The sequence below is a fragment of the Erpetoichthys calabaricus genome, chromosome 4 (genome assembly GCF_900747795.2).
Source record: "Erpetoichthys calabaricus chromosome 4, fErpCal1.3, whole genome shotgun sequence".
Taxonomy (NCBI): Eukaryota; Metazoa; Chordata; class Cladistia; order Polypteriformes; family Polypteridae; genus Erpetoichthys; species Erpetoichthys calabaricus.
The window spans coordinates 272,822,413-273,289,616 of record NC_041397.2 but is presented as its reverse complement, the minus strand read 5'-3'; the positions used below and the strand labels follow the sequence as shown (position 1 = coordinate 273,289,616).

Genomic DNA, 467,204 nt, shown 5'->3' with positions numbered 1-467,204 from the left:
ACCATTTTGTCTTGGAATTTTTTATGGACGAGGAGACAGTACATTCAGCTTTTACACATACATTTCACTCTTAAATATTAGTCTCAAGACACCCTCTGATAAAGTGTGGAACAACACTTCATAAATGTAAACACTTTATAAATAAATAAACCATGTAGTTCTATATTATTTATATCAAAACAAATGTGCAAAAAGCACTGAACCACAGAAAGTAGTTGTCAGTGGAATCCACAGTACATAGCTTATGTTTGAAATTTCAACTGTGAGTCTGGTATCTCCACAGCCGAGCCGCTGTCAGTGTCTGGATGGTAATGCTGAATACTCTTCCACAAAGTTTGAAGTGTCGGTCAAAAAAGACCATTTTGAATTTCTTCAGTAGACAAAAGACTCAAAAAATGTCTCAGTGCTGCAGAATTCTATCAAGCATTTTTTAAAGAATTCACTTAGTAAACAAAGAACTATGAAACATTTTGTGTAGCCTATTCAGTCACTCTCTCATCATATCGCTAAGGTTTAACTGTCAGAGTGCGAGAGACACATTTTAAAAATATTAAAATAAAGTAAAAACAAGACACGTTCATTAACAAACTTATCATGAAATAAAGAACAACAAGTTCATTTAAAAACACAAATCAATCCACTCACATACGTGTTTCATTAATTATAAAAATAAAACATTTCGTTTAGCCTAGTCAGTCACTCTGAGGGAAAAAGGGAAAAAAAAATGTAACCATATGCTACACTTCATTAAAATTTGAAACAAAAATAAAACAAAATAAATACACAGTAACAAATACCAAAACCCAAATATAATTCAAAGTACAGAATATTATAAACTTTTAAACAATCTTCATATATAACTTTAATCACAAAAGCCCCAGACATACCCACCTCTCATCACTGCGCTCCAGTTTAACTGTCAGAGCGCGACACGCACGCAAAGTCAAAATGACTTGAACAAAAACAAGAAACAATCCAACCAGAAACCAGAAAAGAAACCCTCCAACGTTAAACCAAAAGGATTTGTGCCCACTACTGAGCAATAATCGCCTGCTTGTTTTCCAGTATAATAAGATTATATAATTTCAACATTAGTTAATTTCACTGGTTGCTCTGAATGCCAGGCCAGGCCAGAACGCAGGCTACCTGCTGATGTAAATGTCTGTCCGGCTCTGCTGAAAAGGCCCGCTTACGATCGCTTACATTGTTTCACTATATGCCACTCAACCCTCAGATGTCATTCCTGCCTCTCAGTGACAGGGTCTGAAGGGATTTTCTTCCCATGTATTTACAGACTGATTGTTGTTTATACAAAGTACAATAAAACTCTTATATGCTCTTAACACTACGCTGCCACTCAGTGTGAATCTCACTCTGTAGGCTTTGTAAAATAACAACACAGGATATATGGGCAAAAAGTAAACACTGTTTAGGAAAAAATATTCATGACGTGAGCATTAATTTGTCTGTTATTACAGGCCATGGCATAACATACTGTAATTGTTGAATAAATTGAATTGCAGAGGTAAAAGTAGCATTATAAGCAGAATGTAGCTTGGCACTAGAGGTTTGTTGGATTGTCATAACTCCTCTCACGACAAAGGCTGTGAGCAGTCCTAACTCAGGAAAAATAGAATCTGTGCTAAAATTATTTCTACTTTCCTTTCATTATCACAAGAATGTGTCATAAACACAACAGGTGTATTTTATTAAATCAAAATGTTTGTTGATTCAAAGTGCATGTTTTAAGGCTTTTGTGTTGTGGCTGTATCTGTGCTCCATGAATTTCAGTGTAATGTGATATATATTTTTTTAAATTTATAGAAAACAATGTACTTTTTGGGACAATTTTGTGTGGCAAATGCTTATATACCCTCCTTATAAAGAAATAACTTATAAAGAATTTTAATTTACTGAACTTATCGTTTAAGTCAAACATATGCAATGCTGAGTCCACCTTTAAAAATATTTTTGTTATTCTCTATCAAATGTTTTGCATTTTATAGTCCCATATGAATACTGCATTGCAGTGACTCCCTGTAGTATGTAGAGAGAAAGAAAAAGACCAAGCCTATCTTTTTTAATTTGTTAAATTTCATACATTTAGCTAAGTACAGTTCAGTAAACTTTAAATGAAATGAAGTATGAAGTAGCAGGTCAAACGTTGCCACATCATGGCTACATAAAATAATGATGTATTTGTGTGAGTTTGAGACAAATGTACAAAGCATTAATCAGTCACGTTTGGTTATTTTTTTAGTCTGTTTTGCTGTAATCATTTAAGGAATGAGGAAAAAATAGTTTTTAGTTTCAGGAGATTTTATAGGGCATAATGAAGTTTAAAAAGTCTTAAGGGAGGAAAAGCTATTACTTTATCTAAAGGTTATCTATTTCCTTATTGTTTGTGCTTTATTCTTCAAGTAACGAGACAGAAGGGGAAAACATGCTTAATGAGCACTTCCTTCTTGTTATCAAAAGCTGCCCACTTACTTGACCTCAATTCCTGCATTAAACAGCAGTTAACTTGATAAATCAAGTAAAACTATCCGTGTAAATATAATCTCTATATCCTGTATTCTGTATTTGTGAATTTTGTTTAACAGCATAGCTACATAATTTGGGCCTCAATTTGATTTTTAACATTGATAACACAAAGACTGACCTCAAACACTGTGCTTCTTCCATGGGCTCCAGCATCAATTCGATTCTATTCAGTTTATTTGTGTATAGAATTCTTCACTGAGTGCAGGCGCAGAGCACTGTGTCAAGGTAAGATGCAAGTATAAATTTTACAAATTACTAAATATGGAATTATTACACAAAATGATTTGTTAAAACATACAAAAAGAAAGTGGAAACTGATTAACATGAATGGAAACCAACAACATTTGTTCATTAATTAATTGTTGCGCTATGGCAAAATTGACAATGGAGGTGAGGAAAACAAAAATTCAAGTAAGTGGCCTCCCAGGAGAAAATAAATCAGTGAATGGTCCATGGTGTATAACCCTACCCCTAACCCTAACCTTATGTGCCTGGGGAATCACCTTCCTTGAGGTAAACAGGTCACAAGATGGTGCTGTCGGTAACTGTATTGTTTCTTTCATATGTAATTACAAAATGACACCCAAGAAAGCTGCCTAGCACCTCCCACAGGACCCAGAAAAGGCCCCGCCTCTTCCATTCGGATGACAGAAAAGTGGGCAGTCCCGGGAAGGTTGTATCTCATTTTGGACATGGCTCCTGCTGATGGAACGTATGAAACGAAGATTTAACTGGCTTATTAGAGATGACTTTATGCCTTGTGCACTTATTTCTGTTGTTTTTGGATATGGCAATTTAATAAGGTAACCCGGCTGGTGCCCCAATATTTGTCCTGGGTTTGTGCAATCTGTTCACCCAATCACTATACATATATATATTTGAAATAGTTTACTGTCAAATAAATGCAAAGAGTACACGACACGTGTTTCGCCCTCATTCTGGGCTCATCAGGTGTACACACTCCACTGCACTCCCTCTCGGGAATCGAATCTCGGACGTCAGCGCCAGAGATGATGCCCCTAACGTTGCGCCACGGCGTGTGGTTCGTTTATTTGACAGCATGTAGATCGGGGTAATTACATTCACGGCATTCGTAGTCTGTGTCACAATCTGATTGTATGGGTGGTTACCTACCAGGTAACGCTTGTGGTTGGCCACACAATCTGCTAACATCCGCCACGGTGCCCTCAGTTTGTGAGGAGCAGATCATAGAATGGTTGAAATAGTTTACTGTCAAATAAATGCAAAGAGTACACGACACGTGTTTCGCCCTCATTCTGGGCTCATCAGGTGTACACACTCCACTGCACTCCCTCTCGGGAATCGAACCTCGGACGTCAGCGCCAGAGACGATGCCCCTAACGTTGCGCTACAGCGTGTGGTTCGTTTATTTGACAGCATGTAGATCGGGGTAATTACATTCACGGCATTCGTAGTCTGTGTCACAATCTGATTGTATGGGTGGTTACCTACCAGGTAACGCTTGTGGTTGGCCAGCAATCTGCTAACATTCGCCACGGTGCCCTCAGTTTGTGAGGAGCAGATCATAGAATGGTTGAAATAGTTTACTGTCAAATAAATGCAAAGAGTACACGACACGTGTTTCGCCCTCATTCTGGGCTCATCAGGTGTACACACTCCACTGCACTCCCTCTCGGGAATCGAACCTCGGACGATTTTAGCAGATTGCTGGCCAATCACAAGTGTTACCTGGTAGGTAACCACCCATACAATCAGATTGTGACACAGACTACGAATGCCGTGAATATATATATATTTGTGTGTGTGTGTGTGTGTACTAGCTGTCCCCCCTGGCTCCGCCTATGTAGTAGTGAAATAGGACAAACTTTAAAAAAATTGTAATTCTGGCCAAGCAGAAGGTAGGTACTCTCCAATGTCAAATGTTGGCACTGTATCAGATTGTGTTCAGCTTTGATGGGAGAGTGTCCCCCACGTGGTGATATCTCTGGCAATCAGCAGCTACCCTCTAAAACACACGTAGCTCTGATCTCTCTCTCAAAAACATCAAACGTTACTCCTTAACAATCTGTAGATGATAATGTCTGTTGAACAAGCAGGTATTGCTAGCTAAGCAGAGGCAAGGTACGCTCCATCACATGGCAAGAGGTAGACCGACTCGAGCGGAGGCTGGCGCGTCAGTCAGTTTTTCCGTGTCGGATTTGCGCAAGTAAATGGGTACCATAAGCGAACTATGATACTTGCACACACACATTTATCATAAATATATATATATATATATATATATATACATATATATATATATACATATACACAAATACACGTTAGAAGTAAATGCAAACTACATACAGAAAGATAATAAACAAGGATTTGAACAAAGTCACCTTGAGCTAGGAAGAAGCAAATATCAAAGCAGCACTATGCCACATTATTTTAATTAATATTATTATCATTAATATTTATAACATAAGTGTACTCATAGTTTTAGTGTGTAATGATGACAAGAACAATATTTTTTTCAAAGTGAGAATGATTGATATTAAATGTTCATGATGTTAAGTGTAAGATTCATCCAAAACTAGCATCTACTAAATCTCCCCCCAAGGTTGAAAGAAGGCAGCTGCATTCAAGAAAAGTCATCAAATGTTACTAAACAGTAGATGGAAATGGAGAGCTCTTCTGGTTTCTCCACACCTAGTATAAGGCTAAGGAGTCCATGTTCTCAAAAAAAACCTTAACTCCATCAAATAACTTTCTTTTCAGCTCCTCTATTTCTCAAACCTGGTGTATTCTTCCCTCCAGTGAACCTTTTCTCCTAAACATCTCCCATTTTAAACACAGCTAGCCCTTTGGAATGTGATATATGGATGAAAATTGTATTTTGGAACTGTCCTGTTTAAATTTCTTCTGTGCCATTCTGATGACGGATGCACACCTATGGGAGGGATTGCATGGACTTTGATGTAAAAACTGAAGTGCTAAACTGCCATTAATGGAATTGCTTTACTTGACTAAGGCTTAACAAATATATATTAGCATTTATTTATTTGACTTGGTTAGATTTAACAATTTTTCTGTTTGACAAAAGTTTTGATTATTTGGAAAGTGTATGTGTATATTAATTATTTCCTGGGTGTTTTTCTGTACTGTAAGGACAACGTGGAGGCATGATTCAGCCCTCACAGGATGGACATGCCTAACAGACATCTGAGAATGATAAAAGGTGCCGTGAGTCTGCCTCAGGAGAGGCTCTGCCCTGTAACTAAGGAATGTGCCACCTGGACAGAGAATGAAGACCATCTTAAACCTGCTGCCACTGCAAGAGTCCAGCTTGTATACTTTATGTAGTGCTTCTGCCTGGGCTTCAGCTTATAGAATTACATTTTGATTATGCTGAGTAGAAGTACAATTTTCCTTCACTTCTGTTCTGCCACTGTTCTGTTTCTTGACTGTGAATTAAGAGCTCGTTATTAATTCTGGATCAGTAGAGGTGAGAGAAGATGTCTTCAATAAATTCTATGCATAGTGACGTCTTGAGTGAAACATCAACATCATTAGTGGTTGAAGCCCCTGTTGCCTAGTGGGCACACTATGGCTGACAACCCTTGAGTTAGATGAGCAAAAACACAAACATACAGGTTTTGTAATAGGTCTTCTGTGCATAGTGTAGTCTTAAGTGAAGCCTCATTATTGATGATGATGTATCTACTTGGCTGAACCCCCCTCTGCCTAGTGGGCACAGTGTGGCTGACAGTCCTGTCCAAGTACAGTTTGGAGTAAATGCTCACACATAGCAAAGAACCTAAGATTTAGGTAAATGTGAAAAGCAACACATTTTCCTTGATTTTACAGTTAAACCCACTCTTGTAATCACTCCCTATAATTTTTACAAGGTTTTTATTTTATCCATCCATCCATCCATCTTCCATGCGTGCTTATCCTGAGCAGAGTTTTGGGAAGCTGGATCCTATCTCAGCAAATATTAAGCTGAAGGCAGGAACAGTCCTTGGACAGGGTGGGTGCCAGTCCATCACAGAGTGAACACACAGACACACATATATTAGTCTTTGGTGCTTTGGTGTGGGAGGAAACCAGAGCACCTGGAGGAGGCCACCATGAACACAGGGAGAACATGTTAACTCCATGCAGTAAGGACCCTCAGCTTCCTTATTGTAAGGAAGCAGTGCTACCACTGCAGCATGCATGTTTTTTATGTTATTTAATATTTAATTTTGCATCTCTCTGCTCCTATGCTAGGTTTGTGGGGTTTGGGAACATGCTAAATTTAATTATGTATTTTTTTTACTTTTAATTGCATTTTGCAGGTGTTATGACCTTGTTGTTCCTGCTCCTCCATTTTGTCATTAATGAGTGTCTCTGCTAGAACAGTCTTTTTGTTGTTAGCCACAACTTCCATTGATAGCATTTGATAAAAGGAAAATGTAATGCTTGACATCATCAGGTCAGTATAAAGGTCAGCATCATGTACTTCAGGTTAGTCCAAGATTATGTCTTCAAAACAAAATTCTTTGAATTAAAAGATGATGGTGAAGAGTTATTACTACAAATTTCAGATGGTGAGGTTTGGGTAGCTTTAGAGGGTTGGTATACAGTTTAACATCTTTCTGATTATAATCTTTTGGGCTGGTTTATGTTTACGTATTTATCTCTAAAAGACCATAAATGTGTTTTAAGTTTCAAGATTCTTTTTTTAGTTTTCTTATTTGGCATTTTGAACTTTACTTCTTTTTTGACTTTAAAATTTATGTCTCCATCTTCAGATCCATTTTCTTAACCACTTTCCATTTGTGGCATAACTCAAACCAAGCCATGAAATTTCTTGTGTTGCTTGTGGTTTCCCTTCTTCAGGTAAAGGAGATACAGAATTGATCTCCTTCTAGTGGCTTGTCTTTTCCATGCACCATGAAGCACTGGGTCATCCTTAAAGGGTTTGCTCACCATAACAGCTCTCCAGCTACTTTTCCCACCCAGCTTCGTGAAGTGGTCCTGCCATTCTCTAACTTTGGGTTACCCTTTAAAAGGTCTGAGTGTCACTTAGGGATACCTTCTTGTGTAGATGTTGTATAGAATGATATGATCATTACATACTGCCTGATTCTTCTTATTATATTCATGTATGCGACTTATTCATTGACTTTTTTCTTTCAGTAACTGAAAAATAAATACAGATTACATTCAATGTTAACAGAATTAAAAGTCAGACCTTCACGCTGTCTCTTAGATTCTGCGCTGCCCCCGACACATCAGATTATCTAGGTTGGCCTGCCTCATCTTCAAAGCAGCATCATGAGCTAAGCCACATGAATGTTTGGCAAATGTGGAAGTTTTAAAAACACTGACTCATAAATTTTCTTTTAGAACGAACATATGGAGGAGCTCATTTCTTCACTGTTGTGGACTAGCTACATTTACAGAAATAGCTACTTGATTTTAAATTGATTTCTGTTTTTACTTGGTACAGTTGTAGCTGGCACTTCATCTGTGTAATTTTCCTTGTTCTCCACCCACATACGAAAGAAAGATAAGGTTAGGTTAGTTGATGACTTCAGATTATCCAAATAAAATTTTATGTGTCCTATACAATTATACACAGTACAATAAGTAGTAAAATGCACTTTGGAGGAGTTAATTGTGTTAAATGCTGAACTATAACATCTAAACAGAATTCACTCTCCTGGGGCCTCTTGCATAATGCCGTGCATAGAATTAACACTAAAACATGGTGTACGGACAAAAGCAGAAATGTGCGTATGCACAAAAAAATCCAAATGCATAAACCTGTGCATATGCCAACTTCCATGTTCTTCTGCTAAATAAATCCTGATCAGCATGAAAAGTAACGCATGTGTATGCGCCTGTCGCTCTACTTCGACTCTCAGAATTATGCCTCTTTGAATATGCAAATCAATATAAATAGCCGCCTATGTTTTGCATTCTATGAAAAGACAATGGCAAAAGCAAAGGGAAAAATAAGAATTTCAGAGAACACTAAGTAGAGGCAACGAAAAATGTACTATTTGTTGGTTTAAGCAGTGATATAAACAACAAAAGGAAGTTGATTGAGTGACAGAGTGGTGGAGAAACTCAAAAGTTCAAGTTCAGAAAGTCACATAGTGCCCAAAATAAATAAGAAATGGTCAAATATCAAAGTCACCGTGAAAAGGCAAGTCGTAGCCCACCGTCTGAGTGTAATATGGAAGCGTATTATGGTACAGAGAAAAGAAAAAAACCGGGACACAGTGTGAAAAAAAGGTTGAAATTTCCACTTTAATCATGTAGTTTATTTTGTCATTAAAGTAGAACGTCATAAACTTAATCTTAAAATCATTTAATTAAATAGTTTCTCAAATGCCATCGTAACTAAAGTAACACATTAAATGCTTTGTATTCTATGTACTCTTACATGTGTGAATCAGCACGTGCTTCTTAAATTGGCTTTCTCTTATGCCGAAAGGAAACAGAAAACATTACATTCATGATGTTACAGCTCTCTGAACAATTTAAATACTGAGATGTATACTTGATATCATTTTCATAATGATAGAAATTAAAGAATGTATAAAACATTGAGGCATGTTGGCACAGTGGTAGTGACGAGCTGGTGCCCCTTCCAGAGATTGTTCCTGCCTCCTGCAAGATGCTTGCTGCCATGATTCTCAATAAAATAATTTATTGCAGCAGTACTGTCTCTTTCAAATGTACTAAACTCTGATTCCTGTCCTTCCTTTTCTTTCTTCAAATAACCAATCGCCAAACAATCAGCTCTTTAATATAAACGTCAAGCCATCTGTAAGCTTACAATGCCAATTATTCAAAACTTTTAAGGAATATTGAAATATCTTTGTAGTACATGTTTAATTGGGCGGCACGGTGGCGCAGTGGGTAGCACTGCTGCCTCGCAGTTGGGAGATCTGGGGACCTGGGTTCGCTTCCCGGGTTCTCCCTGCGTGGAGTTTGCATGTTCTCCCCGTGTCTGTGTGGGTTTCCTCCGGGCGCTCCGGTTTCCTCCCACAGTCCAAAGACATGCAGGTTAGGTGGATTGGCGATTCTAAATTTGCCCTAGTGTGTGCTTGGTGTGTGGGTGTGTTTGTGTGTGTCCTGCGGTGGGTTGGCACCCTGCCCGGGATTGGTTCCTGCCTTGTGCCCTGTGTTGGCTAGGATTGGCTCCAGCAGACCCCCGTGACGCTGTGTTCGGATTCAGCGGGTTGGAAAATGGATGGATGGATGGATACATGTTTAATTATTCTATCCATCTATCCATCCAGGGTCGCACCAGTCCCAGCAAGAATACAGCACGAGGCAGGAACAATTCCTGAACAGGGCGCCAGCTCATCGCTGATGATGTGCCACTGCGTCCTCACATATTTAATCATTAACAATATACATTATTTAAATGAAGTTTCAAATGTATCTGTATAATATATATATATATATATATATATATATATATATATATATATATATATATATATATATATGTATATACTTTACTGTAATTCATCTTAAAATGATATCTAGAGCTCTACAAAGATAACGCCTGGAAATCTAAATTGACTTAGAAGCCAGTGCTCTCCACTGAATTGAATTCCTTTATTGTTATTGTATGGCACAATGAGATTCAATATGCAAATCCTCCATAAACTTATTTTCCTATAAAATAGTAAAATAACAACAACAACAATAATAATATGATACAGAAAGCAATGAAAACTATACAATATGAAAGCATAAGTGGTTGTGCAATATTACAACTGTAATGCAAGTTTACAGTGAGGTAATTGTATTTATAAGTACAAGCAGTTCTACAAGGAGCACTTGATGGACTGATTGAGTGCGTTTAGAGCTCTTGGGATGAAACTGTTTCTGAACAGCGAGGTTCCTACAGGAAAGGCTCTGCTGTGTTTGCGAAATGGGAGAAGTTCAAATAGACTGTGCACATGCCTGAGGCAGCGTGTGCTAGAAACTGTACCCCGATATTTCTCCCCACTCTTGACACAATCTGCAGTAGAGCTTTCCGATCAGCTGCTGTAGAGCTGTGATTTCACACTCAGATACAGTAGGTTAAATACTCTGAGTGGTGCACTGACAGTGACAATGCTAAAACAGTTGTAGTATTTTGAATAGTTTGGCCATTCTGTGGACCATTATATTGTTACAGGTTAATTACAATCAGATGCCTTGAACTAATAAACGATATGCTGTTAATTTCAGTGTATTTAAAAGCCACGTCAGGGATGTGAATCTAAAAAATAAAGGGAAACCACACAGGAACAGTAGCACTGCTTTGACTCTGGGTGCCGCCAGTTTACAAAACCGAGCACCCCATCTTGCGTACGCTAAGCATTTAGCTGGCGTCAAAATGTGCGTGGCTTTACACCAAGTTTAGTTTTTATACCTCACGATGTGAGCATGGAAACAGGCTTACACAACATTTTTGTGTGTACGCACCGTTTATACATGAGGCCCCAGTTGTCCATGTGGGCCAGTATATGTAGGGTCAAGGTGATGGCATCATCTGTGGATCCACTGGAACGATTTGCAGACTGTGATGGGTCTAGTTCTTCTGGCATAGAAGAGCATATGCAATCCTTGTCTAGCTTCTCAAAAAACTAGAGACATATGACAGTAGTCATTCTGGCAGGTTGGATGTGATTTCTTAGGTAGAGGTCCAACAGTGGTTCATTTGAAGCATGTTGGTGTGACAGATTGGGTTAAGAAGATATTAAATATTACGTGAACACTGGTGCAAGCTGATCAGCACAGGTCTTAAAAGCACATTATGGAATGTCATCAGGATCTTCGACCTTCCTGGTGTTCACTCAGTGATGCCTGGACATGCATTGGCTCCCAGTTACCACGAGTGAGATATAAACAGAATAAATGAATAGATAGATAGGTCACTGTAGCAATATCCACTACATTCAGAGGAAGCATTTTGACAATGTCTTTTGTTAAAGCCAACAATAAAGCTTCATATTCTCATTATAAACACCGTTATTCAACTGCAGTACGGTAGACATTACAAACAGTTGCAGTTCCCATCTGCTTAGTCACAATATTAAATGAAATAACTTCTTTTGGTTTATATTTTTATGGTCCTTTTGAAAGAGCACCAGAATTTCCTTTCCGTGCTTGAATTACTTCTGATTTTTAAGTAATAGGTGCAGCCCCACACTAAAATTTAAAACCCTGCCATTATAGGCCAGGTGGAAATGTAATAACCTCCTCCCGACTCTCCATGGTCTACAGTCGCTCTCTTTTTCTCTGTCACATTAGAAGGTCACAGACCACTGATTTGCCCTCTTGATTATTTTTTAAATTATTAAATGTTTCTTCTAAGGTCGATGCCTCATAACAGTTTGCCTTTGGTACACCTGTAGTTTCACTTTCAGCACGCCTTGGATGACTGGCTCTACCACACCTTTTCATCCCTGCTTTCCAACACTCCATCAAAGATTTATCGCTTGTCCACATTTTAACAGCTTTGCTGGATTTTTCACAAAAGGTCTATGACAGCTCTGCATACTGGAATTGGGTACTATGGCTAAGTATACTTGAAATTAATGGCACTGCACCTGCCCTCCTTGTTTGCATGTAAAAAAGAAATAACCCTTCGAAACATATTTAATTATACCTGTAACAACTTCAAGCTGTGACATGCCATTTTCCAGATAGCTTCCTCCTGAATGTGCCTTACCTTCCACACAATTACTCAAAGGCCTGGTAATGTTGTGAGCACACACATGGTAGTTAAAGAAAGTTAAATATGTGGATATTTGAGTTTATTTTGTATGAAGTAGGAGATATGACCACATATAACAGGGCTGGAAATCAGAAAATGAGAAAAAGAAGTGAATGTTCCATTTTTGTAGATACTCCAAATACAAAATTGGATGGATTTTCTGCTGCATTTCTACTACTATTGACACAAGACTCAGATTGTATTAGCATTGCAGGAATGATGCACCAAATACTGTGCGATTTTTAAATTAGATTTCTGATTTTTAAATCTTGAACAAAATGTATGCTTCTTTATGTTTTAGTGCAGTTTAGAACATCAGAACAAGCAAGACGAGAACAGGCTATTCAGTTTAACAAAGCTTATCATTCCTATCCATTTAATTCTTCTAAAATAACAACATCAAGTCAAGTTTTAAAAGTCCCTGAAATCCTACAGTCTACCACACTACTTGCTCACTTATTCCTGCGTCTGTGGTTCCCTGTGTAAAGAAAAACTTCTTAATGTTTATGCTAAATTTACCCTTAATAAAACTCTCTCCCCATGTTCTTGATTAACCCATTTTAAAGTAACAGTCTTGATCTACTGTACTAATTATATTCACAACTTTAAACCTTCAATCATGTCTCCTCTTAATCTTCTTTGCTTAAACTGAATTTTACATGATAGAACAATAGCATGAAAAACAAGCACATAAACATCTAACATTCTATAGCTAAGCTTTTTGTACTATTTTAATTACAGTATGTTTTCCCTGAATGTTGGCATGAAAACGCTAACTATATCATTAAAATTATTCAGGCTGCACTAATGTGGTGGCACTGAGTTACTTGAAGGTTAGCAGGAATTTGCCTATAGTCTTAGAAACAAATTAATTTGACCCCATGGTTGATACCGCGAGGGTTTTCGTTACTCGCCTGACCCTAAATGTGTGTGTATGCTTACATAGACTATATCCTAAGGAGCAAAAGAAAACAGCAGTGGGCTGAAAACAACACAAACTCAGAAACTCTTACAAGAATTTTTCTTGTAAAAGGATATGAAAAGGATTTAGAGAAAAACACAAAATTCTAAAAAGTGTAATGGTTATTTAAAATAATACTGTATATCATCAAATCATGGATTTTAAAGTAAACTACAAAAGATTTAGACATAAAGTGTTACACCGGCTATCTTTTTTATTGGGAAAAACAGCCCATGTAATATCAGTCACTGTTGCACATGGCTGCAACAATCATGTTTCATAACAAGGTCAAGATTATCTTTAATCCTCAGTCAGAAATAAAAATTAAGAGCCAAGAAGAAAAACAGAGCAATAAATTAAATTGCTGTCAGCAAGTCGATCAGGTTTTGAGAGCAGACCATGAGAAGGGTGTATGGACAGAAACAATTAATACCAGGATATCAAAAAGTACAATTGATAAGCCAAAGTGAGAGGCAAAATTCATAGTCATAATTCACTAATACAAAGCCAGAACCAGAATAGCTAAACAAAATAAGATTCCAGCAAAAGGACATTTAGAATAAAGGGTTTTCTATCCGCAACTTGAATGAAAAAATCATGAATTGTCGATTATACACGGGTCATGATCCCTAATGACCGGTGTCCAAAATAGTGGTGACTACAAAGAAAACAAAATGGTGTCCATAATAGTGCAAAAATTAAAGATCTATTAAGTACACAGAGAAATGGAAAAAAAAAACCATCATAATTGAGTTCAGGACCTCAAAAATCCCCCGCCCCTAATGTGAATTCAAAATGTTTGAGAAAAACACATAAAAATATTTAATGATTACAAAACTTGCATGACATGTTCAAATGGTTGTAGAATCTAATACTTTGACAGGCTTGGAATTGATGATATTATAACAACTTCATATATTTTTTTAACAAGTTTTCCATTCTTAAAGTTTCACTTAGTTTTTTACTGAGTATAAACAGACATATTAGGAATGACAAATGTTTCTAATCTGTTTTGGCTTTAGTGTTCTACATCCACTTTAGTCAAACAAGCGCAGATCAGATTAGAAGATGAATGGCCCATGATGGCATATTTTCCATATAAGCACACCATCTTTGGCTTGAACAGTAAAGCTGTGTATTTTCGCACGTACAAAGAGCTCAGAATTAGCAGTCTAAATACACCTGCATCTGGCCTGATTTATTTAGTAGTCCTCTGCTCTGTAGTTGACAGACATATGGCAAAAGAAAAATACTCTTACTACACAGACAATGTGGCCCCCAAACATACAAGGTGGCCCAACGCAGCTCCACAGATTAGTGTGGGACGCTGGGTAAGTGACTTAATTTATCGTTCTCCCATTTTTGTAAGGTGGGAAAAAACTGTACATGATTCTCAAGTTAACCTGGGTAAATAAATATAGTAACTACAGTAAGAAAGCAACTTTATGTTATTAGCTGTAATGATCAATTACTTATATTTTGTAAATAAAAATTAAGTAGGTTAAGTTATATGTGTTTAAATGTGAGGGAGGTTAGCGGAGTGGTGAAGGATGCAAGGAGCAGAATTGACGAAGGTGGATGAGTTTAAATACTTGGAATCAACAGTACAGAGTAATGGGGATTGTGGAAGAGAGGTGAAAAAGAGAGTGCAGGCAGGGGGGAATGGGTGGAGAAGAGTGTCAGGAGTAATTTGTGACAGACGGGTATCAGCAAGAGTGAAAGGGAAGGTCTACAGGATGGTAGTGAGACCAGCTATGTTATATGGGTTGGAGACGGTGGCACTGACTAGAAAGCAGGAGACAGAGCTGGAGGTGTCAGAGTTAAAGATGCTAAGATTTGCTTTGGGTGTGACGAGGATGGACAGGATTAGAAATGAGTACATCAGAGGGTCAGCTCAAGTTGAATGGTTGGTTGGCAAAGTCAGAGAGGTGAGATTGTGTTGGTTTGGACATGTGCAGAGGAGAGATGCTGGGTATATTGGGAGAAGGATGCTAAGGATAGAGCTGCCAGGGAAGAGAAAAAGATGAAGGCCTAAGAGAAGATTTATGGATGTGGTGAGAGAGGACATGCAGGTGATGGGTGTAACAGAACAAAATGATGAGGACAGGAAGATGTGGCAAGATGTTCTGCTGTGGCAACACCTAACAGGAGCAGCCGGAAGAAGAAGAAGTAAGTTATTTTCCAGATTTTTTTTATTCCAATTCAAATTCACACTTGGCAGATCCCTGTGCAAAGTGGGATTCCACTTTAATCAGACCACCAGTTCATTGCTGAGCAAAGACTTGATCATACTGGGCCAGTTTAACGTTGCCAGTTTTGGAAATATTGAAAGGTATAATCTTAAAATTGTTACATATTGTTAAACATTTTGGCATTATTTCTTTATTTTTCTCTTTGACAGTAATGAGTGAAACAATTTGCAGCAGGATTTCGTTGAAAGAAGCTGTGTTTCACCACAAGTGATATCCATGTTATTAGCACATACGTATATTTTCATCTCATCTGTAGCCAGTTTCTCCGCACGCAAAAGCATGGTGGAAGTTATTCTGATGCAGAGCATGGAAAGGGGTTGGACATGGCTAGAGAGCAAATACCTGCAAACATTTTTTCTTTGGCCCAGGTATGTGGCTGCAGGCAATCGATCAGCTTACAGAGCTGAGAAAACTGAGTGAAGAGGTGTTACCCGTGTGAAGTGGAACTGGTGTCATGAATGTGCAGGTAATTGGTGCAATGATATTGCTCTGAGCTGACTAGAAGGAGCTGTGAAACTTCATGGTGGTGCTGGAGGATGGTCAAGGAAAATGAGAGTTGTTTTGACTGCTGAATAACCCTTAGGGATTAGTGTTTCTTACTTTGCAACCGAAAAACCCATAAAATCTCATTTTAGTGAGTTTTATCCAAGGTGAATATCAAGGGCAACTGAATGCAAAAGAAAACTCTATCATTGTAACAGGACACTGGAGAAGATAACTGTGCACACCATGAGCAGCAAGATGGACAAGTCAGCCAGTATAAGAGCATATTAAACCTGGTTGCACATGGAGGTATTCACAATGAAACTGAAGCAAGAGCATTTAGGCCACATCATGAGAAAAGAAGGCGCACTAGAGATGGCAATGGAAGTTATTAAAAGTGAAGCACAAAGCTTGTTGTTTAGATACTGTATAAAAGTAAAAAAATACACACAAGCAATGCAGTTATTGCACCAGCTCTTTAGAGAGGAACAATAATAGTAGCAACCTAGAAAAATCCCTTGCTTTTCCAGGCAGGCTGAGAGTGTAAAGTTGTGGATTCATAAATCAGCTTATATGTGATACTCAAATACTGTAATGTGCTGTTGAGACTGCACTTGGATTATTTGGATTACAGTATCATCCTGGGCTTAGTCACTTATTTTTTCCTTCTCACACGATGACTAGGGAGTTTGTGGATAGTAGGTCCTCAACCTAGAGGGACAGGATTTATTGTGTGGCCAGTACCAGCACCTTAAAGCATATATTACCATTTTATTCAAGTTACTATAATGATACATAAATTGATTGTTTCCAAGGGAAAATTTAACTTTTACAGGAGCTTAATAAATCTAGAAAAATTATAAAAAAACCAAATCCACCTTCAAACATACACACAAACACACGTGTTACCAAAAGGTAAATTAGAGAGCAGAGAGAAGAAGATTAGAGAGCAGTCACAATGAGGTACTGCGGATATGCGACCAGTGTCACAGAAACAAAGTAAAACCACATGTAAATGAAAATTAATTTTGTAAAACTAAATCAAAATGAATAACACAGCCTAGAAATGGAATCTTCACATTAAAAAAAACAAACATACATGCAGAAAATGTGTTCATATGACAGAAAGCTGCATGGACACCTAATCCATGAATGCACTTCAGAATTCTCTAAAGCATTGATAATGCTGATCCTGCACAATTGTGTTAAAGGAACAATAAATTGTGTAGTTGAGGGCACTTTGTTATAGAGCTAAAGCCGGTCTGTATGAATGCAGGGATTAATTCAAATACTATTATATTTATATATTTATTGTTATATTTATATACCACTGTATATCTTTTTAATATCTTCATCAATATATTCAGTTTGTCCTGCTGTGAATAAATATAAATGGCAGAGTATTTGATAACAAGTATCTCCAAGCTTTGAACGGATATGGAAACTACACCTGAAACCTGTTGGCAAGACGTTTTATGCATAAAATACAAAAACAGTGGTATTTTCAGACTTAGGAAGGTCTAAAACGTCAAGATTCATTAAAATCCCAGGGTAGATTTTTTTCACGATTCCTATACTTTCTCTATACTATGTATGCGAGAAAGTAAAAAAAAAACAGAAAATCATCAAGTCACTATGCTCCACTGAAAATGAGATTGTCTTGATGACTATTGAGCTATTTGGTAACAGATTGGTCAGAGAAGCCACCTTTCTTTTGAATACTTTCTTTTCTTCTTATGTACAGTAACTTCAGGCATGATGTGGCCGGATTCAGGAATGACATACAAGTTGGGGCACCAACTAGGTCATCTCATTTAATTCAACAAAAATGTTCAACCAAAAATAAATGCTTTGTAACATTTAGGCGTCTTGCCCTTGGGCTTCCAAATAAACAAAAAGGCTTGGCTTTAGTCGTACGTTCAGGATCTGTTTGCTGAAGAGCTTCAACCAGCAGGTCACTCTTTCCAAAAAGCTGCCTCCTTCTGTGCATCCGGGGTTCTTAAAGCTGAGGAAATAGAAGGGTCGGGGCGTAGTGCTCACACTGGGCGGTTTCTTGGTGCTACGAGGAGAGAAGAAGATGAAGAAGACAACGTTAGTGACAGTACCCCCTCTCTTCCCAGATGGTTATTACATACCTCGATTGAGCCTGTAAGGAGATTCTCTGATGTGCATGGATGACAATGATCATGAGATGTGTTTTCAGCATGAGACATCATCACTGAGAGCAAAGCCTTAAAATGCTGATGTGGATACCTAGAGTTAGTACCTGCAGTCAATGTACCGTTCAGCAGTGATCTTCTAATGATGCATCACCACTATCGAGGTTTTAGAAACATTTGAATGATGAAGTGATGCAGCCTAATGGAGGTGAGGTCTGTGCTTTCACTACTGTGTTGTATATTAAGTAGGCATCTTGGCATTTATTCCAATTTCAATAACTGCATTTTGATTTTTCTTTTCCAAATCTTGCTGTTACATAACTTTAGAAACTCATGTTTTGTTTCGAATGTTTAAATTTTCATGCTCATGTTAGTGAATGAACTTTCACCGCTCTGATAGAGAGGTGCATGTGCTGTTTCACTGCACAGCCAGATCACACACTAAGTAGACACTGTCTCAAACTGTTTACTTTCCCAGCATCTTTCTTCCTTCCACATGAAGATATCTGTTTACTTGAATAGACGGAAGTCTTGCCAACAAGTCTGCCATTTACAAAAAGGAACTAATTAAGTTCAATTGTGTTTTGCCAGCTCTTTCAAAGCCACATCCTTGAGCTTTTTGAAGTTCTGTTTATTGTTTCCCACAACACCTATGGAATTGTTTCCTAAATTTAGAGTCTGAGACTTTTGGAGCATAAAAGATATTTCCCTCAGCTGACAAGCTCATTTCCTTGCCGAACAGCACTTGTTTGCTTCCTCCGGGTTAGGTGCATGGAATATCGAGCGGCTTATAGGTGCAATTCTTTATCTGATTTCAAAAAGAATCAAGTGTATGTGAAGAAGAAGTAGTTTAAAGCATTTTATAGATAAATAGGATATTTCAGTCTTTGAAATAACCACATCTAACATTTTACATTCAGTTTCTGAAACCAGTTGACTAATGTCTAACAGGCTAATTACCTACTCTGGTGTACGTGAATGTGGATTGGAGTCCACGTTTGGTTCCTGCCTTGTGCCCGGTGCTCCTAATTAAGAGCTTGAACTGGATTATGTGGGTTTGAAAAAGGATGGAAGGATTGCTGGATAGATAAATAACTTCTGTCATTTCCCCTGAGTCTGCCTTTTGTGTTCTGCACATAAAAAGTACCAGAAACTCTCTCTCCAACCTTGGATGCAAGACAAAGTTGAGGATTGTTATAAACATTTTAATATTAAGTTAAATTACTGAGAGATGCTCTTATTTTACCAAATACTTGGAGGTTGGTCCCATATTTGCCAATAAAATAGAAAAGCTACTAGCCAAGAGGCTGGCAAGCTGTCAAATATTTGAAAAAATAAAATAAAATGCAAGGTAAATTATATAGTCAGAACAATGGAGATCAATGCCCAGACGGCACTAACTTTGATTTGAATACTCTTAACTCGCATAATAGCAAAGAAAAGACCCAACACTAGGATAACAGAAGGTGTGTGTCCCCATCTTGTATTGGCAGAACAAGATGGCCTACACATTCATGTGACTTAAACAAAACGGCCACGAGCATGCAAAATGGTGGCCACCATCCAAAACAGACCACACTGCCACAACAAAAAAATCCATAAATAATGAGAAGTACGTAATCTCTCTGTTATAAAAAAAATCTTTGGTGGAAATGTGATTTCTCGGAGACACTTTTACGTCCTGTGAGACAAGGCAGTGAGACAAAAGGACAGCTGCTCTACAGGCTTTCTAATGTTCAAAGTGCTGCGCGACATGCAGATCATGCAGCACGGCACAAGCAGCAGCAGCAAGCTGATCGAGCATAGAGGAGGTAAAAAAACATGTATTTGTTTCCCATTGTATCACCACTGAACAGGGGGTTTCGGAGGAGCGACCGCATCTTCTTAGCGTGCATTCAGCCCCCCCTCTTCACAACGCGAGAGGCAGAGACGCGAAGTGGATGGAACATAGTGCACCCCGGGGGGGAGGGAAGGGGTGGGCTAGCAAAGCAACCACGGGGCAAAGCCCCCTAGTATAATATAATTTCAAAGAAATGGAAAGAGTTTATGGAAGCAACAACACAAATTCATGGCAGGATTAAACACTGGTAGGTATGCCCAAAGGAGCTGACGGTTTTTATAATCTACTTTGTTTTCTCCCTCTGTTTATCATGCCCTAGAATATACTTATTTCATAAATTTTCTCTTTTTGTATGCTTTGCCCTCCTATCTGAGGGCTGCTTCCATAATGCACCATTGTTGCAACGATTCTCTTTGGTCCCTGCCTGCCTAAAAGGAACAAAGCGAGCTCACCAGTGTAACGGATGTTGGCCTCGCTGGGTGCTCTTAATGAGTGTCCGTTTCTGGGTGGATCCCTGCTTTGCACCTGATGCTGCCTGGACTGCAGATCTCTGCAACATTTTAATGGAAGAATGCCAGTTCAGAAAATAAATGAATTTTTATAAATCATGTATTATGAAATTCTGTTTTCTACCTTAAAGTCAGAAGAACGCTTTATTGTTTGAAAAAGCAATTTAAGGGCATTCTTCTCTTGGTATTTAGACGCTTAATAAAGCAACTTAATCAGAAAGTTATTAGCTTTTTTCTGCTTTTGCTAACCTTTTGGAATGCACATATGGTATTAAAATTCAGGTTTGCTGACTGACTCAAGCAGGATGGTTTTCTATGTGATACTATTAATATCTTTGCCTTTCTTCTAGGTTATATTTTTTATAATCAATTTTCTCTACTGCTCCATAATTCCTGTAAATAAAATCAAATTTGTGGTCAAAAGCAATTAAGATAAAACATATTCTATCTTGATAAAGGAGCTAAACAGGCATAAATCTGTCACAGAGAATCACTGAGATAATATAAATGAAGCAATTAGACCGGCAGCTGCTTTGAAATGTGAGGAAATCTCATGAGGTTTATTTACATTTTGTAATATTCCACTCTAATATTATGTAAAAGAAAAATAAATAAAATGACATTGAAGAATGGATGTGTTACAATGGATTTGTTAGAGTTTCTGATTCATATGCTACCCCCTAGTGGAGCAGCAAAGTAAAACATCTTGGGCACTATGGGACACAGTTCATCATTTTTATATTTATTTTTATATTTATTACACTCATTGCAGAGGTTTTATTTGCATGCATCAGGGTGCATTAGGGTGCCTCAGAGTTCCAGGGACTTGAAATTTACTTCAGTATCTACATAGGAATTTCCCCTTGGGATTAATAAAGTATCTATCTATCTATCTATCTATCTATCTATCTATCTATCTATCTATCTATCTATCTATCTATCTATCTGTTTCTCCAGCATCCCATAGACATTATGTTTTGTAAGAGATGGGAATTTACCCAGCCTGTAGGCCAGTATAATGGAAGGGCAAGGGAAGATGGATAATTTGGGTTATATTTTTCCCCCAGAACGCTAGGTGGCAGTGACACTGGGTTGTGGGTACCTTTACGGATACCTGCAGGGCACACTGGGAACTGTAGTCCCATAGAACAGTCCCTCTGGGTTCTGTGGGTGCCACCAGTGGGTGCCGAAAAGATTCATGAGCCCTACTTTTTGGGACTTCTGCCGGACCCAGAAGTGCTACCTTTGGACTGTGCCCTGGCACCAGAAGTACTTTGTTTGTGCATTTGTGTTTAGTGTTTGGGGCTCTCTGACACCCCTGGGTTTGATAGATGATAAGTGTGGGTGTGGGTCAGTGTGCTCTGTGATATTTCTCTTCTGCTACTGATGCCGCCAGGTTAAACCATATGAGTAGTTTTCAACTGGTAACACATATAATGGAGCTACATTGTCAAATTTCTATTGCACTAATGTCCAAACAGGTGGGCTCACTGTGACCAGTGACAGACCGAATAAATAAGGCTTAAAGAGACACCACATGCCTTCAGGTTACAGGTAGTGTAGGGTCTCTCCAGTGTTCACTATCGTATGTACTGAGAATATTTCTGTTTTACTTAAGTATAAAAGTTTCTGTCTACATTCACTTTTACTTCACCACATTTTCAAATATAAATGCCTACTTTTATTCTAATGTATTCTAGTCGACATATTTATTACTGCAATATTAGACCCGAAACCAAAAGGGTGACATGGAAGGCACACAATGCTTTGCTCAGTCAATTATCTTAAACAAAGGCTTTCCCTACTTTTTAAATGTACATCACTGACACTAATCCTGGTAACCTATACATATAAGTACACCCCACTGCAGCCCATAGAACAGGGTGTGGCTAGACATATGGGGCGGAGCTGGATGTTGGTGATGCGCACTGCCAGCCTCGCTTATTACCACTGTTCTCAGACACTGTCCTCCTAGCAACCAGTGGAAGGGGCGGGGCTTGTTTTTCAGGGTGCTGGGAGGTGTCCTTGTGTGTTCACGTGTTATGGTTCACTCACCTTGTCACGTATGTTGTTCACGTCTTCTCACATCACCTGGGCATCATGGCTCCAAAGCGAACCGTGATCTAGTATGAAAAGGCCAAGAAAAACCAAAAGGCCATTCCTTTGAAAGTAAAATTAGAAGTGATAAAAGTCTAGGTAAAATACCTTATTACGGATTATTTAATTAAATGTAATGCTTTATTTTGTCTTATTGAGTAATATTAATTTTAAACTAATTCTGCCAGTGTTCACATACTTTGGAGTAATTTGAACAAAAATATGAGTCATTTTGGATGTCAGGGAACATTTAAATTAAGTGTAGTTAGGTACTGGCATTATGAAATTTACAAAAGGGATTTCAGTACTAGGGTGTTGTACCGTGTTAGCCATTATGAATGTAGTTAGAAGTCAAGCAAAATGACTCCTTTTATTGGCTAACTAAAAAGATTACAATATTCAAGCTTACGAGGCAACTCAGGCCCCTTCTTCAGTCAAGATGTAATCAGGAACAGATCGGTTGTTTCTACGGCCTGTAAGCCTCTTGTATTAACACCCTCCCCACCGAATTAGGGTGCAATCATTAAGATGTCTGCTCACGTGGAATGTCAAAGCTTCAAGTTATATATGGAAGGACTGTCATGCAAATAGAAGGTAGCCTGAATTACTTTAAGTACCAACAGCTTTTTTTTAAATAATATATAAGATAATAATCATTTTTAATAATATATAAGCCTACACTGGTTCTCCCCATAATCTGAGATTTCTTCTTAGGGCCTTTTATCTTGAAACCTTCTTAACTTTATTTTATTAAAGTGCTTGTATTTTACTTATAGCTGTTTAGTCACAGGGTTTAAAAGCTAGAAAGGCTTCTACATCGAGGTTGCATGAGTCCAGAATTTATTACATCAGCACTGGGCTCTGGTAGAAATCAACCATGGATGCCCATTACAAGACATACTCACACACCCACACATCCACGGTCATTCATAATGAGCATTCTGAGGAAAGGACAGACAGACATTGGGAGAACATTTAAGTCAATTTTGGATTCTAGCCCAGTCTGTGGAGCTGTGAGGCAAAATTTCTGAACACGGTGCCACTTTGTTGCTCTTAAAACAATCATGCTCAAACTCTCTGGTTTCTAAGTGTGCCTGTGTATAAGAAGGTGACCTGTGACTCTCTTCCAAGGTGGCTTTATGCTGGTTTATTCCTCTGCTCTCTCCAACCATAGAATTAGTTGAAGCAGATGAGAATATTTGTGGTTGGGATAAGTAAATGACTACATGACTTTAAGGTGTTTATAAGACCCATCTAGATTGGTGGCCCAGAAGTCTTGGTGAAATTCCCTTATCTTGGCCCAGTAGTTTACTTGAATTAGGACTATAAGGACTGTTGCCTTCCAGGACAGACACAGTACCTGCTGGGAAGTGAATATTTCTCAGCTGTTATGGGAGCTTCTAGGAATTCCTCAGAACCAGCTGTAAATTATGGCCAGAAGAAGGGAAGTCTGACCTTCTTAATGAGTTGTTCCCATCATGCCACTCCTACCATTTGGTTTTTTGGAACCCACGTTTTAGAAGGATATGGAACCGATTCTGGTAGTATCAAAAACAAAGAATGATTGCCATCAGACAATCAGTGGGCATCCTTTCTTATTATTGGTCTGGAGACTCCACCCACTCATCCATTAATTTTTGGGGGACTACAGCCTAACCAAAAGGACACACATAGAAACACATGACAATAATTCACTCCAGTTGATGTAGAGATGTCAGTTAAGTTAACATGTGTAGCCTTAGGATACTGAAGGAGACTGGAGTGCACAAACAAAAATTCTGTGGAACAGAGAGAACATGCAATTTCTAAACAGCCAATGAATGGCCTGAATATTAAACTGAGGCCCCTGAAACGGCAGCTGCACAAATTAATGTGCCACCCCTGCTCTTAACTTATTTACATTCTGTGCTTTGTGCAGATTAGGTTGAGGTTGTGGTCGCAGTTGGCCACTGTCACCCAGCACATCCTCCAAAGGATATTTGCTCAGTATGTGGAGCACTCACGCTTACTATGATGAAAGACTGGACTATTTTTGTAGCCCTTTTTCTCTCTCATCAACTCAATAAATGTTCTTAATAGTACTTTAGTCAGGCAGATTATTTTGCCTGCTGGTATGTAATACTTGAGTTACTCCCAGCAGCAGTTGTATTCTGGATAATCTCCAGCCATAAATTTTTACATTTTAATATGAATCTGACTTACTAGACAGCAAGGACTTCGACTTTTCTACTTGCGCTTCCATTGTAGTGAGAGCACATCTCAAATCATTGGCCTGTTTTTGCTGCCATTTCACTTTTCACACACTGCAAGTCAATATGCATACATGTGGTGGATCTTGGAACGCAATGCTGCAGGTTCAGCCATGTGGCTCAGAGTCAGTCACCTAATGAGCCTAGGCTTCAGTTTTTAAAGCTGGATGATGTGGAGCAGTGCTTACTCACCACTGTAAAGTCCTGGGATCAAATCCAGGACTAACACCATTTGTGTGGCCTTTGCACATTCTCGCTGTGTCTGTTTGGGTTTTATTTTTGATAATCCATTTTTCCTACGGCATCCCCCATGTTATCCTAAGGTTTATTCCCTGTCTTGTATTTATTTTCTGTTTTAGAAACCTTGATTTATTGTTTTTTTACAATTCTGTGCTATTTTTAGGTTTTTTTTTGTTTGTTTGTTTGTTTTTGTTTATTATTCATTAATTATGCACTGACCCTTTAACGTGACACCCATACCTTGTGTTTTATGAGTGGAACCCCAGGAGGCGGGGCCACTCTGATGTGACTGATGGAGGACCGCCCTCACCCTTTATATTCTGAAGTCAGTAGCAAATCCTGCAGCGGTTCATTGATGTTTGTTGAGTGCATATCTCCAAAAGTATTTTTTTTTTTTTTGGTTTATTGGATTTATTTTTTTATGATCTTTGGTTTGCACATTGAGACCATTTCATCTTGGATTACCTTTTTATGTTAATTCTTTTTACCTCTTTCCTCTTTTGCCACTTTTGTTCTTTTTTGTCATATTTAAAAAAATCATTGCATTTATCAGCATTTCTTTGTGGTCTTCCTAGCCAAAGGTTTTGATGGTTCCTTTCTATTGAAGGGCATTTATGTGTAGTTTTGACATATTATGGGACAATTAAAGAGATATTCTAAAATCTGAAAGCCAGGTCCCCATTTAGGCCTGTGTAGGCCGAAGCCAAGCTGTGGAGATGGGTGTAAGGCTGACTGGGTAGAAACTTAGTTGTGGAGTTTTTTTGGATGCCTAAAGCAATATTTGATTTTATAACACTAAGGTTAATTGAGAGGGACTAGTGCCCTACCCTGGGTTGTTTCCCACCTTGCACCAAGTGCTTCAGGGTGTATTCAGATGAATAAGTAGGGTATAATATCAATGGGTGGCTGTAATATGCTTCTCAAATGTACAACAAATAAATATACCATCATTAACAATGTGTTATGGCGGTTAATGTTATTTTGTTATATACTGCACTAACATTTCTTTGATTTGTGGTGGTTTACGCATCATGAAACTTACTCAATTATTTTTCTGATCATATTGACGTATAGTGCCTTTCAATTATGAATACATTTAGGCCTTGAATTCTGTTTCTGTTATTTTAATTTTTATTCATCACTATTTTTTCTCAGTAATTATTATTTGAATATTACTTTATTTATTCTTCTAAAACTGTGGTAGCCTGTTCAGGGTTGGGTCTTGTGCAGTGCCTGTTTGAAAGAATATATGGATGGATGCTAATCCCTTTTGGCACATTACTCTACGTCAGGTTCCCAGCATTTCACCCATTTTCAATTTGAAATGCTTTATCCGTCTTAGGCTCATGTGGGCTGGGTATCACTGGACCCAAGGCAGGAACCAACCCAAGACTGGACACCAGTACATCACAATGAAACTTCAGGCATCCTACTGGGCCCATTTAGAGTCCCCAGTTAACCTAAACCACAATAAATCAAGAAACCCCATTTCAGACCCCAGCTCCAGGTTGAACTATTCCCTTAAAGGAAAGCTTATTTTGAGTAACTCCAGTGTGACTTTCTCACTTCATTGCTGCTCTTTGAGAAGTGCTTGTTTATCTCTTACACCTTGCCTTATAGAAAAGTTGCTCTGTATAATCTTATATGGTCAGCTTAATTATACTGTAAGATTATTCCAAAGTGGATGCCTTATAATTTTTCCTTTACTGCCCCATAACTGATGTTTAACAGTTCCACTCTGAGTTTTTGGCTCCTTAATTAGATTTAGCTGCATGACATCTGTTAGCTTTAAAAGCCGCTCCTTATACTCCTGTAATTATTTAATAAATCTTGCAGAGTCGTGTCATTTCCATTAAAGCAAATCTGAGTGTTCTCTTTCAGAAGGAATAGCAGAAACTTGGCACAAATGCTAAGAACTTACATTTCTATGTAAAATTCAAAGTTAACTTTAAAATAACTTGACTGATGGCACAGAAAGCAGGGAGAGAGAGTGAAAGAAGCAGAGAGGAATCTTCATCTACAAAATATCAAATGAAAAAACAGTACCTTAAAATGTTATAGGAAAGATAAGTGGCGTATGTCAAATTAATAGTCTAGGGAGAATCACTTATTCTTCTAGAAAAATGTTAAGTGGGAAAAATTGCGTGCAGGGGACTTGGCAGTGGACCCTTAGATGCTTATTTTCACCCGCACTGTCTGGTGATTTTCCTCCATTACTTTCTCATTTAAAAGCTCATTCTGTGTCATATTCACACGCTCAGTTATATTTTTCTTTTTGAATGTCTTTATATTAAGCTGCCTTGGATTATAATATTAATATTAATAATACTAATAATACACATTGGGTGTTCTTTTGATGTTGATGAATTCAGTTTGAGTACTGTTTTTCTTCTAATTAAATTACTGAACTATGACTGGGAACAGATTAACTGCATCGTGATTGATGCTGTCTGATGCACACCCACAATAAAGTGCATCTTCATCTGCAATTAGAGCCTTTTGAACAGAATGCAATGCATTTGCAGTGTTGCTTCTACAGCATCTTAGTAGGAGCGCACAACGACTTTCATCATAATCTTACATCCTTTAACACTTGTTTGCTTGTTATTCCAAGAGGTAAGCATAAAAGGTTAGGCAAGGTGGCCTTTTGCTGTTATACACCAAAAATCTAGAATAATTCTTTTATAGATAATCTAATATATATATATATATATATATATATATTGTTATATATATAAGTTTCTAAACTCTTTTGGGACTCCCCCAAACGGGACGACACGACGAACAGTGTTCCGAAGTGCGATCGCCACATCTGTGGAAGAAAGTTTACCAGTTGCTGGGGCAACTGCAGGCTCCCAACACTGTAGCAACTTGCAGCTAAAGTAGGAACGAGTCGATCGCGGCCGTGCTATAAGCGCTTGCCATCGATGGGTGATGCAAGGAACATTATAAATGCAGGGGACAGGATTACTTGGCCACTAACCTGGCCACGACCCTGCCTGATTGCTGTGTCTGTGTATAGGACAGTGGCAGATTAATACAATAAATAATCCTGCTGTTTCAGTTTCAAGTGGAATAAAGTTGGTTTTGCTAAAGTACTGAGACTCAGCCTCGTGTTTTGGGGTGCAAGACAGGGACTCACACGTCACAATATATATTTATATATATATTGTCACAGATGGCTGGGGTTCTTACCCAGCCGGGATGCCTGGAAGGACCGGAAGGTGGCATTTATATCTTCCGGATCACGAGGGGGCAACTGCCCTGGGTTAGGAGAGGAGCAAGGAGGTTCCAACCCGGTAGGACCCGTGGCCACCGCCAGGGGGCGCCTCAAGCTTCATGGAACCTGGGAAATGTTTACTTCCGCCACACCCGGTAAGATGGAGGAAGAGCCTTCCAGGGACACCCGGAGTGCTTCCGGTGCAAAAGGCAGCACTTCTGCCACACCAGGAAGTGCTGACCGGAAGAATGTCGTAAGACACCTGGAGCACATCCGGGGAGAAATAAAAGGGGCTGCCTCACTACAGTCTGGGAGCTGGAGTCGGGAGTGGGAGCAGGACAAAGCTCCTGTGAGGAGAGGAAAGGCAGCCACGGACATTGAAAGAAGCCCGGAATAGGGGAGCACTGTGTGCTGTGTGGGACTGTGTATTTGTGCTTAATAAACGTGTGCATTTTATAAAGATGTGGTTTCTGACTGGTGGTATCTGGGCAAGTCTCACAATATGTGGCACCACGGGTGCGGAGCTATGAAGCTCAACCCTGTAGGGGCCCGTGGTCACCGCCAGGGGGCGCCCGGATGCCTTGGCAGCCCTGGACCTCAGCACTTCCGCCACACCAGGAAGTGTTGGGAGGAATAGGAGCAGGGACACCTTAAATGCTTCCGGGGATACAGCCGGCACTTCCGTCACATTGGGGCGTGTCGGTGGAAGATTGCCGGGACACACCTGGAGCACATCCAGGGACCTATAAAAGGGGCCGCCTCCCTTCATTCGGGGCTGGAGTCGAGTGGAAGAGGATAAGGTCCGAAGAAGAGAAGGCAAACTGTGGTTTTGGCCTGGACTAGGGTGATTGGTGCAGTGGCACTGGGGATTGTGCTTTACTTATTGACTTGTAAATATTGTAAATAAACGTGTGCTGGGTGACAAAATGATGTCCGTCTGTCTGTGTCCGTCTGTCTGTGTCCGGGCTATATCCCACTCTCTCTCTCTCTCTCTCTTTCTCTGTATATATATATATATATATATATATATATATATATATATATATATATATATATATATATATATATATATATATATATGAATGAATGATACAGTATCTTCAGTATCTTTGCCCTTATTGGGGCTAGTCTGGTATATGCACGTTTGCATCCCCTTAAAGAGATCAAACCTCTGAAGTCAGCGCCTAAGGCAAAGCCTCTGACATTGCTCCATGGTGGTGGCAGATACTGTATAACATGTCTATGATCTGTTTTTCGCAAATTGAGAGGACGTGGCAGATGTTTGCCAACTGACCAACCAACCACAAGTGTTACCTAGTAGGGAACCAACCATATAATCAGATTGTGATTCAGACCTAAGAATGTAATACTCCAGTCTTCACCCTGTCAAGTAAGAAAACCAGCCGCAATGGCACACTATCAGAAGCATCACTTCAGATGCTGACGTCTGAGGTTGGCTGACCAACCACAAGTGTTTCCTGGTAGGTAACCAACTAATAATCAGATTACGATTCAAACTTAAAAAAAAGAATATATATTATAATTATTATAAGCCAAAACCATCTGATCAAAGCACAGTGCAGCTGCCTGTGTTGTTGGAATGACAACGGACACTACAACTGTCAATATGACACACTGCATTGAATTGAGAATGCTTAAAAACAATCAGGAACTACTAAAGCACACGTTTGTGTCAGGAAGAACACCCAGCTAGTTCTGGGTGGACTTTTTGGCCTTGGAATCCCTGCAGGTTTATTTCCTCCAGCATCTTGCCAGCTGGAGTTTTTTATTTTTTCTGTCCTCCCTGGCTATTTGCTCATAAACCCTTAAAAAAAAAAAACACCAGGGTGGTTCTTCAGACCCACTTCACCCAAAAGACTAACTCACATGAAGGTTCCAGAAAGAACTTTTATTTCTTTAAATCCATAACAGGCATTATATAGTAACTAACCATGGACAGACTGGTGAAATACCAGTAAGTTATGGGGTTTAAAAGAATTCTTGCTGCATATGTCCAGTCACACAGACTAAGTCCAGGTTTTCTTAATCTGTTTATGTACTGCTAGGCGGCCTACCATACATTAAATATTTCATTTTTTTTCTACATATTTTTCATGATTTTAAAGCACAAAGAACCAACTTCAATGCATTCCAGAATGAAATAGTGCTTTGTCAAGCCATAATTCTACAAAGACCCATACAAAACAGTAAAGAACCATAGCATGCCTTTAAATAACCATTATTTTAAAGATGAATTTATAATTTTAAAAGACTTAAAAAGTAATTAAGGACTCTACTGTATCCATTACTGGTATACCCATATTATTTAAGAACTAGTGAATATGTGGACCCCAGTCCTAAAATACACTGTAAAGAAAAACCTAGTCAAAGATAAGGAGCTGTTGCTAGTGTGTTGTTTCTATAAGGAAGTTGTTTTTAGAAGGTAAACTAAGGAGCCTTTCGAGTTGTGGAGGGTGTGTGTGACACAACAAAAGGCTAAACATAAAGCACACTAAACTCTTTATACTGTTGTTTACACATGTAAGAACTTACACTTGTTTATGAATTCTAAACAAATATTCACATTTCTCTGTCTTTCTTGTTGTTGAATTCTGTATGCACTTGATTAGATTAGATTAGATAAACTTTATTCATCCCATGGAGAAATTTAGAAAACAAAGATGCAGACTCCTGGGACAAATAAAATAATATAATGAATAGATACAGAAATAAATAAATTTATATTTTGCATAAACAGAAAAGTGGACTTAAACAATATAATTATTTAGTCTTGGACATCAAGCCAAAGCACTGAATTGCCTGATAGTAGTGAGCAGAAAAGACCCCGAGAAGCACCATAATGGAATGAGCCTGTGGCTAAAAGTGCTCCAAGAGCACATCTCCTGGAGGGTTGGAAGGGATTTTTCATGATAGCATTTTTGCCACCATCCTCTTTTCCACAACGGCTTCAAGTGTGCCCAGGGTTCACCTTGTGATGGAGCAGGCTTTCCTGATAAGTTTATTTAGACATTGTATGTTTTTTGAGCGCAACTTGCTTCCCCAGGAGACCAAAGTGCAGAACAATACACTGGCTACTACAGACCAGTGAAACATCTCCAGCAGCTTGCTGCACATACTGTATCAGAAGACGTCATTCTCCTCAGGAAACACAGTCTGCTCTGACCTTTCTTGTACAGCCCCACAGTCCAATTTGTTGTTTAAATGGACCCCCAGGTACTTGTAGCTCTGCACAACTTTCATGTTCTTGCCCTGAATGGTGACTGGTCTCAGAGGCTCTTTGTCACACTGGAAGTCCACCACCAACTCATTTGTCTTGTTGATGTTGAAATGCAGGTGGTTCACCCTTCACAATATGTCAAAGTCCTCCACAAGCCTCCTGTACTCTGACTAATCTCTATTATTAATGCAGCCTATGATGGAGGAGTCATATGAGCATGTCTCTAGATGGCAAATGGTGATATTGTACTGGAAGTTTGTTGTGTAGTGGTTAAACAGGAAGGGACACAAGACAGTTTCCTGAGGTGCTCCAGAATTATTACACACCACCATTTCTGAAACACAGTCCATGAACCTCAGAAACTGATACATATTGGGCAGGTAGTCCATGATCCAGGAGATTGTGGAGGCAGCAAAATGCATAGTCTTGAACTTTTTACCCAGTTCATGAGGCAGAATGGTGTTAAATGCACTGGAAAAATCAAAGAACATTATCCTGACTGTTGTGCCAGCTTTGTCCAAGTGGGAGTAGGTTCTGAGGAGCATGTAGATAAGTTCGTCCTCTACACCTATATGTGCCTTACAGAGGAGGATCAAGATGTTTTGAAACCAGGGCTTGAAGCTGTTTCAAAACCAGCCTCCCAAGGGTCTTCAAGCTGTATGAAATAAGAACAACTAATCTAAAATCCTTGGAGTCACTGGAATGAACTTTTTTGGCACTGACCACACAGGATGTTTTCCACAGCTGGGGAACCTTCCGCAAACTCAGGAAAAAGGAGAACAGCTGCTGAAGGACCCTACAGAGTTTCTTAGCACATGTTTTCAGTACCCAGGGGTTGATTCCATCTGGCCCTGTAGCCTTGTTCATGTAGAGTTCTCAGATTATCTCCTCATTTGATCAGCACAGGATGACAGTCCAGAAAAAGGGAGGGAACTAAAGATCACAGGTGTGATATAATTGTGATATTTGTAAGAGAAAGTTGTGAAGGGTAACGATGGCAGTTCCGGATTCCAGGACTTCTCACATTGCATACAGAGGCTAGAAGTGTTGTGGGACAGCTAGACTGACAAGAATGATTCAACCATTTTGAAGAACTGCCTCAGTTAATTAGATCTGTTCCTGTTTCCTTCCTGTGTAGATTTTACAGCTTGTATGTAGCCAGTAATATTTCTCATCCTGTTCCACAATTCCTTCACATCGTTTTGATGTAACGTATACTCAAGTTTGTCTTTATAGTGAACTTTCCCCTCACAGCAGTTTTTTCATCTCTCACTGCACTCACGTTATTTACTTCTTATCTCAAGACCTGAAGACCCTCTTATTCTTATTCAGCAGGATTTCAGGTCTTTCGTGATCTATGGTTTGTTGTTGGAAAAACAGTGCACTGTCTTTGTGGGAATGTGTTATCCACACAAAACTTAATATAATCTGTGATACAGTGGCTGAGTCCTTCAATGTCCTCTCCATGTGATACACAAAGCATGTCCCAGTCAGTGTTCTCAAAGGCATCTTACAGAGCATCCTTAGCCTCTGTTGTCTACCATTCACAGTCCTGGTGTCAACTGGCAGCTGCTGGACAATGGGTTTATATGCATGAATGAGCTGTACCAAATTATGGATTGTTCGGCCTAAAGGTGGCAAAGCAACACAGCTGAATGCCTCTTTTGCATTGGCATATATCAAGCACTGGGATGGTCGGTACTGAATTTGCTTTGTGTATGCTGTGACTGTCCCATGACTACCGAGGGTGGAACGTGAACTACCCGCCCAATGGAGTCTAAAAACTCCCCTTAGAATATAATTAGGGTTAAATTGTAATTTGTCTGTGGTTGTATCATTTTTTCATTCAAAAAACAGCAAGTCCACCTCCTTTTTTCTTACCACTATCACTCCTGTTTCTATCTGCTTGTACAATTTTAAATCCATCCAATGCAACAGCCGAGTCTGGTGTTTCATCTCTAAGCCATGTCTCTGTGAAGAACATGAAACCGCTGAGTTTGTATTCCCTTTAGATCCTGACCAGCATTGGAGGCTTGTCCATTTTATTTACCAGTATTTACCAGGCGGGTATGGTGTGTACCTACTTCTCTTGTTGCGGAGTAGGGGTGCTGCTCTCTTTTCCTAGCATCTATGCAATAGCTCTACTGGCAGCCCAGCGATTAGCTCCTGCACTCTGGGAGAAAAAGGGTACAGGTCCAGCATTTATTGTTGTGTGTAATTGAATGGGTGTCCTTCCTCACAACTTCTGTTATCCATGTTATCCAAAAAAGTAGCAATCAATAACAAACAACATTGAAAGACAAACAAACACAGGAACTGCTGTAGCAATCAGCCGCTTGTAGCAGCACTGGAAGTGAATTTCCAGCAGATATTAGATCGTAAGCTTTTAATTAAGTCCAAGATCAAGCTTCTATTCCCATTAGTTTGTGAGTAATTGCGTGACAGATGGACAGACCTTAGCATTTTATATGTAAATACTGTATAGATTTATTGATTTATTTAAACTTACTCTTTTTGGTATTTCATTGACTCATTCATAGACATATTTCTATTTTTTTCTCCTGCCTTTTTTGGTTTTGTAAAATAGTCTGCCACTTTTGCTGAGGAGCTGCCTGTCTTGAGTCACTCTCACCTTTATTTCCTACTAACTCAACGTCACCTCAGCCGATAGTAAATTCAGTGTCCTACTTATTGCATCAAGGTTGAAAAAAATGGGTTTTATTTTTAAAGTTGTCTGTTACACATTTGCTTGGGTATTGTTTGTACCTATGATCTAGTGTTCAGTCATAATGTGCGTCGTTCTCCCAACCGTCAACAGGGTTGACCTGCCATTTGTGCTTCTCTTTAAACAAATCTCTCTACATTTCCTAGCAAAGTCTGCTTTTCAGTGCACACAATATGATTTTTACACAGCATGACAAGATTCAAAACATATACCTAAAACTCTTTAATGGACAAACATAGGTAGGTCACTGTTGGTTTACCTGGTCCAAAAAACAAGCAAAGACAAAAATTCTAGAAGGTTTTATGAATTTTAATAATCCTAAATTGACTGATATTTTAGGTATAAAAAAGAGAACATTTCCGGTGAATGACAGAACATTTACTTTCCCTATTCTACACATCTCTACTCATTCATTCATCTATCCATCTATTAATCTCATGTATGCTCTAAACCTCCTCTTTGAATGTTATGGTTATTTGGACCACAGGCTATTCCAACAGCATTTTAAAGAAGGTGGTAACCAACCCTGAATAAGACAACAATCCTTATCAGGGCACACTCACTAGTGTACAATTATTCATAAAAATGTGGAAGCATTTCAAAGTACTGCAAAGGACCCCAGGGAGAATATGTAAACTCCACACAGACAGGGCTGTCCCACTGACCACTCACTGCACATTGTCCTGAACTATGCAATTACAACTCAAAACTTTCCCTCACAAAAGTAAAACAAAAAATTTAGAAACCTTTTTTCAGCTTTACTTGAGAATTTAAATGGCTGTAAGCTTCTCTTCTCTTTTAATGCTATGTACTGGAGGCTAGCCACCTCCAGGCCTTATCGGTCTCTGAGTGTCTCTGCCAGTGAAGAAGGGTCAATAGTTTATGTGTCATCTTAATTTTCTTTCATCTTCTCCACCTTCCTTTGCCCCTAGTGAGTTCATTTGCCTTTCTGGTGTGTAAATGGGGTGTCCACAGTAATAATGTTATGACGTGCTGAAGGCAAGAATCCTGTGTAATGGAACTGGAATGCAGAAAGATAGCAGCAGAAATATATCCATATTTAAGGCTTGACCACCCGGACTGCATACACAGTTATATTGCTTGGATGTTCTCTGAGAAATGCAGGATCCTGAAAAATCTTGGGAAATACATCCAGCATATTACATGGAGAGAGTTAGACAACCAGAATATCTGTCAGGGAGGCTAAAGACTTAAGAGGTTTTATTTTCACTGAAGAAAGAAAGAAAGAAAGAAAGAAAGAAAGAAAGAAAGAAAGAAAGAAAGAATTTTGGAGGAATTAGGCCAGACCTGTCAGCTCATCCTCACATCATGAGAATCCCTGCTTCAGTGCTTGAATGTCTGCCTCCTGAATGGAATGAAGCTGTCCCATTATCTGGCCAGGCATAATAGTCGCATTGTGTGCGTTTGTTTTAGATCTGCAGACTGCAAATCCTATAGCTGTGTGAATATTTACAGCCATGAACGCCACCTTTATTTACATTATTTGGGACCACAAGCAGATTGTCACATTCTCGTGATGAAAAAAAAGAACTATTGAACAACTTTTCTAAAAGTCTGCCAGAATTTCTAATGGTATATTCAAACATGCAGGCATGAGGATGAGGGAATACTAGAGCAGGGTTTAAATGGCCAGCACTCCTTACTCACTTTAAGGTAAATCTGTCTGGTGACAAGGTAGATATGAGTAACAGTGGTGAGAAGGACATGATAGGGTGGTGTCAGGGAGAGTACAACTCTTTATACAATACGATACAATACAATGCACTTTTTGTTTAGCACTCTTCATTGAGTGCCGACTCAGGGCACTGTGAACAATTCTCAGTTATAACACAAGAATAGATTATACTTATTACTAAATACAGAACTGGTACACATGTAAATACAGATTTGTTAAAATATGTAGAGAAAAAGGTAGAAACTGATTAAACATAAATGGAAACCAACAATATCTGTCCATTAATTAAATGATAAACTATGGCCAGTTGACAAAGGTGGAGATTAAAATAGTAAAAATAAAGACTCTGACCTGAAGACCTTGGAAAACTGGACCCCTACCTGCTCCTGGGTTTTATATAGTGGAGTCAGTGCTGGCCATCCAGTCTGATAAGAGAATCTCTCCATCCAATGATTCTAATGCTCCTTTATCTGAAGATGACTAAGTAGAACAGTGGTATCAAGTACCACACCCAGATACCGAAATAAGAAACAGAATAGAAGAGGGTTAGTAATGGTCTAAAAATATTGTGATACTTATATTTCTGTATATATAACTACAAACAGAAATACAGTATACATAGCTAATTAGCAGCTCTAGTCAGGGTATACTAGTAAGTCTTCAGGCTAGATTTAAAAGCTGAGACTGGAGGGGTATCTCTTTTAGTAGGAGGCAGACAATTCTGCAGTTTCGGAGCCCTGTAATGAAAAGCTCGACCGCTCACTTTTTATTTTATTAATTGATGGAATTTTACGTACAACGGCACCTTGACATCTCAATGTGTATTCTGGTTAGTAGGTAATGATACGTTCAAATAAGGTAGCAGGGCCTTGGCCATTTTAAGGCTATATCATTTAAATGGAGGATTTTGAAATCAGCCCTAAACTTAACCGGGAGCCAGTGTCAGGACTTGAGAACTGGAGTTTTGTGTTAGTATTTTCTTGATCTTGTAATAATTTCTGCAGCATCAGTTTGAAATAACAGAAAGCTGCATAAATAATGATTTGAACAGCCTGTGAACACCACATTGCAGTAGTCAATCCTACAAGAAATAAATGCATGAATAAATTACTTAGTATCTTGCATATTTAGAAAACTACTTAATCTCTCGACATGATGGAAAAACATGTCTTGGATAGTTTTGTTTTTGTGTATTTTAAATGATATGCTAGTGTCAAAAATAACCCCAAAATTGTGGGTTGATTTAGTAAAACTAATGGGAACTCTAATTAAATTAAAAAGTAACAGAATGTTGTTGTAGTCAGCATTATTCCCTCCAATAATTAACATTTATGTTTTTTTTCTTTAATCAGTAGTTATCATACATTCACTCCTTTTAACACAGATACAATTAATAAAGGTCATTATTAGAGAAACATCATTTGTTTGAAAAGAAAGGTGTAACTGGGTATTGTCTGCATATAAGTGAAAATCAACATTATGTTTTCTAATGATAGTTCCCAATGGAAGCACGTAAAGTGAAAACTGTAAAGGTTCTAATACTGTGCCCTGCAGGACACCATATTTAACTACTGAGTATAACGATAATTTATGCCATTGAGGGTGGACAGGGATCTCTCACCCGATACTATTTCAGTACTGGATGATGCCCTGTAAGTCAAGCAGGAACAGAAGCTCACAATACAGACAGGCTGATTTAGCCTGTGATGAGTGGCTCCCCAAACCAAAAGAGAGAGAAAGGCCAGGGATGCCATGCAAATAACTGGGAAATCTGGGCTCATTTAAGAGAGGGAACAGGAAGGACTAACAGGTGTTCCTTACCCTCCTGCTTAGCTACTAAAATAGAGCAATTGTTCTCTGAATCTGAGAGGTCAAATTTTAAAGAGCAGCACAGGGTCCAGGGGTGCATGAACATCAATGGACCACTTCAGAGGCTGCTGTCTTAGTAGTCAAAAAGTGCCAGTCCCTTCCAGAGAACGGGTTATGTGCCTTGGCTAAAAGTAACAAAATGGTTTAAAGCAACCACTTGTTTAAAGGTCTGCCAAGTGTAAAACTGAGAGGATAGTTTGGGTGAAGACTCAATGGCAAAAGGACAAGAACTATGCATTGTGAGAGAAAGGGATCAGAGATGGATGGTGGAAGATAAGGAGCATCCCTGTATGCTAGACAGAAACTCAACCTTTGTGGCCTCGCAGGACAGCTTTATTTATGGGCATTTCGTAAATGCCTACACAAAATAGATGAGAGGCTGTCAAGCATCACCCGCATAAACTAATTTCTAATTATTCCACTAGGAGGAGCATCAGACATGCCACAGCAGAAGGCAGACTTCTTCTTCTTTCGGTTGTTCCCGTTAGGGGTTGCCACAGCGGATAATCTTCTTCCATATCTTTCTGTCCTCTGCATCTTGTTCTGTTACACCCATCACCTGCATGTCCTCTCTCACCACATCCATAAACCTTCTCTTGGTCCTTCCTCTTTTCCTCTTCCCTGGCAGCTTTATCCTTAGCATCCTTCTCCCAATATACCCAGCATCTCTCCTCTGCACATGTCCAAACCAACACAATCTCGCCTCTCTGACTTTGTCTCCCAACCGTCCAACTTGAGCTGACCCTCTAATGCACTCATTTCTAATCCTATCCATCCTCATCACACCCAGTGCAAATCTTAGCATCTTTAACTCTGCTACCTCCATCTCTGTCTCCTGCTTTCTGGTCAGTGCCACCGTCTCCAACCCATATAACAAAGCTGGTCTCACTACCATCCTGTAGACCTTCCCTTTCACTCTTGCTGATACCTGTCTGTCACAAATTACTCCTGACACTCTTCTCTACCCATTCCACCCTGCCTGCACTCTCTTCTTCACCTCTCTTCCACAATCCCCATTACTCTGTATGGCTGATCCCAAATATTTAAACTCATCCTCCTTCGCCAACTCTACTCCCTGCATCCTCACCATTCCACTGACCTCCCTCTCATTTACACACATGTATTCTTGTTCCTACTGACCTTCATTCCTCTCCACTATAGAGCATATCTCCACCTCTCCAGGGTCTCCTCAACCTGCTCCCTACTATCGCTACAGATCACATGTCATCAGCAAACATCATAGTCCATGGGAACTCCTATCTAATCTCGTCTGTCAACCTGTCCATCACCATTGCATATAAGAAAGGGCTCGGAGCCGATCCCTGATGTAATCCCACCTCCAACTTGAATGCATCCGTCACTCCTACCGCAGACCTCACCACTGTCACACTTCCCTCGTACATATCCTGTACAGCTCTTATGTACTTCTCTGCCACTCCCGACTTCCTCATGCAATACCACAGCTCCTCTCAAGGCACCCTATCATATGCTTTCTCCAGGTCCACAAAGATGCAATGCAACTCCTTCTGGCCTTCCCTAAACTTCTCCATCAACATCCTCAGAGCAAACATTGCATCTGTGGTGCTCTTTCTTGGCATGAAAACATACTGCTGCTCAATAATCATCACCTCACTTCTTAACCTAGCTTCCTCTACTCTTTCCCATAACTTCATGCTGTGGCTCAGCACTTTTATTCCCCTGTAGTTATTGCAGTCCTGCACATCTCCCTTATTCTTAAATATTGGCACCAATACACTTCTTCTCCACTCCTCAGGCATCCTCTCACTTTTCAAGATTCCATTAAACAATCTGGTTAAAAACTCTACTGCCATCTCTCTTAAACACCTCCATGCTTCCATAGGTATGTCATCTGGACCAACGGCCTTTCCATTTTTCATCCTCTTCATAGCTGTCTTTACTTCCTCCTTGCTAATCCATTGTACTTCCTGATTCACTATCTCCACCCCATCCAACCTCTTCTCTCTCTTGTTCTCTTCATTCATTAGCCTCTCAAAGTACTCTTTCCATCTGCTCAACACACTATCCTCGCTTGTGAGTACGTTTCCATCTTTATCCTTTATCACTCTAACCTGCTGCACATCTTTCCCAGCTCGGTCCCTCTGTCTAGCTAATCTGTTCAGGTCCTTTTCTCCCTCCTTAGTGTCCAACCTCTCATACAACTCATCATACGCCTTTTCTTTAGCCTTCGCCACCTCTCTCTTCACCTTGCACCTTATCTCCTTGTACTCTTGTCTACTTTCTGCATCTCTCTGACTATCCCACTTCTTCTTTGCCATCCTCTTCCTCTGTATACTCTCCTGTATTTCCTCATTCCACCACCAAGTTTCCTTTTCCTCCTTACTCTTTCCTGATGTCACATCAAACACCCTTCTTGCTGTCACCCTTACTACATCTGCTGTAGTTTCCCAGCTGTCTGGTAACTCTTCACTGCCTCCCAGTACCTGTCTCATCTCCTCCCTAAACTCAACCTTACAGTCTTCCTTTTTCAACTTCCACCATTTGATCCTTGGCTCTGCCCTCACTCTCTTCCTCTTCTTGATCTCCAACGTCATCCTACAGACCACCATCCTATGCTGCTTAACTACACTTTCCCCTGCCACCACTATGCAGTCTTCAGTCTCCTTCAGATCAACTCTTCTGCATAGTATGTAATCTGCCTGTGTGCATCTTCTTCCACTCTTGTACGTAACCCTATGTTTCTCCCTCTTCTTAAAACACGTATTCACCACAGCCATGTCCATCCTTTTGGCAAAATCCACTATCCTCTGACCTTCTTCATTCCTCTCTTTGACACCATACCTACCCATCACCTCCTCGTCTCCACTGTTCCCTTCACCAACATGCCCATTGAAATCATTTAGAATTGACTTTAAAGTCCTGCTTATGGTTTACAAAGCCTTAAATAATCTCGCTCCATCTTATATTTCAGAATGTCTTTCACCTTACACTCCAAATCGTAACCTTAGATCTTCAAATGAGTGTCTGCTTATTATTCAAAGAGCTAAACTTAAAAGAAGTGGTGAGGCAGCCTTCTGCTGTTATGCACCTAAAATCTGGAATAGCTTGCCAATAAGAATTTGCCAGGCTAATATGGTGGAGCACTTTAAAACACTGCTGAAAACACATCACTTTAACATGGCTTTCTCATAGCTTCATTTTAGTTGAATCCTGATGCTCTGTATATTCAGTTAATTATCATTATCATTCCTGGTGGCTCCATAATCCATATTTATCCCTACTTTCTCTTCTGTTCTTTTTCCAGTTTTCTGTGGTGGTGATCTGCACCATTACCACCTAATCAAAGCACCATGATGTCCTTACACTGATGGATTACATGGCCAGAAGTCCACATGACCGTCGTCATCAAGTTCTTCCATGTGAACTCTGAATACAATGAGGACTGATTGAGGTCATTTATGTTAGGTAGAATGCCTAGAGGGGGCTGGATGGTCTCGTGGCCTTGAAACCCCTGCAGATTTTATTTTTTTCTCCAGCCATCTGGAGTTTTTTTTTTTTGTTTGTTTTCTCTGTCCTCCCTGGCCATTGGACCTTACTTTTACTCTAAGTTAAATAGTAGTGCCTAATTTTATTTCTTATATATTTTGTCTTTTTTCTCTACGTCCTGTAAAGCACTTTGAGCTACGTTATTAGTATGAAAATGTGCTATAGAAATAAATGTTGTTGTTGTTGTACCACCCTGTGCTTTATGTTTATCTAAGAAGAATAAAGACATTAAGTGGTGTAAGCTCTGTCACCCCTAAACCTTTGTTACTTTCTATCTTTTGACTTTTGGAGGTTTACAACATGTAAATGCAATGAATGCCATTGTGTAAAAAGATCATATAACAAGAGCCTCATTATGTACTAAAATCAAGTTGTTTTTTTTTAAATGTGAAATAGTTTAGTGTGTGGCATGTTAAGATAGATGCTTTAATTTCGCAATGTTATAAACACCATTCCACTTTCAGTATAAATCACTATAAATTCTTTTCAGCCAATCAGAGGCATTCAAACATCCAACATGAGAGTATGAGATTCCACTGTTGGCAGCATTTATTTTTACTTAGTTACTTATTGTTAAACAGTGTATGAGATTCCATATACTGTAAGGCACCGTTTAGGACTTAATTAATTCATAATTGTATATATACACTCCTATATACAGAAACAGGCATGCTTTTCATTTTAGGGTGTCATCATTTTTCATTTCTCCTGTCATCAAGCATCAGACTTACTTCATGGCATTTGTCACTTTTCATTAGTCACCCATCACTCTTCTGGCATCACTACACATTTGCCACTTATTATGTCTCATGCACTGTATATGCACACTTTTAAAGGTGAACAGTTATTGAATTGACTTTGACAGACCTATAATAATTTGCTTAATAGTACATAATTTTTTAGGTATTTTAACTGCTAAAAAAACAAACTGAGGAATTATGAATTTGCATTGACTTTGCCATGTTTTTTGGAACACTGTCTTAGTACAAAGCATATGTAGTGTTATGAAGCAGCACCCCATAATCTTTTTCCTGATATTTTAAATAGTAATTATTAATTACATTTCTCTAATTACATGATAGGTCTATATTGTAATCTCTTCATAGCACAATACATGATGGTATTGTTGCTACACCATTTAAGATGGCAACCTCTTAGTTCTGGTGTCCAAGTTTCTAGTTTTAAGAATAAAAGCTTTCAGTGTGTGATTGCAGAGAGCTTACAGATTACAAGGTTGCTACAATAGATTCTTTGCATGTGTCTTTGTTTCATTTGGGGTTCAGGCATTTTTGGTTTATTGTGTTCCAGGTTTTACCTTCAGTTTGTCTCAGTCTTAGCTCCTCTCCCCATCTCCTAATGCTTTTTCAAATATTTCCCTTGGGGTGTGCTGTTTTTTTGTGTGTGGCCAATAAAGGTGTCACATAGTACTCCCCATAGATGTCACAAGGTACCTAAAGAAGTTGTTGGCCCACTTAAAGACTTGAGTATTTCAACTCCATAAAAATACCAGTTTGATGATAAAATGTGGACATCGGTGTCTGAATTGAGAAACTGATCCAAAATAAGAAACTGAAAAGCTACACCAGTGTGGGAGCCCAAGTCTAAACCTGATCCAACACATTCAATGAAATAAAAGATAGGACAGCAGCACGTCTCTTAACCCCACAATGGGATAGGTTCTCCTCAAGTCATTGATTAATGTAAGCTGCACATTTGGAGGATATGGGAAGAAATTGAAATACTTTAGAAATATAAAAAAACACATGGACACTTAGAGAATTTACAAAATCAAAAGACACTGCAGCCTAAAATTTTAAGACGGACCCTCTTGCATTCTCAGTGACACTCAAAGAGCCACTGGTTCTGAGGAGGAGCTTCCCCCTGGAATGCCCTCAGAAACAGGGTGATGGGCATTTTTCTGGAGAGCCAACTCTTCTGCAGGGGTTAGGTCTGGACCGCATGGACCTCCACCTGTTTTTTGCTTGTCTGCCTTCTTATTAGCTTTAAAATTAATGTTCATTACATTATATATGATTCTCTATGTCAACAATTCTTTAAATAGTTATATTCCAATATTTACCAGTTTGAAGTATATTCTTGTACTTCACTTTAACCTGTTCCCGTGTTCTCCTTCTGCTCACATTTGATCTGGAATTATGACATATTAAATAATAATTAATCTGACACAAAGGAAATGAAACGCTGCTTTCACTAAGTACAATGCACATGCGTTTAATTTGTCGGCCACTTTTTGCCAGCCGTCTTTTCTGGTTTGGGCTGCTTTTGCAGTGTTACCCCTTGTGCATATTAAATCTTGAAATTCTTCATGTCCTTTGAATAAAAAGTCTTGCTCCGCTTGTTTGAAGAAAAAATGCGCTCGTTCTTTTGTCATTTTGTTACAGTCTATCAAAGATTGCTGATCATGTTCTCTAGACTCAATATATATGGGCTTTTCAATCAGCGCGGGCGCGTGCATTCATCTCGGATGATTAGATCCAGCGAGACTAATCTAATACACAGCTGTGTTTGAAAAATCGACTTATCCCGGATGAGTTTCACCGGCATTAACTCATCCAAGATGAGGCATCTGATCTCAGATGATTTAAGCGATGTACGGAAAATACCCCCCAGTTTCTGCTATTAATGGGCTTCGTTTCCCTTCATTTTAATTGCTTTGTTTTTAACATTCAGTCCCCTGAATTGTTTCTTTTTGCTTAAATGGCTGACAAATAAAAATGAGATGTGAAAAGAGCCAACAGATGACCAGCTAATTCGCGGCTTTAAACTCCCACCGCTTTCACTCCAACCAGTTTCTTAGTTAGAAGCCAATTCCTGTTATTAAATTATTTAATTCAGTGGCTTGTTGGTGCTCTCGTTATGCCACAGCAGACATTTCTGAAACTGTTGATTTTCTTTTTTAAGAACACCACCAAAATGTTTTGAGGACCTGAGAAGCTCAACATCACTGAGACCATCGCTGTTCTTTATTTTCAGATATTGTACAATGAATACTCCTGGTCATGTGTTGGCTCGTTTTGTATCTCATTATTGTTTGGCTGCTGATCAAGGAAAAAAAGAAACAATTAAGGGGCCTGAGTCTTAAATAGCAAGTCAATAAAAATTAAGCCAAAAGAAGTCAATTAGCAGCAAAAACTTGCCACTGATTAAGAAAATGATTAGAACAAAAACCTGGAGCCACTGCAGCCATCCAGGATCAGAGTTAGACACCCGCGCCATATATAAATAAGTGTGTAAATAAAAGAATCCCTAGGGTTAATAGTGACGGTAGGGACCAGAAAAACTGGGAAAGGAAAACAATAATAAAAAGATCTTAGTTAGAAAGACAGAGAATAATCAAGCAACAAAGCCAAAGAAAACAATAGAGAATCAAATTTAGAGTTCAGAATGAAGTCGTAACCAAATCTAAATTCATAGAAATTAATTGTTTTTGCACTTAACTACTCCTAAATCACTTATAGCAAAAATGTTGATCCAACAGAAGGCCAACTATGCCATCTCCTACCAATGACATTGTACCTGTAGCAGTTTGTTTAAAATATCCTACATCTCCCAGGGGCCCCAGCAGTATAACACTATTAGGCAGATTCAGAGGGTGCAGGAACTGCTGGGAAGAAGATTGAGCCAAAAAGGAACCTAAAAGCTGCTGGGAAGATTGTAATTGTCGATCTGTTTGCTACTGCGCATCACATACACACAACTGAATTACAACTCAACCCCGTGGATTAGAGTTTCTGTCTGCATATATGTGCTGGCCTGTGCTTGCTTGCTTGTTTGTGTGAGTTTTGTTTTGATTGGATATGTCTTCACCTGAGGAGCACTCCCAATCACACCAAATCCTCACGTCACAACTGGAACCTGGTAGGACAAAACTGTACAGTGCTTTCAGATGGCTGTTCACAAGGATTTTATTTCACACATTCATCATCATCTGCTTCCACTTTATGGTACAACATTCGACATTGTTGTTAGTGTTTATTGTTTGCTGTTTAGTGTTCCAAGTTATTATCACCGTCAGAGTTCTGGGGAGGGCTTTGGAGTATGTTTCTGTAAATATTGTTTGTTCTTATTATGATTAATATATTCATTATTATTTATCAGTGTCTCTGTGTGTGAGTGGGTGTTTGGACGGTGTGAATCTTAGCATCCCCTCAACTGTTACACACATGTGGTATTAACTGGAGAGTGCAGTCTAACAGCCTTCATACAAAATGGTGACACCTATAACAGCAATGACAAAATAAAATGAAAATTAAACAACTAGGGCCACATGTATAGAACCTTGCTTAGATGTCATACTAAAATTTTCTTTATGCTCACCCAAAAATGGCATACACACACAAACACACAAAAAAAAATCAGATTTATAAAACCATGTGTACACCACATGTCTCACCAAGTTCCTTTATAAATATAAAATCAACTTAAAATTATGCACCTGTACATGTGATTTTAGCCACTCTCCATCAAATCCCAACAGTCACCATGTATAGCATTAAAAAATGCCATATTTAAATATTCATGATGTATTCACCATATTTATTTGTCCATATTCCTGAGCAATGTTTTTACTACAAACCATGGAAGCATAGAGGAAACTAAAATTCAGTGAATGTAAATTTGAAGTATTAATTCCCACACTATTATTTCATAAAGGAATTGTAGGTAAAGCTGGGCCACCTCACAACAAAGTTACGCAGACACATTTGAGACTCACATATTAGTTTGAATGAAAGTACTTTCTGTTTAAAAAAAGCAAATACATTATGTGATGGTGCCTTTAATGCAACATGTGTGCAGCAAATTGTTCTGATTACATTACGTAAATCAGTGCTCTCTTCAAATGGCCTTTTGATCTTGGCTTGCTCACCCAGTCTGTAGGGAAATTAGATGTATCTGGGTAGCATCTTAATTATTCCATCACATTCAGATGGCATGACACAGCTCAGGAATGACTGCAAAATTCCTGACTGGCCAACCAGTTCACACTGAAAAGCAGCCGCCCCAAATAACCTACAGTTGTTTAAACCTGTAATGGAACAGGGATCTCGTGATTTCTGCATGATGGACTTTGTTATGTAGACTGCTATTCAGCACACAATTCCAAGAGTGTCGGAAGTCTAAATTGACTTATGAGCCAGTCAGTATCATCATGAAACAAAAAATCATTGCAATCCCTGAAAACTCAGTCCTTATTTAGCCTGCCGTTGCCAACTACAGTACCTCATACAACTGACAGCATTTCCTTTTTATAGACAAAATAGATGGGCAATTAACATTAATTATATGCATTAGGCATTATAAGTACTGAAGATAGCAGTATTGAGAGAGCATATAATTTAACTGTGATATACTTAGTTCAAGAACATCAGAATGTGACTGATTTGTCATTGACATGCTCAATAAAATGAGATCTTCTGTTCTCTTTATTGTTAAGCTGCCTGGAGTCACTAAAATGCCAGCATGAAAAAAGTCTGCATATGATGGTCAAAACTTACTGTAACTTTAAGCCAATTTTCACACCAATTGCATTTTTTATAAATCCCAGCGTGCATATTAAATGGCTTATGTACATACTGGGAGCATAAGTGCATTTTATATGTGAGGCCCCTAGTTTTTAAACAAAGCAAAAGTAATTGGAAAATCCATGTTTCTAAACCTCAAAGTAAACATGACTAGAGCTCCAAAGACTTAGTCATAACAATGTTATTTTACCTTTGCCTCTCAATCTATGTGAAGTGGTGAGTCGAGTTCAGCTCCTGTGGTGCCACGTAGTCTAATGCAGGATTTTTTTAGATCACAGCCTCTCGCAGCATCAGGTGCAAGGCAGTTACCAATGTCAGACTGAGTTCCAGCATATCACAAGGCACATTCATACAAACTCCAACTCCAATTTAGAGTTACTATTCATCACCCCTTTGAAATGTGGGAGAAAGCAAGGACTCACAAAGAAACCACCTACAGGCAGAAGGAAACTACAAATTCATTGCACGCAGGCCAGGAAGTATCCCCAGAAATCTGGAGATGTTCTGCTGTAGCTCCATCTGGTGCCCCTCTTTTCAAGTCACCATATTGAAATATTTCACCCATTCCTTGTGCTGTAGTAAGTATTGCTTTGGAAACAAACGTTTCACAAGTGAAAGTGAGGCAAATAGCGTCATTGACTTAGATGTCTGCAGTTCCTTTTAGAAAGAGTTGTTTTATTTGGACAGACAGATATGGTTATCGTAGTAGGCGCTTTTTGCATCATTTATGAATGCACTTAAGAAATTCCAGTTAAAGCACCTAAAATATCATGGTACTCACACACAAGGAACTTTATTAATTTTCTGATGTTACCTATTTGTTTAGAAGTTGGACTGATGTTAAAATAATAGATTTCTAATCTATCCAAATCAAGAAAATTATTGACACATATAATTAGAAAATGCAACTGTACCCTGCCAATTTCACAGTCGCTGCTTTTATCAAGCAATAGGAATGGTGCACTCCTGCAACAGTGAAGTAGAGGTGAAGCCATGGGTTTGTGGTGGCAACTGTACTTTGCAGTAGAATATGCCCTTGTATCTTTGCTACTTCATATTTGGTTCCGCTGTTTTACGATTTCCACTTTGGTGTATTTACAACAGACAACATGTATAATGAGGAAGACAGTCGATAAACAGGTAAGCTGCATCGCAAGCTAAGATCCAGATTTACGGCTCAGTGGTAAAACTGCTTCCTCTAATTCCAGTGAGCCATATTTGATTTCCTCTGCCCACAATGTATCACTTAGAGCATGTAGCAGCTGAGACAGGGACATTGTCCTAATTGAGTTTTTCACTACTAACTGTGATGTTTACACCAATCAGCCACAGCATGAAAACCACCTGCCCAGTTTTTTTTCTTGATGTTTCCCAAGGGGAAATTGTCTTTACCCATAACCGTTTGGAGGTCAGAGGGCAAGGTCAGCCATTGTACAGCGCCCCTGGAGCAATTTTCAGGTTAATATTGTGTAAGTCACCTTCTTGCTGCCAAAATATCTCTGTCCTGTTCGAGGTATGGATTCCACAAGAGTTCTGAAGGTGTCCTCGCATCAAGACGTTAGCAGCAGATCCTTAAATTCCTGTGAGTTCTGAGGTGAGGCCTTATTTTTGAAGCAGAGCCTATAGATGTTCATTTAGATTGAGATCTGGGGAATTTGGAGGCCAAGCTAACACCTTGAAATCCTTGTTACGTTCCTTAAACTGTTTCTGAAGGGATTATCAGGGATTATCATTTCCACAAAGGGGTGGCCATGATCTGCAACAGTCTTTAGGTAGGTGGTACATGTCAAAGTAACATTTACATAAATGCCAGGACCAAACGTTTCCCAGCAGAACATTGCCCTGAGCATCACACTGCCTCCTCTGGTTTGTCTTCTTCCCATAGTGCATCATGCTGCCATCTCTACCCCAGGTAAATGATGCACAAGCACCTGGTCATCAATGTGATTTAAAAGAAAATGTGGTTCATCACACCAGGGCACGTTCTTCCATTACTCCATGGTCCAGTTTTGACACTCATATGACCATTGTAAATGCTTTTGGCATTGGACATGGGTCAGCATGGGCACTCTAACCAGTCTGTGATGATGCAGCCACATATGCAGTAAGCTGTGATGCATTGTGTCTTATGATACCTTTTTCTCTTGGCCAGCATTAAGTTTTTCAACAATATGTGCTACTTCTGTGGGATCGAACCAGACAGGCAAGTTATTGCTCCCCATGTGCATCAATGAGCCACAGGTGCTCACGAACCTGTAGCTGGTTTGCCAGCTGTCCATCCTTGGCCTACTTTTGGTAGGACTAACCACTGCACGCTGGGAACACCCCATACTACCTGCCGTTTTGGAGATGCCCTGACCCAGTCATCTAGACATCACAATTTGACCCTTGTCAAAGACAATCAGATCTCTATGGTTTCCGATTTTTAAAAACATAGATAGATTGAACTTTATTTGTCCCTAGGGAGAAATGTGCCATTTTAAAGAAACTCTTTAAATAAACAAATGCTTAAATAGGTAGATAAGTAAGTAAATAAATAAAATATAAATACACATTTTGGTCCGAACACACACTGGAATGACTATAAAGTAAGACAATTCAAAAGAAAGAAAAGTTCTGACTTGGCTGTCACAGTCACAGTGAGGCATTATGCAGGTGTATTGCACACTTCCGCTGAATAATTTGTTGGCTGGAAATCCTCAGTGTTAGTGCGTGAGAGAGTGGATGTGCAGCATTGTTCATAATGGCACTCAGTTTTGTTTTAAATCCCACCTTTGTTATGATCTCTAGTGGATCCAGTGTGCATCCCACTGAGCCTGCCCTTTTAATTAGCTTGTTGATTAAGTGGGCCTCTCTTGAATTGATGTTACCGGCCGAGCACACCACAACGTTGAAAATCACACTGGTCATCACAGAGTCATAGGAGATGTTAAGGATGTGACTATCCACAAGGAATGTTGTCTCCTATGGAAAAAGACCCTGCTCTGCTCTTTATTATATAGTTCCTCTGTGTTCCCAGACCAGTTTAAAACTACATCTACATCCACTCCTTGAACAGTGACCAGACATAGAGGCTGTTTGGTTTTACTGATGTTAAGTTGTAGACAATTCTCTTTGCACCAAGAAGCAAACGTTTCACCCGACTCCTACACTTTATCAATACACCCCATAAGTGTAGAATCATCTGAGAATTTCTGCAAGTGACATGACCTGGTGTTATTTTTATAGTCTAAGGTATTCAGAGTGAAGAGGACAGATGGTAATACTCTTCCTTGTGGTGCTCCAGTGTTCCTCACATCCTTTTCAGAAACAAAGTCCTTGAGTTTCCCCAAAAAGTGTTCTACCCGACAGACAGTCCATTATCCAGGACACCACATCCACCTGCATATCTCTGAGTTTACCTCTTAAAAGGGACACTTAGATGGTATCAAAAGCACTAGAGAAATCAAAAAACATAACCCTCGCAGTGCTGCCAGCTTTGTCCAGGTGAGAATAAGCCTTGTGGAGCAGATTAATAATTGCATCCTCCACTCTAATCTTTGTCCTGATGGGCAAACTGCAGTGGGTCCAGGTGGTCGACCTCAAGGGGACTCATATAGTCCAGGACCAGTCTCTCAAAGGTCTTCATGATGTGAGATGTAAGTTCCACTGTTCCGTAGTCAGTAGGTGAAGAGGCGACTGCCTTCTTTGGAACAGGAACAAAGCAGGATGTTTTCCACAGCAGTGGCACTTTCAGAAGCCTGAGGGACAGACTGAACTTTCCTGCTTCAAATACGTCACCGTCAGTAACTGACTGTTCACTTGTTGCCTCATTGTATATCCCACCCCTTTAAAGGCGCCAGTGTAACAAGATAATGTATGTTATTCACTTAACCTGTCACTGGTGTTAACGTTATGGCTGATCGGCTTATGTTTAAGATGAATCTTTGTATTAGTGCATAAAGTAACAACTAATCAAATGACTAAAACAGGTGCAGCACATCCATGTTGCTTCTTTGTTCAAAAAAAGATTGTAGACGTTTCATGCATTTTTTTTTCTCCACTATCGTTCCTGAGACAATACTTTCATTTGAGGAGGCGGAAGAACAAACTTAATAAGTCCCTGGGGAAGCTGCACACATAAAGGGGATCTGAGGGTGATATTTATGTTTACTTGATGTTTTTAAAATAAATTGATTAGGTAAGTCGGTGGATGAACTTTTACATTTAAAAACATTGTGACAGTATTGTCCTAGACACGTGAGAATGAGATGGCGGTGTCATTTTAAACAGCTTGTTGCACTAGGTTTGGCCTGCAAGAAATTACATTTAGAAATGTATAAACCAATTCATTCAATGTAATGAATTTATTAAATGATGTGTTGCAGGTGGTTATTAGAGTGAGAGTTGTGAAATAATGAAGCTTTTTTTTTATTTTACTGCAAGTTCTAAACAGCCTTTGCTTGCACATCTGTTCCAGGTTTGTTCAAGCAGTTGGAATTCTCCAAGGTCAAGTTCAGATTAAGCCATGAATTACTGAGACTCTCGTAAGTTCCTTAAAGTGGAAACAATAAAGGCTGAAAAACTGACTTGGATGTTCAGTGCCCTGGCAGTTTCCTTTTGAACAACTAAGATTACAGTAATTATATTTTAACACGTTGAAGGTTGCATATACAGACAGGCTTCATAAAAGCCTTTTAAAAGAATTTTACTGCCTTTGCAAATTGCTTTCTTTTCTCAGCAATGAATTACAATTAAACTGAGAACCAGTTCTAAAGACAACTTAGACACGTGGAAAATGTAATAGGGTGCACTTATGTTAAACAGCATTCAAACTTTAGTAATTCACAATAATAATTTAAATTCGTAGCCCCAACGTGGGACCATTCCAACCAGTTTTCATTTTCAATTGTGCCTTTGATGATGCACGTGGGTGGTTTTTATGTTGTGTGTACCTTTGACACATAAAGAAGTGTTTCCTTTTCATGCTGTTTCCTGGTTCTTTTTCAAGAATTAATGTAGGGCTGCCCCTTCATGGGCTTGACCATATCACATATATGACTTGATTATACTTTCAAAACCACTCTGAGACTGCAAAGAAAATAACTGCTAATATGGCGGCTACAGGTTAGCATGATGAATCATTGGTTAGTACTGCTGCTTCACAGGTTCTGGGACCGAAGGATGATTTCAGGGCTTTAGCATCTAGGTGGGCTTTGCAGCTTCTCCCTTTCTTGCTTCCCACAGTCCAGAAACACACGATGAATTGTTCAGACTAGGCCAATAGCAAACCATATTATCTATGGTGGTCTCCTAAGTAGGTGATTGCCATCAGGAGTAGGAAACATGACTCCCTATTTGCCTTGAACGCTGTAAAACATAAAGCAACTGGTAAGACAACTACTTTGATTCCACTTAGTAAACAGATCAAGGACCCACTGTGATGCCCTGTGCCAGCATGTCACTGTCCCTTGGCAGGGCATCTACTAGTTAATTGACTGAGGACAAACCAATAGCAAGTGAGGAGACAAACAAGACCTAAAGTGCAAAAAAGTGTTTATTATGAACCAAAGAATTAAGTCCTTCTTAAAAGCAGTGTCATTAGATGAATAAACAGAAGTTAATATTATTCCATTAAAAGCATGAGAGCCACATAATATAGTCTGTCTCTTTCAGAGAGATTAAATGAAATCAGTGTGTTAAAATATTCAAAAGAAACCTCTAGTCCTCTCGGAAATATAGTGTAGAAACTGACCCAGAGCATCACACATAATTCAGTTCCTCCAAGAGTTTGCCTTTCGCTACCATTGTCCAAGCTCCACACACAGCAGCGGCTTCACCTTTGTATGTTTCCCTCCTGACCATTCCTTTCACCTCACCAGCCTCCTCCTGTCTTCACTGCACCTGCTAAATGATAGGCAGATATGGACCTCTGGTCTCTCACTCACCCCTAACGAAAACTCATATAGCATTGTGGCCCCCCTGCTACGTTCTCACCTCGTCGCTCTCACTTTGCTATTTCTGTGCTCACACACGAGCTTCTGTTCACTCTTACTTCTTTCCATTTCCCATTTCATTTCTTCATACACTACAAAAAATGCATATACAGATACAGTATTAGACAAAATATTGTAAATGGGAGTTACTTTGCTTTAATTTTGCAAAAATATCTGGCAATGGGGTAAGACTTCTTAAAATAAGCTAAAAAATTGTAAATACTATTTTTTTAATAAGTCAACTAGGGGGCTCTGCCCACTGCTTGCTTCGTTGGCCAACCCTCAGGTTTAGTTAACCGGATATACAATTTAAAGAGATTGCAAATTTTCATTTCATTCATTTTCATTCATATTTATTTCTTGATATTTGCCAGTAATAAAGCTGTAATGAATGAGTTCCAACTCAGGGCTGCTAGTGCCATGCTGCGTGATCTGCATGTCGTGCTGTGCATCGATCATTTAAAAGCCTGTACAGCAGCTGTCCTTTTGTCTCACTTCTTTGTCTCGCGGGATGTTAAAGTGTCTCCGAGAAATTGTTTGTAAGTAAGGTGTGATGTGCAAGTAGTCTCCCGGGACTTCAAAGTGTCTGCCGAGAAGATCCAAGAAGACATGCTGTGCATGTGTACCGTGGCCAACATTTTTGAACTCTTTACGACGTTCCACTTTTTCATCTACTCTTTGTCCTTTATTTCCGGCCTCCGGTGTGGTTAAATGTCATTCTCACGAGATGTATAAAGTTACTCGCGTTGTGGTTGGACTGAGTGCACGCTAAGGAGTTGCGGTCAGATCAGCTGCTGTCTTGCTGCTGCTGCTGGCAAGCTGCGTGCTCTGCTTGTCGCGCTGCATGTCGATCATTTAAAGGCCTGTACAGCAGCTGTCCTTTTGCCACTTCACGTCTCTGCCGCTCGCATTGTGAAGGCGGGGGGCTGAATGCACACTAAGGAGATGCAGCTGGATCATCTGCTAGCTTGCTGTTGCTGCTGCTGGAGAGCTGCGTGTTCTGCTTGTCGCGCTGCACATCGATCATTTAAAAGCCTGTACAGCAGCTGTCCTTTTGTCTCACTGCTTTGTCTTGCGTGATGTCAAAAGTGTCTTCCGAGAAGATCACGTCTCATCTCCCTCATCTCCCTCCCAAGATTTTTTTTTTATAATAGAGATAATTCTTACAATAAGGAAAGCAAGATTTAATGTCATGATAGACATACTTTTCACTTACTTAGATTTCATTTTATTCAGTGTACGTCTTGTCTTTCTTGTCTCTTTTCTTTATAACCATGTGCCACCAACCCCAGCTGCTGCCATGCTAAACTGTAATCACCTAGTTAAGGCAAGTGCACATGCATACTGGCACCGATTAGATAGATAGATAGATACTTTAACCAGGGGTCTCAGTAACAAAACCTAAAGAACTAATAAATGAACCCACTAAAACATTCACTTCAGACACACCCCACTTCAGTGATTCATTGCATTTGCTCCACCTCCAAATTCCTCCCCAGATTGCATCCTTCATGGCTTAGAACAGTTAACATGGAAAGTTTATCAGATTGCGGTGAATTCAAAGTCCAGACCTGCCAGTCATTACAATGCCTATCACTGGGAAGCACACTTTGTGGTGGGAGACCACAAGCATCTGAGAATTACTCCTAGGAATTGTACAAAAAGTCTGACTAGAACAGAAATTTGTCCTACCCCACAGTAGGACATGTGAAGTAGTTATGAAATGTCCTACATCTGCTTCACAAGGAGTAGGGGTTCACATTTGAGAATGAATGATATCACGATTTTACAGCAGCCTGGGTTGCAAAATGGCACTCGTGGAGTTGTTTTGTAGTTTTCTTTGAAAGCGAATTGATGCTTTGTATTGGTAGCGCTGCTGCCTCGCAGTTAGGAGACCCGGGTTCACTTCCTGGGTTCTCCCTGAGTGGAGTTTGCATGTTCTCCCTGTGTCTGCGTGGGTTTCCTCCGGGTGCTCCGGTTTCCTCCCACAGTCCAAAGACATGCATGTTAGGTGCATTGGCGATTCAAAATTGTCCTTGGTGTGTGTGTGTGTGCCCTGTGTTGGGCTGGCGCCCTGCCCAGGGTTTGTTTCCTGCCTTGCGCCCTGTGTTGGCTGGGATTGGCTCCAGCAGACCCCCATGACCCTGTAGTTAGGATATAGCGGGTTGGATAACGGATGGATAGTAGGAGGAAAAGAAGAAGAAGGAAAACACATTTAGGTAGGATATTGCACTAAGCTGCACGTAATTGTTGCCACTACACAACAAAATCAAGAATAATTCAGTTTTCATCCATGCCCACCTGGGTGTTGATGCTGTGATATTGCTAGTGATTCACACATGTGTGCTAAGCTATACTTATGACAATGATCTTTATGTCACAACAACAACTTCGGGAAAATCAGCATTTGCATGTGTCATACATGTGCATCAGTGGGTCGCGTTCCAGGCTCAGCTGAGTTATGTAATATCACCCCGAAGCAAGAGGGGGCAGAGTCGCTAACCTTGTAACCTGTTTCTGCCTCCACAGCTCCAAGAAGACACCCAGTAAGGTCAACTGCCTCCACCCCTTCTGGATCAGGTTCTATAAAGTCAGGCCTCCCTGGAAGGATGCGTCTCACTTTGAGTCGAGCCAATCCAGACTCAAGGTATGGAGCTCCACCGAGCCATACCTTTAAAAGAGAGAAGGCTACTGACTGTATGTTCTGTTCTGTAGCACCATTGTGCACTTGTTTTGTTTCTTTTATTGAATGAATTAAACGGGACAAGCTGGTTGGTGTGCCAGCATTTCATCTTTACTGCCGTTCAACCACATATGAATGTAGCTTGCTTTAAAATTACTTCATGTGGAGTGGTGGGAAAATGTATCAATCTGCGTTGTAAGGGTGTTCAAAAGGTTGATTGTGACAAATCCAAATCCTTGCTGTATTTTCTCTGTGGCCAAAACATGTAACATTATCAAATTTTTCATTTTAGCCGACCGTGCATGGCTTTTTCATGTAGATGGAGCGATTAAGCGGTATGCAAGATTTGTTCTGAATATTATTCCAAGTCTGTCAAACTGATATCTTTTTAAGAGTTCATTGTTGTCTAGTATTTCCAAAAAAATTCTGCCTTTCCTGGCATTTGTGTGCTGACCTCTGCCTGAACGTCAGCTTCTGGCAGCTCCTACCAAGTTAGGAGAGCTCATGTGCTCCCTTAAATCCTGGTGAAGTTAGGAGTAGTTTATTAAGTTAGGAAAACTGACAAAATGTTATTACACCCACTGGTAGGGGTAGCACCCCTAGATAGATAGATAGATAGATAGATAGATAGATAGATAGATAGATAGATAGATAGATAGATAGATAGATAGATAGATAGACCACTAATGACTGTGAGTGAAGCTGTGCTTGTTGTAAGTTGTGCTTCATCACCAGATCTTTAGAGAAAAGCTACCAGGCACAAAGAATTATTGAACATCCACTTGCGATTCTGGCAGACTCGGGCCATTAGCTAGATACTTTTCATGGCCATGGAGCATGTTAATAAGGAACTGAAGTAAGGATCACTTATTCCTTTTATTTTATTAAGATGTCATTCCTACAGTATCTCAAAGCCCTGGTGCATGGAAAATTTTTACCAATGAATAGCAATGTATAGATTGCTTCTTTTCTCTCTTGTGAGAGGATTATGCTGAGCTCAGCAGGTGTTTGTGTGGCTGCTTTTGTCTCTCTTGTTTTATTGTGCTCCGGCTACAGCTGATGACTGAAGCAGAGTAGAATTACAGCTTGGAAAAGGAAGAGGTGCACTTCATAAGCTCCAGTGTATTCTGTTTTAATAAGCGGCGTCTGAGACTTTAAGTCAACAGCTTGTTTTCCTCTGCTGAGGTCAAAGTCATGTTGTTGCACTCTTTAGGGTTCTTCTGTGTACAGTTATGGTATTATTGACATTATTGATGTGAAATATAGGCCAGGTCCTAAAATTCTTAGCAAAGCCTCAGCTGGATACCTGTGGGTACTGTGACTGTACAGCAGGCTTTTTCAAATGAAAAGATCTGTGTTAGGGGTGTACTGTACCTAAAAGAAAATGCCAATTGATTTACATTAAAAATGTATATATTTGTAGGACCGTGGCTTACAGTGGCTTTAAAAAGTAATCACCCCTCAGTTTTTCAACATTTTGTTGTTATACAACATTGAATTAGAGTGCATTTAAGTTGGATTTTTAACCTTGATCAAAAGCAAATGACTCTTTTATATCAAATTGAAAACAGATCAAAGTGGTCAAAATGAATTACAAATATAAAACACAAAATAACTGACCACACATGAATTCATCCCTTTAATACAGTGTTTCCCAAACTCGGTCCTGGGGACCCCCTATGGCTGCAGGTTTTTGTTCCAACCAGCTTCTGTTTTTAATTGGACTCCTGGGCTAATTAAGTGAACTGTTATTTTCCAAGTTCTGTGTTTTGGGAACAATATAGAAATTAGTAAAAGTAAGTTTGCTAAAAAAATGTACCAAGCAGTTACATGGGAATAATGTATTTTTTCTTTTTAACAGTATTTTCATCTTGATTTTCATTCTTTGTTCTAATTGTTTAATTGATCCATTATTTACTAATTAGTGGGCCTGACACTAAAGTAGTTGCAGCCTTTGATTATCCCGTGTTGTTTGCCAGCGTGTCTGCTTTGCTCGTTTTTACTTGTCTTTAATAAGATACAATGAAGGGGGAAACTGCACAGAGAAAGGGCAAAACATAATGAATTCAACAAAAAAGAGTTAAGCATTTAAATCTATAGCAAAAATAAAAATATTTCTAAATGTTTTATAAATGTAAAAATTATTCTGCTATGCTTTTCTGAATGTCGATTAAAAAAAAAAAAACTAGCTAATTAATGGAGGTCAGTGTTATGTGTTGTCACTGATGATGAATCTGGTTGGAACAGAAACTTGCAGCCACAGTGGGTCCTCAGGACCAAGTTTGGGGAACACTGCTTTAATATGACATGCGTGAATCATCACTCGGACACCCAGCTGGTTTTAGTAGTCACAGAATTAGTTCAATGAAGATCACCCGTCTGAGCGTTCACTTGATTGTAATATACTGTAAATGCTCCTTAACTGAAGGTCCAGTGATCAAGAAGGGTAATATGATGTTATGTTATATATGTGTGGAGTACAAATCAAGGTGGGGTATGCGTAGTTGTATAATGAGCTGGTAATTTTCATTTGGAGTACTGTATGCTTCTTTGGTCGCCATAATAAAAAACTATCATAGCAGTGCTGGAGAAAGTCCAGAGATGAGCAACTAGGCTGATTCCAAGACAAAGATGTATGAGCTATGAGAAAAGTTGGAAGGAGCTGAACCGTTTCAGTTTAAGAAAATGGAGACTAAGAGGTGACGTGATTGAAATGTTTAGTACAGTAGATCCAGGTCTTTTCTTTAAAATGAATTTAACAAGAACACAGGCTCATGTTTGGAAACTTGTTTAGGGCAGATTTGTCACAATTATTAGAATGTTTCTCTTTACGCAAAGAGCTATAGATACAGGGAAACATTTACCAAGTAGCATAGTAGTAGAAAGTAGGAATTTAGTGACCTTCAAATTTCTACTTGATGTTATTTTGGACAATCTCGGTGAATAGAGCTTGTTGGGTGAACAAGCTTGTGGGGTTGAATGGCCTTTTCTTGTTGTAATTATTCTAATGGTATAAAGCTGTAACTTGGGGGTAAAGCATCAAAGCAAAAGAATACTCCAAACAACTCAGTGAAAAAGGAATTAAAAAGCATAAGTCAGGGGATGGAGACAAGAAAATATTCAAGTCACTGAATACACCTTGAAAGGAAAAGAGTACAGTATTTCACAGCTGTAAATCTGCCTGGAACAGGGTATCCACATTCAAGAAGAAAATTAGTGAGGGAGGCCACCAAGAGACCTATGAAGAAGGGGTTAAAACCTGTGCCTACAAGAAACCTGTCCCTTGGGAGAAGATTTGTTTTTCAGCAATGCAAAGACCCCAATCATAAAAATAAAGATACACAGAAATGGCTTTAAAACCACAATGTTAATGTCTGGAGTGGCTGAGTCAGAATCCAATTGAGAATCTGTAGCTGGACTTGAAAAGTGTTCTTCACTCAAGATCCCCATGCAGCTGGACAGAACCAGGGCAAGTTTTGTAACATGGCTCAAGGCTGACAGGGTTGCCAAAGGAACATCGACTATATACTAATATAAAGACAGTGAATACTTATGGGACCAATTATTTTGTGTGAATCAACTGGGATTCATTGTTGCACAACAATAAAATGTGAAAACTTCCAATGGTGTGAAAACATTTCATAGGCACTATATAGGATATTATAATTTCTGAGACTGACCCAAAATTTGGATGTGGATCTGTGCTTCCTACAGTTGTAAGCTCTACTATTACTAATAGTTGACACTGCTGTCAAGAAAATGGCAGCACCCATAAAAAAGAAAATGAAATTTTATAACAGCAATCCATCGTAATTCAATAGTGAATCACAATAAATCAGATCAGGACATTTGAAATCAGAATTTGATACTGAAAACAATAAATATTGCAATATTAATGAATAAAATAAAATAAGCAACATATATCATTACATGCGCTAATAGGATCCTAACACTATAACATTTTTTATATTTATATAATTGCACATATCTTGATCAATTTAATTTGTGGGGATCTACAGGTGTTTAAAACTATATTTTTCCTTTCACTTGTTCATACTTTTATGAATGTATTTTTGTTTCAGCTTTGATGACATCATCTGCATTTGCATTACATTTGGTTTTTATCTCATGAGTATGTTTTTTGGAAGTGGTTTATTTAACAGTATTTTAGTGGAAATACATATGTCTGAGCCATTGTGAGCATACAACTGGATGATTTTAAATGATAATTACACAACACGAGTAACGTGAAGTTTTTTCATGGACATTTTCATATGATTTACCGTTGTTTAGTGTTAATTTTCATAGACTTCTACTCTGTCAGAAATTTTGCTATCTCTGTTTTGCATGAAAACAGGACATTGAAATTTTTTCTTAGCCATAACTACAAACTACATTGGCCAAGAAACTCATAAAAAATATAATTTTTGGGTTGAGTACTGGGGGTAATGTGTTAAAAGTGTTAAACACATTACGTACTCCGGTTACTGTTTAAAGTAAAGAGTAACTGAACACAAATTTTATTTTGTTGAAGTAAAAATATCTGTGTTATGTATAAAACACAGATATGCATTACTTCGTTACTACGAAAGCTTATTCAGGTTATTCAAAAAATTAAATAAATAAATTATTGTGTTATTTTTCAGATGTATTAATTTTTTGCATGATGTTGCCTGCTGATGTCAGTGTAACAATGTATATGTGTGCGCTATGGCCATCTGATGACAGCTAGTGAGGAAGAGGTTAAGCATGTATGTAGCATGTAATCAACTGAAGAGAAATGAGAAAAAATTATAAATATAGATTTAATCCTGCAGGCACTGAGAGGTAAATTTAACCTGTCCAGTTTAGGGTCACAGCCCAAGGAAACAGTGGTTATTGCAGCAGCATTGGGTGTAAGGCAAAGAGCCAACATACAGGTCCACCAGTCCTCTGCAGGGCTCAGTCCCATAGCCAGTCACTATCAGATGCCTAGTAATAAAGAGGCAGTTTCATTTTAATCTTGTTTTTTGCTATAGATTTGTTGAAACAGTGTGATAGGGAGGAGCAGAAGTTAGTGTTCTTTGGGACTTGTACTGGGGATGGAAAAAAGGGATGGATGAAGAACTCAATGAAGGACAAAATGTATTTATAAAAGACAAGAAAATGATCAAATATGACTGTGTTTCTGGTCATGAATTTTCACATATGGGATTAGAATTTAACTGCAAATGCTGCCAGTGAAATGTGCAATTTTTCATACAAAAGAAAAAACATAATGTACTGTTTGTAAAGCATTACATTTTATAATAAGTAACTATATAAAACATTTAGTTCCTTTTTTCAAGTAATGAATAATGTAACTAAGTTACTTTTAAAAGCAATATTCCCCAACACTGTTTCTGTACCTGATGCATCTTTAGGATTGTGATTTCCAAGACTACCACCATGTCTGTTGGCTAAACATGTAATACCTACATGTGACAGGAAATAATTTAAATAACATACAGACACCTGCTGGGCACACCCAGTCAGGAGAAAGTACAGTCCCCTGTGGCGCTCCTGTGTTGCTGACCACAATGTCAGACGTGCAGTTCCCGAGACGCACATACTGAGGTCTGTTTGTATGATAGTCCACGATCCATGCCACCAGGTATGAATCTACTCCATCTCTGTCAGCTTGTCCCTAAGGAGCAGAGGCTGGATGGTGTTGAAGGCGCTAGAGAAGTCTAGAAACATAATTCTTACAGCACCACTGCCTCTGTCCAAGTGGGAGAGGGATCGGTGTAGCATATAGATGATGGCATCCTCCGCTCCCACCTTCTCCTGATATGCAAACTGCAGAGGGTCGAGGGTGTGTTGGACCTGGGGCCTTAGGTGGTGAAGCAGCAGCCTCTCCATGGTCTTCATCACATGTGACGTCAGAGTGACAGGCCGGAAGTCGTTCAGCTCACTAGGACATGATACCTTTGGGACTGAGGTGATGCATGATGTTTTCCAGAGCCTCGGGACTCTCCCCTGTTCCAGGCTCAGGTTGAAGATACGCTGTAGAGGACTCCCCAGCTCCGACGCACAGACCTTCAGCAGTCGTGGCGATACTCCATCTGGACCCGCTGTTTTGTTGGCACGAAGTCTCCTCAGCTCTCTGCTCACTGAAAATTACTCTTACATTTTATGCTTCAAATCAATTGGATGATAAGTCATAAGAAAAGAAAAAAAAAATCTCTGATTTAACAATGAACTGAAATGGTAGAGTTAAAACACTAACAAGCCTTGAAATGAAATAAGATCTGTTATTGGCGTTTGAACAAAAACCTGCAGCCACTGTGGCTCACCATGATTGGAGCTGGCCACCCTGCTCTCAATTAATAAACCTGAACTCTCCTAAATTCCTTACTCAGAGTTGTTAGCTAACCTGAACATATGGATTTCTAATAAATTAATACTCCTCTGGTTAAAATGTAACTTATACTGGTGGTTGAGCTCTGTTTGAAAACTAATATCTTGTAAGCTTTTGTTTTTGCTATCAGACATCAAGAATTAGAAGAATTTTCTGAACTTCACTAGACTGCCATATAACATGGGTAGAACTTTTGAAAACACCTTGTCAATTCTGTTCCATATGCTACTTCTATAACTTTTAAAATCTGGACTGGTAGCCGGCTCTGTCATTTAGTGCAAAATGGATAACAGCAGGATCCATCCTGTCTTAACACAGGAGCATATCTACACACAGGTGGAGCTCCTGCTTACTCACGAGGAAAGAACAACATAAAACATGTCACAGGAACAAGCCTACATGTCTCATCTCAGAATACCTGCTTGAGGATGGGTTTAGATGTGAAGAATTGGAAAGTCTCTTTTCTTTTTTCCTACTACAGCAATATTGGAGTCAATGTATGGCTCTACAAGAAATAAGCAGAACTAGTAAAGAGATATTTTTGGGTCTGACATCCCGGAAAGTGTGGACCATCCGTTCATGTTTAATGGTGGCTCATCTGTCTGTAGCTTTCTAAACTCGGCTTTACGCAGCATTTACACTTATGGTAAGAATAACTGAATTTTGAAAAGACTGTGAAAGAGGCCAGAAGTCTTTTTATTTTTTGGACAGCAGGACTCTTTGTTGTCCTGGTATTCAGGATGCATATGGACTGTGAGTGTAGAAGAAATTGTTAGGATTGTCTCACTACCTTGCTTGTCCTCTGTTTTCATTTTGTATAACAGTTGTACTGTATCTTAAATCTCATACCCTTCATTGTGTTCCTTGATCCTTGAGGACGGGGCTTCTAATTAGAGTAATGTTCTCAAGTGCTGTGGTCATTTGGGCAGCAGTTACCAGAGGACTATTTAAAGACACCAATTGCCACAGTTTCTTTACTCTGTTTTTTTATAACTCTTTTTTGCATCTCCCCTTTTTTGAAAGGTTTTTGATTTTTGCCCATGTTTTGCTCTTTGGATTTTCTTCCATCTTAATTATTTCAAGGATTTTGAGTATCAGATTTTATATTTGGAGTTTTGTTACTGAGCTCTTTTCTTTGTTAATTAATTTTTCTCTTCATTTCTGATTTAGTTAAAAAAAATTAAAGCTTTTGATTCTTTATTAATTTCCTTTTTCCCATTTTGTTTCACAAGTTTATTAGTATAATTTAATTTCTTCTTATTATTTAACTTTAATCATTTTTGAAATTTGCATCTTTTATTTGATGAATACATTTCATTTTAATGAAATTTAATAATTGAAGCATGAAACATAATTTAATAATTGAAGATGAAAGCCTTACCGAAATGATCAATGTTAATGATGATGAGACAGTTCAAGTTTAGGCCGCTGCTAAAGACAACTCCATGGCAAGTCACAAAAATGGATGGAACTTCTCTGTAGGAAACAAGCTGAAAGAGCTCCACTAAGAACCACAGTTTATGTTGTACTATCATTTCAATGATGCTGTGCACCTCAGGTATAAAAGATTTACTTAAGCTCTGATTGACAGAGCGTTTCTTTGGACTGCCAGTACGAGAGCTTGAGTTCAGATCAAGATTGTCGACGAGAGGCGACTGGTTTTTAGGGTGAACCCAATGTTGGTTCGAAGATTTCTGATCAGGATTATTTCAAGGCAACACCAGTCCATCACAGGGCACACTTACGCACCCCATCACTGGGCATTGAAATGGGGTATTAAGTCAGAGAACCCAGAGGAAAAGCAACACGGATATGATGAGAGTGTGTTTCTCATTTATTTTTTATTTATTTTTATTTATTTATTGATTTCATGTTGGGTGTGGCAGGGAGTGTGCCAAGTCAACAGGTAGTAAATTCATGACATCATTACAAATTGTTGTTAATATTAGGCATGTGTTGCAGAGATGCATTGGCATTATCAACATTCGTTATGTACACACAACATTGTGAATGTATCTGATTCAGATTATAAAAAGAATCAGAGAAATACTCTGCTGAAGATCCAATTTATATAAAAATCAGAGGACAAAATCTTTCATTTTCTTTTTTTTTTCTCAAGAGCAGAATACCAACACAAACTAACTTATAGATATAGTACAGAATGTGCTGGCAGCAGTTTTTAGCAGAATTACAAAATAAGTTTTGACACTTCATGCAAGCAAAGTCTAGCACCCATTCTCTGCTACTATTATTAAAGACTACACTACCCAGTATTTTAAAAAAATAAAATAAAGCTGCTCTTTAACCTGTCATAACTTCTCATATTCCACATGTACTCATGTCCTGACCATTCCCCTAAATATTCTGATCTGTCTCTAGCGAGAAGATGACTTTGTTTGATTAATAATGCCAATGTATCACTTTTTAAAGTCATTTTTGATGTTGGAACATTGGAATAATCTAGACAAGAACAGGCCATTCAGCCCAATAAAGCTTGCCAGTCCTATCTGCTTAGTTCTTCAAGAAAAACATCAAGTCGAGTTTTTAAAGCCCCTAAACACCTATTGTCTACTACACTGCTTGGTAGCTTATTCCTTGTATCTATGGATCTTTGTGTAAGGAAAACTTCCTGATGTTTGTGTAAAATTTACCCTTAAGAAGTGTCTTGTTCTTGATGAACTCATTTTAAAATAACAGTCTCGATCCACTGGGACCAATTCCCTTCATAATTTGAAATGCTTCAGTTGTGTCACCTTTTAATCTCCTTTTGCTTAAACATTTTTTGTGTCCAGGATGGATTACTGACTTGCATTCATGGCTACTGGGAAGCACGTGAGCTGCCAATAACCTGAAATGGTTTAGGAGGTTTGACAATGGACGTACAAACTGTAAAACAATTCCAAGCATGATTCTGGCCAGAAACCACTTTTGCAAATCCAGTATGTGATGAAATCATTCTGCTCTCACACTCTAATACCAATAGCTCATGACTGGGTGTTATTCAAACAATTTTAAAGAGAAAGGGCCACTCAGCCCATCAAAACTCATCAATTGTATTCACTGAATGTCTAACAATAACATCAAATTGAGTTTTAAACGTCCCCGAAGTCCTAAAACTACCACTTATTCCACATGTCTGTGGTTCTCTGAGTGAAAAAAGATTTCTAACATTTGTATGAAATTTGTCAGTAAGACAAATCTGCTATCTGTCAGCATCCCCATGTTGTTGCTGAAGAACTCATTTTAAAGTTAACAGTTTCGATCCACTGGGCTAATTCCTTTCATAAATTTTAAACACTTCAATCATCTAACCTTTTAATCTCTGTTTGCTTAAAATTGAAAAGATTCAATTCCTTCAATATCTCCTCGTAGCTCAGACCTCGCAGTCCTTTTCTTCTCTGGACTTTCTCTACACCTACTATGTCTTTTTTAAAATATGAGGACCACAGGTGAGACCTCACTGGAGTGTTATCTAACTTAAGTATAACCTCCCTTGACTTTTATTCCACATATTGTAATGTAAAACCTAACATCCTATTAGCCACCTTGATGGCTTCTCTACACAATTTGGATGAGAATGCTGAGCACACTATGACTACTAAACTTGTCTCATAAAATGTATGCTTCTAAATTTCAAACTTCCCACTCTGTATATGTAATTTTGTATGCTTTCTACATTTAACCCTTTATAATTAATTACATTACATTTTATCTGCCATAAATTTGCCTACATCTGAGTTCAGTTCTCTCTGTGTTAATTTGGCTGCCATTTTGCTTAGTTTTCTAACATATGTACTTTTAGAATAAATCATCGAAAAATTACAACTTTCTTCTCTTCCCTAATATGCAATAAATTACCAGTAGTTTGAATTATTTTCAGTCATTTTAGCAGTAAAACGCTTGGGTTTCTGTGGCCTCCAGCATCACCGTCACACCTGTGTATTTGTATATATTTAAGATTTTGGACAAAATAGTTGTTTTGTATGGTAATGTTTTACACATATATAAAGAGTAAAAGTAAAGTTAATTTAATTTCTGTTGTGTTTAATCAATAATATCTATAGGAAAAGTGTTAATTAAGCACCCACTTACATAATTATTATTGAGATGAATTTCTGATGTAGTATGCAACTTTGATAAGTTATTTCACATTGAACTTACAAGTTTCATTTTTACATAATTATCATTTGATATTTTATTACATATATTATGCATATTATTAATAGTATGAGTTCACTATATAATTACAAATGCTGCTTTAAAGTTTGGCAGTTAAACTTGTATTAAGGACATTTTATATACCTCTATTTTTTTTTTTAAAAAAGCGTAACACCTGGAATTTATTAAGCATTCATTTATACAATTTCTAAATACGTATATTGTAGTGTAGATCATCTTGTGGTACAATATGACTTTAAAAAGATTTTAAAAATGAGTAAGGCTTGTTAAATACAATACCACTTTAAATGAAACTGCTGCCACCTAATGGCGAAAGTGAAATAGTGTCATCACTAATTTTTTTAAGAGATAATCTATCTACTGCGGTGGGATTGGTTCCTGCCTTGTGCCCTGTGTTGGCTGGGTTTGGCTCCAGCAGACCCCCGTGACCCTGTAGTTAGGATATAGCGGGTTGGAAAATGGATGGATGGATGGATAATCTATCTATCTATCTGTCTGTCTGTTTTTACCTTCAAACTTACAGATATAATGAAATTTCATTTATATTTGCTGTAACGTAAATGAATCCACAATTAATGCATTTATTCCTTCCATATCTATCTATCTATCTATCTTTCTTAACGAAGGCTTTATTTATACATATAATACAATTTGGTCATATTAGCAGTCTATAATACAGTATATGGAAACATGTACAACTTTCTGACTTTTGTAGTCACATTTTACTACTAGAAATGCATTTGCTGTAGTACATAAAACATTATTTAAACTCCACATTAGACAAATATTTCTAATTGATTAATTAATTTATAATATTAAAGTTCATTGTTTAATCTGTTATGAATGATTACCTTATACAGTAAAAATCTGTGGTTTGTCCATTTTTTTCCACATTTCTTCCTATTTTTAAAATTGATATTTTAGCTTGATCCAAAAAAAATGTTGACTAAGAAACATTTCTTTTCATTTTTCATGGAAAAAGAAATTCAAAAATAAAAAAATTAACTTGGTGAACAACAATTTCTCAAACCATAAAACAGGAAAATTAAAAATGAAATTAATTGCTACCAATTATTTTCTTTAAAAAACAATTGTCTCTCTTTTATTTCGATAGAGTCATAAATAGTGTGGAATATTTGGGGTTATACTAGAGTTGTCCTTAAAGTTAGAATATATGTCAAGGAAGACAAATATATATATACTAAAAAAAGTGTCTTTGCTGAATATAAAATGTCAACTTTTATATGGAGGGAAGAGTCATAAAACAGTCACAATAAATGGTCTGTGTTTTGATCTTGATTATTCATGGAGTGGCAATACTCAGAGAAAGCCAAAGATACAGAGAGAACATACAAATGCCACACCTACAGGACTTGAATTCAGAGGTTTACAGGTTGGAGGAAGAAGAACAAGAAGAACTAAACAGTGTGCCACTATAGCATCCAGGCAAAATCTGTTGTCCACAAGAGTCGAAAGGCAAGTACTAACCTTGGACCATCTGCCAGCCTATCACTGTGCATTCTCACACACACCTACGCTCAGTGACAGGTGTCACCTATCAGTCCAATCTACACCTGTCCAGTGTGGTGGATCCTGGGTTACGAGAGGAAAAGTAAGCCAGAAACTGGGAGAACATGCCGACTCCACAGGGACAGTAATTTTATGGAGCTTAGTGGCTATAGCAGAAGCCAATGCACCACTGTACCACCTCTTCAAGTAATATATATATATCTTAAAGGAATAGCCAGCTAGTAAGTGGTTAAGGGGGTGAAAGGCACCACCACAGTGTCACAAGGCAGGGTGCAACCACACAGAAAACCTCCAGTAGAAAGAAAGTGCCACATAGACAGTGACAGATTAGTTTTAAATACCATCCTGGCAAAACTGGGCCAGTAGGGGGCAGTACGCCCTTTCATGCATATTTTGTATTGATTTTAAGGAAAAACAGGAAAAGGCAAATGAGAAATGTCACAAACATCCAAAAGGAAGGAAAAATGTCCCCAGTCCTAACACCCCACCAGGAGGTGACTGAGAAAAAAATAATGCAAAATGTCACACCATCTTACAATTCCTGGTTAAAGAAAAATAAACAGTTCTTATTGAGCACAACTCCTTTTCCAAGAGATGATGTCGTGGATTGAGAGGAAATATTAATGCAAGTAGTTGAAAATTCTAAGAAAATTAAATCATAAAATAAATTCCTCCAGCCATGTATTGAACCCTGTTTCTAATTTTTACAGCAAATTGCTAAGACGATTTTAGAAGCTATAGAGTTTAATGAAATCAGCATCTCCCTAAGAAATGAGAAGGAATATGCATACAAATCTGGAAGTACAAAAAGATGCAGAGAATGGGAAATTACAAACATCCAGAGCCAATGAAAGAGATGTAAAAGGAGGACCACAAAGAAGCAGTGTGGGAGGACAGGAACATAATATATGAAAGAAAGGAGCAGGAACTTTAAGTAAGCATAAGTAGCAAATTGAGTCGGGGCTAAAGCCACTAAATACTAGATAAGCGAATGCTTGGGATTTTTGGAGGAATTCGTGAGCACATTTAAAAATGAATCCCACCTCAATGGGAAGGAAGGTGCTAGATGTACAGTAAATCCCACTTTAGTGATGCAGGAACAAGATTAATTACTGCATCACAAAGACATGTGCACAGCAAAAACCCTGGTTTGGATTGAAACCTGTTTGTAGAAACAAAATGTAAGGAATGATATAAGATAGAAGATGATACCAAATGCTTTGAAGACCAATCTTAGCAGTAGGTAAAGGAAGAAAGTATAAGGAGAAAGTGAGAATTTAGAGTAAAGGTCCAGGAGTGAAAGGTGCCCTTGCCTCTCCAGAAAGTGACAACCTAACAGGAAATGATTTTCCTGGGACAACTATGGTAAATGGAGCCCTCTCCTGGTATCCCCATGACCAAAGTAGGGTAACGTCAACCCTGAAAGTAATTTTAACCAACAGTGAACACTGAAGTGACTTAAAACCCATCTTAAAGTTTTAGATGAAGCATCACTTATGGAAGAAAGGAGCCAGTTTTGTGTTGGAAAGAGAGGGGGAGAGGTGGGGGAGAGAAGGTGTAACTTGGGAGGTGGGTGAGTGGGTACGTCACTCTTCACGACTGATAGTTAGTTGATTTGTTTCTGTCATCCGTCTTTGTGTTTCTGTGTTCTGCTAATATTGATCTGCCCCATGTATGCTTAAGAAAAAGAAGTTCACAACGTTTTAGAGATGAAGGACTTCAAAGCATTTATGTGGAGTGATGCCAAGAACATGTCCTCTATAATACTTCTTTAGTAGGAATTCCTAGGGTTTGACAGTGAAAGAAATATCAAATGTAAATAAATACAGAAAAGAGCAGCACACAGACAATAACACATTGATGAAATCATGCCTTTCAGTACCATATCATTCTTGAATTTGTATCTAATTTCTGGGGTCAAGGTATTTAATATTTCAGGGTCCCCAAGGGGTACATTAACTTGTGAAACTTCTGTGGTATAATCTTATAAAAGTGTACATATCGTGCAGTAATGACAATTTCAATGCAGACAACAGTGATGCTTCCTTTCAGGGATAAGTGCCTTATTCTCCTTTAGCTCATTTTGTAAACCTGTCAGGAGGAGACCTGGAATTTAATCCCATGTAGATCCCTCATTGTACACATTTTGCAGTTTATTTGATGCCAATGTTTCCTACAGAGGCCATCATCTTAACCTGTTGCGTAACTTTTAGATAAATCAGCATACTGATCAAATTAAAAATTGTTTTGATGCAGAGAGAGCATTCTTGAGTTATCCCCAGACTGAAAGTAAAGCCCAGGAAACCAGACTGAAACAAAAAAAGGTGTCTTCTTTTAAAAGAAAATAAATCATACAAGGAGGGATGGACAGCAGGAGTAATTCAAATTCAAAACAAACAGGGAAAACTAACAGCCCTAACTGACTGGACCACTACAGGCACTCCTTATCGCACATCCAGTCTGACATTTCTACTTCTATTGCCCTGACTCGCCTTCCACTCACCACTGGATGTCTGGATGGAAGAAACATTTAGGCCCAGCTAGGTATCATTTTCAGAGCTGATCACATACCTAGTTTTGGTACATCTGGAGTCATCCTTTCACAACATCTGTCCCTTTTTGGGCCCTGCCAAGCCCTGTTGTTTGCATTGGTGTTGATTATGTGGCTCCCCAATGCACAGGGATGTGTGGTTGAAAGTGAAGATCAACCACTCTATAGAGCAGACAACAACAACAACAATAATTTATTTCTTGTATGGCCCAAAATCACATAAGGAATACCTCAATGGGCTTTAACAGGCCCTGTATTTTGACAGCTCCTCCAGCCTTGACTCCCTATGAAGAAAACAAAAAACTCCTCACGAAAAAAACTTGTAGAGAAAATAAAAAGATAAAACATAATCACATGCACATTGTGCGTCATCCTGATTGGTTGTTATGCAGGCAACTAATACACTGGCTCTATGGGAATACTTTCAATTTCTAACAAATATTTTACTGCTTTGTTTTATTTTATAACATCTGCATATTGTGTATTTTTAATAAGAGTTTTCACCCTTCAACATTCCCTCAAATTGTCCTCCATTTGATGCAGATCCCACTGAATTTGTATTATGAATTTGAGTTATTTGATGTTTCGGATAATTTTGACTGTTTTTGGGCATATTTGATTAGTACTTATTGTTGTTATATTATGTATTGTACTTAGTGGCATTATTGTATTGTGTGAACATTGTTTGCTGAATGGTATTGAGCTGATCTATCAGACACTATGTGCAATATACTGTACTAATGGCTGACATCTGTACTGTGAAACTAACTTACAAGTATGGGCAGTTCTAATCAATTTACACTTAGTAAATACCTACACGTTGTTAATCTATGTAGAGATAATTCATGTTATATGTGTATTTGTGGGCGGCATGGTGGCGCAGTGGTAGCACTGCTGCCTCGCAGTAAGGAGACCTGGGTTTGCTTCCCAGGTCCTTCCTACGTGGAGTTTGCATGTTCTCCCCGTGTCTACGTGAGTTTCCTCCCACAGTCCAAAGACATGCAGGTTAGGTACATTTGCTGATCCTGAATTGTCCCTAGTGTGTGCTTGGTGTGCGGGTGTGTGTGTGTGTGCCCTGCGGTGGGCTGGCGCCCTGCCTAGGGTTTGTTTCCTGCCTTGCGCCCTGATTGGCTCCAGCAGGCCCCCGTGACCCTGTAGTTAGGATATGGCGGGTTGGATAATGGATGGATGGATGTGCATTTGTACCTTGTTAGAATATGTAAGATTATTATAATTCTTGTTATATGTACTGTATATTTGTGCCTTTTTTGTGAGCTCCTGTAACCCTGCAATTTCCTTGAAGATTAATAAAATTTCTTTCTATGTATCTAGCTATCTATCTATCTATGTGTCGATGTCTACATTTTGAGGTTTTATTTAATAGCCATAGCTATGTTAGTAATATGTTAGTAACAATGCCGTCCATTGATGGTCACATGTAATGGCAATTTTGCTATGTTTGGCATCATTGTATCGACAGCACTTAAGGAGGTGGCATGGTAAAATAGATGCCCAGGTTTTAGATTAAAAAGCAGCACTCTCATAGATATTAGTTATATAGGTAGAGGGTTTTAGATAGCTGTGAAATTTTCTCTCAGTTTTTGGCAAAACTTTGACTTTCACAAATAATTTTGACAATTGGTCTCCACTTTTTGACTTCCTAGTTTTGACCTTTGGTTATTTCCCTTACCATCTCTTGCTTTTGATCTTAAAATAAAAAGATAAAAAAATTGTAGCTTCATGTTCATGGATGACAAACCAAGAATGAGTAATTCAGTAATACTTAATTACTAATTACTGAGTTACTCATTAAGTATTAGCATGTTGTTATTATTCTGTTCACAGGTGAGAATAGAAATGATTTTAATGAAAGGGCCAGAATATGAGATGTGGTCAAAAAAATAAGTGAAGTTCCTAAACCAAAAATCAATCCCATCATTCTTCTAGCCCAGCACAGTAAGGTAAATCATAGACAAAGTTGAAATCACAAAGTTCTTTAGATGGATATTCAAAATGAGAGATTTACACACACTAACAGACTTTGTACTTATCCACATCTCTGAGATGTCCAATGTCAACATTTACAGTATCTCATCACGCTCATAACTACACATGCCATAGTCTTCTGGTCATTAATCCCAGTGATGCTGTAGCTGAAGGGATACCCAGGTTATCCATCTTTTTTCCTGGGCTAAAGGGTGAGAAACATGGAGGCAATGATGACCAAAGGACCCTTAATGTTCACCCTGCAGTTCCAAATCTCTGGTCCTAACAGGTGGTGTTGAGACTTTAACAAGTGTGGCTACCTGTTACAGGTCATTGTCTCACAGACCAGTTTTTACAATATCTAACCCTACTTAGCCCTTCAATCAGAGTTGACACTCCCCACCTGAACCTCTCAGACCAGAAAAAGGTAAGGATCTAGAGCAAATTAACTACTTTTAAAAGAGCTTAGCATATTTGTCAAAGCACATATATAAAGTACAAAGATAATGGATTAAATATAAAATATAAGTAACAGCAGAAATAACATTTTTACACAGCTTTGGCAACAATTACACAGATTTAGACCTTCCCCTCTATCTTCATGATGATCTCTCTATTTTACAAACCACATTCTGATTTATATAAGAAATTTCTGCTCCATTTACTCCTGATCCTCCTTCTTTTTAATTAACATTTTGTTCTTCCCTGAACTTCCTCTTCTGAGATGGTGTAATACTTGAAATGAACAGATTCTTTTTTATATCTAGAATTTCGTAAAACATTTAATTAAAATATACATTTATTCTAAGAGTCACACTTACTCTTATGTAAATAGCATTGTTATGATTAAAAATCTATGTAATAATTATTTCAGAGCTTAATATTTGAGATATTCAAGTCAGTTCAATACAGGAAGTTGAAAAACACTTAGTTCAAGTTTTTAAACTAATTACAATAAGAAATTATAAAATTGCTTAATGCAGATCTTAATAGGGAAACTACATTAATCTTCACAGTTCAAAAGTTGTTATTTGCAGGCAGATTGAGCTGTTCTCATTCTCGGCTTCAGTTTTCAACTTTTCCAAAATAACATTTTTACAAACAAGTTTCAGTATTTTATCTTCTGAGCCTCTGTAGTCCATTTCTGACCTAATTTTGCTTTTAGTCTTTGCTAGTTGGCTAGTTGGCCAGGGTGGTCTGGTTTCGACAAGACCACGGCCCTTTAACATCACACATAGCATGCATGGATCAAAAAATGACAAGAAAGTAGCACGGATCAGGAGATGCAAAGTTTTAAGGCCAGAGTCTAAACCAGTAAAGAAATTTAGCTGGTAAACAAAGCCAAAATCATGAAACAAAATGTGTAGGTCAAACGTGTAGAAAATGACCCCTAAAACTGGCCATTGCCTTCCCTAGCCTGCCTAGAATAGGCCTCGCCCCTGGCAGTCTGACCTCCCAACCCAAAGGCAGGTTTCAGGCCCAAAAAGGGAATTTTTGCTTGAAATTTTCAAAATATTTTTTCAATGTCCTAAAATACTGAAAAATATCAAAAAATGCCCTTCATGTGAAAGGAGCCATAAAGAAGCTCTGGTTTTGAAAGAGAACACTGCTTGCAATAAACAAAAGATCCACCAAAGCATCAGAAAAAGTGACAAAAGGGTTTTACCTAAAAAGGCAACACAGATCAAATAAATCCAAATTTGCAATCCAACAATCAAAAACCCAAAAAGCAATAATCCAAGAATCCAGAAAATTAATACTTATTCTGGTATGCATTCTATAAATGACAACGAACCACTAAAGGATCTGCTCCTCAGTCTCACAGTGTGGTCCTTCAGCCATGCTGTCAAGTTTGCCCCATCTCTTCAGCTTCCATCCACAATACCTAAGGAACATAATAATAATAATAATAATACATGGCAGAACATAAAAGTACAATGCTTATAAATCCATCCATTATCCAACCCGCTATATCCTAACTACAGGGTCACAGGGGTCTGCTGGAGCCAATCCCAGCCAACACAGGATGCAAGGCAGGAAACAAACCCCACACACACACCAAGCACATACTAGGGAAAATTTAGAATCACCAATCCACCTAACCTGTATATCTTTGGACTGTGGGAGGAAACTGGAGTACCCGGTGGAAACCCACGCAGGCACGGGGAGAACATGCAAACTCCACGCAGGAAGGACCTGGGAAGCGAACCCGGGTCTCCTAACTGCGAGGCAGCAGCGCTACCCACTGCACCACCGTGCCGCCCAATGCTTATAAATGAACTAACTAAACAAAATATAGTCAAAGAAAAACATGATTTTACATAAATCAAAAAAGATAGATCAAAACCATGAACATAATCTTCAGAAAAATAAGGCAAATATATTTGAAAAATACCAAAACCATTAAATAAACATAAGAGTAATTTTGAGTCATGGCTAAAACCCCTGGCTAAACCATTAATAATAACCTTCAGAAATATTCAAATTATAACATCATAGAAACCAAGCTAATGCAGGCAACACCTGAAAACATCTTAGGTGTGAAACTGATCCCAAAAAGAACAAAACAACAACAGAAACACCAAGATTAATTTTCACTTTTTAATTCCTTTGGAGTTTATTTTCAAACTTTGATATTAAATATGGACTGGTAATGTAAGTTCTAAGAGAATCATATGAACTCGGCCCAATCAGTGCCCTTCGGTTCTCACACTTTCCACCAGTAATTCATTCTACAAAACTTTTCTCTCCACTTTAAAATACCAGATTCTCATCATAAAAATTCATTTTGCAGCAGACGGGTTGTTTTATCACAGAGGTTATGTTCAGGTCACCCGCCTCTACTATTCAATAACCCCTGAGCACTTTGGACCCCAAGCTTTGTACTTTGATGGTAAGCTCAGTTGCTGCATGCTGTAATACAAAGTTAAACAGCTGTCATGTACAAAGTAATACATAGAAACTGATGTGTCTTTCATGTTAGAGGCTGTTCTACTTTCAGTGAGTTTAGTTATTTTGAGATAGTGGCTAAATCATTGGAATGCAAAGCTGGAGACTTCTAGGGTAAAGCCTAACCACTTACCCACAGTGTGAACCTGAATGAGTCTTTTCACCTGTTTCCACCGCAATATGGAAACAACAGAATTTTTCTGATTATGCATCTCAGAATGAGATTCTGTGTTCTAACCTCCAGAGCTGACAATGGATATTAAAGTTTTACTCCATAAAACTCCAACTGAGTCCATTTCCTACCAATTTCCTATCAAACTACTGTTTTTTGAAAGTTTTTTTTTTTGCCTCACAGAAGAATGTACATGACAGACAAAGCTAACAACAGAACAAAAGTGGTGATAAACTCTGGGATCAACTGAGTCATTCTTGCAGTGACCAACATGATTCATGTCCCCCATCAGCTTTAATTACAGCACAATCACCAGGGCACTGGTCCAATTTCCATTTATTTATTTATTTATTTAAAACATGTAGCAGCACTTCTTGAACAGGACCTCACTTCACAGTACGCTGCGGGATCAGTGCACCATCTGACTATTTAGTCCACTAGGTAGTGTGGTGGACAGTTGGGGCATTTACCCGATCAGGACACCTGTATAATGGATGGGCCAGGAGAGAGAGTGTCTTCAGGGCTTTATCTACCCCGGGAGGATAGAGGGCATCCTCCAACGGTTGCTATGGCACCACGGATTCCCACAGGATGTGCTGGGAATTGCAGTTTGCTACAGCCTTATTGGGTTCTGTGAGTGCCACCATGGGGTGCTGCAGTGCCTGCACAGCCTTACTACATTGGGCTTCCGCCAAACCCAAAAGTACTGCCAGAAGAAGCTCTCTGGACACCTAGAACACTTCCGGGTGCCAGCCACCAGTACTCCGAGAGCCAGAGTAAGGAGGAAGGGAGACAAAGCTTGTTGGAGGAGAAGTGGAGGTGAACAAGAGACAGAAAGTGCTGTGTGCTGTAGACTGTGTTTATTGTGCTTACGGTACTGTGCTGCATAGGTAGGAAACAAGGCAAAAGCGTTTCCCACAGCTGAATAAACTTGTGTTCTGCTGAACATGTGTCCTGATGTCAGATGTGTCGGCTGTTTGGGGAGCCAGCAGGCCCCCTGGAGTTCACAGGAGACACCTGCAAAGATGCAAGATTTTAAAAGACATTCACTTGAAGGAATAGAGATCTCATTTTATGTTTCTATTCAAGACTGCAGCAAACCATTTTTCTATTCACCTTTCTTGGATTAGAAAACCATCACACTGAGGATTGTAACTGCGTCCTGGAATTATGTTTTTTTTTCATTGTCTGGATTATTCCTTGGATTTGTTTGTTTGGAGTCATTGTCATATGGATCATGTTACAAATCATTAATGAACATTTTTCCAAATAGCTGATGTGGAGGGTAGAGGTGAAAGATAAGAACCAGGAGAACCAATAAAAATTTGGGGTGCCAACTGCGCTACCCTGATTACTGCAATTTTCCAAAAAACAGAACAAAAATAAGTGTGTGGTAGCACAACTGGAAACAGATGTAATAATTGCCTTTTCAGCCTCAATGGCTTTTCTAAATAATAAGCTCCCTCAAGCGGGTCTGCTTCAGAAAGCTCATGCATGAGAGTTGAAGTTCTATTAACTGAGATGCCATCCTCCATGAGCCCTCAGCTTACTTGAGTGATGGTGTGGCTGGGTTGCGCTCCATGAGTGGTTTCTCTGAGCTAGGGAAGAGAAAAGAGAAGATATGCTTAGTTTTGGTTCCCCCTCTTGTCCCAGCAGGTTACTGTATACCTTGTCTGAGCCTGGAAGGTGATCTTCAGGAGCCCATGCTTCACTGTTTTTCCATTCTTCATGTCTCGCCATAGACTTCATCTGGTAATCAGCACAGTGTGCTGAGATATTAATTCGTGCATTTATTTCTAGTAAAATGATACAGAAATGTCAGTTATGCCTGCTGAAGGATAGCAGAATGAAGGATATTATTTGTGCTAATATCTCCTCATCAGAAATTCAATGCGTTATAGGCAAAAAGTGTTCCAATATAAACAGAACAAAGTCCTGAATGGCAAGGACATGTGTGTTCGTTTTTGTTTAAAAAAATCACACTAAAAAAGAAGTCATAGCAATGTTCTTGCTTTTTACTTTTTTTAATCCACATTTTCAGTGCCACTGTTCCATTATTTTCCTGCTTGTTTTATAGATTTAGTAAAAATGTGTATTGTTATATGTCACACTAGTAGTAATTAAGGCTTGAATTCTGCCAGCCACTTAGTTTTTGTGTGCTATGGATGACCTAATTATCATGCTAGAACATACAGGTCAGGTCAGGTTAGGTTGGGGAGCATGCACTGCTATAGCGTGTTGGCACACCCACAACACAACGAAACAGCTTGGGATCCTGGTTGGCAACCCCCATGCAGATGTGTGGTCCAGTCCCACCTCCTGGAATCGACCATATGTCTGCCACAGCCAGGTGTTATGTGGGTGTCCCCTTGGCCTGGTCCAGCTGCTTGGGTCCTCAGCAATGAGGATTCTGTGAGCTGGATTACCCTCTGGGAATTGCGCCACATGGCCGTAGTGCCGTAACTGACGGTCCCTCACAATTCAGGTAATGTGTATCATTTGGGACTCTTTGGGCAGCCGCTCATTCGACACAAAGTCAAATCAGCGGCACCCAAGGATTCTCCAATGACACAGTACTGAAGGAGACCAGTCTTTGTGTCAGGTCACTGGATAGCGTCCATGTCTTGCAACCACATAACAATACAGGGAGCACCAGGACTCTAAAGTCTTGGACCTTTGTCCTTTTGCAAAGATTTCAGGACCACCACACACCCCATTCCATAGACCTCATGACCCCCCCCCCCCATGCTCTCCCAATTCGTCTACTGAGTTCAAGGGAGGAGTCACCAGACACATGAACAGTGAAATTTACATAACAATAAGTTGTCAACTAAGTAATGCTAAGAAATATACTACTAGTATAATACTAATACTTCTGGTATTACTATGTTTAGTTTAGCTAAGTTCACTATTGTATTTTGAAAATGATAACAGTTCTTTAAAAAAAAATATAATATCCTACATGAGTTGTACAGTTCAATGCCGTTTTTATCAAGGATATTGTTAGAAGTATCTGTAACTCCTAAAAATTGTATTAATTCTTTATAAACAATCTTAGCTATATAGGGTGGAGGAAATATACAGTATTTAATTTTGGGTGATTACAGAGTGTTGATAGTTATTTTTCTGTATATACAATTATCCCCCAATTCTTTGCAGTGTTTAGGTTCCAAGACCTCTCAAGAAAAAGTGAAATCCCCAAATATGAGACACCCCACAAAAATCACTTCTTAAAATCTAATCCACATATTACACTGGGGAGCAGTGGTTAGTATCACCATATTTAATATGTTTTTACTTACTAAAAAGTCATTAGCACTCAAATTAAAAAGTCTTCTTAAGAATCAAACCAACATCTTACCTGCAATCTGTACTGTTGCACAGTGGCTAGCACTGCTCTTTACCACTATAGGCATCTTGGTTTAAATCCCAGGCTGGGTCTCCATGTAAAATTTACACATTCTCCCAGGACTTCAGTTTCTTCCATAACCTACAGAAGTGCTTGTGGGGTTAGTTGTCAATTCCAAATTATCTTTGTGTGAGTGTGTGTGCCTTTTGATGAGTTGCTGTCCCATCTAGGGTTGTTTCTTGCATTTTATGGGTAAAATGAGTCAGAATAACAATGACACAGTACTAATAGTAATAACACTTTGTACTTGGTCACTAAATTGTATTACAAACTCAAGAATTATAATGAGTATCCTCATTAATTAAAATAAAAAATAAAAAGTGGTCACTACTCATGTTTTCTATAGACTGCTGCTTCTTGGGCCGGATGACACAGAGTATGACAATGTTCCAGAAACAAAACCCATGATTCCCTGGTTAATTTTCAGTTATGTCACCTTAAACAAGTTAACTGATCCTGTCTTTACTGTGCCTGTAAAAAGTATCTGTATTTAATGTGAAAAGCCAAATTTCCCCCTGGGGACAAATAAAGTTCAATCTATCTATTGTCACAGGAGGCTGGGGGGCAGACCCAGCTGGGACGCCTGGAAGGACCGGGAGGCGGTTTATTTGTTCCCCGGGCCACGAGGGGGAAACCACCCTGGATAAAGAAGGGACCACGGGGATGGAGCCAGGAGGCTCAAACCCATTGGGACCCGTGGCCGCCACCAGGGGGCGCCCCGAGCATCATAGAGCCCAGGAAACTTCCGCCACACCCGGGCAGGTGGAAGAAGGACCTTCCAGTGCTTCCGGGTGCAAGGGCAGCACTTCTGCCACACCAGGAAGTGCTGCCGGAAGAACATCAGCAAGCACCTGGAGCACATCCGGGTGGAGATAAAAGGGGCCACCTCCCTACAATCGGGGAGCTAGAGTCGGGAGTGGGAGCAGGACGAAGCTCACATGAAGAGAGGAACGGCAGCCCACGGACAGTGAAAGGCACAAGGAAGGGTGTTGTGATGCGGGAGCACTGTTTGTGCGCGGGACTGGTGTTTGGGGACATTAGTTTAATAAAAGCTTTAATTAGTTTTTTCTAAACTATCGGTGTCCATTTGGTTGTGTCCGGGCTGAACCTCTCACACTGTCTATCTATCTATCTATCTATCTATCTATCTATCTATCTATCTATCTATCTATCTATCTATCTATCTATCTATCTATCAGTGCTGGTGTGCCACAACTAATACAAGTTAAAACCCTCTAAATTTAATTTTTTTAATCAAAACATACGTTCAGTCACAGCAATAAAACAAAAGAAAACTCATGCACTCTCTTTTTTAAATTGGAAAGTTTTGATTTTCAGCTGACATACACTGTAAAAATGTGCAAGTACTGGCCAGAAGAGGGCAGCAAAGAATGAACAAGGCTCTGCACCTTTTAAATGTTCTTTCAGTGTCGTTTCATTTAACTGACTTACATTTTGAATAAATTAGACATATACAGTAGCTGGATTGAAATAGACACAAATAAATACTGCAAAGACTGAAGCTTCATGTTCAATGAGGAGACTTATTAAATATATTCATCCATTTTCCTAACCCTCTTTCTATACTCAGGGTCTTGGACACCCCCATCCTAGCTGCAATGGACACAATGCATGCCAGTCCATTGTGAGTTATGTAGGTAGTGCAGTATAAGGTTGGACTTATCATCAAAGGCTATAAGGACAATTGCCAGTAGGCCTCTCTCTTTGTGAGCTATTAGGCCACATACTGTAAGTCAGAACAAGCAACAGACTGACAGATAGACAGACAGACAGGCAGGGAGAGTAGCAGTCTATTCAAGACAGACAGTAAATGTGCATAGTGACAGCTTTTTTTTTAATTAAGCCACACAGGGAGAAGGATGACCATAACCCTTTGGCTTTTATTAATGGGCAGATAAAGAATCTTTAAAAATGAAGGATTTATTAGCAAAAATAGTAAACATGTAAACATACAGAAACAAGGCTCAGCAAAGTAAAAAAGAAGCAACCCCAAAGTGAACAAAGCAGAAGAAGAAACAAATAACAAAGCAAAAGATAATCAAAAAACCCAGTAAGTCCCAACAGAGCACAGTACTCACATGAAACTCCACTTTAACAAATAATTCCCAATCCTGGGGCTTCTCCATTAGTTTAAATAGCCTGAGGATTGGCTCAGGAATAGAGATGTCAGGGTGGCCCCGCCTCTTAAGGCTCCACCCACAAAGAACATGGAACATAATTAAATTTAAAGAGACAGTACACAATAATGTCACCCAACAGAAATAAAAGAAAGACAGAAGAAGTAATATTTCAAAATTAACAACAATAAACCATAAACAGACACATATACTCTCAGGTCATACCCCATCACTCAAACCAGAATGACAAGGCAAAACAGACATTTAGAAATTTTTCCAAATAAAAAACTTATGTCTAAGCATCTTTTGTTATGTGCCTTGTTTTTTTGTGAGTGGTCCTCCAAGAGGTGGGTCCACCTACCCCATCACTGTCAAGGGAATACCCTTAGCTGTGTAAAAGTGGGGGACAACCCACATTCGCTTGCGGTTCATTGAATGTACTTATGGTATGGTGAGCTTCTTTGATTTGAAATTTTTCTTGTGCTTTACTAGATTTTTCACCTAATGTTCTGTTTCTGATTTTATATTCTGGATATGTGGATTTGTTTGTCTTGGGTTGCCTTTGCCTTTTCCAGTACTCCTAGCCATGTCTTTTGTGCTCTTCAGTATTTTACTGCTTAATGGAACATTTTCTGAAAATAAATCTATTTTTATTTATAAATATTCTTCTTGGACCCTTGTTTGTGGCTGGGTTTTTAAAGGTATTTTCCCCTAATGGGCATTTGGGACTTTCAAGTTCATGACAGAAGCCCCAACTTGTCGTACTCAGTATTGTGGCATAATCTACTGTACACAGTGAAGACAAAAGAACACTCTAAACCGATCGAAAAGAGCAAGACATGAAAATTTCCAAGTCACAGAATATCCAGTTAAATAATGTTTAAGAGGTGAAAAGAGTATGGTACAGCTGCAAATCAGCCTAGGACAGGCCATCTACAAAAATTAAGTGATTGTGAAAGAAGAAGACTAGTGAGGAAGGCCACCAAGGATCCAATGAGAACTCCAAAGGAGTTACAAGCTAAAGTGGTCAGGACTGGAGGGACTGTGCAGATGAAAATTGTTGCCCAGGTGCTTTACCTGTCACAGTTTTACGGTAGAATGATAAAGAGAAAACCACTGTTAAAAACTACACACAGTATCTTGGCCAGAGCTTTCCAGAAGGGACATGTGAGACTCTGAAGTCAGCTGGAAAAATATTCAATTGCCATATAAATCCAAAATGGAACTTTTGGGCCATCAGATTGAATGTGATGTTTGGCATAAGACAGCCATCGCAAATGATCACAAACACAACATCCTCATCATGCTGTGGGGATGTTTCTCCAGCAGTATCTGGAAGGCCTGTGGGAGTAAAATGAATGCAGTAAAATACAGGGAAATTCTGAAGGAAAATCTGATACAGTCTGTAAAAAACCTGCACCTTGGGAGAAGATTTGTTTTCCAGCAAGACTATGAGCCCAAGCAAAAAGCTACACAGGAATGGCTTAAGAACAACCATATTAATGTCATGGAGTGGCCAAGTCAGAGTTCAGATGTCAATCCAAGTGGGAATTCGGAGCTGGACTTTTAAAAGACTGTGCACTCACAATCTCCATATGATGAAGCAGAGTTTGAGCAGTGGTACAAATTAAAATTGGGGAAAGATGTCCAGATTTGCAAAACTGATAGAGACTTGTCCAAGCACACTCATGGCTGTTGTGGCTGCCAAAGGAGCATCTGACACAAAGGGGGCGAATACTCACAATCAGTTATTTTGGGTTTTATATTTGTAATTCATTTAGACCACTTTGCAGATATCTGTTTTCACTTTGACATTAAAGTTTTTTTGTGTTGATCGGTGTCCAAAGAGTCAAATTAATCTCACTGTGATTCAATGTTTTCTAATAATGAAATGTGAAAACTTCCAAGGGGGTGCATACTTTGTACTGGCACTATATGAAGCTCCTTTGCATATGTGGAGGTATTTGCCCGTTCTGTTCTCCTTCCTTTGGTGTGCTGTGAGACACCGATTTCCAGGGATTCCGTTGGAAGTTGAAATTTTGAACGACATAGTGGTGTTGCTACTGCAAAGATTCAGCATCCCGGGTTTGAACCCCACACCCAATGACTGTCTGTGTGAAATGTACATGTGTAGCGATGCTATATGATTAATGTCTTCGTAAATGCATTTTGTGCTGAGTCCTGTCTTTCGTAGCATTGTCCTGTTTACATGGTGTGTGTGTGTCTATGTAAATATGCTCCCCTGGAAACAATTGGGGGAAGTATAACTCTGTGGAACTGTGACCCCTCACAATAATTGGTCCTGTCAGTTCCATCACCTGCATCTGATCAGTCATTATTTAAATGAAAGCACAGAAAGGAGAAAAAAAAAATCTCGTTTTACTAGACCGCCATTCCGCTACACAGACAGGAGAAAGCACCGCTTCAAATCATTCACACCTTTGCCTACCTGCAACTTTCAATGCCCCACAATAACAGCTTTGCACCGCAAAACCCTGGGGTTCTGGATCATGCCACGTTCCAAGGATAAACACTCTCACTGTGTTTTGGGGAGAGGAGCAAGTCATTATTTTCATCTGTGTACTTTCCGTAGGACTATTTTTCCAGCTGAATCAGGTTCACAAACATTATCCATTTTCTGTTAAATCTTCTGGACTTTTTCGTACTTTCAGTGTGTCTTATTGAGTTCGTGTTCAGTGTGGGGTCAAGAGAGGCTTTGTATTATATATTAACCCTTTAACCGCCAACTCCCTAAATATTCCCCACGCCAGGCGAAATCTGAACAATTTTCGTTTTTTTACTTTTTTACATTTTTTTTACATTTTTTACATTTATTCAAGCAGTATTGACCACTAAATGTTGTGCAAGTTGCCAGTGTATACACGAAATCTATAAATGTAACCTGAATTCTCAGCTAAGCAAAACATCTTGATACCAAACCGTGCCCTTTTCAATGGTAGATACTGTCGAAACTGTAAGCGGCCCTTCCACGACAATAAACTTTCATCAACTGCAACTGACGGTCCTGGCATGTAGGGCAACTGAAATGCTTCAAATAAATGATCAATCAAAGGACGTAGCTTGAACAAGTGGTCGCGGTTTGGATCTTTCTTATCTGGCTCGTTTCTGTTGTCATTCAAATGAAAGAATTTCAGCAGCAAAGAGAATCGGTTACGTGTCATGACAGCTGCAAAAATAGGTGTTGCATACATAGGATCTGTAGACCAGTACATCTCAATATCTGGTTTTCTGATTATTCCCATCAACATCAAAATCCCAATGAATTTTTTCATTTCGTTTTCATCAGTGTCAAACCAAGCACGAACACGGGAATGTGGAGGTAAATTGGGATTTTTCTCAATAAACTGTGCTGCATATTTGTCTGATGAACAAAATGTCTGATCAAATCAGGTGACACAAACAGCTCATAAAACTGCTCAGCAGTGTAATTGTTTACATCAACAATAAAGCCACACGTTCCCTCAAACGAATGCAGGAAAGGTAGTTCACCACGGGCAGCAGCCCAGCTGAGATGCTGGGGATACACCCACTCAGCGCCGTCATCCGATGCGTTTTCATTCACTGTATCATGCAGCGCACGTTGCTGCTCATCACTGTCGCTAAAATCTTCTTCAGAACTGCTACAATCATGATCAGAACTGTCCAAAATCGCCTGCAAAGCCTCACTTGAAGTCAGTTTACGTTTCGCCATATTCACAGCTGTTACATGCGAATCACGTCACATGACCGGCCAAAACAACCACAGACTTGTCGAAATACAACGTAGTAATAATACCCACGCCAAACCGTCAGTTATACTACTTGCCAGGCATTCATATAACCACAGGCAAATGTGCCGGATAATTCCAGCAGTATGGCGTTAGCAATAAAACAACGGTGCCGGATATATCCGGCAGAGGGCGGTTAAGGGGTTAACTTTGTGCTGCACTTTTTCTTTTTATTATTACTTTCTGCTGGACACATTTGGGGTTGTAGGTTATGTCGGGGGTTGGTTGGGGATATATATATATATATATATATATATATATTGTGATATTGCTGCTTGGTTGGCGCCGACCCAACACAGAATGACAACGGAGGCACATGTAAAATAAACAAAAGAACTTTTAATTTCTTCTTCACTTGTGGGGCATGTCTTCCCCGTGAACCCCAAAGGCACAACACAGTCCCAAAATACAAAGAAAAATCAGTGCAAATCACACTCTTCTTTCCACTCCTCCCGTGGTGGTGGCGGTGGCGGTGGCGGTGGCGGTGGCGGTGGCGGTGGCGGTGGCGGCGGCGGCGGCGGCGTCGTCGTCCCAACTCTGGCGCCCTGAGTAGTGGCTGCAGGCTCCTCTTATAGCCCACCCGGAAGTGCTGCAGGTGCTCGTTGACCTACTTCTGGCTACACTTCCGGGTGTGGCTGTGCTCCCGCCCAGACAGGCTCGTTAAGCTGTGCAGCTCTGTGCAGCTCCCTCTGGCGTGTGTGTTTGTTCGTGTATGTGTTCAGAGACGTTCGTGAACCGAGGTTCCACTGTATTAGGTTCGTAATGTGTAAAATTATAACATAGTTTGACGTTTAATAGGCTTTTTCTTAACACCTCCCATTATCCGACATTTTCGCTTATCCGACGTTCTGCCGGCCCGTTTATGTCGGATAAGTGAGACTCTACTGTACTACATTTTATTTTTTTCCCTTGCACTCAGTGAGCGAAGCCACTGGGTAATCAGCTAGTATATATATATATTGTTTGTTTGGAGTTTTTTTCATTTCTTTCTTTATCAGAATATACTCACTTTATTATTTTACATACTGTTTGTTTTCTGGCTTATTTTTGATCAACAATTGGGGGAAGTTTATTTAGAAGAAGTACGGCTCGTCGGGTCTAACGTCCTCATCTTGCCAGGCCACGTGTCTTGGTGGTGTAGCTGCTGGTTTGGGAGAGTGAGTTGGCCATTACACATGTTTTCCTTGAGTTTGCACATCCCATTAGGTTGTCTGGTGATTCCAAACTAGCACTGTGTGTGTGTGTGTGTGTATGTGAACCTTATGATGGACTGGCATCCTATCCAAGGTTGATTTCTGCCTTGCACCCAGTGCTGTTAGGATTGGGCACAATATTAAGCTGTTATGTTACTATGTAGCTGTTAAATTATGATGTCATTTTTTCCAAATCTGTCTCCTTATAGTATTGTGGGATGCTCTGGCAACAAGGAACCAACCGTGACTCAAATATTTGCAGTCAGACACTTCTGAAGGTCGGGTGCTGACATGTCAAACTGGCTTTTAAGCAGGATTTTTTTTTTTCAACAAATACAATGAAGCCACTGAAGTAAAATGGCACACAAAGAAAGCCGGGGCTTTTCACTTGCTTGTGGCACTTGATAGCTTTAACCACAGTTCCCATTGTATTCAAACTGAATTAGAATTCAGGGAGAATTCCTGCACATGAAGTAACTTCAACATTAATTAAAAATGAAAGGGAACGGCCCACTCTGTTCCACTGTACACTACTGAGCATATTAATATTTTTAAGTGTTTTGATCAGGCTGTGCAGAACCGTGGTTTTGTTTCTGCTTGGTTTCCCAAACAGCCGTATTTAAAGTGAAGCTCAATATGAAAACAATTGTGGTATAAGTTGTTTCTTATAATGTGCAGAGGTGCTTGAAAGAACAGAGGGTGCCTTGAGTAATACAGCATATACTTGCTATAAAATTTGGAGTGGTAGTGCAAATATCTCAAACTGAAATACGCTTTTTCAATTGGCACAGGTAAATTCAAGTAAGTCTCGTTCAGAAGAATAATCCTTTAATACTAAAGCTGTTTTGTCTTGAGTCTATTATTGTGCTATTTATAGTTCACAGATGAAGACAAATGAGCAAGCTGTGTGGATGGAATTACACATTTTGTTGACTTTAGATTTCATAGTGGGGACACTTGGGTAGCAATGCTGCCTGAAAAGTTCCTGGGTTCAAATCCTGGCCTGGTCATTGTATGTGTGGAGTTGCATATACTCCCTGTGTCAGTGTAGATTTTCCTTCCATATATACTGTATGTATGAGTACGTGTGTGCAATGAATAGGCACTTTAGTCCAGTCATGGGTCCATTGCAGTAGGAATATTCAGTTCAATATGTTTACTTTTGTATAGTGAGTGCTGGTGCAGTGTGCTGGGACAAGTACTCACGTGAAATGCAAATATAAATTTTACAAATTTCTAAATACAGAATTAGTACACCTAAAGGCACTGAATGGTTAAAATGCACAGAAAACAAAGTAGAAACTGATTAACATACATGGAAACAAACAACATCTATCCATCAATTAATTATTGAACTATGACCAGTTAACAATGGAGGAGAGGAAAGCAAAAACTCCAGTCAGCAGCATCTCTGTAGTAAATCGACCTCTGGAGCAGTGCTTCCCAAACTCAGTCCTGGGGACCCTCTATGGTTTTGTTCCATCCAGATTCATAATCAGTGATAATAACTGATAATAGTTTATCTCATTTCTTAGCTGGTCTTTTATTCTCTTCTCATTTTCTGCATTCAATAAAGTATGATTGTTACACTTAAAAGACATTTAGAAATATTTCTGTTTCTGATGTACAGTAGCTTTAAATGTTTAACTCTTTTTTGTTGTTTGCCATTTTTCTGTGTGGTTTGCTCCCATCATTGTATCCTAAAAATGACAATTTAACATTCAGCAGAACAGACACCCGGACAAACCACACACTGAACAATGAAAAGGTGCAACCACTTCAACGTCTGACCCACCAGTTTGATAACAAAGGATTAAATGATCAGAACACTTAGAAAAGCAGAATGTTAACATGTAAAACAAAACCTACATTATCTCCATATAACTGCTTAGTACATTTTAATAAAAAAATATCAAATTTTGTTTCTACATTGACCACAAAAATATAGAAACTGAGAAATGACAGCTCACTTAAAAACAGAAGTTGGTTGGAACAAAAATCTGCACTCACAGGGAGCCCCCAGCACCGAGTATGGGAACCATTGTGTTGGAGGGTCCACGGTCAAATGTAAGAGAGAAAATCAAAGACAAATAAGAAACTTCCAACCTCCATGACCCTGAAGTGGATTAACTGGGTTAAATAATGGTTGGATGGGTGTATTTCTCTGAGAAGGGCATGGCGTTACAGAAAATAAAGTGTCACTTCACAGGACTTGGATCCCGGTACAATTGTAAGTTAATGTGCCTTCTGTCTTCACTTTGCATGTTTGCACTAATTTTATCTAAGCAGTCTGGTATCATATCACATCTTAACATTACCTGGTGCTTCAAAATTGGACCTGTATAAGAATATGTGGGTGTTGACCAGGGCTGGTTCTTGTCCTCCAGGATATGAAGAAATAGGCAATATATAAAGAAAATGGGGGTTTACAAAAAGAATGGATGAACTTCATTTGCAGTACTGATGAGAATTAAAAAACAATGTTCTTAAATCCTCCTAATTCAATTCAGGATTGTATTGTGTCTATCATGGCACAATTATTTTCCTTGGTGGAGGACCATTTCACTACAGAACTGACATGTGCACACACCTAGAAGCCATCTTGGAATGGCCAGTTAACCTAACATAATGTGGAAACCCCACAGAGACTGGACTTGAACCCAGGACACAGGATCAGTGAGGTAGTTTTCACACTTTGATAATTCATTATATTTAAATTGAGCAATTTTAGGTAAGATGTAGCTTTTAAGTGAAAGAACTGTGCAAACAAAACTTTTTTGTAGAGCTCATAAAGGGACATTAGCATTATTTTTGATTGTGTGTATTTTAATGAATTTAGGAGGCAGATGCTTGGGTTGCACATGATGATCAAAATCATATTATGTGATATCATCTACTGTTAAATTCTGGTCTGTACTTGTAATATTTTTACTATTATATTGTATTGAGGATTACTTGTATTCTGTTCTGTGTATTGTGTTGTATTGACCCCCTTCTTTTTGACACCCACTGCACGCTCATCCTACCTGGAAAGGGGTCTCTCTTTGAACTGCCTTTCTCAAGGTTTCTTCCATTTTTTCCCTACTAGGGTTTTTTTTGGGAGTTTTTCTCTTGTCTTCTTAGAGAGTCAAGGCTGGGGGGCTGTCAAGAGGCAGGGCCTGTGAAAGCCCATTGCGGCACTTCTTGTGTGATTTTGGGCTATACAAAAATAAATTGTATTGTCAATGTCAATGTCAATTTATTTATATAGCACATTTAAAACAACATAGTAATGCTGTGGCCAAAGTGGTTTACAATAATAAAATAAAAGAAAAACAAAACAAATTAACATAAAACATAAATAGAAATAAAATATATGAACATAAAATAAAATACATAATAATTAGAAGTAATGTTATATACATAAAAAATAGAAGTAATGTTATATAATCACAAAGAGGAAACCATCAGTATTACTGAAGGTCATGGAATGCAAGTGAATAGAAATGAGTCATTAGTCTTGTTTTGAACAGTTCAATTGTAGACGACTCCTTTATTTGATGAGGTAAAGAGTTCCACAGGCGAGGTGCAGCAGCTGCAAAAGCCCTGTCCCCCTTAGTTTTACACTTGGTACAAGGGACAACCAGAGACAGCTGACCAGAAGATCTAAGCACTCTAGATGGCTGATGTAAAACACACAGTTCAGATAAATAGGCAGGAGCAAGCCCATGTAAAGATTTAAAAACTAGCAGCGAGAGTTTAAAATCAATTCGAAAATTGACAGGCAGCCAGTGTAAAGAAGCTAATATTGGAGAAACAGAGTCATACTTTCTTGCCCCAACCAGAAAGCGAGCGGCAGCATTTTGGACCAACTGTAACCTGTGTATCAGGGATTTATTAATCCCAGAATACAGCGAGTTGCAGTAATCGAGGCGAGAAAAAATAAATGCATGAGTAGCTATCTCAAGATCCTTAGAAGATAAAAAAGGCTTTATTTTACCTAATAGACGAAGTTGGAAAAAGCAACTCTTGACTACAGAATTTACTTGTTTCTCAAAAGAGAGGTTGCTATCAAAGGTAACACCAAGATTGCGGACTTGAGGTTTGGAAAAGACAGAGAAAGAGCCGAGAAGTCCAAGACCAATTTGTGCTTTAGCTGATGGACCCACTATATTTAAGAGGAGCAGTAGAAGAAGAAGAAGAATTAAAAGTCACTGAAAAGTGTCTACCAGTTAAATATGACCTGGACCAGTTAAGAGCAGCCCCTTTAAGCCCAACAAGATGTTCAAGCCGCAACAGCAATATCTCATGGTCAATGGTGTCAAAGGCAGCGGACAGGTCAAGGAGGAGAAGGACTGCCGTATCACCTGAATCAGTAATAAGAGAGATGTTGCTGAAACACTTTCAGGAGTGCCGTTTCAACACTATGATAACACCTAAAGCCAGATTGGTAGATTTCAAATAAATTATTGGGGTTATGGTGATCAACCAATTGATTATAAATAATTCTTTCTAAAATTTTAGCCAGAAATGGCAGTTGGGAAATTGGACGAAAATTGGCTAAAACTCCAGGATCTAATTCTGCCTTTTTTAGACGGGGATGGACTGCAGCATGTTTAAAAAATGAGGGCACAATTCCCGAACTAATAGAATCATTGATGATGGCTAATAAGGGTGGGCCCATCACATCAAATGTTTCCACTAAGAGACGTGGTGGTACAATATCCAGAGAACTGGGGGCTGGTTTAAGAGTGTCAATAGTTCTTTTTAGCTGTGAAAGTGAGACTAGATCAAAGGATTCTAAGACAATGTCATGATTAACAGTAGAATCCATTTGAACAATGCCACGGCGGATAGTATCGATTTTGCTGACAAAGAATGATAGAAACTGGTCACATGAATGAACAATGCTATTTGATCCCATCGCAGAGTGAGGGTGAATGGCCGCATTAATTGAATTAAATAAGACCCTAGGATTCTTTGAGTGATGGGATACTAAATCGGCAAAGAAGTTTTGTTTCGTTATGTTAACTTCGGCCTGGAAAATGAAAAGAGAAGTCCTGAAAATCTGTTTAGAGACAATCAGTCCATCTTTTTTCCAACGCCGTTCAGCAGTTCGACAGGCGCGGCGCAATGATCGTGTATTTTCATTTAGCCAGGGAGCAGGGTGGAGCAATTGAGTCTAAAATCGTTTTACAGGAAGAATTAAATTTTATGATACGGTATCGTATAATAATTCACAGGATGATAGCAGAAAGAAAGGATTCTGGGAAATATGCAAACAATATGGAAGAACCCTGGGAGATTTGCAAATGTAAAAGCAAATCCCATAAACCCCCCACCATTTGACTACCCTTCCCAGTGTAATCCAACCCATGTAAAGTAAGCATTAAGCAAATCAAAACAGCAGGCCGGTCCTGCAGTTCCAAACGGTCGTCTTCCACTTTGACTGCTGCCAATGTAGGGTGTGCTGTGCGCAGATCGTGCAGGCCCTCATATACTCGGAATAGCAGAATTCATTTTAAAGGAAATGATCTGTAAAACTGTTAGGAAAAGATGAGATGTTACAGGCTTTCCATAAGTCACAATTTATTAGACAAGAAACTTAGAAAAGTGCTACACAATCAGACACGATCATAAGACAAGTTTAACGAGGCCACAAGAAATACCATAAGCAGGACTCGCAATTCCTTGTAATATAATTGAAGAAATTATGATGTGATTGAGTGCAACATTTAAATTCATTTGAAAAGTGCTGCATTCCAGCAATGCGCTGACACCAACCATCTTGTCTTCACATACTTCAAATATTCAGTTTGGATAACCTGCATAAATTGTGATTTCCTAAACCTGACAGCTTGCAGTGATTAACAGGTACAATGTTGACTCATTTTTTCTGGTATTCACGTTTTGCTCAGGAAATGCATAGATGCTGTCTAACAAAACAGAAGATGTTGTCAGAAACTCCTCTTTGTAGTTTATTGATAAAGTGTGTTAACTTCCTTTCTCCCTGAACTTCTATTTTGGTGATCAAATTTTTATTTTGTTGAAAAGAAGAAAATACAGTAACACAAGTTTGCAATAGCCAGCACACCCTGCCAACCGGTGTCCAAACCAATAGTGATCTGCTGCTTTTATAGTAGGTACTACACTTCAAATCAAATAAAATCAAATCAGAACAAATCAGGCAAACAGCAGCATGATAAAAACAACTGCATTGCTACTTTCACATCAGTTGTTGTTTTCCATGAGACATGCACCATTTCCGTTTGATTTAGCAGACTATTATGTTCTGTCTAAACATTAAACCGACAGAGAGAGAATCAGCAGGCCAAATCTTATGATCTGGTATCAGCAAAGTCAGCTGTGTCCCTGTGAGACAAAAAATACTGCAATCCCAAATGTCTCACTGATATTTTCATGCCCAGATGTCATCAGGTTTGATTTCTGTTCCTCTAAAGACCAAAAAGAGTTGAAAACTGGGAATTCAGATGGACTGTTACCAAATTGCAAGATAAAAACAATGAAGGTTACTGATGAAGGTTACAACCTCCTAAGGACACATGCAAAAAAACAAGGATTGTTTCCTATAGACGCATAAATGATGGTCATGAAACAACAAAAATGGCGGTGAAAATGGTCCAGATAAATGGATGGAATCAAAACCAAGCCGCTAATCCATAAACTAATCAGTCCCTCCAGGATTTCACGGGAGGTTTTGTGATTGTTGAGGCCTAAAATGCCCGATTTTCAACAAAAGTTGCGATGAAAGTTGTGATGTTTTGAGGCTTTATTTTTTTTTCTGTAACATTGCAAGAACAAATGAAATTACAAAAGTAAAAGTAAAAAAACACATATTTAGTACAGATCAAATGCAATAAAACTTTCTAAGATAAGATAACACTCCACTGTTACCCTCACTAATAAAATACGTGTGAGCTTATTTTTGTATGCTCTTTCCTCTGCATCACTGCATCAGTGACATATGACATACACACTCACACATAAAACATTAAACAAAGTACATACATCATGTTTAATCATTTCATTTAATATTTTTAGCTATAAACATATTTATTTCTCTCATACTCACTCACACACACCCACACATGCTGTGCACACATACACACACACATTATTTGAGATGCAGACTAACAAGCACACCTCTGTAACTTTCTAATTATGCCTGTCTAACATTTTCCATAAACTTGCATTTTAATCTAACTCACCTTGTTTCTTTCAGCACTTTCAATTGATCTGGATGCCACAGCCTCTGTCATGTTCACTTGTCGTGTCTGTAATCTTCTCTTTTCAGTCATTCTCTGTGCATGTTTTGCAGTAGAAAAGTGCCAGTCAAGCAATGACTGTCGTCTGTGTTCTACCACATTGTTGCACATGGTGCAAAACAGTTTACAGCCACTTTCGTGTAATACTTCAGGAAATTGACTTGCACAGACTTTAGCAGTAATTTTTGATGGCAAATGTGATCTTTTTGCGTAGCACATCTTGCAGACTCAGCTTCAGGGGAGGGGGGCTAAGGTGAGTGGTCAAATTTGCGGAACAATTGCAGTGATTGGACAAAATTGCAAGGCTGCACAAAGTATGCAGGGATTGGTTGAATTTGCATTGATAGTTGCAATCGCGACATCGCATCTTCATGGAGGGACTGACTAATGGTTAAATCAAATTATAGGGTATAAAACAATGAAAATAAGTTCAAGAATTAGCAAAAAGGTGATGGATCATATACAAAAAAGTTAATGAGAAAGACACAAATATTAACACTCCCCCAGTGACTGGAAATTATGTAGTAGGACATTGGACAGCTGTGGTCAGTGTGTCTGGGCCTTCAGCTTGGACATACCAAGCTTTTTGTCATCACAGACTTTCTGGAGCATCTCTCTGGACCAAAATGAGTTAGGGAATATGGACTTGGAAAGCTTGTACTTCATGATTTATGTTTATTAGTGTCTGTTGATTATAGCTGATGATATCCAAAGTAGTACGTGTGAAAAAAGTAAATCAAATAGCACACAATACAAAGTAAAAACACAACCTACTCAGAGCTGGCAAGATGGAAACTGTGTATTGAGTGTCGCCTTAGCTCTAGTCAAAGAGTAGAAAAGAATCAATAAGACTGAAAAAAGAACGGCGTAATGGGGCTACAGAACAAACCAGCAGACCCAAGCCATGAGTCAGTTTAATTAGATTAGTCCTTGTAGTAATTTTGGCATTAGATGCCCTGCCAAGCTACTATGCAGACAGGTGCAGGAGAAGAGAAGGTCATAAAATCTGGCCTTCCAAAGACTAGTAGACACACACCCCAGGACTTGGAAGAGCTGTAGCAATTTAGCTGCCACAATTCAATGACCCACTGCAGAAGGGAAGAGAGAGTTAATGAAGTTAAGTCTAGGAGAAATAAGATATGAGGTTCACAAGATCTAAAAGTATATGTGATTTCAGACAAGCCACATGAGACAAAGAACCAGAGAAAGATAGAGAAAGAGAACAGGTGAACAGTGTCAGAACATATGAAGAAAATGTGCCAGCTGCACTACATTTACATTTATATTTATTTACATAGTGGACACATTTTATCCAAAGCGACTTACAAAAGAGGTCAATATAATCGTGTAAGCATCAGTCTGGGGACAGTTTAGGAATGAGAGTTAACGGGACAAGGTTACAAACTTGACCATTACAAGTGAAGAACTTTAAACCAAACAGAACAATGCAAGAGAAGTTAATCTTTCCTTAGCTACGAGAACCTTGATTAAGCCATATCTTCAAACACTTCTCAAATACAGTGAGAGAGACACCAGTTTGGATGGACTGGGCAGCTCGTTTCACTAGCTATGAGCTATGCATGAACACAGATGACATTAAGGGACCAGAGACCAGTCCAAAAAGGTGGTGTTGTCTAGGGGTTGGGTACAAATGATGAAAAACTTTATACTGATGATCAATATGGCGATGGTCAATATTGTAAGAACAGTGATAATAGTTTCTTCAAGAAGTGGTGGAGCTGAAGTAAGATTTGATTTCCAGATCATCATAATGAGGAGTGTTTATGATGCACCTCCTTAAGATGGACATATAGTGCAGAAACAGGTTCATGAAATGGGAATAGGGATGAAGAGAAAGTATCCATTGGGTTTACTGAGAGAGGAGACACTAAAAGAACATTAATGTGTCCTGAACACTGAGCACTGACTTGAGCTGAACACCCAGAAAGACAGATGAAGAAAGTAGAGTATCTTGCAAACAAATGCTGGAATATCACTATAGGAGGAGAATAAGTGGACTAATGACCTGACATCCATTTTTGAACTGAGATAGGATGGCCACTAATATGAATGACGCTATTGGAAAAATAGGCCGGTGAATGCTCAAAATGGTTTCTGCCTGCTCCCAGAGGATTATTGGAGAGGTTAAGGTAATGTCAGATAGGACTTAGAACAAATGTCCAGTGATTAAGTGATGACTGGGTCTCTCTCTCTCTCTCTGTCAGTTCAGTTCTGTCTTTGTTATGGAGGTTTGCCATGAGCCTTTACCATACCCTGTACCATTCTCTTGGGATCTTTGCCCTAGATACACCTCTATGTCATATATCTTGCCATCATAATAGATCACTACAAATGAGAATGACACTTTGTAAGGGTTATTTATGTAACCCTACATGACTAAGAAGCCAAATTCCTGAACCACAGATCTCAAGAGAGTGGATTTAGGAGGTTTACCTTAAGAATAACTTCCACAAATCTGGGTTTTCCACCCCTGCTTCTGCCACTCTAACAAATAACATGGTAAGAAATGGCTAATGTCTCCCAGCAAAGGATGTTGACCTGGCCTGTTTTTATTTTAAGATGCCTTTGGACCATTTTCTCTGCTCATCCTAGCTTCTCTGCTCTTAGTTCAGATGGATTTAGAATGCTTATCTTGGGGAATAAGAGATGACCACTTCAAAAATTGATTCTGCAGAATTACGGCTTTAGTACAGGTTGTGTTTGTCTTAGCGAGGATGCAGATATTATTGTGGTAACCCTCTCAATTGATATGTATAATCTTTGGAACAAGCACTGATGGGATAACTCACAGTTTTTCACTTTATAAAGGCAACTAGTTTAGGTGTCACTACCATATACTATATGGGATATACTGATGCAAATGTGAACATACCACAGACATAGGCAGCAATGAAGCTCAATCAATATTCAGTTTGTTATTAAATAAGCCTTGCACCCATACACAAACATTGCTTATAAAATATATTTTCAAAAACAATATAGACTATTTCTATTTTATTATCTGTCTATTATAATAAAAAAATCCTGGGACAAGACAAGACTTTTTAGCCTGGGACAAGACATGACTTTTTCAGGGTGATACTTTCACATCCTGCAAGCCAAGACTTTGTGCCAAGAGATTTAACCATGCCCAGGGCAGGAAATAAAAGACAAAGAGTAGATGGCAAAGTAAAACATCATAAAGAATTCAAAAATGTTGGCGCGATACACATGCAGAGTAGGTCAGAGGTAATGGAAGTACTAAAATTCAAAAGTCTCAAAAAAATTATAGTAAATATCGCATTAGCGCAAACAAAAGTAAATTATTACTCTGTGAAATAACGGAACAGCAGAAAGAGATTGAATATATTGTTCGGATTTAAACTTTAAGTCGGAGACTTGTACATCGTCCAATTTGTGTTGCCATCAGGGAAAAAGTAGTGTTTCTTCCCAATGAAGAGGCGTATCCGCGAGAATTAAAAGATTTGTCTGTATATATTATATATATATATATATATATATATATATACTGTATAATTTATGTGTGTGTATAATATATGACAGACATTATCACAGACTGAAAAAAGCATCTCTGTAAGTGGAATGGACGTGATCCAGTTTATTAAACCTTACAAATTGCAGTATTACTGACTAGGATATTAAAATCACCCGGTGAGGTCAAAATGTGGAATTTCATTTTAATGTGTCATTCTAAGGTATTATCAAGATTTTATGAAATTAGATTTTTCAGGCAAACACTGGTAGTTTTTTTAGTTCATTATCATATTAAAGAATTATTAAAATGGATATGAAGATTAAAGCATATTTCCATGACAATGACAAAACTAGAGGTGACCAAAGAGAAAAGACTTTTGATAAAAAAGAAAGTACAAGCAAAACATGATATTAAAAAGTAGAACTTTATAGTAAACTTAGGAATATTTGTTTTTTTTTTACTTAAGTTCTACACAGGAAGCAAAGCTGCAAATCACTTGTAAAGCTCCACAATATATTGGTCTGCGCTGAAGTTTAACTCTTTGTCTCTCTTTCTAGCTGACATTAATGACTGTTCCAGAGTAATAAGTGCTTTTCTTTTAATGGGAAGAAGTAAGATACCACAATACCCAGGATATTGTCCAGCAATCAACTGGTAAAGTGATTATCATATTTATGCTGGTAGCAGGACGTTTTCAGGTTATACTGTACAGAATATAAGTATTTTTACACATATAAATTCATAAAAACAATAAAATAACATTTTATTTTTTCACCTTCCTTTAATCAGTTTACATTTTCTTTGATTGTGTCCATCATTTTCACTGAAGCACTTCCTCCTTTTTTAAAATATCTAAACTTAATACTAACAATTTCATACACCACTACTAAATTAATTTTTATTTATTTTTTTCTTTTAGAATTTAATCCCATGTTTCCCTACACCTCACTAGCTATTTTAACATCTTTGAATATTTTCCTAATTTCACGGTTCCTTCTAATTGTCCCTTGTCTGATTTTGTTGTTGACCATTATTGCATAAGATAGATTTCTTTTTTCTTTTATCTTGCAGAGAAGATAATATAAGATAACATCTTTTAATTTCCACAGTCTCCAATATGTTCATATAATTTGCAACCACATACTTTTGCTTTTTCCTTTATCAATTCCATTTATCATCAGACTTGCTCAATCCATTTCATATTTATGAGAGCTGGAGTCTATCTGGCAGCATCAGCACCAGTTCACTCATTCTGGACCCAGAGTCATAAATGAACCTGCTCATCTTTGGACTGTGAGAGGAAACGAGAGTAAAACACATAGATATGAGGAAATGCAACGAGGTGGAGTTTGAACCTGGGAGCCTGGAGCTGCTCACCACTATGCTAGTCCACCAAATGAATTTATTCTACATTCCTTTTTTGGTCTTACATTCTTTCTGCAGATTATTTGAAAATGTTCAATTCTTTCCTTTGTAAAATATCTTTTTGCACTTCCTGGCTATGGTTCACATCAGCCTTTTACTTTCTATTTCCCACTTTTTCTGTAATTTCTTTCTTGCTGATTTCTTTTTAGCACTGCCTCACTTTCTTTCTGACCTTTTTTTTATCTCCCTCTACTGATGCATTTTCATCTTTTCTTTTCTTATTCTTAAATGTTGTTCTTTCTTTTTAGTTTTTTGCATTTTTTTTAATTTTTGCATTTTTCAATCTTATTACTTTTCAATCCTGTTTTTTATTTTCTTCTATTCTCTCTGTACATTTTTCTATTCTCTCTCCTTCCTTGTCCTTAAAAATACAGTAAAATTTATTTTTGGGTAGCACTGTGAACAAATTCTATGGTAAAATACAAGTGTAGATTATATTAATTACTAGATACAGAATTCGTACATTTAGAGATGCAGATTTGTTAAAACACACAGAAAACGAAGTAGAATCTGATTAACATGAATGGAAACCAGCAATATCTGTCCATTAATTAATCGATGAACTCGGGCCAGTTGACAATAAAGAAGATGCAATTTTTAAATGAGAATGTCAATGACAAAGTCACAGTCCTGGAGACCTCAGGCAGCTAGCCACCCACCTCCTCCTGGGCATTCTGTAGTGAAGTCTGCCAGCCAACCAATCTGACAACAGAGTCTTTCGAACTGATGATTGCAATGCTCCTTTATCTGAGAGGACTTTTCCATGGGCAGGAGAGCAGCCTGGCAGTAGAGCAGTGGCACCCAATGCCACATCAAGATACCAGTAACAGAAACAGAATAGAGGAGGGTTAGTAATTGCTCATAAATATTGTATTACTTATATTTCTGAAGACAGGTTACAAACAAACAAACATGTAAAAATGTATTCTGCTATGTGTCCTTCATTCTTTAAAGCCCTTCATACTTAGTCTAGTTGTTTATACATTTTTACAAAATTTTCATTTTATGTTCTTTTGTTTTATGCTCTTGTTTCTATTTTTTCATCTATACTCTCAATACATACACATTCTCACACTGTATATCAATAAAATTTTCAGCACCCTTTCAGTTGTAGGTCGATAGTCTGTTTTGGCTTAACTCAACAACTTTCAACATTTTTTCCAATAAACTGACTGAGGATCTGAAAATCAAATTAACTGATGCCTACAGAGCAGGGGAAGACAATTCCAGTTAGCAATTTCCAAGGTCAGAAATTGCATTTAGAAATGACAGTTAAAGGGAACTGTGGAGGTCAAGAAAAGATCTGGAAGATCAAGAAAAGTGACACATAGAACAGCTTGTATAATGTGCAGGAAGGCAAAGCAAGGCCCACATGACTTGTAAAGGACCTGCAGGCAGGCTTAGATAAAGAAAGACACGGTGGTGCACTGCTCTACTGTGCACTGCTACTTACATGGGCATCAGAAGAAAACCTTAGCTGCAATCACATCAGAAAAAACAATGTCTGCATAAGACAAGGTATTTTGGACAAATGAAGTTAAAATTGAACTGTTCAACCATAACCAGAAAATATTTGTTTGGAGAAAAAAAGGAGCAGAATTTGAAGGAAAGAACACCTTGCCAACTGGTAAATACCAGGTTTGATTTATTATGCTTTGGAATTGGAATAGCAGTTTGTGGCACAGATAACTCTGTTCAAGTACAGGAGAGAATGCCAGTCAGTCAGTCATTTTCCAACCCGCTATATCCTAACACAGGGTCACGGGATTCTACTAAATAATGTGTTGTACTGTGTTAGCCATTATGAATGTAGTGAAAAGTCAAGCAAAATGACACCTTTTATTGGCTAACTAAAAAGATTATAATATGCAAGCTTTCGAGGCAACTCAGGACCAGCCTCTCATGTAATCCTGATTACATCTTGCCTGAAGAAGGGGCCTGAGTTGCCTCAAAAGCTTGGATATTGTAATCTTTTTAGTTAGCCAATAAAAGGTGTCATTTTGCTTGACTTTCTACTACTAAATAATAATAAATTCTTGAGGAGAATGTCAGTCAGGAAAACCTGAAGCTGAAAAATGGCTGGCTTCTACAACAAGACAACAATCCAAAATATACTTCCAAATTATCTGTGAAGTACCTCAAGAAACATACAGTGGAGTTTCTACAGTGGCCCTTTTGTTGTTAGATCTTAATAGCCCAAGAATATTTCATCAACTTGAGGCGATCTGCAAGAAAGACTGGGGAAAAAAATCCAAAACAAGAATTCAAAGACATACCTGGCTACAAAAAATGTTTGTAAACTGTGATTTCCACATTGAGTGTTACTAAGTAAAGACTTAGTAGGGTGCACAAACATTTGGAAATGCCGCATTTGTTCTTTTTTTTACATTGTATTAGTTAATCAAATAAACTGTAACTGTACATTAATATTTTCATTAAAATGTCATTGTTTTAGTTTGTTTGCTGTCAATGTTGTATTTACTGCTTTTTACTTCAAATATCAATCTTCACAATCAATCAACGATCAATATTCATAATCTTGCTAGAGTGTATTTTACGTAACTTACCTTTTTGTTTACATGTAATTGGACAATAGACCTCTCTCACTCTTCAAAACATCTTACATTTGTGTTACCATTTTTATTTAATCCATGATTGTTTTTGTTTATACAGAACTTTCTGCATCAAACCCATCTTTCAGCCGAATGTCCAATCTCTCTTAACGACACCATTAACTTCACCTACGTTATGCAAGTGGCTGACTACTGACCATCAGTGTGGACTGTCCATAACTGAAGACCAAGTAAGGAGACAACTGAGGAAGCTACACACAGGAAAACCTGTGGCACCAGATGGAGTAAGTCCTTGAGTTCTCAAGGTGTGAGCTGACTAACTTCGTGATGTTCTCTCTCATTTGTTCAGTCTGTCCATAAGGCGTCAGAAAGTGCCACTGCTGTGGAAAAAATCCTGCATTGTTCCTGTTCCAAAGAAAGCAGGTGCCTCTTTACTTAATGACTACAGACCAGTGGCATTTATGTCTCATATCATGAAAAACTATGAGAGGCTGGTCCTGGACTATACAAGTCCTCTTGTGGTAGACCACCTGGACCCACTGCAGTTTGCCTATTTGACAAAGAGTGAAGGATGCAATTATCTATTTACTCCACAAGACTTATTCTCACCAGTACAAATCTGGCAGCACTGTGAGGATTATGTTTTTTGATTTCTACAGAGGTTTCAGTACCATCCAGCCAGTCTTGCTAAAGGGTAAACTTAGAGTTATGCAGGTGGATGAGCCTTAGGTGTCCTAGATAATGGACTCTCTGTCAGGCCGACTGCAGTTTGTGAGACTCAAGGACTGTTTCTCATAGAGATGTGAGCAACCCTGGAGCACCACAAGGATCAGTCATGTCTCCTTTTCTCTTTACTCTGTACACTTCCAACTACAATATAACACCAAGTCATGTCACTTAGAGAGATTCTCAGATGGTTCTGCACTTATTGATAAAGGGAATGAGACAGAGTATAAGAATCAGTTGGAAAAATTTGTTTCTTAGTGCAAAGAGAATTTTCTTAACATCAATAATACCAAGGAACTGGTTACTAACTTTCACTGCAGCAAAGAGCCTCTATGTCTGGTCACTATTCAAGGAGTGGATATAGAGGTGGTCCACTCCTACAAGTACTTGGAGGTCTACATCAATGACAGACTGGACTGGTCTCAGAACACATAGGAACTATATAAGAAAGGGCAGAGCTGGCTCTTTTTCCTTAGTAGACTGCATTCCTTTATTGTGGGAAATGACATCCTTCACATCTTCTATAACTCTGTGACGGTCAGTGAAATTTCTTCTTCGAGTTATGCTGAGCTGGTAATGTTATTTTAAGAGAGGCCCACTGAATCAACAAGCAAATTAAAAAGGCAAGTTGAGTTATATGATGCACTCTGGACATCCTGGAGGTAGCGAAGAAGAGAATTAAAACAAAACTGAGTGTTACTATGAACAACGCTGCACATCCTCTCTGACGCACTGACAGCGAGGACTTTCAGCCAACGAATTATTCAGCAGAACTGTGTCAAGAAAACACTATTGGGGCACCTTTATACCAACAGCAATATGTCTGCATAATGCCTCACTAGGACTATCACTGCCAAGTTAGAACTTATCTTTCTTTTGAATTTTATTGCTATATGGTCATTCCGGTGTGTATTCAAACCAAAATGTGTGTATTTATATTTTATTTATTTAATTACTTATCTCTCTATTTATGCTCCTGTAAAAAGACAAAATTCCCCCTGGGGACAAATAAATATCTATCTATCTATCTATCTATCTATCTATCTATCTATCTATCTATCTATCTATCTATCTATCTATCTATCTATCTATCTATCTATCTATCTATCAAGAACTGGTGGGCCCTTTTGATTTCAAAAATGGTTCCACTTAGGGCTGGAAGCCACCTCAGCCAGGCTTTGGGCAAAAAAGTAACAACATCATTCTGTCTGAAAGGCCCACAGTTTGTAGGTTCTGGTGGTTACATGATCTTTTTGGTGTGCTAGCTTCTTTATAAGAGCAGTGGCCCTTTTTGATCGAGGCATTGATTTTTGTCGCTACAGTATATTGAGAAACATTGGCATGGAAAGAGTGACACTGCTTTTTCAATTTTTGAATGTTCCGATTTAATATTTGATAATTCAACTCTCAGTTTAGGAGATTGAGCCTGCAACTTAGCATTTAAAGTGTTAGTATGCTCCATCCAGACATCTTTCATTATCACCTAGTACGATGAGTTTGATTCACAGATAATCAGTGGATGGTTTGGAGGATTTCTTCACAGAGTCGTAAGATTCCAAGCAGGTTCTTGGTGGGAGAAGATACATCCTGGTGAATGGTCAAATAAGTGCCATCATTTTAACATGAAACAGGTGAAATAGTGGATTTTGCAGTATAAGATTGGTGAAAAAACATTGGGTAGTTGGAGCAGGAGTAGTAGACTGCCAACACAAATGTGACTTCACTCTCTCTGTGATACTGGAATTTTAATCATATATCCACAAATTAAATTACAACACGATATGCAAACATTTCAGAACTACAGGTGCCCTTGCTGCTAAACCACTTTACAAGTTGTAATGAATGAATTACAGTGAAGGTACAAATTCGGAAGAAGTTGCTTTAAGAAACAAGTAGCCTCAGGAAGGTCAACTCCTCTTCTTTATACTGTCAGTTTCTTTTTTGTGCCTCTACACAAACAGCTTAGGCACGCATGAGCTATTGAATATTGAATGGTTAGTGCTTGTCTTGTCAGTTGTTAACATTTTCAGACAATACTTACATTCTCAGAAAAATGAATGCATACATTTTATATGGAATTCGCATTTTATGACCTTGCTAAGAATAATCAAAGCCAGGCTTGTTACTGAGTACATGTGGAATCAAGAGGAGCCAGTGACTGCAGAATGCACAGAAAATATCCATATGTGATGTAAAGGAAATATTAAACAGTAAAATACAAGAGCACTAGTGTTGTTTGCCTAATCTTTTAGCAGACTCTATGTTTAAGGGATTGAATGTAGAAAACTGGCCCAGTGCCATTAATGCTTGTCAAAAAAGAAGTAAAACAAAGCAAGCAAAAGTGACCTAGTGTAGCTCAACAATTGAAATAATGACAAGAAAAATGCAAACAAATGGTGCCAAAGTGTAATGGACAAGCCTTACAGAAGAGAATAAGAACCACACAGGTCATTGCTACACACATGCACTTCCATAGACTACACTTAGATATTTCTGGAATAAAAAATAGCAGGCTGGACTTGGGGTTCATATCCATCTGGGAGAAGAGATGATCAAGTCAAAGAGTCAAGGACTGCCTGAATGTGTATTTGTGTGGTCATTGCAGGATACATTTGAATTTCTCAGAAAGACAGAAAGATAGAACTTTATTTGTCTCTAGGGGGAAATTTGGCTTTTTACGGAAGTTCAACAAATAAATGGATGTTATAACAAACAACAATAGCCTGCCTCGAGTACACAGCAGAATTACTACAAAGAAAAAAAGAATAAAAAGAGCAGCCGCAGTTGGGCATAATTAAGCATTATAATGCATCCACTCCATTCCAGTGTGACACACAATTTTAATATTTTCAATAATGTGTATGCCAATGATGAAAGCCAGTGGTACAACAAATCAGGGACAGTAAATCTTGTGTTTTTAAGACCTGCACTGATCAGCTTGCACCAGTGTTCACAGTAATATTGAATTTCACCATAACCTAGTCTGTTGTACCAACATGCTTCAAAACATTCACCATTTCCCCTGTTCTTAAGAAACTGCATCCAACCTGCCTGAAAGACTACTGTCCCATTGGACTAATGCCTTTAGCAATGAAGTGTTTCAAGAGGCTAGTCAAGAATTACATATGTCCTTCACTGCTTAAAGAACTAGACCCATTAATGATGCCATCACTTTGATCCTAAATATAGTAGTGGCCCACCTGGACAACAGGAGAGGGAATTATGTGCGAATGCTGTTTATAGATAACAGTTCAGCATTTAACACAATTAACCCCTCTAAGCTCATCACCAAGCTCAGGTACATACATCTGAACACTTCACTGTACAGCTGGGTTTTTAACTTCCTGACAGGACAGACCCCAGGGGGTCCAAGTGGATGTCCACACTTCAACAACCCTTACTCTCAACACAGGAGCTCCACAGGGCTGTGTTCTGAGTCCTCTGCTGTACTCCCTCTACACATATGACTGCATGGCTGCACATGACTCTAACATCATTATCAAGGTTGTTGATGACTGAGCTGTGGTAAGGTAAGCCTAATCACTAACAGCAATGAGTAAGCTTACCTGGATGGAGTGGAGGGTCTGCCACATTGGTGTCAGGTCAACAGTCCTCCAGAATATCAGGACAAAGGAGTTGATTGTAGATTTTTGGAGAAACTAGCAGAGACACTGCCATTCCTTCAGAATTAACAGCACTCAGATGGAGAGGGTGGACGGTTTTAGATCCTTAGGTGTCCACATCACAGAGGACCTGACCTGGTCCAAGCACTTTGACACCTTGGTGAAGAAGGCACAGCAACATGTTTACCACTTCAGACGCTTTAGGGATTTCAGGCTGCACACAGATTCTAAAGAATTTCTACATATCCACCACTGAAAGTATATTTACAGGAAGCATTGTCACCATGATTGAGAACAGCATGGAACAAGACCACAAGGCTCTGCAGTGAGTGGTATGGTCAGTTGACCACATTATTGGGGGCGCACTCTCAAACTTCCAGAACACCAACACCAAGCAATGTCAGACCAGGGCAAAGAAAATGATCAGAGATACCAGCCATCACAACAATGGCCTCTTCTCTGTACTGCAGTCAGGGAAATGCAAATGTTTCATCAAGACCAATTAAGTGAGTCTGAGTAGTTTCTGTTGACAGTTCATTCGCATTCTAAATGAGGACAGTGCTACATGATGCCCTATTGTTAATTCTCATCTGTCATGTATATGTATTTTTATATTAATTTTACAATTTTCAGTATTAGTAATGCACACTACTGTGGCTGCTGTACATATTGATATTTATAAAGTTGTGTATTCTTTTTATTTTCTTCTAATGCACAGTCTTAGAGTTCAACAACTAAGCATTTCACTAAATATTGTACTGTTCATAATTGCATGTGACAAATAAATCTTGATTTGATTTAAAAGTGTTTCATACAAGCACTTCTTTGAGCTTAACCCTTAATAGGGATGACTGAATAATACTGAAGGCAACGGAAAAATCAGAAAAGTGCAGCCAACTTTATCCAGGTGAAAATAAATCTTGTGGAACAGACACATAATTGCATCTCCTGCTCCAATCTTTGTTCAATAGGCAAAATACTGTGGGTCCAAGTGGTCTTTCACAAGAGGACTCATATTTGAAGGTCTTCATGACATGAGATATAAGTGGCACTGGTCCGTAGTCACTGGGTGAAGAGAAACCTGCTTTCATTCGAACAGAAACAATGCAGGATGCTTTCCATAGCAATGGCACTTTCTGAGGCCTTAGGGACAAACTGAAGAGGTGGCAGAGAACATCGCAAACATGGTCAGCACAGGCCTTAAAAACCTCAAGGACTGACTCAATCTGGTCCCACAGCTTTTTTCTGTGTGTATATTCCTCAGTTGTCTCCTTACTGTTGATTTTCATTACGTCTTTTGAATACCTGGTTGTTAAAATCACTGGAAAGGCTTTGCTGCACATTATATTAATCTACAGACCTCCTAAGCTTCAGCTGGATTTTTTTCCTCTGAACTTTATGAAATACTCTTGTCTGTGGCATGTCTACTGCTGTTATTTTACTTGGTGACCTTAATATTCATGTGGATTCTAACTGCCCATCTGCTTGTAAGCTATGTTCAGTACTGGATTGTTTAGTTTTGTGCAGCATGTTGGTTTTTCAACCCATGCTAAGGGCCATATTCTGGCCCACTGGTCTGCAGAATGTCTGTACATCCCTGTTATTGGTATCTCCGATCACAAGCTGATTGAATTTAGCTTCACTTATCCCCTCCCTAAAATAAGTCTAAAATCTAAAATAACCTATCGTAATATCAAGAACATTGATCAGTTATCCTTCTCTATGTCTGTTGGTGCTTCCTGCCTCCATGATGTTTCTGGTTTGTCTTGCCCTATGCAGATTTTATCTCGATATAATCCCACATTGTCACAAATTTTGGATCATTATGCACCTATTAAATCCTTGTTAGTTCCGGCGTCGCCGAGAGTGGCAGCCTTTTCAGCAGCTCCGTGTATGACTGTATCTATCTATCCACTACCCGGTTATCTCCATGGTTTACAGCAGAATTGCGTACTATGAAACAAACTGGTTGCCGCTTGGAAAGGCTCTGGAAGAAGACTGGTCTGGCTGTTCACGCCCTGGCTTACATTGAACATCTAAAGGACTACAGATGTGCCTTATCAGCGGCATGTTCAAAGTACTATTCCAATCTTTTTGACTTTGGTACTTGTTGCCCTAGATCTCTTTTTAATACGGTTAACAGACTTTGTCAACCTGCTGTTAAAAATCCTTATTTTTTCTGTTGAGCACTGTAATCTATTTTTGGACTCTTTTCAGTCAAAAACTATAACCATATATCAAAGTTTCTCTATTAACCATTCCTCATCTCTGTCAACTGATTATACTTCTAAATGTAGTTTATTTATCTAAATTTAACCCCACTACACCAACTTATATTGTTGAGGTAATATCTAAATTAAATCAGTCTACCAGCCACCTGGATCCTGCCCCTACTTTACTGATTAAGGCTTGCACTGACAAACTTTCTGCCCCCATTTCTCACTTTACCAACTGAGAAAAGACAATGGGAAAAGCACAGGGGAAAATATAAGAATTTCAGCAAATACCAAGTGGAGGCAAAGGAAAAACGTACTATTTGTTGGTTTAAACAGTGGTATAATCAACAAAAGTTGATCGAGTGACAGAGTGTCGGAGAAACTCGAAAGATCGAGTTCACAAAGTCGCACAGTACCCAAAATAAAAAAGAAATCACATATCAAAGTCGCCGTGAAAAGGCGACTCGTAGCCCACCGTCTGAGTGTCATATGAAAGCTTATTAGGGTACAGACAAAAAAAATTGGCACACAGTGGAAAAAAAGCACGAAATGTCAATTTTAATCTCGAAATTTCCACTTTAATCATGTAGTTTATTTTGCCATTAAAGTAGAACATCATAAACTTCATCTTAAAATTGTTTATTTTACTAGTTTCTCAAGTAGCACGTTAAATGCTTTGTTCTGTATTTGATATTCTATGTGCTCTATGTGTGTGAATCACTACGTGCTTCAGTTCTTTCTCTTTCTCCGACAGGATACAGAATCCATTACTTTCGAGATATTACAGCTTTCTGAATAATTAAAATACTGAGATGTATACATGATATAATTTTCATGATGATAGCAATGAAAGCATGTTATTAAACATGGGAACACGGTGGCGCAGTGATTGTTCATATCTCACGCAAGAGGTTTGCTGCGCCATGTGCGACCTTCGATGAAATAATTTATTACAGAAGTACTGTCTCTTTCAAACGTACTTTTCTTTCTCCAAATGCCCAATCGCCACACAATCAGCTCTGTAATAGACGTTAAGCCATCTGTAAGCTTAGAACGCCGATTCTTCAAAACTTTTAAGGAACATTGAAATATCTTCGTAGTACATGTTTAATTATTCTATCCGTCTATCCTTCCAGTGTCGCGTCAGCACCAGCAATAATACAGCGCAAGGCAGGAGCTATCGGTGAACTAGCTATACGCTGCGGCACCGTGTCCTCACATGTTTAATTATTAACAATGCAGATTATTTAAATGAAGTTAAAGTTTTATCTGTATACTATAAGCAACATATTTTGCTGCATTTCATCTTAAAAATGATATTGTCATCATACGCGCTTTATAAAGTAGCGCAGGTTGTGCAATATTATAACTGTAGTGTAAGTTTACAGTGAGGTGATTGTACTTATAAGTACAAACAGTTCTACAAGGAGCACTTGATGGACTGATTGAGTGCGTTTATAGTTCTTGGGATGAAACTGTTTCTGAAACACGAGGTCCGTACAGGAAAGGCTTTGATGCTTTTTGCCGTGGTTGAGGTAGTGTGTACTTGAAACTGTATACCGATAATTCTCTTTCCGATCAGCTGCTGCTGTGATTCATACTCAGATACAGTGATATAAATACTCCGAGTGGTGCAGTGAGAGTAATATGGAAAAAGATGATCCGCAGTGGCAACCCTTAATGGGAGCAGCAAAAAGCAGAACAAGATGCAGTGAGCGTAACAACGTTAAAGCAGTTATGGCATTTGGAATACTATGGCTATTCCCTGGACCATTATATTGCTACAGGTTAATTACAATCACATGCATTACACTAATAAACAATATGCAGTTAATTTCAGTGTATTTATAAAGCCGCGTCAGGAATGTGGAGCTAAGAAAGAAAGGGTGATTACACAGGAACAGTAGCACTGCTTCGACGCTGGGTGCCGCCAGTCTGCAAAACCGAGCGGAGAAATTGCGTACGCCAAGGTATGAGTTACTGTGGAAATGTGTGTGGCTTTAGCCAAGTTTAGGTTTTATACATTGCGATTTGAGCGTGGAAACATTCGTACGCAACATTTCTGTGTGTACGCACCATTTATACATGAGGCCCCTGGTCTTTTGCAATGCATTGTTTTATGGCCTCCTTACTAAATACAGTATATCAATAGATTACAGTATGTTCAGAATTTTGCTGCTCGTTTACTTACACACACTAAAAAATCTGCTCACATCACTCCTGTCCTCTATGATTTACATTGGTTACCAGTTTCTTCAAGAATCAAATCTAAAATTATTCTTCTCACCTTTAAAACCCTTCATGGGTTAGCCCCTCATTATCTGTCGGAGCTGCCGCTTCCTTACACTCCTACCCGTGTATTACGATCTTCGGACACTAAGTTAATCATTGTACCTAAATACAGGTTAGTGACCATGGGTGGCAGAGCTTTCAGAGTGATAGCCCCTAAAATTTGGAATTCTCTCCCTCTCAGCCTTCGTGAGGAAAAATCTATTATTAATTTCAAACTTCTGTTAAAAACTCATCTTTTCAATGAGTATTATTCTGTATCGTGTATGTAATTTCTACTGTCTTGTTAATGTGTGTATTGAATTGTAAAGTGTCCTTGAGTGTATGAAAAACGCTACATAAATAAAACTTATTATTACTTGGTCTTCAGCTATGGAGGGTCCACACTGATGGTCAGAGATGGCCATTCCAGTTGACATGGTAGGAGTTGTTGATGTAATAGGGATGGTGTGGGGAGACTGGTCATTGGAAGAAGGTGGCAGTGGAAAGGAAAATCTATTAAAAAAATGGTTCAGGGTGTTAGCTTTGTCCACATTCCCTTCTAGCATCTGGGTTGTGGATTGCTTGAGTCATATAATTATTCCCAGTCCATTCCAGATATCCTCCATGTTATTCTGAGTGAGTTGGGTTTCTAATTTAGAGTTGTAAGCACCCTTTCCATCACTCAGCTATTTCTTTATAACATGCTGTACGTCCTTCAGAGCCTCTTTGTCACGGGAATTTTTCCCTACAGCAGTGTTCCTTTTTGCAGCCTTAATAAAAGACCAACTATGTAAGAGGATACCTGCTTCTGGCAGAAGTATCCACATGTGTTATCAAGCCACAGCAGAAGGTGTAGAATTCAGCGGCCCGTCTTGTATTTAACCAACAGAGACTGGCACATGTCACTCTTCTCTTCGGGTCGCTACATTGGCTCCCTGTAGCAGCTTATTGTACATTAAGTTCAAATCCCTGATGCTTGCCTGTGGAGTAGTCAGTGGGTCAGTACCTGTGTATATGGAGGGACTGGCAAGGTGCTATACTCCTTCTCATCCAGTCAGGTCTGCCAGTAAAATGCGTCTGGTGATGCTGCCTCTGCATTGTATCTACTCTCAATCCAGACTCATTTTCCAGCATGGTTCCTGTTTGGTGGAACAAGCTAGCCACCTCTTCCCATACTGCTGAATCCCTCATTGTATTTAATAAGCAGCTGAAGACCCACCTGTTCACTTAATATCATTCTAATTGATTGAAGGAAGAAAAAAAAAAAAAACCTTTACTCTGTGATCCTTCACATTGTTGGTTCATTTGTTGTTACATTAAGTTTAATAGCTTTATCGATTGTTAATCTATGATTGCAAAATTATTAGTTACATCTTTTCACTTGCAGCAATCAACTTTTGTTACCTGCACTTGCTGAATGAACAGGCCCTAGCCTAATGTTACTCAATTATGTTTGCCTCTTTTGTAAGTCGAATTGGATAAAAAAAATGTATACCAAGCAAACAGATATAAATGTATTCCAGTTGAAGTTGTGGGGGGACTGGCCATCTCAGTGTGGGGCATTAGCTTTGTCCACATTTATGTCTAGCACCGTAGCCTGTAATTACAATTAGTCAATTTCAAACATCTTTTGTGTTATGCAGAGTGAATTTGTTTTCTACTAGCTATATAAACTATTAAGAGTTTATCACTATCAAAAGAAAGAAATGAACACAATAGCATAAATGCTTAGGGTGCAGAATGGCCGACTCTCTCCTTCTTTTTCGAATGGCATCTACATTTGTTGGAAATGTCAAGAAGTTGACAAGAAAGAGCTTCATGAAAACACATTAAAAAAATCAATTTTCAGTGAAGCAAAAAATCTAATCACAATTACGTTTTACTTTAAGTAGTGCTTATTACAGTGATTGTCAAAAAAGGTAAGAAGCAAAAGAAGTACAGTACATATAACACAAGTGAATACAACATGAAGAACTGAATGAGCTAGAAGCACTTCCTAATGTTAATTAATTCTATCCAGCTCAAACCAACTCACACTAAATTATCCATCTTATACCTTCAACGAGGCTATAGCTGACCATCTTAAAAAAACAAAGGTCATGAACCTTTATTTCAGAATATAAAATGAAAACAAAATACTCACTTTTTTCAGTAAGTAAAATTAACAAAAAGTTGACATACTTTGACTGAGTGCATTTGATTTGTTTTAACCGTTTCTGATTTTAATTATAATATTTTATAATGTTTAGCAAATCAAAACAACAACTCTTTGAAGTACAAATACATATAAGTTTTATGGATTTTAATTTGGTCTCCTGTCATTCCAATTATTTTCAATGAACTAGGTATCATTCCAGTTCCATTGCCAACTCCAGGAATTAAACTATAATTTACCATGCATTTGTACAATTCAGTTCATACATGGCCCCAACCCTACTTTGCATATTCTCCCTGTATTTGTGTGGATTTTCACCCACATACTAAAGACATATGTTGGGCCAACTGGTAACCATAAAGTGACACTGAAAGTTTATGCTACCATTACATACTGCTGGGATAAACCCCATGTGATCCTGATTCTGAATCAGACTTGATGGTGGATAAAACCCTTGTTGTTTTTCCAATTTTATTTACTTTTGAAAAAATATCTTTATATAATAAGCAAGCTGTTTATGTATAATGTGAAATTACTGGCAAACACAGCAACAACAAGGCCTGCCAGTTCTGAGGCAACAAAGCAGGCTTTTGATGTGAAATATGCAGTTATGAGTGCAGAAGCCTGGTAAATATGCTGCTTCAAATCTAGAGTTTTGTATATTATTTCTTACAGTTGCCCAGCTTACATAAACTTTGAGGAAAAATAGGCACACACTGTCTAGATAACAATGGAACAGATCTTTAATGATGCTTTTACATAAAACATTTTTTATTTAAACATTTTAGTTTTTTAAGCATTAAATTGATAACACAATAGTAAATTGCTGCAAAATATATAATACATTTTTTTTTAAAAATCATTCAAACAAAAGATATAAATTAATTTAACCACTCTATGACATCCATTAAAATTAAATATTACAGTAGCCACAGCTTTCTCTCTGTGGAATAATGTTCATCTCTTGCAAGGAGATATGTCTACATATGATACACGTTTACACTCAGAAGTATTTTTTTTGTGTTTCTGTAAATAGTAGTAACAATAAAGTGACCATTCAAGACAATTAGCATGTCTTTCTAAAGTAATAAAAAAGTGTTTTCCCTAATAATTTATGTTTGTTGAAAAGATTTTAGTTCAGTTAAACTAACAACTACATACAACAGTCAAGTAACACTATTTCAATCAATTTTTGGTTATGGTGTTCTGAGACAAATTCACTGTAACAGTTTTGCAGTAAAGCACATAAAATTAAAATAAAGAGGGTATTCTAATATCAGAAAAGTAAATGTCAAATTTGTTTCCATATTGAAAGAAAAACTTAAAATCTTAACAGACAAACAATTGAGGTACAACAGAAATCACCTTTACAGGCAGCTTATTAATAAAAATATACAAGTAACAGATACTGAAGAACCACTGTAGTTACCCTGATCTTGAGATATACTAAAATGATTCATATCCTAAGAGATAATAAATCTGTTAAAAACTTCCAAAGGCTAGGTATATTGAGCAGTACCTAGTAAATCAAATTACTCTCTGTTCTGCATTACCAGGCTATAGCTTAAAAACATTCACACTTGTAACTATACTCATTGTGGAGATTTTTGAAATTCAACATTTTCGGATGCATGTTAAATTACAATGAAAAGTACTTGTTTTGTAATGCAGAAAAACGCTATTCCAATAAAAAAAAAACAAAGAAACAAAACAAACAATCTGGTGAATGTGGCATTTATCACAATAAATGTTCGTTTGACACAACTGTGTGCAATTATAGTGCATATATACAGTAAACAGTGCTGCCAAATCACTGAGGTACAAAATGCAGCAGTGATCCGTTTAAAAAATATACATATATTCAGTGCTACACAAACCAGTTTTCAATATTAAACAAAGGACAAACATTTTTTAGATTACTATCAACAGAGTAATTTCAGGAGTACGTATGTATCAAGTCTAGGTACTTTATTATGCTCGTGCAGCTTTTGCAGTTTAGTTCAGTTTTTCCCACCATTGTTAGAAAGAGAATGAGTTATACAGTAAGTATAACAAACCAGACTATCATTAACTGGCACTAACAAAAGTGTTAGTTAATATACTCTAAAATCTAAATAGCCCCTAAAGGAAAAAAAATATTTAGTTGGGCAGACACTGCCACATTTATCATCTGCATGAGCAGAGGAGTGTTTTATTATTTTATATGGGGTGCTAGGACAGTGCTTCCGAAACTTGGTCCTGAGGACCCACTGTGGCTGCAGGTTTTTGTTCCAACCAGATTCATAATCAGTGACAACACCTGATAACACTGATGTCAATTAATTAGCTGTTTTATTTTCTCTTATTCTACATTCAGAAGAGCACAGCAGCATGATTTTTACATTTATAAGACACTAGCTGTGTAAGCCCGTGCTGTAAAAAGCCCGGGCTCCTAGAAACTATTGAAATCGTCAGAAAAAAATTTGAAATGCAGAGTCGGCAGTTTCTTTTTGCAGACTTTTATATATAAGATTTACAAATGTTTCTGTTTTTTCTATAGATTTAAATGCTTAACTCTCTTTTGTTGATTTCATTATATTTTGCCCTTTCTCTGTGCAGTTTTTCACCTTCTTTGCATCTTATTAATGACAATTAAAATCAAGCAGAGCAGACACCCAGGCAAACAACACTGAATCACGGCTTCAGCTACTTTAGCGTCAGACCCACTAATTAGTAAATAATGGATTAACTAAATAACTTGAACACCTGGAGAGGCAGAATGAAAATCAAGACGAAAATATTGTTAAAAAGAAAAAAAAACATTATTCCCACATAACTGCTTGGTACATTTTAATATATATACTTTTCTAATTACTATATTGTTCCCAAAACACAGACCTTGGGAAATAACAATTCACTTTTTCATTTTTCAACAGAAGCTGGATGGAACAAAAACCTGCAGCCACAGTGGGTATCCAGGACCGAGTTTGGGAAGCACTGTGCTAGGGGAGTGTTTTCTTGTGTCAGCTTTCCTATATCCATCTGGAACTACACAGTACTAGGCAAAGTTTGGATTCCTATTTTGTAGCAATGCTATTTTTACCTGAAGGCTCCTGGAACAAACCTCAACTTTTCAGCAGCGTAGATTCCTGTTCTATAAGTGAAACCTGTGCAAGCTTTGTTTTATATATATATATATATATATATATATATATATATATATATATATATATATATATATATATATATACACACACAAAATATTAATATCAGTTAATCATTCAGTCATTCTTTTTACAAACCTTCCCAAGAAGGTTTGCAGGGAAGCTGAAGCCTATTCCAGCAAGCACAGAGTGCAAGAAAGGAACAATCCTATTGCATGGTGAACTCACACACATATACACGAAGGTCAATTTAATGGCATTCCACCTAACCTGCATGCCTGTGGACTGTGGGAGGAAAACTAAGCACCCATACGAAAACCTATGCAGACACTGGGAAAGCATGCAAACTCCACACAGGGATGCCCTTCTTGTTACAAGCAGAAGCGATACCAATTGTATCACCACACCACCCTCTCAGTTAATAAAAATGGCTTTCAAAATTGATTGCTGGAGTACAACATGGTATAATGCCTCATCAAGGACATGATGCCATCACTGTCACTGACTAGTTATAGTCTTTGCCATCAAGCAAATACATTTTCCTTATCCTAAGATTTACTTCTTTGTGCATTACTTTTAAACACTTACAATTGTGTGCATTTGTCACCAAATGTGTGTGTAAACATGCATTGGCTCACTGACGAAACACTGTAACAGTGTTACTAATAGTGTTCAATGCAACTTGTGGAGAACAGAAATAAAGCACTGTGTATTGATGAATATGTCACAAGCTGGAACAAACCAAAATCCTAATTAGTGCAAAACAGTGCCTGACATTGGATAAAAAAAATCTCAAAACTTTAATAAAGCAGCCAAAAATAACATGAGTAAGTATGAAAATATGTATTTGCTTACATTTGATGTAATCACTTTGCAGGTAACAACTCCTGTTTAATGGGAAAATATCTGGAAGCAGACATCAGTGTCATGTTGGTTCCTTATGCTTGCGAAAAGAAAAATTATTTGGTTCCTTTTTCAGATTTCTATACACACTAATGTATAAAAGAGTGTGACATTCTGGATAAAAAGCAGTACTAAAAAGAGTTTTAAGGTCCTATAAGCCACATTCAAATAGTTTGAATACTGCCACTTACAACCATTACTACCAAGTTTGTGAACACATTTGACAATAAAAAATACTCGTAACAAAATATTCACTAACACTTGGTGAAAGGATATTGAGCGTCAATGAGGATTTTTTTCACTTTGTAAATTATGCAAATTCAGTGCAAAACTTTTTCAAATAATTTTACATAATATTTACAGTTAAATTTAACATAATGAATTAATGTGCAATGATTTTTAATTGTAAAAAATGTCTAATATTTTAAAATAAACTTTCTTCAAGAATAAAATAAATAAACAATATTTAACACATATTAAGGATATGAACACTACTACTACAATATGAAGTGCTGCAAATGTTCTTGCTGAAATATAATCTCCCTTTGTTAGGTTTCATGAAATGCTGAATAGTGGTGCTTATGTTATGAATCTCCAAAGATTTTAGAGTATTTATGTGTATTTATATACAAAATTCATTCATTCATTTTTTGCCATGCCTGGCCAATTCATCTAGAAGTAAATACAGAAAAAGAGGAAAAAATGGGTACCAACCCTTAAGATGCCAACAGTCCACTAAATCTCCCACCAATTTATCATTTTAAATAATTGTTAACTAAATGTATGATAATTTTTCCAATAAGCTATTACATAATAGATTTTGAGATATGTATGGTTTCCCATATTTGCTTATGACATATTTATTTGTTTCTGAAAAACAATGTCACTGTTTAAAGTTTTGATATTGGAATGTACAGTATTTTTGTGGATTCTTAAATTTCAATACAAAGGGAATGGGAGACTTCAGATACATTTATGTTACAGAAAAGAAAAAAAAATTGCAGCTGTTAAAAGCTAAGGTAATTGCATAGTGCAATTCATGATTGGAAGTCTTTGCAGAAAAGACCACGTGTGGGGAGTATGTGTTGCTACTAAACTCTGCACAGTTTACATACAGCATAACTATCAGAAAACCACTTGAGTAAAAGCAAATGGAATTTTAACAGATCAATCAGTGATAATGGCACAAAGAGAATGAAGTTTTCTAAAATTGATTACTGGAATACATCAGAGTATTATGCCTCCTTTTGCTCTTATCCAAAAAAATAAACATACAAAACAAAAGACTTCAGATGCGGTTTGACATTTAGGATGGAAACAAATATCTGATAAGGAAGGATATGTTTTATAAGGAACATTTCATATTACAATTATAACATGAGGTTTAGAGGAACACAAGCCAAAAGCCTGAGCATTGCCAAAAGAGACGCAGCCATACTGGTTTGCAAGGATGATGAATGATGATTACTTCCTTCTTCATGGTTCTGATGGATGTACAGTATAGAAGTGAAGAAGGAAAAGGCTGATATTAATAAAAGTGCAATAGAAATACTAAGGTACCATAAGTATATTTTCTGTTGGTCTTTGCAATAGCATTTTAGGAACAATGAATGAAGAGCTTCCATCTTGATTAGAGTCTGGGCAAAACAGACTCCCCATCAAAAGCTAGAACTTGTACAGGTCAGAGGTTAGGAACGGATCTAATTTTCCAAGACAAGTCTAAAATAAAATTCAAACTTTCTTGGCAAATCATGCTTATAATGTACACAGCCTGGCATGGCATAAGACAATCACGAACACCTCCTTTCAAATGTTCCAAGTTTATGTCAGCTGTCCAGTCCTTGTCATAGCCAAACACTTTACTTTCACAGCTTAGCATGGCTACTCACATTAGCAAGGATCATATATCCTGCTAAGAAGTTAAGAACTCCCTGGTTGTACTATTAGTGTTAATTGAACATGATAGATTCAGGGTCTTGATTTGCCATCTGGGCCATATGTCTGAGAACATCCTTTTTAGTTATGATACCCAAAAGGCGCCTAAAAAGGAAAAGAAAAAAATTAATATATATATGTAATAAGAAGTTGTGACTGTTGTCTAGTCATTCCCAGATACACAAGCAGAAACCTAGTACCATCATTTTTAAAAGGCATAGTCACAACCTGTTTTGATGTCATTTTAAACCAACATTATAACAAAAAACAAAAGTCGCTTTATTGGGAAAAAGTGTTTGATGACTTAAGAACTTAAAAGCATAAGTCTATATTGCAGTTTAAAATCACTGTGCCCACAGCATGAGTTTCCACTTAATAACCATTAGTTATGATTGATTCATTAAAGGGGAAAAATAATTATTTTTTATGTTACCTACTACATGATCCAGAACAATCAACAAAAGGCATACACAAAAAATGTAATTTAAGCAGAAAAAACACAATTAATTGAAGACCGTAATCTTGGCCAATGAATAAGGAGTAGGTGGATCTACAATTCAATGAATGTCCTGTTTATACCCTTCACTGATTTTTCCAGAAGCATTTAGCAATATTTGAGCAAAAAATGCATGCATACTGCTAGCTTACAACTGGATACCTGACATGTGGATTATGCATTATGAGTAACACAAGTTTTTTTTTTTTGGGGCGCTTTGATATTGTTCTCTATTGTCAAGCATTAGTCAACATAGATCGCTTTTTCACAACTAAGTCATGAGATTCAAATTTTTTCTTGATCATTGCTACAAAACACATTGGGTAAGAAACATTTAAAAAATATAGAATTTTTACGTTGAGTATTCCTTTAACTCTCATATCCAGTTCAGGGTCATAAGGAAAGTTACCAAAATTGTCTGATTAAGTGATGCAGGTTAAGTTATTCAATAAACTACAATTGTCATACTTAGGGGTGGGCGGTATGACCAAAATTCTGTATCACGGTATTTTTCTAAATTATCCCGATTTCACGGTATTCAACGGTATTTTTTTTCCCCATGCATGAGTGGATGTTAACCACATTTTCCACTGCAATTACTGGCTAAGAATAACCTATTCCACTGTCAAGAGCATTGTACATTGTACAAAAAAACATTTTAATGTGCACACAAGTATTAATACAGGTTTGCATAGCCCCATAAAGTGATAGTTTTCAAGGGGGTGGCACTAATGAAGAGAAGGAATCACATTGCATGACAGTTGCAGTCAAAATATAGAACCTTTTTATTGAATAAATTTTGCAAAAACTTAAACTATAATTTTGACAACATATTTTCAACCATCCAAAGAGGCATTTAGACTTAGTAAAATATCCAGAAGTGCTTGTCAAATGTTGTATTGCACAGAACATGTCTTAGAAAAGGAATAAATAGTAAATATTTTTTGTAAACCAACTACACTTTCTGTTAATGTTAACAATCTCTGTCCACTGACATGTTAAAGTGACTTTTTAAACAACTTTACCATCATTAAACTGCATAATTTTTAAACTAATAAATAATAACAATAAAATAAATAATAGTATTATTGCTGATAGTTGCACTATTACTTCAAGCCCAGGTGCATTACACAGTATTCATCAAATTAAAATAAAAGAAAACAAGTGCAACTTGGTGATGACATCTTTACCAACTAAACCATCATTTAGGCAAACTGCATTAATATGGACCTTGCTTCAAGCTAAGCTATATGCATAAATAATAAAACTGCAACTTGCATTTATAATGCTATTTGTGGTATAGCCCTACGGAATCATATTAGGGCCATGATGAAGAAAAAAAAAATACGGATACAGGGAAGAAAAAAACAAATTATATGTCGAGAATAAAGTCGACATTTCCACTTTATTCTCGCCGTTTATGTCGAGATTAACGTCGACATTTCCACATTATTCTCATAGGTTACTTCATAATTAAAGTAGAATGTCGTAAACTAAACTTCTTCCTAAAATCAATGTTTAATTTACTAGATTATGTCAAACCCCGTCATAAATTAATGCAGCACATTAAATGCTTTGTGTTGTGTTCCCCGACCCAGTTGTTAATCACTACGCTTCTTAAACTGACTTCCTCCGCACTAAGATGAGACAGCGATCACCGCACAGAATCCATTCACTTCATTATATTCCTGCTTTCTGAAAATTTAGAATGCTAAGATAAATACTTGATATCATTTTCATGATGAAATGCATTAAAGCAGGTATTAAACATGCACGGTAGTGAAGCGGTAGTGCTGCTCCCTCGCAGTAAGGTGTCCCCAGATGTATGTTCAGTGTAGAGAACTTTATGGCAGGTGTGACGAGGCTCCAAAAAACTGGATGTATGAATGGGTATTGCACAGGTTTAACTTAAATATTGTGTAAATGTTGGGTTTGTGATCTGGTGGTCAGAGACACGAACACAGAATTCAATGCATGTTCTTCTGAGCGGGCTTTCTTTATTGCACACGTGCTGTCTCTATCTGACGCACCAAAATCCCAGTTCCTATCTCCACATAACCAATCATCACACGATAAACGTCTTTGTGAAATTAAAACTAGTTATAAACTTAGCCCACGGAGTGTTCAGAACTTTAAAAATATCTTCGTTATACATGTTTAATTATGCCATCCATTCAGGGTTGCGCCCATCCCTGAACGAGTCGCCAGTACATCGCAGGGTGAATACGAGCAAAACATACACTAGCAGGGTCAATATAGCATAACAAAACCCCACATCCTACATGACTTTGAAAGGAAACTGAAGCATGCCGAGTAAACCCACCAGAAAAACATGCAAATGCAAGGCAGGGTACATCCGAGACACCCTTGCTGTGAGGCAGCACTGCAACCTCCATGCCGCCGTGTCCCGACATGATTAATAAATCCTTTAATGCATTTCATCATGAAAATTATATCAAGTATTTATCTTAGCATTCTAAATGTTCAGAGAGCAGGAATATCATGAAGTGAATGTATTCTGTGTGGCGATCGCTGCCGGCGCCTCCTCTTAGTGCAAGAGGAAGTCAGTTTAAGAAGCTCAGGGAACACTTAACACAAAGCATTTAATGTGCTATATAACTTATGACGGGGTTTGAGAAAATCTTGTTAATTAAATATTCATTTTATGATGAAGTTTAGTTTACGATGTTCTACTTTAATGACAAATTACGAGAATAAAGTCAACATGTCGACTTTAATCTTGACATAAACGGCAAGAATAAAGTAGAAATGTCGAGAATAAAGTCAACATGTCGACTTTATTCTCGTCATAAGCGTCGAGATTAAAGTGGAAATGTCGAGAATAAAATCAACATGTCGTCACACTATTACACAGTACCCAGGTACATTACACTGTATTGAAAACAAATAAAACAAGTACAACTTGGCTTGCAATATTATCTAGTAGTATAGAACCAGTACTTATACATTTGAACATAATGGTCCACATCCGACCTTTTAAAACCAAAGTATCTCCAGGCAACGGACTCCTTTTTTTCGGCAAAAGTTCTTCCGTGTCATCATGTTCAACTTTATCGTCAGCTACAGCTTCAGTTTCAGAATGTTCTCTGTCCATTTTCACTGCGCAATACCTACACTACAGTACTACTACCTATTTAGTGGTGTAGCAGTGAAAAAGAGCCCCTGCACAACAAATCTGTGTTTAGCGGTGTAGCAGTGAAAAAGGTCCCCACTTGAACAGTTTCCTGCTGCGCCACATTCCAAATGTCGTTTAGGCAATTTAAACCGGTGTTGCGGTATAAGAAAAATCCATATCATAAAAAAAATAAAAAACGGTTTTCGGTATGAACCGGTATACTGCCCAGCACTAGTCATACTATTAATTTTTCATAAAATGTATTATTGACATAACACATAATTCAGAAGTCTGAAAATATACAGTATAATCTTTAAATATGGAAATACCTTAAGCTTTAAACAATTTGATATGGTCTTGTCCAAAGGTATCATAGAACTTACTGAGAATCAAAGCTGTTGGTCATTTTACAATGCTCTCCACACACACACACACACACACACACACAAAGGCATGCAAACCCACCTTTGAAGGAACATACAGTACATAGCGCTACTGCATTACTATCAAGGAATTGCTTTTGAGTGTATCAAATATAGGGTAGTCAATTATCTGACAATTTTTTGTATGTGGTGCCTTCATGCAATACTGTCAAGCAAATGGACTTTAGGGCATGGATGAAAATGTGAAAGTCTAGAAAATTTGAAATGTTTATAACAAATAATCACAGCACATGAAAACCTCTCTTTAATGGTATGTTGTGCATACTACCATTAAGTCTAAGAAAAATGACAATTTTCTACAGGACAAATCTGAGAAGCGCCATATAAATACATAGGCAATTATTTTATTGCCATTAACAATGTCAAATTTGATTTGGTGAATTTCATACAAACAAATCATTAATAAAAACAAACAGCCTAAGGAAAACAACAATCATCAAATCCCAACAGCCAAACCAATTTAACAAAAAGACAATTAAGACTTTTCATCAAATTATTACAGAAGACAAAGCCAATATGTTAAGTTTATGTATTTTATAACCTGTGGTAATTACTTTTATGAAAGCTGGTATCTCTGCCCTGCAGTGACAGAACCTCTTGTGCTGTGTGTTGGAAAGAAGGAGAGTGAAACTGAGGGTGGCGAGGTGTGAGATACAGGTCAGAAAAACTCTTAATGGCTTTATACTAAAAAAATAATGAATCTAAAAGTTTAACCAGTGATATTGCAAGTGGTACACAGTACTTTTTAGTTATTTCCTTGACTCACCAGAGAGACTGACATTTCAAACTGTTACGGAAAACATAATATAAGCATTTGGAATCTTTACATGTAGAGTTAAGACTCACAAAAAGTGAAAACCCCAACAGGGTGCTGGCGGAAATTGGGCTACTGTTGGCCGAAGAAGGAGGAGAAGAAGAGGGGGGGAGACGTGTCTGGAGGCAGGAGGAGAGGAGGAAAGTAAAGAGAGTGGAACTGAGGGTAGGAACTTTGAATGTTGGCAGTATGACTGGTAAGGGGAGAGAGTTAGCAGATATGATGGAGAGAAGAATTGTGCGTGCAAGAGACTAAATGGAAGGGGAAGTCCAGATGGATCTGAGGTGGATTCAAATTGTTCCATCATGGTGTGGATGGGAGAAGAAATGGGGTAGGAGTTATTCTGAAGGAACAGTATGTCAAAAGTGTTTTGGAGGTGAAAAGAGTGTCAGGCAGAGAAATGATTATGAAGCTGGAAATTGGAGGTGTGATGATGCATGTTGTTAGTGCATATGCATCGCAAGTTGGGTGTGCAATGGGTGAGAAAGAAGATTTCTGGAGTGAGTTGGATGAAGTGATGAACAGTGTACCCAAGGGACATAAAGTGGTGATTGGAGCGGATTTCAATGGGCATGTTGGTGAAGGGAACAGTGGAGATGAGGAGGTGATGGGTAGGTATGGTGTCAAGGAGAGGAATGAAGAAGGTCAGAGGATAGTGGATTTTGCCAAAAGGATGGACATGGCTGTGGTGAGTACATATTTTAAGAAGAGGGAGGAACATAGGGTTACATACAAGAGTGGAGGAAGATGCACACAGGTAGATTACATCCTATGCAGAAGAGTTGATCTGAAGGAGATTGAAGACTGCAAAGTGGTGGCAGGGGAAAGTGTAGTTAAGCAGCAAAGGATGGTGGTCTGTAGGATGACGTTGGAGATCAAGAAGAGGAAGAGAGTGAGGGCAAAGCCAAGGATCAAATGGTGGAAGTTGAAAAAGGAAGACTGCAAGGTTGAGTTTAGGGAAGAGGTGAAACAGGCACTGGGTGGCAGTGAAGAGTTACCAGACAGCTGAGAAACTACAGCAGATGTAGTAAGGGTGACAGCAAGAAGGGTGCTTGGTGTGACATATGGAAAGAGGAAGGAGGAAAAGGAAACCTGATGGTGGAATAAGGAAATACAGGAGAGTATACAGAGGAAGAGGATGGCAAAGAAGAAGTGGGATAGTCAGAGAGATGCAGAAAGTTGACAAGAGTACAAGGAGATAAGGCGCAAGGTGAAGAGAGAGGTGGCAAAGGCTAAAGAAAAGGAGTATGATGAGTTGTATGAGAGGTTGGACACTAAGGAGGGATAAAAGGACTTGTACCGATTAGCTAGACAGAGGGACCAAGCTGGGAAAGATGTGCAGCAGGTTAGAGTGATAAAGGATAAAGATGGAAATGTACTCACAAGCGAGGGGAGTGTGTTGAGCAGATGGACAGAGTACTTTGAGAGGCTGATGAATGAAGAGAACGAGAGAGAGAGAAGAGGTTGGATGATGTGGAGATAGTGAATCAGGAAGTGTAACGGATTAGCAAGGAAGAAGTAAGAACAGCTATGAAGAAGATGAAAAATGGAAAGGCTGTTGGTCCAGATGACATACCTATGGAAGCATGGAGGTGTTTAGGAGAGGTGGCAGTGGAGTTTTTAACCAGATTGTTTAATGGAATCTTGGAAAGTGAGAAGATGCCTGAGGAGTGGAGAAGAAGTGTACTGGTTCCGATATTTAAGAATAAGGGGGATGTGCAGGACTGCAGTAACTAAAGGGGAATAAAATTGATGAGCCACAGCATGAAGCTATGGGAGAGAGTAGTGGAAGCTAGGTTAAGAAGTGAGGTGATAATTAGTGAGCAGCAGCATGGTTTCATGCCAAGAAAGAGCACCACAGATGCAATGTTTGCTCTGAGGATGTTGATGGAGAAGTTTAGAGAAGGCCAGAAGGAGTTGCATTGCTTCTTTGTGGACCTGGAAAAAGCATATGATAGGGTGCCTCGAGAGGAGCTGTGGTATTGTATGAGGAAGTCGGGAGTGGCAGAGAAGTATGTAAGAGTTGTACAGGATATGTACGAGGGAAGTGTGACAGTGGTGAGGTCTGCGGTAGGAGTGACGGATGCATTCAAGGTGGAGGTGGGATTACATCAGGGATCGGCTCTGAGCCCTTTCTTATTTGCAATGGTGATGGACAGGTTGACAGACAAGATAAGACAGGAGTCCTCGTGGACGATGATGTTTGCTGATGACATTGTGATCTGTAGAGATAGTAGGGATCAGGTTGAGGGGACCCTGGAGAGGTGGAGATATGCTCTAGAGAGGAGAGGAATGAAGGTCAGTAGGAACAAGACAGAATACATGTGTGTAAATCAGAGGGAGGTTAGTGGAATTGTGAGGGATGCAGTGAGTAGAGCTGGAGAAGTTGGATGAGCTTAAATACTTGGGATCAACAGTACAGAGTAACGAGGATTGTGGAAGAGAGGTGAAAAAGAGAGTGCAGGCAGGATGGAATGGGTGGAGAAGAGTGTCAGGAGTAATTTGTGACAGACAGGTATCAGCAAGAGTGAAAGGGACGGTCTACAAAACGGTAGTGAGACCAGCTATGTTATATGGGTTGGAGATGGTGGCACTGACCAGAAAGCAGGAGAAAGAGCTGGAGGTGGCAGAGTTAAAGATGCTAAGATTTGCACTGGGTGTGACGAGGATGGACAGGATTAGAAATGAGTACATTAGAGGGTCAGCTCAAGTTGGACGGTTGGGCGACAAAGTCAGAGAGGCGAGATTGCGTTGGTTTGGACATGTGCAGCGGAGACATGCTGGGTATATTGGGAGAAGGATGCTAAGGATAGAGCTGCCAGGGAAGAGGAAAAGAGGAAGGCCTAAGCGAAGGTTTATGGATGTGGTAAGAGAGGACATGCAGGTGATGGGTGTAACAGAACAAGATGCAGAGGACAGAAAGATATGGAAGAAGATGATCCGCTGTGGCAAACCCTAATGGGAGCAGCCGAAAGAACAAGAAGATATTGAGAGTAAGTATTAAAGCACTAACCTTACTGAGAGTGAATAAACCTAGACAAAAGATATATACACAGCCCCAGAAATGGGGAAGTGTAAATTGTTTTTTTTTTTTATTTCTTAAAGTTATCAAGAGTACTGTAAAAATTTATATGCATTATTTCCAAATCGACAAATGCAAAAGCGAGCAGGGGTGAATTTTTTTTTTTTATAATTGTCCCCTCTGAACTGCTGGTCTTTGACTACTTAGGTCAACTAAATATGCTCAATATGTAACTGGACAATATCTTTTGTGCACTATATTGTTACTTCATGTGCATTTAATATATACTTTGGAATTTTCGGAAAATGATAAATCAATGCACATATAGCTTAACTGGGATACACAATATAATTACTTTCCATTATTTTATGTACCATATAATAGTAACTTATTATAAAATCTTGTCTGTGAATGTTTGCAAATAAAAAAAAACAAATGACGTAGTTAGAAAATCATTTGTACAAAGACAATTAATATATAAAAATGTATAGAATGAAAAGAAAAAAAAATACCCGCTGCGAGTGACAAGGCACTGTCGTAGTCCCAGCTTTCTAAAAATGTCCACCACCGTTTCCATTGGAGTATGATCTGTAACAGTGAAGGGACTGAGATTAAGAATTCGGCGAAGCTTGAGAGGTTGGGGACTACTGGCTGGTAACTGTGGCACATCTTCAATGAAATAAACCACAGAGTTGCTCACTACACCCTCCTGTTTCTGTCTGGCATTTTCTAAAGATAAAAAACAAAACTATAATTACTTGACTGTCAACTGTTCTTCCCGAAACTTAGTATTATTTAATATCAGGGATACAAAATGTGCTTAACAAAACATAAAAAAGTTTAAACTTTAAAAAGATAATAAACTGTTCAAACAGTGTTTAGTATATACAATACAATTTATTTTTGTATAGCACAAAATCACACAAGAAGTGCCGCAATGGGCTTTAACAGGCCCTGCCTCTTGACAGCCCCCCAGCCTTGACTCTCTATGAAGACAAGGAATAAGTCCCCAAAAAAAAACCTTGTAGGGAAAAAATGGAAGAAACCTTGGGAAAGGGAGTTCAAAGAGAGACTTATATATAAGTATAATGTAAAATTAACACAAATTTTGAAAACAATGATTGGTCAAATATATTTAAGTAACTAAATATAACCTTTACAGTGTATACTGTATTTTTGTATCTTTTAAACTTTCAGCCTAAAAGAACTACAAGGAAACAAAACTGATTAGGCAGTTCTGTGTGATGAAATTTAAATTCAAGCTACATGAGACATAATATTCTGAAAATACGAAAATCATCACAGTTCACAGAACTGGCAGCATTTTTGAATAAAGGGAAAATGTGCAAGTTTTCTAAAACTACTTCTGTCACATTTTACACCATGGTTCACAAATCCTGATCCTGCAAGTAAACAAGTCAACACAAATGGGAAAACACCCTTTTACAGAGGACACTTTTCCAAACCGAATCATCAATAGCTAAAATGTAAAGATATAATGTTGGACAGTAATAGGACATCACAACTCAGGAGGGAAACCCAATAAAACAAATGAACATGGAAATTTTTATCTTACTATAACAAGCTCCAAGAATCATGAAAACAATTACAAGTCCAGTTGGTTGATCGCCTGTAAGTCAATAGAATTGCAACTATTAATACATTTATAAGTATGTATAAACACATAGAGGAAAAATACCTACTGCCTGTTCCATGGCCCATCAACAACAGAGATGAATGGGGTTTGATGAGATAGACATTTACACTGCAGCATTATGTTTTCTATATTGCTAAGATAGGGCTAACTACAACATTCTAAATCAAGCTTATTCAATAAGCACTATAGGGCTGCACACATTTGTAACTCAACAAAAAAATTGGCCATATAGGATATCAAAGTTCAGAGGATAGAAGAAAATGAATCTAGAGGTCATTTAGAAAGTAAAGTTAAATTTATTCTATAGCGTAGTACATTGTAAACAGATTGAAAGTGCTTACTTATAGCTAATATTAGATCTCTCCTCTGAACAAAACCAATGAGTCTCTCTGACTCCCTAGAGACCACAACAGGAAAGCCATTATAGTCGGTGTCTTTGATGAGGGCTTCCACATCTTCCACTGTTGTACTGTCTTGTGTTAAAATGGCTAGTGGAGGTTCATTACGCCGTGGACGCATCACATCTGTGGCAAGAGTTCTGTGTGTAAACTCATCTTTCACATCAAGGAATGGGTAACCATTAAGCTTAATGTGTGATTCATAGATGCCTTCTTTTCCAAAGGCATCTGCAACCCACTTGCTTGTGACAGCAGCAGCCATAAGTGGCACAATGTACTCCAAGCCTCCAGTTAATTCAAACATTATCACCACAAGAGATACGGTCATTCGTGTTACTCCACCTATGAGAGGGGGAAAAAAAAAGTTTTAATCTTAAAAGAGAAATTTGTACATTTTATACAGTATATTTCATTTGTACATTTTATACAGTATATTTCAACAGTGAAAAGGAAGGGATTGACTGAAAAATCAGTCACAGAGGACAAAGTCACAGTCCAATTTCAAGTAATTTAATGTCCTCAGTTATCATGCCAGTCTGTCTGTGTACTGCAAAAGAAACTGAAAAGACATTAAGAAATCTACACAAACTAAAATCTAGACAGAAAGGGATTCCTGTTCAAAATATAATATGGCATGCAAACTGCAGCATTATTGGTGCCATGTATATCCTTAGTGAGTGAGGGACGGGGCTGGACGGCGGAATGGGGGGAGAGGGGAAGGATGCCCATTCCGCCCCCTCCATCCATTGTTCTTTGCGGTTCCGGCTGCTTTTACTATATATAATCCACCAAGTCACCCGACCATGGTAGTAGCGAGGGGGGTGTGTGTACAAAGGGCAGGGACGTAATCAGTGCGAGCGTATGACCCGCACTTACTGGGAATTCCTCGTTCGTGGGGAACAATTGCAAGCCCCGGTCTCCATCACGAATGGGGTTCAATGGCTTACCCACGCCTGTCGGCACCGGGTAGACACACACTGATTCATTCAGTGTAGCGCGCGTGCAGTACTGGACATCCAAGGGCATCACAGACCTGTAAATGCTCAATCTCACGTTGCTGAAAGCCACTTGTCCCTCCAAGAAGTTGGACGCCGACCGCTCCGGGGTTGCGTAACTATTTAGCAGTAGGGAGTCTTGTTCGTTTTCTGGAATTAACCAGACAAATCGCTCCACCAAATAAGGGTGGCGGTGTTTGGGGAGTTGTTGCAGTTTGTGAGTTAAAAGCTGCAATGGTTTTACACTCCAGTACATTGCGGTGAATGCTGGTAACAGTCAGGCAGGCATGCGGGCGGGCAGGCATTCTCGTCCCATGCTCTTAGAGTTGGCGGGCGTGGCTCTGTGAGTTGTCATCATATCCCATGGTCTTAGAGTTGGTGGGCGGGTCTCTGTGATTTTTGTGGGCGTGGCTATGTCTTGCGTACCCCATGGTTGTCTTGCTTGCCCTGTCAGCTTAGTGAATTATATATATAGATTGTTACTGGGACGAACAGAAGTAGATTAGATTGCTTGTAGTGGTAATTTAAAGGAAGAATGGCAGGTTTAGAAAAATTTATTTTGTAGCATGTGGTTCTACAAATAAAGTGTAATAAGGCTAAAGTACACTTTTACAGGACTCTTGAACCACTCCTCAATGCCGAACATTTCAAGATCCCTGGTAGTATTAGGCTTGTCAGACCACAGATTTTCAAAATGATTTGAAGACTGAGGTGGTCACTGCAAAATACTGATTGAGCTCCCAGAACCATTTTGTGTGGATTTTCAAGTACAGTGGAGCCTCGGTTCATGAACGTCTCGGTACACGTACAAATCGGTTTACGACCAAAAAGTTCGCCAAACTTTTGCATCTTTTCACGACCACACACTCGGTATACGAACAAGCCAGTTTCCTTTCGGTTTGTACGTGTTCAGTCTCTCCCTGTGCATTTCCTGTGCAGCGAGCAAGAGAGAGAGAGCGCGACACACACACACACGAGAGAGAGAGAGACACACACACACACACAAGCAGCACGAGAGAGAGAGACACACAAACACACAGGCAGCACGAGAGAGAGAGACACACAAACACACAGGCATCGTAAACTGATTTGGTCGTGAACCGAAGCAATTTTCCACATAGGATTGTATGGAAATACAATTAATCCGTTCCAGACCATACGAACTGTATGTAAATATTTTTTTTTTTTTTAAGTTTTTAAGCACAAATATAGTTAATTAAATCATTGAATGCGCAGCGTAATAGTAAACTAAATGTAAAACATTGAATAACACTGAGAAAACCTTGAACAACAGAGAAAACTAACACTGCAATAGTTCGCGCTATAGCGCTACCAACCGCTGGCTAAAAACACATTTTTTTAATGAGTTTTAAGCACAGGGAAAAAAATGAACATTTAAAAAAATCTGTAATTTAATAAACCACCAAGAAAAGTAACATTTCAAAAATGCACACTACGAACCGATCGCTGTAAACAGAAGTGAAAACAAAATCAAGCCCAGTGCATTCTTTAACTGCCTTCCTACCTTATGCGTCCAGCCCCCTTTCTCTCGCGCTGCCTGTGTGTGTGTCTGTCTCTCTCTCACGCTGCCTGTGTGTGTGCGCGTCTCTCTCTCGCGCTGCCTGTGTGTGCACGTCTCTCTCTCTCGCGCTGCCTGTGTGTGTGTGCGTGTGTGCTCTCTTGCTCGCTGCACAGGAAATGCACAGGGAGAGACTGAACATGTATAAACCGAAAGTGAAACTGGCTTGTTTGTATACCGAGTGTGTGGTCGTGAACCGAGGCAAAAGTTTGGCGAACTTTTTGGTCGTAAACCGATTTGTACGTGTACTGAGACGTTCGTGAACCAAGGTTCCACTGTATTTGGAAAATAATACTATTATTACTATTATTTAGAAAACATCTTTTATAGTAGTGATAACTATTGTCAGAGTGGAAATAAATACTTCCCTCAAATATTTGAACAGAATATGTGACTAATTATGTGCATTGTCTATTTAATAAAATAATCTTGGTCATTTTATAAAGAGTGTCAATAATTCTTGAGTGGACTGTTTCACACAAAGCAGGGATTCTCCTAGACCAGGGGTAGGCAACGTCAGTCCTGCAGAGCCGCAGTGGTTGCAGGTTTTTGTTCCAACCCAGTTTCTTAATGAGCAATCAATTATTGCTGATGAGTGTTTCATCAGCAATAATTGATTGCTCATTAAGAAACTGGGTTGGAACAAAAACCTGCAACCACTGCGGCTCCCAGGACTGACGTTGCCTACCTCTGTCCTAGACAATATTTAACAACAGGCAGAACTGGTTGCTGACTTGTTCCATCTTAGAAAGGTGACACATTTATTAATTTATCTATTTATTACTTTTACTAGTTTAGAGCTTAACTCTGCTGGCTTAGCTCTCTCTCCCTCTCTTATGGGTAGGAGTTGATTTGTTTTGAACCTAGTTTTGTAAAACGTGACTTATTTGTATGGAATGTTATGATTTTAATAAAATCCAAAAAAAAAAAGGTGACACTGCAGTGCATCATTATATTACTTACTTTGTACACCTGTAAAGCCAAGGTATCATCAATATACAAAAAACTCAATTGTCCTTCATTCACTCAGAATATGGAACCAATGTAGGAAGTATTTTACGTTATCTGTGGCACCTCTACATGATAACCACCTTTTTCCACCCTCTTGATCTTATACAGTTTTTAATGTTTGGAAAACGAATGGGATTAAATCATTTAGATATGTGTATATACATAATGTCTATGAACAATTACATTCCAAATTTAATCTCCCATCAACAGAATTTTTCCATTATCTCCAAATCAGAAACTTTGCTGAACGAAATCTGTCCAATTTTCTTCACCTCCCACCTATTTCTATCCAGAACAGATATTGGGGACTCAGACAGCATTTCTATAATTCAATCATTTAAAAGCCTGTACAGCAGCTGTACTTTAAGCCAGCAGCTACTTGTGCTGTGCTGCGTGATCTGCATGTCGCACTGCGCGCCTATCATTTAAAAGCCTGTACAGCAGCTGTCCTTTTGTCACTCTTCCTTGTTTCACAGGACGTTAAAGTGTCTCTGAGAAAATCACGTCTTGACCCAAGATTTTTTTATTATAATATTTTATATATATATATACAGTACTGTGCAAAAGTTTTAGGCAGGTGTGGAAAAAATGCTGTAAACAAACAATGTTTTCAGAAATATAAATAATGATTGTTTATTGTTATCAATTTACAAAATGCAAAGTGAGCGAACAAAAGAAAAATCTAAATCAAATCAATATTTGGTGTTACTACCTTTTGCCTTCAAACCAACATCAATTCTTATAGGTACACTTGCACAAAGACAGGGATTTTGTAGGATTATAGTCAGGTGTATGATCAACCAATTATACCAAACAGGTGCTAATGATCATCAATGTCACACGTAGGCTGAAACACAGTCATTAACTGAAACAGAAACAGCTGTGTAGGAGGCTTAAAACTGGGTGAGGAACAGCCAAACTCTGCTACCAAGGTGAGGTTGTGGAAGAGTTTCATGTCATGGCAAGATTGAGCACAGCAACAAGACACAAGGTAGTTATACTGCATTAGCAAGGTCTCTCCCAGACAAAGATTTCAAAGCAGACTGGGGTTTCAAGATGTGATGTTCAAGCTCTTTTGAAGAAGCACAAAGAAACGGGCAACATTGAGGATCGTAGACGCAGTGGTCGGCCAAGCAAACTTAGTGCAGCAGATGAAAGACACATCAAGCTTATTACCCTTCGAAATCGGAAGATGTCCAGCAGTGCCATCAGCTCAGAACTGGCAGAAACCAGTGGGACCCAGGTACACCCATCTACTGTCCGGAGAAGTCTGGCCAGAAGTGGTCTTCATGGAAGAGTTGCAGCCAAAAAGCCATACTTCCGATGTGGAAACAAGGCCAAGCGACTCAAGTATGCACGAAAACATAGAACTGGGGTGCAGAAAAAATGGCAGCAGATGCTCTGGACTGATGAGTCAAAATTTTAAATATTTGGCTGTAGCAGAAGGCAGTTTGTTCATCGAAGGGCTGGAGAGCGGTACAATAATGAGTGTCTGCAGGCAACAGTGAAGCATGGTGGAGGTTCCTTGAACGTTTGGGGCTGCATTTCTGCAAATGGAGTTGGAGATTTGGTCAGGATTAATGGTGTTCTCAATACTGAGAAATACAGGCAGATACTTATCTATCATGCAGTACCATCAGGGAGGCGTATGATTGGTCCCAAATTTATTCTGCAGCAGGACAACGACCCCAAACATACAGCCAAAGTCATTAAGAACTATCTTCAGCGTAAAGAAGAACAAGAAGTCCTGGAAGTGATGGTATGGCCCCCACAGAGTCCTGATCTCAACATCATCGAGTGTGTCTGGGATTACATGAAGAGACAGAAGGACGTGAGGAAGCCTACATCCACAGAAGATCTGTGGTTAGTTCTCCAAGATGTTTGGAACAACCTACCAGCCGAGTTCCTTCAAAAACTGTGCAAGTGTACCTAGAAGAATTGATGCTGTTTTGAAGGCAAAGGATGGTCACACCAAATATTGATTTGATTTAGATTTCTCTTTTGTTCATTCACTGCATTTTGTTGATTGATGAAAATAAATGATTAATACTTCCATTTTTGAAAGCATTCTTTGTTTACAGCATTTTTCACACCTGCCTAAAACTTTTGCACAGTACAGTAATCCCTCGCTATATCGTGCTTCGACTTTCGCGGCTTCATTCTATCGCAGATTTTATATGTAAGCATATTTAAATATATATCACAGATTTTTCGCTGGTTCATGGGTTTCAGTGGACAATGGGTCTTTTAATTTCTGGTACATGCTTCCTCAGTTGGTTTACTCAGTTGATTTCATACAAGGGACGCTATTGGCAGATTGCTGAGAAGCTACCCAATCAGAGCATGTATTATGTATTAAACAAAACTCCTCAAATATATTGTGAGCACGGGGGCTGTTCACACCCCAACCCCCGGTCCGCAGCCGTGTGACAGCCGGGCCGCGAGAGAACTGCCGGCAATGGCGACTCACTCAGACTTTTCAGAACGCTTGGCGGGCGGGGCTTTGCAGCGGCGCAGAGAGAGGAGAGAGACCGAGGTGAGAGAGTATTGCAACAAAGTATTTTTATGGTCCCGACAGTTTCCCCATATGACATGAGTCTATAGAAATCGTGTTACTACGAAGTACATTCAACAGATGCTTTTGTGGTCGCAGCTCAGTTGTGCACATTTGCACAACGATCCCCAAACAGAAACATTGTAAAAAAATCACTTTCTTCGAACTTTCCTTGTACTGTTTTTATTTTTTATTTACTTATTTTTTTGCTGTTTTTGTTGTCTGTGGTTTTCAGTGATACCTTTTGCTTATTGCTTGTCAACATTTGAAAAACATCCATTGGAATTTAACTCATTGTCACCCTCCTATAGAAACGGCAGACACGAAAAAAAGATAGCAGTGTTAATGTTTGTGATGTGCAATCTGTTGGAATGGCAAATGTAAAGCATATGTCTTTGTTATATGCAAAAAAAGAAGAAAAATCTCAGATTGCAAACATATGCGAACTGCTTAATAACTTTAATAATAATAGAAATGTTATGTAAATTGTGTATAAAACTGCTCTAACGGCACCTATTGGTTTTTGATTGTTTGCTTTTCTCTCTCTCTCTCTCTCTCTCTCTGACATTCTCTGCTCCTGATGCGCACTCCTTTGAAGAGGAAGATATGTTTGCATTCTTTTAATTGTGATACAGAACTGTCATCTCTGTCTTGTCATGGAGCACGTTTAAACTTTTGAAAAAGAGATAAATGTTTGTTTGCAGTGCTTGAATAAAGTTCCTGTCTCTCTACAACCTCCTGTGTTTCTGTGCAAATTTGTGACCCAACCATGACAATATAAAAATAACCATATAAACATATGGTTTCTACTTCGCGGATTTTCACCTTTCGCGGGGGGTTCTGGAACGCAACCCCCGCGATCGAGGAGGGATTACTGTACTGTATATATATTGGTTGGCAAAACAAATTCATATCAAAATGTACCTAAGCAAGCTGCAGCTCCCACCATTGCATACAATCCAGGAGTAACACAGTCAGCTCCAGGACGGCACCAGTTTCTAAATATAATCCAGTCATGGTGGTGGTAGGCCATTTGCTCTACTGCTATACCCACAATACGTCCAGCAATGGCTCCAACAGCCATGCTAGGAATAAATAAACCCGATGGAATCTGTTAAGAAGAAGAAGAAAAAAAAATCAGAATTACAATCATTATGCTACACTAAGAAAAAAGAAAAAAAGAAACAAAACAAAATAAACATTCTAAAACCACATTGAACAGAAAGAGTCCAATTTATTGAGAAGTGGGGTATATTAATTCATATGATACTAATTTGTAAGACTAATTGTTACAAATGTTATACTAACAGCTGGCCAAAATAAAAATAAAAAAACAAACAGTTCAAACCTATTGTTATATGTACATAGTAAAATGAAATTCTTGCTTGCAGGTCCTCCAAGACTAGCAACAAACAGACAAATATAAACATGGACAGGTATGCAGTGAACAAAAACTTTTTTTTTTAAACAAATGACCACATCCACATGACCACAGAGTAATGAATATATTTTGTAAATTTTGCATAGGCTCTAAACCTGTACCCAGTAAAAAGTTCAACATAAAAATAAACTACACTGATGTGAATCTGGCTAACAAACTCTTTTTGATAGATATCTGATAAACTAAAAAAGTATTACTAAAAAGCAATGTAACAGGCCAAAACGAAAGAGAAGAGAACTTCAGACAACCAATTCTTTTTAGTGAAGAAATTATATTTTTTTACTATTTTTTTTAACAGCGTCAGGGGAATGAGCAGCAGAGTAATGGTTGATTAACAGTTTTTATTGCTCTGCTAGTGGTTAGTTTTTCAGTTTACTGTTGCTATTGATTTTAAGTAGAATGGATTAATTCCTTCTGCATCAGCAGGCATTTCTGTGTTCACTTTCTTGGCCAAGTGTAAAGTTCCAGACTAATCCAAGTTAACCAGTCCTCCAATGTACAATTCAAATAAGAACATTCTGTGTTAAAAATTGTCCTAAAAAGTGTGCCCTTTCTTTGCATTTTTATGCAATTAAACCAATTTTCAACAGCACATGAATTTATAACTTCCTTTTCTGTTTTTAAGAGGGTAGTGACAAACTCTTTGTTCAAGTGTGAATTTTACAGTAAAAACATACATACAAACACACAGGCTTTGTGAAAAGCAAATTACACAACATACCTTCATGCCAAAGGTGAAAATAGTGATAAAAATTTTGAAAATCAATGCCAGTGCAAGCTGCCATAAAGCAGAGTAGACACCAGGGCCTGCAGGACGATCTGGAATGTCATCAACTGGCCGGGTCATGTTGGGATCATTGATATAATCACAAAGCTGGGAGGACTCCAAAGAACCACAATCATTGAAGAGTTCAGAAACAAGTTTGCTTGTGCTTCTTCGTGTATATGGGTTGGGGAAAGCAAGAATGGCAGTAATAGCTGTCACTGCTATTACCTCCAGCACAGGGTACTTGCCAAGTTGAGTAGTTTTGCGACGTCGGCACCATGCAATATTTGCTCGTATAAAAAGAGTTCCCCAAAGACCTCCAAAGACTCCAAGCAGGATGAAAGGAATAAGTTCAGCCATATACCATGGAGTGTGGTACTCAACATAAAAGAGTACCAAGCGGCTATTCCCAAATGGGTTAATTGAACGGAGAGTGAAGGCAGCCACTAAAGCAGCAAAGAAGGACCTCCATAATGTTTTAAGTGGGAAATAGTAACTGACCTAAAAGAGGAAGGAAATAATAAAACCATTATAGAACTGTATTCAAATTCTACACAGTGCTACAAAATAAAAACAGCCATGCATCACCATAAGTGATGCAGATTAATTATAAAGAATATCATATTTTGCAAGCATATGCTAGCATCTTGAGTCAATAACCTTAAAGGTCTTATTCCTTGGCACTTCAAATGTAAAAAGTTGCACAGCTGCAACAGTTAAAAATTCATGCTAACTCTGTCCCTGCCATGTTGAAATACCCAGACACAACTTTATTACATATCTACACTGATTACGCCATTATCTTTTAAATTTCACTTTTGTATCAAATATCAACTCTTCCAGGGCTTTTTTTTTTTTTCCTCGTTTGGCCCAAGGCTGAATATTGTTCCCAAAAAAAACAAAAAAACTAAGCTTTCTGAAAAGCACACAAAGCAATGGTTTCACACATAAATCAACATAAACATTTATTTATGACAAATGTCCCTGTGTTTTAGGTTCTATAAGCCTCTAAATGTGAATTCACATGCCTATTTCACAGCATAGTCCTGCAAGGAATGGTAATGTTAGAAATAGGCAATGGCGTGCATTGCCACATTACACTGCTTTAAGGCATGTGTTGCATATTGTGGCAGCTGGGTGAAGACAGCCGCTGGCGGCAGTCTTCATACAGCTGGCAGCAGGCGAGTAGCCAGTGCTGACAGTGGTCACAGTATGCAGCAACAGACACACTGGTGCAGAGGTTTCAGGCAACACATAATACAAGTATCATACTGTTCATAAATAGAGCCAAACTATACCTCAACAGGGGGTTTTGTTGATATTTACAGCTGATTTACCACCCTCTACCCTCAGGTGTCGATTAACGTCGACATCTGCCTCAACCCTATGTGTCAACACAACTCGACACTCACCCTGAAAGAGTTAACAGAATACATCAAGTTCAAAGTGAAGCCCTACTGTCCTCACCCTAGTTAACTTTACCAAAACACTATAATATATGTAGCATTATACAAATGTAGAAGGTAAGGTAACCTAGACAGCTAAATGAAAGTAAAACTATCAATTATCCACTAACCCATTTAGTGTGAACTAGGTTTATCTATTATTAAATGTAATGAAGAGGAAAATGAAACACTGCTTCCTAATACAAAATACATTTCAAAAGAGCCCCCTTATGCAAAGCATGTCTCATTAAATTAACTGTTAACAATGTAAATCATATTCTGATATACCATCATATGTGGAAGTGGAAGGCTGTTGGGGAATTTTATACCTGCCTGTTTTTAATTGAGAAGCGCACAGTTTAGACTGAAGGCATGTGGACTGTGTTGTCTCTCAAAGAAGGCAGGCAGCAATAATACTGCCAAAGAGATGTTCTTTAACAGCTACACAGCACTAAGAATAAATACAGTGACAAAAATAGTGGCTATAGGTAGGTCTAGCTTGGTGCACCAGTAGACAAAGTGTTCTGTCAATCAGCCTAGCCAGGACTTAGCTCAAAAGTACACTGGGCAAAGGAAATGATACAACCTGGGATGTGGTGCTAAGCTCACACACCCTTATATATCATACCAAGCTATATTTTTACTAAGTGTAAACATCCACATGGACCAGACCTTCATGAGGATTAGCTTGTTATGTTTCAAGGGAAATCTCCCCAGTCATATGGAAGTTCATAATCTCAGACAAGCATTTAGCTCGGCTACTGAAATGGCATACTTACTTAATGAAAACAAATCAGCATGAGTATATGAGCAATATGTTGGACCAAACCAGACACAAGCATCAGTATTGTTGCGTCCCTACGGAAATCCTTCAGAAGCCCAAAAAATTCCCCTCATTTGTTGTTAAACTGAGAGGAAATCACCTCTCTGTCACAAAAGAAACTCAATACCTGGATACCATTGATAAAAACCTATTTATATAAAATTAATGAAAGTCCTACAACATTACTATTTCTGTAGTCACTTTAAATTTGTCACCAAATAAAGTTTATCTGTTCGTTCACTTGTTTGTTCGATCGATCTATCTAAACTGAAACTGAAAGAACAGGACAGTGCTCGTTTTCATTAATATAGACAACTTACTTATATATATGTTAAATAATAAAGTACCATCCTGACCAAGGTTAGTGGTAGAAGGTAACAAACAGCACTGGAGTGCCACAATAAAATATATTATAGTTAGTACTAAGTAGACCTGCAATTGTTTGAAAACAACACCACTGAAACAAGACAAAAAACTGAAGTGAGAACCTCTTCAAGGCTGAAAAGCACTCCACCAATTGGTGCTCCAAAGGCAACGGACACACCCACGGCAGCTGCTGCTGACAAAACCTGCAACAAATAAAACACACATTAATACAAAGGAAAGCAGATATTAAATGACATCATATTCTGACGTTTTATTAGTATTACTAATAATTACTAGGGATGCTCCTATCAGGTTTTTACGGCCAATACTGATCACCGATTCATTTACTAGCGCTGTTCTGATATCAATACTGATTGCTTTTTTTTTTTTTACACATTTAAAACACTTCCTACACTAAGCCCCTTACATAGTCAGACATGTAGAATGCCTTATGATCAAAATTAAAGTGTTAAACTTGGTATTTTTATAATTAAACTGTAGAAAACACGAGTTACCTGTTTTATTAACAAAATGAAACTAGGTTACTTTTCAGTAACAATAAAAATACTAAAATGCACAAAATTCCCTTAAAACATGCACAGAAAATAATAAATATAAACTAAATAATATATATTAAGTATTATTACACTAAAACATAAAAGAAAAGAAAATGCTTCTCATAGTAATTAAGTTGTCCTGTAATGTACTTAAGAGATACTTGCAACGCTTAGTTAAACAAGCAAAAAAAAAAAAACACACACTCACACATGAATTGAATTAATTGATATTAGAAATTAAATATAGCTTAAGTGTAAATATACATGAATTTATAGCTTTTAAATATTATCTAATAATTAATTGGGTTAGTTTTTGATGTTTAATATATACATTTAGGATATTTAGCCAGTGTACGAGCTAGACAAATATGGATTAGCGTTTTAATTATGCAGTACTCGTTTCTTACCAAACAAATAATAAACACAAACAAATAATAAACACAGTACAAACTCTTTAGGTAAACAAAAAAAAGCCACAAATCTAATCAAATATTCATAAAATGTTTATCAAAAATATACAAGGCTAACATGCATAACAAATCTTGTTCTTTACTAAGCAGCAATTTCAAATTATTCTTTAAAAAACATACATTTGAATTAAGGAAGCTGATGGTGTATTATGCGTGCAGCATTTAATTTTCTCTTTTTTCTGAATTGCAAAAATAAACCATAGTTGCCTGATTTAAAATCTGCACATTTTAGTGATTTTCAGTTTTTTATACTTACATGTAGGGAACACCTTGGAGACTTTAAGGGTGAAGCCCCACTCTTAATTAGATATGTGAGGGTAACATGGGAGGTGTGTGTGTGTGTTTGCAGACTTGGAGGACAAAAAAAGTAAATATTTTTGCATATACTGCGTAACGCTTTGCCACTTGTGTTTTAACATTGTTTTTTCTGTTTATGTTGCACTACTTTCTTTGTTTAAGTGGGAATGTGCTTCATTTTCAAAGTGGCCACTAATAGGCCAGAATGTCTACTGCAACATACTTCACTTGTTGAATATAGCCACATTCAACATTCACATTGTATGAAGGATTAAAAGACAGGTTGAAAATAATAAGCAGAAGTCAAACTTAATTTTTAACTTGTTTCTCACATTGCTGGAACTGAATGATCGTTTTATAATCTGATAATACACCTATCCATATATTCCCACTACCCTATTAATATGGTCTAGTTTTGTCTTCATCTCTCTTACTAAGCACATTATCTTAGTTATATTACTGACTCAGGAATAAACTCGACGAAAACTGAACAAAACAACCAGCATGTCTGCCATATGATTTTGATACTGCATGTCCCCCAGAATTAATCTTACCTCCCTCCTCTTGGCTTCATTTTTGCTATATTTAGAGAAAAGGCTACAAAACAGATTGCCACAGCAACAAGCCACATGCACCATGGGTCCTTCCTTCCCCAAACTGAGGCCTGAAGACACTACCAGAACAAGAGTGACAGGTTTAATAAGAAGTGTCCATTTTCCAAGGTAGCCTCTAATAATGAATCCACTTAAAATGGTCTTAATCTAAAAGGAAAATAAAAAAGAAAATTATTTTTTAAACTATATTGCACACAGTCACAGTTTAAAATCAATCAAAAACAATCAAAATAGATATTTTTCTCTCCTTTCTTATTAGCGGACCATATCTTTCTTTTAATTAACATCTATTATCACAGTGAAAAAGCGCTATACAAATATTAATTGAAATGAGTTTGAATAACAGGTGGTTGACAGATGTTTACTAACATAGAAGGACAAAAACTTATAATTAAAGGTACACATGGTATCCTCACAAAATATTTGGAAAAAGGCAATGTCATGGTGTAGGCATTTCATTATTATGGGCAAAAATAAGAAAATAAATGATTAACAATATAAATGCTGTAGGATATAAAGCACAAACAGAGGGCTTTTAAATAGGAAGCAAAAGAGCTTAATATTTTAAACATTTCAGGAGTAACTCATCATCAGAACAGAAATAATTTGTCCTCCTCTGCTTGTCATCATGCCAATTTCTATGCTGAATATTTCAAATAACCAGATTTACACACTAAACATATGGAATGGAAGTAAAGACAACTACCCTTAATATTACCAGTGTTAACCACAAAATTTGATACACATCTTGATTCTGAACCCAAGATACATTTTGATATGTCTTTGTCTGTTATTGTCTATTACTGTGGCAGAGGAGCAGCTACAGCACCTCTGGGCCTGGCGTACTTCCGATAGAAAAATGGACAAAGTGCAGAATATAAAGAGGATGAGTAAATGCATTGTAGTTGCTTAGATGACTGTTTAGAAGTGTCTGATGAACAAAGCCTCAGCAACTGCCTACTACCTGGCAGAAGCAATGAAGAGAGATTTGAGACAGGTTAATGGAGGAGACATCTTGAGAGACTCGGAAGGTAACTATGATGGATAATACTGCAGTCTGTGTGGATTATTATGAGAGAGAGCACAGTGGCTTTAGCTTTGATACCAGGAATGATAAGAGTATTCTGGTGATGCAATGGAAATGGAAGTATAAAAATTTCATGTTCAAGAAGAAAAACAAGAAAAGAAAACACATTGATGACACATGAATCTGGTAGTGTAAGAAGCACAATATACTATTTGTTGTTGAGGAAACTTGACTAGGGCAAGATAAAAAAAAACGAAAAAGTCATTCCCCCAGAAAAGGTTGCAAGTTAAAATATATCACATATCACTTGTGTTCTAGGACATCATTCAGTCAAAAGCCTGAAGAAAAATATATACCAATGCTAAACCTCTAGAATTTGAAGGAGGTGTGTGTGAGAAATAAAGCTGCCAAAACACTGGAACCAATAGCAAATGAGGTTTTAGAAACAACACATCTGATTAGCAAATGGGGAGCAAGGAATGAGGTCTGGATGTAAACAACAGATGTTGGGTGTTGGACAAAGGTAATGCTGTGTGTATGGTAAAGGTTTTGGGAAAACTAAACACAATGTACACATTGTTAGAAATGGATGTATAAATGATGCAGTGATATGAACTTTAGCCTGCAGGATGAAAACAAAACCTTTGTAGAACGTGTGTGAAAGGGTGGAGAATGCTGATGCAGTAAGTATAAATTTAGATATTAGCAATGAAGATATTTGTTAAAAGTAGGGAAAATCTACTACTAAGGTGACATGTTGTGGTGCAACATGTGGAAAATATTCTGGGAACTGTCCCCCAGCCTGATTTCTAAAGCAGCCTCCTTGACATTGAATTTAAAAGTTTATGAAAGCTATTGATGCTCTAAATGAGTAAAATGTGGCTAATGAAGGTGATATGAAGTAAAACTAGAAAGAACAGATATGAGAATAATCAGGTGGAAGAGTTGTGTGTGTCATGAAATGAGAGGAAGCTAAATGTAAAGGTAGAAGAAAAATATTGAGGCAGGTGTGTGCTGAGGAGAACAGTTATTATGATAGAATTGGGCGAAAGTAGTTTGGGCATAAGCAGCTAAACCCAGGGGATGACAGAGTGAAGATGTGCATCAACAGAGAGGCTGAGGAGATGAGGCCCAGAGGGTGGCTAAATAAGACAAAACTGCAGTGCAAAAATTATATATTAAGTATAAATTTCATATTTTGAAAGAATGTATACCACCTCAAATTATACCAATTTGGGACAGTAGGGAAAATGCAAATAAAAACACAGTGATTCTTAAATTTGGACTTTTATATCATTGTAGACAGTATGAACCAAAGATATTTCATGTTTTGTTTGGTCAAATTCTTTTCCTTTGTTAATATGCATTCCTTCCTGCACTTCAGGCCTGAAACACATTCCAAAAAAAGTTGTGACAATAAAGTCTTCTTCACTTTGTAATGTCGCCATTCCTTCTCACAACACTTAAAAGATGTTTTGGCACCGAAGACAGCAAGAGATGAAGCATTTGAAGTGTTATTTTGTCCCATTGTTCCTGCAAACACATCTTAACGTGTGTAACAGTATGGGGTTGTTGTCATCACATTTTTTGTTTCTAAATTCTCCACAAATACTCCATTGGAGACAGGTCAGGATTGCAGGCAGGCCAGTCCAGTACCCGTACCCTCTTATTCCATGGCCATGCCTTTTGTAACGTGTGCAGAATGTGGTTTTGCATTGTCTTGTTGAAAAAATGCATGGACATACCTGAAAAGATTTTGTATTGAAGGAAGCATATGTTGCTCTAAAATCTTAATGTACTTTTCTGCCATTAATGCTGCCATCACAGAAGTATAAATTACCTTTGCCAAGGGCAATGACACAACCCCAAACTATGACAGACCCTGGCTTTAGGACTTGTTGCCTATTAACAGTCTGGATAGTTCTTTTCGTCTTTGGTAAAGAGGACATTGCGCCCATTTCTTCCAAAACATATGAGGAACACTGATTCGTCTGACCACAATACACGTTTCCCCTATGTGATGGTCCATCCTAGATGCCTCTGAGCACAGAGAAGTTGACATTGCTTGTTAACATAAGGCTTCTGTTTTTACACAGTAAAGTTTTAGGTGGTATTTGTGAATGTAAACCCATATTGTAGTGCTTGACAAAGGTTTGCAAAAGTAATCCCTTGCTCATGGAGTTATATCAGCTATTGATGAGTGACAGTTCTTGATACAGTGCCATCTGAGGTATCGGAGATCAGGGGTGTTCATCTTAGGCTTGCACCTTTGCACTAAAAATCCTCCAGATTCATTTAATGATATTATACACTGTAGAGAGAGAAATATTTAAATCCCTTCCAATCTTTCTTTGAGGAACATTGTTTTTAAACATTTCAATTTCTCATGTATTTGTTGACAAACTGGAGATCCTCTGCCCATCTTTGATCCTCAAAGACAACCTTTCAAGGATAGTGTTTTGTACCAAATCATGAGTACAATCACCTGGTGACATCACCTGTTTGAAATCACATTATTATTTAATTATTTTACCTCATTGCTGGCCCTAATTTGCCCCCTTCTCAACTTTTTTTTTGGAATGTGTTGCAGGCCTGAAATACAGGAATGGATGTATATTAACAAATGAAGTGAAGCTGACCAGACAAAACATGAAATATCTTGGGTTCATACTGGGTGCAATGAAATAAAAGTCAAAGTAAATTTAAGAATCACTGCATTTTTTTTGTTTCATTTGCATTTAACCTACTGTCCTAACTTTTTCTGATTTGAGGTTGTATTTGTTAATTATTCAGAAATTAAGAAATTTAGTATAATTTCAAAAAAATTTCACAAAATAAGCGCACACCACTAATAGAAAAAAACCTGGTTATCAACTGTAATAAAACATATCAGGATATATTTCTTATTTTAAGAATCAAACCTGTTTAGGCTGAATAATACTTATTAAAATTCACTCATTTCAAAATTTTCATTTCTTACATCATTTTAACACAATCAGAGGTTGTCTTACAAAGCAAATGATTCGTGTCCCACCGACAATTTTATTTATTTTAAGAAGTTATTTCTATTAAACCATGCCCCAACTGGAAAGTGGTCAGACTGGTGGTGATGATGATGATTAGGACAATGGATTTTGACTGCCAATTTTCTTTTTTAAAAAAGGCCTCAGTTGAGCACTGTTGCTTATGTAATACAACAGTTTATAACCTACATTTTGCATGCACCTTATTCTAAGGCTGCCAAGCATTTAATAGTCTAAATAAAATATAAATTTAAAATGCTCACCTCAGGAATTCCAGAGCCACATGCATATGGAGCAAAAACTCTTACAAGGGATACAGCCAGGAACGAAAATGCAAGTGCCCACATCACATACAAGAAGTAGTTTAACACATAGGCGCTTCCACCCTAAAAATATAAAATACATTTATTTTTAAATAAACTTAACTGACCTATAACTTCAAGAAAACTAAATTGCGCTTTCATTATTTGCTATACTATACGATGAATAGACAAAAAGAAAAGAAAGTTACTTTACAGGGAAAATCATAGTTTAAAGCTTCTCTCATTTACTAAACTAATTTTATCTTAAGCGCTGTTCTAAAGATCAAATACATATATATATATACACACACACACACACACATATATATATATATATATATATATTGTATACCAAAGTAAAAAATATGAGAACCCCTAGGAATTATCTATATTTATGTCTAATTCCCATATAAAACATGGTCGTATCTTCATGTCAGTCACAATAATGAACAAACACAGTCTCCTATAACTAAAGATACACAGATTTTCAGAGACTTTTTGACCATATCGAATAACTCATTCAAACTGTGAAACTGAAGGTTGGAAAAAGTAAGTGAACCCTAAGCTAATGACTTTTTAAAAAGCTCATTGCAGTCTGATTTTAGCATTTAATGAAACAAGTTCAGAGGTGTGGCCTAGAATTACTTTGATTGATAAAAAACACTATAAAGTTTGAGCTTTTGACAGGAAGCATATCCAGATGGGAATCATGCCTCGCACAAAAGAGCCGTCTGAAGAGCTACGATTGAGATTTGTTAATCTACATAAGGCTGGAAGGGGTTACAAAGTCATCTGAAAGATTTTAGATATTCATCAGTCTACTGTTAGGCAAGTTGTCTATAAATGGAGACAATTTGGTATTGTGGCTACTCCGCCTAGAAGTGGGCGCCCTGCCAAGATGACCTGAAGAGCACAATGCAAAGTCGGCAATGAAGTAAAAAAGAACCCTAGAGTGACAGCAAAGGACTTGAAGAAGTCATTAGAACTGGCTAACATCTCTGTTCATGAGTCAACTATACGCAAAACATTGAACAAGAAAGGAGTCCATGGCAGGACACCAAATAGGAAGCCACTGCTATCAAAAAAGAACATTGCTGAACGCCTGAAGTTTGCGAAAGAACACTTGGGCACTCCACAACGGTACTGGGAAAATTTTTTGTTGAGTGATGAAACCAAAATTGAACTATTTGGGAAGAACAAGCAGAACTTCATTTGGCATAAAAAAGGCAATGCCTATAAACATGAAAACATTATCCCTACAGTAAAGTATGGTGGAGGGAACATCATGATTTGGGCCTGCTTTGCTGCACCAGGGCCTGGACAGCTTGCCATCACTGAAGGGAAAATGAATTCACAAGTTTATCAACAAATTCTCCAGGATAATGAGGGTGTCTGTCAGTCAACATAAGCTCAGAAGAGGCTGGGTGATGCAACAGGACAATGACCCCAAACATCGCAGCAAATCCACAGCACAATGGCTTCAGAAGAACAAACTCCGCCTTTTGGAGTGGCAGTCAGAGCCCAGATCTCAATCCTATTGAGATGCTGTGGAATGACTTGAAAAGAGCCATACACAGATGACAACCAAAGAATATGGAAGAGTTAAGGCAGTTCTGAAGGGAAGAATGGGCTAGAATTCCTCCCGCGCGATGTGCAGGTCTGATCTGCAGTTACAGGAAGCGCCTGGTTGAGGTCATTGTTGCCAAAGGAGGGTCAACCAGTTATTAAATCCCAAGGTTCACTTACTTTTTCCACTGCCACTGTGAACGTTGAATGCATTTGTAAAATAAAGACATGAAAGAGTAGAATTTTTTGCATGTCATTGGCTTAAGCTCATTGTGTATATCAATACCTGTGACTTAGATGAAGATCAGATCACTTTTTATGACCAATTCATGTAGTAAACCAGATTATTCCAAAGGGTTCACATACTTTTTACTTTGACTGTATACATATACACATGTATTAGCACAGCTGGAGTTATGTTTGTAATGACGTTGGTGATATGTTCCCTCAGATGATTTATGTTTCATATCTTTTCCTGATACATCATGGCCTTCAAATGCCCCCAAAGATAAAAATCAAGATGGGGTGAGATCTGGGAGGCTACTCCACAGGACCACGGTGACCAATCCAAGCATCCGGAAATTGCTGATCTAACCACATATTAAAAACCATATGTATGGAAACTTATGGCCCACCCTATATATATGTGCCCGGCTGGGATGTCTTTATGGAAGGACCAGGAGAGAAACGATATCTCCCCCCGGGACACGAGAGGGCAGCCCCCTGGTTTGCAATGGGGCCACGGGATTGGAGCTTGGAAGCTCAACCCAGTTAGGGCCTGTGGCAACTGCCAGGGGGCACCTGGACGATTCCGGAGCCCTGGAAAGCAGCACCTCCACCACACCAGGAAGCGCTGCCGAAAGAGAATCTGGGTGCACCTGGAGTGCTTCCGGGTGGCCATGCAGTAATTTTACTACACCAGGAAGTAATGCCGGAAGATCGCCAGGAGGTGGAGGGCAGAACTTGCGGGAGAGGAGTGAAGGCAGCAGACAAGAAAGAGAGAAAAGAAAAGAGAAGAAGGGACTGAGCTATTTATGGTTATTTGTGTATTGTGTGCGGGAAAAGGAAGAGAAATAAAAAGCGTCTGTACTTTGGGACTTCTGTGGTCTGTGTCAGGGCTCATTTTGCCACTATACATATATATATATATATATATATATATATATATATATATATATATATATATATATTATATATAAATTACTGAATTAAAATTGTGTTTTTAGTATTGCTGGTTTAAGTATACTAAACATGAAACAAAGGAATCCAAATTACTGAAGTATATAACATAATCAATGGATAATATCTCTTCTACTCATATTTATACTATTTCACACACTACTGATTTAACAGATAAAATGGATATAAAAAATCATGCTAAAAAAAAAAAAAAGAAAAAGAAAGGCTAAACTGAAAAATAAGAATCCAATACAGAACAGTACAAAGGTGAATGATAGATAGATAGATAGATAGATAGATAGATAGATAGATAGATAGATAGATAGATAGATAGATAGATAGATAGATAGATAGATAGATAGATAGATAGATAGATAGATAGATAGATAGATAGATAGAATGAATGCTGGAAAGACAAAGTTTTGTGCCATATGTGAATGGGCAGAAGGCATGAAAGGGAGTGTGTTTGACCATTTAACAGAATGTTAATCCATGCATGGGCAGCTGGAAGTAGATTCATGAAAGCTGAAATAGTCTGTTGGTTGAATGCAGATGACAGGCACAACATTTGCTCAACATGTGTTGTATCTGAATGTAGTAACTGAAAAACAAGACACTTTATACATAAGAAAGGATTACAAATGTTTTGAGCCTGAACCATAAATGGGATTTTTACAGTGCTGCTTTTAGATGTACAGTATACATTTCTAATGTTAGAGAACAATAAGCATTCATGTTCTGCAGTCAAGAAATGGGCTGCAAAAATTCTGTTGTGAATGGATGTCTCTCAAAAATGACTCAAGAGTCTGCCTGGACTTTGACATTAATAAAAGGAAAAAATGTTTGCCACCACAGAGAAAACTTTAATAGAGGACCAAAGCCATAGAAGTATCACTCTAGAAGGTTAGTTTATTGTCTGATTATGTTCTTATTAAAAATTAACCAAGAGCAAGGTCCTTGCTTTCTGGGTGCATGCAGCATTACTGCATCCAGTGCTCCCAGAAGAATCTTCTAGTAATAAATTCAGATTAGGGACAAAATGAAGAAGGGTTCATTATTGGGAATGAAACTTGGGATATGACACTATGGCCCAATCACCTGAATAATGAACACATGGTGAAACTGAAGGTCCAATAATACTTATGATGTTATGGTTAGGGTTGGGTGATATAAACAAAATTATATATCATAATATTTAAAATAATGGTCAATAATAGTATATCTAATAGTATTAACCTAAAAATCTGAAAAAGTCTAAAATGAAGTCCTTCAAACTTAATTTATATCAAAATTATTACTATTAAACTTGACTGTTCAAATATAATAAATATGTCATTTGATTTCAAGAGAACTGCAATTAAAGAAATCAAACTGAGAACATATTTACTAAATATTTGATACTGTTTTAGGATGAAACCTGTATGGCAGAAGTGCAAAAATTACATAAATAAAATGTCCACAATGTGCCAAATCATGTGAAATGTACAGTGCATCCGGAAATTATTCACAGCGCATCACTTTTTCCACATTTTGTTATGTTACAGCCTTATTCCAAAATGGATTAAATTCATTTTTTTCCTCAGAATTCTACACACAACACCCCATAATGACAACGTGAAAAAAGTTTACATGAGGTTTTTGCGAATTTATTAAAAATAAAAAAATTGAGAAAGCACATTTCATGTTTTGTGAGAACAAAGTACACTGCAAGCAACACAGTTTGCCAAATGTCTGAGAGCAGCAAAGCTTTAGTATACAAAGTACAACAAATGAGATAGCACATTGTGGACTGAGTGAGCTGACTAGAATAACATCAATGCGTTGATTGAACCAGGCTGTCACAAGTATACAAGTATTGCTTTGGTTGTTGACTTGTGCAAACTTCACATGGAAAGTATAAACCAGGCTTTACTCCGATGACAGAAGGCAACATCTTTGTGGAAAAAAAATACAATTATTCTTTGAAATAACACAGTCATTTTTATAGTGGAGTGTGGTGGTAATAAACTTTTTAGTAATGAATATCTCTTGTTTTTGAGAGTAACTCAGGTATTTTTACTTCAATAACATAGGTATTGTGTTAAATTACTTTTAAAAGTAAGCAAGGTTCCTTTTGATTGCAAATTTATCAAGAAAATACTGTACATGTGCATTTGTGCAACAAGTACTTCCTCTGAGAAAATTTTCAGTACTGCAGGCAACATTGTGAGATGTTGCCTTAGGCCACATAACGTAAATATGCCTGGAATCTACGTAGCCAGTGAAGGCCATGGTTGACTCTGGCTATGGATGACAGGGATATGGACTTTTTTGCCCATAGTACATAGCTCATTTTTATTATCTTACCTTGGATATTGGTTATTGATTGTTATTTGTGCTATGTCATAACTGCCCTGTACAATTTTTGCTTACAAAGCCTAAAAGGCAAACAAAGATGAAATGTTTATTTAAATACTCCAACTTTAAGAACTAATCTTATAAAGTTAATGCTTTAAGTTAAACTCATATTAGTGTTTGCTTAATTTGAATAGAATGTAATTTTCTTTCATAGCCATAGACAATGGTATAGCCTTTTACCCCTTGTAAGGTAATAAAGCAAAAAAGTTCTATCACTTAAATAAGAAACAGTGTGTTAATTGAGTCAGTTGTTGTTTAGAATAGGTCCCAGTGCTAGCAGGGACTGAAAGACCCATTTATAGCATGAAAATGGGATAGGCATACAGTTTTCTGACCGTTTAGAAATGGTTCAGCTGTATGAGAGAACTTAACACTAGAATTCCTGAAGCCTATGAAAAAACGCGTAATCTCGGCCCACCTTAAATCCCTTCACACCTCTCCATCAGTGTCTTTTGTTTTGTAAATGCGTCGATCAGCACAAGCAGCCTGCTGTCCCATCGCCCGCCTTGACGAAGCTCAGCTCGGGCAAAAAGTTCCCCAAGCTCAAGCCAAGGTTCCTTATCTGCGTATGATGTGCCTGGAGTTGTATAGGGTAAATACAGTATATCGTTATTTGGAACGCCGTGAGCATGATGCTGTCAGATCTAAACACTAGTGTGGCGAATTGCTCATATACTGAAGTGACTTTAGCTGCAGGTGGAAGTCCTATTTTACTTTATGGTGCCAAGCAGAGTTGTGTTGCGATGTAGCAGTCTATTAGTCAGAGAAAGCACTGTGAAAAATCTGTCTGTTGTTACGGTCCTGCCTTTGTCCAGTCTGATAGCAGTCACGGGACATTGTATCTTTGATTGCCAGTACAACAAATACAGTAGTTCTGTGCAGGTATCAGCCACAGCACCCACTGTGGTCATCACAGCTGTTGTGAAATGAATGGAGATAAATGCCGTCAACTCAGAGAGGTAAAGGCAAATTCGTTGTACCACATGAACGTCACTGAGAGAATAAAACTGAATAATAAAAAAACAAGCGCCAACTTTTACAAGTAGCCAAAATTTACACCGGGTGTTACTGACTCAAATCAAATGTATGTTTTTATTATATTGTAGAAATAATAATGATAATAGCAGCTCACTACTCAAAACACGGAGTACCCGTCTCGAACCCGGGACCTTTGGGTTATAAGGCAGCAGTTCTTACCTTTGCACCATTCAAGAATACGTGTAAACTCCCTGTTGACTGACATTTGAGCTTGAATTTTTAACTCATTGACAGCTACATGTAAATCGAATGCTTTTTTTTTCCTTTGGTTATATTCTTGAATAAAAGCACACAAGTTTATTTGATACTTGGACTAAAGTCTTCACAAGTTATACACTTCACCTCATTATTAGTATAACATGGAAAATGTTTCTGCTTTAGGTATGTGTTCAGCATTTCTTGCATTTCTCACATTTCCTATCATCCTACACTTACCCAGATTTTTGTAGACATGGAACACACAAGAAATGCATGTAATTCCAATTAGTGATATACTGTATCATTTACCCTATACGACTCCAGGAACCTTGTTTTTCGTAGGCTTCAGGAATTCTGGTGTTAAAGAAAGAAACAAGATATAAGCCTTAAACAGAACTTTTTTTTTCTTGCCACACCAATTTTTTTTTCTATTTTTGTCTGAACTGTTTTGCTTTGAATTTTTAGTAAAGTTTGTAAAACAAAGACAGTTTGTCTATGGAATCATTTCAACGCATCAAGCTTTTGCCACAATCCCATGAAACAATCTAGAGCTGCTGAACATTGGTAATTTTGGTTAAACGTAGCTACACCATTGTTCAATGCCAATAAACGCCTCTTTTTATTCATATTTATGTATTTTTAAACTATTATTTGGCTTACTATATAATTATGGAAAAAGATGATCCTCTGTGGAAACCTCTAACGGGAGCAGCCGAAAGAAGAAGGCGGCGGTTTACTTTATAATACAGGGATCCCTCGCTATATCGCGCTTCGCCTTTCGCGGCTTCACTCTATCGCGGATTTTATATGTAAGCATATTTAAATATATATCGCGGATTTTTTGCTGGTTCGCGGATTTCTGCAGACAATGGGTCTTTTAATTTCTGGTACATGCTTCCTCAGTTGGTTTGCCAAGTTGATTTCATACAAGGGACGCTATTGGCAGATGGCTGAGAAACTACCCAACTTACTTTTCTTTCTCTCTCTCTTGCGCTGACTATCTGTGATCCTGACGTAGGGGGTGTGAGCAGGGGGGCTGTTCGCACACCTAGACGATACGGACGCTCGTCTAAAAATGCTGAAAGATTATCTTCACGTTGCTACCTTCTGTGTGCAGCTTTTAAGTACGCTGCACGGTGCTTCGCATACTTAAAAGCTCCAAGGGCACGTATTGATTTTTGACTTTGTTTCTCTCTCTCTGCTCCTGACAGAGGGGGTGTGAGCTGCCGCCTTCCAACAGCTTTGTACCGGCGGTGCTTCGCATACTTAACAGCCAAACAGCCCTATTGATTTGTTTGCTTTACTCTCTGTTTCCTTTGAAGAGGAAGATATGTTTGCATTCTTTTAATTGTGAGACAGAACTGTCATCTCTGTCTTGTCATGGAGCACAGTTTAAACTTTTGAAAAAGAGACAAATGTTTGTTTGCAGTGTTTGAATAACGTTCCTGTCTCTCTACAACCTCCTGTGTTTCTGCGCAAATCTGTGACCCAAGCATGACAATATAAAAATAACCATATAAACATATGGTTTCTACTTCGCGGATTTTCTTATTTCGCGGGTGGCTCTGGAACGCAACCCCCGCGATGGAGGAGGGATTACTGTAGTGGTATAAAATGAACAGTGAACAATATACCTAAATAATGAATTCAAAAGCAAGAATACACTGTCATCTTTCTTCACTTGTGTACGCATTTGCTGAAAAACCATATGTGTGTGCTTTAATATGTGCAAGAGTGTATATATGATTCAAAACGTGTGCCAGCATTTCAATATAAATGTACTCAAATCATATTTTTTTTTCTAAAGGCAATTCATTCGTGGCCAAGTACCGCATTCTGTCAGCCCTTCCATGTTCACAAAGAAAGACCACCATTTATTCTCTCATTTGTATACATTGTTGGGTTTGCTGTGACTGTGGAAGCATTGTAAGTGAGCCACCTCTGTGATCTTTACATGCAGCTTGCTTCATCCACAATGTGCCACCTCCTGTTCTCCTTTCCCCTTGTCAAATTAATGTAAGCGATGTACTCTGTATTGCTAAGTGTGTTTAAAAATTAAAATGTAAAATCAGGCGAGTTTATATTCTTTTTATAGCTAACTGAAATTGTGAGTGAAGCACTGATAGCATTCAGATTAGCACAGGACCATTTTTTATTACAAGTACTGAAAAAATATAAGTGATTAAAAGTGAAAATTTTCTCTGTAATTATGGTATAGTTCTCTGGAAGAACATTCAACAGCAATTAACATTTGGGTAGCCACATATAATACAAGGTATGTGTGAGTGTGTGCATGTGATTCGATATATGTCCCAGCATTTCAGTATAGCTGTACTCAAATTTTATATTTTTATTCTAAAAGGCACCACATTCATGGCCAAGTACCATGTTCCATTGGTCCTTTCATTTTCACAAAGAACTGTTCATTCTTCATCTTTTTTTTCTATCTCCTGACATATGCCAAATTTATGCCAGAACATACAGAACGTTAACACATACATCACTTTTGCAACAAGTAACAAAGGTGATTTCCGGATCTGGTGAAATGCGATAAAAGTATATGAAAACTTCTCCCAGTTGACAAATTTCTACCACGGTCTTTCTACTAGTGAACTGTGAACCACTAGTTGAAGGTGTAGCCAAAACTGATGTCACTCAAAAGACTCGCAACAGGTCAATATAACTGACTTACTTTGTTGCAACCAGTCAGAAAAATGATCAATTATTCTGTTTGTAAAAGACTCATCTGTGAAACTGCCAATGTGACTACCATCTGTTCCTTAATCTGAACAACATCTCTGTGGGACATGCTATACCAATGAATGCAGTCATAAGTTTATTAGTGTTCACAAGAATTGTGTTCCAAAACAAAACTTGATTAACTTTGGTGGCATTTTATGAATAGGTCAGGCTCAAAACATTTTGATTTTTCCTTGGAGATAACATGTTAAATGTGGATGTAGGTTAGAATTCTGCAATGTAGCTAGATTGAGATTTTATTAAAGTTACAGTACTACACAGAAGTGTTAGGAAAATTTTTAAACTTAGCCAGTAAATGTTTTTTTTTTGCTTGGAAAATGCTGTGTAACAACAGAATTAATACAAATAAACGTTTACACCAAAGAAGTCAAAAGATGTACTTGTGCATTCCAAAAACATACTAAAATCTTATCAGTTGGCTAGAAATACACTGTTTCGGACTTCAAATTTCTTTTCAAGGCAATTTAAGCCATTCACTGTATTTGCAAAATTCCATTAACAGCACATCTGATTCAGACTAATGAGATGGGAATTGGTGGTGCAGTTTAACAAATGAATATGTATAGTGAATGGTATCCACAAATACTGTGATGCCTTAAGGATAGATTTGTAAATAATGAAACTAACACATAGTACTGTATTTCAGGACTTGTCCCACATTTCAGATTTTAATAGAGGTCAAAGGGGTATATAATGTACGAAATTGAGATATTACTAATAAAGTCAGCATGTAAAGCCAAGTTAAAAATGACTGAGACAAAAATGATAATGATATATATGGAGTGGCCATGAGGAAAAAAAATATTAGTGCAGAATACAGACTGAAAAAAATATGGAATAAGAGGATGAAAACTAGGTAAACAGGTAAAATGAGATAAGGTGGTAGGAGGTCAAAGAGGGAATCTGATAATAACAAGCATTTTGGTCAAGGTGTACGAAAGGGGAACTGAATTCATCCTTGAAGCTGGTCTGTAGATGTCGAAGAAAGTCATTTGGAAGAACTAACAAACCTAGATAAATCCATGTAATAGTGAATAAATAAATGGCCAATAACTACATTTATATGTAACATGATAAGATGCATAATTGGAAGTGTTAAATATAAATTACTTTTTCAGATTTCTATTTTTGTTTTTTATGTTATTGGACATAAAACATTGAAAGCAAGTAGCTGCATGTCTACGATTTATACACAAAACAAACTTTCACTTTCAGTTGTAACCTGAATGTGTTTTCTGCAAAGGTGATATGTAATACTATTATTACCGTGCTACAAAAAAATGTTTGTGATTTTTGCTATCCTTAAGTGAATGAAAATCAGCACCAATGATATAGTATTTTGTTCATGGAAAAGGAAAATGGCTAGCAATGGTCTTCAGCTGTAAGCAAAAGTATTTTTTAAATACTAATTTTGAATAGCTTTAATTAATGTACTGTTATTCATGACATTCCCAAAAACATTTAATCTAACTTAAGTTTTCCGGAGCCTACAGCCTATTCTAGCAGCACTGGCTACAAGGTATTAGCAAGCCTTGGAGAGGGTGTCAATCTACCACAGGGCCCACTTACAAACAAACCATGTGCAATGATACAAACCAGGCCCAATTATCCACAAGAAAATGACCAAGATAATTTTTTAAAAATAGTCATGCTGTATAGTTACATACAGTACTTAATTAATAAATAAACGTAAAAATTACAGCAAAGGAAAATGTGCTGAGGTGTAAAAAATATTACTCACGTCTGTCAGACCAATAATTAATTAAACAAACATATAAAAATTAGAGCAAAGGAAAATGTACTGAGGTGTAAAAAATATTACTCACATCTGTCAGACCAATCATTAATTCTGACCAAGTGTGCCACTGTGGACACTTATCTCTGTTGTCAAATGTGGTTTCATTTGATGTCCAGCAACACTGTTCGTGACTATACCAAAATGCAGAGAGGCACACCCCTTCTTTCAGGTCAGTCATCCAGTCCACAGCTAAGTCATTTACCCCTGCAATCGTGCCTACAATCAATAGTTTAGAGAGAAGCATGCAAAATTTTTCATAAATGTAAAATTCTGACTCGTACACAAATTTAAATAAAAGAAAACCATAATAAGCCATCCACTTCTGGCCCATTGTTAAAGATTACCTGCTAGCAGTCCAATGAACAGCATGACTACCCATCCAGACCAGGCATCAAGTAAACTCTTTATGAAGTCCCAAATAGATTCTCTGCTTTTACTAGTGATCTAAAATTACAAGTAAACAATACTAGAAACATTAAACAAAAATTTGCTTAAAATTTTTATTAAGAATCTTTAACATTATCACTTGCATCTAAAATGTCTACCAGGAAACAGTGCATTTACTTGAAAGCTTTTAAGAGAATTAAACACAAACTTAAAAATAAGTAGCACTGCAGGAGAAAGATAAGAGTGGGTACACTGTTTTCTTCTTGTGAGTTGTGTAAGCCAAAGATGAATGACCCATTTGTACATTTTATAACTTATTTAACACTTTAAAATTACTATAAATTCTGAACTCATTACCTTCCTGTGTCTATCTGTATCCCTGGATTTCTCCCTCAACCAGTCAATGGTGTGGAAATCTTCATAAGTTCCAGAATCAGGAACAGGCTCATCCAGGAAATCCATTAGATTCCCAGAGCCATTCATTTCCCCTGTGGTAGACATTATCAAGCCTGGTAAGAAAAGGAATAAGTAATAAGTAATGGTAAAGTTACTATGACATATTGCATTTTATAAAATTATTAGTTACATTACAAATTTTTACAGAAACCTTGCATAATCTACAACTAGTCTATATGCATCAGCAAAAATCACATTACCTTTAAATAAAGGAAAGAAGTACACCAATATTCTGTATGCTGTAATGTGATCAACTTTTAAATATGCTTCTATATTAGGATAAACAAACAATAGAGTCTAAGTATTAGGACAGTGAAATTAAAAATGCTATTTTTGTTGTATACATTAATGAATAGAATATGAGATCCAAAAATAAACTTCCATCAAAACTGCAGAATATTTGTGCATATATTCTTTGAAGTTTCAGAAAAATATAATTACTGTATGATAGACTCTCAATCTATCTATACATTTAACAATTATCTACCTAGTTCAGGGTCATGTAACATGAGTGCCTATTCTGGCAGCACTGAAAGCAAGGCAGGAACCAATACAGAACACAGTGCCAGTTCATCGCTTTAAAGATGGAAGATCAGCGCCACATAGACTTTTCTACAGTACACACATTATATACAAAAGACAAACACCTGGTATATTTTCTCAAAACAATATGAAATATTAGCAAAAGAAACATTTTTTTTTCTTTTTAAAATAATAATTTCATGAATAGCTATGCCTCAAAGAAACAGCTCAAATAACATGTTTTTTCTAACCATTTTTGTTTTACATATCCTCTTCTTATACTTGAGCTTCCATTGCATTTATTGCATCTGCTGGTCAGTACACATTGCTCTCTTCCCTATCGTTGACTATTTTACATACAGTGGTGTGAAAAACTATTTGCCCCCTTCCTGATTTCTTATTCTTTTGCATGTTCGTCACACAAAATGTTTCTGATCATCAAACACATTTAACCATTAGTCAAATATAACACAAGTAAACACAAAATGCAGTTTTTAAATGATGGTTTTGATTATTTAGGGAGAAAAAAAATCCAAACCTACATGGCCCTGTGTGAAAAAGTAATTGCCCCCTTGTTAAAAAATAACCTAACTGTGGTGTATCACACCTGAGTTCAATTTCCGTAGCCACCCCCAGGCCTGATTACTGCCACACCTGTTTCAATCAAGAAATCACTTAAATAGGAGCTGCCTGACACAGAGAAGTAGACCAAAAGCACCTCAAAAGCTAGACATCATGCCAAGATCCAAAGAAATTCAGGAACAAATGAGAACAGAAGTAATTGAGATCTATCAGTCTGGTAAAGGTTATAAAGCCATTTCTAAAGCTTTGGGACTCCAGCGAACCACAGTGAGAGCCATTATCCACAAATGGCAAAAACATGGAACAGTGGTGAACCTTCCCAGGAGTGGCCGGCTGACCAAAATTACCCCAAGAGCGCAGAGACGACTCATCCGAAAGGTCACAAAAGACCCCAGGACAACGTCTAAAGAACTGCAGGCCTCACTTGCCTCAATTAAGGTCAGTGTTCACGACTCCACCATAAGAAAGAGACTGGGCAAAAACGGCCTGCATGGCAGATTTCCAAGACGCAAACCACTGTTAAGCAAAAAGAACATTAGGGCTCGTCTCAATTTTGCTAAGAAACATCTCAATGATTGCCAAGACTTTTGGGAAAATACCTTGTGGACTGATGAGTCAAAAGTTGAACTTTTTGGAAGGCAAATGTCCCGTTACATCTGGCGTAAAAGGAACACAGCATTTCAGAAAAAGAACATCATACCAACAGTAAAATATGGTGGTGGTAGTGTGATGGTCTGGGGTTGTTTTGCTGCTTCAGGACCTGGAAGGCTTGCTGTGATAGATGGAACCATGAATTCTACTGTCTACCAAAAAATCCTGAAGGAGAATGTCCGGCCATCTGTTCGTCAACTCAAGCTGAAGCGATCTTGGGTGCTGCAACAGGACAATGACCCAAAACACACCAGCAAATCCACCTCTGAATGGCTGAAGAAAAACAAAATGAAGACTTTGGAGTGGCCTAGTCAAAGTCCTGACCTGAATCCAATTGAGATGCTATGGCATGACCTTAAAAAGGCGGTTCATGCTAGAAAACCCTCAAATAAAGCTGAATTACAACAATTTTGCAAAGATGAGTGGGCCAAAATTCCTCCAGAGCGCTGTAAAAGACTCATTGCAAGTTATCGCAAACGCTTGATTGCAGTTATTGCTGCTAAGGGTGGCCCAACCAGTTATTAGGTTCAGGGGGCAATTACTTTTTCACACAGGGCCATGTAGGTTTGGATTTTTTTTTCTCCCTAAATAATAAAAACCACCATTTACAAACTGCATTTTGTGTTTACTTGTGTTATATTTGACTAATGGTTAAATGTGTTTGATGATCAGAAACATTTTGTGTGACAAACATGCAAAAGAATAAGAAATCAGGAAGGGGGCAAATAGTTTTTCACACCACTGTAAGTAAAGACAAAGCTCTTCATTCATTACTTTGTTAATCACTGATCATGTGCATATGTATATTACACATGTACTGTTTTATGATTAATATGTGCTTTCTTATGTTTGTAACAGTCTTACGACATGTGCATATATTTACTTCAGAACAATTACTAGCATATTCTATACTGCTTCTAGGCACAGGCAACTGGTATATTGTACCAGTGCTATTAACAGCTTTTTGGTTCCTAATTTCTCTATAGTATACTGTATAAAGATACTTTACATGGGTGGTGCAAGGTATGAATCTGTAAATCTTGGAAGTTCTGAGGAGTGTGGTGATATTGCAGAGGAAAAGCAATGAAACTTTAATTTTCATTTTCAATCTCAATAAACATTGAAGTAACATCTCCTTATTAAAATGTCTCATTATAAAATGACAATTTTATTTAATTAATTGATATTTTATTATCCTATAACCTCTGCTCACAAAGGAACAAGCTACTCAAGTGCCTGCAGGGTATCAGAGGGAATAAGGATACCTGGAGAAGACATAACTCTGGGCAATATTAGGGAAAAACTATTGATTTTTTCAGACTTGAGAGACAAATCACGATTTAGTCCCGACTGTTTCGGTAACCTGGCTTCTTTTAACGAACAATTGTTTCCCACAGGAACCCTGCAACATATTCAATACCTTAATAATAATAATAATAATAGCACTTAATAATTAACTATGACAGATTTTACTCCATCTAAAAGGGCCAATACATATTTGAGGGATTGGCATAGAAGACTTTAGTCACAGTCCTTCCTTAGCCATTTTAGTGATAAGAGCATATAAGATTTAAATTCAAATTCACGTCATTTTTTCCCTCAAATATATATTGTGACCTCCAGGGGGTGCACAGCTCCCCAAAAACTCAACACAACAGGCAGAGGCACAAGTCCCGGCACAATATGGGCTTTGTTCAATTGTGGAAAAACACTTGCTCTTTGTTCCCCAAAGCAACACAGTACAAGATAATTGTACCAAATAAAGTACAAATCATAGCACACAGCACTTTGTCTTCTCCTCTCTTGTCTTGTCCTCTCTCTTCTGCCTTCTCTCCTCCTGGCAAGCTTTATCCGCTTCCTCCTGACTCTGGCTTCCCGATTGGAGTGAGACGGCTTTTTTTTTTTTTTTTTTATAAAGCACCTGGAAATGCCCCAGGAGTCCGGAGATCTCCTTCCAGGCATAGCTGGCAGCCAGACAGAGGAGGGTTCAGCCGTTCCCCATGTGCCCCCGATGTTGGCCACAGGCCCCAACAGGGTTCAACTTCCAAGGTCCAAACCTGTGACACCATAACAAGCCAGGGGGACTGCATTCTGTCATCCTGAGGGAGATACTGCCCTGTGTAAGCTCTCTCCCCTGGTCCTTCCCTCTGCGTAAGAGCTGCAGCCGTTCATCGCTTTGTAATGAGGAAAGGTGCAAAATAAGAAACCCTCTTTCTGTTCAATCTGGATTTTATTTATATATTTATTTTTGCAGTTTGTTTTTAGATTTGCAACCCTTTTTCTTCCTTTCTGCAGCCTCCACATTCCATTCACATCACTTATGGGCAGCTTTCTTTAAACTCTGAAGTTTTACTTACAACTTGTTCTATATTATATAGCTTAGACGTGCCTTCTGTTACTGCCACAGGTCAGTTTTCTTTAATCCAGACAAATAGTTTACCTTGCAGAGCACATCAGCCAGCGCCTTGCCTCTGCTACAACAATAGCTCAATAGAGTGAATCGCCAGTAGAGCAGTGGTTTTCAAACTTTTTCACTTGTGGACCATTTTTAGTTTGCGAGTCTCTTCGTGGACCTTTACTGATTTTCAAGTAACTTAATTTACTAACATTAGATTAAAGACCATGGGGCGTGGAGTTGCATGCATCTACATTTACTAACATTAAATCATTTGAAGAGCCGAGGAGGGGGAGTGGGAGGTTTGCACTTCAGGATTTATTAACAGTGGAGAATAATACTGTAGAACGGTGACATACCTTGCTTGCTTTTCATGGAGAGCCAGTTGGGAATGATTGTGCTAAAATACAGTATATGCCTTGCCTGATTCTTGCGGACCAGCAAAAAATTTTCTATACATTGTGGCCGGTCAAACACTACTGTATTGAAGTAATTTCCTCTAACTGTGCTCTGATAGCCCTCCAACCACAGGCAGCCTTCTCGCTCTTCTCTCCCATCGTAACTTAGTCACTGTTGCAGGGCAAGTTAAGGCACAAAGCACATCTCTGGCATATTCTTCCTCCATCCCCAGACAAGGCATGCTTTCTTCCTAATATAATTGCACAGTCTAGCTGGATATATAGTAGGAAGCGTGCCTTGTGCAGTATATGCTGAAGCAGGGGCTTTATCTTGGAGATGTGCTTTCTCACATTGCTTTCATTCTGCTAGATGTTTCTGATTTAAGTACCATCACTTTTAACTGCTATCATATTTTTGCAAACTTCACATTTTACAATAACTTGTTTGACATCCAGTCTTTCATATCCAAACCAATTCCAGACAACAATCATTTTCTTTGGAGAGAGCCTATTTACAAGAGAAACTCCACTTATCATACTCTTTGCATTAATATGTTTTGACCATGCACACAAGACTAGCGGATCAGACTTGGGTATGAGCTTGACTGTTTTACTGTAACGTATTTTAATTAAAATTTAAAAAATGAATATCACTTTAAAAAAATTAATAAAATTTATTCGAAAAACAGTGGCTCAGGAATGACCAACTGACGTAATAGGCCCTATTTTTAAAAATGTACACAAGAGATTGTACTCCATTACCGGTGGATTACACTCATAGGAGGCCTATACCTAGGTACAGTTGACGGTGTCTCCATCTGAAAGCTGAACCTAAGGTTCAGGATGAGTAATGCTGGCTCTAGTCAGCTGTGGTCCAGTAGACCAACGTATACTTGAGGGATCAAGGTAATGTGCTAATCCTGTCCAGATCTGTGGATTTGGAAAAGGGGTATGGTTGAGTAGAAGATGTTAATAAAAATATGGGGTTCCAGGATCGCTGCTGCATATATCAAGATTTCTGTGCTTGCACAGGCAGAGTGGTGGCTCTGAGGCTAGGGATCTGCACTGGCAATCGGAAGGTTGCCGGTTCAAATCCCATAAATGCCAAAAAGGGACTCTGCTCTGTTGGGCCCTTAACCTGCAATTGTGGAACGCTTTGAGTAGTGAGAAAAGCGCTATATAAATGCAAAGAATTATTATTAACTGTAAATGCATACTTGGTATTAAACTGAAAGTGCTCATTGTTTGTGTTAAAACCCTAAAAGGGTGGGTCACCTCCTCTATTGTTCATGACTTGGACAGAATATCAAAACAAGGGCCCAAGTGTTAGCGGATGATGCTGTTTAGAGTATGATGCAGTTAGGATGGAAATTAGCACTACCAAATCTGATTCTGAAAAAGGGTGGCATGTTTGCTACAGGAAAGGGGAGAGAAGCTTCCTGAGGCTGATCAGTTCAAGTATCTAGGGGACTTATTCATGAGGGAAGATAGAGGTGGGTTGTGAGACTGAGAAGAAAATTGGTTTAGCGGCAGCAGGTTTACAAACATTGTATTAAACCATGGTGGTGAAGGGACAGCTAAATCTACAGACAAAGAAGTTAATTTACCATTCTCACCTATGGTCACAAGCTATGGATAATGAGTGAAAGAACAAGACAACAAAAATAAACATTGGAAATAGTTACTATGCAGTACGGCTGGGTTCACTCCTCATGATAGAATATGGAGCTCTGCTATATTGGAGGGCCTTAGAATAGAACCGCTACTTCTATGGAAAGAGATTAACTAGAGAAAGGGGTTTGGGAGTGTAGTCAGGACTGTCCCTGGACACCTTCCATGAGAGGTGTACAAAGAATTGCCCAATTGAGAGAAGACAGAGAATTTACTGGAGGGATTATACTTCTCAGTTTACCAGAAAACATCTGGATATTCCTCAAGAAAGTATAAAGAGAGCTGCATGGGATTAGGTGTTCATCATGTAACTTCCATGACTCTCAACAGGAAAGTGTAAAGAAAATTATAGTTTTTTTTCAAATCTGTCATCATCATTTTAGAGCATTAGAGATCTGCTATCATTCTTGACTATTCTGGGATACCTCTTGACTGAGTTTTAGATACTGCCTTGTTTCTGAATGTACTCTATTTCAGGCAATGAGATTTGCAAATTAAAATTTTATTTTCATATGTATATAGATGGCATTGATCTGCAATATACTTCACTCAAAAAACATGAATTGTTCTTTACTTTTTCTGTACTCTGATTATTTCAACAAAACACATTATATTCCAGGACTGGAATCATTTTTCTTCCCAATCTTAATATAAAAAAAGAAGATGTAGATTTTAGAAAACAACAGACATGTTGGGTTATATTAGAAACTCTCAAACTGCTTGCAAAAGTGTAATATTTATTTACAAATAGAAGCTACTAGCAAATCTGCTTCCTTTCACCTTAGAAGTAAATCCCAGATTTAATTGTATTTAAATTTTTCATTTGCTAGAAATTTTATTCACACCATTTTTTATCTGCCTAGACGACTAACTCCATACTACACATTTAAATTAAGAATTTTTTCTTTTAACTTTCAAAGCTCTACAAGACAATTCCCCAATTTTCCCATTTCGATTAATCCATATACAATACATTCTTATATAGTCCATCATTTGCTTCTTCCATTTTTGAAACATCACAAATATTAAGTGTGCGATTTTAGTTATTAGGGATATCAAAAATATGGAACCTGTACCTGTCTTTTACCTGTATTTTAAGATAATGATTACAGATTTTTTTATTATATGCAGCTTTTAATTTTATGATCTCATTAATTTTACTAAATTATTTTATTTACTCAGGGCTTTTTCTTGATACGTTTGTTCACTTCTGCAAAGTACTGCAATTTTAATAGAATTAAACGGCAATACATTTTTACTAGTAATACTGTAATTATGTTTCTTTTTATTTGGATAAAACAAACAAGGATGGATATAAGAGAACTGCTCATTAATATTTTAGAAAAAAGGCGTAAAACAGACGGTGGGTGTGCAGAGATAACATAAACAAGTGCCATTTGCAGTAAATGCCTCCGAGTCCACTGTTGGCAATTCATTTCAAGATTCTAGCAGAGAGTTTTACTGATTAATCTTTCACACTCAGAGCTGTTCTGTAGCATCTCAACTCCACACCTCCCTGTAAGAACCACTGGGGCCTAGAGAAGAACAACGGTACACAGATAAATAAGTGACATGTCCTCAACTCTTCAAACAATCAATCAACCTTTATTTATACAGCACCTTTCATACATGAAATGCAGCTTAAAGTGCTTAAAATATAGAAGGTAAACATAAAAAGAAAGAAAATAGCTGAATATGCAGTAGGCAGTAAGAGATACAGTTAAAAGATATTTAAATAAAATAAACTAAGAGGGACACAGATAAAAAAAAAACATAAATAAGATTAAAAAGCAAATTTTAACAAAAATGCCAGAGTAAAAAGATATGTTTTCAATGGCTTTTTTAAAACAAGGAAGTGATTCAGCTTCTCAAAATGCTACTGGAAGGGTATTCCATAGCTTTGGTACATAATGACTAAATACTGCATCCCTACTATACTTCTTGTTAACTCTGGGTACATGGAGAACTTTAGAATTGTTGGATCTTATAGAATGAGGGGTGGGGGTATAAATCATTAAAAGATCATGGATGAATGAAGGTGATAAGCCATTCAGTGCTTTGTAAATGACTAAAAGAATTTTAAAATCTACTGGAAAAAGATAATGGTAGCTGATAAAGTTCACACACAAATACTGCAACATGATCTTATTGTTTTGCTTTCGTAAGAGTTGTAGCTGCAGCATTCAGAACAATCTGTAATTTGTTAATGGTGCTATTAGGTAGGCCAGAATTGCAGTATTCAAGACAAACTGTAACAAAAGCATGCATCAACGTCTTAGCACCTTTTGTGATAAAAAAATATTCCTCAACTCTTGTGGAAGCAGCAACAGAGTGTTATTTTACTCCATGTAAAAGCATAGGCAGCAAAAACATTATTTAGTGCAGCTTTTCAATTACACAATGAAAAAAGAAAGAATGTTAGGAGATAAAACAAATACTTCTTTTTGTCATAAGGTTAGTATTATTATTAGTACAGCAGAACCCCTGTATCTGCAGGTGATACGCTCCAAGGCCTACCGCAGTAGCATGAAACCGCAAATAGTGGTGAACCCCATATATTTATTAGTTTTTCATTTACATCATACCAATGATAAAGTTAAATTAATATATTACATACAATAAGACACTACCAACATTAAGTAATAATAAAATGCATTGTACATTTTTATACTTGTGATCTCTCTCTCTGTGTTTTGAATGAACGGAATTCTGACGTTTTAGCTCAACTCTAAAGGGACGATGGAGCAGTAAAAAGTATCTTGTATACAAACAGTTTAAACACATTTTTACATTACATTTATTTCTCAAAAAAAATCTTAGCCTATTGTGGGTTTGATTTAAATACACAATGAGAGGTCTGAAACTTGAAAGTATTATGAGAAGAATCAAAGGTTCGAGTGGGATCATCAATACAAGTACTAATAGAATAACTAATAAACAAGCAACTTAGTTTGTCTGTCCCGATGTTCATCATAACACAATCACCAAGTAAAAGGAAGTGCAAATATCCAAAAGCTACTGTTTCGGTGATTAATAAAAACAATGTAAATGCATGAATGATTTAATCCGTAAAAAAATGATATATCAAGATTGTGAGAAATGTGGCAACACTGTCACGTTATTCAAATGTAATCAAGGCTACTATTCTAACCAGAATGGGAAAGGGAGAGGAAGTTTTCATTCTACATATACCTATGATTTCCAGTGAACTCCCTTTCATATTCAAACAACTTCAATTTCCCGCACATCTTGTATTTATTATATCCACAAATAAAGTGCAAGAACAATCACTTAAAGTTACTGGAGTTTGCCTCAAAGAACCATGCTTCTCACACTGCCAGCTATACACTGTCTATTCCAGAGTAGGATCAGGAAGGAATTTATATGTTCTTGTTCCTAATAAAGAAGCGAAAAACAATGTGTATCATAAGGCAATCTAAATGATTTGCAGTTTGACTTTTGAGCAATATTCCAATAAAAAATTAATTACCCCACAACAAATGAAAACTGTTCCACTTTATTCCAACCCAAGTGACAGCTGGGCTTCCCTGCTAGTTAGGTTATAAAGCAGTGTGTGACGCACAAGTGAATGGAGGTTACAGTTAAGTTATATAATATACTGGTGAGGCCTCACCTGAAGTGCCCTGCATAGCTTTGGTTTCCACATTGCAAGAAAGACAAAACAACACAAGAGACAGTACAAGGAAGAGCGAATAGGCCAATTCCAGGACTGAGATATACAAGCAATGAGGAGAGATTGAAAGAGCTAAACCTTTTCAGTTTAAGCAAATTAAGATTAAGCAGTGGCATGATCAAGGTATTTAAAATTATAAAGGAAATTAGTACAAAGGATACTAGTTGTTACTTAGAAAAAAAATATTTAACAGAAACACTGGAACACAGTTGGAAATTTAAAGGCAAATATTGCTTCAATGTTAGCAGGTTTTTCTGCATGAAAAGAACCATGGAATAAATTACCAGGTAGTGTGGTAGAGATTGCAAATACTTCTCTGCTTTTTTCCAGATCTGTTCCAAAGGTAAGGCTGTCTTTATTAAGTCAAACTTTGTGGGGCTCAGCTTATAATGATTTGAATTTCAAGGCAAACCTCTCTCTAAGGCTTTATTTATTTGAACACTACTTTGTTGTTTGGAATAAACTGCACAATGCACATATTGATGCATCAATCTTGTTGTTATGCATCTTCATTGCACTAGTCCATCCTCAGTTTAATGACTATCGATGACCCTGTTTTAAGAGATGCCAAAGCTGTTGTCAACCTGGGCATAACATATACCTGTTAATTATCAAAGTGTGAACAGCAGCTGATTCATCAGTTCATCATAGAAAATGCTCAGTATAAAGCAATTTATTGTGTAAGGAGTAAAACTTCTTTGCAAATAGTGACAGTGAGACAGATACAATTACTAATGTTTCTAATGTTACGTAGCTCATGTGAAGTGATCATAATGCTTCACTATAACTGTGACAGCAAAGTCAGAAATTTTATTTCTATTTTATTTTCTTGCTTTATAGTCATTCTTGTTTGTGTAAAGACCAAAGTGTGTGTATGTATATATATAATTTACTTACTTACTTATCTACCTATTTATGTATTTAAAGAGCTTCTGTAAAAATCCGAATTTCCCCCTAGGGACAAATAAAGTTCTACCTATCCATCTATGCTCCAAGTGCAGTACCGAAGCATTTGTAGCACAAGAAGGTGACCATAGTCTATAGCGCCGTTTCCATTGCAGTTATGCGCAAAACAGAAGCAACACTTCTAAAACGTGGACAAAACACAAATGCAAATTGTCTGGGTTTCCACCGAATGGGACATTTTCAAGGAGACTGCTATGGATGGTGACTCCATCAATCTGGAGGAGTACAAATACTCTGTGACTGGCTACATCTCCAAATGCATAGAGGATGTTACTGTTACCAAGATGTTACCACAAGAGCCAACCAAAAGCCCTGGATGATGAGAGAAGTGCACAAGCTACTCAAGATCAGAAATGCAGCCTTCAGATCTGGAGACAAGGCTGCCCTCAGGGTGACCAGAGCCAACCTGTCTCGCGCTATAAGGAGAGCTAAGTGGGCATACGCGCAGAGGATTAACAAACAATTCAGCAGCACCAGAGACACACTTTGTATGTGGCAGGGCGTTCAGACAATTACAAATTACAAGCCCAACCCACACAGCAGCGTTGGTGATGACTCCCTTCTGGATGAGCTGAACAACTTCTTTGCACGGTTTGAGGCGCAGAACAAAGAGCCTGCGAGAAAAGCAACACCTCCCTCCACTGACCAGGTACTCTGTCTCTCCATAACTGACGTGATGGGGACTCTATTCAGAGTCAGTCCATGCAAGGCTGCAGGACCTGACAACATACCTGGTTGTGTGCTCAAAGAATGTGCCAGTCAACTGGCTGGTGTCCTCACAAACATCTTCAACACATCTCTGAGCCAGTCATCAGTCCCAGCATGCTTCAAGTCGACCACCATCATACCAGTGCCGAAGAAGTCATCAGTGACATGCTTGAATGACTACCGACCAGTTGCACTCACGCCAATCATAATGAAGTGCTTCGAAAGGTTAGTCATGTCACACATAAAGACTAGTCTCCCTGCCTCCCTTGACCCTCTTCAGTTTGCATACCGCTCAAACAGGTCAATTGAGAATGCCATATGCTCTGCCCTTCACCTCTCCCTGACACATCTGGATAAAAAAGACACATATGTCAGGATGCTATTCATAGACTTTAGCTCCGCCTTCAACACAATCATCCCTTAAAAGCTGGTTGTAAAACTGAGCAGGTTGGGCCTGAACACCACCGTCTGCAACTGGATCCTGGACTTCTTGACAGAGAGGCCCAAGTCAGTTCAGATAGGCTGCAATACATTCAGCAACATCACACTGAGCACTGGAGCGCTGTGTGCTTAGTCCACTGCTCTACAACCTGCTGACTCATGACTGCACAGCCACGCACAACACCAACCACATCATAAAATTTGCGGATGATACGACGTTGCTGAGACTGATAAGCAGAGATGATGAACCAGCATACAGAGATGAGGTGGAACGGCTCTCTACATGGTGTGAAGACAACAATCTATCTCTCAATGTTGACAAGACAAAAGAGATAATTGTGGACTTCAGAAAATCACATCCTGCCCACATCCCACTCAGCATCAACGGTTTAGATGTGGAGACTGTTAGGAGTACCAAGTTCTTTGGTGTGCACATAACTGAGGAACTTACGTGGACGCATAACACTTTATCACCAATCAAGAAAGCCCAGCAGAGACTACACTTCCTGCGCTGGCTGAAGCGAACAAGTCTTCCCCCTTCCATCCTTACCATGTCCTACAGAGGCACCATTGAGAGTGTTCTGACCAGCTGCATCACTGTCTGGTATGGCCACTGCAACATATCCGACCGCAAGCGCCTGCAAAGGATAGTGAAGACAGCAGAGAACATTATTGGGGTGTCTCTCCCTTCACTACAGGACATATTTTACAAACGCAGTGTCCGCAAGGCCTGCAGCATTGTGCAGGACCCCTTACACCCCTCACATGGACTTTTCACACTTTTGCCATCCATGAGAAGATACTGCAGCATCAAAGCCAGATCTGCTAGGCTGCAGGAGAGTTTTTACACCCAAGCTGTTAGACTCCTTAACACCATGCTGCCACCTGAGATCCTCCACACTGCCTCAACCACCTCCAAAAACGGAACTTTTATACATGCAAGCCACTTTCCTGCAAAGACGAGTGTGCATGTAGAAAAGAACTGAAAATCTCATACTGACCTTTAAGTATTTTGACACTCTAGATATCCTTCTGCTGTGAAACATTCTGACCTGTCATTGTTTACACATGTCTTAAACAACTATTATCATACACGGATCATTTCTGTATTATCAATATCTATTATTTATTTGTTATATTACAAATCTGTTGACTATATTCATGTATCTAGATTGCACCATACATTGCATCAATGTTCATATTGCTAACTACATGTCAATATTGCTGCTACTTCTTTGTCTTGTCTTTGCACAATGTCTTGTCTTGTGTTTTAATTTTAAATTCTATTTTTAATTTATTATTTGCACATCATGTTGTTACACTGTGAACCCTGAGCTTTGCAATTTCGTCTGTCTGTATACTTGTATATGGTTGAGATGACAATAAAGTTCACTTTGACTTTGAAATCAGCCAAGCACCCTAATCAACCCTGGAACAGAACTGGTATGTGCATACCCACACCCATTTCGGAGCTCGCACACTCTGGCCGGGACCCAATTATTTATTTAAAATCATGCTTTGCCAAAGACCTCTTATTACAACTGGGTGCACTGCACTTGACCGCTGTGTGGGACTGCAAAAGCAAATTACACCTCATTGTTACAGACAGTGGAAGAGATGTATGTGGTATAGATAATGCAATTGTATACTGAAGGTATTTCTTTTGGCAAACCTATAAACACTCTTGTTGGATTAGCAAAACTTAAACATTACCATGCTCAGGGAACATTAAACACAATAAAATGTATATTTATTAATGCAGGCCAGATCAATTGGTGGCAAGATAAAATTTGTGCATTTGGAACAAATGGAAACAGCATTAACATGGGAGCATCACTTGGAATAGGTGTACTGCTAAGAGAAAGAAGAAAACTTACACTTAAGACAAATTCTTTGATTTCACCTCTGACTGTGGCTACAATTTGAATCTGTATTGTGACATTTAAAAGTATTAAGGAAAGACCACTGAGAAATGGAAAGATTTATGAATTCATACAATACACTGAATTACAAATGCATACCCAAAGTAAGGATGATGCACAGATACTGGACATTTCAGGACATCTAACTAAACAGCTTTCAGATTCAACAGACTTAAAAAAAAAAAAAAAATCGTCGAATTAACAGTTCCAGGGCTAGAAAAAATTATTTTGAATTATAATAGCCCATGAACAGCTAGGTAGTTCAAGTGGGGCAGGGATCATTTGATTTTTCTCTGTATTCCGTCGTGATTAATGGCCTGAAGACCTCATCACCTATGGAAAGGATGAAATTGATACTAAAGTAAAATGGTACAAAACCATCTTGCTAAAGAATAGGTTTGATGAAGAGGATGTCCAGACTGAGTGGAGAGTGGTCAAATTGTTCATCAAAGGCCAATTTGCTGATATGTCTTACAGTAGTTTATGGGGGTTACCTTGAAAAAAAGAACTTTAATGCATAGATTTCAAGAATGTTTAGTTGGGATCGTGCTTATGCCTACATCAGCTACACAGAGTGAATGAGCCTTTTCCGCACACAGCAATATAAAGCCAAAACTATGCAATTCACTCAGATTGAGACTCAAATACTGTCACATCATGCAATGCGGCCCCTGGCAATTCCCAGCAAAAGAGTGCAGTTTTAGTGAACTGCATGATTTCCCCAACTTCATATATCTGATGTTTTCCACTGTAACACTGTGAAGCACAAATGCAAAAATAAAACTGCAATAGATAATTTGCTTATTTAAACATAAAAGTGAATATCATCTCTAAATTTGTGACTTTTTGACATTGAATTTACTACAAAAACCAGACCAAGATGCAAACCACAAAAATATGACAACATAATAAAATAGCCAACAAATGTCAGTAAAACTGATTGCAAACTTGTAAAACATTTTTGAACATCATGACCTCATCTGGTTTTTAGTAGCACAGCACCCATGCAAAACAATCCTCTGGTTTAAACTGAACAATTCATGTTTCATGTTTCAGTTGCACGACTGTTTGGAACAATATCCTTTAAAAAAGGCACAATGTTTAATGGTTGAAGTAAATGCATTATATTCCTCACAATGTATAATGAAAAGTGTCCATTTAGACTTTTTTTTTTTTAATTTCAATGGCCAATGTTAACAGAAAATCCTCTTAATCATGAACTATTATTTTAACTGACATTCACTTCTAAAATATTAAGTCCATGTATTTATCATAAACCTCCACAAACTTGAAAATTAAAAGAAAAAAACAAACAAAAAAAACCACAACAATGTCGTGGCTGCAATTTGGATATGGATTCGATGTGCGCAGAATTACAGTCCACACAGCAAGCGATGGAATATATATAAATATCCAGGATATTTCCTTTTGGTTTAGCATTTAAATCAAAGCATATTGGATCATCTTGTTATTTTCCACAGACACACATACATTTTAGATATAAGCAGGAGTCTCCCAGGATCTCTGCAAGACTTATTTTAACAGGCATGCATGATTCGTTAGCCGATGAATACAAACTGACTCCCGTTCAATGGACTGGCACTCTGCCTTGTGTCCAGTTTTGCTGAGATAGGTTTAAGCCTGTTCATCATGGGTGTACACTGGACTACGCAGGTTGGAAAAACAAATGGACGGCTTTGTGGCGTATTTTTTTTATTAAACTTGCAACACAGAATATAGGCACATTTTAGATTATTGTATGCAATGTAACCCTCTTTTCTCTTATGTATCGTTTCATATACTCTTCAATCGTATTAGAATGTTTATAGCCTAGCAGCATTTTTGATAAAATGAAAACCACAAAATATCTGATAACAGATATGTACGAAGGACTCAAAATGACACAAGTTTAACCTTTCACACATAGTTCACATTCCGTGCCAGTTTATTAAGAAGTGCGCTACATATGAAAACAATAGAAATAAAATAACCTTCTGACTGCTAATAAAATCATACAGATTATTCAGTACAAAATGATAAAGAAACAGAACAATAGGAATTCAAATGAATTGCATTTCCAACTGCAGTTTAACATTTACTAATCAAAACTGACAACGTGTTTTATTTCTATGCAAGTGATCATGTATATTTAGTGCCTGCTTTCCTGTGTGATTTTTGACTCACATACCAACCGTAAATTGGGACGTTAAGAATACTGTATTTCTCATGACACGCACATAAACTGTTACTTCAATGCTCACATGTCTCTGCCCCACAAGTTGCTAGACATACAAGCCAGAGATACAGTACGGAGGCCTAGCTGAGCCGCAGCGGTTATTGCTGGACTTGTCAGGCTTGGCGCAAGGTGCAGAATACATCAAAATAAATGGAAATGACTTCACTGTGTGACGGTTTCCGACCCTCACATGAAGCCGTTCGATTAGAAACCTTTAATCAGTTCTTACCGCGTCTTCAAATAACCAACGTCCAAATTTCTTGTTTAGAGCATCTTCTTCATGACCTCTGTAGACAGCTTACTGGCGTGGAAGAGAAGGCAGGGCTTCAGAAAAACCGGAAACGCGTCACACACGTGAGAGATGCTCGCACGCGACGCGTATCACAAAGTAACCACGCGCACCTCGTCTCTTTACTGTGCAGGTGAGAAGAAGGGAAGCAAAGCTTACGAGTAGAATTTTTTTTATTACAGGAATGTGCAGTCTGAAAAAGAAATACAATTAATGAATTATTACTGGAAAGATCACTTCTAGTTTTATCTAAGTATAAATAAGGTATGGATTTACATTTTTTTAGTTTGTGTTAAATGACAGAAGGATTTGTAAGGACTGCGCTAGTGAAATGAATTTCAGGCATCATTTTTTTTAAATAACGCAGGTCAAATAATAAATCTAGGTGGATGAATGGTGAAGATAAACGTTTCCATCCCTGAATTCTGTTGTGCGCTGCAAATGAGTAACAGAAAATATCAGCATAAACAGTAACGTGTGTACATAAATTCTTGTTTGAACTCATTACCACGAGACAACCTATCTGGTAAAGTTAAAAACTATATATACTTTGTAGTATTTTATCACTTACTAAACTGCTAAAATGAAGTGTAATAGTAGGTTTTTAAAACATTTTTATTAAGCATAATTAGATCAGGGTCTGCGTATGGCTGGTAATTAACAGAAAACAGTGCTTCTTTATTCTTGCATTGCACCTTTTGATCCATTTATCCATTCTTCTGCAAATAGGCTTAAGGGTTACAGGGATGTCGGAGCCTATCTTTGTAGCACTGGATAAACGGTGAAAGGCAGTGGTAGACATGATGCTGGTAGGGTAGGGTCAAAGTATGGGTTCCAGTTAACTCATGCGTGGAATCTTTGTAAAAATTAAGAAGATAACATTCAAGTAATTTATGAAAGAAAACCTGCTTCTGTGAAAATTTCTTAACTGTAGCCAAGGCACAATTGTTGCATGTCAATTGGTCATTAACCTGAATTCACAAATGTTTGCAGAATGTGACTTACTCAAACAACTCTCCCAAGTATTTCAGCGTGTAAAACTAAAAATTTTTGATTTCTTTGAAATGAATCACCTTGTTTATTGTTTTTTTCACCTTTAACCCAGGAAAGTACAATTTAATAAACTTGTATGAATTAAGTCCGGTTTGAAGCTCAGCAATCATTTGGGCACATTGTGCACAGACCACTTGATCAAGGCACCATGCAGCCCCCTGAGACAATGGAATGAAGATGGATGTCTCATCTGTCCATGGCTGTCAGAGTGGTGCAGAGTCCATAACCTGCACCTCAACACCACAAAAATGAAGGAACTTGTTATTGACTTTAGAAAAAAACAAAACTGACATCCAGCCACTCATCATTGGTGGGACCTGTGTGGAGAGGGTCCCGGTGTTCAGGTTTCTGGGCATTGAGCTGGAGGATGACCTGACCTGGAATGCCAACACCAAGGAGCTGCTGAAGAAGGCACAGCAGAGACTGTATTTTCTGAGAATCCTCAGAAAGAACCATCTCCCCAAAATCTGCTCCTTGCCTTTTATCACTGTTCCATTGAGAGTGTGCTCACGTACGGACTGTGTGTGTGGTACAGCAGCTGCAATTCCTCAGAAAGGAAAGGTCTCCACAGGGTCGTCAGGACAGTGGAGAGAACAATTGGTTGTACTCTCCCCACTCTGGAACAAATCTACACCTCCCGATGCCGCAAAAAAGCAATAGACATTTTACAGCATTCATTAGATCCTGGTCATTGCCTCTTTCAGCTTTTGCCATCGGGCAAGAGATACAGAACAATGAAAACCAGGACAAACCACCTTAAAAACTGCTTTTATCCAAAAGCAATCACAGCCCTGAACTCCGAATAAAGCTGCTACATATTCTCCCAATGTGCAATATAGACCTTAAGTCAACCAGTGCAATTTGTACATTTTGTAAAGTAGTTTTATTACTATTCGGTTTGTTATTATTTTCTCTCTTCTTGTCTTTTTAACTTTTATGCCTCACACTGAGTCGACTGCACCTTCAATTTCGTTGTTTCTTTGTAAAAGTGACAGTGACAAAAAAGATCTATCGATCTATCTATCTTCATCTCAATCCTATCATGTGTAGCATGAAAACAAAGAGGACTGATTTAGGAACGTTTATGTTAAGTAGAATGCCCAGTAAGGGCTGGGTGGTCTTTTGGCCTTGAAACCCCTGCAGATTTTGTTTTTTTCCAGCCTAACTGGAGTTATTTTGTTTTGTTTTTTCTGTACTACCGGCCATTTGACCTTACCTTGTTTTGTTGTTACGTATTCTTTAATGTTATTGCCTTATCTTAATTATTTTCTTTTCTTGTAACTTTTTTCTTCTTCATCTTGTAAAGTATTTTGAGCTACATTTTTATTTGAAAATGTGCTGTATAAGTAAATTTTGTTGCTGAAGAGGGATCAAAACCTAACAGATCCCTATCTTAGTATTTTTAATAATGACAAATAGGGGTGGGTGGTGCAGCGCGAGTGATGCTGCCATGTGGTAAGTAGACCAGGGTTAGTGTTTTGGGTCCCCCTGTGTGGAATTTGCATGTTCCCTCTGTGTTTCCATGGGTTTCACTTGGTTGTTCTGGTTTTATCCCACAGTCCAAAGACATGCAGGTTAAGTGGATTTGCAACGCTAAATTGCCCATAGTGAGTGTGAGTGTGTTCCTCTGTGATGGACTGCCATCCTGTCCAGAGGATTGTTTCTGCCTTGTTTCCTAGGCTTGTTGGGACAGGCTTCAGCTGGTATGGCATGATGCAGATAAGAGTTAGGTCTCTCGTTATGATTCTCGGGCAAATTATAAAGTCACTCGATACATTTGGAATTTAACACATGTTCTATCAACTCTTTGTTCGCTGTATTGTGTGAATCCTATCATTCCTAAGTGTATAGCCCTTACTGGGCTTAAATTGATCATCCTATCATTTTTGTATTTTCTGGGCCAACTACATTGATATTATTTAGCAGTGTTCTATATAGGACAGAGTATGAGCCAGAGACACTAGACATGGTTGCTGTCAAAATTCCTAGACCAGCTAGCATCTTTCTGGTTTTTTTAATCTTAATAGTCAGAATACTCCTAAGCACAACATTTAAAGTTATTTGGTGTCATTTGCTTACTCAATGGAAACCTTATCTCTCTTATCTGCCACATAAGGAAGTGGTTCTCATAGAGTCTTGGACTGAAAACCACTTTACCAAGGTCAATATACAGTGCACTGCCTACCTACAATCAATTCTTTGTGTACATTCTACATAAAGTAACAGGTAAAGTTTTGAATATCCATAAGAAACCTACAATTGCTTTAGAGGCATTCTCAATTGGTGTAACAGCAAGTAAGGTAATTCAGGTATTATTTAAAATATCATGTCCAACTAACAGAGCAGCTATAGGGGAAGTTTAATATGATGTCACAATTTTTTTTATCTTGGTGTTCGTTAGAATATTAAGTATTATGAATCTGTGTAGTTGCCCAGTGCACCAGTGTTACCCAAAATAGTAATAACTGAAAATAACCTTAAATGGTTGATGTGTAATACATCAAAACAAGAGCCATTAGTAGATCACAGACGAGGTGCTGCTGTGACAGCATAAAATGTGGGTGAGATCAGACCCCACTAAGTTAACTTTTCCTGTGACAAAACAGATTACCACAAAACTGGTTATTGCAGGAAAAGCATATTTTGGTCAAAAATGATCAGAAATGAAAACAATATAAAGCAAAAAAAAAATATTCAAATATAGTATGCACATGCTATGGCATAAGTTGGTAAGAGTGAGTTATATATGATGAACAATATTCATGCAAGCAACTTTAACATCACTTTGCTCTGACATAATGACTGTCATTTTGTGTACTGGTTGTCTTTAGTTTGTGTAGACCATAAGTAGTCCATAGGCCACTGTGGACACTTTTTTTGACTGAAGACAGAGAAGAAAATTAAAATTAGTAAAAACCTTTTATTGATACATACCAGGCAAGGGTAAAATGACAGAGAAATACAGTCCTAGGACACCGCACTTCATCTGCCTCGAGCACAGATATCCTTGCTCTTTTATACCTTTCTAGTCTCCTGATCGTTGACCACGTAAGCAATAAAAATAGCGTCCTGACTCATTTTGTATTATTCCAATTGGTAAAGTCTTTACCCTAAAGGTATATTTTCTTGTCACACACATCATTGAAAGAAAACTTCCAGAAAGTATATATGCTTTTTGTCACGTACGCAAAACACAAACAAGTTTGATCATTCTGTCCTATTTTCTGTACTTACACACATACATTTTGTTCAATTACATCATTTTATGTTTTTACACTCCTCCCTTTTTGAACAAAATGATGTGGGCAATATAATTAAATTGAAATGGTTGATGAAGGGGAAGGGGGGGGGAAATCAGATGGGGAGGAGAAAATGGAAGAAGCTATACGAGACATGTGCTCCTCATGTAGCATATATGCCCTTTCCATAGAGGCAGTAAAGTACTTAGATAGAGATCACCACCCATCCTTGGGTAGCCTGAGAGGGTGCGGGTAACAGTCAACAGAAAGAGTATTTTTAAGATAGTCATTTCTTGCAATGCGATGCGTGGATCCAGGCAGGCAGTCCTTCAACTTTCACGGCATGTGGTGTGGATAGAAGAATTTGGAATGGTCCTCTCCACCTAGACTGATGCCAGTGTTTCCTCCGAGTATCTCGAACCAGGATCCAGGTGCCCAAGGGAATTGGTAAATCCTTAGAAGGTGGGCTGGTCCTCCAGGCTTGATTAACCTGCTGGTGGACTTCCTTCAACGAGGTTCGGAGACCTGCAAGACTAGAGAGAAGATCATTGTCCACAGTATGCAAATTCACATTTCCTACAACCATGCCAATGGGCATGGGACGTCCGGTCAGAATCTCAAACGGCGATAGTCCCAGTTGTCGGTGTGTCCGTCCCCTTAGTCCCATTAAAGCTAAGGGTAGTGCATCCAGCCATGATAAATTAGTTTGTTCACAAATTTTTGCGAGTTTAGCTTTTAAAGTGCCATTGCATCGTTCTACGATGCCTCCGCTTTGGGGATGGTATTTACAATAATGGTGCACATTAATTTGGAGCCAGGTGGTTAATTCATTTATAACGGAGTTCACAAAATGAGTGCCATTATCTGTTTGTAACTTTTGAGGGATACCCCATCTTGGAATAATCTCTAATTAGTGCTTTAGCTACTGTTTTGGCATCGTTGTGTTTTGAAGGGAAAGCCTCTACCCATCGGGAGAACACATCGACAATCACAAGGCAATATCGGTACCCTTTAGACGGGGTTAGTTCAATGAAATCCATTTGGAGGTGTTCAAACGGACCCATTGGATTAGGGGTAACGGCGGGACTTACCTGGGTACCTTTTCCTACATTAAACTTTTGACATATTGCACAGCGTCTGCAAAATTGCTCTGCATATGTAGAGAAACCTACAGCTTCCCAATGTTTTTCAACATCTCGAACCATGGCATCTCTACCTGCGTGATCGAGGCCATGGGCGATTTTTGCCATTCCTGGGAAAGAGGCTTTTGGGAGAAAAGGTTTGTTAGTGTGTTTATGAGTCCAGACTCCATCAGAGAGGGACCCTTCTTTGGACCATTTTCTCCTTTCGATATCCGTGGCTGCACTCTGTAAAGAAATAATTTGATTATCAGGGTCCTGGTCATTTCTCTGTTGGAATAAAGAAATTGGTGTGTTATTATATGCAGCCTCTTTAGCAAAGTGGTCAGCTAATTCATTTCCTTTGCTAACAGGATCCTGTTTTCCTGTGTGAGCTTGACATTTAACAATCGCTAGCTTCGATGGTTTGGTTATAGCTTCTAAAAGGGATTCGATCAATTTCTGATGTTGGATGGGTTTGCCAGTACTGGTCTTAAATCCCCTTAGTTTCCATAGTGCTCCATGATCATGGCAGACTCCAAAAGCATACCTGGAATCCGTATAAATTGTTACGATCTTCCCTTCGGACAGCTGACATGCTCGAGTGAGTGCTACGAGTTCAGCTGCTTGTGCACTCAAGCTTGATGAAATTCGATTTGCTTCCAGCAGGCGGTCCCCTTGGACCACTGCGTAACTGGTTGAGATGTGAAGTTTTGGCTTGTACTAGGATAGAATGTACAGCGTGAGGCACTTTAACTGTTAGGGGGCTCATGAGAACTACATCCGTGCTTGCTAATACAGCTTCTGTTGTTGCAGCCACAGCACGAAGACACGGAGGAAGTGCTGCGGCCACTGGATCCAGTTTTTTAGAAAAATAAGCCACCGGTCTTTGTTTATCTCCATGTTGTTGCGTCAGTACTGCATTCATAAATCCCTGCTTTTCGTCCACGAACAAAGTGAATGGACGAGAATGATCAGGCAGACCAAGCGCGGGCGCAGATAGAAGAGCAGTTTTTTGGTTACAGAGAGCCTTCTCAGCCTGTTCATTCCATTGGACCTGGCCAGAAAGGGGGATGCCAGGAGTATTAGCCAATTGTTGCAACGGCTGTGCTCTTTCAGTAAAATTTAGAACCCACTGTCTGCAGTAGCCCAGAATACCTAAAACAGACATAACCTGTTGTTTTGTGACCGGTCTAGGAAGATTTTGGATGGCTGTAATGCGATCGCTAGAGAGAGCTCTTGTTCCATACGTAATGTCATGACCTAGATATTTTACAGTTGTTTTGATTAGCTGCAGCTTAACTTTAGAAACTTTATGGCTATTGTCCCCCAAAAACAGCAACAATTTCTGGGTATCTTTTGTACAATCATCTTCCGTAGCGCTACATATCATTTCCATCTACATACTGTATCCTGTCCGGCCAAAAGCCTTCTAAAATTTTGGGCAAGAGCTTGTCCATATACACAAGGGGCTTCAGTGTATCCCTGAGGCATGACGGTCCATGTCCAATGGCGGTACCGCGTTTGACGAGATTGGAATGTACGGCGGAGATGCCAGCCTCTGCTTCGGGAGACAGAGGATATTGGGCACGGTGCGGGCGGAAGGAGGATTTCGGGTGGATCACCAGAGGCTCACAATGGGCTATCCTTCCATAATCATTCTTTCCCTGGGACCATAGTGAATCAGGGAGCATAGAGAGCCAAGAAGGGAAAGTGGTTTGCAATGAACAAGCAAAAGAGGAAGGACGGCACAAAGCGCGATGTACTAAAAAATCAGTTTGAAACACCACTTTAGTTATTAAATGGTCAAATACCTGGAGTAACTTGTAACCAGTCTGTTCTTTCAAGGCATTTTTCTACCCATGGTCCTATTTCCCCCCATTTAACAGTGTGTGATTAGCTAAGGAAATATGAGGCACTGAGCCGCCAAGATAAAATATATGTTGTGAGCATGTAAGATGAACAGAAGCAGCTGCCTTTGTGGATGAAATAAAAACACAGGAGATGTGAAGGGTTTCGGGGCGAGTACCAGAAGTAAGGAAAGATTCTAGCCAGGGGGTGTCTACTTCTATAGGGAAGTATTGGGCAGTACAGTCAGGGGCCTGTAAATTGGGAAAGAGACAGGGGGAAAAAGAGTGTAGGGCTTTGAGGAGAATGGTGTGTGGGGAAATATCTAAAGTCCAAGCTGCAAAAGAGGGTTTAGGGTAAGGGGCAATTTGACACAACAACTTGGGGGTAGAACAGAAAAAACCTTTGTCAGTCATAGAAATAGAAAGAGAAAGTTGAGATCTCTTCCTAAAAGGTTAACTGGACAGAGCTGATTTAAAAGAAAACGATGCAGTAAGGTATGTCCGCCAGGACGTGACTGGACTTGAAGAGGTTTTGATACTTGAAGAAGGTGAGGTTGTCCAGAAGCAGTAAGCACAGTAATAGTCTCGTTCGAGGTAGGGACCTTTGCCAGCGAGAGGGTAGATCGAGTGGCACCAGTGTCGATTAAGAAAATAGTCTCAGTGCCATCAACGAACAATGTCAGTCTCTGAATTATGGGTGAGCAAAGGTAGTTGAAAAGAGTGGCTGGAGGTCCCTGCGTTTTCCTATGGCCAGTATTGTTGGTCAGGGGTGTCAGAAAAAACAGGTGGAATAGGGGGAGGTGGGGGCTGTTGCTGTCTGTGAGGGCACTCCCGACGAAAATGTCCAGTTTCACCACAGGCGTAGCAAGAGTAGGAATTAACATTGGGATTAAAGGGAGAGGGAATAAAAGGATTCTTATTGTGGTCAGCAGGAGGAGCTCCAAAACCACCTCGTCCTCTTCCTCGTCCTCGTCCCCTTCCTCTAATGCCATATCCTCGGCCTCGGTCAGGAGTATTCCTGGTATAATAGTTCATCTGTGCTGCCAATAATTTGGCATGAGAGTCCGATTCCTTCTGCTTAGTTTGTTTTTCGGCATGTTCAGCATGTCGTTTGACTTCATCAAACGCGGCACTTTCCCACTCAATACAGGAAGTGCGGATCTCGTTTTGTATATCAAGGCGCAAACTGGAAACAAAAGGTGGAACTGCAGCTCGGGTGCGGTCATCATCTGTGCCTGGGGGATCATCGGGGGAAACTTCTGCCAGTTGTAGTGTAGGGGGGGCAGTCGGAATGGGGGATAGAGGAGGGGATAATGGAGGTGCCTGAGGTTGGTACTGAGGAGGGGAAAAAATAATAGGATAAAGGGGGTCTTTATTTGGATTATTCTTCCTTTTCCTCCCGTCTGCCTGTGGTTCAGTGCCTGTCTGAACTTTCTGTAATGTAATTAGTAATTCCTCTTTCTCCTTTTTAGCCTTTCCCTCATTTGCCCGCAACAATTCATTCTGTTTCTGTACTGCTTCTAAATTTCTGTCTTTTATTACTAATTCCCATCTATCGAACATATCCATTCGATACGGTCCACTATTATAACAACCCTGCTTATTCCTACACAGGATCTTCCTAGCTTCCTGTATTTCACTTACATCTCCTGTCCCCTCTATCGGCCAACGCCCACCACTCTGTATTCCATTTCCTACATGCCTTCTTGAAATCTAAACCTGTCTTGTTTTCTATAAATTTCCTAGGAGACCCATTTTTACGGGGCGTCTGTTGATCCTCCGAAAATAATTCTTCCAGCATTAATGATTTTGATCCCCCTGTGCGGCGATTAACAGGCTTACTGTTATAAGTTCCCATTATGTCCCCTTGCTCTTCCCGGGTCCTGTATTTAATTTTCCAACTATATACTGATTCGCCTAATCCCTTGTACGTATGAATCAGCGAGGTATTAAGTGTGCCACTCACTATTCCCTTACTGTTCCCTTCTTTAGTCCCAAGGGGAGACACCCAACTATCGGTCCTGTCCCAGTTCCCAGGAGAACACGGTATTCCTATTAGTATGTAGATTTATTTATTCCGTCCTAACAGCAATCCTGCAATCTGTGCTCTTTTTCTGTTTATGTTTCCATATATATATATACCACCCCGTTACTCGTCCCGTTAGCCTGTCCGCTCACATCCCCGGATTCCAGCTCAGGTGACTTCGTGTCCGATTCGGTTCAGCAGAATACTACATCAATACGTCCAGCCGAGTCTAGGATATGGGTGAGGCCAGTATCCTTTCGTCAGACCTTTCGTATGCGTCAAACTGCTTGGGTCAAGTCTCCATCACCTTAAGCAACCCGTTGAGATATGAATATGACTAGACGGTCAACAGGAAACTCGCCCTCCCGTAATTTAGAAAATAAAAAATGTTCGGAAATTCCCCGGTGCTTACCCCAGCCTGGAAGTGTGCAAGCTCTGTCTGGAAATCCGTTCAGTCACCGTGGATGTAGCAAAGAGGAGACCAGGGGCTCCTCACGCAAGAACTCTTTCAGGACAGGGCAGTCCTAACTTTTGCCGGAGCTGCATGCTCTGCTGCCGGAGCTCAAGTTGACGGCAGTCCGCTGGTAAGACGGATCACTGAAATGGTCTCGCTGGAGGAGTCGACCAGCCGTCTCTTGCCCCACGTCCGGGCGCCAAAAAACTGTGGACACTTTTTTTGACTGAAGACAGAGAAGAAAATTAAAATTAGTAAAAACCTTTTATTGATACATACCAGGCAAGGGTAAAATGACAGAGAAATACAGTCCTAGGACACCGCACTTCATCTGCCTCGAGCGCAGATATCCTTGCTCTTTTATACCTTTCTAGTCTCCTGATCGTTGACCACGTAAGCAATAAAAATAGCGTCCTGACTCATTTTGTATTATTCCAATTGGTAAAGTCTTTACCCTAAAGGTATATTTTCTTGTCACACACATCATTGAAAGAAAACTTCCAGAAAGTATATATGCTTTTTGTCACGTACGCAAAACACAAACAAGTTTGATCATTCTGTCCTATTTTCTGTACTTACACACATACATTTTGTTCAATTACATCATTTTATGTTTTTACACCACACTTTAAAACCCGTTATCTCCCACTGTCCTATTTGTAGGACAGCGACATATATGCCTATATCTGTCGCAACGAAGCAACCACGTGATCCGGGGTACATTCACAGCAGACTTGAGGTTGTGCGTCACAACATTTCCGCGAAAGCGGCCATGTGCCATATAGCGTGTGGGCGACAGGTTGTGCTTTGTGTCTTTGGAGGCAGCTTCTGATGTTCCCTACCTGTGACGGCGAGTCTGGACATTTTGTGCTAGTTTGCTGGGACGGAGAGATTGACGCAATGTAAGTAAACTATCTAACTCTCCGTATTGCTAACTTGTATTCTAATCGCACTTACATAGACGTTATTCTGCGACATTTTCCACTGTCCTGTGAATAGGACATTGGGATGATCGCATGCCTATATCTAAAGCGCACCTTATTTATCTTTTTTTGCGTAGCAAGACATGGCAAAAAGGTGCATCACCCTAGATGAAGTGTCACAGCTTCTGGAAGACTGCGAGGAAAAATACTCGAAAGCTACTGTCTGTGTGCTACCGCCAAATACCAGTCAATTGTCAGACGAAGATGAAGGGGATGAGGACGTTGCCAATGCAGGAAATGTAACTGTTGCTGATGTTCCGGGAGAGCTAGAAGTCGAAATGGTTGGAGAAGACATGGAAGACGACACATTGTTTGAAAATGAGGGCGATGACGCTGAAACGGAAGAGAATCAACCATCAACAAGTTCTGCACCTCCAGCGAAACGGCCAAGGAAGAAGAAATGTCCTGCGCCGTCCTGGACAAAGCAGAAGAAGCCAGTCTTCCCAAAGACATCTGCTCTGAATGGACAGGCCGCCGGTGTTGCAGAAAATAATCTGAGACAAACTTTAGCCCAACATAATCCTGTGCAACTCTTTGAGGAGTTCTTTTCGCCAGAGATATATGACCTAATCTGTAAAGAAACAGTTCGCTATTCAACGGATTTTAGGAATGATCATGAATTTCATACATCAACTGAAGAAGTGAAGGTCTTCCTTGGGATTTTGATTATAACTGGATATCATAAAGTCCCGTCAGAAGCAGACTATTGGAGTGATGCAGAAGATCTTGTCGTACCTATTGTCAAGAATGCTATGTCCCGAAACCGATTTCAGAAATTGAAAAGTTATATTCATTTTGTGGACAATTCTACTGCAGACAGCAACATAGGTGACCGATCATTCAAGGTGAAGCCGTTGTTTGAACTCTTGAATGAGAATTTCTGTAAATTTGGCTATTTTACACCCAATATCAGCATTGATGAGATGATCGTGAAATATTATGGGAGAAACAGCCTGAAACAATTTATAAAGGGAAAGCCGATCAGATTTGGGTATAAATATTGGGCCATTTGCTCCAGCGAAGGATACTGTTACACCTTCACATTGTATTGTGGAAAGGAAACAACTGCAACAGATGTGCCACTTGGTTCTCGCGTTGTCTTGAATGCTGTACAACATATTGTTGATCCAAGCAGCTATGCTCTGTATTTTGATAACTTTTTTACAAACATGGATCTGCTCTCTCAACTGGCAGATAGAGGATTTCGAGCAACCGCTACCATTAGAGAAAACAGGATCAATAGAACATGTCCAATGAAGTCATCAAAAGAGATGAAAAAATCAGATCGTGGTGCCAGTGAGTACGTCTATGACAGAACATCAGAGGTACTTCTCGTGCGTTGGCACGACAATAACATTGTAACAGTTGCCACTAATCATGACTCTATTGAGCCGCTTCATGATGTCAAGCCACGGTGGCGCAGTGGGTAGCGCTGCTGCCTCGCAGTTGGGAGACCTGGGGACCCGGGTTCGCTTCCCGGGCCCTCCCTGCGTGGAGTTTGCATGTTCTCCCCGTGTCTGCGTGGGTTTCCTCCGGGCGCTCCGGTTTCCTCCCACAGTCCAAAGACATGCAGGTTAGGTGGATTGGCGATTCTAAATTGACCCTAGTGTGTGCTTGGTGTGTGGGTGTGTTTGTGTGTGTCCTGCGGTGGGTTGGCACCCTGCCCAGGATTGGTTCCTGCCTTGTGCCCTGTGTTGGCTGGGATTGGCTCCAGCAGACCCCCGTGAGCCTGTGTTCGGATTCAGCGGGTTGGAAAATGGATGGATGGATGGATGGATGATGTCAAGCGACGTGTAAAAGGCCAGAAAGAAAAGAGCACGGTGAAAATGCCTAATTTGATATATAATTACAATGCGTACATGGGCGGTGTTGACCATCATAACTGGCTTGTTTCAAAATACTGTGTTTCTATACGTGGAAAGAAATGGTACTGGCCCCTGTTTACTCGCTGCATTGACATGGCAATAGTGAATGCGTGGATTCTGCACAAAAGTATCCATGGGGGAAATGCCATATCATTGAAGGATTTCAGACGAGCAATTGCCATAGTTTATTTGAAGACCACTGTCCAACGCAAGCATGCAGGAAGACCCAGGGTGCCCAGACTACCAACAGGAGCTGACATGATGCGATACGATGGCGTGGGACATTTTTTGATGCAGAGGGATAAACAGCGTCGCTGTCAGCGTGAAGGATGCAAAGGCAAGCCTAAAACATATTGCAACAAGTGCAATACAACACTTTGCCGTACTTGCTTTCAGCCATTTCATGATAAGTAGTGTTGGCATTTGGACTATGATTCCTCTTATGTTTGGTAACTTTCTTGTAAGGACATAATTGTGAGCAATAAATGTATATGTTCTCATATTGTACATAGAGCTTCTGTTATGTGAAGTCATCCCAGTGTACTATTTAGAGGACAGGCTGTATCTACATAAGTAAACAAAAAGAAACATGATTACATGGTTTTTCTGTTCCAGGGACTCCAAATGACAATAACTTTACAACGGAAACAAAAAAATTAAAAAAAAATTAATTTGGGAGATAACGGGTTTTAAGAACCATGTAAGGCAGTGACTGTATGCAATCCATATACACTTGACCATCAATATTCTATTTGTTTTGCCTGGCTTGAGAATTGATAGACTGTTTATTTTAAGTGATATTTTGCCAGTAGTGTTTTACAGGCTCGGGCCAGTGGTGTCTACATATTGCTTGGGCATCAAAAATTTAGTTTTCTTTTCAATGTATTTTATAATTTAATATGTACTCACATTTGGATAATCACTGGAATGTAGCACGCTGCTATATTGCACCCTAAGACACTTTGTTCACAACACTCAAAGTAACAACCTTTCTTTCATAGTGACCATTTTTAATATTCATTAGTACTCCCTACTTGAATAGTCAGGAGACTTAAAAAAAAAAAAAAAAAAAATTTGTAATTTCACATACAGAAAATTCAAGTACAGGCAGTCCTCGGGTTACATACAAGATAGGGACTGTAGGCAGGGCCGGCCTTAGGCCACTGTAACCTATGCGGCCGCAGTGGGCCCCGCACTTTCATAGGCCCCGCGCTAATTCTAGGTGTAAATTATTAAATTAAACCATTATAACTTATAATCATGTATAGGTCAGCGTGTTTATTCTGTTTTTATGTTTTTACAGTGTTTTTTATCTATTACGTCATTGTTTCAAGTGATTACGACAAGTAAATAAAATTGAAAAAAAATTGTAGCTGCTCGGGTGCTTTATCTCTAAACTCGTCATTTAGGGGAACTTGGGGTAAGATGAAACAGACACCGTTCTTAACCTTATGATGGCTCAGCTCAGTGAAACCAATCAAATAGGAGGAGCTATTTATGGAGATGATGTTATCGATTTTTTGGATGAATAGTTTGAAATTTACCGGCAGTGGTTTAAATTTTCTCTTTTCTGCCAGACGAAGATTTTTTCACCGGTGAGTAAAGCTTGTTCCTCAGAAACAAGCGTTGTATAGAATTCGAAGATCCTGTACATTGATAACCCACCCTATGTTAACAGTCAGCCATAGAATCATCGGCACGTCAACTTGTATCTTTATACAATTTGTTTTATGAATAGTCTCTCATTTCAAATGTTTAAGATAATTTTACAAAATAAAATAATGTGATTCGTCTACCCAAACGATTATTTCATCTTACCCGTAGTAGGGGTAAGATAAAAAAAATTTTTTTTCACAAACACTTGCTCAAAACGTACCGATTCATCCCTAAGCAACAAGCGCATGCATATGCAGATCATTAACAATAATTTGACTGAAAATTACTGGTAAAAAGCAAACAATGTGGATTTGACAAGGAATTTTAAAAAGTGGTTCATCTTACCTCAAGTTCCCCTAAATTGGTAGACTTAAGGTATTTTTTTAAATTTTATTTACTCGTAATCAAATGCAAACGTGACATAATCAAATGCAAATTGTCGTTCAAATGTTAAATCACGTAATCAAATGCAATAACGACGTAATAAATCAGTAAATACTTTATTTTGTTCATTTTTCATTTTTTTAACTGTGGCATCTGGTGAAAGAAGCTTCTCGCGCCTCAAACTAATCAAGAATTACTTGAGGTCAACAATTCACGAAGATAGATTGAACAATTTGGCAATTCTTGCTATTGAGCGTGATCTATGTAGGAAACAAAATTTTGATGATATACTGTATGACTTCGCTACACGCAAGGCTCGTAAAGTAAAGTTAATTTGATCGTGATTTTGTACTTAGTAATGAATGAATAAAATGCAAAGACAAATTTATTTTCTAATACAAAATCTTAATTTTCACTTATTATCCTTATCCCTACCCCGACTGGGCCCCGCGCAATCCGTTTTGCATAGGGCCTCACAATTGTTAGGGCCGGCCCTGACTGTAGGTTTGTATTTAAGTTGAATTTGTATGTAAGTCGGAACAGGTACATTATTTTAATAAATGCTATTGTTGACCGACTATAACCAAGTGCTCTGCCAATGAATGATGGAGTTTCACCTCTCTCTGACCTTTTTATTATTTCTACTTTATTTTCAATGGTGATGGTTTTTCTCTTCTTTACTGTATCACCAGCACTTGCATCAGATTTGTGTTTCAGAGACATTCTTGAAGGGTGAAGACAAAAGGTTAAGATGAGCTCTTCTGCACAGCACTGTACAGCTATCACAGCAGGCAGGCATCCCTTGTCAGCACATCTTCCTGCTATGTACGTAACAGTACAAGCAGGCTTGCTATTGAGAATGAATGGGAGTAGCGAGGGGCGGTTCACCACCCACCCACCACACCGTCACCTCCAGTACAGTATGCAGCCTGCAGTGTGTGTCCGCCCACCGAGAACGAACATGGTGCGGCCAAAGGCGTGTATTCAATCGCCCCAATTCAACAGGCAGCCACCCGAAGCACAATACAGTGCTACCCCCCACCGCCCCGTTCACCCTTTAATGACCTCCGTTCAGCCACAACCAGGTCACCGCTTGCAGCATTACCAGCCGCCCACTGAAAATGATTCCAAGGGGAGCCGTGTGTAGTGGGCGGGCAGTGAAACGTCCTACACTGCTCCATCCAGCCTGCGCCCAGTCAGGAGCAGTAGCTGCGGTGGCATAGTGGGCGGACAGTGAACCGCCCCATTATGCCTCTGTCCTGCACATGAGCGATAGCTGTGGCCCCAGTGTCTATAGACGACGGGTCACTGCTCGCTTGCCGCCGGGAGCCGCCCGAGGGACACTACACTGTGCGAGCAGCGAAATTGCACCCCTCAAGCCACTACTTGCAGTGTTCTCCGGCCAAAGATGATGGAGCGGCAGTTAATGAGGTGCATGCGTCACAGCTGCGGCCTCGTTCGTAAGTCGTAGGTCGGGTGTCCATAACCTGGGGACTACCTGTGTAATGAATCTTATTCTTTGTTTTAAAAGGTGATGAAAGTTTATAGTGTTCCTTGTTCTGCCACAAAATTCAGATACCACTTTCAAGCTCACTATTTGCCCATGGTTTACTGTTTACCAGACACAGCAGAGCAGCTATGGAGCCGTCCTTGCGGCACTGCTGTTAGACATGGCGAATCACCAGTGGCCCTGGTCACAACAGCACACATATTTTCCTCATATTCATTATAATTAAATTTCTATTAGAACAAAATATTTTTACGGTCTTGTGAGTTTGGGCATCCTTGCTTAAAATGTCTGTTACTGTGAATAATTAAATGAGCAGAAAATGAACTAATCACCAAAAAGCATAAAGTTAAATATGACGTTTCTTTTCAGCATTTTATACAAGATTAGTGTACAGTGAAAAAAAAAGGACCACTATGCAAAAGTTTGGGCACCCCAAGATATTTGAGATCTTAGATCATTTTCCCAAGATCTCAGACCTCAGACCATTAGCAAATTAGGACTGTGGCTTGTTCACAGTTATCATTAGGAAGCCCTAGGTGATGCAAAGTGCAAAGCTGTATAAATTCTTTAACTCCTCAAACCTTGTCTCAACAGTCAGCAGCCATGGACTCCTCTAAGCAGCTGCCTAGCACTCTGCTCTGAAAAATAAAATAATTAATGCTCACAAAACAGGAGAAAGCTATAAGAAGATAGAAAAGCGTTTTGAGGTAGCCGTTTCCTCAGTTCGTAATGTTATTAAGAAATGGCATGGTGGAGGAATGGTGGAGGTCAAGTTGAGGTCTGGAAGACCAAGATAACTTTCTGAAAGAACTGCTTGTTGAATTACTAGAAGGTAAATAAAAAACCCCTGTTTGACTATAAAACACCTTCAGGAAGATTTAGCAGACTCTGGAGTGGTAGTGCACTATTCTACTATGCTGCGACACCTGGACAAATATGACCTTCATGTTAGAGTCGGCAGAAAAAAAAACATTCCTGCATCCTAGCCACAAAATTTAGTGCCTGAAGTTTGGAAATTAATATCTAAATAATCCTGATGCATTTTGGAAACCGGTCCTGTGGACTGATGAAGTCCAAATAGAACTTTTTGGCCACATTGTCCAAACATGTTTGGAGAAAAAAGGGTGGTGAATTCCAGGATAAAAACAACTCTCTAACTATTATTAAGCATGATGGTGGATCAGTCATGCTTTGAGCTTGTGTTGCAACCAGTGGTACTGGGAACATATCATTGGTAGAGGGAAAATGGATTCAAATAAATAAATACCAGTAAATTCTGGAAGTTTAAAAAAAAAAAAAGGATGGGTCCTATATCAAGATAATGATCTGAAACACATCAAAATCTACAATGAAATATCTCAAGAGGTGGAAGCAGATGGTTTTGCCATGGCCCTCACAGTCCCCTGACCTAAACATGATTGAAAATCTGCGGATAGATTTCAAAAGAGCATTTACAAGCTGTGATACTAGTCAAAGGGGGTCTTTAAAGTACTGACCATATCGGGTGCCCAAACTTTTGCTTAAGGCCCTTTTCATTATTTTGGTATTTTGTACCTGTGAATGATGAAAATAAAATTGTAATCTTGCTTAAAATATTAAAGACATGAGTCATCTTTAACTTTATGCCTTTTGGTGATAAGTTCATCTTCTGCTCACTTTACTATTCACAGTAACAGACCTTTTTAAGCCATGCTTAAAGTAAGAAATGCTTACACTGTGAATTACAGTGCATCTGGAAAGTATTTACAACGCATCACTTTTCCCACATTTTGTTATGTTACAGCCTTATTCCAAAATGGATTAAATTAATTTTTTTCTTCAGAATTCTACACACAAATCACCCCATAATGACAACATGAAAAAGGTTTACTTGAGGTTTTTGCAAATTTATTAAAAATAAAAAAAACTGAGAAATCACATGTACAAAAGTATTCACAGCCTTTGCTCAATACTTTGTCGATGCACCTTTGGCAGCAATTACAGCCTCAAGTCTTTTTGAATATGATGCCACAAGCTTGGCACACCTATCCTTGGCCAGTTTCGCCCATTCCTCCTTGCAGCACCTCTCAAGCTCCATCAGGTTGGATGGGAAGCGTCGGTGCACAGCCATTTTAAGATCTCTCCAGAGATGTTCAATCGGATTCAAGTCTGGGCTCTGGCTGGGCCACTCAAGGACATTCACAGAGTTGTCCTGAAGCCACTCCTTTGATATCTTGGCTGTGTGCTTAGGGTCGTTGTCCTGCTGACAGATGAACCGTCACCCCAGTCTAAGGTCAAGAGCGCTCTGGAGCAGGTTTTCATCCAGGATGTTTCTGTACATTGCTGCAGTCATCTTTCCCTTTATCCTGACTAGTCTCCCAGTTCCTGCTGCTGAAAAACATCCCCACATGATGCTGCCACCACCATGCTTCACTGTAGGGATGGTTTTGGCCTGTTGATGAGAGGTGCCTGGTTTCTTCCAAACGTGACACCTGGTATTCACACCAAAGAGTTCAATCTTTGTCTCATCAGACCAGAGAATTTTCTTTCTCATGGTCTGAGAGTCCTTCAGGTGCCTTTTGGCAAACTCCAGGCAGGCTGTCATGTGCCTTTTACTAAGGAGTCGCTTCTGTCTGGCCACTCTACCATACAGGCCTGATTGGTGGATTGCTGCAGAGATTGTTGTCCTTCTGGAAGGTTCTCCTCTCTCCCCTGAGGACCTCTGGAGCTCGGACAGAGTGACCATCGGGTTCTTGGTCACCTCCCTGACTAAGGCCCTTCTGCCCCGATCGTTCAGTTTAGATGGCCGGCCAGCTCTAGGAAGAGTCCTGGTGGTTTCGAACTTCTTCCACTTACGGATGATGGAGATCACTGTGCTCATTGGGACCTTCAAAGCAGCAGAAATTTTTCTGTAACCTTCCCCAGATTTGTGCCTCGAGACAATCCTGTCTCGGAGGTCTACAGACAATTCCTTTGACTTCATGCTTGGTTTGTGCTCTGACATGAACTGTCAGCTGTGGGACCTTATATAGACAGGTGTGTGCCTTTCCAAATCATGTCCAGTCAACTGAATTTACCACAGATGGAGTCCAATTAAGCTGCAGAAACATCTCAAGGATGATCAGGGGATGCACCTGAGCTCGATTTTGAGCTTCATGGCAAAGGCTGTGAATACTTATGTACATGTGCTTTCTCAATTTTTTTATTTTTAATAAATTTGCAAAAATCTCAAGTAAACTTTTTTCACGTTGTCATTATGGGGTGTTGTGTGTTGAATTCTGAGGAAAAAATGAATTTAATCCATTTTGGAATAAGGCTGTAACATAACAAAAGGTGGAAAAAGTGATGCGCTGTGAATACTTTCCGGACGCACTGTAAATCAGTCTTTAGCAGTGCATTTAAAGTCTACAGTTACATTCCTTGTTTAATTTTACATTGCGATGTCTGTGTCTCCTATGCTGGATTGGGGATTATTGTTTTTATTATTTTTGCTGGATTACTATCTATATGTTATAGTCTATAAATTTGGACTTCCTCCCGCTAGTATTTATGATAGATCGGTGCATATGTTCTGAATTATTATACAATATTGTAAATGTTTGTTAATTTCTGGAATCTATTTAAGATGACAGCCACAACTGATGTCTGTTAAAAGTCTCATAAGTTTACACAGTGCTTTTAAACTTACAAAATGGAGTTTGAACAAATAAAAGGTGTTTATACATGCAGTAGGAGTTTCACATTAAATATTTAAATTGTTTTTAATGTCTGTTTTGTGTTGAATTGTTTTAAAGCTAATCTTCTTTTATTATTTTATATTTTTTTCCAAAGGTATCTTTTTTTTTTTTTTTTTAACTGTTATTCAGAGAAAGCACCTTATCGTGAGTCTGTATAGGAAAATGTAATATATTTGAATTAAGAATGCCATTTCATGTCTAGCATGGATAAGTCTTGACTTTGGAGGTTGGCAGTTAAAGGGCGGCAAAAATACAGTTTGCCTTAGGCAGCATTATTTCATGTGCCGGCCCTGATGGCCAAGCATGAGATATGAATCCACGCCAGTGTATATATATGGTAGTAGCACCAATCTTTACTGAGCCTCAATTATTACAAATAAGAAATGGTGATAATGTTTGCTTTTAGTAAACTGTTTTTCTGACCTTTCTTAGCTAGCAGTGCTAAATTTTCCAAAGTATAAAGAATGTATAAGCAAACTTTGAAGACATTCTTCTCTTTCTTGTGGAAAATTATATGGACTTAAACCCTGCAAACCTCCAATAGTTCAGTGGTGAAATGAAGTAATTGTAAATATTTTTTTTCTTAGGTTGGTGGAGTGTTCTGAGTACACATGCTTTTACTCTTCATTCAGCTAGCTGATTCTTAAACATCTAGGATATTTGCAGATAAAAGAATTGTAAATGAGCATAAATGAGACAAATTAGTCAAAGGAATCAAAGCCAAATTGCACATGTATTATTTTAATAATAAAACTTCACAAAAGAGAATAAAGAACCAAACACTGCAGATATTTTAACATATTTATATAATACAAAGTTTTGTATATACTGTTTCATATATATCTATATATAGTAAAATTACACAATGATAATTATAGAGGATTAAAGAGTGACATCAATTTATTTATTTATTTTTTTTACTTTTTCTTCAGAATTAGGTAACAGTGACAAAATCAGCCAAAAGTTCCACTGTATGTCAGAAATACAAAAAAATTATTCTTAAAGCCATACAAAGTATACCTAAAATAGGTTTTCATTTTGGCTCTTTGTAAAATTTCCTTCAAGGAAAAGTACAAATAATAAATTACAGTACAGTGAAGATATCTTAACTGACTTTGCTGCTGTCTTCCAGCCTTTGGTAACCTCACATGAAGAAAATAATTACAAAAGAGTAAGAGAAGAGCTTTTTTGTTTTTGTTTTTTTTCTATAAAATTTTCATTCAGAGTTGTTATTTTTACAACAAGGAAAACCTAGCCTTGTTGGTGTCAACAGTAATAAAATATATAAGCATATATATATATATGTTTTTATTTTATTAATATTTTTATACAAAACATGAATATTAATAGCTTTTGCACTTTTTAGAGAAATACTAGCTGTGTTTCATGTTACTTCATGAAGACGGAAATTGGACTTGAATACTTCACTCTTAATCTGAAGGCACACGCTCAGACATCATCTGCAGACAAAGGAGGTATGTTGAGCCTTGATCTAGTAAAAAATGAAATCTTCTCTCTGTATCCAAAAAAAGAAGCAATGAAAGTTTGCAAAGAAAGCCATTAACATTATTTTCATTAAGCACGGTAGACTGTCTAGGATAATGCAGAAAAACAAACCATAAAACAGTTGCTTACAGTTGACTTAAGGTCTACATTAATAGTGTACATTTTTCACTGTTAATAGAGGTATGACCTGTGGGTGTACTCCTAGACCATTCTGATGAAAAACTGAAAGAAGATTCTGATATATGTTTAATATGGCAGGTATAACAGAAGTAAATAAATTGCAAGAGAAATAACGTGTTTTTGTTGGAATAAATTAAATAATATGGCTAGTGACACCACCGGCATCTAGTGGGGTTAAGGAAGAGATGCATTTAGTGAATTTTGGACATAAAGAAGACAAATAGCAAAAGATCTCAAGTTAAAGTTTGTTGCCATTTATACACACTACAATTAAATCCTTAGTTGTACGACTTCTACAGACTATAATGTGTTTAATACTTATTAAAGAGTGGTGCTGAAATTTACACTTTGTAAATTACTAACAAAATTTTGAAGATGACTCTGTATTAGGCTGAAAATCAAGATAGCCAATAAGTGGAAGGGGTATATGGGCAATATGTTTCCTCCAAGTCTGTCCAATGAACCATACTTATGTACCAGGGGTGTCTGATACTTCATATACCTGGATATCATGTATTTGTGTTACAAACATGAACTTGTCACTTGAGATCAAGACACGTCCTTAGCATGCCACACATGCAGTTTGAGTTCATTTCATAGTAAACACACCTCCTTGCACCTCTACAAAGAAATTGACAGATTATGAGCATTATTCCGTCATTACGTCCCATACAAATGAAGGGAAGAAGTCAAAGGAAATGCATGAGAGGTTGAATGCTGTGTATGGTGATGATGCATCTATGTAACATAAGGTAACGTTTAGGGCCAAGTAGTTTAAATGAGGTCAGGAGTCGTTTGTACATGAACCCCACACGGAATGTCCTATGGAGGCATCTTTACAGCTTTGATTATGAAAGGTAATTGTATTAAGGTTAATGTTATAGTGTATGGAATAGGCAATTCAGCTTGAAGTTTTCACAGTCCTCCCCATCCATTTGATGATATTCAAGGTCAGTTCCTGATGAGTTGACTGAGGGCTGACACCTACATCTCTAAGTATTCAGTCACAAGAATTTAAACCTTTACCACAATGACCATCAAATCAAACAAGAGTCCATGCAATGGAAGCATAAGTTTTGGTCCTCGACTCCAAGAAATTTTGTGTGCAGCATTCGTCCAGAAAAGCCATGGCAACAGTTTTCTGAGATACAAAGGGTGTTCTGCTGTTGGAATTCATGCCACACAAGTCATCCACCACTGGAGAAAACTATGCTTCCACAATGAAATCATTTTATTAAACCATCAAACAGAAACTTTGTGGGAAACTGTTAGCAGATGTATTGGTGCTTTATGAAAATGCACCATCCCAAAAATCTCAAAATCTGAAGGCTGCTATCAGGGAATGAGGCTTAAACATCCAGCGTCTCCTTTTTCTTCACTCTATACTCTTAAGACTACACATTTACCAGCAGGTCATGACACTTGCATACATTCTGTACTTATGGGGTATATAAATAAAGGGGATATTTCTTGGTGCAGAGAGAATTGTCTGCATCTTAACATCAGCAAAACCAAGGAACTGGATATTTACTTTCACGACACCAAACAGCCTCTCTGTCCGGTCACTATTCAAGGAGTAAATGTAGAGGTGGTCCAGTCCTACAGGTACTTGGTGGTCCATATTAATGACAGATTGGACTGGTCTCTGAACACAGAGAAACTAAATAACAAAGGGCAGAACAGGCTCTTTTTCCTTAGGAGACTGAATTTCATTAATGTGGAAAGTGACATCTTTTGCATCTTCTATAACTCTGTGTTTGCCAGAGCGATTTTCAACAGTATGGTGTGTTGGGCTGGTGACCTTACTTTAAGAGAGGCCCACCGAATCAACAAGCTAATTAAAAGAGAAGGTTCAGTTATGTGACTCACTCTAGACCACCTAGAGGTAGTAGCGAAGGAGAGAATTAAAACAGAACTGAGTGCCAGTATGAAGAATGCTGCACATCTTCTCTCTCTGACACACTAACAATAAGGACTTTCAACCAACAAGTGTAGCAAGAAATGCTACTGGGGCTGTTTTATACCAACAGCAATACGTCTGCATAATGCCTCACTGTGTGCGATAGCCAAGTCAAAACTTTTCCTTCTTTTGAATTTTCTTGCTTTACGGTCATTCTGGTATGTGTTCAAAGCAAAGTGTGTGCGGATATTTATTTATCTACCTATTTATGTATTTATTTATTTAAAGTGCTTCTGCAAAAGGCCACATTTCCCCCTGGGGACAAATAAAGTTCTATCTATTCTGAAAGGGATTAAATCACTTGAGGCTATGTGGACTAAGTGTTTTGAAGTCAAGAGGGTTTACATTGAAAAGTACTGAGGTGAGTTTGACCGTTAGATTTTACTTTCAGGAAGATAAATGATTAAACACCCCTCTTATTAAATCAGATTAATTTTATCATGATCTCAATCACAAACACCATCTTGGTTTAATATAATCCTTTGATTACTTAACTATATTGCTGTGCAATGCTAGAGGAAAATTATGGACATATATTTTATTCATTTAAATATCTTATACTATTGCTTTGTAGCACTAACCTGAATGTATACACTGGTAACGATTCATTTTGGTTCTGTCCCCGCATCTGTAACACCTCCTTGGAAGCCTTCCTTAGCATTCTTTCTGCTGCTTCTTCCTGAAGCTGCTCCTGTTTACTTTGCCTTGCCTGTTGGAATTTGTAAAGGAAAAAAAACTGAATTCATACAAATAAACACTGTATTTATCAATACATAGAAAAATATATTTGCACTCAGTGCTTGCTTGGGATATGGTTCAACTTAAGTCACCACACTGCTTTGATTAAGCAGGTTTGGAAAATGGTTCAATTGATAGAAAAAAAATGATTTCCTGATAATCCAGAGAAAAGCCAAGAAAAATGACACCTTTTATTGGCTAACTAAAAAGATTACAATATGCAAGCTTTCGAGGCAACTCAGGCCCCTTCTTCAGGCAAGATGTAATCCTGATAATCCAGTTAATTAATCATATGAGTAACCCATCTTTAGTTAATTCATAAAGGTGCATTTCATTATTTTAATGTTTTAGTGTAGATTTCTTTTCCATTTTGAGGCAATTATTGGTTTCTGTTAAACTGGGTATTATTGGAAAAAATTAAAGTGATCAAACAGTAACAACCCAGGCATACCACAAAAGTTTAAACTTTGGTTCAAATGATTATATTACCTTTAGGAAATACAAATTACATACTTTTATATTACTATGAATTTAAAAATATAATGTGTTTAAGGATAGCATGGTAATGAAGTGGTTAGTGTTGCTGTTGCTATATGGATCCTATGTCCGGGGTTTGCATCTCTTGTGCAGCCATCGCCTGTATTGAGTTAGCATGTTTTCCTTGTGCTGTTTTTACTTTGGCACTTGAGTTTAGATAGATAGATAGATACTTTATTAATCCCAAGGAGAAATTCACATACTCCAGCATCACCATACTGATAAAAAACAATATGAAATTAAAGAGTGATAAAAGTGTAGGTATAACAGACAATAACTTTGTATAATGTTAACGTTCCCCCCCCCCCCCGGGTGGAATTGAAGAGTCGCATAGTGTGGGGGAGGAACGATCTCCTCAGTCTGTCAGTGGAGCAGGACAGTGACAGCAGTCTGTCACTGAAGCTGCTCCTCTGTCTGGAGATGATACTGTTTAGTGGATGCAGTGGATTCTCCATGATTGACAGGAGCCTGTTCAGTGCCCATCACTCTGCCACAGATGTCAAACTGTCCAGCTCCGTGCCAACAACAGAGCCTGCCTTCCTCACCAGTTTGTTCAGGCATGAGGCGTCCCTCTTCTTTATGCTGCCTCCCCAGCTCACCACCGCATAGAAGAAGGCATTCGCCACAACTGTCTGATAGAACATCTGCAGCATTTTATTGCAGATGTTGAAAGATGCCAGCCTTCTAGGGAAGTAATGTCGGCTGTGTCCTCTCTTGCACAGAGCATCAGTATTGGCAGTCCAGTCCAATCATCCAGCTGCACTCCCAGGTATTTCACAGTCACCTCTGATGATCACTGTGTCCAAGAGGGGCCTGGGCCTCCTAAAATCCACCAACAGCTTTTTGGTTTTGCTGGTGTTCAGTTGTAGGTGGTTTGAGTCGCACCATTTAACAAAGTCCTTGATTAGGTTCCTATACTCCTCCTGCCCACTCCTGATGCAGCCCACGATAGCAGTGTCTTCAGCGAACTTTTGCATGTGGCAGGACTCCGAGTTGTATTGGAAGTCCGATGTATATAGGCTGAACAGGACTGGAGAAAGTACAGTTCCCTGCGGCGTTTCTGTGTTGCGGACCACAATGTCAGACCTGCAGTTCCCGAGACGCACATACTGAGGTCTCTCTGTAAGATAGTCCACTATCCATGCACCAGGTATGAATCTACTCCCAGTCCCTAAAGACATGCAGGTTAGGTTGACTGGTGATTCTAAACTAAACTCTAAACTTGTATGGTTGTGAGTGTTTAAATGAGTAGACCCTGTGATTAATTGCTGTTCTGTTTCTTGCACCTAATTCTGGCCGTGGCTCCTTGTAAATAATGAAATGAAATAAACATGTTTGAAAATGTTGTTTTATTTGTTTGAAATATGTAAGCAATTATTCAGTACTGCATTAAAAAAAACTAGAAAAATATTTAATCTTATCCTCTGATGTTGTAAGACTTGTAACATGCATCTAGAACAATCTGATACCATAATGGAGTCTACCCTAGAAAACAGTTGTATGTAATAGCATCACCATACCTGTCTCTCTGCCTCTCTTAAAACACCGCGAAAACGCTCATCTCGCAAAACATAGTGGGGAAGTTCCATCCGTCCCTGGTCCTGGGCTTCCTCAAGTCTTTGCTTCAGTTCTCTCAGGCTACTTAACTCATCGTTCAGCTGTCTCTGTCGTGTCCTGGAGGCCTGGAGATCCAGCTCCAGGTCCAAGGATGTCCGAGTTGTTTGCTCAGCCAATGATGATCTGTAAGACTGCGGTTTTCAAAAACATTAATGACATTTTCAGTTTTAATTTTATATTTAAAATATACAATATATATTACATGAGTAAACTTCGTGTTTTTCATGGAAATACAGTAGTTTAAATTCTGACTTCTAGCATCAAAATGTGGACGTATTATCAATAGTTGAATAAACTTGGTACTTGTATGTGAGGAAAAATAACGGTGTGTGAAATAATACAGGCTGTGTCGCAAGTTTTTTTTTTTTTTTTTAATTCTGGTTAAGTATAAATAATTTAGGAAATGAGTAATAAATAATGCAATGTGTTAACATGCCTGGGAATAAACTATAATAAACTGGGAATTAAACATGCGCTTCTCATGTATTTTTGAGGCAAATAGACTTTAATGCATACCTGTTTATACCTCAGAGTTCTTCTCTCTGTGGTGTTTCTAATGAATGGGGACTTTTTTGGTAACGTTGAACTATCACTGTCACTGCGGTACAGCTGTAATGAAGTAAAAAAAAAAAACAAAATCAATAAGAATACATTTAAAATGTATACAGTAAATGTGTTTAAAGTCATCCCTGTGTGTCCAGCAACAAATGATACAGAGCTATTAGCAGGATTAAAATAAACATGGCTATTGAAAAATTATTCAATCTTTAGTCTTTCTCACATTTTATTGTGAGACTGTGTGAAATCCATACACACTGTTACCCATTTGTGAGCTTGCATATAATCGAATTTAGAGTTGCTGAGGGACTGGGGCCTATACCACCAGCACCTGGCATAAGGCAATGACAAATCCTGGACAGTGAGCTAGTCTGTTACATTGCATTACATATCTGTTTACTCATACTAGGCCAGCTGACCTAATAGATATGCTTTTGAGATATCCAATAAGCAATATTGGAATACCTGCAGAAAAATACAACAAACAAGACAAGAATGTGTAAATTCTATGTAGACAGTGACCATATGCTGCTGCTTATTTCTAGTACAGAATTAACCTTTTCACTTGGGATTTATTGATAAATACGAAAAACTAATATTAAAAATAAACTAATACTGATTTACATTTTAAATACTTTAAAATGTATTATAAATAAACACTTTTATCATGTCACCACTTATGTTTTTTAAATTGAAAATATATTCTGTAATTCCTTCAGTGACTCCATTGTGTTTTATATTTAAGAAAATTTTGCTCCCATGCGCTTTGCCTTGAATTCCTGGTTCTTATGGTTTGATTAAAAGAATCTTATGAGCCAGCATTTCAGATAGTTTAGACAACTAATTTCAGATGCACCACTATGGTCAAGTGATTTTATTGATTCTCTGCTTTTATTGCTTCCCTTATTGCTACAAAATATAAACAGAACAGTGAAACAAGGTATCCTTTGGTTAAACATACAGCATAGGCAGCTGTAGGCTCGTGGCAGCCCTGGGCAGAGAAAGAATCGGTGGCCCCTTCTCCCGCCAATGTCAATATGGTATCTTATGCATGGCGGATGTCCATATCCATTGCGGACACTCTATAGCCGCCTCGTGCTCATGATGAGCGAATGTCTTGTGTCCCCTATCCGACCAGATATTCACTATGACTATTGCGCTAACACTAATACTTTACTGAAACTAGGTGAAACATTAACTTGTAAGACAATTCACCCACTTGCACTAGCTTCGCTTCTATATGCGCGTGTACATAACTTGAAAACCAAGTGGCGGCCCATGATATTCTCATTATGGCAGAACGTTATAATACTACATATAGCTTACTGCTCTGACTCTAGCGACATTAGTAAATACCGCGTACTAATTAACAAGAAACACAATGTTTTTCGGCCACATTGCTGTCAGCTGTGTCGTTATTTTCTCTTTCTGTTTTATATTCAATATATATTGGCGTGGCGGCCCCTGGGATTTGGCTGCCCTGTGCAGGTGCACAGTTTGCACATGCCTAAGGCTGCCCTTGCATACAGTATGTGTGCAGTACACTAATTTAGTCATACTAGACACTTGAGACAGCTACCTTTTCTGTTACTACTAGGAGGTTTTGAACTTCTTTACAGGTGAAAACGTAAATGTTTTTTATGGTCTCTTACTGCTGTTATATACAACACTCCGTCTATATTCCGTTTACTGCTTAAAAACTGAAAAAAGGCTTTCGGGTTGATATTTTTGCTTTTAGTTATATTCTTCTTTAACTGACTTTTGACATTTCTAGTTTCCCTTCTAGCTGTTTCTCTCACGTGATTTTAAGTTTTATGGTTAGTGCTGAACTACTTTCTCTTGTATCTGTTGCACCTGCATTCACATAGGTGCTTTCTTCCTTCATTCCTTACTCATTCATCACTGAGTTCTTTTACAACTCCTGCTGTTTTAGCTAATTTTTAAATGAAATTGTGAAAATGAATTGTCTTGTACTGTATGAAATATACATTTAACATTATCCTATTGCTTCTTAACCTTATACACCAATAATTTCACCTATCTTTTTTCTTTTTTTCTCAAAATCTGTTTTACTAAAATTACAATAATTTTTGTGTATTAGTTTTTTTTCTAGAACAATGAAATTTATATTACTGTCACTAGTTAACACACAGCTCAAGGAGGTGAAGAGTGTGATTTAAAGCTGTAGGATGAATTTTTTACAGTTAAATGAAAGTAAAACTTAGGTGGTACCCGTGAGATTTTTGTTGCAGTGGGCTAAACATATACACAGTAATATTTTAATTTGTGCTCATTTTTACAGGCGCTTTTAACATTTGGCAGATAGCCAAACCAATGATGTCAAATGCAAACTTTAATGCCCCTGCCACTTGAGTTTCCCAGGAAAATGTTCAGATTTCCTTCTGACTCATGCATTACATTACATGGCAATATTAAATTGGCCCGTTTTAACTGAGAGGATGTGTAGATACTGTAGGATGCACTACTATTTTCAACAAATCCAAGAAGAGCTTTGCTCCTGAGATGGTCATTGTAACTATGGATCAGTCAATTTGTGCAAAACAGGCTTACTGTGTGAATACCTACATAAGGTTTTTTTTTTTTTTTTTTTTTTTTTGTTCTTTATTTCGCCTTATACAATTTCTTGTATTAGGAATTTGGTAGTTTTCACATACCCCTTGGGGTCAGAGCGCAGGGTCAGCCATTATACAGCGCCCCTAGAGCAATTACAGGTTAAGGGCCTTGCTCAAGGGCCCAGCAGAGCAGTGGCCTTTTGGCAGTGACAGGGGTTCGTACCGGCAACCTTTGGGATACCAGCGCAGCTCCTTAGCCTCAGAGCCACCACACCACTTAGATAAATACCTGCTTCTGCAAATGATAAAACTATAATGACTGAGTAAGGTTTACAAGTACTGTCAAAAAGAAGTTATTAATACTTTAAGCAACAGTGACTACAACATGGTAAAATTTGAGAATATCTTTAAAAACACACAAATATTTACCAAAACAAAGAATTTGTGTAAAGCTGACTTCATGGGGACCTGATGAAATTTTACCAATTGTATTGAAACTAATGAAAGATGTCATCTATAAACACTTATTTGGCATATTTGAGCAGTCACTTGAGAAAGGAGAAGAAACAGGAGTGTAAAGTTGAAAATGAGACAAAATGGATTCTGGTAATTACAGACCAATAATTTATACTTCTGTGTCCTATAAAACTATGGAAACATTATAATAAATAAATTAGAAAAGTACCTGTATTCAAATAACATACTACATAACATCCAACAGAGGTCTGTGAGAGATCTTGCCAGACCAATCTGTTAAATTTATTTTTTTTTTCAACAGGCAACTGCAATAATTGACAAAAGCAAAACATCTATATTATATTATATATATATATATATATATATATATATAATTCACTAAGCTGCCAACAAGTAGACACCCATGGAAAGCACGCAAGACAGCCACGCCCACCAACTCTTAAGACCATTGGATACGACGACAACTCGCAGAGCCATGCCCACCAACTGGGACGCAGCAACTCACAGAGCAGAGCGTCATTCGCGTTCGTCTCTGCTACACTCCACATGCACCTCTGAAGAAGTATGTTTGTCGCGGATGTGAATCGCTTTATGCGGCGTGTAGAACAGTTTGCGAGGGGTATCCCATGGTCTTACAGTTGGTGGGCGGGTCTCTGTTAGTTTCTCTTGCGAGGTTCAGTCTCTCCCTGTGCATTTCCTGTGCGACACACACACACACACACAGAGGCAGCGCAAGAGAGACAGACGCGCGCACACACACACAGGCAGCACCAGAGAGAGACAGACGCGCGCACACACACACACACACACACACAGAGGCAGTGAGAGAGAGGCAGAGGTTCACACACAGGCAGTGAGAGAGAGGGAGCTGCGCACACACACAGGCAGCGCCAGAGAGAGACAGAAGCACACACACAGGCAGTGCGAGCGAGAGAGAGGGCTGGACTCATAAGGTAGGAAGACAGTTAAAGAATGCACTGGGCTTGATTTTGTTTTCACTTCTGTTTACAGCGATCGGTTTGTAGTGTGCATTTTTGAAATGTTACTTTTCTTGGTGGTTTATTAAATTACAGATTTTTTTAAAATGTTCATTTGTTGTTGCTATAGTGCAAACTATTGCAGTGTTAGTTTTCTGTGTTGTTCAGGGTTTTCTCAGTGTTATTCAATGTTTTTACATTTAGTTTACTATTACGCTGTGCATTCTATGGTTTAATTAACTATATTTGTGCTTAAAAACTTACAAAAATATATATTTACATACAGTTCGTATGATCTGGAATGGATTAATTGTATTTACATACAATCCTATGGGAGAAATTGCTTCGGTTCATGACCTAATCGGTTTACGACCAGAGTTTGGGAACGAATTATGGTCGTGAACCGAGGTTCCACTGCATTCTTTTCAGTTATGATGCATGACCACGTCCACCATTGCAAACTGTTTTACACGCCATGGTCTTAGAGTTGGTGGGCGGGTCTCCGTGAGTTGCTCTTGCGAGCGGGCACATGACCAGGCGGTGTGTATGCTTCGAGAACGAGGGTGGACGCGGCAGGACCATCTAAGAAGAGGCATGTTTGTTGCGGATGTGAATCGCTGTATGCAGCATGTAAAACAGTTTGCGAGGGGTATCCCATGGTCTTAGCAGTGTCTATGCTTCGATGTGAATCGCTGTATGCAGCGTGTAAAACGCTGTATTGTATGTTGCCCTCTCCAGAGTAACATCTTTTCATTCACATACAGTCATATCCTCAAAACCAACCCCATTTGGACAACTGTGTTTTTCAGCAAGTGTTCACCCATCAATACATAATTATGCGGCGTATGCTACGCCGCGGGTTGGCTAGTACAACATAATTTACATAGATTTTCAAAAGACCTTTGATGCAGTCCCACAACAATGATCCATTTTAAATCTAGGGGATGTAGACATCAAAGGCAACCTGTAAAACTGGATCTCAAGTTGGTTGTCTGGTTTGGGAACAGTATGCAGTAGGACTGTAAGGCTCTGCAGAAAGTAGTGCGGTCAGCTAAGCGCATCACTAGGTGTGCACCCCCTAAATCCGAGGACATCTACTTCAAGCGATGTCGGACCAGGGAAAAGAAAATTTTCAATAATATCAGCCATCCCAACAACAGGTTTTTTTCTGTGTGGTCAGTTAAATGTTTCCTAAAGTCCAATTTAGAGAGAGTGAGGAAGAGCTTTTTTTCCATAGTCCAGACGCATCTCGAATAAATAAAGTGTTTAGAACTACAAGATTCCCTATTGGTGACTCTCTTAACATTAAGTTATTGAAACTGTTAAGATATTTAATATTCATCACATATTTAAAATTCTACTAATGATTGTTGATATTATAAAGTCACGTATTATTGTTATATTTATATTCTTATTAAAGGCTCAGTCATTGCAGTTGATCAACTAAGCATTTCACTACATATTGTACTGTACGTATAATTTATTACAAAATTTTATTTGATTAACCAGCAAGAGACATAGTATAGAGAAGAGAAGAATGCGCCCCATGGATTAAGGTCATCAGTGGAGTCCTCCAGTGTTTTGTCCTTGAACCATTACATTTTATGATTTATATTAATCACATTGATTCCAGGAAGACAGTATACACTGACACTGTGGAGGCAGAAAAAACAATTCAGAAAGACTTAGACAAGCTTCAGGACTAGGCAAACACTTGGAAAATGTAGTTTAATGTAGAAAAGTACTAAGTGCTACATGTGGGCAAAAGTAACGGCATAATAAATACAAGATGGGAGACAATGTCCTACAGGAACCAACCTCAGAAAAGAAATTAGAGATTTATGTTGACACATTTTCATCATCTAAGCAATGTGCAGAAGTGTTCTAAAAGGAAAATAAAATGTTAGGGTATATTGTTGATACTACTGAATATAAATCAAGGACTATATAATGCACTAGTGAGACAGAATCTGCAGTATTATGTGCAATTCTGGTCACCATACTACAAGAAAGACACAGCAAAACGTGCAGCTGTGCAGAGGAGAGTAACCAAGTTAATCTCAGAACTTCAGGAAATGTTGTACCATGTTAAACTCGCAGAATTAAACTTGTTTAGTTTCAAGCAGAGAAGAGTGCATGATAAAGTAAATCCAGAAGACATCTTTCAACGTGTAATGGTGAATCACATACTTGAATACACCAGTGGAAATTAAGGGGAAGTGCATTTAGGAATGAAGCCAGAATTAACTTCTTTACACAAAGAGTTGTGGGAATCTAGAACAAGCTACCAAGCTATCTAGTTAAAGCAGAAATCCTGACAATCGTTAGGAAGTATCTGGATGAGATATTGGGACAGCTCAGCTATTAACCAAACAGACGAGCTTGATGAACTGAATGATCTTTTCTCATTTGTCAAATTTCTAAAATAAGTTGATTTTGATGCTTTTCTCCTGCCTGAATGTAGTGAGAAGTCAAGCAAAATGACACCTTTTATTGGCTAACTAAAAAGATTACAATATGCAAGCTTTCGAGGCAACTCAAGCCCCTTCGTCAGGGAAGAATAAATGCCTGAATAAAAGTTCTGTGTGGAATTTCTCAGCCTGTTCGTGTAGATTTTCCCCATGAACTTCGGTTTTCCCTAATAGTGCCAAATCAAGTCTATAGACTGACCAGTCTGGTAGGATTAAAAATGTATGCATATATGAGTATGCAGTGAGATAGAATGACATCCCCTCTAGGACTGGTTTCCACCTAGTATTGCTGGGACAAACTGCCTGCCCATTGAAGATGCATATAGAACTTTTTTTAGGAGCACTCCATACTAAGGTACATTTCTAGTGCTATGTGTATGCTTCATGATGTTTAGAAACAACAGAATCTGCAAAAAATGTCAATGGAAAAAATACACACACATTACAACCATTTCTACAATACAGAAATTCACTTTTACTTACTCTGCATACATACTGGTTTCTTGCTCCTGGTGAAAATGTCTGAGAGCGAACAATGGTGCTACTCCGTACAAAAGGAGACCCATGGGACCTACGGCCAATCCTTTCTTTTGGTCGAACTGTCAGTCTTTCCAAAACTGGACCTTCTGTATTTGTCTCTTTATCAACCTATTAAAATAAAAAAACTGCATGCTGAAATAATGGTCTACAGTACAATTTGGGCATATAATTTTCCAGAACACCTATTTATATTCTGTGAAGATTTTTCTTTTGATAAATCAAACTGTAAAGCAGAGAGGGGAAAGAAATGATGTATTTGTTAAAGAAGGTAGATTTATATCGATCCGTGCAGAGATTGTTGTTGTTGAATTAGTTCCACTGCACAGTATTCCGCAAACGAGCGGCACAGTGGTAAGTACTGCCTCACATATCCAGAGCCATAGGTTGGAATCTCACACCCAGTCATTTACATGTTCTAGCTATGTATGTGTGTTTTTTATGCGAGTACTAACACTTTCCTCCCATGTTTCCAAAGGTATCTGGGTTAGAGTAATTGGTGAGTCCAAATTGGCTCCATTTAGGTGAGTGCATGAGTAGTTCTGCAATGGACTGGCACCCTGTTCAGGACTGATTCGTGCCTGATACTGATTGGATGGACTCCAGGTGCCCTACTACTCAATTAAGTGCATTTGTGAATGTGGTGTTATGTGAGCTTAATATAATGTAACTGAAACTACACTATAGGCATTATTCAAGAATAAGGAGAGTAACAAGAAAAAAAAACAGACCTAAATGAATGACCCTTTAAGGTAGGCATGGAAAACATTAGCAATGTCAATACAGAAGCATGTGCAATGATAAGCATGAAGAAGTCCTGAATGTGAAGTTTCAATGGAAGCCCATATCCAAAAGGACAGACAATGCATTCGGGCATGAGAGAGATTAAATTCACTGGTGAAGGTAGGCAGAACAACTGACAGCAGCGCGATTCAAGTATTGTCTCAAGAACTAAACATTTTTGGGTCTCTCTACTTTGATCATACAGAAAAATACAAATGAAATTGTGCAATTTTAAAACAAAAGCCTAGTATGTATGATCCATGTGTAATTGCTGTGCAATGTTTCTTTAATTAAGGAGATGAAAAACAAAACTCCAACACAAAAACTAGCTGGGAAAAATTAATTTTCTGGAAGTGAAAGACCTAAAAAAACACCTCTTCCACAGGCTGAACAAAACCAGCAATAAACAATATGCAGAACATATTCAAAATGATAAAATACTGAAATTGTACCGGCAACATGCATTTGATGGAGGGTCAAATAATTTATATATTGTTTGGAAAAGTATACATTTTGTAAGTAATATATTAAATGTATATTGTGAGAAATGCAAATGTAGCCATGGAGAAGCTTCATTGGAACTTTATATATGCAGTTTAAAATAAAGTTACCTAACAAAAACACGCATGTGGCTATTAGCAAACATGATCCAATTCATTGATAATTGGCAAGAGTCAAGGAAACAAATAATAAAAACAATCGTAATGAGCAAGATACATGTTATCGTAACATTTACAAATGATGAGGTTGCTTTATACAAATTATCTAAAAGTCTTGGTTTTGAGTCCATGCTGGTCATTGCTTATGTGAATTCTGCTTATTCTCTGCATGTCTGCATTGTTTTATCCTTCTGGTACTTCAGTTTTGTAACTCACATTCCCAAAGACGTGTATTCATTAGTAACAGCACAAAGTGTGATTAAGTGTGTGTATGCATGTGAATGGGCCTTGCAATTGATTGGCACCTTCTCCAAGACTGTTTCCTACCTTACAGTAGTCTCAGAATTGGGCCCAGCTGATTGCAATCCTGAATTGAATTACATGGGTTTGACAGTATACAGTGCCTAGGAAAAGTATTCACCCACTTGTAAGTTTTCATTTTTAATTATTCTTGAACATTAAATCACTGTGGACTTAATTTGGATTTTTCTACTGATCACAAGAAAAGATTCATTAATTTCAAAGTGAAAAAAGTTCTCTGCAAAGTGATCTAAATTAATAACAAATATAAAATACAAAATAGTTGTGCTAGTATTTACTCCCTTTTAATATGACACACCAAAATCATTACTGGTTCAATGAATTGTTTTAGAAGTCACATGATTAGTTCATTGGAGATCACCTCTCTGTAGTTAAGGGGTTTCAGTTGATTGCATTGTATCTGAAAGGTCCAAGTTGTGGTGAGTCATGAGTCATGTCCTAATCTACACAATAATGACAGAATAACACTCCAAGTAACTCCATGAAAAGGGATGGTAAAGCACATGTCTAGGGATGGAGAGAAGAAAATATCCAAGTCACTTAATATCCCTTGGAGTCCAGTAAAATCAGTCACTAAGAAATGGACAAAGTATGGCACAGTTGTAAAAAACTGAGTGATCGTGTAAGACTAGTGAGTGACGCCACAAGCTGCAGTAGCTTAGATTGGAGAGACTCTGCATATTGCAACAGCTTCATCTGTCACTACTTAATGGGACAGTGCCAAGAGAACGCCACTGTTAAAAAACATGTACATATCCATCCATCCATCCATTTTCCAACCCGTTGAATCCGAACACAGGGTCACGGGGGTCTGCTGGAGCCAATCCCAATCAACACAGGGCACAAGGCAGGAAACAATCCTGGGCAGGGTGCCAACCCACCGCAGGACACACACCCACACACCAAGCACACACTAGGGCCAATTTAGAATCGCCAATCCACCTGACCTGCATGTCTTTGGACTGTGGGAGGAAACCGGAGCGCCCGGAGGAAACCCACGCAGACATGGGGAAAACATGCAAACTCCACGCAGGGAGGACCCGGGAATCGAACCCAGGTCCCCAGATCTCCCAACTGCGAGGCAGCAGCGCTACCCACTACGCCACCGTGCCGCCCACATGTACATATCATCTGGGATAAAGTTTGCCAGAAATCACATGGTAGATTTTGAAGTCAGCTGGAAGAAGATTCTATGGTCTAATGATTCCAAAGTTGAGCTTTTTGGCAATCACATTAAATGCCGTTTTTGGCATAGGCCAACCACTGCACATTATGAAAAACGCACTGCACACAGAGTACTGGATCAAGCCTCTTTTAAAATGAGTTCATCAAGAACACAGGGACACAATTGGAAACTTATAAAGGGTAAATTTCACACAAACATTATGAAGTGTTTCTTTACATAGAGAACCATAGACACTTGGCATAAGCTACCAAGTAGTGTGGTAGACAGTAAGACTTTAGGGACTTTCAAAACTAGACAATGTTTTTTTAGAAGAATTAAGTGGGTAGGACTGGCGAGCTTTGTTGGGCTGAATGGCCTGTTCTTGTCTAGATTGTTCTAATGCTACTGAAACATTATCCACCCACTGGGAGACATGGTGGTGGCAGCGCTATGCTGTAGAGATGCTTCTTTGCAGCAGGCCCTGGAAGGCTTGTGAGGATACGGGATATAGTGCAGCAAAATGCAAGAAAACTCTGGAGGAAAACTTGACAAGAGTTTGTAAGATCACTGCACCTTAGGAGAAGATGGGTTTTCCAGCAAGACAATGAACTCAAGCATAAAACCAAAAATACATGGTAATGTATTGTCCTAGTGTGGCAAAGCCAGACTCAAGTTGTGGAATTGTGGCTGGACCTGAAAAAGTGTGTGATCTTCATGCAGCCTGACAGAGCTTGAGTAATTTTGCAAAGCTGAAAGAGACTTGTCCACACAAATGCAAGGCTGTCATGCCTTCAAAAGGCACATCTACCAAATACTGACTTGAAGGAGGTGAATACCTATTTGTTCAGTTATTTTTTGTTTTATGTTTGTAATTAATATAGACTACTTTGCAGAGACTTGTTTTCACTTTTACATTAAGAAGTCTTTTTCTGTTGATCGATGTCAGACGGCCAAATATAATCCATGGTGATTCAGTTTTGTATAACAACAAAATGTGAAATTGTGATGCCCAGGATAGCCACAACTGGAACACTTCCCTTCAGCTTAGGCTATTGATAGTAAAGGAATCGAAAATGGACTGGAAAATGAGGATACATAAACAAGTAAGGGTTGGTGCATCAAGTGCTTAGTGGTTTTTATTCAGTTAAAGTGCAAACAAAGTCAAATAAAATGCAGTGCAGCATCTTCATCAATAAATAAATAGACAATCCATAATAAACTCCAGTGCCATGGTTGAGGTTAAAAGTCACATAAATAATCAAATAAATATTCCAAAGATAAAGAGGGTTAAAAGCACTATTAGGATCTGTCCATTAAAACTGTCCTGAACTACAGGACTTCCATTTCAAACTTGATGTCTCTCCTGCTCACCCTTTCAGGTATACACAACAGCAACAGATGCTTTCTGACAAGCACAGTCATCCTGTAAATGTGGCTTGTGTTCCTGCCACCATTCATTAGCCTTTGGCCAGGAACATCACAAATACTTCTCCTTTCTCCCACAGTCACCCTTGGCCTTTAGCGGTAGCCCAATTGGAGTGGTTGGTTGCTCCTGTTCCTTGGGCACTCAGCAGTGGCAAACCCTGCTCTGTGACCACTCTCCATTCGCTCAACCCGAGGGCAATCTTTGACCGCTTGCCTCTAAGCTGCAGCACAAGCTCAATCACAATTTTGCTCTTTTCTTTCTTTCCTTTAACCATCAAATTCTTCTTATTCTTTTTCTCTCTATCATTTCTTTTCGATTTCAGGCTCCCTTTATACTCAACTCTGTGCGCAGGTGCCTAATTACACACCCCAGAGCATTAATAAGGAAACTGCCTGAACTGCGCACATTTGCATGTGAAAGTGGGTTCCACCAATTCCCTCATCACCACCCTGGGCCACTGCCGCAGACCCCAAATGTGTTTTACCACAGAAACCTTACACGGGGATAATTACCTTTTACAGGCACTGTATGTATGAATGTATTATTGAAGCCATCATAAGGAGACCTATTAACACTAGAATTACCAGAGCCTACGAAAAAACTCGTAAATCCGTCCCACCTTAAATCGCGTCTTAAAGCCGTTTGCACATCTCCGCCAGAGTCTTTTGTCATCTAAATGTGCTGATAAACAAAAGCTACTAGCAGCCAGCTATTCCATCCCCCCACCGACTTAGAATGAACTCCTAGCTCATGCCTTGCCTTGATTTGATTATTTGGGATTGAAGTGGAGTTTTACAGTGGAAATAATTCGAGCGTTATTTGGAATACACGCATTTCATGTGTGTTCCGTTTCTACAGTATAGTAGTCTGTGCAAACACATTTTTAAAACAGAAACGTTTTTAATATTCTAATAGTAAATGACAAAATGTAGGCATAAACTATATAACGTATGAAGCCTGAAGTCCATATATCAAAGAAACACTTTCACAAAAGGTACAAATAAGAGAACACTTGCACTTTTCTTCAAAAGTATAACTGCACAAAAAAAAAAGCCGCGTTAGCATGCCACATTGACACTCTTACTATAACTGCCACGGTGGCGTAATGGTATCAGTTCCTGACTGGGGATCAGAGGGTGATGAGTTCGATCCCGCACGGCTCCACTTCAAGAAATGAACTGCTCTTATTCTTACAATTTTAGAATAACAACATAAATTTAATTTCAGTCTGTAACAGCCGGTGTAACTTATGATACTGGTAAAGGTTAGCTTTTTTTTTTTTTTTTTTTTTTTAATTCACTTTTCATTCTCGCAGTCGATGCATACTAACGAAGCGCAAAAGGGTTCTGACACATAAACGCTGGCGAAGCTGCCTTCCTTCGTATCTCACCGTCACTTGATTTGACGAAGAAAGCAGCTTCGCCAGCGTTTATGTGTCAGAACCCTTTTGGGGGGGGGGGGGGGGGCGTTAGTATGCATCGACTGCGAGAATGAAAAGTGAATTAAACAAAAAAATAAAGCTAACCTTTACCAGTATCTCACATAAAATTTTCACACCTGATCTGATGCTGTTCGTTTTCAAATAATATTGCATTAGTGCGATGAAGTTTTCACATATATTGTCTCTTTCAGGTGTGTAATAGAAACCACAGCATAGAGAGAAGTGAGTACATTGCTTCTTACAGGAAAAGGTGATGGAAAAAGTGCATTGGTACGAGAATGCAGTCACGAGTATACTGCAGTCTTTATGTGAAAACAGCATAAATAATGTGAAATCATTCTCTCCTCTGCATGTCCTGGAGTACAAAAGAAACAGCATACAGCAACATGTGGGGACTGGCAGGAACACTCAATAACACTGAATAAAAAGAAAATCAAGTGACGGTGAGATACGAAGGAAGGCAGCTTCGCCAGCGTTTATGTGTCAGAACCCTTTTGGGGGGGGGGGGGGGAGGGCGTTAGTATGCATCGACTGCGAGAATGAAAAGTGAATTAAAAAAAAAAAAAAAAAAAAGCTAACCTTTACCAGTATCATAAGTTACACCGGCTGTTACAGTCTGAAATGAAATTTATGTTGTTATTCTAAAATTGTAAGAATAAGAGCAGTTCATTTCTCGAAGTGGAGCCGTGCGGGATCGAACTCGCCACCCTCTGATCCCCAGTCAGGAGCTGATACCATTACGCCACCGCGACGGTTGTAGTAAGAGTGTCAATGTGGCATGCTAACGCTGCTTTTTTTTTGTGCAGTTATACTTTTGAAGAAAAGCGCATGTGTTCTCTTATTTGTACCTTTTGTGAAAGTGTTTCTTTGATATATGGACTTCAGGCTTCATACGTTATATAGTTTATGCCTACATTTTGTCATTTACTATTAGAATATGAAAAACGTTTCTGTTTTAAAAATGTGTTTGCACAGACTACTATACTGTAGAAACGGTACACACATGAAATGCGTGTATTCCAAATAACGCTCGAATTATTTCCACTGTAAAACTCCACTTCAATCCCAAATAATCAAATCAAGGCAAGGCTTGAGCTAGGAGTTCATTCTAAGTCGGTGGGGGGATGGAATAGCTGGCTGCTAGTAGCTTTTGTTTATCAGCACATTTAGATGACAAAAGACTCTGGCGGAGATGTGCAAACAGCTTTAAGACGCGATTTAAGGTGGGACGGATTTACGAGTTTTTTCGTAGGCTCTGGTAATTCTAGTGTTAAATGTTAGCTACAGTACATTAAGTCAGACCCCAATGTCACTGGTAATGAAACTGGTCAGGCCACAAACGTAGGCAACAATGAAATAAATGGCCAGTGCTGGATATCAACATGAGTAGCTGTAGCCATAAATGGAGGTGGAGGACACGGTTAGGATGGATACAATAAAGTAAGAATATCACAAGGATTTAGACACTTTGATGAAGAAATAACTCACAAAGCAGATCTGAAACTAAAAGTCTTAAAAAGGGAATGACTGTGGTCATCTGTTTCTTGTGTTAATGAAGACTGAGGAACCAGTGCCATACAAGCAGAGGAAACATGTTATAAATATCAAGTAAGGGATACAGAGCTGAAGCAACTGAATGAGATATCAGCTTAAAAATAAAGAGCAAAATGCAAGTGGAGGAGAACTAGGAATATATTAGTCCACCATCATGAGAACGTAAAAAGAACAGAAAGATGCATGAGATGGCATAGTGGACTGTGCCATAAAGGGGAAGCTGCTGGGTATATCTGAGTAAAAGAAGGAAGGAAGTGCCTGGGCTGCGGAGATGTTTTGCACTTGGGCATTTGAAAAAGAATAGTGATTGTTTGAAAAAGGGGCTATTGTGAGGAAAAATGAACAATAAAAACTGCAGATCTGAGGAGGAGTGCTATGACTAAGCTGGAGGAGTGTACGGTCTAAAAAGAGAAGCAAAAGTGCATGATGACGAGAGATAATCATAAAAATGACATGGCCTACAGAGACTAATTTAAACCAACACCATGCTAATCATCAAGAGCTAGTTCTGGCCAAGGCAAGGCTACTCTCTGATTGTAACAGATTACCTTTGCTGGAAGAAGCTTTGCTGCCCTTGTTACACAAAACTCTTCAGGCTCTTCAAAAACAGCCTCTCCACACAAGCTTTCTGGACAATGAGGACCAAATGCAATGCTGTTGCTGCACCCACTGTCGACAGAGTCAGCCTGCCAGCTCCTATTAAAGCAATAATCACATTAGGTTATAAGTTAACCTAATTCAATAAATACATTCACAAATGTAATTAAAATATATTGTTGAAAAATATATAGCTTTAAGGCTATTCTTGCAGTGTGTTTTTCAAATAATGTTTATGAAAAACTAATTCTGGCCACTAGATGGCAGAACAGGAACATTTTCAAATAAGGACCGTCATTTGTTTTCTGTAGTCCATTAAAATAAAACAGATGTATTAGCACTGATAAATGCAACCTGGAGTTAAGCTCCTCTCAGATTAAATGTGTAGTCTAACTAAAAAACGTGCAATGGACAGTAGTACAATGTTTAATTCTCAGTATTTTCCTTCTGATCCATTGTATATGCTTTTGAAAATTCTCTAACTTTGACATTATCTAAAGCTGAGATGGCTGTAAAATTTGTTATGATCCGCTTGTTGGAGGAACAATAAATATAATAAGTAGCATTTTTGTCTATACTTCAAGGATAAGCATCAATGCTGTTACTGTCCAAAACTATATATTTATGCTGGGATTTATCATACCATGATTTACACCTTGGTTATTGGCAACTTTTCTATAATTATTTGCAAATGGAGATATGGAAAGTCATACCAGTAATGTTATAAACAAATCACTGATATGGGGAAGGTTTTTTTTTCAATTGAAAAAGTATGCTTAGATACTATGTGTTCACCTTATATGAGTAAGATGCTTTGTTTTTTGTAGAGAAAAAAAAGTTTATGAACATTGTATTATTCAGCTGATAATAAATATCAAGTCCACTACAGCTTTCAAAGTTTGTAATATTACTTCTGTAAACTTGACATGTCTCAGGTCTACACCTAAATTGTAAGTGTCTTAAAACTAGTAGCATTCTGAATTAATCTGCATACAGCAGGGTAAACTTAAGGGAGAAAGTCAGGTGTTATACGTCAAGGAAGTGTGGCCTAGTGACTAAGGATTACAATAGGTACTATAATGTTTTTAGTTCAGCCCTTCCACTGACTTACTGCGTGATCCTAAACTGATTGCAAGGGTAGAAATTTGCAATCAGTAAACTACTACTCCTGTAATTTTAGGCTACATTGGATAAAACCCATGCAACTATTTCCTGACACATTTTTTTTAACATTACAGGGTGACACAACATTTGGTACAAGTTAGGAGCCACTCTTAGATGCAGTGGCAGTTTTCTGCATAGCATATTCATGCACACATTCATTAACAATCAATTTAGAATCATTAGTTTAACTAACACACATATCTTTGGGTTGTGGGAAGAGATCAAAGAGAAAACAAGGAGAAACTTGATGTGAGAATTAGTGGACAAAGAAAGGACACATAATAACAAAAGAAACGATACAATATTAAACAAAACTATATCTGCACCCCTCTGATTTGGTTGAACTCTTCCCTATCTTTCTGTAGATCCTGGTGTCTACTTCCCTTCGATACTCAAGGTGGCTCTGGAGTTATTGGCCTTTAAACCCTACAACTAGGCTCTAAAATTACTACTGGAGTCCATAGCACCAGATTAGAGCAACCTCTAAAGGGCTGAACCTCATCAACACCTACCTAAATCGATAACTGTTTCACTCATCCATGTGTACTATGATGTAATGGATTTGGGCCAAGTCAGTCTCCTTTGTTTTCACCTTTAAAATAGGGAACTGTTCCCACTTTTGTACCATGTGCCTCCTTATTAATTTATTTGGTTACATTTCTTTTGTTTTTCCAATTGGAGCACAGGCAGATAAAGTGACTTAACTGTTTGAGATCCAAAGCGTTAAACCACTACACCACACTACATGCCTCCCTGAAACTGGATAATTAAAATATATATGACAACCTTTAAAGCTATGAATGTTTGTGCAAAGCCCGGCTTATGAAAATCAACACATTTTGAAATGTTTGTTGCCAAATATCTCCTCTTTAGAAAATAAAGCTCCTCTAATAAAATATCATTTTTGCAAGAGCAAACTCGATTTCTGTACACTCACTGAAACGTGGCTTAGTAATGCCAACACTGTTCTGCTAGTTGAGATCACACCAGATGGTTTACTGTTTTCCAGAAATCATAAAGGTGCTATGTAAATAAAATATTATTATTATTATTAAAATATTAGTTGAGAAAGACTAAAATAAAAAAATCAGACCTAAAATTCTGGAGAATTTTAATTGTTTAAGGTTGTCATAAATAAAATGAATAAAAACTCAATTGTCTGATTAATGAACATTCTGGACAAACTTTAATCTGATCTACTTTAAAACAAAGATCAGGTATTATCCCATTACAGTCTCTGACTAACATTAGGCCATTTAGCTTAACTTGTACAACAAGCCAATTAATGGGAGAAACTCTAATAGACAAGAAAGACAAATGTGTCAGTATATGACAGCATGTGTTTAGAAAAGCAGATTGAGTTTCATTAATATGATGGAGTTTTACAAGAAAGCATCAAATATATGTGAGTGTCTTGATGTTCTTAGGCATCTGAGTGTGAAAAAGATGACCGCCAGCCCCTTAGTTTAATTTAAAGGGATACTCAGCCCCTTAGTTTAATTTAAAGGGATACTCCACACAAAAGTTATATTTTTATATGTTACTTACCCTCTGTACTTTGTAGTGGTGGGCGAGAAAAAGTTTTAATGTCACATTTTTGTGCAGAACAGGGAGAAAAAAGTTTATGATATAATACAAGCCAATAGTGACCAATGCTCTGCAAACGATGTAAAAAAAATTAATGAAAAAAAATAAAACAAGATCTCATATTACTCATGTTGCATAATCCACATCTTTTGTCTAATTTTGAGCACAAAGCATGTACAGCACAGGCGTTTTTGCTAGAAAATTGTTAAATATATACTTCTGGAAAAATCACTGTATATCCTAAACAAAAAAACTAAAGACTCAAAATATCAGTGTAAATTTTTTTTCTTGAGAATCACTAAGAACTAAATGGGGTAAGTAACACATACAAATTATAATTTTTGGGTAGGTGGAGTATTCCTTTAAACTTTGGGATGTAGGAGTTGGTGAAGTTTCAGGGTTAAATTGTTTTTCTAACCATGCAGCAGTCTTCACTTATATTTTATTTGAGCCCATATAGCTTATAACTGATTTAAACCATGTTTATTATTTGCTTATTTCTAACTGTTACCTAAGCTCAGTGCTTCCCAAACTCTGTCCTGGGGACCCACCCACTGTGGCTGCAGGTTTTTGTTCCAGCCAGATTCATAATCAGTCACAATACCTGATAGCACTGATCTCATTTAATTAGCTGGTATTTCTTTTCTCTTATTCAACATTTAGAAAAGCACAGCAACGTGCTTTTACATTTATAAGACATTTAGAAATATTTCTGCTTTTGCTGTAGATCTAAATGCTTAACTCTCTTTTGTTGATTTCATTATATTTTGCCCATTCTCTATGTGCCCTTTCCCCCTTTGTTGTATCTTATTAATGACAACTAAAAACAAGCAGAGCAGACTCCCAGGCAAACGACACTGAATAATCAAAGGCTGCAACTACTTTAGTGTCAGACCCACTAATTAATAAATAAAAATTAATGAAAATCCAGATGAAAATATTGTTAAAAAGAAAAAAAAAATACATTATTCCCATATAACTGTTTGGTACATATATATATATATATATATATATATATATATAACTTGGGAAATAACAGTTCACTTAATTAGTCCAGGAGTCCAATTAAAAACAGAAGCTGGTTGGAACAAAAACCTGCAGCCACAGAGGGTCTTCAGGACCGAGTTTGGGAAGCACTGCCTTAGCTTATACATTGACTTATGTCAGCAGCAGCATTAAGACTCTAAGTTTCTTATGGTGGTTTGCACTAGCAAAGCTGCGTATGAAGCTTGTTTCAAAATTAGCCTTCCTATTAGTTTTTAAGATCATTTTGTTCTTTCAGAGAAAAGACACTTGTTAAGAGAAACATGATGACATATGTGTGAACTTATAAAAGCAGTCTGCTCAATGCAACAAGCACACACACATCTTAGGAGTTGCAGCAGGACTGTAGCAGGGTGTAGAACATTTGTGTGTCTAGCAATAAACTCTTTGTTCAGACTGAAAGTGTTTGATTAATTTTATTTAGGTAAATGCTTACTGAACCACTTCAAGGAAGAGCATAGTCCTCTGCTTTTGGATGTTTGTTTTTTCTACTTGAAAAGTTTAGTTATAGCAGACAAACTGAGGGCTAACCATTTAATTGCCATTTATTCTTCTTTAATATCCCATAAAATTAAAAGTGAATTTCTAGTCTACAGTCAGTCATATTTATTTGAATTATTAAGCCATAGGTCTGCAACTCTGTATTCTAAACTGCATTCACTGCTTGAAGCTGGGAATCTTAAAGGAACTTTATTACTGAGCTCAGTTTCAGTTTTCCTATCTACACCTGGTACTATTAACTAAAGATAGCTATACATTAGCTACTTTGGACCTATACATGCATTAAAGGCAATTCTAAAATTCTAAATTCAGAATAAATTAGCTATTGAGCACTGCTTTGAGCTAGAGTGGCAATGACAGTCCTTGTTTCTAGTATGCGGGACTACTCTGTTTAATTTTGTCAATGTTTATGAGTGTATGTTTCATATTAAGCTCTTGCTTTGCTGTAACACTGAAATGCGAGATGCTCTGCTTAAATGTGGGCAGGGTATCTCGTTTAAGAATCACTACAGCACTACATTTGAGGTACACCATCTGTGGAAATGTACAAAACTGTTAATGCAAGTACCAAAAAAATAAATTCACATAGATGCAGATATTCCTTTACATATGCATGGTGTAAAAATGTAAAAAAAATCCCAATATTCCTTTGTGCAAAAGGTAAAATAAAAATACAATACTCTGAAACCCCTCTTAAACGGTAATATAATGGGAAGTTTTTTTTACCACCTCTTTGCTCGATCAGCTATTGGCTTGCTGCTGCTGCCGTGCAGCGTGATCTGCATTTCGTGTGGATCTTCAAACGTTTAAAAGCATGTACAGCACTTGTTCTTTTGTCTCACTGCCTTGTCTCTCTTGTCCGCCAGACATCCTCAAACACTATGCGATCTCTTTTCACTGTTCCGTTATTGCACAGAGTAATATTTTCTGTTTGTTTGCACTAATGCGATCTTTACTCTCATTTTTTAAGACCTTCGAATTTTCCTACTTCCATTATCTCTAACCTGCTCTGCATGTGTATCATGGGACTTGCTTCCAAAGGTTGTAAGTATGACGTGACTTGACCGTCTCGCGAGAAGTGAAAGTGTCTCTCTGTCTCTCTTCAAAAGATCACGTCTCGTCGCAGGAAAAAGTCTCGTACCATCGCAAGATTTTTTTTATAATAGAAAGATTTGTATTATGACTATACTTTTGAGATTTAATAAAAATGTAATTTTTCATGCCAAAAAAGTGCAACGCTTTTTACATGTTTTTTTGGAATAAAATGCAACGCTAAGGAGGTAAGTCGCAAGATTCCTGAAATCTTTGCTGTTCAGACCTTTCTTTTTTCTGCTGTTTTTTTTTTTATGAATTTTCACCTGTCACTGCTAATTTTCTTCCTCAAGTATTTGAATCTCCAAACTCCACTGACTGCTTTCAAGAACCTTTATTTAAACCACTATTAAAATATAATTTTACAAAATAATTTAAAAGAAGCGTGATTAATATAAATCTATGCCTTGTTCCTGATACCATCAAATGTGTAATTATTATTTCAATCTGTAAAGGGCCAAGATGGATGTATTTGATAATGCACAATATCATCCAATTTTCTTGAGCAGTAAGTAAAATGGGCTTTTACTTCAAGTCAGATTAAATTTTAAGTAACATTTATAAGATACTACTCATTTCTAAGGAGTGTTTTCAACATGCTGTGATAAAAGTTACACAACAGTATAATAAAACTTTTTTGTTATTGAACACTTCTTCTGAAAAGATGCTGCCCCAGTGTAAACAGCCTACATTGGAATGGAGCAGAAGTGGGTTGGCAATTGAGTGGCTGGCATCCTAATACCCTTTATGCCGATATAATGATTATTATTATGGCATCTTTTTGCATGTAAATCTACTGTCAAATCCTTCATACAATTTTTTGCATTGACTTCCATATGTAATGCATTGTAATTGGTTTTACTTGCAATGTATTTTACAGCTAACATTTGTATTCACACACTTTTAATCTGCAAATCACAATGTGTAAAAATGCCTGCTCAATAAATAAACATAAATGCGCTTGGCAGCAGAAAAAACTAACTTCTCCTCCCCCTCTTCTTCTTATTAGCATATACCAATCAAAGTAATTTTTTAAGAAGTTGGGTACCATATCTAAATCCAGGTTATGAGATTCAGCAATTGATTACTGTAAGTTTTACTTTTCATTTCTTGTAAATTTTTGTAAAGTTTTGTTCATATATAAGCAACATCCACATTCCTAGTATTTTCACTGGCTACTCTAAATTAACTCTGTATAGGTGAGTGTGGGCGAATGACTTAAATGTACCCTAAAATGGAGTGGTGCACCAACATTGTTTCCTGCCTTGGCTGGGAACAGTTATAATGTGATAGGATCCAGCTCACAGTGACCTTGAAATTGTACAAGCAGGTTTAGTAAATAGATGGTCATGCAACGATAAGACAGCAGATTGCCTCATCTAGAAAATACTTCCTAAATTAATTGTTTCTGTTGAAGTACAATGTGTGTAAAACAAGTAAAAAATTATTCATTGGAGAGGCAGCATTAATCATCTTTTGGTCACCTTTCTGACACAGCCTCTGTCTGCTCTTCCTTCCTCTCCAAGTCTTGTATGTTTTCACTGGAATAGTTCATCTTCACTCTCTCCGAGACTAGTTCCTGCTCCACAGCCTCCAGCTGAACTGAAGTGCAAGCCAGCAATGCTGACACAGAATCCTGTAGGAAGGGAGGTTCAAGTTTTAAAGTCAACTTCTAACAAGCCATCAAGCATACATGACATTCCCACTCTGTAAGTCAGTTCCAATGATATTTTAACTTAGAGATCACATCTTCTTATGCATTTGGGGTGGAATCTTGTTGAAATGGAAGCAAGCTTACTGATTTGCTGAGATAAATACATTTAGACTTAGAATTTAACAAACTTTAAATTCTAAACATTTGTACTCAGGTATCTGTGATTAAACCTTTGAGACCTAACTTTTTAATAGGCTTCTGAAAATATTTTGCTTTATTCCGTAAACCTAGTGCACATGCTTGTCTTGAAGCTAAGTGGACTGCTGTCTGGCACTGTGTCCTGCCTGGAATCTAATGCTACCAGGACAGGCTTCAACCCCCTGCAACCCTGAACTGGATTAATTAGGTTGCAGAATATTATTTACTGTCATTTGTGTCGGCCAAGTGAAACTGTGAAATCATGTTACAGAAGTTAATTATTACTGTTATTATACTTATGACATACAAGATTATGCACAAACTGTATCTGAATGTTTCTGGACCGTGGGACAAGATAAAAAATGACTACAAATTATTTTAACTATATGAATAAAATAATTATGTTGTCATTTACAGTATGACTCCTTACTGTACAATGTTTAATGTAACTGATATTTTCCCAATAAATACACAAGCGCCGACATCTTAACTCTGGTCATAAAAAGTATTCATTTGAAACCGATCCGGAAAAAGATGCAAGTACACACTCAAGCACACAACCATACCTATAATGGGACAATTTTGCGTACCCCCAATGTGCATGGTCATTGTAATATGGGAAGAAGCTACGGTCTAAACAGAAAACCTACACAGAAACAGTAGAACATTTGCACAGTACACAGTGCCTAGACAAGGAATCAAACTGTTTAATCACTACCTCACTGTGTCATGTCTTCCTATTTTTAATAGAGTATTTGTAATGATAAGGATATATTTAATTAGATCATTTTGTATTTTCAGGAATTAATGTGCATCTCTACATAACACATGCATGTGTAGTGTAAAGATGGATCTCGGCAGGCTGAGAAAGCATTTTGGTGGTCATTGGGGTGGGGGTGGCACATTGTAATCAATAATGTAATAATTACTATGGAAGGTGTATGCCTGTGCCTTTAATAATAATAATAATAATAATAATACATTTTATTTATACAAGGCGCCTTTCAGGGAACTCAAGGACACCGAACAACAATAAATAAATAAATAATTAAATAAAAGACACAATTATAAAAAAAAACTTAAAACATCAGAAAATCTAGAAATTAAAACCAAACAAAACCATTATAATCAGGAGGAAAAGAAAAAGCCATTTTAAACAGATGCGTTTTAAGTTTACATTTGAAGGATGAATATGATTTGATATTTCGGAGATCCGCAGGCAATGAATTCCAGAGCTTGGGAGCAGAACGGCTGAAAGCTCTGCTCCCCATGGTGGTTAGACGGGCGGGAGGGACAGTCAGATGGGTGGAGGAAGAGGATCTAAGGTTACGGGATGGAATGGCAACATGAAGAAGGTCAGACAGATATGGAGGGGCGAGGTTATGGATGGCCTTAAATGTTAATAGTAGAATCTTAAAATCAATACGAAACTTAATCGGGAGCCAATGAAGCTGCTGCAAGACCGGAGTAATATGGTGAATAGATGGGATTTGAGTGATGATAAGTGCTGCAGAATTCTGGACTAACTGAAGCTTATGAAGAGATTTATTCGGGAGACCAAAGAGGAGTGAATTGCAGTAGTCCAGCCGAGAAGTGACAAGACTATGAACAAGAATGGCAGTGGTGTGAGGAGTGAGGGAGGGGCGAATACGATTAATATTACGTAGGTGGAAGTAAGCAGACCGGGTGATGTTATTAATGTGAGATTGGAAGGATAGAGTACTGTCGAGGATGACACCCAGACTCTTGACCTGAGATGATGGGGAAACAACAAAGTCATCAATAATAAGAGAAAGATTATTGGTTTTGGATAATGATGATTTTGAACCAATGAGGAGAACCTCAGTTTTATCACTGTTTAATTTAAGAAAATTCGAAGAAAACCAGGATTTAATTTCAGCAATGCAGTCAATAAGCGAGGGTGGTGGAAAAGAGGAGGTGGGATTACCAGCAAGGTAGAGCTGGGTGTCATCAGCATAACAGTGAAAATTAATGTTATATTTGCGAAAAATATTGCCAAGGGGAAGAAGGTAAATAATAAAAAGAAGAGGCCCCAGGACAGAGCCCTGGGGCACACCAGAGGTAACAGCGGTGGGTTGGGATGTGAAGGTTTCAAGTTGTATGAACTGAGTGCGGCCTAAGAGGTAGGATCTAAACCAGTCAAGTGGAGTGTGGGTAATGCCAATCAGAGATAATCTATTAAGGAGAGTGGTATGACAAATAGTATCAAAGGCCGCACTCAGATCAAGGAGGATGAGAATAGTGATTAGACCAGAATCAGCAGCCATAAGGAGGTCATTAGTAATTTTAACAAGTGCCGTTTCTGTACTATGAAGGGGGCAAAAACCAGACTGGAACTTTTCATATAGATTATTATGAGATAAATGGGTGTGAAGTTGGATAGCTACTATTTTTTCAAGAATTTTGGAGATAAAGGGCAAGTTAGAAATGGGGCGAAAATTATTGAAATTAGTAGGATCAGCACCAGGTTTTTTTAGTATTGGGGTTATAGCAGCAGTTTTAAAAGATGAGGGAATAATACCAGTAGTGAGAGAAGAGTGAATGATGGCAGAAATGAGAGGGACTAGAGAGGGGAGGCAGGCTTTAACCAGAACTGTAGGCAGGGGGTCCAGCTGACAAGTAGATGACTTGGATTTGCAGATGAGATCTGAAATTTCAGAGGAAGTGGGAAGCTGGAAAGAAGAGAAAAAATGAATAGGCGAGTGTAGTTCAGAAGGAATATAGTGAGGATCTGGACCAAGGTGCTGATGTATCTTTTGGATTTTCTCGTTGAAAAAAGACATAAGAGAATTACAGAAAGCAGTTGAGTAAAGGTGAGATGGTAAAGAGTCTGGAGGTTGTGTAACATTATTAAGTAAAGAAAACAAAGTCTTGGTGTTACCTGTATTACGAGTAATTAACTGAGTGTAATAATTAGACTTGGTTTGAGCTATACAATCCTTATAATAGAGAAGATGATTTTTATACATCTCTTTGTGGACAAACAGTCCGGATTTTTTAAACAACCTTTCAAGTTGCCTGCCCTTAGCTTTCAGAAGCCGAAGTTCAGGCGTAAACCAAGGGGCAGAAAAAGAAAAAGAAACAGAACGGGTTTTTAGCGGCGCCAGAGAATTAAGAATATCATTAAGACAGGTGTTATAATATGAGACCAGTTCTATGGGAGTGGATAAATTATAAAAGTCCATTTGGGAATCGATTCTAGAAAACAGCAAATTCAAGTTAATATTCTTAATGTTGCGAAAGGCTATGAGACGTGGAAGCTTAGGAACAGAAAAGGTAAGTTTGGCATTGAATGAAAGAAGAAAATGGTCGGTTATAGTGAGTTCATCTGCTGTGAGATCAAAAGGAACAACACCAGAGCAGCAGATCAGGTCCAAGATATGTCCTTTACAATGAGTAGGAACATCAGTGTGCTGCTGGTATCCAAAACTCTCCAGGCAAGATAAAAAGTCTCTAGTGAGAGGGATATTGATATTGTCCAGATGTACATTAAAATCCCCCAGCAGAATTATATTTGGGGTAATTACAGATAAATGAGTAAGGAAGGTAACAAGATCGTTCAAAAAATTGTTGTTTGACTTAGGAGGACGGTAGACAGTTGCAATAATGGTAGGAACTGGGCCAGACAGTTGACACACAGTCGATTCAAAAGAGCTAACAGCAGGAGCAGAGAACGGCAGGACTTTCCACTTCTCGCGATAAATAATCGCGACACCTCCTCCACGGCCAGAGGCACGGGATTGACAAGTGTAAACAAACCCCAGGGGGGTGCATTCATTAAGTTATGAAAAGTCTTGAGGTTGCTGCCAAGTCTCAGTTAAACAGAGAAAGTCAAACTTACGGTCAATGAGGAGATCCTGAATGAGATGTCCCTTGCTCGTGAGTGAGCGGATGTTTAGTAGACCAAAGCTGACAATGTTGCTGTCGCATTTGACAGTGGTGTTAGTCGACCTAGCTAAGCTGGCCAACACGCTATGATCAGCTTTCCTATCTGTGTTGTGTGGAGGGTGCCGAAAATCAGACCAAAAAGAGTTAATTCCTTTTGAGACGTCCGTTCGGAATCTCCGACGAGACCCACGGTGGATGTATCTCCGACGAGGGAGAAGTATGACGTCCGGGTCGAAATACAGCACCGACAGCAGAGGCACAGACTGGAGAAGACGCAATCGAAGAAGCTCAGCAGCTGGATACTGGAGGAGGCCAGTCGCAGGTTGGATAACGAGCGACAGAAGACTCCAAACAAGCATTAACCAGGCGATTATCCTACCAGTCCACATTGTAGGTGAGGAGGCCAGAGGCAGCTCAGACGTCCAGAGAATAAGCCGGTAGGTTTCAAACGAAACGGAGGTTAGGATGAAGCTAAATGCATACACAGCATATACAGCCACGCAGAGATGTCAACAAAATGGCAAAAAAAAAAAAACAAACAAACAAATACCCACAAAATCACATAGTCTAGTTACCGGCGAGCAGCGGCGACCAGTCCCGCCAGCGTTCACTCAAACCGGAAGTATTTTTGCTTTCATTAAATAAAGAAAATTTTAATTAATAACCTGAAAGTGAAACTAAACACTTCTAAACTCAAGGGTATAACCTCAGGGAGGAGGAATGCCTTGAAATACTAGACTAACAATTAGAAATGGAAACGTGTACATAGCAATAGTTGTATGTAAAAATCACAACCACATTTTGATCATGACATCTGCGGTGCCCCCATTAGTTTGAAAAACTGAAATAAGTACTTGGATTTTAATACCCTGTTAATAAAAATACTTCAAATTACTCACCATATTTTTGTCATTTGTTTGATTACTCAAAGTCTCTGGGCTTCTCTCTATGAATTGGTTGCTGTTTCTCCTGTTCTGAGTATCAGTCCCTGGTACAATGCAGACTTTGAACCACTGGACTGATATTTCTGTGGAGCTTTCATAATCTGCCAAGCTGACGTGAGCTGAACCCTGCACATACAATAGGAAGCAGATGATGGCAATAGTAGTGAAACATCACGTAAAGCTGCTGGTATAACCTTAAATCTGAGCTCATTGAAACTTTAAGAGGAATGGAGCATGTCTTGCTTCTCCAAGAAAAAAAAAAAAAACATTCATCCTAAAACAATAATGGGTGGTTTTGTGCTTCATCTTTTTTGGCAGAATGCTCTGTTGGTAGAAAGATATAGTCTGTCGTTATTCCAAGAAGAATCTATTAAGTTAGCAAATGGGTACAGAATGTAAATACCTAGAGTGCTACCAATAGGTATTAATAAAAAGGTTATGAGCAGAATTTACAGTGGGAAGGGCTGAGTTAACTGGAGAGTGCATTAGCTTCCTTACTAAACCTTTCCTTTCATAATGGAACATTCAAAATTATATTTATATCACATTGAGTATCTTTTCTTTGGTGGACTAGTGCCTCATGCAGGGTTGGTTGGTTCCTGTCCAGGGCACAACGCTGCCACGATATACTCCAGACTGAATAACCTTGAACTGGATTAAGCAGGTTAGCTAATGGATGGCCATTAATATCTTTTCAACACAATATATTATTACAGTTTTCCAAAAATATTATAAATGTTATGTTGTGTTGCTTTGTATTACATTCTTGTGAGCAACATAATGTGCCTCAAGACACAATCATTCAAGATAAGCAGTATATACAATTGACTGATTGATTAATTAGTCATTGAAGTGCACATACTTTCTACTGGCTAATTAAACGTGCAACTTGGTACATATAACAAGAAGAGACCAGTCAGTTTATCAAGTGTGTTTGGTTTGCCAATAGCTACGTTTTTAAACTAATTTCTTTTTACCTTAAAATAACTGATTGCTAATTGTGTTTCACAGTAAACATTTTACATTAGATCTGGACTATTGTCCTACCCAGTTAATTTTGGTAATTTTCCTAAATAAAGTTGAGAAGAAAGAATATGTTCCTAACTGATAAATCCAAGTGAATTATCACTGGTGACATAAGCGGCTTCCCATAATTAAAATCATTAACAAGCAGCACTGTTCATTTCAGTATTTAATACCTTAAATTCTGTTGGCTATCCCTGAATGTATGAGAATGAAAGTTAAAGACCTAATGCATTACAGTTTTGCAGTACTTACCAGCAGTACTTCCTCTGTGAGATGTCCTATCAATAACACATATAGTTGCAGAGAGCTGTGCCCAACAACCTTGGCAGAAACAGGAATGTGAAATCCTTCGTTAAACTTTACAGTTGTCTGCAGATCCAAAATTTTGGAGGAATAAGTGCTCATTGTGCTCGGGTCAGATGGAAGTAGATGTATTTGGATAAATCTGTTGATAAATAAGGAGGGGGTGGGGGGGCAGAAGTAAGTGACAAGTTACCAAAATAACTAAACGTTTCATTCCTTGTGAATTTCCCCTTGGGATTAATAAAGTATCTATCTATCTAAGACTTTATACAGCTTTACCCAGGTTTGTTTTGAAAAACTGACACTCAGACATTCTTAAGCATTAAGTTAATGAACATTTTATTATTTAGTATTATTGGTGTATAGGGTGGTCCAGATCTAACTATGCAATTATTGCATTGCATTGCATTAAAAGTTGCATAGTTAGATCTGGACCACCCTTTATTTTGTAACATTTTTCAATGAGTTTACACTGTAAATGGTACAGTAAATGTAGCTTCCCAGGGGTATCAATGTGAAATGGAAACAACATTAATTTGTAGTGAATTTATGGTCAAGCTAGAAAAGAGTCGACTGTTATTTTTAACTTAAATACAGCACTAAATCCCTGAGATTTAATATGATGCATTTTATTCACATCATTAAACAGTAAAAATATGAATTTCATTAATTTTGCTTCTTGGTCTAGCCTGGCTGATAAGGACCAGTATTTCGGATTTAGAAATTTCAGGATCAAGTGCAAAAGAGCAATTAAAAAGACCCTAATATAATTGAATATTTTCATATTAGTTTTACCAATATACATCATCGATTACATTAAAAAATAATTATTATTCCTATATTGAAATTCTTTATATTTTAATTTATATTTTTTTCATTTTTATATCTGCAAAACATATCTGCAAAAACTACATATCACTTTGCTATTGCACTCATTGTCAATCTCCTTTCATTCAGCCATCCATCCGTTTTCCAAACTCACTTATCCCAAGTAGCGTTTCTGGAAAGCTGTAGCCTTTCCTCACTGTCAGCATTTACCAATCAAATTATATGACATTAAAGTGGGTGATTTTGTTTCACTCTAGTTTATATTAGCTCCTAATATGATATATTCAAAAACGTCATACATATTTTTTTCTAAAGAGGTTGCAGATGATATTGTTGACCAAAACTTATAGTTTGAATATTTGGATTACTCTTGTAAATAATAGGAATGTGTGTATGAATGATACAATTCAGTTAATGCAGACTAACTGATTATTGTCTTGCTGATTTTATGAAATACAGTAATCCCTCCTCCATCGCGGGGGTTGCGTTCCAGAGCCACCCGCGAAATAAGAAAATCCGCGAAGTAGAAACCATATGTTTATATGGTTATTTTTATATTGTCATGCTTGGGTCACAGATTTGCGCAGAAACACAGGAGGTTGTAGAGAGACAGGAACGTTATTCAAACACTGCAAACAAACATTTGTCTCTTTTTCAAAAGTTTAAACTGTGCTCCATGACAAGACAGAGATGACAGTTCTGTCTCACAATTAAAAGAATGCAAACATATCTTCCTCTTCAAAGGAGTGCGCGTCAGGAGCACAGACTGTCAGAAACAGAGAGGAAAGCAAACAAATCAATAGGGCTGTTTGGCTTTTAAGTATGCAAAGCACCGCCGGTACAAAACTGTTGAAGGCGGCAGCTCACACCCCCTCCGTCAGGAGCAGGGAGAGAGAGAGAGACAGAGGAAAAACAGTCAAAAATCAATACGTGCCCTTTGAGCTTTTAAGTATGCGAAGCACCATGCAGCATGTCGCTTCACGAAGCAGCTGCACACAGAAGGTAGCAACGTGAAGATAATCTTTCAGCATTTTTAGACGAGCGTCCGTATCGTCTAGGTGTGCGAACAGCCCCCCTGCTCACATCCCCTACGTCAGGATCAGAGAAAGTCAGCGCAAGAGAGAGAAAAGTAAGTTGGGTAGTTTCTCAGCCATCTGCCAATAGCGTCCCTTGTATGAAATCAACTTGGCAAACCAACTGAGGAAGCATGTACCAGAAATTAAAAGACCCATTGTCCTCAGAAATCCGCGAACCAGCAAAAAATCCGCGATATATATTTAAATATGCTTACATGTGAAGCCGCGAAAGGTGAAGCGCGATATAGCGAGGGATCACTGTATATTTATGACTCACACATCTGTCAAATGACATGTTCATAGTAGTATTGTTTTAATAGTTAAAAGACTTGCCTATAATCATGTAGAGAGGCAGTTATGGGAATTGAACCTGCAACCTAGTGGTTTTAAGTACCTATGCCACAATATTAGTATTAGGGTCACATTAACAACAAATAAGTAATTTTGTAGGTGCATACACTTCAAATTTCAAAAATACAGAGTTAAATGATATGCCATGAAAAGCCCTGACATTTACTAAAGGAAAGTGAACCAACAAGCTCATGGTTTACTATTTGCTAGGTCATAATATGAGAAATGGGTTTAAATTATTGAAAAAGGTCCTTCAGTGGCACCCACTTTAAATATTAACTTGAAACGTACTTACTGTAAATGGCTTATTGAGCATTACAGTGATAGAAGTCAACCAGGCCGCAATATTAAAAATGTGTCAAATTCAAAAAATCATAAAAAATAAATTAAATAAGCCAATCCATTAATTTTTCAATAGTGTCTAATTCAAAGTAAATAAAATGGCCATATGCAGCTTTTTTTAATGGGTTGCCCTTTACTTTCCAGCATGCAGTTATCTTCTAAATGGCACTAGCTATGCAGTTCCTGCCTGACATGTCCTTTTCCTCATTTCATCTAATCACACACTGTTTTTAAAATGTTCAGTACTTTCCACTTCAAAATAAAGTTTAAAATAAAAAACTGGTCTTACATAACTCTTTTTTTTTTGTTTAAAGTGCTGCCTTTATACTTGCCAACATGTAGTTATCATCTTCTAAATGGTGTTGGCTACGCATAAAAAAAGCCTCGAAATACTGTATGTGTATGTAACTTACCACCAAGATTTATTAAAAATAAATAAATAAATAACCTTGACACAAAAGTTTGCATTTATTTACAGCAACTCTGACCCATTTGTACTCAACCTTTCAGAAAAAAAAACTGGGTAATGGTGACACCTCTCATCAAGCAAGGACATGCAGTCAAACCAGCTAAATGGTGACTCACAATAATAATAATACATATCATCCAACTGTTATTATGATGTGAGTTGATGTTAAGTGCATATTAAACCTCAAAGTTGTTGAATATGATGTACAGACTCTGTTTTAGTAGCTGTTTTAGAGGGCCGATTCTTACTGATCAGGGAACTGGCTGATTTGGTCAGGAAAATCTTAGCAAAGCTTTACTTAAACATGTCTGCTGTGCTGGAAGCCATTATCTTCTGAGGAGGTGCTATATTCATTTTTCATATGGTGTGGGTGTACAACATAATATATTTTTAACAATGTAAAAAGGCAATTTTCAGCAGTGTCCAGTTCTCCTAATGTCATCGGTTCACTTTACTGCACTGATATTGCAATAACGGCATTTAGCGAGAATGAAGCTGCTTTACATTCCGTTCATGTCATATGTGATGCCAAGATGATACTGACAAACATCATGTCTCTGTGGTAGCTTTGGCAGACATGACGGTACTGTACATGCTGGTTAGCTTGTTTGTAAGGTAACTGACCAAACACTCAGTTTTTAATATGTTCTATATTATTAATTATATTAGCAGTCATGTCATTTCATGTGCCAGATGATCTGTCTGCTGGCACCTTACCCCTTTCTCGGACCCCTACAACACTGAGGAGAGATGCAGTAATGTTGTATATGATCTTGGGAGATTAGTTGTGGAGTGCAGCCAGATGCTCTTGAATGCAGGTTGTAGGATCTTGGCGCATCAGGAGGGAGACTGCTCTACTAGCAAATGAACATCTGCAGCATCATGTTTGTATGTATATGAGGTTGATTAACATCGATTGTGATTAGAAATGTTTTTACAAGGTTTTACAAAGCTGATTTTTTTTTTTTTAAGTGTATGCATTTTCCTGTTTTTTGGTGTGTACATATTTTCATGATCAAATCCAAGCAGAGTTTTATTAATGAGGCTTCTGGTCTTTTTCTCATTTCATTTGCTCAAATACTACCCCCATGCAGTGTGCTTTGAAATGTTGTGCTTTACATTTACTACTTGAATGTCATCCAAGATTATCATTTAAATATGCTAGTGTAGCTCAGTGGTGCAAGTGGAATTGTACATTCAGAAATGTTATTCTTTGACATATAGGCAGTGGTGCTTTGGGATACAACTTACATTTTTAAACCTTTCTTTACAAGTGCCTCATTTAAATTCTTCATTTGAAGCAAATGAACAACAAGACGTTCTTTAAGCACATCGTACCTAGACAGGAAACAAACAAAAAAGAAAAATAATTGCATGTAAATTTAAAATCATAGAATAAAACTTTCTAACAGTCACTGCACCCAATTATCTTTGGGAGATAAAAATACATTGATGAGATGACGTTTTTAAATTAATGCAAGTTCTGAAAAGATTCACCTACTGAAAGCTATAATAATAATAATAATACATTTTATTTATATAGCGCCTTTCCCATGCTCAAGGCACTTACAGAATATAATAAAGAACGGCAGAATATACAGTATATAGCATTGTACAAACCAGATAAATAAATAAAGAAGATTAAGACAGTAAATTCTGAAAAAAACAGACAACATAATTGATGGTCTAGCACACACATACAGGTTACATTGGCATCTTGACAGAGAAGTAAACTGAGAGAAAGGTAATAAAGTCAAGTAGAGCTAAAAGCCTTCCTGAACAGATGAGTTTTGAGTTGTTTTTTAAAAGAATTCATGGAGTCAGCTGACCTGATTAATTTTGGTAGGTCATTCCAGAGTCTGGGCGCTATACAGCTGAAGGCCCTGTCACCCATAGAGTGTAGATTAGTGAGGGGCACAACAAGATTACCAGAATCAGAGGACCTTAGTGGGCGGGCAGGCACATAGTGATGGAGGAGGTCACTGATGTAGTTTGGTGCGAGGTTATTTAAAGCTTTGTAGGTTATTAGTAAGATTTTATATTCGATTCTGTAGGACACAGGGAGCCAGTGAAGACGGAGCAGGATGGGTGTGATGTGCTCGCTGCTCCATTTCCAGACAATTTTTAAAAATAAGACTTTTTTTTTTTTTTTTAAAGTGTGAAACTGACCACACTTTATCAACTCTGATTAAATAAAGTAAAATAAAGTAACAACCTTCCTTTATGGGTATGTAAACCTTTCATGTTACCTACATGAGTCCCAGCTGGATCTGAGGAGCCTCCCCACTAGCAGCATCATTGACGTAATGAACCTCCTCCGATTCCTCAGACCTGCTGAAAGACAAAGCAAAAGGAAATGAGGCATGTTTTTATTTTCTGCACTCAGCCTTTAAGGATATTTCAAAAGGCAGGGACAACATGATAAATCACACGTAAGCAAAAGCACTGTGATATTCAACATCTGCATGGGATGAATGAGTATATTAAGACTATGTCAAACAAAATAAAAGAAAAAAACTTTAGAGACTTTCAAAAACAACATTTTTTAAGTAAAATGCTTCTTGAAAGAAACCATACTTCAAAAAGTATTATAGAGGAACATGACACCATTTTTTTTATGTTGCTCATTTCATAATAAGAAAAATAAGTCTTGCCAGTAAAAATTTCCTATTGCACAGGAATTTAATTTTCCTGTCAAATGGTCTTGAGGGCCCTCATTGACATACTTTGTTGGATGAATTACTTCTAAATGGTGAAAATTATATTCTTCATATATGGACATATTAAAAATTATATCAACATTACCTAATAAAAGATATCTAACCATTAGAGTAACTGTCTGTACTGTTTGCTAATGGCACAATTATGCAATCAATCCTGGAGGAGTTAATTTCAGGGTACAGTTACAAACGAATACACATTCATGCCCACTAGACCAATTTGGGGTTGTCGATCCACCTAACATACATATCTTTTAGGTGTTGGTGAAAACTGAAATACTCAAAAGAAAATATATACACACCTGCAAATAAAACAGGCAGACACAGATTAAAAAATCAGTTCCCCAGAGCAGTGAGATCACAGCACAAACCACTGTGCCCATCAGTAATAATCTTTATATATAATATGCTACCGTGGCTGTCCGTTTGTCTGTCCAGAATTTTAAATCACCTGTAGCTTGCAAACCGTTTGACCTATTGACCTGAAATTTGGTACACATATACTACGTGACGTCTATTATCCGCTTTCGGGGTGATGATTGACCTCCAAGGTTATTCCTCTTTTTATTTTTATTTTATTTTATTGTAGAATCAACTCTCGGCAGCAGCCAGCAGGGCGGCTGTGTGGCCCATGTATACGGGCACCATTCACTTCCCCTACCGCTTCACATCCTAAATCATTCTTGAGGCAGACTGAAGACTTAAGTGCCAGCTTAAGTGGAAAATTAAAGAAAATGTACTAAGTAATTGCAACACAAACACTGACATAATCAATTTTAACGCAAAAATATGTCAACCAAAGAAGAGAAGAAGTGGGCCGCTAGGGTGGAGAAAATTAGAGCTGCTCAGAAAACAGCAAGCACATCAACCTCTGAGCAAACAAATGCTAAACATATAGAGAAAGAGGATGAAAACTATGAATGCTCAAGTCAAGTGTATTCATGCAGTGCACCAAACAGCAGAATATGTTCTTTAGATAAAACAGTAATGTAGATGTATGACTTAACATGACTTACCATGAGGGATGGGTGATAATTTAAGGAATAGTGGCTAAAGCCAGCGGCACATTACACAACATCTAGGTGCAAGGCATGTCAAACTTGATGACTGCCATTTTAGATCTCTTTGCCTGAGGATGACACATTACATGACCTGATAGGAATGACAAATTACATAACTCCATGATGACTTTCCAGCAAAGTTTCACATTTCCAAAGTTTTGCAAACTCGCCAATTTTTCTGACAGTCAATAACATGTAGTCTGCATATTTTGGTACATTATGAATACTTTCCACAATTGCATGTATTGCACTTATGGGTGAGCGCTTATTGGTTGCCAGCTTTTGAATTCACAAAGACATCCTCTGTGACTTAAGACAAGATACAGTATTACCAGTTTGATTCTGTTGAGGAAAATCAGAGACTAGTAGAAGGAGTCATTTGTGAAGTCAGATTATGTAACTGGCAGTCACAGGAGCATGCTTCGGCTACCCTCAACTTGCTAAGATTATGTAAATGAAGCTAATGAATGAAAATTGATAAAAAAAAATTGTGTAGTGTGAGATGGCCTTTTAATGATAAGGCTGTGTGACCCAAAGCAAGCCACATAATCTGTAAAACTATATAGAGTATCTTTACACAATGTAACATATCTGAATTTCGGAAGTTCAGAAATAAAGGTATCAATCAGAAAGTAAAAATAGTAAAATAAGGTCTAGAGTGTAATGTTTTAATATGGAGATAGCTATTTGAAACTTGCAATTAAAAAAATAAGTAGGATGAACCAAGTCATGAGTTTTTTTTAACAGTATAGATGACACATTTTTGCCTATAGGGATATCATTTCAACTTTAACTTCAATTACTTAAAACAGTTGAAATATATTTCAAAATAAAATGTCAATGCTTAATCCACTATAAAACGTTAACATATAAATCATAATATTATGACACATTGAATAAATGATTATAATATTGTGGTGTCCATAGGGTTTTCTTACACTTAATATTTGTGTATTGTTTTTTAAAAAACAAAAAGAGTAAATACAAAGAATCTGTGGCAGCGTGTATAAATACAGTGTACCAAATACCAAATGATGAAGCCTGATTTAGTAAAGTGTTTTCATGGCCACCTCAAACAGATTAAACTGATAAATTACTATATGAAACTGATCTGGATCTGGTCTACCACGTGAGAATTAATATTTTACATTGGTTCAACGGTGGTTAGGGAAAAATGCTATGAGGGTCAAGTGTTCCTGGTATATAATTTTATTCACATCTGATTTTTTTTTATTGTAAACGTATGTTTATGCCTTTGTATGTTATTTCACCTTCTTCTTTCATTATATACTTTATTTGTGCACACTGATTGTCTATGTTTGATTATTTTACCTGTTTAATACGTAATTGATCACAAAAGTATGTTTATTTTAACTTCCAATTAGTTAGCAAATCATATGCTTAAGGACAACGGTAGACATTAAGGGAAGGTGTATGCAAGATAGAATCCTGAATCCAATGAAGCTCTTCACGAAAGTGGCCATGGGTTTGTCCTGAGTGTTCCATGTTTAGGACTTGCCTAGGTGGCAGCCTAACTACAGGTCATAGCCAAACCACATGTACTGGCCCCTCTAAATCTGAAGAAGTCCTCTAATATTGTTAGCTGTTCATTCTGTCACAAACAGAATAGAAACCATATTCAGGAAGGTTCCATTTGGAAGCTCAAACATCAAAGGGCAATTATTGGGTGCTATGTACGTGATGTGATAGACAAGAGTGAGATAGATTCAGGAAAACTAAACAGATATTTTACAATTTGACAGACATAAATGTATACATAACATTAAACATTGTACAGTACATGCCAAAAAAACAAATAAGTTTGTTGGTGATATGAAATGTAAAAATGTCTATTTTACATAACACAAAAGTGGCACTGTGGGGCAGCGGTTAGTACTGAGTGAATACAGGTATCCCAGAGTGTAATCTTCATCTGCATGGAGCCTTGTTGTTTTAGCCATACAGTATCTATATCAAATCAGCAATGTTCAGTTTCAAAGTTAAAACAAAAAAACAAAATCATATGTGGGAATAACTGCCTATTATTATTTAATGGTTTTAGTAATGTAATATATGAAAGACAAATATCACACATGTATAATTTAAAAACACAAATCAACAAATGAGTTTAACACTGGTGTGTTCACTCTGAATGCGGAGTCACAGTGACTTAAGTGACCAACCTTTTACTCCATGCTTCAAACACACCACTGTCTGTGGCAAGGGCATCTTCAGACACCCCTGCCGAAACTCGTCTGGCCCTCCTGCTAGACCTTCCAGTACTGTTGGATCTTAAGGTAACTCCTAAAAAAGGAAGATAAACCAGTGCAACATTCATTAATTAAAAACTGGGATATTGTTTTTCTAACAGTGCTCAGCTGCAACCAGAGTACCTAGTTGCAACAATATATTTGTAGACACAGAACAAAAATATAATTTATTATAGAATGACAGGCTAGATGGTCAAGTTTAGTTGGAACCTGACAGACCAAGGTCAGCTGGGATTTTGAAGATTTCCCATATTCCGCAAGTATTGTCCATTTGTTAGTTACTGCCCTTCAAACTTTTGCTTGATTATTTTCTTGTCACCCTGCATACATTTTCACGGCTTCCACAGTTGAGCATTAAACTTTACTTCCTATCCAAATACCTAATCTCATAGCCCAGCATGTCCCTCTTCATATCCAAGTACACATTTTGACACTGTAGCCTTTCAGCAAGTTAGAGATAGCTGTGCTTGGGCCTGCCACTCAAATCCCTCAGTGAAAAATTTGAAATATGTCTTAGGAAGGAGATGAGCAAAGCACTGTGACTCCATTTAAATCCTTTCTTATTGTATGAAGGCTTCTCCGTACTTTTCACTGGACAGTGCTGTAAACTCCTTGGTATTTGTTAACAGCCCAGAGATCTGTTTAATACATTATTTTAGTGAGAACTTAAGCAAAATGACACCTTTTGGACACTGTGAGATGGACTTTAAAGTCACAGTGCTTATGGGCAACTTCAGAACACAACAAGAGAGAAAAGAATGAGAAATTAAACTCTTGCTAAAATTTAACACATTACAACATGATTTAAATAAGGACAAGAGTTTTATAGCCAGATATGAGGATTGTTTGCATCTCTGAGGCTGTCCCAGACAACCTGACTACAGACCTACATTGTTTTGAAAAACTCATCAGAAACTTCAAAAGACTTTGTTAGACCGTTATCTTATCAAAATCTTGACTATACATTGTTCTCCTCTCTTGCTAAATGAATCTTAGCCTGGAGAGGTCCATTAATTTTTCACATCTAAGATGTCACCTAAAGGATTTCTAATGCTGTGTCTGGCCTGGTCTGTTTAAGCACAGATAACTCCAGTTTTTGTATTTTTATGATATAACAGGAATAAGAATAACTGACTAAAGTATAGAGATGGCCATGAGTATACCTCACACTTATACACTTTATTAAGGAAAGATGGAAAAACTGAAAAGGTGGAGGACTAACAATATTTTATGTAAAATAAGATTTAAATGCAAGGTTTCTTAAATTGGGTGATGAGCCACAGCTTAGTAAGGATTTAACTAGAAAACTATTGGGATAGAAGCCTTATATTAGGGGTGTATTATAGACGCCCTAATGCAAACAAAAGTTTCAGTTTACATCTTAATAATGTTAAAAGGGAAAATTTAAATTAGGACAGTATTGTAATTGGGATATGAATGGCCCATAATAATAATAATAATAAAAATAATAATACATTTTATTTATATAGTGCCTTTCCCATGCTCCAGGCATTTCACAGAGTTTAAGAAAGAATGGCAGGGTATACAGTACATAGCATTGTACTAAACCAAAGAAAAGCCAAGCAAAATGACACCTTTTATTGGCTAACTAAAAAGATTACAATATGCAAGCTTTCGAGGCAACTCAGGCCCCTTCTTCAGGCAAGACGTAATCAAAGGCCTGAAGAAGGGGCCTGAGTTGCCTCGAAAGCTTGCATATTGTAATCTTTTTAGTTAGCCAATAAAAGGTGTCATTTTGCTTGGCTTTTCTCTACATTCATAATGGCTAACACGGTACAACACCCTAGTACTAAACCAGATAAATAAATAAAGAAGAGTAATTACATCTTGCCTGAAGAAGGGGCCTGAGTTGCCTTGAAAGCTTGCATATTGTAATCTTTTTAGTTAGCCAGTAAAAGGTGTAATTTTGCTTGGCTTTTCTCTAAAGAAGAGTAAGATAGTAAATTCAGAGAAAAGCCTAACAGACAACATAATTGATGGCCTAGCATACACACACACAGGTTACATGAGCATCTTGACATAGAGGTAAACTAAGAGAAGGGTAATAAAATCAGGTAGAGCTAAAAGCCTTCCTGAACAGATGTGTTTTGAGTTGTTTTTTAAAAGAATTCATGGAGTCAGCTGGTCTAATTAATTTTGGTAGGTCATTCCAGAGTCTGAGCGCTATACAGCTGAAGGCCCTGTCACCCATGGAGTGTAGATTAGTGTGGGGCACAACAAGGTTGCCAGAATCAGAGGACCTTAGTGGGCGGACAAGCACATAGTGATGGAGAAGGTCACTGGTCGCTTAAGGCTTTGTAGGTTATTAGTAGAATTTTATAATCAATTCTGTAGGACACAGGAAGCCAGTGAAGATGAAGCAGGATGGGTGTGATGTGCACGCTGCTGCTGGTCCATGTAAGGACTCTTGCAGCCGAGCTTTGAATAAGCTGGAGTTGTGATATAAGATTAGAAGGAGCACCTGCCAGTAGGGAATTACAATAATCGATGTGGGATTTGATAAAAGCATGGACAAGTTTCTCAGCGTTAGAAAAGGAGAGGAAGGAGCGAACATGGGATATGTTACGGAGGTGAAACTAAGAATGTTTCTTAATGTGATTTATGTGGACGGAATAAGAAAGGGAGGAATCAAAAATGACACCAAGATTTTTTGCAGTAGAGGCAGGTCTGATGAGATCACCGCCAAGATCGACTGGGAAGGAGCTCATTTTCTTAAGTTGCACTTTAGTCCCAATTTGCAGGAGTTCAGTTTTGTTGCAATTTAATTTTAAAGAATTCTGCTCCATCCAGGTTTTAATTTCACTGAGGCAAGTTGTGAGCTGAGAAAGCTCTGATGAAGTTGCACTTTTGACATTGAAATAGAGTTGAGTATCGTCTGCATAAAAATGATAACCCAGTCCAAAGCTATGAATAATATGGCCAAGGGGAAGCATGTAAATACAGAAAAGCAGAGGACTGAGGACAGAGCCCTGAGGAACTCCTTGTGTGACTGGCGCTGTGCTGGACCTTCTGTTGCCAAAACTAACAAACTCTTGCCTATCAGTCAAATAGGACTTGAACCACTGGAGGGCAGTGTCAGAGATACCCAGCATGTTCTCCATTCTGGACAGTAGAATGTCATGTCTGACGGTGTCAAATGCTGCACTGAGGTCTAACAGAATTAATATGCTGGTTTGTCCAAAGTCTGCTGCCATAAGCAAATCATTGGTTACCCATAGCAGAGCAGTTTCACAGCTGTGCTGTGCTCTGAAACCAGACTGAAAGGGTTCCATCAAATTAGTAGAAGTTAAGAAGTTGGTGAGTTGGGAAGCTCAAGAACTTTTGACAGAAAAGGTAAGTGGGAAAATTGTTAAGATTGTCAGCATCATGACCAGACTTTTTTTAACATTGGGGTTACAGAAATGGTTTTGAAAGTGAGTGGCACAGAGTCAGTGTCAAGGGATGTATTGATTATTGCTGTAATAGTTGTGATTATGGCATGAAGGCAGGATTTCAGTAGTGTGGTGGGGATGTACACAAGTAGTTGGCCTCATCTTACAAAGCAGGTCATTAACAAAAGCACATGTGACTGGTGAGAACTTAGAGAAGGAGCTGGATGGAGTGGGAAAACAGGGAGAGATATAAACAGATGATGTATTTATGTTAGTTGAATTATTTAGATCTTTAATTTTGTTACGGAATAAGTGGATGAATTTCTCACAGACATCAGTAGAAGAGGTATTTGGGCCAGATGAGGGTTGAAGTAGTTTATTATGTCCTGTGCAGAACAGGTTTTTACTTTAGACCTAGGCTCCTCCACTGGGAAAAAAATAATCAGGTACGAATGAAACTGTGCTTTGTTAAATTCTTTAAAACATTAAAGAAAAGTAAACCATTAAGGCCATGTTTTTCATTTTATTTTTCAAATAAATATACAGAGAACATTAGGCATAATGCCAAATCAAGGAAGATTGATTTGGAGGTTTTTTCCCCCCTCAACAGCTTGTTAAATGCCTTGTTTTTACTACTTTATTCTTCTGGTCGCTGTACAATTGGAAGCTCACGCCAGTAGTAGGGAAATATTGGATACACATGTCTGAGTGGAATGGTTTCTTCTAACTTTAATATTTTATTGTTGTGATCTAGTGACAAACTGACTCTGACTGGCCACTCATATGCCTTAGTGCATACAGTAAATAAGCAAACTACTTGATAATACCTATGTATCAGATGGGGAGTCTGATTTTATATGGTGTGCACCTTGAAAGATGCTACATAATATGTGATAGGCAGTATGCTATGCTGGCTAGGGCACTGAGCCATGTTCAGTTCTCACTCACTGACTTTGATTTGCTCAGATTCACAATGTCACATTACATGACTTCTAGCCATCGCGTATGTCAGAGTTGCTGACTGATTTTGCTGGCGTTTTTATTTATGTGACTGACAAATGCACAATGACTTTCCAGCAGAGTTGTGCTTGTCCAGTTTTTTGACAGCATGATGCCTGACGGAGCCAGTGCTGTATGAAGGGTTAACATGTAAATTTAAGCCCAATCTCTGCCCTATTTTTTTCTTTTTTCCAATTTGCTGTGGTACATAAATCATGAGATATCAGGTAGATTAACTTCTCTTCTATTTGCAAGGTCTAAAACATCCTTTTTCCTTATACTCTTCACTACATTACATGCATTGTACTTCTGGATAGGCATCGCAAACTAGTTGGAGTGAGCTGCTGGTATGACTGGCTAGATGACTGTCCTTGACAGAGTGCACCGTCAACTGCTTTCGACTCCGTAAGATTATGTAAATATAGGCTACATCTAAAAGTCACTGAAAAAGTCGTCTAATGTGACATTTTCTTAACTTGCTAGTAGTTCAACTGTAACAGTTATAATGTGTCTTGTAAGTGGCCTTAGGTACAGCATCTGCCACATTTATAATAATAATAATAATCCTTCCATCTATCCAGCCATCAACTGAATTTACGGAAACCTTGTAATCTGATGTTAAGGTGTGGGAGCCATTGCCTGCCACAGCAAACCCATGTGCTAGGTAGGAATCAGCCCTACACAAGACATCAGTGAAAAAATTACATTCACAAACTTAAGTATTTAAGTATGTAGGGTAAAACTTACTTTATTTATTTTATTACCACATTAACTTAATTATATAATAAATTGGAAAAGAAGCTTAATGAACAGTGCGGTGTGTTGGCACAGTGGTTAGTGTTGCTGCCTCATGCCTGGGTGTTGTCTTTGTGGACTCTGCATGTCCTGTCTGTGTCTGTATGGATTTTTCTCTGGATACTCTAATTTTAATTCTATTCTAGACATGGTTAATTGACAAATTCTGAATGGAGCTTGTATGACTGGACCCAGCGATGAACTGGCATCCTATCTTGGGTTGCTTTCTGCTGTATTCCCAGTGATGCCTTTATATGCACTAGCTTCAAGAGCCATTAAGTTGATTTAAAAATGTTATGTGTGTTACTTTTACTAACATTACTTGTTTACCACCACATACATTATGGTTCAGAAATGCAATTTCAAATTATACTGTATTCTGTACATGAGACAATAGTACTACTACTGTGCATATACTACATTATATAACCAAAACTCAGATTCTTTTTAAAAAATCTGCAGTTTGCCATAGTAGTTAACTTTGTTAAAAGAGCAGCCCATCTTAAAGAGCTAAGACTAAAGAGTTAAAAAAAACAAAGATCATCATGTGGGTGAGTCGAGAAGCATAACAGTCTGCACAAGCCTCCTTCCCATGACCCCAGCTCACTATGAGGAAGGTTGGGCCAGGAGCCCGACTGAAGACAGGATGTGCTTAACTTTGTTGCAAATTGCATATCTCTCCGCAGTAAAAGCTGACTTGTGGCATTTGATTCCTCAGGGTGTTGCCTCTCTCTCTTCAACATTACAAGAATGTAGAAAAATGAACAACAGGAAGCAGGAAGCCGAACCAGCCCAGCTAGAAAAGAAGCGGAAAAACAGCTCTGGATGTCAAAGTGTCAAGACATTCTAGAACGAATGGCAGGATTCTTTCTGATGCTGGCAAATGTACTCTATTCTGTATAACCCTTTGGTGTGGGTTGTGTGGCTGGGGTGGTTTATCTGACCAGGAGCTGGACTTGAAACTAAAATGCCACAAGTTTAAATCTGCCCCACCTCACCATACAGCTCTTAGCAGGCAACTAGTCTGTTTGCTATATGCAAGACTGTACAGTATATTAGAAATGATATATGACCGTATTCACATTTTAACAAAAATAAAATAATACTATATAAATGTGTTACCAAGCCTCACCTTTGATACTGACTTACACTCAGAAACATTGTCAAAAACCTACATGCAGGCTTAGACATTGTTTAAAAAAAAGATTCATGTGACTCTGCTTGGAGTACACTTATTTTACTACTGTTTGAATCTCTAATCAGTACTAGTGATGTATTTAAGTGTTCAATTTCACTCTTTAAAATTCTGAAATTCATAAACTGGCCTTCATATCTTCTGTAGGTCTAACTTCAAATATGAATGTGTGTCATCATCAGTGTTGCTGCTGAAATGTATCCGATTCTGTTGAGTATTGCTCAATTGACTTGCCTGCTGAGGATTGCTTAGATTACAGATCTCCCGGGACTTGCACTTATAACATCAATGGCTCAGGAACACCTTTACACACAAACTGACAAATATGCACTTTATACTCAATCTTTTGTTACTGTTTATTCTCATATATATTATTAAAGGCATGGTATTTTTAAATGCTTCTGTTATTCTCTTATCAATATTAAATCATTGAATGTGCAAGTGTGAATAAGAATGATTGCCCATCTGTTTCCTAAAGCTTTTCAATTAAATTTAGGTATATGAAAAGCCAGAACAACACTGTAGTCAAGGTAGGAATCAACAAAAGATGTGGTGTCATTTAACAACATGATGTAAAAGTCTTTGGGATGTGAGAGGAAAAAAATCAGAGAACTTAGACAAATTGTTCAAACTCCACACCATCAGTAACTGAACCAAAAATTCAAACTCGGTCCCCTAGAGCTATGAGGTAGCAGTGTTAACTACTGCACCACTGGGAAGAACATGCAGACACCGCACAAATAGAAACTGGGCTGATATATGAACACAGTCTAGTGGGTAGTCAAAGATACCCGCTAAGAATTATGACATGATAAACCATTAATCATTTTCTGACTCACACTTGTAATCAGTTAACACAAATCAAATTATTAATGAGAGGTTTTAAAATATTTCTTAAAAATGTAATGTTTTTTAAATGCATTCACATATAAAGCAAAAAGCACCTACTGTAATAGCCATGTCTGTTTGTCTGTTCACATGAAAACAACTCAGTTTCCTGTGAACCAATTTTGCTGAAATTTAGCACACTTATTTTATTAGTCAGAATAGTTCCATTTTCAATCTGATATCTGATATTTTTGAATTTTTAAAATCTCACTGAAAAGCACTGGTAAATTTACAAACTTGTCAATGTTATTTTTCATCAAGTGTGAGGAATTCTTCATCTTCCTCATCATGAATGTTAATCTAGGCATCCAGAAAGTAAGTAGCTGGATGGAAATCAATTAAATTATCACTCATATTTCACCAGTATATCAAGTATACCTAAACAGTGTTAGAAAAAACTGTATACTATGAGAGATTTTGTAAATTTTATATGCCACACCATTTCCAGGCGAAGTTTTGATAGAAAGACAGCAGACAAAAATTTTTGATTGTTTTCAACAAAAATCGATCAAAGACTTCCTGTCAATGTATTTTTTTCAAACTGTAAAGCAAAGGGAATGTTCTTGGTGAGTATTACAACCAGATGAGACCTCTCCACACAAAGTAATTTCTGGGTGAGATCAGTTGAGCTACATGATGAAATAAGAGTTCAGTGAGGCATCTTTGCAAAACCATGTAACAAAATTCTCTACATGCTTTGATATTTATCACTTGAAAGAGTGTACATGTAAATTCTACCAGTACAAGGTTCATGTAGCATGTGAACATAGTCTTGCTCATAAGATACATTGGAAGATGAACAGACATTAAAAATGTCCTCTTGAACTTAGAATAAACTTTTCATAAAATAACATTGGGATTCAGGTGACTTTTGACAAGACACAACAATTTATACTTCCTGTATTGGTAATACAAACTAGAGAAGTACAAAATTGAACATTTCAATGAACTGAATAGCCCAGGAAGTCACTGTCAAAAGCAGGATTACTTTCAAGAAAAACAAGATCCATCCATCCATCCATTTTCCAACCCGCTGAATCCGAACACAGGGTCACGGGGGTCTGCTGGAGCCAATCCCAGCCAACACAGGGCACAAGGCAGGAACCAATCCTGGGCAGGGTGCCAACCCACCGCAGGTCACACACAAACACACCCAGCACACACTAGGGCCAATTTAGAATCACCAATCCACCTAACCTGCATGTCTTTGGACTGTGGGAGGAGACCGGAGCTCCCGGAGGAAACCCACGCAGACACGGGGAGAACATGCAAACTCCACGCAGGGAGGACCCGGGAAGCGAACCCAGGTCCCCAGGTCTCCCAACTGCGAGGCAGCAGCGCTACCTACTGCGCCACCGTGCCGCCAAAAACATCCATTTCTTTTTTTTTTGGTAAATATTTGTATACTTACCAGCCGTTCCTTGGGAGCTTGGTCCTCCTTGTGCAATGCTCTCCTTTGGACCTTTGTTTTGCAGTGCAAGTCCACCATATTGATTACTTGGACCAGCACTTTGGGTGCCTTCACTAGCTAAGGGTGAAACATGTGTGTGCCCACGAATTCCTTCCAAAATCCCTCGTCCTGCAAGTTCCACATATTCTTCAGTCATTTGGGTCAGTGGGGATTCTCGAGAAACAGAGTGACAAGGTGTGTCCAGTGGAGAACTGGGTGGGGAAAGGGAAGAAAGCGAGGAGCGGGATGACAAGGAGGCCAGTGATTGAGGGGTGTCCAGGGATCGTCTTGATTTAATCATATTGATAGGGTCAGATCCATAGACAATTGTGTCCTTGGCAACCACATCAAATGGAAAGAGATCAAAGCGTAGATGCTGACTGTCACCATATACACTTGTCTCCACCCGATCATATTGGGGGAGACCATAGATATCTGTAAAGCTCACAGAGCTTAATGAGCCTCTGCTGGAAGTCAGGGAACCACGGCTGGAGGCAAGGGATCCTCTGCTACTTCCAGATGATGCTGTCAAACTGTTTGCTGAAATGCTGGAAAAAAAAAAAGAATTAACAAAAAAATGCTCTGAATACATTTCAACCCAGCAGGCAAAAAAATATATATAATACTTTAACACTAAGATTCAAAGCCGGTGGTATTATAAAACAAAGAGTTGTATATGGCACATAACCTCATGTTAAAATTGACTAAGTAAATAATAGTTGGCTGCACTGATAATGAAAATGAGGTGAAGTACAGAAAGATAGTGGCAGACTTTTGACTTGTGGGCAGGAATAACCACCAGCAACTGAACATTACCAAGATAAAGGAGATAGTGGTGGATTTGTAGAGTGCCAGGGTGCCCTGATATCAGTCATCATAGCCGGGGAGGAGGTGTAGACTTATGAAGACTGCTATGATAGACCTAAGTAAACAAAACTGACCTGCTGTATACACAGAGCAGGCCTTCTTTTTGAAAATGCAATGGTCTTCTAATGTACAGAACAGACTTTTGTGGATGTTCTATCAGTTCACCGTGATCTGTTCAAAGCTGTAGTCTGTGGGGTAACACTAACACAGGGGATGTCAGATGCCTGAATAAACTGATCAGGGAGCCCACCTGTGTTATAGGACTGACCATGAACTAACTGGAGGCAGTGGCATAATGAGAAATCTAGACCTTTCATGGCTGATACTGCATTGCAGTAAAGTGCCTTTAGTTGGTCTTTATTTGAAAACAGCAGTGTCAGATCAGGGGGAGAATAAAACTGAATAAAAAAAAAATGCTAACCTTTACAAGTACCATACATTTACACCGTCTGTTACAGACTCAAATCAAATGTATGTTTTTATTGTATAATAGTAACAATAAAAGTGTCTCACTACTCAAAACGTTTATTTTGGTACGTGGCAAGGCTGGAACCCGCGGCCTCTTGATTATGAGTCAGCAGTTCTTACCACTGTACTACCAAAGCAGTCTGAAGTACACCAACCCAATATCTTTTTCTTCGGTTATAGTCTTGAATAAAAGTGCACTTGTTTTGTTATACTTGTACCTTTCGTGAAAGTGCTTATTTGATATTTGGACTTCTGTCTTCACACATTATACACTTCATGTCAAAATTTTGTCATTAGCACTAAAACATGAAAAAAGTTTGTCTTTTAGGTATGTGTTCAACATTTCTGTCGTACTACACTTACATAGATCTTTGTAGACACGGGACATGTGTGTCAAATAACGATATCTTATTTACTCTGTTCAGCTCTAGGTACCTGACACCCAGATAAACAAGGCTTGAGCTGGGAGAGGTTTTCAATGTTTCTGTGGCAGTGGGAGGGAAGGGATAGTAGGCTGCTTGTGCTTATTGACACATTTACAACACAAAAGACGCTGACGGAGAGGTGCGAACGGATTTAAGGTGGGCCGGGATTACAAGTTTTTTTGTAGGGTTTGGTAATTCTTGTGTTAACAGGTGGAGGCCACTGAGCACATGTGAGAGACGTGAAAGGGTCTGGATAAGCCGTGGAGAATGTTATGCTGCCTGTAACATCATTCAGCATGAGCAGTTTGGTGGTGGGTCAGTGATGGTCTGGGGAGGCATATCCATGGAGGGATGCACAGATCTCTACAGGCTAGACAATGGAACCTGGATGCCATTAGGTATCGGGATGAAATCCTTGGCCTGTCAGACCCTGTGCTGGTGCAGTGGGTCCTGGGTTCATCATGGTGCACAACAATGAATACCTGGCCTCCTGGTTAACTCACTAAGTCTGTTTATAATTTTGCATATTTTTGGCAAGAGATCCAGTTTGACATAACTAAGTCCTGATGTTTCGACAAAAATGAATTCATTCAATAATTATTCATTATAACTATTTGGTTTCTTTAAATCATGATTACAATAGCTGGATTCTATGTTTGGCATTAGAAGAAACTGTGCAGCAACCGACCCTAGATGGGGGGGCTGGTCCGTTGTTTATACTCTTATATATGGGGATATTTTAGAGCTGCCAATAAACCTGACGAACATGTTTATTGGGAAGGAAACCCCATACCCCCTAATTCCACTGAGCAACTGTGCTAACACCCTACTCCCCCCCATACCATTATATAAAATAAAGAAAACTCCTTTTAAACCAAGTATACAGTGCCTATAAAAGAGTATTGTCTCCTTGGATGTTTTCACATTTTATTGTAATACAACATTGACTCATAGTGGATTTCATTTGGCTCTTTTGACACTGACCAACAGCAACAGAAACATTCTTCAAGTCAAAGTGGTCTAAATTAATTATAAATATCAAACTCAAAATAACTGATCACATAAGTGTTCACCCCTTTAATATAACACCCCTAAATCAACACTGGTGCAGCCATCAGGTTTTAGAAATCACATATTTAGTTCAAAGGAGATCACCTACATGTGGTTTCAATTGACTGTTGTATAAATTTCCTTTACTTGGAAGGTCCAACATGTGGTGAGTCAGTATTGTGGCCTAACCTACACAATAAAGATTCCGTGAAAAGGTGATTGGAAAGCAAAAGTTCTTGGGGTGGACACAAGAAAGCGTCCAAGCCACCAAATATGCCCTAGAGTCCAGTTAAGTCAGTCATTATGAAATGGAAAGAGTATGACAGAGCTATAAATCTGCCTATACCAGAACAAGCTGAGTGAGGGAGGTCACCAAGAGACCTATGAGAATACTGAAGGAGTTACAAGTTACAGTGGTTTAAAATGAAGAGCCTGCACATGCAACAACTGTAGCTCAGGTGCTTTACCAGTCATACCTGTATAGTAGAGTTGCAAACAGAAAAAAATGCACATGAAATCTGGATTAAAGTTTGCCAGAAGGGACATGGAGGACTCAGAATTTAAGTGAAAGAATGTGCTATTGTCTAATGAGATGAAAATGTATCTTTTTTCTTTTTCTTTTTTTTTTTATCAGTAACACACCATTCCCACTGTGAAGCCTAGTGGTGGTAGCATCATGCTGTGGAGATGCTTCTTTGCAGAAGGCACTGGAAAGTTTGTGAGGGTGGAGGTTTGAAATAAAAGCAGTAAAACACAGGGAAATTCTGGAAGAAAACTTGTTGCAGTCTGCAAGAAATTTGTGCCTTTGGAGAAGGTTCGTTTTTCAGCAAGATGACAACCCCAAGCATAAAGCCAATGCTATACAGGAATGCCTTAAAAATACAATGTTAATGTCATGGATTGGCCGAATCAAAGTCCACATGTCAATCCAACTGATAATTTGTTGTCATCTCCATGCAACCTAACAGAGCTTGAGCAGTTTTGCAAAGACAAATGGGGGAAAACTGCAGTGTCTAGAAATCTGATTGAGACCTGTGCAAACAAACTTAAGGCTGTCATGGCTGCCAAGGTTGTATCTACTAAATGCTGACTTGAAGGAGGTGAATACTTATGAGATCAAATATTTTGCATCTTTAAAATTCAAACCTGTAGACACACCTATTTTTAATATCTTTAAAATATTTTAAAAGCAACATCTGCAAATGCATCTTGTAGTGTTACATGCTCTAATCATTGAGTTTTTTTGTGTGTCTAATTTGATATACTCTATTTAACAATTGAATACAAACTAGGGAAGAACATAAGTATATGTAAGTAATAATTTAAAGACACTTAAGTCAACATATTTAGTTACAGTGAACAAAGAGGACAAATTTTACTTGTCGTTCCCTATAAACAATTTTCACCTTGGGAAAGCAAAACTGTACTATTATGCATAGTATACAACTTCCATCATTAAACAGAAAAGGATAATGATATAACATTGTCAAACCCTTTCTACTGTAGAAAGCTGATTCTGTTCATCTGGACATGTTTTTTTCCAAGGGAGATACATTACATCACTCATCCAAGTGACTTCCTCAGTCTTGGAGACTGGAGACTGAGGAAGTCACTTGGATGAGTGATGTAACGTATCTCCCTTAGAAAAAAACGATGTCCAGATGAACAAAATCAACTTTCTAGAATTTCCTTACCTGGATTATTGAGCATGCATCGAGACATTGTCAAACCCTCTTTGTTGAAATAAGTAAGAAAAGAAATCTTCATTCAAAATAAAATATACAAGATAAAATGTAAGAGTAGAATATCAACAGACCATATGATTGTGCCCCTGTACTGTGCACAAATGCTGCAGTGCTCACCTTTTTAGCTGTGAGTGAAGATACGTTGTTATCCGAGTAGCTTCTTCCAGCTGCCTCAGAAGCACATTTTTCTTTTCTTGTTGAAGGATTCTAGAGAAGATATGTTTTTACACAGATTTATTCTGAATCTTATTTATTATCTATACTATACATAATAGAAGCCATGTGGACAAAGATCACGTAAAGAAAGGAGGGCTTCCCATCCATACCTTGTATGGTAGGGCAAATACCTAAACAGAAACACATATAAGTGGTGATCAGGATGAAAACCATTGCTAAAAAATGAAAATCTACTAAAGCTAACTTAGATATTCTGAAGTACAAAAATTCCCTTGTGTGGATATGACAAGAAATGCCACACAGGAGACATGGCACTTAGGGGACTGTGTAGGCAGATTGGTCCTACAGTATACCATATACAAGGTCATAGAGACTACAGGATTAGACCTTAGCATTCGGAATCTGTGTAAATGTGGCCAGAGGGCCAGTACATATCACTTGTCTCTATGTTCTACAGACAAGAGCAGAGACATCCAATATATTTTACAGGGAAAGAACATGCAGATTTCTTGCTCCATCAATTTATTTACTACTCCATTTAGTCGAATTCAGATGCTTCCTTTAAATAAACAAAAAAATAAATTTTAGATGGGTCAGCTATGAACATGTATTTTTACATCAGCCAAATTAAGGCTATTGACAGAATACTTCAGGAGTGAATAGAACAAGTTAAAGTTACCTTTTATTTTATTTAGTGCCTTTCACGAAGGCTACCATTCCAGAAGCCCATAAAATTGCAGTGCAATGTAAATTTTTGAACTGCTGCTAGCTTGTTCTAAAGAAAGATGAATGTTTAACCCACATGTGCACAGATCATCTAATAGTTGCCTGCAGTCTCCCCAGATAGTATGAAAGATGCCCAGTATAATGCTCTGAGGTGTAATGCCTCCCCAGTTTTGAGGAGACTAGAACTGTAAAGGCGTCAGCAGACTGCATTTAGAAAATCATTTGTCTGGAGAAAGACTGATTAAAAAGACTGATCTAGATCATGGTTTACTCTTCTGCACTGCAGAAGAAGTCATCCATCTGAAGCGAAGTATGTTTAGGCCTGGCCAGTATTTACTCTAGATGGGAGAACATCCATCCATCCATCCATTTTCCAACCCGCTGAATCCGACCACAGGGTCACGGAGGTCTGCTGGAGCCAATCCCAGCCAACACAGGGCACAAGGCAGGAACCAATCCTGGGCAGGGTGCCAACCCACCGCAAGTTGGGAGAACATCTAGGAAAGATTTGGGTTACTGCTGGAAGATGTGTTGGTGAAGCCACCAGGGGGTGTTTAGCCTGTGGTCTGTGTGTGGACCCTAATTCCTCAGTGCAATTACAGGGACAATGTGCAGTAAAAACTGGGCCCTCCCTCAGATGAGATGTAAGACTGATGTCCTGACTCTCTGAGGTCATAAAAGATCAAAAAAGTGTACAGTGTATCACAATGGCCTGGCTATACTACTCACCAGAGCCCAGTCATTCTGGCTCCCTAATCATCTGCTATCTCAGTTTGAGTACTTATCCCTCTTATCCCTTCACCGCGTAATATCTAGTGTTTGGTGAGTGTACTGGTGCAAAAATGGCCGTTGTTGCAGCATACAGGTGGATGCCACAGGTGATTGTTAAAGCTGTTCCCCACTGCCCATGTATAATGCTTTGAGTAGGTTAGAAAAGGGTTATATAAATATGATTAATTAAGATAAATATTAAAAATTTTAATTCAAAATGGCTATGATATTAGGCATTAAATTTCTTGCCAAAATACATCCATCCATCCATCCATTTTCCAACCCGCTGAATCCGAACACAGGGTCACGGGGGTCTGCTGGAGCCAATCCCAGCCAACACAGGGCACAAGGCAGGGAACCAATCCTGGGCAGGGTGCCAACCCACCGCAGTGCCAAAATACAATAAGAGTTTAATATTCTGCATTTAAAAAGGAACATGAACAAAGGAAACAATGCACATTGAGGTGTGGACCAAAATATAACTTAAGAATTGCAGCTTATTTTAATGATTAAATGATTTTCTTTTACAGCATATTATATAAAAATATTATAAAGAATCAATAAGACAAAAGAATGTATAAAATGTTTTTTTTTCTATTTGTAAATTTTATGTTGATTATCATGTTTTTTATTTTGTTCATGTTTAGTTTTTCTAGTTGTGCTAGCCACCTTTTGATAAACTTTGTTTGCAGGCAGTGTGGTACAGTGACTATGGCATCAGACTCAGACCACAAGGCTGTGACTTAAACCCCACTGGTGAGTCAGTCTGTAGGTCTGGTAGTGCTTAGATAGATAGATAGATTTGATTATTGAAAGTCACGATATGAAGTAAGAGTAGTCTGTTTATTTCTTAAATGGAAAAAGGCTGATTTCCCAGCCTGCTTCTGAAAGGACCAAAGGGTTAAATAACCAAGAGACTTTATTCACGTAACAAGTTCAGAATACTCTCATGGGAATTTTCCCCATAAAGTGAGAGAAAAAAAAAAGTAAAAAAAGATACCAGCTGACAGTAATCAGCAAAGGTCTCAATACACAGTACTGTGGCGTGCTGCTCACAAGATCAGCAAACTGGAACATTCTAAATGTTCTTCTGAACAGCTAGCACGCACTCAAATAACGTCTTATACAAAATAATCAAAATGTTGGCTATATAAGGATGTTTCAGTAAAAAATAAATAAATACATAAATAAATAACCAACATAGCCATCCTTATATTTCCTAACCTGCATATGTAAGTCCTGAAAGGAGACTGCTGTTTTCAATATCTATTTGTGAAAGCTACAGTTAAGGTCATAGGCCAAAAAGGATAGTCTGATCTGTGTTTCTTTCAAAAAGCTCTAAAGATGGGAAAATGAACAATTTTGTTGTTATTAACTAAATGCAACAAAAAATGGGACTCCTATGAGAAGCTGAATGCCTTGGTTACTAAATGATGCCAATGCTGATACTAATATATAGTGTATGTGCAAGATAATGCATTAAAGCCCTGACAGAGTAAGTTGAGAGAACAATTAACACCAGGATTGTACATTTCTCCATTTCTTCAGCCAAGACACATGATAATTTTCCTGCAACTTACAACCTTTATCTTTTGAGATAATTATTGTATCATGTAAGCATAAGATAATAAGTTAAAGTTGTCAGATAGCAAGCCAGGGCACATGAGAACATAAGCCATGCTTATATTAGCTGTACATTTGCCCTACTGTTCATCAATATTTGGTGTGCTTGACTTACAATGTCATTCTCATGGCTTATTTAATTTCTAAATATATCAGACCTTTCATTGGTTCCTTGAGGGGTTGTACTGTATGCCTTCTGAATCTCCTCCTCCAACTTCTTCTTTTGGACTTCTAAGCGCAGCTTTTCTTCTGTGGATCGTTGCTGCTGACTCATCAATGTTAGCTCTTGCAACAAAGCTTCCTTCTCTCTCAGAAGCTGCAAGCGGTCTCGGTCCCGGTCTACTTCAGCTTTGCCAGGCCAGCCCTCATTGTCCAGTTGGGCCAGCTGAAGCTGGATACTGGAGACTCTGCAAAAGACGGACACTGAGATGTATAAACTCCTCACAAAGAAGATGTTGGCAGTTCTAAATTGGCCCCCATGTACTGTAAGTGTGAGTGTGTTAATGAGCAGGTCCTTTAATGGTCTCACACCATGTCAGTGACTGTTTCCTCCTTTAAACTCACTGCTGCTGGGATAGGCTCCAGTCCAATGTAACTCTAAACTGATTTAAGTAGGTCTGAGAATGTATCATTTATTTGTTTAACTGACTGATGTGTGACCATGTTAACAGCCTATTTAAGAAAAGGCTGTATAAAGAATTAAATCCTGAAACTCTGTGGCTTTCCCTCCTCATCTAAAATAACGTCAAGGACACTTAAGCTAAAAATAAAACAGTGAAAAATAATATATAATTCTTTTAAGAATAAACACAAAAGGAAGGAATAAACAATGAAAGAACAGTTAACTGCATAGATTTAAAAACACTGCTTACCAGGCTATGTGGCTCATCTACTTGCCCACCAATCAATTAATACAAATCACTTCCTCTCTCTCCTTTACCATTCTATTGCTCCTGTCAATAAACTCAAGTCTCAACTCACCTCCTGTCTCTAGAATCAGCCGTTGCTCTGGCTTAAAGCACTTAAGTTAATTCTTGGCAAGCCACAGAGTCAGTGGCTCTTCTTCAGCTACAGAGACACCAAAATAGGACTCCCACTATTTGAGTCCTGTGTCCCTGTGCTCGCAGAGTCACTTTTGGGATTCGGTGGCTTTTCTTTAGCTAAAGAGACACTAAGATAGGACTCCCAACTAGTAGCTTTCGGAGTCGCTGCATCCATAATCTTTCATCACCCCTTGATAGATAGGGTCTCCAAAGCAGCTCCTCAGTTGTCCACTCCATTATGGAGTAACACAGTTCTGTCTCCTCCCACTTCAGATTGTGTGTTTTCTCTGAGCCAGAAGGTCTCTTATCATCCTGTGGTTCCTTCCCTATAAGAAGGAACCCTTCTCTGCCATAACACAGGAAATCTTTCCATCATTGACATCTCCCCCTTTGCCCATCTCTCACCTTAAGCAGAGAATATGGAGTCCAAGGCACATGTTGGGCTGCCTGTCCTCTAGTGTTCTGAGGAAACAGGTTCTACGTAGGCTGACACTGTCTCCTACACAGTTGTCTCTGCCCATGTATAAGAGGAACAATTGTCCTCTTTGAGCATCCTGCCCGTTTCCCATACTAGCACCCCCAGTTGCTCTTTCCCTACCAGTGTGGGCCTACCCCGAGGTCTCTTGCAGAACTTACCTGTACCAACTTGTCTAAAAGTTGTGAATACCTAGTATTAATGGCAATACATGCATGTATTTTCAAAGGTGTTTAGCTTTTTTCTGATTGAGGGAGGATTTTGTATTGAAGCACTGAAAAATATAAGAGAGGTACATTCAGAAAGGATATCTCAGCTTAAAACAAGTGAGTAGGAAAGTCTATGTAATGCTGCTCTGCCATACTCCATTGAAATACACACAGCTCATCCTTTAGTGACCTGATATTTCCCTGATGACACTTGAGAGGGCAGGAAACAAGGTGTTAACTGAAATCACCATTTTATCCTGTCATCTCATTGACTTAAGAATTTAGCTAACATACAGGAAAGTGAAAGGTCTGAACAAAACTCAGGAAATTACAGGCAGATAATACCGGAGTCTCCACCAAACAGTGCAAGAAAGACACCATAAATCACAGTGTATGGCACAAGTGTGATCTTTTAAACCACTCTATCCTAAGTAAATTACAGACTTTCTATCCTGTTAGAGACTCAATGAACTAACACCAAGCGCAACCAATTAAGAACTCAATCTACTTAATACCTGTAGGTTCAGCGAGAACCCATTTTTGATTCAGTTTCAACCCTCTTAATTACACCAGCACCCTCAAAAGTGGGATCAAGGAGGCCTGTACTTTTTATACTCCATTATGAACAACTAAGGAAGGACACCTTATACTTTAAAGACAGAGACTGATTATTAGTCAGAGCAAGAGGAACTAACACGGAACATGTACAGCAACTGAAAAACAAAGACCAACAATATAAGTAGCAGCAACAGATACTAGGAATCCTTGGCACAAAGTGAAGTGCTTAGCCAGGAGACTCAAGGTTTTAGAATCTGATTCAGGGAGATTGTAAGGACATTAATAAAGTGCATAAGCATGTTGAGACAATTAAACCCAGATTGATTGTTTAGACAATTAAGCTATCTTTTTTGTTTTCTCCAAATTATGGCTGAATTTTCATCATTGCTGGGTGGCATGTTGCAGGATGTTTTAGCCTTCTAGCAAATATATAAATCTGAGAAAAAATTACATATATCCCTAGCATCAAGATTGGGTAGCTTCCATAAGCACCCTCAAAAGTGGGCTCAAGAAGGCCTGTACTTTTTACACTCTATTTCCAGTGATTTTTACTTGCAGACTTTAATTACATTATCTTAATGAGTCACGAGCAGTCTTGCCGCACTTCATGACCACCAGTTGTGTAGTCTGACACACCCAGTCACTCAGTCCAATCAGTCTGTGACTCGTCCCAATAAAAAAATCAAACAGGTTTGATTTTGTCCTAAGTCATGGTGTGGTCATAGTATGTGTGAGTTCCAGCACTCAGCTGGAAGTACAATGTACAGTGGTGTGAAAAACTATTTGCCCCCTTCCTGATTTCTTATTCTTTTGCATGTTTGTCACACAAAATGTTTCTGATCATCAAACACATTTAACCATTAGTCAAATATAACACAAGTAAACACAAAATGCAGTTTTTAAATGATGGTTTTTATTATTTAGGGAGAAAAAAAATCCAAACCTACATGACCCGGTGTGAAAAAGTAATTGCCCCCTTGTTAAAAAATAACCTAACTGTGGTGTATCACAACTGAGTTCAATTTCCGTAGCCACCCCCAGGCCTGATTACTGCCACACCTGTTTCAATCAAGAAATCACTTAAATAGGAGCTGCCTGACACAGAGAAGTAGACCAAAAGCACCTCAAAAGCTAGACATCATGCCAAGATCCAAAGAAATTCAGGAACAAATGAGAACAGAAGTAATTGAGATCTATCAGTCTGGTAAAGGTTATAAAGCCATTTCTAAAGCTTTGGGACTCCAGCGAACCACAGTGAGAGCCATTATCCACAAATGGCAAAAACATGGAACAGTGGTGAACCTTCCCAGGAGTGGCCGGCCGACCAAAATTACCCCAAGAGCGCAGAGGCGACTCATCCGAGAGGTCACAAAAGACCCCAGGACAACGTCTAAAGAACTGCAGGCCTCACTTGCCTCAATTAAGGTCAGTGTTCAAGACTCCACCATAAGAAAGAGACTGGGCAAAAATGCCTGCATGGCAGATTTCCAAGACGCAAACCACTGTTAAGCAAAAAGAACATTAGGGCTCGTCTCAATTTTGCTAAGAAACATCTCAATGATTGCCAAGACTTTTGGGAAAATACCTTGTGGACTGATGAGACAAAAGTTGAACTTTTTGGAAGGCAAATGTCCCGTTACATCTGGCGTAAAAGGAACACAGCATTTCAGAAAAAGAACATCATACCAACAGTAAAATATGGTGGTGGTAGTGTGATGGTCTGGGGTTGTTTTGCTGCTTCAGGACCTGGAAGGCTTGCTGTGATAGATGGAACCATGAATTCTACTGTCTACCAAAAAATCCTGAAGGAGAATGTCCGGCCATCTGTTCGTCAACTCAAGCTGAAGCGATCTTGGGTGCTGCAACAGGACAATGACCCAAAACACACCAGCAAATCCACCTCTGAATGGCTGAAGAAAAACAAAATGAAGACTTTGGAGTGGCCTAGTCAAAGTCCTGACCTGAATCCAATTGAGATGCTATGGCATGACCTTAAAAAGGCGGTTCATGCTAGAAAACCCTCAAATAAAGCTGAATTACAACAATTTTGCAAAGATGAGTGGGCCAAAATTCCTCCGGAGCGCTGTAAAAGACTCATTGCAAGTTATCGCAAACGCTTGATTGCAGTTATTGCTGCTAAGGGTGGCCCAACCAGTTATTAGGTTCAGGGGGCAATTACTTTTTCACACAGGGCCATGTAGGTTTGGATTTTTTTTTCTCCCTAAATAATAAAAACCACCATTTACGAACTGCATTTTGTGTTTACTTCTGTTATATTTGACTAATGGTTAAATGTGTTTGATGATCAGAAACATTTTGTGTGACAAACATGCAAAAGAATAAGAAATCAGGAAGGGGGCAAATAGTTTTTCACACCACTGTATATAATACAGCTAATGAAACTAAGGAAGGCAGGGGTTTCAGATCTCACAAATAGAAGAGGAGCTTATCTGTCTGATGTCTCATGTTTTACATACCAAGACAGAAGGGGAGATTATGGCTAAACTTTCCGTACTTGTAAAGCATTTCAACAGCACTTGTTCTGTTAGGTAAAACATGTTATTTGCTGTCATAAAAAGGGGTGAGCTTGTAATAATTTGGAAAGCTGAAACTGTGCTGGAAGTCATCATGGAGTTGTGTGATTTGTCATGTCTTGCAATTTCTACTCATGTAAACTGACATAATCATGTGATGAGACCAACAACAGAAGTTGTCAACTTTGGCATCCTCTTCAACTAGATGTCATGTAATGTACCACCTGCATTTGTGACTGGATGTTTTTCCTCTGTTGTCTTGTCAAATCCATCTACTGTACATGAACATGCTGACACTCCCTGTTACATTATATTGCTTAGATTACAGGTGATGATCAGAAATACATATTGACGAGTCAACATTTGGGACATTGATACATTTTCTTGAGTTCAAATATGAAGGTAGTTCAAAAAATTAAAGTAAATTTGTGTACCTTAAGCACATCTGAAAATGCATGGTTGTTAAAACTTCATGTTTGGTTATGCCATTATAGGGTATGGTTTAACATTTATTGCCGCTTATGTCACTTTCAAAATGGCAAGAAACATGATCACAGCATGCAATTTTAATCAGATTAGAGTTGTTGTAGAAAGCCATTTGTCAGAAATAATCTTGGCTACAACACAAAGACGTAATTTTGCTGCACAATTACCTTAGGCACACTATGAACACTACTCAGAAATTGTTATAGGACTTTGCAAGGAAGTTGGTGGACCATCGATCCCACAGCCTGGACCTTACACCAAGTGACTTCTGTCTCTTTGGTGCATTGAAAAATAACTTGGCTTGTAAGTGACTTTGAATTTATAGTGCTGTATTGAACTTGTAATAAACTGGCTGGCTTTCATCTCACAGTTGGCCTAATGCCTGGACAAATATGGAGGTTGCATAGAAAATCAGTACTTTTGTTTCTAAGAATAAAAATTGTCAAAACAATTTTAGTTTGTGTCACATCTGTATTAGACATTTATAAAGATAATTCATTCAGGGTCAGAGGGTAAGTACATTTCTGTCTCTTCAATGTTATAATCATGAAATAACTCTAAAATGACACTTATAAGTTGCACTATATAAAGGAATTTGTCTTTTGGACCACACAGACAAGACCAAGCAAAGAAATTACGAGGCCTCAAGTACTACATAGTCCATTCCATACTAGCTCTGACACTAGCCTTAGCTCAGAATTGTGCTGCACCTCCCTAAAATCTATCTCAAAATATACACATTTGAATTATGTATGATTTTACTCATATATATCCATTTTTGACCCACTTATTTCAAACAATATTGGGGAAAAGGCAGAAAACAACCCAGGACTGGGCATCAGTAAATCACAGAGCATATGCAGTCGCAAAAGTCCAAACTAGAGTTGTCAATTAAAATGAACACAGCAGTGCTTTATACATTTTCTCATTTTTGTCTTCCCTGACAGGCAACCTGCAAGTTTTTCATGCATGACTCTACCCTATAAAAAGCTTTGCTCAGGCAGACCGGGCAGTCACATTGGCCAGCACACACAGCAAGAACAAGGCTGAAACACTTTGCTCACACACAAAGACTTCATAGTCTCCACAACGAGCCCAGAGGCTGGGGGGGGGGGATGTCATAGAGAAAATGTGACCATTGTGCACATTTTTACAAGTAGAGCGTTCTGAGGTTACTTATGAACACACATTAAGTGCAACACTGAAAGCTTGAGTGGGAGAGAAAAATAGACAGACAAAGGCCTTGCGTACCCAGAAAACCTAAAGGTAAATCTTCAGCTCTTACAAACCCAATGTTGCTCTTTTCCTAAAGTGCAATAAATTCTTTGGGATAAACACTTTTATTTTACTGCTTGTCAGATGCATTGCAGCTACTTAGAAAGGTTTCCCAGGTTAGTTAAACTATATAAAATAAACACATTGAAGCAAGTGAGGTGGCAAATCAACATACGGTATTTATCCACTCTTTGGCAGAACACAACTGCTGCAGATTTTATTAACCAGCTTTACTTTTTCCAGCACTGGCAGGATATCTAAGCCATTCTGAGAAGAAGCAGTCACTGTTCCACCGCATCTTGTGTTCAATTCCAAGCTCTAACATTATTTGACTATAATTATACAATAATTTCATAATATACTGTATTAATTAATGCTAAGCTCCAATTTGGATTTGAATAGAGAGAGGGTTCATAAGGTATTGTGACAGGGTGCCAGCCTAGAGGATGTTGCCATGTGCAAAAGAATCAGGATAAAAGAAAATGATAATACATCGACTTAATGTGACTCTTAAATGTTCAAGAGAAAGATCTGTGCCATGGGCAACATGGGTCAATACCCAATAGAGGGCTATATTATTACCTATGGATAAACTATTATTAGAGGAGGCTTGTCTTTTAGATTCTAACATTGGAAAATGTAATAATGTAATTATTCCATGGAATAATAAGGGTGCAATGTATTTCAAATAAGCAATGAAGCTCAGGGATGCAAGGAGACCTGGGGCTACCTGAGGGATCACTGGTAAAAAGTAGTTAAATATTTTGGACAAGGTCCTGACCCCAGAAGTTTAGAAATAGCTCCAAATTAGAGTATAAAGCCATCCTTTGGCCAGATGACCTTAAAGTTTTAGAGTGAGTGTGGTGAATTTGAAAGCAACTTGGAGATAACCTTTTAGGACAACTTTACTTATGTAACAAGTTTTGGATGGTGGCCTTATGGACTTAGCAAACTGGCTTCAAACTCACATAACTAGGACAGCAAGGCAAACTGGGCTTTCCTTTTATTTATTAATTTTCTACTTTGAGTTGTTCTCCAAATCTTTAAACAGCCTTCATATTCATTTTGTGGTGTTGGCATTCTTTTACAGGTAAGAGTAGCACAGAACATAAAACTGAGGAACATCAAGTAACAGAAAGGAATTGGGTTAAACACACAGACAGCAGATAGGGAATTTCCTGGGTGAAAGGCAAATGCCTTTTTAAAAATATAGAGCAACTGGTATGGATTCAGGATTCTTGAATGAATTCAGGCTTACATCTAACAAATATGTCTATCTTCTTACCACTTGTGAACAATAATTTTAGGGCATAATTTTATACATGTCATAATTATTGTGTGATCGATCTACTGTACTTATTGAAGCCACCTAATCTAATTTCAGTATGCAAGAACATTGTTCCAGTTCTTCTCAAAGCACAATCATGTACACATCCACAGTCATACTGATAGAGACAAATTTATACTTGCCCATTAACCTAAAATGCATTTCTTTGTGATATGGGAAGTGCTTAAATAAATCTTACATTTACACACATTGGGCTCAGGATGGCATTTGAACCCAGTCTTCTGGAGCTGTCAGACAGCAAAGCGAACTAAAGTACTATTGTGTTGTCAAAATTAGCATACCTCACTTTTCAAATGGCAATTTCTGTGATGCCAGCAACATCTATTTAACTTATACCATTTTACAGAGCATCTGTTGAGATGACACAGCAAGTGACCAAGACCGTCTCATCACCACTAGGCTTCACCCATCATTCTTATAGGCCTGTATCACTAGTAACTGTCATGGATGGTTCATCCATCAAACCGCTAACCCGCTATATCCTAACTACAGGGTCATGGGGGTCTGCTGGAGCCAATCCCAGCCAACACAGGGCATAAGGCAGAGAACAAACCCCAGGCAGGGCACATGCACACCAAGCACACACTAGAGACAATCTAGAATCGCCAATCCACCTAACCTGCATGTCTTTGGACTGTGGGAGGAAACCAGAGGAAACCCACACAGACATGGGGAGAACATGCAAACTCCACGCAGGGAGGACCCGGGAAGCGAACCCAGGTCTCCTAACTGCGAGGCAGCAGCGCTACCCACTGCGCCACCGTGCTGCCCATGGATGGTTCATTTATGCAGAATTTGTTTTAATCTCATTTGTCATCTGCTTGTATTTTTTGTGGTATTGCTTTCATTGTGTTGCAGATGGAGCACATGCAGCGTCCCATTTTCTAGCAGGTTCACTGTATAAGCAAATTGGACCTGCCCCTGTAGGTAACTGGCTCTCTTATATACCAACAGGCTGGCAGTGTGCTGTAGTACCTAAGGCACTGGTATTTAAAAATCAAGGTTCTTAGTTGAATTCCTTCTTTTGACTCACTGTGACCAATGAGCAAGCCACTAAACCCACCTGAGCTCCCATTCTAAAATTTATATACCATGCTCTTGTAAGTCAACTTAGTTGAAGGTGTTAGAAAATAAAAGATATAACACTGCACATTTTTCTTCCATTGCACAAAAGAGCCTTGTTCTCATAACACTGCTAGTGCTAACTGTTCACATTTTGCAATGCAAATTTAAATCATAAAAAGCAGGCATCAATGAACACAGGGAATAACCCAATTAGTTGCTTGTTTTTCACAGTATCATGGGGTTATCTATTTGGTACTTAGACATACAAATCTTTTCTCATTCCTCAAAATACATTTGCCCTCTTGCCCTTATTTCAGCTTAATGGCAATTCCATGACATAGAATGTCACATACTCGGAGGCAGAAAGTGACAGAAACAGTGAAGGTGTTTTCTTTTTCAACAAAATGTGCTTTTGTGATACTTAAAGAACATTACTTTATTTATTATTATTAATTCTTTACACTGAAATGGAATCCCTACACTATCACTTGTCCCCAGTATGTGCTTCCCTTAATATTAATTGATTTAAATCGTGAGAAGAAAAGCACAGTTCTTGCTATCTCTCTGGTCCAAGTTTTAACATTAAACTCCTTAGTGTTATGCCTACCCCCAAAAAAACGAGTCAAAATATTTTACAACAAGAAAAAATGTTATTATGTGCATCAGAAACATGTCTATACCAAAACATCAACATAAATACAGTACAAAAGATATGTCTAGCATCCACAGCTGCAGCGATACAGATTTAGTACATTTACTTTGTGTGATATGGCATCAAATAGTCACTACTTAAAGTCCGATATTGCAATCAAGACAGTTGAAGCATGTTTTTTTTTTTTTTCTACACTTGAGGGTAAAATGTCAGTGCCTGACCCTGATGATTGACGTGCCCATGGTGTTGTTGTACTGTGAAGAGTGCTTCGGGGGCTAATAACATTCTTGTCCTTCTACTTGATTGTAATAATTATGCCTTTTTGCCACACACCTAGTTGCACCATAGTGAATCATCAGGCGACCACATTAACCAGGCATACCACGTTGGTTTGATTGTGCAGTGCCACCTGCATGCATCACTTTCACTATACAATTCATGTTGTCATCACTATCGCTTGAGTCAACTAATGGTTCAGTTTCAGTTTGTTCTGAAACTGGCTTTACAACTTTTCATTTATATGCATCTGTGTTTTGGTTGAAGACTCCATCCCACTCAAGGATACTGATCAGTTAGTTACATGAGAGTGGCAAAATACATAAAATACTCATGGATTTTTTGCAGCATAAAGTTATTTTATCCACTAGATGGCAGCAGAATACTGTCCCCCAGCATTATTCAGTCTTAATGCTCTACATTACATTATAACAAGTAAATTCAAGAGACGCTCAGAGTTAACCGTATTTACATAGAATTCCAAGCCCATGAGACTCTTGTGTTTAACACCAAAGAGGTTAAAAATTGCACATAGAAACTGCTTAATGGAAAAGAAAGCAAAGATCATTTGAGAAAAATTTATAAAGCAATGCATAAAAGTAAGAGGCTAAAGAGCAATGGACTTAGAGAAACTAAGAAAGTGCACATTTTTATTTGTGATACTGATAAGTTAATTTTGCTCTTACTGTAATATTCCAATTCCCTTTATCAAAATTTACTTACCCATACACAATGTTATGTACACACTCGATAATCTAGATGCACATGATTGGTCAGTTGTTAATGTAATATGAATTAATGCATGAAGATAGATAGATAGATAGATAGATAGATAGATAGATAGATAGATAGATAGATAGATAGATAGATAGATAGATAGATACTTTATTAATCCCAAGGGGAAATTCACATACTCCAGCAGCAGTAATTGTAATTGTAGTAACAACATTTGCAAACTGCTGCATGTAATTGCAAAACCAATTCAAACACTCAAAGATTTTTAAGTGAAGAGTAGTAGTGGCATAATTTATATTAAAAATACTAACCACCATTAGTTTTGTAATTTTTGTATCTCTGGACATAGGCATATGACTCAATTTATTCACCTATCTATCCACCCAGTTACAACAATTGTGGAATTCCACCAAAGTTATGCAGGAGTCCTCTCACCTTTTCTTGGCTTCCTCATACTGCCAACTCAGTCGTATTCTTCCTGCCAGCCGTGAAGCGTCACCAGCATCAAACTAAAGAGCAGAGAAAAAAAAATGTAAAAAAACAAACAAACAGAACACTCTTTTTTTTTTCTGGCATGCAGTATGCTGATGTTAAACCATATTTTAACTTTAAAAAAACCCATCAATTCATTTTAATTTTACCACCCATTCCCTACTCCAAAGGCATGATTTTAGAAAGACATTCACATATTGCAGTGCAACATATAGGATAGGTGCTCATTTTTCACATCCCACGCAAGACCCATGGTTAATTATGATGCTGAATGACACAAAAAAATGTATGAATGAATTTTAGTATATTTTATGCATTTTTGCAAGCTTTAAAAAGAAAAGGGTGACTAAATGAAAGACAAAAAAGCACCATCACTGTCATCATAGTAACAGTGTCTATTCATTGTTTGAAGTGTCTGTTCCATAGTTTGAGCTTGTTTAATTAAAAATGTCCTTTGTGAGTGTACTGTATTTGACATCCTCTATCCTCTGCTGTAGCTCAACACATATACAGTTAGAGTTAAGGTCATGCAAAAAATATCTGAACAGCTTTTCCATTCATCTACAACATCTTCAACATTCCTAGAGGTTCATTTGAAAGCAAAAGGAAATGTGATCATTTTCTCATTCTTTCAAGCATTCTATGACAGTTAATCTACTGAAACTTGACCATGTAGTACTTAGCGAATCCTCTGCTAGCTTTTATTCATTTATTTTTAAAACGCTGTAAACTCTAATTTTCCAGAATCCTGGTGTTTTTTACTTCATAGAAGCATATGAAATAATTTGAAGATGGCACTCTTTCTAATTAGAAGTCAATCCATCTATCTTCTGATCAACTTTATGTATTTCAGGATTGTGGGACCTAGAGCATCTCCCAGCAATATCTAGTGCAAGGCATGAGCTATTTCTGGATGGGACGTCTGTCTATCCTAGGGCATATTCATGTATGGACCCACACTCTCACATATACTGCAGGGCCAGTGTACAGTCTCCAATTAATCTGACGTGCAGGTTTTTTGGCAGTGAGATGAAGACTGAAGTAGTTTGAGAAAAAACTCTTACAGACACATAGAGAAACATGAACTGTACACAGGCAGTGCTTGTGCTGGATTCAAACCCAGGATTCTGAAGCTATAAGGCAGCAGTGCTACCCACTGTACCAACTTGCCAGCCTATACAAAAGGCTTCATACCATATTAATGCCAACTTAGCTTTATAGCTCCAACTACATGGAATTTTCAGGGCAGAGTTTTTAGTGACATCTAAATTGAGGCTATAGTTTAATTGAAAACTACTAATCCTGCCATCAAACAATGTCTCTTAACTTTGAGCATTTTAGATGACGATGAGCCCTAGTTGATTGAAAAAGCACTGTTCTTCATGACAACTACATTAAAAGTGATGAAAATATATATACAATTAAATCCTGAATTAATGAGTCAAACCCAGGGCATTTTTCTTTGAGTCTGGATTCCATTCCAAGATTTAAGACCTTTTTTATGTCATGCAACCAACTGCAAGTGCAAAGACCACCTATATTTTACTGTATATTTCTGATTTCTGTTTCTAGTAAGTAAGCTGTAAATGACCAGCCAGTCAACCAAACATAACTATTGTGCTATAAAATAGTGTTTTACACATTTGGAAGATGGTCCTCTAGTTAAAAAAGGTGTTCATTTTTTTAATTTGTGTACATTTTACATACAGTACTCAAAACAAATTCTTCTAATAGAATATTCAGTTTGTCAGAGAACACGAGAAAGGCAGATGTGAATGTACTGTAAAACAGGGGTAGGCAACGTCAGTCCTGGAGTGCCACAGTATGTGCAGGTTTTTGTTCCAACCCAGTTCCTTAACGAGAACTCAATTATTGCTGATGAAGCACATATTGCTTAAGTGACATTTTAATGCTTCATTTTAGTGGTCTCGCTTGTTAAGGTTCTCCAACCTTAATTGCTTATTTCAATCTTAAACTGCTGCATTCAGTGTTTTAATTGCTCCTTATTAGCAATAAGATGTAAAAGACAAAGCAGCCAGCAGTTCTCCAGCTAGCTTTTTTCCAATTACATCTGTGTGTGTTCATCATGCACGGTTTGATTTAATAAAACACTTAATAGAAAAATGTGACAGACTGAAAATGATCTGTTTTAGGCTTCAAATCATTTGGATGATATCCTTGGAAAGGAAAAAAATCTACGATATAAAAGCCTTACATTGCACAGACTAACAAGCCATAAAATTAAATAAGGTCTGTGATTGGCAAAGATTGGTTTCTAATTAAGCAATTGGGTTGGAATGAAAACCTGTAGCCACTGCGGCTCACCAGGACCGACATTGCCTACCCCTGTTTTACATCTTATTGCTAATAAGGAGCAATTAAAACACTGAATGCAGCAGTTTAAGATTGAAATAAGCAATTAAGGTTGGAGAACCTTAACAAGCGAGACCACTAAAATGAAGCATTAAAATGTCACTTAAGCAATATGTGCTTCATCAGCAATAATTGAGTTCTCGTTAAGGAACTGGGTTGGAACAAAAACCTGCACATACTGTGGCACTCCAGGACCGACGTTGCCTACCCCTGCTGTAAAGCACTATAAATTACCAAACTATCGAGGTAACAAGTTAGCAACATTTTTTTTTCCTGATTTGAGGGCCTTTATCCTTAAAAAAAAAAAAAAAAAAGAGCAATGACTCTGTGTTTATTGAGTCTGGGCTTATGCTTTAATATTGAGCGCTTTGAGTAGTGAGAAAAGCGCAATATAAATGTAATGAATTATCATTTTTATTATTATTAATATGTAGCATTTTTGAATTGTAATCCAGAAATAAAAAGAACATGCCAGACAAAATAGGAGCATTTACTTAATTGCTGCTCACTGTGTTCTAGACTGTTATTGTATAGGCTTTATCAGTCCCAACATTTCCATTCAAAAAGAACACTCAACTCAGCTCTACTTTATTACATACAAATAATTAAACAGTTTAAATGATGCATTAGTCACGCCTTGAGCTTGTAACCAACCCAAATCTTATTAATTTATCATGAGAGATGTTATAGTGTACATAACAATGCTCACTGGTCAATTTTCAGCTATGCTAATCCTAATCAAATGAAATAAAAAAAATGTAAATGTTGCAAAGAGCACTTGAGGTTTATGATAATGTTTGCCAAAAAAGTAGTGCAGAATTCCCATGCTTGGAATTTCAGGAATATCAAATGAAAGAAATGTGGGTCAAAAATAATAACAAAAACCCATCCAGTAATCTTTGAGTTACACTTTTACATGATCGTAGGAAGCAACAATTGGCACAAGGCAGACGTGAGTCTTAGATGGAACACTAGTCCATCACAGGGTAGAGCCATACACACACCCAGAGTCATTCATGTGCATTACTGACACACATCCAGTACACCAACTTAATATATTCACTCACTCGATCTACTGTATGTTTGTCCTTGTGAGAGTCACTAAAGCAAGGCACTTAGCTAGACAGACTAGGCCACTATATAAATAGTGACAATATTCAGACACTACTATAGAATTCAAGGCACATCAAGGCTATCTGGAAAATACAATACCTCCAGCATGTCAAAGGTCTGCATACGGTCTTTTCTCCATCAGTCATGCCTAGTATACTGTCTGTGGGAGTTGCTTGAAAAGAATCCTGACCAAACTGTTTTGTGTCAATCCAAAGAAGCAACAGTCCTATACTGAAGTGCTCTGTGGTACTCGACCTTATCATAACAAGCAAGCTCAGCTAACTGGTATAGGAACCTATTTTCAACCTTTGGTGAAGACGGATGTAAATCAGGAAGTAAAGCTTTGGCCAAGAAGTTATTTCCCATGTTTTTTTTTTTCCCAAGTCTTTTTAGACAGTCTTAAACCATTATTCAACAACAAGTCTCCATGGAACTGTATGCAAGCAGAAGAGACAAAAATGTATTATAGGTGGAATTTTACACCCACACTTTCAACATACTCAATTGAAGGACAAGTATTTGAAACACAACTCTCTGAAAGAAAGAGGGAAAGACACCAAATATTAAATAGCAGTAGCCTCAAACTACAATGATCATGATTCTTCTTAACCTATACAATACGCATTTAGGGTGCGGTGGGGAATTCTGGTGATTCCTTAAATATCAATGTAAGCACAACAATTTCATTAACTTTTGTACAACTTGGGCAGAATCTGCAATGGATGAGAATTTTGTCTTATGCACTACAGGTTAATTGCTACCTCTAGATGTTTAATATGAACAGATGTGTGTATTTGTGTGTGTGTGTGCTCATCCTGAACTTGTCTAGCATATATCAATCAAATCAAAATCTTTATTGTCATTGTAGCAATAAGACATTGTACAACAAAATTTTAGGTGCAATTTTCCAGTGAAAAAAAAAACACAATTACTCAAGTTAAAACTAAAATAAAAAGGGAATAAAATAAGTACCAAAATAGTCCATAACAGCAGAACCATGTTTTCCACTCATACATACATTATATTGCACTTGTCCCTTATCCAATGTTAACTTAGAGCTGTATTTTAAACATGAGAGTGTATTGTATTGTAAACATGAAGGTGCACTAGGTCAGACTGACCACTTAGCAGCATTCAGCATGGTGATGGCTGAAGGATAGAAACTGTTTCTCAGTCTGTTTGTCTTAGTCTTTATGGATCTGAAACATCTGCCTAAAGACAGGTGTTTAAACAATGCATGCCCTGGGTGTGATGGGTCCTGAAGAATTTTATTGACGTTCCTGAGGCAACAGGAACTATACAGTTCTTCTAGTGAGGGGAGAGGACAGCCGACTATCCGCTGGGCAAACTTAATGACCCTGTGGAGCTCTTTCTTCTGTGCTACTGTGCAGCTAGAGAACCACACACAGAGACAGTAGACCAGATATCTGAAGTTTCTGCTTAGATGGGCTCCATTGATCCACAAATCTGGAATGGAAAACAAGTGATGGATGGATGGATTATTTACTCCAGAGGTAACTGAAAGCCCTATAATGTGTGGATTTGTATTTATAAGAATTTTGAGAAATAGTTTCAGTACTTAAAGGAAGATCATTGAGGTTACTCTGAATATGTAAATTAACTGTATACTATGAGCTCATGGGTATAAGACTTTGCTGTCTTAGGTGGTAGCAGGGAGCTTATAATGAGACTGCTACATGAATACATTTGGATCGATACACCTATTAGAAATTGATATAATGCAAGTGAAAGTTTTGATAATTATGGATGGTAAGTGGGTTTGAATCACAAGATGTGTTAGGATAAAAGCTGGAACATTATATCATTTTGCAATGGTTTGCCAAAATGGAACATGCTTTAAAACCTGGACATCTGGTGCCAGTAATTTTATGGCCCTTTTTTAACTGGCTGCAATTACTACTTTTAACTTCTTTAATTCTCTTTATGCCATGTAAAACAAACATGGATAAAACCTAAGCTCTGTCCGTTTCTCTGTCCATAACATCATCATGGGCCATCATTACTACGTGGAGATCTTATTTTTCCTTTAGTCTTTTCTTCTCTTCAATATTGTTTTGCTTATATTTTCATTTTGCAGGAAGCATGCAATTTCCAGTCGTCCCTGCCTTTGCCTTTTTGTAGCACTGAATTCAAAGGAGAAACATAATAGTTTGAGGGAAAAGGTTAATATTTTTGTGAGTGTGTACAGAGTATGGTGAAACTCCTCCTTGACAATACTAATTTAATTTTAACTCAATTTATATAGCATGCAGACATGGTCAAGAGATTTTTGTTGTTATTCAACCAAACATTAGAATCAGCAAGATGCAGGATCTAAGTGACCTTTAACTGTTGGTTCCAAAATCTGAGAAACAGCTGTCCTCCTGGGACTTTCATGCAATACAGTCTCTAGAGTTTAGAGAGAATTTGGCAATAAATAACAAATGTTGTGAGCAGCAGTTAGCGGGAATGTATTTTCATACATTTTTATAATTATGTTCCAAGATTATGGTCAAGAAAAGCAGACACTAGTTTAAATTAATGAAACCACTTCACAAGAAGGAATACTTAAGTACTCTTAGAAATTTTACACATAATACTATATACATATATACATATACACACAACAAAATACAGTATATATAACTTAATAATGTGGCCTGTTTCATCCCTGTTTTATAACAGGCTATAAACCTTTAGAATATTTACAGAATATAGTTTGATTTTTACATTCACATGCTTTATTCAATATTCAGTGTTTAGCTTTCAGTTAGTGCTTTTTCTTGTTCTTGGTCGTTAAGATACTTAAAGTGCCAGACTCTGCGAATGAATGCATACCTCTCCGATGATGTCAGTCTGACATCCTGCATCACAGTACTGCTGAGGTAAGCAGGTGTCGCCAAGGGCTTCATGAGAACTCTGAAGGTCCTGAAGAGAGTCACTTACGTAGCAGCTATTCCGAAAGCCAACTGTGAGCTTTGCTAAGCTCTGGAAAGGAAGCATAAATGTCATAAGTACTAAAGGAGCTCTCAATAGCTGAAAAAAGAATAGATAACTGAATATAAGCATATAACTAAGTAGCATCACAAAAAAATATTACCATTAATGTAAACACAAACATAAATTATGTCTATACTCTGTCTCCTCTAAAATTCTTCTGTTTAGGCCTAACAATTTTATACGCAATTGAATGTCAATATTTTAGTTTAGAATGTCTCCTATACAATTATACATGTATTCGCCAAGCTATCTTTATAGATGCCACTTTTAAAATATATACTTTTATTCTGAGTCTGTAACATTTATTTGTAAGCAGGTGTAAGCACACTGTCGTCTGTTAATGGCGATTAATAGTAACATACTTAATGATTGTTGATGGAATTTTTTTTTCAGAAGAATAATTTCCCTGTGGTAATCATTGACATAAGATAAAAGGATGTTTTTAATGCCTGGTTGTAAATGCACAGCATGTCTAGTAGTAACATACTTTGGAAAAAACAATTTATAGGACACCTAAGATGCAGATACTTTGGATTGGAGGCCAGTACCACAGTCACAAGTCTAAAATGAAGGGTGAATTTTAAAATCTTCACGTTTTCCTAGCCTAATTTGGAAACCTCTAAACCCAAGGTCATTTCACTAAGACTTATTGTTTTTGCTAAACTGTAAATTCAAGGTGCTTCACTAGTACCAGCCTTGAAAAAGTCTTTTTTTGCTGTTTCATTCCTGAAATTCTAAGTTCAAAGAAAAGTATATGGTATCAACAAGTTACTTTGTTCTTTTCCTTCCCTGCAGGCTATGAAATGCAAGATGAATATGTAAAGTAATCCATCCAAGTGGATTTAGTGCCTTTTGATGGGTACTAGCTATTCATCGTCATCTGACATTTTTAATATTAGGTGCATGACAAAATTGACACCCACAGTCAATTATAGTAAAGTTAAAATGAAATAAACATTACATACAGTAAACAGGAAAACACAGAGCTACACAAAAATATCATGAAAATGATCCTATATACAGTATATTATATATCATACATGTGTTTTATATGTTTATACTGTATATGCCCAGTTGTTGTTCTTGTGGGGTATGCAAGGTGTCCCTGTGACTGAGTGGGATTTATTTATGGGGACTCTGGTAATTCTCCCTCATTCCCAAAGACGTACTGGTTAGGGTAATTCCAGATGCCAGTCTGGTCCAGAATGTGTGTGTGCATCAGTGGGTTTCATGATAAATGTGATAAATTTTCACCTTGTCCAGGAATATTTCATGCCAGTGTTGTCAGGTTAGGCTCTGTCCAAGGGGTTTAAAAAAATAATGTGATATGCTACATTATGTTTCGTATACACACACATGTAATGGGCTGCCAGAAACTAGTAATAAGTTAAACAGGCAAGTTTCGATTTGCAAACAATTTCACAAAACATTTTGCTAGTGATTTTGCAATTGTAAAATTCAAAGTTCACTAAAATTGGGTTTTCTTTTAAAGGCTTTAAAGTTTTTTTTGGCATAGAAAACAAAGAATTTTGTTCCTTAACACTAGAATTACCAGAGCCGACGAAAAAACTCGTAGATCCGTCCCACCTTAAACCACTTCGCACCTCTCCATCAGTGTCTTTTGTCCTGTAAATGTGTCGATAAGCAGCAAGCAGCCTGCTATCACATCCCCCACCGCCACACAGTTTTCTCAGCTCAAGTCTGTTTACCTGCGTGTCAGTTGCTTAGAGTTGTATAGAGTGAGAAGTCAAGCAAAATGACACCTTTTATAAATACTATATCGTTATTTGGAACACATGCATTTCATGTGTGTTCCGTGTCTACAACAATCTATGTACAGTAAACACATCGTTAAAACAGAAATGTTTTTCATGTTTTAGTAATAATTGACAAAATGTAGACATGAATTGTATAATGTGTTAAGCCAGAATTCCAAATATCAAATAAACACTTTCACAAAAGGTACAAATATAACAGAACAAGTGCTATTCCTATTCAAGAATACAACTGCAGAAAAAGAACCCGCGTTAGGGTGCGACATTGACATGCATTTGCTACGACCGCTTTGGTGGCGCAATGGTATCAACTGACTGGTAATCAAAACTTCACAGGTTTGACCCCGGACAAGTCCGTTTTGAGAAGTGAGCTGCTCTTATTCTTACTATTTTAGAATAAAAACATACATTTGATTTCAGTCTGTAACAGCCAGTGTAAATGTATAATACTTGTAAAGGTTAGCTTTGTTTTTTTTTTTTTTTATTCAGTTTTATTCTCTCAGTCGCGTTCACGATCCTACCCCCCCCCATCTTACACTGCTGTTTTCACATAAAGACGCGCTATAACAGAGGTGAACTTAGATCATGACGACGGTTCTACATCGGAGCAAGAATGCATGTCGCACTTTGTATATGTACACGGGAAGCTCTGCAGTCTACTTGTGACTTTACACTGTAGGAAGATAAAGTAAATAAATAAAGGTAAATAAGTAAATAACATTCAATCTGGCTCTTATATACAAAGTACAGCGACGGCAGCTTCCACCTTTTAACTTCCACCTTTTAACTAAAATAGCTTATTGTCTCGTTTACAGAATCCATTGCTTATTCGGGATATTAGAATAAAAGCAAAAATGGACTGTCTTTAAGGTAGTTTCCATTGGCCATCCTTTTGTAGTCTTAAAACTTTGAAGCTATGGCTCATTGTCTTTAGATGCGACCTGTGAGACATCAGTGCTAAGCAATGTGCAACTACAGCTAACAATGTTAATAAATAAAATGGCTGCAAAGTGGATATTTTCAGTAAATTTTCCAGTTTTGTTTTATATTTCTTCTGGCACCCCATAGACCTCAAATGAAAGATGCTGAGGAAGACGCCTTTATATATTTAATATATAAATACAGCTAAATATGACTACTTTTCAGAAACAAATGTACACCGGAATTAGGAAAAAGAACATCAAACTCTTCCGTGGAGGCCAGCTAGCAACAGAAAAGCAACGCAAAATCTACTCTTGTCCAAATGGTCCTACTATCATTTAGCCAATGAATTTCCCAGATCATCTAGTGGGACAAAAATAAATACTGTACCTGTGCAGTTTTAGACCGGGTGATAAAATATAGTGGCTGCAGACTAACGTGACAGACACATTCTGGAGGAGTCATCAAGGCTTGAGGGTGCAGACAGTGCAGCATATCACTGTCATGCAATACAAAGGCAAGGGAACCTGAATGAGAGTATTCACAGTAAAAATAATAAGAGACAGAAACTGAAGCAAGTTCTACAGCCAATACCTGGAGGGAGCGGCAGACAGCAAGACATAGAAGTAGTTCAAGAATACCACATGAAGGTGAATGATTAGAATATAGACTCCTGTTCTCCTTCCTGCTAGATGACTCACAGAACCAACAAATGTATTGTACTGTGAGGCCTAAGGTCTCTTTGCAACTGATTCTCCTCATTTGACAGCCTTAAGCACAGCTTGGTTTTAGGAATCTATGTCTTTCAACATCTAAAGGACATATGCTAGTGTTGTGGAAGATGAATTTACAGTACCTCTGAGTAATAAGTATGACAATGTGTAATCAAGGAAATTGATCTTGTCAAATCAAATTAAAATTAGGCATTGTGTTTTGCTAATGTATGATACACCCATACACATCTTAACAACACATTATGACTTTATCCACTAATCCTAATGCAAACCTTAATTTAAACTCCACAAAAAAGAGGCTGTAACAAAGGCATTTTTGTGTAATGAAAAAAATGACGTGATTTTTCTGTTTGATTTTTATTTTATTTATTAGGGGCTCTGCCCCCTGCTCGCTTCGCTCGCCCACCCCCGGGTTCGGTTTACCGGATATACAATTTAAAGAGATTGTTAGTTTCATGGGAACTGTTACATATGCATTATTTTCACTTTTACTTTAAAACTTTTGTAAAAACAATACTTGTCCTTTATCTCCGGCCCCAGGTGTGGGGACATTTCTTACTCACAGGACGTATAACTCTGCTCGCGTCGTGAAGGGGGGTGCGGCTAAACACATGCTAAGGAGGTGCCGTCGGATCATCTGCTGTCGCGCTGCCTGTCAATCATTTTAAAGCCTGTACAGCAGCTGTCCTTTTGCCACTTCGCGTCTCTGCCGCTCGCGTTGTGAAGGGGGGGGGGGGGGGGTAGAGATGGTGAGGGAGGAGGGGTTAGGGTGGCTGAACGCACGCAAGGAGAAGCGGTCAGATCATTTTCTGGGTTTCTGCTGCTGGCGAGCTGCATGTTTTGCTTGTCGCTTGTTGTTGTTTTAAGAGCTGGGAGCACATGAAGCATGTCTGCCAAAAGCAATCTAACAACTGCTAGGTTAGATGTCCGTGGACTAGTTTTAAATGATGTCTCACTGCCTTGTCTCACGTGACATTGTAAAAACAATACTTGTCCTTTATTTCCGGCCCCGGGCGTGGTTAAATCTCTTTTCTCAGGAGGTATTACACTGCTCACGTTGTGGGGGGGGGGGGGTTTGGGGAGTTAGGGTGACTGAACACATGCTAAGGAGATGCCATTGGATCATCTGCGGTCTTTCTGCTGCTGTCGCGCTGCCCGTCGATCATTTTAAAGCCTATACAGCAGCTGTCCTTTTGCCACTTCGTGTCTCTGCCGCTCGTGTTGTGAAGGTGGGGGGCGGGGGATTGGGGGTTAGGGTGGCTAAACGCATGCAAGGAGAAGTGGTCAGATCATCTGCTGGGTTTCTGCTGCTGGTGTGCTACGTGTTTTGCTTGTCGCTTGCCGTTGTTTTAAGAGCTGGGAGCAAGTTAAAGTGTCTCTTGCGGGACTTCAAATTGTCTTCCGAGAAAATCACGTCTCGTCTACCTAATCTCCCTCCCAAAGATTTTTTTTTTAATAATAGAGAGATACATACAATTTTAGCTAAAGAGTTTTACAAAACTAAAGTTTATACAATGCAGACTTTAAATTCTATAGGAATATAACTGAAAGGCAGGTAAAGTGACATGATTAGGGCTGCACAGAGTCTTTTGTGTCTCGGTGCCAGTGCTTAAGCATGAAATCACACTGCCTGCACAGTCCTTTTTATCATTTAACAAACTAAAAGTTAAGATGTCTGGATATTCAAATCAAGCTCAACCAGAAGTCCCCCTGTGAAACATCATTCTTGGTCAATTTGATGAAGTCACTCTTCCTACCTGGATAAGGTCCTGCCTCTCCTTCTCGCCTATGTTGATCGCTTTCTTGATTGACCTTAGTTCATTGATGATGGCCTGGGCTTCATCAAGTTTGTAGTTTGTTTGACTGGTAGACATCTTCCTGTCAATTCTATAAGAGTAAACAACCAATTAGAGACAGGCATTATTTATAGTTGGTTTTTTTTTTTGTTTTTTTTAAATTATGAAAGAGAAATATCTTCAGAAAAATCAACTGAATACAGTTGCCACTAGAAATGACCATTGACCAAATCTTCACCTAAAAAAAGCAAAATAAAATAAATGTTCACTAAATAAGGTTATTAGCTATAAATGAGTGAAAGGTGAAATATTTTGCCTATTCAAGTTTTCCAAAAAATACAAAGTGTCACATACTTTTTCCCCAGCATAATATAATGGTACATCTAGGCGATTATGGGATTTTTAGTGTAACAGCAGTTTAGTTTTCATAGTGACTTAAAACAATGGAATCAATGCCTAAAAGAGCAAAATGATAAATAAAACAAAAAAAAATTATATGCCACACTCTGGCTTTCTTATATTAACCACAGTACACGAACGTCTCGGTACACGTACAACTCGGTTTACGACCAAAAAGTTTGCCAAACTTTTGCCTCCGTTCACGACCACACACTTGGTATATGAATAAGCCAGTTTCCCTTTCGGTTTGTGCGCGCCGATGATTTCCGCACGTGTTGCATTGTTCTCCGTGCATGCATGCTTTCGCTGTGAAGTCTTTGTGCTCTATTTCATTTCCCTTCCGGTTTCTTACGCGCCGATTACTGTATTTAAGCACGTGCTCAGCCTCTCCCTGTTCATTGTTCTCAGTCAGACATGCGTGCTTTACCTGTGAACTCTTTGTGCTCTACAGTATTTCGTGTGCTTTTGCAGTTAACCATGACTTCTAAGCAAGTGAAGAGTGGTGAGAATTATTGAGACTTAATTATGAGAAGTGTTGCAATGTTACTTTTCTCTTTTTTCAAATGTTCATTTTTTCCCTGCTTAAAACTCATTTAAAAAGAGTGTTTACAGCGATCAGGTTGTAATGCTATTAGCTTGAACTCCTGTAATGTTACTTTCTTGATTGGCTTTTAAATAAAGTTTGGATTAGTTCAAATGTTCCTTTTTTTTCCCTGTCGCTTAATACTCATTTAAAAAGTGTGTTTACAGCGATCGGGTTGGAATGCTATAGCGTGAACTGCTGCAATACTATGGGGGGGGGGGGGGTAGGTGTCTCTCGTGCAGCTGAGAGGAGAGGGGGGCTCGCGTGCTGCTGAGAGAGAGAGCCTGCTGCAGCTGAGCAGGGAGCCTGGGTGTTTGTGTCAGTGTTATTCAATGTTTTTACATTAGTTTACTATTACACTGTGCACTCTATGGTGTAATTAACTATATATTTGTGCTTAAAAATCTTTAAAAAAATATATTTACATACAGTTCGTACGGTCTGGAACGGATTAATTGTATTTACATACAGTCCTATGGGGGATATTGCTTCGGTTCATGACCAAATCGGTTTACGACCAGAGGTTTGGAATGAATTATGGTCATGAACCCAGGTTCCACTGTATGTGTCTCCTGTGCTCTCACTTTGTGTCACACACAGATATATGAGAAGAATTGAGATACTCACCTCCTTTACTGTTGCTAAATGTCCTACCACCTCAGACCTATGGCCTAATAACCAACCAGATCCACTCTTGCCATAGTGTCACACTCATTGTGGCATGTGGTAGAGCAAGAAAGAGAAACTCTGCCAACTTGTGCTGTCCCTCTGTCACACTCACCACTCACCATGTGTATATCTTGTCTGGCTAACTATGATTTATATGAAATAGTAGTCTCTTCTAATTCTGGCCATATTGGACTAACACAAGATGCCCTAGCCTGAGTCTCCCACAAGACACCATCACTGCACATAGGCACATTGTTTGAAATGTTATTGATACTCTTGTGTATTTGAGGCTAGGGATATACTTTAAGGAGAAATGTAAGGGGTTGTATATGGACATTTCACTATACATGATTTTTCATTATATACAGTGTCTGTAATGAATAAATTGCATATATGAGGATCTTTACTATATAAAAAAATGAGGTTAGCTTTGTAAAGTGTGTTGTACTATCAGATGGAATGATTTCCCGTCATGGTTTATGTTTTTCTGTTCCTGTTAAAGGTAGCTGATGTGGAGGAAACTTTTATTTATACTCTTTCAGAAACCACTTTTTTCATTACAAGGTCACACAGTATCCAGTAAGGAAAGGAAAGGACTACAGGCCACCTAAAAATGCACAAGTCCACAAACACACACACACACACACACACACACACGCACACACACTCTCTTTCACCCATAATTGTTTCAATATTGATGACAAAGTTGAATTTGATACCCAGGCAGCAATATTGCTGGGAATTTCTATTGGTGTTACATCCATATACTAACATGGTACACAGAATTAAAAAACACAATATACAATATATAACACAATCACAACATACTGTATACAGTAAACACAGATATATAAAACAATATAGTAATGCTGAATTTTAATTTCTTTCTGAAATATAGTGCAGTAAGTCCTATATAAACTAAAGACACAATAAACATACGTTATATTGAATGGATGAGAACAGAAATCAGGAAAAGACAAAGATGAATCAGAGACTATTTAACCTGAGTGACTGCAGTAGGAAAGGAACTGCTTATATGTCTAGTAGTTCTTGCCTTTAGTGACTGGTAACATTTCCTCAGTGATAATAACTGCCCTCTGTTGTCCCGGGGGAGGTATTGCCCCGTGCAAGCTCCTTCCCTCAGTCCTTCCATTATAGAGGCACCCTGGTCAGATAAGAATCCTGGCTGTCTGTCACACTATATTATATATTCATTGCATTCGTAGTCTGTGTCCCGACCTGAATTGTGTGGGTGGTTACCTACCAGGTAACGCTTGTGGTTGGTCTGCCATTCGGCAAACATCCGCCACGGTGCCCTCTTCAGTTGCGAGAAGCAGATCATGGAATGTTGCATAGTTGCAAAGAGTACGCGACACACTTGTGGTTCGATCCCTGAGAGGGGGGCAGTAGAGTGTGTATGCCTGATGAACCCAAATGAGGGCGAAACACGTGTCGCGTACTCTTTGCTTTATTTGACAGTAAACTATGCAACATTCCATGATCTGCTTCTTGCAACTGAAGAGGGCACCGTGGATGATGTCACAAGCGTTACCTGGTAGGTAACCACCCACACAATTCAGGTTGGGACTCAGACTACGAATGCAATGAATGTAATTACTACAGGCTGTCAAATAAACGAACCACACGCCATGGCGCAGCGTAAAGGGGCTTTGTCTCTTACGCTGACGTCCGAGGTTCAATCCCTGAGAGGGGAGCAGTAGAGTGTGTACGCCTGATGAGCCCAAATGAGGGCGAAACACGTGTCGCGTACTCTTTGCATTATTTATATACAGTATATTATATAAATATATATATATACAGTATATTATATAAATGAAGTTTATGTTGTAAAGATGTAAAAATGAATGAAATATTTTTCATTTTCAGCTACTCATTCATTACTTTACAACACCAAGCTAACATTTAACAAATTAAGTAACAGAGTTAAAATAAACCACATTATAATTTAAAAGTCACTTAAAACTACTACATTCGGAGACAGCATACATAACAGGATATGACTGAGAGGCAATATTATAAGTACAGTTTCTCACTTTATCCCTAATTGTTCCAAATTAGGGTCACGGGAAAACCATTGGGCACAAGGCAAAAACCAAGCAAGGACAGTTAAGCGCAAGGCAGAATTAGCATAACAAGTTCCAAGTGAAATTTTCCAATTAACCTAACATAAATTTTGGTAGCACTTTAGTTTAGGTACTGCAAAATCTATAACTTATTTACTGTTATGTCACAAGACCTTAACAAAGGCTTCTCCAGATGTTAATAACACTTATAAAGCATCAGTAAAGTATTATGCATCTATGCATTGTGGCCTACTAAAATAACTTCACTTTGGTACGGCCAGAGGTACAGTAGCTTAAGTGAGATGTGTTTCTCATGATTTTGCGTACTTATATTAAAACCTGTGCATCCTTTATGTTAACAAGTAATTTTACCAGCATATCAAACTGTCTTATTATGCTGCACTGCACAGAGATGAATGACCTATCTATTGATGTTTTATAAGCATAATGAAGACCAAAGCAGGCCTTTGGTAATGTCTTATTACCTAAGAGTAAATGGGTAATAGATGCATTTTTCAGCATCTAATCTGAAGTTTTACCCAAATGTCTTTAGGAAGTAAGGAGAAAAACAAAGCAGCATGAGTTAAACCTAGACAGAGATTGTGAAGGCATGCAAATGCTACACAGGCAGTGACCAAGTTGGGATGTAAATGCAGGACTCCAGAGCTATGAGATGGCAGTGCTTACCACTGACAAACACAAATATGCCAAATAACTTTATATTTGACTTCTTAAATTTTATAAACTTTTCCTTATTATAACTTTGTAATTACCTGGACAGTGCTTTCAAATTCCAGGTGGAGTAAAACTGACAGATGGCAGTAGGTTTAGCCATCTGCACTGAATGCAGGATTAGAGTAAGATTACCATTGTCAATATTTACAGCAAAGTACATTTCCGTTTTACTTTTGCAGGCTATTGTTTATCACTCAAACCTGTTGTCAGGATTTACTGCATTTATTGCTTTATATAAAGGGACTTCAAAAGCATTTTTGGAAGGTTAATGACATTGGTATTTTAAAAAACCTGTAAGCTGATGAGTGTTGCATGCAGTTTAAAAGAAGATGAACATATTTGTTGTTGTTATTTCTGCCAAAATTCACCCGCATTGCTTAACCTAAATAAGACTTCATCCTGCTGCCTTTTTTTACTTTACATGACATCAACAGGTTGGCTGTCAATGTCTTTAAGTCTCTCTTGAGTAGCCAGTACATCAGGTTCAAAAAATGGTAAAATAATTTTGGTTAGACCTGCAATTGCAAAGCGTATTTTTTTCTATTTAGATCAGATTGATTCCATTCAAATTAAATCAGTCCTAACATTATTATGTGCAAGTTAAGAATCAACCCTGGATGGGATGCCGGTCTACTACAGAGCACAGATACAATTTAGAGCCACCAGGTAGCCTCATCCCTAAATCTTGGGAATACATGTTAGGTTAACTGGTGACCAATGCTGTATAAGTTAGTGTGATATGTGACTAATGGTTCTTTGTAATGAATTAGCACCGATGTAGTGTGTTCCTCTTCCTTGTGCCCGAAGCTGCCAGGTTGGCTTCAGGGCTCGGTAACCCCAAGGTAAATAAAATGTGTTTGAAAATGGATTGATGTATGTATGAGAATAATACATTCTGGCTGTCATAAGAAATAATATAATGGTGTTTCTTAATGACTTGTAGTGCCCGCATATGTGTAATAATCTAACATGTAATCTCTCTAGAGAGCATTTATAGCAGGTCTAATCAGAGCTTAGTTTCTGACCCATACTAGGGTAATGACTGAAATGTTGGTAGCCAGAAACAGTTATTGTTTCCCTGAAAAAGTTGATAACACAAGGTGTAATGGGAAAATAAAACAGAACCATGCATAATTTTGTAATTGTAACAATTCCTGGGAAATCAATAAAACTGCCACATACAATGATGAAACTAGAGCCCAATGACTGAAAATGCAACTTTTACATCAGAAAAACATCACTCATTGGTTCAGTGTACACAAAGGCCAGCAAGACAGGGAGTAGAACATCAAGGGGACACCTACCAATGAAAGTGAGCTATACTAAAATTTTCAGGATTGGGTACAAAGCAGGATCAAGTCCTGCACAGGTCACCACAGGGCTCCCTCACCAAACTGTACATCTTTGGGTTTATAGTCAGTGATACACAGAAGAATGAGGGAGTTTGTTTTCAGAAACAATTATTGTGTGTAATAATACAAGGCAACCTAATTTACAGTATGTCCAGTACAATTACTGGACCTGCTTAATCTAATTTTCAGGGACAGAGAGAGCTAGAGGATGTCCATGCACCTTCTGGGACAAGGTGAGAACCACACCTATATGGGACACGTTAACACTAACCACATTCACCCACCAGAGAACATTTAATATCACCAATAAATGTAATCTGCATGTCTTTGGGAAATGGGAGGAGTCATGCAAACTCTACCAAGACAAACAGACAGACATCAGGCTGGTATTCAAACTCAGTCTCTTGGAAACAACATGCCAGCTGCACCATTTTTTTATTTGATGACACCCATGAAAGGCAAATTAGTATTTGTTGTTCTGCACTGCTATAGAAGTTTACATTTTAATATATTAATTTTAAATACCATATATCATTAATATACTTATTTTATTCACTTATTTTTTTTTATCTGTTTAGACTTAAGTTTTTCTCTAACTGCTTATAATATACTAGCTGTGTAAGCTAATGCTGTAAAAAACCTGGGCTCCTAGAAACTATTGAAGTCATCAAAAAAAAATTGAAATGCAGAGTCAGTGGTTTCATTTTGCGGACGTGCTTGTCCCGCTTGTCTATCAGTGGCTAAGTGAGTTTCTCTCTCATTTGTTTTTCCTCAGCGGTTTCACTTTGGCGATAGAGTCGCTATCTTTCAGCTTCATGCTGTAGCCTCATACTTCTTTCTTCTTCCGAATCGTTAACTTGGGGCCACCTTGCCAGCCCTTTGAGCTTCATGCTGTAGCGTCACACTTCCGGGCCAGACAGATAGACACACACACTTCCACACGTAGACATTTATACATAAGATAGCATTTCAGCTGGTGTAGCACCACACTTCCCCTCTGGGATAAATAAATTCTCTCTCTATCCATCCTTCTTTTATATTGTGCCTTTGTATTCCTTCATACATCCTTCTTTATTTTATAAAGTGCTTCCATTTCTGTCTATCAATCATTTGACACTTTCTCTGTATCTAACTTAGATATTTAAAATGTAAATGGAAAATACTGCTTGCCTCATATATTTGTACAAAATACAAGTAGACATCCTGTAATACTACATATTATCCAAAAGAACATACACTAAACAGAAAATCATTAATGTTTATTGTCTACATTAAATATACTGAAGAACTAGATATGTAGAAGCTATAGAGGGCAACTAAATCACTTTCTTTTGCTAGTGCCTTTCTCAGCAACTGAGACAGAGCAAAGGAATACAAACAATGGATGTAATATCCATCAAAATAAGTTGAATCAGTCATACACCCAGTGTATGGTAACATAAGTTAAAGGGCAGCAGAGGTCATTGGTTACAAATTAAATGAAAACACAGAAATGATTTCACAAATGTTTTAAAAATGAAAAATATGGAAAATGTTGACAAATATTAGCAAAAAATCTGCTGCATATATAAGCAGTGCACTTTCATGAAGAGCTGTTGTCTTCAATTTAGTAATGCATTAAATGTAAACTGCTGTTAAGCAAAGAAAAGAATCATGCAAAAGACAATGGGGAATTCAGCAGAAAGTGGAAACTTTGTTCACCAGAAGGTATGATGCGCATTCTTGTGGCATACAGTCAGCAGGGCACCTGGCAGTAGGCCCCAGGAGCACATGTGTACCGTATATGAAAACCTCTCTCCAGTGGCAAGACTTGAGAAAAATATTTGGCTTGCAAATTTTCACTTTTTCAGTTTTCATCATTTCCAGATATTTATTTATTTAAATGTATTTTATTTCTATAAAATACTATACAAAACATACTTTAAAATGTAGACAAGAATGTTAAGTTAAAGTCTATTCAGAGAGAGAGAAGGAAATTTCATATTCCGCTATGCTAATGTAAGTACCAATACTACTACTAAATAAAGTCCAGGGGCCTCATGTATAAACGGTGCATACACACAGAAATGTTGCGTACGAACGTTTCCACGCTCAAATCGCGATGTATAAAACCTAAACTTGGTGTAAAGCCATGCACATTTCCACGGTAACTCATACCTTGGCGTACACAATTTCTCCGCTCGGTTTTGCAGACTGGCGGCACCCAGCGTCAAAGCAGTGCTACTGTTCCTGTGTGGTCACCCTTTCTTTCTTAGCTCCACATTCCTGACGCGGCTTTATAAATACACTGAAACTAACTGCATATTGTTTATTAGTGTAATGCATCTGATTGTAATTAACCTGCAGCAATATAATGGTCCAGGGAATAGCCATAGTATTCCAAATACCATAACTGCTTTAGCGTTGTAACTCTCACTGCATCTTCTTCTTCTTTCAGCTGCTCCCATTAAGGGTTGCCACAGCAGATCATCTTTTCCATATTACTCTCACTGCACCACTTGGAGTATTTATATCACTGTATCTGAGTAGGGAATCACAGCAGCAGCTGATCGGAAAGAGAATAATCGGTACACAGCATGAAGCAGACGCTGCCTGAGCCAAGGCAAAACACTTCAGAGACTTCCCTGTACGGACTTCGCGGTTTAGAAAAAGTTTCATCCCAAGAACTATAAACGCACTCAATCAGTCCATCAAGTGCTCCTTGTAGAACTGTTTACTTATAAGTACAATCACCTCACTGTAAACTTGCACTACAGTTATAATATTGCACAACTTACATATGATGACGATATCATTTTTAAGATGAAATGCAGCAAAATATGTTGATTATATTATACAGATAAAACTTTAACTTCATTTAAATAATCTTGTTAATAATTAAACATGTGAGGACACGGTGCCGCAGCGCTAGCTAGTTAAGGGATTGTTCCTGCATTGCGTTGTATTCTTGCTGGTGCTGACGCGACACTGGAAGGATAGACGGATATAATAATTAAACATGTACTACGAAGATATTTCAATGTTCCTTAAAAATTTTGAAGAATCAGCGTTTTAAGCTTACAAATGGCTTCACGTCTATATAGCTGATTGTGTGGCGATTGGGTTTTTGGAGAAAGAAAAGTAAGGACAGGAATTGGAGGTTAGTACATTTGAAAGAGACAGTACTTCTGTAATAAATTATTTCATTGAAGGTCGCGCATGGCACAGCAAGCCTCTTGCATGAGACATGAACAAGCACTGCGCCACCGTGTTCCCATGTTTCATAACATGCTTTCATTCCTATCATCATGAAAAAGATATCACGTATGCATCTCAGTATTTTAATTATTCAGAGAGCTGTAATATCACGAATGTAATGGATTATGTGTCCTGTCGGAGAAAGAGAAAGCCCGTTTAAGAAGCAGGTAGTGATTCACACGTGTAGAGCACATAGAAGATCAAATACAGAACAAAGCATTTAATGTGCCACTTTAGTTACAATGGGATTTGAGAAACTAGTAAATTAAACGATTTTAAGATGAAGTTTATGATGTTCTACTTTAATGGCAAAATAAACTATGTGATTAAAGTGGAAATTTCGAGATTAAAGTTGACATTTCGTGCTTTTTTCCCCACTGTGTGCCTATTTTTTTTGTCTGTACCCTAATTAGCTTTCATATGACACTCAGACGGTGGGCTACGACTCGACTTTTCACGGCGACTTTGATATGTGATTTCTTTTTTATTTCGGGCACTGTGCGACTTTGTGAAGTTGAGCCTTCGAGTTTCTCCGACACTCTGTCACTCAATCAACTTCCTTTTGTTGATTATACCACTGTTTAAACCAACAAATAGTACGTTTTTCCTTTGCCTCCACTTGGTATTCGCTGAAATTCTTATATTTCCCCCCGTGCTTTTCCTTGTCTTTTCACAGAAGGCTATTTATATTGATTTGCATATTCAAAGAGGCGTAATTCTGGGAGGAGTTGGGGCGGGACAGAAGGTGCGTGCACGTACGTTACTTTTCACGCTGATCGGGATTTATGCAGTGGAAGAACGTGAAAGTTTGCGTACGTATAGATTCCTGCATCTGGATTTTTCTGTGCGTACGCACATTCCCACTTTTGTGCTTACGCCATGTTATAGTGTGAGTTCCACGCACTGCGTTATACATGAGGCCCCTGCTGATTACCATTTATAATGATGCCATAATCTACAGTGAAAATTGTAAAAAGCAGCTGTTCAACTGAGACTGCTTCAGACTTTAATAGGTGTGAGTGAATAAGGAACTGGACAGTGTTTCCTCAATTACAACAATGAGAAGTGTTGTCTCTGCATAAACTTAGCAGAGTGCACAAATAATTTGTCAATAAATCCATTCAAGTGCTTAATTCAACTCAAGGTCACAGTCAGAAGCCTATCATGGAAGCAGTACGCACATGGCAGGAGCCAACACTGGATGTGGTCCACTACAACACAGGACACACTCACCCACACATCCACACTTAATTAAGAACCACCATTTAGAATTCACCTGGACTGAAGAGGTTCAGGGTATTCTAAAGTCCAAATAATAGGCGGTGCCCAAATAAACAAAATACATACCATAACCCCACTTTTTGTCCCATCATGAAATGAGCTGTTCTGCTTCTTCAGCCTCTTTTGCAGTCAAAAAGCAAGCACACATCCTGTTGAGCTAAATTAATTCTCATTAAGCCTGAGAGTAATCATCAACTTCTAAAACTCTAATTTTAACAGATAACTGCATTTATTTCTTTAATTTTTAAACCCACTTATCCAAATAGAGGATTTTGAAACCAAAATGTTGCGTGAGAGCCACTAGTCCCAGGTGCTGGACTGAATGTGTATATGTGATTGTTGATGACTTTGCTTGTGATTAATAAATTACACTGCTAATGATGCTCCTTTCTCTATATTGTATTGTTTATGCTTTTTGATTACTTTAAGACAAAGAGAAATTCTTCTGGCTTGCACTCTGAGATTATTTACTCACTTGTATGTCCATTCACTGTCTGGAGATGAACCCCCAAACTACTGTACATAAAGTTGATTGACCTACAGTCAAATTCTACTGAATAATAAGAGACTAGTAAGCACGGTTAGATTTCAAGTGCTTTTAAACATTTCTGAATTCAAAAACATTTGGATCATGGCAGCTCATTCACTCTTTACTTTCATTCCACACTTTACGCATGTTACAGCTTTATGCATAGTAAGATTGAAAACTGGTCAGCAAACTCTGCTTTTTTTTTGATTCAGTGACACTTGACAAACTATCTTTGTTTAGTTTTCTATTTTTAACTTCTAATGTCAATAGACAGCATCCAGAGTGCAGGAGGCCCCTCATTTAAGGTAAAGGCCCTACATCCGGAAAGAATGGAAAGTACTGTAGTGCTAGCAGGCTTTGACATCATTCTCTCTGGCATTGAATCATGGCCTCCCTGACCACAGTCTGCTTCCTACAGGCCTTCCATTAAGGACAGGTACTGTTAGAAGAGCCAGCTATAACAACTACACTGCCCTGGGCCTTTGCAACAATTCCAACTTTGTTTAATCTTTGGTTATAGAATTTCCTATTTTTCCTAAATTTGTCATTCACACATTCATTCATTTGTTCTTGAAACAGGTTAATCCATTTCAGGGCCACAGGGAGATGGAGTCTGTCCTGGAAAGCAATGGAGTGTAAGGCCGGAGTTATACTTCACGCGACGCGACGCATGCTGCAGCGGACGCTCCTGCTACGCAAGCGTTGTACTGTTTATACTTGCACGCGTACTTTACAAGGAATCCGCCAGGTGGCAGTGCGAGATATTATCACAGTGAGAACATGTTCGGCTTCTCTGTGTTGTGAATTGCTTAGAACACCCATTAAATTCCGATGACACCTTACCGCAATATCTCTGAAAGGATGTTTATTGGATGTGTCCATTCCAGCAAGCATTGGGCACGAGTGGGAAACAATCCCTGGACGATGCCTCGGCTCACCGCAAGGTGAATACAAGCACACACATACACTAGCGTCATTTTAGCGGCATCAAATCCCCAAATCTGCATATCTTTGGAAGGAAACTGGAGCACACTGAGGAAACCCAGCAGGAAAACATGTAAACTCCAGGCAGGGAATATCAGCGACATGACTCCCTGCAAGACAGCAACGCTAACGCTCCGCCACTGTGTCACCCCATATGTGTAATTACTATCTATCTAATTATTAACAGTATTCATTATTTAAATGAAATTACCGATTTATCTATAAAATGTAAAATACATACATACTTTCACTTTTCATCATGAAAGTGATATCAAGTATAAATCTAAGGATTCTAAATGTGCAGAGAGTTGGAATATCATACATTTAATGTGCTCAGTGTGGTGATCTATTGCTGGTGATTCGCTGCTGTCAGGAGCAGAGGAAGCCATAGAAAAAAAGATGGCACACAAGACAGTATGTGAGAATTTTAAAACGTATTGTGTCATTACGATCGGGAATATGCGACGCTTGAATATAAAAGCACCATGAATACATCTGTATGTCGGCATTTTGCTTCACCACATCGAACCATTTATGAAATACTGAAGCACGCACACCGATCTCTTAGGATCCTCAAAGCGGCTTTCTGTCACATGTAGATAGTAAACAGAGACTCTGACGTCACATTCCAACTTTTAGCACACTGCACCCCCCGACTTTTTGCTGGTACTGCAACTCGTGCACGCGTTGCGTTAATTTCTGAGGACCTGCTCAGAGGACGCATCAAATGAACGCTCAGAACGCGTGGCGGCCATGATGCAGGCGCGTACGCGTTCTGAGCGTGAAGTATAAATGAGCCCTAAGGCAGTAATGGCCCTGGACAGGATGCTAGTCTGTTGCAGGGCCCACTCGTACTACAGACACACACACAAACGAGCTATTTTAGATTCACCAATTAATCTAAATGGTACAAATATGAGTATGCAGGAGGAGTATGGAATAACATCATGAAAATCCATGCAGAAATGGTCATGCAAACTCCTCCAGACCAACAACTAGGCAGACCACTCAAATCCAGACGCTGGATCTGTATAGCATCAATACCACTGTTCCAAAGTGTTGCCCCCACAATTGTCATAACAAATTCATTTTCAGAACTGTGAACAGTCATATGCTGTGCTCAGACTGAAGGGAAAAGCAGTGACTTCGACCAATCACAACAATAATGGGCAGCACAAAACTACTTCACTAAAATAAATGTAGCTGCTAGACACGGTGAGGTAATATCCAAAATAGATACTGACCGAGTCATTATATATTCTATGTACAGTGCCTAAAGATAGTATTCACCCCCTTTGAAATGTTTACATTTTATTATTACGATATATTGATTCACAGTGGATTTGACATTTTTGATACTCATCAGAAAAAGACGTTTTAATGTCAAAATTAAAATATGTCCCTACTAAGTAGGCTAAATCAAATACACATATAAAAAAAAAACAAAGTAATTAATTGAATAAGTATTTTACTTCAAGTCATTATTTAGTAGATACACCTTTGGCAGCCATGATAGCCTTGAGTCTGTGTGCACAGGTCTCTGTCTATCAGCTATTCACATCTAAACACTTTTAATTTCCCCATTCTTCTTTGCAAAGCTGCTCTAGCTCTGTCAGTTTGCATGGGGATCATGAGTGAACAACCTTTTTCAAGTCAGGTTACACATTCTCAATTGGACTGAGATCAGGACTCTGACTCAGCCACTCCATGACATTAACATTGCTGCTTTAAAGCCATTCCTTTGTAGCTTTGGCTTTACACTTGGGATTGTTGTCTTGCTGGAAAGCACATCTCTGAAGGTGCAGGATTCTGCATCAGCTTTTCCTCCAGGACTTCCCAGTATTTTGCTGTAGTCTATTTAGCCTTTACCCTCACAGCCCTTCATGTATGTCCTGTAAAGAAACATCCCCCCATGCTTCACGGTGGAAATGGTGTTGTTTTTGATAGCATGCAGTGTCTGACTTACACCAAACATGGTGTTTAGTCTAATGGCCAAAAAATCTCAATTTTGGTTTTGTAAAATATTCTTCCAGCTAACTTCAGAGTCTCTCACCCAGTAAATTGTAGCTGAGGTGCTTTTTAAAACAGTGGCTTTCTCTTTGCCACTCTCCCATAAGGCTACAACTCATGAAGCACCTGGGTAACAATTCTTGTATGCACAGTCTCTCCAATTTTGGCCACTGTAGACAAACTCTGAGAGTTATTATAGGTCTCTTGGTGGCTTCTCTCACAAGTCAGCTTCATGTCCAGTCAGCCACTTTTTGTTGACGGCCTGCTCTAGCCCAATTCACAGCTCTTCCATACTGGACTTCACTGACTGGACTGTATTCAGTGTTCTTGGATGTATTCTTGTCTCCATTCCCTGACTTGTGTTTTTCAATCACCTTCTCATGGAGTTGCTTTGGAGTGTTCTTTTGTCTTCATTGTGTATGTTAGGTTGCAATACTGACTCACCACAAGCTGCACCATTTTTATTACAATCAACTGAAACTCCAGACAGTTATCTCCATTTAACTACTTATGTGAATTTCAAATCCAGTTGGAAATACCACTAATGATTTAGTTTTGTCATTGTAAAGGGAGTTACTAATTGTGCAATCAATTAGTTTGTGTTTTATATTTGTAATTAATTTAGACCACTTTGCAGAGATATATTTTCACTTTGACATTAAAAAGTCTTTTTCTGATGATCAGTATCAAAAAAGCCAAGCCAAATCAACTGCTATTCAATGTTGTAGAACAATAAAATGTGAAATGTTCCAAGGAGATGAATACTTTTTATAGGCACTGTACACTATAAAAAAGTAAGATTATTTTTTATGAAGAATTGTTGACTGTTTTTTCAGATGTATTATTTTTTTGTGAATTTTTCCCCTGTTGACCGTACAATGGGATTTATAACCAGAAGATGGCAAGTTCAGATCTGACTTTTTGCTCAGTTTGCATGTTCATAAGCAATTCTCTTTTCTGCACCTCCTAGTATTTCAGGCTGCTAATCTAATCTCTTAGATTTTTCCTGTGATCATGTAAATAGCTTAGAGGTTGTGGTTAGCACAAGAGCTGCCATATAAGGTGATAAAATAGATGAAAACAATTAGTAGCCTAAAGCTGTATAAACTTGCCACCAGTGACAACTGAATAAGAAACAAGGTTTTTTGTTAATCAGTCTACAAGATGGATAGAAGTGATGAGTAATTTCGCTCACAGTCATATTTATATTGTTATTTTACACATTCAAGGCTTATAAATCACAACAGAACTCTAAAATATACAGTACTACTGCTATTCAGCTGAAATAATGGTTATTATCAGTGGTACTTTCAGCTCTAATATGCAGACTCAATTACTGATTTATTTTCTTGAGACAGTTATACAAAGTGACTTACAAATCACATGTCTACAGTACATTAACATCCTTTGGCACTATATTTAAGTACTAGCATCAAAATGCAACATTTGCAAGAAATTTAATTTACCTCAATCCAATTTCCCCTACATTATCTTTGCATATGAATATACAAACTCATGTGTGTGTTTTTCAGAATGTTTGAGAAAAAACAGAGTACCAATTGGAAAAACCACACAGACATGGGTGGAAAACTTCTCCATAGGTGTGGCTTCTTCCTGTACTGTTTGGGAGGTTTTGCCTAATTGACTCTAATTTCAGTGAAGCCTGAACTCTAACTATTCCATTCACTGGCATTACTGTACAGTGCAGAGATACCATTTTCCTGGTCTGTGTTTGGATAGCTTGACGGGAGGTCCACATTTTCAATTTTCAAATGAGATGTGTACATGAAGGCAAAGATTCAAACCCAGAATGCCGGATTCATGATGCAGGAGTGGTTTATGAGTGCATGAGTAGGCCTTATTTTGGACTGGTGCCCTATTCAGGGTCTTGCATCCAGTGCTGCCAGGATAGGATTTTAGTTCCCCGTGATTCTGAAACTGAGTAACAGGGTTTTGAGAATGCATGTACATGCTGTTCTAGTGTTATATAAGTACATTGTTTCAGTTTACACCTCCACCTACTATGAATTAATACAACTACAAACAGCTATCAGCGCTCAGTTTACAAGTGTCATCAATCAACAATTAGGGGCATTCTCCGGGCAGTACTGGTTGATTTTAACCTAAATGGAATTAAGACAATCATAGGAAGGAGAAATTCAAGAATTGTTTAAAAGTAGAACAGGTATGTATTTTTAAAACTCAAAAATTAAACTCTTTACCTAAAAGACATTCGAGAAAGAAAACCTAAACAAGCAAATGGAAATGAATGCTACAGAGAAGTAGTTGCTTCATTGTTACTTCTACTTATATAATCAAGATGGCAAACACTGCTGCTTGCATCTTCCTTTAGAATTGTTTAACTTTTATAGTTTAAAAGCCTGCAGTATGAATGCACAATTTTTAATTAAAAAACATTTCCAGGGTTATTTCTTTTTAGCATGTGTTTTCTGAGTGCAGATTTACATGATTTTGTCTTTATACAATGGCCTAGCATCAGACTTTTGTCCCAGATGTGTGTGGGTATGTGCTATATGTATACTGTTTCACTTGGAGAGCAGTTTATTCACTCCAGACTGTAGATTTCCAAGTGATTTGATTTGCCCTAAGTTGAAATACTATGGATTAGGGAAGTCAGTATGTTACTGAATCATAGGAGCAACGTTAAGTGTCTGATCCACTACATTTCTATGTCTGAGGCTAGAAAAATAGAATGCTATCTCAGAATCAAACTACACAACAGGCTATATAAAAAAAACAAAACACCACAACATAGTACCATACACTTCATGTACAATATCTTGAGTTATCAGCTATATACAGCAAATTATAATTATCATAATGGATTTGTACAGTAAATTTGTGCACTGTAGTAATGTAGTGGTTAGCATTGGTCCTTCACAGTTCTGAAACAGCAACTCGTTAATTTGCACAGACAAAGTAGGCGAGGTCAAGCAACACCAATGTTGAACTTTACATTCTAAGGTAGGAAGCCCACTTGTAGCAGCACTACTTAAATTGCCTACATCTCCCAGCAGCCACAGCAATATTATACCAATGGGCAGATTCAGAAGGTACAGATGTTGCTGGGAAAGAGCCAAAAACACACTCTGGAGACTGCAGGTGATTGCAGTAATTTGTCTGTATTAGTTACACATACAACCACTGTGGATTACAGTTTCTATCTGGATCTATATGCTGTCCTGTGCCTGCTTGTCCATGTGATTTTGTTTGTGCTCCCAATCACAGCAAATATTCATACTACAACAGAACTTGGTAGGACAAAACTTTACATTTCTTTCAGAGGGCGGTTTTCTTATTGCACACTAATGGCTAAATGCAAATTCCATTCACTATTAATGAGTCCCAACATAAGCTCTTGAAACTCTGTTCTGGATCATTCTACAAATGTAACTTCTACATTCTTCTTTTATAGCATACGGTATATACAGGAATATAGCTAAATGAATAATTACTGCAACATTTTGCTCAGCTATCAAATTTTATACTGTGCATTTATTTTTAAAATAAATGACACGACCAATGTCTCCATTTCTAGCAGAATTCAAAAAGTTATGGAAACCTGGACGAAACTACCAAAGTCATGTAGCTAAAGCAGAAATCTTCACAGCATCTGGATGAGATTTTGAGACAATTTAGGTATCCAACCAAAAATTATATTCATATGTTACTTACACCACATCATTTGTAGTGATAACCAAGAAAAAAAAATGAATGTCATGTTTTCATGGAGAAAGACGATAACACATTTTTGATATAACGGGTATCTATAGAGACCAATGTTGAACAACAGAAAACAATATCAAAAACGTCCATGAATAAATATTATATTACTCAAGTCATTCAGTCAATTGCTCACAACATGCAAAACATATGCATTTTTGCTAAAATATTGCTAAATAAATATCATAGTTGTGCACGCACAGGAAATGCATTTAAATGGGTTGAGCTTTTGAATTGCCTCTCTTCCTCTTTCTCTGGTCAAGAGTCCTGTCTTCCATTCCAGAGCTCATTCCCATTTGTACATACTTCTGTGTGATCTTCCAGGACCATTTATTTGGTAATATTTTAGCAAAGAATTCATGCATTTTCCATGTTGCAAGCATACAAATGGATAGATGACTTGACATATGGAAAACATGACAGAAAGAACATGACATTTTTTTCATGGATGTTTTTGATATTGTTTGCAGTTGTCCAGCATTGGTCTCCTTAGATGTCCATTCTATAAGAAAGCTGGTTATATCTGTTTTCCATGAAAACATGAGACTAAAATTTTTTCTCAGTCACCACTGCAAACCACATTGGGTAAGTAACATATTAAAATGTGTATACCCAATGTACCAAATACTTTCCTCCTGTTTGTCAACCATTCATGGCTTTATGCTGATTACTTTATTACACAAGTACTTGTCTTTAAGCTTTCATCTGCTTTAGCACTTAATACAATGGTACCTCTTTTGCCATAATGCCAGTGAGTTCCTGAGATGGACCAAGACTATCACCTCACAACTGGTGTAGGATGACAATGAAAGCAGTCTAAAAACATACAGAACCAGAAACAGACAAGGGACCAACAACAAATCACATGGAATTCTGAGTTCACAAACACAAATTCCAAACTCCTACAGTATAATTCTCGCTCAGACTGCTCCCTGTGGTCTGCTGTAAATGACTCTTTGTAACAATATGCTTCCTAAGTGCCAGTTTTCTCAGAATTAAAGAGGAACATCCAGGGTTATTTTTATCTTGCCAAATAAGGCATGTAGGAAACAATCTGTGTAGAATCAGTAGTCTGTTTAGCTGTAAATGCCTTTTGATTAATCTGACTAAAAATGAATCTTTCACAAAGATATTCTGTAGCTTAATTTGATAAACAATAAACCCTGATGTGTGTGTGTGTGGTTACCTTGCATTGAGCTAGCACCTTGTCCAGTGATTGTCCCTCCTTGTGCCTGCTAATTGATGGAATCGGCTCCAGCTTCCCCATGACCCTGTTCTGAATAAGTTGGTACAGAAAATGGATGGATATACATGTGCAAAGTAAACAACTAAATATTTATACTTAAAATATTCCTAATACCTCAAAAAAGAAGCCTAAGAATTTCTATTACACTGCAAGCACAATATGGCCCACTGTTTCACACAATCAGTCTCACCCATTTCTGTGCCACACTTCTTGGGTACTTTTGTCTTTTTAATCTTCACATTTTTCTGCCTAGCAGCCAGGGTAACTAATTAAATTAAAAAAAAAAAATAAAAATTTTATAGAACAAAATAATATGTAAATTAGTATTCAAGTTGTTGGGTGTTATTTTTTTTTTCTTAGGTGATACGGAAATGTGCATTTGTTGAATAAGGAAATGAGCTGGCAAATAGCCAGCATTTGTATGCATGTCATAGTCATTCAGATCAAGAATGGTAGTGCTGGACTTTAGATGTACTACTCTGCATCCTACCTTCCCACAGAAGATGCTAGTTAACAACAAGCACTAACGCTACTGCTTTAACTGGAAGATAGATTTATGCTTCTATAAGACCATGAATTATATTTTATTTTATTAACTAGTAGGCATCAAACATTGTCAACATTTCCTGTAAGCAATACAGCATGTTAATGTCAGTAAATGGACACATAAAAGAAACATACTGTCATATTTTATGAAGAAAATAGCTGATATTATCAGAAAACAGCACATACCACCCCTTTAGCATCATTAAAGTGTAAATCATAGGAATATAACTTGAGAGCAGAATTAATTATAATGCTACTACTACTTAATAATAATAATAATAATAATACTTAAATGAAAAAGATAACTTGGTTGGGGAATTATAGTTGCTAATGTCCCAAATATCTGTGAACCTGTGGCTTCTTATCTATGTTATTCAGGACATGACAGGAATGAAAGAGTACGGAGAATAAGAGAGGAAGGTAGTATCATATTTTTAACATTTTGTAACATTATCTTTAATTTAATTTTGAAGTGAAGATAAGCTTTTGGGTCATATTTCATGTTATTGTTTTAAATATAGTGTGCTGAGGAATGCCATTATTCTGTTCCTGGAGTTTTTGTTGTGAAAGCAGAATTCTAATAAATAAAGGATAGGGGGAGATTCCTAAGCTGAATGCCTCGGTTTATTACTCAGAGCTGGAGCACTTCCAGGAGCCATTTTTATAAGGATTCAATTTCCTGACAGTACAACTATCAAGTATACATTTTCTTAAACTGAAGAAAGTCACTGTGTTACTGCAACCCACTCTAAAACATTCTGTGGTATTGGCTGCCTCTTTCAATTCAGTTCCTCCGGTGGCTCTCATGGAACTAGATGCCATCCTAAAAACACTCTCAATTATTATGCACTTAAAGATCCTCCCTGGATTATTTAAACCAAAACATTTTAGGTTTCTCCAGAGACTAGTTCTACATGAGGAAGCTAAATCTTGTTTCTGGAAAGAAACTACTTGGAGTTTATTGACCCTTGAGGTTTAAAGCATATCTCATAAAAGCTGGAGGGAAGTAAAGGTGGAAGGGCACATTTAAAACACTACTGCAGGAGAACAGAAAGTAAGACTTGCACTATATGACAATGCTACATATCTTCTAGACACATGTATCCTTGAAACCTAGGAATTCAGCATTTTCTTTGTGCTTTGTTGAAGTAAAAACTTGGACTGCAACAACGTATCATATATTAATGCAAACAAACTGTTAATTACAAGGCCAAAAAATAAAATAAACCTCTGCAATATATTACCTCTGCAAGCTGTGCTCTGCAAGAGAGGCTCTGTCTGCTTAGAAATAAAGCTCAAGGGTCTGTGCACCTTTCCAGGAGTTATTATGATATTTCCTTCCCTGTACATTGCATGTTTCCAAGACAGTAGAGTCCATCTGGTTTACGGAAAGCCCTCACAATCCCCACAAAGTTGGGGTCCTGGAGACCCAAAGGATCTGCAAAGGCTTCTAAATCTAGCCACAAAACAATATAGAGTGGTGCATCACATAGTGTGACATTATAAATTACTCAGTGCCCATTACAGAGTTTGCAAGAAATATGGTAAGAGTGCAGGGAGCACTATGTACATACAGGACTGACAGACGGTTATCTGCGAGTACCTACGTGAAGCATCATCTCAATAACAATGAAGGCTATAATGGTGATTGCTGATACCATGATAGTGTTCAGGATTGGGAATAGTGTGAACCAGCTGAGTCTTGTTCCCTGTTCGTATCTGTTTTAGGGGCATTTCCTAGCACCAATAAAAATGAAAAAGTGAAATTGTCACTCTCCTTATGCTCTTTGAATGCAGTTTTGCCATAGGTCTTCAATAAACAAGTCCATTATTGGGATGATGCTGTGGGTGAACTAGTGAGGAGACTTCAATTCCCAGCTCTCTGCTGAAATACACAAGGGCTGAGGGTAGATCAGTACATGCTTTAAAAGAAGGTAGCATTCAGGCTTTAGTCGGAAATGAAACAGACAAAAGTGTAATTGCTGCAGTCTTCGATAAATAGCATTTTAATGCGTATATGTCACAGTGTTTTTTCCCATATTATTTTGCCTAATGCACAATATGCATATCATAACTGTTAACATTATTCATATCCAATTTACTGTATATTCCGTAGTACCAGAGTAAGATTTCACTGTTCAGCAAACGGGACTCCCCCAGTTACCACAGGATATTTCACGCACTGACCATGAGCCTATCAATAAAGAGCCGAACAACCCTCCAGCTCCAAACCAATGTAGAAACAATAATATGCAGCATTTGACTATTAAATAAAAACACTTAAGTCTCAAAATGTTTCATTATTATTATTTCAGTGCCACAGCAATTTTACCCTGAGATGCAACAAATTGGCCAGGCACAATGTGGTCTTTGAGAAATTATTTATTTAATTAGTTTCTGAGTTTAACTGAAAGGCAGGCAGGTTTAAAACAGATGTTTTCTCTCGGTATGGAGACCCAGCCTCCACACTTGTGTAATGGTCAACAAATGCGGAAGGTTCCTGAATGACTGAACCTTTAAATTATGTAAGCATACTACAGGACCATGGAGTTCCCAGGATTGGAAAAGTGGGTGCACTGCTAAGTTTCCATAATCAGTTAATCCTTAGTTTTTATAACAATCATAACCAGCATCCATGATCATAAAGTCCTTCATTAACCAATTTCATATGCAAGTCTTTGTATTGCCGCATACTGTATTGCTGTTCTCGGTTCCTCACAATTACTTCTTCTGGTTTGTATGTCATTTTCTAACAACTAGATTCACACTTGCAGAATGGTTAAGAAGCAAAGTGTAAGTGATACGGTGTGTGCTAATATGGAAAAGACACACCATTACTTTAGGCGAATGTGCACTGATACTTCGACTGATGAAAGTGGATAAGCTTCTTTTAAAATGCACACCTCATGTTACTTTCTAAATGATCCAACTGCTGCATATACATAGTCTAGGGTTTTGACTTTTGGCCAAGAAGAAGGTAGTAAAACTAACAAAACAAATGTTTCTTCAGTATTTGCCAAAACACTTGCTTTCACCACAAATGTATTAAAAGTCACATACTTGTTCATTTGAATATGTTTGGCTTCAGACATGAATGACTTTGACACCACAGAGTTCTCATTGCCAGCAAGAAAAGATTTGGCTGCACTTATACCACACATCAATACTTTCACAGCCTTAGCCATTTTTGGCAATACAGTACCTCCATGAGGCTAGCTGTTTCTAAAATGTATATGGCAAATAAACAATATTTAATGCAATAAATGTTTCACTAATATATATTTACATATAATTCATTATGATGATAATAATAACTGTAGCATTTTCGACAGTATTATTGGAACTTAATGTACGTTAATGAGAATTATTATTTTCAATCACTGAAAAGAATGTTGCTTCACTTGCCTCACATACAGTAATACAAAGTTGATTGACTGACTGATTCACTCACTCACTCAATCACTCCTTCATTTACTCATCAGCAAAAACACTGTTTCCCATTTAGTTACAAAGCTGAAATTTGCTCGGGTGGTACAACTAGGGCTGTAGGTTTTCACGAAGAAGGGACACTTTGATATAAATAAATATATTTATTTTTGGTTATTATGCTGTCTAACATGCTCTGTGACAGCAGGCTTTATGCGAACAAAAGACAGAGAATTGATGGGCAGAAGAGCAACACTAAACAGAAGGGTGGATGAACAACTGAAGAGGCGGTGTCCTGGATAAGAAAAAAAAATATGATCACATTTGGTGTATACAATAAGGTATGAAACAGATGGAGAAAGTTTGGCAAAGCTCAAGGAAGACGCAAGAAGTTAAGAAGGAGTCTATAAATCTCGAGTTGCAGTGCCAGGGTTGTGATTGTGAGTAGGTGTTGCTTTGCTAGAAGCAAAAAGGGAGTGAGAGAGAACTAGAGGCAACAGTGTCCTCCAATCTAACACCAGCCAAGAGCGACACGGTGGCATGGGAATGCCATTCAGTTTCAGGGTATACTCGCACATCCTTACTCATTCATACTAATTTATACTTAATAATCAACTAGGAGGCTCTGCCCCCTGCTCGCTTCATTCACCAACCCCCGGGCGGGTGCTATGCGCTAACCACTTCGCAGATCTGCCACTTGCATTTGGGGAAGCAAATATACAATTTAAACAGATTGTTATTTGTATGGGAATTGTTATATATGCATAATAGAACTAACTATTTTACATTACAGTGAGTAATTAACCATAGTAAAAAATAGTAGAATGTAATAAATTGAAAGAAAATTATGTTTCATGTTGCGTTAGAGGTATTCATTGCATTATGCGTTTTCATTCTGTTTGATTTTGAAATTAACATGCAAACACTTTTTAAACTTACACATTTACTTTTCATCAATATCGCATTGAATTTTGAATCCGTTTGGACTTACATTGTGACAATGCAATGTATAACTGCCCTTGACTGAATATCATTTCTTTCTCTCTAATAAATAAACAGACTTTTTTGAATGTTTGTCCCTATGATTTGTTAATTGTCATAGCAAAAGCTATTCTAATGGGAAACTGTAAATATTTTAATACGAATGGCATATCAAGATCTCCTTTGGTGTCTAATGTTATCCGCGGAAGATGTACTACATTACCTTTATTATTGCCTGTTAAAATTTTACATGTAAGAATTGTTAGACCAAATTTGAAATATAACTAATCTTGTCCTATTGCATAGCCCATAACTCAGACATAAATTACGCAATAACATTACAATACATCCTTCTTTCAGTAGTAATTCGGCAGGTGGAAGACCAGACGGTGTTAACTGTTGTAGATATTCTATACGATATTGTAAGCTGATGTTCTCATCTTCTGCACCATCACCACCAACTGGCATAGTTTTTTGATACGCATTTAACCAGTTTGCAGTGTAACCGATTGACAATTTTCACGTTAATTCGTTTGACTTAATCGTTTCATGGTACTAGGATTGCCCGTGTACTCAATTCTTCTGTTGATAACCCTTCGGGATGAAATTCTTCAATAAGATTTGGACATAAGTAGTGTTCTTTTATTGGGAACTTAAAGTGAGGAAAATGTAAAAATGTGTAAGAGAGCACAGGAACTGTGTCTGACAAAAGCATTCACACGAATGAGAGGAGAGAGGACCGTGGGCGTGGTTGAAAATGGTTGAGAGGAGGGCAGGACTTGAAAAAATCTCTTGGCAATAGTCTTGTCCCGCAGGACTTGAAAAATCACTTGGCAATAGTCTTGTCTCAGGTTTTCTTTTATAATAGAGAGATATACAGGATACCTGTGCACTGTGGGTAGAAACTGGAGTTCTCAAATCAAACCTACTTGAATATAGGAATAACATGAAAATCTCGCAGAGAAGAAGGCACCCAGGCTCAGAATGTCAATTGAATTGGTGCTAAAGTGCTATATGACTGCAACTGTAACCATTACACTACTATCCTGTAACAATCTCAAAGTATATACAACCTAATTTGGGAACATCATCTTTCATCTCACTGTCAATTGTTAAGTGGTGTTCTTAAAGTTTCAGCACTAAGTCAAAGCACACTAATGTGGAATATAAAAATCAGTTTTTTTTGTGTTTAGTCTACTGTTATTCCTAGTTCAACTTTTATGAGAGAATTACTTACATTACTTACATTAAATTCAGATAAATGGAAGCTAACATTAATAAAAAGAATAATAAATGCATTCCTAAAGTGGATGTGATTTTAAATTGTGTGTATGATGCAATAAAACCTAATCCTAATCCTAAAACCTTCAGTAGGCACCACAATAGTTTATGAGCTTATCAATTATAACTTATATGATGTGACTAAAAATAACACATTTTGACTAATGGTCAAGTCAAGTCAAGTTGGGGAGCTTGCACTGGTGCAGTGCATTGCCACACCCACTACACGACGAAACAACTCGGGATCCCGGTTTGCAACCTCCCAGGCAGACACGCGGTCCAGTCCCACCCTCCAGAAATGACCCTCTATCTGCCGCAGCCAGGTGCTATGTGGGCAACCCCTTGGCCTGGTCCAGCCACTTGGGTCCCCAACAATGAGGATCTTATGAGCCGGATCACCCTCGGGGAAACTCACCACATGGCCGTAGTGCCGTAACTGACGCTCCCTCACAATGCAGGTAATGTGCCTCATTCGGGACTCCATGAGCAACCACTCATTAGACACAAAGTCAAACCAACGGTATCCAAGGATTTTCCGGAGAGACACAGTACCAAAGGAGTCCAGTCTTCGTCTCAGGTCACGGGATAGCGTCCATGTCTCGCAACCATATAGCAAGACAGGAAGCACCAGGACTCTAAAGACTTGGACCTTTGTCCTTTTGCATAGATATCGGGAGCACCACACACCCCTTTCCAGCAACCTCATGACCACCCATGCTCTCCCATTCCATCTACTGACTTCATAGGAAGAGTCACCGGAGACATGAATGTCATTGCCAAGGTAAGTAAACCTCTCGACAAGGTCAACACTCTCTCCACAAACAGACACACTGCTGATGGCTGTGCCAAAGAGGTCATTAAAGGCCTGGATCTTGGTTTTTATCCAGGACACTCGCAAGCCCAGACACAGACTCCTCACTCAGTCTCTTGAGCACCCCGATCAGAGCCTCCATTGACTCCGCGAAGATCACAGCATCGTCAGCAAAGTCAAAATCTATGAATCTTTCTTCACCAACAGATGCCCCACAGCCGCTGGACCCCACGACCTTGCCCAACACCCAGTCCATACAAGCATTGAACAGAGTAGGAGCAAGAACACACCCCTGACGAACCCCAGAATCAACTGGGAAAAATGCAGAGGTCCTGCCTCCACTTTGTACAGCAATCACTGTACCAGTGTACAGGCCAGCCATGATATCCAACAACCTCAAAGGGATCCCAAGAATCCTCAGGATATCCCACAGGGCAATGAGGATTATCTCTCATTTTCTCTCTCTCTCTCTCTCTCTCTCTCTCTCTCTCTCTCTCTCTCACTCACTCAGGCGGAAGCACGAGCGTAGCAGCGAGCGGAAGCACCGAGCAGAAGCACAGAGCAGCGGCGTCTCCCACAGGCACGTAGCCCTTCGCAAACACCCAAGCAAGTTCATCTGAAGTAAAGCCGGCAGCTGACCAGAAGAAATAACCGGCAGTGAGAAACTTGAAGCTGACGGTCTCTGAAGCAGAAAGCACTTAAGTAAACTACAGAAAACGGAGAAGATGACATCAATACTAAACGTAAGTTCAATCTGCTCTCTGCCCGTTGAGGTCACGTTTATATATTGTGTGTCCTGCAGCATGTACAGTTCAGGTTTTCCGGCCGACATTGTAGACAGCTTCACCTGCCAAAAGTGTCTAGTTAATTTAGAGTTGGTCGGGAAAATACGCGAATTGGAGGACCGCGTTAGGAATCTGATAGCGATTAGGCAAACTGAAAATTGGATCGACTCGGTTTGTTTAGACAATTCGGCTACTTGATTCGGCTTCAGTCTCTCCTGGTCCCACTGTAGTCAGTGCACGGCCGAAGTCAGCAGCACCAATTCAGCCACAGGGCGAGTGGGTAACAGTAAGATGGGGGTCTAAGAATCCAAAATGTAGTCCCCCGGCACCCAGGTCACCAATTCGGACCCAGAACAGATTCTCAGCACTCCGCAGCGCGCCTGTGGAAACTGAGAATAAGAAAGTGCTCATAATTGGCGATTCCATAGTGCGGAATATTAGAATTCCAAACTGTGTTAAACCAGCAGTTAATGTTAAGTGCCTTGCAGGGGCCAAGATTTCTGGCATAGAGGCCGCATTGGACCGTGTCGCCGACGATGAAGTATCTACCTTATTGCTGCATGTCGGCACTAATGATATTTATTCACAGCAATCTGAGGTATTAAAGAGGAACTTCATCTCTCTTTGCATCAAAGCTAAAAGAAAATGTCGGAATTTAGTTGTATCTGGCACCTTACCAAGATTATATAGAGGGGATGTGATTTATAGCAGATTGCATTCCCTTCACTGCTGGCTAGAGACCTGGTGTGCAAACAAAAGCATAGCGTTTGTGAACAATTGGGATGATTTTTGGGAAAGGCCTGGATTTTTCAGAAGAGATGGTCTTCATCCTAACTAGAGGGGATCTTATGTATTATCCCAAAATATGGCAGCAAAACTGCCTGGTTGACTGATTAGAGCACCATCCAGGCCACAGTCATGTGATCTTAAATCACAGGCTGTTGTTTATCGCACCTGTTACTTTCCTGAAGCTGTTACCCATAATCCTTGTCTTGGGGCATCCAGTAAATTTAGTCTTGATACAAACCTTAAATTAATTGATAACCAAAAAATAAGGTGTATAATTAGACCAAGGGATAAAACCAGACCCTCCACCAGGGGCATCTGTAATAGAAAATTACTACAAATTAAAACAAAAAGTATATCACCAATTCAGAAAGAAGCATACAGTTTTAAATGCTGTTTATTGAACATTCGCTCTCTTGGCACTAAAGCTGTTTTGGTAAATGATATTATATTAAGTACAAAATCTGATCTGTGTCTTCTCACTGAAACCTGGCTTAGTAAATGTGACACTGTACCCCTAGCTGAGGCGTCACCAGATGGCTACTCGTTCCTTCATAAGTCTAGAGATTCAGGTCGAGGAGGGGGCCTTGGAATAATTCATTGTAACAAAATGCAAATCACTTCTAAAAAATTTAGGCAACTTTACATTCTTTGAAGCATTCATTTTAAATATTAAAACAGATTCCAACACAATTATAGTGCTAGTCTATAGACCACCAGGGCCGTATTCATTGTTCATGTCTGAATTTAGCAACCTTTTATCTGACTTGGCTATAAATTATGATCACGTAGTACTGATGGGAGATTTTAATGTACACATTGATGTGGAAACTGACACTTTTAGCAAATGTTTTACTTATTTGTTAAATTCAGTAGGATTTTGTCAGAATGTCAAAGGTCCAACTCATAATCATAACCACACATTAGATTTAATTATAACTTACAAAGTTGAAATTCAAAATTTAATTATTACTCCATTAAATGAAGTTATTTCCGATCACTACTTAATTACATTTGATTTAGTCCTGCCCTTGCCAACACACTCCCTGATTAAAACAAAGACAGTGCAACATCTAGATTGTAATTCTGCTTCAGAATTTATAGATACTTTGAGTAAGTCGAATGTAATTGTGGAAAACCATTTAGATCAGTTAACATCAAATGTAAACACGGAAAACAATTTAGATCAGCTAACATCACATTATAATGTGACCTTGAGAGATGCTCTGGACACAGTGGCTCCCCTTAAAACAAAAGTGATCAAAGCACATAGAAACTCTCCCTGGTTTAATGAAAACACTCAAGCTCTTAAATTAGAGTGTCGAAAACTGGAGCGCAGATGGAGAACAACAAAGCTACATGTCTTTCAAATTGCATGGACAGAGAGTGTTAATAAATATAAAAAAGCCCTCTTTAAAGCTTGGTCAGAATATTATTCTACATTAATAGATAGCAATAATAAAAATCCTCGGGTACTGTTTAGAACAGTGGCTAAATTAACAAATGGAAATTCAGATCAACAGTGCAAAATACCAACAGACATTAGCAGTACAGACTTTATGAACTTCTTCAATGAGAAAATTAAAAATATAAGATCCCAGATCTCTGCATCACAGTACAAACCAAATACTAGCTTAGCAGACCCTGTCTCACATTGCACTCAGCACTTTAGTAATTTTAATCCTGTAACTGAGCAGGAAGTCTTAAGTTTAATTTCTAAAATGAAGCCCTCTACTTGTTCCCTAGATCCAGTGCCAATAAAACTAGTAAAAAGTGCAATGGATGTTCTTGCAGCGCCTACCCTAAACATTATCAATAGTTCATTATTGCATGGCACAGTACCTGATACACTAAAAGTGTCAGTCATTAAACCATTACTTAAAAAGTCAGACCTTGACCCACATATACTAAATAATTATAGGCCTATTTCAAATTTACCGTTTCTCTCTAAAATACTAGAAAAAGTAGTCGCCAGTCAGCTTCAGACACACCTTATGCATTACAATTTATTTGAGAAATTCCAGTCTGGTTTTCGCACTGGTCATAGTACAGAAACGGCACTATGAAACGGTAAATGACATTCTGATATCCTCTGATGAAGGAAACTCCACTGTAATTATGTTGTTGGACTTAAGTGCAGCATTTGACACCATCGACCATTCTATTTTACTGCACAGGCTACAAAATGATGTTGGGCTTACAGGTACCGTTCTCGCTTGGTTTAGTTCCAATATGTACAGAAATGTGCTGACAGTACTCCATCATTATACACAGAAATTCAATATGGTGTCCCGCAGGGCTCAGTACAGGGACCTTTACTGTTTTCACTGTACATGCTTCCACTGGGATCTCTCATTAGGAAACATAATGTTAATTTTCACTCGTATGCAGATGACACCCAGTTATACCTTTCATTTAAATCAAATGAAGTTTCTCTAATGTTGTCTTTAATTAGTTGTGTTAGCGAATTAAAGGAGTGGCTGAATGAGAACTACTTGTCTTTAAATACAGATAAAACAGAGATGTTAATTGTTGGAGGGAATGATGCTGATCACAACAATATTTTGTCATCATTTAACTCAGTTGGAATCCCAGTCAATTTTACTGAATCAGCCCGCAATCTAGGAGTTATCTTTGACTCTAGCATGTCATTTAAAGCGCATATTACAAAGTTGTCCAAAACATGTTTCTTCCATCTTAAAAATGTTAGGAAATTAAGGCGCTTTTTAAATAAACAGGATTCTGAGAAACTAATTCATGCATTTATCTCTAGTAGGATTGACTACTGCAATGCGGTGTTCACTGGATGTTCAAACTGTTCTTTATACAGCCTCCAGTTAATCCAAAATGCGGCTGCAAGAATTATTACAAGAACAAGAAAATACGAACACATAACTCCAGTTCTTAAATCCTTACACTGGCTCCCGGTTAAGTTTAGGGCAGATTTCAAAATCCTTCTTTTAACATATAAAGCATTAAATGGTCGAGGTCCGGCTTACTTGTCTGAACTTATCATGACTTACAAACCTGAGCGCGCATTAAGATCTCAAGATGCCGGTCTGCTTATGATTCCAAGGATTAATAAAATAACAGTGGGAGGTCGAGCTTTTAGTTACAGGGAACTGTGGAATGGTCTGCCTGCTACTATAAGAGATGCCCCTTCGGTCTCAGCTTTTAAATCCTGGCTGAAGACTCACTACTTCAGTTTAGCATATCCTGACTAGAGCTGCTGATTAACTGTACAGACTGCATCTCTGTTGTTCGTCATTAGCACTTAAACATAAGTAACATGACAGTTATAATCGTATAATAACCCTCACTTATTCTGTTTTTCTTCTCGGTACTCAAATGTGGCACTTGGTGCCATGGCCCACCTGCCAAGTTGTTTTGCCGGCCTAAGGAAACGTCATCCCAGATGGAGGATCGCAGGAATCGTGGGAAATGGGGGTCCTTTCATCGGATTGGCTGGTCCAGCACTGTTTCAGCCGTGGAATGGCCAAATGGGGGAGGCAGCTTGAAGGATGAGGTCTCCAGGACTCTACACAAATCCAAATCTTATTATGGGATATATCATCTACTGTTAAATTCTGCTCTGTACTTCTAAAATTTATATTTTTTATTTCTTACTATATTGTTCTGTTCTGTGTACTGCATTGTATTGTATTGACCCCCTTCTTTTGACACCCACTGCACGCCCAACCTACCTGGAAAGGGGTCTCTCTTTGAACTGTCTTTCCCAAGGTTTCTTCCATTTTTTCCCTACAAGGTTTTTTTGGGAGTTTTTCCTTGTCTTCTTAGAGAGTCAAGGCTGGGGGGCTGTCAAGAGGCAGGGCCTGTTAAAGCCCATTGCGGCACTTCCTGTGTGATTTTGGGCTATACAAAAATAAACTGTATTGTATTGTATAATTCGATCAACTGATTCGAACGCTTTGCGAAAATCGACAAAGGCTGCAAAGAAACTCTGCCGATATTCGCGTTTGCACTCCATGAGAAACCTCAGTGCTAGGATGCGATCGATGGTAGACTTCTTAGGCATAAAACCAGACTGTTCTGGTCGCTGGTAGGTGAGCAAGTGATTGCGGATCCTATTGAGGACGACTCTAGCAAGGACCTTATCCGGCACCGAGAGCAGTGTTATCCCCCTGTAGTTGCTGCAATCCAGGCGATCACCCTTCCCTTTCCAGATAGGGACGACAAGTCCCATTTTCCAGTCAGTTGGGATGATGCCAGTCTCTCAAATGGAAGCAAAGATTGCTTGCAATGACAGGAGGACAGACTTACCATCAGCATGGAGAACTTCACCCTGGATACCACAGATCCCTGCAGCCTTCCCCCCCACCTGGTTCACCACCTGTGCAATTTCAGTGAGATTGGGTGGTTCACAGCTAATTGGAGCCTCAAGAACCATGGACCCAAAGATATCTAACGTCCTGGCTGGAGGATCAGCTTTGAACAACTGCTCAAAGTAGCCAGCCCAGTGGGTCACAACTGCAGTGTCATCCGTAACGACCGTTCCATCAGCTGCCCTGGCTGCAACTCTCAGAGAAACAGATGTGCGTAATGCTTCGATTCCTCTGTAAGCAGGACGTGGGTCGCTAGACCACAGATGGTGTGTCACTTGCTCACAGATTCCTCCAACAAACGCCTCTTTATCTGCCCTCAGAACCCTCGCAGCCGTCCTTCTCAGTTCCCGGTACAGACCAGAGTTGCCATTGAGCCGTGCGCTGCGACTCCTCTCGATGATATTCAGGGTGCCCTGTGAGATGAAACACCTCCTTCTGGGAACACCGGTAACACCAACACAACCCTCAGCAACCTTCAGGGTGTTGTCACGGAAGGTCTCCCACATCACATTAGGATCAGCAGTCGTACCCAAATCTGAAAGTTCCTCACGCAAACTGCGTGCAAACTCATTAGAAATACCCTGGTCTTGGAGTGGCCAAGTCTAGGCTCATTTTCCTAGTAGGTGGTAACCTACTGGACCTAAGCTGGATCCTAAGAGTAGCAACAACAAGTCTGTGGTCAGAATTCACAAATGGGGCACTTCTGTAGACCCTGCAGTTTTGCAAGAGCCTCCAGCGTCTGCCCACGAGGATGTGATCGATCTCCTTCACTACACCACCAGTATTGGAGTACCAAGTCCAATGATGCGGTTCAGGATTCACAGCCCCTCACCTTTTGCAAAGTCAAGGAACATGGAGCCACTTTCACCATGGTCACCAGACCCATGGGGACCGAGACAATCCTCATGGCCAGCCCTGTCAGTGCCAGCGGCTGCATTGAAGTCACCCATGACCAGAGGAGTGTCTCCTCGTGGGCACCCATCAACCACCGAGCGAAGCTGTGAATAAAATGTCTCCCTCGCCGAAACATCACTCACCGTGGTCGGAGCATACACTGAGACAACAGACAAGGCACCCACAGAGTGCCGTAATCTGTGTCCCATAATACGCTTATTGAAAGGAGTGACATCGGACACCATCAGAAGAAGCCAATCCGCTACAGCAACAGCTACTCCCCGAGTATGACAGCCATCAGCCCAACCAGACCAATAAAAGGTGCATCCACCTACAGATATCTGGCCAGTCCCCGGTCTGCACATCTCAGAGAGTGCCGCCACTGAAATGCGGAGTTTATGCAGATCCTGCGACAGCAGAGGAAGATTATCATCTTGCTGGAGAGACAAGACGTTCCATGTGCCCACCCATATGGGTCGCCTCAAATTGGCCTCAGCACCACACCAGTTCCGATCCCAAACAGACCTGACTCTATTGGCTCTCCAACGGTTTCGACTCTTCCAGGGATGGGGCTCCCGAGGGCTTTCCCCCATCCCCTTCATAATCCGAGCAGCCTTCCTATGGGCGACCATAGCAGCCGCCCATAGGAAGGCTAATGGTCACTAGTTTTAAATTTTCCACTTTTTAATTAGTCTCTTTATATTGCTGTATTAAAATGTATTTTAAATTTTTTTTCATAATCAGATATTAAAAACTGGCATTTCTGTAGGACTAAAGTGCTCAGGACTCGTAGACTGAACACAAACCTGTGTAATTAGATCTAGGACCTGACTGTTAAATTACGAATATTCAGAGTCCAGAATGCAAAATACTAATTAGTAATCGAGGTCCCATGCTCCAGTGTTGGCTGAACATTGAAATCTTGCACTGGTATTTTGAGTTATAAAATACATTAGCTACAGGGAATGCAACCATAAGAAAAATCATAACACAATCTGCCAGGAAAAGCCACAGCACCTTGTACTTCTGACCAGAACTGCACTAAACAGACACTTATGAAAAAAATTTTGGACTACACTCAAACCTACAAAATTAATAAGTATTGGTGAACTCAAAATAAAAATTAAAAAACAGACAAACTTTAACAATACAAACATTGTTGAGGAAGGAGCACTGCATATCCTGGCATCCCTGTACACAAGAAGGAAGAGCCCTATGAGAAGTATACTGCTAGACCTTCACTTTAGCTGATGTCCCATGATGCAACTTCTAATCGTAGGGTATGTCAGACTTGTCAGCTATGGTTGCTGATCTGCTTGCCGAACCAGGTCAATTTAAATGACTAAAAATCACTGGGTATCTTAAATTATGTGGCAGTATGTTGAAATTGAAATCTATAATACCTTCTTTTTCATGAAGCACACAATTCACAATGATACTTTTCTTCAGCCACGCCATCCTGCACTTTCTCTCAAAATCATGAAGTGTTCTGGAAATTGAGAGAGTCATCTCATTGTTACCTCAATTGTTTTCTTCTAAAGGGATTTTTCCTATCAATAATTTGCCTTGGCATACAAGTTATGGATGTATCCATTTCCTGGAGACAAACTAAACCAAGGCAGATAAATTATTCAATCTACTGATGGAAAGTTTCTCCTGTTGCATATGACTCACTGTAATACTTCATTTGTTGCCTCATAGCTTTATGGTTTTAATTTACGTCAGCTTAATAACTGTACTTGAAAGTATCATCCCACTCCATAATTTTTCAATATTGTAAATACCAACTGTCATCAATGGGCAAACAAATCCGAAAATGACAATAATGTGCTGTAGGAAAGATAGTGGTTCATCGTTTGGCACACTTAAACACACCCAAGATGTGCATTATGGAAATTTATACATTACCATTAAACCCATATCTTGAAAATCTCAGGACTAAATGGTACAGTACATAGCAAAGAGTAAATAGCTAGACACTAAAGGCATCCCCATCTACACCATACTATTATACTGAACCTGTATTCTACAGATTCTAGAAAAATCAAAAAAAGATGTGCTCATGAACAGGGGCGTTAACGGGGGGAAAAGGGAAATATTTTTCCTGAACCCTGGGGCTGGTGAGGGCCAGGACGGTCTGTGCACAGATTCATTGTTTTCATAATGGCACCATTACTAACAATATCCAGTGATCTGACATCCACTTTTGATGTTAAATGAACCCCTGAAGAAGATATACTGAGTCAATTTTAAAAATGAACTGATACCTCTTGCATTGATTAATGCCACACACCAAATGAAGCTTCAGAGAATTTTCCAGACATGTGCACTGCACCAAGTATTTTTTTACACTTTACACTGTGACTGGGCAGAGAATTGTTTTAGTAAACTAATATTTATTAAAAATGACTTGTATTCAACAGTGTAGTAGGAAAGAATGAACAGACTTACAACCCTGTACACTTTTAATGGGAGTTTGAGTGTCAAGTGAAGTTTGTAGACATTATAAATTACCTCAAAATCATAAAACCTCGGAGACTGGTTCTGTATAAATTTGTGCAGCAAGATTGGACCAGTTATTTTCTATATTTATTTCACGTGACGTTAAAAAGATATTTTGTTGCACTTGGTTTGCAGGATTACAAAATGCATACTGTATTGAGAGTCTTTTGCATTTTGTTTGAAATTTAAAAAAAAGAAAAGAGGTAGTGCATTGTGTTTGGGTTGAAGTGTTATTATAGTATTTGTTTGTAATGTCCTGTTAGTAGTGGTCATGACAAAGGGCCAGTACAATGTGAGACTGTGGAGGTGTTTATTAGGATAGTTCTGCCTCGGGTCCTGACATGTATAATGGTGCCCCTGCTGATGAACTACATATTTATATATCATGTACTAAGGAATTCACCCCATATTTGCATTTCTAACCTATATTTATCTTATGAAATCCAACCCAGTAAAGTTTTGACAGTCCAGAACCATTAGAGCTAAAGTCATTTCAAGCAGTTGAAAATGTTGAACCATCAAGTGGTACTATAAGTTGGTGTTATTTACGCCAAATAGTATAGTGGGTCACTTAAAAAAAAAACAAAAAAAAAAAAAACAGCTTGTAATTAGATGCTTAATATAAAAGTACAATGTAAATACATTACACAACAAAAATGTTTAGGAACAACACATTTTACCCTTATCTTTCCCAAGTAATAGTACTGTAAGTATCTATTCATCATCCTTCCCCTTCAAAGTTACAGATATAAGTAATATAAAACCATGCAATTTTGGAATATCATACAGAATGTTGGAAAGACTGGAAAGTGTTTTATTCAAAAATAAGCTACCTCAGGAGACATTTAAAGTCACAAGTCAACAATATTAATCTTTTACTGTTGTATGATCTGATGTTTTATTCAATAAAATATTTCTATTTAATGATAAACAAAGATAAACATGCCAGACTATCACAAGTGTTATACATGGAATGCCAAACTTGGATTAATACTGCAACCTGATTCCAAGCAAAATTAAAATATAATAAGAAAGAAAGTAATACAGGACACATATAAAGTTCAAAAACAAGAAAAGTGCATAAGATACTTGCCAAGTTATTTATTTTTCTACAATACATTCAATATGTTCTTGGTGTAGTATGGTGCACTCTAATTTAAGAACAACTGATTTTCATTTTTCACGTTGATGTTATTAAAATTATGGTACTCAAACATTTTTAATGTTCAGATCTTTTTTGACTGCATTACAGGCATGAAGAACAAAGAGAAAACAATTTTAATGATCTGCTAGTTATACGTAGGTGTCTTCAGATGTACAAAATTGGGAGACAACAGCAAAACTTAATTTGTGGACTTCTTCCTGGAAACTCTTTTGTTTAATTAGGCAAGTGCACTGTTGTCACTTTTATTACTACTATCATTGATATACTATTTGTTATTCAATTAATGTCTAAAATGCATAAAGAATAAAAAAACAAAGCAAATACAGTTTAAAGTGAATTCACTCTTTTAATTATAAAACAATTAGGGAAATTGCTAGTCAAATCACAACCAGTCAACTGCAAATGAGGCAGACATGGATGCATGATAGGACTAACTATTAAGGATACTATTTAGAGCTTTGAAATAAAAAGTGTGATGCTAGGTGAAGTAAAACAAACTTTGATTTGTCTATGTGGAGAGTCTTCTTTTTTTTTCCCTGCCCAGAGTTTTAAAATTCAGTGTGAAAGGAAAGCACCCTCTTGGTATCTCTTAACACTTGTAATAATACCAAGGAATCCAGCTAAATGAAGAGTGTGTTTATTTTTAAATAGTAAAGAACAGTAGGGAGGGAGGATGGCTACATGGTGTAGTGGTTAGCGCTCCCTCACAGCTCTGGAAACCTTGGCTCAAGTTCCAGTCTGGTCATTGGTTTATAAGTTCTTAATGTGTCTACATGGTTTTCATCTAAGTACTATGGGGCTCCCACTACATCCCAAAGGCATAAGTGTGGACTGATTGCCAACTCTCAACTGGCCCACTACAGGCCAGTTATAAGCCAGCATAGACTCTACATCAGACTCGGCTTTAAAAATTAACTTCCTTCTCTACCATGTTTTATCTTCCCCCATGGTTGGGTTGTGTGGGACATTTTCTGCGAAGTTATTTTTTTGTAAACAAAATATGCCTTCAAGAGAGTGTACAACCTCTGCTGATGTACCAGCTTGTCTGCTTAAGAGTATTGGCTTGTTAATGTATGACTTGGAATGCTATAAACAGTTTTATGTATTGTCTCATGATAAAACAATACATCTACTGCTTAGCCTTATAACTGGTTTCACTATGCAGGTTTACAATGCACTAAAAAGCAAGTTAATAAATTTGGTGGGCAGCCCTGACTTTAATCATGGGAATGCTTGGTTATTACCCAAAAAAGCTCCAAAGACTTGGCAAAAAGAGCATTGGACACACGTGGACCACTGAGTTTACTTGTTTTGCTTTGCTACCAGACAGAAAAAGGCAGTCACAGATCTTAAGGTTCTGTTTCCCAGGGTAGACATTAGGACATCCACACAGAGAAAATGACGGCATATTTTTCTGTTTGTGGAGATATACATTTATTGGAATTTTGTTTATTAACATTACACTGTATGCTACATTTTTTAATTCGTGGAGATACACATTTATTGGAATTACTTTATTAACATTGCACTGCATTATGTGATTTTTTTTTTTTTTTACTGATCTCAGTATGTTTTCATAAGCCTTTCACTTATTATGCTTGCTGTCTTTATTTGCTTTGTGGAAGAAGGCCAAGAGTGCCAAGGGTACTGCATCACATCAGTTACAATCTTAAATAATTTAAGAGAGGTGGTACCCATTTCTCTTCCAAGAAAAACGAATATGGCTCAAAGGTCAAACTGCCACACAAAAATACAATATACTACTCAGTATACACATAGACACACATACAACAGAAGTAACAACCACAGGGCAGTGTTTCCGATTAAGGCTTAAGAAGAAAAACTACTCCCATTCCTGGACTGGGTGGCACATACTGTACAAATAACCATTTGGGAAAAAGAGGGAAGGCTAGAGAATGTGGGGATTTTCCTTCCCATAGGTGGGTGGTGCTGGGATACAGTTTGGCATACTTACTCCTGCAGGGTCTCCACTCCCATTTCCTTGTACTGTAGCTCCTGCTTCATCTGTGCCAACTCTTGTTTCAGCCTGGAGAGCTGGAAACAAATTCAGTATTCATTTAGACTTTTTAAACAAGCCTAACAATTTAATTAAGCTGGTGGACCACATAGATGCCCTACGTCAAAACCTGCATTGTTCAGCAGTTCTTAATAACCATACTGAGGAAAACATTCCCCAAATTAAAGATCCCTGCAAAGTTTTAATAATGAATTATCTCCATAAATGTGTCACTTATTTGTACTTATGCATTTAACACATTTCTGATCTCAGACATTACTTTTTTCACTACAACAATAATACAGTAATTTTGACATATATTTTTACAAATGTAAATGATCATAGCTACATAATATGAAGTATTTAAGAATAAACAATATTCACTCATGGTTTTAGGTCTTTGTAACTTTATCTTTTCATAATATGATCTATCTATATTTATACATACACCCACACAACACATATTACATATGAAAGTGTGGTAAGCCTCTTATAGGAACCCGTTTTCTGGATATATTGGGTGTGACACAAATTCACTCAGTTATCATTTCCCACTTCTCTAGAATGGAAGAACACCACCCAGAAGAAAAATGGCATCACTTCCACCTCTCCCATTGCAGGCAGGGTGGATAAAAACCCACCTGCTCCATAAATCCAACATTATTTGATGAGCAGACATCAGAAAATTGGACTGAGCTGCTATGATTGTTTTATAGAATCGGTGTAACATTTGTTAACACTACAATTTTTTTGATGGCCTTTTCTTGAATTAGCTCTAATTCTTCATTTGATTCACTGTCCTTCCTTTTTATTACACATACACACACATATAAAATACACACATACAAATATATTGCATACACACATGTATATCACTTTTAGTATTCATGATTTTTTAATATATCACTTTTGATTATGTTCTGATAGATTTGTTTTTTAAAAAGAATTCATATGAACCAATAATTCATATGTCATTGTTTTCTATTTGAAGTAGGCTGCTGAAAGTTCAGAAAAAAAATATAGCCAACTGCAAAAAGTGCCATATGTAAAATGAAATGAATGTATTGGCTCAAGCATTGTTTTTGTTAGGTGCAAAATAACACAAGACTTAAACAGTCAGGAAAAATGCAGTAAAAATGCTTGGATTTTGGCATAGTTGACAACACATTTTTATTAAACAGCCAAGACAAATTTGCTGGACTATCAGTCACTGTTCTTGTGTTGTTTGGATGATAATCATCAAATTAGTTCTGTATGTACAGAAACTTGATGACTATACTCTGTTCTTATGTTTTGATGTAAAAGTTGGTGTCCCTTATAGTTCAGTTCTTAGACCACTACAATTTTCATTATACACGCAGTTGTTGGGAGATATAGTTAGAATACTTAGGCTATGTTCACATTACCAGTTTTTTGCCTTGATATGACACAAATCCAATGTTTTCAGGGCTGTGTGGACACCAAAATCCGATTTTTTTCAAGTAAGATTTGAGTCCCTTTCATATGTGGTCCTAGATCTGATATGCATCCAATTCATGGTCATGCAACATGAAGGAGAATGGTCAAATCAGAATTCATGTGTCTTTTTGCCTGTACACATGGGTTGAGCATTGTCCTCATCAGCCAGAACCGGCAGTATGGCAAAATAGCAAAATTGCTAGCTCCTTTTCTCATACCCCCACATCTCTTGGTGAAGCAGTGCCAACAATGACTGGAAAAACAGCAAAAGCTAGCCATCAGGATTTTATTCACCTTCTTGATATAATCATGTACAGCTGATGAACGGTTTGCTGTCCTCCAGCGCCAAATGTGATGCATACACTAGCTGTGTTCATTTTGTCGGTTTTACTACCAGAAGTCGTCTCACAAATAGAAAGTTTTTGTTGCTGCTGATGCAGATGACTCATGCACAAACTTATCAATGTGCACATGTGTGTTGTTTTGGAAGACAGATGTGTTCACATTACAGTTAAATACAGGTCACTTGTATTTCTGAATGTAAACCATCAAGATGGAAAAATCCAATCTGAGCAAAAAATCGGATTTGAGCAATGAAGCATGTCATGTGAACAGAGTCCGTCATTGTCCAACCAGCTATATCCTAACACAGGGTCACGGGGGTCTGCTGGAGTCAATCCCAGCCAAAACAGGGTGCAAGGCAGAAACAAATCCCGGGCAGGGTACCAGCCCACCGCAGTACTCAAATAGTGCCCTGACCAAATTCGTAATATACTTTTTAATTGTTTATTTAATTTCAAATTATTCTACAAGGATACTTAGACTACTGTTTTCACTTTAACATTTTAGAATTTTTTTCATTTTTCACAGCAACAAGTTCAATTACCTTAAGTATATGCATACAAAGAATCTGTAGTCTAACAAACGTATTTTATAACATTTGGCTTTTGTTCTGTATAGTCTGTGTAAATGACATACACTAGTGTTTTTTGTCTTCTCTCCAAAAGGAAATTATCAAAAAAGACATGAGATAAAATTAATGCAATATTATCAATATTACTCTCTTTTTTTATTATTTTAGTTTAGCGCTTGCCCTGCAGCTCCGCCCCTACCCAGTTCCCCACTCCTAAAGTCATGCTTCCACCTCCCCTCGGCCTGCAGCCTCTGTCTAGGATTATTGGGAATATATTGCTCCTGCAAGCAAACTATGATTCTTAGCGCGATGAGAAAAGTCACAAAATCAGCTGGAATGTTCAAGCAAATTATAGAAAAAAACCCTACTTAAATCCATTAAGTAGTTCTTTTGTTCTCGAGCTAAGTGGATGTAAGATACACCCCGAGACTGGCGTGTGAGGGAGGAGGGCTCTGCCCCCTTCCCCACTGCATGTCTCTCAGATTCATGCAAATAAATCGGTACTGCGAGCGAACTATGATACATAGCGCAATGAGAGTTGCCGCAAAATCAATCGGAATGTTCAAGCAAATTATAGAAAAAAAACCCAATCTAAATCTGTTAAGTGGTTCACTCGTGAAAAGCGGACAGACATACAGATAGATGTTGGATTGTCATGCTTGGGTCACAGATTTGCACAGAAACACAGGAGGTTGTAGAGAGACAGGAACTTTATTCAAACACTGCAAACAAACATTTGTCTCTTTTTCAAAAGTTTAAACTGTGCTCCATGACAAGACAGAGATGACAGTTCCGTCTCACAATTAAAAGAATGCAAGCATATCTTCCTCTTCAAAGGAGTGCGCGTCAGGAGCAGAGAATGTCAGAGAGAGAGAGAAAAGCAAACAAATCAATAGGGCTGTTTGGCTTTTAAGTATGCGAAACACCGCCGCACAAAGCAGTTGCAAGAAAGGCAGCAGCTCACACCCCCTCAGTCAGGAGCAGAGAATGTCAGAGAGAGAGAGAGAGACAGCATATTGCTTCACGAAGCAGCTGCACAGAAGGGAGCAACATGAAGATAATCTTTCAGTATTTTTAGACGAGCGTCCGTATCGTCTAGGTGTGCGAACAGACCCCCTGCTCACACCCCCTCCGTCAGGAGCAGAGAATGTCCGAGCAAGAGAGAGAGAGAGAGAAAAGTAAAAATCAAAAATCAATACGTGCTGTTTGATCTTTTAAGTATGCGAAGCACCGTGCAGGAAGCATATCGCTTGATAAAGCAGCCATATGTAAGCCCAGCAAAGAAGAGAGCAATGTGAAGGTAATCTTTCAGCGTTTTTTGAGGAGCGGTCGTATCCTCTAGGGGTGCGAAGAGCCCCTGTGCTCACAATATATTTGAGGAGTTTTATTTAATACGTAATATGCGCTCTGGTTGGGTAGCTTCTCAGCCATCTGCCAATAGCGTCCCTTGTATGAAATCAACTGGGCAAACCAACTGAGGAAGCATGTACCAGAAATTAAAAGACCCATTGTCCGCAGAAATCCGCGAACCAGCAAAAAATCTACGATATATATTTAAATATGCTTACATATAAAATCCGCGATAGAGTGAAGCCGCGAAAGTCGATGGCGTGATACAGCAAGGGATTACTGTATATAATATTATTATATATATATATATATATATATATATATATATATATATATATATATATATATATATATATATATATAGAGAGAGAGAGAGAGAGAGAGAGAGAGAGAGAGAGAGAGAGAGAGAGAGAGAATCACACAATATTACATTATTTTAGCAGAACAAGATATATGACTGAGATGATACGTCATAGTACTGTTCACAATATTGGTCACTTACCCTTTCACGTCTGAGTATTATTTCCTCTTTAATTTGGTCAGGGTCATACTTTGTGTTAGAAGACGAGCCAGACAATGCTACAAAAGAAGTTTAGGGCATGGGAGAGAGAGAAAGAGAAAATAGTTAGTTTTATACAAACCAAAACATTTTAATCAAATAAAAGATTAAGTAGGAATAATCTGATAATGTGACAGATAACACTGTCTGATAAAATGTCCAGCGTTCAAACTATTTTGGAGATTGCAGTGAGAGAACTATACGCAAAACCATAATATCTTAGAAGATTACATGGTCTTGAGAGAGAAAGAAAAAGTCCAGCCTTATTCTTCAGACTATTTTTTCACCCAATTGAAAGTTTTCCTAACAATTTTTTTTTTATTCTAAATTTATTAAACAAATATGGAAGAAGGGAAATTGAACCATATGAATAAAGAGCCAGTAGAGATGCTGTATATTTTTGTACAGCACTCTACATGGAGTGCATGCGCAAAGCACTGTGAAAGCACTGTGAAAAGTTCACAGATACAGTAGATTCACATGCAAAGTTATAAATTACTAATTACATAATGAGTACAGAAAGACACAAATTTGTTACAAACACACAGAAAAACAAACTAGTTGGAACATAAATGAAGCCCAGCATTAATTAATAGCTGAACTATGACCAGAAGTTTAGAGACTAAATTGGCCCACACACAGTCTGTGTGGAATTTCCTCTTATACCTGCAGCTTTGTTTTTTTCTATATCTGGCTTGCCTCTTACATCCCAGTGGTGGGCAGGTTAGATTAACTAGCAACTCTAAACTGGCCCGGTGTGAGTAAGTATTGATTATGTGTGCGAGTGTTCCCTGCAGTGCACTCAAAGGAGACTCTGGCCGCCACTTAATCAGAAATGAAAAAATGGATATTGAAAAATGAGTACATAAATGGAGTTCCTCCAGTTCTACAAATCACCAGTGACAGATTTAGGAGGATGATGAAACTATTAGACAGTCTGATTAAGTCTCAATCTTGACATGTTTGTCCTAGGAATTGGTTTAAACTCCCTCTGTTTTCAAGACAAGGGTGAGCAATCTAGAAAAGTGGTGAATACAGCCATAAAGCCTAAAGACTAATGGGAATCCTGATACTCATAGGTCTAGTATTACAGCCTGAAAATCACAGGTCACAGAATATTATGACAAATGGTATGTTGACATTAAGAATCATATACTAAAGGCCAAAGACAGGCCCATGTGCCAGCTAATCACTGGCATTTGTTTTATTTAGTTTAACCATTTCTCTGCTATCCTAGAGTTCCATAAATTTAAAATATGAAAGCAGAACATGGCTCTATTCTTAAATTTCACACTGCACATTATTGAAGACATATTCTAATGTAGACTTAACCTTTACAATTTCTAAAAAATGTACCCAAAAACAAAAAGTATGTACTTACAACTTGCATGAGAGTAGCTATCTTCCTCAGAGAGTTCGTGGAGATGCAGGTACTCCTGCTGGGCCAGCTCTAAGCGCTGCTGCTTTACAAAGTAGATTGCTTTCTTGGCATCAAGAGCCTCCTGGGCCACCACCAAATACTCTTTCAGCATGCGCTCCTGTTCTTGACGCCATTGAGTCCGAGGATCCTCAATTTGGGTGGTCTCTACAGAACAGGGGAAGAAAGAAAGAAGAGCGAGAAACGATTCAGTAAAAAATTGTACCCGGGCATGTATGGTCCTTGATGGACATCTCATAGCTGACTCAAGGCAACTGAGTTGGACTCACGATGTTACTCAGCCACAGCAAGATAGAAGCCAAAGTGCTGACAACGTGGGAGTATTTATAACATAGAACAGGCATGCAAGTAATTTTTTTTTGACCCCACACAAGGATGACTTGCTGTTCTGCAAAAAAAAAAAAAAAAAACTAGGAATGGTAATTTCACAGTTTTAATTTATTTTACACAGTTGTAAGTTTTTGCTAATGTAGTTGAAATTGACTTATTTCCCTCCTCGTGCTTTTGAATAAATACTTCCAACACAGAAACATAAAAAATACAACTGTCAGTGATTTTTTTTTTTTTACCGATCCCTGTTTAACTTGGATTGGCAATGTTCCACCTAATTGAGCTGCTGCTGTATGTGTTAATGTGCCTTTAAGCATTTATGCAGCCAGCAAGCAATGTTTAGGTATGAGGTGGTAAAGATGACATTGACTGCAAAGCAATTACTGTCAAATAAAACTCTGCAAGGATTTTAACATCTTGCTTTCTCATTGCAGCCTGGGGGGGGGGTTGATGAACAACATCTTTAATACTTTGTAAAGCAAGGCACTGAAGTCAAGGATAACAGCAATTAATATGTCCAACACATGGCTATTAATAATTTCTGAAACAGTTAAATATTGATCTTGCAATTGGAATAAGTGCCCTTAAGTACAGCATATTAACATTACTCTAATCTATGATACAACATTTGGTATTTAACAAGGAAAAAGATCAATTTACACAACATATTCAAGTAATGACTTATTATAATACCTGCATAAGGTGCTGTAACTAGAATAAAGATAAGAGAGACAGAGATACCACACAACATTGATGATTCAGCTCTATCATACAGGTGTATTTATTGTTTAACTCAAAATTAACAGATATGCCACACCCTATGTTTGGCCCATGGAGAACACCCTCAATGAACACAGTTCAACTCACAGCACTTCTCAACTTGTTAGGTTCTCTTTTAGTGGGACGATCATACTTGGAGTACCTCAGATTAGCAGATTCATGACCAACTCTTGGTAACCCCCTCTCCTTTTGGCAAGACAATCTCTCTTGCCTTCTCTCCACATCCTTCTAAAGTAGCCACTGTCACTCTAGGTATGTGACTCCACCTGCCTCAGTCTTGATGCTCAGACTTCAATTCGTGACATTCAAAAAAGTGAAATTATTGCTAATTAATCTTATCCCAGACAGTGTTACTTCAAACAACTACATTAAAGGATAAAGAATAATCGTGAGCCCAACACATTCTGTAAAATGAGCAAATATGTTCCTTTAAAGTGGTTGAAATTTTGGGCAGTCACAAAACACACACTATTTAGCCACAACATTGAAACCACCTACCTAATATTGCATAGGTCCCCATCACTGTGCCAAAATAGCTCTTACCATCGAGACATGGACTCCACGAGACCTCTGAAGGTGTCCAGTGTTATCTAGCACCATAATGTTAGCAGTAGATTGTTTACGTTCTGTAAATAGTGAGCTGGGGCATCCATAGAGTGAACTTGTTTTACCAGCACATCCTACAGATGCTCCACTGGACTGAGATCCAGGGAATTTAAAGGACAAATCAACACCTTGAACTTTTTGTCATGATCCTCAAACCATTTTTTCCATCAGGGAACACTATTGCTGTGAAGGGGTGTATGCAGTCTGTAACAATCTTTAGGTAAGTGGTACTTGTCAAAGTAACAACCACATGAATGGCATGGCCCAAGTTCTTCTAGCAGAATATTGGCCAGAGCATAACACTGCCTCTGCTGGCTTGCCTTCTTCCCATAGTGCACCCTGCTGCCATCTCACCCCAGGTAAACAATGTGCACACACAGGCCATCAACATGATCTAAAAAATAACTTGACTCATCCGACCAGACCACTTTCTTCTATTGCTCCATGGTCCAGTTCTGATGCTCACATGCCCATTGAAGGCACTTTCAGCTGTGGACAGAGGTTACCACAGGCCCTCTGACTGATCTACAGCTATGCAGCTCAACACACAGTAATCTGTGATACACTGCGTTTATGAAGCACACCTTTTACCCATGACCAGCATTAAGTTTTTCAGCAATTTGTTCTACAGTAGCACTTTTATGGGATTGGACCAGACAGTAAGCCTTTGCTCCCCGCACACATCATCAAGCCTTCGGCACCCATAACTCAGTCACCGGTTCATTGGTAGTCCTTCCTAGGACCAGATTTAGTAGGTGGTAAAAACTAACACGTATCAGAAATGGCCCAAAAGACCTGCCAATCTGGAGATGCCATGACTCCAGTCATCTAGCCAACACAATTTGGCCCTTGTCAAAGTTGCTCAGATCCTTATGCTCACTTATTTCTCCTGCTTTCAACACATCACCTTCAAGAAGATTGGCTGTCAGAAAAATGGGTGAGCATGACTGTGCTGGAAAATCATTCCACGGTCACGGACACTCCCAGTACTCCCAGTCTCTTCAGGCGTGTATGGTCTGGCAACAAGATCACCAACTGCGTAATGTTACACTGACTTTAAAGGCCCAGAGGATTTCAGCTGCTTGCATTCTTTGAGAGGCGGCATGGTCTAGTGTAGAGGTACTCAACACTGGTTCTTCAGGTCCACAGAGGGTGCAGGTTTTCATTCCAACCTTTTGTAATTAGAAGCCAGGCCCATGAGATAATGAAACTTGAAATTTATTTATCTGTCTTGTTAGTACTTTCATTCTTCAAAGACAAATCTTTATCACATAGATTTTTTATTTTCTGATAACATCATCCATATGTTTGCAACAGATTTGTACTAGTCCTGGTCATTCCCTTCTCTCTAATTTATTTCAAAACATTTATTAACACAGATACTTCATGATTCATATAAACAAGTTTAAATGGAAGCACATTAGCTGGAGAGCTGGTGGTTCCTTTATCATTAACACTTCATTATTACCTGATGGCTGGTTAAGAAAATAGGTAACAAGTAAAACGTAAATGCAGCAGTTTGAAACTAAAATAGGCAATTAAGTCTTCAGAATTAAAGCAAACAAGTTAAATAAATCTAATCCCAAAAAACAAATATTGCTTTTTGTTGTTATTGTTAGGTGCCATCAAGTCGGTTCTGATTCATAACGACCATGTATACAACAGAGCGAAACCTTGTCCGATCCTGAGCTATTCTCGCCATTTCTTCCACATTTGAACCCATTGTTCTTCTGCTTTCCTTCTACTTTACCAAACACATGTCCTTTTCCAAAGACTGCTCCCTCCTGCCAACGCATCCAATGAATGTGAGCTGTAGTTTTGCCATCCTCACCTTTAACAAGTATTCAGGTTGAACTTCCTCCAAAACAGATCGGTTTGTTCAACATTCCTCACCAACACCAGAACTCGAAAGCATCAATTCTTCGTCGATCTTCCTTATTCATTGTCCAGCTTTCACACCCATATGAGGCAACTGAAAATACCATTGCTTGAATCAGACACACTTAAGTCCTTAAAGACACATCTTTGCTTTTTAACACTTTGGAAAGATCATTCACAGCAGATTTTCCCAGTGCAATACAGGTATGTTAACTGATTTCCTGAGATGCTGCTTCCATGGACATTGATTGTGGATCCAAGTAGAATGAAATCATTTACAATCTGTTCTCTGTCTATTGTGATGTTGCATGCTGATCCAGTTGTGAGGACTTTTATCTCCTTTATCCTCAGATGTAATTCATATTGCAGACTGTGGTCTGTGACTTTCATAAGTAGATGATTCAAATCCTCTTTGTTTTCAGCAAGCAAGGCTATATCATCTGCATATCTCAGGTGGTTGATTAGTCTTCCTGCAATCCCAACACCATGCTCTTCTACGTATAGTCTGCCTTCTCAGATAATTTGCTCAGTATACAAATTGAATAGGTACTGTATGACAAAAGAACACAACCTTGACACACTCTCTTTCCAACTTTAAAACATCCACTTTGGTCTTCTCTTCCTTTCTTATCCTCGTAGTGACCTTTTTCTTTCTTCGTGTATGATATCTTTGAGGTCGTTCCACAGTTCATCTGGCATTCAATTGTTTGTGCTCAATGCATCAAATCTGTTTTGGAGACTGTCTCTAATTGAAGGTGATATATTTTCGATATCACACTTTGGCTCTTATGAAATTGCTTTAATTTTCATCAACTTCAGCTTGAACTTGCATATGAACAGTTCTCCCAGTCTTGTTCTCACTTTCCAAATTGAACTTCTCCATCTTCTCCTTACACTGTGCATCCCATCCGGTGAGATCCATGTGTACAGTTTCAGCTTTCGTTGGTGGAAAAAGGTGTTTACAATGAATAAGTTGTTGGTTTTACAAAATTAAATCACGCATTCCCAGGCGTCATTCATATCTCCAAGGACATATTTCCCAACTACCCATCCTTCTTCCTTGTCTCCCACTTTTGCGTTCCAATCACCAATGATAATTAGTAAGTCCTAACTGCAAGTTTGATCAATTTCAGCCTGCAGAAGTTGGTAAAAATCTTCAATTTCCTCATCTGTAGCCTTAGTGATTGGTGCATACATTTGTATAATAGTTGTGTTGACTGGTCTTTCTTGTCAGCGCATGGATATTATCCTGTCACTGACCACGTTGTACTTCAAGACATATCTTGAGATGTTCTTCCTGATGATTAATGCAACGCCATTCGTCTTTGATTCCTCACTCATTGTAGTAGATCGTATGATCGTCCAATTGAAAATGACCAAAGCCAGTCCATCTCTGCTTACTGACAGTGAGGATGTTGATGTTGATGCATTCCATTTCATTTTTGACAACTTCCAATTTGCCCACATTCATGCTTCTCAGATTCCAAGTCCTGCTTATTAATGGGCGCTTGCAGCGGTTTCTCTTCATTCTCTTCATATCAGCAAATTAAGTTCCTGAATTATCGGCTTTTATAACATTCACGTCATTTTGGCCAACTCTACTTTGAGGAGGCAGCTCTTCCTCATTCGCATACTGAGTGCCTTCCAACCTGGGGGGCTCCTCTTCCAGCATTATATCAGACAGTATTTCATTGTTATGTATGGATTTTCAATGGCTTGTTTTCGGAAGTGGACTGCCACATCCTTCTTCCTAGCTTGTTCTTAATCTGGAACCTCCATTGGGACTTTTCCACCAGGGGTAACCCTACTATTATTAGAAATACCAACAGCATAGCTTCCACCATCACAACAATGCCCAAGCCACCACAGTACAACAAACTAATAGATGAGTAGTGGACTGACAGATGAGTGGTGGCATATTGCTTTAGTAGTAATTAAATGGGTTCAAATTAAAAAAAAAAAATTATTAAAGAAAACGCCCTGTAGCCACTGCAGACCTTAAGGACCAGAATTGACTCCCCTCTGTCAAGTGATTTCTTTACTTAGATCAGCTTTACCTACTTGGGGTCACTCACTCACAAATCACCTGTTTTTTCACACTGATATAGCAATGTGATACTATTGCCAATGCATATTTCTATCTCAATTCTAGAGCTTCATAAAGTCCTTTATATTTGTCATATCAGCCTTCTCCTGCCTGTGATCCCTGCCCCGACTCGGTCCCCTATCACAGCACTGAATGGTTAGCTCAGAAGAGCAAAGTTAACAAATGACATATAAAAAAGGATATATTGAATCACAAGAATTATTAAAATTAGACCCTAGATTAGAAGAAATTTAGCAGGTCAACTGGTTAACAATTTATAAGGTCAAAACTAGGAACGTTAACAGTCAACTCTTTGATTAACTCACATTCAGAATTTATAAAGAACAACTATATTGATTATATGATTCATGTAAATATGCAGTTGGTAATGTAATTCTCTTGCTGCACTGCAATGCCTAAATCAGACTTACTTTGAAACATGTTGGTCATTTAAACAGGCCCAGAAACACTGGATTTAAGCTACACATCAGATTCCATCATCAGTGAAAGTGAATTCTGAATCTCTGATCTGAAGCATTTTCAACAAAAATGATACAAAGTTCACAGCAAATAGTGTAGTATTGTGCGGAAATACAAAAGTGGCAATTACATGATGCATTAGCACATGCAAAACAAGCTATCTTCCTTATATAATTTATTTGTTGGACTGTAGCTATCTACCACATCAACAACATTACCAAAAATTTGCTGATGGGTAATCAAAGTCAATTGCACAGCATTTTTATATATCAAAATGCTTCCAGTCAGTGGAGCTGATGGCAAACACTTTTGTCAGCACGTCAATTATGTTGGGCCAGGGTACATTCCATCTGGAGACACTGTCACTGCCTGTGCTGAGGAACATTTTACTGAGAAGACACAAAAGTTAAAAATACAGACAGTCACAATTTATAAACCCCCACCCACAAGAGAATTCAGGACTTGGTCAGAGCTGAGAATTACATCACAATGTTGTGCCAATACAAAGGTGAATACTGACAGATGAAATCCATGGTACTACAGATGCAAAATATTCAAGAAAGACATGCACCAGAATGAAGCTAGGTGAATTGGTTGCATGTATTCATAGTTATGTAGAAAACTTTGTAGCCACTAACTTAGCCACTCCTATGAACCTGGCCTTGTTAGCAAATAGTATTTTATTAAGACAATGAAAGTCATACTCATTGATAGATTTAGCATGCATCTTAACTTTGGTGAGAGGTTACCTGAGTATATCTAAAACAATGGTGCAAGGTTATTATAGTTAACAAAAACTAAAATCAAAAGTGAAACTATTATTAAAAAAACATTTTCGTAAACTGATTTACGTATAGTGATTTAATGTCACTCAACATGGAAATTCAGACATATACTCGTCTAAACCTTCTGTCATTGGGTACGGAACAGGATAAAGGACTAGTAAATCCAAATACCATGGTTCTACTGAAAGAATTTGGACTGCTGCGGACGAGCGGTGAGGCCAGTCAAGCACCCATATTATCTACCTGTGCTATCCGCGCCTCGAGAACAAGACGGCGGCGGTGTATGCATAAACAAAAGCGAGGTGTCCGTGGTGGGCTCAGCGTTAAGGCTAAAGCTAATCCATGCAGAACGCCACTACCATCGATCTTGGTGGCAAATATCCGCTCACTGGAGAATAAATTGGACTACATTCAGTTGGATTTAACATCGAAGCGGGAGATTAAGGATTGCTGTGCTTTTGTCTTTACGGAGTCCTGGCTCACCGACTCCACAACCGACACTGCTATTAGCCTGGAGGGGCTAACGATTCATCGGGCAGACAGGAGCAGCAGTCTCAGCAGCAAAACACGGGGCGGAGGTATCATCGTCTACATAAACAACAGATGGTGTGTTGACTCAAAAATAATCCACACATGTTGCTCTCCGGACACTGAGTTTTTGGTAGTTAAATGCCGGCCTTTTTATTTGCCACGGGAATTTTCCGTTGTACTTATAGTAGCTGTTTATATTCCCCCTGACGCTGACACCAAGGCAGCCATTGACACACTCTGCCACTGTATCAACAATTTGCAAACCACACATCCAGAGGGAGTAGTCATCATTGCTGGGGATTTTAACCAGGCAAACATGAAGAGAGGTTTACCCCATTTTTACCAACATGTGGATTTTGCAACTCGAGGAACCAATATATTGGATCATGTCTACACCAACATTAAAGGAGCATTCAAAGCATCCCCACGTCCCCATCTTGGCTCATCAGACCACATCTCTATTATGCTAATCCCAGCATATAGACCTGTGCTCATCAGATCAAAACCATCACTCAAACAGGTGAGAGTTTGGCCAGGAGAAGCCATGAATGCACTACAGGATTGTTTTGAGTGCACTGACTGGTCTGTGTTCAGTGAGGCAGCTACCACAGATCAAAGGATAGACATAAATGAATATGCAGAGGCTGTGTTTGGCTACATAAATAAGTGCATGGAGGATGTCTGCGTCACCAAAAACATCATTGTCAGGGCAAACGATAAACCGTGGGTGACTGCTGAAGTGCGAGTTTTGCTGCAAGTGAGAAACTGTGCTTTTAAATCTGGAGATATAGCTGCCCTTAGAACAGCAAGAGCCAACCTAAATAAAGCTATTAGAAGAGCTAAAAGGGCTCATGGAAAGAAAATAGAGAGTCATTTTCAAGATCACAGGAACAGCAGAAGATTGTGGCAGGGGATTAAATCTGTGACAGATTACAAAACAGTTTCTTACCCCTGTGATGATAGCTTCAACTTCCTGAATGACCTAAATAAGTACTTTGGACGGTTTGAAGCATTGAATGATACATCACTAGTGAAGGCCAACCCTCATCCTGATGAGAAGGCACTGTGTCTGGAACCGGATGATGTTCTACAGACTTTGAGGAAAATTAATCCAAGGAAAGCTGCGGGACCAGACCAGATACCAGGTTGTGTACTCAAAGGATGTGCGGAGCAGCTGACACATGTCCTTACGGATATATTTAACTTCTCTCTGTGTCAAGCTGTTGTGCCATCTTGTTTTAAAACCTCAGAAATCATCCCAGTTCCGAAAAAACCCATAGTCACAACCATGAATGACTATCGCCCTGTAGCCTTAACATCAATAGTGATGAAATGTTTCGAGAGGCTGATCAAGGACCACATTACTTCTGTCCTACCCTCCTCTTTTGACCCACTCCAATTCGCCTACCGCTCCAACCGTGCCACAGAGGATGCCATATCTATTGCACTCCATTTTTCATTGGAACATCTGGAGAATAGAGACGCTATGGTCCGCATGCTGTTTGTTGATTTTAGTTCGGCTTTTAATACCATCATCCCTCAGAATTTGATCAGCAAACTGGGCCCATTGGGACTGGGCATACCTCTGCAAAACTGGATATTGGACTTTCTAAAGGATAGGCCACAGTACGTACGGGTAGGAAAGAATAAATCAGATATCATCTCCTTGAGCACAGGTTCTCCACAGGGGTGTGTTCTAAGTCCCCTCCTCTTCATGCTCATGACCCACGATTGTTGTGCCAAGTTCAGCACAAACCAAATTATTAAGTATGCGGACGACACAACAGTGGTGGGTCTCATTCGAGGTGACGGGGAGGGGGATTACAGAGAGGAGGTGAAGTCATTTGTGGAATGGTGTGATAAAAACAATCTGATACTGAATGTCGAAAAAACAAAAGAACTGGTGATCGACTTCAGGAAGAAACAGCTGATACATATCCCGGTCTACATTAAGAACACTGCTGTGGAAATTGTGCAGTCTATTAAGTTCCTGGGAGTTAATGTGACGAACAACCTCACCTGGTCCCTGCACACCTCCTCCGTCATCAAGAAAGCTCACCAGCGCTTGATCTTTCTGCGGAGGCTAAAGAGGGCCCATCTCAGTAAGTCAGTCCTCACCACTTTTTACAGAGGGACCATAGAGAGCGTGCTAACCAGCAGCAGCTCTCTGTGGCAGGAGAGCTGCAGCGCTTCGGACTGGAAAGCACTGAGGAAAGTGGTGAGGGCTGCGGAGAGGATCATTGGAGCCCCGTTGCCTAATGTACAAGATTTGGCAAAACAACGCTGTCTGGCCAGAGCTGTGCGGATTTCTAGAGACCCTACTTATCCTGCCTCTGAACTCTTTTCCCTCATGCCCTCAAGCAGAAGGTACCGCAGCCTGAAATGTAGAACTACCAGGTTTAAAAACAGTTTTTTTCCTACTGCCGTTCGTCTTTTAAATGAAGCATTTTAGTATTTCATTGTATGCCGATTTTAACTATGTGTTTTTATTAATGTCTTGTGCATCGTATTTTCGTTCTGCAGCACATCTTGGATGTTCTGCTGAATGACAAATAAAATTGAATTGAATTGAATTGAAATAAAAATTAACAAAACTGAAATCAAAAACTAAAACTAAATGAAATTATTAAAGTAGCTGGAAAGACTAACTGAAATAAAATAATAATTTAGTTTTGATTTTTAAATGAATATTATTGCCGTTAGTCTTTAACCCTTGAAAGTTTTAACTCTAAAACAAAAAGTCATCCACCACGAAGCGCCCGCACATATTCATCCAGTGAACGGCGGTTGGTGATGGAGGGCGGCTGTTCACACAGCATCTGAGGTGACAGAACAAGCTGAATGCGGGTGCGTAAAGCATGTGAAATAGGAAGTGATTTACGTGCTGCCTTTCTTTGTGCTTGTTGTATATCAAGATGTAATTCAAACGGCTTAAATCAGAATGTGCTGGTCAACATAACATTTACCATATGGAGAGAAAAATCACGAGTGAGTAACGTTTCAGTTTATTTCTCAGGTGTCTGCTTTTTGTTTACAGCAATTCACCTGCCACTTCACACAGGAGAAATCATTTTTACTTTTTCATATACAAAGTATAGAGAAAGTATAGTAATCATGAAAAAATTCAGCCTTGATATTTTGATGAATCTTGACATTATACACCTTCCAGAATCCAAAAGTACAATTTTTTGGAATTGTGTGTGTGTATGTGTGTGTGTGTGTGTGTGTGTAAGTAAACATGATAACTCAAAAACGCAACTAGATAGTTGGATGGAATTCGGCATGTAGTTGTTACACCACAATTGTAGATCTGTATTAACTTTTGGGCCAAATCCATCACCCGGAAGTGGTACTTTACCTGAACACATACTAGATTTTTTTTTTTTTATTCATGCAGCTGCAGAGTCTGATTTATTCAACTTTACCTTTATAATAATTGTTTAATATATTATTAATTTGATTTGATTTGTTGTTGATGGTTCTTTAATGTACATAATATAAAAATATAATCATTGTCTTGAGGTTTACTCCTCAAATATCCATCCCCATATCTGAGTACACAAGAAAGTCTGGGGGAGACCACTCCCGTTTTTTGAAAATTAAACGGCACTGATTGAGAGACTGACTAGGTCATCATACACGATCAGCATATTGTTGCTGACCAATCACTTTTGCTTTAAAAACATCGTTTAACAATGAAGTGATACAAACAAAGGTAGGTAGGCGAAGAGAGTCTGCCAAGTGATGAAAAACTAAATATACTAATGAGTTCTTGTATTTATTCTATATTTATTAATTTATCTTTTTTAGTTTATATTCACAACTCAAAATACCTGATATTGTGAAAGTAATCCATTAGCAGATTTTAAAATATTTGTTTCCTTTTTTCAATGTTTTTCTCTCTCTCTCAAAATAGATAGTTGAAATATCATATTCTTTTTGTTCTTAACATCAGCCTTATCATACATATTGCATACCAGGGATTTTTCCTACCTTACATCCAAACCTGCTTGGGTAGGCTCTAGGTTTCCTGTGATCCTGCTCTGGATAAACAGGTTTAGATACTGTATATACAGTATTGTTCTTAATCTCAGATGCTGTCTCTGTTGTTTTATGCCTGTCTGTACTCCTATTACCTGCTCTTGCTCAGCTCATTATGGTTTAACTGTCCTTTATGTTAAGCTATTCAAATCTCACTGCCCAAAACCTTGACACAACAGGTTTGTTTTTCTTTGTTTCCCAGCTAGGTGGGGTCTGCACCCTGATTCAGGTCTAAGAGCCCTGTTCTTCCTAAGCCCCCATGATTTTCATGAGAAAATATTTTAAAAATTATAAAATTGTGTAAAATTGTTCATATTCAGTATCTAGTTTTGATTGTGCTTGTTTTTATCTGACAAAAACAAAACCAGATAGTAAACCATGTAGTCTAGTAAGCTTCCACTAACATTAAAATCATATGCAAATCTATTAAGTGTACAGTTCTGTCTGATTGTAACACAAAACTAATCTCCATAGGAGCTCCATGCCATAATTACTAAAACTAAAACTGAAACTAATAGTTATAAAAAATAAAATAGAAATGTCTTTGTGAAATAAAAACTAAACTAAAACTAAAAATACACAATGAAGGAAAACTAAAACTAAACTGAATTTCCAAGTAAGGTCAGAAAAAATATAGAAATAAAAACTAATATAAAAAGGCAAAACTATAATAACCTTGCACTGGTGCCACCTCAGTGAATATTTAGCTGCATACTAACATTTAACAGGCTGGCAACATATCAAAATACAGAGCACATCAATATGCTCCTGTTGCTAAACAAAAATGCATAACATTTTTTTTGATAATGTTATAATAAGACAATTTATGACACGTTTTCACTTGACATTAAAACAATTTCTTATCACTCATTATTTATTAAAAAATCTGCAAACATTATCCTTGCACTATCCTTATTATTTTTATGTTCTTAAGCAGTAATGACTCATTTTAGTGATTGGTGGTTATTAATCAATCAAAGGGATAGACTGTCAATTATGAAATTTGATCAAAATTTGCACCTCATTTCCAACACTGCTTCACAATTAGGAGGAAAGTAAAGGAAAAGAAAGCCCAGCAAGTCAAAAATAGTCTGATCCAAGTCGCTCTGGAGAACTTTGAGAACAGAGCTCAGAATATGAGTCAACAATGCAGCTTCAAAGCAGACACACAAGTAAAAAATATTTCCACACTGTAATTTATTCTTCAATGTTTCATTTCCTATTATCGGTAAAACTACAATTCTAGAAACTGTTAATCTGGTACACAAAGAATAAGAAGTTGCATAGGAAGGTGGTTTTTGGAAGTGAAACAAAGAAAACATTGTTAAATAATTATTTTAACAATTTAACCAAGGACTTTTTTTAATTAACGCTCAAGACATGGCATCTTAAACAATAGTGGATTTCATGCATGTGTTCTTCTACTCCAGCTTTAGCTGCATAAAGCTGCCGGTTATTTCACTTTTTAACAGCTGTACAGGGGGGCTTTAAAACAAGCACTCACAGGCACTTCCAGGGCATGGATCCAGCATTTTGGCAGTCAGGCAAGAATCAACACTCTGACAGCCAATTCAATACTTTCTATGTTAAAGCAAATTTAATGACTTTCAAGTTCTTGGTACACCTGCAGATATTTTCAGTGTTACCATTGAAAATGTCATGTATAGTGCAAGGCAAGTAGTTACTACAGTAATACAAGAGAGATGATCATGATTGATGGCTATTCTATAGGTACCTGGTGCCCTGATCTGAAGATTAATATACTGTAGATCAGGTGTCTCCAGCTCCAGTCCTGGGGCCTCATGTATAAACGGTGCATACGCACAGAAATGTTGCGTACGAACGTTTCCACGCTCAAATCACGATGTATAAAACCTAAACTTGGCGTAAAGCCACACACATTTCCACGGTACCTCATACCTTGGTGTACGCAATTTCTCCGCTCGGTTTTGCAGACTGGCAGCACCCAGTGTCAAAGCAGTGCTACTGTTCCATTGTGGTCACCCTTTCTTTCTTAGCTCCACATTCCTGACGCGGCTTTATAAATACACTGAAACTAACTGCATATTGTTTATTAGTGTAATGCATTTGATTGTAATTAACCTGTAACAATATAATAGTCCAGGGAATAGCCATAGTATTCCAAATACCATAACTGCTTTAGCGTTGTTACTCTCAATGCATCATCTTCTTCTTTCAGCTGCTCCCGTTAAGGGTTGCCACAGCAGATCATCTTTTTCCATATTACTCTCACTGCACCACTTGGAGTATTTATATCACTGTATCTGAGTGGGGAATCACAGCAGCAGCTGATCGGAAAGAGAATTATCGGTACACGGCATGAAGCAGACGCTGACTCAGCCACGGCAAAACGTTTCAGAGACTTCCCAGTATGGACTTCGCGGTTTAGAAAAAGTTTCATCCCAAGAACTCTAAACGCACTCAATCAGTCCATCAAGTGCTCCTTGTAGAATTGTTTACTTATAAGTACAATTACCACACTGTAAAATTGCACTACAGTTATAATATTGCACAACCTGCGCCACTTTATAAAGCACGTATTTACATATGATGACGGTATTCATTTTTAAGATGAAATGCAGCAAAATATGTTAATTATATTATACAGATAAAACTAACTTCATTTAAATAATCTGTATTGTTAATAATTAAACATGTGAGGACACGGTGCCGCAGCGCTAGCTAGTTCAGGGATTGTTCCTGCATTGCGTTGTATTCTTGCGCTGACGCGACACTGGAAAGATAGACAGATAGAATAATTAAACATGTACTATGAAGATATTTCAATGTTCCTTAAAAGTTTTGAAGAATCGGCGTTCTAAGCTTACAAATGGCTTCACGTCTATTACATAGCTGATTGTGTGGCGATTGGGTATTTGGAGAAAGAAAAGTAAGGACAGGAATTGGAGGTTAGTACGTTTGAAAGAGAGAGCACTGCTGTGATAAATTACGTCATTGAAGGTCGCGCATGGCGCAGCAAGCCTCTTGCGTGAGATATGAACAAGCACTGCGCCACCGTGTTCCCATATTTAATAACATGCTTTCATTCCTATCATCATGAAAAAGATATCACGTATACATCTCAGTATTTTAATTATTCAGAGAGCTGTAATATCACGAATGTAATGGATTATGTGTCCTGTTGGAGAAAGAGAAAGGCCATTTAAGAAGCAGGTAGTGATTCACACACAGAGCACAAAGAAGATCAAATACAGAACAAAGCATTTAACGTCCTACTTTAGTTACAATGGGATTTGAGAAACTAGTAAATTAAACGATTTTAAGATGAAGTTTGTGATGTTCTACTTTAATGGCAAAATAAACTACCTGATTAAAGTGGAAATTTCGAGATAAAAGTTGACATTTCGTGCTTTTTTCCCCCACTGTGTGCCTATTTTTTTGTCTGTGCCCTAATAAGCTTTCATATGACACTCAGATGGTGGGCTACGACTTGCCTTTTCACGGCGACTTTGATATGTGATTTCTTTTTTATTTCAGACACTGTGCGACTTTGTGAACTTGAGCTTTCTAGTTTCTCCAACACTCTGTCACTCGATCAACTTCCTTTTGTTGATTATACCACTGTTTAAACCAACAAATAGTACGTTTTTCCTTTGCCTCCACTTGGTATTCGCTGAAATTCTTATATTTTCCCCTGTGCTTTTCCCATTGTCTTTTCTCAGAAGGCTGTTTATATCAATTTGCATATTCAAATAGGCATAATTCTGGGAGGAGTTGGGGCGGGAAAGAAGGCGCGTGCATGTGCTTTACTTTTCACGCTGATCAGGATTTATGTAGTGGAAGAACGTGAAAGTTTGCGTACGTACAGATTCCTGAATCTGGATTTTTCTGTGCGTATGCACATTCCCGCTTTTGTGCTTACGCCATGTTATAGTGTGAGTTTTACGCACGGCGTTATACATGAGGCCCCTGGAGAACTACTGTGGCTGCAGGTTTTCATTCTAACCCTTTTCTTAATTAGTGACCAGCTGGAGTTTTTTTTTGTTTTTTCTGTCCACCCTGGCCATCGGACCTTACTCCTTTCTATGTTAATTAATGTTGTCTTATTTTAATTTCTTATTTTGTCTTTTATTTTTCTTCTCTCCATTATGTAAAGCACTTTGAGCTACTTTTTGTATGAAAATGTGCTATATAAATAAATGTTATTGTTGTTGTTGTTGTTTTGCTGCTAATTAACTCTTTGCCTTAATTTCAATTGTTGCACAATTTAAGATTCAGACCCCTTAATTATTTTTTTTTCCTTAATAAGCAACCAAACAATATTAAGACACAAAATAAACCAACACATAAACAACAATCTGCGTCCATCACACAATAACTGAAAATAAAGAAGGGTGAAGGCCTCAGTAATGTTGATCTGCTCAGGTCCACAAAACATTTTCCCAGCGCTCTTAAAAAGAAGATCAACAGTTTTGGAAATGTCTGCCATGGCAGAATGAGCGCCATGGAATTAAATAACGGGTTAATTAGCAACAAGAATTGTCTTCAAGTTAAACTGAATGAAGGTTGGAGTTTGAGACCCCAACTTAGTTGGTCATCTGTTGGCTCATTTCACATCAAATTTATGTTTAGGTGCTGTTTAAGGAAAAAATAATCAATTCAGTGGTCAGAGTCTCAAAAAAAGTCAATTAAAATAAAGTAAAATAGTTAAATAGTAGTTGAATTGGAGACCCCTGCTGTAGATGGACACTATTTAGTTATTTAACGATAGTAAGCTAGACAAATATAACATTAAAATATAAGTTGTGTTATTTAATGGACATGAGACTTTTTTTTGTATTCAATCCTGCAAACAGAAAATACAAGAAATATGAAATTAAGCTTTGTATCATGTATTATGTGACAACACATGACTGAAATGAAACACAAAGGAAAACTAAAATGACTTTCTTCAAAAGAAGGGAATTTAAAAATCTGATTGGAAAAACTAGAACAAAGGTATAACATGACAAGCTGTCTGCAATTTTGTTATTCATCATCTGTATAATGATGTTAAGGTGAAAGTTTTTGCTGCTCATCATAGACATCACCATATGTGAAATGTGGCTGAGACAACAGGTTAGGTGTTTCACACACACACACTTACTATAATTCATTGAGTGCCATCTTCGGACAAGTACAATAAATCATAACATTGTTTCAAAATTGTCCTGCTGTATCCACTGGCTTGTTTTCAAATCGCACTCTATTGGGCCAGCAAAGCATAAACTTACCATCATACTGGATCATATTTCATACTCAAGTGCTACTGAGAGAGCGGCACACTGCAACGACTGCAACTCTCATGAGCTACAGATGTGAGAACGAGTGCTCAAAACATTGCTACACCTTTCACTGATACTGATTCAGCAACATGGGCAGATTACAGCAAATGAAAAAACGGGTGAATGTTTCAATGGCATATTATCACAGCGGTGAAATCTCAGATTCTTTTAGAGTGGGCATATTCTCAAAGCTCTTCAAAGATTCATTTAAGACTCACAGATAACTGGGAAGTAAGGCATTGAAGTAGGAAATAAAAGGACAGCTATTGATTGACCGATTTTGATGTTGAAAAAAATGTTAAAATAAGAAGTATTCAAGAAAATAATGAAAAGCAGCTTACATCTGGATGGTTTTGCACTGGAGTAAATTTATAGCATGGGTGTTTTGAGTAATTATTGTGTGTACAGAGTGCAATGAAATTTTAGTCTATAGGTGTAATGTGTAATAAAAGAAGCATACAATACCTATATTATGACTGTGTACTTGTCCACTGATAAGAATGCATTTTGAAGTGTTTTGATTTATGAATGTCAAATAACAAGTAACATTAAACATGCAGTACGTTTCTTTAATAAAAATTTCAGATTGTGGAAATATGGAATTCATGATGTTTAAATTACAATTTGAATTGTATCGTGGGCTAAATGTATTGTCTCATGCCTATTATTTAGACATAAAAATATACCTCACTGCAAGGGTAAATTGAAAGGCATCAGTTTTTTTTCCTATTGGCTACAGTGTGTGTACTTTTCTGTGCAATCTGGTCTAGTTAATTGCTACTGTGTTATAGCATTGTTAACATGGCTGCTCCCTTTTCCATATGCACCAAAGAAGAGCAGAGAGGTGTATCAGGAGCACTGATCCATCATTAATTTTCAGATTACATCTTGCCTGTAGAAGGGGCCCCAGTTGCCTCGAAAGCTTGCATATTTTAATCTTTTTAGTTATCCAATAAAAGGTGTCATTTTAGTTGACTTCTCATTACATCCATAATGGCTAACACGGTACAACACCCTAGTAGCACAGTATGAAAAAAACCTTTTGCTTCAGCAAACAAATGAACAGTTCAAGAATGGCCACAAAAGTGTCAGAGATGAAGAACAATTTAGTCACCTATTTATATTCATTACTGCAGATAATATTGAAAATGCCCGTGATATAGTTCTGGCAAAATGGGGAGTGAATGTTATTTACTGTAGGTGCTGAAAAAATAGAGAAATGAACAATACATGCAAGGAGCTAGCTAAGTTTTTGTCACAGACATGCAAGAGTTTTAGATACTGGAAAAACAAATAGCTGAATGACAGACCACAAAATGTGCAAAAACGAGAATCTCAAAAGCACATGTTAAAGACTATTTAAGTAATCTTTCCCTTGAATATACTAAGCAAAAGAATGTCTTTTTTATGCAATTAATGGTTCAAAAGTAGGATGCTGCTCTTGTCATGACGTCTCCTTTAATAGACCCCAAATGATAGCATTGAAAAGAAGTGATGTGTATCATATGACCAGTAACAGGTTATGTTACAAAGAAGAAAACATCACATTGCCCATTATCCGAAAAACAAAACAGTGGCATCTGCAACCAAAACAAATGACATGGTGACATCACCATTGTAATGATAAAAATGAAACATGTATAACATTGGGAAAAGGATGTAATATGGTAAAAAAAAATATGCAAGCTGATGTAGAAAAGAACTTTGTCTCTGAGGTTATTAACACTAAGTGGTCACTGCCATGATTCTATGTCAAAACATTCTTCTCAAGGAAACGCTATCATTTATGTATTCATTTTTTTCTCCCACTTAATTCAAATTAAGGTTGCTGCAGTACTGCGACCTGGTCAGGAACAAGCTGAGTAGGCCACCAATCAATTCATGTTCAGAATTTTCACACACTACCATATTTAATAATACATTTTATTTAAAAGCACCTTTCAAGGTACCCAAATACACTGAACAACAGTATACAGTCGTGGCCAAAAGTTTTGAGAATGACACAAATATTAATTTTTACAAAGTTTGCTACCTCAGTTTTTATGAATGCAATTTTCATATACTCCAGAATGTTATGAAGAGTGATCAAATAAATTGCAATTAATTGCCAAGAAAATGAACTTAATCCCAAAAAAACAATTTCCACTGCATTTCAGCCGTGCCAGAAAAGGACCTGCTGACATAATTTCAATGATCCTCTTCTTAACACAGGTGAGAGTGTTGACGCGGACAAGGCTGGAGATCACTCTGTCATGCTGATTGAGTTCAATTGTTGTGAAGAAGGCTTTGGGGCACCCAAGAAAGTCCAGTAAGCGCCAAAATCTTCTCATAAAGTTGATTCAGCTGCGGGATTGGGGCACCACCAGTGCAGAGCTTGCTCAGGAATGGCTGAAGGCAGGTGTGAGTGCATCTGCATGCACAGTGAGGCGAAAACATTTGGAAAATGGCCTGGTGTCAAGAAGGGCAGTAAAGCAGCCACTTCTCTCCAAGAAAAACATCAGGGACAGACTGATATTCTGGAAAAGGAACAGGGATTGGACTGCTGAGGACTGGGGTAAAGGTTTTGTCTCTGATGAATCCCCTTTCTGATTGTTTGGGGCATCCGGAAAAAAGAAAAGGTGAGCTCTACCATCAGTCCTATGTCATGCCAACAGTAAAGCCTCCTGAGACCATTCATTCATTCTGCTTCCCAGCCAAGCGAGTGGGCTCACTCACAGTTTTGCCTAAGAACACAGCCATGAATAAAGAATGTCCCATTGAGAACATGTGGTCAGTCCTCAAGAGGCGAATCGACAAACAAAAACCCACAAATTCTGACAAACTCCAAGCATTGATTATGCAAGAATGGGCTGCCATCAGTCGGAATTTGGCCCAGAAGTTGATTGACAGCATGCCAGAGCGAATTGCAGAAATCTTGAAAAGAAGTGCCAACACTGCAAATATTGACTCTTCGCATGAACGTAATGCAATTGTCAATAAAAGCCTTTGAAACTTATGAAATGCTTGTAATTATACTTCAGTATACCATAGAAACATCTGACAAAAAGATCTAAAAACACTGAACCAGCAAATTTTGTGAAAACCAATACTTGTGTCATTCTCAAAACTTCTGCCCACAATAGTACATAACAAACAGTCCAATATACAAACATAATTAACAAAATCAACAAAAAAAATATTAAAAAGATTGGTTTTATGTTTAGATTTAAAAACAAAAAGTGAGGTACATGTACAAAGTTCCGAAGACAGGGCATTCCTTAACTGTGGTCCTGATACACTAAAAGTCCCATCATCCACGGGGCGCAATCTGTACAGTGGAATGGTTAACAGCAAGGAGTCAGTTGAATGAAGTGAACATGATGGAGTATATGGACATAATAAAGAAGACAAGTAACATGGGGCGAAACCATGTAGAGCCTTAAAAACTAAAAGGAGAGGTTTATATTGAATGCAGAAAGGGACAGGTAGCCAGTGTTACTTTAGGAGTAATAAGCTTCTAGGGTTTTAAATGGGTAACCACTCGTGACAATGAATTTTGTGCATATTAAAATGTGTTTAGGCTCCGAGCAGGGATACCAAACAACAATGCACGGTAATAGTCAAGTTGCAAGGTGACAAAAGCATGTATAAGCATCTCAGTTGCAGTATCAGAGAGCAGTGGATGCAGCCTTGATATTTGCTGGGTGAAACAAGGCAACTTTGGTAATATTAATAATATATGGTTCAAAGGACAGTTTGGGATCAAGAATAACACCAAGATTTATAACCTGTACAGACAAAGATGTAATAAAGCCTGTGACTTACTGAGATATTATCTATTTTCCTTAAAGTGCCAGGAGATACAATAATTAAAGCTTCAGTTTTATCACTATTTAGTCTGAGAAAATTTTCAGACAACCAGTATTTGATGCCAGCCAAACAGGCAACCAATGCAGGAGGAGGTAATGTTTGCATAAGCCCTGTGCGTAAATAAATGTGTGTTACCATCAGCATAATAATGAAACTGTAGACCATGCCGTCTAATAATGGCAGAGCAGAGAGCCGAGAACTGCTAACTAAGGGACACCCTGAAACAAATAAGATGGGTCAGACCTAAACCTACAGATTGCAACAAATTGTTGTCTGTCCTTAAGGTACGGCTTAAACCACACAAGAGCATTTCCAGCAATATTCAACTAAGTCTAAAAAGAAGAATGTCATGATGTACTGTATCAAAAGCAGCAGTAAGATCTAAAAAGATCTTTCATGTTAAAAGACAATGATCCGCTGCGATTAAGATATCATTCGTCACCCTGATGAGTGCTGTCTCTGTACTGTGACTGGCCCTAAAACCAGGCTGAAATTCCTCAAGCAGATCATTAGAGGCAAGATGGTCTTTCAAATGGCCAGCAACAGCACGTTGTAAGATTTTACTAAGAAAGGGAAGATTTGAAATAGGTCCATAGTTTTAAAATCCTCAGTGTCAAGTCCAGGTTTTTCGAGGACAGGTATAACAACAGCCATCTTTAGGCTGGAAGGGACCGAGCCAGTATAAAAAGATGTATTGATAATACTGGTGATAAAAGTAAGAAGAAAGGACAAAGCAGCCTTAACCAAAGAAAAATGCATGGGGTCTAGAATACAGTCAGCTGGCCTGGCGGTCATGACAAGCTTAAGGCCTGCATGATCGTCCAACAATGGGAAACTAGATTAACAGCTGCCAGTGAAGATAGGAAATGGACACAGTTTTGACTGAACAAACGGACCCCTTTGAAATTCAGAAGAAATCAGATATTATTAAATAAAGGACAGAAATTTCTGACAGAGATCAAAGGAGGCAATCAAAGGAAAGTTAGTTGCAGGTTTAAGTACCTTATTGACAGTAGAGAAAAGCATTTGGGTATTATGCTGACCACATAGAATGCTGTTAGTATAAAAAGCAATCTTATCTCTCTGTAGTGCCTGATTATAGAGGACAACATATTCCTTAAAAGCAGTTGCATGGGCAAACAAGCTTGTTTTTGTACTAAGGAATTCAAACCTTCACCCACTAGCTTTCATGTGACGCAGCTCAGAAGAAAATCTAGCAGTACAGCATGTAAATGTCACACTATATGTTTAGCACAGTTAGAGCGGACAGAGACGCAAGTACCTGCGGGAAGCACAAAGGAGGTGGACTCACACACTCTGTCAATACAAGAAGGTGCAACTCTGGACATGTAAACGTTAAAATCTCCACTTGCTGCAGGGACATCCAACTGTTGGCCGTAAGTCTGCGTCCCTATTACTTGCCCAGAGAGTTTGTAAACGTCATTGTTGTTACTATTTACATCCCTCCTCGCTAGCGAGTGACATCATCCACTCAGCTGTTGCTAAACTGTAAACGCAGCACCCCAAGGCACTTGTGCTAATTGCTGGAGATTTTAACCATGTGACGCTGGACAAAACATTACCTGCCTTTTCCTAGTATGTGGATTGTAACACCCGGGGAAATAGGACTATTTACCTACTGTATGCAAACGTTAAAGACGTATACAGTGCCACCCCGCTGCCTGCGCTTGGGAAAGCAGATCATAACCTGTTCTGCTTCAGCCTCACTACAAACCAAGAGTGAGAGAGCTACCTACAACCACACGCTCATTCAGGAACTGGTCCCCTGAGGCAGAGCAGGCTCTGAGAGAATGCTTTGGAACTACGGACTGGGATATCCTGCAGGGGTCACATAGTGAGAACATTGAGGAGGTTGTTGACTGCACTACTGACTACATCAACTTCTGTATGGACATTGTAGTTCCAGTAAGAACAGTACGCTGCTATGCTAACAACAAGCCGTGGATTACAAGTGACATCAAGGGTCTTTTGAACCAGAAGAAAAGGGCTTTTAAAGGCGGTGATCAGCATGAGCTCAAGCGCGTGCAGAAGGAACTCTGAGTCCAGCTCAGGACGGCGAAGGAGCAGTACAGGAGAAAGCTGGAGCAGAAGTTGCAGAACAACAGCATGAAGGAAGTGTGGGATGGGATGAAGATCATCACTGGCTGCAGCTCGAAGCGGGGTGCCACCATCGAGAGAGATGTGGAGAGAGCAAACCAAATGAACAACTTTTTTTTAACAGGTTTGACCACCCTAACCCACTCTCACCTCAGAGTACTGCACCCTCCAACCATCCTTCTGCTGATACCAACATAGGAGAGAGTTTCCCCCAACCCACAATTACAGCAGCACAGGTGAGCAGAGAGCTGAGGAGACTTTGTGCCAGCAAAGCAGTGGGTCCAGATGGAGTATCGCCACGACTGCTGAAGGCCTGTGCGTTGGAGCTGGGGAACCTCTACAGCGCATCTTCAACCTGAGCCTGGAACAGGGGAGAGTCCCGAGGCTTTGGAAAACATCTTGCATCACCCCGTCCCAAAGATATCACATCCTAGTGAGCTGAACGACTTCCGGCCTGTCGCTCTGACGTCACATGTGATGAAGACCATGGAGCGGCTGCTGCTTCACCACCTAAGGCCACAGGTCCGCCACGCCCTCGACCCTCTGCAGTTCGCATATCAGGAGAAGGTGGGAGCGGAGGATGGCATCATCTACATGCTACACCGATCCCTCTCCCACTTGGACAGAGGCAGTGGTGCTGTAAGAATTATGTTTCTGGACTTCTCTAGCGCCTTCAACACCATCCAACCTCTGCTCCTTAAGGACAAGCTGTCAGAGATGGGAGTAGATTCATACCTGGTGGCATGGATCGTGGACCATCTTACAAACAGACCTCAGTATGTGCGTCTTGGGAACTGCAGGTCTGACATTGTGGTCAACAACACAGGAGCGCCACAGGGGACTGTACTTTCTCCAGTCCTGGTCAGCCTATATACATCGGACTTCCAATACAACTCGGAGTCCTGCCACGTGCAAAAGTTTGCTGATGACACTGCTATCGTGGGCTGCATCAGGAATGGGCAGGAGGAGGAGTATAGGAACCTAATCAAGGACTTTGTTAAATGGTGCGACTCAAACCATCTACAGCTGAACACCAGCAAAACCAAGGAGCTGGTGGTGGATTTTAGGAGGACCAGGCCCCTCATGGACCCTGTGATCATCAGAGGTGACTGTGTGCAGAGGGTGCAAACCTATAAATACCTGGGAGTGCAGCTGGATGATAAATTGGACTGGACTGCCAATACAGATGCTCTGTGTAAGAAAGGACAGAGCCGACTATACTTCCTTAGAAGGCTGGCGTCCTTCAACATCTGCAATAAGATGCTGCAGATGTTCTATCAGACGGTTGTGGTCAGCGCCCTCTTATACGCAGAGGTGTGGTGGGGAAGCAGCATAAAGAAGAGGGACGCCTCACGCCTGGACAAACTGGTGAGGAAGGCAGGTTCTATTGTAGGCATGGAGCTGGACAGTTTGACATCTGTGGCAGAGCAACGGGCGCTGAGCAGGCTCCTGTCAATTATGGAGAATCCACTGCATCCACTAAACAGTATCAACTCCAGACAGAGGAGCAGCTTCAGCAACAGACTGCTGTCAATGTCCTGCTCCACTGACAGACTGAGGAGATTGTTCCTCCCCCACACTATGCGACTCTTCAATTCCACCCGGGGGTGGGGGGTAAACGTTAAAGTTATTGTCTGTCTGTATACCTGCATTGTTATCGGCATTGTTATCTCTCTTTAATTTAATATTGTTCTTTATCAGTATGCTGCTGCTGGAGTATGTGAATTTCCCCTTGGGATTAATAAAGTATCTATCTATACATTTTAAGTGGAGCAAGATGATTCAGGCTAGTTGAAAGTATATAGTCAAAATGCTGAACTAAGGCAGCAGGTGATAAAGAAACACCAGCTGGAGGAGGACACTGCTTCAATGTAATTACATGAGCAGTGGCACTGATATTTTTCTGATATTTCATTGTAAAGCATGACAAGTTGCATCTTATGCCAACAATTTGTCAATTAAGTGAAATATCTGAATTTCAGCCAAATTTGCTTTTAATGACCACATTCTGGTTTAAAGGTCTGGTTTGCTGAAACTTGAAACTGTTTAAAATTCACAATTTCAGCTCTAATATACAGTAGGTATGCAGTGAAATAGGAGGTGAGGGGAGTTTGGGACTCCCCTACTGAAAGCCTCAAAAATAACAAAAAACAAAACAAAACTGTGAGGTGGTTCCCATACATAAACTTGAAAAACATTTAACAGTGTCATAACATACAAATTCAGATGTAACCACTGTTAGGGGCTTCCCGATTACATCAGCCTGCTTCACCCTCGACATGACTTAGCTTGGCTGTCTTTAATAATCTGAGCTATAACACTTCACTTAGCCAAACTCTCCTTAGTGTTCAGTAATTATCAGTTTATGTTTCAACTTTGCATGCCTTTTAGCCATACTATAGTTGTAATTATTTTACATTGTGTGTGCACATTACTACATTCATGGTTAAATTTCTTGTAAGAATTAAATGAAAAGAACTAAAAAGGGAGGAGAAACTCATAAAGAGGAAAATACAGTGCATGTGTTATATCATTCTGTATTTATGATTTGATTTTTATTGGAATGCCTTGTTTGCAGGAACACCAATAATCTCATAATGTGTAAGTATGAAATATGAATATTAATTTCTTTAAATTCTATATTTTATCTGGACCCTGTAGTGATAAGTAATGTTTTGTTAAATCTTACTCAAATGCCCAGATCATATTTTGACCTAAAATGAATGATGGAGCTGCCTTGTTAGTATGAGTTCCATCAAGTATATCTTTCCCAAATGAAAATTTAGTTATAATTTGATTAATTGCCTTAAAAAGGAAAAAAGTACATGTTAGGGCTACAAATTATTATTATACAAAATGAATTTATTTTTTTACTTTAGTTACTAAGTCAAGAAGAAAACAATGATAATTTTCAAGAAGTCGAAAAAATCTTATTTTCCACTTTTTATTTAATAATTTATCTTGCCTGCAAAACCCTAACAGAGCAACACTGCAGTGTGATGTTTCCTAGCAACACTTTAAAACTGCCTCATAAAATGGAGCCCACTTTTAAGTTATGCCCACATTTTATTGTCTAATTAAAACTAACAGTCTGCAGTAAAATCTTTCTTGAGTTATAGAGAATTATGTGTCAAGTATGTTTTTTATTTTCATTTCTGCTTGGCATCTATTTTTTTCTTAGTCAGAGGCACTCCTATAGATTATGTGAACAAAGTCAAATATTAATCATCCTTAATAAAGTTGTATAAACACTTGACAGGAAGTAGCCACTTACTTAACAGGAGCTAAACTAACAATAAATATATTATTACTACAACTTAAATTCAATGTTTTCTCCAGTATTCGTTCCCATGTTAAACTATATTTCATTAAACTGATAAAATGGACTAAATTTCAAATGCCCTTAAAAACAGAAGTTTGTAGAAAAGTCTATTTTAATTCTTATTGTATTCAATAAAATACAAAGAGGGCAGACAGCTCTTTGCCTTCTGTTGCTCATAATAAATTTCCTTTCTTTATTTCATCTCACAGAAGCAGAGCAGGGTTCAGTGCGAGAGACCTTCTGCACCAGTGCACTAAAGAAGTATTTTCATTCTGTGCATCGCAGATGACTTACTGTTAATGTGATCGATGTAGTAGACACCAATTTGTTGATCATAAACAATTTCCCAGCCCAGTGGCAATTCATCTCCAACACAGTCAGCAAACGTCAACGGCTTTGTAATCCTGAAATGAGAACAAACATACAAAGTGTGATTTTTACATGTGTGGTTTGCACATCCCTTTACTTATTGAACCCATTTGCTCATAATAAAGTCACAGGAATATGATAGCAATGGGAACGAATTCCCAGATGGAATGCCAGGCTATTGCAGGGAGCATCAACACGTATATCTTCACTCACTCATGTTAGAAACACTGGTGGTCAGTCAACTGAAGAACTTCAGAAACCCTCACAACCAGCAGATGACAGGACCCCAGCTGGGAATCGAAAAGCTATAATTAAAATAAGCAATGCATACTGTCACCATAGAGCTCTAAATGGGGAAAAAACATACACAGTTAATGGTCTAAGTGTAAACCATGACCGTGCTTCTCTGACATGAAAGCAGCAGATTCTCATACTATTTTGCTAAATAATTTTTCATTATTACTACAGACTGCAGCTTAAAATGCACCTAAATGCTATGTAGCCACGTAAATCCCCAAACACTGAAAATGGCATATATTATTAGAATCCAGTGTGGAGAACCAGTAACCGAAACAGAGTGATACAGCAAATAGTAATTTTTGGTAGTTTGGGAGTCAGGCCAACAAAAATACTAATGAAGGTCAGAGACCCTGGGACACCATGCCAGGTTGAGTCAATTCCTACAGGCTAATATGAAGAAGTACATATTTCTTACATGGGACTGTGGAGGCAGTGCTGCCTTTTTAAGAGGATAACAAGTTATTTTATAGTCCTGGCCCTTTTAAGACAGAACAGGGTTTAGGGAGGCTAACTGATTTTGGAGTCACTGGTGGGACACTGTGGCTTGGTGGTCTTTCAAATTAACAATGGAAGTGAACTCAGGACTGAACCTGGAAGTGGCCTCTATGTCATAGGGGATCGGTGAGTCTAGAGTGAGGATGTAACTTAGGGCCTGGACTCACTAGTGGAGAAAGACAGGCCAGAAAAACTGAAAGTGTGAGTGTGTGTGTCTATGAGACTGAGTGATATGTAATATGAAAAGGATTATTGCTTTGTGGTACTTTTAAGATGGACAAGTTAGAAAACCACATCACTATAACAGAGATATTTTTTGTATACACAACCCCAGAGGGGCAACAGGAGTGTCTTTGTGCTGCTTATGTTGATACTTTTTTGGATGGATGACCAGATGACCACCGTGTTTAAGTGTAAAATTAAGAGAACGATAAGTTAAACAAATCAATTGAACCATGCGAATTGGAACATATAATGGTGTCGAGTATAATTCAAACAAGTGGGCCTGTTGATACAAAAGTAATAATAAAAGACCTGACTCATGACCTACACATATAAATATATTTTTTAATCAAAGAGGTCTGTTTATTCAGTTAGTGAGTCACATTTCAAATTCAAAATGTCTTGAAACAAACCAGGAGCTAGGTGAAGAACACCAGTAAAGTGTTTCAGTATTTATAAGGCAACCCAAGAGCCAATCCTAACATTTATAATACACATAAGCTTTTACCCTTCAGGAAAAATCTGCTCCTCAACTTCAGAATTCACTGAAATTTAAATGAATGTGAATCCTGCATTTCAAAGATCAAAGTGCATCCCCCACTTAACTAAGCATGTCCTACTGTGATTGTTATGAGCACAGAAAGCCACAAGGGGACCTAAAAATTCATAAATGCCTCAAGGAAATTGCTCCAGCTGAATTATTTCAGTTAAACAGAGGATTACGTCCATCCGGAAATTAAGAGGAAGTGCACTTAATATGAAAGGAAGGAAGCTCTTTTTTCACATAAAGCATCAGGAGAATCTGAAACAAACACCTAAAGTTGATCTTACATTACACAACTACCAATAATGGGTATTTCAGACTTGACTGTAGCTGACAATGTTAATTTACATGACTAAGAATTGCTGGTCATGTCAAAGTCACTGCATGTCAGTCCTGCTCACCCATTTTTCTGACAGCCAATAGCATGCTGCCTGATGGAGCATGTGCTGCTTTGAGAACAAAACAGGTACGGCAAGTTTACAAGCAATCTTGTCCCATTTTTGTTTTTCTTTTATCTATTCTTTTGTGGTATGTAAAACACGAGGCATCAGACAGACAAGTCCTTCTTTTGTTTGTGATATCTAAAGCATCCGCATTCTTTAATCCTCATTTCTGCATTACTGTATATTCATTCAACTTCTGGATGGCCACTCATTGCTTGTCAGCTCACATGCACAGTGATTTTGTCAGAGCGAGTCGTTAACTAGTTGGAGTGAGTGACTGGGAATTTTCTTATTATGCAGCTGGTCTTTAGGGGAGTGCACCAACGATTTCCTCCAACTCGCTAAGGTTATGTAAATTAAGGCTACGACTAAAAATCGCTGGAAAAGTCATCAAATGTGACATGACATTAAGTTATATAGTTGAAGTGAATTTAGATAATTGATCAAAATTATTGACTAAATATTCTTTTGTTGTTTGATAAACTTCTGTTTGATGCTTCCTAGCTACCAAGTTTTCTTTGGGAAAGCAATGATTTGTCAAGAAATGCAAAGTTGTGTCATTAACACAGACTTCTCTAAAGTTTTTGTTTACTTAAATTTATTTCACTGCTTTAAATTTTGTTTTTTTTTATTTAGAGGACTCTAAGATGATGCATAATAATCAAGTACTATGCATAGGTAAATGTCCACAGTCAGTAATGAGTTAGTGATTCACTCCTAGTCTTTCCAAAGCACACTAATACTCCTGATACCTCTCAACCTTACCAACTTCCATTATGTGCCAGTCACATGACAGAGGGGCAGGGGACATAAAAAACTTGGACAGTGTTACTTGAGCATCAGCAGCCGTGCCTGTACAATGTCCACTCTCCGCAGTTTCCCTTTGGTAAGTGAGATTTCTAGTGTTCTCTTAGACATTTGGCTTTGTCTTTGAATTTTTAAACTTTGTCTTGTGATTTCACTCATATTTGATTTTCCTGTTCTTGTGTTAGCTGGTGTTTCGACCTTCTGAATTTCAATTTTTCCGTTTTGCCATTTGAATTTCAGGCTTGTTTAACTTTTTTTTAATTTCGTTTTACACTATGTCTGCTTTATCATTGGCTCACTGAGATCCACAGTTTAATTTAGGTGTGCACAGTCACCATGCAGCAATCCTTTGGCTCACTCTTGTCTGCTGGAGAGGCGACATTGTCTTTCCTGTGGTTGTGGTGTTTGTCTTTAGAATATCTGAAAAGTTTTGAAGAGAACAGGCCTATCAATCTTGATCATCCTATATATATATATATATATCAGAATAGCACATAAACCCACCAACAATCTGCGCACGGTCCTGTTTAATGCTAAAAACAAGAAATCGACAGCCGAAACGCAGTTTATAGTATTCCATGCAATTCTTGCTCAGCTGTATACATAAGACAAACGTCAAAAAAAATCTCAACACATGTACAGGAACATCGCAACGCCGTCAGAAGAAAGGATGCACTATCTTTGATATATGCACATACTAAATCGACAGGACACACATTCAACTGGGACAACGTAAAAGTAAAATTTAAGGCCAGTACAAAAAGCGCCAGAGAGTTGGCCGAGTCTTGGCTATCAGATGAAAACGCCATCAACAGACACTTGGACATAAACCCAGCATATGCCAACTTAAGAAGGACATGTACACAATAATTAAACTATACAACCCCCCCCCCCCCCTTGATTATACTGACTTAGTCACCTCCACCTACCCCCCCCACTGAATGTGTTGCTATATATTGCCTTTGATTCTTGTAAGTCTAAGCATTATCCTCTGATGAAGACCCCTGATAGGGGTTGAAAGCTCAGGAATAAAACTATTTTATGATACGTGATTCGTTTTTTCTCCCTTTGTGGATCTCCAACTGCAAATATATATATATATATATATATATATATATATATATATACACTGTATATATTATATTATATATTATATGAGAGAGAGAGATTGTGAAAAAGAACACCAAGTCGTAATTTTGAGGTGTCTACCACACTACTTGGTAATTCACGAATCTGTGATTTCTCAGCTCTGAGGCAGCCTGAAATGTCAAGAATGAATGGGTTATCTTGTCCTACCCTATGTCTACATTCACACCTTGGTCTCCTCACTCTGTGTCTGATGTGTGAAGGACCAGTGGATACAGTAAGGTATTGGGAAAGACTAGAAGCAGACACCAGCCATCACTTTGAACCAAAATGAAACACACAATTCCATTAATCACAGTTACACCCACCGTGTTATGTACAGTTTTCAAGCTTTAAATTGTAAAATTAAACTCAGACCAAGATAACAGGAGGCAAAAATGACTAAAACACTGGGCATGGCAATAGACTGCTTAGGCTCAGTATTCTGGGGGACCACAACTCATAACTAGAAGCCAACTAATTCTGCATTTAATTTTGCAACCTTTCTCTTTAATTTTGCGTCTGGAGAATATGCCATGACTCAGGCTTTCTGGGCTGTAAAAATGAAAAGGGCAGGGGGGGGTGGGGGTGTGGTGGAGGAAAAAGGTACACTGTGAATCGAGTGACTTGTTTTGAATAGAATTATTTAGAAAAAAAAGTGCTTCAAGACTGTATCTGATCTTAAAGGAAAAAGTGCAACATCTGCAGCTGGGTAACATATGATTCAGGAGGAAAGACGGGCATGCCCCTGCATGCGTGGCAGAGTACCATGCTGGCTGAACACAGTTATGGAACAGAACTGTTTTAAATATATTGGCATATATTTAATAAAACACATCATTCATTCCCACATTTCACACCTAATCCATTATTTAAAGAAATCAAATATCTGGGCAGAATGCTATTCCATCAGAAGCAGAATACATGAATTCATCCATCCGTTCATCCACTTTCTATATATACTTTTTCCTGAGAAGGGTTGCTGATGTCTACCCCATCTAGCATTGGGCACAAGGCAGGAACAATCCTTGGACCGTGTGTCAGTTCATCACAGGGCGAACGACCACACACACACATATCGTGGCCAATTTAACAACGCCAGTCCCTCTAACCTACATGTCTTTGGACTGGTGAAAGAGCTTCAGGGGAAGCCCAAGTGCATACTGGGAGAACATACAAGCTTCATGCAGGTGAGGATCCAGGACGTGAACCCCCAGCCTTTGTTCACATCAGACAAACTTCGAAATTAGTGATGTGAAGGTAAGCTGGAATACCAGGAAGAAACACCACATAGACACAGGCAGTAAAAGCACACTTTACAAAGACTGATCACAAATTGAGTTTGTTTCATGGAAATGTCGGGTAGCAGCACTATTTTTTAGCAGATAAATTTGAAATAAGAAAGCAGCGCTGGCAGACATTAGGAAAATCTTGGAAACAATCCTGACCTTAAATTGTTAAGCGCACGCACATTAATGACTTATTCATGTCAAAAGTCACTTTTACACTGCACATCCATAGTATTTCTTTTCTTCTGCTCCTACAGTACACAGGAGAAGGCTAACAGTTGGTTACCTGGTGCCTACTTGAGGCCCAAACATCCTGTAGGCAGGTTTACATTTATGTTTATTGACATCATGTACAAGCTGTTAAGAGACTGAAATATTCTACATACTGTCCAAATAACTACTGAGAAGGAACAGAAAATATTGTCTGTCTTTAAAAAACAATACTATTTGAGGAGGGCTGCTGCACCGACTCAGTATTTATTGCATAACCAACAATTTAAAAGACTAAAAGTTTGCCTGGTACATTATCAGACATTTCTATACCTTATAATATTACCAAAAAAAAAATCAGAATAGGGCAATATCAGCGGTGCCCAGATGTGTGACACTCATGCAATTTGAGCTCTGTGAGTGGAGTGGTGCTCCATGCCCTGTACATCGACTCAAACCTGGTGCCACAGGGGCAACAAGGGGACACTGACCTCTCAACTGACCTTTCCCGCTCCCTTGGTTTTGGAGAAAAGGACTTTTGAACGCTTCTGCATACTTAATTTCCATCCTAAAAATAGCTGTACTTCATCAGTGGTCAGATATCTACACTGACCGGAAACTCACAATAAAAATGACACATCTGTACAGAAAAAGCACTCATCTGTAAAGTTTATATCAAGTCTGTTTCATGTTTTAACCCTACAAGTGGAAATAAAAACAATGGTCTTCATAGTTATTACACAATCTTTTGTGGTAATTACCCCATAGCTAATGCATGAATCTTCATAAAAGTGTATTATTAGGATTTTATTTTAATTTTGAGTCTGTATAATTCAGGGGCAGAGTGGCCATCTCAGGAGATTTCCCGGTGGGCCAGATGAGTTGCCATGCACACTTTTTCATATCCTCATAAATAAATGTACGTGCATTTAGTACATCTAATTGACACAACCCCACTTTGTGTGCAGAAAAGGAGGTGACCCTTCCCCAAATACTACAAACCCGAACTTGTGACATTAAAGCCAACCAATCATCCATCTTGTTTTCTTGACCAGCTCACCGAATTTACAATGGACACCAGAAGTAAAAGAAAAAAAGAAGGTGCTCATGAGAAAGCAATGATTATTTAGAATAAAGGATGCAGTATAATGTATAAAAATATCAGCTTTATTTAAAAAAGGTGAGCAAAGTTGTCATCTATTACCTTTACAATACTACATTGGTTCCCAAATTCAGTAGCACTAGGTGACAGCAAAGTAACCAGGAAGCTACTGTATCAAATGTGACTGGCCCTACAGTCCATTATATTGGTTAAACCAAACTGCATTTCTAGCATTATTAACTCACTGTGTCCAGCTGACATTTCTGCTTCACATGACAAAAGCATTACCATCGACACACAAATTAACTTAGCAACCAACAAGTGTACTTTTAACTCCGCACCACTACATGTCTTTAGTAGGTAACTTTAGGCTTTAGAATTTTGGCTACATGTAACCTATTAAGAAAGGGAAAATAATATATACTGAAATGCCACCTACTTTGAATGCCCAGGGAAAACAAAACACTGCCTGTTTATTTCACAGTTCTGTTCCAGCTGGCAGCCACAGAGAGCCAGTCCAGTGATGCTGATGAGGTAGGGCAGGAAGTATTAGAGAAGAACAGCAGAACAGGTATGTGCAACATTGTGGGGTTTTCAGCATATAATCAGTGTGAAACACTGTTACGTCTGTAGGATGTGAAGAAATTATCTATGGAAGGCCTCTGAGAAACCTAATTAACAGAGGTAGATTTCTCTGTGAATAACCTATGTGGCCGTGTATACCCTTAATTGGGTACTGTTAACAATTTTTTATTCTGTGAATGTCCATTGCGCTCTGTCAGTCTGTGCGTGTACTGTATTTGCTTCAAACAGGCTTTCAGTAGCCACAGGTCAATGCATTCACAAAATACATTTTCAGAGCAAAAAGTTCAAGTGATCTCTTTATTCCTACTTCTGGCTGAAATAATCTGGCTCAATATTTCAGATTTTGCTAAATGTGTGTTGATGAGCTGAACATACACTGCTAAACTCAGCAACATAATCCCGAGAGCATTTGGGGTAATCCTGCAAAAGTAATACGTGCTAAGCAGTTCAATTACTTTTTAAAGTGATGAGTAACCAAATGCAATACTTCTCTTATTGAAGTAAAAATACCTGCGTTATTATTACTCCAGCAGCACTGGGCATAAGGGAAGAAACACACGTCCTGAGTCCTTTGCAGGGCTCAGTCACAAGCTGATAATAGAAACCTATAAATACAGTGTCAATTTGACTAAGATATTTATAAAATACAACAAAAATGATCACAGGCCCCATGCTTATTTTCTGATTCATAGTGGCCACAGTGATGTTTAAGTCTTTTTTCACAGTTTAATGACGTTGGAGTATTTTGATAAAGTAGAACTCTAGAAGTTTACGTGTGTATGTAGACGTGGATTATTGAGAAACCAAGTTTCTGCTTTAACCAGGTTAGTCACCTTAACCTGATTAAATGTGTGCATGTAAACACACTAATTCATCTATTCTTTTATTCACTAAGCCCACATACAGTCAGAGAAAATGCTCTGTTCTGCTTTTAGTATGCTTGTATTTTACCTCAAATTAATTGAAATAATGAGCAAATAAATTCCCACAAACCATCCCCACAAATATTAGAAGTGAGAGAGATATCAATTACAATGAGGCATTATAACAACATATTGCTGTTCGTATAAAGCAGCCTTATTAAGGTTTCTTTACACAGTAATGCTAAATAATTTGCTGGAAGTACTCTCTGTTAGTGTAACCCAGCCACAGGGGATACACAAACCGGTGTGTTTCTTCGTGCTGGTCCCAAGCCCGGATAAAAGGGTAGGGTTATGTCAGGAAGGGCATCCGGTGTAAAATTTTGCCAAATCAATATGTGGACAACAATTTTGGATGATCCGCTGTGGCAACCCCAAACGGGAGCAGCCGAAAGAAGAAGAAGAAGAAGACTCTGTTAGTGTGTGGAGAGAGGATATGCAGCATTGTTCATTTTCTTTCTCACTATGTCCCCCAGTGGATTAAATGTGTATCTCCTCACCACCTGTTTAACCAGCTTGATGATTTGGTGGGCCTCTTTTGAAGACTAGCATTGCCAAGATAAAGTACTTCCATCAAAATATTAAAATGTTTAGCACTGTAAAAGCAACCAGCTCTTTTACAACCTGTACTGTCTTCCTGCATTGCAGCACAGACAGTTAAAATGGGTAAGATAGGCATGTGGGTTGTGCATGAGCAGAATTTGAAATTCTCATCCATCCATCCATTTTCCAACCCGCTGAATCCGAACACAGGGTCACGGGGGTCTGCTGGAGCCAATCCCAGCCAACACAGGGCACAAGGCAGGAACCAATCCCGGGCAGGGTGCCAACCCACCGCAGGGCACACACAAACACACCCACACACCAAGCACACACTAGGGCCAATTTAGAATCGCCAATCCACCTAACCTGCATGTCTTTGGACTGTGGGAGGAAACCGGAGCGCCCGGAGGAAACCCACGCAGACACGGGGAGAACATGCAAACTCCACGCAGGGAGGACCCGGGAAGCGAACCCAGGTCCCCAGGTCTCCCAACTGCGACTAAAATGTCCAAACCATCAAAAGCAGTGTATGTTTAATCTAAAAGTTTTTTGGTTTTTTTTGGAATACACCATATAAACAAAGATAAGTGAAAAGCTTAGGACATGCATAACATTCATATATTTGTATCATGTTGCAGAACATTATTCCTTATAAATTTAGAGCATGAGGGCAAATTGCAGATGCAAAAAACAAGTATCATTAAAATCAAGTATGGCCTGTATTAACACAAAAACACATACATCCCTGGCAAAAATTCCCCACCTTTTTTTTTAATCACAACTCGTGGATCATCAGACTGCCTTAATACACTTATGAAATTTTCAAAGTAGACTGTCACCTATTCTTTGCAGGAATTTATCTTTCTTGGCACTCCCTTTTACAGTTGATAGCTTGTTCATCTGAGTGCACTTTTGACTCCACTTAGTCCTAATTACCCATGTACTACCAATTAGTGTTCATTTAACAGTCATAACAGCTTGCCCTAAAGGTAGCTCCACTCAGACAACAAATGTCCTTAGGCACGAGCACATAGTTAGTATCTTTTATTTTAAAAGAATATTTCATTTTTGCCCTGTGATGAACTGGCAACCTGTCAGGGTCTGGTTCTTGCCAGCACCCCATGACCCTGAATTTCATTAAGAGTTGAGACGACGACTTCTTCTTTTCCCAGCAAGCTCAATAAGAAAAGATCCTTGTTATAAAATTATATGTATAGTAAAAATTACACTTTAAGAAAATACATAGTATCAGTGGCTTACCATTAAATATGACTGCTAATATAATCAATTCTAGAAATCTCATTGCAGCATTTCGTTCAGTTTCTGCATCGTGTCAGGTAACATTTGACCAGCCCACAACTGACCATTCAGACCTAGTTAATAAGACAGCCTCCCGTGGTTGGGACCATGTTCTGTTATCCAATCGTTTCAAAGAATAAGAAGATTCAATCAGTGTCCTCAAGTTTGTGATTCACCCTTAAGATGAAAGAATTCTGCTGGATCCACCTTATCAATGCATTTCAGACCCTTGAAGACCCACATCAGTTCCTCTCCTTGTGACTAAAAACATTGTGAGGGATGGCCGGCCAAATATTCTGGTCCACACCTCCAGGCCGCCAGATGGAGCCCACCCAGCAGCATGGAAGGTCCCCAAATTCCAGCAGGGCATCATGGACATTGTAGTTTTTATAAACAACCCTGCTGGATACCGTGGGGACCACCAGGAGCCGCTGTAGGAAGGCTTACAGAGTGCTACGTGCCCTATAACCTGGAAGTGTGTCATGATCAGGTTGAAGAAAAGGACTTTTAATCTGACCCGGAAGTGATGAGGACTTATGGATTGTTGGGCTGGAACCACTTCCGGGTCAGGGGATATAAAAGGACTGTGGGAAAGCCCAGACACTGAGCTGAGCTGGGAGGAAGGGTGGCTAAGTGTCTGGGAGAGGAGGAGTGTGTATTGTTGTTAATTAATTAGAGAACTGGTATTTGTATGAGTAGTGTGGAGTGGAGGGTGCTTAGTGCACGTATTTATAATAAAAAGAAAAAGTATTGCACTTTTACCTGGTGTTTGGCGTGGTACCTGAGGGTTCAAGGGAGCGATAGCGCCCCCTACTGCTACAACATTTAATTCTCTTGAGTTTGTCACAGTACAACATGTCCCTACGTCCAGGGATACACCTGGCTGCTGTCTGATACACAGCTTAAAGTACTGCTATGTCTTTTTTGTAACATGGTGACCAGAACTGCACATAGCACTCCAGATGCAGTCTCACTAGTGCATTCTATAGTCTAAGTGTAACATCAATCTATATTCAACAGTTTTTACGATGTAACCTAATATTTTATTGCTTTTTTAATTGCTTATGCACATTGCTTGAACTATGAAAATGTAGTGTCAACATTAACTACTAAATACTTTTCAGAAGTTGCTTCTTTTAGGACAGTCTTGCATCTTATATTGATAATGGAAGCTCCTTTTGCTGATCTTTCCAAGCATTCACTCAGAACTGGAGCTTGTCTGAGTCTTTCTGAACTTTTTGATGCCTCCACCGCAAGTTCCATTCCTCCACTTTTAGTATCTTCTGTACATTTCACGTCCACTAACTACACAGAAATCAGTATCACACGTAATGGTCAAGGACAGTCCCCTAAGGGACTCCATTGATGACCTCACTCCACATGAAGCATTCTCCTCTTTTCAGTCATTGTTATTTCCAAGTCAGTTAACCAACAAGAGATCCTGTCTTTTAGGTTACCTCTGATGACTAAAGACATACTTTTTGCTGTGGTTTGCAATAGAGTCAATGGGGTTATCACACTACATGACTGGATCAAGGAGTGTGTAACAAATGTCCACTAGTTGCTAATATTATGAAGTTACAACTAAACATTGCAGGAAAATTCATGTGGTGTACAAGAGATTTAGGTCAATCCCAGTTCAAATTTTGGTTGAGCAACCTTCAATATGGCTTCATGCTATATAGATTGTAGCTGCATGGATGGCTGGTTGTAATAGCTGCCTATCTGTATTACCAAGCCTATGGACCTAATAATGAATGTACATATTTACGCATGATGGACCTAATAATGAGTGTATATGTATTTTACACACATTATAAACATTTTTCTTTTAAAAGTAGATCATACATACTTTAAGAATATTTCAAGTAATGCTCTAGATTACTGACATAATCAAAAATGAATAATTTATTAATCAATTTTCCAGTCACACAATCTGCTCTGATGTAAGCAATAGGCAATTCTCTAAGGCAGAAAAATCTTAGACATGCTCATGTGTATCAAACACTGTTAAATCGAAAACAATGCCAAGCATCACTCCTAGTACTGAGTGAGTATTTCAACACCAGCTAGAGGCACAGCAAATAAGAAGCTCATCCCAGTCATTCTGTCACAAATCAGTATGCACAATCTTTTTCAAACTTTGTCTGCATGTATTAACCCCTGGGCCTTCAGCATTCGCAGAATGTATGGCATGTGCAGTCCCTCAGAAAGCATGCCAGTGGGGGATGCCTGTTGCACATTCCTTTATGTTCCAGGAGACAAAAAAATAAGTCTTCACCTTGGTGAACTATACAGGCATTTCAGGTCTGCTAGACCTACAGTAGCTTTAAACCAAAAAATAACAGACAGGGTCAGCACAGAACTTCTCTCCATTTTATTATACCACAGATCTACTGCTATACATTAAAATGGAGAAGCTCATTTTTAAATACCCATATAGTGGGGGGAGAAAAACAGTAGTATAAAGTGACATGCCATTTATAATCATCACTGTCACAATCTTTTCCTGTGAAAAATTTCAAGAGGGATCACTTTGCTACCGCAGGCAAAATAGTGGTGAGATTTTATCTTTCTGGCATCCGAAAGTCCTTTTAAACGTGTTAATACCACTTGCTAAAAAAAATGACACAGACCTCAGTTTCAGTCTCAAAATGTGACAAAGCATGGTTTGTGGAAAAGCACCTTTTTACCCTGCATTCTTGTATGAAATCTTTGGCGCAGTTAAAAATAATTTTTTGGCTTGGAAAAGGAGTGCTAATTGGTCCTTCAGATTCATATTGAGCAAAAGCAGGCCCTTGTGGGTGGCATTTAATACTATTAACTTGTATGTTACAAAAAGTGCACCATTAAACCAGCATTTCAGCAGCATATTTATCAAAAGTGAGAATTCACTTAATGTTGCTTCTAGGTTTTTTCAGCAGAAGAAACTGCCTTCCAGAGGTCATGGAACTTTCCCTTTGTGTAAATTATTTAATTCCTCCAAGCTACTAATTATTTTTAGAAAGGAATAATGCTTTGGCAACCCAAAGCATATTCTCTTGCCAGTAAAGCTGTTTCAGATTTCAAAATGATAGAAGCCATAATGCAGTTTTTAAAATTCTTTTCAATAATTACTGTTTATTACTACATGTGCCACTGGCTACTACACTGCTTTACTTATGTACAAATTTAAAACAAGCCAGGCACAAATAACAGCAATGAAGTAAGCCCCAAAAAGGTTTTTTCCTTGGGTCAACTGGACTAGGGTTTGTTCTGGAATACGTTTCATCACTCCATATGTCTTCTTCAGTATCAGTGTGCAGAGGGCTCCTGGTTTTAATGCTGTAATTGTCTATCCAAGTTCACAATTTGATGACCAGTTAGTGAGTTTGACAGCTCACTAGAATTAAAGACCAAGGGAAGAGAAGCAATCACTGGAGCCTGCTTCTCAGGCCCACCCTAGGATTAATGGTATGCACTATAATAGTCAAGTGACTTTATTGTCATGCCATCCACAAATGGTATTACAGAAAACAGTAGCACAGAATGATGTTTCCTAAGACCACGGTATAGATAGATAGTAAAAAAGCAAAATATCAGAAACCAATGAATCAGGAAGAACTGGCTCCATTACTATGGTAAATTATACCAAATGGAACTAGGACAAATAGACTGATGGAAGAATTGGAACTTCCATAGTGGGATGAGTGGATCTTTTACAATACTGTAGGCTGTGTGGAAACAACGCTTGATAAAGATGTCTTAATTGATTGGTAGAGCCATCCCAATGATCTTTTCTGTTGTGTGTATTATTCAATGCAGGACCTAACAGCTGCAGTTGCATACCAGAAGATGATGCAGCTGGTCAGAACGCTCTCAGAGTGGTCCTTGTGAAATCTGGTGAGAATGGAGAGAGGTAGGCTGTCCTGCCACAGCACCTGGAGAATGTGAAGATGCTGCTGCACCTTCTTGGCTATGAAGGTGGTGTTATTTGGCCAAGTAAGGTTAGCTACCAGGTAAAGACCAAGGTAACTGCTGCCCTTGACCACCACAGGGTCCTTGATGTGCAGTGGAATGTGGATAGCATGAGCCTTTCTGAAGTCAACAACCATCTCTTTCATCTTGTCCATGTCAAAAACAAAAACAGATTGTTGCACTTGCACCAGTCCTACAATCATATCTCCATTCTGTAAGCTGACTTATACCCATTGCTGATGAGACCCACCACAGTTTTGTCATCAGTAAATGTAATGATGGTGCCAGCAGAATGAAAAGACGTTTTGCTGAGTACACAGAGCTGGGGGACACCAGTACTCAGCATGGTGCTGGAGATGGTGGACAGTCTGGGGTCTCTCTTTCTGGACATCCAGAATACAGTTGCATAGAGAAGTAGGCTAGCAGTCTTAACTTTCCTTTGGGTTTCTTAGGGATGATGGTGTTGAATGCTAAACTGAAGTCCATGAACATCATTCTAGCACACGTGTCTATTTTGTCCAGATGGGACAGGACCAGAGTAGGTAAACAGCCTCCTTCACTCTAAATTCAAACCAGTCATCTTGTCCATCCAAGATGCAAACCCTTACATCTTCAAATGTTAGTGAGTATTTGAACTTCAGTCATAGTACAATCAACTACAGTCGGGATGGTGAAAATTTTCCTAAGAAAACAGTAATGGGCAGCTTGCCTTTTTTGCCTGAATTTACATCCTAGAAAAGTGAAGTTGGGGAGCTCATAAACTTACATGTTTGACTACACTCTACAAGGTGTTGCCGTGGTGCACCCCATAAAAGAAGCTGAATACATTTGTATATATAGTCTCTACTTATTAAGTACTAACTTAACTACTTAATTATCTTAATGATTCAAAACCTTACTTAAAATTCAATCAGGTCATGCAGATAACATGCTAATTGAAAGAACATACAAGCTTGGTCTTCAGTATTAGCCTGTAACACACTCATCAACACAGCTACTCTTATTCATACAGAGACAATTTAGAGTAACCAATTAAACTACCCTACATATATCTTTGGGATTCGGGAAGAAAAAAAAAATTGAGTTCCATTATGAGGACCCTGTGTACCCCAGTCTCTGGTGTCTCATTTCATTCTTTCAAGACATCTTCATTCAGTTTCAGTCTGTCTGCTTAGAGATGAGCTAATGCTAGATGGTGCTTTCAGTTCTTCTTTCCCATGACCATTAAATCGTTCCTAATCTACTGATGTTTAGGCACCTCTTCGAAACAAACCTATTTTCAAAGTATCTAGGGATTTCTTATATTTCTATGTGTGCTCTATTCCTATATATGCGCAGTTTTATTCAGATAAATTCCTATTTTTCATCTGTTCTTGGAACTAACTATAGCACTACACTTCTTGTGGCCTGCTTTAAATTTTGCTCTTTATCAATTATGAATATTTTATTTTCTCACACTCATTGTATGTATTAATTATTGTATCATAAATTAGTTTGGATAACGGCATTGGCTGAATAAAGACAATAATAATAAACCCAAAGAAAATTTGCAAACTGCACACAGACTGTGGCTAACTCAAATTTTGATCCCAGCCTCATGAAGCTATGCGTTAACAGCACTGACCACTACTTCATTGTACCACACTCAGCAACAAACTCCAAGGCAAAAAATACAGAAGGCCAGTATCCACCCCATATAAACACAATGCTGTTTTGAAATGATGTGATTTTTGTTTTGTTGTCTTCACACCAGTTAAACTCCAGTGGCATTGTTATGGGTTGTCACATGGTAGAAGTAGACCCCACTGAACTTGACCCCTAGAATATATATGTACTTGGCATCACTTCAAAAGATTCTTCATCTAAAACATGATGATCAAGAGTATTTTGAGATATGTACTACCTTTTATACAAATCTTTTAAAAATACAATGGGATGGAATAAAAAGTCAAGATCCGTCTTATGTGTGAATCTGTATAGGAATGCTTTTCCAGTATTGTTCCCAAAGCCATCTCTGTGGAAAGCAGTAAAGAATCCCATTCTTGCAGAATATAGTGACTCAAAACCCAAACAAGCAGTCAAACATTGAAAAGTGAAAGATGACCAGCTTCCCGAGAATGCAAGATGACCAGAAGCTTCATGAATTTGGTAATACAAGCTGGAAGCACGCCGTCAAATGCCTTCTTTACAAGTAGCAAGACTGTGAAGTCAGTTCTAAATTTACAAGCAAACAGTGAAGCCAAGCTAAAATAGCTGTGAAGTGGTCAGCGCGCCACTAGATCAGGAAGTACGACGGGTGGCACAGTGGCAAAGGGAACGTGTTAAAGAGAGGAGGAGAACAGGCCCAGCATTAAGAAAAGTCTGAACATGAGAAAGAGGTGGAGGAGGAGGAAAAATGTAATTGCATATATATTTTTATTGGTTTAGCTGACACTTTCATCTTGTAGTTTATATCATGTTTAATTTCAAGTCGTCTGTGTCTCTATAAAAGATAATCAAAATAATGAAAATGAAGCAGTAAACCCATTCAGCTGGCTCCAAGCCCATTGACTGTGGGATTTTGGGGGATTTTTGGTGAAGCACTACAAGAACATTCTTCAGAAATGTGGTAAGACATCATTTTGCACTGAGTCTCTCCTTTCTCACCTTTAATATAAAATTATAACACTATGAGGGCATAAACAAAACCACACAAAAATAACAGAAGGAACTCTTCCTCACTATCATTCTCTCTTGGTGCAACATGAAAACATGGCGAAAGAGTAGCAGCTAGCTTACCCCATCACCCCTTAATGCAGTGGTTCTCAAACTGTGGGGCAGGCCCCACTAGGGGGGCACGAAGTAACAAAAAGGGGGGGGCGCAAAGATGTGAAAAAAAGAAAACAAGAATATGAAAAATACATCTATTGAAACCAAAACAAATGAACTTAAACTATATTGTGATACTAGAATAATAAATATAGAGTTAGATAAATGTCGATAAAAGTTAAGTAGGTATAATAAAATATGCATCTATGATATATCATTAATTAAAAAAGAACAAATTGGTATTAGTGGGCTCCTTTCAAAAAAACCTTTGGGGAGCATGATTAAAACTGTTATGAAAACTCGGGTCGCAAATACTTAAAGGTTGAGAAACGCTGGCTTAATGGTCAGCATGAACTACTCATTTTAAATTTCTTGGATACTGTTACTGGCACCATGCCTTGAATTAACTGTCAATGACAACCATTAGGCAGGCTACAACTACTGTCTTTTTTTCTCCTTTAGGAAAAGCCATGGGCTTAACTATCCCCACGTCTTTCTGTTTTAGTCAAGTAATACAAGATGGGAAGAGTACACAGAACCTCTGTAGATTAAGCTACTTTCACACCAGCAGTCCAATCTTGAATGTGAGACACCATTTTTTAAACTTGGAAAAGGTCATATGATACACAATGCCATATGAAACAACAGAGTTTACCAGACATTTGTTTCCAATTATTATATACTTTAATTTACATTGAATTACTACCAGAATACACCAATATTTTGATGAGAATAGGCCAACCTAACTCAGTCTCTATTCACCTAACTCTTTGATGGTCCCCAGGGTACTACTTTGTAATACACTGCATAGTAACTTATTCCAGTTATCTTTAGATTACTGAACAAAGAAATATTTTTATACCCTTTGCACAAAATTTACCCTTAACAAGTCCATCTGAGTCCTGTTGCTCTTGTTGCATACTTTAATTTAAAACTAAAGCACTCATCCAATGTATTAATTTCCATTATAATTTTAAACACTTCTGTCATGTCATAACCTTCACTTGAGCTGAAGAAATTCATCTCTGTTAAAATCGTAATTTGTAGCTCATATCCCACCATCCTAATATTAGTCTGCTAGCTCTAGTAGCTTGTTCCTGAACTTTCGCTGGTCCTGTCATATCCATTTTATAACACTGAAAACTGCACACAATATTCCAGAATAGGTCCTTCAATCTAATTGTACAGTTTAACCTCCTTGGTATTAACCCAGAGTTTGTATCTTGGGCTCGGAATTCTGTGTATAAATGGTTAAGTCCAAGAGTCTCTTGGGAATTGCGCTATTGTTCGCATGTACAGTGTTAAGCCCAAATAGCACAAGGAATCACATAGATAAAATAATATCATTCTTCAAAAAAAAACCTAAATATTTCTATGCATTTTGCCACAAGACCGAAACTCATCAGTATTCATGAGTGGGGCGGAGACTTCAACCAAAACGCACAATAGTGTGGAAATAAAAAAAATGTAAAGCCAGTTTTAGAAACAAATTAGTTGAATCAAGCGATAATGGTGACAATGTGAATTGGTCATTATATGTCAACACAGATAGTGAAACTGATGCATATATTAATGTATGTGCAAACCACTGTAATATACCTGGTGATTACAGTCATGTGACACTTCAGCCTGGCAAAAAGGTAAAGTGATTGTGACCAAATGGAATGGTAAAAAAGACGTTAGCCTCCTAAGCACTTTTCACAATGCAACACCGTCAATATTTGTATCAGGGGAAATGTGGAAGTCACTAAGCCTTATGTTGTGGTAGCCTACAAGAACCCAAAAGGGTCCATTGTGAGGATCAAGCACTGACATCCTACCCTCTCATGCGCAAGAAACAGAAAAAATAATAAGAAAAATGTGCAAAGAAACACGTGTCTACTGGCCTGACTGTAAAGCTGGGCTGTGCATTGATCATTGTTTCAAAACATATCACACTGCAATGGAAAGTAAACATACCTTTCCTACAATTTTGTTATTGATGTTTTAGTGTTTTCATGTTTCTGTTACACACAACATTTTTCTTGTTGATAAAAATTAAACATAGTTGACTCTGGTAGCACTAATCATAGCAAAGAGACCTTTCCAAGACATTTAACTTTGTAAAATACATTATATAGTAATCAATAAAAGTTAATAGTAATCCAACTGCCCACTTTTGAAAATTTAATATGAAGCAATACACTGACCTTGCAGGTTTAGAACCTGGGTTTATAAATTTAAGCAGGAGTGAAAATAGGACAGAGGCTTAACAGACTCCATGGGGGAATTATACATTTAATTAAAACTCAGCAGTTCAGCAATCCAATACACTAGTTTTAAATTTCAAAGGCAACCTGTTCAAATCTTGTATGATGAGTAAATCAAAGTGTTGACTTCAGCGTACCAGAAAATATGGAAATCACTGCAGTCATCCACTGCATTTACTGTACATATTGTATGGTTACTTGGTATTTAATGCAAGGGGATTTGCAGTACAAATCATCGATGGGCAGCACAAATGTTTCCATATTTCTACAGATATTTTGCTCAGGATCTCAAAGGAAGTCAATGCTAGGCATTAATCTAACAGCCTTTACGGTTCAGAGCTTTACCCACTGTCACAAGAGCGAGCCCCTGGAGCAAACTATTGGCTCTGGTCAGCTAAATATGATGGGGAAAGATAAGGGTGTAACTACTTTTGCTTCTTTTCCCTTATATTGGAGGAAGAAAATATAGGTAGGCTATGATGCAACTCTCACCATGCCACTGGAAGCTCTGACTTTTCTGGGATTTTACTTTGGACCCTGCTCCCAAAGACAGTGGATTTCCCACAGAGACAACCTCATATTGTATATCTGAGAAGCTCCAGTATACCTCCAGACCAACAGTCCTTCATTTTTTGTGATGTATTGCTTACTGACATTTCATTTTGAACCCTTTATTAAATGGGGTTACAAGTTGGTACCCCAACACTTTGTTGTTGTGCTCGTCTTCTTTTACAGCCACCAAACCACATACTTGCTTTAACAACTTATCTTTACCAAAGGATGGTGAGCCTTTAAAATGTTCAAAGTCCAACACAACTGCCTGGATTTCACCTGTTGGTAAGGAAAAGCTTAGAATGCAACTCCAAACACAAAAGTAAAGACTATATGTGCAAGCATGATTTAGAAGATGAAGACACTATGAATCCTTCCCATTTTCTAATCTGCTTAACTAGTTCAGGGAGCTGATGAGGTTCTGGCCACCTAATTTTGGCCAAATCTAAGTACCAACACCTTCACTTTTGTGTTCTCTGCGTGCCAGGACCTCCAAATCTACATAGAATATTTGTCTTTTACATTTTTGATAATGTTTAAGTAAACAAAATGTATTACACATACTTTATTTAAACTTTATAAAAGTGATCTACCTAACATTACTACTATTTGTTTTTTGATTGGATAACATGAAAACGATAAATGGACCCCAATACACCGTAAACTGCACAAGTCGAAATAAATCTTCAGGTCCGTGTAGTTTAAAAAAAGATGGTGAAGAAGGTGTTGATCCTGACGTGGAAGTTGACAGATAAAAGGAACAGGGGAGAGGCAGTAGGGATAATGACCCACCCTACAAAGTTGAGGAGAGCAACAACTCCTGAACGAGTGTGTTGCAAGGAGTGTGAGCAGTGGAACAAGTTAAGATTGCAAGATATCTAAATGACATTCTAATTTATGTGTGAGTGCACAACAACAACAACAACATTTTCATACAAAGCACATTTTCATACAACAACATATTGTATCTATTAGGTTGATGATGAAATTCAACATCAACGACACTGTGCTCAGTGTCCAATATAGCACTGTTTCGCACCCAGGGTCACATCATAAATTAAGCACTGCTGGTGGAATTTGGCACAAGGAAGAAGTCAACCCTGTACTTGGCACCAGTTCATCGTATGTCATGCTCACACACACTCTCAGTTATACATGGCCTGTTAACCTGACATGGACCTAATGCAAAAGTACATAATATAAAATGTCAATTTTTTTTTTTCATTTACATTTTTAATAATAAGTTAAATGTGCCTCTTTCCTGAAAATAGTTTAAGGTTCCTTGCTGTAAAATTTCTCTTGTTAGTTGGTATCAGGAAAGGCAAAGTAGTTAACCCTGCTGTTTGGGACCCCTGGGTAAATGCCAGGATAAAATCTGCATCTCCTCTCTTAGTTCTAAAATGTTCTCTCAGGATATCGATTTCCTCCTTCATCCTAATCTCATCAGATTTTTTGGGTCAAATTATTTCTTTGAGCAATCTAAATCTAATATGAGTGTGTAGAGAGACAAGTCTTGAATGGGTTTTACATGTACAAAATTAATTTTTAAAAAATTGGTTGTGTGAGGCTGGCAGTGGACAGTTTATGTAACAACACATACTGTATCGAATCCATGATGTGATTTTTAGTGGGACTTAGAACAGCCACCAGATAAACACATTATACTAAAAAAGTCACAGCACGTTACTTTTATCACAGTGATAAGTACAGAACTCATAATCATCGAATGAGGGGAAGAGTTGAGGGTCTTGAATTAAAAAAGTGATTTCCATGAGGCTTTAGTTGTTTATTCTAGAAGTACATGTATTTATTCAACATTATTTTAGGAAAAAAAGCATGATTTGACATGTTTTGTTCATACAACCAAATAACTGACATACTGTATGTATTTTGCAACATGAATAACGCAAGATTTTTATTTCTTTTCCAATAGATGTTTTTCACATGGCTTGCAGTGTTGTTCACATTGTTTGCAGCATTGGTCACCATTGGTTTCTGTTATATCAAACTTTTTTCACAATTCTCTGTGTAAAAATAAAATGTTTGTACATTTTTTTTTTCCTCGGCCAGCACTATAGACTACATCGAGTAAGTAATTTTTTGGTGGAGTATTCTTTTTAATAAGCTCTTTCCCACCAAGCTGTCAACAAACACAAACTGGAGGGAGGAGAGGGTACTGAAAACTGCAGGGAGAGTACCAATACCTAGGATCTCCCCAGCAAACAATCCAAGTAAAAGAGACTTGTCCTCCATCTGGATCTCAGCCCATTCATCCAATTTTTGAGCCCACATAATCCTGGTCCATGATGCAGGAAGAACTTGTTTCTGTCAAATTCTAATTGTTTTGATGTTTTTTCTCCTTGATACCTTGATGGATATTGTATGGGAAATGGTGCAAAATATTTTACACACTAAGCCTGTAGTAACTAAAACACTTTTACCTACTTATCTGAATCCTTTATCCTAAGTGAATAATAAATCACAACTGTTTCCATATTTGAACAATTGGAGCCCAGATGGGGTAAGTGAGCCCCTCATTTATTTCTCACATAGTCAGTGGTAGAAATTAAACTGACTCACTGCCACATTGCCTCCTTGTGTAAAAACAGAAGACAAAAGTCAGTTTTTATTTTTCCCTATAACAAAAAAAAAAAACATTCTGTTATATCCAAAATGTATGTTGTACAGCACAGTCATTTTTTTTATAGGTCCAGCATCTCAGGTTAGACTTTCACCCGTGGTCACCGTGTGAAATGTGTATCCAGCGTCACACACGTGCACATGGGAGACAGCTGAAAGGCCCAAAACACGGTAATTCCGTGCCAAACCAGGGAAGGGCAGAGTGCACCAATCCTTGCTCTTTTTTATTAGCAGACCAATCACGGGAAATTACGCTTGGATCCAATGACATCACTTCTGGGTCCAGCATCGAGATGCCACTTCTGGTTCTGGCCATGCCACTTCCAATCCCAACCCACGGACTTCACTTCCGTTCCCGGGGGTGAGGGCTCCACTTCTGGTTACGTCATGTCCTGTTCCTGCCTGATGACATCATTTGCCATCTACCTTACATATAAGCACCATGTTTTCCTGTTCTTTGTTATGGAGTGATCTATAACAAGTTGAACCACATCATTGCTACATCTTTGACAGCCAACTGCAAGTATACAGGCGGCTGCCCCCAAACCTCTTTCATTTACACCAGATATTTTGATATCCAACATACTAGGTTTACTCATTGTCAGAATTTCCTTTATCCCTCACAGGATGGTTGGGAATTAAAATATACAAGTACTGTGCGGATACGCAAAATCAGCACATCTACAATGCTGTAACGCATACAAAACAAGCTTCATACTTATGAGCTTAGACTGTAGACTGAAATTTTGGTCTGTATAGAAAATATCCTGAAGTGCTCAACTTCCATCTAATGATAAAACAATTGTCACTATAGTGGAGGTTTTCTCAGAGATTTTTCGCATATGATTTTAAGAACTGGGGCACATGTGAACAAGTGTTACGGTAAAAGACGCTAGGAGTATGTCAGGTAGGTAGATTTGTGTTGTCTATTAAAGAAAAAGCAATTCTGTATACAGTATATTGCATTTTCTTTATCCTAGTGCTAGAGGGGGTATATGCAACACATACTTTGTACACGTAACACTTATTACTGCTACTTACTACTGAGACCTATATGACAGTAACTTACTACTATATAGATAACGACTGGCAGTTGAAATTGGAGGTCTTACAGACAAGATTCTGCTGGTTACCGTCTCTGTGAAGTATGAATGTTCTCCCCAAGTCTATGTGGGGTTTTCTTCACAAATTCCAAACATGTATGTCTATTAGGCTAACTGATGATTCTGAATTGGCTTTGGATGTGTGTGTGTGTGTGTGTGCGTGTGAACCCTGCTATGGACTGGTGCTCCATCTGTGATCTTAGACTCTCTCTACTCCCAGTCCTGCTAGGACAGCTGCTGGGCCGCTTGTGATGCTAATCTGGATTAAGTCGCATTTTATGGTCTACATTGTCTACGTTAGTATTACTGTTGTTGAGATAATATTAATTAAGATATTGTGATATTTAAAAATACTAGAATTACTCACTCTTTTTCAAAATGTACTTTTTCCCGCATGGGTTTCTTGAGTGCTAAGATATATTAGTATCAGGAGAAGAGAATAGTACTTTCCTGGATGCCAGCCCAACATATGTCATGTTCAGTTACATGCCCAATTTTGCTCATACAAGCTTTTCTTTAATATATCAATAAACAAAGCATGCATAACATTTGGATGCTGGAAGAAACTGGAATGTCCAGAAAAGAAAATGCAAATGCCTTGAATCCAAAATCTTAGAGCCTCGTGACAATATAGCTAGTCACGGTTTGATCACTAATTATCATGAGACCATGAATTTCCAATACATATATGAAATAGTTATTTAGATTTTTCCTCAAGTTAGAAGGCATGGTGTTTAGTTTCAGGGTGCAGATTGTTACATTTGTTTAATACAATTTCTTATACATACCATATAAGTCAAAGAAATAAAAACATGGGCAAAGCAGACTGAGCTACAAAGCTACAAAAATACTTTCCAAACTTTTTATCATTAGATGAATCCTGTGGTTTTCTTATGACATAACACTTCACTAATGAACAGTGACAGTGCTTTGCCACATGTCTGTCAACAGTTATTTAATTAGCTACCAAGCCTGCCCTGCCTGCTTTCTAAAACTCAAGACCAGATTAATTTCTTACATTTTACAGCTGATGGTCCCGTTTGAAACGAAAAGCTCCTCAAGCCATCTGCTCAGGGTAGAGGTAAGTGAAGCCTGTAACAATCTCTTTGGAGTCCCTTGTTAAAATATTTTTATATTTTACACATAAGGCAACATTTTCCTACCAATTTACTTTCTTCAGAGTGAACAGTCTCCCTCACTAATGCGGCACTCTGATGAAGCAAACCCGAACCCTTTACCCTGCGGACATTTTCAAATTTTCCCAGCAGGGTGAACGTTTCTTTATGTTCTTTCACACTCTGTTTCCAAAGTGCCAACAGTAGATCAGGACAAGACAATCCAGCTCCGCCAGCCTTTTATCCGAGTCCTTATAGCTTATTTTTTTTAGTTCTGAACAGATTTTAATTCTTTACAGCATTTACTGCAGGAAGGCAAACATTTAAAAAATTAATATGCCAAACTAGCATGTTTTTCCAGTAAATTAAAACAATTCAATCATTGAAGTATCTGACAGCCTTGTGGCAATGAAAACCACTTGGGTTCCCCGGATCGATATCAAAGGAAAGCAGGCAGGCGCACAACTAGCAGTCATGTCAGCTGGATGCCAAATCTTCAAACTAAGCCATAAACTTTAATTAGCTCAGATGTGAAAGATGAAGTGTGGACAGCAGAAGGGATTTGGGTCATGAAAGCTATAATGTCTCTTTAATCTATTACTAGCTGCGCTCGTGGTTACATATAGTATACTTTAGCCCTATTTGATGTTGGCAGATTAAACGTAATGGAATTAAAAAATCCCTTTATTATTAGTTTAGACTTTGCACTTTACAGTCAGAGTGGTAGCTATTATCACAATCACTTTACCCAATCGGAAATGCTCAACAAATACTTTTAATGCTACTAATAAACAGATCCACTTTAAATTGTGCACATATGTGAAACTGACACTATACATCAATAAAATCTAAAGGCAGGATTGTGAGAAAAATTTAAACGTGAGTTAAATGTATGAGAATTGTCAGCTCAAAAGGAGGCCTTTTCCAAATGAAAACAGTATCATCATTTAACTTCCCTCAAAGCTTACTTTGGAAACTGCTATCCATTTAGTTAACTCCCTAACTTTTTTCCAACTGCTTGACTCGGAATAGTTTTACAGTATAGCTAAAGTTTTAAATCTGTAATTCAATTATAATCATCAAATCTTAATCTCCTGTGATCCTGAAATGAATTAAGATGGTTTGGGAATGTTAACGTATGAATTGTGGCCTGCAGTAAACAGACACCACGTCGAAGTTTGGTTCCTACCTTCTTCCCATAGCTGCACCCCATGAATGTATAAGCTTAGAAAACTCAATGCATGGATGGAATTGTTAATGTTCCTTGTTAGATGCGGGCCATTGGCCTAATTCAATAAGGCATTAGCCTTCAAAAGCTTATGGACGAGAGTTTGAGTCCCATTTGGGTAAAAGAAATTCTGGCTTAGGCAGGCAGTGTGGCTTAGTGGTTAAGGCTTTGGACTTAAGACTTCAAACCCTGAAGCTGTGACTTCAATTCCTGCTACTGACACTGGATGACAAAGAGTAAAGTCCTTTCATCTGCCTGTGCTCCAACTGGAACAAACAAAAGAAATATAACCAACTGTATCTCCCAGATGTCGTAAGTCACCTTGGAAAGAGGTGTCAGCCAAATAAATAAATAAATAGATGAAGGCTTTTGGCATCTTACAGTCCGGGACTTCTCAAGTACGAGAATTTTTTCCACTTACTGTCAACTAGATTCAGTGGCCATTTAACTTAACAACAAAAAACTTAAAAATAACTTGATCCTCCTAGTATTATAATTTAAATATGGGTTTCTGCATATGTACTGTATTCAGCAGTAAGTCCATTTTTATTATGATTTATTTATGTTGGAAGTACCCTATAGAAAACAGAAAGTACATTTAGTCAGAAAGGTAGCAGCGCGCACACAAGCAACACTGCTGATGTGCAGATTGCCAATTCTTTAGATCCCATCACTGGAGATGGCAGCACATAACCAAAAAGGACATGTAGTCTCCACTTGGTGTCTCTGTCTTATCTAAGATATTCCATTGTGGATTGTTACTATTTCAAGAATGTGGAATTACATGCCTATGGCTGCCTCTGAAACTCCATCAATCAAACCATTCAAATCACCATGCTAAGATGGGCTTAACTGAATAGTTTATCAAATGTTACAGTCATCACGTCATAATGCAGCTCGAAGTCAGGGCACTTACCAGTACCATATACTGTATCTCTAATTTATCTTCATTTGTCCAACATTACACGACAGTAGAACTAAATAAGCCTTGGCACCAAACTAGCCAAGGTCTTTAAAACTTTGGCTTTAGGTTTATCTTATCAACATGTACCTAAATGGGCTTATTTTGCTAAAAATCAGCTGGAATTTTTGCTTTCCTTATCTTCTTTGTAGCTACCATTAACCCCACTTAATCTATTTAGCGTCAATATGCACAGAGTTGCCGATTACAAGGTGGGTGGAAGGCAGGAGCTTAAAACATGTTCATGAGTGACCACTCACAGTCTCCACTCCTACATACACCCACTCTGGGCCAACTTTGACTCAGGAGTTAGTCTGGCACATGCCTTGATGTTGTGGGTAGCACTGTGGCAAAGTGGTTAGCACTTCTGCCTCACAGATTGTGTACTCTGGGTTCTTGTGTCTAGTCATTGTAGAGCTTGCTTGTTCTCCATTTCATGAGTTTTCTACATGCTGCTCCAGTTTTCCCTCACATGTCCAAAAGCATGCGAGTTAGACTAATAGGCTACTCCAAACTGGCAATCTATGATTCTGTGGGTGTGTGCATTAGTGGGCCCTCTGATGGACCCAGAGCTGTTTCTTGCCTTGGTCCCAGTGCTGCCAGGACAGGCAATGGCAGCTCATAATCATTGAATGGTTTAAGAGTGTTTGAGAATGTTATGTTGCATGGCTTGTTCGAGGAAAACACCTAGAAAAACCTTAAAAACAAACAAAGGTAGAACATACCAAGTCCACAGACAGTTTTATTGTTTCCATTTGTTATTATTTAAGACAGTAAGGTTTCACAGCAGCTATTGTTTTCAATTCACAGCTCAAGAAGACCAGGGGCCTCATGCATAACGCCATGCATAGAATTCACACTATAACATGACGTAAGCACAAAAGCCGAAATGTGCTTACGCACAGAAAAATCCAGATGCAGGAATCTGTGCGTTCGCCAATTTCCGTGTTCTTCCACTACATAAATCCCGCTCAGCATGGAAATAAACGCACGTGCACGTGCCTACTGTCCCGCCCCAACTCCTCCCAGAATTACGCCTCTTTGAATATGTAAATCAATATAAATAGCCCTTAAGCCCAGCGTTCTGTGAAAAGGCAATGGCAAAAGTACGAGGAAAAACAGAAGAATTTCAGCGAATACCAAATGGAGGCAAAGAAAAACGTACTATTTGTTGGTTTAAACAGTTATATAAGCAACAAAAGGAAGATGATTGAGTGATATAGCGTGTTGGAGAAACTCAAAAGCTCAAGTTCACGAAGTCGCACAGTGCCCGAAATAAAAAAGAAGTTGTCACATATCAAAGTCGGCGTGAAAAGGCGAGACATAGCCCACCGTCTGAGTGTCATATGAAAGCTTATTAGGGTACAGTGAAAAAAAAGGCACACAATGTGAAAAAAATAGGAAATGTCAATTTTAATCTCGAAATTTCCACTTTAATCACATAGTTTATTTTGTCATTAAAGTAGAACATCTTCATCTTAAAATCGTTTAATTTACTAGTTTCTCAAATCCCATCGTAACTAAGGTAGCACATTAAATGCTTTGTTGTGTATTTGATCTTATATGTGCTCTATGTGCCTGAATCACTACGTGCTCTTCCTCCGACAGGACACAGAATCCATTACGTTCGTAATATTACAGCTCTCTGAATAATTAAAATACTAAGAAGTATACATGATATCATTTTCATGATGATATGAGTTAAAGTAGGTTATTAAACATGGGAACACGGTGGCGCGGTGATTGTTCAAGTCTTACACAAGATGCTTGCTGCGCCATGTGCGACCTTCAATGAAATGCTTTACTACAGAAGTACTGTCTTTTTCAAACGTACTAACCCCCAATTCCTGTCCTCACTTTTCTTTCTCCAAATACCCAATCGCCACACAATCAGCTCTGTAATAGACGTTAAGCCATCTATAAGCTTAAAACGCTGATGCTTCAAAACTTTTAAGGAACATCGAAATATCTTCGTAATGTTTAATTATTCTATCCATCTATCCTTCCAGTGTCACGCCAGCCACAGCATGAAAACAGCGCGAGGCAGAAACAATCCATGAACGAAACTCAAGCTCGCTAGCGCTGCGGCACCTTGTAGTTAAAGTTAAAGTTTTATCTGTATAATATAATCAACATATTTTGCTGCATTTCATCTTAAAAATGATATCGTCATCATATGTAAATACGCGCTTTATAAAGTGGCTGAGGTTGTGCAACATTATAACTGTATCATAAGTACAATTACCTCACGGTAACTTGCAAGTACAAACAGTTCTACAAGGAGCACTTAGATAGATAGATAGATAGATAGATAGATAGATAGATAGATAGATAGATAGATAGATAGATAGATAGATAGATAGATAGATAGATAGATAGATAGATAGATAGATAGATAGATAGATAGATAGATAGATAGATAGATAGATAGATAGATAGATAGATAGATAGATAGATAGATAGATAGATAGATAGATAGATAGATAGATACTTTATTAATCCCAATGATGGACTGATTGAGTGCATTTAGAGTTCTTGGGATGAAACTGTTTGTGAACCGCAAGGTCCGAACAGGAAAGGCTGTGAAGCGTTGGTTGGATGAGAGCAGTTCAAATAGCGAATGGCTGAGGCAGCGAGTGATGTATACCGATAATTCTCTTTCCAATCGCTGTAGATCTGTGATTCACACTCAGATACAGTGATATAAATACTCCGAGTGGTGCAGTGAGAGTAATATGGAAAAAGATGATCCGCTGTGGCAACCCCTAACGGGAGCAGCTGACAGAAAAAGAAGAAGGTGCAGTGAGAGTAACAACGCTAAAGCAGTTATGGTATTTAGAATAACTTGACCGTTCTGTGGACCATTATATTGTTACAGGTTAATTACAATCAGATGCATTAAATTTCTGAACGATATGTGGTTCATTTCAGTGTATTTGATAAAGCCGCCGTTGTGGATGTGGATCTAAGAAAGGGTAACCACACAGGAACAGTAGCACTGCTTTGACGCTGGGTGCCGCCAGTCTGCAAAACCGAGCGGAGAACTTGCATACGACAGGATATGAGGTACCGTGGAAAAGTGCGTGGCTTTATGCCAAGCGATTTGAACGTGGAAACATTTCTGTCCGTATACACCGTTTATACATGAGGCCCCAGGTGTGAATCCTAGCCAATCTCTGCATGCATGTTCTTGTTAAGATATTGTTTTTATTTTGTAGTACTTTTGATTTTTTTGTAAATGTTGTAGTCTCCTCTGCTCCCTTGGTCACTCCCTGTTTATGTTTATTGTATTGTTTATAACTTTACCCAGATTCAGGTGTGACTGTCCCATTTAAAATCATCTATTGCCTCAATTCTTTGATGAAACGTTAGTTAGTTTAGCCATGCCTCTTTGATCCCCTTTTTTTGTTCTTCCCATATTTTTTTGGTAATTTTGTTGGTCTTTAGACCATTTTGACTTTTGGCTCTTGTTCTGGTGTTTTCTCTTTGTTTAGCTGATTTGTTTAGGTAATTATTAGATTATCTTTTGTTGTTTTTATTTAATATTTAGTTTGTTATTCTGTATTCTGGGTGGCATCATGGTGCAGCAGTAGTGCTTCTACCTTTCAACGAGAAGGCTGAGTTTCATGTCTCGAGTCCTGCCTGTGTGGAGTTTATATCTTCTCCCCTTCTCCATATGGGTTTCTCCAGGTGTTCCGGATTCCTCCCACATTGTGAAGACATGCAGGTTAGATTAACTGATGATGATAAATTGTCCCTGATATGTGCGTTTACCCTGTGATGCCTTGTCCTGGGATTGCTCCTGCCTTGGGATAAACCTGAACAGGATAAAGCGGGTGTAGTAAATGGAGGGATGGGTGGATTTTGTATTCTTTACCAATTGAACCATTTGCTTTAGAACTTGGAATATTTGGAATTTTTCGTTTTTAAAGAGCTTTTTGAATTCTTTGGTTTTGTTGGATTTTGTTTATCTTCATTTGGTTTAGTAAATATTAAAATCTCAGAGTTTGACAATTGTGTTTGGTTAATTTGGCCTTCCCCATGAGGCTTGATTTACAAATAGTTACTACCATACATGACGGGAAATTGAAATGCCTTCCTGAATTGTAAGACTTAATAAAGGAGGATGTATTAAAGTTATATCTTCAATAAAAATTCGGACATGAGCATCAGTAGGCTTTGCACTCTATAAACCAAGTTACCGGAACTATTCTTTAACATTTCAGTAATTATTTACCGCTCTGATGCTGATCTTTCTGATCATAAAATAGGTCATTACGATAGCAATTGACAAGAATAAATAATTCATTGCAGAATTACGGTATTTGAGAGTTCCTCTAGAGTGCCTCTTTCTCTTGCACGATTTGGCTCAAAAACGAATCAGCACGTCGTCAACTCATAACAGGCTTAGGCTTTGAGTTTGGTATTTTTCCTTCCAGCCGTTTTAGCTCTAGACTGTCTTCAAAAAACTGTGACACACATACACACACACACAAATAGACACACACCCATTCATCAAGGTATCAATGTTTCCAGTATCAAGGGACCCTAAAACTTCGAGATCTGCCGAAAACCGGAGATGGGAATTTTTGCCGAATCTATAGTTTTCGCTCCTCCCCCATAGACGATAGGTTATGGTGGGGGAGGGAGCAAATCAAAACATGAAGTATGCAAATTAATACCTCAGTTTGGAAGCGTTTTGAGGGAAGGTCACAGGAAGCAGTTAATACTGTGTTGATGGACACAAAAAGTACATCTACAATGCACTTCCACATACAATACAAACATTGTGCTTACAAGCTTGGATTTTAACAACCTGCCATACTAGCAACACTAGCAAGGAGAAAGATAAGCATCAATTTGAGGAAATCACACAGACATTATGCATAATCATGGAATAAGGTGTGCTACAAATCAATTTAATTGATGGCAAAGGCTTTCCGCATATAATCAGTCCTGAGTCAGACACCAAATTTCACCTCATGGCGCTCTAACCAGCCGAACAAAAAAAACACTTCAAAGTTGAAAGCTGCCAATAGATAGATAGATAGATAGATAGATAGATAGATAGATAGATAGATAGATAGATAGATAGATACTTTATTAATCCCAATGGGAAATTCACATTCTCCAGCAGCAGCATACTGATACAATAAATAATATTAAATTAAAGAATGATAATAATGCAGGTGAAAAACAGACAATAACTTTGTATAATGTTAAATGTTAACGTTTACCCCCCGGGAGGAATTGAAGAGTCGCATAGTTTGGGGGAGGAACGATCTCCTCAATCTGTCAGTGGAGCAGGACAGTGACAGCAGTCTGTCGCTGAAGCTGCTCTTCTGTCTGGAGATGATACTGTTTAGTGGATGCAGTGGATTCTCCATAATTGATAGGAGCCTGCTGAGCGCCCTTCACTCTGCCACAGATGTTAAACTGTCCAGCTCCATGCCAACAATAGAGCCAGCCTTCCTCACCAGTTAGGCAAGCACTCGCTGCTAACTGCTGTGCTGCTCTTATTTATAGGTGGATACAAGTGATCAGCCCCATCAGCAGACTGATTTGAATTAAAAATGTGGCCATATATGAATGTCCTCACAGGTGGCGCAGTGGTAGTGCTGCTGCATTGCAGTAAGGAGACTGTGGAAGACTGTGGGTTCGCTTCCCGGTTCCTCCCTGTGTGGATAGCGCTTTGAGTACTGAGAAAAGCGCTATATAAATATAATGAACAATGGCCCTGAAGGGCAAAATAGAGGAAAAAGTGCAAAATTAAAAATCCAGAGTGCAAAATTAACAATGAAAAGTGAGAGCATTAGAATCAACCAGAACTGAAAATGGAAAAGAACTGTCTCACTTTTAATTGTTAATTTTACACTCTCATTTTATACTGTTAAAGTCATGCGCTTACTTTTTTAATGTTAATTTGATGCTGAGATGCCAGGGTGCCTGCAGTCATGGGCACCAACCTCTGTCAGGATATCTAATAGTTGTGACCAAAATGGGCCAGTGGAACACTAAGATACAGACAAACTGTATCTATTACTGCAGAACACAAGAAACATTAACTTAGCACCAAATGACAGAGTCTGGGAAGTAGGCTTTATGAGAGCGCACTCAACAGAGCAATAGAGGTTGAGACATACGGGAATACCGAAGAAAGTCAGGGAGGAAAACTGAAGGTACATATAAGGCAGGAGATATTCAATGTTTTAAAATGTATTCTATATGTAGCTAGTATATTGTAATGTTGAAATAAAAAAAAGCTCTGGAAGGTCTTGAAACATCTGAGGATGTTAGAAGAAGAATTGCAGAGATGAGTAAAGCCATAACAGGCTACACAAGCATTTCAAAAGGTCTAGGTGGTCATCAATGCACAGTATGAACACTGAAACTGCATGTTATATATGCTTTACGTACTCTGGTACCAGGCACACTTATGAGCATTCTTGTGCTAGAACATTGTGTTCATTAGATCAGCAGAAGACATTAAAGACAAGTGCACTTAGGACTGAAGCCAGTTCCACACTTCTTTCATCATAGAGTTATGGGAATGTGAACCAAACTACCGAGACATAAAGTTGGAGAAGAAACCCTAACAACCTTTAAGAAGAATCTGGATAAAATGTTAGGACAGCTGAATGGTATCCTCCCACTTGTTCATTTTTTATGTTCTTTAAGAGAGGCCAGTGTTGACAGAAGGAGACAGAGACTGAAAGAGAGGAACAAAAGTAAAGGATCGTTTGGGTCACAGTTTTTGTTGTTTGGGCAAGTAGACTGCCAAGAAGCATTAGATGTTTATTGGTTGTCTCTTTGTTATCGTCTATGCAACAAACATTAATTTATTGAAACAAATGCAATGTTTCCAACATAATGTTAATATGCACTTCTTTATATAAATATGAACAGTGCTCTTTCAGGCAGATTCACATACAGTACATATTAAAAACAATAGAATAAGTAAAGTTTATTAAAATCTCAGTCACCAACTCTGCATACTTGCACACGACAGAAATCTTCAATCAGCCGCACACCTACATTCCATCATTATTCTAGTATGCCTGATCCCAAAGCACTCCACCGTGTGTCCCTTTCTGCTGGTGTCCCCATTCACAGATCCTCTAGTGACTGCTGTTTGTTTTTGCATATTTTCACCAGAATCGGTACACTGGGCCCTGCTCCTCACTCTCCATTTGTTCAAAAGGTCTGTCACTGATATGGAAAAGAACAAACTGCAAGCAAAACATCCCTCACTCAACTGCAAGTTATAGTCAACAACACATTTTCTGTGACTCTTAACCATGTCACTCTGGCTGCTGGAAGTCTTGCGTAAAATTTCAACCACAACACTCAACGCAACTTCCAAGGAATTGCATTGGTGAAAAAAATAGTTATAGACAGGTCTCGTGTTTTTGGCTCTAGTTTTGTTTGGGGAGTTTCATTCTGATTTTCTCCTAATAAAAAAAAAAAATAATAATAAATCCCATGTACCAAATGACACCTCACTACTTGTCCTTGATCATTCTCTTGCCAACTATCAAGTGAAATCTCTGCCACACACAGAAGAAGATGTGTATTTTATAGGACTTTGAACATATTAGCAGGGTGTCTCTTTTTAATTGATAAGAATTAATCTATAATAGGGATGACTACTGTTTATGAAACCTGGTCAAAATTTATATTGGTACTTCAGACACATTTAGCAGTTTGCCGATGAATCTACATCTCCATCCTTGCTTAATGGCCATGAGATTTGGTAAGTTACATTAGAAATAAAATAGCTGGCATAGCTTATTTGGGTGGACCCAACTAACTAAATGAGCTCCTTGGACTGAATAGCAATCGTTTATCTGTAAGACTTCATATGCTTTCAATCAGATCCACGTGCAGTGCTGACAAACTCACTCTTATGTGAGAAGTTCAACAATATGGGAGTACTTAAGGGTATAGATCCTATTGCTTTGAACTTTGAGGAGTAAGCCGAGGTGGTCTTGGCATCCAGTGAGAATAATTCCTGGGTTTTCCCCTTGCATACTAAGACTACTAAACGCTGCACTATGTGAGAAGGCCCAGGCTATGACTATATCTGTCATTTGGCCTAGCAGCTCTTATGATAGAGAATTTTACTGGAAAAAGAAGTCTCATTTTACCTGGGCAGTCTGTTATCCCTCACCAGGGCTACAGTGGAGAGTAGGATTTTAGGAACCAAGAACACTCGACTTGATGCTATTTTGGACAATTGAGGTGAACTGGATGAACATGCTTGATGGGCAGAAAGGCCTGTTCTTTTTACAACTTTTCTAATGTTCAAATGTTCTAAACATGTTCTAATAAAAGTAGCGTTAAAAAACAACAAGGATGGGGGTTGGTTTAAGGAGAAGAGTATGTATAAAAATGGGAATTAGTTTATTTCATTTATATTTTTTGAGAGCTGTGTTGCTTCGTAGTCTGGCTGCTTGGTAATGTTCTTTATTCCAGATCTTACATTGACATTCTCTTCACAAATTAAGAAATAACCAAAGCTGCTGTTGGGAGAGACTGTGGCTGTAACTGATTGACCCATAAGAACTTCACCTTCCACTTACTGGAGCTAATACTGAAGCTGTTTGTCCCGTCGTATTTTTAAATTTAGAGTTCTATTAGTGTTTTAAATCACTTTAAAGTCAAATTCATACAAGTGAATCCTGATAGTACAGTTACAGTCCAACTGGTACCTATTTAGTACAGGTAAGACCTCAATGGCAGGCTACTTTGAATTCCACAGTGTAGTGCACACCAAACTCAGTGGAAATGAGTGCAGAGACAATGACATTGCCTGCAATTTCTTTACACAATAAGCAAAAGTATAATGAACTATTAAGTATCAAAAGGGTCTTTCATTTGTAGCAACTCCCAAAGGCCCTTGCACTTGGTGTCAGTGACAAACCCCAGGCAGTCATTTATTACCCGCAAGAATGCACATTAGTCCTGGACATTACATACCAGTTTCCAGTTTTAGTTACAGAAAAAAAGATTTTGATTTGTTAAGACTGAAGAGGTGAAGTGGAGTTCACGCTTTTTCTAAGAGGAATTCTGACTTCTATGCAGACTGACATACAAAACTGGGCCAGCAAAATAGCAGAACAATGGCTACAGAAGCATTGGCAAGAAGGTCATAAGGTCAACGGTTTAGTTTGTCTAATCAAAATTAAGTTTTTACACAAGAAAATCATGTTTCAGACTACACTATGCTTTAAACATACACAGGATAAATGAACATTTGGAGGATGCACTCGTCTCACAAGTAATTAAATGTGAAAACTTTTTTAGGCAAAGAACACTAACTATTACAGCCTCTTTCCATTCATGTTTCACGTATAATGTAAATATTATAAAAAGAATTCTCCTGCAGTCCTCCAATTTGATGCTAAGCCATTTCAGTTCATGAAGAGGTATATTTTGCATCATGCAGCACACACATCCGAAGTGATAAAGTGACATAACCTGAAGTGGTCTGCCAGCATTGTAAAATATGTTACACACCCAGGCATTATTTAATTATATATCTACAATGTATATACCAGACACACACACACACACACTCACAAACACACAGAGGCATTTTATTGTTTTATATATATATATATATATATATATATATATATATATATATATATAAATACAGTGGAACCTCGGGTCACAACCATAATTCCTTCCAAAACTCTGGTCGTAACCCGATTTGGTCGTGACCCGAAGTAATTTCCCCCATAGGATTGTATGTAAATACAATTAATCCATTCCAGACCGTACGAACTGTATGTAAATATTTTTATTTATTTTTTTAACATTTTTAAGCACAAATATAGTTAAGTATACCATAGAATACACAGCGTAATAGTAAATCAAATGTAAAAACATTGAATAGCACTGAGAAAACCTTGAACAACAGAGAAAACTAACATTGCAAGAGTTTGCGCTATAGTGCTACGAACCGCTCGCTAAAAACACTTTTTTAATGAGTTTTAAGCACAGGGAAAAAATGAACATTTCAAAAATACATAATTTAATAAACAACCAAGAAAAGTAACATTGCAACAATGCACGCTACGAGGTTAAAATCCAATAGAAAAAAGTCTTCATTAAATACAACGAGGTTAAAACAATGCTTGTCTCTTTAAAAACAAACTATCTTCTCGGCCTTATGTGGTCAGCCATCTCTCTCTTGCGCGTGTGTCTGTCTCTCTCTCTCTAGCTCGCGCTCTCTCTCTCGCTCGCTGCACAGGGAGAGACTGAACACATGCGGAAATCATCGGCACGCACAAACCGAAAGGGAAACTGGCTTGTTCGTATAACGAGTGTGTGGTCATGAACAGATGCATAAGTTTGGCGAACTTTTTGGTCGTAACCCGATTTGTACGTGTTCAGAGACGTTCGTGAACCGAGGTTCCACAATATATATATATTATGATATATGGCCGGCTTGTTTATCCCGGCCAATACCCCCATGCCGCTAGATGGAGTCCTCCCTGCAACATGGAGGTGCCCCGAATTCCAGAAGGGCATCATGGACAATGGAGTTTTACTGCACAGCCCTGCTGGATACCGTGGGGGCCACCAGGGGACGCTGCAAGGAGGCACAATGGTTTTTATTATAGCCCGGAAGTACTCCCTAATCATGGAGACGGAAGGAATGAAGTACTTCCGGGCTGAAGAAAAGAAGAAGTTTTGATTTGACCCGGAAGTGCTATGAAATCACATGGAATGAGGGACAGAAGCACTTCTGGGTCAAGGAATTTAAAAGGACTATGGGAAACCCCACCAGACTGAGCCGGAGTTGGGAGGGAGTGCGACAGAGCAGCTGGGAGTGGAGGATTGTGTTTATTGATTTATTATTGAGTATTGTAGAGGTGGAGGTGCTTTGTGCACATTATTATTATAATAAATTTAATATTGGGATTTTTACCTGGTGTTTGGGGGTGTTGTTTGTGGGTTCAGGGGTCAACAGGGACCCATATTCCCACAATATATAGTTATATTACAATAAAATGCCTCTGTGTGTGTGTGTGTGTGAGTGTGTGTATGTCTGGTCCCTCCAAGATATCCAATTGGTCAGTTTGGCTTTGACTCAGTGGTGGAGATGAGAACACAATATTTTAAGGGTGCAAAGTTCAAATTTCCATTCGTGCAAATTTTTCATAAAATGAGTTAAGTCGAGAATTTCAGTGACTTAAAAGCAAATAACGTAATGAAAAATGTATCATTAAATTCTTACGAGGCGCAACACTCAAGAATATGAATAATTTTTTAACAGCAAGTAATGGGGTCTTGTCTGCCATTGGCGGCAATTAAAAAACATACAGGAGGTAAGCAGGGTGCCACAAAATGACAGAGTCTGGGAAGTAGGCTTTACGAGAACACACTCAAGAGAGCAAGAGAGGTCGAGACATATGGGGATACCAAAGAAAGGGGTGAAGGAATACTGAAGGTACATATAAGGCAGGCGATATCCAATGTTTTAAAATGTATTCTGTATGTAGCTTGTATATTGTAATGTTGAATTAAAAATGTTCTAGATCATCATGAAACATTGGAGGACTTCAGAAGAACTATGGAGATGAGTAAAGCTATAACAAGCTACACAACCATTTCAAAAGGCGTGGGTGGTCATTAATGCACAGTATGAATACTAAAACTGCATGTTATATATGCTTTATATACTCTGGTACCGGGCACACTTGTGAGCATTCATGTTCTAGAATATGGTGTTCATTAGAACAGCAGAGGACATTAAGTACAAGGACTGAAGCCAGTTCCACACTTCTTTACTTAAAGAGTTATGGGAATGTGAAACAAACTACCAAGACATAAAGTTGGAGAAGAAACCCTGACAACCTTTAAGTAAAATCTGGATAAAATGTTAGGACAGCTGAATGGTATCCTTCAACTTGTCAATTTTTTTATGTTCTTTAAGAGAGGCCAGGGTTGACAGAAGGAGACAGAGACTGAAAGAGATAGAAAGACAGAGAGGAACAAAAGTAAAGGATTGTTTGGGTCACAGTTTTTGTTGTTTGGGTAAGTAGACTGCCAAGAGGCATTAGATATTTATTTGTTGTCTCTTTGTTATTGTCTACTTGATCTGCACCTTTGTTACTCTTTCCTGATAGTTACCGTATTTTCTCTAATAGATCTAGTTTTGTCTTACTTGCCCTTGTGACAGCTCAAAAGAGTATTTATTCAAAGAAAACAAAAATCAGCAAAACATAAGAATATATTACTTTAAAGCAAAAGAAAAAAGTGCAAATATTCAAAAAGGGCAAAAAAATCACAAAAAATATTTAAAAAATAAAAAAGGAACACAGCTGAAAAAAAAAAAGAATTCTAAACACAAAATCAAAAATAAAAAAATACAAAAATCAAAAATGTAACTCTTTTAGGGTGGGTGTCGACTTTTGTTGATTCAAGGGGTTGAGGGTGGATGTCGACATCTAGGGCAGAGGGCGATACAAGCTGTAAATGTCGATAAAATTTACTGTTACGACATAGTTAGACCTGTTGACTTGACATTGAATCACTTCATGTGCTTGAGTACAGTGAACAACATCTAGAATGGCATCGACACTGGGCAAGAGAGTAAAGCGAATGCATAAAGAAAAATGCTCCATGCATATTATTTATTTATTTATTTATTTACTTATTTATTGCATATTATTGCTGAATCAGTTTCTCTGACTTAACGAACACTGATTTTGATGGAAGCGATCTGAAAATCGAAAATGAAAGTCAGGTACCTGCATTAACTGAATGATCCCCAACTGATCATGCAGTTGATGAGCCTATGGCAACGTTCGCCTGGGAGAACTACACAGACACTTATGAAATTCCAATTTTGATGCAAATGTCCTGGAAACAGAATATGAAAGACAGGTACCTGCATCAGCTGATCGTTTCCCAGCTGATCATAGTGCTGAACAAGCTTGTGCAGCTGATACGCCTACGGTAACATTCGCCCTCAGTGGACTATACAGACATAGATCCGTAGAAGGCAAGCTGGCTACTAGACTTCATCACACACCACAGTGTGCTAGTGGACACTACTGATTACCACCCATTTAGCTCTTTTCCAGAAAGTGCCTTTCAGCTTATGAGTGATTAGACAAACACATATGTAATATATGTAATAAGGATGTGAATTTACATGCTATAGAGGCTCATGGAACATACAACAGAGTGACATTTGTCATAAATCAGTATTTTATGTCGATCTATGTGTAAAACCATTGCTTTGTGTGCTTTTTAGAAAACTGAGTTTTTCGGAAGGATATTCAGCCCTATGACAAAAGGGAAAAAAAAGATAATTAGCCCTAAAGGAGTTAAAAATCTAACACGCAAAGCAAAAAGTTAAACTACCGGGGCAAAAATCATGAAAAAAAACTCCATAAACCAAAACCAAATACCAAAATTTAAAAAGGAAGCAAAGACATAGTGAACTGTAAGTTAATTAATACCACTCCATATTTATTATTTCTAGCTCTCAGGTACCATATCTTGATCTAATTATAGCGCCTGATGCCAATTACCCAAACTGCAGACTCATTCCAAAACGTTTTTAAAAAAAAAATCAAAGAAAAGGATTACAAATAAAAAGAAAATCAAATACAGTAATACAAAATCGACAGTCAAAATGTAATGCCACTCGGTTCTCACAATACTGGATCCCATTTCAACATCAATGAAATGTTGCCAATAAAATACGGTTGTCCAATTGCATGTCTGATATTACAGATAACTACCATGGAATGATTCTTGTATTAAGACTGGTAGTAACTTTATGTGGTCTTCTATTGTGGAAATTTCTAGTCTGTTTTTTATTCTTACACCAGCATTAATCATGATCATGTGATGCTTGTATTTCTCCAGTTTCCTCTCCCACCTAGAGAATAAACAACAAGGTCATGCTTTTCAAAACCGTCTGGCTGTGAAATTAGGGAAATACAGCTATTTAGCTAACCAAATATTTTCATTTCTTCTTCTTCACATTTTAAAATTTTCTTAGGTAAAAAAAAAAAATTACTTCTCAATTCCACAAATATTTTAGGTTGTTACAAGGAAATGTGATGCTTTCAGATTAGGACAACTATGAGGGCTATCAACCTTCAAGATACATTTTATTTGTGCAATTGTTAATATTATATATGCTTATTTGTACAGAGTCAATTGCATCTTTTATAAGAAATGTGGTTCAGAAGTTTCTGAGCTCCGCAAACAAATTGGTACTCGTAGGCACAAGGGGGCACCTTAATTACTTGGCCTAACAGAACTGACATTTTCAGAATCTTCTCAGTGTGTCAAACACAAAAACGTTTTAAGGTAAGGTAGTTATATACATTAATCACGGCGCCAAAGAGTTGTGACATACTGGATTGGGACTTGATTAACACATGCAAGTATTAATTTCATTGTATTCTGCACAATTGCAATAATATATACATATATATATACAGTATATAATACAGTACATTACAATAACGGCCCTATAAACCTATGCTTGCACTACATGGTGGGTCACAATTGTTATCCTTGCTACAATAATGCATATGACCTTGCGTCCATCATCAGCCCTGTCCTATGTCTTAATTTCATGTGCATATCACTAAAAATTAGTCTTCAGAGAAATATGCATTATGGCCAATATATTCCTTTTTTGGGGGTGTTGAAAGAGAGTGTTTTCTCAATTACTTTTCTTCCAGTTATTTGATTAGTAATGGAATTTTGGCATACACTGGAAAAAATGAAATCTACAGTAAGCAAGTGAAAAATATTTATATCAGGACATTAAATCTTGCTTTCCTTGTTGTAAGAATTATTGATTTATCAAAAATTGTATTTACAATTATTTAGCTTACTTTAAGAAATTTTGTCAAGTAAATGTTGCTCACCCAATTGGCAGATTTTTTTGGTTAAATAAAAGCAGAACAACTCCCATTTTAAGTTTTTTGTCTAGTTTTTGCATATGCATTTATTGCAGTATACTTCTAATAGAAAGTCTGCAATTCTTTCCAAAGCTTAGTTAATTACATACAGAAATCCAAACTGAATTTTTCCTTGACCACCTTGACAACCAGACACTGATTACACAAGTCTGGATTTGAAATTAATGCAAAGAGCACTTCAGTTAAATGACTTCACAAATTTTAAAACCTATCCTCCCTGCAGTTATTTATGTGTTTTTACAATAAAAATATATTGTTGAGAGAGAAGGATTTTTTATATTATTTTATGTTGTATGTATATCCCCAGCAGAGGACTTAAATTCTATGAACCAAGTGTCAATTTTTAGGGTAAACTTTATCTTAAATGTATTTGTCAGTGTCTAACATGATTCAGTGCTGGGTTTTGGTATCTTTTATTTACATGTACAAAAACATTATAAAAATAAGCTTTTTAAACTAACAAACTGTTTTCCATGAGATCACTCTATTGGGTTTACAGACACATTTTAAGAGAACACCAATTTTTACCATAGTAGTATCTGGCTGCATCTGTTGAAGGTGCTGAGCTCCACTCTAGACAGGAAACACGTGACATCCATGCTGAAAATCGTGATTTTTTGTGACACACCTGATTAGACTATGGTTAAGATTAGGGTTGGGAGTTAACTGACTTGAATAATGCACATTGTAAGACTATGGTTAAGGTTACAGTTGGCTGGGCTATTTAACTAAAAGTGACAAAAACAAGCTAGTGTGGAGGACCTGTGTTTCCTGTCTAGTGTGTAGCTCCACAGTGTACAATGTCTGCAGCCAGACCCCTCTCCAGTCTGGAATTTGCAGACCTCTCTCAGAAAGGAGACCAGTGACCCCAGCCTGACTCCACCTACCAGTAGAGTTTTTATAAAGGTTGGCGCCCTTCAATAGCTCAGTAACCTTTAGACCCAGCATAAAGCAAAGTCACTCCCCTTCAAGTCCAGCTTATATGCAATAGTCATTTACTGCTTGCACACATTCCTCTTACCAAACAACATTCTGATATCCTCTGATGAAGGAAACTCCACTGTAATTATGTTGTTAGACTTAAGCACATCATTTGACACCATTGACCATTCTATTTTACTGCACAGGCTAGAAAATGATGTTGGGCTCACAGGCACCGTGCTCGCTTGGTTTAGTTCTTACTTATCAAATCGATTCCAATGCATACAGAAATGTGCTTACAGTACTCCATCATTATACACAGAAGTGAAATATGTTGTCCCGCAGGGCTCAGTACTGGGACCTTTACTGTTTTCACTTTGCATGTTTCCACCGGGATCTATCATTAGAAAGCATGATGTTAATTTTCACTCGTATGCAGATGACACCCAGTTATAGCTTTCATTTAGATCAAATGGAGTTTCTCCAATGTTTTCATTAATTAGTTGCGTTAGTGAATTAAAGGAGTAGATGGATGACAACTACTTGTCTTTAAACACAGATAAAACAGAGATGTTAATTGTTGGAGGGAATGACGCTGATCACAACAATATTTTGTCATCATTTAACTAAGTTGGAATCACCATTAATTTTACTGAAACAGCCTGCAATCTAGGAGCTATCTTTGACTCTAGCATGTCATTTAAAGCGCTCATTACAATGTTGTCCAAATCATGTTTCTTCCATCTTAAAAATGTTGGGAAATTAAGGCACTTTCTAAATACACAGGTTTTGAGAAATTAATTCATGCATTTATTTCTAGTAGGAGTGACTATTACAATGCGGTGTTCACTGGCTGTTCAAATTGTTCTTTATACAGCCTCCAGTTAATCCAAAATGCTGCTGCAAGAATTATTATAAGAACAAGAAAATACGAACACATAACTCCAGTTCTTAAATCCTTACACTGGCTCCCGGTTAAGTTTAGGGCAGATGTGAAAATCTTCCTTTTAACATATAAAGCCTTAAATGGCCAAGGTCCAGCTGAATTTATCATGACTTACAAACCAGAGCGCACATTAAGATCTCAAGATGCCGGTCTGCTTATGATTCCAAGGATTAATAAAATAACAGTGGGAGGTTGAGATTTTAGTTACAGGGCCCCTAAACTGTGGAATGGTCTGCCTGCTACTATAAGAGATGCCCCTTCAGTCTCAGCTTTCAGATCCTGGCTGAAGACTCACGACTTCAGTTTAGCATATCCTGACTAGAGCTGCTGATTAACTGTACAGACTGCATCTCTGTTGTTGGTCATTAGCACTAAAACATAAGTAATATGATAGTTATAATTTGTTACTAACCCTCATCTATTCTGTTTCTCTACTTGGCACTCAAATGTGGCACTTGGTGCCACTGCCCACCAGCCAAATTGTTTTGCCTGCCTAAGGTAAAGTCATCCCTGATGGAGGATCGCAGGAATCGTGGGGTAGAGGCGTCGTTTCATCAGATTGGCTGGCCCAGCGCTATCTCAGCTGTGGAATGGACAATTGGCAGCTTGATGGCTGAGGTCTCCAGGACTCTAAACAAATCCAAATCATTTTATGTGATATCATCCATCCATCCACCCATTTTCCAACCCGCTGAACCCGAACACAGGGTCATGGAGGTCTGCTGGACCCAATCCCAGCCAACACAGGGCACAAGGAAGAAACCAATCTTGGGCAGGGCGCCAACCCACCATATGACACACACACACACCCTCTTACACACTAAGCACACACACTAGGGACAATTTAGGATCATCAATGCACCCAACCTGCATGTCTTTGGACTGTGGGAGGAAACCGGAGCACCCGGAGGAAACCCACGCAGGCACGGGAAGAACATGCAAACTCGGGTCTCCTTATTGCGAGGCAGCGGCGCAACCACTGCGCCACCATGCCGCCCTATGCAATATCATCTACTGTTAAATTCTGCTCTGTACTTGTAATATTTTTATTTTACTATTAGACTGTATTGAGGATTACTGTTTGTTTTGTTCTGTGTACTCTATTGCATTGACACCCACTGCACGCCCAACCTACCTGGAAAGGTAGGTTTTTTTTTTTAGGAATTTTTCCTTGTCTTCTTAGAGAGTCAAGGCTGGGGGGCTGTTAAGAGGCAGGGCCTGTTAAAGCCCATTGCGGCACTTCTTGTGTGATTTTGGGCTATACAAAAATTAATTGTATTGTATTGTATAAATAGGGTTTTACCTTCAGGGACTCCAATGCTACATTCATGGCTTTGTGTTTTCATTTTCAATAGATAGATTTATATATTGTACTTCTGGAATCAAAAATTAACATATGATTAAGGACCAAAAACTCCTGGAATTGGTCAATAGCATGTACAGTAAGTAGGGTATAATTATTGAATATACAGCTAGGTATTATATGGCTACAAGTCTGGTTAATAAGTCCACTCAGTGGCATCATCCTGAGTTGGGAGAAGTGGCCTACCCAAAACATTATTTGGCACAATGACAACACCCCTGCACACAATGCGTTGTGCGTCAGAGTTCTTGTCCAAAAATCTCACTTATTCACTTCAGTTGCAATATTAATTTTGGGAACAAAAAGAAGATTTGGAACCATGGAAGAAATCCAGCAAAAAACACAGGAGGCATTTGACACGGTAACATAAGATGAGTACAGGAAATGTTTCCAGGAATGAGAGAAGCGATGGGAGAGTGTATTACATCTCAAAGAGAATATTATAAGGTTGACTAAAAGGGAATTTCTGTATGTTTTATAACAAACTTTTTACACAATTCCCGGGAATTTTTGAATTCTCCCTGGTACAAATGTGACAGCTCGAGATTCCATTTCACTGATCCCAAGCAACTAAAAAGTCTAAAAGGCTGCTTGGTTATGTAACATGTGCACCGTCAAGAGCGGTGTTATTAAATGAAAACTGTAGGCAGTTTGGTTAAAAAGAGAACATAACAGCACTGAAAAAAGTTGAGTAAAAGCTACTAGGCTGACTTTAGGACTTCTGCATAACAATGAGATGAATCTTTTGATCTTAAGCAGTCAAAGATGGACTGGAGACTTAATAAAAGTGTTTAAAATTAGTGATGGATTAAGTAAAGTAATGTTAGACGTTACTTTAAAACAAGAATACACAGCGAAAGCTACTTAATAATTTTTTTTGATTAAATCTTCATTGGAATCCAACAAATCCTTAAATGCACCTAGTTTCAAAGCAAAAAATTCCATAAAATGAAACTGTCCCCGCAGCCTCCCCCCAACCCAGTTAAAGGGAATTTTTGAAGAAATGTTAGGAAATATTTCTTCAAGCAGAATAAAGGGAGACACAAGTTACCAAGTAGTGGAGTTCAGCATCATCTTCAACTCTCAACCTGACAATTTCTTGGAAACATTAGATGAACAAGAATATATAAGCTATGTTGAGCTAAATTATCCATTCTCCTCAAAACTATTCTTATATTAACCTGAATACCGAAACTGACATTATGATCGCCCTTTCAATCCATCACGCATGTTTTCTACTTCGAGATCGCTAACATTCTTAGTGCCTATTAAGAGTGTGGCAGACATCTATCTTTGCATTCCACTCTAGGAATGTGCCTCTAAAAATATAATTCTAAGATAAACTTCACTACAGTTGCTGTGCTGAAAAAAACATCTCGACAGACTCAGAAGCAACATTAATGTGGCGCATATAGCAAAAATGTGAAAATAGCCATTTCAATGTACTTTTAAAAAGTGCATATATGAATTCAGAACCGATATCATCAATGTAAGTCAGTTTACTTTGTTTAGGACAGCCAGTTTAGAAATCAATATGTAAGGTGTCCACTGCCAAAACTGCTCTGCTGTCCACTCCAGGAATGACACATTATGTATTTCTTGGTTACTCCTTGAAGTATTTAGTAAAATACCACAATAAACTGCAAATTTGCATCTTTGTGTCGGGCAGAGGAATATTGTAGAAAATTGGAAGTGACACAACAAAATGCAAATGAATGGTTTAAAACATTTACCGTGGCTACTACATGTCTAACAAATGTGGAATATTGGCCAAAAAATTAAAAAAAAAATGTTTCCAAAGTATTTAGGAAAGTATCTGTCCACCCTAACAGGACTAAACGTGTTAGTCCACACTATCACATTCATCTACACTGTACAATGTTCATATTGATAGAAAAACTCTTGAGGGGATTGTAAAGCCACCGGTCACAGGATTTATTATAATCTGAAAACTGTAAAAACCTGCATATTATCTCACTTTTGTGCATAAATGTAGTATTCATATCCTACTAAACACAATTTATGTGCATACAGGTACCATAAGCAGCACAACAAGTTCCAAGGGAGGGAAGTTCCAACAGTTGGGAATATAGCTTTCTTCTTTGAAGGGTGACCAATAAGAAAATGAGATGTTGTAATGAGCAGCATCCAATCAGAGAAGGGCTACGTAATAAGCACAAACAAATCTGAGCACAATTATATCCTGCATTTTTAAAAATCGAATTTTCCCCTTTACACATTGCAACACTGAGTCAGCATTTCTAGTGGCATAAGGCTCTGAAGAGCAAAGTCTCCATTTTTAGGGGATAAAAACGTCAGATAGTGTAGACAAAAGGCCAAAACGGGGACTAATGTCTGAAGTTGTGTGGACGTGGCATTCAATGTACAACTCAAGGACTCACAGGTTAGTTTGACTTGTAGCAGCTAGAAATTGTCATGATGTGAGCATGTGTGTGAGTATGTGTGAGGTCAGGAAACAATTCTTTACGCAAAGGGTTTTGGTAATGTGGAACAAAACTACCAGGACAACAACTGTCCTACTACTACAGTTGAAGCAGAAGCAATTTTTGACAACTTTTAAAAAGGATCTGGAGGAGATATTGGAACAGTAAACTAACAAGCTTGATGGACTGAATGATCTGCTAATGTCTTTCAAATTTCTTATGTTCTTAGGTTACAGAATTGCTTAACTTTTATGGGCTGAAATGCCTGTTCTCAACAAAACTGTTCTAATGTTCCAATCATCAAACAAGGTCTACATGACTGAGCAGTTAATGGTGCAGCACATACATTTACTTCTTGCCCTATAAATTAATGTATAACTTAATCAGCAAAAGCAGAGGGAACATTTCAGTGTCAATTCCTTGTAGAAGGCTGGAGTATTGAAATGTTGGGCTCAGGTCAAGTCAACAAGAAATCTTTTATTAAATTCTTTACAACATTGTGTTGCATTTTTCTCTTTTCTTTAGTACACATTTTGCTGAAGTGTGCTTCGTAGTATGAGTAATATTCTGTTTAGTGTCAGCATGACCTTTGTTTGTCTTATATATTTGATGGACTAACAAATGTTGAAGTTGTAAGTCTTCATTTAACTGTTGTCAGTGCAGATGCAGAAAGTATAGGAGCTTTGCTTTAAAGGTTTAAAAAGCCCAGTGTGGATGGAGATGCTGACTTGGTTTACACAGTACATGGTGTGTTTAACATAAACCGTGCATCATTCTAATTTTAAAAACAGCCTTTCTGGTACTGAAGGGAAACTTTTAAGCAATTGTTCTCATTCCTTTCATTTCCATTAGATTCTGCTTTACTAAAGTGGACTTGGATGACAAGAATACTGTAGCTCTGTCTACTAAAGATACCCAAAACTGTGGAAAGTGGAGGGGCAAGCAAACATCTAACCTGATAATTGCTAATAATGCAATGTTTTTGTCTTGTATCTCAATCCATTGACTTCATTGGTCATTCAGTACTTTGTGAAAAAGGAAAACAAATGGCCAATTATTACTATAGCTGAATCATTATATAGCATGTAACTGTTTTGTGCATTTTCTTTTTCATCATGAATTGGAACATTAAGTAAAAATGCTACAGAAATTGTGGCTGCAGGATCCTTATATTATTTAAAAACTAGGGGCCTTTGCCCCCTGCTCTCTTCGCTCGTCAACCCCCCCAGCCTGCATTAAGCATCGTGGATAAGGGGGATGAACACACCCCAAGGAGACGTGGTCGCTACTCCAAAACCCCCTCTTAAATGGTGATACAATGGGAAACAAATAGTTTTTTTTTTTTTTTAACCTCCTCTTTGCTCGATCAGCTGCTGGGGTGCTGCTGCTGCCGTGCCGCGTGTTCTGCATCTTGTGTAGCGCTTCAAACGTTTAAAAGCCTGTACAGCAGCTGTCCTTTTGTCTCACTGCCTTGTCTCTCTTCTCCCCCAGACATCCTCTGCTCCTGTTGGGGGTCCCACTCCCGAGGCGCACCTCTATGAAGAGGAAGATTTTCTGTTCTTTTAATTGAGAGACGGAACTATCCCCTCTGACTACGCACAGATCTCGATTCACTCTTGAAAGAGACTTATGTTTGTTTGAAGTGTTTGAATAACGTTTCCATGTCTGAAATTTCCTGTGTATCTGTGCAACTCTGTGACCCAAGCGTGACAACGTATGTAGATTTCACTTTCACCAAACAACAAATCTTTTATTTCTCGTGGATACACCTCTTCATTGGGAGGAAACACTATTCAATCTCTTTTCACTGTTCCATTATTTCACTGAGTAATAATTTCCGTTTGTTTGCGCTAATGTGATATTTGCTATCATTTTTTTCAGACTTTCGAATTTTCCTACTTCCATTATCTCTAATCTGCTCTGCATGTGTATCGCACCAACGTTTTTGAATTCTTTACGACGTTCTACTTTGTCAACTACTCTTTGTCCTTCTCCGTCCCGGGCGTAGTTAAATCTCTTAGCACAAAGTCTAGACTCGAAGGACGTGAAAGTTTCTTTCTGAGAAAGTCATGTCTCATCTCTCTGAACAGGTCTCATCTCGTCCCAAGATTGTTTTATATATTAGAGAGATGTTTAAAACTTTACTGTGTTCATTTAATGTGATAGCTAACAGTGGGAGAAGTCAAAGACAACTTCTTAACCCAAATTCATGAAGTAGACCTGATGTTTCATATTACTGCATTAAATAAAATAATTGAGCATTATATAAATAAAATTATACATACACTGTATACATACAGTAGAACCTCAATTATCTGGTTTAATGACCGGCGCCCATCATCTGGATAATCAAAAATCACGGATAATTGAAAATAATTCTAAAAATGCTAGAATAGGTGCTGTACAGTGAAATTCTTACCTTTCCTGTGTTGTTTATGAAGTTTTCTTGAAAAATCAGACAGGAGACGCTGCTTTGTGTTCTTGCAGCGCTTCAATTTTATTGACGTGCGGAGTGTTAGGATGTCACTAAAATTCGAATCTGTTTCCTGCTCAAGAAAGTCTAGCAATGTTTCGGCACAATTTAGTGCTTCTGCAAGCGAAACGTTCTTTTCTGAAGGTTTGTTTTCAACCGCGCCATCGTCGCTTTCTTCCGGCAATTCCGCACTTGACTTCACTTCCGCAGCAATGGCCGCGTCATCTTTCACTTGATATCCAGGCTGATCATTATCAGAGAGTAGCCATTCTTCGATGTTTTCTCTGTCGACGTCTTCAAAACCATTTACATTTTGAATTTCCTCCACAAGTGATGCAGCTGTTATTTCTTGGCTTTCACTGTCATTGACGTTTTCAACACTATTCATCACATCAGGGAATTTTCCCCATGACTTTCGAAAGGTTAAGTTTGGCATGTCATCCCAACTCTCTGAACATGAGAAAATTGCGTCCTTAATTGTCCATTTCTTGTAAAACTCACGGAGATCTCCATCTTCTTCAAAGACTGAACGAAGTAAAGATTTCCTGTAACGACGCTTGAATGCTTCTAAGGCGCCCTGGTCCATAGGTTGCTTAAGCGACGTCACGTTTGGAGGAAGATATGCGACGAAAATCTGGTCATCACTTGTTTTCAGGACATTTTCGCTAGGATGGGAAGGTGATAGATAGATAGATAGATAGATAGATAGATAGATAGATAGATAGATAGATAGATAGATAGATAGATAGATAGATAGATAGATAGATAGATAGATAGATAGATAGATAGATAGATAGATAGATAGATAGATAGATAGATAGATAGATAGATAGATAGATAGATAGATAGATAGATAGATACTTTATTAATCCCAAGGGGAAATTCACAAATTTACTGTGTTGTCCAACAGTAACACAGCTCTTTGTGGCAAATTTTTGGAGAATAGATGGTCTCGAACAGCAGGAACAAAATGCTTAAAAAAACAATTTTAAAAATCTCTGTTCATCCATGCTTTGGTCTGATTGTAGTAAAGGACAGGAAAATTGCGCATTTGTGTTCCCTTTAATGATCATGGATTCATAGACTTTCAATGCATACGAGTTTCAATTTGTATGAACCACTAGCATTAGCGCATGCTAGCACAGTTATTCATTCCTTACTGGACTTGTGACCTGGAGCAGACTTTTCTTCTTTTGATATGAGCCTTTTTGACGGCAAAGCCTTCCAGTACAAACCAGTCTCGTCAGCATTATAAAGTTGGTCAGGTGAAAGATCATGAGCCTCGACAAGTCGTTTAAATTCTGTTACGTAGAGACCTGCGGTGTCAGAATCACCGCTTAGTTTCTCACCTTGGATATCCAACTGTTTAATTCCGTGGTCAGATTTGAAACATTGCAGCCATCCTTGAGACGCAGCAAATGTTTCAGGAATCTTCATCTCACAGTGAAACCATTTCGCTTTTTCAAGCAGCAATGGCCCGGATACAGGACATCCCTTGGCGCGTTTTTGCTTAAACCATTCGAACACAGCTCTATCTAGATCATCAAATTTTGAACCCTTTGTTGTCTTGCGCGCACTCGAAATGTACCGGATGAAGTTATGAACTTGTAGAGTTCATCTTTCTTTAAACAATATCACGCACTATTTGATTTCTGATGTTAAATTCCGATGAAAGCTTAGCAATTGTTTCCCCCTTTTCGGCACGTTCAACAATTTGCAGTTTCATAGCAATTGACAAAACAACTCTTTCTTTTCACTCCCACACTGGACCCCGACATTTCGGCACAAACTTATGCGAAGCCGCTTTTTAACCTCGAGGTGCGGACGCCAACTGAATGAACTCGGAATAAGGCGTCGCCTATATGGACGGTGCAACCCATACACAATCTTTTCCAAGAAAAGTGTTGAAGCAGAAGACAAATGTCAAAACTTATTGATGAATGGCAGTCATCGGAATTTGGAAAAAGGGGAGGGAGAGTGTTTGGAAAGAGTCCTCTGCATCGGATTAAGTCTAATGGTTTTTCAAAGCAGGGGATTGCCTGGCTGGTGCACAGATGCTACACTTTCAATCCTTTTAGAATAATTCTCAGAAACCCATCGACAAAGAAAACTTAAGCTGTGACACACGTAGCATACATTCCTGTAGTTGGAATTCTTGGCGACGAAATCTTGGTGGTCTTGTGATGTCTAGCAGTTTTTTTTTTTTTTAGGTGATCCCGGATAAGTGAATGCATGGTTAATTGAAGACCGGATAATAGAGGTTCCACTGTATTTCATATATTGTATTTCATATATATATATGAAAAGGTAATGCGTTTCATTTGCTTATTATTATTTTCACAAAAAAGCAAGAAGCATTTTATTCCTAACAACTTCAAAGGCACTGCAATTTCTTCTTGCATTTCTATGTATGGTATTCATGTTGCACCCTGCTTATACTACTATAAAACACTAACAAGCACAGAGATTAACAACAGGATGAAAACACAGAATTGATGGTTCAGTTCTTCTTTTTCGCTGCTGTATGTGTTATTAAAACAGGCTGCTCCAAACTCTTATATTGAACTTATGTATTGTTGGTTTAGAAGTGTTATGTGGCTGTAACATTTACAAGTGGCTGTTTCAGCCTTGAAATTGAAGAAGCTCTTAACATTTGTATGAACAGTGTCGACTAAACAAGTTAAAATTTTAATCGCTCCACCTGCTACTATAGTATTTTTGTATCCTCACGTTATGTGTTAATCTACTTCAGTTTATCGCAATTGAAGTTTTAACCCAACATTTAATTTCAGCTATCAGTTCACTTATCCACTGTGGTCCATATTTTCATTTATTACACTTTTTCAGGCGTACATTACTTCTTGAAAAAGAGACTCTCTGGCATTAGGTGTGAAATTTATGAAAGTTGTGTGGGGAGCAGTATGCTCCATGATAGTAACACATGATCAATGAAAGCAGAACATGAAGCAAAGCTGTACGGGACAGAAATGAGAATGTCAAGATTGTTATATGTAGTGTCACAGAATAACCAGCAGATGAACGGCAAGTTTGGAGAAAGACTTGGTGTGGAGACAATAGGTGTTGTCTTGGGGTGGTTTTCACATATGGAGTGAAAGGCAGAGGATCATTCAGTCTTAATGAGAAGCAGTGAAGAAGATTTGTAATTATAGGATTAGGAAATGAAACGTGGTCCAAAAATTATGAGCAGGGGTCAATACCAAAAAGACAAACTTATTTTTCACCAATCTAGAAACCTAAGACAAGATTCAGAAACTGATGAATGAAAAGAAATGATCAGAAAGACACAGGGAATCATACATAAAGTATTTTTTATCCAAAACACAGATAAATTTGAATTACACACACCAATACTTATAAGTCGCACCAATGATGAAACGTTTCACACACTCTCATGGAATTCTGTAATAGTTGCCTAGGCAATGGCTGACGCCCCTAGCTCAAACTAGTGGCGTCCAAAATGGTGTCACGGGAAGACGATAAAAAACATTACGTTTTAAAGGAAGAAACTTAGATAGATAAACAACTAAAGTTAAAATCTGATTTGCTGGATATACAAACTCTATATCTGCATAGATCACCAAAAATACAAAAGGAATGGCATGAATACATCATCAAATTAATTAACCAATAATAACAAGGATGACTGTGGTTAAAAGGGGAGTGGAGGACCAAAGAAGATGTGGTTGGAGGTGATGTCTGATGCTACGAAAAGAATGGGCCTCACCATAAAAGATTCTCAGGACTGTGGACAGTGTAGGAAAAATATTTGGGGGTTATCCTGGAAAATGGTTGTTAAATCAGTGATGATGATGATGATGATGATGACAGGTACAGTTTTAGTTAATACTACTATAATATCCAACTGGGTGGAGTGGTGGCTATGAAGCTAAAGATCTGGCAATCAGAAGGTTGCTGTTCAGATCCCATAAATGCCAGAAGTGATTTCATTCCATTGGGCCTTTAACCTGCAGTTGCTCCGTCCTGGGTATGATGTTAACCTGCATCCAGCCCTGCAAGCAGGCCCTCCAACCTGCAGGGAAACCTTAGGGGTTGGTGGCAGGATTGACACTCCAGCCATGATAAAAATCCTCACACTGTTCCATTCCATCTGAATTAGTGTGGTACTGAGAGGTCACCCGTTGCATGGATGCACTCGGGTCCTAATCTGGGATCCTGAGTTGGTTTGTCATGTAGTGGATGCAGCAATGCGCTGTATCAGTGAAGGCTCCTAACCTCCTCCTCCTAATTCTTCTTGTGTCACTTGGGTTTCCTGTAATTATTTAATTTATAATAATCAACTTCATTGTACTCTTTCACGCTCCAGTCTTGTTCACCTGTAACAATGACCACCTCACAACGCTTCTTCAAAAATCGCAGACATTCTTCACTCTGACCAGTTTCCCTCACTGCTTGTGGTTCTCCTTTAAACCCACCAAAACCTCAGCCTACATAGTCCACTCCTGAAAACAGCAATCCCTAAATTCCAGGCAGCCAGTGATACACTTCTGCTGTACTCATGTAATCATTCTACCTATTACAAGGTCTTCAAAACTGAGTTTTGATTATGGATCACTGGCTGAACTCCAGGACTTTGAAACTGAAATCCAGTAATGCTGAATATTATTATTTGTTCAAATAAATACATATAGTACATACTGTAAATGTGATAGTTCAATTGCAGAATATGTGCTAAGATGTGACCTCTGGGAGTTTGTTGTCCATAGCTTTGACTTTAGCAAAGTAGTACTGAGTCCATAACAGAAAACTTCAGCTCTATAATCATGAGGGAGCAGTGCTGGCCACCATAACACAATGGTAGGTAATAATGCCACGCTCTTGAACTGCACATGGCATACATAGCTCATGTCTTCACCTTGCACATGTTCTTTACCTTGATCATCACAGATATGAAAGGGCAGTTACTAGACAATCTCCATTATCTGAAGGAAGGTTTACAGTTATTTCATGCTACAGTATTTCAACAGCTTCTTAAAAATCACACAGCTCTCTATTATTGAATCAAATTTTAAGTACAGAGTTTTCTGCATTTTTGACCTCACAAGCTCATTATACAATAGATTAGCCCTTTATGTTCTTCATTTTGCATAGTTTTGTGTTTGGACTTTATTTTAATACTGCTTTTGCCCACTCCTTTCTGGTATTGTTTATTCTCCAAAAATGACTTTTTAAGGCATATTTTATGTTTTGGTTTTTTTTTTGTCATCAGATTGTTTAGTTTCCTTTATCAATTTTTTAAATAAAAACTGAAAGTAGCCCTTAAGTATAAAGACCTTCACCTACTGTATGTTTAATTTTAGCATCCTCAACCAAAAATGGAGCAGAATGATGAGATGTGACAGGTTTAATTATCAACTGGTGCAGTGTGGAAAGTATCAAGTATGGTGACTGTTCCCCTAGATTATAATGCAGTTGGAATTGCTAAATATACTGTCCTGCATATATTTAAGCATTAAAAATATCTTTGGGCTGAATACTTTTTTTATTTTTGACTGACTATTTTGGAAAAGTCATTTCAAGTGGTCTGGGGGGATATCTGCATGTTGTATATCCAAGTGCCCACCCATCTGGAACCTTCTTTTCTAAAGTAGGAAGTGATAGGAGGCTCATCATTTTCAGATGGATGCCAATGGCTATGGTCTTTCCACACTGTTTCAATCGAGTCTCAGCAGGTGGTCCTTAGTCAAGACTGTCATTAAAAGATATGGCCTCAAGTTAGGAAAAAACTGCTATGTGTGGCATACACAGAGCATTCAGAGAAATATCAGATCCCACAAAGGCATACCACAATGCTGCAGCTAACACTTCTCAAAATGCAAGACAAAAATAAAATGAGCCTTTCTTTTAAATAGCACAGTTACAGCCCTGCTGTTGTACTGTTGCTAAAAATGCACACATTAAAAAAAGCTACACCACAAAGGGATCTTCAAAAATTTAATTCTTGCAAAAAATAAATAAATAAAAACAAGGAGGAAGAATCTAAAGATCTTTAAGTGGAATCCGACTTATGTGAATGAGTCTTATAAGAATGGTGTGGAGCCGAACAGCAAGCTGGGAAACAGCTGGGCATTTTGCAAGCATACCTCTAAGGGCACACTGGACCCAATTGGGGTATATTTAAAGTGATTGTGATGGCCTTCTGATCTGAAGCACGTCTTCAAAATAATTCCAGAAAAAGAAGGTCTACATATTTGTCTGGGGCGTATTTTTCAAAGCAATAAGACGAGAATCTTTGGAAGTTTAAATAGGGCTTGTGGCAGAGCCTGAGGTATGCTAGCATTCAGAAGAGGCAAGGCACTGTCTAGACATCATTTAATACACACACCCTGGGCTTTTGTGGATGGTTTAATTGCTTAAAAAGACCTATTTGCTCACCATGTTATGCATTATGATATTGTAATTTTTTTTTTTTTTTTGCTTGAGTTCATCTACGCGATGCCCAGTATAAGTGTTTCCTTGAGGCATACTGCCAGTTAGCCGCTGCACAGCTACTATGATACAAAAGCAATGCACTTGCTGTGGGAGCCAGCACAGTACAGCAGTCTACAGAACGTGTTTTTAGCCTAAAACGAGAAGCATGCACCATTATGGTGATTTTTTTTAATTCTACCATATATACTTCTATGAGTAACAGAAATATATAATGTGATGCAGCCTACAATACATATCAACCAAACTGAACAGTAATATTTTATTCAGCACATTCATTGCACATTGGAAAGGCACAATATAAATAAAATGTATTATTATTTAAAAGTTGCTGATGACACTTTAATTATAAAGTATTATTTCTGTTTATAAAGTAACATTATTGGCTCATTTGCACTTTTCTGCAGAAATGTAAGGTGCTACCAAACTGCAAAATGCAAAAAAAATGGATTAGTCGGTACCTACGTTTCCCTATATAAAGCTATGAATCTAGCAGTATAATATTGCCAATTTATGCAAAAAAATGGCAAATCATTACCTCAGTACAGCTAAATGTACTGGAGGGGCTCTGCTGCAAATCACTAGGTTTCTAGCATTTTATAATTCTAATAACGGGATCAAATTTGAACTGATTGAGTTATCCTTGTGTCCACAAAATGTGAAAATCCTTTGAAGATTTAAAGGTGAATTTCGACTCTATCACAAACATTCTGTGTTCATTTTTTTTCATGCACACACACCAATAGTATATTATAGGAAAGTAATATGTAAAAAAAAAAATTTATACAATACATGTTCTTGAACAGGGGTCCCCAACTCCAGTCCTGGAGGACCACTGTGGCTGCAAGTTTTCATTCTAACCCTTTTCTTAATGAGTGACCTGTTTTTGTTGCTAATTAACTTCTTTTGAACTAATTTTAATTGACTTGCTCTTATAGACTGAGACCCCTTAATTGTTTCTTTTTCCTTAATTAGCAGCCAAACAATAATGAGATACAAAATGGACCAAAACAACCGGTGTCCATCATACACTATCTGAAAATAAAGAAAGATGAAGGTCTCAGGAATGTTGATCTGCTCAGGTCCCCAAAACATATTAACGATGCTCTTAGAAAGAGAAAATCAACAATTTCAGAAATGTCTGCTAATGCACCATGAGAGCAGCAACAAAGCCATGAAATTAAACAATGGGTTTAATTAATGCCAAGAATCGGCACCTCATTAAGCAGCTGGTTAGAGTGAAATTGGTTGGTGTTTGAGGCCTTGACTTAGTTGGTTTTCTCTTGGCTCACTCACTTCACATTTCATTTCTGTTTGGGTGCCATTTAAGGAAGGAAATAAAGCAATTCAAAGGAACAAAGAAATAATTCAGGAGAGCAAATCTTAAAAAATCAATTAGATTACAATGAATTCACAAGAAATTAATTAGCAGCACAGACAGGGCATTCATTAAAAAAAGGGTTAGAATGAAAACCTGCAGCCACGGTGGTCCTCCAGGACCGGAGTTGGCGAAACCCCTGTTCTAGAAATAGCCAAAACCAGTCACAGTAATGATTCTTCTGTTAATATTATTATTCAACAGGGTGCTTTCTCATATGCTTTCTGACTCATGGTGGGCCCTTAAAGATTTGTTTTGATGGACACTGCCTCACATGGCTAATTCTTATGCATTCAGCCTGTACCACCTTCCTTACACCAGTGCTTCTCAACTTTTACGGTCCCCATGACCCAGTATTCATCCATCCATCCATTTTCCAACCCGCTGAATCCGAACACAGGGTCACGGGGGTCTGCTGGAGCCAATCCCAGCCAACACAGGGCACAAGGCAGGGAACCAATCCTGGGCAGGGTGCCAACCCACCGCAGGACACACACAAACACACCCACACACCAAGCACACACTAGGGCCAATTTAGAATCACCAATCCACCTAACCTGCATGTCTTTGGACTGACCCAGTATTGCCTTTTTTAAATTCATTGACAGTCCACTAACGGTAATTGCAAACTGCCCCCTTGGTAAAATGAGCGCAATCAGGGGTCCTCCTTGGTGAAACAAATTTACTTAGAAACGCTTAGGAGACCCACAGCAATCCATTCACGAACCAATGGTGGCAACTCGCGACACTCTTGCAGCACGACCAAGTGGTTGAGAACCACTGTGCTACACAGAACTCAGTTTGTGCTACTCCGTACCAGCAGTTGAAGCATGTGGTGACCCACACTTGACCTACAGTATATACTTTGTGGCCAGCATACAGCCAATCTGACATGCTGGTCCCAATGGAAGTGTACACACACACACACACACACACAAATTATGGAGAGGCTGTTACAGAATGATAATACAAACAAATGAGGTAAACATAAAAAATGACAAAATTATATTGCTAGGAAATAACATGCAAGATTTATCCATTTTCTAGCCTCTTCTTCAAGAACAGGGTTGCAGGGAAGTTGGAGTCTATTTCAGCAAGCAATCCCTGGAAAGGGTGAGACCCAACTGCAAGGTGAATACACACACATACACAGGGGCCAGTTTAACATCATCGATCCACCCATTACAAGACTTCTAGTTGTTGGGCATGTCCGGTTTACCGACAGCAGTCGCTGAATTTGCCACCGGACCATGTCAGCTTACATAACTGAAAATCCCTGGATATGTCAAATTTAGTGACTGCATGCCAACCTTCCAGTGCAGTTTTTCTCGCCCTTTTTTCTGACCGCCAATTGCGTGCTGCTTGATTGAACTGGTGCTGTAGAAAGTTCTGCTCTGTTTATTTTTCTTTTCTCCATTCTGTCATAATATGAAATCACACAGACAATCTTTTCTTCTGTTTGTGAGGTCCAAAACACCCACATTCCTTATTCCTTGTTGCTTCAGTGTATGCATTGTTCTTTCCGAGGAATATTCATTGGTTGTCAGCTGTCATGCACACCAAGACCACCCATATGATCGGTTTGATTTTGTCAGAGAGAGTTGTGGACCAGTTGGGGTGAGTCACGGAGGAGGTTACATTACATGAATGGTTTCACTGGAGTGCACAACCAATTGACTCCAATTAACTAAGACTATGTAAATGAAGACTATACTTGAAAAATCACAGGAAAGTCGTGTAATGTGACATGGACTTAACTGACATGTCTCTGGACTGAATGGAGGAAACTGAAGCCTCCAGAGAAAGCCCATATGGTCACAGGGAGAGCATGAAAACTTCAAGCACAGAACACCTAGAACTTAAATGCTGGTCTCCTTGTTGTGAGGCAGCTGTGCTAGCAAAGTACCACCACATTTTTAACACTTGTTTTATTAAGTAGTCATTTCACACACAAAGCACTAATTTCAATTTTGGAATCTTTACTGTTTCTTTGTTGATATGGTGTATGCTCATATAAGCTTGTCTGATTGTGCTAGAGAACAATTATTTTTCTTGTGCTTTACTAGAGCTCTTATTGGTTCTTTGTTTAAGCCTATAGGACACCATTTCCTACCAATGACAAGCCTTCCTCAGATTTCCCATTCACTATTCTTCTACTTACTTGATCCTTCTTCTGTAATTTTTGGTTTCTTTATTTATGCATTTTTATAAATCAAGTTTAAATTTTCATCCTTCATAAAGCTGGTTCCACACTACAAGACTTGACCGGACTCAAATTTACTGACTTCAGTCCCTTAATTTTGTTGCCTCTCAAATTAAGCAATTGTTCATCACCGATTATGTTATGGTACACCAAGCATAAAACAAGAAAATGGCTATCTGTGCTGGCTCCAAAGTTCAAGAAGCTTCTTCTCTTTTTGTGCAATCCTAAGTACTCACTTTACTTCTTTCCTTGTAGCTAATAGTGTTCTTCACTATTTATGGACATTATAAGCACTATACTTCTGGCGGAGTGCTTATTGGCTCTTAATTCTCAAATGCTCACCACTATGTCTTAGTGAACTGCAGAGAGTTGTAAGAAAATTGGGACTCTTTTTTTTTGTTGATTTTATTAAAATTACACATCATTCCATACAAATAAATCAATTTTTACAAACATAAGATCGAAAACAAATCAACCCCCACCCCAGAAAATTGGGACTCTTGGGATCACCAGAGGTGCAACGACAAGACAAGCAAGGCAGGCAATTACAGTGTCTCTGAAGTAAGTTAAATGTAATCAGAGCCAATTTCATAAATCATGATGAGTATTTACATGTCTGGAAGCAAGAAATTGGATTAATTTGGTTTGTTTTGACAATTCACCTGTTTCCGATTCATTTCATTCCCTCCAGGCCCCTCTGTAGTCTGTGTGTGGCAAAAATTAGCAGCATCAATTCAGCTACAGGGTGAGCGGATAACAGCAAAATGGGGAGCTCAGAGTTAAAAATTTAGTCCCTCCCTGTCCCTATCACTGTTGCCTCCAGTGAGAGAAGTTTCCATCGTTATAGATGTTTAAATCTTATATGAGATCAACCAAGTGTCATGAGGGGCTTTCATCCAGAGCTTCAAAAGAGTGCAGTGTTCAAAGGTGTTTAGACCTCGAGCCAAAGCCCCCAGACGGTGATTTTGAAAGTTACAATACTACCATTACAAATAATTAGCTGCATTACATTCTGTGCACCACATCTAGTGTTTACACCTTCTTTAATTCACATGCCTCCTGCTGTGAATATAGCCATTTTCATACATAGTTCGTTCGATGGATTTGTTTCTAGCTCTGGTGCGATTTCCCTGAAAGTAAACTTCATTTAGGTAGATGTGAATATGGCAATGGCACCCTGGTGTGGACCACAACAACCACATCAAGACACTTTGGAAAGGGTGGCCCTACTAAGTGACCCCTGGGGTAGTTCACATGATGTATGAATGTGGTCAGACACAGCACTGGTCTAACTACATGAAATACTGTGCATAATGGGTAAAATTTTGCATGCTGTAGTAGTCACACTTTGTTAGTAACAGAGAATGTCATCCACAGCATAAATGAGTCCAGGGTTAACATGGAGCACGCTTTCACAAGTCCTATAAATGTACATCGTCTGTTACAGATGCAAACCAAATGTATGTGTGTACTGTATAATATTAACAATAAGAGCAGCTCACTACTGAAAACGGCAAATATAGGAGGTAGTCGGGATTGAACCAGGGACTCCTGATCACAAGTCAACAAATCTTACCGCTACGCCACGTAAGCTGTTGTCTTATCCTTGAACCTTTTGTGAAAGTGTTTATTTGATCTTTGGACTTCAGACTTCACACATTATATAGTTTATGCCAACATTTTGTCATTTACTACTAAAATGTAAAAAAGTTTCTGTTTTAACAATGTGTTTACACGGATTATTGTAGAAACGGAACACACATGAAATGCATGTGTTCCAAATAATGATCTATTATTTCCACTCTAAAACTCCAGCACTTCACTCCCAGATAATAAATCAAGGCATGAGCTGGGAAAACTTTGTGCACGTTCTGCAGCTGTGGGGGGATGGAATAGAAACAGTTGTAAATTCACTCGTGATTGGGTCAATCAAAATATTGGCGATAAACGAACAGCACTGCCCTGTGAGACTAACAAGCAAACCCCCTAATATTACACTAGGAAAGTGAATCGCGTAGGTGAGGTGAGGCGTTGTTTCAATGCGCACACTTAATTTTGAATATGTAGTAAATGTTAATCGTTCAATCCATAATGAACATTAACAATATTTACAAGTGTTTGAGAAACTAAATTAAGGTTAGATTCATTTGGTGGTTACTGGAAAGTAAATGCGGAACATCATAAACTTAAATGAAACTTGCCTGCTACATTTACTGTCATAAAACTGAAGTGCATGCACTCAGCAGAGCTGGCTTTCTTATGACCACTCACCTATTTGAAATGTTAATACTAAATGTAGTAGCACATCATTTTCAAGTGGTCTTCCACTTTTTGCTCAGATAAGCTGTGTTTGGTAAATAAACCAAATAATTAGGGAAAATGCTGCAGTGCATAGATACAATTTTTGTTGACTTTGCATGATATTTTTTCACTAGAAAAATGGTTCTACCCAATGAAAGAAGTTCACAACACGGCCACAGGGAGTTTATTGATATGCTTAATTCTCTTGAAAGTTTGCGGTGTGAAACGCAACCAAACTACCTGGAAATTGAAAAAGTAACAAAAAACATTTCCATTTTTGATTCAGAATAAAGCAATCGGACTGAGTATGAAAACACTTTATGAGTGCTTGACAGCTTTTTTGTGAGGCACGTGAAAAATAAAAATAAAAAAAATTAAAAACTCCAGTTTAAGTTCTTTAAGGGAGCTTCTGCAAATGTTTGGAGTCCATTGATAATTTTTACTTACATTGATAATGTGGCACGCCAATGGACAATGTCATCAACCATCATTGTAGCACGCCTGGTAAAAACGTCTAAGTGAAAAGATTACTTGCAACAAAACAAAAAAAGGGGGAAATCAGTAATGAAGTCAGAAAAACAAATCAAGGTTGAAATCAGAAATAATCTTAAACATACAGTATGCACAAATTAAAGTCTTTAGGAATCCACCAACTTCGACAGTGCCATCCATCCATTTTCCAACCCGTTGAATCCGAACACAGGGTCACGGGGGTCTGCTGGAGCCAATCCCAGCCAACACAGGGCACAAGGCAGGAACCAATCCCGGGAAGGGTGCCAACCCACCGCAGGACACACACAAACACACCCACACACCAAGCACACACTAGGGCCAATTTAGAATTGTCAATCCACTTAACCTGCATGTCTTTGGACTGTGGGAGGAAACCGGAGCGCCCGGAGGAAACCCAGGGAGAACATGCAAACTCCACGCAGGGAGGACCCGGGAAGTGAACCCGGGTCTCCTAACTGCGAGGCAGCAGCACTACCACTGCGCCACTGTGCCGTGGAAAGTTCAAAATGTTTACTATTATTGTTGCACTGATGGCGACACAAGCTGCAACCTTCAGAGGACGGCCCTTAGTGACCTGCAATACTATAAGTGTAGCAACCTAACACAGTGTCCCGGTAAACTTAAAACGAATGATGTTAACAATTTTAATCTTTTGAAAAAGGCTACCTAAATGAACTTTTATCATGCCAAAGGATTCTCCATGTTAAAAAAAAAAAAAAAAGTCAAAAGGCAAAACGTATTTCCTTGAGTAAGAAAAAAATAAAACTGATGCCATGGTGACTCCACTTCAATAATAATAGAATTAGCAATCAATAAGAAATATACATATAAAAATTGAAAGAAACTGACACAAGGGGATGCAGGTTCATGACAATGAGTCTGCAAATTTTAAAGTGTGATAAGACTTGTGTCTGGAAATGAGTGTAATGGAAGTGAACAGTAAGGATTTTGTTGTAAAATCAATGTGTACTTAACACTAGAATTACCAAAGCCTACGAAAAAACTCGGAATTCCGGCCCACCTTAAATCCCTTCGCACCTCTCCATCAGCATCTTTTGTCTTGTAAATGTGCCGATCAAGACAAGCAGCAAGCAGCCTACTATTCCATCCCCCCACCACCGCAGAATGTGCACAAAGTTCTCCCAACTCGAGCCTTGATTATCTTGGAGTGAAGTGCTGGAGTTTTAGAGGGTAAAAAATATATCATTATTTGGAATACAGTGATCCCCCACCTACTGCGGAAGTTACATTACAGACCCATCAGCGATAGGTGAAAATCCGCAATACAATAAAACCATATAAATAAACTTTTTTTTTTTCCATAGTTTAAGCCTTAAAATACCCCATCCCAAATGCTTTAAACACATGTAAATTTATTAAAACACACTTTGTAAACACATATGATATGTGGATGTCGGGCTAAGGATATGAGTAACATCTCTCTATTATAAAAAAAATCTTGATAGGGAGACCAGGGAGACGAGGCTTGATCTTCTCAGAAGACAATTTGACTTCCTGTGAGAGACATTTTAATGTCACGCAAGACAAGGCAGTGAGACAGAAGGACCCGGGGGTGGGCGAGCAAAGCGAGCAGGGGTCAGAGCCCCCTAGTAGTAATTAATAAATCCGCGATGTAGCGGGGACACAATAGCTGAACCGCGATATAGCGGGGCATCACTATTCATGCATTTCTTGTGTATTCCATGTCTACAACAATCTATGTAAATACATTGTTAAAGCAGAAATGTGTTTCATGTTTTAGTAATAATTGACAAAATGTTGACATAAATTGCATAATGTGTGAAGCCTGAAATCCAAATATCAAATAAACACTTTCATAAAAGGTACAAGGGTAATACGACAGCTTCCGTGGTGCAGCAGTAAGAACTGCTGATTTGTAATCAAGAGGTCGCTTCCCCGCAAATAAACCATTTTGAGTAGTGAGCTGCTCTTATTGTTAATATTATACAATAAAAACATAAATTTGATTTGCGTCTCTAACAGCCAGTGTAAATTTATAGTACTTGTAAAAGTTAGCTTTTTTTTTTCACTTTTATTCTCTCAGTCACGATCATGATACATACTACCCCCACCACCACCACCCCAGATCCCAGAAATGTCTACGTTTTGTTATTTATTACTAAAATATGTAATAAGTTTCTGTTTTAAACATGTGTTTACACTGATTATTGTAGAAATGGAACACACATGAAATTCATGTGTTCCTAATAACGATCTATTATTTCCCTATACAGCTCTAGGTGCTTGACTCACAGATAATCAAAGCTCGGGTTGGGAGAACTTTGTGCCCTTTCTGTGAAGGTGCAGGGATAGAATAATGGGCTGCTTGCTACTTGTCTTGATCGGCACATTTACAAGACAAAAGAAACGGAATGCAGAGGCGTGAGCGAATTTAAGGTGGGCCGGGTTTACGAGTTTTTTCGTGGGCTTTGGTTATTTTAGTATTAAGGGACCGACAGCATCTCATCCTACTGCCTTCACTGTATGGGCAAAAATCATTGAATGTTAGACTTTACTGGAAAACAAGAGACAAATCTGAAATGAAAATGCTTGGAAAACTACAGGCAGATCAACCCACAGCGGCACACTATGAAAAATATTTTAGGAGCTAGGATCTTAAAAGCAGATAATAAAGTAAACAATTGGATTTCCAAAATGATACACGTATATAGAGCTCTCTGAGCAACTGGCACAGACTGTATTGAATAGCAGAGGCTGGCAGTAGAGAACAAAACCCTATTTGAATTTTTATGCTGTGTCACTTCAGGCTTTCTCCTAGTCTCGAATAAAGCCACAATTTCATCATAACAAAGTTCTTATTTACTACAAAGCATGCTGATTGTTCTCATCGAGTTTCCACAGTGCCCAGAAAGCCCCATATCATTTATGCACTAATCACTAAGCCTGCATTCTGACAGAAATTTGTTCCAGAAATCTGTAGGCCTACCATATCAAGGAATGCAACCTTTGTTTCGCCAGCAGCTATTTATAGCCTACAAAAAAAAAAAAAAAAAATCTTATAATCACAGCCTGCTGGAAAAGACAGATTTTTGGGAACTGTGCATAAAAACTAAGCATAAAATATTAAGATTTAGCTAGATACTCTGACAACTAAAGAACCTCCCAAAAAAACAGGAAGGCCTCGGCTGAAAGTAAATTTGAATATAAAGGTATGCAGGGAATCCAGCTGGCAGGAAGTTATGCTAACAATATGCAGAGGCTTCACTTAGTTCCCAGCTATAAATACTGCACTCCGTTACCTTCCTTCCAAATTGCATTGCTAACTTTGAAAGAAAAAGCAAAATTAAATAAAATAAAAAGCAAATCTCTTTTAAGATTAGCAGTGAAGAATGATAAAAAGGAAAAATGTAAAGGTGAGTCTGTCCCAACTCCAGTCCTAAATGATGATGGCAAATTGATGACGAATATCAGCAAAATTAAACTAGAAAGCAATGTAACTTTGCGACAGCAACAAGAACTCAACCTGCAAGAGGCAGAAATTCACCAACTATTGCCCTGCCATGGTTGGAAATCAAATATGCTGTATTCAATAAGGGGATGCCCAGTCAGCAAAAACTAGTGGCAAGGGACAAAGCCAACACCAGTGTGGCATAGAGGCCTGCTCTGGCAGCAGTGATGTAAATGTAGATGTCCTTGTAAGAAAAATGGCATTGTCAGGGGGCAGCAAGTGACACAGGAGCAGTTTCTCTGAGGGATTCAGAGAAAGAAAGGCCACACCAGGTTTGGGCACAGCACCACCGGACATTAGGAAGCAGTACCTAATTCTAAAGCCAAAAAAAAAAGTATAACCTTAAAGCATGTAAGGTGATGTGAACAACATGCTCTAAGTAATATTTTTATTGTTATTTTGTGACTTGTCCAAAGACATGCTCCGGTTTCCTCCCACAGTCCAAAGACATGCAGGTTAGGTGGATTGGCAATTCTAAATTGGCCCTAGTGTGTGCTTGGTGTGTGGGTGTGTTTGTGTGTGTCCTGCAGTGGGTTGGCACCCTGCCCGGGATTGGTTCCTGCCTTGTGCCCTGTGTTGGCTGGGATTGGTTCCAGCAGACCCCTGTGACCCTGTGTTCGGATTCAACGGGTTGGAAAATGGATTTTGTGACTTTATTAGTTTTGGCAATGGAGCTGAACTGTTGGTTATGGCTGCCAGGACATTTCATTGTGGTTGGTAGGTATGGATGGATGGATGGATGGATGGATGGATGGATACTATTTAAATCAGCACCATGCAGCCTTCTGTATCTTAGCTCGGGATCACAAACCAGGGACAGTGCCACTACTGGTCCAAGGTGGGTCTTTACCGACCCAATTTCCTCATTTCCTATAGCTTCAGTTTTTAATTTTTTTCCTTAAAATGAAAATTAGCCTTTACCGCATACATGCATTTTAATACACATATCCCTTGATTAAAATATCAATTGATTAAAGCCTTTCATAGCAAAATCACAAGTGTTGACTATATCTCTAGAATAGTTTATTAAACTCCTAAAAAAAGTATTGGGAAAGTACACATATGGATGCTGAATATACAGGGTAAATGTGCATAATAAGGTTTAGAAAATAAGAATGACTTTGAGCACTGTCAATCACAGCTACTAAAAACATGCGATGTTAACAGGGGGCTATCAACTCTAACTTAAAATTACTTAGCACTCCCATTGAGCTCCAATGAATAAATTCATATGATTCACTGAAAGAAGTGTCATGCACGAGCGCTTAGGGAGCTGCGGAAGGACTCAACAGCGAGCGCGAAACCCGGTGCAAAAAGGGAATGACGGGCATCTAACTTCTCTCTCTCTTTTTTTCCACAGAAAGAAGGAAACGCCGACATCCTAATACTCCCATAATAACAACACTTCCTCGTTCTCCTTCCCTCTAATGACATCACGTTTCCCAGAAGACCATTCATCTCCTTACCCAGCATTCCTCTGATTGACTTCCGGTCCCCCACTATAAATGTTCCCCAGTTTCCCCGTTTTTTGTCGAATGTTGATGTGTACTGAACTAGTGCTGTTCTTTTGGTTTTGGCATACTGTACAGTATACGGGGCTGGAAGCCCCAACCCTTTATCTTGTCTCTGTGCTTAATTTTACAGAAGCCATTCATGAATCGTTCACAAATCGCCCATCACATTGATCTATGTCTTGCTGGCGGGAAACATGAACAAATGTCTTGACAAACAACTATTAGGTTTTATTAGCGAAAACAAACAAACAGAAGTGCAAAATGCGCCAGTGTCTGATGTCAGTAGTGAAAATTTCAGTGCTGCTCCAATAGCGAATAAAAACCCCTCCGCTAGCTACATTCACTTTAGTGAAGGTTGTGATACCAACGCTAATGCGGAGTGTGCTGGAAAATCTACAACCACCCAGCTAACAAAAGACAAATGATCAGCCAGGTCAACAGATTTTTCTGATATCCACAAGCCATCAACTTGATCAGTATTAAAATTTTCAACTTCTGTTACAGCTGGTTAGGTTCGCAGCTCATTTATAGAACACAGAACATATGGAAAGATGCTGTTTTAGCATTTTTGTAATAATCTAATTGAGGACACTTGGAGACACATACTATCTATTAGATATGTATACACAAACAGTAAGGAATGGAAAAATGATAATTGGACTGTTTGCTATTATATAACGTTATAAAAGTCAAAATTATAATGGCTATTATTTGGCCATTTGTGCCTTTAGATGGGCTGATATGTCATACGTATCAACAAAAGGTAGGCAGTTTGTTATCTTCACCTTTTGTAAGTGGATTTAAATTTGTGTTAACAAACCCTCCAAACTAAATATGCAAACAAAAAAAAAAAATGTTAGTATGACTGGACTTGCATTTTTTAAATGAATGTATATATACTGTAATAAAAATAACATTAGGCCCACCCATAACAAATTTAGGCCCATCCCTTTTATAAAAATCCTGGTGCCACCCCTGTCAAAAATTCTGTTAATTCTTTGCATTTCTCTAGGTAGTACAGGATGTTGCATTTTAAGCACAAGATAATTAATGACTAACATTTACAGCACCCGATTTAAATAAACTGGTAAAACTGAAAACGGGTTGATTGTTTGATGATCATTTACTGTTCAGATTTAAGTAAAAATAAATGCAAAAATGTGAGTAAATGAATTGTCAACTTTATGAATGTCCATTTACAGTGGATTCAGAAAGTATTTAGACCCCTTCACTTTCTGCACACTTCATTAATTATGTTGTAGATTAAATTATAAATGAAAAATTTGCCATTTTTGCCAATCAATCTTCACACAATAACCCATAATGAAAGTGAAAACATGTTACAAATGTATTCAAAACTGAAAATAAAAATCTCACATTTATATAAGTACTAGCTGTCTAGCCTCATTTTTTTTATTTGATGTAGGGGTTGCCCATTTTGGCCTGGTCTAATAATACGCTTTTCTTCGGCTGGATCTTCCATTTTCTCTCTGCATCTCCTGTGAAACTGACCGCTCTTATAGTCGAAGTGTTTTGCCAGGAAATCGCGGCGTTGGTCGCTACCACATTGACCTGTTTTAGTGACTCTAGCCTAGTTGTGTCAGCTTGGGTTTCCCCGACTTGCACATTGATTTGTTGTACTTTTCACTCATACATTGCCCTCCATGTAAAGATATCAGTCATAAGCATTACAGTTTTAAACCACTTATTTTTAAATCTTTGTGGTATTTTTATTGTCATTGTAATTTTTTTCTAATATTCTTCTACATGTTTTTCCTATTTTTACATTACTCTTCCTAACCCTATCAACCTGGCAGACACACAGATCCACAAACACATATCCTTTTAATAAGCTGATTTAAACCCTTTGCTGTGGCACTCCAAATTGTGGTCAGGTTTATCCTGTTTGTTATTCTTGAGAATCAGCTGTATACGACAGAAGTTTAACTTTATTAGTAAATGCTTTCAAACTATTAGTCACTTTACACCACATTTTTCTTCTTTGAAATACTGAAAGGCCAACATGATGGCCAATACTGCTTCCTCACAGTTGCAGAAGGCTGGTTTGAAATCCCAGTCCAATTGTTGCCTGTAGCTTGCTATCTCCATTTTACTCCCCACATCTCAAAGACAAGCATGTTTGGGTTGATCGGCAGTTTTAAATTTGCCATGTGGAAGAGACATGTGCATTGATGTACCTTGCTACGGACTGGCACACCATCCAGGGCTGCTTCCAATGTTTTACCTGCTGATAGTAAGATAAGCTCTAGCCTTTGTGGCTGTGCATTGGACAATGTGGAAGAGATGAATTAAATAATCAATTTGAAATTAAATATGCTTAGCCAGGCTGGTACAACTTGAGAACTTGTTATAGATTTTTATTAAGTACAGTATATTATATGCCAAGACATCTGAAATGTTGTAGTTTCTTTTGTTTTTCTTACATAGCCTATGACTAAATATGTAGCAAAAATTTTCATATTTACAAATGGAAACTGAAACAGAACTGATTTTGTTGTTCAGGATGAGGAAATGACTACATGAGGAAATGAACACTTCCTGAAATCCAAAATGTAAAGTTGTAAGCTAGAAGAAATCTTGAGGTATAATCAAAGAGGCTGAGTAAACAATTATGGACCAGGGGTGATTACTTGGGCTCAAAGTGTGGCCTGATGGCTTGTCCTTGACTCACTACATGGCTGTTTCGAATCCAATGTATCTGTGGGCCACATATAAAAATAAATAAATAAATAAATAAATAAATAAAATTAAGAAGTGTAAAGTATTTGGGATAGAGTTCACTATAGGAAAATGTATTCATTAGTTTTGTAACCCATTTATCCAATTCAAGGATGGTTTGGGAGGTGGTGTAGAACCAATGCCTACCTAAACACTGGGCGTAAAGCAGAAACCAGTCCTGGATGAAGGCAAGCTTATTGGTGGGTGCACTCACTTCCACTGGGCCAGTTCAGAATAGCCAAATTGCTGGCTTGCATGTTTTTAAAATTTAAGAGGGAATTCAGAATACCAGAAGAAAACCACATTCAAAACACAGGCAAAACATGACAAGATTTGAACCCTGGACTATATTTGGGAGAGGAGAGCAGTGCAAGCATGACAGCCTATTGTGTAGGAGGCATCTGATTGACCATCAGCCAGAAGGAGTTCTCCTTGATCTCAACTGGATAGACGGCTGATTACTGATTTCAAGGCCACAGGTTTGCGACCGCTGAATGGTTTCTTACCAGTGACGTAAACTAAAAGGTTGAACATTAATTTGGGATTTTTGGGCCTGACCTGTCATCTTTGGGATAGTCTCCTCAAGGGCACATCCGAAAGTCCCCACCAAAAGAAAACCTCTCATTTAGCACACACATGCAAAAACATTCATACTCTTGTCTAAAAAGATTTGACGTATGCGTTTTCAAAGAGTGTCCCAGCAGGTAGTTCCAGAAGTTGACAGTGACTCCACTCCATAGTCATTCTGTCCTGAATCCCCACTGTAAAAATACCTTTTAATGTTAAGCAGTCATCAGTAAAACAGAAAATGTAAAAATGAAGCATTTATTAATTAAAATAAAGAATAAAAGAGCAGCTTACTTTTCTTATCTATATAGCAAGTAAGCCAAGCCTATTTCTTGGGTAACAAATCTTATATACTGTATGCTATACGAAACACACACTCACAGAGCAAACAGGGCTGGATTTTCTTAGAATCATTACTTTGGAAAACAGCGTCACAGAGTGTCAAACTCAAAGAAATATTCTAGTCTTTACTGCTCCATTCTTGTTAAATTTTTAAGATCAGTGCTGTGCAAAGAGATTATAACGTGACAACACAATGTAAAAGGAATGGAGAAAAAAATAAAAAGGAAAGCACCAATATTTAGGCAGTGAACCGAAAAGAACAATGAACAGGAATGGTGTTTTGATTCACCAAGAAATAACTTCTCTTAAGAACCTCAAAAGGGGGTGACAGGGGACCACATGGGAGTTGATTATGCAACATCTCTTAAATTTGGTGACTTGGAAACACCTTGTCTGAGGGTGCTAGAGCAGCCATGCCTGAAATACCAGTCATTCCACACACTTCAGAAGAGCAGGATGCTGGCTTCAGATAAATAGATGGGCTTGAAAGGCACTATATAAAATAAAGTTTGAAACAGATAATTGTTGAGTAAAAATAAATATGAAGAAATAGATAGATAGATAGATAGATAGATAGATAGATAGATAGATAGATAGATAGATAGATAGATAGATAGATAGATAGATATGAAAGGCACTATATAACAGACAGACAGACAGAAAAGGGACTACATAAAATAGAGGATTTTAAATACATAGAAAAATATGCCATTAGAATTTAGAAAAACAGTTAAAAAAAAAAAAAAAACACAAGACAGCGGGACAATGCTTACAGGCCAAGAATGTAGCCTGAGATTTTGAACTTTGATTAGACCTGACAAAACTTTTTACAAGAAAAGATATGATATAACCTGACCTGTAAATCTTGTAGAGAAAAACCAGAATACTTAAGACAAACCTCCACATAGTCATAGGGAGATTATGCTAACTCCACACACTCACTGAGGCTAGAGATGTGTGGTAGCAAACTAAAAACCATAACATTGCAAGCTGGAACTTAAAATTAGAACAGAGGTCAGATCAGAGTTACAGTGAGCAGCAGAGTTGTGCGGTATGTCATTGGAAAAGTACCGAAAGACCAAATTTTAAAATGGTACAGTACCAGCAATTTAGGATTTTTGCTATCGGAAGTAAACATTGGCTTTCCACTCAACAAAAAACCACTCGCCCACAACACTTAGTAGAGTAAACAGAGAATTACGAGTTTAGACATACCAGAAGACTTCATAAAACTGCAAGTTTCAACACAATCAAGACTTCACAAGGGCCTACAAATAGGCTTTGACACATACCTTACACTATCAAGAGGGAGGTGGCGTGTAGTGTGGTGTGATGGCATGGCATATCCAGGAGATATGCAATTGTGTGCTGCACCAGGGAGGCTGGAGTAAGAAGGGATGGTTTTGGAGTTCTCCATTAATAACTTTTGAACCATTTTAGTGCTGACAACTTAAGTGTGAAAGCTGGTATGAATACTGAAGTCAAAAATTTTAGTACCGATAAAACACTAGTATCCAGAACATTTTTAATTCCTAAGGTTGACAAGGGGATGAAATATTCTTTGAGATTAAGAAATCTGCAGCTAGACCCAACTCCAAGATACCAGAACGCCGTTAAACAGCCAACAGATGTGCAAGTTTATGTCACATGATTAAGACAGCAGCAATTCTGAGAGACATACGACACATACCACAAGGCTACTCATTGGTCTTCATTATTGAGGAGGTAGATAACCATCTCACAACTTTTATCTTAACGCTACTGTAAGGATGTCTTATAAGAACAAAGTGTGAGGTACACCTTGGAATGGGCGTGTTGAGAATGATGAAAATGACTGGGCGTATCATGAAACATTACTAACGTGCAATGCAAAGGCCACTAAACATTTGACTGGTCCCTGAATGAAGCGGCGCTCTGGAGGTCAGCAGCTAGACTCAACTGTAGTTGTGGATTTATGCAAACTATGAGTAGTTAACATGCTGTGGGTGAGGTGGCTTGCTTGATGTACAACTGGAGGATTTTCACTCATAGAGCAATGTGATTTTGAGTTTATGGAAGACCATTGAAAATATATGGAGGAATATCTAGGACAAATTTAAATAAATACATCCACTGTGAAATAAAACAATAAATATATTTGAAAAATAGACTAGTGTGTCATGAAATATGTTTGTTGCTTCTTTATGTATTTAATTATTTATTCACTTATTTGTTTTAGTGAGACTTCACACAATATATATTATAAATTTAAACTGTCAATTATGTTTTGTTTTTTTTTAACAATTTTGTCCGGAATTATTCCTCCATGTGGATAAGCCATGTAAGATCTTAACATACAAGTAAAACCCATGACAAATTAATCAAAAGGCTTTGAAACAATGAAAAAAAGATAAATATCCATGAGACCCACAGAAAAACTGTTGGAGGAGATGACGAATGTGTTACTAGATCCTACAGTGAGTATTTGAAAGTATTTAACATTATCCATGCCATGTTAGAATAGCAAAATGGTGACAACAGAACACCACAAACACCACCACAACAAAAAACATGTTTATTTTCCTCCTTACCATTTTGTTTGGTGATCACTAGGATTACACAATGAAGGAGGGCAGTACTGCCCAAGACACCACATTGTGAATTTCATCTCCTTGTGAAAAGTCCAGGGGCACCAGACAGTGAATAAACACTTGGATGTTACAATGTAAAGCCACTTGTTTTCACCATGGTGCTGCAGTGCTGAACATCCTCTCTGCCCACGTGGAAGCCACTCACCAAGTCTTTCTCACACTCTTGTTAAAACATTTTCCACATACCTCCTCTTGACAAACACTCTCGGCCTGATCCACCGCAGTCAGTCAGGTAGAATAACTGCACTGTTCATAATAAAAGGTGAAACATTCAAGCTAAAGTAAAGCCACAAAACATGAAACGGCAAATATAACCCACACATAACACCTGGGCAATGTAATATTCATTTCAAGAGTCATAATATAATGACATTCTGTTTACCAGAATTAAGTAACATAATTATGTTTGAATAAAGTACAATAGATTTAATCTCTACTTATAAAATCACATTTCCTACCCTTTCAAGCTTTTCCTGTTGTCTTTGTCCTTACCTATTTTACCATTAAGTATAACTTAACTCGGTTATATATCAAGTCAGCTGTTCTTGCCATCTCAAGCATCTTCAAGTGCAGAGTGAAATAAGGTAAGTGTCTCTAAGAGACTACACAAAGTGCAAATACTGTATAAGACAAGCTGCATGCCTATATAATGTACAGCAATGCAATAAACAATAAATACAATAGCCAAGCAGAACAGTTTAAATATTGACAGAGTACACAAGGATATACAGGCTTGTATCATTTTTTGTCAGATACAGTGATCCCTCGCTATATCGCGCTTCGCCTTTCGCGGCTTCACTCTATCGCGGATTTTATATGTAAGCATATTTAAATATATATCGCAGATTTTTTGCTGGTTCGCGGATTTCTGAGGACAATGGGTCTTTTAATTTCTGGTACATGCTTCCTCAGTTGGTTTGCCCAGTTGATTTCATACAAGGGACGCTATTGGCAGATGGCTGAGAAGCTACCCAACTTACTTTTCTCTGTGTCTCTTGCGCTGACTTTCTCTGATCCTGACGTAGGGAGTGTGAGCAGGGGGGCTGTTCGCACACCTAGACGCTACAGACGCTCGTCTAAAAATGCTGAAAGATTATCTTCACGTTGCTACCTTCTGTGTGCAGCTGCTTCCTGAAGCGACATGCTGCACGGTGCTTCGCATACTTAAAAGCTCAAAGGGCACGTATTGATTTTTCACTGTTTGTTTTCCTCTGTCTCTCTCTCTCTCTCTCTCTCTCTCTCTTTGTCTGCTCCTGACGGAGGGGGTGTGAGCTGCCGCCTTCAACAGCTTTGTACCAGCGGTGCTTCGCATACTTAAAAGCCAAACAGCCCTATCGATTTGTTTGGTTTTCTCTCACTTTCTGACATTCTGTGCTCCTGACGCGCACTCCTTTGAAGAGATATGTTTGCATTCTTTTAATTGTGAGACAGAACTGTCATCTCTGTCTTGTCATGGAGCACAGTTTAAACTTTTGAAAAAGAGACAAATGTTTGTTTGCAGTGTTTGAATAACGTTCCTGTCTCTCTACAACCTCCTGTGTTTCTGCGCAAATCTGTGACCCAAGCATGACAATATAAAAATAACCATATAAACATATGGTTTGTACTTCGCGGATTTTCTTATTTCGCGGGTGGCTCTGGAACGCAACCCCCGCGATGGAGGAGGGATTACTGTAATGGCTATTTGAGGTGTAAGCGGCAAGCTATATAAATAAAATGTATTATTATTATTATTATGTTCTGAACAAGAGTACCAGAAAGCAGAGTACACAAATACACCAACCAATAGCAGCATTGGACAGAGAGCAGTACTGTATATACAGTAAGTAAAGAGCAAGAGTAAGAGCCAGATCAGTATATCATTAAGTAGCAGTATATACTGTAAAGTACTTGGCGGTAAACAGCAGAATAAATGCTTATGTGTGTATGTGAATCCAGGGTGATAATGCAGACAAGTCCCACATGTGATCGTATAGCAGAGAGACTGGTTGGGAGGAGTTTAAGGAATACTCCACTTAAAAATTATATTTTTTATACAGTATGTTAACTACACCATGTAGTTTGATGTGATGGCCAAGAAATATTTAATACTTGTTTCCATAGTGAATGGACATAATGTTTCTAACAGAACAGGAGCCTATTGTGACCAACGCTGGATGATAGCAAACAATATCAAAACTGTGAATGGAAAAATCTCATGCTACTCACGTTGCATAATCCGCACATCAAGTCTTCTAATCCAATGCTCACAAAATGAAAAAGGCAAGTATTTTTTTTACTATTGTTACATAAATAAGTCTGGAAAATGAAAGGAGTTCAGAGTTATTTATTTAACAGTTCATTTGAAAGAGGAATGCACATTTGAACTGAAGACAGGATCCTTGACCAGTGAAAGTTTGTATGTGAAAGTGCCTCCTGTTTATGGACTGCTTTTATTTTCCAGAGGTATTTATTTAACAATATTTCAGGATAAAATACATGCATTTTGCATGTTGTGATGAATGGACATGTGGATTATGGACATTTTTGATATGTTTGCTATTGTCCAGCATTGGTCACAACCAGGTCTTGTTTTATCACAAAATGTATTATCTTCATTCTTCATGAAAACATTGCATTAAAAAAAAAAAAAAAAAAATCAATCACATTGTAAGTAATATATGAAGTAGATAATTCCTTTAAAGTGTTTTTTCTGTGCATCATACACAAGAGGAATATTAAACTATCCATATTACTAACCGAGAATGGTAAACCGGATGGCATGGACGCAGGTACACGGTGATGGGACCATGAGACGTACTGCGCAGGCGCGTACAGCGCACGTCTCATAAACTGCAAGCGAAGTCGTATCCGCCGCGCACGAAGGAGTCACGGTTCCAAAAACGAAAGAGCTCGACTGACGTGAATGAGAAAAGAAGCAACAACATGCCCATAGCTAACAACTAACGACACAGCCACACAAAAAAAAGAGGATTCTGCGCTGCAGCCTAGATTCAAACGGAAGAGGCTACGGAGGCCCCACAGGTCCACAAAGATAGTACGGAAGGCGCGGGAAAGTACGAATGGCAAAGGCGCCTACACAGCATAGTGAAACCCGACATAGTACGGAAGGCGCAGGCGTCACCGCCATATTGTGAGTGGCACTACTGCGGAGTGAAGTTAGGAATAATGTGCTGCTTGGGATTGTTACAAACCGCTGAACGCTTTACACCAAATTCAAACACAATACAGCTCAACGATACAAACACGAGCCCGCCTGGATAAAATCAATGAACGCAGGCGCCTACAACGCGCATCTGAAATGCCGCGGGAAAAGCGGGCACGGCTCCAACACGAACGAGCTCGACTAATGTATTTCAGGATACCCAACGCCGGGGGTAGGCGAGCGAAGCGAGCAGGGGCCGGAGCCCCCTTGTACAGTAATGTTTTACAATAAACTGCTAACCATATCCTCCATGATTACTTAATTATTACACTGTAACATCTGATAGAGAGTGGAGCCTGACATTTTAATGGTAGTGTTTAGAGTTACCTATAACAGTGGTGTTCTCCGGTTTGTCATTTTCACACCTGCATAGACATCTTCAAATAAGGATGGGTCTGAATTATACAATTTCTGATAAATCAATCAATTGGATCTAGTTTTTCATTCTATGATTTTTTCAGTCAATAAAAGTCAAATAATTTTTGTGTAGTACCCCTTATTGTGTATAGGCTGAGGGTAGTAACACATATTTTCAACTGCAATTCATTAATAGCAAACTGTTAAAACAGCACATCACTTTCATACATATACAGATAAATTATATTAGACACAGAATAAAAGAAACCAATTTCAATGACTATCATAAACAAATCAAGACAATAAAAATTCTATCGACAGTACATTTGAGATAAAAAAACACAAAACACTCCAGGTCAGCAGTAGTTTTTAATGAAAAGCTTGAAAAGGCCCTGCACTGGACTACATCAGTGACCTTCTCCGTCACTTTGCTCCTGTTCACCCACTACGGTCCTCTGATTCTGGCAATCTTGGGATTAATAAAGTATCTATCAGTTGTGCCCCACACTAACCTGCACTCTGTGGGTGACGGAGCCTTCAGCTGTGTAGCACCTGGACATTGGAATGACCTCCTGAAATTAAGGAGATCAGTGGACTCCATTCATTCTTTTAAAAAACAACTTCAAACTCATCTGCTCAGCAAGGCTTTTAACTTAACCCGACATTCTGCCCCTTCTTTCAGTCTTCCACTCTGTCCAGACACTCAGTATAATTTGTGTGTGTGTGTTATATCACAATTGATGTTATTTGCTAGGTTTTCTTTTAGTATTGAATTTAGTATTTTACTTTGGTTTGTCTTTTAGTCGATTTAATGCTTTGTATATCCTGTATCTAATCTGCTTTAGTGTTCTAGTCAGGAAACATTTGTATCCAATGTTCCAAATACCTGCTGTTTCTTTATGAGACTCTGTGAAGCGCCTGAGAAAGGTGCTATATAAACAAAATTTATATTTATTATTATTAACAGCATTTCCAGAGAAATTAACCTTCAAGGGATCAGTTTCAACAGGCAAAGTCAGTTCAGTTGACCTACACCAAATGGCCATCGCCATCAAAGTGTGTGCTGCTCTGAAAGGTCCTGAGTATGAATGAATGTGCTGCCTGGCACACCCACTTTTGAAGTAATATGTTCAAGGAAAGTACTGCCCTTTGAAACAGATCACTGTGATACTCTTCACCGGGCATTTACAAGGGCATAAACAGTAAGGAAACAACCCGATTTACGGTACTTTAAACATCGACTTTGTGTGATTTTCTGAACAGACACCTGTTAAAACATTATGTGTGGTTGTGTTTTCAGGCATAACAGTTTGTGACTGAACTGCTGTGTATATCACTCTGAAGATCGGAGATTACCTGAAAACATCCATCCATCCATCCATTTTCCAACCCACTATATCCTAACACAGGGTCACGGGGTTCTGCTGGAGCCAATCCCAGCCAACACAGGGCGCAAGGCAGGAACAAATCCCAGGCAGGGTGTCAACCCACGCAGGACACACACACACACACCCAGCACACACTAGGAACAATTGAGGATCGCCAATACACCTAACCTGCATGTCTTTGGACTGTGGGAGGAAACTGGAGCACCCGGAAGAAACCCACGCAGACACGGGAAGAACATGCAAACTCCACGCAGGGAGGACCCGGGAAGCGAACCCAGGTCTCCTAACTGAGAGGCAGCAGCGCTACCACTGCGCTACCTGAAAACATGATCAAGCAAAAAAAGTTTATAAAGTGAACCATTTTCTGTGTTCCCAGGGCACAGAAACAAATTAAAATCATCAATTTATAGAGGTCTAGTAGTCAATGCCAGAGCAACAGACAGGAACAACACTCCAGGGGTATTACTGAGCATTGCAAGAAAGCCATATACGTGAATATCATGAATTAAAAAGAACAGAGACCCTTGACATTCCAAATAATAAACGAAGTGGTAAAAACTGCAGTGGGGATACCATAAAGGTCAGGGTGCCCCTTTTGAATTCCAAAATTTGATTTCATTGTGCTTTGTGGGTGTTAAAATTCAAAGGAGTTGCAGACCAGATAAACTTGAATAGTGCTGACTAGTTCCGTGGGTAGTAGTGGAGAGAGTTCCCACTAATGAAGTACATATTCTGTCACATTTCACATCTGAATGCTTTATATTGACATACACAAATGCTTGCCATCACAATTTCAACTGGCCCCATTCCACCACAAGTTACTGGAATGTTATGGAGGTCAGCAGTAAGAATTCTACCACACAAGTCAAACATACACAAACACAGCATACTGACAGAAAATATAGTGTGGGACTCCTCTTCAGTGCCATCTAAATATAGCGCAAACAGATCTGCACTTTTCTCCCGGAAACTGATGTCTTTTCAAATCTGTCCTGTGCCTACACAGAAAAGGTCCAGCCTCATCTCTGGCATTTCCTTTTGTAGCAGTCAGCTCTGTGAACTCTATCTATAAACTTCCTTTGTTTGTTATCCTCCATAAACTCAGCAGGCCATTGTGCAACGAATCGCTGTCTTTTCTCAAACAGCCTGAGCCTCATCATCATCATGGGAATTTATAAGAGAACTTGAATCTTGTTAGCAGGAAGCAGTGTCTTGCTTTTACTGAAGTCAACTGCCATAGTGTCAGTTTTATAAAGACAACATGAACAAAGTAGCAGACAATCAGTACTTGGTTTATGTGGCATTGCGATATTGTGCAATATTACATATTTATAAAGACAGAGCATGTAAAAAAAGAAATTAAATAAAGTGCTGCATATGCACAGATAAGCAAGTAGATAAGATATAAAGTAACAGATTAAACAAGTTGGCAGAGATTATCTGCAGAATAAGTATACTGTACGTTGACGTATGCTGACTAGAATGCACAAATCAATGATTTTTTTAATGTACTTTCTAATTAAATTAGCTAAATTGAAATAACACACACAACATTCTCAAATCCACTAAATGCAATTCAGGACCCTGTCTCACCTGCACTAAGCACAAAGTAGGAAGAAATCCAGAGCTGGGAACTGGACCATCACAGAGTCCTCTTGCACACACCCTTTGAAATGGAAATGTTCACTTAAAACATATTTAAAGTTAACATGAGTACACAATGAATAAACACGATCGCAATGTTCTAAAGTAATATCAAGTACTGGACATCCCAAGCTCTTATCCCAGCTTGAAAAACGGCACACAGTACAATAAATAAAAGCAGGAAATTTTGGATTTTCCTGTCCATAGTCACCAACTATGTTCAGCAGTTTTTAGGAGTTTTACCAGCCTTAACAGTATCTGGTGCCGAGTTACTGGGGCTGTCTCACAGCACTGGAGATAATGTGGAGTCTGCTTGTTTGTCCCGTGTCCTAAAGACATGCAGGTTAGAATGGCTAGCAATGCTAACATGGACATCCTATGATCAAGCTGTGTCTCAGCATGTGCTGCAATAGACCACCACTATGGCTGTTGCCGGAATATGCCCAGCTCTCTCTGACACTTAATTCATTTAAACAAAGTTCCAAAAATTAATAGTAGATTGGACCGATAGATAAAACAGATTGCATTAGGAAACATTTTGTGAACGATAAGGAGGTGCAAGATACAATAAATGGCTGCCTTCTTGGATGGGATACTCTGAAAAGCGCATTAAAAAATCCATGTTGGATAAAATGTTTCAATGTAAAAAAAAAAACTGTGGAAGAATAATTCAATTTATTGTCAGCAGTTGTTTTTGCAGTAATATATTAATTTTCAGATCTAGCATTTAGACTGTTGCTTTGCCAAAAGCTATTAATTGCTTCCAAAAGGATTCAGTGCAAGGCTGATAAGATGGCAAGCCAGGGCACTGCAGGACACACTCTCACAGTAGCATCAATAAGACGGGGGGGGGGGTGCGGACCACCCCATGTGACACCATCAGAGGGGGTGACAGCTAAGTGACTACCTATACATTTTTTGTGCTGTGTTTTGGGTTGAAATCACCAAGGGGTAAAGCATTGAGTACCAGCTCGATGAAACAATCAAGTGTTAATGCCATGAATAATGGGAATCATTACCGCCCTGCATTAAATGGCCAGGGGGATTTCATTGTTCAAAGTATGACTTACTCTCTGTTAACGCACCCATCAAGTCTTAATCAGGCCTTGGTTATCACACTGGGTGACACCAACCCTAGTGGCACCACTGCACTCACACACAACTCCAGAAGGAGTTTCATTTTAGGTCAACTGGCCATGCACTTCAAATGTTGTATACTTTGAGGTTATTATCCCCCCCCCCCCCCCCCCCCCCCCCCACACACACACCCCTTTTCACTCCTAAATCATCTTTTAACCATAATTTCTGTCTGCTTGGTAGAATAGTAAGATGTGTGTTTCGGTTTTTAACATTGTGCAGATTTCAACTATACTTCTTCTCTGAAGACTCAACAGACATTTTGCAATTCCACTGCTAGTCCATAAAGGCTGTTGGGCTCATTTCAGACAGGATGAAGAGAGGGAAGCAACACAGCACAAAACACAAAGTCACGTAGCAGGAGCTACTAAAACAAAACATGCTCAACAAATTGTAAACAACAAAAGAGAAATAACAAATTTTCCAAAAGACAAGGAGTAGAGGAAACAATGGATTAATCCTACAACAATAGACAAAGGGTTACTTTTTGTATTCATAGCAGCGCACGTGCCTACCTAGCATTTCAAGGCCGCCAAGTCTATTAAAACAAGTAACCACAGGAATTTTGGTGTTTTCTGTATTCATTTTTTTTTATTTTTGTAGAACAACTTTCATTCATACTGCTGACGCAGTAATCAGCACTTGAGGAGACGAATGCTCATCATAGATCTGTGGTATGGGAGCGTGTGTTTGCAGAAACAAGACTGACGCTGTAAGCCATAACTATGTGAGCCATTCTCCTCCTGGTTAATCACTTTACTTTGATACACAAATAGACAGGTTCTGCTAGCCAGCCACTAATTACTGCTTTGAAAGTAATGTGTCAAGGTAAAGTTATTACTTTAAAGCTTAATTTCCACAGTAACTGCACAACATTAAAAAAAGTCATAGAGGAGGATATCCTGAACATATTTACAAGGAAAAAGTGCCAAATAATGCCAAGTTTGTTGACTCATGAATTGATAAAACTAAATGCATACAGTAATGCAATACATTACTGTAAATGACGTTTATTGTACAGTATTTCAAAACCTCAACATTGATGACAGATATATAGGATGGTATGCTGAACACACTTGCATATATTTGGATTGATATATTTTTAAATAAATTAAACTAAACCAAGGTGGCACAATGGTAGCGCTGCTGCCCTCGCAGTAAGGAGGCCTGGGTTCGCTTCCCGGGTCCTCCCTGCGTGGAGTTTGCATGTTCCCCCCCGTGTCTGCGTGGGTTTCCTCCCACAGTCCAAAGACATGCAGGTTAGGTGCAATTGGCGATCCTATATTGTCCCTAGTGTGTGCCTGGTGTGTGGGTGTCCCCCTGCCCAGGATCTGTTCCTGCCTTGCGCCCTGTGCTGGTTGGGATTGACTCCAGCAGACCCCCGTGACCCAGTGTTAGGATATAGCGGGTTGGACAGTGACTGACTGACTGACTAAACTAAACCAGAAACGCTGTGTAAATTAAGTTTATTTTCTTGACTGTTAATATAAAGCAATCCACTGACTTTACTGCACCATAGTTTTTGACAACTTATGTTATCACTTAACCTAGTTGTACAGTCATAGACTTAACACTGGAGCTTCAAAAATAAACGTATACTACAAATGATCTTAAATTGTTCAAACTTACTTGCATACTTCAAGTTTTAAATTTATTTTCTCACTTTCTGCCATAATTTTCTTCAAAAATTCAATATAGGGACACAGGGAGCCAAAGCCAACACTGGTTGCTTAAGCTCAGGCTTAAGGTAGGAACATATCCTGGATGGGTTGCCAGTCTGTTTCAGAGCACATTTTTTAAATGCACCCGTTACTCCCTTTCACATGCCACATAATGCTGTATGAGTATCTCTGGGAGGTGGACGTAAACCAGCATGAAGCTGCAGGTGAGTAAAGCAGGATCAAGCATGGGTCAAACACATGGCAAAAGAAATCTCTCAGTCCAAAAGGTCACTTTAAAATTCAAAGCAAACAGTCCACACAAGAATAAAGAAAAAGGTTGTTACACACATAGAATAAAAGGCAAAAAAATAGGAAAAATGTTTCTTCTCTGAACTTTGCTTTTCTTGTCAATCTTCAGTTGTTTCTATACTTAAAGATGCTTTACTTCGCCTTCAGTGCGACTTTCATGCTATTGGGTGCGTAAGGCACAGTTTAAAACCGTGTGCCCTCCATGCCTTACACACGGAAAGGCAGGTCACTAACTGAGGCTCATCTATAGTCAGAGGGGCAAGAAATAATAGAATACAGTGATCCCTCGCTATATTGCGCTTCGTCTTTTGCGGCTTCACTCCATTGCGGATTTTAAATGTAAACATATGTGAATATATATTGCGGATTTTTCACTGCTTCGCGGATGTCTGCGGTCTACAGTACGTGTGCTTCCTCAGTTGATTTGCCCATTTGAATTCAAACAAGGGATGCATTTGAATTCAAACAAGGGAAGCTATTGGCGGATGGCTGAGAAGCTACCCAATCAGAGCACGCGGTTAAGTTCCTGTGTGCTGCTGATTGTCTCAGCAACGGAGTGCTGCATTAACCAGGAAGTCTAATCTCACTCATTCAGAATTAATGCACGTTACTGCTAATGCTTCAGGATTGCAGAAAAGGTAAAAGTTTTGGATATGTTAAAGGAAGGAAACAGCTACATCGCTGCAGGACACAATTACAGCATCAATGAGTCCACGATTCTTTTTATTTAAAAAGGAGGAAAAGCATATAAGATCTACGGCCGCAGTGTCCTTTAATCAGGGCGCAAAACGAGTTGCAAGTGGACATGATAAGGCAGTAGTCTGGATGAAATCTGCTTTAGGGATTTGGATTGAAGAGTGATGGAAGAAGAACAACGGCGGTGCTAAACAGTTGCCTGAAGAGGCTCCTTTAGAAGAGCTGTAACGCTATCCTTTGTTGTGCAGTAAAATTAAACTCATCGTTATCGGACAAGTCGTCGTGTCATTGTTGGTGAGTAACCATAATTAATTATTTACGTACAGTACTTATTACATGTACATAGTTTAGTGTCGCTGTACACACATTTTACTGTATACAATTTTTCTTGTATTGTACGTATTTATTGCTGGTGGCCTGTCTGTTGTAATGGCTGTAACGTATTGATATCGGAGATGCTCGATATCTTTAAAATAATATTTAGGTTTTACTGTATGTAAACTGTGTTTACATACATAATTTCAACGAATCTTACCTAATATCTAAGAGAATACAAAGGGTTTATGCTGTATAACTGTGTGTGAAATGTTTATAATAGTGTGGGAGAGTTTATAAGGGCTTAAAATATATAAAAATAACCATATAAACATATGGTTTCTACTTCGTGGATTTTCTTATTTCGCGGGTGGCTCTGGAACGCAACCCCCGCGATGGAGGAGGGATTACTGTACACCAATTCAATTCAGCTTATGGGGGTTATAAGAACCTCCCATGGACTAGGCACCAATATGTAGGCAAACATTTAATATGACTTAAATAATTATTAAATGGCTCTTACACAGCATACCAAGGAAAAAGTGATGCAGTGTGTATGTAATAAAAACAATGTAAGTAAATAATGGCATTCAAACATTATTTGATAATTATAGTGGAAACTTGCTTAACGTTAGGAATGTGTGTCAAAATATCACAGCATCCACTGAAAACTTGATATTTTTTAAAAACTTTCAAACATTTTGTAAACTTTTAACTTTTCCACGAGTATTTGTGGCTGGCTACTATGTGTGAGAGCGAACATCCAGTGGGTGCTTAGCCAGAAAAATACAAACAACCCTGTTGTCTTCAGCTAAACAAACGTGACCTCGGGGTTTTGTGACATATCCTTTTCTTTTATGTCATTACAAAGTAAAATACAGACAATTACTGTAGCTGCAGCAACTGTCCAATTTTCTTCGATATTTGTGAACTCACACATGGTGCACCACTTCTGATTACAATAAGATGCTGAAGATGTTCTATCAGACGGTTGTGGCGAGCTCCCTCTTCTACACGGTGGTGTGCTGGGGAGGCAGCATAAAGAAGAGGGACGCCACACGCCTGGACAAACTGGTGAGGAAGGCAGGCTCTACTATAGGCATAGAGCTGGACAGTTTGACATCTGTGGCAGAGCGACGGGTACTCAGCAGGCTCCTGTCAATCATGGAGAATTCACTGCATCCACTAAACAGTATCATCTCCAGAGGAGCAGCTTCAGCGACAGACTGCTGTCAATGTCCTGCTCCACTGACAGACTAAGGAGATCGTTCCTCCCCCACACTGTGACTCTTCAATTCCACCCGGGGGGGTAAACGTTAACATTATACAAAGTTATTGTCTGTCTGTATACCTGCATTGTTATCACTCTTTAATTTAATATTTTCTTTATCAGCATGCTGCTGCTGGAGTATGTGAATTTCCCCTTGGGATTAATAAAGTATCTATCTATCTATCTACACTGTGCTCCATGTTGACTGGCTACCAAAATGTATCAATAGGAATGGGACATTTTAAACAATTTTCAGAAGGGAAACATGTAATCTCTCATTCCCTGAGCTTCCCAGTTATGTAATCTGAAATCCTCAAGGCAACGTGATCCAGCAAAGTGCAGTCATTATGCATGGCATGCGCTTCAACTAGAACTTGTGTATTGTGATGCCAACTTTACAGATGCAGTCCTACGACTGTCATATTTGTGTCTCCGCTTTCCTTCTCTGCCACCTGGGAAGTGGTTCCACCTTCTTTAACCCTTGTAGCAGCTTTCCCTTCCATCACTTGCCTCCTCTCCAAACCTGATTGATGACACCCTCAGAGTTCACGTTTCTCCCTTTGCCTAACCATGAACAAGTTTTAGATGACTGCAAAGATGGTTATAGGCTCAGAAAAAAATACACAATAAAAAGGTGTTAGGGCCTAAATGACAGACATTCGCTTTTGAGTTGATGATGATGCCAAAAGAAGTGTCCCTGTAACTCTTGAATGCCAAAGATGGACGGATCAACATTAAACTCGTGCATGCTGTATTTTCACAGTAATCAATAAAAAAAAAATGTGGATAAATATTTATGGTATATTTGTCTGTTTATTAAACTCAGTGCCATTATTGGGGTATATGTCAGCAGTCCCAAATAACTGCAAATAATTTATTTCTTTAGTTAAACTCACACCGAAGATAAAGAGTCCCAGAAAAATGTTTAAGTGTTCAGAAGCTAATTAAAAAAAAAACTCAATGCAACACCTTTAACATTATAATTTAAAAAGGAGGCAACATGTAGACGTCAAACCTGTAATGCCTCTAATGATGTGGAAATGCAAGAGGAAACTAGGCACTGTCTACTACTGCTGAATCACAACAGCTTTCTGGCATTTACTTTAATGTGACAGAAAGCTGGGGGTCAGTAATATCATGTTGCCTCAGCACTGCCAGCTTGTCCGACTGTATGCCTGTTGCTTCTGTGATGCTTAATTGCCAGCAACAACATTTGCCGCCTTCTTTCCAGCAACAGATGGGACTGAACTTGCCAAAGCCACCACATTAGGTAGAATTTCTAATTGCTTTTCTTACTCTTGATCCAAAATCAGTTGAGGCCTGTCATGTCCAGCTTGTCAGACTGTAACAAAGCCCTCTGTTCTTAGGTTTGCCGGATTGGTAACTGTAACACTAGACGTGGTGGGAATCAACGAAAAACTGGCAGTCCTTACTAACAGCTCTTTGCCTCAAATATATAGGCATTATAGATCATGGATGTACCTGTGGTGGGAGAACATAAGCACCAGTTTCAAATAAATAACCAGGTTTATCACAATTGGTTTGGGTTAGTTTTAATCTTTGATTTATACTAAAGTATTAAAGATGACATAAAATTTTCCACATTACCAGAAGAGGCATCTGGGAACAGGATAGGGTAGGATATAAATTCAAAATGCTCACTGATCTGGCTGGGCAAGAAGTTTGAAGTTGGCAAGAATAATGAAGACGTAAGAAATTGGAAACTGGTGATAAAATGTTAAAGGAGAACAGTAATTCTATTTATTTACTTATTTTTACATTTGAAAAGTATACGGGTTATAGTTTACAATAAATCAATAGTAACACAAATCAGCAAGTCCATAACACATAATAAAAACAATGAAACCTACTTTAAAGTTTTATAAATAAAATTGTTAGCAGTTTGGATATCTGTTTATCTGTTTGCAAATCCCAACCAATTTTCACAAAGTTTTGCACTTTGCCACTGGTTTAAACTTAAAATATAGGATATATGTCATAGTTGGAGAGAGGGGTTACACTGGGAGAGGGGCAACCCAAAAATCAGCACCGACGGCAGGACCTACAATTCCCATCAGGCAGCGGGAGTGCACTGGGTTAAAGGTGAGGATATGAAGTTTTATACCAGCCAGTGTGCGACCTTCAACACCACAGGTACATACTCCGTTTTCTTTTTAAAAATTCTAAACAACAGTTTCACGATCCTGATGAATTACGGCTTTGCCTAAGAGTATTTGTTTTGCTCTCATTGTTGATTATGTTTAGCCATTTTGAATTTCCAAAAGAAAGATTATCCATATTTATTTATACCAACAACGCTGGGTACTTCAGCTAGTTAAACATAAGAGTTCTGATACCTGTAACAAATCAGTGTTTTTTGCTTATATTGTTTTGTTTTTTTTTTTTATTAAAATTTTTGCCTTAATGCTGTCAATGTGTATCAGCTATTCACCATACATCACACCACTTCTGTCAACAAACTGTACAAGTGCAAAGGCTTAGGCATCTAATGAAATGCTACCACCATTTTGTGTCTTCAGAAACCACACTGCATTTTCACTTACAGTTTTCAAAGTCCCAGGAGAAGCACTTGCAACTCACCATGAAGCCCATCTCTCTCATTATACAGGTACATTAAGTTTCACAGGAAGAGCTGTTGTTTAATTTGTTGTTTTAAAGTCTGTAGACTGTATCGTCAGAGAAGAGACATAAAAAAATTAGTGTTTTGCATAGCATTCTTCACTAAGTGTTTGCACAAGTTTCCTGCAATAAAGGTTGGGAGCATGTGCTGATAGCGCATTGCCGCACCCACCACATGACAGATCACCTGGATTGGGACCCGAGTGCAGTGGGTGACACCTCAGCACCACTCTGGAACAGTGTGAGGTTTATACGGTGGCTGGAGTGCCAATACTGCCACCAACCCCTAACTTTCACAGTAAGTTGGAGGACCTGCTTGCAGGACTGGATTCAGATTAACATCATACCCAGGACGGAGCAACTACAGGTGAAGGGCCTTGCTCAAGGGCCCAATGGAATAGAGTCACTTCTGGCATTTACAGGATTCAAACCATCAACCCTCCAATTACAAAAACCATGAAACCTAACTTTGTTAAATGTACTACAGTTGAAATTCTTGGATGCTCATACTTGCTCCATAAAGAATACCTTAAACATTTTAAAAATATTATACTGGACAAGTGAGATTTATTAATTCACGTACTGTATTAAATGCTCAGGAAACAGGCTTAAAATTACAATTTAGAGCAAGCAGTTTCTGAAAGTTAAGAGGCAAATGCTAGAAAAAAGCACAACACCAACTTAACTCAAGTAAAATAAACCTGAATGGTTTCTTGTGCTGTTGCATGGATAACTCAAGAAACATGTTAAAGCAGGCTGCCTTGTTAAAGCAGTTTGTGCAAATGTATCTCATTGTCATCTGCAATCAACCATGGAGTCATATTTGGTAGTACCTTGACCTCTGAATCCCATTGCTGAAGTTAAAATGTTATCATATGCTAAACACTGCCTCACTTGTTCTTATGTGATACTTTGCCATGCTTTCATCACCAGCAATAGACTAATGGATTTCTCTTTTTTATAACATACAGGAGGGTGGCATGGTGGCGCAGTGGGTAGCACTGCTGCTGCGCAGTAAGGAGACCCAGGTTCGCTTCCCAGGCCTCCCTGCGTGGAGTTTGCATGTTCTCCCCGTGTCTACGTGGGTTTCCTCCAGGTGCTTCGGTTTCCTCTCACAGTCAAAAGACATGCAGGTTAGGTGCATTGGTGATTCTAAATTGTCCCTAGGGTGTGCTTGGTGTATGTATGTGCGCGCCCTGCCCAGGGTTTGTTTCCTTCCTTGCGCCCTGTGTTGGCTGGGATTGGCTCCAGCAGACCCCCCATGACCCTGTACTTAGGATTGGATAATGGATGGATAACATACAGGATCAGAACATGGCTAGCAAAGGCTTGACTGGAACCAAACTGATCTACCAGCTTCCTCTCTGATACCAAGTCATTGTCAGACGTTTGCTATTAGCTTACAAAGCTATTTGTCTATGCTGCTTGCACCTCAACATCAAACGTGTATAACGTTTTGGAAACATTCATTCAAATTTGTAGAGGATCTATCTAGCTAGATGTTCAAATCTATGCCCACTTGTGCTCTTGGTCATTTTACTATTAACAATTGACATGTATCTTGCAATGCCCTAGACAGTATGTATTACATTTTTAATAACTGTAAATAAGAATGTGCTGCACTGAAATAATTTTCTTTTACATAAATTTAGACTGTTCTGAGTGATGGTGGTGCAGTTGTTAGTGCTGGTGCCTCACAGATCAACGAAATTGCTTTGAAACCTGGCCTGACTCAGCTCTGCTTGGTGTCTGCCTGTGTGGATTTTTCAGTAGATCCCAATGGGATTAAGGTTAAAGTGACAATTCTTATTTTTTTGACAGATATACTGGTACCCTATCCAAGATTGACCTCATGCAATGCTATAAGAATAGACTCCATCTTCAAACAACCCTATCATTGAATCAGGATGCATTGGTGAAAAGTTAATTGTGGATTTCCAGGAATTCACTGAGGAACATCGTATTGAAAAATGTAAAAAAAAAAAAAAAAAATTCCTGAAAGAAGAACATTTAACATAAACATAAACTCTTGACTTTCTTTTGAAAATACTTGAAAAAGTCATTGCTCACCATGACCAGGACATTTCAAAATTTCAACAGAACAAGAAAGAAAAAAAAGAAAATATCTTACATGCTTAACTCAGGCATCCAAAGTATTCCATCCTTGTAATGCAAGGTGCTAAAATATTTTGCATATCTACTATCTTTCTATCTTACCTCATGCAAGTGGCAAACATTTTTTCTGACAGGTTAGAAAACCAAAAAAAAAAATAAACATACTTTCGTGCTATCTGGTAGTTGAGTCATGGCAACTGGATTTCTTTCTTGTTAGGTAGATACGTTTCACTGCTCATCCAAGCAGCTTCGTCAGTCTGAACAGATCATGAACAGCCATGAACAGTTCATATCCCCCCCGAACCCCCTATATGGCAGGTGGCAGAGTTTGTACGATTTGAAATCTGATTCAATTTGACTCATCCGTTAAATGCGACTCACTTTGAATACGTTTTCTTACCAGCTAAAGATACAAATGTAAATCTTACAATTCTAAATGTTAGGAAGCTAACAGAGGGAATCTCCAACAAGTGCGATTTTAAAAACATGCTGTTATAAAAAGAGCTTTAAAGAGTTTGTCAGAGAAAAAAAATTAGAATGTGCACATAAGTTAGATCAGCTACTCTGTGATGATATCACTCTTTTTAAATCCAAAGATGATAACATCCCCAGATGTCCATCATACATTAAATCCAAGTCATTTACATTGGATACACTGTATTCTGACATTGACAAATGCCAATACTTAAATGACAGCCGGGCAACTACTTGTTTGATTGATATAGCACCATTTTAAATTTCCTGTTCACTTATTTATTTTATATTCTACAGAATAAAGCACAATATCATTCACTTGAATAATAGAGTTACTTTTAATTAAAAAGAAGATAGTGAAAAGTCAAGCAAAATGACACCTTTTATTGGCTAACTAAAAAGATTACAATATGCAAACTTCGAGGAAACTCAAGCCCCTGCTTTAGCCTGAATTGCCTCCAAAATTTGCATATTGTAATCTTTTTAGTTAGCCAATAAAAGGTGTCATTTTGCTTGACTTTTCACTACATTCATAATGGCTAAAACGGTACAACACCCTACTACTATTAAAAAGAAGATGAAAGAAATTTCTTTTACAGCAACGGTATCAAATAGGTATTGAGTACCATGAAATTTCATTGGTATTGGTATCAATCACAAAAATTCTGGTACCATGACATTCCTACTTATATATATATATTTTTACTAATGCACAAAGTGGGAATTTCTAATTACCTTTTTGTTGATCTTCACCAGCACACTTGATACTTAGTAAAATTGAAGATGAACTTGCATGAAGCTCTATCACTTGTGCAAAATACAAATGTTTTGCTACTGATTTGATTCAAACAAGACTACAAGAACTATAAAATCTATTTGTTTTACATGCAAAAGCCGCTAGGAATGAGCTCAACAGAAACCAAAAATAACGAGGCAGAGTTAGTAGTGATGCCCCAAATACAAACTGCACTCTAAATATAAGACTTCATATCCAAAACCTCAGTTTGGCAATGTGTCTTTTACCACCATTGTCATCAACTTTGGAAATTAATTTGCTCGCTCTTCTCTTGGATGAGGTCACAGGGGAGCAGAGCTTATCCCAGTAGCAAGGGGTGAAAACCAGGATTACTGTTAAGCATTTCCATTTTTATATCACACACTTATAAGCATAATGTTGTCAGGAATCTAAGCTTTTCCCTATAAAGGAACTTTTGGGTGACACATTGCTTGTTTTTGTTTTACTACATGATTGTTATTGTTATCATTTTGACTTTTTAGACAGCATTACAGTTTACTTGACTTCCTACTTTTGGGATATTTCCACAGCACTAGGGTGTTGTACCGTGTTAGCCATTATGAATGTAGTGAGAAGTCAAGCAAAATGACACCTTTTATTGGCTAACTAGAAAGATTACAATATGCAAGCTTTCTAGGCAACTAAGGCCCCTTCTTCAGGCAAGACACAATAATAATTTTGTGGATATTTCCACCAAAATAAAACTTTAATTTCTGGTTACTGAACTTCTTTCATGGTTTTTGTTTTTTTCAAAACTTGAAAATAAAAAACTATATAAATAAATAAAAGTCGCCAATCAAAAACAGTCACCTTCTTCTGGTCGTCTCCAGACAAAATCTTTTGTCCTCCCCCACTACCCCCCAACTAATAATTTTTGTGTGTTTTTGTGTTTCTTGCATCTTTGCCTTGCTCAATTATCATTTCATTTTTACATAACATGTTGTGTCATGTCTAATCACATGTTTGCTGCCAACCAATCATGGCAAAGAATATTGACAAAAATTAGTGTAATGAAAATGTTTTCCGTTTTTCCTATGGCTATGATGATATTTTCTGCCTGCAGAGAGCTGTGTTAATGTGACATATTGATTTAGTTTATTTGAAGGTCCTGTTATAACCATGGATCATTTTTGTAGGTGACTGAAATTATAATAACTGGGGGTTTCCATACTAAAGATAGGCAAGGCCTCCTCTAAAAAGCCAGATTTATCGTTCTCACTCTGGCACAAAGTGACACACAGCCAAAACAATAAAAACAGATGAGTTATGCTTTTAAAGCATTTGAATGGCCAGATCTTGAGATTCCACAGAGGTAGTCTGGAAAAAATGTTTGCTTGTGGAATACTAAGAGCTCTGTGACTGCTCACTTTTGTGTATTTGCTTGTGACGTCTACAGTATTTTACAATCATCTAATTTGGTTTGCAGGTTTATCGCGCTCTCTCCAGCAGAATGGTTATGTCATGGTAACCATTTACAATAATTTACCTGCTTCCCAATGGTAAGTGTTTCAGTAGAACTGAAGTAAAATACTGATCTAAACTTTTGATTATCTGTGCCTAATGTTTATGACTTATTGTCACATATACAGGAGACAATAAAATCCTTACTTGCAAGTCTGAACAACATGCAACACGTCACAACTCTCCAGTGCCATTATCAGAAAGTATTACTAATCACACCATTAGGATAATATGCACTCGTTCCTTTGTTTCCATTTTTTTTCAAGCTGGTCACACCTTATGTCCTGTAATTCTTGTTCCTAACACATCAGAGCCCACGGAGTTCTCAGAGTCCTGAACGATTTGTTAGAAAGAACCCACCCAACAGGGGTGGTGAACAAAGTCAGGATGAGCAAGCCAAGAATTTAAGAATCGGCACAGACAAATTAAAAGATGAGAAATATATGAACACTGCGGTGGGTTGGCACCCTGCCTGGGATTGGTTCCTGCCTTGTGCCCTGTGTTGGCTGGGATTGGCTCCAGCAGACCCCCGTGACCCTGTGTTCGGATTCAGCGGGTTGGAAAATGGATGGATGGATGAAATATATGAACACCTACTGCAAAATTAGACACACTAAAGAATCCATTTGGATCAGCTATTAAGCTAAATCAGCAAATGATCAGGGACACTGAATAGCACAGTGCTAAACAGTAGTTTTACTTTCCTTTTCTCACACCTCCCATCTTCTTTTGCAAGTCTTTGCTGCCTGTTCTAGAGCAAGTAGCTAGAGTAAGCAGTTGTGGCTTACAGTTCAAGGTGGTCCTTACCACAATATGGGACTTGCTCCAGAGGCGCAGATAGCATATGTACAGTCGCTCACAGAGGCACTCAATATGGCTATGCAATCTCTCCTTTGTGGTCTAAGGAGATGGCAAGTAGCTCCTCTCCAAAGAAACTGACATATACAGCTTAATCGCCAGCAAGCAAACAGCAAAAAACTGCCGTCAGTAGGAAAATGCACAGAGCATATGTTATTAGGACAGACATTTAAGCAGCAAGGCCAGCACTGGATGCAAACTGGAAAAATTTGGACTCTGCCAGACAGACAACAAATGACATAAACCTTAATAAAGAAGTGGTGCTAGTCTTGGGTTTGAAAAAACTCATTCTTGTCTTTCCCATTCCTTCAAGAAGCAAGGCAGTGTCGTTGGGACCTTAGACTGCAGCCATAGATTTTGTAAAATAACACACTATTTGAATGCAACTTCAACAGACATCACCTCACATAAATAACGAATCTGTGTATTGAAAAGTCACTATGCAATGTTAACATTTTTAACCTTAAATAACTGCTGCAGTTATTCCAATTACAGATACTTGATAAACTTGATGTTGAGCCCAATTCAAATACTGTTTTTTTTGGTTTTTTTTTACCAAGTTATAGCTAAAGTAAATTTCTATTTTCTGTCCATCCACACATCCATGTATTCATCTTCTGCAGGCTACTACTCACTTATCTAATTCAAGATTCTTTGAGTAACATCATAGAATAGAAGACTGTAACTGAAACTGGACAGAGAACTGTGACGATGCAGGTTCTGCTCCACGCTCCCATCTTGCTTTTGGGAGCCCTTGAACCCAAAACCATCAGCAATGTCACCGATGAGCTTGGCAGTGAGGCACAACAAATGGAGCAAGGGGATGGTTCCAAGTGCTTTTATTTTAAAACCAACAAAACAGTGTCCAAATAAATAGTGCAGTGTATCCAATCTTTTAATAAATAATCCAATAAAAACAGAGGTGAAAAGTGGAGGTTAAAATCCATTAGAAAAAAAGCAATCCCTATAAAAACAACGAGGTTAATGGCTGGAAGCTGTCCTTTGTACCACAAAGCCCAGTGCGTTTTTTTAAACTGATGAGTCCCCTGCTTCTCTCTTCCAGGCTATGCACCAGGGGAGCCACCCTACATGCTGCTGACCTTCTCTCTACTCGACTGGTCTGGAGGCTTCCTGATCCCTGGCTTCGGTTCCGCTCTCTCCAGACTGAGACTTGGCTTCCCCCAACGGCCAGGACACTCACGTTGGGGAATCCACCTTCCAAGCCTCCCGACTCCCGCGGCGAGCCATCCTTCTCCTGGTCACTCCCACTCCTCACAATGCTCTGCGGGAGCAACCACTACCAACTGCCCTAGGTGTCGGCCAAACACCCCGTGAGGGCTCACTGTCCAGTTGCCTGCGAGTGCTCGCTCGCTCGCTCGTTCTCTCACTCTCTCTCTCTCTCACACACACCAGATTTCTCCTCACTGCTTCTTGCCTTTTTCCCTGCAACCTCCGTCTTTCTTTTCTTCCCCTTTACTAGCCGCCTCACGCTTCTATTTATTATGGGGACGTGGATCAGCTGTGGCAATCAGCAGCCCCAGAGAACAATTACGAATGTGGACGACTCCTCACCTGTCCACTTAAGTGAGAATCGCCTGCATCACGAATTCCCCAAGAACCACTTGGCCACACACCACCACGGCCCCTCTCTAAGCCGTGGCGATTATTTTAAAAACTGGCCCTTTTGACATGCGCTGTGGACCTGCTATACCACAAGAACCAGTTCATTTTTAACATAAGTGATAAAATAACTACATTGGGAATAATACTAATTAGCATATCACCTGCATGAGTTTCTAGCCTGGTGTCTGTCGTTAGATGACTGACCCTAAGTGGGAGTTAAAGAAGTGATACTCCAATAAAACTGAAACAAACCTCTAGGGCAAGCTCTAGAAATGGGCACAGGAAAAGCAATGAATTAAACCAGTTAAGAAAAGATGGAGAATATCTCCTTCCCATTATGTACATAAATTTATAACACACACAAATTCACAACATATACACTCAACAGTAAAACTTAAATTGGGCATTAACTCACCTTTAAATACTGTACACAATACCTAAACCCCTCGGTAAATAACTTAGTAAGGTGCAAATTATCAATAAATCATTTTTTTTATTCAAACCTAAACTGCAAATTATGTCGTTCGAAGCACATTAAATTTAGAAGAAGTAGGGATGTTAACAATTAACTGTTAATGTATTAAATTACATTATTCATTATAAGATTGATTGCATTTTTTCATTACAACACCTCCTATAGACTCATTTGTTGTTCATTTAAATAAACACAAAAGGACAGTAACTACAGTAAACTTCAGATCGTTCAACATCCAAATGCAGAACAGGCTCTTTCGATGCTAAAAGTAGCTTGGTTTTGAGAGTATTTCAAGTGAAATTGAAAGGATAACAAACTGTTTAATAGTGTATTGAAATACCAAAGCAGCTTATCTCTAACTCACTACTGCATACAAAACAAACATGACACTAGCAAGGTTGGATTACAGAAACCTATCATAGTGGCAGCACTTGTAAGGAAATAAAACATGATTATTGGCAAGTAATGGCAAAAAAACAGAGGGCAAGTACAACAATAAAACCCAGGCATTGAACTTATCAACGAAGAGAGACAGCTCATAATTCTCTTGAGTGAAGGTTCCAAACTCCATTTAAAGGCATTGTCACAAGCCATTCAGAAAGACATCTCACAGAGAGGACGCCAGAGCCTTAAACCCAGCTGGCTGTAGTCAATAAGGTCACTTATAACTGACTTTAGGAAGATATACAGTGTGAATACTAGGGGACGACACAAGCCTCAACAAAGACTACAACTGCATACACACAAGTCCTGGGTTCAGAAGACTTTTTATTTCTCCACAAATACCTTTTCATAGGTTTTTATTCAAACATAATAATCTTCACAGCTAACAGAAGCTTTCTTCCTGCCCGTCCACTCCAGGTGATTGTTGGCCTGCTCCTCTCCCAACACCAACTCACCCCAGGGAGGCAGAGCAGTGTCTTTTCAAACTGATCTGGTGTATGGAACTTAAAGTGACAGCACCCAACATTTTTCCAATAGGCGTTTTCTTTTCTGATAAACTTTCCTAATAATTTAAGCTACACGTCATTTTCTGGACCTACACAGTATATATAATTCATACAATTATATTTATCTGTTAGTATTAGCATTTAATTGTTTTCATTTGGTATTTGGTACACTATATTAAGTGTACCGAGGGGAAATTGTCTTTTCACATGACCTTTGGAGGTCAGAGCACAGGGTCGGCCATTGCACAGAGGCCCAAGAGCAATTTTCAAGTGAAGGGTCTTGCTCAAGGGTCCAGTGGAGTAGGATCTTTTCTGGCAGTAATGGGATTTGAACTGGCAACCTTCCAGATAGCAGCGCAGATCCTTAGCCTCAGAGCCACCACTCCACCCTATATTTACTTATATACTTTTGCATGTTTCCACAGCTGTCAGGTTGAGCAATACAGTTATAGTTCAATTAATAGTCATATCCACTCACAACATAAAATTCTCCAACCCCACTTCTGTGTCTGTCTCTGGCCTATTAGAGCAGTATCAGGTGCAGGGGAGGGAAAAATTCTGGATGGACAGGTAATCAATTGCAGTGCCATCACCTACAATCACAATTCACATTAGTTTGGAATCACCAGTTAACCTTAGCTGCCCATTGTTGAGAAGTGGGAGGAAAATCAAAGGAAACTCCATATAAGCAGTGCTTAAGATAAGAAAAGAAATTCACAAACAGATACAATTTAAGTAAATAACAGAAGAATCATCTAAAATCATCTCCTTGAACTCACATCCATTAGACTTCTGTTTACTAAATCTTTTCCCATTTATCCATCATCGCTCATGACATATGGCCTCCATGCTGGGTCATGTCACTTCTAGTCTTCGTCTAACTGTAAAAATCTGCCACATTTAAATTTGTGCCTCCCTTTCTAGTGCTACGAGTCACATTTTAATGGTCTTCACTAGTGTCCCTTATTCTGAATGATCTCTCCTCATGTAAGTCTTAGTCATTTTACTGATGGTGTAGTGGGATGGCAACGCTTTGCAAGTGTTGGGTTAAATAATAGCGATAAAGTCCCTCACTCTGCACTGATGTCCCACTCAAGGTAAGTTTTTAGCTTATAATCAATGCTGCCCAAATGGTTAATTCTGAGAATTTTGGAAAATAAATGGATGGAATTGTTTTATGTAAATTGGGAATGAGTGCAGATTTTCATTGCAGTCACTTAATTAGTGAGTAAAAGTAGAATTTAGGAGGAAGTAATAAACAAAAGTATAAAAACTAATAACTACACTGACCTAATATCTCATCCAGCCACTTCTTAAAGGTTGTCAGCAGTTCTGCTTAAAAAAAAAAAAAAGTAGTTTATCCTATCTCATTTATTTATAAGCATGCTGGGTGGACATGATCAATGTCTGCCTTCCTGGGGTCAATGATGATGATAAATGCAATCTGCGTCCACTAGTCCACATCCTGAATGCACTTCTTCCATGTAATAAGAGTGAAAACAGAAAAGTCCAGCTTTGACATACGGTCTAATGTACAGTATTTGTCAACTAGTAGAAGTATCAAAGGTGGTGGTGGTGACGTTTATAGTCAAAGCTCTTCTAATTGAAACCTTTCTTAATTCAGCTCAATGAGACGTTAAATGTAGTGTGTTGAATCACTGATCTCTAAAATGATATCTGTTATTTCAGAGCTCTTGTTGTACAGAATTTTCTGTAACATGCAATACATACATTTAAAGATTCTTAAACTGGTGTATCCCATTGGAAGTTGCAGGGCAAGAACTATCCTAGCAGCATCAGATGGGAGGATGGCAGCAACCTGGGATAGGGCTGCAATATAAACATTTCTAGAAATAATTCAACAAAATTAATGAAAATGGAGGGGCACTGGATATATCATGTGGAAGGGCTGATGGTACCAGGACCCATCTATATCCCCTGATATTCATAAATAGAGAAAGGAGATGTCTAATTAAGCCAGCAATCTATGGCTGGACTGAAATCAAGCTGACACTCCTGTTCTTGCAGGGCCACGTTCAGCGAACTCTGTTATAAACTCTGAAACAGAAACACTTGGAAGGCAGAATTAGACTCTAATCCGAAGCTTGGCTATCACCACCATTCTCCGGATATTGTAATCAGGGACAGTGTTCAGATACAGTATGTCCTCAAGCTAAAAACGGCCATTAACATACTCTACAGATGATGCCTATTGCTGAAATAGCAATAATGTATGTTAGCCTATTTCAATTATCTGTCAGTTTAATTATGATGGAACTGTGGTGCAGTTGTCACTGCTACCATTTCACAGATCCAGCCTCCTGGGTTCAAGTCCTGTGTCCACTCATTCTCCTCGTTGAATGTGCATTGTGTTCAAAAAAATCACAAAGAGAATTGTAGGACTTTTTTTTTTTTTGAGTAAGGATATAGCAGGTTGGATAATGGATGGACGGACGGATTCCGCTCATGAATCAAATGAACGTGAATCGAGCAGCTCGTTCGCAGGTAATGTTCTGTTCATGAATCAAATGAACAAGAATTTTACGACTTTTTCTTAGGTAACGATTCAGTTCAAACTTGAAAGAGTCGCTGATTGACACAAGCCGGGCACAGCCAATGAAGCATAAAAAAGCGTTTGCTAAGTAAGGTTTACAGCAAATAATTTTAAAAAATAGTGTAATATACTTACAAGGTTCAGTATTGTGACTAATTTGTTGAATGAACAAAGGTGCATAAACATGTTACTTTTAATACTGTTTATATATTCAGTTAAAAACAATTCCAATAATGAATTTGCACAAAACAAAACCATTAATACATCCACCTTAGTAAAAGGACATTTGTGTGTCGGTCCATGTGCAATGTCTCTGTCATTCCAGCAGATGACACATCACAAACATTTCTAGTAATAAAATGCACTGTAGCTGTCATTCCAACAGATGGTGCATCAGAAGCATTAACACTGTTATATGAAAATACCAAATGGCATATAACAGAGACACCTGCATTGCATTTGTCATTTAAACATATAGCGTATCACAAACATTTGTAGTAATTCATGTTATTTCTAGAAAGGTTTGAAATGCGCCATCCGCTGGAATGACAATTGCAATGTATTTTATTACTAAATGAATTGCAAAATACATTCCAATAGGTGGTGCACTGCAAATACTAATGCCGAGGTCTACATTGATTACTTAGATTTCAACCCTTCTTAGACGGGTAGCACAGCTAGTTCTAATGTAAATGTGTTGCTACTGCACTGTACTTGTATTATGAATAAAAAAATCATCAGTGAAAAGAGTTATTGTTTGCCAAAATCAATATAGCTTAAACTCAAAAGAATCATAAGTGAAGCAAGTCGAGACTCACGATTCAGGCAGTTCTTGCACATGCACTTTTAACATCTATCAGCCCCAGCTAAACAAAAAATGATGACAACATCACATAAGACAAGGATGCGCTTTAACACTCCCTTTGAACCCCACTGAATCGATTCACTCCTCCTCAGGAATCAAGTTGTACGATTCACCAAAAAGAGTCATTCAAAAAGAACAAATCGTATGTGAGTGTACTAATGGGAGGCCGTATAGCTTATTAGTTATAATCTTGGGTGTAATTCATTAGTTAGTGTCTGGTCTGTTCGGGTTGGCTTTTGTGGAGAGTGTTGGTATATGAATAGAAGCAGGTTCAAAAAAGAAAAAAAATGACTTTATGATTTGCTAATGCACAAGGTTGTATATTAGATCTACATGTTTGGTTTAAATTAGAGCAACATAATTTGATGAAATGAAAATAGGTAACAATTTTATTAAGTAGATTTAACATGTTTTTTTTTTCCAATAATCTCTTGTAATAACAAAAGATGAGACTGTCAGAATTCCAAATTGCTTATATGTTAGAACTTATACTTACTTCGATTAAATGAAAATAGCTGTGACAACATTGTTAAGTAGATCCAATGAGTTATTTTTTAGTGTTTCTGAGAAAGAAGACAAATGCAGTGGTCTAAAGTTTAATTTAAATATAGCAAATGATGGAGCGCTACGAGTACTAAGTAGTTCTGGGGAATGTGAACTGTCAAACTAAAATAACGAACCTGTGGCAGGCAGGAGAACTGCCAGGAGATCCATACTGGTCTTTGCCCTGAATCTTACTGGATGAGTCTGACAGCATTGAACGAAGCGAATCGAGCGGCTGGTCAAGACTGGGGACGAAGGACACTGAAGCACAAAAGCGGTGGTAAAATTGTTCAAGTGTCAGGGATACCTGTAACTAAATTACAAACCCGTTATCTTGCTGCTGTAAATTTGGCTCTTAAGAACCTGCTCTAAAAAGAATTGTAATGGGGTGCTGTGTACATAACGCTATAAAAAGTACTTACTGATTTTACGTAGCGTTGTCACCGTAAGGTGGCTGGATTTAAACTCGTCTGGATCATTTAACTAACCCCCTTTCTGCTCTTTGGTTTATACTCTCAAGTGACAGAAAGATACAAACCAGTCCGGACGACACCTAAAGGAGGCTCGATCTCTTACGTCCTATGGTTTCCACGAACATGACTTGGGAAGCTATAGGCTACAGCGGGTCGCTTAAGTTTACATTCTGTACAAACAAGGACAGTGACATTTCAGTGCAGCTTACAAGATAAAATTGCACAAGATGCAGGCTGTCGAGCGCTGCCGATACGTGCTCGCACTTCCAGCGGAGTGGGCAGCTGGAATGGCAGTCGCGATGTGGCTGAAACATCTGACAGGGCTGGCTGCGTGCCTAACCGAGATGCACGTCGGATCAGCCTTCGACCACAACGACCCAGCTGCTTGCCACTCTCCAGTTCACACACACCTCCTTTCTGTATGTTTACAAAAAGCCCCAGTCGCCCTAAAAGCGGAGGTTATCCGATATGAAGTGCTCGCAACCCGAAGTTGAGCCCCGCATCTGCCCATCCCATCCCATCCCACACAATACAGCGCAGCAGAGCGAGTCTTACTTCTTCACACTCACCTGTCCCGGGGATCGATCCACGAAGTCTGCCGGGTGTTGTGATCGATGTAAAACACCCGACCGTCATAATCCCGAGCTTCCTCCCATCCGGCAGGCAGCGGCAGCTCCGGACTCCCCCTCCGCTTGCTGTTGCTCACCCAGGGCATAGTTCTGATGGGGAAAGCCGGGGCCCCCCCTCTGCCTCCTCTCCAAAACTGAAGCGCCAGCACTCTTAATTCATCACTCGATCTCTAACTACATGAGGGGTGGAGGACAATGGGCCTTCAAAAGGAAATCGCAGCGAGGGGGCAAGCTCCTTCTCATCCGACATCAACTTCCACGACATTTACTACAGCTCTCATAACTTTTCGCCCCGCTCCTCCATGTTGGTCTCTCCAGCCATTTTTCATTCCATTGTGTCCATATTTGGGCAAAGGCTATTTGCATAAGGGATACCCACGGGCGAATAGCTTATTAATACGGGTATAAATGGTCCAATGAGAAAAAAGACGGCGAAGTGGGCTCGGAGAAAGAGCTTGGAGAATCGCGAATTCGAGGGACTGAGGACGCGCCGGCACTAAGCTGCGGGAGTTTAAACAAAGCTCCATTTCAGCAAAGAAATCAGAAACGCGAAGCTAAAAATGTCATCGCAGTTCGCGTGTATGAGGCTTTAATAGGACGATCGCGTTTTAATCCTTTGTAGCCTTAGTCAGAAAAATGAGATAAAGGTAAAACGTAACTTTATATGGCAACGCATCCATTAAGAAAAGTTTGAAATGACCCGATGAAAAGATGATGAGTATCATTTTACATGATTAGGCGTATGTTGTGTGATCTATGATGTAACCGCTTTAACCAATCCTATCAATTTAAGCAGTTTAATAGTAAAGAATCTTACGGTGAGATGAAAGTGGATGGATTATCCTTCGCAACTATCAGCAAGCCGCCAGTGACCACAAATGTGTACTTTTTGTAAAATTTAAATGACAAGCACTCGAAAAAGTGTGAATTGCAGCTACAGTGGGTACGGAAAGTATTCAGACCCCCTTCAATTTTTTCACTCTTTGTCATATTGCAGCCATTTGCTAAAATCATTTAAATTAATTTTTTCCCTCATTAATGTACACACAGCACCCCATATTGACAGACAAAAAAAAAGAATTTTTGAAATTGTTGCAGATTTATTAAAAAAGAAAAACTGAAATGTCACATGGTCCTAAGTATTCAGACCCTTTGCTCAGTATTTAGTAGAAGCACCCTTTTGAGCTAATACAGCCATGAGTCTTCTTGGGAAAGATGCAACAAGTTTTTCACACCTGGATTTGGGGATCCCCTGCCATTCCTCCTTGCAGATCCTCTCCAGTTCTGTCAGGTTGGATGGTAAACGTTGGTGGACAGCCATTTTTAGGTCTCTCCAGAGATGCTCAATTGGGTTTAAGTCAGGGCTCTGGCTGGGCCATTCAAGAACAGTCACAGAGTTGTTGTGAAGCCACTCCTTCGTTATTTTAGCTGTGTGCTTAGGGTCATTGTCTTGTTGGAAGGTAAACCTTCGGCCCAGTCTGAGGTCCTTAGCACTCTGGAGAAGGTTTTTGTCCAGGATATCCCTGTACTTGGCCGCCTTCATCTTTCCCTCGATTGCAACCAGTCGTCCTGTCCCTGCAGCTGAAAAACACCCCCACGGCATGATGCTGCCACCGCCATGCTTCACTGTGGGGACTGTATTGGACAAGTGATGAGCAGTGCCTGGTTGTCTCCACACATACCGCTTAGAATTAAGGCCAAAAAGTTCTATCTTGGTCTAATCAGACCAGAGAATCTTATTTCTCACCATCTCAGAGTCCTTCAAGTGTCTTTTTAGGTGTCTCCATGCGGGCTGTCATGTGTCTTGCACTGAGGTATGTGCCAGGTATGTTGGGTGTTAAGCATTGTACTTTGAGTATTATTTTTGAATCTTGGTTTGTTCGATTTTTACTTTCAGTTCATGGAACCTGGTTTGCAGAATTTGAGTTCTTAGCCTTGAGCTGCCTTTAAAGGTATACCCACTTTGCCCTGTTTTTTGATATTTTTCTTGCTGTGTCATTTTGTGCTTCTGTTTTAATATAAATAAATTCTTCCTTTATAAAGATGCCCTGTCTTCTCAAGCCAGGGTTTTAGTTTACCGTCTTCCTTGAAGGACATTTTTGTGTTTTTGTGTATTTTGAGCATTTAAAAGTTTTTTTGTTAACTTTAAAAGTCATTCCCCCATTTTGTGTCATTGTAAGCTAAAGCTTGCCTATTGAATTTGGGGTCAGGCAGCCTGGAGTTAGATCTGTCTTTAGGCAGGGTAGTGAATGTCCTGGTCTGCTTTATGGGTCTTTCTGGAGGCCTTTCAATCCTTTTACTGTTTGTGTCATCATTTGCTTATTGCTTCCATGGATGTCTTTATTTTCTCCACAATCCTTTCTGCAGTCCTTCCAAACTTCACATCCACTTTGGGAAAGCAAAATAAAAAAACACAATGTCCCCTTCTCTCTCCTACCCTCTGTGGGCACTGAATGTCCAGGAAATTCTACTTTATCTCATGTACCTGTCAGGTGTGACACAATATTAAAGGCATGAGTGTGGCCTGTGACAAAGAAGTACAGAAAAGACCTACACTAATATCCTGAAACACACTCTAGATGGAAAAATAGTATTGAAGCAATTATTTAAATATTGGACATTATATTGCATATAATGTCCAATATTTAAATTATGAAAAGGAGAATCAACAGGAAATGTAAAAGATCTTCTCAGTTACAGACTAAGGGCTTAGGAAAGAAATTGTAAAAAATGGAGATCTGTAATGTTTATACAAAAACTTGCTAAATGTAGGCCTTATAACTATATGAGATCAAAAATTTAAAAAGAAATCAGAAATTGCACAAGGGAGTTATAGATATATAATGCTAAAAAGAGCAAAAGAAATTTGACACACGAGAAGAGACTATATAGTTCATACAAGTTGTTTGGTTAGCTCATAAAGTTCGGCCAATGTCTCATCCGCATACTTTTTAACAGTCATCAAGAGTTCCACTTCAGCTCCATGACTTGGATGTTTGTTCCACATTCCAGTGAAGCTTTGTGTAAAGAAGTGTTTCTTGATTTCCATCTTAAAAGAAATACCTTTATTTGTCACCAGGATTCGTAAGTACCTGTATGTGGTTCATTATTTAACTGAAATGATTTCTTCTGAATCAGCTTCATTGGTGCATTTGAGGCATAGAAAATTAACAAATGGGATAACTCACAGGGGGTTCTTTCAATATTCAGAAACAAGAACAGCATCAATTGACATGATTGTCAAGGGTACATTAAAGTATGCAAAGAAAAAAAAATCTTGTTATGTCCTTCCTCTGTATCAGCATGGCTGATATACTCTGTACTCACAGGATCTCAGAAAGAAAGAAAGAAAGAAAGAAAGAAAGAAAGAAAGAAAGAAAGAAAGAAAGACAGACAGACAGACAGACAGACAGACAGACAGACAGACAGAAAGAAAGAAAGAAAGAAAGAAAGAAAGAAAGAAAGAAAGAAAGAAAGAAAGACATCATTGTCCACAAACAGTGTGCAGAAGTGGTCAAGAAGACTAACAGAAACGTTGTGTGAAGTCTGGGAGTCTTTATGACAAAAAGAACAGCACAGTGCTAGCGAAACACAACAACAGTCAGACTGATTCCAAGGCTGCAGGGTTTAAAAACCACAAGAAAAGATTAAAAGACTTGAGTCTTTTAATTTTAAACAAATGAAGATATAATTAAAGTGTTTAAACTTTTGAAGGAATAGACAATGCTAAATATCATCTTATTTTAAAATATCTCTAATTTCACAGACCGAAGCTTTTTTGTGGGTAGGTTTTGTAAATATTTCACAAAATATTTCATTACATAAAACTGTACCTGAATAGAACAAGCACATTAGTTGAAAGTAGCATGTTGAGAATCTGCCAATCTCAACTATTTTATTAATAGTAAGTTAATAAGAAATGATACGCTATAATATGCTAAACAGCCAAGTCTTGTCAAAATATGTCTTACCGTTTTTACCTCATTCAGGTTTTATTCTTGGTTTATGCCTTTTGCTGCCTAGAAGGCTTAGGCTCGATGCAGTTTAATTGTTGATAAATGCAGTGTATTTAGAACAATGATGGTCATATGTCTGTCTTTGAAGGTGCCCATACAAGTCAGGTCAGGTCAGGTTGGGGAGCATGCACTGGTACAGTGTGTTGCCGCATCCACCACACAACAAAACAGCTTGTGATCCTGGTTGGCAACCCCCCAAGGCAGACACGCGGTCCAGTCCCACCCTCAGGAAATGACCATCTACTTGCTGCAGCCAGGTGTTATGTCGGTCAAACCAGCGGCACCCAAGGATTCTCTGAAGAGACACAGTACCGAAAGAGTCCAGACTTCGTTTCAGGTCACTGGATAACGTCCATGTCTTTCAACCATATAGCACGACAAGAAGCACCAGGACTCTAAAAACTTGGACCTTTGTCCTGTTGTATAGATATCGGGAGCGCTACACACCTCTTTCTAGTGACCTCATAACCTCCCATGCTCTCCTAATCCATCTACTGACTTCATAGGAAGAGTCACCAGAGATATGAATATCACTGCTGATGTAAGTAAACCTCTCGACAAGGCCAACCCTCTCTCCGCAGACAGACACACTACTGATGGCTGTGCCCAAGAGGTCATTACAGGCCTGGGTCTTGGTTTTTATCCAAGACACTCGCAAGTCCAGAAACTAAGACTCCTCACTCAGTCTCTTGAGAGTCCTGATCAGAGCCTCCATTGAGTATGCGAAGATCATAGCATTGTCGGTAAAGTCAAGATCAGTGAATCTTTCTTCACCAACAGATGCCCCACAGCTGCTGGACCCCAGTCCATGCAAGCACTGAACAGAGCAGGAGCAAAAACACACCCCTGACAAACCTCAGGATTAAGTGGGAAAAATGTTGAGGTTCTGCCTCCACTTTGCACAGCACTCACAGTACCAACGTACAGGTCGGCTATGATATCCAGCAACCTTGAGGGGATCCCACACCCATACATTTACAAAATAAATAAATTAATACAAATAAAAAATCAATAAAATATGTACATGTTATTGTGATATATGCAAGTACCAGTTCTGGGTACTTGTTAAGAAAAAACACAAAATTTTACACCAAAAGTGATGGATGGATGGGCATCCTGGATGGAAGGCTCAGTGTTCCCCTTCCTAGCTGGGTGGCCAGGATGGAGGACTGCCTGTCAGGGCCATGGGTTTCCCCAGTACACTGGTTGGTAGTATCCCTCTGGCATAGCTCTGGTTGGACACCCACAGGGATGCATTAGAGTTGGGGTTTATAGGAAGTTTTTGAATGGATGCTTCCCTGTCAGCTGGAGGTTCCACTATGGGTCTGATATACTGGGATTATTTCAGGGTCCAGCATGAAAATGAGCACTTTGCCTGACCCAGGCGAGCCAGAGTTGGGAGTGTAGAGGGCAATATTCACCTGGAGGGGAGGTGTGGGAAGGGAGCTCAGTTATTGTGGAAGTTTTATGGAAGACTATAAGAGGATACAATATTTTTGTTTAATAAAAATTGCTTATTTGAACCCAGGACTGTTGTGGTGAAGTTGTGTCTGGTGGTTGGGGGTCTGAGACACCCTCTGTGAGCCACACCAACTAAGCAAAAATTGAGTTAAAGATTATTTTGGCTACATATCTACTGAATAGAAGAATACTCATACATAGATCACATATACTAATGCGTACAGCTTCATGCATCGCATTTGAACATTGACTGAAAGTCACGCACACAGGACCAGTCTGAAAACAGCAACTACCCTAAGCTGCTAGTCTTTGGGGATGTGGGAGGAAAACTTCTGTAGACACAGGAAAAATGTGTAGACTCCACACAGACACCGTCCAAGTGTGGAATTCAAAACAAGGATTCTGAATCCTAAATGTGGCAGTGTTATCCATGTTGAATGTCCTCTTGATTTGGTGGAGCTATAATAATTCTTCATCTCTTATTAAAATTACATATTATACCTTACTCTGTATGAAATCTATTTACAACAGACACAAGCAAGGATTATGAAATGGCTTGGTGGTTACTGCCTCACAGACCTGGGATCATTTTTGCCTTTATAACTGCCTATGTGAAGTTTGTATGTTCTCTGCTGTGGGCTTCTGTTATTTATTCTGAAGATATGCAGGTATGGTTATCTGTGGACTAAACTGGCTGTCTGTGAACAAGTGTGCCTTGTGAGGCTGTTTTGTCCTGTTCAGACTTTATGGTTACTCTTTCAGACATACTTCTGTAAAAAATAAAAAAGGGAGGGTTCAAGAATAGTTGAATAGAGGAGAAGCAGCATACTTTTAAATATTACTTAAGTGTCTAAAAAGATAAATGTAATTTCCAATTCTGTTTTAATCATTTCAATACAAAGTCTTGGAAAATGATTTAAATGTGCTTTCTACTGAGAAAAAAATGTGTTTTCACATTCATCTTATCCTTATGGTTTTACTTTTCTATCTAACTTTCCCAAATTTGATTATCAAACATTTTGGTTATTTGTCTACTTAGGAATCTAACACTTCAGCTTTTGCCACCTCAGTTAAAGTTTTGCTCTTAAAGATGTTCAGTTTTGAATGTCTCTGTGACTAATTGTGCATTTATTATTCTTTCTAAACAGGACAGAAAAAATATATCAACAGGCAGAACACCGATTTCTAAAAATTTCAAGGTTTATTTTTCAAGTAATAAATTGATGTTACTAATGTAAAAAAAAACAAGAGAATTTACAGATGAGAGTAACCTATTCGGCCATCAAGTTTATCTTTATTAGTTGATAGCTAAGTTGTTCCAATAACTCTCCTACACTTTCTCAAAAAGCTGTCAAGATTTTCCCTTAGCATAACCTAGAAAACTGCATTCCATTTTTTCATAATTGTTTCAAAAACAAGAAGCCTATTGGCAAAAATCAGAAGATGAGACATTATCCTATAGCTGGAGAAAGTGAACATAAGACTGAAAAGGTTTTTCAAACCAACTGTCCATTTTTCTTAACTCTGTTAATGCATGGCCAGGATCATGTGGAGCATAAAATGACATCAATAATCAAAAAGAAGAAAGGAAAATGGAAGCAGAACCTCAAATATATTCCTGTTTAGGAAAGCATTTTATTATGAAATGCTGCTGTAGTTTAGAAATTATTCAAACTAGAATATTCTAATAATAGCAGAACATTCCTACTTAAATGAAATATCAAATGATTAGATAGATAGATAGATAGATAGATAGATAGATAGATAGATAGATAGATAGATAGATAGATAGATAGATAGATAGATAGATAGAAATTGCACTTTATAATAAATAGACCTCTACGTTTCATCATCATTATAAAATATAGTATATTCTTTTATAGTTTGTATTTATGAAAGGGTGTAAATAAAGTATACACTGCTCCATAATATGCCCTTACTTTTCTGCTGCTTAATAATACTTCTCATGTATTTTGTATATTTCATCTGAGCAGCGTGGTGGAACAAATAGATTGAGGGCTAGCATAACGGCTGGTAGGAAAAACAAGTTAAGGGTGGAGTGGTGGCTCTGAGGCTGAGGATCTGTGCTGGTATCCCAAAGGTTGCAGGTTCAAATCCCTGTTACTGCCAAAAGAGATCCTGCTCTGCTGGGCCCTTGAGCAAGGCCCTTAACCTGCACTACAATGTACAGTGTACAATGGCTGACCTCAAGGGGAATGTGAAAACTATGGATAGCATTTAACAAAACTATTGATCGCCTAATAAAAAATTCAATGAACACTATGTGTGATTGCTGAAGGTCTCATTCTTTTAATTATACATTGGCAAGCATGTTGAGAATATTCTAGACTTGTAAAATGAATAATCAGTCAATCATCTGTATTTTTAATTCAGTATGTTACAATAAACACCAGATTAAAGTACAATATATTTATTTGCTAAATTCATACAGCGGTTCCTGCCTTGTGCCCTGTGTTGGCTGGGATTGGCTCCAGCAGACCCCCGTGACCCTGTGTTCGGATTCAGCGGGTTGGGAAATGGATGGATGGAATTTATACAGCTCAATTTATATCAAGTATTATTACAAAGTGAAAATAAAATATAATTTAAAAACAATATTTTACTGCATTATAAATCAACTAGGGTGGCAGAGTGCTGCTGACTCCCACCTGCACATTCTGGGTACAAATCCCAGACTAGTTATTACTGTTTGTGTTGAGCTTGTAAGTTCTTCCAGTGTTTGTTGGGATCTCATAATGACCCTGAAATCCAAAGAGTTGTATATTTGGTTAATTGGTGACTGTGAACTGGTCTGGTGTGGGTGTGTTGACTCCTGCTTTGTACTCAGTGCTGTCATCATGAGCTCACAGCCTTACTGTCATTAAATCACACAACTTTGTACACAAACTATAATGAAAATGAATATGTTGGTTCATTTTCTGAATCTGCCTATTCCATAACAGGATCACAGCAGGCCATCGCCTATATCATTAGCAATGGGCACAAGACAGGATCCAGAACTCCATTACATGGCATGCTCACTCATGCCAGGCCAATTCAGAAACCCAACCTGCATGTCATTTAAGATGTGGCCGGAATATCAACACATATCATACAGAAGAAAAACATACACACAACGACTGAGGAAGACTTTGATTCATTGACTCTAAAATTTCAAGATTTTAGTGCTAACCACAATGTTGATATTTTGTTCATCCAAAGTTACAGTATAAGCGGAGTTTTGTTTAATCAGCATAGGAGTGGAAAGTGAAGTCATATTGCAATTTTCATGTAGATGTTAAAGTGATGCGGAGGAAGTACAAAACTTTATTGTACTTAACTTCAAGAATGTGCAGCACTACTTTACTTCACAGTAAGTTAGTGATACTTATGTAAGGTTTTAATTTGGAAAATGGATACAATGCGTGTTCACTTTATTAGTGTGTAATTCTAGTCTACTCAATTTTATGGAAGTTTTTTGACTGATTTTTTTAAATATCCTATACTTATGAAGGTTTAAACCAGTCGTTTTTCAATAGTAAATAGAAAAGGGCATGTCCCACCAAAGATGGAAGTAACAGGTTATTCACATTATTGCTTATTTAGCAAACACCTTTATCCATCCATCCATCCATTGTCCAACCCGTTGAATCCGAACACAGGGTCACGGGGGTCTGCTGGAGACAATCCCAGCCAACACAGGGCACAAGGCAAGAACCAATACCAGGCAGGGTGCCAACCCACCGCAGGACACACACAAACACACCCACACACCAAGCACACACTAGGGCCAATTTAGAGTCGCCAATCCACCTAACCTGCATGTCTTTAGACGGTGGGAGGAAACCGGAGCACCCGGAGGAAACCCACACAGACACGGGGAGAACATGCAAACTCCACGCAGGGAGGACCCAGGAAGCGAACTCGGGTCTCCTAACTGCAAGGCAGCAGCGCTACCACTCCGCCACCGTGCCGCCCGCAAACACCTTTACTTAAGCTGAAATGCAAGATGTGTGAATTTTGTAATTTTAAATATATACAAAAAAGTGCTGTGCTGTGTTCCATATTTTCTCTATTTTTGCTTATTCGTGACACGTAGTTGTTTCTGATCTCCAAACAAATTTAGTATAACACAAAAGACAACCTGAGTAAACATAATACACAGTTTCAAATTGAGCTGGACATACCCAAGCTTGATTACTGCCAGCCCTTTTGAATCTAATCATCACTTCAACTTTCCAGCAATGTGTAGTTAGCTAAAAGGTCTCAACAAGAAGCACACACCATACCTCAATCAAAAGAAATTCCAGTAATTCCTCCTTTGGCAGGAAGTTGCGTGTACATCCAAAGCCACCAATGTGGACTGTTAATATTTATAAAGCATAGCGGATTCATTTCATAAAATGACATTATAGATATTGGAAAATGCTGGACATTACCTCTGCTCCTTAATTACACAACTATCTACCTGATATTTAACAAGAAGATCGTTTATTGCAATTCAGCTGTCAGCAGGGCTCACGTGGCGAAGGTGCCGAACAGAGTCGGACTGAATAACACGCGTGCACTACACTCGATCACAGTGGATGACCTGGGCATGGACAAGCCTAACCAAGTTCTACTGGACAAATACCAAGGGAGCTCTTTATGGGTCAAATTTTTGCTTTGATCTCTTTCTATACTTTGCTGCGTGTGGGTGTAAGTTGTCTCTTTTGGTTTATGATGTCTGAGTATTAGTGATGCACTATTCTGATGTTGAATGGTTTATTATAGTCTGAAGCATTTGATTAAATTCAATAGCCTGTAATGCGGCTCCTAGCTGGTGGCATCGGCTTAATGCTGTTTCTCAGTTAACTCTGTTGAGGCGAGATGGTCTGCTGCTCCAAGTGGCACCAACCTCTTGTTACAAATCATCTCATCAAACTAGCACTTGACTAGTTAGCGTGTCAACTCCTCTGCTGGTCATTAGTACCTCAATGCTTTGTTAAAATAGTGTAATATGATTCACATTACATTAATTCATTTGGCCGACATGTTTATCCAAGGCATCATACAACATTTATGACAGAATTGGTTACATTTCTTTTTACAGTTTTCCAGTTGGAGCACAGCCAGGTGAAATGACTTGCTCAGGGTCACCCAGTGTCAGTAGGTGGGTTTGAACCTGCAACCTTAGGGTTTGAAGTCCAAAGCCTTGGAGATTCATATTAATTAGTAACCACCCGTAAGATTTGGTCTGGGTGGCAGATCTGCTTCACCAAATCCCGGCAAAAAGTAAACCTTACTGGACAGAACACATCACACTGGACAAATTTAAAGTCGTCCAGTTTCCCTGACCTTTCTATCTTTGGTGTGCAGGAGGAAACTCGGGTACCAGGTGAAAAACTGATGGCGACATACAGTACAAGCAACATGCGAACTCCACACAGACACCGACTGCACAAGGATCTGAGCCCTTGAATGTGATAAACCACTGTGGTGCTACTATGCTTGACTGGAAATCATTATTTTTAAAATCAGCTTTTTTTGTATAATTGTCTTGTTTTTTAATTACCTTTTAATGAAGTGTATTTGGGTCATTAAGCACAATGTAAAATATTATGAGAAAATGGAACCACCTTTCTACATGTTGACTTTTAGTTGATCACGTTAACCTTATCATTCATGTTCTGTATCTCAAGTTTCATTATTCTTCATGTGTACAGAATCTCATGTTTCAGGGCCCAGTCTTTGTGATGTCATCTGGTGATGAGACCTTCAAAGCGAAACACTGACAAAAGATCAGAACAAATGCAGAAACTCAATTACTTTTATAGTATATAGAACATGAGAATATAGATTTGATGTCCTTGAGTGTCTAGGCAGTATAGCAAATGAACACCTGACAAATATTTAATCTGTTACACAGAAACTTGCATGAATCAGGATAAATACCAACAGAAGTTTTACAACTCTTTGAGATCTTTAGTTTTATTTTGCAAAACATTAGTTTCTGTACTCTACTGTTCTAAATAAAGTGGTACACTAGAAGCAATACATCTTTAAATACACAATCATGTACACTAGAATTTTTTTTTTGCATCTAAAAAGTTTTTCAGATCCCAGGATTCAGTCCAGATGGGAAGTTCAACTCTCATTGCATTGCATTCCAAAGATGACATTCTTTATGTACAGTACTCCCACCCTACCACCTCCCCAACCTTTGGTTGTTCTTTTGATGTAGAGTTAGATTATTAAACTGTTTCTGTTAGTTTCATTGTACAAGACACACTTTGATTCATGATAAACCTTGAAGTAGTGATCAATATGAACGTTACAACTGACAGACCAAGTTAACTCACTGATTTTTAGTCACAAAATAAATTACAAGACTATGAAAAGTAAACTAAGTGGCATCCAGCATGGGTTTAGATCCTGTCAAATAAACTTGTCAGATCTTTCTGGAAAGACAAGTGAAAGAGCAGACAAATACATAAAAAGATGCAATAATGTAGTTTACTTGGACATACAAATAGACTTCCAGTAAGAGTAATCTTGAATCTTTAATCACTGGTGTCAGTGATGACGTATAAAATTAGATTGAAACACCTGGTTAATAGAAAGGAGATACAGATAAATGGAGAAATCTTCATGAGGGGTGAGGTTCGGTGTGAAGTATCTCACTCATCCTCAGTTGGACTGTTACTGCTTAAAATTTACCTCAATAACATTGATTCAAGTAAAGGATGCTTGTGAACACTGTAGATGATTCTGTGGGAATACCAAAGGCTGAAGTTAACTTATTTGTTTACAGGCACATATATGTGAAACACTTATTTAAGCATTTGTCACATAGCATAACATAACATTCTCATGTCCACATAATCCAATTTAGGATTGTGGTAGACTGTAGAATATTCTGGCAGCATTGGACACAAAACAGGACACAGCACTGAATGGAGCAGCAGCCCACTACAAGGTCCACTCGTCGTGAGAACTTCCAGGGCACCAATCTAGAGCTGCAAATTCACTTAGAACAAATCTTTGGGATGGGGGAAGAAAATATGAAGAGCTGAACCAATGCAGACAGGGGTGGGGGGTACCAACAAAGTCCACACAGACAGGTCTCAGCGTTGAATTCAAAGACAGGGTGCTGCTGGATCCTGACCATCATACGTTTTTCCAGTTATCTTCTCTCCAATGTCTTTGTTCCCATTTTAACCTTGTCTTTTTATCTTCCCAAATTCAGATATGGCATTTTCTTCTAAACTCTGTCTCTTAGGCCAGTATGGTGGAGTTGTCTTTTGTCTGCTGCAGGTGACCATCGTATTTGGTGTGTATTTAAGGAAGAAGCCTACTGAGTTTTTTTCCCTCAAACTCCAGACTCTGATGTTCTTATCATCTTTATCATTGGTAACATTGGAGCCTTCTGTTTCATTTTCTATCCTGGTATGTTCCAGTTTGTCCTCATGTCTCAAGACAGTAACAGATGCCTGTTTAAGAAATCTTTAGTTCCTTGGCAGTCTGTCACATGGAGTAACCTTCATTCTAAAGCAATTGCAAAGGTTTCTCTAATAACTGATTATCATTTATACATGACTAGTTAAGGATGGGATAAGGTGGTAGACCATTAGGACCCTGAAGGAATGGCTGCTGAAGATGGGAGTTTGCAGCTATATATGAATAATATATTAAAAATCAGTTGTTTCAAGCTGTAATAGCCTTTAGTAGCACTAATATTGCCTTGGCGTTTTTTTAAATCTATGTAATGGTATCATGATATAAAAAAGTATGAATTCATATCAGTTCTTGGCAGTGTCCAAATGTTTGACTGCTGGTGTACTTTATTACAACTTTACAGTGCTCTAGTCAGGCTAATTACTGTATTGAACTATATTTATTTTTCTAGGGATTTAATGCTCATTGGTATCTGGTCTGTACCAGGATTATGGACAGCTCTCTGCTATGGTATTGCAACTTTAAAGAACTAACCGCGGAATATAATAGTGACTCTAAGGAAGAATGGTAAACTTCAGTCAAATGATCAATTTTTGCATAATAAATTTAAACTGATGCCTCACACTATTGCAGGTGTGCTGATTAGTTAAATATTCTACCATAGGAGAGTGGCATGGAAGCTGCCACCTCAAAGTGCCAGACAGAGTCCCACATCTGTATGAAGTCTGCATGTCTGCATGTGCTCCTAATTGGACTGCGCTCTCCTGCCACAGTCAAAGGTTTACAATCCTATTGTGAAAGGGCATGTGTGAGAACTGCTGTCCTATTAGGCTTGGGTTCTTCCTTAAAGTCCATTGTTGCTTTGGCTGTGAAAGATCCTGCATTGGGAAAGCAGATCCAGAATAACGGAAGGGAACACAATAAGGCTTAACAATAAATTCTCTTCCTCTTGTAAAGAGAGCTGAGCTCAGTGGCACTTTGAAGATTCTTAACAAGCACAGCTGAGGGAACTGAAGGCGGTTTAATGACTGCCATCCAGTGGAGCGTGCACACACTCTAGTGGTTCAAGAGTGTCATGGCACTCAGAGAACGAGCATTTAAAAATAAAACACTATTTGATTGATCTCTTCTGCAAAATAAACAATTTCATTTATTTTACTAATGACGATTACCAAAAAAGAAATTACAGAAACTCTTGAAAGTGGTTTTAAGAGTCTTAAAATGTTGCCTTTAAAAAGACCTTAGTATTATGCTTGTGTCATCCATCTGGCAAACTTTTATTGATTGAGTCATTTTTTCAGAAAGTGATTTTATGTAAAACAATATATATTTGAATCAGGCAGGAAGTACAAAAGTACAAAAAGACATGGCTGACATTTTGATAATTACATTTAGGAGAAATTAAAATTTTTGTGAGCATAAATGATTTTTTATGTTAAGAAAAGCTTGAAATGACCTGTTTACATATTCACTCGTCATATTCGTGTTGTTAGGTAGTCTTCTGAGTTTTGGCATGGTATTGTTCAGTTCAGATCCTGACCGAATACACTACAATATTCCTGGGCTTCTCATTTGCTAGCCACTGCATATGAACTGGACGTACTCAACCAAAATGTCATCTATTTTTACTTGTAATACAACTTTGCTTAACCTTTGACACTTACTGGTTCAAACCATTAAACCTGCTTTATCACAATGGCCAGTGGTTCTGGAGTTGGGCTGTTGACTCTGACTACGGAGAGCTCATGACTGCCAGGTTTTCATCCTGTCTTTGAGCTAATTATTCGAGCCTCCCGATGGGTGGTTGGAGGGGAACGGTCGAAGGCTGGTTTGCGTTTCCCCCCAATCAGGGCATACATGGATGATATGACAACAATAACAACAACAAACGCATGCACCAAACGTTTGTTGAATAAACTTCAGGAAAACATCAAGTGGGCACGAATGGAATTTAAACCCAGCAAATCCCGCAGTATCTCCATAGTCAAAGGCCAGCTTACCAATGAGAGGTTCCAGGTTAACAATGAACCAATACCAACAGTTCTGGAGAAGCCTATCAAAAGCCTTGGCCGTTGGTATAGTGCAGAGCTCAAAGACTCGAAGCAGGTGGAACAACTCAGGCAGGACACAATCAACGGCCTAAATAAGATCAATAACACTACCCTTCCAGGGAAGCTGAAACTGTAGTGCTTTCAATTTGGGCTACTGCCCCGGCTCATGTGGCCAATTGCTATCTATGAGGTCACATTATCCCAGGCCAACCGGCTGGAGAGACTAGTGAACGCACAAGTGAGGAAGTGGCTTGGGCTGCCGAGGTGCCTCACCAGCATTGGCCTGTATGGTAACGGAGCCCTCTCTTTGCCAATTTCAAGCCTGGTGGAGGAGTACAAATGCGCAAAATCAAGGCTGGAAATGACTCTCACAGAATCCCGGGACTCAGTTGTCAGAGGAGCTGCTCCAACCCTAGCAACAGGGAGGAAATGGAAGCCATCGGCAGTAGTTGAGGAGGCAAAGGCTGCCCTCAGACACCGGGATGTAGTGGGGCATGTCCAACATGGTAGAGGGGGCTTTGGATTCGAAGCAGTAACACCCACATGGCAAAAGGCTACTCCAATGGAGCGGCGGCAAATGGTGGTGGAGGAGGTCCGCCGCCAGGAGGAAGCAGCCAGGTGTGCCAAGGCGGTCTCCCAAGCCCAACAAGGCCGCTGGATGAAGTGGGATGGTGTGGAGAGGAGGAAAATTACTTGGAGCGAGATGTGGAGCATGGAGGCTAATAGACTAAGTTTTATCATCAGAGCCACATACGACGTCTTGCCCTCCCCAACCAACCTACATCTTTGGCATGGAAAGGATCCAGCATGTCCCCTGTGCGCTATCCCAGCAACCCTCAAACACATACTGGTGGGTTGCAAGACCAGCTTAACTCAAGGAAGATACACCTGGCACCACAACCAAGTGCTGAGATGCTTGGCAGCTGAAATTGAGAACAAAAGAATAAACATTAACGCCATGCCTCTACAAGCACAAAGTATCATCCGACAGAGAACAACCTTCGTGCGGGAAGGGGAGAAACAGCGGACCAAGCCTTTACTCCAAGATAATGGTCCATTGAACCCAGCCCGGGATTGGGAGTTGCGAGTGGACCTCAATCAGAGGCTCACCTTCCCACCCGAAATTGCGACAACTAACCTGCGTCCAGATCTTGTGCTCTGGTCCAAGTCCTGTCGGCGTGTCTTCATCGTTGAGATGACAGTCCCATGGGAGGATGCTATCGATGAGGCATTCGAACGGAAGAGGCTGCGATATGCCAGTTTAGCAGCTGAAGCAGAGGGGCGGGGCTGGAACGTCAAAGTGTGGCCAGTGAAGGTGAGATGCAGAGGGTTTGTAGCCAGTTCCACCACGAGGCTATTGAAGGAAGTAGGGATCAGAGGGCAGGCTCAACGGAAGGCAATTAAAGAGCTTGCCAATGTAGCGGAACGGAGCAGTCACTGGCTGTGGCTGAAACGTAGGGACTTAACATGGGCTGCCAATTGATCGAGTGGTGTCACCATGCAACATACACCCGGGCCTTATCAACCAGGGGTGGGCCAACCCCGGCGGAGGGTGTCTTGTGATAAGCGGCCGAAACACCCAATGAAGTCGGGGCACACAACTGAAGATGTGTCGCATTGGTTTCACCACGCAACTCTGTGGCAAATTCCACTACATTCAAGATGACTTCTGTTTTCAACTGTTGTGCTGAATAATTAGGGATATTAACACCTAGTCCTAGTAAGAATCCTGTGCTCCATCTCCTTTATTTTGACTGTTTTTGATAGTGTTCTGTTTGACCATTGATCCCTCATTATTGTTGTGATCTAAGATAACCGTATGCTGGATGTCACATAGACAATAATCAATTGACAGAGGCAGGCATCATCACACATAATCTTTTAAGAAATCTTAAGACATTTTTAAGACAATTTATCCATGAGCCAGGACATTATGCACACCATTTTAATCTGTCGTTGTTAGGATTGTAATTCTGGCTCATGTTTCATCTTTCTTTATTTAATAGGCATATTATTTTTCAAATATTATTTGCTTTTTATGTTGTTAATTATATGTGAAGTTTTCCTTTATATTTTTAAATCTGTTCTTTGATTATGCTTTATTTAATTTGTAAGTGTTGTGCTTTTACATTCTCTTATGGATCTTTGTGTTTTGTGGGTGCAACCACAAGAGGCGGGGCCCCCTTATATCACAGTTGAATGCCCCCCCCCACCCCCAGCTTATGTTTTGTGAGGTTGAGGAATTGGTTCATCAGTGGTTCATTAATGTTCTAAGAGTGCATTTCATTTAAATATTGATTTTTCAGATTTTTTGATTTTGTTTCCATTTTTGTGAGTTCTAATTTTATTACATACTAGCCAACCCACGGCGTAGCATACGCCGCATAATTATTTATTGATGGGTGAACACTTCCGGAAAAACACAGTTGTCCAAATGGGGTGGGTTTGAGGATACGACTGTAAGTGAATGAAAAGATGGAACTCTGGAGAGAGCAACATACAATTGATCGT

General features: G+C 38.5%; 3 protein-coding genes across 6 annotated transcripts; 1 reads left to right on the top strand and 2 right to left on the bottom strand.

Moving 5' to 3' along the window:
* Positions 1 to 116,049: 116,049 nt before the first annotated feature.
* On the bottom strand, positions 116,050 to 156,620 carry clcn4 (chloride channel, voltage-sensitive 4). Its single transcript, XM_028800810.2, has 11 exons — positions 156,472 to 156,620; positions 156,072 to 156,171; positions 155,756 to 155,943; positions 144,753 to 144,875; positions 140,380 to 140,586; positions 138,624 to 138,704; positions 135,823 to 136,368; positions 134,585 to 134,771; positions 127,465 to 127,863; positions 125,979 to 126,195; positions 116,050 to 117,660 (listed from the first exon to the last, which is right to left on the bottom strand). Exons 1-11 carry the CDS (start codon positions 156,613 to 156,615, stop codon positions 117,570 to 117,572), a joined length of 2,283 nt encoding a protein of 760 aa, XP_028656643.1. The 5' UTR covers positions 156,616 to 156,620; the 3' UTR covers positions 116,050 to 117,569.
* A 27,231-nt stretch (positions 156,621 to 183,851) lies between these two features.
* On the top strand, positions 183,852 to 185,198 carry LOC127527566 (piggyBac transposable element-derived protein 2-like). Its single transcript, XM_051926666.1, has one exon. It carries the CDS (start codon positions 183,852 to 183,854, stop codon positions 185,196 to 185,198), a length of 1,347 nt encoding a protein of 448 aa, XP_051782626.1.
* An 8,600-nt stretch (positions 185,199 to 193,798) lies between these two features.
* wwc3 (WWC family member 3) lies at positions 193,799 to 450,076 on the bottom strand. Of its 4 annotated transcripts, none has more exons than XM_028800807.2 (23): positions 449,669 to 450,076; positions 347,461 to 347,570; positions 320,998 to 321,201; positions 319,560 to 319,636; positions 315,295 to 315,374; positions 276,908 to 277,037; positions 271,559 to 271,708; positions 265,178 to 265,251; positions 254,245 to 254,493; positions 250,907 to 250,996; positions 246,196 to 246,782; positions 237,429 to 237,549; positions 233,718 to 233,798; positions 232,716 to 232,802; positions 228,348 to 228,540; positions 227,025 to 227,195; positions 221,849 to 222,000; positions 214,928 to 215,075; positions 206,977 to 207,141; positions 199,954 to 200,046; positions 199,341 to 199,568; positions 197,127 to 197,254; positions 193,799 to 194,415 (listed from the first exon to the last, which is right to left on the bottom strand). In XM_028800807.2, exons 1-23 carry the CDS (start codon positions 449,812 to 449,814, stop codon positions 194,349 to 194,351), a joined length of 3,531 nt encoding a protein of 1,176 aa, XP_028656640.2. In that variant the 5' UTR covers positions 449,815 to 450,076; the 3' UTR covers positions 193,799 to 194,348. The 4 variants fall into 4 exon arrangements, with proteins under 4 accessions (XP_028656640.2, XP_051782765.1, XP_028656642.2 ...); XM_051926805.1 differs by having other exon boundaries at positions 199,341 to 199,572; positions 199,955 to 200,046; XM_028800809.2 differs by having other exon boundaries at positions 233,718 to 233,795.
* Positions 450,077 to 467,204: the final 17,128 nt, after the last annotated feature.

Bases quoted from the DNA above. Each gene is read 5' to 3' on its own strand.
- clcn4 (XM_028800810.2), bottom strand. From the start codon at position 156,615: ATGTCTACCACAGGGGAAATGAATGGCTCTGGGAATCTAATGGATTTC. The intron at 127,864-134,584 runs GTACATTTTGAT...CCCCTCTCATAG, and splicing joins GGGAGCTGCAGCTTGCTTAG to GTGGAGTAACACGAATGACC. The intron at 117,661-125,978 runs GTATTTTTTTTT...TTTCCTTTTTAG, and splicing joins TGCCTTGTCACTCGCAGCGG to GCGCCTTTTGGGTATCATAA.
- wwc3 (XM_051926805.1), bottom strand. From the start codon at position 449,814: ATGCCCTGGGTGAGCAACAGCAAGCGGAGGGGGAGTCCGGAGCTGCCG. The intron at 321,202-347,460 runs GTAAGTCATCTG...CCTGTTCTGTAG, and splicing joins CTACATCGATCACATTAACA to AGACCACCCAAATTGAGGAT. The intron at 232,803-233,717 runs GTAGGTAACATG...TTTCCTGTCTAG, and splicing joins CAGATCCAGCTGGGACTCAT to GTACGATGTGCTTAAAGAAC.
- LOC127527566 (XM_051926666.1), top strand. From the start codon at position 183,852: ATGGCAAAAAGGTGCATCACCCTAGATGAAGTGTCACAGCTTCTGGAA.